Here is a 576,716-nt window from a genome sequence, read left to right on the forward strand (position 1 = left end):
GCACATCACATTGAACAGCGGAATTATCCTTCCACTAAACACACATAGGTGTTGGAGTATGTTCCCATACTACGAATTTCAGAGCAAGTCAATGCCCGGTAGAGCAAGGTGCTGTTTGGAGGGTTTACATGCAGCTTGCTCTGCTCAACAACAAGGCCTTTGTGAGTTTTTCTCTGGGGTAGTCAAATGTTCTTGCAAACACAGGTAACCCTCTAAACACCAGGATCTGTGAACAGTGCAGTAAAACATTTATTTGCTTGAGATCATTGCTGATTTAGGAATTAAGTCAGTTGGTATAATTAAGTCTTTTACCTGTGTGACTGACAGAACCTGAGACTTTGCAGGTAACTCTGCCTAGATTTAATAACATCCCACTGGGAAACATTTTGTTTCGATATTGGTATATTTATGACTTTGTCCTCAGGAGTCACCAAATGGGCAACAATTACCCTCATCCTCAGCCAGTTGAGACCTGGAAGATCTGCTCTTAGTTTTTAAACTCCAAACAATCGCACCATCCTCATAAGGGCATTAAATCCCACAGTAAACGTCAAGAATCCATGAAAATCTTTTGACGTTTGCAAGTAGTAGCACTTTCACCGCCACCAAGCAGACTGTACTTCTCACCCCTTTAGAGCAAACCTCTCTGGCCTCCAGCAATTCTCTCAGGGTATATTCATGCAGATCTTCTGTTTTCAGTCTGGGCCCTGGCTACAATCCCTGGGTATCACCTCATCTTGATTGTGCCCAAAGCTTGCTATGCTGTTCTCTCTGCAGCAACAGCTGTGGCAGTTAGCAACCAAGCTGTCCTGCTGGAACAAAATACCATTAATACAGCACAGCCGCATTTCAAATAAACCGTACCTTAAAAGCAATAAAAGACAGAGTAGAGACAGTGCCTGCTTCTCCCTAATACTGCCATTCCCAGCGTTTAGGGAAGCCAGATTCCTTGAGGCTCCTCCACACACTCTGTTTGTATCTCTGCCAACCCGTATTCTTAGAGAACTGCTGGCAAGTGCTGCTGCCATTGTCAGGATCAGACCAAGGCACTCCATACGGTTTGCATTATATTGAAAACAAAATACAAGACCTTTGAAGCCAGCTTCGTTCTTTGAAGTTCCAGTGGGCACCAAGACTTTCTTCCCCAGAAAGACACTACAGTGCTGCTTTGTTTGCCTTTTGCCTAGCCTTTATTAAGCCAAACCAGTGCATTCACACAAGAAAGCCCTTCAGCTGTGGTGTGCCCTTCTCAGGCGTTCGCTCAGCTGAGCCACTGCAGCCACATCAGGGGCAGCTCCCTTCTGACACAAGCCTTCCGAAGGCTGATGGGCCTGCTTCTGCTTTCACACTCAGATGCTGCTCTCAGAGCTTTACGTTAGGCTCTAATTCCTTTTGGCAAGATCCCAGGTGTTGCGAGAGTAGACAGGAAAATTGCTGTTCTTGATAAGGTCAGAGGAAAACCAGTTTCAAGATACAGTCGTGTACGTGGAACTGGTGACATTTACAGAAGAATAAAGCCTGGAGATCTTTGTACTCTCTCTTACATGAAAAACAGTATAAATTATGATGGCACTCAGGTTAGTGAAAGGATGCACTTTACAGAAAATGAGAAAAGAGTTTACTTGATAAAGTACTTCTCTAATGGAAAAAATCCAATATTGATGAAAATCAGGAAAGAATAATGCATAAACTTGCATACTGTGATGCCTAAGACTGGGTTTATGAAGACCACGTTTTCCTTAAATAGTGTTCATAACATATACTCATGCCAAGGAATATGCATTACTCCATAACTGCATATTGAAAAAGAAATTGTGGACATTCCTTATTGCACTAATGTGCTACTTACCATCTTCCAAGGCCAGGAAGAGAGCATACTGGACAAAGAGAGCCACCCGCTTTTAAGGTCCTTTATCGTTAGTGTGATGAAAAAATTACATTATAATTGAGACTGACCATCACTTAAAAAAGCTTTGGACATACCTTGAAAAAAAGCTTGTGCTTCAGCTTGGTTAGGCTTGGGTTGTTCCTTTTGCCCATGCTTACGTGTCTGCATAAAACATTCACAAGTTATCCGACTGTCCTGAGTGAAAACAAGATTTGCCTCTAGACTTTCATTATTTCTATCTTCATTCAGAAATATTACTAGTGAACAAATTAGGAGATGAATTCCAGCGGTTTGAACAAATAGCCAGGGAATCCCAATTTTTGGCAATGGTATGGTATCCACAGCCTTAAGCAATTAATCAGTCCCCCTTTTGAAGCAGCTGGAAAATACACTGATGTGTTTCTGTTGAAAACTATTCAATTGTAGTGGTTCTTGTCAGGAAAAAAATCAGAACATTCTACTCTCATACTTTCTAAGTGCAGGGATATTATTTTAAACAATCTATTATTTGTTAAATAGGGGTTTTTTTTAAATGATCAAAACACAAAATGTTTGAAAAATTACCTGAATTTTTTCTGGAAAGGAATTTTGTTCACTGCAGTGTTTTAAACTTTAGCTTATTTTTTTCATCCAGACCAAAAAAACCCAACCAGTAAAAGTTTTTCAGAGGGTGGCAAAATCCCTTCTCTGCAGTGCTGGATAAAAATGTGTTCTGTTCTTCAAGTGTGTGGTAAAGATTGATTCACGTCCTTTGCAAGTGCAGTGACAAAACTCTTTTAACAGCTGAATGAAGGATGACGGATTCACTGAGCTTTGCTTACGATCTACCTCTGTCAGATTTGGTATTTTGGCATCTTTTGCTCTGGTTCAAATGGAATCGGCGAATTCAGAAAAAGGTGAGCTGTGGATAGGAAGAGCTCTTTTGTAAACATTTTTCCAGATTTCGTAAAATTCAGATAAGTTTGATGTGAAAGACTATGGGGCTTTCTTAATGTAACTGAAACATTTTACCCAGTTTAAGTCTTAGGTAGAAAGTGAGTGAGCACCTGCAAGAGCCCTTGCCCTGTATAGAAGTGGGGAGCACAACATCCACAATAGCCACATCTAGAGAGGAGGGAAGAAGCAGCGGGCACACCTGTGAAGTCTGGTCCCAAGATTAACACAAGGTTACTGAGATAGAGAGCGTATATATCTCAGAGACCTCTCACCAATTAATTTGGATTGCATCTTTTGACTTTCAGATACTTGGTGATGAAACAGACTTTGGTGGGTTCCTCCCTATTCCCAGGCTGTTTAGGTCAAAAATAATGATAACGTAAGCTAGTCCAAATCTCAGCAAAGTTGGCATACGGAATTGGAAAACATTACAGAAATAATTTTCTTTGTGTTGAGAAAAGCTGATAATTGTTCTATGTGCACATCTGCATGTTTGAATGCAGTCATGGTTGTAGTTTTCTCCTTACTCTTTGACACTATGTCAAGCTTATTTTTTCTCCTAATTTTAGACTGGGCTTTGGAGGAAAAAAAGAATCTGCAAAGCAGCCCCCACAGTCCGATCATCGGTCATAGTAAGCATTTTGTAAATTCCCACGTAACCATGGTCCTTTCAAAGTCCTTAAAAATATTTAGTTGCTGCTACTGTAAGGTGTTTACTTGGTTTTTCTAAATGTAGTATATAATAATATAATGAATTTGTTCCTCGGGATCCTTGTGCCCAATACTATGGTGGCATGAATTTAGTAAACTAGCTTAAAAGAGCATTTCCCTATTGTTTTCAGGGATACAGAAAGAACAGCTGGATGTAAACTTCTAGCATGCATCTTCTAAGATAGTCTTGCTAACCAATAAATGGTTATTGGTTAGCAAGACTGTAATATGTGGTAATATTAAATGTAGTGTAAGGCTGAGTGGTTTTCCTTTTCTTGCATTATCCTTCCCGTTCTACTTACTGTAACCCATTCACAGCATTGTATATTTTGGTGATAGTTACAAGGCCAAACTCCATCATAATCATCAGTTTTTACTTGCTCATAAATTTTTCATTAAAGAATTCCCATGTGTGTGAGCTTTTTACACTTAGACTTTGTCCAGAGCTTGTTTTATTGCTAGTTTGATGAAGTATAACCTAATAGTCAAGCACACAGGAGAACACAAAACAGAAGTTACATACTTTGCAATCTGAATACACAGCTGACATGTTTATTTATACCAAAAACCTGCAAAATAAATTGAAATTGAGCTGAAGACAATTCAAATCATATATGCAGGCTCTTTAGAATGGAAACATAGGTTCAGAATAGAACACTTTTTTTCACGAAGTTTTGAGCATAACTAGGGAATTGCTCAGTTTGAAATGATTCAGCATCTGATGAACAAGACTAAGAGGTGCTTTGAATGGATGCTTCATTATTTTAATCCTAATATAGTGCTTTCATGTGTTTGAAAAATCCAATAAAAATTAGATACTCTAGTAATACCAAGTTATGTAGGTTAGTTAATGGGAAAATGGAAATATTAGGAAAAGCTACAATTCTAGCAGCCAGGTCATCAGTGTAACCTTTCAAGGTATTACACCTTTCTTAATCTGCAGATTCCTTAGCAATGGTTCATAGTTTCAACTTCTCCCTCCTCCCCTCCCTCTGCGCAAGGAGCTCAGCACTGGTCACTTCTCAGTGTAAAATCTCTCTTGAAGGTTTTGGAAACGCAACTGGAAATTGTATTGTGTGCAGTTTCTTGCCGCTTACATATATGGCATCTCTCAAGTAAAATGCTAACACAGTATTCACATATTTCACAATTAAGTGCTGCTATTTTTTGGTTATTTTATTTTGGTCCTGGCAATACGAACTATTTGCATTTCAAGTATGTGAGGTGTTATTGAGGTGTATTTTATGTACAAAGGTCTGTTCATCTACTCATTTAGCAAAAACAAGCTAGTGTTTATGTTGTAGGCCCAGAGCTAGGTCTGCTGGTGGAACTTGCACATTTGCATTGTCAAGTTATGGAGCCAGCATGCAACTGACCTTTATAAACTGCAATCATCAGCTTTTATTCTGCTCCTGTTGTGGCTTACCAGAACACAGTCCCCCTCCAGGGCAGCAAGCGTTCCCCCTTCATGCCTTACCCTGGGGTGTCTGTCACCTCCAGATGGAGGCAGGGGAAGGCCCAAGGACATTGTCAGGGGTCTATATAGATAGGGCAAAGATGCTTTCCTCATCCTATATCAACTAACAGGTTACTGTGCCACACGGCTTCCTGAGCCATCGGTATCCTCTCTCTTCCACTAAGAGGGACTTTTGGTTTAAACTCCTACTTGATACCATGTCTTGTAGGCAGATGCTTTCTGGGGAAGACCAGGGTGGGGAAATGGGAGAACAGAGTAGAAAATGGCATTTATTTAGTGTTTCCCACTCACCTCCCTGCTGGGTGTTTACGTGCTGCTTAGCAGAAAGAACGTTCCATTGTGCTCTGCAAGGTTGCAGATCGTAAGGTCAGACTGCAAAAGGCAGTTTGGCAGCACTTCTCAGCAGCCAGGCTATAAGCAGTCGTTCAGAACAGAACATGACAGCATCAGCTCAGGATCTTAGTGAGTGTACCAGTTCTGGACAACTGAGTCTCGTAACCCTCCACGGTGAAATGAAGAAGTCTGACCCCAAGACCAGGAAAAGTATTTTCTATCATGTCAATTTCACTTCTGTCCTCTTTTGCAGATGAAAAAGACCACTTTTGTGCATGAAAGAGCAGCTCAAATTCTGCAGTCAAGCCTGTGTTTCTGCTGAAGTCACTATAAGAGTGACAGCTGCAGTAATGGATTTCAATATGAAGATTATATGAACATCCCCCCCATTCCTCAAAGAACTGGCCAAGACTGTCATACATTTCACGCAGGCTTCTTTCAGGCATGAAACAGCAACTGCTTTTGGCCATTAATGGCTTGGACTGATATTGAAATGTTGTGTGTTCCTAAAGATTACAAATCCATCATCAACTGGATCCAAGCAGCTACTTCAGTGCTTCCCAGTTCAAGTACTATATGCAAAAAGGTGCCCTGTCCTTTAAGTTTTTAATAACAACAGTTTGTATTTATAGGAAGGGATCAAGGACAAAAGAAACTGCCAGGTGTGGAAGGGGGTTTATTCAGTGATCTCTTGAGGAATCTCAATCCACCTAAGTCCATGGGACCAGATGGGCTGCACCCGGGGTACTGAGAGCTGGCCGTTGTCATTGTGAGGCTGGTCACGATTATCTTTGAAGGGTCATAGAGTCTGGGGAGGTCTTCTGTGACTGGAGAAAGGCAGATGATGCACCCATCTTCAGAAAGGGCAAGAAGGACAATCTAGGACATTACATAACAATCATGGAGTAAGGAATCTTGGAAGTAATTTCTGGACACATGAAGGAGAAGGTGGCGATTTGGAATAGCCAGCATGGATTTACAAGGGTAAATCATGCCAGACCAACCTAATTGCCTCCTGTGAGGAGACGACTTCATCTGTCGATGAAGGGAAAGCAGAGAACGTTGTCTACCTTGCATTTAGCAAGGTTTTCCATGTGGTCTCACACAGGATCCTTGTATCTGATTTCAGATGGTCCAGTCTAGATAGGCAAAAAACTGACTGGATTGCTGGTCAAAAAGCACTCATGCTCTGTCCGGAGGCTGGTTACAGTGGAGTTCCTCGGGGGTCTGTCCTGTCTGATATCTTTATCAATGACCTGGAGGAAGAGACAGGATGCAGTACTATTAGGTCTGCAGAATGACGATACTAAATGGAGGGTGTGGTTGATACGCTTGAGATCAGGCTGGCCATTCAGAGGGATTTACGCTTGCCGAGGGCCTAGGCCAACAGGAACCTCATGAAATTCAGTGAGGACAAATAGAGAGTCCTTTATCTCTGACAAGACTAACCCCCTGCATACCCCAGGGCATGACTGGCTTGGTAGCAGCTCTGCTGAAAAGGACACGGGAGGCTTGGGGCAGGCTGAGCAGGAGTCAGTGGTAAACTCCGGCACCAGTGAAAGTACGTCAGACTGTATCAAGAGGAGCCCAGATGGCAGATCAAGGGAATTCATTATTTCCTTTTACTGAGCACTCATTAGACCACAGCTGGCATAGCGGGTCCAGTCTCGAGTCTCCCAGTAGGTGAAAGCTGATGATAAACTTGAACGACTCCATTGTGGGGCCAACAGAACGGCTGGCGATTGAAGCATGAGACTTGTGAGGAGAGGCTGAGGCGTTGGGGTTTGCTCAGCCTACGGAAGAGAACAGCAACTTTCCAGTTCCTAAGAGGAGGTTACCGAGAAGATAGGGCTTGGGCGCTCTGCCAAAGAATGAGACGAAGGTTATAAACGAACAGGGGAGGCTCTGACTAGACAGAAGGGAAAAAAAAAAGACACTATGGATATAATTAGATATTGGACTACATTACCCGGAGATCATGCAGTCTCCACATGGAGGATTTTAAGACCTGACTGGACAAAGCCATAAGCAACCTGGAACCTCCCAAAGTCCCTTCTACTCCGAATAATTTTATGGTAACTCTCAGGATGGATCTTCTCCATCTTCTCTGTAGAATTTCCTGCACGTAATACAGTTCATATCAATCTATGTATTTAAAGTTGGTGCATACGCTGCTATTCACCCCACAGACCAGGGAAGTTACATAAAGGGTTGCCCCCCTAGTTTTAACTAAACAAGCTCTAAGACAATTTGAGCAAGAACATCACTAGACGGGATGCGACAACATTTTTTTATTGTTTTAATACGAGTGAATAGATTAAGAGATCTGAAATGTTGTAAAGCAATATACATACTGAATAAATAATATGCACAGGAGAGTCATGTCTACATTATAACACTGGCTAGTATTCAGAATACTTAAAATAAATCCAGTGACATTGGATAAAGTCCATAAAAATGCTATCCTGTCTTCCCTTGTATGAAATTGTTCAAGTATAAAAAAATCCAATACAGTGTAAAATATTAAATTCCATTTCGGTCAAGAATAAAAATTGCAAGTATTGTAGTTTCACAGGACAATGTAAAGCAGCATTTTCTAGCAAAGGGAAAAATAGTCAGTCTACATACAGATGAGTGAGAAAACGGCACTAATGTATTTGAGAGGTCTACATGAAAAACTAGTAGAGGGAAAAAGAATGAACTAGCAATATTTTATGTAAAAACCTAAAAAAGTGTTAATTTAAGAGTACCCTCATACAGTGCACATACTGAATTTAAATAAATCCAAGTCAACATCCTTAGTTAATTAGGTTAATATTTAATATGCTACATCTAAGCCTACTAAATAATTTATGCCATGAGATGAATACATAATTTTACAGTGTCACATCTAAAGTCGCTTTCTTTAGAGTGCAGCATAGTAAAACTTTCAAAATAAATATTTCTTTTTAAATAGCATAACAATTAAGGCACAGTATAAATCACATACCATTAACCCTTCAAGAACTGCAGTCTTGGTAACAAAAGTTGCCTTGTATACTGTACGTTTGCTAATAAATATTTTAAATAGAATCCTGAAATAGATATTAAAATTGTACAAATGGTTTCAGAAAAGAAAATTCCCTTAAAACAGTTCTTAAAGGTTTTAATTCATTAAGCTTCTTCCTGCCTTTATTCACAAGTTACGAATAGATGCAATAAATAGAAAGAGAAGGCTGTTGTAGTAAAGGGCTGATCCTATTTTAGAATCAGAATAGCTGACACCAGCAGTTAAAGTTTCCCAAAAGTGAAACAGGATGGGGCGAGGGATTAGGATGTGACAAGCTCATCACATGAGCACGAGTGATGTGTTCTGTCCAGAACTGTCTGTGTTATTGATTGTCTCTACAGCTGTTGCACCCCTTACTTCCACATCACTTGCTCCATAGTTCCACTCATCCAGAGGACAGAGAAGAAAATAACTTTGGTGCCTGTCCGCCATCTTACTAGCCGGCCATCTTCCTTGGGTTGTTCGATGCCCGTTAGTGAGACAGTGAGAAGGTACTATCTCACGAAGACAACTTCTGAAAGCTAGAAAGGACAATCAGTGCTTTAAGCTTGTTTCCTCTTAAAATGGATAAAGATTACATATTGCTGACTCAGTTTTTTCCCTGGTTCAAACTTTTCAAATACCATTTGCTTACTTATAAAAGGCAGTTTTGCTTCCCTGATACTGTAAAAGGTACACCTTTGCCTTTTTTTGGTTCTTGTTTGTTTGTTTGAAAATATGAAGTCCCATTGCTACTCCTGCCACTCTTTCATGACAGTACAGTATTTTTCCCCCCCCCTCCATTTTCTTCTGGCTTGATACTTGAAACTAGACATGCCGCACTACCCCTCTCCTCTAACAACATGATTTGGATGCATACTGTATGAAGACAGTGGAATAAAAATCTTTAGTTTCGCAATAGCATCGCTTTCCTTAAAGCTCCTTAGTTAATATCGATTGTCTCTGATTAGCTACGTATACTGGAAGGCTGAAAAGAGGAAGAGAAAGAGCGAGCTTCCTTCAGAAGTCCATCTGCTATTGCATACGGTCTGTCTGCAGCTGTTGGGGCTGGTACTGGCCAAAAGCAGCGGCAGCAGCCGCAGCGGCCGTCCCCGGCGCCGCTGCGGTGATGGGCTGCTGCACGGCATAGCCATAGCCCCCCGCCGCCACATACCCGGCAGCGGCGGCCGGCGAGGCGGCGTAGGGGTACTGCTCATAGGCGGCCGCGGCGGCCGAGTACTGGGCATAGGCAGCTCCGGTGTAATCGATGTAGGGCGTAGTGGAAGCAGCAGCCGCCGCCGGCTGAACGTGGGGAATTACCACTCCCGGCTGCACGAAAGCCTGTGGATAGACATAGTGAGCAGGTATCCTGTTGAAAGATGGGAGAGGGAGTTAGAGTCGGGACGCGAGTCGGCGCCTAAGCATCATATCCGTACTCCGAACTAAAACAAACTCAATTTAGTCGTTGTTATGTGCATAGGGTTGCCACAATAACGAGACCGAATGGACCAATTACCAGTTCACTGGCCCGAAGAGAAGCATCGCTCCAAAGCGCAGCATTATAGCTGAGTTAAACAGGAGTGTTTAATGTTGCTTGAGGACATTATGTTTAATGCTATTAAAATCTTTAGACGGACCAGGATTACTGATGCCAGTTTTAAGACGAGTCTAAAGGAGTAAGCTTGATTATTCCATCTGGAAAATTGCGGTATTTGTTTTTCAAAACACCTGTAAGTCGTTTTTATTACCCTGCTTCTCACTTAACTACTTGACTCTTAGTAAAATTATTTCCTGCAATACTGTTATTATTAGTAACTGAACAGTTTGGTAGCATCGCTATAATGAGTTTGACAATAGCCAATAAGGCACCAAAATGGCTGAACCCTGACTTTATGTAAAGTCTTCTCGGGGAGGCGGGGGGAAAGAGTGTATTGTGGCAACCCTACTTAAGTTGCTATGCAGACTCAGCACACATTAATTTCTCTGCAACCTCAGTCACCCTTATTAAAAATAAGAAAAAAAAACCAACACAGGCGACAAAGGAGTTTAAATAAAGTTCACAAGTGTGGTAAACACAGCAAGAATCACACTTTCCAAACGAACGATAGTGCAGCTCACTCCGTCACAAGAGGCCATTGAGGGGAAGCTACATAGATGCTATTAAAATCCATAACAGTGACTCCTAAGTACATGTGCATCACACTTTTATAAAGTTCATAAGGACACAAGGGTCAAACCTGTTTGATTATCAGGCCACTGATGTCCTGTTTTGTGCCAGCTTGTTTATTTCTATGCAAGACATACAGCATAGAGTTTTTTGGGAGATGGGCATAGGATTAAGTCTAAATAGATCTGGTGTTTAACAAAAGCAAAAAAACAACAAATTTACAGCTTAAGAAATAACCATTCTGAACAGATCAGTGCACACTTTCCCATCTTCTCCAAGTCACAAAACTTGCTTCCTTGGCTTGCTTACTTAGCCCTTCGGTTTTGAAAATTGGTCATATCATTGTCTTAGCACGCAAGTGTACATACAAGTTCATCTCACAGTTGTATAATATGGTTTTTAAAAATAATATACTCAATATAATGATCATTTTACGTTCATAACCCTGTCTTGCATCTGGCTTTCCACAGAGAAGTCCCTCGTATAGGCAACTCCTTTCCAGTCGGTGAATCCTTACTAATCCATGAAAAACTGCTTGTGCTGATTGACTACTATTTCATACTGAACTTTACCTTTACAGACAACTCTGAAGCCTGCACCAACCTTTTAGCACACTGTAAGCACAGCTGCAAGTTGCAATGGTAAAAACTGTCCTCTTTTCTCCAAATTCAAGATTTAATGGAAAGGGTTTTGGTTTTTGTTTGTTTCATTTTTAAAATAACTTCAAGATTTACTTAAGTGGTCAACACAGAAACGTTTCAATCAGAAGGGATGCTGTCAACTAGATTCATAGCAAAACATAGTTTAAAATAAGTGATAGTCAGGTTTTACAACAGCCTAGTTTTATTTTTAAGAAAAAAAGAGCTCAGTTGATTGAATAGGAATATTAGCAGAAGAGAAATGTTCAGCTGCTGTATTTAAGACATGAACACCACAATCATAAAAACCCAACATGTCAATTAAATTCATTTCCTTCTGTGTGAAGGGAGAAAAGGGAAAAAAAAAAAAAAAGAGTGACAAATAGGGATTGGGAAGGGAAAGAAAACATAAAACAAAACCATCAGTTGGGTTTTTAACACTCACCTAATTTATGAAGTGATTAGCCAGAAGTGCATTTGAAGCATACTTAAGCTGGCTCTGGGCATTTAAATACACATCGTTACCTGAGCTCTCCACACAAAATGGATGAGCATAAACAAGCATTTGGTATTGGTCACCACTCAAATACAATCCAAATAAATATAACACCATGTTTTTTAAGTATTAAGGGAAGAGGTATAAAACTAAATTTGAAGTCACCGAAAGCCTCTTCTGCATCATTAAAAGTGCATTTAACACCACATCAAAGGAATCTTTACATACAGCATTTATGAAAGAGAGGAATTCTAACAGAAGAGACAGTAAGCAAGCTTATCGAGATGCTTGTGTTGACTTGAACTGATGTTACTGAGATTTTCTGAAGACATTAGAGCATTCGGCCATATCCTTGAACAAGACAGAAAGATACATGTGCTCCCGCTTAAACTCTTGTGACTTGTTTTATTTAAGCCAAGAAACTAACAGGTGGTGAAGTTATGAAACATTATCTGTTTGCCACATCTTACCCTACAATAAACATAAACCCTGTGCAGGCTCCTCACCACCATGCCATTTCACACATGATGACTGACAGCATAAGCTGCACTGGGGCTATTTTTGATCATCTGTCATGCTACAACTGTTCTGAGTCGAGTAAAATGGCTTTATATGGCCAAAGTAAATTTCTACCTACTGCAGAGGCCAGCAAATGCAGGTCTCAGCCATTCAGAACCCAACCGCTTTTAATGCTTTGCCAGGTCAAAAGCTGCAAAAGCAATTCCCAGTTATGCTGGACACCCTTAGCATCCTTAATTTTAAATAAAAGCTGCTGCTTTACTTCAGAGAGTAAGAGCGTGAGAATCAGACACGGTTTAAGCTTTCTTTCCTGGCAGTAGTTTTTATTTTGGAACATATATTTATTGTTTTACACTTCTGCAATAATGAAAAAGGGAAGCCACATTTAACTTTAGCAGTAACTGTAGCTTTGGGATATTCAAAATTGAATGGCATACGCTCCTGCCGTGTGCCGCAAGACCTTTATTGTTGTAACAGAAGATTTGTGTTTAACTTAGACCTCAAAAATAATCCTATAAGTAATGATAAAGTGAAAGGTAATTGTTTCAAGGAAAGAATGAACTTTGTCGGCTAATGCAGAGAGCTGTGGCATATGAAAATTCAGCAGTAGTAGCACATCATTGACTCTCAACATTAAATTATTTGAACTAAATGTTTTGCTTTGGCCCTTGCATGGCATCATCTCGTTTTGTAAGCATAATTAAAGAGTACATTTTCAACAAGGCACAGCTTTCCTTATAGCAGAAATAGGTTACATACACATCAAGACATACAAGACTCTTGAAATGCTTCCTTTTAAATTTGTGCCCCATACCATTAAGAGGACATTTAGCATTGTGCAGGCTGACTTCTGACTGTCCCAGCTTCATTCCCTCTTTCCAGATTATCCGTAGTCTAGTATTATATAGGTCTTTTGATCATACACTCAAGAGAGGGCTTTTCCGTCTCTCTTAAGAAAGGCAGAATTGCCTAACTCTTGGAAGATAGTACCATGCAGATAGCATCAGCTAAGCATTTGATAATGAGCTTAATAACTTTGGACTTAACTCTGGTCTTACTAAAAACAGCGGGGATGTTCTCATTTTGATCATGGTACAAGTTTTAGGCAGAAAATAAAGGAAAAAAATGTCTCTCCAACAGAATAAGTCACATCCTACACCAGTATATCTGTACAACCCCAGATTTTCCCACCAATATTAAATTGAAAATTACAAAACGAGAAAAGCTATCTCAGAAGGCAAAGTCATCTTCCCCCTCCATAAATTCCTATTGAATTCAGAGATAGTATTTTAATAAACAATCCTGAAAACAGAGCTGTACAGATAGCCAGTCCTGTGATCCAACAGCTTTCTACAAAACACACCAACAGTAAGATAGATGCTGAATTTAAAGAGCAGGGAGAAATGTTATTTGGTGGATGAACTGATCTCTGCAGCACTGAATAAAGAAAAATTCCCAGCAGCTTAAATGCTTCATGCATTGAAGCTAATCTAGTTTCTGGCTCCCTCCACCACAATAACGTTGGACTTAATTGAGAATACTGTACTTCTGCATCTTCTCGGTAAAAGTAATCCAATTATTTTCAGTTTCTTGTTTGATAGGTGGCAAACCATATCAAAACACTGCTGACCATACCAGAATATGGCAGCACCTTGCTAATTTGCACTCTGGTAGGAATAAAAAAAACACAAAATATTTGGAGCTTTTTGTGTATGGACTAGCAGGGTAATGGTAGTGAATCCCCACTACAACCCATTTTACACAGCATATTAGTAAAGTGTACTTTTTTCAAAAAGTGCAACTGCACAGGAGGAAGAAAGACTTCAAGGTGACCATATATTTCAGTGCAAGCCACGTAACATCCTCTTAAATGTGAACTTTTCAATGAAAATAGATTCAAATAAGCACTGAAACAACCACTCTTATTGTCAAGGAATATAGCGAATGAAGATGTTCATTCATCGTAATGAGTGCTGTTCTTCTTAATCTGAACTGCAGTCTTTAGAAAAGGTACAGGTCATAGGATATTCTGAGGAAGAGGCAGGATTAGTAATTTCCTTTGTTTGCACATAGCAAAAGAAAGGCAAAAGCCAAGGATTAAAAATGACCAATTTTCATATATACATGACCCTGCAACCAATTCCTTTTTTTTTTTTTTCCCAGATTTATGTACATTGCATTAGAAATAAAACCTTATTCAGCCTGCTGGAAGAACTTCCCTGACCTAAATGCGATTTACATGATCTATTGCTCGCTCTAGGTAACGAAAGCAAGAAAGAACCCTACATTTGCACAGTTCTTTTAACAACAGATTGCCACAGGTTCTCCTTTTCTGTTGAGCTCAGCAAATACTCAGTCTCTCCGCGGCTGATGCCCGGGCGCTCCACCGGTTCCTCTTTGCAACAAGTGCTTTAACAGCTCTGGAGACAGCGCGCTCCACCTCCCGCCTCCCTTAGCGCGGGCATCATAAACTGATGCCTGCATATACGCTGTTGTCTCCTCACACTTCAGAGAAGTCGAACAAAAGGCAGTGGAGGATAATCATAAGAAGGGGAAAGAAAAAAAAAAAAAAAAAAAAAAGACAAAAAGTTTTCCACAACCTCCCCACGGGTCTCAGAAGAATCAACATTCTCTTTTCAAAGTATGTAAAGTTTCTAGGAAAACTTTTTTCCTACAGTTCTGAGGATAGGAACTGTTTCCTAACGTTTTGATAAATCAAACTACTGAGAAGCTATCGTTGCTTAATAACAGCTAGGTACAATATTCTAAAGGTATTCTAGTCAAATAAATAAAATTCGTTTGTGACGCATTTTCCCTATTTTATTGTTAGCTTACTCATTAATCAGCAAAATGCATTTCTTTGCAATGAGTTTCTCAGTCAGTGTGCATTAGTTAAGTGACACTGTATGGAAAGTTTAAAGCAGACTTCACCTCCTAATTAAATGCCTGTAAGAAGGAAGAGTTAGATCTACTTAGGAATAGTATACTCAAGTAAAGGAGAAATGCGCTACATATTAAAGACAGATTGAAGAAAAAAAAATTCTCAAATTAGAAAGCCCAAATGGACGCACATTGTTAATAAGGAGCTCCACACCCCTCCCAAGAACAAATCCCCCCCCAAATTATGAACATGCAAGCAATACGTTGATTTACTTGAAAATCAAGAAGTCACACAATTTAGCACTCACTACAAAATATGGTTAAAAAAGTCACAGGCTACAGCTTGAAAGCAAGGAAAAAAAAAAAAAAAAGACCCTTTGCTCCCCATGGCAAAGTCACTCCTCAACAACAAAAACAAAATTAAAAAGACCCCCCCAAAAAAACTTTCACTACAGCTCTTTCAATTAAATAAAAGCACACAGTTTAGCTATCAACACCACTTCATTACTGTAATAAATAAATAAAAAAAAGCACACGGAGGTCTATTGACTATATAAAAAAAACATACATGCATCGTTAATCACCATTTTAGCTTGTTTGTGTTTGAGTCTACTGGTTACAGAGTTTAATTCCAAACAGAACTATTCCACCTCTTATCATCATATCCTTCTGATCAGTTATCTTAACTGTAAACGATCCCTGTCAGATTAGAAAGAGATAAATAACATTGAGTCAAGCTGAGAAAAGAGAAATGGGGCACAGCAATCTTGCATCAAGTCATACCTCCTTGTTTTATCATAGGGTCAAACGGGACTGGACTGCTTAGGTGGAAGGGACACGTCCCACACAACTTGACTCAGCTGCGGCATTTAGAACATGACCGACAAGGTGAGCGCGTTTACGGGTATACATTTACAACTCTGAGGACTTCAGCATTGCTGTTGAGTTTATAAGGCTGCTACTGCAATAGGCCTTCAAAGATCATACTTTTTCTTTCCTTTTTTTTAAAAAAAAAAAAAAAAAAATTTTTTTCCTCCCCTATTTGAGGTCCCATTGAACAGACTTACCCAAAAGGCCTCTGTATGAGAGCTGGATGAAGCTGCTGGACACCAAAGGCAAAACCTATCAACAGAAACACATCACATTCTCTGTATGGGTGTTCTTTTGGCCACTTACTTATGCTATATACATATGCGCACACAAACGCGGAGTAACAGCCTTCACTAGCAACTTCCAGTGACGATGTCTGAAAGACTGCAGAACCACAAATTAGAAAACAAAACATATCAATCCATATGCACACACACACGTATACATGCATACAGAATTTAGAACAGCAAAGCCTTCCTAGAGATGTTTAGAACAACTTTTTCTCTAAACAATAAGCACAAGGTTTTTGTTTGCATTTTATTTTGTGCTCTGTTACGGTCCCTAACTTTAGCCTCTGAAGGACTATTTGGTACTTTATACTCATCAGGGTATTTGTGTACTTTCTACAGCCTTAAATCCGAGCCATGTCTACTCATGAGGACTTGGCATGGGGGTCAAATCCTAACTTCATTTCTATTCTTCAAGTGCCCAAGCATAAACCCCTTCTTTCTTCGGTGGCTGCTGAATTACTCACACAAGTGTTCCTCAGGCCAAGTGCAGGGGAATTCAGAGCAGCCTCCTTTAGGGCACAAATGTGCACACACTCTGCGCTCCTGCCCCCCGTGCTGCAAAGCAGCAGTTGGGGAAGTGGCTAGGACATCAGATTGGCTCAGATGTGGTTTTAGGAAGAGCCGTTTCATTTTCAAGTCTGCGTAATAGCTCCCATCTGTTCAAGGGGTTTGCATTAAGATATTGTTTGTATTAATAAGACCGCACACATTGGAAGTGATTCATTCCTAGGCCAATCTTTCCTTGCAACGATACTGTAAATGGTCAGTGCCACCACATTCCCAGCAGCAGGAATAACCAATGAAGCGTCTGAGCTGTGGAAGTCTTCCTGGGGAATGGCAGATACTTCTTTCTGATTGCTTTTGGTTTTTAAATGAGGCACATGTACAAAACAGCCAGAAAAGTTACTACACACTGCACTGAAAAACCAAAACCAAAGCGCACCCAGACAGCGAGTGTACTTCAGGAAAGTGCCAGACAGCACTACCTTTTTTATTTTTTTTTGGAGTTTCACGCTCTTCAGAGACCTGAGGTACAGAGAGAAAAGCCGTTCGGGGCCGCTTCCTCACCTGGCTGCATTATCCGCGGCTTGGCACCCAGGTACGCCAGGTTCACGTTGGCTTTCCTGCCATCGATGATGGGGTTGGGGTCTTTACAAGCCCTTTCAGCAGCAGCTCTGTCAGCCATGGTGACCTTAACGGGGCGATGCTGCGCATCAGATCCCTTCCCGCGGGGAAGGAAAAGCCTCTCTCTCCCCCACCACGACACACACCCGGCTTATTCCTCCCACCCCCCCAACCAAGGGCGGCGCTGGGGGCCATCCAGGGCGGCGGGGGACCGGAGCGGAGCGTGTCCCCGACGGCCGCGCCGGGAGAAGGGAGCCGGGTCCGGCGCAGGGCGGAGGGCGCGGACCGAGCTCGGCCGGCGGCAGATAAACCCCCGCCGCGGCCGTATCAGGGAGCAACAGGCGCGGTGCAGGCGCTGCGAGAAATTAGGCAATTCCGCCCCCCGTCCCCCCCCCCCCCCATCTCCTTTTTCAGTAATTCCTTCCCCTCCTCCCCTCTCCACCACCACCCCCCCGCGCCTCTCTCCAAACTCCCCATCAGGGAGAGGGGAAAAAAAAATTAAAAAAAAAGGAGAAAAAGCAAAAAAAGCCAACCGCTCTCCCGTGCTCCCCTCCCACCCCCACCCAGGCACGGCTCCTTCTTTCGGCGACCCCCGCAGAAGTTTCTCCGCCATGCCCATGCGGCCCGACCACCTGCCCCCTCCCCGGTCCCGCCCGGTCCCCCGCCCCGGCACTTACAAAGCCGTATCCCCGGGACTTGCCCGTCTGCCGGTCGGTGATGACCACCGCCTCCTCGATGTCTCCGAAGACCTCGAAGTACTTGCGCAGGCTGGAGTCGGTGGTGTGGTAGGGCAAGCCCCCGACGAAGATCTTGGTGTAAGTGGTGTCCTTCTGCGTCGTGTGCATCTTCCGCCCGGCCCTGCGCGACGCGCCGCGCTCTGCACCCACGCGTGGCCGCCGGGGCGTGCGGGTCCTGGGCGGCGAGACCCGCTTCCAGACTCAGCCCTTGTTCTTTTTTTTTTTAATTTTGTTTTGGTTTCCTCTCCTCTCTGCCCCCCACCCCGCTTTCCACCCTCCCCCCCACCCCCCCCGCCACCCAGTTACAAGGCAATTCCCTTTCGCCTTTGCCAAACCCAGCTTCCTCCTCCTTTCAAGAGCGGAGCCCCGCAGCCTCCGGAGGTTTTGAGGTAGGTACCGGCAAAAGGAGGAGGGGAGGCCGGGCAGCAGCCAGCCTGGCGGCCGTAGCGCTGGAAACGAGCAGAAGCGGCAGCTGGAAGAGGAGCGCAGGGCCCGGGCGCTAACAACTGAGTGGCCTCCCCCCCCCCTAAAAGCCACCGGGTCGGGCACTCTCGGTTCCTCCTCCTCCCCCTCCTCGCAGGGGCGGGGACGGCGGCGGGGCGGACCCCGCGCTCGGCCGCGGCCCAGCCGGGGCTGACACACAGCTGTTGGCAACAGCTGGATGCCCCCCCGTGCGTCGGAAGCCTGCCCTCGGAGCTGCCAGGCAAAGGGGCCGCCTCAGGCTGGGTGCCCTCCGGGGAGGGTTCGCCCGGGCTTGTGCAAATGGAAGTGCCGGGAGGCAGGGTCTTGCGGGGTCACCGCTGCCTGGCCGGCCGGAGAGCCCACGGGCACAGCCGGCTCACTGGGAGCTGGCGGTCCTCAAATGTTTCCATCCCTCCCCAAAGGCTTGTGGTGAAACCACTGCCACCCTCGCTTACCTCTCTCCCCAATGCTATGGTGCCGCAGCACTTCCATTATTATTGGTGGTGGTGGTGGTGGTGGTGGTGGTGGTGGTGGTTGTGGTTCTTGTTTTTGGTTTGGACACAGGATGAAAGAAAAAAACTGGTAAAGCTGCTTCCCTTTTTCTTTCTCTTCTCTTGCTGCCTCTGCCCTGTGCTGGGACTGGGAAGGACGCAGAGGAACAAAAAGAAAAGAACGTCTGTGTGACACGGAGAGGCAGAGGACTGTGGGAGTTGGGGGGAAGGGAGACTCACAAGGAGACAGGATGGATGGCAGGAAGGTTAAAGATTGGGGAAAACAGATGTGCACATGTGTATAGACTTCTAAACCATTCCCTTGTGGTCCCAAAGTCTTGATAAGTACTGGTGTCCCTTTTTCCTCTTTCTCCTACTTCCCCCGTCTGTTAGACTTTTTCCTGTGAAGTCCCTTTCTCCCTTAGAAAAAAGAGCAATACATCAATTGCAGGAGGGACTTTCACAAAGCTCTTCAGCCCCTCCAGTACCAACGGTTAATCATAATGACAACACTTAGCCCTAAACTTAGGCCCTGCTTGCCCAGTATCTTATCTCGGCCCCATTTGATTTTTTCAGCAGCGGTTGTCCTAGTTCTAATGGCCTGTACGATGCTAGGTCATGCTGTCACTAAACCCTACTTGATCCTTCAGACTCTCCAGATTAAATCATTTGGTTTAATATGTTGGGACTAACTCAGGTTGAAGCCTAGCAACCCTAGCAGGATCCAGATGTAAATGTTGCTTTTCAGCTCAAGCTACGAGAAGCCCTTAACCTTGGCCTGAATCCAGTTAGGCCAGCTAACTCTACCCCAAAATTTCTCCTGGCATGGCTTTCATGCTGGTCTGGAACATTGTGTTAAACCTGACACTCCATCCACTTCTGTTCCAAGGGCTAATCGTAACCTTAAACTCTGGCCCAGTTACCTGAACTTAAATCCTAGCCCAACTAAAGGTGTCAGCGCTCAGCAGAGCACTGCAGCATACAAACCGCTTAGGAGTACGTTTAAATTCTCAGCCCCTTGTGGACCTGAAAGATGAACTTCGCCTAAAACCAAATGTAGACCATCCCATCACATTTCCTTTCTCTTGCTGTGCCCAGTACTCCTGCGCGTCTTGCGGCATCTGCAGGAGTGGTGAATTAGTCTAGTTTTGCAGTCATTACACTGGCTATGCCAGAACTAATTGCAGATGTATTTAGGATTTCGCCTCTTTCAGCCCAAGTGGAAGATCCATGACTTTGACAGACCCAAACCCAAAACCTAACCTTTTGGTCTAACAGCAACAGCAGGTCTTCCAGGATTCCGAAACAAAACCTAACTTTCCACATTTATGTCCCAACAAAGGACAAACTTCTTGCATTTAGATAGGGTTCATCAGGCAGCCCTTGCTCTAGGCTGAGTCCTTCTGTCACAAATCCAAACACAACCACAATACTATGATTAACTTGAGGTCCAGGATACATTTCTTAATAAAAAACCCCACAATTTATTTCCCTCAAATGTCCTTAATCTGCTTACTATTTTTGCAGCATTTACAGGTTCCTGTAATGAACGAGCCTTTTCTGGCTTTTCCCTTCTAAGGCACAAACCTGATTCCAACCAAACGTAGCCTTAAACTAAGAAAGTTAGCCCCCAAAGGAATAGACCTAACTTGCACTACAACACTACCCTCATGCTACAGGCCTACAGACCCTACAAGAACTGAAAATATATCTTCAGCCCAAATTGTTGCCCATTAGATTTTTCTGTGTGCCAAACCTCATGCTATTTCAATGGTGCCTACAGGATTCACGTATAATATCGTCAGTCCTTGCCCTTCTTTTCCTAACCTTAAACTGAACCATAACTGCTGTCGGTACCGCAGCCATTGCAAAACCCGTGGTCATGGAACCACAATTCTGTAATCTCATTTCTCTCACAGCCTAATCCCAGTCTTCAGCCTAACCATAGTTTTAAGTTAAAAGAGGTGACGCTGCTGTCCTGTGAGTAACCCGTGCAGTCTCACTAGTACTGTACTCCTTGTTCGATATTCCCTAGAGGATTAAGATGGCCACACAATTCTCCATCCAGTTCTCTCTCAGAGCTTAGCTCTGTTCCTAATTCAACTGTTTCTCAGTCTTAATTGTCACGTTAACTCTAGGTTTATCCAAAGAGAGGTGACCTTTTATCATATGGAAGTGAATTAAAGCCCATTTGAACACTTTAGTGTTTAGGAATATATTGTATACTTCTCTCCTAAACTGTGTGTTAGCTCCAAATTTTAGGCTAGTCTTAACCCAAAGGAGGTGATCACAAACACTCCAGGAGGGTAGTTCTTTCACACGTCACCTATTTTGGATACATTCTGGCCTGATTAGGGCTTGGGTCTTTGTGCTAGGGCTAAGGGTCAGTACAGTGAAGCCTGACGAGCAAGGTTCATCTATGGAATCTGTAGGTACCACAGAAAACTGATGAAGATGGATGAATTCCAAGTTGAGGATGAGACTAAAGTTAGCTGTTGGTTGGACGGTGATTATCTGGCTGTGTTGGATGTATGACTAAGTTTGCAGTCGGACTAATGGGTTTGAAGGTTTAAGGGCATGGACTATTGTGCTGCACGGAGGTCAGTGGGCAACTTCACCAATGTCATTATCCCAGTTGCTTGAGATAATATGTTTTGTGTTTTGGGGTGGGTCAGCAGGATGACTTACTGCTATGGATCTGGTTCTGGCTTTGGAATGCAAGCGTGGAAGAAAGAAATTTATTCCTATATCCTGCAAATTTTGCAGTAGTGATGCCACTGGTGAAAGCGTGACAGTTCAGGCAAGCAGTGAGAACTTGTGGAAAGAGGGGTGTGTAGGTAGGGCATTCCTGGGAGAGATGTGAAACTGGGGTTCCTAAACCCGTAAAGAGATTTAGAAATTGAACCTGGGTCACCCATGTTCTGGTGAGTACCGCAAACAGTAGACCACTGTAAAACCTGAGAGAAGTATCGGTTTAGCCACCCTTAGGTGGCTATTTAGGCATTTTCAGGATCTCAGTTTTGAATCAAAGTAGAATGTAGGCCCGTAGGTCCTGCTGCACTCTTTTGTAACGCTGCGAGTCTCTCCCAGGTATGTAGATATTGTTGCTGAGGGCTGTTGTAGCTGACAATTACCTTCCATGTAATTTTAATGGTTTTAAAAATGTACATCAGAAGCTATACATTAAAAAGTGTTCTAATGTTTCTTTTGGAACCTAGTAACATGACTTAATGGGAGGAAGCCCCAAAAGCTATCAGGTACAATTAATTATTTTTACTCAGAGATTTTGTGGTTTTGCTGTCAAGGTAAGATAGAATAGACAACTTCCCAGCTTACCAAATGTTACCACTCACTGGTATCAGCGTAACTGTAATGTCATGCTTTTTATTTATTTATGAGCACCATATGCCTGTCATGTCGGAAACCAGCGGATGTTATGTGTTCATTCATTAGGTTTCTGAAAACAACAAAGACCCCTGATTATATTGCACACCCGTCGTTCTTGCTAGTGCTTTATTTCAGTAAATAACAGTGGTCTTCAGAACATTCAGTACACCATCAATTAAACGCAGTTGGAATTTCTCTATATATTTACATATACATATACATATACATATACATATACATATACATATACATACGGATGCATTTTATTTGCTAATGCTGTTATTAGAATGCCTAGGGCCTGAAACTCCATGATGTTTTAGGCAGGGCTGAAAAGAAAAGCAATTATTTTTCTGTTAACCCAGTAAGACCATCAGTTTGGTCAGTGAGACTTACATTTCTGCTGAAGTTCCATAATGCCATAGCTCCGTGAAAGCATTCGGCTAATAACATTAGGCATGGCTTTGTCTGCTAATCTGTGCGCTTCCACCAACCACATCCCATTACAGAGAGGAACAGAATGTCTAACCTCTGCTCTGCTCAGTGTATTTACATGGGCAATAGTTTGACTTTGTCTGGGGAAGCATAAAGTACAGTAGTAGGTAGCCCACTCGTGTTCTTAAACAGATCACAGCGTGAGAAACTTATAAGCCTCATCGTCTTCTCACTCTTCTGGCTGATGTACAATCTTATCTATGATTAGTTTTTGAATTGTCAATTTCTGCTAAAAATTTCCTAACTGGGGAAGCTTCCACCACCTCTCTTCCGATAGTGTATCCCCATTATAACAGATTTCATCGTATGATTCTTTTTTCCCGAAACCTATTAATCTTACTGTTTTCCGAAGTCCCTTTTGCTATGGTGTCTGAACTTTAATCCGCATAATCTTTGGCTATTGTAACCTCCTTATTTCCAATTAAATCACCAAATGTAGACCACCAAGGGTAGTTTCTGTTAGGAATATTCTTCCCTGTAAAGGGCGGTAGAGGAGGTGACATAAAATTTTGGCGATTCAGCAAACAAAATTCAAAGCTTGTGAAACTGTGGATGCATGACATATTGCCTATATATAGGAAAGTAACGGGCATGTCAGGTGAAGCAGGGGTGAATGGTCAGCGTACCCAGAAGGTTGAATGCATTCATAAAGGTTACAATGAGCACATGATGTTGGTAGGGGAGCACGTGGAAAGGAGCGGTAGAAAAAAAAACAACAACAAGGGAAAGGGTTTATGAATACCAAATCATGACTGCTATACTGAATAGTGCTTCCCAGTGCTAGAACAGGTCAGAAGGCAGAATGAGGCTAGTGCCTGGCATGGACTGAAGTTGTCCTATGATGCCGTAATGGAGGGAGGGCTGAAGCCAGAGGCTGAACATGCAAAATCACAAAGCTCCCACACCCGCCATGTGACACACTGAGAGTCAGGAGAACAATGATCCTTAATGTCGACCACAAGGCAGCTGTGCAGGGGAAGGAATAAACGTGGGTTTGCAGACTAGCCGAAGCTTAGAAATTGGCCTGTGAAGCACCAGACTCTCCTACTTACCTGTCCTGGTCACAGGAAACTAAGAGACATCTAACAAATCTGCAGAATCCCATTGACATTGATTTGTGCGGTGTAATACCTGGATGACTCTATGCTAAGCACACTCCTGTGCATCTTCAAGGTGTTGTACACCCGCCTCCATCGTGATACCTGATGGGAAAACCAGTGCTCAGAGCTGCCTGTTGAGCCACATACACGTAGCCTGGACTGATACAACCACGTAACTCGTTGCTTGCTTGTATTTTGTATGCAAAACAAGAAGTCCCAGTACAAGGAATATTTTTGAGAAAGAATTCTTAGCCAGTCTAAATTGGTGGAGTGCTGCTAAAAGCAAAGAAACTAAACCAAACTACATCAGGTTGCATCTGGCCTTCAGTCAATACAAGCAGAAAAAAGAAAGAAACAGAAATACAGGGATGCTGGTGAAAGACAGAGCCATTAAACCCTAGCCAGTTATTATTACAAGGGATTAAACTGACAGTCGACAAGCTGTATGCTAGACATTAGCCTCATAGAACAGCGCACATCTGTTAGTAGAAGTAGGTTAGTAGAAAAGAAAAAAGATGTGGGTAGGTGGATAGAAATGCAGAGAACTCATTCAAACACACGTCAGCCCCTCCAGTTCTTAAGCCATGTTGGAGAAAAATGGAGGTTTCAGTGTTCTTCAGTCCTCACCCAGGGACATGTCTGCAAATCCCAGTGTGAGCAGAGAAAGAGAGGGAGAACTGCTCCACAGAAATGTCCTCTCCTTTCCCTTGAAGGCGTCTGGGGCGCAAAGGCAGGTAGAGGAAGAGTGGATGAATTAAATTTGTGCTCTGTCTTCTTCACCCAGTGTCTGTTGCTGGGGGCTGTGGAGGAGTCCTTCATGTGGTCACTCAGATGCTCAGACAAGAGCTTGAGACTTCCGTTGCTAGGGCTGGAAGAGAGCATTTAGGAAGGAAGATGGGCTTTAGCCAGAGGTCATCCCATTTACATGCTGTCCTCTCTCAGGATAGACAGTATGTTGCCAGTCTAACCCATAAAGTGCTGGTGAGTTGTGTTGTAAGAGTATGTAACTTGTTTACTAGTTCAACCATGTTTTCTGATCCAAAGATATCATATGTTGCTGTCAAGTATTTTTAGTCTGAGCTTCTTAATATCCAGTTTACTTTGCAGTCTTGGTTTCTTCAACTAAAAATAGCTCCAAGACAACAATAGCTCTTAGGTGGTTCCACTTTTTGGATTAGACAGGATTCGTTAAAAGAAGTAGCAACATGTGATGGTAGTTTGGTGCCTTATTCCAGAAGGATCTTGGAGAGATTTACTAGCCTGCAGGGAGCCTCACCACCTGCTGCTGTGGGGCAGTTATCTCTCCACTATGACACAGCATTCCTCTTCTTCAAGGACTGTCAGAGCAGATTATCTTTTCTGGTTCACAGATATTTTTTTCTGGCTGGGATTTTTTTTTTTTTTTGGTAGGTAGAATGAGTTACATTAGAGTTTGGCCTGAACACTAAAGTGAAACAAACTTCTAGCTGAGGAAGATCACGGAGGCTTCCTTCGCAACCACCCAAAAGGTCAGGATCTCTGTAGTACATTCTCTTGGTAAGGTGACACCTGCAGGTATACAGCACCTCTCCCATCTTCCTGCGATATCCGAACAGAAGTGACTCAGAAGGGAGGAGCTCTGCCTGCACTGAATCACCATTGCTTTCTATATTTACGCTACAAATTTAAAAGTCAAATTCTGTCAAAAATTCTGTTTAGCCTGTGAGATCCTAGCCCTGAGGGCTACAGCTTCAAACCAATGCAGCAAGTTGTGGGTTTTTTTTTGTTTGTTTTGCAGTACAAGTGGAAATATGAGCATGTTACTGCTCGAGCAGTGGGAGTTTCGTCAATGTAGCATCTACGCACTCATTGCTGCCACCCAGTAAGGTAATGTGAGGTTTTTAAGCATTCTTATAGCCTTTATTGTCCTCTGTTGGAAAAGGCATGACTTTTGCCTTTAAGAAGTACAAAAACCCTTCTGACTTTGTAATGAGAATAAAAATAGTACTGTTTGGCTGGTTTGTGATGTTTGTCCCTTAGTCTTAAATTTCACAGTTCATCCGAGGTGTGAGGTTATGAAGCAGGGCACAGAAAACGTGTCATGCTCTAATGCCTCCATTTTCACCTCTGGAAAGGCCCTTTGCTAAGACACTACAGCTGTGAGTATGTTAACAGTCAGTGCTGCAGAAAAGATAGCACATTGCCCTGTGGTTAGCCATGTACAAGGATCAAATCAGATTTAATTCTACCAAAGAATTCTCATGGCTTTGAAAAATGGACCCTGTCAACACGAAGCAAATAACATTTCATATTAATTGCATATGAGGCTCAGGTACAGTGCTTGGATTTTCTAAGAGACAAAATCTAGACTACGTCTTCAGTCCTAAGATAAGCATCCTGCCTGCGCAATTAGCATTTGTCAAGGTCTGTTAATTTTCACTGAGGTTTACCAATTCATCACTTTTTTAAAGTTAGAGTCTGAGCAATAATTTTTCTGAGATTTGATGATTTGACAAAGATCTGCTAAGGGGGTTAGCAAGGTCAGGTAAGCAAGAATCACTCCACTTGCTCACGGGATCTTGCACCTTGCCTTCCCACTGGGAACTGCAAGTATGTTGCAGTGCACTGTCTCCCTAGGGGATTTGGAAAAAGGTAAGAAATACTGGATCTACTGCAGGAGTGTGTCTGGGACCTTGGTGAGGTCTGTGCAGAGCTGACTTCCTGTCGGATCTGTACATATTCTGCCATTTGAGTAAGCCTGGACTAGGCAGGATTGCCTCACTTCAAAGCACAATAGGAATTTAGGGGCCTAGAATGAAATATCATGAAGTCAGAATTATGAGAAGAAACTGGATTCCTGCACATGGATAAACAGGATTTTGCTATACTGGTTTGCTAGCTGCTGTCATATACAGACTGTCGTATATTGCCTATTGAAAACAGGTGTATTAAATAGGTGTATGAAATAATGAGACAACAAAACCTTTGCATTAAAGCATAATTGTTTTAAACCTCCCTGGGAAAAACTTTGGCCATTTCAGCCTATCAGCTCTTTCCTGGGTATTTGTTTTTCTCTCTTCATCTTTGAAACTCAGTAAGGAAATAAAATACCAACATAAATAAATGAAGAAGAAGGTTTCTCAACACCAATAAGCTAGACAAAAGAAACAGAACACTAGAGAATGTTTACTTATTCATGATATCTTCATGAATGCCGTACTTTGGAGGGAATGGGAGATCTTTGGTCATGTTTGACTCTCAAGCGTGTTAATTGGCTTTTATTAAAATGGGTGTGGGGGACAGTTAGCTTGGGAAAACTAGTGAAGCTAAATGCAACCAGATTAGAAGCTCATGTGAAATACTAGCAAGTAAGAGGAATTGTTTAAAGATGATATTATATGCAGGGGGAAAATATTTTCATAATCTTATTTAAGGGGAGGAAATCTTTGCGAAAGGATGCATGGTTGTGCGGTGGTAGTACAGGTTTGTTCTCAGGGGTTTGCTCTCTTCTCTGTTCTGTAAAAGCATCCTGTGTAAGTTATAGTAGTTTTGTCTGTGCTGTCATCCTAATAGGCGTCTTCTTAAAAATGTGAGAAGGCCCCTTGAAAATAATGAAGTTCCTTATAATGAGTTCAGTAAGTGCATAAGTGTTTTCCAGATTTCAGAGTATCTCTGCGTTTCAGATCCATACCGCCTGTCTCTCTCCGTGACTGTTTTGCGTTAGCGTGTAGCACAGGGAGTTCTGGCTTAGGGTTCCTCTGCACTGCCATGACTCTGGAAGCATCAGGAAAACAGTCCTAAAAGTGAAATCCAGGTATTATGCAACAGTTTTCTCATCTTGCTAATCGAGAATTGACAGCAAAGTACGAGAAGATAGAAGCAGGGAAAACCAACCCGCTGTACTGGCAAGGGCATAAATTAAAATGTCAGATCAGTTCTCGTCACGTGAAATTTCTCAGAGCGCTATCTTTGCAATATGCTGCTTAGCTTGTCTTTCCATAGGAGTTTATGGACTCAGGGCACGTCTAGCTGTCTTGAAGTCTATGCGTAGCATAACCACACTGCACCTCAGGATCGGGTTCAAGACTACACTCACCAGAGCCTGTTTGCTGTGTATGGTCTGTCTAATGTCATTTCAAGTTATCTGATAGCAGTTCTTAAAATGCTGGCAGTTTCCATGCTGTTAGGCAAATGAGGCTTGGAAGAGTTAACATATATATGGTCAGTGACACAATACGGAGCAATGTATGTGTTTTTCATCAAGTGGTTTCTTCGTATATCTTCTTCTTATCCCCAGGACTCCTCTGCATTTATTTACATTTTCATTATGCGTTTTTAGGCAGCATGTGCATTAGCAAACACATGCCAGATAACTCTAGGTTGCAGTTGTCACCCCACTAACAAACAGCCACACTGGGGGTGGGGGTACCCTCCCAATGCAAGGACTTGAGATTTTTATGAGCTACGTACTTCTGGGGGAAAGTGAGCTTATTCTTTAACACAGGACACGTCTGGTAACATTCAATTCTACTACAAATACTTGCTTTTTTAAAACTGTGTTGATAAATAAGGTAATATAATGCCAAAAGTCCAGCTGTAAGCTCCCGGAGCAGCCTGGGCTAATGCGCTGGTGCCCCTGCTGTGGGTGCCGATGTGGGTGAGAGGTCCTTAGTTTCCTTTGCTCTCTCTGCTGTCCCCAGAAGGTGACTTGTGTCAGGAGGGGCTTGAAAGCTGAAGATTAGAGGGAGAGTATCCGTGCCAGCTGCAGCATTTTGTTACTGATTTTCTAAATACCTTATTTCAGCCACAGCTCTTTTCGCTAGCGTGAATTTCTTGCATCGATGCAAAAAAAAAAAAAACAAAACCACGCCAAATTCTGCAAATCAGAGGCTAACCACGCGTTTCCTTTGCTCTGGCATCTTTGTACGGCTTCTCCGCAGTTGTGGCTGTGTGGAGGGTGTGGCTTGAGCTTTACAAACCCAATGCCTCTCTTGCGTAACAGATTTCTCTTCTGTTCTCCGAAATATCACAATAATTATAATAAATAAATAGATCTGCATTGGAGTGTGATCTCAGTCTAAAACCACACATCTGAATAGACACAGGTAACTGTGAAGAGACACTTAAAGATCAATATTTACTATTTAATTGTTTGTGTAAGACTGGCAAGGTCAGGCACACTGGGAGTTACCAAGGCTGATTTCATGCAGAGCCCTGATTGATATCAGCATCTAAAAAAGGTGTCAGCTCTCACTGAAGCTTCTCCCATGACTGAGGCAACCATGAGACTGTGTGCTTTTTTGCCTCTCGCCCCAGCGCTAACGTGGACCCTTGCACAGCTAACAAGACAGCGAACGAACTTTTCTAACAGTCAGGGCATGGGAAGGATCTCTCTTCTCTGCCAGAGAACTGTTTTCATGAAACTTGTACAGACTTAACTGTCTCTGAGAACTGACCTCCTTCGCTGCATTTGGTTGACACTGCCAGTGGATTTGCTAGTCATTAAGGGAAGGGAAAGAAATACCTGGACACAAGACACTGTGAACACATACCTTTGAAGCTACTGTTTAAAAAAAAAAACAAACAGGGAAGTAAAAACAGATGGAAAACATAGACCTGTCCTGGAAACTCCCTCTCATTTGGCAATGGGCAAGATTGGTGTTTGAAACCATTTTTAAAATGTTGGTTTACCTGTCTAAGAAAAAAGAAAGAGAAAAAGAAAAAAGAAAGCAAGCTCAGAAAACCCTTCGGTATCTTTGAGCTCCAACAAAGTGCAAACAAGCTCATGAAACCCTTTGAGATACCTACAACCCACCAAAGACCCAATCCACAAAGCATGACATTTGCAAAACTCCAAGGAGGCTGTGGCCACGTTTGGCGAGTTAAGATGCTATGCACAGACATGACTTGGACGTTTCCACCATGTACTGCACGTAGGGCCTCATTTTTGTGATTGACATGGCCAGCAGCATATTTTGCAGATGGGGACTGGCAAAGTGTCAGCACCTTTAATTTTCTATTTTTGCTTAATGTGGACACAGGGGTCAGCCAAGTCTGTCTGTTGAAAACAACAGGTTGTTTTGTGCCCTCATTTTTCTAGCCTTTCTTTCAGCTGATGTTAGTGGTGAAGGGGTCGCTTTAATATCTGAATTCAGAGTTGGAACCCATGGAATTTCTCAGTGTAGCAGAGGTTCTCGCTGTACCAGGGACGCAGAAGTGTGGTAAGAAGAAGGGAAAAAAATGGATCCCCATTTCAAGTTCTTAATAATTTTTAAACTAGTGTAAAATACTACTGAAAAGGGACCTTTGTCTGAAATACTTAGACATTACATTTATCGTCTTACTCTGTAGAAACACATTCAATACAAACAAACAAAGAAGAAAAGCCTGACAACTTTTGCCATTGTTAGGAACATGGGGAGGCCATTGCTGATTAGGCGCAAAACTACATCCAGGAAATATTTGTTGCCATAGTGACCGTATTTAGTTGATTCCTTTTTCTGCTGTACAGATCTGATTTAATTAATTCAGATATTTATAAATAGGTTCCCGTGGGGCCAAAACTAATGGCTGCAAAGTAAAGTTGCAAAGACTTGGGATGTGCAGCTCTATACGGACAGATGGAGACCCCACTTCAGCAAAGCAGTTAACGGGAGCACGCCGTTTTAAGCGTTACATCTCAGTCAACAGAATCATGTGTGTGCTTAAATTCATACATGCGCTGAAATAGTCTGCTGCTGTTGACAGCAGATAGTGAGCATTTCTATTTTAAACTTTGTGGTTTGTTTTGATCTAACTTTCGTAAACTCCAGTGGAAATAAGCCCTTAAGTAGTTACACCATTAGTCATACTAGGAGCGGCCAGTTGCTTACTCGGCAGTTGCTGTGAGCATTAGAGAAAATATGGGCATATACACCTTTCATGGTTTCGCGTTCCTTCCACTAATCCCCAGCCTCTGTGAGCCGTCCTCTGCAGCCCTTTTCTCCTTATTTTTGTTCATACTAGCGCTAGGGAAATGGTTGAAACACGTGCGTTTCACATTTGCCTAAAAGGGAATTGTTCTGGAGGTGTGCAGGTTGAGCATACAGTATGTGTAATCTCCAATAGTTCAGGACCCTTCAGTAGGAAATTCTCTTGAAAGCTTCATCATAGTCAGGTGCCAAAAGCCTTGCAGCTACTCTCCATCTTTGCTTGGAATACGAGTTCCACATCTTTTGACTCTGTGTTGTCCCAGGTGTTAATTCTGCCTTGTAAATGCAATCACACAGTCAGTTTGGGAGAGAAAGAAGCAAGAGGAAAAGGTTAAAAGATTTACCATTCCCACTGCTTTTCAGAGGTTTTATCCCCTCCAGTAAAGCATGGCATATGCTACTGGTTCTTTCCACATTTGGCACATCAGGGGGCATTAGCATGTTGTCCAGCATCAGGATAGCAAGGGACAGCTGAAACTGGAGGAAGAGAAAGGGAAGTCCAGAAGCAACATAAAAATTACAATGACACAAATTGCCATCGGCAAAGACAAATAATCAGAAAACTGGTTAACACTTCTAGCATCATCTTTATCCATACTCCTCTCACATATTTTCAGACCATATTTTGTATCAGACATTTGACACCTTTCCTAGCCTTCTGCACTCAGACTTTTCTAAAATCTGCCTTTCGCATTGCAAATCTGGTTTTGCCTAAGAGTCAGAATCCAGGTGGCATCTCTACACAAAAAGCTGGGGTTTTTTTATGCTCCTCGCCTTCCCTGAAGTGCTGTTCTCCACCCAGAGATTACATGGTCTTTGCCATTTTCTTGACCTACAGAGACCCAGACTCCAGATCCTTCAGACTGCATACAAAATCAGTGAACTGATTTTCAGAATGCAGACTTTCACCTGCACTGTGAATCCACAGGAACCAGCCAGGACATCCTGAGATTATATCTGCAAGCGTCCCATGGCAACACCTGGTCAGGGAAGTCTGTGGTGCAGAACGTCCCTCTTGAAGCTGTGCTGCTGGACGGGAGCTCGAGGTCTCTTGCTGCAGCATTTATTTTGGAATATCCATCAGCTGAGGAGGCCTGGTAACTACTTTCCTTACTTTACCATGCATGTTTGCGGGCAGCTTGCCTTCCATTTTACCCTGCTGAAGGATTCTGGGTGGTTTGCAATAGCCCTCTTCCTTGGAGGGGCTTTTCAGAGAGGAACAGCAGTCAGCCCAGAGCTGGGGTGAAGGCTGGGCAAGAAGGGCTGCCAAAGCTGTCTGTGTCCTGGTCCTTCTCCTGTCTCATGGGAACAGCGGGAACAGTCTCTCCACAGCAGGAGCCTTTCTGGGATAAGTATTTGATAATTGTGAGCTTTTCTGTTCTGCAGTCCTCACTATTTTTTTTCTCAGTATGATTGCATTGAACTTAGTGGGAGGGTGTTCAAATAAATAAGAAGTGTCTCCGTTTTTAACCCACTGAGTTCATGTCGTAGAGCAGCGATGTCACGACAACCAGATGCTTTTGTTCTCAGTGCCTTATTTATCAGACATTTGGAACTTTTACACCCCAAACCACTGCAATTGGTGTGGAAAGGAAAAGTCCTCTTCTATGCATCTCACCACACCTCTGGGTGAGGAGGGCCATTTTGTGTCAGAAACCGAAACAGGCTGAATCAAGTGAAGGAGGCAGGGACAGGCATTCCTCTGCCTCGGCAAAGCCAGAAAAGGACATGCTGGAGAACCCCTCACAGGAGGACCCAGACAATCCCAGAAGGATTAAGCTGTGAGATGCTGTACGCAGTAACCAGAGCTGAACCTGGCAACACGCAGCTCCACGGAGCATGGCTCCAGTGCTCTGTGTGCAAGGGGCTGTTGTCCATCAGCTCCAGCATGACCCCGTGCACGCTGTTATGACAGCTGTTGGAAACTGTTATGTCAGTGTACCCTTTCGGTCTCTTCAGGAATAGAAGATGCTGTGCTCTTTTGGATTTTTTTAATGCCCTGCTTAATCTGGATCACAAGTTAGTGAGACATTGATAATTTTAACCGTGTACTGCGCAGGCCTATTTGTTTATATTGCTGGGACATGCTCTTTGTTTCTGGCAAACGCTTCCAGAGGCAGCCTATGCGGAAAATGACTGGAATAACTTCTCTTTCCTTACGCCTTTAACTTATCTCCTTCTTTTGCAGAACATTGCTACTTTATCACTGTATTCTTTTAAAAGAAACTCCTCTGTCTGAAGTTTCGTTTTGGCACCGTGTTGTTTCTTTCCCAGTAATTTTGTAAGGGACAGTGTCAGTTTGGGTTTTACCTTCATAACAAATGCATTACAATTTGTTTCTGCTCTCAAACCTACACAAATCCTCTGTAATGCCAATTTTACAATTGCATTCCCTGCTTTTCTACCCCTGCTGCTATTTGATTTTCAGAGAGAAAGGGAGAAGCTAAATATTTATATAAGGGAAACTGAATTTACATAATAAATAAACAGAAAAAGCGGAGAAACAATCCCCCCCTCTGCTCTTTAAGTTTCAGCAACACCACATGTTGGCTGTTTCAAAGAGAAGTGTGCCTCCTACCCTTGTCCCAGCTTCGGCAGACATCCCTGTAACTGCTCGTACTCCTTTTTAACTCCTTTGCATAAAAGCAAAACTCCCATTGTGTCTCAGAAAGTCAATACGATATGGACACCAGATAGGTTGTTTGGGGTTTTTTTTAAAAAGAAATGTCTCCTGCCCAACTTTGGTATGGCAAGGAAATTTGATTATCACTTGTTGACAGGCATGCAGGTCATGTCAAGTGTTTCTGACATGTCTATTTTAAGTTAAGCTAGAATTTGTATTTTGATTATGGCAGAGTAAAAATACTTGGACAATAGATAGTCTTTGCCTGTGAATGAAAATTGGAATATGCAAGTTATGGTCAGACAGATTTCTATTAGGGAGATCAGGCTTTGGTTGGGTCACTGCCCAGATGTCCTAATTTAAAAAAAAAAAAAAGAAACAAAACCCCCATACCACCCTCCCTCCTGTTACTTTAAAAGAGAAAAACATGATCACAGCAACACAAGAGAACTAATATGAAATTAATTGTGAAAGACAACTAGAGATTTTCCTCTTGCCCGTTTTAGACAAGTGATAAAGTATCCACCTCCTTCTGCTTGTCCGTCTGTTTTATTCCACAAGCCTGCATTTCTGCAGCATCACAAGATGCTTTAAGTGTTAAATACCCTACGGGTCCTGGATCCTTTGGCTCGCAGCAGTAACTAACTCAATCAGAGTCAGCCGCTGGGACCCAGAAAGAAGCTGGTGCGTGGTCAGGAGCAGGGCTCCTCGCTGGCTTGCCGGCATGCTGAAAGCAGTTGGCCCCCTTCATGCCTTCGGAAGTCGGCGGCAGCAGCATCACTGCACAGCCCCCTGCAAGCCTGCAGCAGCTGGCTGGAGCAAGCTGACGTGCTTTACGTCTGTAGGTCTAAAATGGACCTACGGACCCCCTAAAAGGGGTTGTGTCTCTGTGTGGGGTCTGTAACGTTAGGAGCAAAGTAGAGAGCCCAGTTAGAGGCCATTTATGTGTGCCAATATTTGGGGTCAAGGGCTCACTAGAAGTGGAGTTGCAATTTGCAATGGGGTCGCGACCAGAAAGCATTTGAAAATGGCTAACAAGGACACGAGGTTTGAGAATAGTCCTTGGTAGAACAGACTTTGAGTGCTGCTTTCCAAGCAGTTTGTCATGTGAAGTCTGGAAGCAAGGACCGTGTTGGTCAGTGTTCAGCTCTCTCCTTTTAGAAGCAGACTGGTTCTTGGAAGAAAAGAATTGTCAGAGGATGTGAACGTTTCTGAAGAGGGAGATGCTGAAATTTCGCTGGATTCAGTGTCTGTTTGGTCTCTATCCAGCTCTGAGCTCAAAGGCAACACTTGTGATAATACATTTTCTTCACCATAGAGACAAATGCACCTCCTGAGGGAAAAACAGTTGCTTTGACATTTCAGGCTGGGAAACCTGTCCTTGACACATGCACAGGCCCTGATACATGGTGTCTTGGCTTCGCATGCTTACAGCTGTCTGGGAGGCTGGCACTGTCCCTGTTCAAAGGCAGTGGCATGCCAGCACCGCCGTGGTGAGGTCCCCAGCGGAGTTGTTTGCACTGGGAAGGCAGCAGAGCACAGCAAATATCATCTCCGTCATAGGAGATGATGTTCTCTGCATTAGCCGTGGCGTTGTGCACTTGCTCGCACATGGTAACATATTTATGTTAGCAAAAGCCCCGATGGGACAGGGAAAAAAAACAGAAACGGAGCTTATGTTATGTTGTGGCTGCCAGCAGTCACAAACTGCACCGTGGCAGGAAGCTGAGTGTGAGAATCAACTGTGTTTTCAGACTTCTTCTAGGAGCTGCAGCCTTGATTTGCAGAGCTGCCAAAGACCTGCAGTGCTCCTGCTTTCAGCTGGATGGGGGAGTAGCCATTCTGGAAATCTGTCCAAGGGATTTACAATCAAGCCCCTGGCTAGTAACAGTACTGTACGACTAAATATCGGTGCCCAAAGGAGTAGGTAGGAAAAAGCACAGAAAAAGTGACTGGGCAAAGAGGTGACTACGCTGGAACATAAATCACTAATATGAGTGATAAGGTGAAGCACAAATAAGGGAACATTCCTATTCTACAGTATTACTACTGTGGTTCTGCATCCATAGTCACCGTTTCATAACACTGGCTGGCCAAGACTACATAAAAACTTGACCCCAACAAATGTACTCTTGGCTCAGTGAAGGTGATGAGGCTCTGATAGTTACGGAGTATTGAATACAGCCAGCTTTACTGCCTGTTTGCGCTTCTTCACCATTATAATTCTCCTTCAGCAAAATAAGTGCTTACTGACTAGCTGAGAGGTTATAGGCCCATAAAACCAGAGGACACTAAGAGATGATCTGTACATGTGACAGTGAGATGAGCAATCACATCCCAACACAAGCTATGCCATTAGTATTACTTACTTTTAAAGTGCCATTATCCCTGCATTGTTCTCGCTCATTAACAATTAGTCATTCAGGCCCTTGAGAACTTTAATACAATAATCCCTACAAGCTCATCAAGCAAATCTCACACAGTCGCAATGCTGCATACAAGATTTATAAGACGGAACTGGCTGGATGTGAATGTGGGAGTAATGGTCCATAAGCAAATGTGACATAAAAAGAAGCCAGCCAGGAAAGCAGGCTACTGAACTCAGAAAGCCTAGCTGTAGTGGGAGATGCTGCTATTTCAAAATGGCTGTCATCTTTTGGGGTGGAAGGGAGTCATTTTGTCATAGGAGAAGAAGCAACTGCATCATGTCCATGGCATTTACATTCTGGTCAATGAAAAGTCAGTCCTGGTTTTGAAATCATGTAGCTGTATGCATTTTCCATTTGAATGCTGTATTAGGAGAGCCTGTGCTCCTCCATTCCCTCCCCCTTCTTTCCCTTCTCCTTTTCAGCAAAAAGAGACCTCACCAACAAAGAGAAAATAGATGGAAAGCTCTTGCATCCAGACTCTTTCAAGCAAAGCTTGAGAGAGGCTTTGGCACATTATGTCTCTAACATTATGTTCACTGCCCTTAGAAAGCAATAACCAAATACATTCTGCTGGCAGTTAGCAAGTGCAGTGATTTCAACACAGATGAGAGAAGAGAGGACAAAGAAAGAATATGCTTAGAGCATCCCTTTCACTATGAACCTATGGGCCAGCTGGAGTGTTTACAAAGCTCTAAGGCCAGCCAGCAGGGAGTTGCAATAATCTAATTTTAATTATGTGACAAAAGCATGAAGAATCATTTCAAGGGCTAACAGAGGAAAATGGTTGCAGCCTGCCAATATTCCTTAGATGGTAAAAGAAGACAAGTTAACTCACAGAATTTAGTTGTTTCTCAAAAGACTAAATGGGATCTATCACAGCTCCCAGCCTGTTGTTGTTAGAGAACAAACTGTTTGCCAGAAAAAGGCTTTAGATGTTAAGAAAGTTCCCAAGAGGATCTAGGCAGAACAGCAATACCTACGCTCCTCTTCTTAAATAAAAGATGTACTCTACTGGTGAGAAAACAAACTCCCATAATCATATTAAACTGGCTAATATGAAATGCAGAGTGTATAAGTTGCTAGGTATACATTGACAGACTTTCAGTCCCAGTTCTCCAGCATCACAGCCTTCTGGCAGGATCACAGTAATAAAACAGCTGTTTTGCTGTCCCAAAGCAAAGCACAGTTAATAACAGGAAAGGAGAGGGAAAGAGAAGGGAAGGGAGGGAGAGGGAAAGGAAGGGAAGGGAAAAGGGAAGGGAAGGGAAGGGAAAAGGGAAGGGAAAAGGGAAGGGAAGGGAAGGGAAGGGAAGGGAAGGGAAGGGAAGGGAAGGGAAGGGGCAAAGTTCAAATCCTCCTGCTTTGCACACATCCCAGCCTTCTGGCAGAAAAGGAGTGTTGTCTCCTGACAGTAACATAACAGAGCTCACAGCAAGAAGCCAAATCATTCTGACTCCATTGAGTAGAAGACCATAGTGAAAACATGGGGAAAGGAGTTGCATTTCATGCTACCGTAAGATGAATCCATAGGTTCTTATTTTAGGATGTTCTTCTTTATGGCTGCACTGAGTCCAAACTTTTCTTATTGCTTGAGACATCCTAGTAGTGAACAAAATTTCAGTCTTTTGCAAAGGCATTATTGGAAATGCTACATTTTCAAGCAATCCCCATTCAATAATTTAACAGTCACTGGGGCTTCATGGGAACTTTCACATAATAGCACAGTTTGTTTCAGAGCCTGGTGATGCGCTGGAGGTATTCTCCTTGCCACAGCATCACTTTGCTACATAGGATGCTAAAATGTCCAGGTAGGCTGGTTTAGCTTCTGCTCTTCATTATTCTGTTAAGTGAAATAACACACTGCTAAATAAGTGCATGGCTTTCAAGTTCATGAAATGTTAACCTTGATCTCCATATATAAAATCTTTAGTTAAGGTACCTTTTCATAATTCAGAGCAATTATCCTTTGAAATAGGAGCACGCTCCCATAATATGTGTATGTTAAGCAAACACAGAGCATGGTGTGTATAGTCACTGTTTTGGCATAGTCCTGTTTACATCTGGGTGTGCAATTCTGCAGAGAGAGTGTATCATGGAAATAGGATTTGTCTCCTGAGTAGCCAGTGGAAAAGCATGCGAAAGTGGTGTAATGTTCATTGTGCAAGTCCTCAAAATTAGTGAAGTTCTCTTCGTAGCATCAGTTAGGTCTCTCTGTAGAGTGGCTTTGTAATGAAAGCCTCTACACAAGTACAAATGATTATTAATAAGGTATTATACAAATCATTATTAACAAAGTAACAAACTTAAAACTTTTCTCTGCTAACATCCTATACTCCGCTCTTCTTTCAAATGGTCTCAGTGATCATTACTCAACTGAACCTCAGAGTAATTATTCTCAACAACATTGCCAGCAGATATTGCCATCTGCAATTGGCTTTCCCCATTACGTGACAGTGATGTTCTCATTCTTGATCAACACTGTCATTCAGATTTGCATAACTTGAGGTGTTTTTCTGTGAATTTAGCCACTCTTTAGCATGGGATTTTCTTCCAACACCAAGTGCTTTTGGCTCAGGTTAGTAGTGCCTTTTTGCATTTCTCTGGAGTAGGATTTAAGGTGTGATGTTAGCATTCCTCTGCATATTTTCAAACTTTCCCTGGCCCAGGTTTTAACGCAGACATCTTGCATACACTTTGAAAATATGTCTGCTGTCACATGTTAACGTGTACTGCCATCACACCTTGAATCAGGGCCAACTTCAGGCACAGATAAAGGAGGCAATCTCCTGTTGCCAGTAGTCTGTGCTCCTCAGTGACTGCCTATGGTACCTCTGCTAGGGGAGGTGAGAATGAGCTATTTGACCACTATACGCTGCCTGAGCATCAGTTCTTGTTACCAATGACTGAAGGTGTCAGGGCAAGAAAGGGAACAAGGTGAATGAAGCAATAATTACTGTTGTGAGGGCTGGGAATGGTTCTTCCTTGCAGCCAAAGTCACGGATGCATCTCGAGAGAGATGCTAATGGGGCTATCGAGAGAGACTTAGCATGATGCTACATTGGGTCTTAAAATGTAAAATAAATTTCTTTTGCAGCCAGACAACAACCATTAGCCTGCTGATGCTTGAATTCAGCTAACTAAGAGTTTTACGTGGGTAAACGAAACTTTTTTTTTTTTTGTGAGTCCTTCTAAGCAAGCTGTAAGGTGTTCCTGCCTCTTTGGACCATTTGGTAGGCAGAATGTCAGACTGATGAATTCATTGGACAAATTGAGGTAAATCATTGGACAAACTGAGGAAGCGCGTTAGAAAAGGGAGAGTGGGGAAAAAAATTTAGAGAAGAATTTGGGGGTACCGACAGCTTTCTGATGATATAGGTGTTTGTATAAAGGTTTATGCCTACCTGCTGACATGAATAATTCTTCAAATAACTCTCAAGTAATTGTTTTATACTCTACTGTTATTTTCTTAGTAATCTGGTGAGGGACATCTGCAGTTTCTGGAAAACTGCAGCCATTTGCCATGAAATTGGCAAACTAGGGTAGATTTTGATAAATAGTCCAGAGGCAAAAAAACAAGGAAAGGTGAGGCCTCAGAACAAGTGTAATTTGTTTAATTTTTCATTTTAAAAGTGACCCTCTTACATTTTTACGATGAGGTTTAAAATGTAGGGTCTTGAAGCGAGATTGAATAACTCCATATCTAACCCACAGGATTTTTTTTTCATTTATTCAATGTAGAGCCCAAAGTGAAAAGTCCATTATTCAATCAGCTCCAAAGGGTGTGAGTTTCAGAAGCCAGAACAGGGAACTGAGATGGGAGAGCAGGGCAGAGTGGAGCGAGTGATAAGCTCAGCATTAGCTGTTGGTTGACATTACAAAGATTGTTTTTGTCAGGGGAAGAGGTGGAAATATCCTTTCTCCTTCTCTATTTTTTTGGTCTTTAAAGAAAGCTGAAGTTCACCGTGCGCATTCCCAAATGCTTAAAAGCTTTATAGATCAGCGCTCCCCTCTCCCTCCAAGTTACCTTAAGAATCATGAGGCTGTTTTCTGACAATATGCTTTTTCCCCTCCAACAAGATAACCTTTTCTCCAACTGGGAAAAGGTCTGGAACCCAAAACAGATACCTTAAGAAAGCTTCTCCCTCTTCACGCACACTTTGAGTTCTCTAAAATCAGGGATGCTTTACATTGGGAATCTTCAAACACCAAGGCAGGCCAGAGTCTTTGTGGACTGCCAGCTGTGTACCACAGAGCTGTGGGATTTCTGTAAGGCAGACAAGGTGCAACGTACCACAGTTAAATAAAAGGGTCTTCTTTTGGTTTATGTTGGCTGAAGCCCTCAGCAGTCAAATGGCTAGTGGAATACTGTGGAATTATAGATCCTTAGTGAAAATCTTCAAAAAGCGTAAATATTGGTTAAAACTTTCAGACAAAGAAGAATGTACAAACATCTAAGAATATATCTAAGAATGTGGCCACCGGTTATAGATCAGCATTACTTGTACTGAATCCAAAGTATCTTGTAATATAGCCTAACGTTTCAGTCCTACACAAGGCAGACCTGCATCTTCACGAAGTACTGACCTGCAGTCAGCTTGACAGCTCAGATTCCAACCGGGCTATCTGGTAACTTCATGGATTGAATATAAGCAAGGAAAGAGTCCAGAAGTTTGCCCGCTGCTCCATCTAGTGCTTGTGTTCAGTATCCTGTAGGAAGTATCTTTTTCTTCTGAATACTGATATTCTAGGAGAGGCATGGATATGCCAAGGAGCAGCTTAATTGCTGGAGAGCACTTGTAGTCCACTGACTTCCTAGCTCATGAGGGCTATCCATTAGAAAGTCTTCTCTTTTACTGGCCTCCCTTTTTTTGCCCGACAGCCTGCTGTAGCGACCAAGTGTTCCCAAAAAATGGCGGAACTGCCTTTGCAAAGAGGTCATCTTCCAGGAACTCTTACAGAAAAAAAGTACATAAAGCATGAGACTTCTCAATCGCTACAGCTGTTGTGATAAAAACACAGTATTTGTGTCAAGCAGATTGTCTCCAGTTTAATGAATTTTTTATCTAATATGACTGTTTATTAACTAAAATAGCTCATTTCTACCAGGTAAGTAGCAAATCATGGGATAATTAAGTATTTTAGCAGTGTACTCAAAGACATATGATATAGAGGATAGAAGACGGAACATTACACTAGTCAGAAGGGTGAGGAAAACATAGTTTCAGGCAGACTGTGCCCGGTCTAGTAATTTAAACAGTGTCAGGGAAGGTTTCTGAATATAAACTATATTGTCCTAAATTCAGTTGTCAGAACAGTTTCTGGTAGTTGTTACATTGGCCAGCTACCACTTTCCCTGGCAGCTCCCAGGCACAATCCAGAAGATACTCTGGATCAAGGACCATTTAATAGGATGGATGTTGGCATTCCATACCACATCACCCCAGGCATGTTTAATTTCCCAGAGTAGATGAAGTCACAGTGTAACACAGCGTGTTACTGAGATCTTTGATCCCACATAGTCCTGGCCTGAGGGCTTTGTCTCTGTAACTCCAACTGTAATAGCTTGTGTTTCTAGCTCTAGGCATCCAGGGATTACATCCAGGAAAGGTAATGGCTCTCAGAGCTAGGTGAGAGTACAACTTCAGAAGGAAGTTTTTAGCGTTTAGCAGGACTTTCTACAGTTTGCAATTCTGCAGCTGGATCTTACTCATTTGATTTTTAAGTAAGACTCTAGTCCAAGCAGCTCTCAGGGATGCCATGGACAATAATCATCAACTTCCATATCACTAGCTGGCTTTAGTATCCTCTGGAATATAAATAGGCTCAAAGTAATGGAAGCAATCATATCAGCATAGTAGCCAGGCACTACATATTGCCACAGCACACTAAATACTCTCATATGGAGCAGAGAAAATTTTCCTTGTGCTGTCTTTGTAAATCTTTTTCTGAATTTGTTTATGTTTCCCTTATTCATTTTCTTTCTTCCACTTTCCTCTCCTCCAAAACAAAACACTTCTTATGCTAAAACTGCCAGAGAGGAAGAATGGATCTAGCACCTGCCAGAGGTGTTCAAATATTAAAAATAAGAGATGGCCCGTTGAAGACAAAGCCCAGAAGGACGAAGAGAAAACAGAACATCAGTGAAACCGGGAAGTGCTGTTAGAGGGCAAGTCCATTTTGCTGTTTATAAATCAGTCAGGTCTTTATTTCAGAACAAATCACTCCACAGAATAAAATCCCAGGCAGAAGGGTTAATGGGGTAGCTGTGAGCGAAGGCACGCAGGGGTCACACACCCGGGTAGGACATTCGAGCTCTTCTCTGTCCTCACCCTCCCGAGATAATGTCTATCAGCTGGAAACACATCTCCAGAGCTGGCTGCTTCGTGGTAAGGAGAGGCTGTGACCAGAGATTATGTATGATATCTCAAAATCTTGGCAGGAGAGATCCATTAATATCCCTGACAAGATCTCTTTATTCCATCCCTTCCTAATCTGCCAGACAACAGGAAAAGAGAGGGAATTCAATGTGCTAAACTGAATTCATGCTGTGTGTGATTTATACTGGTTTCACTTTATAAAAGTTTCGTCTTTGTTTTATCAAATGCTTCGTGGTTGTTTGGTTTGATTTTTTTTTTTTTCCCAAAAGGAGGAGGGAAATATTTTTGTTATTCCCATTCTGGGAGGGGTTGCACAACAGAGACTTTTCTATCCTAAAGCATTCCAGTATCCAGCCCTCTCTCCTCTTTAATCCTTCCCTCTCCCTATGCCCCCAAACTTCCCCTTGTGCATTAGGACCTAGGAATCTTCTGCCAATTGGGATTTCTTCAGCAGGTGCTTATACAGTCACTGAAGTCTCTTTTCAGTACTTGCTGATCCTGTGCACAGAGATCCATGATCTTTGTGATCAAGAGAAATCATGGTTTCTCCTGATGTGCTGCCTGAAATAAGAACTTACTGGCTCCTCAAAGGAAACCAGGACTTCTGACATCACTTGAAAAGCAGCCGAGTTGTTTTGAAATGTAAAATTAACGTAGAAAAACAAAGGGAGGTTGAAGGCCCCTGATTTAGTTTTTTCATTTAAGATCCCTCTGTACCCTTAGTACCACACTCAGTAATTAAATGTAACGTTCTGTATATATATGAGGTCAGATGACATTATTTAATGGCCCTTCCTGGCATACGGCTTCCTGAATTCGTGCCAAAGCATTGCGTTGCGTAGCACAATTTCATCCCCACCATCTAGTAATTTGGCTTGGTCTGAGGTACATTGACCAAGGCAGGCAGCTGAATCAGCGCTTAAATAAAGCTCTAAGGACTGAATTTAGTTTCATCACGGCAGATAATATTAAAAGAGTGCATAGAGCAAATTAGGAAACAATGCAACTTCACAAGAGAGAGCTCCCGAGAGCTGCCTCTGCACACTGACTGGCCCAGCGCTACGGGCTGCTCATAAAGCAGAGACTTATGCAAGATACAACCATTTGGATGTCGAGGTCAAACACCTCAAAATCGGAGAGATCTCAGTTCCTGCCAGCTGCTCCTGTCTATTGAATATTAGGGACTTATTTGAGAATGCTCCTCTTGGTCAAGGTGTGTATTTTGATGTAGGTCATAGTGGTCAACTGTGTCTTGTTTTTTGTGAGAAAGCTGTTTGTCCCAGATGTTCACACACTGCCTTGAAATGGGAGGATTTTGGTGATCTAGCAAGGACCAACAAGGGCCAATATTTTAAATGGAACATTCTTCTTCAGCGTATAGAGAACTGCAGTGCAGCAAGGACAGGATCAGGAGAAGTGACTCCCCTGCATGCTGGAGAGAAGGCGAACTGGGCCAGAAAGGAGACCAGTGTCAGAGGAACAGATGAACAACATGAGGAAGGCAAGAGAAAGGTACAAAATCAGATGCTAGGGGAGAAGAAACGCAGACTGATGAAGGGAGCAGCTCTGACCATGTCACACAGGGAGCTCCAGCAGCACTCTTACCTGCCCAAGAACGAGCTCAATGGACAAACGTGGGTGTCAGCCTCACGCAAAGGGGCCTGACCCTGCACACTCACACCAGCACAAAATCCATGCTACTGCTTTTCCTTCAGACAGATACAAACCCCCATCAGAGCAAAACCTGGCCCTGATCCATTGATTATTTTGAATATTTCTTTCCTTTCCTTTGAACTCTTCATCTCACCGTCACACTGTCCTTCAATAGAGGTGTTTTGTACAGGAAAATGCTGGAAGGGAGATGGCTGGTATTGCTTCACGTGGTAGAGTTGTCTTTGTAGTAAGAGAAAAAGCAAACTGATAGTATATGCGTAATTTTTACTTCCCTTTAACTTGTCTTTCTGTATTCCTGGAACTCTTATTTTTTCCCCTTGCTTTTCTTCCTAGTGACAGCGTGAACAAATAGTTATTCACGTGTCTCTTTTAGCTAAGTATCTTAGGAAACTGTGACTGAAACGGACGGTAGCATAAATATTGTGTGTGCGATATATTCTCCCTTCCTGTTCAAAAACTCGTGGGGGAAAAAAAAAAGGGGGGGGGGGGGGCGGTCAGAAATAAATATCTAACCTCTCCGCTGGCGGTGTCGGAACAGGCGGTCAGGAGCCTGCGGACCGACCCCGGGAGATGGAGCGGCTGGGGACGGGCTCCTCCGCGTCCCTTTTATTCCCGGGGGAGGCGGCTTTTGCCTGAGCTTTGTGCTCCAGCCCGGGAGAGGCGTGGAGGGAAGGACGGGGAGCCCGGGGAGGGGAGTTTGTCGGCCCCGGGAGTTTCGGGGGAGTTCGGCGGGTCAGGGTGACACCTGCTGGGGGCGGAGAGGGACGGGGCGAGCCCGGCGCCTCCGGGAGGCTGCTTCCCTCTGCCCTCGGCTCCTCGGCCGGGTCGGGGGGTGTCTGCTGGGGATGGCCACGCCATGCCGGGAGTTATAACCGGCTCGCAAGAGACGAGGTGTCCTGCATGGACCGGGAGGAAGGTGAGGCTGGCTGGGGGTTGAAGATGCAGAAGCAGTGCGTGGGTCGAGGGAGGTGATTCTCCCCGCTCTGCTCTGCTCTCGTGAGACCCCACCTGGAGTACTGAGTCCAGCTCTGGAGCTGCCAACGTAAGAAGGACATGGACATGTTGGAGCGAGTCCAGAGGAGGGCCACGAAGATGATGATGAGAGGGCTGGAGCACCTCTCCTATGAAGACAGGCTGAGATTTGGAGTTGTTCAGCCTGGAGAAGAGAAGGCTCTGGGGAGACCTTATAGCGGCCTTCCAGTATCTGAAGGGTGCCTATAAGAAAGCTGGAGGACTTTTTACAAGGGCATGTAGTGATAGAATGAGGGGTTATGGTTCAAACTGGAAGAGAGTAGATTTAGGTTAGATATTAGGAAGAAATTTTTCACTATGAGGGTGGTGAGACACTGGAACAGGTTGCCCAGCAAAGTTGTGGAGGCCCCATCCCTGGAGGTGTTCAAGGCCAGGCTGGATGGGGCTTTGAGCAACCTGGTCTAGTGGGAGGTGTCCCTGCCCATGGCAGGGGGTTGGAACTAGATGATCTTTATGGTCCCTTCCAACCTAAACCATTCTATGAATGGGGAGATACCGAGAGCGCCGGTGAGGCCACCAACCTGCACCCATTGGCACCCCATGGGTGAGCTACCCCTTGTGCTTCCTCTGGCAGGCGGCACACAGGCCTGGCATGTTTTGTGCTGGAACTCCAGCAAAATCCTGGGGGAAATCCCTGTGACAGGGAGAGGCAAGAGCAGCAGGCATGCTGCAGAAAGCCCTACACTCAAAGGCGTTTGACTAGGTGTTACAGCATCGTACTCTGACCATTTCTTCATTGTGTGAACAGGAGGCTCCAAAATGCCTCCCTTCGCATATTACCTGAGACAAGGGCTCATTGCCTCTCACAAAGATATCTGAGGGGTTTAGAGCAGGGACTGAGAAGTCCCTGAATGCCAAGGGTATGAATCATATGGCTTGCACATAACCTGAGCACTAGTCATCCCAGCGCTTGCCATGCTCAGATGTCCGTAGCTCTGGCTCTGTTCACCCAGTTGCTCAGCCAGTTCAAGTTCAGTTTCAGAAAGTGGCTGCCCTCCGGTGAAGCTCAAGGGTGCAAATTCAAGCAAACCACTCTTATGGAAATAGGTCCATGATGGTTTTAAATGTCTGAGGAGAGCAAGCCCTGACTGGCGTGGCCTACGGAGATGCCTCCGCCTCCCTTCCTCTCTCTGCCTTAGTATGGGAGAAAAAGCATCTTTGCTCAAGTGACCCTTGCGTAGGCTTGTGTGTCTCTCTCCCTCCATTCATGGCTAGCAGAGAGAGATCAGTGCTGACAGGGAGACTGGTGCTCTCTTGCACAGTTGCTATGGTGCTGCAGGCTCCTTCTGCCTACCTGTTGCCTTTTCCAGATCTGTCAAGGGACAAGGATTAGTGCAAATGTGGCTGTGACACAAGTCAGTGGTGCCTGGTCGTGGGCACTGCTGAGCTGTGCGCGAAGGTCTTTGGTAGGAGACCTAGCAGTCAAACAGGAGAACGTTAAATACTTGAAGGCATTTTAAAAGCAGACACCTGTCACCTACTTGCTGCCCTGCTTCTTTTTTGTGCAAGCAGTTAGCCATGGCTAGGAGTCCTGCAGTTGTCAGCTGTATCTCAGTGTAATTTTATACACAGGAAGATTCACAACGTCCTGTTCCTTTGAACTCAGGCGAAACAGCAGACTGTTCCTTTGCTCAGAAATGTACCTTTGTTCTCCCTGCTTAGCTATTCTCTTACGCATCAAGAGAGAAGTCCAACATCCACTGAGGGTAACGGAAAAACATGGTTGGTTTTCAATGGGAGTTAGGTCAGTGTTCAGATAAATACACAATTCAGTAAGGCAGGCTTTAACTGCTTCTCATATTAGTAATACAAACATTAGTTTACCCAACAGAGAGATTCGATCTTTATTTTTAAATGATTTCCAAGTTCAGAAAAGATTTAAACTGTGTGCCCCACCAAGAGTTTGTATCTTCTATTGCAGAAAAAGGCTCAGAAACTTACTGTACCAAAAAGTATGAAATTGTGGGTTTCAGCAGATCTTCCTGACAGAGGCAATAATTAAAGTTGTTGTGAACAACACGCATTTTTTCTGAGATTGCCTTCCACTGCTTGTACAGTGTTCAGCCTCTTCCAACAGGCATCCTAGAAAGACTTAGAATGTTACTCCCACTGGTCTAATGGTGGCACCCAGAAAACACAAGAACCCCTTGGCAAAGCATATACCAGGCTATCTACTTTTCACACCCACCCTGCCCTGTGAGGTGGACATGGAAAAGGTGCCTGACGTAGGCTTAAACTCTAAGACGTGCTCAAGAGGAAGAATTGAGTGTTTCACTTCTGAAACAGGTCTGTCCCCTCCCCAAGTAAAGCTGACAAGCTAGACAGCATCACTTCTCGGCCCACCAGTTGAACTACACTGTGCCACAGCTTCATCTAAAGTCTCTGATTCTAGGCAGTTTTTCTAAGTAGACTGCTATTAGTCACCTTATTATGACACCTGCAAAAGCCCTCTATTTTCTTGTTGCCTTTTTCAGGGTATCTTTGCTGCATAGTTGGTTTGAGAGACAAGCAATCACGTCTGACAAACAGATGAGCCAGGCAGGAGCACATGAGTGGTCCTGTTGCAAAAAGGCACCTTTCCTGATGTTGTGCTTCTCTCTCTGTGTCACAAGGTGTCGTGGTTTTGGCCAAATTGGCCAATGGCCGGCAACAGATGCTCCCCCCCCCCCCACAGCCTCTCATGCACAGAGAAGAGGAGGAGAGATAAAGAGATTTACGAGTTTAGAAGAAACTAAACTACTTTAATAAAATATTAAGAATAAAATAAAAAGGAAAATAATTAAATAGATACAGTATATACAAAACCGTATTAAGCTCCCAGGATGACATCACCGTCAGGCACTGGGCAAGTCCCAGACTGGACCCAGCGACGGGTGGGAACCAGGTTCCAGAGTTGGAGTCAGGAACTTATCGGGCTTTGTGCTGCAGGGAGCTAAGATCCTCATCCATGAAATAGTGGAAGAAATGGCATTGGCTGTGGACAGACCATCGTTTGTCCTTCTGAAACTCTGGGAAGGCACTGGGAGACTATTAGCACTTGAGTAACTTCACTGGATGGGGAGGCAAATTACTCTAACTTGTAGCAGTCTTATGGAGATAGATATATATATATACACACACATATATATACACACACCAGTTTTTATTCCAAGCCTGGCCAGGTAGCCTTAGCTTAAAGTACCTAAGAGACAAAAGTCAGTGAACAGCCTAGGTTAACTCTGTGGTGAGAACATACCCTCAGATCTCTTACTTCTTCTATTTGCCAGATTGTGGGATGATTCTGAATCAGCTGAGTAAAGTGTCTCTGTTTCCTTAATTTTTTTTTTTTCTTTTTCCTGTTTTAATACTGTTCTTTCTGGGCAACACAGGGTGATTCTCATGTTTTCTTCTCTATTGCTAATAGAGTTTTTTCACAAAACCTGCCAATTTGGCCAGACCTGGAGCTCAGCTGAAAGAATAGGCTCTTTCTGATGAGCTGCCTTACTCAGCTCCTCAGGTGGGATCCCAGCTGCTCAGGAAACGAGATGAGCTCTTGCTCCTCCCCTTAGTGATTTCGTGCAAGTCTGGCAAGAGAAGAGGTAGTGGAAAGCTTTTTTCTTCCTTAGAATGACAAGGAGAACTACCACGAGACTGTAAAAATAGGGACTACCTTTTTGTCTGTTCTGCAGTGTCTGGCCTGTGATTTAAGAGAGGAGCCGTCCTGTGCTGCAGCTGAATTTCCTTGGCTTGGAAGGTGGAAAGGAAGAATGTGTTACCTGTAGCTGGAGGTAAGAAAGTAAAAAGCCGGGGTAGGAGCAGAGGTGAGCATGGTGCAGGACTGATGGGGAGGGAGGTGGGTAGAGCCTGTGGCCCAAATGGAAATGGGGATGGACATATTTAGAGATGGACCAGAACAGCGTGGCAGGGCTGGTAGCAGGGAGAGCAGGAATGGCATGATTGCTCTACCTGCAGCTTGTGGAAGAGCCGGCTTTAGTAAATGCGTGCACGTTGGAGGTAGGGCGTGGGGGATTCCAAAGTCAAAAGACTGACCATTCTGTAACAGAAACAGTCATCTCCTTCCATGGGGACAACCCACCTGTGCTTTGTATATCTCAGCCCATTAGTTGTTTTCTCTGTTGTAGTTTCAGTATTTGTTCTGTCCTTCCCTTGTACGCTGAATGCTTGTCACACAGATGTTCTTGGGGCCTGTTGTCACCTTACTATCTGAAGCTTTCACCTCTTTGCTAGTTGCTGTGCACAGTAAGTTAAAAGTCTTACTTTTAGGGTCCCACCATGTTCTGCTACCCCAAATCCCTGCTGGTCGCAACTTTTTCCCTGCACAGTTTTGTGCCTTTCTATGTGTATGTAATGCCTTTCCCAACCTCCTGTTCCCTACTCCCTAGGGAAAGGATATCTTTTCATGGAGCCATCCAAAAAGTGAGCTAAATTTAATAATATTTAATAATAATAAAAAAATAAATTTGATAGAATCATAATAACATGTAGATGCTGGAACTTAGTGACTGTCTGGTTACCAGTTTGCATCTTCCTGGCTCTTCTCATTTGTTTTGTTACTTTCAATTAGTGTGTAACGATTAAGATTAGATACCATTTTTTGCAGGTGAGAGACGTAGCAGCAAGACTCAGCTGTGCTCCATGATAAATCATTCACTCATGCCCCAAAAAGACAGCTGCAAGGAGCAGAGCTATTCTTCACTTTTGCAAGACAGCTTAGATCCAGATTGCTTCATTGATGCAGCTGTAAGTTATCCGACTCGATGACGGAGTCCTCACTATAATTGTTTGTGGCTTCTACTGTGGCTATTTCCTTCAGTAGTACCCTTGGCTTGCCATCGAAAGGTGAGGGCTAAGGGGCGTTTGTACCTCCTTGAGTTTCAAAACTTGGGCAGTCCTTTTCAGTCTGTTTACCTGTAATTTGGTGGAGAGTTGCTGGAAAAAATGTGATATGTTACGGCATTTTGTTCAGTTCCTCTTCCCTAACGTATAACAGAAAACCCCAATGCTTTGTAATGAGGGATGGAAGTAGATATGTGTCAAACACATACAGCAGTTCTTTCTATCTTTCCACCCAAATGTGATCTGAATGTTACTCCAGTTAGCACTGAATTTAGTCAATTTATTCTGGTGGTCGTGGAAGATGCATCTTTTGCTATAGGAGAAAAAAAACAACAAACCTGTTCCAGAAGTTTCTTCTCTTATGCATATTTTTAGAGTAATCTTCCAGGCTTTCCAGAAAAATAAACCTGGACTTCCAGCATCTATGAAATGAATATAGGACCCCCTGTGCTGATATTAATCAGGTTTTGGTAGTAGGTTGTACATAAACTGTATGCATTAGCTTGATTTATAAAAAATAGAGGGGTTTAGGTGATAAAGCAAACAGTGGAAAAGTACACAGCAGAATTAGATGACCTGTTTTTTTGCTTCAGCAGAAGTCTTCATTGTCCTTCGCTGTAAAATCACCCGCTTTCTTGTTTCCAAACTGAATTTTTTCCAGCATAGTTGGTGGCTTCTTCTGCGTCTTTTCCAGGGCGTCTCTCTGTAGAGACATTAAAAAATTTCAGCAGAGTGTATTTTGATGTTGGAGTGACACTCTGCTTCTTGCCTTCTGCTTTTTTCCTGTATGGAGGTGATGGACTGTGATACCGATGAAAGCATAGAAATAATGATGTGCTCGTAACCTCAGCGCCTGCTGATGAACAAGTGGTGTCTGCAGCGAGAATTCCCATTTTCTGCTGAGTAATGCGTCTGTGAAGCTTGCGATGCTGCTGTACACCCAGCAGATGTGGGGATTTGGTAATGAGGCCCAAAGTATTTAGGGAAGTTACTTTATTACTGCTGAAGAGACTTAAGAATGATTTTGTTAGAGCTTCATAATCATGGTACTGCTGGCCTCTGCTGCATACAAATGAGCAGTCCAATGCAGCCCAGTCCTAAAGCTCCACTGCTGACGGTAGCATTTACTCCCAGAAAGATGTGGTGATTATTTGATCAGTCAGGAGGCTGAATTCTACCATTTTCTGTATGATAGGCAGTTTTAGCAGTGTTAAACCCAAACTGAGGACCTGTGGTTGAAATAATCACTATCCTGTTACAAGTTTCCTGAGTTATCTGCTCCCCAGACTTTTGTTGCCATAAATAACGCTAGAAGTCAGGCCTCGCTGCCAGAAGTGTGAAGTGCTGCAAATAGTATAGAGTATGACTCATTTAGTGAGATGAAGGTGGAGCATGATTCAGTAGGAAGAAAACCGATATACAAAGGAGACGTTTTGAATACAGATGACACACACAAAATCCGAACAAAGCCATGTTCAGTCATCATAAAAATGAAACAAAAGACTCTTTCAAAAGGAGAAAAGAAACTCTTCTTTCTAATGACAAAGGCCATTCTAGCAAAAGCCCAAAGTGGGAAGGTATGACTGAATATGCCATTCCTTACCCATGATAAACTCTGGACTCCATAGGAAGAGATGAATGGAAAATTCTTCCCAATATGTCCAAATTAAACAGAGTATTCAGCAAGCAGGTTGCTTTCCAGATTGTTCTGTGTCTGTATAAGCTGAGAAAAGAACTTAGCTTTGAGCTAAACAGTATTGAGAGATCAAGAGTCCTCAAAGCTTCAAGAAACTCACATTAAAAGCTAAAAGCAATGGAAACGCTAAAATAATAACTTGTGTGTGTCCCTTGTAAATGATAACCCATGATAAATGGATCAAATTCCCATAGACCACTCTGAAACTACAGCTTTTGGTCCTTTTCCTTACCCTCTAGCTTACACAGATTGGAGTGCCTTTAAAGGTAGACTTGGTGAAAAAAAGGTGCCCAATAGACTTTCTTACAGCTGCTTGTGGGCTAACAAACTAAAGTGTCAGGTACTGCCTATAATTCAACTCCTGCTGCTTCTTGGGAGTAGGGGTGTTTATTAAGAGCTTAATGTAACTCTTTAGGGGTGAGAATTAAACTTTTTCACATTTGACATCAGCTAGAATATTTTTTTGAAGCACTGGAGGGAAAAAGAGCAGTTACTTCCCACCTCCCTTTCCCACCCCCCAAATGCTGAAACATAACCATACAAAGAAGCCTAGATACCTGTATCGTGGGTGGAAGCTCTGGCTCTGCTGGCATTTTTAGTAAAAGCCGTGGTTAAAATTGTAGAGACTGGCTTAGCCTGTGGCATGTATCGCTCTTCCTTGGCTTTGTTGCACTAGACCCGTAAAATGTCGCTCAAAAGTAGCGCTCCTTTAGAGCAGTAACACTTAAAACCAGGTATAATGGGGTGTTTTAACCTGTAGTGCTTGAAGTTCCGTGTTCGGGATAAAGTGAGGGATGGTCAAAAGACTGAAGGCTTCTAGCTTAGCTGTTTCACAGTGTTGGCAATGGCAAGAAATCCTGAGAAGACAGGTAATGCTGCCAAGGATTAAGGGATGCAGATACTTATACAGAGCAGAACTATGCACAGGAAAGGCGAGCTTTTGCAAGGATATCTCTACCTCCAATATTATTGTAAAAATAATCTTAGACTTGGTTGCACTAGTCTTTCGTAGTGAGCTGTGAGCCCACTTCTTCGTTGAACCTAGTGGTGGACTGAAACTCAGCGTAGAGTTTCATGCTTATTCTCAGCCAATTCCAAAATTTCAGCTGTGACTTTACCTGTGTGTTAATGCTCAAAATCCAGAGCTGCATGTTGTAATTTGGAATACGTCTGGGTAACAAACCTTTTCTACTGCATCTGTGTTCAGTGCATAAGTAATCTGCTGGATTTGAGCTCTAAGGGAATAAATCATTCTTACAGGAGGTAGCAAAGGCCAAATTTTCTATTGCTACTAAGGGAGAGCTAATAGTTAACAGCTAGTGATAGATTTATGTTTTCACTTGCAGGTTGCCCAGCAGTAGGCCCAGCTCAAATGCAAAATATCATTTGGAAAAGTTGGCTTTGTTAGTGAAAAGTACAAGGTTCATTTTTAAAAGCTGTACTGATTTTTAAGGGAGGAAAAAAAAAAAAAAGGCGCCTTCCTCCTGTTGGGAGGATAGAAATTCTTTAAGGAGAAATAGCACAGACTGAGTTTCTGTCAATAAAAGAGTAGGTGTAATTTAATACCAGACAGCTTTTTAATACAGGAGGAAAAATAGAACAGACACTCGCCTATTTTATGAAGGGGGAAAAATACAAAAACCTGCCTGCAGTGTGTTACCTAAATTTAGCCAAAGAGGGGATAATCCTCTCAGAGACTCAAAAAGATCTGTCTGAGGTAAGTAAGGAAAGCCTGTGGAGATGCTGGGCTCGGAGACCCTCCAGCCCCGTTTTCCCAAGTGCCGGCAATAGGAAATGTGTTAGGCAGCATCAGTGGCCAGACTGTACAGTGGCATTTGCTCGTTTAGTCCTTCTTATGCAAGTTTCTGTTTGATCTTCAATAACGTAAATGGCCAAGGTTAGAGACTTGTGAATGGCTTGCCTCAAATGACAAAGCTACTCAGAATCATCCTTGGTTTAAGCTTTAATTGTTCCTGTGTCCAAGCAGAGGTGGTGGGATCATGCTTTGGGTGACACACATCTGCTAATGTGTTAAACTTCTTACAAACTCCCTGAATACCTTCTTCCTCCTGACATCTGTACTTGAAAACCTATCTGGAAGAGGCATCTAATCCTTAACATAATGTTTGGACAACAAAGAATAAGCTTGAATTCAGAAGCCAAAATAAACCTCAGGTTATGATTCAGAATGAAAAAACAGATGCTAGCTTCTTAGTCAAATACCAGTTCTGTAATTTTCTAAAAAAATCCATTTTGTAGTGGTTTCTAAGTCTGAGATCAACTGTGAATTGTAGATTTCTCATAAGTGTGAATATTTAGGATTTCTGAGGCCTTAATTTAAGTGTCATTATAAGCCCTGACAGCAGTATTTCTTCTAGTTTCGTAGACTTGAGAAACAAGTTTGTGGCATGTAACTTCCAGTGAGTTTTCCGAAAAGCAAGTACTGTCGTGTCTCCTTTGTCCCTATTTTAAACAAGCCCAAAAGCTGTAAGCATCTGAAAACTGCTGCCAGCTTCTCTTCTATTAACATCTCTGTAATACGGTTCTCTGATTAACTACTTGCTTCTGAAGTCTTAGAGAAGATATGCCTGGATGCTTCGCGTGTGCAGAGATTGAATCTCGGGGTTCTCACAGCAGAGAGCTGTAGCAGGGGCCCTGTAGCAGGGGTCAGAGCTGTAGCAGGAGTCCTGTCTCATATAGTGACACTTACCTTGTTTTCATACATTTCTGCGGTCCTGGCAGTAGTACTTGGGCTCTTGATTATTCCCTGCATCCTCAGCTCCTCAAGAATGTCTGATGGTTTTTGCCTCTCTGTTTCCTGTAAGGGCCACGATTTACTGACGAACTTGCTGGTGAGCAGCGCATCTTCAAAAGATGAAAACATTAAAACTTGTAGAGCACTTGGCATTCAAACAAAACTTCGTGATAATACTTCCAGTGACAGAGTTTTTATTGAAGAGGTTACATACTGAGAACGTCTGGCGGAGAAGGCCCGCTTGAGGCTCTCTTCGCTGCTTAAACTTTGCAGTAAGCTTTTTGGTGGCTTGACAAACAGTGCAGGCACCTAGTTCAGTTTCTCACTGTAGTCAGTTGCGCCCAGAGGGGCACGTTCAGGAAAGTGTGGAAGTGTGTGCTAAAGGCCTGAGAAGCCAATTTTTGAGCATGTTCCAAAAAAAGGGTCCATACGGAAGCTCTTTACAATTCAAGTTCTCAAGGGTCCTCTGAGCTGGTCAGAGAAAGCCAGGCTGGGATGGGATAGTATAGGCCTACTAATAGGCCTTCTTGTAAAGATCACTGTGCTCTTCTGTTAAATGAACCCAAACTTTCACGTGCTTTCGTGGTCTATGATTTTTGTGGTAACAGCATTGCTACATTTGAGTCTGATCATAAGCATTCTAACACTTAACTATATATTTATAAACAGCAATGAAGAATAAAAACCAGATTATTTTGATAACCAAACAACCACTCAGAAAGGTTTCCACCTATTAGACATGAATAAACAACGAACAACTTTATTGCCAAGACCCATCAGGTTTTTCAGTCCTCAGTTGGCGGTTCTACCATCTGCCCAACCTCTATTGGCAGAAGTTAGAGCTCTTGTATGAAGAATGCTTGGACCGAATCAAAATCGCGGTTATTTGATGTCTGCCAGTCTTTATAAGCAGGGGGGAGTATGACAATGTTGGCTTATTTCTAAGTTGTAAAACAAAAATACAGAATATCTACCATCTTGTAGGAGCTGACTCCATACCTCTCCTAAAATAACAGAACCGGTCACACAAAAAGCACTGGGGTTCAGCTGTCAGTCAGCACACGTAAATGTTAGAAGCCAGTATACAGCAAAACATATCTTGGCAAAAAATAAAAGCATGATGAGTGGGCAACGTTGACAAGTGATGTGAATTTGTACTGATTTTACTAATCTATTCATTCAGGAGAAAAATGTAGTTGAAATATTGTGGTGTGGTATGGTTTTTTTGTCTTGAAACAGAAGATTGAAATGCAATTTAAAATTTTTTCTGTTTAGAAGTTTCCTGTGAAGTTATCTTTTAGGCAAGTGTGATGAAAAGGAGCTTGAAAGCAAATGAAACACTATATTTCAGAACAAGCAAATAATTTTGTTCGATATGAAATGAAATCCTTTCGTCACATCCTTCTGTGGCATTGGGAGTCAAGTCCTCTTTAATGAATAGCAAACACCAGTAATTATTCCTTTTGTGTTCAATTTGAAATATTGTATTACAACCCTTGTTTATACAAAGAGTAAACAACTACTGTAGATCTTCCAGTTAGTGTGTTTGTGAAACGTAAGCTGTTCATGGCACTTGAAATATACAAGAGTTAAACTACAAAATTAGGGGGGTTGAATGTGCCAGAGATGGTGCTGCTTTTCCATTAGCAATTCTTACTACAGTGGTATCCTGAGATTATAGAAAAGTTTGGGTTTACGTGTTCACTTGTACTCAAAAAAAAAAAAAAAAATTTGCAGCAGACCTTTGCTTATCGTCATGATGACTTCTGAAATGTTTGTAGCTTTCTCTATGTGATAACTGGCCCTGCAATTTTTGCGAACTTGCAGAATAACATAGTATTTACTTACTGTCTCTATCTGATGCTGGTCACGGGCATTGTATGGACCATTCTGTTGTAAAAAACGCCTCACAGTAGCAGCAGACTGACAGTGTTCGTGTGGGCAATGCCTCTTCCCAGTGTGCTGTAATCCCAGTTAGAGAGGGCTACTTCTGGGGACAAGGCTGAGTTTGTGCTCTTGGTCTGTTCCAGGCTTCTGCCAGGAAAAATATCTACCCTGCTGCCTGTTCTGGTAGTGAGGGTTGAGTCATGCTGCAGAACATAATCATCAGCTAGGATAAACCTTCTGCAACTATTGCATGGTTTTAAACCAGTGCTAAGAACTCAATCCTTGCTGCGTGGCAGCAGAATGTTTCTGGGTATAGAAGGTGGCTGTAGCAGTAGACTTTCAAGATTATTTGCTCCTGGGTCCCCATTTGTGGAGCTGGTAGGAACTTCAGTTAGTGTTTACCTGTGCTTTGTGCATTGCTGCTTTTCTGAGAAGATGTAAAGCTTTCCTCATGGGAGTCTGCCTCACTGGTCTCATCTTCAAGTTTGTCTCCATCCTCTGAAGTGCCCCTTGGCCAAGCTGCCCCATCCTGTGAGGGGACAGCCTCTGTTCCAGCAATGCTGTCATTTTTAGTCTACAAGAAAATGGGGAAACAAATGAGAAAAGCTCCTTGGGCTTATAAACATTTAAGGTAGTATCTAAATTGTCTCGTAGAATCGGCAGCTTCAGAGGGGAGTGGAAGACAGAGGTGTTCCTCATACGTATCTATGTTCTGTCACAGGTGGATGTTGATGGTGAGGAAAGGTCTCTTGTAGCATTTTGGAAAGGAAGCAATGACCTTAAACCTAAGTGTGTCCATAATGCCGTGGCCTGCATTGGAGTATTTTTTCAGCACTTTAAGTGCCTTCTGTATGTGGCTCATTGTTAGAAATTTAAAATTGTTTAAAATTAGCACTTGGTGTTAACTTCTGCACCGTCTAAACAATAGCTTTGAACCTCCAAAGAATGCAGGATTAGAGTCTAAATGTATTCTTGTCTCTTCTCTGTATGTTTGGGCTTGAGCCAACTCAACTCTGCAAACTTCACAAAGTGGCTGTGCACGTTTATCCTAGAATATTTGCGCATATATACGAGCCCCCTGCCTCATAATAACTTTTTGAGGCAAACCCCACCTTGCTGCAATGTTGTAATTCATCACTGGTGTGGGAGGTAGATGCCTCTAATCCTATCTTTAATGAGGCAAGTGAGACAGACTGTGAAAAGACACTTTTCAGGTCCTGCAAAATCAGGTCATGCGCGTGGCCAAATGGTGTGAGTCCGCTTCCCCTATAGCATTAAGGGTTGTATTAAGCTGAGTGAGTGATAGCACTTCTCTTAAAGAGCTCCCTGACAGATTCAGAGCTACCGTTAACACCAGCAAAACCACTTCTCTATATGTATATGTCCTTGTACACTCGCACAGACATAGAAGACATCTCCTAACATACTTTCTACAGAGTCTGTTTGGAAGAAGTCACTACCTGGCTTTTGGCTTCCTGGTTGTTCTGTAGCTCCTCAGAAGACAGCTGTGCGACAGCGACCCTGTTAGAAATATTGCAGCCCATGGTGAAACTGTGACCATCTGCTTCTTGCTGCAAATCCAGGGAGTAGGAATGCCCTAGTCTCTTCTTGGGAGCTTGGTTAGTCGTTATCACCATGGAGTCTAATTGTTGCCAGGGCCTGTTGCTACAATAAATAACACCACAGAAGGCTTTCTTCTTATGTCCTGGTGTACAGACGTCATCATCTCTGCCCAGGCGCCCTCATCTGAAGTTGAGAGGGAATGGGTTTCTTCTGTGCAGCTTGGGATGTCGGTCTGAGCACAGCAAATCCCTGCAGGTCATGCAGGGGGTTAGTGAACCTCCCGTGGGAACTCAAGCAGAGACACTTGAGTATCTCCAGCCTCTTTTCCTTTTTCTTTTTTTCTTTTTTTTTTTTTTTTTAGGTCAACAAGATAGTGTCATGTAAAATACACACACATTTTAGTCTCTGTTTGGGTTTCTTCGGTATTCTTCAGCACCGTTAGCAATTGGAAAAGATCATTGCTGAATCTGGAATTCCAAGCCGCAAGGCAAGCTTTTAAATGGGGAGTAAATGGTAGTTCAGGCGACAGGGACAGGCTATGACTAGGGAAAATGTTTTAAGCATCCTTTGAGATCATTGTGCAATTTCTTGATAACTGTTTTGAGTCTGCCCACATCCTTAGAAGTAGATGTCTGTAGGAGATTTAAAAAAAAGAAAAAAAATCAGCTACGGTTTATACTTTTAAGGGGTTGTTATAAAAGATACCAGAGCAATGTTAAGGCAGTGTTGTCAGTTGAAGATCATGTCTTGGGTCACTTGTGGTGAGATCATCAGCTGTTATAGTTAGAAGAAATAATTAATCTTTTTTCCACAGATATTCATGTGAAACAGATTCTTCATATGAAATTGAAAGAGTCAAAAAACTCAAGTAATTATTAATACCTGTGAGGAATTATTTTCTTTTTTTTTTTTTTTTAACTTCCTGAGACCTCGGTAACAAATGAATGTCAGTTTGTGACCTTGCCCTGATTCATAGTGGAAAACTTTCTGTAAAACTTGCCAAATTTCTTTTCCATATAGGAGAAATGGGGATGTTTACATGACTAATGTCTTCCAAGTAGTAAGGCTGGTGAATTTCCAGAATCAAATGAACCCCAACACTGAGACAGGGTGACTCCAGTCTAAGAGATCACTCTGGATGGATGGCTGCAGGCAGCCCCATGTGTGTTCCTCTTGTCTCCAGTCCAAATCCTCGGCTGGTCTGGTTGGAAAGCTGAATAAACTCATTTGCATGGCAGTGAGCCTAAAGTGATCTTCCCCGCCTCAGTGCGCTGCCTTTCACCGCGCAAAGCACGGCAGGAAGGTTGCTGTAGGGCTTCCAAGTTGTAGCCAGCATCTCCACCCAGCTCAGAGCGTGCGTGTGTGTGACTGCTTCTACCTTCCTGCGCTGGCCGCCCAGTTTGCGGGTTGTATGTGATAATGCTGAAATAACGCGTGCTGCTTCGTGTACGGCAGAACATGACGTACGGGCTGAGCTTCTTGTTTGCATTCCTGATTAAATGCTTGCTGTGATGGTGCGGTTTGAAAACTTGTTTATAAGTAAATAATAGGCGGAGTTTTAATCCTTGCAAAAAGGTGACTTTTGTTTGTTCCTTCAAACACAAATAAGGTGATAAAATGGAAACTGAATGTCAGTTACCAAAGTAAGAAAATTGGCTAAATGTAAAATCGTAGGCTGTAGCATCATCAAAAACTGGATAAGCTTTATGATTTATGCTTTATAATTGATTATTGGCATATAGAAGAAAGACAAGTGATAGTTTGAAGAAATAAGAGCGCACAGGATGTAACAAGTGGCATGAAATTGGCCCTCATTCATATTTATGAAAAGAACCTTCTCAGATCTCGGCAGAATTTGCACTTAGAGCCTGATCTTTTAATATCTTATGCACATGATTAAACTGACGTGGTGAACAGTATGTTTTTGAACAATTGGAGCTACAGGCTTTCAAGATGCTGACGATAGAAATCTTCCTCTCATTTTAGCAGCTTTTCATCAATCTGTAAAATTAAGAGTGAGCAAGTTTCAGTACAGTCAAGACACCAGGATGTGTGGTGTTGGTTGAAAAATAGAGGATAGTTCTTCATAAATGCAAATACAGGATATTACCCTTTAAGGAAACCCATGGAAAACGGAGCCTATGTGAAGCACAACATTGAAAGGGGAGAGAAAGAAGAGCTGTGAGAAGGCTAGTAATGGTGGGAAGGGGAAAAAAAGTACAGGTCTTTTAATGCCTTGCCCCGTGAGAATGAAAACAAGAGCCAGTCTCAGGGATGTGCACACTGGAGAAAAATCTCTACAAAATCAGAAACAGCTATTTTTATAATTGCTGGGTGTTATGTGGAGGAAATCGAAACGTACGTAGATTGGAAAATGAGCAAAGTTGTTTTCAAAACTCTTAAGAGCTTAAGCTGTTTGGCTTGCAGGATGATTAGGAAAACTGAATGGGAGGTGGGACATGTTGGTGCCTACAGCCTTATCAGCTGTCTCTGATTTACGCTCCTAAATTAGTGAGCTGCTGCAGAGAGGTGAGAAAAAGGCTATCCGTGGAATGGCATTCCTGATACACAGCAGCACTTTGCTGGTCTCAGTAAGTGAAAGATTCCCACGTAGTATCATCAGCTTGACATGTACGCAGATACAAAGCACTCTCCTAAGGCTTGGAGGCTGGCTGAAGTTATTAAGAAAACAAAGCTTGGCTGATTGGAAGGAGAGAGGCAAATTTCTGACATTTTTAGCCTGATGATATTCCTACTGACTTCAAACAACAGAAAGCGACAGGGTGGATTTTTCAGGGACTCTAAGCAGCCACATTTCCCTTTGAAAATAGGACTGAATAGTTGGGCAGCTACAGAGGAAGTGACTATTGGTGAGCACAAGTAGCTGCTTGGGAGAGAGTTTGAGACCAAAGGGACTCTGAAAGACTGCAGCCCATACCGTGCCTGAAGAGGGAAAAGGGTGCCCGTTTTTCCCTTGTGCTCTGGTGACTCTTCCCCGGGGTGCTGCCATGGTCCCAAGGAGGAAACTGTCTGCTAGAGACATGGGTGACAGAGTTGGGGGGGAAAGATCTATCCCAGGAGATGGAGGCAGCAGCTGGGGCTGACTGGGGAGGCTGGTGGGTGTGCAAGACAAGAAATGAGCTGAGTTGTGGAGTGGGCAGAGGGAATGGACAGGGAGGGAGATGAGGAGGTTGGGCCTAGCTGCATAAGGTGGCTGGAAACCACAGATGCTGAACACAGACTGAAACTGGGAAATTTTGCAACTGAAGTCAAAGCCTCTGCAGACCACGTGAGAACTGCTACACTTCAAAGACTGGTTGCTTAGCTAAATCAAAGTAGACTTTCACAGACAGCATTGTATAGTGCCTTCTCTCCCTAGGGTTTTCTTCTGTTCCCAACTTGAAATCTTACCTGCGTGGTAGTGGGTAAATTTGTCAGGACTTCCATCTCAGGCTCTTCCATGTGAAGCTCTAGGTACCTCACAGATGGGCTAAACAGCTTGCAGAGCTGGCCTTTAACGTGGCACTTGATTTTTGACATATAACTTAATATTTGTAAGACTGGGAGGGGAAGATAGCTAAAGGGGAGCCGCTGACTGTGTGGCTGTAGTCAATGGAGAAGTGACTGTTGGCTGTGCAGCGCTAAACCAGCTCCATGGCTGTTTTGTGTGTGTGTTGTATTTCAGTGCCGCATGTGATCCAAATGCTGTACGTAATCTCTCCATGGTGACTGCACAGCATTTGTTTCTATTTAAGGAGCGAAAAGAGGTTTGGGTTTTCTGCCAGAATTCCCACTCAGGTAATTACACTTCTGCCTGCAGAATTTCCCTGTAGCTTCAATTGTAGTAGTCATTCTTCACTCCCGCTCCTAAAAAGTGCAAACGCAGACCTGCTGCTGTGTTTTGGGAACGCAGCAGTGGTTGCTCTGCTGAGGCAAGTGAAGTGACCCTGCCATGCATCATTTATGCTAGATTTGCCCCTCGTAGCGTGCTGCATCCAATCATGCCGCTCTGCAGCGCTCGTCTCTCTGCGCCTGGCTTTGGCATAACAAGTTGGTCTTGCTAGTGATACTGCTAGATGATAGTGAGACAGCCAGCTGGAAGCCAATGAAAAGATGATTAAGAGCCAAGAGAAAACCATATGGAGAGAGAGGGATTTCTCTTTACAGAGTTATAAGTAAAAGTGTTTATGTCTTTCGATCCCACTAGCTGTTTTTTCCCCTTCTTTGCATCAGTTTTATGGGTGGGAAGTGGTTGCAGTTGATTAGCAAATTCTATCAAATCTCTTTAGCTAGAACAAATGTTGTAAACAGTCGATGTTTCAGGCAGCTCTGTCAGTACTAGAAATCAACATGCCAACATTGTAACGGTAATAACAAATATTGAATAGTTATTAGGCTAATTTAACTACAATATTAAATAGGATACCAACATTATATAAATAGTATTGTTTTGCAGAATAGGAGATATATTAAATGAAGGGTCTCTTGTCTCAAATTTAGATGTGGTGATTTTTTTTTCCTGAACTTATGACAGCAGAGCTAGTAAAGTGCAGTTCAGTCTGGAAAACACTTCTGCAGATGCTTAATTCTCTTTGAAGTCAAAGTAAACACAGGCCTTGTTCACTCAGAGCCCCATGCAGAGATTTAAAACAGAGGATGTCCAACATTAATAAGTTAAGACTCATCAAACATGGTGTAGATAGTAAACAGAGCCAAGACAATTGAAACAAATTATTGATTCATGGAATTTAGTCTGTCTTTTCACAGAATGTTCGCATGCAGATTGTGTTGCTGTTGAATACAGTTGTTATTCAGATTTACTAAATGAATGTTATGGTGAGTGTGTGGGTTTAAAAAAAAAATTCTGTTAACTAATTCTGTATAGTTCACATCCTCAAGACTCAAGCTGTTTCACATATGTTATTGTTTCAGTCTCCCTGACTGAATGGTATTCAAATGAATAGCACTGAATCCCTGCTTGAATCGGTATTAGGAGTGGGGGTGCTTAAAGTCTGTCTTTGGGGTTGCAAGTTTCTCAGGAACATCGGGTAGTTTAAGGAAAGCCTGACAAGTAGGAAATGAGAATTTTTGACAAAACCCAGTGTCTTCCTTCCTCTCCGGTAAAATCAAGCTAATTCCACTAGTTACTATTCCTAGAAAAGTCAGGTTCTGTGCTACCTAGTTGAGAGCAGGGTATGCTAGTATGTTTTTCTCTTGCTGCCGTGTTCAAAGCAGCTTTTGCACAGTGCTTTCTTGAACAAGGATTCAGGTTGGCTTCTCGTGGTTTTAGTTGCAATATGGTGAAATACTAAGCGTGTGTGTAGGTGGGAGGCACTGCTATCTGACTGTGAAACTGCCCTGATGGCTTTGAAGGGCAGATCTTCATGGTGTTCAGAACCTCTGTATTGTGTCCCACCTCTGTATCCAATTCTGTGCCGAACAGATTGCCTAAGAGACACGAGCTTTTTCTTTCTCTATCCAACTGGAAAAACTTCATAAAGTTGGAGGATGGTGCTTATCTGAAGTAAGTCTCTTACCTGCACCCCTCTCTGTCCTTTTTCCCCTCCCAAGGAAAAGCAAAAACTTCCTGCTCCTCTGTTAAATTGATCTCTATGAAAGCTACTCACGCCTCCATCTTAGATGCTTTTGCTCTCAGCCCAAATACACCAGTCTCTTCCATCTTTGCTCAAACTGCCTATGAGCATTGTAAGAGATCCCATTGAGACCGACAGACGCACTTTTGTCGCCACTATTTGAATTGGTGGATGTTTTGGTTTTTTGAGGAAGCTTGCGTTTCTGCCACTGAAGAGTTCTGTGCTCTGCGTGGTAACTCGCAGTGGCATTTTTTCCCCCAAAAATATTCAATGCAGATGAAGACAGCTTCTGTATCGGGTGGGTTGGGAATAGTTCTGAAGTCTTGCCTCAGTTTGGGCTGAGCTTGCTTTTTCCCTAGGCCTGTTCAGACCCATACTGTTTTACTTGGAATACTTGATGCCAGGTTTGGCATCAAATTTGAAGCCAATGACACTAATGACTAAGTTCTCAAAGATAGAGCGGAAATTGCCAGGGGTTCTCCTTCTAAGATTTTGGGCTAAGGCAAAATAAAGTGTCCTAAGAGAATGCAGGAACCTGGAAGTGCAAACCCTTATAGAGGGGCAAATCAAAGCCCTATCAAAATAGGGGAACTCATATGTGTGGTTGGAAGGGTATGCATAAATAAGGATCTCTTGGCAATGTTTCTCCAATCCTGGGAACAAGCGATGTGAGATGCTGTGCTAATGGAGAAGGAAACGTGGATGTGCAGATGGCCGCACCTTGATCATCTGCTCACTACTGGGATAAGACTATGCTTAGGGGCGACTTACTCTATAGGGGATGAAATAGACCTGTGATCCCATGCGATTCTAGTTGCTGGAGCAGGCTGGGAATATTCCAGGCATCAACCTTGCTCTGTTGTGAAGTGATGCTAGAGGTCCTTTTGTGGGACAGTACAGCTGTGCTCCTGGGAGAGTGCTGTCCCAAGAGGGCACCACATGGCTCTGAAGTGACCTCGGAGGGTGGGCAGCCCTCCAGCCTGGGTCAGCTGGCATCCTCGCTTGTTCCTGGCTGCACTTTGGGCTTTGTGGAAAGGCTCAGGAGAAATGCTGTTGTCTGAAATCTAGATGTCTGGCAGAAATACAGAGAGGCACTGCCTGACTTGACTCCAATTTTCCTATGCTAGAGGTAAGGGAGATTTGTGAAGTTAATTAGACTCCAGATTTGAACTTTCCTCATGGGTGAAACTGGCATTTTCCTTTCAGCTTATCTCCATATAGAGCTGCTACATGTTGGACTTAAGATGCTCCTGGAATGAGAAACGGAGCGTATAATATAGCTGCTTTCCAGGGACTGCCTTGTCAGAGTCTGTGATTCAGCTCTTTGCCTTATGGATTGAACTTGGAGTATTCATGTACTTTTAAGTTTCTTTTAAAACAGTATGCTGAGATGAAGTCTGTGCTGTTAATTAGAGCTCTGCTGCTGTTCACAGAATGCTGGCTGTGCTGAGCAAAGCTCTTCAAACACAGTTTTCCTGAATTTGAACAGGCAAAGCACTGGTCCCTCTAACTCCCTGAGCAGGCAGGTGAGGTGAGATGAGGAGCTCCTTGTTCCTGGTGGCGTTTCTGTGCTGCTGGGAGACCAGCCATGCAACGAGGCAGATCCAGCACTGCTTGTCTCGTGGGTCTCACAGAAACATGGGGCAGGGAGCAGCTTGCTGCATTGCCAAACGCAGCTCATCGTTACTGTGAGCAACACGTCATAAACTTACTTTTTGCAGAGTGACCAAATACCATTTTAGCAGATGTTCAATGCAAAATTGTCAGAGCTTCTAAGGAAGCTGTGCCACAGCTTTGCTCCTCTGCTCAATGGCAGCTTCCTTCAGACTACCAGCCTCTACTACCTGTAACAGGTTCATAGTTGTATATTTGTATTTTAAACTTTTGTGATCGCTTCTCCCATCCCTTGATTTAGTGTGTCCCTTCCCTTTGTCAGGGAGCATCTCTCCAGCTTCTGCCCCCTTCTGAGCGAGGGACATTCATGCTCTGCCCATCCTTGCCCAGAGGCAGTTGTGTTTCATCTGTTGTTGTGTTTTGTTGTGGGACAGGGATTGCAACTGTCCCTGTTGCATAAGCCTGCATAGTATTGAGGTTGTCCTGCTAAGAGTTTTAGACTCTGATTCTATTTTTCTGTCTAAATGGGGAATGGTCCAGATTTGTGTATGACAGCTGAGATCAAAAACTTGTTGTTTGCTTTTATTTCAACAAAATATGTTTTTTAAAAAAATATCTGAAGAGGTTCCAAAACTTCTCCTGAAACATTTTTCACTTTCTTATATTTCAAAAAAGATTACCAGAAACACAGAGCTGCTTCGGCAGTTGTGGAGATAGAATTTAAAAAACATGAGTTAAAATACAACTGCTCAAGCTGGGGGTGGGGGAGGCTGAAGCATGTTTACTAGAAGCGTACTAGCTGTGTGGCTGGGATAGCTTTTAGGTTGGGGAAATATTACAAATCTATCCACTTTACATACGGACAAGTGGTGATATATCCCAGTGCTGTGTATCATGTGTACACCCCGAGTATAGAAATGCCTTGTTCTCGGGAAGCTTCCATCTCTGGAGTGGAAGGCAGCAGCTATTTTTAGTCGTGTGCTGCAGCATTACACGGGAGAGCACCGGATGATGCTGTTTCCCCAGCTCACTTCATGGATGACTTTTCTAATTTACTAAGGAAGGATTGATGACAAACTGGTACAACCAGATAAACGTGGACACAGCTTCATGCGTTTTTGAAAGCAGTCGGCAAGGCTGTGCTGGGGAACAGGCTAAAACAGAACAACAAAAGTTATTGCATTGGAGAAGCGCTCTTTAAGCTAAGCCCTGGAAGTGTAAGCACTTGAAATATCAGCTTCAGAAATAAGCATTACAGTGCGGAGTCTGGGCTGTTTCTGTCTGGTGCCCAGAACAGTGGGCACTGAGAGATAAGAAGCTGGTTGGTCTGTGTCAGGGTGGAAGATGTCCCCTGTGTAAAGGGACAGCAGGACACTTGCGTCTTGAACTCCTGTTTGAACCCCATTCCTGAAGATTTAACTGATTCTTAGACTAGGTACTGCCCTCTACGTACATGTGAGGTGTATTCTGCATTCCTAAGAGGTAACAACAATCCCATGCTTTTCTGATACGTGTGGTCAATCGGAGATGAAATCCTAACATGAAACCTTTAAAATAAAAGTTTGCAGTGGGCTTGTGGAGCCTTTGGTAAGCCTTGCCATGTTGCTGGAGTTTCTAAGTCAACATTTTGCTTGGGCGATGATACTGGGACCATCACGTTTACTCTTCTGTTGACAGCTGCTCTGCTGATTTCCCTCTGCAAACGACTCTGGATTTTGCAAGTGTAACTGGTGAAGAGCCATGTGAGTGCGACAGAACAGTCTGTTACTGCAGTAAATGGAAAAAGCAAAGCGCAAACACAGTTGAAATTCCTCCTCTTGTATTCTGATTGCTTGCTTTTAAAACTGGTGCAGATGATGTTTGGTGGAGTTATCTTATGTGTTTTCCTAGCGTGCAGTTGCGTATATTTTTCCCCACTCCAGACTAGCTTTATTATTACATAAAAAGTTATGTGCCCGAGAGCCTGCTGTTGCTGAGGGTGATAACGTGTGGATTTCAGTGAGTTAATTACTAAAGGACATGATTTCAGCAGTTACCAGAGAATAGGTACATAACATGTAAAACTGTAGAACTGTCTAAATTTGGCAAGAGCATCCAGGATCTGCGTTTTCCTGATTAACAGAAGTGCTAGAGCTATTGTAAAAGCAAAGCATAATTGTAGGTTACTCTGTTTAGATGGCTTTCTTCAAGAAAACTGAAATATACACACAAAAACATGTTTAAAAATTAGGGTTTTCAGCACAGTTCGAAGACTTAGGAATATCCAGCCTTTATGACTTTTATAAAGCCTTGCAGGAATGTTTTAGTAGTTTGTCCGGGTGCATTTATAACAATGCATGGTGGTGATATTGGGAGGGGAAACAATATTTCGTTGTGCTTTTGGGAGCAGGGACCTTCAGTTGTAATCACAATATAAATATGAAAAACACATTGATGAAATCATTCAGTCACATTATGAGCTCTGGAACTTGCATTGCTGTAAAGGAAGACTGCAAATAGTTTTCAGTCCATTTGGGACTGTGATTTGGTTTGCATACCTGTCACCGTAGATCTTTAATGCTGTATATGGTTTAACATATGACCAGCATAATGGTACTAGTAATGTTTCTCTTTAGAGTAAATTAAGCAAATGTTCAGCCTTTAAATATCCATGATAATTTCTCCTGTTGTTTACAAGAGACTCCCATTGTGGCCATTAAAGAAGAACATATGGCTTATTGATGTAATGTCAGCTTTTCAAAGTGTTTCACACTGTGCCTATTCTAGAGCTGATGGGTATCTGACATGCACTCTGGAGCGCTGAGAAAGAAAAATATCTTTAGATGTCAAAAACAGTTCCCAGGTGAGCACCTCACAGCCAGAAGGAGTAAAAAGTGCCCTCTGGCCTTCAACCATCAATTACCTCCTGTGCCCCGTGCTCTTCTTCTAAGATATATTGACTTATATTTAGCTTCCTCTAAAAGGAATTTCAAGCTTTTAATGCGGTTTGTTGTTTTATGCAAACCTTTACAACGCACTTTGTCATTAGTTAGAGGGTATCTGTGCTGGGTGGTGAAAGAGTGAGCACTCTCTGTCCTTCCTAAAGTTTATAACAGCCTTTAAAATAATAGTGCTAGAATAAATTTCAAAGTGTGACCCTAGTAGTTTTTTCTAAGAGATCTGGCAGGTTTTGCTGTGATCTTTTACAGCGTTATGTTCTTGCATACAACCAATGTCTTGTCATAAGCTGCCTGTGAAGACTACATAGAGGAACAGTATTTTGCCGCTCCTGTTATAGGAGTAGTAACCTCTGTCTGAAAGCAAGGTGGAGAAGGAAGGGTGACAATTTGGATTTACTATGACTAAATTCAGCAGTGCCTGTTTTGAGAGTTCGAAGCTTCTTGTTGGGTCATTCCGGATGCTGATGAATTTCTTGTTTTGTTTCTGTAATAGTCACCACGTCCAAATTCTCAGCATAATTCTACTTTTGGATACCTAAAGGCAGAGTCTTGCTTCTGAAGCCTGGGAGGTTGTTGCAGTCTGGCTGGTCTGAGACTGGAGTCTATACTGGCATGCATGATGGAAAGCATCCCGGAGCTTTAATTATTGACCTGTAAAGATCATCTTTGCTTCTTGTTACCCACCCTAATTAAAAAAAAAATAAATATAAAAATGCAAGAGGTTGGGAAGGTCATGCTGTATTTTATTTACGTGGGCTTTCTGATGTGAAAGCTGTTGTTTCTTGTGATGAAGGACCCTTGTTGTGTAGCTGGTTCAAACACTTAAAACTAGATTCACCTGCCAAGGTGCAAGCATTCTGGCAAAGGCGATACAAGCTAGATGAACTGGCAGCTTCAACTCCAGCTTAACCACAGAACTGAAATCAAGTCAGCAGGTGTCAACCACCTGTTAGTCACAGGGCACAAGACATGGCCTGGTCTTGGCACAAGGGCTGCTGTTTGTGTCACAGGGGCCCCGTCGTGTATGGTGCTTGGCAGCCCAGTGGTGTGGGTGGCCTTTTGGACATAATGTTCAATAAAATTAGCCCTAAGACAGGATTCAGATGATTCACTGAAGGCAAATTTTTTTGTTTGGTTTGGTTTTTTTTTTTTTTTTTGGATTGGGAAATCAAACCAGGTTGGCCTTATGAATCTCTGTCCTGCTTTGCAAACGGTCAGGTCAACACATGGGACTTAAAAAGGCATAAAAGTACTGGACTGCTGGCAGGGACCTGGCAGTGGTCTGCACCAAGCAGAAACAGTGTTTTCCAGAAGCACTGGTTCTTTCATGACCCAATCAAACTTTCTTTGTTGTAGAGTGCCTGCAGTATGGCTTTCCTGGGGCAAGTCCTTTAAAATTGGCGGACTCAGCTGGGCGTAACAAACTTTTGTCTGCATTCCTGTTCCCTGACCCAAGCCTGCTCTGCAATGACCATATCTTGGGCTAGGAGAAGAGTTTGGCTTGTCCTGTCTTCAATACATTCATCCATGGAAGACCCTTATAGGTAGGGAACTGCTGAATCTCCAGCACAGGGTTGGGTAACTAATCACATAGGAAAACTGTGACAGAAGTAGGACTCAAACGCGCTTTTCGTAAGGCCAAAGACAAGCGTCTAGGCATAGAATCATAGAATGGTTTGGGTGGGAAGGGACCATAAAGATCGTGTAGTTCCAACCCCGCTGCCATGGGCAGGGACACCTCCCACTAGACCAGGCTGCTCAAAGCCGCATCCAGCCTGGCCTTGAACACCTCCAGGGATGGGGCATCCACAGCTTCCCTGGGCAACCTGTTCCAGTGCCTCACCACCCTCACAGTAAAGAATTTCTTCCTAACATCTAATCTAAATCTCCCCTCTTTCAGTTTAAAACCATTACCCCTCGTCCTGTCATTACACTCCCCGATAGAGATTCCCTCCCCATCCTTCCTGTAAGCCCCCTTTAGGCATGGAGGTAGCCGCCTTCTCTTTGCCAGTCCTTGCCAGTCTTGCCAAAACTTCCAGTGGCAGCTGTGAGGGGAAAATGCTCACTTCTGGAAAGCCCTGCTTACAGCCCCTCTGAACATTAGTTCAAAGTGCGTTTTCATGCTTAGCGTGTTTCACTGCTGCCTCTTCAGTGATCATGTTAATATTATCACCTCTCATCAAACATTAATCTGTACATCATTTGCCAATTGAAGCATGAGTAGGTTGCGCAGACTTATTCAGCAAGCAACAATTGCTGCCTAGGCTCTGTGGTCTAGCTGTTAACAGCTGGCTGTTTGGGTTGTGTTTTTGTTAAGTGGAGAGCCTATTTATAGGCGGCAGAACACATGCACCTCCTTGTCTGTGCTACTGCAGATCCTGGTTAATCTCTTCTTGTACAAAAGCCTAGCCTACCAGCTAGCATACTGTGTATTAAAATTAGCGTGGGAGAGTCTTGGAGCATCGTGGGTTTTTTTTTTTCCCCTTTCCATCACTATCTTGGAGCTTTGGAGCAGACTGATAGCATAGTGACAGTCTGCTTGCCTAAAAACTGGGGGCAAATGTTTCCCTCACCACTGGTCTCTTCTAGGATACAGAGGAAGTGATTTGTGGTGGTACTGTCTGACACGAAATGTCATTAACGAGCATTCTTGTGGCAAGGGATCTGATTTTAAACAAGGTATTTAATGTGTGTGCGCATTGCACCCCAGTCTTTACCCAGAGGAGGGCAGAGTTAGATTTTTTTTTTTTTTTTTTGTTTGCTGCTTGAAAATTAGATGGCAGGCAAAGTATCTGTGGATGATAGGAGGCTGGGAGCTTGAGGGCTGGGGGAGAAAAGGGTGTTGGCTAACACCCAGCAGAGGAAAACCTATCTCTATCTGCACACTTGACACCACCGGTGACAGTATGGGGAGTATGGCCTAATGCCTCTAAACACCCAAGGAGGTTTTTTTTTCTAGGGCACTCTGCTATTTAGAGGCGCCGCTTGTTTGAGTCACTCTTGACATTGTTCATGCTTAAAATGAAAATGCTTTGATTCTAGCATAGCACACAATGAAGTGCTTAATTACAAAATTGAAAACAAAGTTAAAGAGCAAAAGGAGAACAGCACAATTTCAGATTACGTTAAATAGCAGGGTTTTTTTTCTTAGTTGCTTTCGTGTCCCTACTATTTTAGGGATTATGAGGGGTTATGGAGGAGAGTAGGAAACCAGATTTTTTTTCTCCCTCCACTTGCTTCTTGCAGGGTTCACACACCTCTCAGCTGCTTTTCTCTCCTTTTGTTCAAGAAGGAATTCCCCGATCTCATACGTCTTTCTTCACTGCTCTCTTCCCAACTCACGCTGTTGTTTCACACGTAAGAAGTGATATCTCCCATTGCTCCTGGCCCTGGAAGCTTCTCTGCTTTTATAGTCCTGCTGTGTTCCTTATTCATCACTTTCTACGCTGCTGGTCACAACATTTTCAGGGACTAGTGCAGCATTTTAGGAATCCCGGGCCAAAGGAAACATTTGGTGATGATAAATCTTACTGAATGCCAAGGCGCTGGTGCCTGTAAATCTGTTTCTAGGCTGTAAGGGTTGTCCTCTGATGCACGGCCTCCAGCTGTGTCAAGCATGGTTTCTCTCCCACCTGTGCACAAGAGTTTTCTACCTGAGAAATGGAGTGTGGGTGTATCGGGAGGGTTGGAATATGTCTGGATCTTAACCTATCATGACTAGTGTCCATGCACAAACCCGACAGCTGAGCATCACTCCAGGCCACACTACGGATGTAGCCATGGGGTTGTAGCTGAAGAAATTGTAATACAGGCTGGATGTTTGCCATTTAGAGAGCTTTTACTATGTCTTCTGTCAGTTTTGCAGATTCTTTCTATTACTTGATCAGCACTTACTAAATAGGGAGTGCTGTGTTTAGTTGCATTGCCCTATATTGGCAAATCCTCAGGGACTAGGTTCTGAATGGAGAAACTGGGGAGACTGAATATATTCCTTGGTGCAGCCTTGAAGTCTCTGCCAGTGCTGGAGGCAGGTTCTGAGGGATCTTTCTTTCATCCAAGTGACAGAGTTTGTGATTTGTGGTCCTGAAATAGCAGGTTTTATCTCTTGTGCCTTCATCTCTAAATGAATGAAAGAGATTCCTGGAGTGGGAGAGAGCTGCTTTTGCTTGTGAACAAGGTACAAATTAGCCGGGTAATTAGTAAATGTGCAAGCGTAGTTTGCTTTCCCAATTCAAAATGACTTAATCCTCAAACAGTTAAGATGACCAACCAAACAAAAAAAGCTGGCAGTTGTTCACTGTGTGCTTTAGAAAATGTGACTCGTTACTTCATGGGTTGTCAGGGGAATTTCCAGGGCCTTCTTCTGATCTCCTGGCTGAGCTGTGTGGGGCGCATATGGGCATGAAGTCTCTGCTCTGGGGTGTTGTCCAGGAACTTCCTTTGGGAAGAGTGGCTGTCTTTCCCCACAAGAAGACTCTAGCTCTGTCTACATCAGCAATGCATTCAGTTCCTGAACAGAATTTGCATTTTGGTATCATTCTGCTGAACAGGTGGGAGCTGAGATGTAACAGATGTGCACTTTTTAAAGGAACTTTTCAAGGAAGACGCGTTTTCAAACTGTTGGCCAAATCTTACATAAATCAGTGTTTGGGATACCGCTGAGTAACGTGCCCTAAAAGAGGGAAGGAGAACGATGTTCTGTCTGGCTGTCCCCTTTGTGAAAAGAGTGCTGGAAGCTGCTCAGACAGAAAGCACAGGGGTGCTTCGGGAATACCCAGAGAGGGAACAACGCTCTGATAATAGGGCAAGGGAAAGCAGTGGACTTGCAGAGACCAGTGTCCAGAGAAATCCAGTTATCCAGCCTTCAAGGCACTGTCTACTATGAACAGCACCTGAAGATGGAAACAAATTGTTACAGGAGTAGAATCGCTTTTTTGTTTGAAGTGTTGTCGTTTCTGAGACTTGCCTCACACAAATATCTCGTAATTCAAGAAAAACAGTGACGGTTCACATTGTTGGACATTCACGGGTATGTTTTTATTTTAATTCCATCACAGCAGTTATTCTATGCGTCTGGGGAAAAAAAAAAACCAGCACAGGACAGCTGCTGTTCTGTATTGTGCAGAATGTGTAACAACCTGGTTTGTCTGTCCCTTCCTTGTCACACGAGTCCCTGCAATAGAGAGTTTGGAAATACCTTCCATATGCGCCTGTGGAGCAGGAGAACGAAGAAGTTCTGCGGGGCACTGGGGTGAGCGCAGGTACAGACTGGACTCCAGATAGGATAATGAGAGTGTGCACTTCAGTTCTTATAACCGTTTTTCACAGCTTGGTCCTTTAGTGAACGTGGACAGCCTAAGAGATGTGCATAAACTTTAAATTAATTGTTTCAATCAGTTATCTGTTTATACCTCTCCTAAAGCAGTATGTGCTTTGGTAAGTACTATATACATCTGTCTGCATTTCATATTCAGACATACAGCCATAAATATTGATACACAAATTCAAACATAAATGAGTAGCATCCATGACATCCCAGGGATTCACTTACAGAATCATAGTACAACATGCCCTGAGCATCACCTGTGAAGATGGCATTAATGTACCTGGCGTATATTCTGTACCGACTGGCAATCTACTGCCAGCAAAGCATGCAAACAGACAGGTTCTGCTGCTTTCTGCAGGGCACTATGGCAGCATGATACAGATAATGGGAAAGAGCTGAGCAGATACTGAACATCTCTCTGTAAAGCCTCCCTGTTCTGTTACAAGAGCACCTCGTGTAAATAAATCAAAGGGATGCAGCTAAATCAAGCCAGTCACAAAAAAAAAAAAAAGTCTGAAGACTGACTCTGGCTGCCTGCTCGGTTGTGCTAGGTTTTTTTCCAGGCTATGAAGCGTATACTTGTGTCTGGGAAAGTATTTAACTTGTGGTCCATGGACTTCTGAAGGCTTGGGATGATTCCTGAAGGATCTGCAAAACGTAAATAAGAGAAGTGAGACTCTTTATCATGGGGCTTAAATCTAGTGTGCAGGAGTCAGCACCTCTGTTAAAAAATGCTGAGGTCTATAAATTGTAAAAAGCCGACAGCTATGTGGCTGGAGTTTTCTTATTTATTGAAAACTTGAAGGAATGCTGTAGGCTTTCTGGCACTCAATGCCAAGACAGTTCTGCCTTCTCTACGTCAAACTGACATCGGTAGGACTTGACTTTGGTTAGTAAAAGGAGATCTGTTGGCAATTCATGTGTTATTTGGTTTTCCCCTCAAAGTGCTGATAAGTTCCTCCTGCCTGGGTGTTGATCAAGCTGCCATCATTCAGTTTCATGTATTGTGCCATTGTATTTTTTTTTTAAACTTCCTACATCTGAGCAGGCTGCAAGTCTATTTTTTTTTTTCCTGGATGGGTAGTCCCTTAGGCTTTTTAGGCTCCCAGTAGAAGTGCTGAACTAGTGAGGATCTCCCAGTTGCTTAAGTGCAAGTTCCCTCAGAGCTACAAGGAGGTGAGCACTCTATATTTACAGTTCTTCATAGACAAATGGTAGTGAAGATAAGTAAACCCATAGGCTCTGTTGAGAGTTTTCAGAACCAGTCTCTTGGAAGCATAAGAAATAGGATGAGGGAGTTGGGGTTATTCAGCCTGGAGAAGAGAAGACTCTGGGGAGACCTTATTGTGGCCTTTCAGTACTTAAAGGGGGCCTACAGGAATGACAGGGACAAACTTCTTAGCAGGACCTGGACCTGCAGTGACAGCACAAGGGGTAATGGTTTTAAACTAAAAGAGGGTAGATTTAGACTAAACAGAAGGAAGAAATTTTTTACAATGAGGGTGGTGAAACACTGGCATAGGTTGCCCTGAGAGGTGGTAGATACCCCATCACTGGAAGGATTCAAGGTCAGGTTGGATAGGGCTCTGAGCAACCTGATCTAGTTGACGATGTTCCTGCCCACGGCAGGAGGGTTGGACTAACTAACCCAAACTATTCTATGAAATACACAGATCCAAGATATATGATACAACATCTGGATATTTTTCCTCATCTTGGCTTTCTTGCCACTTTTGTGTGCTCTTTAGAGTTAGAGACTGTGAGTGAACTCCAAAATGAAAGGCTTATCTACTTGGTCAGATTGGTTTGTTGGTAAAGAACCTTCGGTTGGCCCTGTGCTTAGGGAGGACCCCTTTATTATGGTGGGCATGAAGGCAGCACTTGGCAGAAAGCATGCAAAGTAAATCAGAGTTGGTAAATAACAGGGTACAGGTATTCTTAAATAGGTTAAATCAAGCTGATTTTCAAGTTGTATGTAGGCAGATTCTCAAACATATGTCCTTTAGGAAGACCTTGAAAATGGGAGATGAGGTGGGTTTGTTGCACAGCGTTTGTAAGAAGTGAACTTTGCAAAATGGGGGTCGCAGCTGCAGTACTGAAAGCATGAAATTCAGAACGAAATCTCCTACCTTGCAGGTCTAAGAAGGCTCCCTGGTTCTCTTGTGATCCTCCTGGGGGGAAACAGGAGCCCCCTGTACTCCTTTAGAATGGGTTACATAGGGGTTGTGTAGGCAGCTTAGCTTGATATGGTCATGACGTGTGTCCTGGTTTGAGGTAAAACAGAACTAACTTTCTGTTTAGTAATTTTATTTCTTAGCTAGGCCTCTTCTAACTCTCTGAAATTAACAGCATGTTGTGTCTAAAATGGTTCATTCAGAGTGATAAGATAGTTGGTGCCAAGGAGTGGTATGCAGAGAGGCTCTTGCTTATACTTATTGCTATAACAACCAAGGTCAGCTAATTTCATTATTTGCTCCGTTGGAGGGTCGGAAGCGGAAAAGTGTAGAGGTGTCACACCTGTAGGGAGGAGTGGACAGGACAGGTGACCCAAAACTGACCAACAGGGGTATTCATCCCATCTGCCCCATGCTCAGTATAAAAGCTGAGGGATCAAAGGGTCAGCGCTCTTCCTTCAATGGCCAACGTCCAAGGAGGACCCTGTCTGTTCATCTGTCTTTGATCCCCATCGGTGTGTTCCTGACTCTAACTCTGGAACCCGGTTCCCACCCGTTTCCAGCCTGGGACTTCCCCAGTGCCTGCCGGTGACATCATCCTGGGAACTTAATATGGTTTCGTATATACTGTATCTATTTCATTATTTTCCTTTTTATCTTATTATTAATATTTCAATAAAGTAGTTTAGTTTCTTCTAAACTCATAAATCTCTTTATCTCTCTTCCTCCTCTCCGTGCACAAGAGGTTGGGGGGAGCATCTGTCACTGGCCATTGGCCAGTTTGACCAAAACCACGACAATGTGAAAAAAAGGACTGTTTTAAACAGAAAAATTAAACTGGAAACACGGGCTGTTTCAAAGAACCTGTCTCTTTCCTGAACTAAATAAATACTGTCAGATATTCTTGAATCTTACACCTATGGGAGTGAGGATGGTGAGGAAGGACTTGGCTTGGTTAGACAAAGATGCTGCCAGAGCAGGAAGCTGTAACTATTCCATGCTTGCAGTTCCCTCTGCCAGTTGGAATGGACTTGCGTGTGTTTCTTTCTCTCCACCTAGGGCTGGTAACAAGTAACTTTTTCCTCAGTTAAGTGACCCCCTGTGGGTTGGAATTTGGAAATCAAGACATTTTTGTATTGTTTTACTCTGCTGTCCTTGAATCTCTTCTAGGAAGTTGGTATCGCTGAACCATCTCTAGAGTAATCAGAGGACAAACATTCGGTGAGGTTTGTGCTTGTTTAAACAGCTAAATTAAATTGCAGGGAAGCTATACTCTCTTGCATAATGGGATGATGATCATGTTCAAATTTTATTGGTAGACTCATGCCTCCAGCCCCATGGGAGTCATTAGCAGAAAATAACTAGCTGCAAGATCACAGTCCGGCATGCAATGTGACCTGAGGGGGGAGGAACACCTTCAGCACCAAGATGACCAAACCTCCTCCCCTCCCTCATGCCAGGCAGGCAGTTCAAGACCTCAGGCTTCAATGAAGAAGCCGCGTAGGGATAGGTCTTGCTGAGGAGAAAACACAAGGGGAAACATTTGTGGGAATGTTTCCAGAGCAGAAGCGAGGACCTGATGGCTTTCAAATGCGTGTAAATTTTAAATGAAAATGAGAAAACGGCCCAAGCTGAGTTTCAATTATCAGAAAATATAAATTAAAAATAGAGTTGAAACTTAAGGTTGAAATGTTCATTTTGACTACCTGGTGTTAACTTTAAGATACTGAGTTTTCCTAGTGGTTTGATATTGTCAAAATCACTTTACAGCAACAGGTCCCAGCAGATTACAATAATATCTTTGTAATGTTTAGTCTGTTAAAGCTTTACGGCAGCAGGATATGGTTTGAAAACCGTTCTTTCAGGAGTCTGGGAGTGGGGAGGAGGAACTGGGCTGCTGGTTCCTAATGGGAAAGGGCAGGTAGGTAACCTCATAGCTGCAGCGGGCTGGCCGGGGAGGGGAGCTGTGGTGTGCCTTAGTGTTAGGTGCTTGGCGAGGCTTTGACTTGGAGTTGAAGCAGAAGTGCAGGACAGCAAAGTCCCTGCTGGTGCTACACCTGCAACTTCAAAAAAAAAATATTAATCCCTTCCTGGTTGTGTGAGTTGAAGCCATCCCAGGCTTGCCCCTCCCTGTGTTCCTCCGCAGCATCTTTCCCTGATAATCCCTTCTGTGCTCCTCTGCACTCGCTGCCTGTTCTGCTTCATAGAATTATAGAATGGTTCGGGTTGGAAGGCACCTTGAAGATCATGTAGTTCCAACCCCCTGCCATGGGCAGGGACACCTCCCACTAGACCAGGCTGCTCAAAGCCCCATCCAGCCTGGCCTTGAACACCTCCAGGGATGGGGCATCCACAGCTTCCCTGGGCAACCTGTTCCAGTGTCTCACCGCCCTCACAGTGAAGAATTTCTTCCTGATATCTAATCTAAATCTCCCTTCTTTCAGTTTAAAACCGTTACCCCTCATCCTACCGCTACGCTCCCTCATAAAGAGCCCCCCCCATCTCTCCTGCAGGCTTCACTTCCCTCCAGCCCCTGCCTGGCCTCCCTCGCCCCTCTTCGCTCTCTCAGGGGTTGGACTCGGGGAAGAGCCAGCTCGGAGAGGGCTTCCCCTTCCCCTCCGCCGTGCTTTTGGGCGGGGGTTAACTGAATCGTCTGCTCCTTGACCGCCGCTTCCTCCCCACGGGTGGCTCTGCGGCCTGACCGCTCGCTGCCCGCCCGCCCGTGTGCTGGGTGCTCTCTCTTGTGCTGGGATTCCGTTCCGTCTTTCGCCCCCCCGCCTCCTTTCGCTAGTTCAGCCCCGCGTTCGCTCTTTAATCCCTCAGTGGAGGCGAAGCTGTGCCTCCGGCCGAGGGGCTGCTCGCCCCCGCGGCCGCCAGGGGGCGCCCCGCTCCCGCGGCCTCCCCGCGCCGCGGGCGGGGGGGTGTTCGGGGCGCCGTGCGGGCACCTCCGCTGAGTTCGTGGGGCTTCGCTTTAGGCTTCCACCCCCAGAAATGACATATCGCGGGGCGTAATGTCCTGCGATTAATTCCAGCTAAAGGTAAATTCTCTCTCTCTTTTATCTCTTCTTTTTTTTTTTTTTAATTTTTGTAATTTTAAAAATATTTTTTTACTTTTTTTTTTTTTTTTTTAATGCACTTGACTTGGTAGCTTGGTGCAGCACCCAGGGCAGCATAGCTGATCCGCTGTTCGCCTTGTCACAGCCCATCTCCCTGCGCACCGGTGCAAGGGCTCGGTGGCCCTGAGCTCTGCCTGGCGCCGAGCTGGCCCCACTCCTCACATTCCTGGCATCAATGCCCACGGAAGAGGCAACTGGTGGCCGGCACAGCTAGGGTCATACCTAGAGGCAACAATGTGTCACTTGGACCACCGAGTATGACAAAGGGGGGGAGAAGACTGCATTCAGTAACACAACTTTTTGCGTGAAATGGGTTTGTTTCATACTGATGCTGGGGCACTGAGAGCACTACCTGCTAATGTAGCTGAAACGCTCAGGAGGCCAGCTCTCTAAATTGGAGGAATAAGGACCTGGATGATAACTGCCACGTTGACATCTATCCAAGTTATGAAGCACTGCTGAAACACAAGACCGGAGTGCCCTTCAGGAAGTCATCTTGTACGTCACCAGCTTTTAGGCAGGATCTGTACTTAAACTCTCCCAACAGATGAATTTCTAACGTAAAACCCTCCAGTGAGAAAGATACCGTGACCCCCTGAGTAGCTGAGTCTACTGTTTGTTTATACCTACAGTTAGTAAGGTTTTTCCCCCTAATATTTAACTAAATTCTCTTTACTGAAAATTACGTTCAAGGTAGTACGTGAACAAAGGGTCGTGTAAAGTCTTTCCTTGTTTAATAAAAACGGCCTTCACATCTTGGAACCCTATTATCATCTCTCATCACTTCTCTGTTTCTCTGACTAAACAATTGTTTTAACCTTTCCTTTTCATTAATGTTTTCCAAACCCTTTCAGTCGTACTGTCCCTTTCTGTATTCTCTCTAATTTATCTACGTGTTTCTTAGTTTGCTGCACCAAAGTGGATGCAAGTAGCACATGGTTCCCAGAGTGACATGTAGTGATTATATCTACTCTGAATGCCTGCAGCACGCACTTATGAAATCATTGGGAGCATTTCTACATTTATTATGGTGTAGGGTTTTTTTTCAGGCTGGCATCCTTACAGCAACATTTTATATTGGAGGAAAAAATAGCTGAGCTTTTATCCCTAGATAAAACCTCTTCCTCAATCACCTTATTTCAAGTAACTACCTAATAAAATTAAAGTGAATCTATATCCCTCATGTGCCATAAAGTGTTGCTTTGGGCTTGAACAAGGCTATCTCTGTTCAATTAGTCTCTAGCATGTTGAAAAGGAAATCATGAATATTTATTTTTTTTTCTTCTGCATGGATATAAGTTTCAACAAGACTTCTTATAGCAAAGGTTACAACAACATATGCTCTTTATGTGCCGCTTTCTTTGGAATTTGCTTCTCTCGTAAGCAATATGAGCCCCAGGTCTCAGGGGGTACGTATGTGTGCTCCAGGCTGTTCTAGTCCCCCGCTGTCCAGGCTGAGCATTCAAATGCTGCTTACAGAGCCTTCCGTCAATACGATTGATTGTGGGTCTCTCGTGAAACAGAAGCATCCATACGCTGTGAGGGGGGAGTGAGTTCCCTCGCTCAGGGTCAGCAGATGTCAAGTTGGCACGTCTCTCTTGAAGGCCTACCTTGCCTTGCATAGGGGCAGCGGTGGGGACATTAATTGGGCTGTAATTGGATTTTTAGGGTGTTCTGACGAGTCGCTCCTGCTCTTCTTGGATGGCACAACCAGTCTGTGTAAATCTGTTACGCGCCAATGGTGAGAAGGGCAGGCTGACAGCGACGAATGATAATCTGTCACTTCTCAATTCCTCCTGCTCCTGGCTGCCCTGCAGTGCTCGCTCTCTGTGGGAAGGAGGACCTCGTTTGCTAGCTGCTCCCGTCAGCTCAGGCAGAACGCCTCCATCCCTGGGGAACTCTTAAGGGTGTGCTGTATGGAAGGACGTTGGCAGTAGACTGCTGCTGAAGTCAGAAGAGGTGGGAAAACAGCAAGCAGCCAATCCTACAACTCCCAGGCTGACTTTAATGTTTCATGGGACAGTTGAAAATATGCCTTCTGGTCTGTGCCTTTAATGTAAAACTGGTGGGTTTTTTTCCCCTGTGAGAGCGTTGCAGAAAACGCAATACAAAGCAACATGCACTACTTACCCTTGTGTTGTCTCCGCGTGCACGTGAGAGATTGCACAGGAACATGTGTGTATAACATAATTGTGCTTCAGCTATGGGTCCTCAGCTGGCATTTTATGCTGCTTTGTCCACCTCTGCCAGCACTCTGCTGGTCTGCAGAGCAGGACTGCAGAACGGCAGCCGCGGGCCTGAGCTAGGTCTTATACCAGAGGGCACAGACAGTGTCTCTTATATCCCTTTACTCAGAAGACCAGTGATCCTCTTTGTACTGCTAGCTGTTCATATACACAATTAAGATACTCTTTCTCTGAAGTAGATTTGATATATTTATATACATCTTTCTGGGAATCTTGTTTATCTTGTCCTCTTGCCGCATGCTAAGCCCTGTGTTGACGTTTGTAGCGCCCCAGCCATTTGGATGATGATTTCTTTTTCCTGTTGGCATATTGTTGTGTAACCCACCAGGCACAACACTTCAGCTTTAATTTTATCTGCAGCTTAAAAATCTTCTGTGTCTGTGTTGACGTTTAGAGTAGCATCACATCTGCCTGTTACATTCTGCCTGTTACAGCGTAACCACTTTTACCTGGTGCTTTATTCTGAGTTTTAGTAATTTATTTTGGCAAATGCAGATGCTGCAATAGGGAAGTGGCTTGTTATTACCCTTGGATTTTATTCAGACACTGCAACTGGAGTTGTTTTGTGCTTAATCTCGAGGAAAAAGGCTGGAACTTGACCTGTAAAGGCACAGCTTCCGAGCAACACTGCTGTGCAGGGGAAGAGTGGGGAGGAAACGACCAAAAAAAAACCCCAACCGCCCCTAAAAGGTGCTTGGTAGTTGCCAAATAGAACTATTTCCTCATAATATCAGACTCACTTTTTACCTGATCATGTTCCTCAACCACAAGGTCTTAGGGGGGGATCAGAAGTGGGATATGAAAGATGCAAATTTGTGTGTGTGTAGGTATGTGTGTATATATATATATATATAAGCGTGTGTACATATAAATCTGTTGTCATAATACAAAGAAGAGGGTGCTTTCTTTTCCCCCCCCCATTATTCTTTGAGGTTTCTTTCATCCTCTGCAACCTCATAGAGGGATGGACACACATAACACACCTGTCCGGTGGGGATGGTACTCCTCCATCTCCGGTACTGAGCTTCGGCAACCCTGAGTGTTGGTAACAGGACGTGGGCAGCCCTGCTGCCCCCAGGTTATGGACGTGAAGCAGATCTATGTAGTAGAGCTGTAGAAGAGCAGGGAGCAGTCTCAAATATCAAACTACTGTTCTAGCCACTTACGGGCCTTAACTTGTGCGTTCACAACCTGTGAATGTTTTTGTTATGAGAAAGGGAGCATTCACCTCGGAAAAGAGCAAAAAGTGAGGCTGGAGGGTGGGTGGGATGCTTGGTGGGGGCGTTTTTTAACGCTGCTTAGTTTGGCTTTTTTTTTCGTCTCAATGTATTACTCCTCTGAAAACTCTGCCAGTATTCTGGCTCTGGTCTTGATGTGGACCTCATGGCTTTCACGTTAAATTTATTTTAAACTGCTTTGTTTTCGCATGGTCTTAATACCCAATTCAGATATTACAATAAATTCGACAGAACTCTGAACAATTTCGTAATTTCATAGCTTAAATGCAGTTAGTGTAAACTTGTAGTTTCCAGTTAAAAAAAGATTACTTCTCTGATCCTTTTCTGTTTTCCCCTTCTGAAATAAGAGCAGATTTACTAGTTGCACGTTGTATACTTAACCCTGTTAAACACTGACTTGCTATGTGACTACCTACACAGGGCAGATATAAATATCTCAAGCTGAATGCCTTTCAGCATCATGGTTATGTGGTCCTTTGGTGTTCTGCCCCTAAATGTGAGCCCTACGGGAGTCTCATCATCTGTCAAATTTGTGTCTTTAGCTTTAGGCTTAGCAGGCCTCAGTTCTGCAGCCACTGCAGTTGAATATGCTGGACTGCCTTCTGTAAGCATGAATGTTTTTAGTGATATTTCCAATCAGGGACACTTTAGAATTAAAAATAATAGTAATAATTATCCCTCCTGATGCTTTCTCTTTTTTTCCCCCGCTTTGACAGAATTTTTGTAGAGAAATGTTACCAATTTGTTACCAGTTCCTAAGTATTTTGATGGAAGTTTTAAATACAAAAAATACTTGCCTTAAAAAAAAAAAAAAAAAGGGTTTGCTATGTAATTTTTTTAATACTATCCCTATACAAAACCACAGACACCAGAGAGAGTAGCAGCAGAGATTTCCTACTTAGTTTTGAGCAACAGTGAATAAAAAAAAAATAATTATGTATTTTTCTTCTGAGGTCCTAACTTTCCAGTTTTCCTGCTAACTCTCTAAAGCGTACACTCTAAAACTCAGTTTGTTCAAATTCACAGAAATCTGCAGTCCATGTTGGACATGAGACTTTTTACAGCTATTAAGCCAAGCAATTCTAGAAAATATGGGCTTGAAATTAATATAGCGTGAATAGAGCAACAAAATATCTTTGAATTATTTCTGCGAAAATCCTCAACCTTAATTCACAGCTTCTTGGCGTACATAATTAACGGCTTATAAGACTTTCAAAATAATTGAATGAAATATGTGGCGTGGTTGGGTTGGGTTTTTTCCCCCCCCAACATGCAAAGGTGCAACTTTCCCCTCTGATCTGTCCGAAAGATTGTGTGAACAACATCACAGAATAAAGGCAGTGCCTTATGCAGCCTCATGGTTTGAGATGACAGGGAAAACCAGAAATATAACTTTTGCTTATTTCACCAAAGTAAACATTTGAAGTACAGTGCCGCTTAGTAAATGAGGCTGAAAGATGTCTATTGAAGAGAAATCGTTTGACTGTGTGTCTGTCTCTGTTCATTACCAATTTTGAGATAAAGCTGCTGGGGTTGCTGTGACGATGAATGATCGTGTGCTATAGTCCTATGTGCTCAGCTTATGATTTTTGCACACAAATATGGACAGCGCGTGAAACATATCTGTTGTTATTTGTTTTTTAAAAGGTAATGTCTAATTAGCAGACATAATTACTTTGGTGCTTCTATTGAAAGCAACAGCAAGGCTTCCAATATATTGCTTTTTATTTTTCCCCAGTGCTCATTACAATGTTTCCTGGCATTCATCAACACTTCTAAATTACTAGGAAGAATGTGATTAATCATTCACTTCCTTGTGCTTCCTACCAGACATACCCAGATCATTGCAGGCATGTTGAAGTAAGCCATTTTAAATTTTCAAAACATGCTGCAGCTAGTGGAAATTTGGGGTAAGCACCAGTTTAAACAATCTATCAACAGATTACAGTACAAAAGGTAACTCGCTGTCTGACTTACTGAGGATCTGATGACTAACAGTTGATGAGTTGCCTTTTGAGGAAGGATTTCTCTGTCACTAAATCAATAAAAATCCAGGGAAGGAGTTTATGGAATTCATTTTGAGTCCAGGCCAAATACATCTCAAAGCAACTTGAGAAACCAGAGTTCAAATGTCAGAAGCCCCAAATTCTGAGCCAAGCCTTGAGAGCTGATAGTCCCATGTTTGCATTGGGATTTACAAGGGTTTGCTGGATTAAATCAGAATTCATCTATAGAAAAGTTCTGCTTAGGCCAAAAAGGAACAGTAAACAAAATAGACAAGTCCAAACTACAAAGATTAGAGTTTTCGTCTTTATTCTGCAAATATGGAACATTTGGAAAGCCTTGCGTAAACTGAACTTCTGCCAAGTTTTCTGAAATAGTTACCATCTAATTTGTCTGCATTATATTTACTTGGTAAAAACACATGTTGCTCTGTTTTTGGAAGTGAGAGCTTACGCGTGAACTGCAACCTGTAGGGACGGAAAATGTCTTCTGAAACTGTTTGTCAGCAAAAGTTTAAGTCTGCTCCTGTCCCTATCCACCCATGCTACTTGCATCGCCACTGGAATGAAAGCACCCCCGGCAGTCAAAGAACAGCAGCCAAATGCATTTAATGTGCTGCCCGACAAGGAGGGGAGGGAACAATCTGGCCAAGAACCGAGTGTGAGTTCGTAGCCTGATTTCTTCAGAAAGAATGAAACAATCCTTTTATGTCCTCGTAGGAAAGTAACAGCTTTCTATTCTCTCTCTGCAGCCTCCTTTTCTAGAAACTGTTCTTCAAACGAGCAGAGTGCAGCACCGTGCTTCAGCCTCCAAGATTCACACCTGTAGCTATAGGAATAAGAGTATTTATGAGTTATTGCTTAGATGAACAACAATAATAAAAGCCCACTGGCTTAGAAAAAAAAGCACCTTCAAGTGTTGTCATTTAAACATAATAATCACTGTTGTTAACAGTTATCTCACAAGTCTTAATGTGGTATTAACTACCGTGTTTCAGCCTAGATTCTGGGCTATAAGAAATCCATGTTAAAATGAACATAAACTTGTCTTGGCAAAGGCTCCCAGCTGAACGTAAGCCACAAAGGCTTTCTTTTAAGTTGGATATGAGCCCTCCCTGCTCCCCCCTGCTTCCTTTCCTCTGAAGGAGAGAAAGCAAGTTCTGGAAGCTTGGTTGCTGGTTTGAAACATCAATAATGTGAAGTCTGTTCAGTGTTTCTGTGTTAAACACTATTTTGAGCCGCTACTACTTAAACGAAGGGATCTGTTTGTTGGAGACTTACTGAAGACCTGTTTTCTCAATTAAATATATGAATTGACCTTAGCACATATGGACCAACTGTAGCTTTTTTTTTTGCTTTTTTTTTTCTGACTAGTCCCTTCTTAGTACTTAATTACAGAATGTCATTAGGTCTCAGAAGGGTAAAACCTGCTGTTGTAATGGAAGTAGAACCACCAGATGAGGGAGAGTGTCTGTCCTCGCCTTGCAGCTGACTGACGTGCGAAGTATCGGAGCCTGCTTCGGGCTATGGGGCTTAGACTCAGCTTGTCGAAGGCATTTGGCCAAAGACAGTCTCACACCTGCACTGTGAAGGCCAGCCACGGAGGCTCGCCAGGGGAATAACAGGACATGTATGTTCCTTGTTTAGTCCTGTTATAGCGCAAGTACATTATTTTTCTTAACCTGCACCCTTTAGAGTTAAATCTTGTTCCTTTATATACCTGATAATAAAGGAAGCTAAGTGTTCTAAGTACTACAAGAGTTCTAGAAGTAGATCCAAGTGAATCTCCATACTGGGGAATTCTAAGGAATTGGGTCCCATGGGCTTTTAAAAAGGTAAGGAAAAAAGAAAAAGAAAAAAAAAAAGAATGTAATCGCTATGTTGGTCATGATTCCTGCCCACGGAGGAATGGCTATCATGGGAGGGCTGCCTGTCAGACAGGGTGAACTTGTCATCTGTTTATAGTAGCAAAGGTGAAATAAACCATGGCGAATTCTCTGTTTGGCTCATTGCAGCACTTCAGTCTGGGTTAATTATAGAGTTTGAGGTGAAAAAAAGCCAGGAACGAAAGCCCCTCTCAGAAAACCTAATTCAAAGGAAAGCAGAGTGCGATTCAGTACCTTTTCTTCTGTCTGACACTTCAGCTGCCGAAAGCGCCGCACCCTTATTCACACAGACAGCGCAGTCCCTGGAAGGTCCTGGCGTAAGAACCACGTGAAGCAGCCTATTGTTGCGTGCAGTTCTGCGTTGGGCACGCTTCGGGGTTATAAACATTACCGAGATGTTCCAGCGTTACTTATTTTCAGATCGCTCTGATATTGATGCATTCCCTTGCATGTTCTCTGTTTGTGACCTATTTTTGATGAGTTTCACATCTGCTTTAGCAGCTCTTTGACAACCAGAAAACAGAGCTGTTTACTGAGTTCACAGCTGCTGCTAATATTGATGCAACTAGCCAGAAACAACTGTTTTCTTGGTTAGCTCATCCTGTTGAATGAACCTCTCCACAGGGTTTGTTACAAGTTTGTTTCAACTGGAATGCTATCAAAAGTTCCCACATCTGTGAAATTCTCATGCTTCAGCCTTCCTAGAAACCCAGAAACATATGCAGCCTCACTAATTCCAGTAACTTTCTCATATTTCCCATGGTTTAGCTACATCACAGGTAGTGAAAACACGATAGCCTGTTACGAATGGGACGAGATTCCTACTGTCATTAGTTAATACTGATGCTACTGACAGCTTTGCACTTGAACAGAGTCTTTGAGGAAATGAGTATTCTAGTCCAGTTTCAGGACACCGTTACCTAACATTTCATGTGGTAGTGTTTCAGTATGGTAACTGAATTACCTTATTTTTCACGTTATTATTTTGTATACGGGTGAGGTTTGAACGGGTGGGAATGTAAATTAATCGTGCAATGATATGTGTGTCCGTGCATCACTGCAACTGGTTTGCTCCTGGTGCGTCATTTCTCGGTGAGGCTGCGTTCTTTTAAGGCTGAATTCCTACCTGCGCTGTCATCTGAGTGTTTGTGGGCAGTCTGGTCCTCTTGCGCTTTATTCCTCTATGGATTAGTTACTCCTGGAAAACTTGTTCCTACTGATCAAAGAGATTATTGGACCTTTGTGGTTTAGGTGGAAGAAGTTGCAGCTGCGTGAAGTCTGGACGCAGGTTTGTGGGTTTTTTGTTGGTTTTTTTTTTTTTTTTTTTGGTTTTGCACTTAGGCGTTGATTAATAGCACAATATTGCAGGGAGTCTGTGTGCGCTGCTGGAGGCAAACGGGTCCCAGGCTCTGTGAAGTGATTAGCCTGGAGACACGCTGCTTCAGTTGCAGCTGTATGGGCCTGTGCCTGGAGACTGCCTTTCCTGATTCAAAAAGACTGTTCAGAGGTGTTATTTATCATCTCCCAAGTGCTCACGTTTTTAATAATTGTATTTCCTAAGCCAGGTCTTGAATCTCAAAAAAACCTTGAAGCCTTTCTATGTCCTAATGGGGTAAATGTTACAGGTTAAGTGCGATCTGAATTACAGTTGTGGAAACAAAGGCGTAAAGGGTATGAAAGATTTGCTGGAGTCATTTCAGTACATCAGAGACAAAAAGATTTCTGACTCCCACCTGTGTCCTACTCTTCCAGCAATTTTCACACTTGATTCCATTTGGGAACTTTTGCTGTCATGGTATCTCACAGGTAGCTTTCATTTCTTAATGGTTTTAAAGATTGATATCTCCTCTCCTCCCCCCGCCCCGTTCATTTCCAGTTGTTAATGAAGCATATATTGAATTTTCTTTGGTCCGCTGTGACGCTTGTGATGGTAACTCTGAAGTACTTTCTGATCCCTACCTGCTTATCCTTAGAGAATGATAGAAAATGTGCTGACCAGCCTTTTTTCTCATTTTGTCAGCTACAGCCAACAGGAGATACCAAAATGTTGGTTTGGGCTCGTCTTAGATGGACTAAAATGTTTAATTGCTAATGTGCGTTTCAGTCCAGATGACCAGTGTTGTGTGGCAGCTTAAAAATGTTCATTGTGGTAGATAACTAAACTTGTAATGCCATGTTTGTTTGTACTGTGACGGCAAGGGGAGACGCTAACAAAGTGAGTCCCTGTCGTAGGAAGTGCTGTTCCAATAACCCTATAATCTTACCAGAATGCTCATAACCAATTTTTGGTACCTAAAAGTTATTCTCTGCTGATATTAAAGGAAACCTAGATGCGTAACAGCCCCCTCTGGAACTGTGTTTATTCTACCGGTCTCAAGTACTTATTCTGGGAAGTGAAGTCTTGTTCTTTTGAGATGTCTGGTGCTTTTGATTTGCAGTAAGGGGAGCCAGGATGAGTAGCTGATGCTAAGCTTCTAAATCTGAGATGGCTAAATCTGTCCAATGCAAATCCCACCTGAGTTTAAGGCAAAACGTAATGGTGGTAGAATAAATGGATTGCAAGTGGGCAGAGTGGAGTCGAAAGTGGGCAATGAAGTGCCTTATGTTATCATTACACAAGCCTCAGTGTTGCCTCGCTTTACTGAGAGGTAGGAAGAACTAGAAATTAATCCGGTCAAGACAGCTCTTTGTGGGGGCCATAGTACGACATGAACACAGCTCCCTGACCCATAGATTCCTTGCCAGCGTGTTACTGCTCCTACATCTGCAAGTCTCCTCTAATCTTTCTGCACCAAAACTCGTTTTTTTTTCTTTAGCTTTCTCCCTCTCTGTGAACTCTTTCAGGCTGTGGAGATGGTAGGTGTTCATCAAAGTAGCTCTCTGCCTCCTACCCAGACAAATCTGATAAACTCTTAGCACCCTTCCATATAGACAGGAAAATGTCTTTCATGGTTTCATAGGGCTTTGCCAGTGTTATCATTTTCCAGCTGCAGTAGGGCAGTGTATTGACTGGTGAGCTGAGGCCTGTGGCCTGTAGATGCTCATTAGGTCCCGAGGTTGTTGCTGAAGGGGTCCATGGAACAGTGCAGAAAGAACAAATGCTACAATACGGCAAACATCTTCCTCGGTGGAGAAATTTACCCAGCCGCAGAACAGCTGAGGTGAGAAGAGACCACTGGAAATAGTCCACACCCACTGCTCAGAGTGGGGGCAGCTCTGCCCAGGACCTTGTCCAGCCACGTTATGCGTGTCTGCAAGGATGGAAATTCCATGCCCTCTCTGGGCAACCTGTGTTGGTGGCTGATTGCCCTCATGGTAAAAGTTTTCTCTTAAATGGTCGGTTCCCCGTATTTCAGTTTGTGCCCATTGCAATTGGAGAGGAAGAGGCAGACCTATACGTAGATTTTAGCAAAGTTGTGAGAAAGGAAATAAAGTATTAGATTGCAATAACGCAGGGAATTTAGTAGCAAAAATGCTGAATTTCCATGTCACGGTACAAATCAGCAGATTCTACAGATGGGAAGAGGGGAATCCTTCCAGCCCCAACTGAGATAGATGAGGTAGTTCACGCCTTTCGGAATTGCAATTTAAGGCAGCCTGAAAAATGATGGAGAGTGCGCTATGTCAGCATATGCTCAATGTGTGTTCTCAACTTTATCTGTACATGTGAGCGCAAGAAAACTCTCTAATTTTTCAGATGCATGCTGGGTTTCTCCAGCACAATTCTGTGGCAATGGGAGAATTCCACAGGAAAGCTTTACAGCCACAGAACATATAAAGTCTGGAACGTGGATAAACTGGTTAGGATAAAATAGAAACCAGCAAAACCCTCTGCCAAAAGCTGAAGTGAAATGAATAGAGGTTCAAAAAAAGTTCATTCAGTACGCCTGGCTCCTTGTTTCCATCATTTAGGAATAATTACATTTTTGTCGCTAACATTGTTTTTAAATGTCAATAGAAACCAGACAAGTAGATTTGTAAATCCAGCCCTGTCATATTGAATGTATTAGGTTTTCCAATAACAGTCTCTTTTAAGTAAGGGTGAGGAAGCACTAAAAGCTCAGTAACTCTCGAGCGTGAGGAAGCTATTGAAATAGCTCGTTAGGCTTTATGACAAGCAGGCTGGAATATAATAGGCCCGGAGCTTTGTGAAGGAGCCGGCAAGCCGTGGTTGAAGGGAGGACAGTACCCAAAAATTTGAAGGCCAGATGATTTGTGCAAAGGGGATGTTGGAAGGTTCAAGGCAAAATAAACAAATGGGGCTACCCACAGGGACAGTGTTAGGCTGAGACCAAAATGCTTTCTTAGCTTGGTTTCTAAACATAAGTTAGTCTGCCTAACCAAAGAAGGCATTTTCAGTTACTGTTTCTCCCTTTCCATACACGGGCCAAGGGGCCATTTTCTGTTACCTAATTCGCATTTGTTCTGACACCAGCTTTCCTTCGCCTTTTGCCTAGTGAGTCTGTGGTCTTCCTGCTAATCCAGAACAGCGTGTGATTCTCTTCTTGCAGTCCTAGCTGGGGTGTATTAACTCTGTCCTGCCTTCCTGGCTCTGTTCTTATCCCTCTGCTTTGGTATTCTGCTTAAACATGTCGCCTCCTTTGCACCTGTAATTCACTTTCCGTTGGAAATCAGAAGATTTTTGGTTCCAATGTCTTCTGCTGGACCAGCTTGGGTACCTGGGAAAGCTAGCTTCTGGCAACACATATCCTACTAACAAAACAGACATTTTTCCGTCAAGCACCATGGCTCGAGAAACAAGACAAATACATGAATAAAATGTTGTACATAGCATTTATAGCTTTGAATGCAATTTGAAGATGTGAGCTGAGTGTTACCAGGTGCAGTGATAACTTACGTGACTTTTGCAGGTCTCCTTGAGCTATAGCTTAGAGGTGTGTCCCCAGTCTCGTTCATATTAGCAGGGGATTGAGACCTCCCCAGGAATTTTCCTTTAAAAAAGACCTTGGTCTTCAATGGAGAGGCATTGTAAAGAAAACGTAACTCTACAGGGACAGCTTGGACTTGTATTAATCACTGCACTCAGTTATTCGGGTTTAGTTGTATCTAATTCATAGACCTGACAAAATGCAACAGAGCTTAAGTTATCTACTACTTAAAAACTAGGTTCTAGAGACCCTGAGCGTAGGTATCATCATTAGAATATGTCAGCTCAAGAAAGAGTCCCTTTAAAAGTAGATCAGGAAGCTGTTGCAGCTAAGCAGTTATAGCTGGTGACGGTTAGCTAGAGAATATTACATTATACTAGCTCAATTTTTCCCAAAGGATAGGAATTTTTTACGCTTATTTCCTTTTTTACAGATATGACAGAACTGGGATATGTAAAACAGAAGAGAACAGGGAAGCAGGAACACTTTAAAAAAACAGTGGTTTGAAATCCTAGCTTTCTAATACCTTATTGAATTATATATGTGTTCTCTCTCTTTTACATAACATAGCTGGCTGCAAAAGAAACACCTTTCCTGTTAAGGTTGTAAATTACCTGTGTCCGTTACTGAACGTTCCAGATCATCCCCTATCAATGTAAGATTACTTTCCCTAATCCCTGCTGCACCTTAAATGCACCACCAGGCATTCGCTGAAGAACGGTTAGTCCCAACTGCCTCTGCAAGCACAATATCTCTGAGTCACTGCAGACATTCTTCATGTAATCCCGCGGTCCCTGAGCGGTTCAGAATAGGCCGACTCATTCCAGTCCCACCAACATATTCCTAGCTGAGTCAGGGAGGACGCGGAGCCTTTGTATAACCCTGCTATCCTGCAGAAATGTCACTGTCTATGAACAATACCAAATGGCAGTCAACAGATCTTCATGCAGGAAACTTACAATAAGATGGGAAAGAAGCTTTGTCTCCAGCCTGTATGGAAACTGGTCTGATCTGCCTGCTTTATTACACCAGATAAAGCCTAGTTTGAGGAATGAAAGGAATTCCATCATTAAAAACCAGAACAAAACTAAATGGGAACATGCTCTATCCAGAATACAGGCAACCTGACAGCTATCTGCTGTATAAACCTACATTCCTCCAAAGCCACATGCTTTGGGGTGTAAGGAACCATCCTGCACAGCAGGGCATGGTCACACCACAAAACAGGGACAAATCTCTTGACTCCATGTTTATATATACCACACTTCTTTGGATGCTATCCTTTTCCTGAGCGCATTAGGTAGAACTTTGTTGTGCTGCTTCATTATATGCTAATGGACCTGGTGAAAGTCCCAACTTTAGAAACCAGCATTGCTGAACTTGAAAAGCATCATCTTCTCCCATCTCATGGCTCAGGAACACGTATTCTGCTACTGACCTACTCAATAATTTTCCTGTAACTGCAGTTCTGTTTTGGTAAGTTAAAGAATTCTGTGAAAATCTAGAACTATCTTTATCTTTTCTTTGTCACATGACGTATTTCCTAGCCTTTCTTTGAGAATTGTGCTGGAGGGATAATGAAGTAATCTCAGAAGAGCATCTTATTTGCTGATTGTGTTGTAATTGCTGTATGCCCATCACAAAGTGTGTATTTCTCATCTTAATAATATCCTTCTGGAACAGAGGTTGGAGTCAGGGAAAAATTCCTGCGTAGCTAACCTTGGCAGCATCCAATGTGTCTAGCAGATGCCAAGTGGAATATTCTGTAATAAATCTTCTCTAGCTAAATCTTTGCTAATATTGCAAGTAAAATATATGAATATGTTATTTTAGCAAATGCATACTGTCAGAACCTAATTCTGGTTTTCTAGCCTCTAAAAATGCAGGTGATGCATATTAGTGCTGAAGTGAATGATTTGAGGAGGAAGGAACTTAAACTGAAAGTATCTTAAATTCAGGTTACTTGGTGTAGATACTTCAAACACTGCTATCTATGGGAAATGTTTTGGTTTGTTTTTTTTTTAAAAAACCGCTCAACTGCAGACACATTTCTTCCTTGTTTTTCTGTCACTTGCTTGTGGGGAGCCTGAGGTTTTGAAAAACTGAGAAAACAACTTGTAGTTCTGTAGAACTTTCACTAGCTCTGTCTGGGGTATAACTTGCACCAGCCTTAAAGACACAGATCAAAAGAGAACATTTCCAGGAGATTACATGGCTTAGAGTAATCAATGTTGCTGCACATGCTCAAATCAATTATTCAGAGGAAATCCAAAACTTTTTAACTGTTTATAGTACCTAAATACAGTACAAATAAAGTACTGATCTCCAAAACTTGGAAAAGTATTTATCTTAGCAGGATTAAGTGGGTTCACTTATTTTCTTTAAAGGAAACAAACCTAGTTTTCTGGCCCTTTTCTCATCTTTTTCAAGATTAAATTTGTTCTTTATAAAAAGAAAGAAAATGAATGGGCACAGTTGATACTAAAGATTAAAGTAACTTCATACTTTTGTTGGGCAGTAATTTGTTTAGTTTTCATACTGACAAATTTTGAGGTAGTATGATTTATCTGGGTCCAGTTTCTCTTTTTAGGGATATTCAATAGCAAAAAAAAAAAAGAAATAAAATTGGAAAGGCTGGGGTTGGATGTGGGTGTGGAAATGGGAGAGAAAATTAAGTGAACTTTAAGGTCAGTGTCATAAGGATACCAACCTAACCTGATTATTGCCTGCCCTCTGGAGAGGGGAAAATCTTACACAACTACAGTAAAGTTGAGAAAAATGAGAAGCTGAAAAGAGGAGGAAATTGTATTACTCTCTGAGGTAGATTGTTTTACAGTTAACAAATGATGGTCACTTACATGCCTTAAAAAAAAAAAAAAGCTTTGAAGTGATGTAACTGAACAAGAGAAGGCAACTATAAAAATCCTGTACCATATCCAAGAAAGTGAGGTGGAATATCACTTAATATACAACTGGTTTCTCTTTCATAGGAAACCAAAGGCTCTCCACGAAGAGGAGTGCATTATTGACAGGTTTGGAAAGGTCTGTTCTGTATCCTAACAATTACTCAGTAATCTTTTTATGTTGATGGCATTGCAAAAGCTAAATATTGCCCCACTGACTGTTTCCACGGATTGCAGCTTCACTTTCTTGAGCACCCAAGGTTACTTCTAGGCTGACGTGCAGTTCAGCAAAGAGAAATTCTTAGGGAACTGAAGAGCACGTCTCTCTCTCTGCTGTGCTATATATCCCGTGTCATTCAGCTGAGCCACAGGGCTTGTGTCACCCTGGGGGAGAAGAGCACTAGGGACAGGCACCGCTTTGATGCAAAGTCTGAGTCTGTCTTGCTGGCTCATGGGTTGGAGTCTCAGCCTGTCTCTTCCCTGCTCTTGGGCACTATCTGGAGTTTTTCCTCTTGGCGGATGGGTGTAAGGGGTGCTGAGCCAGGCTTGGAAAATGGAAGAGTAGAGGGAGTGCGCCTTCACTGGATCTTTGTCATGGTGTCCAAGTACAAAGGGACCTTGCTTTCTGATTTTTTTTTCTGGGGGAAACGAGCTTTTCTTCCTTGAGCAGCCCAGCTTTATGTAGAGCCTCTATCCTCTTACTCTATTCAGAAAGCACAAGACGTGTTTTATTGATTCAGACTGAAGTGCTCACAGTGGAAACATTTCCAGAGTTATACAGCATGGAAGAAGTACAAAATTAGAATCCTTCAGTGTAAAAGTATACATGAAATGAAGGCTATTTCTGCAACTTTTGATAACCAAGTTGCCCTTCAATTACTTCAAATCCATTCTGGGAAACTTTTTCAGTAAATGAGCACTGTTAGATCCCTCTGTCTCTTTACTGGAAGCATGGTCAGCAACATTTTTACAAGTTGCTACCTCACGGTTGAAATGTGCTTAACAACAGCACTTAAATTACTTGTCTCTTGCAAAGTAAAATAGGTGCGTTTAAATGAACAGTTGGTCATGCACTAAATACACTATTTTGTCTTTCACCTATGCTTGGACTTGAAATGCAAAACTGTACAAGCTGCTAATTTTGTCACATTTATTTGTGAAGTAGCGTGTACATTTCTGGTATTTACCTTAATTTTACGTATAATATTTAGCATACCTGTTTGCCTTAATTATTAGAGGGGCAAGGCAAGAGGTGTACTGGTCTCAGTAGCACAGTTGCTACTATTATCCTATCCATTGAGAGGATAATAATACCATTGTATTTCTTGGAAGTGTTTTTGGTGCAGGATGCTTGAAAATGATTAAGTAGAAATGTTGCTGTACAAGACACCATCATCTTTTAGCTAAGCCTGATATGAGTTATTTGCTGCACTGCTTTGAAATGCAAGAACTTAAAATACAGGCATTGGTTTACTTTGCCTTTTGTTAGACTGAGAGCTTTAGAAATGTGCAGAGCAGAGAACACACATTCTTTTTTTTTTTTTTTTTTTTCCTTTTAACAACTGGGGGTTTAGTGCGGCTGCCGTCGCAGGAGGAAATACCATTAGATAGATACAAGAAAGCCAATATTCTGCATTATTCGTGCAGACAACTAACATTTGAAACTTGCACGAACTGCTTCCACTTAAAAGCTGTCAGTCACATTGGTTATAAAAAGCCCAAAGCACTTAGGGACTGTCAATCACTTCCTAGAAGAGAGAGCTGACATCTTAACATTTACTTTGCCAGTATTTACCAAATGCAGAAAACCAAAGGGTGAAAATGCAAATGCAAACACACATTCTCGCTGATCGTATAATACAAGGGAAACATTTGGATCGGTTACTGAAGCTGCTCACCTAGGAGCCTCCAATCCTGAGCAGATTTTTCTCTTGCTCTATGAATAGAACTGTTGCAGGCTGGCTCTGCTGCGTTGCAGGGAAAAGGCTTTTGCAGACAGCTTCTGCACGGGGGGGGCTGTCATGGAGTCATCAGGTGAGGAAACAGGTTGACTCTGGCCTGTTATGGCTGGGGGAACAGCAAGAAACGTGCAGAGGACTTCAGAAGGGTACATAAAGGGCATTTACTTTGCCTTTTTTATCTTATGGTAATAGGGATGTGGGTGTTGTAATTAAACTGATGACATATTCTCACGTAAGAAGGGGATCGGCAAGGAAAGAAATAGGAGGAACCAGTTAATTCAAATACATCTTCTGCTCTTTTTCTGTATGTTTCTAGATCTAGTTATCCCTGGGTTGCTCTGAGAACTGATCCTTTAGATATTGGTCCTGGTGCTTCAGCGGGACTGCAGCTGTGGGTAGCGCTCTGCTAGAATTGGGCAGCTGGGACCCTCTGGCCAGGACCACTGTTACTGTCACTGAGCAGGAGGTCAAGGTGTAGCAGTGCGCAGGGTGCAGAGCTGGTGTGTTCACAAGTCACAGGCCCATACACATTGTTGTGCTGCTCTACTGCCGAGCCCAGTCTCACAGGATACCCTTTTGAGATGTATGGTTGTAAAGGTAAAAAGGATGTTGTCCTTGAGGCTGCCTCCAGCAGTTCACTGGACCTGAGTACAAAGTGTCATGTTCCCACAACCACATGCACCTGAAGGGATCCATATGACAGTCTGTAAGTCAGCACAGCCAACACAGCAACAAAGGAAATGTTACAGAACTCTATTTATAAAGTCACTCATGTTGGGTGCGTCTTTACCATAGTCTTCTGGAAGGTCCAGTCCAACACTTACTCCTCCTGGAGTGGTTCAGCCAACATCTGCAGCATGTCATTCACCAGTGAGTCCAGAGGTTTTGCTCACAGTGAGCATCCAAGTGTTAACAATCTCATAATCCTAACACAGCCTTTGGCCCCACGGGTCTTCTCCCTGGAGGGTTCCTCCTGCTATTTGGAGTGGAATTCAGCCCTGGATTAAACCCCCTAAATGAGGTTTCTAAATGAGACCTACTGTAACTGGAGATACTTATGTATAAATTCATAGAATCAGTCATATTTCCATTTAATTCCCATTGTAGTTAATGGAAGTCAAGCCAATGCAGTTAATGAAACCAAATGATTTAGTTTACCTTGGAGTAGACACCTCTCAGATATCATCAGAATGGTTCTATAGCCTTTATGGACTATATTAAGTAGGTTTCCCTTGGCTGTAATAGCAATTCAGACACTTATTCCATATTAAGTGCCTTAATCTTGAACCAAATCCCATCCTTGCAGCCAGCCACTTAAGTCAGTCTGACCATTTGGGGGACTTCCCCACTGGGATCATAGCCTGGTCTTAAAACACGGAGCTACCGTGTTTTATTTCATAATTTGGCTGTCTGACATGGTTTATGCATACTTTAACCTTTCTGGCATCTTTAGCTTGGACATAGGTAGTCCTACAGCTGTGGCAACCCAGAGCTCACTGGATAAGTAGACCAAGTATTTACGGATTATTCCTGATTTCTCTCTCTGATTTATATATTAACCAGTGGTATGAAGAATACCGATGTAGATTATGGCATATGGATACACTAATTACATGTCAGTCAAGAAGGTATTGCTGCTGAGTGTGTATAAGTGCGTGCACCTGTGCTGAAGGAAACTATGTGTCACAAGCAGATTACAGTAGGCTTCGGGTAGAATCATTTAGGTTGGAAAAGACCTTTAAGATCATTGAGTACAACCATAAACCTAACACTAAACCATGTCCCTAACTGCCACATCTACATGTCTTTTAAATACCTCCAGGGATGGTAACTCCACCACTTTCCTGGGCAGCCTGTTCCAATGCTTGATAACCCTTTCAGTGAAGAAATTTTTCCTAACAGCCAATCTAAACCTCCCCTCATGCAAATTGAGGCAGTTTCCTCTTTTCCTATCACCTATTACTTGGGAAAAGAGAGCGACCCCCACCTCACTACAACTTCATTTCAGGTAGTTGTAAAGAGCAATAAGGTCTTCCCCTGAACCAAATTTTCTCCAGGCTAAACAACCCCCGTTCCCTGAGCCACTCCTCATAGGACTTGTTCTCTAGACCCCTCACCAGCTTCATTGCCCTTCTTGGCTACCTGGGCACACTGCTGGCTCATATTCAGCTGGCAGTCGACCAACACCCCCAGGTCCTTTTCCGGCAGGCAGCTTTTCAGCCACTCTTCGCCAAGCCTGTAGCATTGTATGGGGTTGTTGTGAGTCAAGAGCAGGACCTGGCACTTAGCCTTGTTGAACCTCATAAAATTGGCCTCAGCCCATCGATCCAGCCTGTCCAGATCCCTCTGTAGAGCCTTCCTACCCTCAGGCAGCTCAACACTCCCACCCAACTCGGTGTGGTCTTCAAACTTACTGAGGGTGCACTTGATCCCCTTGTCTAGATCATTGATAAAGATGTTAAACAGAGACAGCCCTAATACTGAGCCTTGTGAGGTAGTACAATAAGTTCAAAGGATAGATATGTTTGGGGACTTGACTGAAGGTATAGGCTTCCTCGGTTTGTGACCTTTACTTACCAAGGAAAACGCATTTTTCCATTTTTTCTTATATGGTATCTCTTTATAAATGGACTAGGCCTGTATTCTCTAGTACTTTATTTTCATATTAGGAAGTCCTTTCTTCCCTTAGGGAGACTCTTCATTCTCCTTTTAAGGGTAAATATAGAACGCTTTTCACCATAACAATGAGTCTAGAAAGAGGAACAAAAACTAAAATGTCCCTGTATACATCTTGAATAGCTATAAATTTATTACATCAGTGCTCTGCTAATCATCCTCAGATTTTAATGTCAAAAACCAAAAGGATGTGTTTAGTATGGAGCAGAGGTTGGGGCTAAGGGAAAGCTTAATGTAAGAAAAAGTTAGGCTGAATGTATATTTGAGTAATTTCCTAATAGAAATATCCACTGGTATGTGGAATAGACTTCTGTGGTCCACAGAGGATGTAAAATAAAATGGGTAACTTTTGTTTTCATTTCCCCAAATACTAGGGAACTTATGTGCGAAGAATACAGTGCAGAAGGGAGCTGCTGTTATATCCTCATCTCCTCTACGCCCTGCGGTCCATGTCTGGTGTCCCTTTTCTGTATGACAGTTAAGATACATGGCTCATAGGGTCAGGGAAACAGGTCGTGGTCTCCTATATGCATTGATTATCCTTTTGTTCCTTCCTCTAATAATACAGAAAATCAGAAAATTCCCAAAGTTGTAACCTGGAATTCTATCAAACAAAGAGGTGATGGCAGCTGAGAGAGTTTAGGACTTGCCTGCTTCCAGTCTGCGGCATAGGTTTGGGTGAGATACAGCATTCCCTGCTGGTTCCTTGTCTGCAGATCGTGAGCTGGAGACCTGTCTGGGTGCCGTGCAAGTTATTGCTACTGGTTGAACGACCAGTGTGTGGTATGGGCAATCCCCTTGTGAAGTTTCTTCCAAGAATTAAATGCAAATTCCATTAATTTGTTCTTATCAGAGAATGTGGGGGTTAACTAGTTGTGCCTTAATTTTTAAACATTCAGTCTGAGGCAGTTTAAAGAGATGTAATACTCAAATAAAATCAAATTTGGTGTTTCAGGTATCGTGTCATCAGTGCCTTTGGAAAAGTGGATTATTCTAAATTGTTGGAACAGGTCCCGTATTTTTGATCTAATGATCATAACCATAATACAAGAGGAACTCCACCAAAATTATCCAGAGGAAGAACAGGAACTGACCTACAATATTGAGTTCATTCTGGGAAAATCATCAGCTAACAAGGGCAGCACGTACTTAAGACGGTTTCTCTCTCTGAACAGTATCCAAACTTTTAAACATGATCTTAATATGAAAATGACTTCTGAATATTGAATATGGCTTCTGAAATGGTCATTTTATTTGATGTTTTTTGAGAATTAACAGATTTTTATAATACACCTTTTAGAAGTCCTTTTATTGAAAGCAGCTGTGACTGTTGGTCAGAAGCAATGCTCATGATGTTTTAGGAAAACTTTTACAATACTTATGTGTGCAGATACTAAAAAGTGGCACATTTTTCTCCAATCTACTGTAAAAAGCTAATTTTGTCTTAAAATGACATATAGAATGGAATTCTAATATATGTGGGGATCTAAGAAAATCAAACATTAAACGTATTATAAAAAGACCTTGGAGCAAGACACAAGGTAAATGTAGGTATTCCTTTTGCAAATTTCAAATGAGTTCTCAGACTATTGCAGTAAGACAGAGTCGAGTTTTGCTAGTGTCAAGCTCTGAAATACTGTGAGTTTGGCCTTAAAGAAAAGCTGTAGTAATTCTGACTTTTATTTTGTCTTTTCTTCCCTCCTTTTTTTTAATCTCTGGACTTCATATTGTGAAGTTTTCTCCAACACAGCAAGGCACATTATATATATATATTATATATATAAAAATCATAATTACATATATATATTTAGCAAAAGTCAAGATTACTGTATAACTAACTGACTTCAGAAAAAGGGCCTTCAAGAGAAACCTCAAATACTATGAGATGTATAATAAAATCTTAGCAGGACAAAAGGAAGGGGGTATTTGCAAAGGCTCCCTAGACAGCAGTGAATAAAGAGAGAGGGCCACCAGAATAGTTAAGTTAGGCTTCAGTTCTGGATCACCATGTTCTCCATTGGAGTCGCTTCTCTACTGACTATAGAAAGAAACGTGGTCTCGCCAGGCTGAAGTTAGCTTTTGTGAATAGCTCTTCCAGTGAACATGAAGAGAGGCTTTTAATGTAAGGAGCTGCACTTCTAATCCCGCATGACTGTACGGATCTCAAAATACATGAGGGCTGTAATTCTGCTCTGAATTAGATGCAGTGGTCCAGCCTGCCAGAGAGCTAACGCTTACATGTGCATATATCCATACTGAGTAGTTGCTGCTGGATACCTGCCTGAACGTGGGAAAGGGGTGATAAACAGGTTTGTGACAGACAGTTTGATATGCTATGACGCTAATAGCTCGAAAGAGCGCTCAGTAGGTAGAGAACCGCTGTGCAGAATTAGTCAGTCACCAATATGCTCACAGCGCCGTACTAGTAGTGGGCTGCAAATTTGAGCCAGACGGTTGGTGTGCTCTCCTGTAGGCATCCAGACAAGCCTGTTCCGAGATGACATTTGCTTCACTACAGATATGTCATGGATCATTTTTCACAGCCCTGTTGAAGTGGCTTATTTATTATCATCTGCTCTGGTGTTATATCCTGGACATGGGAGAACTGTTTACTGTACCGTAGTGCCAGGAATTCCTTGTTACTGTGCAATCTGACTCCAGGAGACGGCCTAGGGTAAGGCTGGATGCTTTCCTCGAGGCTGCTGCTGCTGCTAAAGCAGGGCTCTCTGTATTGAACTGAGGAGGCAAATCCCAGGAGTTAGAGCAGAAGTTGGTGGTTTGATATTTAAGTGACCTCTAAGTGAAGAGGTACTGGATTCTTCACCGTTCCACTTGCCCCAGCTTTAGAAATCAGATGCAAAATTGCAGCCAGCAGAACAACTTGACCTTGGATGTAGGCAGCTCTGTCCTTAGTCCGCTCGAGATTTGTTGAAGTCGCATTATCAAGAGCAGTGATTCTCAGCTACGCTCCACAGATCACTAGCGGCCTGCAAAGCCATGCTGCCTTAAAAGGCTGGTGTTAGAAGGCAGTGTGGTAGCGCAGAGTGCGTTCAGAAAGTTGACAGTGATCCACGAACAAAATGCCAGGGAATTGCTGCCGTTACTGCCCTAGAGCGTCAGGAGTTTTCAGTGTTACTTTCCACAGGGAAAGGAGCTAATGAGTTTAAGGAATGGCAACAGGACTGCCTGTTGTGTTTTCTAGACTTACTGTATCATTCTTACACTTTTCTTTCCTCGCCCTGTATCAAAATGACATTCACAACCCTTGAATATTGTAAAATCACATTTCTGGGAAAGTCACTCGCCTTTCTCTGGGTCTGCTTGTCCGATTCGAGTTGTGTTGCTATGCTAGCATAATGTTTCCCCAAATCTCTATCAGTACGATCAATTAAGTTAGAGGCTGAAATCCGTCATCCAAGATGACTCTCTGTGGTTATTAGGAAGGAGTCAGATTGATCTTCATTGAAAGTGAGCTAGTGCAAATGTCAGTTACCACGGGTAAAAGCACACCGCTGTGTATGCTGCAGAAAACGAAGCTGAAGCTACTGGAGAACACTTACATTCACGGCATAGGTTTTAAAGTGAACCAGCCTAAGAATAGCTTTGTTTCTAGTTGTTGTTACTGCTGTCTGTATAAGGGTAGGTTGGAAGACTCCAAACAAAAGCATGGCCCCGTTGTGCCAGGTCTTGCGCAAACACACGCTGACCTCTGGAAGAGTCTATGATGGGAACAGACAATAAAAGCGTTGTCCCTAAATAAGGGTTCTTCACCCAGTATGCGAGATCCGATCAACACACTGAGTAGAGATATTTGTTTTTATTTCAATTCTGCAGGATCAGGTGCTGGACATTTAACAACAGCCAGCTCACACACATTTCAAACTGCTCAATATTTATAACGATAAAATACAGCTGATTGGTTAATAATGATTCATTCACCACTCCTAACTCTACATACATATCCACCTAAGCTCATGTTTAAAACATTTAGGGAGGTTACCTGATTAGCATGCTCATTATTCACAAAGGGGTGTGTATTTTAGCATTATAATTACCCAAGGTTAGTTTGGGATGCACTCTTGGCTCGAATTTGGTCCAGAAGGTTTTTGGGGTATTTTTTTGCTATCTTATGTCTAAGCAACTTCAAAAGAATACATAAGACACATTGTTTTGTTTCACATCCTAATCGAGGTTAGGTACATTCTTTGATGCCTCAACCATGTCCCAGCTCAAACTTCTTGATAAACTTTTAACTTTGTTCTTTAGACATCAAAACCAGTTGTCTTTTCTCTAGTCTGCAGCTAGGAGGTAGGACAGATGGGTTGCCTGAGATTACATGGAGGGAAACCGATCCTTGTTTTCCTTAGGTCCAGAGCTTCAGCCGTGTCCCTTTTTTGCCATGCCTGGTAGAGCCCAGTCCAGGACAGCGCGGGCTGGGACCTGGCGGGGGGGACACCTCCTGTGACTTACCTGCTGGCTTCCAGCTGGTGAAATGAAAGGCCAGCAATCCACCTGATTAAGGACAGAAGGTGGGCAGGCTGCCTGGGGGATTTTTGTTTTCATAGGAGCCCTTGGGACAGACAGGGAGAGGGTGCTGGTGTGCCCCAGCGGCTGAGCCCTGCCTCGCAGAGGTACCTGCTGGGGTGGCGACCACACGAGTTCCCCCCAGTTCAAAGTCAGGAGAGGCTGCGTGTCGGGGGGCTGGCTTCCCTGCTTTCCACGGGACACGGCAACGCTGTCCTGACCAGCAGGGTGGTTTTCAGGGCAAGTGGAGATGCAATCTGATGGGTGAGGGGAGGCCCGTAAGGCTCTCTTTAAAACACGAAGCCACGTCTTGTTCTTCCTCTGCAGTAGCAGAGGTTTTCCTGTCAGAGCAGTCAACGATGGGCTAAGAGCAAGAATTCAGCTAGCTAGCTAGAATAAATGATCTGGGGCTTGAAGCAATGAAGTGGTATAAAGTGTTAAAAAAATGGGCTGAAGACAACTATCTGAAGAAGTGTTGTCACTTACTGAGAAATTTGCTTTGCCAGCTAGTCTAAGTCCAAATATTAAAGTTGTTAAGATTTATTTTTTTAAGCAACTGTAGCATGAATGGAAAATTTATGGAAGATGTTGAGACTTTGTTCTTTTTTAAAAAATGGAGCCTTGTTATTGAGCCAGGACATGAAAAGTGGCTAGAAAGAAAACTAAAATTAATCTACTCTAATCCAATAGAATACAAAAGTAGGCCTAAAACAATGATAGGAAAAAATGAACCCAGATTTATAATTCTTTAGCAGTAGTCAGTAACAAAGGAGACTCATTCTGCTTTGCTTATTTTGTGATGTTTGTTGGATTAGCAACGTCCTGTAAAAATAATGTACCTCAGGCAACAGAGTACAGGTTTTTCCAGAATGGGTTTGAATATTCTTATTCCTTGTGTGCTACTAAAAAGGGAAAACTAAGATATGCCATACAGTGTTCTGAATTCTAACCTGCTATTTCAGATGTTTTAATTTGCAAACACAAGCAAGGAGTTCTTCAAAGATTTCATATGTGCTGCCCCGATCATTTCTCCTAAACACGCACTGTTACCCACCAGGTAGAGAACTGCGGTAGTTAGATGGTGTGTATATGTCAGTCTAGTTAGGTATTTGGAGTTATTCTCCACTGTCACTGAAGTTATCTGGTGAATCACCGGGCTCACATCTATATAACTAGGAGCAAAACCTGGCCTGTAAATGGTTGTTAATAGAGAAGGAATGTGTTTATCTCATTTTGTTAGGCATGCTTCCTAATGAAAAAAGTTGTTATGCATTGGGACAGACTGTATGAATTCTTAATCTCTCCTTCCACATGATGTGACCAATCTTTTATGAACTAATGGTCTCTTTCAACCAAATTTGTCTGTGGCCTGGGATGTATTAAGTGTCTGGGAGGTTCTCGAGAGCAGGTGGCTGGGGAGGAGAGAAGGTAGCCAGAAGGTTTCCAGGCGGCAGGATCCAGAGCTCTGTGCCTATCAGACATCCCAGTGGCTATGGCAGAAGGAAACCCCGAGATGCAGTTGCTCATGGGCTCTGCCACTCACGGAGCTATTGCTCTGTAAGGAAGGCAAAAAACACATTGGTCCAGATGAATTCTGCCTCTGCTCGTGGTTCTAAAAATTTTTACATTTTAAAAATATGTACTGCTTTCTGTTTGAGAGAGAGAGGGGATACCTAGGACTTTGCACACACCAGTGCTACAGTTTTGTAAATGTTGGAGCTGATCTTAACAGCACACTATCTGCAATGGGGAGTCCCCACTCCCTGCCTTCCCTCTGCTACTTTCCATCACCCCCACCCTGGCTGCACCAGGCTTCCTTTCCGTCAGCTCCAGCCCTCACCAACTTTCCAACCTCTTCTTTTTAGCTGAGTTCATTTTTCTGCAGGTTAGTGAGTTGAACCAGCACACAGGGATAGAAAGAGTCACCCTCCCCGCCCCACACCCCCAGTTTCATAGAGTCAGTCCCAAATCCCCAGCGTGGTGTAAGACACTTGGATGCTCACTCAGGCCCTTCTGCTGGCCTAGGAATGGGAAGCAGAAACAACCTATTTGGGATGTGGTAGGGCCTGGTTATGCAGCTGTGTCTCATGGTTAGTTTGAACAGAATCCAACAGGGCAAGAGCTCTGAGAGTGTTTTCTTCTCTACCTGCCTGTCATTTTACAACAGTTGATACAGCCTGCTATGCTGTAGGAAACAAGGTAAAGTCTGAGTTGGTGGAAAACCCTCAGCTCCTCCACTGGCTTCAGAGATGTTACAGGTACTAACAGCAGAAATGGTTAAGCTACAATAAGAGGCGCAGAAAAAGCATCTGGGGTTTCCATGTGCTTGTGCCTAATGGCTTAAAAAGCATGTCAACACCAGTTGTAAGATCTGAAATAAGTACTAGTGCTATCCACTGTGACCCTGCCATGGTTCTCGTTTGATCAAACAAAACCCAGTCATACACATTTTGCGATCTGTGTGATGTTTCTGTGCATGGCAGTTGTCTTGGCAAACCAGAGAACGCTTTGTTTAAATCTGTTCCTTGTGGATTCAATGGTTTTAACTAATTTCCTTTGTGCAGCGAATTGCAGTACCTTTCCCTTGTATTCGGGGAGCAATATACTGCTTGTGGCTAATTGTAACATCTCTCTTCCTGTGCACAGAAAGCTAAAAGATTCTGCTTTCTTGGCAGAAAACAGTAGTGAGTTAAAATCCTATTGAACTTGAGCCAGTAGGGTGATTCTATTGCAATGGGAGAAGCATTCAGAGGAAACAATTGTACCAAGCCCACAGCTAAGGCAAAGACAAAGATTATCTACTAAAAGATTCTGACTAACTGAGAGACCGCGGTCGCATTTTCAAAAATGCCTTAACCTCCTGGGTGTCCTGCAAACCTTGGACACCTACAAGTGAGGTCTTGTCATGTGGAGCTCCTTATAGCTTTGGGATGGGGTGGAGTCTAGAGCTGCCATTCAGCCCTTCAGCTCTAAACATAGGGATAACAAATCCATGGTCCAGGTGCCAGATCTGCTGTCCGTACCCTCCTGCTGTCTTTCTTGAGGGTCCCACAGGTCTGTCAGCGTCACCTGATGGGGAAATCTCTTGGTTCTGGTGACTCAGTGCTTGTGGCTTGTCACTCAGTGGCTTGTCCTGCAGCACCAGCCTTACCACCCAGTTTCCCACCCATCCTGCCACCTTTACAAGAGGCTGTCCACCCTATAGGTCACCGACAAAAAAGCTGCTGTATAAAGTGCGAGGGCATTTTGAGTGGATGTCTGGCTTCACTAAGGCAGATTTTTGAATGGGGTGCACTGACAGTACCAAGACCAGCCACCACAGCTGAAGCTCAGGTACTTTGTGTTTTATCTCTTTCTGACATTAGTTCTAAGCAAGGTTGTTCTCACAGTCCTGCCTCACAGCCTGTGTTTACTTCACAGGGCATGGAAGCGTGTCACAAATTAATATAGATGGAAATAGAGGGTCAAAAAGGTATGAGGTCTCGTGTCATATCTGTTTCCTCTGGCACTACGCTAATTGAGTCTCACTTCTCCCTGTTTCTGTTCTGTGATGGTATTCCCTGTCCTCTTACTCTGTTTTTCTAGTTGCTGCACCTTTTCTGAGCATCCATATTAATTCAATCAACAAGTAAACCATTAAGTGAGGAATCCTGCAGTTTAAATATGAAACTCTGATTCATACGGGAAGTGGTTTTTTCTTTGTTTTAATGAAAACAGTCTCAGCAGCTCAGAGACACAAAAAAACCCACACATGGAAAATGTGCGTAAGCTGTTTGTGCTTAGCTTTGAGGAAAATGTTTATGTTGTGCCATGGTTAATACAAATTAAATTATTGTTAAATCCCCAAATGATTTTTTTGTTGTTTGAAAATGGGACGGGCCCATGCCTTTCTTTATTTGTAGGAACAAGCAGAAAACAGAAAATGATCTTACTGAAATGATTTGTTGTTTTGGTTTACAACCATGAAAGGGAATGGCGTTTTCAGAGCTGCATGTGTGCCTGGCTGTGGGCAGCTCGCATGTCTATGGTTAGGATATAAGATTATTCCTAGAAAAAACTATTGAGTTATCTTCAGTCACACTTTAAATACCCATCAGAAGTTTGCTCCCAGCACTAACCAGCCATGCTTTGCTGTCATGCATTTATGAAAGTAAGTGGCTAATGTGTGCATGCAATAAACTTCATCTTCCCAAAACTGATTATCATAAGCATACTTCAGCACGTTTCCCACAGAACCGCCTGCTCTCTTTTCCTTAAAGTTTCTAAAATTTACATTAAATTTATGAATGATCAGAATATGTATGATACACAATTTAGTTTAAGTATCTTCTACCTATATTGCTTCCAAAACTAGTAGTTTTGCTTAAAAGAGTAGCACTTTCCTGATTTAAAACATTGACAGAGGCTAAAACAATGTACCATTTTTTCCCTTTTGCTTTGTGAATCCAAAATTCAATTATGCTTTCTGGGAGGCTGAGTAAAGTTACATTTCAAATTCAAGAGTTCAAGTACAATTTTTTGGGGGCACTTACAAGGTACATATACATACAACACTTAACCAAAGGTAAAAGGGAGCCACGCCACTATCTTTACTTTTTGCCAGAGACCCCTAAATATCTACAAGTCAGGCAAAGAGGTGAACTTTGTAGCGAGACCTGCAGGGTCCTTGGGACCAGTGTAGAATATTGCTTCTAAACCCATGAAAGAATATCCTTCTGTACAGGCTTCTTTGTCCTTAATTTTGTAGCAGTTTGCCAATCAAAAGCTCAAAAATCATGAGGTTTTCCTCTCTCTACTAAAGTTCTCGGATTTTTTTCATTTTGTGTGACTGTGAGAGTTATAAACTTTACTTGGTTTTTGTTCATTACTTCTGGCTCTCTGTTTTTCTCTGCAGGCACAAACAACCAAAACTTCCCTTTCTGTAAGGTCACTGAAATTTTCCCATGAGTGTGGTAACTTGTGATCTTCAGAAAATTTAGACTTGTTCAAAATTTCAGTTTCACGGGAAATAGACTCCTTAAAATTTGGATTTTATTGTCGTCAGAAAAAATATCTAAAATTCAATTAGCATTTGGGAAGTATGTCCTATAGTAATTGAGATTCTGAAAAAAAATTTCATTATGAAAAAAAGCCGTAGCTTTCTGAGCATGCAGGATTTTATGATGTAACTTGAGAAATAAGCTTAATCTTCATTGCAATGAGTTGTTTAAAATCAGCAATTAAGTTTTGAGCATAGAGACAGCAATACCGTGGAAAATATGGAAGGCTTACAATTTCAGTTCTATACTAGCTGTACATATGGAACTAGGACACTACAGATCACAAGGGGTAGTGAATCCAGTCCTTGCTTCTAAAGAGGACTTCTGATTCTCAAAAAATTATGTGCTTTTGTCTGAGAGAAGCTTTGGCATCTGCATGATGTACTGGAATGTATTGCCTTTCTTGCAAAGCTGGAACGATGTATTATGTTCAAGATTTTCTTTCGTAATTCTTTTTCCATTCTAGTTTTCTGGAAATTTTAAAATGGCCTTTACATGTTTACTTAGAGATGCATTGAAAATAGCCTTATATACCTTTTTACCCGTATATCATTTCCTTTAGCAGTTTAAAGAAACTAGTGTTCTTGTTGGGTGTGATTATTTTCTTTTTTCCTTTTATTTTTTCCTTCTTTTTTCTGGACTTAAGTAGTCTTTTCTTAAATGAGAAGGTTGTTTTGATTTCTTTTGTTTTCTTTTCTTTCTTTCCCTCTGTCTGTACCCTCCCATGGAATTCTAGTAGCAGAACCAAGATTTTTGTCTCTATAATCATCCATTGTCAACAATGACAAGAGGTGTAATTAGCTTCATAACCAGATTATATCATGAATCACAATCTCTCAAATGTTTAATTCCATTGGCTGTGAGTCCAGACAGCTACCAGTAATTGCCAAGTACATAAATGTTTGCAGGTCTGTTACTGGTTTCCATAAAGTCAAGTAAGACTAATTTGTTAAAAAGTGTTAGTCTTCTGTTTAGGTTTTAAATAGCTCTCTTCCTATAGCAAAGATGATTCAGTCACTCTAAAATCAGCACAGGTGCAAGTATCAGCCTCAGATTTCAACAGGGAAGGATTTTTATTTTTTAAACTTGGTTTGGGGTAAATTCTCACTCTGTGCAAAGTTAAAAGTGCTGCCACGTAGAAGGCAAGGGAGCATGAGAGAACCCAGCTTACTGGATTTGTCTGAACAAGGCTGAGTGAATTGGATAAAGCCTAATGAATTAAACAGGCTTTTGAAAAATCACTGGTATTTTAAATAGCAACTTTGGACTTGGTCGTTCACTCCAGACACTTAAAGTGGTGCGGTAGGCCACTGTTGGAGGCTCTAGCTGTTAAGAATAAGCATCAAATCTTGGTGCCATGGAAATGAACACAAAAGTCCCACCGATCTCAGAAAGGGGCCGTGATTTAACTCAGCATCCAGCTTTTTCCCCTTGCCAAAGCAGACACTAAAACGCAAAGCAATTGCAGGAGAGAGCAAGGGAGAGGAGAGAATTTTCCATGCAAACAGGCATTAATCAAACAAGCCATTTTATAAAGAAAGACATAATAATGAGAGCTTACTCACAGTTAAGGGAATTTTTGTGTCCCAGGGTTTTTCCAGTTTTGCCAGATGCTAAGTCAAAAACAAGGCGGGAGGAGGAAGGAGAAGGCCATAGAAAGAAATATCTTGGCTACTTCTAGGCTGTGCAGCGAATCAAGCCTCTCAAGTTCTTGAACTATTTTTTAAGTATTATACATCCAAAGGGGAATATCAGAAAGAAGCACGGCATTGTAATGAAAGTATAAGTGGACTCAGATCAATGGGAAGTTTGCTGTGATTCTAACAAGCTTTAATTTGCCAAAACCTTGCTTGAACTGCAGTAGTTTCCCTTGTATCCCCACAGTGCAGATGTCTTCAGGAGTAGGAGGGATGCTCCTCCCATTCCACTTTCCTAGAAATGGATGAAAACTTAAAGATTTCTACATGCAGCATCATCCTATCCCCCAGCAGACCTATTTCTCAATTGGAAATTTTCATTTCTCTTTGCAAAAATCTTTTACAATTCCTTGCCGCTGGGGGCAATCTAATACAGATATTGAGGTGGCCAGCGCTGCTTGTGCTTTGCAACCGCAGTCCTGTGGAGTTCGTTAGAGTTCAACCATCTGACTTAAAAGAAAGAAACGATACAGTAAATCCAGATAAAAAAACACATCTACTGTGTTTCAGTAGAAAATGAGAAGATATTTATCTCTGAGTAAGAAGGAAAGATGATAGCGACTTTAAGATTTAAATTGATCCAAGTATATGATGCTAAAGATCCTAAATGGTTTCAAATTGTGGAAGATTATCTTGTAATTTGTATATATTGCTTCTGTAGGCTGCTGAGGAAGCTAATTGCGATACATCCTGTGGTTAAGTTATCATCTTTCTCAATGACTGAAGATCATAATTTTATCTTTAGGTGAGTTTAATGCTATCTGCCTGTTACATTCATTTGTATGCTAGAGCAGTGCTGATGAGCCTCCTGTTGTTCCCTGTACAATTTGTGTCAGCCAACCAGGTTAGTGGAAGATTCACCTCTCTGAAATTACTATATAGGAAACAAGCTCAGCCCCCCAGAGAGCAGCTTTTCTTTTTCTTTCTTTTTTTTTTTTTTTTTTTTGTGTGTGTGTGTGTGGCCAGTGAATAGTGGCTGAGGCTGGATCCAGGCTCTTGGGCTGCATTCATGTAGATTCTGACCTGACTGCACATTTACAAATAACAAAGTATGCGATATCAAAGCAGGTGCTTATTAACTGCACAGCTGTAGTGGAGATGAGATATCCCCATGGCAGGGGGGGGAAGGGCTGGTTGGTTTGTTGAACGGCATTCGCCTTGCTGCAGAGCGACTCCATGACAAGAGGAAAATACACAGGACGACTGCCGAGAAAACGGGATTGCTGCTTACCTCCGTTTGCCCTCACCTCAGCAGCGGGAGCGCTGGCACGTGGAGGAGCAGTCACACACACCGGATTCATTCCAGTCTGATATTTTATTCTTTAACCAGCATACTAAGTACAGATCGGAGAGACTGTCAGGGAAAGTTTTGTTTCCTTAAGTAGAAAGGGTAAATGAAACAGTGGAAGGATTTCTTAATTGTCAAATTGGTTGTGGTTTTTTTTTTTTTTTAATGTAGTCAGTGTGAAAAAAGGAGGGCCCTGTGAGAGACGAGGTGAGTTCTGTGTATGTAGTGTACAGGTGGATGGCTGGGGACTGACGGTAGAGGACAATAGGTTCTTTTGCTACCGTGTTCTCTTTTCCTTTTAAAACTCTCTCATAGCTCTTTTCTAGCACAAATTTGGATCCCTTGCACATGATACTATTTTCTTAGCTTCCTGAAGTGAAAAGGGTGTGGGGAATGATGAAGGAAGATGCACATAAATACAAAAAAAAGGGCAGCAGCAAATGAATTCCAACTATATTACAAAGGCAGGTAGGTTTGCAAAAGAAATACACAACCCAAAACAAACCACAACCAAACCCCAGTACAAACAAAAGAATAATCTAGGTATGTATGGTTGTTTTTTCAAGTACTCATACTTCAGTGTTGTGTTTCTGACTAGCCCAAATGAGACAAGGCAATTCTGTGAAGAGTGCTCTGTAAGTGAAGTCTAAGGAAAAAATGCTAGCATAAAAATAAGAAAATATTTTAGCAGTCTTGCGTGCAGAATCAGTTTATGGGGGAAGCGAAACCAAACCCCCGCATCTGAGTACAGCCTCCAAAAATGTTGAGGAGTATTTAGTTTGGGTTTAGGCCTAACTTCAGGTTGGATGAAGCTCCAGATTGTCTCCCAAAGTTTGCCATTATTCATGTTAATTAAAGGATAGACGTCAGGGCTTGTTGTCTGTATTCAGCAATAGAAGATGAAGTGAAGGAAACTCTTCTCTATGCTCTCCTTAAATAATGCAATCTGATGTCAACGTACTCAAGCAAATATTGCACTTAGAAACTAGGGCAGGAATATTGCTGGGCATCAGGTTGTGATGATTAGGCTGGATAAGAGGCAATTTCCAGTGGAGGTGGCCAGATGTTTGGGCTGCTGGGTCATGAGGTGTGGGCTGGAGATGGATGTGGGAAGAGGGAAGACAACCAAGAGGTGTTAATTCTTGGCACAGATACTAGCTGGGCATGGCACCGCTGTTGGACAATTTGTTGACGGAGTCATGAACCATTTGGGGAGAAAAGATGTCTGATAAAAAACCTGCCCACACGTTTCTGAGCCTCTGAATAGGTTTGGGGTTTTTGTGAATGCCGATGGTGACTTGGCTGTACAACAATTCTCGCTTTTTAAACATCAGAATGTAAGATGGTGCCGCGTTCTGCTAATATGCTCTATGTTAAGTAACCTTTAATAACAACTAACCTTTACAAATGAATAAGTATGCTAACATCTGTGTGAATGACAGCTTCCCACACTGACCAGATCTCCAGGCAGAGGGAGGGAAGCATGGGAGAGAGTGTTGGTCCTCACGAATGGGATACGGTTAGTGTATATGGGTGACCCTGACAGAAGTACGTTATTTGGCTTTGGAAGCTACCTCTGAAATCCAAGTGTCAAGGTTAATCCTGTAAAATGTGAGGTATTATCTGTAAAAATAGAAGCGAGCTATTTCTCAGTTGTGTCCTAGCAGCATTCAAATCCCAGGCCGGACGAAATGGCTGGAGACCGATTTCTAACCAGTTGAAAAGGCTGGATGAGCTTGAGAGTACCATCTCTGCTTGGCCTAGTAAGCTGTACAGTGTTTTCCTACCCACGCAGCATGGTGGCTGCCCCGAGAAGTGACTGGAAGCACCTGTGTTGATTAAAGCAAAAGGCCCAAGCACTTCCCCAACGTGGGAGATCAGGCAATAAAATGGCGGGTATATCTCCAAAGCCGTTGATGACTAGTGCTTGCAAAGGCTTGAGCGAAACCTCGCCGTACGATGTAGCGGGATGGCATGAACTTGCTTCAGAATGAAAACACTTTTGATGTGGCCTTCTCGCTTGCTCACTGTGGCGAGGAGCGGGTCATGAGCTGCCCTTTCGGCTGGGCTCCGCCATTTGGGTTGCGACAGGCCTTGGGCGGCGGTTGGAAGGGAAGGAGGCAGAGCGCCCTGCCTCTGACTTTGCACCACATGTTTCAGAGCGCGGTCGTTCGCTCTCACATTTTACAAAATCAATTTCCATTCTGTCATGGTATTTCACACATTCGCGTTCTGAATAAGTTAGAGAATATTCTACAACTTACAAAAATAACTTTAGTTTTAATTTTTCTTGTTACACGAAGAAACCTATCCATACTTTATCTGTTACAGATGGAAAAACTACATATGGAGAAGTCAGATCTATTAATTAGTTTATAGGCACAAAGTCCCCTTAAAGAGTGCCACAGATCCATGTGTTATTCTTAAGAGCTGTCTGAAGTACTTGCACTGAATAATTTATTTCAATTTAGCCCTGTTTCTGCTGTTAATTATCCAAGATCAGACTTTGCTTTTTGGGATTTTTGTTCTTGTTTTTTTTTTTCTTCACCATTCTCCCCATTTACCTAAATTCACTGAAATGCCCTCTGAGTATATTTCAGCCTGCTGAGGTACTGAAACCATCAACACTCATCGACTGTGCTCTGTCTTTAAGGCGTGATAGGATGATTACTAACTTCTGTTGGTTTTAATCCTTCCGTCGTTTAAATCCTTGGAGAACGAAGAAAAGGGGAGGAAAGTAGGAGAATCGTAAAATCAGCCACATGGGAACCCCGAACAGTATTACTTTTTATTTCATCTTTGAGGACTCTTCCAGGACCCTAGCTAAGAATCTGGCTCTGTTGTGCTAGGAAAAGACGGCCAAACAGCATCTTCCCAGCGTTGTGTAGCTCTCTTGTGTTGGAGAGGGTTAGGGACAGCTGGGCAGCAGCAGGTGGTGGGACCAGGGAGCCCTGATTTCCATGCTCAGTCCTGGTGACTATTCCCTGGATTGAGCAACTTCAGACTCCACTGTGGGATACTTTCAGCGGGTGAGACAAGAAGAGCCAGGGCAATAGTTTGGGAAAGACTTGGGCAAACAGGGGTGAGGTAGAGAGCAGCAGTAGTCTGAGAGTTGTGGTTGTGGATTATTTTATGTGTGAGGTTTTAGTTGGCCTGTTTATAAAATAAAACCAGCAAAATGTATGGTCTGTTTAAACCTTTGTACAGAAATGCAGCAGGATAATGTAATCTTCACCTTCATTGAATTACTGTAAATTTTGCCTGCTAAATTAGAACTGTTCACCTTCTCTATGCAAAAATGCTTTTTCAGCATTTTTGGTGCATCTGCTATTGTGTGGTGTAGCTGCAGTAGCACTTATGGAAAAGCTATCCAGAAAAACTAAATTAAACTCTACTGAAATCTGTGGCTCTTTGTCACTGTATGTTTTATTTTTCTAACATTCCCGTGTGAAATATTGCCACCCCTGTATTAGACAATGTACGCACTGATGGGCACTCCCTATCCCAGAGTGCAGGGCCAGATCTGGTGAGGATCTGCAGGCAGCTGGGGATATTTGCTGTCATTCTCAAGGGCAAAGTGAAGTGACCGATGGGATTGTTGAGAGCACGGGTCGCAACTTTAGCTGTCAGAATGCCTTTTAAAATTTGTCCCTGATTCTAGATAGACAAGAAAAGCAAAGAGGACTGGAGAAAAATGTCCATAACTGTGTCTTTCCCAGAGGGCCTCAAAGGAGAAAGTGACTTTCCCAGAATTAGACAGAGAATCTGAAGCAGCGCTGGACTTTGAACCCAGATCTCTCAGTATGTTGTGGTGAAGACAGAGCATGGAAATGCTTTTGGACAATAAATGGCAAAAAGGGTCAAAAATTCAAAGTAATTCACAGCGGCGTGTAAGAAAATATTTGCAGACGCATCCTCTTACTCATTCTTCTCTGACAGTTAGTACTATGTGTTGCATTTGGGACTCTGTAATAGCTGAAGGATTTATTTAGCTATATATGATTTATTTATTTATTTAGGTAACTCCCTCTGGTACTATTTATGTAGTTGTGCATTTTCATATTCCAGTAAGTCAGTGAAATGCAATGCGCTGATGCACAATTAGAATGTAAGCAAACAAGCATTGTGTTGGGCCCCACTTTTGTTGATTATGTCATGCTTTAATTAAGTTTTCCGTATGTCTTCATACCTCTTGCTGGACGTGAAGGCAGGCAGCAGGCTCTTAATACTGCTGCGATTTGGCACTGGGACTTCTGGGTTACTGCCAGTCCTTGTACACAAAGGCTGTGTTGATAGAGTTGTGATAAGGACTCAGGGGGAGATAAGGGTTATGCTTTGGCCCAATGGCTTGACCTTGCTCTTGTTGAGCCAACAGCAAGAGTCCTATTGATTTCAAAGCGAGTGGGACTCGTTAATACATTTTCATTCTTGAGCGCTGCTTGCAGGCAGATGGGAGGGACTGCTTGTGGTAATGCTGAGTGCAGTTTGTTGATATACAGGTGCCTGTTCTTGCGAGAATCAGTCCTTCTTTTGGCACGGCAGCTTTATGTATCCGTGTTTTGTGTGTGAACACAATGTTTGTCAGGCACTCGTTTGGCAATCCCAGAGACAGAAGTTCTCTGTGTGCTGGGTGTCTGTCTTGGTGGTGCTAATTTACAAGCTATGTTGCGATGCTTGCCTGTGTATCAGAAGGCAAGTCCGAGACACTGGTGAGTGTTCACCAAGCCTGTTAATCCTGTCAGGCTGTAGCCACACAGTTGAGTTTGGTATTCTCATCACCTAAATTCCTAAATGTACTTCTAAGGCACATTCCCTTCTAACGCAAGCTGCCCAAACATCTGTGGCGAGACTAAGGAAAACATGGAGAAAAAGACCCGAAGATGAATATTTCAGCAGAAACGTGGGAAGGAATGCAATGTAGCTCACGCAAAACCTTCTGTAGTGTATGCCATAAATTAACACAATATAAATTTATACATATTTACACCACATAGACTAAAATATATAAATCCTCAATACTCAGCCTTCTGTAGTAGGTGTAAGCAAGCAGTCCATATGTTTAGCTGATTTCTGGGGAGCTCTAGGGAACAAAATGTATCTTTGTGGAACTTTTGATATTAAGGAGATTATAAACTAGGATAATGAGTGCAGATCTCAAAATGCGTTGTCTTTTCTGCAGGCTGAAAACAAGCAGAAATCTCCTGATTTGCTATCTGAGGCTTTAATTCAGCCAGGTGCTAAAATACACATGTAAAATTTAAGAGCATGAATAGTCCTATTGATGTTGAAGGCCTAAAGAGCAATCCACCGCTCGTTGGATTTTCCTGACTTCAGGCTGCATGAGTCTGTTTTCCTCTTGAATTTGTGTACTTTCATTGCAAATACAAGCTTCTAACATCTCATTAGGTACCAGGTGTTTCCTTTTCCATCATTTTGCACTGACTATTCTAGACCAGTAACATGTTAGCCCCCTTATGTACCGCTGTGCAGTGGAGAATTGGATCTCTAACATTTGTTCTGTCTCTGCTTTTTTAAATAAGGAGAGAAAATGTTTTGATATGTTTAAAGTCTGGGACCTGGAGTCCAAATGTCAAGATTCTCTTCCCAACTATACCATCATTTACAGGGATTAAGGGGAACTGCATGATTCAGAAGCAATGTTTTGTGATTTCTACATCTGAAATGTTGGGAAAACTTCCATTTTTACAGAGGTGCTAAGAGAAGGAAAATGAAGGAGAATGAAGGAAAATAGGGAGAAGAAAATGGAAGAATTGTTTGTAAGTTTTGTGACAAACTGTCCTGGCACATGTTCTTTGGCACGAGGACAGTGGGGTTATTTTCAGCCTCTGATTTTGGCCACCTCCTCATACAGGCACCTATGATAGCCCAGATAGTGCCTGGTGAGGGAAAGAAGCCCTTCCAAAGTGCTGTAGAGTTTTCTGGTGCTGTTGTATCAGCATATTCTCCACCTCCCACCAAGGTCCTACTTCCCCAACCAGTAAAAAATGTCTCCAGAAGTATCTCATCAGCCCTGACATCTCCAAGGCGATGATCTACAAAGACATGCTTAGTGTGCATCAGCACAGAGGACTGCAGCCGAGGCTTAGTGGGGACCAAGGTCTTCATGTATTTGTGATGACTGTGTCCTGCTCTGTGGCTCTACTCCTGGGAGAAACTCCTAGTAGAAATGTGAATAAATACCAGCAAAGCTAGAAGAGGCTGGGCTCATGCCAGCCACTGTATGGTGCTAGTTCAAATTTTTTAAAATATCAAAAGCCGTGTTCATTAAGGGAAGAGACAGAACCTGACCTGCTGGGCCATCTCGAAAGGCATGCCAGTGTTTTCTGCAGCTGCATGACTCCTTTGGCAGGGTGGCAAGCAGCAAGCTTCTCATCACCTGTGACTCTCTGCAGTCAGGGATGATGATCCAAGAGCAAGATGTCCCCCTCAGTCACTTCAGTCATAGAGGCAGACGATGGAGGGGATCCTCTTCATAGGTCAGAGCATCCTGCCCTGCCTTTCCTTCCAGGCCATGGAGAAGCCACGAAATGAGTGACCAACAAAGACTACCTTTCCAGCGTACCACAAGAATGCAGCCTTAGTGGGTGTCCTGGTGTGTCATCTCATCCTGATGGAGTGTAGGATAACTGCAGAGAAGCAAAGGCAAATGGACTTTGATGTGGATGATACTGTGAGGAGTACCTGATAGCCAGAAGTTAAGCATCGATTAAATTCTGGGCCTTAAGGGAAAGCAGTAGTTGTGGAAGATCTCAATTTCCACCATTGCAGAAGATGAGCCATGGCCAGTATGCTGGAGAGAGTCACAAGCCTTTTTGTTTGTAAGTGCTAGGAGCCAGTGTCATTTCGCATTGCAACAAATCCAATTGTCTGGGTTGCTGGTGGCCAATCATAGCATATGTGATGACAGCACTGAGTGCTTGCCCCATCACCTCCCAAAATCCTTTTTTTAATTTATTTCCTACTTGTCTGTAGATAAGAACACATTGTTGGACCAATTTATTATGGCTGCACTGTCCGCACAAGCTGAGATGACAAAACGTACTCTCCCGACTGAGAGGACTTGTAGCTTGTTGGGACGAGGCTGGTGACACAGCAGAAGGGAAAACCAAAGTCCTTTTGCACAGACCTCTCCCCTCTTCTTTGCTTATACCCATTAGCTCAGTAAAGCACAAGACATTTCAACAGGGCTGCAAGAAATAAGGCTTGTAGTTGCCTCCCTCCTTTTGTCAGTGTTGAGAAAAGGCACAAACCATTTGCTCTTTCATGAAATATATGGGCACAGGACCTTTAACTGATCATTTTAGTTTTTCTGACTCTTTCTGTGGACATCAGTGCTTTGGTTTAACTGGGAAGGAATCAACTGGAGAGGTAGGAAGACAGTTCGTTCTGATCTTTTGTTTACTTTAGTTCATCATATCTGCAAATTTATATTGGGACAGCCTTGTGCTATCTGAGCAGTCCTGGTTTGGTGGCATCCGCTTTTGACCTCCAGTGACCACTTTTGCTAGCAGTTCCACAGACTTGGAAGTTCTTGCGAGGCAGAGATTTTATCGTTGCCGGTTGAACTGACGAGCTTGCTTTAATGTCAGAGCTTGAATGAGGCATGACTGCTAACCCATTTTGGTAAGAGACTGACCAATAGAAATCAATAAAGAATGCTTATTTACAAGTCATTTTATGAAGTCGGTGATAGGAGTGGATCAGTTTGACATATTGTGTCCAACTGGATGCAATCTCCTTGAAGAAAAGTGAGCAGCACCCAATGAAAATACAAAAGAGAAGGCTAATGTGGTATATCCTTTAAGTGTATTATGGCAAACCAGTTATTTCTTATGAAAGAAAAAAAGAAAGAGTTATCTTTGATGTCACTCCAGGGATACTAATGGAGTCCCAGAGGAATTAATTTCAACCCTGCAGTCTGAAGAGTTATGCTTCCATCTGGCTATATACAGAGGTACTTAGTCTAAGTGTTCTCCTTACTGGAACAAACTCCCCTTGGAGTGCTTCCCATCTGGGCCATAGGGAGAACCCAACATGCAAGTGTGTCCCCATAAATGACACAGCATTAAGTGTCAAAGGATAAGACCCAACAGAATTCAGAAACTCTCCCCCACGTGCGCTTTCCTTCTGCTCCCCATCCCTTGCCAAAAGCCAGTCACAAATGCTTCAGCGTGACTCTGTTACCTGTGTTTTGTTACGATTTGCTGTTCAGTCTTGAGGGAAATTGGTAAGCAGCGTGAGTTTACATGGAAAAAATGTTTTTTACATTTTTCCTTTAGTTGAGTTCCTCCCCTTTGTTTTGCTCTGTACAATTATTACCGTATCGTTTAATTATATTGCCCTTTTTTATCCCTCAGTGCAGACCAAGCATGCTGAAAATGAAAGGCAGCATGTAACCTTCTGAAGTCGCTAATTGTAGTACTGCAGGTGAGCTGAATAACAGACGATTGTAAATTTTGGTCTGAAGTTCTTTGCTGTTTAAATTGGACAACAGCAGGAGAGAGAACAAAAGCTATTTCCTACCTGATGTTCTTGGAAACCCGTTCCCAGTTCTTCGTGGAGGACTGCTGCTGTACTTGAATATATTAAAATAGGGACACATGAATGACATTGATACTCTGCAGTGGAAATAGCTGAGCCTTTTGTAGTCTTTTTACCATTGCATGAGAGTTACGATAATCTGCTTCTCTCTCTAAATGGAAACCCTCCGGGGAAGTTTTGTGTACTCTAAATAGCATCCCTGTATGATCAGAAACTTGGCTTCATGTGCATGTAATGCATAATAGATAAAGATACAAGAATATAAATGCAGATTAGAGGTTATTCAGTCAAGGCAAGCACGTTTAGTGGCGGGGGGTGGGGGGCACATTATAAAAACGTCAAACAATACAGCATTGCTGCTACCCTTTCTGGCAAATCTCCATATTTTGCCAAAACGTTGTTATAATTCTGAGCAGCAAACGGGATCTGTCTCGTAAGTACCTATGTCTAAACCATTTACTCTCCTTATATGTATGCTCAGCAGATAATCACGTTCACTTTTCTCTAGCCTTGTTGCATTGAATTTCATGTAGCTATTTTGAAGTGATCTCAGTGCTGAAAATAGTCTGCCAACAGAGATGGATACAGACTTTCAGAAGAATACTTACATCTTCAAAACAATGCATGAACAATCATTGATTAAACCCATTAGCAGCACTGGGATACAAATAAGTAGCATTACTCTGTTTTCTGTAGTCACTTTGACAGAGAAAAGGCCCTCAGTTTAGCCTCAGCACAAAGAGATAACGCCTCAGCTTTGACTTCAGCAGGGCCAGTGGCTTCTTAGTTGGATAAATAAACTTTTTTTTTTTCTGGTTGTTCAAGAGATGATCAGAGAATTAACTTTGCATTGGGGTTGTCTACATGAAAAAAGCTAGTGTGCATGACGCTGAGATGACAGCATGTGGACTAATTCTTTGTGTAAGTGCTCTGACAATTACCTTTTTAGTGGTGAGATGATGACCCCAAACTGATGCTCTTGCAGAAGCATCTCTGTCTTCTTACTGCTACTACTTCTGTCTTTTTGTGAAAGGGTGTTTTCTTTTTGTTTCTGTAAACTGTATGACAGAAGAATCAACTAGGTACTTTCTGTATGGCCGTGAACATACTGTAGTGAATATGGAGGAATAAAAGTAACTTCCTCTGCTTAGGTGAAAATTATGGTAGTTATTCGAGAAACAGGGGAGGGGGAAGAGGCTTGCTTGTTACTATCCTTCAACACTTCCTGACCCAGTTGACATTTTAGAGGGAACAGGTGGTTACAAGAAGGAACCCCTTCCTATTTCTGGGTGAGAGGCTCTGTCTGTAATAGAAAAAGAAGTTCTTTTATGACCAATTGCAAGGGAACACATTTCCATTCCTGCAGCAACAGCAGACGGATGTGTTTTGTTTGACCCTGAGTACATGATACGGATTCAGGCAAGTAGTGAGCTTGACAGTATTGTCTAGGGAAATCTCACACTAAGCTCCTGTTATGAAATCCTAAGCCTGGAAAAGTGCAAGTCCCGGCAAAAAATGTAACCAAGGACCTGCCTGTATGTGCACAGTGGGCCGGCTGCAGAGAAGTATATAAGTTGCTTTGAGTTTTCTCTGTTTAGAAAACTTCTGTAGTTTGTAATCTCAAGAAGTCTGCTTTCTCTCAGTTGAAATTCTTTTTGGCTTTGTTGGGGAGCTTGCTGCAAGAGAAGACCTAGGCATGTCCACCTCAGAGCTTTGTCCAAATCAGGATCTCATCACAGACTGAATTTCAGATTTTCCTCCATTCTGTAAGAGGCTTTGAATTCCTATTTTTTTTTACCAGTGCTACCATGCTATTAGGCATTGCTGGGTGAAGGGGTACGTTCGTTATCTTTTCCAAGTTTGCATAAACAGCCTTTGGTGGAGCAAGAACAGAAACTTAAACACACATCCCTTGGCACCTGAGCCACTGGCTAAGCTGTCGGTCTGTCCTCTAGTCCCAATAAGCAGTTAAATGTTTTTAAGTAGCTAAACCAAGAGGCTTCAGGAGAGCTCCAGATTCTGCTACCTGGAGCAGAGGCAGAGAATTGAACTGGTGGGAGATTAAAGCAACCTGATAGTTAGGGCCCTTCTCTGCAAGGGGGGAAGTACCTAGGTTCCTCTGCTAGTGAATGCTTATTTGTGCAAAGTAGAGGAGAGTTTGAGGGTACCCCAGCACAGTGACAACAGCTGGGAGGATAGTGGCAAAGGGATGCTCCAAAACATGGGATCTGTTGTTCTTAGCCAGACAAATGCATTATCCAAATTGCTTGGGTAGTTTATAAATGGGGTAATTATGAGTAACTTTCGTGAATAGTTTACCCAAATAAGATACCCATTGCTAGATGAAACTAGCTGGTGAGCTCAACATACATTTGCAAATACTTGGGAATAGTGCAAGCTGCATTCATTGGTGAATTGGATACTTGCTGAATTCCCTGCCTAATTCAGGTCCCATCTCACTTTATGATAATTTTGTGCATGGTAATATTTTGCCCTTCTCCTTCAAAGCAGTTGAAAAATGAAGACAAGAATCCAGAATGGCCTTTAAGGCCCTTCATACATGCAGAGCCTATTGCCACCGCATCTGGGAGGCCAAGTTCTGCCTTCAAGCACAGTTCTTTCTGGCCTCTATAGGAGTCTAGGACTTGTATCTTGGAGAAGAATTTACCAGTGAATAACCACCTCAGTCGTGCCCCCTGAGGTTACATAGATGTAGGCACCATAAATTATGTCTTCATAGAAAACCAGGAGCAGACAGATGAATGCTAGCTGGATTCACCACCCAGAGAGGCAGGACAAGAGTAGGGTAAGTTCCAGTTAAGAGGCTCTTGGCACCAGCACAGTCTTGAATGATGAATTCAATTATGGAAGCAGGGTTTAATCATACGAGTGTAATCACCGTGTGCTTAAATCGATTTTGAAGGTAGAACTTTAGCTTCTAGGTCTTGTTGGAAATTTTCTAAAGAACCTACCACTCTGAGCTACTGCCAGTTTGTCTATTGTGTGCATATACAAAAATCTCATTTTGAATCTCGATAAGCTCTTGGCTTTAATAACGTCTCAAGACTGCAAGTTTCATAGCTTATTTATCATGCACTGAATAAAAAAAAATTCCTTTTGTTGTTGGTAAATTCACTGCCTTTCAGTTTCCTTGAGTATCAGCTTGTTTTGTATTGTCTGAGCAGATAAAGGGGAACACCCCACTTAACCTCTCAACATCATTCTCTGCTCCCTTTTCAAGTAATTTTTGTATGCCTGTAATACTGTATAACTAGTATAAATGCTACCTTTTAAAAGAAAATAATGCAATCTCTCAGTATCCATATAATGAACTATCTCTGTTACATTCCACTGCCTAATAGCGTTGTGGTTTTCTCCATTGAGGGATGCCTTATTCCATCGTTCTGACAAACTGCTGTTTTCTTGTAGCAAAATTGTTCAACATAGTGTTTTTACTGTTTTGTCAATAAGCAAAGGAAATAAAAACCTTATGGGATTTGAACATGAACATTCACACTCCGTATGTGAGCAGCGTTTGAATTGGAGTGTGGTGGGGAAGCAGAGCGTAGTATGCAACCTGTTTACTGAAGCACGTGCCAGCAAGTGAGATTTCATTCCCATTTGGTAGGATCTCACTTCGGGCCCATTTTCTCTCTCCTTTCCTTTCCACTGCTCCTTCACAGGATCTGATACTAGCAGCTTTTCTGTTTTAATTGCTGTTTTCAGACTGAAATGTTTTTTTTTTTTTTTTTTTTTTAATGTGCTCATCCTAACAGTGGACTTACAAGATGAAATTATGTGGTATCTGCTGTAGCAAAATGTTTCTAGTAGGACCTGCCGTTCCCTGGGGCATTGTCAGGCAACTGGGAGCTCAGTAGAAGGAAAAAGTGGATCTGTCTATGAGCAGATCTCTCTGAATTGGGATCTCTCTGAATTTAGGCCATGTCTACAACCAAATTTCAGCTTTTTGATGATGAATTAATGAATGGTATAAAAGCGTGACTTGAATGGAGCTACTCATTTTTTTCTAATCACACGAAGAGACAACTGAATGCAGGAAATTTGAAGCTGATTTAAGCGACGCAGCCTTATATAATACATCTTAAGGCTGTGGAAGGCATTGCCACAAGCTGTCTACAGATGCTTCTGAGGATGAAAAGACCATCCAGAACTGTTTTAGATAAGATTCAAACTGTTTCAGAGGACCGTGAGTTCAAAATGGAATAAGCCTTTCATTGATTAGCCACTGTTCCTATGCACTAATTAATCATTAACTGACCACTTCAGGTAATATTGCATACTTGTTTCTGGCCACTCATTGGAAGCATGAATAAAATTAATTTTATGCCAGTTCTCTGATATGATGCTGCAATTTCTGTGTTTGCTATCAATTGTGAGTTTAGACAGGTTCAAATTATGTTAATTAGTCTATTTTGATGTCAGTGTTCCCTATCTGTTGAGGCTGACACAGCTCCACCCACCTATTAATGAATATGTTAATTAAATCCTATTAGGCACCTAAATATGGCGCCAGAGCCAGGGAAGTAGTGACAGCTGATGGCCCTTCGGGGTACAAATGGTTTCTCACTATGATCAATATTCTCCACTGCTGAAAATGCTCCTTATTTTTTTGGACTTCCACTCGCTTAACTCTCCTTCCGGCGGTTGTTTACAGTACTGAAAGTGCAAGCGAGAGTTCAAACAGGGTAGCCTTAAAAGCTGCCTTAATGACATCTGTAGAAAAATCATCTAGCTCAGCTTTCATCTTCAGACAGAAGGTCAGAGTTCACAGATTTTGTTGTTAGGCGGCTTCCATTTCGACCCCCGCCCCATCTAGCCAGTGGGTTAAAAGGCTGCTTAAAGTACCCAGTTTCTTTCTTGATGCATCAGAAGTCCCAGATACTCGAGGGATCAAGAAAAGTACAAAACCAACGTTTCGGCACTCTCAGTTCCAGATGGATCCGTTTTCTAATGCTGCTTATTTCAACTTCACGGGTGGAACAAGCCCTGTTTGGAAGCAGTGTTTTATGCTTGGCTCGGAGAGGGACAGGCAGGGTTTGGGGTTAACGCGGTTCCATCAAGAGACTTCTGGGTGGGCTTTGGCTTAGCACACCACAGGCGCGCTCACAGCCAGTAGAAGGTGGGTAATCCTTTGGGTTGCCGCCTCTCCAGCCACATGGTCCTGTTTCTGCTGGGCAGAGCTGCATTCCCTCTGACTGGAAGAAGCATGCAAAAGCTTGTGAGGTGGTGCAGGGAAAGGAGGCCGTAGCACACATCATTTTCCCCTTTCACCAAAGTCACAAAAACCAATATAGCCAGAGCAGGATGGGCATCATTCTGACCAGAAGCTGTGTGTGGGAATCTTACATCATAGCATCTAAGTCTTCGGTGATCTCATGGAAAAGTTTCCCAACATATTCATATGAGTTGGACTCAGAATTTCTGTTTTCAGAGAAGTCTTTGGTACACTGGAGTTGAAGACCCACTGACAGAGAGATGTAAACTAAATTTTTATCCCTGTTACAATAAATCTGGTTTTTCAAGAATACTGCACACGCAATACAGAGCTCCGGTAACTTCATCTCTAGGAACCCCTATGTAAAGTCGCACACACGCCATGTGTAGCAAACCAGCCTCACCCACCTGTGGGTCTCAGAATGCTTCTCTCTGCTTTATGCTTCCTTCATGCACTCAGTTTTTAATACCTATTAAGACTCTAAATTTGTATAGCTGTGAAAAAGTCTATGGAGCTTTCTCAGGACTTATTGCTGTATGACTGGGATATTCTGGCACAAGTGAGAAACATACCTTCAAAATGGTATTTGTAGGAGATATAAAATAGTTTTCCTGGATGTTCCTCTATAGGAAAGTTGTAGGACTGGCAGCACTGCAGTTGTTTACTCATTACAAGCTACAGTACTTGACTGTGTTTAGTGTTGGTCAGTATTAGCCTGAAGCAACCACTCTGTCATGGGAGAAGAGGTGTTAATTCCTTTTCTGTGCCACAGCAGCCCAGGCTTTGAACAAAGACACTGTGTACACTGAACTGTGGAAGCTTACAGGCTTCTAATTAGATATTACACTATTGACAGTGATTTGTGGGGGAGGGGTTTGTTATCTGGTTCAGATGAAACCAACCTGTAAATGCAAAAGTTAATTGGTGACTGAGAAAAGGACCCAGATATGTGAGTTTTTAAAGTGTTTTGGTGGACCTGATGGACACAGGAGTTTTGGTCATTTTGTGTAGAGCTGACCTTATGTCTGAACTGACAGCTAAAGGCGAAGGAGCTGCAGATCCATAATTACTCCAACATGAAATAAGAAAAATGATTCATTCAGGACACTTGGAAGCCAAGGAGTGCCAGTGAAAGAAGCCAGGCTTTCTTGGCTGATGTAGGCGTATTAATCGAGGAAGATATGTTTGCTTTAGGGCATGACTAGTCAAACTTCAAGCAACACATGATTTCTCATTTGGAGGAGAGAAGGGACGGCATTAAACATTTTCACAGAGGACAATGGAAACCCTTATACCTGTTTCAGACCGCTGCGGTATTGTTTAGAGCAGGGAAACTTAAAGACCTTGTTATATCTAAATACTCTTGATGTTAATCTCTGGGACATTCCCTGCGGGAGATACCTTTAGTGCCAAGGAGGAGGCAGTGATTTCAAGATTTTGGCTAAATAGACCTATCTGGGCAAAGAGACTGGAAAAGGACAGAGGATGAGATGTTTGCAGTACTAGGAGGAGCATGGAGCCTGGGAGTCTCGTGTGGATTACAGCAGAAATAGGACTTTAATTATCCGGCAAATATGTGGGCAAAAATTGTAATACTTTGTGGTTAAAACAGCAAAGCAGATTGGAAGAAAACTGTATGTTGCTCTTTAGAGAAACTGGTGGGATGGCGTAGTTTCCTTACATACTGATCAGTTCTTGTTTAGGTTCAGATTTTGCCTTAAGATGCATTTAAAGCAAAAGGCATCAGTCAGGCTGTGGCGTTGAGTCAAGAAAGATGCAGCAGTCTGAATACCTGAGCAAGGACTTCAACGTTTCACCTTTTCTTCAGGAGAGGAAGAGAATGAGTGAATATAGATCAGGTGACCAGCAGCAGCCAAGCATTGCCAAAGCCAAATTATACGCAGTGGGGATCTACCTGATAAAGAAAGGCTGTAGCGCACTATTTGTACATAGCATAGAATCTCACAAAGGCAAATGTTAATTCACTTGGTTATTTTTTTTATTGTGACTAAGAAGTTCCAGACCAGCTGATGGCTCTGTTCACAGAGACAGTTTTACAATACCTCTGACCACATTTGAAGTTTTTTAAAAGAATGCATATAAAATCCTAGAGACATGTCCAGTCATTGCATTTTTCATGTGGGGTAAGTTGTAAAGCCAGAAAAGGGTGAAATTGTTAAGATGTTCCAAACTGAATAATAAAAATATTCTGAAAGAGAGATCTGTATTAACCGAGAACGTGAGAATTTTCATTTCCATCTATAAGGATGTGGATATTCTCCATATCCAGTTTTGTATGTCCTGTTGAATCAGCTGTGTAGGCAGTTATATCTTGGAGAAGTCTTTGTAATGCGTTTCTCTTTGCAGCCAATCTTATATCCTTAATGAAGTCTTCTAAAAGGGAAAGAAGAATTTGAGATGAATGAAAAGAGCTGCTCAGCCCTTTCTGTATAAGAAGAAGTCTATAACATACTCCCCGTGTGTGGCTCATCCTGTAAAATACGGCTGTTGTAAAAACTGTGTTTGCATCAGATAATCCAATAATCCACCTATTCTGAAAAGAGTTGCTGTGAGATTTTTAACAGAGATGTTGGTATGAGTCTTGAAGAGGAGATTCAGGCAAAAGATTGTCAGATGCTAAGGGTGCTCATGTTGAAAACAAAACCTGTATTTTGTGTCTCTCTCTTTTAGATTCGGCAAAAAGTTTGGATGCACGCAAAACTGCAGAGTCTTTGTAAATTTATCGTCTTGAGTCTTGGAGCTTCTGTTCAACAAAAAGCCAGATTTATACGCGTATAGAGGTAGGTCAGAATCATTTTTGTGACTTCTTTGGAGTGTGTCTGGGAATCTGGGTGGTGAGACTCTCCAAAGCCCTTAAAGAAGTATTTATTAGTAAGGAAAGCAACATTTCCAAATGGAATGAGTTATGCTCCATTTCTCTTTGTCTCCAGAAACCACTTCCTTTCCTGAAAGCATCAAAACAGCCAAAAGGCACTAGTGACCAAACAACATAATTACAAGTAGAAATAATTACACAAATTAGCCTTCTGAGACCAGTTGTAGACATGAGGAATACATTTGAAGTTAAGGTCTATATTCCCAAAGTTCGGATATGTTTGAGTTTCTGGTTTTGGCATAGGCTTGTCCTACTTCCAACTAACTAGTTTGCTGGTGTTTTCTTTGGATATTTTTCCTGAGTGGGCTTTTTCACTGTGACTCATGCAGGATAAAGCAACTAGTTTGGAGTCTGTGAAAGCAGGCTTCCGGAAGAGTACCAAGTCAAACTGTATAAATCCTAGACATACTAAAGGTCTGTTGTCTTTGAAGACCCATATAGCCATTCTCCAGATGGAGCAGTGCCTGCAACTCACAATCGATTCTTTTTTTTTTTCCTTTTTTTTTTTTGTGGTCCAATTAGCGAATATATTGTGTGCGTTGCAGAGGAGCGCTGGTTGGAAAAGAACTGGGAGAAATGCGGTTCAGTGGTTAAACGAGAAATTAATCCGGAAGGTGGGAAAACTGAATTTTTTTAAAAAATCCCATTGAAGCGATTTTGAGTTGTTGGGGTTTTTCTTTTTTCAGTTAGCAGGAGAAATTTATGGTGGCAGGCGGAACGACCTCATAAATGAACATTTTATTGCTGGGCAAAATGGAGTCATTCCATTAGCTTCTGATGCGCTGGCCTGACTTTGTGTTATTCTAAATGGTGAACGCCATACCAAAACTTTTTTCAGGCCTTTTCGTTGTTAGGTAGGGATCGGATATGCCTCTCAGTTGTTTCATCAAGAAAATATTACTGATGTTTTAAATTTTCACTTACAACTAAGTAGCTGCTAGGCTTCGGTCCTGCTATAAGCATCTCTTAAATTTACTAATGAGATGCTAAAACACAGAATCAAATTACATTTAGGTAATGTGGTTTTGGGGAGGAAAAATGTGTTTGCTTTTATTAATAATATATTGATGTATTGTTTGTAGCCAAGCAAAGGCTGTAGAAAACATTGGTGATTTTATTGCACTCTGCCTCCAAACCCACCAATGACGTAGCCGTTAGGCTATGAAATTTCCCCTTTATTTTGAAAATATATCATCCCCCTCTCACTGAGCATGGGATAATCAGGAGTGTCATGGTTTCTGCATTTGTTGGTATTCTCATCATTTTGGAAAGCCCCCTGCTAGTTACTTGAAGGCCTTCTAGCAGTGCATGTCCACTGGAGGAAGAGACCACACCAGTTGGAAGCGATCCTTGGAGTCTTTGTTGCATTCTCCTTAAAGCTTGTGCCATCTGGGACTGTGCAACAGGGGGAGAAAAGCACTGATTTTAAAAGTGGGGGGGAAAAAAGACAATTTCTAGGTCTCATCATTCTGGTGAAAAAGCACTGAAATGTAATGACCCTGAGGCTTTTGCAGGGGGCAAAATGTCAAGAACTTGAAAAAAGCCCCAAACCTCTCCTGATTTAAACCAGTCTCATTATTTGAGGCAGAGTGTAGCTCATGATTGTTGAGTGCTTCAGATTAGTCGTTCTGAGGTTTTCTAGGTTGTATTTTTTGGTTGTATTTATGTGATGAAATACTGTATAGTTTGTTGGGGCTTTTGGAGGTGGGAGGGTTGTGTTGTTTACATGCCGTGGATTGATTTCGAACAGTTTCCCAGAGAATATTCAATATCCGAAATTTCAGCTGGGTTGATTAGCTGTGAATGCTTGCATATGCTGCGTGGCATTGTTCCAGTGCCTGGATTCAATGAGCATAACAACTTTGGCAGTCCAGATTTTGTAAAGTACTCATGGCGTCTGGAAGGCACCAGGTTCCTTCAGCTCCTATTGGCAAAGACAGAGGGATAGGTCCTGTTCAGGGGCCTGGATGGAGGAGGATATAAGGAAACTAATGACGCTTCCCTCTTCTTTCTCAGGTAGCTGTACAAGCTCTCCTAAATACAGGTTCTTTTATGGCCTGGGGAATACCTTCAGCAGCAAAAGGGGTTGGTCCTGCCACTCGCTGCTTTTTTCCAGGGCTTACTCAGCTGTCAGAGGTGATGCTCTAAGTGAATTTAAGCAATGGGAAGGGGTGGAACTAGGGAGAAATGCTATAATAAACACAGTACACTTCTGCAGATAGAGATTATACTTCAAACCCTTTAAGCACATGTTATTCTTTGAACACAGAGGGCTGCATTTGTTTAATTTTTTTACTGTCACACTTTGGTGTGATTGGCAGCATATCTCGTGAGAAGAGTGTGAGAGAATAACAGCCAGGGAGAGGTTTGGTGGGTCAGAAGAGTAGGCAAGCAAAGCTGTCCAGCATATGGAAGTCTGCGGTGTCACAGCACGCAGCCTGGGACGGGCTCTGCTGTCTTGACTTCCCAGAAATCGAAAAATCAGTGTCATTCCTTCAGTCCAACCAAACAGACGTTTGGCCCAGACGGATGGGACCTAACCATTGTAATCAGACTATTTGTGGATGTATTTTCTTTTTTAGGGGTTACAAGCGTATGTGTTGAGACAGGGTCTAAATGGCAAGTAAATGTGCTCTAAGAGGGGGCAACCGAGAGCTTCTTATTAGAATCCACAATGTTCTCCTTATTTCAGTGCAGAGCTAGCTGCATTTTCTTTTGTTCTTTCAACAGGTTAGTAATTACTGTTGCAGTAATTAGGCTTGATGGAGAGTATATAAGACGATAAATGGTTATTCTGTGCAGTAGTGGGGGATATTTGGTGCCAAGCTTATTATTTTCAGTCAAAGCTAATTATCTCTATTATAATACATGACTCTCTTTCTTGAATTATGAGTGGGAAACTGCTGAATAGATTTTTTTTTTTCAAAGTGCCCTGAACCATGGAGAGAAATGAAAATTAAAAACAATGAAAAGCTTGTTAGACAATGAGAAGACTCATCTGTAAAGCTATTTCTGACAGATTTTTTTTTTCCTCTCTCTCATCTCCGGTTATATAAATATCAAATGCTTATCACGAAATGAATTGTTGCATTACGCATGGTAGGGGTATAAAAGTTCAGTTCAGAGATCAGAGACACCGCCTGGAATCCGGTGGATGGCCAGCAGTGAGCTGCGTAGGGTGCGATGGCGCTGGCCGCAGGGAGCGGCGATGCTGCTGACCCTGCCACGCAGCTGCGCTGTGCCCGCAGCCTGGCCCATCTCCAAAATAGTGAGGTGATCAAGGGATTTACACATGTTCCTCTCAAGCGCCTTTGAAAAATATTGGCTGCCCAGAATAGGCATCTGTTTTGCTTGTATTTAGGGCCTGCCCTGGAAATTTGGACAGGGAAGCAATGTCAGAAGGGATTATACCCTCTGGCTGGCTCACCTCGAGTGATAAGGTCAGCAGAGGGAGCGCGACTTTGATTAGTCGGGTTTGTCTACTCTGCAGATGCTACCTCATCGTTTATTAATAATGCTGTCATCCCCTCCTCCGCTTACATCATGGTTTCAATTTGTAGCGGTGACAGGGCTGATCACCTTTCGAGTCTTGGCCGGCTCACGCCGTACCCTGGGTTTGCTTTGCCCCATGCGTCTGAATCACGCTGTAACTTGACTCTCTGACTGGTGAAACGTGTAGTAGCGCAGCAGTTCACTGCCAGCCATGCCGGCCGCAGCTCAGCCCCGACCTCACCCCTGAATCTCCTTTCCGCGGGAATCGGGGTGGGAGGAGGTGGTGCACGACCACGCTTCGTCTTGACGCGCCGACAGCCTCTGCTGGCGTGGGCAGCGGGGACCCGAGAGATGGGAATCGCTCCCGGGCTCCGTCCCTGCTCGCGAAGCGGTCACTGAAATACCCTTATCGGGCCCTGTAGGGTGATTGATGGGGCAATGGGAAAGGCAGCTGTTTGCTGTTGAATGTAAATACTCCTGTGCTTAGGAAGGCGCGAGGTGGGGGGAAGCTTCTGCTGCTTCCTTCTTTCCATATATATTTTTCCTGATTTTTAAAAATTGTGATTTTTAGTTGAATTTAGCTCCCTACAGAAGAGAATCAGTAAAGCTTTCCTGCGTGTTTACAAGGCAGCTTTCCTTAGAAATTCCGTGGAGTGCATTTCCATGTGCTACACAACAGATGTTTGAAGCTGATCAGTGTCATGTGTTGCATTTTGCGGTACTTTAATACGTGCTTTTGAGAGATAAGCAGTACAAAGAGGAACCGAGTTACTAAGATGGATAAAATTTTCACAGCGCTAGTATTTGCCTGTCTTTGGTTACTGCCAGTAAAACCACATCAAACTATCACTGCGCTGCTTATCTGCAGTCTGTGCTAAAAGTCGCCTGACTCCCGTCGGAAATTCCATCCTTTACCTTCACACTAATTTTTCCAGCAGTCCTTTGCACCACACAAAAGCTCTGTTTATACCTCTCCAAATCAGATTTTCTCAGTTTTCTCTGGTACTGCTGTTCTTATACAGAGGTGGTGTAAGTGGTCTGCTATTTTGATGACATAGGTATTATTTATTTAAATTTATGGTGCAATACAAATTATCTTTCTCAATTTAAGCCTGATCTTGTGAACTCTGTACAGGGAACTTACCCTGGAGATCATTTCTAAGTCTGATATTAAGTTCATCACTGTACTGTCCCAAATCGTAGTTCAGGTTGGTGATGGTGTTTCAAGAGCTGCCTCTCAGGGGTGACTAAGCAGAGCCATAGCAAAGATACCTTACTAATTCCAATTCCTGCGGTCACTGAAAGTCCAATGTGATGAAAATGAAAGGTGTTTTCCACCAAACTGCTTATAGATCCTATTAGGCAATAGCCGTGTATTCAATAAGAGTGGCAGACAATTAAAAAAAAATAATAAAAGCAGACACTATTCAAAGGTGTTATTTCAGATTTTTTCATAATGTCATTGTCAATTAAGGTAGTCACTGGGTGAGGAAGAGTTCACATGTATTAGCAGTTGATAATGGTTATTTGCATGAAACAGGATTGTAAGATAGGGCCCTAGACTAGTTGTAGGCTAATAGAAGCTGTGTAAGGGCTACCAAGAAGGCAATAATATGTAAAGTTAAGGCAACACATTCAAATACTTTAAATTGCATCTAAATAGGGATATTAAAATATTTCTCTGAGATGCAGGAAAAGCATAAGCCTCTTGACTTTCACAAGGCAAATATACCTATAGCTCAAATAAATGACAATAGAGACAGTTTTCACATAATCAAATCAAATGTGTATCACACACTCCTTCGTTCCTTGGTCTGAGAATTCAAAATTTAGTAGCTAACAAGTAAATATCGTAAAACATAGCATTAGCTGATTAGATCTGGCAAGAAGCAAAACTCCAGACTAGAAACGTGCAGTACCAGAGAGCAGGAAAATCCATTAAACATACACAACAGTAACTCATAACGATAATCTTGTATAGATGTGTCTGTAAACTATAACTCAAAAAGCCAAACTAACCCATTTACAGCCGCAGACATCTCAACAGAATAGCTTTAGATGCTGTTAGCCTGTTTTTGTTTTATATCTCTTTTTCATAGCTGCAACTTAACTGTTTTAAAGTGTATCTCTGTGGGAATTGATGGATTTTATTATGTACATTTCTGTACTATAAGAACGAGAATGATCGATTTTGTTTATGCTGGTTGTTGTTTGTTTGGCTGCGTGACAAGGTTGCTATCAACAGAAGGGATGAAGCATGAGGTAATGACTACAACTTAAATGAGAACGCTTGTCATACCTGCTTTTTGCTTAGAGTGATCAGCAAGTATCAGGGCATAGTCAAATGCCATGTGTGTTTTCTTTCATGTTTACAAACTGGCAAGTCTAATGGAAGGTAATCTTTGACATTTCTTAACAGTCTCCTTCACCCCTGAAATCAAAGCTACTAGTATTGTGCTAAATTACTTAGGATATACTGAGAGTTTAAGAGAAATGTCCTGTGAACTAAGCACAGAGACCATTTCTTATAAAAGGATTTTAATTTTTTTAATTTATTTATAATCTGGAAGAAATTAAAGTTCAGCCTTCTACGTATTCCCCTTGGTGAAGCCATGCTGACTACTCCTGATGATTTGCTTGTCCTGAATGTGCCTGGAAATGGTCTCCAGGATTAGCTGCTCCATCACCTTCTCAGGCTCAAAGTGAGGCTGACCAGCCTGTAGTTCTTTCGGTGCTCCTTCTTGACCTTCTTGAAGACAGGAGTGACATTTGCTTTCCCCCCGTCTTTGGGCACTTCTCCCAGTCATCGTGATTGGACAAAGATAATTATTGAGCATGGTCTTGCAATGACATCTGCCAGCTCCCTCAGCACTCATATGTGCATCCTGTCGTAGCCCGTGGACCAGTTTTATATGTCCAGTTTGCTTAAGCATTCCCTGACCTGATCCTCTTCCAGCAAGGGTACATCTTTGTTGTTCCAGCCTTTCCCCCTGGTCTCTTGGACCTGGGATTCCTGAAGGCCGGTCTTGTTCTGAGACAAAGGCAGCATTCAGTACTTCAGCCTTTCCCACGTCCTGTATCACCAGGTCCCCAGTCTTGTAAAAAATAGGCCCACATTTTCCCTAGCCCTCCTTTTGTCACCTATGTACTTATAGAAACCCTTCTTGTTGCCTTTGACATCCCTCACTAGTTTCAGTTGCATTTGGGCTTTGTCTTTCCTAGCTTTGTCCCCCAGATGTTCGGAAAATGTCTCCGTATTCCTCCCAGGTTACCCATTCTTGCCTCCACCCTCTGTATGCTTCCTTTTTTGTGTTTGAGTTGGGCTAGGACCTATTTGTTCATCCATACAGGCCTTCTGGCATTTTTGGAAATCGTTGGGGTGGGCCACTCTTGAGCTTGGAGGAAATGATCCTTGAATATTATCCAGCTTTCTTGGGCCCCCCTTCCCTCTAGGACCTTATCCCATGGGACTTCTCTGAGCAGATCTTTGAAGACGCCATCTTGAAGATCCACCATCTCATGGGCTCTTCAGCCAAGTCTGACTTTGATCTTCACATCCCCAATGAGTCCCTCTTTGTTGGTGAGTATGAGGTCCAGCAGAGCATTTCTCTTCATTGGCTCTTCTATCACTTAGGGGAGGAAGTTGTCATTCATGCTCTCCCGGAACCTCCTGGATTACTTACTGTCCTGCAGTGTTGTCCCTCCAGCAGATATTGGGGTGGTTGAAGTCCCTCATGAGGACCAGGGCCTGCAAATGTGATGATACTGTATAAAGTTGCTTATACTGCTAGGGCAATCTGATGAGGGAAAGGTGCTATACTGATGACAGAGAATATTTATGTTAGTCCAGAACTGTGGAAACATGTTCTGTCTTGCATATTGCTCTGCCATCTGAAAAGGTTACTACTAATATCCCTCTCCTAGCTGGAGACTTATTACCCACACTAGAGATTACTGTCCCCTCTGACCTGTGGCTCAGCATCATGGGGGCACTCATAAACCTGCTGAAGTCTCGTAAACCCATTCAAGTCAGGATAAACTGAGTGAACACAGACTAAATATTGAAGCACCTTAAGTCAACTTCACTCATTTTGCCTGAAGCACACTCCCTCATGAGCAGGTCAGCTTGCTGTAACCTCTGGCAAGGGTTAGAGGCAGCTGGAAAGATCATTTTCTTCAACTGGCATAGCTAGATCTGAAAAGGGCCTTCTATCTTTGGCTTTTTTCCACTCTAGACATACTCTGCATATGACTAATTTGGTTTTTAAAAGAAACCCACAGAATGCTTACCCAAAGAATTCTGCTGCCGCAGCATTCCTGCTAAGAGGGAGAATGAGCTACAGTCTTGTTTTGGACTGGGAGGTGAGAAATCTGATGGTATTTGGAATTATTGGTCTAACCTGGAGAGAAGCAGCCAGTCAAGAATTGTACAAAACATGAGAGAAATGCTGCTCGGAGATGAGGTCTGCAATATCCACTGGGCATTAACTTGTAGCCCTGAACCTGCCCGAGCGTTGAACAGTGGAATCATGAGGAAGAGCCACCATTTGAGGAAGGCAGAAAATAGAAAAAGAGAGAAATACTGAATAAACTGGAGTCTGTCAAATACAAACATCAGAGGACAAATGCTTTGTGAAAAGGTCTTAAGCTTTTGTTTTTGTCTTTGACTGACAAAAGATTTTAATAAGGTGCCATCATGACTTAAAAACTTTATTGCTGGACCCACATGGACCATAAGTGCTAGTTTCTTCTTCTCGGCTAGCTGCAATTTGCTGTCAGTTGCCTAAAGTTCTTATAAAGTTTATGCAAGTTTTAATTCAAGAAAGACGTGGGCTCCTTTGGTGGGACCACATCACAAGCAGGGTTGGTAGAACTAGGCTCAGCTGAAGGAGAACTCCTCCTCGTGTCAAGGCAACACCTGGCACTGCTGTACCAATGGCTGGATGAACAGGAGCTACCTGAGGAGTCTGCAACATCTAGTGTAAAGAGCCAAACTCCTCTGGCAGTTCATGATAAATTGCCAGAGATGAGCAGAAAACCACCCAGGTATGCTTAAACCCTCTGCTCTGGGCAACTGAGCACAGGGTTCGCACTTCCAAAATGTATTGTTGGAGTGGAAAAAAACCCTTCAGCCTCCAATGTCCGTGACAAACTGGGCACATTCTGACATCCGAGTAGCCATACTTACCCACTTTGTTCTTCTGCTCCACTTTTTCTGGATCGCGAATGCCATGGGTCTCAGAAGTTCACTTGCAGGTTTACCATTATGCTCCCACCACCGTCACCCTCATGTCTCACATGGCTGAGTTTTTTTTCAAGATTTCCCAAAATTCTGTACTCTAAGTTAGATAATGGTACGCTTGTTTCATAATCAAACAACCGGGTCTTTATTCCACAGAGTAAGTCAGACATGCAGAACAGTAACAGCAGGTGAAGAGGTGCCTTAGCACACCCATTAGATGCACAAATTAGATATTTCAGAGCTGGAAGTTGCTTTTCAATAGGTTCGTGTGGTAGTACTAATGACGGATGTTACTGCAGTTATTAAAAACAGACATTCTATAATAATGGAAAATAAGCATAAAGGGGTCTCATGTGAACCCAAGGGCCAATGCTTATATAAATTAAGAAATAAAGGGAGAAGCAGTACGTATTAAGAACTACTAATAACTCAAGTAACTGAATTGTGCATTTCTGGATGTGTTGGAGATTTTCCACAGACATTTCCTATGGAAAGAATTTATGAATCAATGCATAAGAGTTGTCCAAGGAAGATTGTTCCCACATGGATACTGTTGCTGTTTTAACTCATCCAGATCTTCAAAACTATTCACTATGAACAGATTGTATTCATAAGTACAGGAAGCATTTGCATTTAGTATAGCTAAATTAGCTGAAGCAGAAATTAACACACTCCATGTAATGTTTAACCAGAAAATAGAATAGTTGTATGGTCAGAATGAGACATTTAGAGGGAAAAGATACAGTAAGCCAAATTTTTTTCTTGGTTGGGGTTACCATAGGAGTGCAGCAGCACAGTTCAGAGCAAAACATGGCCAGATTAATTTGTTTTCTACTTGCATTGGCCTTCTTGAGAGTTATTATTTCCTTTTTAAGAAGAAATAAGAGCTGAAACCTACATTTTTTAGCATCACAGAAAACGGCCACGACTATTTACCCTGTAGAGACCTATCTAGTGTACATTTGAGGGAGGAGGTAGATGCCATTTATCATATTTTATTTTAAATAATGCTACCTGAGTATCAGTATATTTCCCTTCTCCCACTCCTCTTCAAAATGTCCAAAGCGATACCATCTTCAGAACAGCTTTTGACCTGAGACTGTAAGGTTACGAGCAACCTCAACTCTTCTACAAGTAAATAGGATTAGAAGGGTTTGTGGATACCTTTGCATTCTCAGACATATTTAGCAATTCACATCACTGAAACTCAAGATTAAAAAAAAAAAAGGCCTGGAGTCCTCTTTTAATTATCTTCCCTGGCATAAAAAATTTGCAACCGGCTCATCCCTACTACAAAGGTTGTACTTTTAAAAATTTATTAGATAACTCACCTACACTTGCAGGAAGATTAAGGATGGGCAGAAATGCTACCAAAGTTTCATAATGCTTATGCGCATACTTTTCGTCCAGAAATATCCTGAGTACTAGGATGCCTGTTGCTTACCTGCTTCGTCCTGGACAGATTCAGTGAAGCACATCATATTTATGACCAAAACTTTGGAAAATTTAGAATTTTAGGAGTTAAACTATTTATTTGTTTCAGCTGGTGTTCCCATCATTACAAAGTATGCTGTTTGGAGCTCTCAAGTGATGCAGAGGGTCCTGCTGCAGGGTTCAAGAGAAAGAGCGCTGGGATGGGTTGAAGTTGCCTTGCGCTTGCTGAAGTGGGGGAATTCATCTCTGCTGAACTTTGGTTTCTCATATGCCATGGAGCTGATCCCAAGTGGCCTTTTTGCTCATCTTCTCAGTGAGCTGACTTTTTGTCTATTGTCTGAAGGGCTGCATCCTTTTATGTCAATGGGATATCCATGAACTTGGGTGGAGGCAGGAATGGTTACCAAAGCCTGAAAAACTTTTCCATCGATATCAGAGGGAATACTTGGCAGAGGCTGGGTGTGATGTCTCTAGTTTGAAGCCTTCCTGGGGTAGAAGCAAATGTGTTTCTCTGATGCTGCCTACCTCTGGTGAGTGCATCAGTCGATTTTTTCATACACTGTCCAACACTGGGCATTTTCACTCAGGACTGAATAAGCCACAGACTTTTCTTTAGATATAGACTGTGACATCTAGAATGCTCTGCAGCTACATGGATCCAAGCATATGCCAACTTCACGTTAAGGGGGTTCAAGGGGTATATCCCTCTCCTGGTTCCTCCCTGGTTCCTCCCTTCCTACATCCCCTCTTGCACTTTGATTTTCACACCCACCACATGAGCTAGAACTGCAACGTGTGCTCCCATCGTCCCCCACCTCACATTCAGTATGTCTTTTCAAAACGAGATTCTTGATGCTGGCACAGCATTATGAAGAAGCGTTTACTGCTGTTGCAGTATGTTCTCTGAGACATAGGATATCCTTCAATTCTTCAGGTTTCTTACTCCAGTATCTCTTCAAGAGGAAGAAGTGAAAGCTTGATATGGCAGTATTTAATTATTCTTATAGCACAAGGTACAAGCAAAACATCCACCGTTAATCACAGATGTTTTAAAACCGTAAACTCATTGTCCATATTCACTAACAGTTGGGGAAGAAAGTTGATCTTTCCTGAAAATACTGAAGCAGATGGGAGCAGTGTGAATGCCAGACTATCCCTACAAATTCTCCTAACATGAAACAGTTTTGGACAGTTCAGGACATCTGGAGTGAATATGGGAGAGGGAAATGAAAAATTTCTTGAATGTACTTAAAGGCTGAAATAGAATCAGAGTGGCGTAGACATGCAGAAACCCTGAATGAAATACACACATGGATATGGCAGAATGCTTAAAAGGAAGTCAGCCTGCTAGGAGCAGAACTATTTTTAGTCTTCTAATGAAGAAAGCAGCTGTATTTGAGAAAGCCAGTCACTCACTGCTTGGAAAATCAGCTGGAACTCTTTCTGGGTCCTGGTGTTCTTGGTTGTGAGAGGAAAATCTTATGTGTTAGCTCTTTTCAGCCCTGGAGAACCTTAAATGGCAGTCATCTTGGGTTTTGAAGCACAGTTGGGAGCTTCTTGGGAACAGACTCACAGACTTCTGTTGGAGCCCATGGTCACTCTGCGGTGTTCAACCACTCTTGGAATGGTTGTTTCTTTAAGAGACAGCGAGGATCTGGCAAAGTCCTCCGAGATGTGCATTGAACATAACGTTTTTGTGCTGTGCTACTTGTTATACAATGCTTATTTCCGTTTTTAATTTCCCCAGAGCTTTGCTGGGGTGCAGCAGTCTGTCCAGTTCATCTTAAGACCTCTCTTTTCTTATCTGTGTACTGCTTGTGTTAGGTATGGGAATGGAGGAGAGCCGCTTCATTTTGCAGATCCAGTGAAACTTGACAGAATAAGTCCTTTTGTAAGGGTTGGGGTTTTTTTGCTGTAAAATAGAGAGATGTCTTTTTCTGTCATATTGCTGAGTTAAACAAATGATCAAAGTGAATTATATGTATCCTGGCTGTGACAAGAATGGACAATAGCTATCACAAGGGCAAAACCATTGCATGTGCTTGCTGGGAGTAAAGGAGACAGCTTGATTTTTCCAGTGGCTTGAGAAACCATTTCTGAACTAGTTAAAGTAGATGGATCACAAAAGGCTGAATCAAGAGAAAAGGGATTTTAGCTTAAAACCAGTGTCAGGGAAGCCTAACCAAAGCCATCTGCCTGAGATGGCCTGGCATTTTTCAATGAGAGGACGAGATTAGTGAAGAGTAGGGCTTGGTTTTGAAAACTTATTTCTGCAGGTGATGATCTATCCATTTCCATCAACGAGCACCTGCCCAAACTGTCAGGAATTGGACGATCATAAAGGTGAGTGGATGGCAGGATATTCAAGCAGAAATGCAGTGGAGAGGGAGCTGGGACGTGGGCTCTGCGGGTATCCCTGCCACCGGGCAGCTTTGGCAGGCTCCTTCAGTCGCTTCCAGCTCCCAGCCTTGCATTTGGTCTGTTTAGAAATACATTCTTTTCTTGCCTGTTGCGTGTTTTAATACATGAAGTATCTTACACGGTGGGGAACCATCTTGTATGTAGGTACTTAAATGCTCAGAAATTGGAAGGAAGGGAGGAAAGAAGGGGTTGTGAGCCCCAGAAGGAGTATCCTGATCTCTCCTTTTTTAGTAAGACTGTGGCCTGGGGAAGAAGTTGGTGCTCTCAGCCTCTCCCCATTTGCCTGTCACCCGCCACATGCCTGCAAAGATCCCTCTTCGTATCTCCTGGCACAGTTTCTTGTACGATCCCTAAATCTGTTTCTGCTTGAGCAATACAGTTTTAAAAAAAATAGCCTCTTATTACAAGTATCGAAGAGAGGGAAGATCATTCTGACTGAATTGCACAAGGGACAATTGCATGAGTATTTACTCTGGCGTAAGTCAGGCAGCTTGGGGACAGTGACCAGCAGCTCGAGGGGGGCTCGGGAAGCAGGAGCCTCTTTGCCTGACTCGGCGGCAGCCGGAGCAGCAGGTCTGACCGCAGGCTTTTGCTTTCCACCACAAATACCTGAAGTTTTTAGCTGGTTTCAGTAGAGCCTGTTTTGCATAAACCATTTCTATTTTCCCATTACTCATCTGTCCCTTTGTTAATAACATAATGTAAATAATTCTGTGCTGAATTTGGCATTCATTTAAACAGGTGTAACACTAAAGCGGTTGTAATTGGTTTCAGTGTTCCCAGCCTTCTCTCTGGCTGTACTTTCTGAAGGAGTTTACTTGTTTTTGCCGTTGAAGGCTCGTTATTACCATAATTCACCCATCAGTCTGCTGCTTTTAATGTTAATTCAGTTTTATAACTTGGTAGGAGGCAAGATGAAATGTTTCAGGCTGCATCCTGAGGTTATTCTTTGAGTGGCCGGTATTTCAAATGGATGCGATGGGCATTGGAAAGAAGAGGCTTGTGATATTTATGGTCTTCAGGAATCCGTGTAAAAGTGAAAAAATGCTTATCCTGATTCTGTATAAATACCACATCCAAAGCACACCTGTCTTCTGCCATGTGGGCCAGCTAATTGGTTTTTGATCTATTTTTTACTGTTCTTAGCTGAAAGGCAATTTTTTTGCTAAGTTTCACAGAAACCTCTAGAGCTGTTTTAGGGGTTTGTAGCTGTGAAAAATAGCCGCGGTTCTGTTTTTTAAAAAGCATTCTCAGGGAATAATTACAATGATTGAGAATGCTTCTTTAAAAAAGCAGAAGCGTGTACATTTTTCATAGCTACATGACTCTAAAATGGCTTTGTGGGTTTCTTCACATATTCAGGAAACTTTTAAAAATAAAAAGGAGCAAATCTATCTCTGAGCTTGGCAACAGCTGAAGTTTATATTTCACAAGTATCTGAGAATGGGTTCCTCCCCGTTTGCAGACACAGATGCCAAAGTTTTAAACTGACAGTGCAAAGTTTATATTGCAAGCTTTGTAAAGGAGCAAAGCAGCATTTTTCTGCTCTATGCCAGTCCTACACTTACGGCTGGGATGAAGTCTTGTTGGACAGTTATTAGTATTATTGTTTATGAATTCTTTGCCTTGCGGTCGTGCAGAACAGCAAGTCGGCATTGTTGAATCGGGAACTGTAGACATGAAAATAGCAAAAAGGTTGCCCCTGCTGCTAAACTTTTGGCAGTATTTTGTATTCCATTCTTGTCTGTATTAAAACACAGAATGTAGTGAATGGGCCAAACCCTGAAATCCTTATTTGGTTATTATGAACAGAGAGAGAAACGGCTGTGATTCATTAGGAGGGGGATGAATAAGAGGCTGCAGAGAAGCTCTATGCAAGGTAGCTCGGGAGCTTCTGTTCCCTTGTCTCATAACCCAGCAACACAGGGGTCGTCTGAGCACAGCGAACGGTGGCTCTGTCAAAAGTGATGCATTAAATAGTCCTCGTGCTGGGGCAAACAGAGGAGTAATGTAAGGAGATGCCTGCTGCTTATGTGATATGTCTAAACATGTATAATGCAGGGTTAATGCGAAAGGGAGGCCATTGAGACCTCCGGGTAAATGCATGCCCCTGCAAAGGTGACTTGGGTGGAAATCATTGCATGGGATGCTCCTGAAACTATTTCGAAAGATTAATTGGGAGATTTTTTTTTAATGGGAGTACAAAATACCTGGGGTTACCTATTATCTCAAACAAAAGGGGTACAGAAAAGGGAATAAAACCTGTTGTTTCAGCATCAGAGCGTTCTCTAAGCGGCAGGTCGCTAATTCCACATCAGTATTTTGCCTGGAGCAGCAGGAGTTACAGATGTTTGCTTGCATCATCACAGTATAGTCTCTGATGATGGTGGTTTGTGTTGTTGTAATCCCACAGAAATTATACTTTGGCTTCAATACTTTGGCCTGCCTGGACACGACCGATCATTATCTGCTCTTCAAGATCAGCTGAAAGTGCCTAGCTGAATGTTCTGAACTTTGTGGTAGAAGAGGATGAATTTGGGGGCTGGCTCTCCGAAAATGTTGCATAAAAAAAGTATTCTGTTGTGTTTATTCAACCGTGTTCCCTGGCCTAAGTGAAAGAAGAGGAGAGCAGTGCAGAGCTGGGCCTGTGTGCTCGGGATATATTCAGTTACTTAACTCATTGCCCAGGCCACTGCAACCTTAGTAGGCAGCATTTCAGCAGAGGCCAGCGAGTGTTGTAAATAACACCGGGAGGAGAGGTTTTTGTTCCCTTCTCCCCACTTTTTACGTTAGATGCTGAATGAGTTGCACGGGCGGGTTTGTGAGGGGGCTTCCTCAGCTGGTCTGCCTCGTGCTCCCCTGACCTCCCTGAGCTCGCGTCCCAGAGAACCTCAAAGATAATTTTAGTAAAAGGCCGTTCTGAGTGGCATTTGGCTCATCTGTTTACAAAGTCATAAAGTCTCTTCTCATTATTTTTCAGGGATCAGAGGGGACAAAAGTTTAAATATTAGCTCAGCTATTTAAACCCTGTGGCAATGCCAGTCTGTTTGGCACATAGCATTGAATCTAGTGATAAGATATTTGGTCGACTGATGACCCTCGCAGCGTTGTAAGAAATATGCTGATAAATCCTCTGTGAGGGATAGGAGGGACGAAGCAGCTTGTACATTTCATGACAATCGCTAATCAAAAGATCTGCCAAAAACCTGGGCTTAGAGGTCTATGCTGTTGCCCTCCGTTAAACCATGATTTTCCGGAGACTTCTGGAGTATTCCTAGATAAGCAGTATTGCAGATGAATAACGAAATAAAAAAAGAGTTCTCCAGTAAAGGCTTCGTGCCTGAAAATATTTTCTGGTATCTAATTACATTTTTGTCCACTAGATGGCTTTTCTCCCCCCTACCTGCAACCTGAAAGAGCATCTGAATCAAGCAAATGTAACCTATCTAAAATAATATTACCTACAGATTAATTCAGATACTGGTAACACTTCGGTCAAAAATTTCTAATTACATACAGCATACAGGGCTTGTGTACCCTGTGATACACGTTTTCCTACGTGGAGCAAACCTCCAGTACCTTGGCACAGAGAAAAATTCAAGTTAAGATGTTTTAGCAAATTGTTTGCCAGCAAACAATGTTGCTGATGATATGAAATTATTAAAGACCACAGAGCACATTCTGTGGTTATTAAGTCTTCAGCACTGACACTGAAAAATCTTCCAGACCTTGTTTTGGTTTGGCTGGGAGTTTTTAGGAATCAGAAACAGAGGAGTTCCTCCCCATAGCCACCCAGCCTGTAGTATAATTTTAATTAATGGTGTTTAGAAGCAAATTTAGGTTCTGCAATTATTATAATTAAGTGGGACAGATGGGACAGAACTCTGCATTATGTGGCTTAAACCAAATCAAATGAAGTGCCAAAAAAAATAATTATAAAAATTACGTTATTTACATTGAGGAAAATCTCAGTTTTAGTGATTGTGTGAGTCTCACTGACCACTGAGATACTAGCAAGGCTGTGTCTTTCCTGTTGACTTAAGCAGGTGGCTAAGATAGTATCCTGAATTATTAAAATATGTGGTATTCAGGATGTGACCAAAAAAAAAAAATGCATCCCAACAAACATTTTCTTATTTTTTTATAATATTTTCTCTCATCAGAAAACCATAACATGGTAGAATTAAAAATAAACACCAGGCTGATGTTCACCATTTCACAGAAGAAAATAAAAGGGAATTGGTACAATTCTAGATCAGTAAAATGTTCTCAAGAAATGTACTTATACCAACAAGACTGATGTGGGTACACACACTAGAGGAGAATGAGAGAATCTCTATCACAAGTTGCTATTTGTGTCTTCCCAAGAAGCTCAGTCCCTTGCTCCTACCAGCACTTGGGATTTGGGGGATTTCTGCAAGGAAGTTGCTGCAGGAGCCTGCCTGGAGATGCAGTTCCTCAGTTCATTTTATAGCTAGTAAGTGTTTGTTCAGTGTGAAGCTCCCATTTCTAGCTGTTGAACTAGAGCAGGTCTTTTTTTTCCTGTCAACTTCCTGATAGCCATGGGGGAAAAAAGAAGTGTGTTCTCATTTCAGCATCCTTCAGACTCCTTGCTTCTCTGGAAGAGGAAGCAAGCAAGCTATTTCTGTTACTCATCATTTCCATCAGCCTCCTTCCTTCAGGATCTTTAGCTCTTGTGAATCATTCCAGTGCCCGTTCCTGCCCCCAATTCTAGCTTTTGCAAGCTTCAGCGTGAAATTAGGGGGGATGTTTGGTTTCTCTGCATGGCACGGGGTCCTGCTGGAGAATAGGTTGAGATCTTGGTAACCTCCGTCAGTGGGTGCTGGCTGGCAGCGCTGGGATGGAGGAGCAGCACAAGCTCTGGAGCAGTTTCTCTGCAAATTCAGGAAACCCATGTTGCACCAGTTTGCACTCAGGTTGAGATTGGAAAGGTGGGGTTTGCTGCTGTAAGGCTTTTTTTTTTTTTTTTTATTAACAAAAGCTTAGTTCCTGTGGGAATTCATGACTGAGACCAGTGTCCACACTTGCCAGGGAACTCTTGCAACTGCAAAGCGTCTGAGTGGATTTTTAAACCCCGTTTGACTAATACCAGAAGGATTAGCATGTTATTTTGTTTGATGCCAACACAGGAAAACCTCAAGTGCTTCAAACTGAAGGGTTACATTTACCTGGGTAGTGCTAAGCTAAGGTGATGAGAATCATGGTGTAAAAAGCCCAGGTACACTCATGGCCCTGGGGCATGGAGTACTTCAGGCTGAGCCAGCTATTGTGCTACCTGTCATGAATGAATGGGATGGAGGAGCCGTCTCTTTCAGCTCTTGAGTGAGCTTACATGATTTGACATTCTGAGTGTAGGAGGTGTGAAACACTAAACTAAGACTGCTAATCCAATGGTGGTCAGCTAAGCAGTTTGGTCAGAAATGTCAGGGGTAATACACAAGTACAGATCTTTGAGCCTCTTACCTACCTTCTGCTTTCAGTTACATCAGTATAAATCCATTGACTTTCCTACAGTTCCCATGTCAGACTTATTTCAGTGCTCCCAAGAGCAGAGTTGAGGGGAGAGAAGGGAGGAGAAAGAGGCAAATGGAACAAAAATGCAGCCTGCAATTTTACTGTGCACGCAGTATATTCCCTTTCATGTATTTCGATCATTTGGCCTATTAGAGGATGTTCTTTCTGGCCAGCAACAACTGTGAAGCCGCAAAAAACAACCAGTAGCACCCGAGACTTCTGCAGTACCATCAGTGGATTAGAGATGATATGGAAAACCTTTTCTCGTATGCAAGTATGTGCATGCTACTTGAAGACGCAATAGTAACAATCCCATTTTTTTTCTCCACCCTAATCCTATCTGTCTGGTGATCACAGGCAGAAGGAAGGATCTGAAGTCCTCCAAGCCCAACTAGAGTATTCCAGAAACCATAGCATCAAAAAAAATTGACTTTTTAAACAGGAGAAAAGCACAGTTTAAAAGTTGTCTGGGAGGTGATGTGTGGGGTTCCTGTTTCCGTACCTGACGCAGCGGGTACCTGGCACGCTAAGCCAGAAGCCAGAGCTTTCGCTAAGTGCAAAGGTAGTTGGGAAGAGCCAGGTCATGCTACTCTTCAAACTCCCTGCAGCAGCAGATCCAAAAGGCAATAAATAATAGCTTAGCACTCAGTCCATACCAGTGCGTATCTCAGGGAGCTCGGGATAAGGAAGCAAATGTTGACCAAAGACACCTTTAACCCATCTTTAATCTTGGCATTGGCCAAAGATCCCCTTCAACCAGCATCAGTTTATTAGAGTACTGCAGTTCTTGTTCCAAAAATCCCAAACTCTCTTACAGCAGGTGCTCTGCTGGAGGTGGGCAGGTCGTGTACAAACCAGCTGTGTTCATTCACAGTTCTTCTGTGCCGCCATGCACCTCTGTAAAGGCCATGCTGAGGTCCTTTGCACTACTTCACTGGGCCTTTGATCTCTGCCAGCACGGTGCATTCCCCTCTTCCGCTTAAAGAAAAATATTTTTTACCACCAAGGAAATCTGTCAGAGAGATATTACTGACCCAAGCACCTCCACTCTGTGAAGGAAATGTAGATTCAATTCCCTTTGTGCCTCTGAAATGCTGCTGCCAAACCTGTCCTGTGAAAGGTCAGGGAAAATATAGTAGGTTAACAAAAAATACTCAGTAACACCAGAGCAAGAAGATGTGCGCATCCCAGAAAATAAATTTGTCTCTGGACTGAACATAAAAGGATTCGCAAAATCTTTGTCTTTTCAATCGAGACACCGGTTTACAACATTGAAAGTAGCCATCCAAGTTTGATCTCGGGTTGGCCCAGGTGAGGAGTGACACTCCGGACCTGCCCAAGCACAGGAGCTCGGCCAGACCTCAGGACTGATCTTTCTCTGAGTAACCCCAGAGACCCCCCAGCCTTGACAGCAGGATGTCAGACACACAAGATTTGCTGTGGCTGCCCTGCAGTATCAGATCAGCTTCATCAACACAGCGTCACCTTGCTGTTGCCCCTCTCCTTTTAACCTGCAGAACGATTACAGATTTTCTCCTCTGGGTTTGACGGGATCCGGTTTTGCTTACACCCTAATGATCAACCATGAAAAAAATGAGTGACATATACCTGTTATGAATTAGCATATGCTATTAGTTAAGCCTTTGAATGTGTGTTTAATTTTCAGGTGGATGCGTAATTACTCTGTGACCTGTTTAGCATTTCAGACTCATTCCTCTCAAAGACTGGAGGGGAAAAAAAAAAAAAAGAGGTTACATCCAAGCTGAAATGAAAAACACAAAAGTTTGGGTTTTTTTCCTGCATCATTTTAAAAAGGTTTCTGAACAAATGTGTTTCAACGTAGTTTGCTCTCAATCCTAAAATGATAACTGCCAGCAGCTGGCTGGGAAAAAGCAAAAGTTAGCCTGAAAAGTAATAAAACTCACATGACCTGAAACTGTACAATACTGAGCCTGTTTGTAACCACAGATAGATTTCTTTGTCATTCTGGAAAAAATAGTGAAGTGTCTGGGCGTTTTCTTTGTTATAATTTTTCTTAAAGGGATTTTCATTTGGGAAGCAACAGCAGAAGGGATTTTTGTTGGTTATTTTTCTTTCAAAGCTTAGTGATAACGGGGCAAGCAATATGATTTGGGCAGGAAGGTATCGCATCCCAAGTTAGGGAATAAATTGTTCCCTTGATTATGTACCGAGGGATAACCCTTTCTGGATGTATGGATTTTTCTGTATATTTGCATAGAAAGTCATTACAGCACCCTTTTAACTGATAAAAGTAGCACATTGTTGCATGTTTCTGCATGTCTTACAGTTCCCTGGACAAGCTATTGATCAGGTAGGTCACTCCCAAGGAAGCAGAAAGTCATTCCGTGCGCTCTTTCTTGGACAAGAGATAAGCCTTGTTGCTAGTCTACAACATGCCGTCTCCCCCTCTCTCTTTGCATACAGCGTGATAACTTCAGAAATCACTTGCTCCTTTCTGTATAAGATTGCCAGCCTGACACATCACAGGGAAAGAAAGAAAAGAAGGAAAAAGCACAGCTTTTCAAATAGAGGATCATAGAATCATAGGCTTGGAAGGGACCTCTGGAGATCACCTAGTCCAACCCCCTGCCAGAGCAGGGTCACCTAGAGCAGGTTGCACAGGAACGTGTCCAGGCGGGTTTTGAATGTCTCCAGAGACGGAGACTCCACCACCTCCCTGGGCAGCCTGTTCCAGTGCTCTGCCACCCTCAAAGTAAAGAAGTTCCTCCTCATGTTTAGGTGGAACTTCCTATGCTCAAGTTTGTGCCCGTTACCCCTTGTCCTGTCACTGAGCACCACTGAAGAGAGCCTGGCCCCATCCTCCTGACACCCACCCTTTAAGTATTTACAAGTATTTATAAGTATTTATAAGGAAAGTCAGTCTTTTTCCTTGCCAGATTCAAAAAAACCAATGCTTTCCCAGCTCTGCTGTTTCTGTGCGTATTTCAGTGCTAAAAATGATGCACACCTGTTATATTAGAGTGGACTTCTTCAGAGAGCGTATTTTTATACAGATTCATATAACTGTTGACCAGAAGCAAGGTTAAATTGAGCCTGTTTAAAAATTAACACCACCACCCCCTTTTTTTTTTTTAATTGCATAATGCAGTAGCACTCTTCAGGCAATCCTTCAGCTCTCTAGCATCAAGTCATCTCTGACGATGTGCAGGCTGTGTTTAAAGGCAACGCATTCCTGACAGCTCCCGTGCCTGTGAAGTTTTGTGCTGTTGCTTTAAACTGCTGATTCTCTGATGGTCTTTATCTTGTTATAGCGTGGAAACAAGTACGCTCGCTCCTTTCTGTGTTTATTTTCCCGGACGCTATCTTTTGAAAATACACCTTTAAATGTGCCCATTTCTAATTCCGTACACCTAAAACAGCTCAAGCAAGGGATACAGGAAAATGCAGGAAACTTTAAGTGCTTTAGGAATCCTCTCTGTCAAAAACACATCTACCTTCAAGCCTGTGTTTTGCCTGTCAGAGACAGGGGCAGGTGAGGGAATTACGTTGGGAAGCGATAATCCAAAGCTCGTAGTAAATTTAAATCCCGTAATTCAGAATTAGCTGTGACTCCTGCTGTCAGGAGCCCCGAGCTAAGTAAAGGTTAGATTTCTCCTCCGACTGTATTTTTGTTCAGATTAATATTTAAGCCGTGCTGGTGGCTGCTTCCAGGAGAACAGCCGGTCCTTTTGCAGCTATAAATGGTCAGAGGCTGGGGCTGTTAGAGCTTCGCCTGCCGGCTGCTCGAGCCAAGCGAGCACCTTGCTGCAGCTGGCCCCAGACCGCGCATTTTCATCGCTCTCTCGGGCTTCTCGTCTGGCCCCAGCGCTCGCTTATTGGCTGCAGCTATCGCCCTCCTTGCAGCGGCTGCTGCCGACAGCGTCTCTCTCTCCTCGGCCGGGAGATTACCGCCTGTGACCTACTTTGAAAAACGGTGTGAACCAAGGTTCACAAATTGTCTTGGAAGGATGCCACGGGGCTGGTGTGCAAACATGCGCGGTCTTGGGAGGCTTCTGGCGGAGCGGAGCTGGCTGTCTCCCTGCCCCTTCCAGATGCAGCGCGGGCGCGTTCCGTCGCCAGCCCCGGCTTCACAATCCATCTTTGTGCTCTTGAGTGCGGCATATTGATTTGCCAGGCAGGCCCGCTAGGTTGGAGAGCCTCTGGCCAATAAGTCCTCCATGCCTTTTTGCTCTCAAAACAGCTGAAGTAGTAATAACGATGAATAAAGGGTTTCAGGCTGAGCTGTCAGCTGAAGCGCAGCAGCAGTAGTAGTAGTAGTTGTAGTAAAAGCAGTAGTAGTGGTATCAGAATACAAGTCACAAAGGAGAGTTAAGCGGTAATATTTTATTTACACAGTTCATCTGTTTACTATAATCTGGTCCTTTATAGTGTAATGTAAACTTGCAATTACCAAAGCTGCTTTCCATGCCAGATGAACGGTTTAACCTGTGTGTCATTCCAAAATACTGATAGAGGAGAAAACTCAACAGAAAGGAACAGCCTGCAGAATTGCAGCCTGAAAACTGTATGGGTTTGGGCTGGTGTTTTTTCTTTTTTTTTTTTCTTCTTTCTCTTCCTTATATAAGCTCTGCGCTGCAGAGGAAAGTTTCCACAGATTCAGAAAGATCATATGCAGTTTCAAATCTACTTGAAAGATAAGGCTTTTTTTTTCCTCTCCCCAAGGCTAATATATTACATACCTACTCAGCACAGGGCTGCCTGTTATCTGATAAGATAATTAGCATCAGACACTGGGAGAAGCATACGTACTTTTTAAAAGGAGCATTACTGAACGTTCACAGAGAGAGTTAAAGAGCGTGCTTATCAGAGCTTTTCCATGCAGAAGACTTGTGCTAGTATTTGACTTTCGGTCAAGAAGTCCTTTATTAAATTAGCAATGCAAATGTGTTTTACTTTATACATGTGGAATTTAAGTGTGTCGGACAGCCTCCCTCTAGAGCACTTTGGGGCTTTTTACAGATTTAGCGTGGGCCAAGAGTTCCAACTTGGGCTCTGAGTATTTCTTTTTGTTTGTTTTATCCTCTGTAAAGACATCTGTTCTACATGGCTCTCCACCTTGGCCGCAGTTCAATTTCCACTGACTTCCATGAACTCCATTATGAAACCGAAGTGCAAGCCTGCCTTTGCACCAGGACCAGCCCGTGACTCTTGAACACAGACCTGCAGCTTACGGATGCCCTCAGCCACCTCTCCCGAAGCACGTGGCTATGGGGAGCAGCCACCAACTTGAGGAAAGTACACCTCATCCTCCAGCTTGTCTCCCCCCGCTGATTGACAGTCACGAGCCCTTGAAGCCATGCTATAGTAGTTTAAAAATAGGGAAAGCTGAGACAAAGACCTTTATCACCTCTAAAAGCAGGGTAACACTGATGCTAACCCTGCCTGATGTGATCTTTGCCAGTTGCTAAGTGGTTAAAATGATCCGTGGTGGTCAAAGGGGGAAGAGGGCAGGACCTGAAACAAGAACTTGACATCTGACATTTGCCAGTCCTGTTCGTGAAGTGGCTGGCCCATAGGCAGGAGCTCCTGTCTGAGCACGCCTGAAGGATCCACTGCAGCACACCCTTCTGGCCTGACAGTTGTAATAATAAATACCGTAACTGGGCTGACATTTTGGCCTGGCAGGGTCTTTCGTAAGTCTCAGTTGGGAGTGATTGTTTTAATGAAAAATGTTAATAGATGAATAGTTTGCCCATGAGTTGTTGCTTCTAGCGTAGAAGGCACTGACTAGTTTTTAGTGGTTGCTGGTTTCTTCTAATAGCATATGTGGAGCTTTCTGGGGAGGAAGTGGCAGTGCTTCTTACCTAAAAGGTGGGGGCAGGACTCTGAAAAACATGCGGTGTCCTTGTCACTTGCATCATCTTGTGCGATGGGAACCAGGGGAAACTGGAGCCAAAGTGGGGGAGTGAGGAAGGGGGCAGTTCTGGTCCCCGTTAAGGAGCTGCCGGCAAAGGAGAAGAGTTCTCAGCCTACTCCCAAGGGGACCGGGGTATACATCTGCAGACCCAGCTTACTGCAGATGGAGCATCAACTGCACGGAAAATATTTCTCCTCAAGATGTTTTTCCAATTAATTGGAAAAATTAGGAGGAAAATTGGGGAGGCAAATCCTTCCCACCCCGATAAGTCCCGTTAGTCTGACTGAAAGATATGATGCATCAGCTTCTGGGGTTTTGCTCTCTAAGCAACCAACCAGTCTGTTGAACAAGCAGATCACAAAAAGGTTGCCCCACATGGGGTTGGAGCAGTACAAAGCAGGCCAACCTAATGTGTCTTTTTTTCTTTTTGTTGCCTACCGTTTTAGAAATCATTTTGGAGTAACAGAACAGAGATCAGGGAGACAGAGACGTAACTTCAGCTCCTGCTCTTCTGTCTGCCCACTGTCCCTCCCAGAAATGAGGGAAGACTTGAGCAGCAGAACTGAAAGTACCAGTGGCAGAAGTGTTGCCTGGCACAGACATGGATGCAAAGTACTGCCACGTGCTTTGCCGCTGCCGGATGCCTACTTCTCTGATGTTACAGAAGGAGCCTAATGTTGCTTTATAAACCTCAGTTGACACTGCTCACCTCGTCACATCTCTCCTGTGAGGTATCTTATTTCACAGCCTCTGCCGAAACTTCCAAAGCACTCAAGCTAAATCAGGAGAAGAAATGTAACACAGTCTTTCGAGGTTTGAACAAATGGCTACGGAAACAGGGTATTTTGGGCATAAGTAAATGGAAGTTATGATCTCCCCCTTTGATCTGAACCTTCCATCACAGCTGATGTGTGGGCTGGTAAGATTCATTTATGGATCTGTCTTTCAAAGAGCGAGATCCTACAAGCTACCACACAAACTTTAACTGTCCTCTGCTAATCAGGTTGACAAAAATTAATCTCTAACATCAGCTGTGAGGCAGGAAGTAACTTGATCCCTATCACTGAGGTTTCAGGGTAGCACAGGGTACTGAGACTGTCCTTGTAACTTTGGCCAGTGAAAAACGGTAGCGCATAATTATTTGTTGGACCACTCTTGGCATTTGATACTGTTGATCACCAAATGCTGCTAACCTGTGTGGAGAAGCTGTGCGTATCAGTGGAAGCTCCATGAAATCATTCTGTTCCTTCTCCTAAGGCGGAGCCAGAGGAGTCACAAGCAGCAGTTGTTTTCCTGTGTCCAAACTCCTCATCTCTGGAAGCTGACAAGGCTTCTTCCATACACATGTGAAACCGCTGGAGAGCTGGGGAGATCCCACGGTGAGCTGAAGTGCCTGCTTTTCTGTAGGTGTTGTCTAGGTTTTCATATTCCTTATTGCAAGCGTAACTACTGCCTCCCCCTAATCATCTTAGCTGCTACCTGAAGCTGGCATTGCACTGCAGAGCAAATGGCCAGAAGCGAACCAGGCAAGCCTAAGATCTCAACTGTATTAAATAGCTGCATCAGTGTTACTTAAAAGCACGTGTAAACAAAATTGACTGTGCTAGCTTAAGACCATCTTATTTGCAAATACCAAACCAGCTCCTAAATAGATTTAAGCTTATACCAAAACCAAAACGGATGTGATTTAACACTGAAATATGAGAACGTCCACTTTGTCTTCTACACAAGTTTAACTAAAATGGATTTTAAATTATACCTTTAGCGAAGCTAATATAAATTTTCCTAGTAGTTTTGACCTAGATGACGACTGTAGAAACAGAGGAGTACTTGGAAATTCTTCCTTCTGTAATTATTCCAGGTGCCGGGGGCCTTTGACGTTTGCTGCACCTCTGTGAACTTTTGGGCTTTACTACATGGCCACAGTCTATGCACAGAAACGGGAAAGCTCCATCTCCATTTCACAGGGACCAGACTGTTGTCTTCACTCTGTCGGTGCAGTGCAGCCGCAATGGTCCACATAAAATGGTAACTGCATTTGAAATCACGTGCTCAGAAAACTGGAACAAATTGGAGCAGTCTGTCAGTTTACCACACACACGCTGCCATAGGCCTGTTGTTCATAAACGCCTTCCCATTTTTTTCTGTCTGCTACGCACGGGAAGTTTTGCTTCATTGCATGGTGTCCTGGGTAGGTTTTCAAATTTGATCCTGGAAGGCTTCCAAGGAAATGGCCTTCACCGTTTCTGAGATTGGGCCTGCCTTTACGATCATGATAGCACGCAAGTGCATTTCGCAGAAGCAATGAAACTGTCAAGCGATAGAAGGAAGCTTCTGGACACAGGACTTTCCCAGAAGCTGGTATCTAGACTGAGGAAATGTATTTCTGCGATGAATAAGATGTCTGTAGACATCATCGCTTTCAGAAAATGTCAAACTCCCTCGTAAGTTATAGAAACACACAAGTGCATGTACAATCCCTACAGGATTAATCAAGCTCTTTCTCCTATGGGGTGCTAAAGAAGGAAAAGTGGGAGAGATTATTGTTGCTATTTTTACATGGTTGGAAGCTGCTAAGCGATTATAATAATGGGAGTCATAAATTACTTCGCCAATGCATTTGGAGATGAGACGGTGAAGTGACTCCTTGGAGAAATACAGGATAGGTATTCTGAATGGCAGACACTGCAGAGGAGAGGGCTCAGGCACTGGGAAAGGGAGACTGTATGGGTGAAAGTGGGTTTCTGTTCTGCTCCCCCACTTTAATTTGTTTGTGGTGCCAAGCAAAGCAGGCACTGCATTTGCAATCTGCAAGTTTGGTGAAAGCCTTCGCACCTGCTACCTGAAGGATGGTTCAGCAAAAGGAATTCAAAAGTTTATTCAGTGGATTCTTTTTTTCTTTTGCTGTTCCCAAAAAAGAAGCTCATTCATATGCACTTGACAGCGAGAGGTAAATTTTCAGTGCAGTGCAAGGTGATTTAACCACATGATTCCCAGGAACAGTAGCGGGAACGCTGCAGCAAAATCCTCATGCCAAAGCATGTGAAAATGTCTCTAGATGAATCCGTTGCCCTGTGGCAACAGGAATCCTGGTCAATGAATTTTGTGCCGAGTGCTGAAACAAATAAAATCCGTGCCACAAATCTCCTGTCTGCAGCAGTGCGATTCTCTCTCTTTGAGATTCTGTGCAGACTTCTTCCTGGTGCATTGCATTAATATTAAATTAACAACACACTACTCACATGGAACTTACATTCTAAAAAAAGCTCGCATTATGCTGTAAGCCTTTTATTACAAAATAATAGCAGTCGTGAGGTTAAAGTTTGTTCATACAGTTTTCTATAGAACATCTGTACATTTTTTATGGAGGATAAAAGCTACGTTCCATGTGTAGCTTAGTCATATGAATATAGATAATGAGTAGTTTATTGAATTTCCTTTTAGATTTTACCATTCCCTTATATTCATATAAAGCATGCAAAACATACCAGATTTTTGTAAGTGGTGCTTTCTTTTCAGAAACACTAATTTCTCTGTCAGTATTCTGCAGAGGATGTGACCTGATATGAAAAGGACCTATTCCTCCAGGATTTAGCCTGTAGCTAGAGGCATAAATCAGAGATTCTCTGAAGTGGATTGTAATCCACACTGGAGAGAATAAAGAGAAATCGCTAGGTCCATATGGAGCGGGACCTTGAAAAGCTTTATGAGGACCACATTCACTGGAATAGTTACCCAGCATCCAAGCCATGGAAGCCCACACAGGCTTCAAAACCAAAATATTTCAGGGCTTTTGTGGCCTTCCATGATGCGGAAGCTGGACAGAATTTTTATTGAATCTGGCCCTAAATAAGCAAAAGAATTTTGTAATCAGTGCGTGGTTTAACAGGAAGCCAGAAAAATTCTTTTAATATTGGAGCGATATGGTGGGAAAGCTTAGCCCTAGATACAGTCCTGGCTGCTGAGCTCAAAAGAAATTTGCCTGCAAGCAAAACTAGCTGGGAGTAGAGCAAACTCCTAATTAACCTGAATGGGAAAAAGATAAGTATTGGAATCTCAGGTTTTTGCTGCATATGTAAGCGCCATACCTTACTTTTCAAATGCTGACCCTTCCCCCCACAGAAGTGTTTTTGATACCTTAAATAGACTCAGTCCTTGAGTGCTCATCCCCCTCCTCTTCTTCCCATCTTGTAGAAGCACTTTCAATTATTGGTAGAGAACTCTGGATGCAGTGCCAGAGCTCCTTAATGCCATTCCAGGTGTCAAGCAGCAGGGACTATTAGAAAGCAATATGTAGCAATCCTCGGCCCTGATGGTATTTCAGCATTAAGCCTAGCTCCTGGAACAGTTGCTTGCTGTATTGCCAAAAGTCTTGGCGATTAAAGCTTTGGTAGTTTTGATGTGAAACAGGCAAATAAGTGACTAGTGCATGATGGTCTAGATTCAAAAGGGACTACATCATGTTATGTCACGAACTTGAAATCATCCCAGTGCTCTCCAGTGAGCCTCGTACCATGGCAGTCAGCAGAGTTACTAGGAGGGGTAGGTATTCTAACTGTAATTGTGTTTTCTTACCTGGAAATTTTATTTTCATGTTTTAGATGCAGAGATTTGGGCAGTGTTAAAAAAATGTCCAAAGGGGCATTAACCAACATCTGAGAGCACTGTGGAGATCCAGATAAATAGACAGGGCTCATTTGGGGTCTAGATGAGTGGATGCGAGCTCATTCCTTTAGCTTCAGAGCATACCTATAAGTGATGATGATTTCACCCAGAGCAGCGTGTAAGCATTTCAATAAACAGGGTGTGCATTGTGTAGCAAAATCAAAGCTATGCAGTAATAACTGCCCTGCAGCTAAATGGATGCTTTTTTCACAGCTGAATCCTTAGAGGGATGATGTAGTTTTTAGTCATTCATTGCCATGTGACTTATTAAAACAATTAACAGGCAAAAAAAGTGGTTATTTTGAGTGGTTTGGCAAAGGCTATGCAGAAAGAAGTTCAAGCAGAGTGAGTTTCTACCTCTGTTGGTAGCAAAGCGTGTGAAGTGGCTGGGGCTGTGGTTCTCTTCTTAGCTCCCCTTCTCACTCACCGTTTGACCTTGGAAAAGTCCCCTGGCCACTTTGGGTTTGCGATTCATTATGAACTTGAAACTCGTATCAGCTTCTCTAAAAGATTTGTGGGCTCTCTAGGCAAACCTGGGTCCAGCTCTGGGGTTGAGCCTGATGGGTTTATAATTTGAGCCCTGTGTGCACGAGGTTTGAGGTTTTGACATGTAACCAGATGAAACATAATGGTTTCATCTGAGTTTTGCTTTGAATTTTTGGGTTCAGCTGCGCTCCTCACTTAAAGGGAAGGCCTGAAGGTGGTGAAGCTAACTGAAGAAATTGTCCACCGAGGGCTTCTAGGGGAAAATCAGTCAGTTTCACTCAGTCTGATTTAAAATTAAAGCCCTAGGTGCATGTTTTACTGTGATATTTATATTCAGTGCAGTTGCCTGTACCCTGTTCCAGGAGGAGAATATAAAAAAGGCAGGTGTGTAACATTAAAAACCTGCAAGATGCTTTGGATGGAAGATCTCTGGAAACACTGTGAGCGACAACGCAGATTTTCCCTTTTTGAATTTCCTTGCCTTGCCTCCATTTCCTCCTTCCCAACCATCCAAACCGTACAGTGCAAACAAAACTTGCAGTGATTTTAACCGTGAGCTACCCCAAGACTTGACGGATGGGTCTTTTAGATTTCCTGCTGGGTGGGAAATAGGTATTTTGTTAGTCTGGTCATGGCCTCAGTCAAAATATACCTCATGTCCGTTGTCCAGGTTGCCGTGCTTAGGTCCTACGTTGCTAGACCTATGTGACTCTGTCTGGCCTTGTAGCTGTGCTCTGGACCTGCAGATCTCTTTGAGATCTGAAAAGCTGGTGGAGCCTGAAATCAGCTCTAGTTTGTCAGTGATTAAAAGTCATTTCCATGCTCTGGTCCTGTGGACACTCCAGCTTATAGCCCACGCCTTGACACACAGTTAGGATAGATGGATAAATAACTCAGGCTTCGCAGAAGAGGTTTCCATAAACAATTGTTATTTTCTTAGGCAACAGATTTCAAGGGCATGAAGGCTGGGTAAGCTCCGGGCCACGGTTTGCTCCGGCTGTATCTGCAGCGCAAGCATGGAAGCAATTGCCAACGCTGGATTTAGCTGGTCTTGCATGGGCTGTGTCCCAGGTCCGGTGGGACCTAGCTGCTGCCCCCCGGCTCCCATGCTGGAGGGACCCTCAGAGGCTGGGCTGCTGGCTCAGGATGGTGTCATTGCCCCGAATTGCACAGCAGTGGCACAGGGGAAAGGAGCACGGGGTCCTTCGGGGCCGTCCGGCTCATGGGGATGTATCCAGCTGCTCCCCAGCACGCAGGGGGAAACTTGGGAGGGCAGAGTCTGGCACAGCCTTGTGTAACTTTATTTTAAAGAACTAACTGTGACTTTTATATGGAGCATTCGTGTGCCAAAAATACAGCTCTTTTTATTTAGTGAAATATCCTTTGGAAAACTGTAAAATCATGACAGGTTTTCATATTTATTTTACATTCAGTTCAGGATTATACACGATCAGCTTTAGGGCCTTGTAGGAGCCAAGAGAATATAAAGGTTGTCAGAAAATTGGAGGCTTTATACCAGGCTGTTCTCGTTTAACTGGCAGACCATTTAAAGTTACTGAGATCTGGGGAGAAGCAGAGCTTTTCAGAAATGTCAGTCTTCTGAAGAGAGTGCTGCAGTTTCTGACTGGCACCCACTCTCCAAAGCACTGACCTCAGCACTGGCAGCAGAACGGCAGCAGCATCTTTAAGCTATATTTTGTTATTATTGTTGAGAAGTTTCCCCCTTTCTGAATAGATAAGTTTCCCCTAGAGATGTAGTAGCATCTGGGCTTTCTTTGCAGCTGAGTTTAAAGCCACCTGGTTCCCTGAAATGAAGTGACAGCTTTTAGTCTTCCACAGGAACGTGTGAATGTATTCAGGTTCATTTATAACACACAGAGAAGAAAATTGATATTGGGGGGAGTGAAAAAAAAAAAGGAGGAAAGAGAAAAAAAATCTTCGAGGGCTTCATCTGCCCAGGCTGAGAAGTAGTATAATGCATCCACACGCTTCAGTCCATGTGAGCAGAGCAGTAATGGGATACATGTGCACACACATGCACACGCACACAAGCTGGGATGCTTTTCAACCAGGCAAATTATTCCTTCGGTCGACGGTATTTTTCTTAGTTCTAATAATAAACGCTGAAATCTGGGGTTAGTGCAACATACAAAGATAGCCTTTAATATACAGAATGCGCGCTACGTCCAACGGTATCCAGTGTACAATGATGACATTGTTTCCCCTCTTCTCCCCCCCCCCCCAAAAAAAAAAGTATAAAAGAGCATCATGCTACAGACAGCACATTTTAGTCTGAAGTGGAACTAGCAGAGGATTTCAATGGAAAGTTGATTTATTTCAAGGGATTATGGGAGTCCAGGGATAAAGCTGGCACCCAGCCACAGGGAGAGCCCTTGACCTAGAAGCAGGAACAGTTTTCAAAGCAGTACATGTACATAACTGAGCAGAACACTTTAATTTAGTGCAGAGCATAACCTGAATTCCTTCTCTGAAGGAAGATGAAAGAAAGAAATTTTACTTCTTAGTAGGACGTTGGAAGCTGTATCCAAAGCTCTTTGCCTATTTTACATCTTATTCTGCAGCATTGCAGGAAGCAATTGTTTGTGACAAAAGGCCACTTTCTTCCCTGCTTAACTGGGAAAGCAAATTGAGCTGCCACTCATAAAACCGACTGGATGCAGAATTAATTTGCTTTTCCTGATAGACGAAACAAGTTAACAGGCCACTGCAGGTTACTCTCTGAATCAACATACGAAACATAATTTCATTGTCTTTCCTCCCCCCCTTCCTCTAGGCCTTGAGCGGTAATTATAAAGACTTCAAATCTCCCTAGTGACATCAGCTGGTTAAAAAAATTTGGATCACAGGAATAATGTAACCCAGAGCCTGCTTTCAGCAGCATTGTTCGCACTCCAGAGAAGGTAATTCTATACAAAATACTCTTCTGTAACTATGCTCTATTAATTTTAGTGGTAGTTTTCAGTAAGCCTCACATCGGGATTTACATCGTCTGGCCTATTCCTTAGTCAGAAGGTACAAAGCATAACAGCAATAGAACGAGTCTTTAAAATGATATTTTGGAGCATTTCATGAAGACCGTGTGTTATATCAAACATGCCATAATAATTACATTTACTAAAACTTCCTAAGCAGTAATAGGCTTCTAGCTCGGCTGGCCTTGAAATCAATCATAAACTTCACCCGCCTAATTAAGCGCTTTATTCTGCAGCTCCTAGTCCGCCAAACGTCTGCCGGCGTCTGTAGGTATCTGACCTGAATCGAGGACTCTGGGTTTGAGCCCTCTGTTTCCAGACAGCGCGTCTGACTGATACTGCAAAACCACAAAATGCCAGATGGTTTCAGCATATTACATAGCTCCCTGTATGGGCATCCACCAACAGTGTGTGCCTTCCTGGAGAATTCCACATGCTGAAACAACTTCTTGCAGTGTGGAGACAACACTGCGCCTGAAAACAAAGGTTTAACGACATTGGCGTTGCTCAGCCTCTTGTCAACTTCTGGTCTGGGAAAAATTGTCAGCTGTTCTAAAATTAGAAGATAACGTAACGCCGGCTAGAATAGGGCATAGTCTGGGCAGGCTTCTTCATTATCAGCTTCCTTGTTGAACTTTAATTCGTATTTTATGACCCTTCCGCTGGTTTGGGTTTAGCCTGCATCGTGGGCACAGACTGCCCGTCATGGCAGATGTGCACGGTGATTTTGCTGTGTGCATTAGAAAGAGACTAATGGATTCGTTTCACTTGTCAGCTATAACAAGCGGGGACCGAGGGGCCTTCCCACCACCCGACCTGCGGCTGGGTTGGATCCCGTGTAGGAGGCTTGCAGTCCGGGGGGCCAGGGCCAGGGAAAGTGGTCCTTTGGCAATCTTGACTGAGACTGCCAGGTCCCCTTGCATGCTGAGTGGTCTGCTGGTTTCCTCCTAACTCGCACACAAATACCCTGGATCTCTAGGCAAATGGGAAAGAGCCATGGAGCCAGCTCTGTGCAGCGGAGGGAGCCTCCTTCCTCGCTGTGTTCATACAGCCTTTTGTCAGGCTCCGGAGGGCAGGCCCTGACCCTGCGCTTTTCCTGAGCTAAGCCTTTCAATGCTGGGAAGTTCTTTGAGCACCCAAACTATGCCTCTGGGCATGCCCTGAACCAGCATTGGCAAAACTGAGGGGGTAAGCACCTCCTTCACTACTTAATCTGGGAAGGAGAAAGAAGGTAAATTCGTCTCTCAGGGGAGAGAGGTAGAGATTTGGTTAGTCCTGCTTCCTTAACGCATGCAGCCAAGACCTAGATAAGGCAGCTTTACCTGTGTGTGCCTTTGTTTAGCTCTGGCATTTGGGATCTAGTGCCAGCTACTGTAGGAGATGCAGGCAGCGCAAACGCGTGGAATAAAACCTGTCTGCGTTTGTCATGCAGAGGAGTTTGAGACTCCCGCCCAGGAGCCCCATGAAATGCAAGGGTATTAAATCCTGCCTGCAGCTAGCTTCCAGAGTCTCTCCTTGAGCATACCTGTTTCTTCCAAAGCCATAAGAATCGGGCCTTGCAAGCCTGATCCTGAACTGAGCAACACAGAAATATCTCCCAGTGCGTGCTGGAGAAAGCGAACTGCTAACTCATTTTACCGTTCATGCAGGTCATGGGCAATTGCATGCGTTTGGTAAGGCCAGCTTTGTGTTCACCATCCCCACCATGATGTCCAGGAATTCCTGAGGGGCTGCCATTATGGGGCAGGAACCACCGTGCTGTGTGACACGGGGTACATCCCTTTAGCTGTGCTTCCCCCAAGTCCTCCATGTCCTGTCTGAAGAAGTTTTAGATTTGAGACGTCACTCCAGATATTGCTCCAGATCTTGTAATCTAGGGTATTTGCACTAAACATATTCTTCTGGAGAACTTTGTGTCAGGATTTCATAAAGAGATAGGGAGAACAGGAAGAATGCATTGTCTTTAAAGGTTAAGAAAAAAACATCTTTGTGCATCAAACGCATTTTGCAACCAGGTTACCAGGGACGTTCTGTGCAGAAAGCTACGCTTGAACTCATTTTCAGATTATGTTGTAACTCCCCTCCTTGGCAGTAGTACTAGTAAGTTTGTAATCAAATACATGGCAGCTGCACCACTGTGCCAACAAGGTCACTTTTAATTCACGGCCCTGTCTGTGGTTTGGTGGGGAAAAGCATAATCCTGAAGTCCCTTGGGAAAGGACTGTCTTGATGTGGCCAGGTGTCTTACCAGTAGTAAGTATTTATATAGCATCTTTTCTACCAATAGGAATTAATAATAAAGAAGAATAGAAACAATTTCTGTTGCTTTTACACAGCAAGGAAACACGTAACTGATTTTACCATGTGCTGCTTATAATTACTCTCTTTCGTATCTACTAATTATGGCAAAGAACAGGAGAACTCTAATGACAGTAGTGTTAACTGAATACAATTTTAGTTACTTTAGCTTTAGTCAATAATTTGTCTTCCTCAACTTGATTTACTAATCCCTTAGTTGACAAGACTCCCCATTTGGTGTATTCATTTTGTAGTTAGAGAGGGATTGTTTATAATTTACAGTTTAAGTCTGAGTGCTATTATTTTGCACTGTCAAAGAGCATCTGCTACAGTAGATAGCTCTTCATATGTTAGCACCACAAAAAATAAAGCACACCAGCCATGACAGCAGCCAGTTTATGAGCACCCTGCAATGTTCCACTGTGTAGAGGTGAATTGCTTTGGAAAGGGCAGAAAATGGAATTGCGTAAGTGAACTCTGTGCGGTCATCTACAGTGAGATGAGCTTGTGTTACCTGTGTAGGACTCGTTCACACCTGCCATGCGATCCAGATTCAACACTCCAGTTCTCTGGGTGGGGTAAAATCCGGGCTAAAATTTGTTTGCAGGCATTCAGTTGTTACCCGATTATGACTACAGGCATCCCAGGGTTTTAACCACAAGCTTTCCAGAAGATAGCCTATGTACTGTCTGCTTCTATAGGGCAACTTATAAGTAGACTGTAATTAGAAGATCTGAATTAGATATAACCATGTGCAGGCAGACTCTATGATAGCTTTCTTGGTTGGCTTTGCCAGTACAGACAGGACCGAGACATTTCAAAGCACAGTGGAATTAATGTTGTTTACCCTGTGACAAAACCCCAAACGCCTTCAATGAGTCCTAGCGAGACACCTGTCATATTTAGGGTGGTTATGGAGCTTTACTTTTTTATGCTTGATTATAAGTCTTTATTTCTCTTTGTTTGTTTGTTTGTTTGCCTGCAGAGCACAGTAAAAGCAGTAGTTTAGGAGGGTCCTTTTCACTGTACCTTGGCGGAGAAGGCAAGCAAGGGCTCTCGACAGCGCAGCTGGCACCAGGCAGCTTTCATCTCATTTGCCCAAATGGTACTCTGCATGGTTTAACCACTACTGGCAAGATCATCACCCTTGTTCAGTCATGCTACAGCTTTGAACTCACAGACCATACCATCACTATGAGTATTGCGCCTCTTTCTACAGAAATATTAGTTATGTCTCATAGATGAAATCAAATCACACGCTGACTATGGGTGCATATAGGTTCAGCATGGGCTTCTTGTGCAGCTAAAATTGTAGCCTAGCAAGCCTTAACGGAGCTTTCTTTTTCAGAGTAAAGCTGATCATCTAAAGCCCAGAATACTGGTAGCTTGCTTCGATCTCAGCTGTCGTTGTGGATCCTCATAATTTTAAGAAATCAGGCCTTATGTTACCTGTTAGAGACCACACAGCTAGTCAGTGATGAGTGTTGTACTTTTTCCAGTACAACGTATGAGGTTTAAAAGAACATGAAAAATTTTCTTCAAATGTAATGAAGTTTAAATAACAAAGAATTGCACATTACTAGTTGCATCAAGCATTTATTATTCCATTCCACCTTGTGTTTCCTTTGATCTTTTTTTAAGTCCTTGCAAACTTTGTTAAAATCCAAATTCCACAACAACCCCCCCCCCCGCCAAGTGTCCTTTTGCCTTGGACTCCCATTTTGAGAGGCTTATTTCTTTTGTGTTACTAAAATGCCAAGATTTTAATGGAATGCTTTATTAGGTTTCCAAATGCTTCTGGCCAATAACAAGCAAAGTTCAGCTCAGTAGTTTTCATCTCAGAAACATCAAATCTGTTTTCCCCGCATGTGAGAAGAGCCATGCAGCTCTTAAGAAGATTAAAGCTATAAATTCTAACATTACAGGGACCAATGCTTTCACAGTCCAGATCAGGCCAGGTTATTCTATGCAAGTTTTTCCTCATGTGAATTTCCAAGACTATTGATAGCCCTCAGTTTGGCCTGGGCTCCCCCCTCCACCCCGGCCCTGTACTCAGGTGTGCTATTTGTAGAAAGTAAACACATTGCTTTCTCTTTTATTCGGCCTCTCTGCTTAATGTTATGAGGCAAATTGTATCATTTTCGTTATCAGTGCAGCTCAGAAAACCATCTGTTACTCAAAGACATCAGGATCAGCAGTCAGCCACCCTCAAAATAAGCAGCTGTAAATCTAGAGTGCCTATACTTTCTAAATGCAGAGAGGCTTTTACATTAATCTCCTGGACTTGCTGAGTAGCTGGTACAGTGCCCAAACACAAGTAAGTAAACTCAATTAGTAAAAATAGACATGATGTGGCAGTTCAATATATGGCATTTAAGCATGTGTGCTACAAAACAGAAGTGCTTGGTTTAAGTCCCAGAGACTCTTTTTTATAGAGAGTTAATAAGTTATTTTCCTGGTTGCCAAATACCTTGTAAAAAACTATAGTAGTATGTTATTTTCACAAAGATGTAGGACTGCTGTCATTTACACAGGTGTGAATCTGGAGAAACCCAGCTGACTTGTTAGGACTCTGAATGTTCAGCAACTCTGAAAAATTACATTTTTCAACTGACGTTTGAAAGCTAGTACGCAAACCAGCTTTAACTTTCATGTGTTTTATATATGCAGAATTACATGGAACTCTACTATTATAGGCAGATAAGAAACATTTGCAAGAAATAGATACTTTTTGGAGCTTTGTTCTGCATTAACAGGGCAAGTCTGGGTGCATTAATTCGCAGCATAAAACTTGAGGGAAAGTCTCCTTCTTTATCCCCTTTAGCAATGTAGCAGACTACACCTCTTTTTTTTATGGCAAGCTGATCAAAGTCAAATTATTCAAGCGCAAGCTCTTTAAGATCCCTGTGCTCCGCTGCGTAACAGAAGGGCTTAGGTCTGGGTGTGGTGTTCTTGACCTTCTAGTCTTTTGTCTTTTCAGCCTGTTTTACTTCCTCCGTCTGCCCGGTTTTAGCCAGGAGAGCGATCTAAAGAGACCCTGTTTGTTTTCCGTGCACATTATGATAGGCTGCCATTGTGTAACGACATACAGTATGCAGGATAAAACACCCTGCTTATTATAGCGTAGTTAAAAGGCCTGTCACTATTTCCATTTCAAATTCCTATTTTCAGGAGTTTACTACTGAGCCGTAACAAATTGCAGGCAGGAAACTTGGCAGTCACATTCCCAGCCTAAGAGCAAATTCTTTTACCAACTTTAAATAAATAAATTAATTAATATTAATGGCATGTGCTCCCAGCATGCAAAATAAAGGAGGTTTTGTTATTGTTTTGTTTTGTTTTGTTTTATCCTTGAAACAAAGGATGAAGATTAAGGAGAGTATTTACATACCAAGTGTCCCTATACAAGAGTTATACAACAGACCGGCAGCGGTGTTACCAAGTGATGGAGATGATTATCTGGTGGGCATTCTTAATTCTCCTAAAAGGAATATCAATCTAGAAAGGCCATTAATCAACACATACAAGAAAAAGCTGGGAAGAGCAGAAGAGAGTCTTATATCACAAATACTTCCAATGCCGACAAACTACAGCTCGATAACCACGGTGGGCGAGAGTGAAATTCTTTGGGGTTAGCTTGAAAGGCACAAACATCAAAACAAAACAAAATAGTAACACTGCAGAGTTGAAGAGTTTGAAGTGGAATAGCTTATGGGTGAAACATTTTCATGGTAAATGTATTTTTAGCACATTTTAACAATTCAGTTTTTAATTATACAGCCAGATATTCAGTTTGAAGTCCTGAAGTAAATAAAGAACAATTTTTGGTCTGTTGTCCAGATTGCAGAGATTTCAAGCTGGTAAATGCTCTGTCTTTCTGTTCACTGAAGATTTGAGCACTATAAGGAATCTAGGAACTGGTGATTGTAAACTACATGAATTCAACATGCTATTAAGGGAAAGTGCTACTGCAAGAGTGGCAGATTCAGAGGAGGCAACATACCGGAACTTAAGAAACCCAATGAATTTTTGGCTAGTAAGAAGCATTAAAAATGCTAACATGTAAGAAGATAGGCGAATCATCGGAAAGCACCGTAAATTGGGAATGTCAGGTTACAGTATTTCTGAAGAAGACTAAAAGGGGCTTGGTTGTTGTTGGAATTTCTTCTTTCATTTTGTGTTCAGGAAATTATAATTTTTGTAGGTTAAAATAAGAAAATGCTGTTATTTCACCTTTGGAGAAATCTACCTTTTTGCTTCACTGATGGTTTGCTATTTCTGAAAAATTAGCTGGTCTCAAAAATGCACTCTTTTCTAGGAGATCACTGATCTGAGAGATATATCAAATAATTTGACTGCATCGTTTACTGCAGACAACATAACCTGTGTGCCTATGTTGTAAATTGCCTGGGGAGGAAACTTGGCCTCATATAACTCATTTGAGAATCTAGTTTTGAGCAGGAGAGGGGTGTTCATCCTCATTTAGGGATCTGAGGGATTATTAGAATTTTAAAAAATATTTTTGGACATCACCAAAGGAATAACTTTCATGAGAAAGCTTTCATTTCAAGCTACATCATGCTGATTTTGTGATCTCATTGGAGAGACCTTACATGTGCGCAAGGTTGAGATAAATGTGTCGTAGTTCAGATAAATGTTTTTGGAGGCCAGACCATGACTCCTGTACAAGTTGAGCCTTTTAGGGACTCTTACAGAGCCTGCAAGCTCCCCTTCTGCAGTTTTCAGGATGATCGCTACAAGGGACTCGAAGAAACCGTTCAACTTGGCAGTGACTCGTGCTGAGCTAAAAGCTTCTGGGAGCATTCCTGGGAACCTCTGATACTCTGAAGAGACTCTAGTGAGAGACAACGCTGGGGCTGGGATGCTTGCCCAGATTATAAACTATGCCAGAATTTCTGTACAGCTGATAAACGCTGCGCAGGACCCTGCGAAGTACATACGTTTTGTAACAATACCTACAGGCTCTCAGAAGTATCTTTGAGCCAGCAACTAGTATATAGTACCCGCAAGCTCTGCCCCCTCCTCCCACACTGGGCACATGGTTTGACTATAAGAATTATTTGAAGAATTGCTTGCTGTTTCCCACCCTCCCTGCTCCCCCCGCTATACGTTTTTAACCAGCAGAGGGAAACAGAGGGGCTCAAGAATTAGAGGACTCGCATATGATAAATGATGAAGACTCTGCAAAGAACACATCCTACTATATAAACTTAAAAGAACAGCTGAAGCCGTAATGCAGGGAGGGAGAAAAAGTCTCTTAAATATGGCCGCAGTTTGCAAGATTATAGGGGTGTATTACAAAAAAACATATGATTTGAACTGTGCCTGGAGGTGGATCGCTTTGGAGGTGAGGGAGGTGGTAGTGCCTCTATATGCCTCTATGGTGTTTACATCTGGGCACAGTGTTACTGCTGGGGACAGACTGGCAAAAGGAGCAGCATTCAGGGAATTGCAGCAAAAGCGATTGTGGGGAGGCAGGGGTGATCTTGGCTGGGACTCTCTCTGGGCTAACCCACTTTGTATCTACTGGCAGGCAAAGGGTGTTCATCCCTGCAGTTATTGCAGAGTAGCTGGTATCCTGTAAATCCACACCCTGCCTCACCGTAACATGTTCATGAAGACATACCCTCAAGCATGTAGCTAACTTTAAATGCATGATTCAGAATCATTACGACAACGGGACAACTTGTACACCTTAAATCAGACACCAAGTTTACACACCTAGCTGAAGATGGGCCAAATAAGGGAGAAAAATGACTTAATATTTGTGTCCTAAGAAATTAGATGTACCATGGAAAGAGGAGAGACAAATTAAACGGTAGGAAAACCATCTGGTAATCCCACTTTTGTAGCATGTCATATTTTTCAGACCCATTATGCATATAAGCGTGTGAAATAATCTCTTGACGTTGGTGGGAGATGTCCAGTCTCTTCAGATTTTTAACACCGGAGTAGGTTGGTCAACAGAGATAGTTTATGAAATGGGAAGGGTTTTAGTGTTGCTAAACAAGTATGAAAAAAATGTAAATAGAATCATGGGTTTATTTTTGTTTATATTAATACTATTTTTTCTTGTCCTTGATATGTGGAATTGTTGCTTTTCTGAGTCCTTGGCTAAACCTTGGGAAAAGACGGTATTCTATATTGCTTTAAAAGTAATAATACTTGTACTTCACTGTGTCACCACTGTTCCTTGAGATATAAATGAGGCTTGATGAGGCTCTGAGCAAGCTGATCTAGTTAAAGATGTCCCTGCTTACTGCAGGGGGGTTGGACTAGATGACCTTTAAGGGTCCCTTCCAACCCAACACATTCTATGAAACTATTCTATGAAAAGGAAAATTTTTACTATCCCTGTTCTACAGGCAGAAGAACGGAGGGAGTGACAATATCACACGACTAAGACCAAGACAGAGGGACTCCAAACCAGGTTAGAATTGCGGCAGAAGCAGTGAAGTCTTTAACAGATGTTAAAGGCTGTGTAACAACCTTTCCAGCTTGGGAGAAGGATAATTTAGGGGGAGTGTGACAGATGTCTGCAAAATTCTGGGTGGCATGGAGAGTATGGGTAGGGACTGGCCATTCTCTGTCTTGGTGCAAGAGCTGGGAGCGTTGAGTGAAGCAGCCAGCATGAGGTGATTCTTCTTGCATCAGGGACTCGACCTGTGCAACGTGACATAGGAGATTGTGGATGCTTACAGTTTACATGTGCTGAGGGGGAGACGGTGGAAGTCTTGGGAGATAAATCCATCGAGGGTTACTAAAGAGGCCGAAACCACATCCTGCTCAGGAAGTCCCTTGAGCTGAAAATAGTGGGAGGCTGGGGAGTACGGGGAGGAAGTAGTATATAATGCCCATGTCTCCTTAAAGCGTCTGCTTATGACCGGCCACTATGTGGCCATTCTCATGTCCTTTTGCACAAAGAAAATGAGAATATAAACTGTGAAAAATCCACAGTGAGGAGCCATGTCAGAACAAGTATCTCTAGAGTAGGAAGAGATCGCCATGAGATGGCCCTGCCCCCAGGGCCCATCCACTCCACTTGGCTATACTTGACCCCATGGCAGAACAATCCATACAAGAGTGATTCTATCCCTGTGATGGAACCTACGCTTCACAAGGGTTTGAATTTTATGATTTTTGGAGAGGCCCTGTGGCAAAAGACACACGCTTTGGGAGAAGTCTGAAGATGGGCTTTCAGCAGGCAGGTGTTTCTGGTGGACCTGGATACCCAGCTAACTTCTTTTTGAGAAAACTGCTTTCACACTGTTGTGTTTTTCTTGTAATTGCTATGTGCCAGGGCTTCTAGGGCTTTGAACAGGTATCTTTCATTACCTTAAGTATAAATAAATGAATAATATCATATGAGGATGATATGAGAGCGCATCCAAAGTAGGAAGACAGGTATAAATGAGAGCTCTCCTGTGAAAAAAGTGGGCAGGGTGAAAGAGAGAGACATGATGTGACGTTCCAGCCAATATGGGAACAACTATTGCCTTTAGTAGAAAGGCAATAGCTTTCTACCCTCTGCTGAAGGGTAAAGAAAGAACACGAGGATCTGGAAAATCTCTGAGGGAAAGATGCTGCGTCTGTGCAGTAAGAAGTCAAAGTGATGCCAGTCTAGTTAGGAAATGGTCTGCACAACCAGAAATAACTCTCATTTAAAGCAATACCCTACCTCAGGCTTTCTGTCACTTTTCCCAGGACAGGTTTTTTTTTAAACTGTGGAGTTTCAGGGTCCTTTGAACATATCCCTGTGACCTTGCAGAAGAAACAGGAAAAATAGCCCCTCAGCTTGTAATCAGATGGAAAGTAAATGTTTACCATGCTCACCTAGGTTGTTGGTCAAAGCCTTGCAGGCTGAGGACTTCTTACCCTCCAGGCAATTCACTGTCATGCCTGCAGCCCATCTCTGCCTGAGGATTTTCCAATTGACCATGACTATGGATCAAATCTAAGGGGACACAGCAATTCCTTCATACCAAAATTATCCCACTTAAATTTTTGTTTGATGTTTATGCACCATTCAGAGTGGCCATTCCTGTGCTGCAGGTGACTGCAGTTTTGTGTCATACGATACCCTTTGAAAACAAAGAAATATAGCTCTTTTCTGTGTAAAAGATGCCTATATTTCAGGACTATTACTGTATTTCTGGTTAATATTCATTATTAGTTTTATTTTTGACAGTACAGTGAAAATACAGATAGAAAACAACTCCGGTCTTGGACAAAAAGCAACTTATGCTTATCTCTGTCTCAAAACCAAGGCATGAGCCCAGATTTACCAATATTGGCTGTATTTGGTAAATTTCAGTTCTGAATTTGCATGAAAGCTTTGGGGCCAAGGCCAATGTGTATCATATTTTGTGAAGAGGTAGAGACAGCGAGGGTAGAAAATAGCTGATATTCATATGTTGCACCTTTTCTCAACAAAGGATAAAGATTTTTCGCACATGGACAAAACCTGCAGGCTTGGCAGCAGGATTGAACACCTTAGCTCTGAAGGTCTGGTAGGTCAGTGATCCATGAGGTAGGATGGATTTGTTCAATAGACCAGAACAGCTCAGTTGGGGCCATTAAAGGACTTAGCAATAAAAAAATCCATGTTTTCAATTCCTAGCTCTGTTCAAACAGGTAAGTAGCCCATTCTAGCCCATTCCCTTCCTCCCCGAAAAAATTCCTTGCACTTGTAGAAATATGTATAGCAATGATCAGAGAGACTGTAACAGGCTTTAGGAACCACACTGCCTTATATGCAGGTAAGACGCTTTAAGAAAGGTCAAGAGTTATTTCCCAACCCTAAGTGTTTACATGACAGATGCTAATCTAATCTGTCTAGACCAATAACGCCCTTAACAGACAGAAAAAAAACTGGCAAGTGAACTCCCAGATAAGTCTCTGTACCAGGTATGATTTAAAGGGACAACACGTGTCTCTTAGCAGGGCTCATTGCATCCTCCTGCTCCTCGTTAGCAGCCAAGAGCCCTCTCGTTGGTGAATTCTCCTTAGGTCTGCACCATCTTTTTGGTTGAATGTTAATCCTCATTAACAGCGCTGCCCTGACATCCCTGGAAACGAAGCATTGTCCACAGAGTAGAGCTGCTTCTCTGTGCCCTGCTGGCGTACTTTGACCCCAACATGAAGTGATCGCTTCTAGGAATAAGGCAGCAGTTTAGTTTCCATTCATGCTTGGCCCTTCTGCTCACACCAGCCAAAGGGGTGACTGCAGTGTCAGAGGAGATACGTGGAGACCAGGACGTAGATGAAGACCTCGGACAGCTTAAGACCACAGGTCACAAAGCAGCTAAAAGTCATAGTAGTTATTACTCCAGAGGTGCCTAGACAAGTTAATCACCTCTAGAGAAGGGCTTAGCACTTTTATTTTCCACTGGTCACTGCTGGAACAGCTTATGCAGCTAACTGTGGCTGTACTCCATCCTGGTGTGGTCACTGGTAGGTTAGCTGGTCTTCCTTCCAGATCGATGACCTGTAACTGACTGACAACTTATTCAAAAGACTAAATGAGACTTGATCTTAAGACATCAGAGGATTCATCAGTTTTCTTAATCCCTTGATGAATTGCTTTCCCCGTTTAAAAAAGCAACAACAGCAACAAAACCCATCTTATTTCAGATCTGCATCTAAGGACGTATTGTTATTTTAAAGCTATTGAAGCTATTGTTATTTAAAGAGGAACTCAATTGCTTCTTTTAAAAAATCAAGACAACGATAAGGTAAACATTTTTTTTTTTACCTAAATATCCCATTACCTATAAGATAAGGCATGACAAATAATGATTTCTTCAGCAACCGTATAACCCATACTGAGCCAATATGTGGTAAAATACAGAAATTAACGGCAGCCGTTCCTTTGAATTCACTTGCAGAGGACCTCAGCATTTTAGACAGTAAGATTTTTCTCTTTGAGTCACAGCGTAGTACTACATACTTGCTTAGTTTTCATGAATGCTTTGCTCTTGTTTCACTAAATGTTAATTTCCATGAGATACTTGTGGCTTTAAAGAGGCAGCATTGGCTCTCTGTTTCTACCAATCTAATTTCCTTCCATCTGAAAACAATCGTAGAGTTCTGAAGGACATCATCATCCCTGTTCTGACAGGAGATACACTCATTTCTAAGTGAATACACAAAAAATAAAGACGTTAGTCATATTTTATTATGTTCATACAAGTGGCGCTTCAAGTTAAAGAATACATTCTAAATACATTATTGTTCAAATGGCATACATTTTTAAGTTCCCTGAGGAAAGCGTACCTTAATTAGCCAGCTGTAATCCAAATTATAGTTTCTCATTTGTTAAAGCTGTTAAAGTACCTTAAATCAGTCTGCATATGTCTGAAATAATAATGAAAATAACTGCATTAGCAAAAATTATCTGAATCCAAGAGGGCTATAAATAGATAGGAGGTGGATTGGACAGTCGGTGGATTCAGAGTTGGAATAAAAACATCTTACTTAAGCCAAAAACATGGCAACCAGTATTTTCTGTTATAAAAATATTTGAGATGAATTTAGTTTTTATGAAAGCTGTCTGAAACTGAACTGAATAGCAGAAGTTCTCTGTTTATTTACAAGTCACTGTTAATATCTGAAGCATAAAGCAAGGCACCTTATGAGCAATGACAACAAACCTTTGAATGTATTCAAAAATCCTCTTTGCCAGGGGATAAGAATGTATGTTCATGCTCTCTCAGAGTAACCTCCACCTTGATAACGCTTGTCATTTGAGCAAACTGTATGACAGGTCTGTGAAGTGGATGACTACTGTCCACTAGAGGCTGTAATGAGACCAACAATGTCATTTTATGACAAATTGAAGACTTAGACTCTAATGATCAATAATCGTGAAATTACTTTTCACACTCAATACATCGTCAATCACTGGATTTCCCTGAATGTGAATGTTTAAAAAAAAAAAAAAAGAAAATCCAACTTCTTGTGCCTCATTCTCCCATTTTTTGCAGATAGAGTAATTGTATAAAACATGCAGCATAGATGAGACAGTACAACTAGTGGCTTGAAAGACAGTTTCTTCTAGACAGCGCGCATCTTGCATGTCAAATTGATTAATATATTTTGGTCAAGACTGTATTCAGCTGGGACTCGTATCAGTTTCAGCATATCATCAGCAGAAAATAAAAATGCTTGAGTTGATGTGGGTTCTTGTGTCCCATTCAGCACCGTGGTGTCAGAGCCCCTGTCCGTATTGCACCCAACCAGCCGACGAGCATCCGTCACGTATCTCTGCTCTCTTTCTCTCCCCAGAGGCAGGAAGGTCCGCAATGGAAGAATTTTGTTTTGGAATTTTGCTGCTACTTCTGCGTACGCACCCTTGCTATATGCCCTCCTCAGAAGGGGCAAGGTGATGGGGTTTAGGGTGGCTCTTACCTGCTGTGACAGTGGACTGCAGGTATTTGGGCCCTTGAGCAGGACCTGACTGCTTCAGTGCTGAGTTGCTGCTTCTCTTTATTCCTGTTGTCTGAACTATCTTGGTGGCAGGCAAAATCGCGTCTACTTTCCTCAGCAACTTACTTCTCTTCTGGCTTAGTTCTCCCCTTCCATGTCAATGGACTGCACTGCCTTAGTAGATAGATACGGAGGGACCTCTGTCCTGGCCATTCAGTAAAGGTCATGTTCAGGTGCTGTTTCTCACCCCCTCTGCCTTCACCAGCACCTCCATATTTTGTGGTATTCTTTGTGGAGGGAACACACTGAGCCCCAGCGTAGGCCCTCAGCAGGGGAACTGCAGAGGCACAAGGACGTCTCGTGAGATGGTAGTATATATCCTGTGTGCCACGCAATGTCTCTGGAGGCATAGTCCCCTCATCTCGTCTGTTAATGCAACCAACATATATTGAGTCAAAACAGAGGTGAGGAATGGCTTATGAACCTGTCATGACTGGCAGCAGTTGTGACACTTCCAAAGCCATGGGTTAAGGCTGGCTCAGGAAAACAGTATTGCTTTGACTTAACAATGGACTTACATTTTAGGGGTCTCTTTGCAACTCTGAAGCAGAAACACAGACAAAGATGTAAAAGCCTAGAGCCTGGAGCGTGGCAAAAAAATGCGGGTCTTGTGGCAAACACCATAGCCACAGAGTGGAGGAATACACAAGCCTCTTACATGAGCCTGCTGCAGAAGGGAAAGTTGCCCAAAGCTTGCTTCAGCATGAATGTGGCTTCTCTTTCTCTGCGCGTGCCACACCTCTTGGCAAGGTGAACGTTTGAGAAGGAAAGATTCCTTTCTCCTGAGGTAACACTCTGTACAACTGGAATAAAAAAGGTGGCAGACAGGAGAATGCCGCCTACCCAGAATTGAACCCTGGTGATGGGGGTCCAGCTTCTCCGAGGCTTTCACTTGATTTTCAGTAATCGCCAGTCTCTGTCTCTCTCCCTTCGTTCCTTTTATTAAATCAATGAACCTTGCATTAGCTGGGTGAAGATAATTTTGCTGTCTGCTTTGCTGCTGTAGAGTCACTGTCTTGTAGTGCTGAGCGGCACGTTTGTCCAGACATCTTGGCCTGTTGCTGCTTCTGTCCCCAGACCACTCCTAGAACAGAAAATGACGTTGGATTTCATAGTGAACCTGAACGAAAGATGCAGAAGGTGCTGTGGTAAAAGATCCTTACGTTTCATAAAGCTGGTCTATATTACAGTATCAACTGTAAATCAAGAGCATTGCAGCTTACGGTGTTTTTATTACGTTCTTTAGCAATTACGGTGAACTAGTACAGTCATTTATAGAAGGCACTACTTTGCTGATCTACATAATGACAGGCTGAGTCCTAGGGTACTCTGCATCAAGACTCTAATGCTAGATTTAATGCTAAAATCTAATGCTAATACATAAAGGACACATAGGAGATATACCTGCACAAGAAACCTGGTACCTTGGAGCTTTTTCTAGTGGTGAGTTGGTACAAGCTGCAATCCACAGCCTGGTCTGGGTGGCCACCTTGCAGGAGTTGCACATCCGAGGGCTGTGACCCCACAGGGTCTAGCTCCAGGGAGCTGGTACATAATGGCTTTTGGTATTTATACAACATTTTTTGCAATGTCCTTGGGGTGGGGAGAGGCTTTCTCTGCGCTGTACCTCCCTTCCTGATGCCAAAGCGAATGGCTCCTTATGGACCACTGTCAGGCTGCGTGCGAGTATAGCAGCCCGCTGTCCTTTGGCTGTATTCCTCCCATTCACTGCTTCCATAATTTATTTTATTTCTCTAAGTGGCACCTGGCGTGGTAATTTGATGTTTTGTCTTTCCTTCTAAGACTCGAAGACTAGGCTGAGCCAGTCCAGAAGGAGGATATTTTCTCCGGTTTTGCATCTGTGCTTGTTATTTGCCCATCACTGCAGTTTATGGCACTGCAGAGACTTGTGTCGAGAGAAGTAAGAGTAAGGAGCTGACGCTGGAGCGCCGGGGAAGTGTGAGCTGGGGGGGGGGAGTTCGGGAGAGGCTCACCGTGGTCTGCGTACAGCTGGGAGGGATGCGAGGGGATCTTTGATGAAAGGCGTGCTGAGGAATCCAGAGGGAGTTAGTACCCAAACATGCGTGGTTCAGCCCTGCCTGTCTTGTAGTTCAGTGACGGTATGAGTCAGAGCCTCTTTGGTCTGAATGAAGTGGAAGGTACTTTCTACAAAGCAACTCGAGCATATGCCAAGGATCCGGATAAATAAAACTAATTCAGAAAAAGGGAGTGGGATGCAGGCTCTTGCTCTACATCACTTCACAGTTCTCCACGGCGAAATGCAATATGGCATCTTAAATAAAATCACCCTCTTCAGACTCTTGCAGAGGCTGCTTCAGAGCATTCCCTGGCTTCCAGCACAGTTTTATTTCCTCCCTTAGAGAGACAGACCAGCCTTGACTGAGCAACTGATTTTCATGCATCCCTTCAACCAGCATTCCCTGCCATTTCTGAAGGACGGCACGCTCCGCTAGCCGTCTCTTCCTTCCCTCTTAAACAATATAGGTTTGGGGCTGGGTTGGTTGTGTTGCTTTTTTTTTTTTTTTTTTTTTTTTTTGACCCCCTCCCCAGCTCATTTCTTTCCTCCGTGCAAAGCGCTTTGAGATCCCCGCGACGCAGCCTTGCCACAGGAGCGGAGCCGGGGAGGGGGGGGGGGGGGGGTGGGGGACGGGGACGACGGGGACTTGTGTGGAACGGCGGCCGTGCGCAAGGATCAATCCCGCCGGAGAGACCCCAGCCTGGCCTTTGAAGCGTTACGAGGAGGAGGAGGTAAGTGGCGAGGCGACCCCCCCGGTCACCCCCCCCCACACACACACACACCCCGCCCGCCCGGAGCGGCCGGCCCCGGGGCAGCGTGCGGCGGCCCCGCAAAGGGTTAAGGCCGCGGCGGCCCGGCGGTGCTTGTGCGTATGCAATAATCTGTGTGGCTCTCTTGGCCGCCTGCCAGAGTGTTGCCTTGCCTTGCCTTGCCTCCTCCTCCTCCCCCCCCCCCCCCCCCCTTCTCTACCCCCCCCCCCCCCCCCCCCCCCGCCGCTTTTGCATGAAGTAGGATCCTTGAGCTGTTGCAGAGGCAGCCAGCTGCTCCATATTTGGCTTCTATTACCCCATTTACATGCTTGGAGAGAGGCGAGGGGAGCGAGCGGCGGTACCGCAGACATCATTTCTACTACCAGGGGCTGGAGGAGACATCCCGGACTCGGTGTCACTGCAGGGGGAAGGGGAAAAAAAAAAAAAAAAAAAAAAACCAACCAAAAAAACCCAAGCAACAAAACAAACCAACAACCAGCCAAACAAAAACAAAACCAAAAAAAAAAAAAAAGCAGACCCAAGCCCCGTGATCAGCTAGGAAGACATTTGTGTGCGAGCCTCTCTCTGACCCCCCCCCTCGCCAACCCCACCTCCACTGAGACACTTTACAGTAAGTGGCTTTTTCTTCCTCCTCTGCTTTCTGCCTCCCCCCCCCCCCCCCCCCCGGCTTCTTCCCTTGTTTAGACTGCAAACCGCCGGCGATTTCCAGCTGGAAAAACACAGGGCCGGGGAAGGGCGGGGGGGGGGGAGCGTACTGCCCACCCCTCCGCGGGGCTACTGCCCGCCTCGCTGCGGTCGCCCCCGGCCCCGGGAGGGGGGAGAGGAAGGGAGCGGGGCCGGGGGCGAGGGTGGGGGGAGACGTCCGCGAAATGGCCGAGGGCGCCGGCGTAGGGAGGGGAGCGGAGCCGGGGGTGCGGGGACCCGGCGGCGGGCCGGGTCGTCCCCGCGGAGGGAGCCGTTCGTACAGCCCTGTCGTCCCCCCCCGGCTCCTTCCTCCTTCCTCACCCACCTCCCCCCCCCGGCCCGGGCGGGGTGTGCGTGGCCGCGGGGAGGGTGGACATTTTGCTGAGCCGCGGCTGCCCCCGGTGCGGCGGCCTCGGGGTGTGTGTGTGAGACTGCGCGGTGTGTGCGGGAGGGGGGACGACGGGGACTGTGCGGTGCGTGTGGCTGCGGGGAGGACCGCGGGGGGGGGGGTGCCGTGCGGTGCGTGTGTGCCGGGCGGGCGGGCCCGGGTGCCGGCAGGGCCGGTCGCCGCCGCACGGCGTATGTAGTACGGGGCTGGGCGGCTGCTGGAGGGTGAATGAAGCGAGGAGGAGGAGGAGGCGACGGCGGAGGAGGAGGCGGCGCTGGGGCTGGGATGTGCCCGGCAGCAGCCCCGCTCCGCTTCACTCAGGGCCCAGGCCGGCTGCAGACGCCACCCGGTACTGCCGGCCGGGGGAGCGGGGGCGGGAGGAACCGGGGCGGGAGGGCCCCGGGGATGGTTGCGGGGGGTTGGGGGGGGAGAGGGAAGGGAGGGAGGAACCGTGGGGGGGGGCCCCCGCCCCGTTGCCTGCCCTCCCGCGGCCGCGGGGAGCGGGGCCGGGGTTCCCCGCCGCCGCCCCGGGGCTCGGCTGGCCGGCGGCCGCTGCCGGCCCGCCCGCCGCTCACCTTCCCCCTTCCCCCTCCTTCCCTCCGCCTCGGGGTTTGCTGGTGGTCGGGCGGTGGGGGTTTGGGTTGGGGTTGGTTTGGGTTGGGGTTTTTTGGGTAGTTGTGTTTTTTTTATTTTTTTTTTTTTTATGGCCTAAGGCATCGTAATTTACCGGCGGAAAACGAAATAAATGACCCCCTCGCACGGCTGTGGGTGGTGAATCCGTCAATGCAATTCCGGAGGAGATTAGATATGAAAGTCTAAATTAAAGCACGCTGGAAAAAAAAAAACAAAAACCAAAAAAACCCAACCAAAACGTTAGCTCCTGCTGTAGTAGTAATAGCGATAATAATAAAAATGACAGAATTGGGAGCAATTTACATGTTATTGAAGAGGAGGAATTGCTGAAGAGTAATAATAGAAAAGAAAACAAGTCGGAAGCCCGTTATATAATGCACTGTGTAGATAACGAGAGCGACAGGCTATTTTTATTTTGTTTACCGTATGCTGTGTAATAGGGACTCCTCCGAGCAGCATCTCTCCCCCCCGGTGAGCCCAAACTCGCAGGCAGAATTGGGGAAAAATTTTAATCATTCCTGTTTATGCCCAGACGAAGAAATCCGGGTTTGTAAAAACCTGCCTTCTTACCGGTGTTTGCGGTGTACAGATGGGCAAGGGTGCAGGTAGATGACCTTTGCCGGGGACCTTTTCCCTGTCGTAAGGTAAAGAAATTCATATTTTGTAAGGCAGGTTACTCTTTAACCTTTAACGCTCATGGTTATGTATTTTACGCAGTAATGGTTACTTTACGTGTCAGCTGTGGTCAGGCATAGTGAGTTACTCTGCTTACACACCAAGAAGTCAAGGACTTTTAATTTCAGTTTCGAACGAAGCCTTCCCCTAAAGGAAAATCCCGGCTTCGCGTTAATCTATTTCTGTTCGGGTGATGGAGACGGCTCGGTTTTATCATACGGAGCAAGGGTTATGAATGAGGGAGAGGGAAATTGAGAATGGCCGGGGAAAATATTACGCCGTAGTTATTTTTGCGATGCTGCGAGATAATAGTAAGTTGTAATTGCATGTTATTGCAACCTAATTTGTTCGTAAAAACCCGCCTGGTACTTTACGGGCAGCATTTTTTTTTATTATTTTTTTTTGAAGGGTGGCTGTAATCTCCGTGCTTTTTACATAAGGCGGAGGTCGGTAGATTTTCCTCCGCGCTCGCCTGTCTGTCTGTCTGTCTGCCTCTCTCATCATGTAGCGACATGTCAGCGGTGCAGGCTGTCAGTGCGCTTACTCCAGCCCTGATCAGTCATGTAATTAGATCAGGCTGCCATAGCAACAGACGGTGTTCACCGTCCATTCAGGTGTGTGTGCGGCAGGCGGGCTACTGGGTGACCCACCGGGCTACTGTCAGCCCTGCCGATGCTGTGTGGGTGGTGTACGGCTGCCACCTCGGGCTTGCCCGAAGTCGAAGGATGATGCCGGTGGTGGTTTCCTAATGGCTGAACTTGCCGGGAAGGGTGTTCTTTGCCTGCTGTAGCGTCAGGCAGATGGTTCGGTACGTAGCACGCTTAGCAGGTTAGCCAAATCCTCAGTTCCACTTGCGTTTGTTATTAGCAAATTAACAAAGGTGTGGTGCTTCGTAAAAATGCTTTTGGATTATAAAAGCTTGCGTAAAAGTTTCTTGGGAGTTTTACTTTTTTTTTTTTTTTTTTTTTGTCTGGCTGGTGTAACTCTTTGGTGGCTGTAACGGTGTTTGTGACAGTTCCCATTCCAGCATTCATGTTTTAGGCCACAGGCTTGTTATTCTTCACTTGTGTACTGTACCGTACACCTTCTGGCCAGAAAATTAAAATCAGTGATACCTGATAGCACTATTGTCACTTCAGTTTGTTAAGCCTCTTCATAGTTCTCAGCAAGGTCTAGGCCCTTTTGTGTTTTAGGTGAAAGCTGACTTCATTTTCTCGTGATAAAAAACTAAGTATATACTATTTAAAAACAATTTTCTCACCAGCGAATAATTTGTTTCCAATATTGATATTTTTTTCTGCATTTTTTTCTCACCATTTTTGCTCATCAGAATAGTATAGCCGTACAGCAGGAAACTTTCTGCCGCAAAGTTTATAATACCTTGAAAGAAAATGCAGTCTAATTAGCTACGAACTGCATACTGCTTTTAAAAACATAATTGACCAAGGAGGGTATATATGTCTTCATGCTCACTGTTTGGACATCACTCTTTTAAGCCACTTTTTCACAAACCAGAGGTATAATTTTTTAAGGGCACCAAATTTAGTACTCCGTTCTCATGTCATAAATCTGGAGCGACTCCAGGGGATGGGGTTGTGAGCCACTTACATGGGCGTATATCTAGAATAACTGCATTTATTGGACTTAGTCCAGGCATATAGTAGAGTAACAGAGCTCACAAAGCGATCTGCTGCATATCGCCATTATTTTCTCTCTATCTTTTTATGGCAAAAAGCACTGTGGGCTTGAATAGGATTTTTGCCTGATGAAGGAGCTGCGTTAAGCGTCTGCAGAAGTGGTTAACACCCCAATCCCAGTCACTAATCTTGTGTGCACTTACACTAATATTGAACTTGGCCCGGAGGATTTCGTGTCTCAGTGATGAGAAATCATCAGCACCCACAGCTCCCGAGCGTTTGTAGTACCAGGCTGGAGCATAATGCAATCCAGAAATATCTCAGTAAAATAAGATATTTTAATCGCTCCGATGGTAAAGCACCGGAGCTGGAGGAGGTAATGAGAAACGCCTGCCGGTGGTTCAGCTCTTGCGGTGCCAGGCAGCTGGTGGTCTCGGGTTTGGTGTGATGAGTTTGCAGGTCTCAGCCTGCCTGCCGAGCAGAGGCGTTTCTCCTCGGAGGGGTGAAGGGACGGGGAGTTTGCGGGGCAGTTTCCTACCCCCGAAGTGCAGCTTTTCAGCGCTGCGACCAACTCGCCCTTCTTGTTGGGGGAGGATATCCCTCTGCTCGGCACGGACACCTCCGTTTTGGGCCTCCGTACCGTGGAGGTGGCTTGAAATAGAGGAGCCCGTTAGGAGGACTGGCTGGAGAGAGTGAAATAATCGCGCGCAGGACCACTCCTGTAGAGTGAGCCTTTGTGTGCCGCGTGCTGCTTATACATATTTTATTGTAAGACAAATTACCTGTGTGACTAAGAGCATTAGAAAGTAATTATTTTCAAAAAGGCCATATACACACAGTCAAAAGACTTTTTGAGTATAAACAGTGCAACTTTTCACCCTTGCCCTTCTGGCCCCTTTGAACTTATTTACAAAGGTTGAAAAAACTTGTTTGAAAAGACATTTGCAAGAGACCTGGAATTTCACTTCACAAAAATTTTTATGTAATAGATCCAGTGGCCTAGTTTCCGGTTAATTAAGAAAATAGACACTTAAATGCAATCACCTGAAAAGCAACTAAGGGTTTAAACATTACAATTTTAAAAGAATTGTTTCAGTGATGTAGCTGGTGAAACAAAAATCAAGGCCTCATTTCCCCCTTGCTGAAGTTTAAGCAGCACATCTTAGTAGATGGCAGCCAAGATTATCATTGCCATTGCTCGTACGGTGTGCCACTTCTGTTGCGGTGTACTAATTGAAGGGGAAAAGCAGTAAAGAGGTATGTCAGGCTCTAAAGGAAACGCACGTCAGAATTGCAGGGAGGGTTGGAGTCGCCGGCTGGCTGCAGAACCTACTCCAGCGTGTGAGGCGGCTCACGCCGATGCCGCCGGAGAGGAGTCGAGCGATGTGACAGCCTCAGTTAGCTGAGCTGTGTAAGGGTTGAGGGTGATGTGGCTGCTCTGGAGGACCCTGTTTTGGAAGTGCGGGGTGTACGGATCGCACAGCGCAGCTAACAGGTTTAGTTGTAGGCCTCTTCTGAGGCTGCTGTAACCAGCTCTGCTTCAACAAATACAAATATCATTAGCAGGAGGAACAAAAGTACAACAGGCTTGGCACAGGTAAACATTTTGGTGCAAAGAAATGGTGTGCTATATTCCAGTGACTTCAAGAGCCTAAGCTTCGCAAACTGAAAATCCTGACCTCATCCTTTCATTTCACTTTTATGCGAGACTCTAGGTGCGAGAAATAACTAACTAGGTATTTGGACAAAAGCACTGTATTTTGGAGTCTTGTTCAGTGGTTCACATTCTTTATGTAAAGAACTTGAAGATTTTTTTACTTGGTTTTAGCTGAACTGATACATGACTAATGTTTTAAAATCTAAGGAACTTTGCAGACTCCTGGCTTTTGCAAAAAGACAAAAACTGGATCGATGACCATAATTCCTTTTTGATCTCAGTGCATGTGTTGTGAATGTAATACTTCATTGTTTGGGTTTTTTTCCCCTCAAAGCTGTCGTCTGAGATGGTTGTACAACACATGCAAATGTGTATGTGTGCGTTGGTCCCAGTCTGCAAAGTCACTTTAGTATGTGTCCCAGTGAGGGTTTTGCTGAATGAGGATTGATTAAAGAACCTATCTAGACTTAAGTATATGTGTAAATCCTTCCATAAATAGGAACGAGTAAGTGTGCTCATAAACTGAAGCAACAAAAATGCTTCTCAGTGAGGGAGAAATGGTCCCAGTAAATCCTTTTATTGTCCCAAGAGTGATAAAAATATTTGGTGAGATTCCAAGTGAAAAAACAAAATGTATTTTGTTTAGCATGTGATGTCAGCAGAGATTCAATGCTGGCTCTTCGTAATTTTACTGAGCAAAAATACAGAAATAGGAAAAAAAATAATCACATTGGTAGAGTTTTCCTTTGTTTATATTATTTGGGAATTTTCAGTAGTACGCATCAACTCTAGCTTGCCACCATTAATGACAAAATAGTGCATAAGGTAATGTCACACTCCCAAAGCTGATAATTTTTCACCTAATAGTAGTAGTTGCAGCAGTATGTTTTCTGGATGATGCCCCTCCTCAAATAAAATACGTTCTGTTGGCAGTGAAGACAGTCATCTCAACTTGCTTATGATTCTTCACCTCATTAAGATCACATTTAGGAAAAGAGCACTCAGTTTGAATAAACGGGTTCTGCTCTCAACTGTATATGTGCTCTGTCTGCAGGATTGAATCTGTAGTTTATTTGTGCTTGAGTAAGAGCAAAAGCAGTCTCAGTCTTCAGTGGGATGTTGTAGCATTTTGTAAATTGTTTGACTCTTAACTGTGCTTTTGTTTCTTTTTATTTCGGTTTCCATCTCCTCAACTCCTGGGTGAAACAGTCACATCGCAGGCCGAGGCAGATGGGCAAGCAATACAAGCTGTGAATTTATTCTTGACCCCCATAGGACAGTGACCACCTTCATTTTTGTCTTCACCCTACAGATATGCACTGCCAATAAGGTGAGAACGTAATGCTTTTTATTTCCTCTAACAAGTGTACACTGTCTGGTCTGGACTGTAATCCGCGTGGACACCTTACTGATGTCTGTACAGTTACCTACCTGTCATATGTTTGTACTTCCTGTGCCTGGCAGTAGAGGTCCTTGAGAAACTCTCGTCAGAAAAATTCCATTAACTCTGGTGACTCAGTTGGGTGACTTACAGGACAGTGGGTTCCAGATGAGTGGTTTTATGCTCACCTCAGGTCAGAGCATATTCAGTTACTAAAAGGTGATAGTATGAATGGAAAAGTTTACAGGCTTTGATTTTTGTTGTAAAACGCCACGTGTAAAACTGTATAAATCCTTCCTGCACTTTTATGAATCTTTTTAGTGGTTCTTGTTGCTTGCGGCCTGCTTGACTCTTCAGTGTCCTGAGTTCCTCCCCTGCGCTAAACTTTGTCTGGCATAAGGATGCTTCCCAGGTTAACTAGTCGCTCCTGACATGCCTGGGTGTCTTTTACTCTGGTTAGAGGAATGGTTTCAATTCTTCTGATATTTTTTCCCCTGAAACGCTGTAGCCAGACAGGATGTAATAGTGTCCATATATCAGTCTGCTCTCCCTCTTCTCTCTCTCCCCTTCCCATATGGTAGTGAAGAATACCTTGAAAAGAACAAGTCTCAAGGCTCAGCGATCATACTGCCAATAAAAAGAACATAAATTTTTATTTTATTTCTTTAATCTGATTGTCATTAAGCCACCCTGGTTTTTTGGACCTCTTATGTGATGTTTCAGTGCTTGGGATTGGTAATACTGCTAATGCTTGGGAAAAAAAAAAAAAAAAAAAGATAAAGGGTCGTAAGAAAATTGTCTGTGTGTTTAAATAAAAGAAAATGAAATGTGGTGGGTACTTGCAGAAAATCAAAGGATTTTTTTTTTCTATTTACAGACAGAAAACTTAATTACTATAGCGTTCTATTTATGAGGGGCTAATCAGAAAGTCTCCACTGCAGAATAACTTTTTAATGTATACAGCATGTCATAGAGAAATATGCAGTGCATAATTTACATTTTATTGTGGCAGCGGGGAAGGGTGCTCTGCTTTAAAGGGAAGTTGTCTAAGCAAGAAGTTACATGCAAAGACATGCCTGCTACGGTTTACAAATGAGCTTGAATGGTGGAGGTGGACTGTAACCACTATATCTCTTTGGAGCAATAAGAATTTCTTGAGAGTGAAAAAACAGACAAACCACCCGTGCGCTGACACATTTCGTCTCTCAGTTTTGAAAGAAAATGGACTTGGTAGCAGCTATTGACTTGGGAGATCGAATAGAAGGAAGCTTTTTGTTATGACATTAACATTGCCACAAAGCATTTCATTTTTTTTTGGAATTAGCTTAGGTTGTATGAAAATGTATTTAGTTGCAGAAATTATTACTACAGGAAAGACTTCTATCTCTTAATTAGAAGAAGTAATTGTTGATAGCGTATTGGTCAAATCCTATGAATAATTAGATTGTATTATCCACAATGTATTATTGCTAAGTCACCTTGAATATTTTAGCATCTGGCATTTCCTGCGATTACATGAGAAAGAATTTATTACATGTTAAGCAAACATTTTGGGTAAAAAAAGTAAGCTAGTTAAGTCCGGTGCAGAGGCATGACAGGAATATACAGTAGTATGCTGCTTTTTCTGTACCAGTGCAGCTTGAGGTATAGTGTTGGTTTTGTGGACCTTATATCAGATTTGTTTGGGCTTCTTTTCTTGTTGTTGAACGCTTAGTCACCGAGTTCGGGGTACCCCTGTTGGCCTCACTAGTTAGTTCTCATTTTCTCTAGGGATCGGTCAAAATCAGGCCCACTGTAAAGCTAAGTAAGTGAAATAAAAGTTAGTGGGGTAGAGACTGCCTGCTTACGAACGTCCTCTCTGTCACTGGATGTAACACGGGAGAGCTCACAGTAGTAACACGTGAAAGAAACGTGACCCGGCACCATGCAGCGAGCAGCCACAGATAGGTTTCACAGCTCAAGACACAGCATCGCATGCTAAGACCCATCATCTTTTCCGGCTTTCACGTTTGTTTCGGGGTGAAGGTGGCAACAGCCCTGCTCCATTTTAGTCAGACCTGGGTTATTACCACAGAGTCTGTCAGAGGGACCGAACATCAGGTGCGTTTGAAGGCATGCAAAATCAAGTCTCGGAAGCCTTACTAATGGACATACATACACGTGCCTTCATGGCATTACTTGCATGAGGAATCACATGGCTTCAGGGAGTAATGTCACTGCTGTGTGTGAGCTCCAGGCGTGCTTACCCTTCCAGTTCAAGCAGCATTCTTGCAGAGTCTGCTAAGCATCTTGCCTGATTAAGGACACCAGGATTAGTAAAAATAAATAGATAAAAAAAATAGATACAGCTTTTTTCTTTTTTTTTTTTTTTTTTAAAATCATGACTCTAGTTAATTTTAGCCTGCTCTAAAAAAACAAGGGTTATTGTTATTTGTTCAGAGCATGCCCTGCCTCCTTCCACGTAGGCAAATGATTCAATGCCTTCTTTTAAACAGCTGTGTTGAGAGGATTTTGCACGAGACACTGGACATTTTAACAACTAAAGAGTTGTTTTTAATCTTTTCCACTGTCGAGTCACTTGATATCTATTAATCATATTATAGTATTGGGTTGAATTTGCAGACACAGCCCGTTTGTAAGAATTTTTTTTTACTGAATCTTCCGTAAGTATGTCTGTACACTACCTAACATGGCTTTTTTTTTTACGTAAGACGTAATTTCTGTTTTATGCAGACTTCTGGCTATTGCTCTCTACAAATGGACAATAATCTGTCCTTTTAAAATACTTCGTAGTGAACATAAAAAGAGCTAATCTGTCTCTATGGTCCAATGGTGGCCTTTTGATTGCCGTGTCAGTGTCCTTTTATCCTAGCCGGTTTTATTTCCTCCCTCTCATGCTGTTTAGTAAGGCCTACAATAGCTGTAGAGCTAAAAGAACGTATGGGATGGAGATCTTGAACGTATTAAGAGCACAAGTGAAATGGAGATGTGAACCTAGGTATAATTGGATAGTAATTAGTCTACATAAAACCACAATGCGATATAAACCAAGACCTGAGGTTGGATTCACCTTCCAACTTCTGTTTTCAAAAGGTTTATCTCCAAATGGAGTAAGAGACTTGCTGTCCCACGCACTGTAACTCATTAGCGTTGCTTTGAAGTATGGGCTTTCAGATGTTTGAGTAAGTGTTAGCGAGATGGAGAACTACGCACCGAGGGCTGAAGGTAGTGAGATGATTAGGTGTGATGTGCAGTTGTGTGTATCGGCCCCAGCGTCTGTGTGTGCCCTCCTCCTGCCCTCTCCCTCGGACGTGTGTGCTGGGCAGGGACGTGCCGGTGGGTTCTGACGTTCCTCGGTACCAGGGGTATGCTTGTGGTTGGAATTGAGCCCAGGCGGCAGCGTCTGGATTCGAGTGTATTAGCTGAAGGGTTTCTTGTGGTGAGATACTGCGATGGAGGCAACCCCCAAGTTTAATAATTCCTTCTTTATTTTCTGGTCAGGTACTTAGCAGTGATCATCTCGCTTTGGGACTAGGTGAAAACCCGACTTAAGGATTTATTGAGTCGCTCTTTGCTCTATAAAAAGTACAAATGTCAAAGTGTTTCTCGCTCATATCGGAGTGTGGTTGTGACTGTTACCACATTTTGTTTGTCAGGTACCCACACGTCTTCACGCCCTTGTAGTTTTGTAAATTCAACGTTTCTGTGAGGCCAGCTACTTAAAAGAAAGTTAGGCTTTAATGGAGAAGGATAATTACAAAAAGCAGGCTTAATCCTCCTTTACTGTGCTTAGAATTTTTATGCTAGTGAATGTTTTCTCATTGGTGCAGTTCCTTTTCAGTGCCATGTGTAGTATCTGAGTAGAGAGTGATTTTTCAAATTAATATGATACTAAAAGCATTTCTCCTCCTCTTTAGCCCCTGAGCACATCCCCTCCCTGGTACTCTGCCATGTTCACAGCTTTCCCCAGATAGTCTGACAGCAAGTAGATCCAGAATAGTTTGAAAATTCACAGTATGCAAGAGAAAAAAAAAATTCCTAGTGGAGCATTGTACTAAAAGAAGTTGTAAGTTTGTTCTCCGTGTACCACTAGCGGTTAAAAACCCATAGCACTAATCATATGTAATGCATTTTTATTTACAGATTAGTAGGCTCTACTCTGACATATGACTAACAGGGAAGCCCCTCCCTTTAACAGTTGTATGTCATCTGCTTCAGAGAACTAATTACTTGGCAATTCCCATTTGATAATTCCCTCTTTATTTTCTGATGAGTTACTTAACACTGATGAGCTTGTTGAGCAGAATACCGTGCTTAATCTGTGCTTCAGAAACTACAGTGCGGGCTTGGGGATATCATTGTTTTCTAAATGCTGTTTAGCCTTGCCATAGGAACATTGAAACCACACTAAGACATGTTAACAGTTCACAGTTAACGGTAAGCTTAACATGAGCGATGTGCAGCATGTGCCAAAAAATAAAAGAGGGGTTTAGATTACCGTTGCACTGCAAACAGGATGTTAAATACATAATTTCTCCAAAAATCAAAACGGAACCTAACACAATTTAGACATTAGGAAGTAGAAGCTTGTGTCAGAGGTATCTTCTGTGTATTGTTTCTCCCCTATGCTGAAATAATCCATTTTAAAGGAAATTTTATTCTTAAAAAAAAAAATTACTGTTTTCTTGTAATAACTGTTTGACAGTCCAGCTGTAACTGGTGTACTGTTGTGTGTTGTTGTGTTGTTTTAGTGTGAGATACTTAAGTGATCACTGTGTTTTCTCTGCTGTTACCTGTCTGTCTTTATTCTTTCCCAGTCCCTTTTCACATTCTTTTACTCTAGCGGCCACAGCAACCCTTGTTTCTGGCAGGGGAATACATTACAAGTCTCACTGCTAATTACAACATTGCAGTGTTCCTAGAGGGTACCTGAGTTCAGCGGCGCTTAGCTACAGTGCCAGGCGAGGGGATTTATGGGGTGAAGTGACATCAGTCTGCCCGTGGCAGTCCTGGTAAGGTCAAAGTAAGTCTCTCCTGCAGACCAGGGGTCAGATGGATCCTGTTCAGACCCAGTGTCTCTCAAATTCAACTGTGTGAAACCATGCTATTGAATCCGATTAAAATTTCATTATTGACTTCAGTGGAGGAAGGTTTGTGGATCAGCTACGGTCACTTGGACTGTCTGGTGGCTTTGGACTGCCTGAAGAACTGCATTTTAGCTGATTCAGTGCTATAAGCTCAGGATTGGGCTGTTTTTTTCTTCTACTTGAATAGGGAGTGTAGTATTTTGTGTATTAGCTCACATGACGTTGCATCATCAGGCTTGCTGATTTATTAGATGTTCACAATGATATCTCTTGGCCAGTACTGGAAGCTGTGTCACAGGCTTGTTTTATCAATGAGAAAAATGCATTTGTACATAGTTACATGTGTTTTTTGTAAAATTAATCAGAGGAACAGTAATTTTATGAAACATAGAATTCAGAACAGATTAATCTACTTTAATTGTGTTCATGAAGTACACCAGCTATAAAATCTTTTGAAAGGAATATTAATCAAGTTGATCAAAGGTGGCTTGAAGTACAGAATTCAAATACGAACACAATTACTTTCTATCTGCATGTTTGCTGTAGCTTGGGTGATTATTTTTAAAATTCACTTAATACAAAAAATAAGTTCTATTTTGCGTCTTGGATATTTTCTGCTGCAGAACGTGTCACATTTTTAAAGCCAAGATGCAAGAGGGTAAGATAGATAAAATTTTGCATTTTATAAAATGCAATAAGTAGGGAGCATAGTAAAATCAAGTAAAACCCAACAGAAAGTCATTTAACCATTTTTTTTCCTTTTATAAAAATTTTTTTTTTTCCTATTTACATTTTTTTAACGACTCAAGGTATCTCAAGTAGCGTTGTATAGGTATTGGTGAAAACACAGATCCCCCATAAGAATCAGAAAACTGACCGTGAACAGAATGGCCCACCTGTGATCTGAAAGGTTTGCTTGGATGCCTGGGAGTTGCACCTTGACAGATCCTTCTACAAACCATTATGGCTGTTGTGGAGGGACCTGCATCCCAAGCCCTAGTGTTGGGTTCATTTTAGAGAGGCAGCCAAAGAGTTGTTACACAGCTATCTTCAAATGCCTGCTCAGAGCTGAAAGGTTGCAGTGGAGGTTGTCCACCTGTGAATTGTCCAAACCACTCTCTCTTCACCTTCCTCTTTGGGGCTTAGCAACATTTCCCCAAAGACTGGGGCTCTACTCGGGCAGCATTGCCTACGATTTCAGAAGAGATTGTGCCTAAGGATGTACAGATTTGGTCCAAGGTATTTTCTTCCCTCAGCAAGGGGAGGCAATGTTGCTTGTCTTTAAGATTGAACTTTTGAGTAAAATGTTTGGCCCCAGACACACCAGTACTGGGATTTCTATCAATAAGTATGCAAGTAAAAGACTCCTGTATGAATGTTGTGAAATGATCTTTCAGCTAGTGCAAGTTTTTAATTGCATAATAATGTCTTAAGATGTGAGCAGCCGATTTAAAACAAGCCAACCCCAACTTATTAACATACGGTGGAGGTTTCTTGGCCGATAACTGCTGTTGTCTCCCTGACATCCAGATAAAATGGTACCTTCCCCCCTACTTTTTTACAAATGAGAGAACTAATACATGCCAGACTTGGTATTTCTTTCCTCTGGATTCTCTCTCCCTTTTTCCCCACCGTCTGCCCTGGCCTGTGTTAGAATGAGTCTTCTGTCAGCCATGTTTGCTGATGGAATAGCCAAAGATGAACAAGTGGATCTGGGCAAATGCTTTGCCTTTGCATTTCCTAGCCTGCAGAACTGAGAAGCTGCTTCACCTGTCTGCTTAGGTCTTGTCTGTCTCCTCTTTGAATCAAGGATGAGTTTCAGGTTTCCTATTTATCGGCCTTGCTAAATTTTCTTGGATCTCTGCTGTGATCTGGCCTGATATTTTTGTTGTTGATGACACAGTCTTGAAAATCACTTGTGATTTCCTTTGTGAACTTGACAGTTGATTAATTAAATTGTGGGGAGATAAGTGACACGGCAGTGCTGTCTCTGTAACATGTTTTGAGGTCTGTGTTCTATTTTATGGTGAAAGAAGATGATGATGCATCTTATGGATCAATAATCTATAGTTTAAAATTGCACTGTGTGTTTGGATAGCGTGCATGTATATTATATATTGACTTAAAATATATGTGATACTACAATAATGGAAGGATGGAAGAAGGAATAAAAATCTCTATGTTGTTCCATGTTTGCATAAGCTGACAGAATAACTCAGTCCCAGTGCCTGGCCTTCGGCTATGGGAATGATACAAGCCGGCATGGGTGCATCCTACCATTTGTTGGTCACTGCCAGTGTATTTTGGTTGCAGCTCAGCGGCAAATTCAGGGGCAATATGGTGCATAGCGACTGAGTGAACTGAAGTAATTCCTGAATGGAAGTGTGGCATTTGTTACCTGACACTGCTATCCAGATGTTATCTCTTACAGTACAGCCAGAAAGGGCCCTAAGGAAAATTGAGGTGGGTAGAAGGTTTATAGTAAGCATCTGAGATACGCTGAACAGCAGCAGTCAAGTACGCCCCTGTTACCTAAGGAGTCGAACTTGTTGAATGTCACGTTGGCTGTGTGGAATGGGAGAAATGCAAACTAAGACACACTTCTGCTAGGCGTGCAGCTCTGCTATGAAGCGCGTTCATCTGAGCTGTCAGCTGGCTGGCTGCGGCGTTTGCTGCTGTTTGTACAACTCAGCCAGAGTGTCTCTGTGAAACCAGCCTGGGCTGCAGCAACCAGGTTTTTCTGCTCCTTATCTCGTTTCACGTGAACTGTGCGTGTCGTGCCTTGCGCCGGGGCGCTCAGACAGCCAAAGGCAGCGGTGGAATAAGGGCTCTGGTTCCCAGCTCCGTTACTTTATTTGGATGGTGTAGATGGAGCCACCTGGGTGTGAATGTGGTGCGACGGAGCATGGGAGCTGGCCTGGGGTCTCCGTGGGGTGTCGGGGCCCTCTGGACTTGGAGCTGTGGCCGGCAGGTCAGCATTGCTGATCAGAGACTGCTTGGTTGGTGCTGCAGCAGTTGAGCATTTCCTACAAGTGAAAAGGGAATGAAAACTGTTTCTCGGTAAAAATGTGATTGGTCTTCTTCCCGTGCCTCAGGTGGACGTGTTGGTGAACTAGGCTAATCTTTATATAGTCCGAGCAGTATTGTGCTCTTCATCCTTCTGTCCCCTTTTAACCTTTTCCAGACTTTATTCTTTTATTGCTTGCCAATTAATTTTTCTCCTCACCCCCTTCTCTACTGAGATTCTCCCATGCTCAGCAGTTCTCGCTGCTGCGTATCTGACCTACTTGTACAGCTCCCTCACCAGGTTTGTTACTTGCACGATACTTTGATGGTGTGTTGGCCCTTTCTTCGGCATGATTTTTGTGTGTGTTTCTATGTTTCTAAAATCCATTTCTGCTCAGAGGGTTTCAATACCTTGGAAATTTTATGCAGAACTGCAAATTTGAATGTTGTTTCATCTACTGCTTTTCCTTCCTCATTAGTCATAGCTGGATTCTGAGCTTTGCAACCCTGATGATCTGTCTGGACAAGCCTTGCCCTCCATACAGCCATCCCCTTCTCCTCCTGGGAAAAACCCCTTTATTTCTTCTCTGCAGCTTCACTGTGGGTGCCTGCTTCCCTGGCCAAACATTGGATTTTCAGTCCTGCTTGCCCCTGCCAGTCTTCCCTGGCTTCCAGCTGCAGTGTCTCTTCAGCAGGCATCTTGCTTTTCAGGCTTGTCAGCTGGTCTCTAGCAAATCAGTTGCATATATGGGTTTGTATAATATTACATGCTACCAGTGTAAAAAGAAAAGATCAGCTGTTTTATCTGTGCCTCAGCATGAGATGGGAGCCACCCCCTTTGGGTCATTTGTTCAGGAGATAATGGGGTCACTTTTATTATCGTATTGTATGGTCTGCTAATCAAAGGATTCTTTTACTGTGTTAATAGCAGTACTTCAAATTGTTAACATTAGTTAGCTTTAAAAATGGAATGTAATTTTCATGTGTCATACTGGTGAGACAAAATTAACAGCTTGGACAGTTTTCCTTGGATTTCCAGTCGTTTTCATGCCATGATTTTGTGATTCTGTGATTCTGCTCCAGTGGCAAAGTTCTGTAGTAGGAAGTTGCAAAACTTTCGAGATAAAATGTAAGCTAAACCAAAAAAGAATGTTTGAAAAGCACTTCATTCAGAAAAAGAAAAGAAATTGAACATGGTATGCATTTTGAGTGAGGCTCTTCAGTGAGGGAAAAATTCCTGGACTGCTATGGAGAAGTACAGGAATGAAGCACCGTACCACTGAATGAGTTCACAGAGGTATGAAATGAAAAAATGAAAGGTTTTTTTTTTTCTTTGTGTATTGTTGTGTTTTTGCCAAGAACTGACTATTGGAATGATAATGTGGTTATAGTAGATTTAAAAAAAACCCCAATAAGTATTTTGGTTTATAATTTTGGAGATGGTACGTTTTCTCAAAAAACTAGCCTTTTGACTGGAAGGAGAACTGTCAAAAATAATGCCTTTATCTGAAAATTGATAACCCCGTCTTGTTATAAGTAACACCAAAAAAAAAAACCCAACTAAAGGATATTAGGGAAAAATACACATTTTCCAAATGGATTTCCTCAGTGTATTTAAACAATAGCTTGCATATAGTTAGTTTCACTTTCCCATACCTAGACAGTTTCCCAAGGTGAGAGAAACTTCTGAAAAAAAAAGCAACCACGTGCTTGCAAGATCATAAAAATGGGTGCAGGGAGCTCAGAGGTAGGAGTTACTACTTTTTAAATCTTCCATTAAAAACAAGACTAGACTCCATATTGATGGAGTCCTTTTAAAGGCAGTGCCCTTTTAATCAGCAAACAGGTCCTCTGTGCATCAAATAATTAAAAATAGAGCAAAGTTTCTGAACAAGGCGTCTGGCAGAAGCGTCTGTACTTCCATCTGTGCATGATTAGCAGAATGTTTCATGATATTTAAATAGCACAAGCTTTGCTCTCTTTTTTTATTATTTGTTGTGCTGAAGACCTGTTTGCTTGTTAAGTGGTCTTTTTTGAATAGTTACTGGCAAGGAATCAGGAAAGTGTATGAAGACATCTTGTACACACTGCAAATGCCAAATTGTCCCTTTTTTTTCCGGAGAGACACTGCCCTTACTATTTTTTTTCTGATGGGAGTTTTACCGCGTCCTTCACTTGGTCCTTAAAATTTCTTATGGGCCGGTTCATTTCGGAGGGAGTTTAAGCAGGTGTTGTGGCCACTGCTGGCGGACTACGGTTTCACTGATACACGGCTGTTATTTTCGTGGCGGTGGGGCTCGGAGGCACGTTTGGAGGGCGAGTAGGCAACCAGGACCTGTTTGCAGAGTACGTGCTGGGGTTCAGATGTGCAGCTTCTGCCGGCTGCGCAGGGGAGCCCCGCGTCTCGTCTGCTGCGTGCGTGCTGCTCGGAAGCCTTGCCCTTTCAGCAGGGCTGTAATCGGACAGGACAACAGCCTTCCAAAGTGGTTCCGATGCCTTAAACTGGGACTCCTCCTCGCTGGCAGTCATTCAGCATGGGATTGCAGGCTCTTTGTTGCAGTTGTAGCCGCTGTTTTCCCCTCCTACCAGTAAAGTTTTCGCGTTTTAAAGTTTTTGCTTTACAGAGACCTGAACAGGTAAGTACCCAGACGTCAGCGTCTTTTCATCGCATGTTAAGTGTGTTGCCGTAGCTGGCTGAGGGCAGTTTTGTTACGTGCAAGTGCCCAGTTATTCAGAGCCGGCGGGGAGCTGAGACACTCTGACAGGCTCAGAGGTCCTTTGTGGAGAGCCTGTATTCAGTCTTTGGACAATTTGTGTTCTTGGATGGGCATGGAAAATAAGAGCTTTTGTGGCGTGTGTAAGTGGGGTTTACTCTGTAGCTGGGCTTTTTTTTTGCTGGTTTTTTTTCTCTTCTTCTTCTTCTGTTGTTTGAGAAAGGCTGTGGTGTGTGATGTGTCAATACTGACCTGGGTCATCTCTTAACTTCAGTTCAGGACTTCAAAAGAAATCGTGGTTACTACTGAGAGCAAAGCTGTTCACCTGTCAACATAAGTGTATAAAACCTGTGTGTTTGTACCTCAGCCAAAACACTGAGAAGCTTTGGCCCTGGAGAAAGAGCCTGCTACGAGCCTTCATGTAGGGTTCACCTCACCTAGCTAGTGCTATGTCAACTGGAGTCTGTCATACTGTTTCTGGCCCAGCTTCTGCAGAGCAGAGTGCTCCAGGGTCTCAGAGCAAGTTCTCTTCAGCAGGGCTATATCTTACATGGGCAAGTGGTTGAAAATTCAGGGGGGAGCGGTGGTAGAACCATTTTGCAAATGCCTGTCCATCGTGTGGTTCGGCTTCCAGGTGCCTGGGGAGGCTCGAAGTAGATGGAGTAAATGAGGAGGAGTCCTGGATGGGCAAGAGAAGGAATAATCACATTTTGATGTAAAAGCTCAGGGCAACATTCCTTCAGTGAGACCTTTCAACTAGGGCATGAAGCAATTCTCACGTTTTACCGACATTGCTCCTAAAAACTGTTAATATTGGTCCCCTTAACAACTGATTTCTGCAGAAAGGAAAAGAATTACTTTTAGAGCTGATTCTTGATCAGTGCAGTTTGGTGGGCCTAATACTAGCATCCTTCCAGGAGCAGGAAGGAGAAGGAAGACTCGGGCTCATTTTAGAAAGATGCATAAAGTTGTGTTGGTGGATTGGTTAAACTAAGCCAAGTTTTGTGTTTTGCTCCTAGTACATGTTCTCAGAATATACCATAATGGGTATTTTGAAACAGCTTCGGCTTATGTTGTGAATGTGAATTAATTAACATTAGTATGAATTGCATGTTGTCGAATGGAACTTGTTTTTCTGTGTCTTCTGTCATGCTCAAGGTACTTCAAAGGCTTTAAAATAATGAGTTCAGCTACAATAGTGCGATGGCTCCATAGACAAACATAGCTGTCCTTCTGGGTGCAACAAGAGATCAAATTCAAGGGTGGTTTTGCAGATTGGAGTGGGAAGAATACCGATCGTGATGTTAGTATTACTCCTGTTATTTTTTAAAAAGCATTTCTGGCAGACTGCTTATTTTGGCAGCCTGGATTTTGCTGTTTATTACTTCATTTATAACTCTCAATGCAGTGTAAACAGAATGATGAAAAATCTCAGGGCACGTTATTCATGAGCTGTTGTTTAAACCTCATTGTTGCATTTCTAGCCCTGATTATTTCACATCATGACATACTACATGAAATAGCTGGTAGTCCTTGATTTCCTGAAACAAAACCAAAGCTTCCTTTTATGACCTGGCAAAAGCACATTGTAGCAAAGCAGGTAAACCCACTTTCAGCCTAAGATGGTAGGATCCTGTTGATTTGTGTGAAAAATGAGGGTTCCGTTAGTTGTCTGCAGGTCTCTGGAGGAGAGGGGAGGTGCCTTGTGTTGCTCAAAAACAATTCCTTTCAGCTGGCTGGAGAGAAGTATGGATAGCATCCAACATACAGATGTCCCAAAGTACAAGGATTATAATGGAAATGTTGATGACCTGTCAGTATAGAGATATTAGCAAGCAATTATATAATTCGGAGTTGTTGACTACTGTAGACGTTGTTTTAGGCCCTGTTCCCACTGGCGTTCCTCCTGTTGACTTTGGGAGTGTTGGGATCAGACCCCTTTGGCTCAAATTTGGAGTGAAGTTAATGAAGACTGAAAGAAGCATGCACATTCTGAAGTCAGGCGCCAGTTTCAGAGGGGAGAACAGTGGAAGTTACAGACCTGCACAATGATACTGAAGTACTTTATAGCATGATCAAGCCATACACTGAAAATAAAGCTTTCCTTGAGCTACTTGGGGTATTTCATCTTGGTCTGTAGCTTGTAGTGTTATCTGATAATGGAATACTCAACATCGGTTTTGTGCGTTCCTCATAAAGCTGTTCTTTGACAAAGAGAAAAATGTATCTATCTAATCAACATGCACCTTTGTGTATACAGCAATAGTCATTCATTATTTTCAGTTTGTGCTGTTATATGAAAACTTCTCCAAAACTTTGGCAGCTTGGTAGGAAGGAGTGGCAGTTCTGTGCATTCTCAGCTGTGCAGCTCTAATGTATGTTGCTTTTAAAGACACCTACATGTTATAATAAAAATACCCCTTATAGCCAACGATGTAACCACAGTATAGATAATTACAAAAGAAAGAGATTCAACTGAGTACTGAAACAGGAAAAAAAAAAGGCAAAAATGAAAGATTCTTTTTTTAAGAGCAGTAGAAATGATAAAGGAAAGAAATACTATTCCATAAATACAAGGGAAAAAACCCAAACCTCGGTTCACTATATTTTAAAGTTGCTATCAGTTAGGGAATAGATGTGGAACAAAAGTCTGAAATAATAAATACTGTAAATTCAGTTGATATTCAGGGCTCATTTGTGCTCCGGAAAAAGAATAAATGTGTAGCTGTGCTAAAAACAACAAAAGCCAATTTGGGGAAATGTATGAGTACTGCTAGAAAAGCTGAACAGTACATCTCTATGTAAAATTGCATGTGACTGGTGTAAGTGCTGTTCTGTCACAGCTAGGGCTGCTGAAATTGTAAGCAGGTAGCAAAAAATTTACTGTTTAATATTTCACGGATAATAATTGTTCTGAATGCTTTAAATAGCACAGGAAATGTAGTGTCACAAACTTGACATTTAAATATTAATATTGATACTGAAACAGTCTCACCACAAAGAATGCCAGGACTGCAGGAGGAAGGGCAGCATTTTGATCAGATAAAGACAGAAAAGTTTTAAAGCCTTTCAGATAGGTTGAAAGAATGCCTTATGAAATCTGGGGCAAAATTACCTTTCAGGATTCGACACTTCATATCCAGTTTTGGGAATATCCCTATAGAGGTAAAGTTGGAAGCAAAGAGATTACTTTCTGTCATTTCTGTCTTCCCCCTTCCTCCCCCATTTGCTATTTGTTGAAGACTGTCTCAAAAAGGTTAATAGCACAGGGCTACAGAGTGTTTTGGATTCACATGTACAAATGTATGAGTGTATCTGGGTTCAAGAAAAGACGCATGGGGATGTATAGTTTTTACTGTCCATTCTCAAACTTGCTTGAGATATATTGTAAGTTACCTTCTGTAATGTCAAGATTTGGCTATGGGTTACTTTAATAAAGAGAGACCTACCTTTTCTTTTTTTTTTTTTTTTTTTAAACAAGCAAGCTTGGTCTCCCCATGGCTGTGTGCAGATGATCTGTGTGCACAGTCCCTTACTGTAAGTTCATTATAGCTTGCCTGGTTCTTATAAAAGTGAGATCAGGAGAACACAGCACTTCACATACAAATACACAGTAAGTTGCAGCCTGCCTACGTGATGGAGCCCAAGGGCCGTTGCCTCTTTGCGTTCGCAGTGTAACAAACTTCATCCAAAGAGGATGTAAAGTAAAGATGGAGACCGGTGAAAAATCACTAATGATAACTGCACTTCGCAAACAGAAGAGGCCAGTCAAAGCCAAGCCCACCGTAGGATTTCTGTTCTGTCGCTCCGGTGTAGTGCGGCGGTGTTGTGGATGGTACCCTGCTGCTGATAAAGCTCTTGATAGCTTTTGGCAATTACGTTGTTACATACACGATTTGGTAAATCGCTTAGCTGGTGATAGTGCTGATAGATAGGTACACTGCTTTCCAGAATTCCTTATCACGGGACAGGTAGAGCACATTTTTGGCATTGTACTGCCGGTGTAGGTTGTGCCAGTTTGATTCTAGCTGTTTAGCTATGTGCAAGCTAGTTAAAGGACGGTGGTTTTTTTTTTTTGGGGGGGGGTGGGAGGGGGGCAGACAGGAAGGGAAAGTTTGTCAGCCTCCTTTCTGAAAGTGTTTTGGTGCTTGTGACTTCTTTTTCCCTTCAAAAATATATCTTGCACTTTCAGACTCTCTTATTTTCTGATGTGATTAATAGTAGCTTTTATCTTTAGAACGCAAATGCAATTTTAGCATACTTTTGCACTGTATAATACTCCTCTCTGCGCAAACTGCTTACCAGCCAATTTAAAAAGATAGATATGTATTTAAAAAAACAAACGAACAAACCCAAAATACAGTTTATCTTCTGAAATACTGATATACTGGTAGTTGTAGGTGCTGCAACATATTTATGCCAGAGTGGCACCATTCTGCTTTGCCAAGCGTAAGCAGCTCCCTTTAGCTGTGTGTCACCCACTGTGAGGAGGAGGAGAAATCGGGCAGGTCGCTAGAACCATGGCAATGCCTTTGTGTCTCAGCGGTGGTAGCCGACACAGGTACAGCCCCTCTCAGGTACCTTTTGCAGGGGCATGCTGGAGAATCCCGGGTCCTTGACAGTCGTCAGCATTGCTGTCCAAAGGGTGAAACAACAGCACTTAGATTAAGAAATGCAAATACCCGCCGCCGCTGCTGTGCATATACGAACCGGGCAGACTCCTGACCCTCGGGTGATGCCAGTGGTGTTTCAGCCTGCCTGAGTTTTTGAACTCATTAGGGAAAATCTCATTTTCAGTAAGGAGACCTGGACAAGATAGTTACACGTGGAGATCTTACTCTCCAGGGCTGTGCTGTTTGTGAGGTGATTCACAGCACGTACAGAGCGGATGGAAAATGTTGCCCTGGAAGCATTCCAGTTTGTTATTATTTTGAAGTCATTTTGCCCGGGCACAAATGCTGATGATTGTACAGAGAGCCTCTCGAGCTACAAAGAGTGGAAGGTGAATCTCTCACACCTCAGGTTAGGTTGTAGCTAGTAAATGACATTTTATTTTGTGGCCAGCTATTCACCTGACTATCCAGACCTCTGTTCTAAATAAAAACCAAGAAAATAAAATACTCAGGAGACCTTGGCCTGCTACAAGATGGGTAGCTGTTGCGGATGATTATATAGATCTATTTCACTGCCTGTTCTGAACGCTGAGATTTAGAAAAGCATCTTGATTTTGAACTACCCAGAAACACAGCCCAAACTGGGAGTAATCATACCGATACAGATTACTTTTTTTTTTTACATCCCGTACTTGCTCTCTTTCTTCAACTGTTTCCCAAAGTATCAGCTACATCTGCTGTCAGTGGTAGGATAATAGTTTACATGAATCTTTCGTCTTTTTTAATACTCTGGTATAGTTGCTCTTAGGGACACAGAAGTAAATTGTTAAGATAACATTAATCTTCTGATTTCGTGTCTGAACCTGCTCCCTTGATGTTAGTGCAAATTAATGGAATTAGGATCAGGCCTTTAAAGAATAAGATTAATAAAAAAACCCCTAAACCCCAACAGTAGTATCTTAGAGATGACCAACTTAAAAATATGAATGAAAAATTGTGACATACGCCTAATCCTCAGCTAATTTTCATGGTGAATGGAATAATCTTCCATGGAGTTGTGAGTGGCCAATGTATTATTGTACATCAGGGCCCTATTAATCCATAGATTATTGACAGAGCATATGGTACCTGCTCCGAAGCATGCTGTATACACAACATGCTTTTATCTTTCTGTTATTGTTTGAAACTACATTCTAATGTGTCACTGGGGATATACGTAGTCTTGGAAAAGCTGTTTGCACTGTGGAATTTGCTAGTAATATGGTATGTGGCCAGGATGTACACTAGATATTCAAATTACGTATGCTGCAGAATTTGTGAATTTGCATTTTAAAATACTTGTCATTTCTGGAAATACCCCAGGGTGTAACTGTCCACAACTTCCCTTTACTAAGTAATTATTAAATATTTGCTTTCAAAGCTGAATCATTAGCCAGCTGGGGAGTGGGTTTCCCAGCTAGTGGTTTTAAAACCTTACAGTCAGGACTGTGACCCAGAAAGTTTTCTTAATCTTAACATTATTGCAGTCCTGTTCATTAATACACGTGAAGTACCGAAGCCTGTTAGCCAAATGCCCTGCCTCCCCCAGTGCAGTTTATTACCCTGCCTTTTAGAAAAAGTGGTAGCTAGGGAGACACGCATGTGAAATCACAGTGTAATTTAGTTTAATCTGGATATATTTCACCTGGCATCAGTTGCCCAAGGAGAAAAAAGCCATTTGGGCCTCTAGGCAGAGCCAGATGTGAACCCTTGGGAGTAGGGCTTCAAACCCTGCAAGAGTTGATTGATGTCTGTCCTTCCCGGGGGGACATTTCGGAGACTGGGTTATGGGAGCACCTAGGCATCTTGTGTCTGAAAGTGTGAAAGGTGGGGCCTCTGAGGGATGTGGCAGGTTTTTCCCCTGCTCCGTCCTGCTGCAGGGTCAGGTTTATCCCGAGGGTGTGCGCTTGCGGGTGCCTGGTGCCGGTGGTGCAGCCGAGGCGTGGGGTAGAAAAAGGGATGAGGCATGTGGGGGCTGCCTGCACTCCTTCTGTAAAGTTTCAGGATACCCAGAAAATATTAAGGCAAGTAATTGCTAAGCTTGGAGTTTGTTTAAATACACCCCAAATGTTGCGTAATGTCTATAACCCACATTTTTCCATCCCTTAGGAACGTTGCCCCTTTGGGGTGACTGGACACAGCACGGTCTTATGGACCCAGCAGTGCCGCACCCCACGGGCTTAACTGTGGGGAACATGCACACCGTTGCCGTCTTCACGGGAGGTTGGGTACTGCAAAGCAGTGTTGGTTACGTTGGTTAATTGGTTTGCAATGTAACGGTGGTTTTTAGTTTGTTCTCTGTGGTGGCAATAGTGACCCAGTGACTGTGGTCTGTGAATCAGTTGACTGCCTCCGAGGGGCAGTGGCTCGGGAAAGCAAGCTGGCTCTCAGCCAGCGCCCAGTTGCTCTGTGGAGGGCTTCACTTTTACTGGGAAAACTTCAGGGAGTGTGCAAATGGAAAAAAGACTGGAAGCCTGCTCAGCCTTTCCGCAGGTTAAGTGGGATCACAGTTACCTTTTTGGTGTGCTGAGTTTTTTTGTAGATTATTAATTATATTTTTTTTCCTTTTTCACATTATTTCTCCTGCTTCTTTTCTGTGCATTCTCAGTCGATTGATATCTCTGCCTTTCTCTTTGAATATACCTGCAGGTTTTTTTGATAGCCAAAATTCTTTATTGATCTAATAAGATAATTTAACTTTCTGACTTTGAAAACATGGTAGGGTAGCTTAGTGAATTTATTTTAAAATTAACGTTTAACATACAACAACTTCTGTAAAGTTACCAAACATTCTGTGAGCAGTGTTGTAGTTACGGCTATTTTCAGAGAACTTGAGTGTTTGCTGAAACAATCATCCTTTGGAGTAAAATATTTTCTGTTTGTTTTCATTATGATTGGGAATAAATTGTTACTGTCAGTGTATCTGAGAGTCCATCCATTCGTCAGACCTTGTAGTAAATGATAATAGTCCCCTGGCCATTTTTGAGATACTGAAGTGTGGAAGTGAAAAATCCCTCATTTCATTATTTAGATATATGCAAATAATCGTTTTTTTCCTTTTTTGTGCTTTCTCTGACAACTTTTTAAAAAATTCCACTGCACCCCCGGTAGATGGGCCCGAAAGAAGAGAAACCAGTCCTGAAAGTTCAGCCTGGTTCATATCTGAGCGTGCTGCCTCTCTTGCTGCGTCGCCAATTCACAGCACCCCACTGACATGATAACGCAGAATGAGCTTGCGGACTCATCCGCAACTTTGCTTAATCTTGAACAGTCAGAGTGGAAAAATGCTCTTCAGCGGGAGGTTTGATGCTTAGAAAAGTCAGAGATGGAGCACAGAGTTGTGCTGCGTATGGGAGTAAATTCTCGCTCGGATGAGGATGGCGTTGCTCCTGTCCCACACCTGTCGGTGCCATGGTGCGGGGTACCACAGGAGGAGCAGCAGGTCCTGCCCACGGGGCAGGTTGCTGCCTGCCCTTCCTAGCTGTGCTCCCCTGATGCTTTGGTGGGCTTTGCCCACGCGTGGTGGCAGGGAGGTGCCCACCGGGGGGTTCGCTCAGCAATGTTCTTCGTGATAGGACTCATGGAGCCTTGCTGGAGTTAAAAGCGCACTGTGTAATTAGTATCATTTTAGCTTCCAGTCGCCTGTAATAGTACCAGGAGGCTGTTTCTGCTTTGCATAACTTACTAGAAAAGATATTTTTACTTTTCTACATGTACGCCTTATATAGAAGAACACATATCGTGGCTTTTTGTCAGGAGACAGCATGAACTGTATTTTCCAGTGTCACGACCAGCAGATGTGAAATCTGCATCAAAATGCTTTTCCCGCGCATCCTTTAGGCCAACTACGGAGAAGTACTGCTGGGTAGGCAGGCTGCTCATACCTGAGCTGGGGGCAAATGCCTATGATGTTTCCCACTGGCGTCAAGGGAGTTTTTCCACTGAGTATATTAGTAGTTGGACTGGGGAAGCGATCTGAGAAATCTTCCAGCCTGAAGGATGTGAAGTAGGAACGAATGGGAGGAACCCTAAGTGATATGAGGGAAGCAGTAGGCTAGGAGAAGGAGAGTCCAGTAAAATCAACTAATAAAACACACCCATAAAACTGCAGGACCTTAAGGTTTAAAGAGTAGCTCCACGCTTACATGCTTGGCACAACTTTAATTTTTAATTTGCCTCCTTGTTTCAGGCTTCCTCCTGTCAGAGAGGTGGTCTGTGTGCCTGCTCTCTGCAGCTGGAGAGCCCCTGATCTGGTCATGCCAGCAGTGGCTGAGGGCCTATAGCCAAGGGACATAACAGGGCCTTCGCTGTAGTGGTCATTGCTCTTGGGTGGGTGTGCTTGGCTGGTTTTCCAGATCATAGACTTCGGGCAGTAGGACATTAGAAATATTATAGGCTATTAAATATAATGTTGGAGCATTTGGCTGCACTAACTGCTGCTTTTCATAGAGTTCAGATTTGATATTTTTGGGACTGAGAGGGTTTGGATGTAAACTTTGTTAATTTGGTTTTGAAAAAGGAAGTCCTTGCATGCTTTGAAGGAAAAAAAAAATGGAGACAGAACTGCAAGTCTCTTCCTTAAATCAAAGTTTTCTGCCTGAAATGGGAACAACTCAGCAGAACAGTTTAAGTAAACATGGCCATAAGTGCTTATCTGAAACACTGGCATCCTCTGTTCTTACTGTGTTACTTTTTTGTGGTATCCTGGCGTCTCTCAGTCACTGATGTTTTTGTTCTCACAGCACCTCCTTCACAGGCATATACTTTTACGTCCATAGTTGCCAACAAGATTTGAGGCTGCATCCGAAGAGCTCGCTCCAGGAGCGTAGGTTTTCCACACCTCTGTAGAGGAGATTTTTGAATTGCTGTCTGAAAGGTCTTTCCCCCTCCAGCCCCCACTTTCTCCCTTATCTCCATTGTGGCTTCTTCATTTATTATTGGGCAGAAAACAGGCAGCTGTTCCTGAGTCATCTCAAGTTAGTGTTCAGCACAGAACGGGATAAAATCTAGGCCAGAGATGGCAAGTGACTGGTGATGTCCAGTTGTAGCCTATGTGGGGGGTCAGTACACACACAAGGAGGATTGCTGAAAATTGCATATATGTGTGCGAGAGGGCGAAGAATTAGGTACTGTCCTCTAAAGCCAGTGCCTGAGCGTGGGATCATGTTTCTTCTACTTGGTAGAAAAAATGCACCATATTGTGAGAATGGCTTAGTGATACCTCACAGTACCGCTTGGGTGGTTTGGCCTGCGTGTGTTAAAATACACTGCCACATGTAAGTAACTTTTGTGCACATAAGTGCTTCCACTGTACCGTTGCTTGAAACGTCACTATTAACAATAATTTTTATTTAAATTAGTATTTTTCTCTTACGACCAGCTTCTAAAGGACCAATTTCTTTTAATTAGTCCATGGAACAACAAGCAAAAATGTTTTATTATCCTACAGAATGTAAGATAATTTATTTGATAGGTGTAGTAAAGTAAAAAAAAATCTGTGCTATTTGATAGAGTACTTCTGTATGTTCCTGTAGCATGTTCTTTAAAGTAATGGAAGAATAAGAAATGAGAAGTGAGAGAACCTTGTTGGGGTTTTTTATGAGAATTAATGTCTCTATGCATTTGTGAGGCTTTAGTATATGTTTTTCCTCTTTTTGGCTATGTTAGGGGGAATAAAATCAATCAAAGAAAGAAAAAGAAGACTGTGCCTCTCTCTCTGCCAGTTCTGTCATGCTTCAGACAATAGTGCATTAGGACATGGGAAGTGATCTCAGCCATATTTTTAGTGGTATTTTTAAAAATGATACTTCTTGGTGAAATAGTCTCCAAAACTGCAAAGCTGGTATACATGCAGGTGTAAGTCTATTATTGCACTGCCAGTGTCAATCTAGCATGTAAAGAGCTTCACAACTGTTTGGATCTGCTCTTCTTTCATAATGGGCTGCAACTTGTTTACTAATGCTTGAAAGCATGTACACATCAAATAAATCTCTGGTATTTGGGCCATAGTGTACCAGCATTATGCAAAGGGAAGATTAACCACACTCTATATTAAGCTAGGATCCAGTCTACTCTTGATTGCTAGCTATACTAAACCAACCAAACCATCAAAGAACAAAATTAGTGGAAGGGTTCCTCAGACAATAGATTTATTTCCATGTTTATTTGCGTTATTGTTAAGAAAAGGGCAATCAGAGGAGCAAATCTCCTTGGGGCTCAGGGCATTATAAATTAATCATGAGACGCGAAGTGAGCTTTTGGGTGTGGAAAACTAGCAACAGATGCAAATGCTGTATCGCTGCATCCTATGGTGCGTATGGTGTTGCTGCAACAGCTGAGAGACAATACGTGCGCTTTGACTGCTGGTGCTGTTAATAGATAGTCTTTAGCAAGCATTATATTGGCAAATCTGACACAGAATGAATTTGCAACAGTGACTCAAAAGACTTTCCTAACGCGAAGCATCTTTATTGCATATCATTTTAGCTCTTTCCTGTTTTTACTCTGCTCTCTTTCAGCAAAAAGGTCAAGAAAAGCAGTAGCTCAGTGGCTGAATTTTTCAGAAGTGCTTTACAGCAGGGAAAGTGGGGAAACCTCTTAACGTGGTGTCTTACTCAGTAAGTTAAGCCTTTTTTCTGCAGTTAATTTATTTTACCTACTTTTTTTTTTTTTTTTTTAATCTTACGTATCAGATTAATTAAAGTTACTTTTAAGGTATCTCTAGGCAGGTGTGGAACTCCTCATCCCCCCCTCAGCTTTTCCCCTCCCCCAGAGGGTGGCCTTTGCCGTATGAAACCTGTCAGCCCACCTTGCATTGAGTCAACTGTGTATTTTCATAACATGACTGTCCATCTGCACTGAAAGTGCTTGGTTGCCGTATTCAGGTTTGCAGAATTACAATACAGAGTGTGTGCCCTTTTCTTCTTCACTTTCCCTGCACACATGTGTGCATGCACCCACACACTTGAACAATGCTCTCCCTTTGTCATTGCACTCTGAAAGCCACCATCTGCATTAATAAGAGATTTTTCAAAGCCCAAACCAGGAGTTTTTGGGCTTTCCCTAAAGCAGTAAAATATGCATATTTGATACTTCTGTCACTATCACTATAAGGAATTAAAAAAAGAGAGATCCCTTACTTTATGGTAACAGATAGAAATGGAGGCATACAGGAAGATTTTCTTGATGTAGCTAGAGCTTCAGCTAGTGCTGGTGCCTTACTGTTGGTTCAGACTGAAGGTCAGAGCCTTAAAAAGTTAAGTGCTGAATATTCAAACTTAATTTTTTATAGCATTAAATTAGGATGGCTTATACGTTTAACTAGCCTTAAGGGTGCTAAGTATTTCCAGCTGAGGCCAAAAGGACTTTTATCTGGTCAGCAATTCTTGTGATTGGGCCTGATACTACTTACTGTAATTTTGTTGCACACATGATATTGCTGTATTTTTTGCAGGTATGAATTTCTTTGCTCACATCTTTTCATGCCTCATTTGCTAACCCTTCTGTTCCGCAAAATTGGCAGGATGACAGCAGGCAACTCCCTCATCCTTTTGTGTTAGACCTAATCCTCAGGGTTCTTTCTGATGTGTCTCCAGAAATATGCATTTCAGTTTAGGCTGAATGCTGGTTTGATTTGTAATGCTAAAATGTGGACAGTGCAGATCGCTTTCTGAGTATTTTCTGTCTCTTAAAAAGAAATTGTTGTAGAGGTGTACGTGAATAGTTCTGGAGTTTTAAGCTCTCTGTCACATAAAAAATGTTTTAAAAATATAGAGGTACTTTGGCACACGCCTAAGTACTTTGCTGAATCTCTGTGTTTGGCTTCGTTTAGCATACTTGGAGCTTTACAAATAACAATTGGATGAATGGTCATTTAACAGGTTGTGGTATTTTAGTGCTCTGAATTGTGTTTTTCTGCTTTGGCATGATAGACAGATTTTTATTTTGATTTCAGATTATATGGCTTGGTTTTACTTCAGTCTTTTTTTACTTAACGTATGATTTAATTAAAATTTTTGTAACAGTGATTGATAGTTGCTTTATTTGATACCTGTTTATAGGCATTTATTCATTACTTTTTCAGTGTACTGATATTTGTCAGAAGAGAATGATATTATTTCTTTTGTCAATGAAAATGAGGCTATAAATTACTGTAATTCTGGGGTACGTTTCTAGTATGAGCAAACGGTATTCCCTTGGTGAGTTTTCCGCCGTGGAAAACTAGGTTATGCATAATATATTTTAGAAAAGACCTGTATTCTTCTGAAGAGGAATGGCATTGTGCAACTCCTGGAAACTATAAGAAGAATCTAAATGTATGTATATTTTTATTCAAAGTATGCCTCAGCATCTGCGGTGTTGTTCCTTCTGGTTCATGTAGGGGACTGGAAATGCTTGGTTCTGTTCCCAATTTTTTTTTATTTTTTTTTTTTTTATCACAGTTTTGTAGGACATGAGGTTAGTGGTTCAAGCCCGCGGGCCTCGGTGCAGTCACCTGCCAGGTTCCTTCCAAAGCTGCCCTGTGTGTGCCGCTGGTGTGGCTGCATTAAGTCCTGAGGTGGTGATACCCACAGTCACCGAATATCAAAATGAAAGTCACTGAGATGTGTGACTTCGTATTTTACTGACAAGTACAAAAGCATTTAGCAAAATTACGGCTCAAGAGTAAGCTGTTGGAGGAGGGAGGATATGATATATTCTTCCCTGCTAAAATCATAGCGTTAACATTCTTGGCAGTGTGACTGAGCTCCACAGTAACTTCTGGTTTACATTTTAAAAATGCACCAAATAGCATATACTGTTTAATTCCGGGTTGCGTTACGCAACAGAACGCGATTGCCTCAGTGAAGCACATCTGCATTGCGAGAGTAAACTCTCCTGGGAAGCAAGCGCATCTTCCGCAGAAGTCGGAGTGAGTGAGGCGTGGGCAGGGCATTGCTATTTTGGCAAGCGGAGGGAGCCAGCATTGGAAAGCTGCCTCACCTTTCACTTTCCATGGAACTTACCCTTTCCCCCTGTTTCAGGCACCAGCCACTGCCACTTGCTTCTCCTAGGGCTGGTGTGGGGCTGGTGATGCGTTCAGTGGTTGATTAAACCATTAATCTGGGTTCTGGGAGCCATGGTCTTCGCTGTCTGGCTGGCTTGTTTGTGATCCCTGAGCAGGACAGTCTATTAGGGAGCGGTAAGGAATGCAATTTAAGAAACATCTGGAAGAGCTAAGAAAATGTTTTGGTTTTATTTTAAAAAAAAACCAACCCTAACCAAACGCACACCTCTGTGATAGTATCTTCTTTAGCTGGTAAGTCGGCAGCAGTTGATGGCAGGTACAATATTCCTGAATATTCCTGTCATTTTTATACTGGGTTTCAGTTTGCTTTTTCCAAGCCTCTCTCTTGCTGGAAGCAAAGTCAGGCTCCTGCTGTCTCAGTTCAGCTGAAGTTCTTCCTGTCATTCTAAGGCTTGGTTATCAACCCTCCTATTCCTCTTATCAGCACACATTACATTTTTATGGCAGTGTTTAGCAAAGACTTTCCAACAGCGCCTATGACAATGTAATTGGACTTCTCTGGCTGATAGAAATTACTCCCTCTTTAATGGGGGGCTCTGGATGCTTTCTAACACGGCTTTCTTTGAAGCAGGCTGGGTGTCTGGTCAGCTGGTCTGTAATGTGGGTGCACAGAATTTCACCAGGCAGTATTCGAAGCAGTTATTCATGGTTTGCTGTTAAACTGCAAGACTGGAGTGAGTGAGATTCCCCAGGGGTCTGTCCTGGCTGTGGTAATACTCATTGTTTTCATTATTGAAATGACGGATGGAGCAGAGAGCGCAGTTATTAAATTTACATAGGATAAGAAGCATGGAGAGGGGGCTGCAGGCTCCTTGGAGAGCAGGATAAAAGTTCAGAGCTGCCCAGGCTAACTGGAGGAATAGTTTGAGAGAAAAAAAAAACACGACAGGATACAAACTTAGAAGTGGTGCACAGGGATAGAAATACACCAGTTTCAGGGTACGGGATGGGGAATGGCTGACTCAATAGTGGTCCTACACAAGAAGGTCTGTGAGCTGGAGTTGGGCTGTGCTGAAGGCAGTTTGGCCCGGTTTAGTTGAATAGGGTGTTAAAAATCACAGCTGGTTCCCAGACCACCAGAGAAACCCAGCCTGCAGCGTGTCCTGCTCTCCTGTCCCCTGGGAGCTGGGTTGCCAGTGCTCTGCTATGTGGGCAGCTTTTCCTTCCCTCCCCTGCCTCCTTCGGCTCTGACCCAGGAGCTGGCGACCCTGGAGCTCCATCGACTCTGCAGCTCCATCGTGAGCAGCCTGTGGGGAAGAGCCCCAGCTCAACTCCTCCCAGGCCTGATCCATCTGTGCAGGATGGTGCATCTAAGAGTGACGGGAATGATAGACCTGAGACCATGGGTGTCATACAAGGAAGAAAGCCTCCCCGTCCCCGCCCTTCGAAAAAGCACTGTTCTGGGGTGTGTAAAGAAAAGGCAGGAAATAACCCGGCCACTCCGCTCAATGTTGGAAATGGCTCAACATCTAGTTTGGGGCATAAGGTAGTCAAGAGCCAGCTGGATGGTGTCCAGGGAGAAGGCAGTGAAAATGATCAAAGATTTGGAAAACACGACCTGGGAAAGAAGATGAAAGAATTGGGATTGTTTAGTCTACAGGGGAGAAGGCCGGTAACAGACATGATAGCAGCGTTCAAGTATGTGGAAGGTTCCTCCAGGGAGGAAGGGAATAAACTGTATGGCATGACTGCTGGGGTTAGGACGAGAAGAAAAGGGCTTAACTTGAAGGTGGCAAGACTTAGGTAAACATTTATGAAAGCGTTCAAGTGATAAGGGTATTTTGGTGCTGCAGTCATTTGCCTTTGAGAAAGCTGTGGAAGCATCGTCACTGGAGTTTTTTATAAAACAGACAAACCTCCTCCGGGAATATTTTGGGTACTGCTTTGGGTAAGGAGGTGCAGTACATGCTTCTGAAAGTCATTTCCCAGGAAATAATGAAGATTCTTATTTTTTTTTTATGATCCTGTGAACTTTAGTAGTCTCTAATAACCTGACACATAACTCCAAATATAGTGGCAATTCATTATTGCAACATATCAGTGGTAATCATACAGCTGATTTATGCACAAAACCTGATGATGATGTTATCCTTCTGCTCTCTGTTCTAGTTTAAAAAAAAAATATCCATGAGTAAGCTAATTTTACTGGAACGTTTCAAAAGGCTGTTCCTGTAAATATATTACTCTATGCAGAAATAGAGGAAGTGATGTTGGTTGGCTCTGCTTATTGAAATATTGTGCAAACACAATCAGTACCCACTAATACATAGCGTGTCCGTAGTAAAGCCAGCAGTACTCCGTGAGGCACGGGAGTTTTACGCTAGAGCTTGGTGTTGTATTTTCAACCTAGATGTTTGTGCACTTGTGTATTCTTTTATGTGGAGTTGGGGAACAGGCTGAGAAGAACTAGGCTTTAATTACCTCATTGATATCTATATACATGAGTTATTCTCCGTTGTCTCGTTACATTAAGTGCATGAGGCAGCAATTGAAGAACAAACCTCAAACTTGTCCTTTGCTTCTTAAGCCAAAAAGCACTTTGGCAGCTCCTGCAGCCACCATGATTGCATCTCCCCATGCGTCTGCAGTTCAGTGTATGTATGGGGGTGGCACAGGGGAAGAGGAGAGGTTCTTCCCCGTAGTGTAGCCTCCTGCCTTGAGAAATGGCTTGTGGTGTCCCCATGGATACTTCCCTCCTCCTTTTGTTCTCACTGGAGGATCACCTCCATGACTTCACAAGTTTCTGCAGGTCCCCTGAAGCCTTCTAACACAGTTTCTGCTATAGAACAAAAAAGTATTTTTCTTTTTGAAACACAGCTTCCCTTGTCCTTGTTGCTCTGCAGGGCAGGGAAGAGGAGGTCTGTGCTGTTATAGCCCGTGGGAACAACCTGGGTGGTGGAGGTGCCACAGGACACTGTAGGAGAGACTCCCAAGTAGGTAGGACCAGGCAGTTTGGGTCCGGTGAGAGCACCCACGTTCCTTGTTTCCAGCTCAGCGCAACTCCCGGCTTGACAGCCCTGAGTGGTGTTTTGTCACTGTCATCCTGGGACTAGGAGCACTGGCGGAGGATGGTGCAGAGTCACCATGTGCCCAGCACAGATTTAGCAAGGCTTATCGTAATCCTGGCAGGATCCACGCTAACCCCGAGCGGTCAGACATCACCACGCATTCATGTCCCCAGCCCTGCAGTTCTCACCACGCAGTGCTGTGCTTATGCCAAGAAACCTGCTGCTGAGCCAGTCCTGGTGCTTCTGCATCTGGAAAAACTGCCCTGAGCGCTCAAGAGTTGCTGACCATTACGTCTTTGCGAAAGCTTTCTCTTTCTAGTCTGCTGCTACGCAGGTCTGTGTCCTGATCGAGCGTGATAACAGAATGAGGGCACGCATTCACATGTGCACGTGCGTGCATATATTTTAGCCTCTTGCCTTTTTTTAATATGAAATACTAGTATGCGTTTGTGTCTGTCCCAGTGTATCTGCCATACATCAGCAAACTAACATTCTTCGTGATCCTGAGTGTCCCATCTCATGTGAAATGAGTCAGCACTGCTTCTCCTGTGGAGGGTTCTTCAGGGGGATTTAAATCGCTGATTTCAATTGTGACTAATATCAGCAAGCAGGAAAACAAATAATCAGCTTCTAAATCTTGTTTTGCATTTACTCTCTTTATTGTCCTTAAAGATGGGAATGCTTTCAGTACTTGCAATGATTGTATATATCTTGTTTTAAACTTAGACTACATTATATTTCTACAGATGTTCCCCCAGTAATCTGGTTGAACATACATTTCTGTAGGCCTCTAATTTTTCTATTTTTCATTTTAATCGGTGAAGCATTTTCTGTTCAGTGTTTACTAGATTATATTTTTGCATGTGACTTGTATCAAGCTACATTCACATGAAAATAAACATTCAGCAAAAATGCACAAAAAGGAGATTTTGAAACATTTCTGTCACGTAACTTAAAGCTTCCTTAAAATAGGAGTTTGGAAATAGGAGGGGGGGGGGGGGGAACCCAACAAAACCGACAAGCTTTTTTTGCATTAAAATTAAGCCATTTTTAAAAGGAACACTTAATTGTAGTTATTAAATTTTTTTGGTAACAGTATCTTAGTTAAGAGTTTTGGGAATCATAGGTCATAGATCACTTCTGTTAAATTATTAGAACTGCTATTTTCTTACTTTTACAGCTTCCAGTTCCTTTCTGATTTAACTCAGCCTGCTAAATGCACTGAAATGATGAATATACCTTCTCTGGCCTGACAGAAGAGACTGCTACTGAAAGCTGATGTAGGATGTCAGTCAGCCCTGGAAGTGTAGTCAGTAACTGCTGTCAGTTCCAAGGTTTGATTTTCTTCGAGACTTCAGCAGCAAATGCATCCTTCTTTAAATGTTACTTGAAAAACCCCAAACAACCCTGAATTCAAATGGTTTCAATAGATACTGTATTTGCATGTAATATGGATCATCACAACCTAGTTTAAAATATGTCTTAATTTACGTACATAAATGCATGAGAGAGAAGTCACTTATATATTAGTCTGTATGCAGAAGGCGGTGACCTAGCTCCACTGTGCCCAGAGGGGGAGAAGAGGGCTGCATAGCAGACCGAGGAGAGGAACAGGGTTTGGGCTTTCGCCGTTGTGTTCCCAGTCACGTTCTTGGATCTTGCAAAAGTGACTCTGTCTTTCAAATTCATCCAGTTGTAAACGAGGAAGTGAGACTGAGCGCTGTTGAGAGCTTTCAGGAATAAAGTTAGTAGTTTTGTTTTCTGATGTGCTACATAACCTCTCCCAGGAAAAGGCAAGCGAAATGCTACTTCACCGTTTCATGCCACTGTCCCTTCAGGACTGCAGCGGTGGCTGTCGGTCCCATGGTGGGCAGCAAGCTCAAGGCACATATGGATCAAGTGTGATAACACTGATCGCTTGTGGAGTCTGGTGGTTTTCTTCTCGGGGAGCTTTGCAAACATGAGCTGGAAGTAAAGATACTAGACAAACTCGTTTTCTTTCTCTAGCGTGTGTATGAAAGGCCAGTTCTTGGAAACTGGGGAAGGAATTAAGGATGTGGTGCTGAGATAAATCTTCAGAGACGTGCAAGGCTGGACAATCAGGTGATTCACCCTCTTCCATCTCTCTTAGCCATGATGTCTTTTGCTGTGCACACTTGTTGGTATTGCTCTTGGTCACAGTTCATGCAGGGGGAGAAGCTATTGCTCCTGGCATGGACTGTGCTGGTTAATGCTTAGCAGCGTGAGCTCTGTGCTCTATCGCTTACACCTTTCCCTTCTGCTCTCCTAGCTTGACACCCATCCTCGGCCACCTTTGATGCAGGGTGTCACTCTCGCCTAGCTGTGTCTTGCATCTCAGGCGAGGTGGATGAGTGCATCTGATGGCTCCTTTTGAAAGCGGATGTGCAGAAGTGTGTGTGTAGGATGTGCATTGCTGTGGCCAAGAGACATGGAAACCTTTTTACAGAACTATCAGTAATGGTTTGTCATCGATTTGTCACCACTTATCGTCCGTGCTGAGGGCCCGAGAGCCCCATGGTGGGAGTTCTGTAGGTGTGCGGCACTTTCTCCAGGCTGAGAACAAGGGAGTCCTCACTGAGCCTGCGCCTGAGTTCTGATCACAATTTGTCGCTAATTGTCTTCGGGGTAGTCAGCGCTCTATGTCCACATGCAAATTGTGCAGTGCATTTTAGGAATTGCCTGCAGAATATATAGAAGCACACTTGCATCACGAGTTCAAAGGAAATCAAAGAGCACACAGAGTGTGAAAAACAGCAGTAAAAAGGGTATAAGGGTGTTCCTGCAGCCAGACCCTTCAAGGGATAGTGGAAAGGTTAGAGCGTGGAAAAGAAGTTGTGCATCGGCTTCCATGAATCCTGTGCATTATTTATTTATTTATTAAACAGATTGCCAGTGGAAGCTGTAATCAGGAGTATGTTTGTTTACAGAGCTACAAGGGGGAGGCCAGCACAGTGATGTGTGGTTGCAGACTGATTCACTGCTGCTGCAGCCAGCGCGTGGTGGGCAGCGTGGGGTGGATTTCGGGAGCACGAGGGACATTAACTGCGGGCAGCGAAGAAGGACCTTCTGCGAATGAGTGAAGAGAGCAGTTCCTCTGCAGGCAGGCCAGAAAATGGAAGTAGCAGCTAGCAAAGCCTCGAGACAAGATTAAAACCGACAGGAAATGAAAACTAACTTCACTGTTTTTCTTACAGGCTGACCGCCCTCCCCCTTTGCTAATGCTCACAATGTCCGTAGGAGAGCAGTTCCTCTACCTACTTCTTGGAAGGCGCACGCTCGGGTTAGAAAAGTGCGTGACCACAGTGCAGAGCCAAGCTCTGCTGTCAGTGGGGCTGCATGAGCCTTGGCTCCTGGTCCGGCTTTATTTTAGACACGCCGTTGCTGTCATTATCTCCGTAAAGCTGCATTTGAAGGCAAGGACGTGTGTAAAGAAGGAGAGTTCGGCTCTTTCCTGTCTCTCTCGCTCTTTCTCTGCCTGTTAATCTGTTACAACAGATCTGTTGCTGTGCAGAGTGTGTTAGGCTCAGCAACTGCTCTTCCTCGGCATACCTGCCAACTTTTGAAATCTATAAATAAGGATGTTTGGAGCGGGGGGAATAGACACACCTTCTAGCTCCATTGAAATACTTGGACACAACATGCTTATTTTGCCAGGATAGATTAGGAAAATGAAATGTACATATATATATGTTTTACTAGAATATAGGGACTGTCTCTCCCAGATAGAACAGCTGGCATGTATATGTGGCTAAAGCAGATTTGCTTAAATTTATGCTAGTCATGCTATGGGCTGCACGAAAAGAAAATGAAACAAGTCATCTTTCATCCCCCTCAAATGCAGACCTTTGCCAAGGTTTGTTTCTTAGAAATTAGGTGAACCTGATGAAGCAGGATCTTGTGCCTAAAAATAGACCATTTTACTTTCCATCTTGCCCCTCTCAGGCAGGGTATAATTTTACCTCAGTCAAGAAGTGAGATGAAAGGCCATTTGAGCTTTGCCTTATATCTCTGTCCTCTTTTGAGCTCGTGACAGAGGGCCCTCGTCTTTCCTGACCAGGTTCAAAAGTGCAGCGAGCAGGGATCCCAACAGCAAAGAACCACTACTGCAGGTCTTCTATGTGGTCAGGGCAGCAGCTGCGTTTTGCAGGTAATGTGGCCTTGCATATGACTCTATGGTTTCTGCTGCCCAAGAAAGTGGTGCTTGGTCCCTTGGGGCTAAATGTTCTGCTCTGACAGCAAAAACGGGGTGTGCAGTCCTGAAGGAAAAGGTGAAGCTTTAAACTTGAGTTTTGCAAAGCCACCTGAGCTGCAGGTACACTGGAGCACAGCTCCGCAAATAAGGAGCTGTGCAAAGAAGGGAGCTCTGCAAAAAAGCCCTTTGGCTTCTCGAGACATGTGTGAGCTGTGCGGCTGTGGCTGCCTCCCGGTTCTGCAGGTGCCTCCTGGGGAGTCAGAAAGGGGGGGTGCTGCAATGCTGCAGCCTCCTGCCCTTGGCGCCCACCAGGAAAAGCAGAGTCTGACTAGCAGGAAGAGAAAAAGCTGGCCGTCGGCCAGGTTGAATGCCGTGATCCCGGTGGCAGCTTCCTTCCCCCCTTCTCTTCCTCCCCACCCGGCTGCCCGAGCGGTTTGGAGGGTGGCGTCCCAGGGCACTCGTCGGGGTGTGTGCGTGTTGGGGGGGTTGTGGGGTGTTGGGTGTATGTGCTGTCACTTTGCTTTTCTCTGCTTTTTTGCATGTGGATCTGTCTGCACCTGCTTGCCTGCTGCTGTTCTAACCTCCCTGCGCGGCGCGCTTTGATTCACGGGACCGCAAGCGTACGAGCCGGCGCGCGGCAGCTTGGCACGGCCACTTCATTAGAGCAAAGGGGGCCTGCGTCCTGCAGGGTTGTTTTAGTAAAGACATGTCCCATCTGCTGCTTCTTATCACCCTTTTTATCTGTGCTGCTGACTCATGCAGTGTGGTCTGCTCAGCTCTCTATTGCAGTCACATCACACTTTGAGTTACCTTTACTATGACTCACGCTTGTTTTTTTTCACTCGGCAAGTGCCAAGCCAAAACAACCCAGTCTTGCCCCTTTCTCATGTTTTCTGTCCTGTCCTACCCTTTACCTCCAAGTCTTGTTCCTCCATCATAATCCTGTCCTTCCCCTCAAGTAAACCACCTGTAACTTAACTTTTAAGCTGTGTAATTTCGTCTTTCATAGCGTCTCTGCACTGTGCACCTGAGGCTAGTGAGATTGTCAGGCTTGTCCTAAAATACATCAGTTCCTCTTACTTGCCTTCACGGATATGTTTGGTGGAGAATTTTTTAAAAATTGTTTCATCTGTTAAAAGACAAAGTGTGTTTATTAATGTTTTGGTGTGAAATATTGCAGTGGGACAACATGTGCATCTTTCCTATCTTGATAAGTAGTATACGCATGCAGATCCAAAGCCTCGTGACTTCAAATTTTCCTGCATGTTGGGCTAATGAGACCACAGCTTCAGACAACTCGTGCCGAGGTTTCCCTTGCTTGCTCTTGGCCTGTACTTCCAGAATCAGCTCACAGACAAGGCGTGCGTCCATGGTCAGTCGGTAACTCAGTACACCGAGCTTGAAGTCCCCAGTTGAAGTGCTGGTATGTTGTTTCCAGGTTGAAGAGGACGATTGAGTTGTGCAACTGAAGGCTTGGTATTTCCTTGTTTAAGGTGAGGGGAATTTTGCCAGTGAGTTCTTTGTGGACAGATTTGGGTCCCTTTGGCCCTTTTCAGTGCTGAGATGCCTGAATCCTTTTCAAAGGAGAGGCTGGGGACAGTCCTCACTGAGGACAGATGTTTGGCAAAGGTTGCTGTACAGTTAAACTGATGCTGAGTTCCGTATCTTGCTCTCCTGAGCCCTTGGTCACGTCAAACTTCTGCTAAAACTGGCAGTCTGTTTGAAATCTGTTTGCCTTGAATAAACTTTGTAGAACTGGGCTTGTACATTGCTGTTGTGATAACTACTTTGATATCATAGAAACTGGCCTAGAAACGAAGGACAGAAATTCTAGGAAAAAGTTTTAGAACGGGAATGGGGTGTAATGCCAGATTTTTCTATTTAAAAAAAAAAAAAAAAAAGCTTTCCGCATAATCTTCTAACAAAACACTAGACAGGTTTAGATTGCTGTGTCAATTTTCTTTTCTAGGAAAAAAATTGGACTTTATTGGGGCACACACGAATTATGAGAATGCACGTCCTTTTTAGGTAGTGTAGAAAATCCTTTTTAATGTTAAACTTGTAACGTGTTTTTTGGACCAGCTGGCTTAAAACTTTTCCAAAGGATAAGTGCACTGTAGATTCATCTGTGCCCCTGGAGGTAGCCTTTGAAGTAGCACCACCTGATCAAGCAGACTCTCCATTCCTGTCTCAGCTCTCTAAGGTGGAGAAAAGTCTTTTCTGTACCCGATCTGCAGGGCGTCCCGTTGGTTAGAGACTTGGTAGCTCTTTCCCATGGAAGACACCAGACCATTATTCAGCATTTCCCTGGAGGTGTGTGTGCTGAAGAGTGGCTTGGATGGATTGGGCCCTTTGCTGCTAGGCCTGAAAATATCAGGGGGTATGTGGTCAGTGCAGAAGCTTCACCCTTCCAAGCTTGTGGGACTGACCAGCTGTTGGCTTTGGTCTCTGGGCTGGTATGTCATGTCCTCTCCTGTTCCCATCTCTCCTCCCTATTTAGCTTGAAAACTTCATGGTTCTGTGAATTGCTGTTGCTGGGTGTCCCTGGCAGTGTGCTGCCAAGCTTTGTTGGTCCCTGGTGTAAATAAATGGAGTTAATAATGATCATAAGCAAAATATTCCATTGTTTCTGAGAAGCATCTTGTTTTCTTGTGGGCCTAAAGTAACACGCTCCGTAACTCAACCACAAATGTATGGCCCTCCTGTCCAACATGTGGCATGTGAGTAGGAGATGGGGTTTGCTTGTTCAAGTCCTCGACCCTTGGAGGTTTTGCCTTTGCAAGAACATGACCGCATGTGGTGTGTGTGTATATACGTATATACATATGGTACTATCCCTGATGCTATGAATGGTGCTGAGGTACGTTGTGGGCATGTGACGTGGTGCAAAGGAGATGGGTGCTTATCGACGGAGGTCCATGTGCCTCGCAGGCACGTGCCAGGCCTGCACCGTTGGGGAGACAGTGGCGTGTGGAGACTTCTCCATTTTCTGGTTTCGCCCAGGGCATGAGTGCTGGGCCCTCCTGCCAGTTACTGCTGGGCGGCTCTCGCCTCGGCAAGAGCGTGGTAGTGCAGCTCCTGCCTGAGGACACTGGGCAAGATTGGTACAGGCTTAGGTTTACTCCACAGCTCGTTTTACCCATATGCAAAATAGATGTGTAATGATACCTGCCTTTGTTGTGGAATTGAGGCTTAATTAATTAATTAATTGATGTTTGCTAAATGCCTTGAGATCCAAGAATCACTGCGTATGCCCCAGAGCAGCAGCAACACTTTGAGGTTGGAGAACCATCTCCTCTCCCGTGATGAGGTTTCCCAAAAGGAGAGGCTCCGGCCCCTCCCTCCCCGGCTCCTCTCCCGTTTCTTTGGATGAAACAGTGCCACGCTGTGTGTTAATTGTATGGCTTCCTCCCTCTGACTTCTGCCTAAATAAATAAATAAATAAATAAACTGATGTGCTTAATGCAGTCAGCACATAGGGCACTTGCCAAAAGAATTTCACAAAGCAGCAGAGCTGGGTTGCCAAATGTCATGTCTTTTATATAAAGCATTCTTCAGGAAGCGAAGTTGGACGGGGGGGCGGGGGGGGGGCAGAAAAAAAAATGTTATAAAAACTCTCACTGCAGTAAAAAACATTTTCTTCCCCCACAGGGAGAATGTCTGGGCCATGTCATGGTGGGATCAAGGGAGTCTATTTTTATTTCGTATTAAAGGCCCCTCTCTCATTTCTTTTCTGCAGTCCCCCTCCCAAAGAGTAACTCTTTAGCATGCTGGCTTGGAGAATTCAGTTTAGATTAGCATTCAAAAGCAGGGTTGTGGGATGGTCATCTTATATGTGAAAATATTTGCCAGTGAATTTTGGGTGGAGAGAAGGCTGTTTAAACAGTGTCGGTGCCAGAATGTTTATTAGTTTAATATGATTAATGATTGAGGAAAGCCAACTGAGTTTTTTTTTTGTTTTTTTTTTTGTGGGAAGCGTGAGGGAGGCAATAGAACTTCAACATCAAAAAATTAGATTGTATGTTGTAAGTGCACGTGAATGTGTTTTTAATGAAAGCGCTTATATGCACAGTTTGTATGTTTAGGTGTGCGTGTTTAGGTGTGCATTGTGTCACCTCGGTGAGCGTGAGCTGCGGTGGCTTGACCCTGGCTCCCCTCTGACGGGTGGAGTTTGCTGTAGGATCTGCTGTGTTCAGAGAGGTTCAGAATCAACCTGGCTTGTGCTTCACCCCACGACTTGCCGTGGGCTTGCAGGAGCCACGGCAGAGGTGCCCTGGGGTGCAGGATGCTGCGGGGTGGGTGGGTGTCAGCAGGCAGCAGGCTGGATCGGGCATTTTGAGGGTCAGCGTTGTGACCCGCAGGCTGTAGGCTGTGTCCTGGGGTGTGGGGTCCATGGGTGTCCTGGGCTGAGCAGCGAGCGGGGTTTCGCCTGGTTTTAGGGCCCTGCTGGGGTCCCCAACGGCAACTGTCTGCTGCTGCTCAGCTCAGCCGGCTGCTTTTTGGTAAAGCCGTGGGAGGATGAGTATTGGAAATCACTCTGCGTAGACTCATGGCATTGCTTCTGTTTATCCCTGTACTCACAGTTCCTATCTCGGGGCGGTTCTTACAGCTCCAGAGGCCAGAATTTTTTCCTCTAAATTAAAGCTTTGTTTTGGCAGCGTGTTGTCTGTAAGTGTCTGCCCTCCCTACGGCGTTCTCAGCACTCTGCACTAACCAGTTGACTTTTTAAGCCTGGTGTGTGCTTACAACGTAAATGTGGTTCACTGAATTGGTATCGATAACAGAGAATTGGAGCTATACTGAAGTTTACAAAACAGCGTTGAAATTGATTTTCTGAACTTCACCCCTCTACAGCGTTTTAGCTCATGGGAGTAGTTAATCTAATAGCATAACATGAGATCATTTTAGGCAGTAACGCAGCCTCGCAATGCAGTCCTTGCATGCTATAGCTGCAAACTTGACTGCAGACAGATTTAAACTATATATAATACTGTTTCTGTCCGTATCCATCACAATTTGTTTGAACTTCTGTCAGGGTCACTGCATGGCACTGCAGAATAATTAACACAGTATGCATTAGCAGTATGTTCGTTTGTCCTATATTTTGTCAGGAAGACATCACCACCAGTGATCCGAAGGGCAGCAAGAGCTTCTGCTTTTGGATTCTTACTGCAACAACCCAATAACTCATTGGCAATGAGTATTTTTAAGTTAGTAGAGTTAAATAATTTAAAAACGTTCCTTCCTTTTTCCAGGAGGGAAATACAAACTCTCTGTGGTGAAAAGCCCACATCTCTGGGTATGGTGTCGGTGGGGAAGTCCTTGCCACACAGTTTGTTGTGACAAGTGCTGGTGTTTCTTCCAAGTCATGCCGTGTCAGAAATAGAGACTCTTTAATCATACTTTTTCTTCCTTCTTGTAATTACGTGGTTCTGAAGTCCTGCTCCTCTCCTTGGGATGCAAGCACTGAAATTTTCACTGCTGCTGGTGTGAGTCCTCACCCACGTGTCTTGCGTGTTGAGCTAATGAGCAAAGAAGGAAAACCAATTACCAGGCTAGTGCTTAGGCTTTGGTGTACATGATGTCTCTAAATTTATAGTGCAAGTGTTGTAACCTAATTCCCTGATCCAGAAGAAAAGCATTCTGAACAACAATTTGTAGTATGTATTTGTATGACCAGTGCAATGAGATTGTGAATCAATATAGCGTGTATTATGTCAGCGTAACTTTAGGTTAATTTCGGAATCAGTAAGACATGTAGTCCTCGGAATGTATGAAAGTGAATATGGTATTTGCACAAAGAAAGAAAACGTGATAAGGAAGCCTTCCATTTATACTTAAGCACAGATGGTGTGGTGATGAGCATGGGAAGAGCTTGAATTGGTCGGAGTCGCACTAACGTAAGTTCGCCATGTGCCCTCTCCCTCTCATGTCCCCTCTTGCGAGTAAGCGTCTAGAGATTTTTCCCTTCTTTCTTCTTCACTGCAGATTTATTTCTCTTCTCAGCGTTTTGCTTACATTGTCGATGATGTTTGTTCAGCTCAGACCAGGAGAGGTATTCGATTTTGCAGCTGACATTTATTTACAGGGTCACCTTTTAGTCTCTATGTTAGATTGCCATTCCTTACGAACAGTATCTCACGAGCAACATAACCTACTAGCTAAGGGATCTTGGAGAAAACCATCTCTTTGTCTGAGTCCATGGAAAAGGCAGATGGAGGTATACGTTGGGTGTGAGGTTATCACTTTTTCTGGAGCTTACATCAGTTATTTGAGACGTAAGGGACCTCCAAGGCTGCATCTGTTTGAAGGTTTTCTAGTGGTCTTCTGCCGTTACTGAAGTGTGTAGCTTAGCTTGTGTGGATGATTTTGAATGGATGGCTCTGAGCAACCTGACCTAGTGAAAGATGTCCCTGCCCATGGCAGGGAAGGAGTTGGAATGAATGGTCTTCAGACCTTCCTTCCAACCCAAACCATTTTGTGATTCTATAGATCTCTAAGAAGTTTTTACTGCTATTTTTCTCCAGTGGAAGGATTTGCTTTGCATGTTCCCAGTCCTTACTCCTTTACTATTAGGAGCAGAGGGTACTGTGTCTTTGAATGTTTTGACACTCATTGCTTTAGTTCTTGAGTCATGACTTATGTAAGTCTCTTGAGTAGGTTTCAGGTTGCTATTTAGAGGTGATGATATGTTTCTTGGGGAGGTACCATGGAGGCAAGGAGCTTTAAGCATTGATTGTCTTGCTTTCTTTGTTCTTTTCTCATGATTTTTGATGCTTTTTTGTTTGTATGAATAGTCATGAGAGGCAAAAGGAGAGAAAGTGGGTTCTTGGAATAACGTGTGTCCTTAAGTGCAGATGTAAGCACATAAACAGTTATATTCACATTTTAAATTTTGCTGGTTGTCAGAGTGATTAAAAGAGAACAGAAGAATCACTAGGTATCTCCAGGAGAGCGGCCCCTTGAATATGAGACCATTGCTGTTAAGGTGCTCAAATATGAATGTAGGAAACATAAGTCCAGGTTGTTCATGTTTGAACGCTTTATGTAACATTATAAAAAGGGGAAGTGGAAAGAGGAAGAGTTGGGAAGTAAGGAACAAATTATACGGTGACTTGTGGGGAAGCCTTAGATATTCAAAACCGGTTACTCTAGGCTTAAACATTTTCAGCTTTTAAAAATATCAACTTCCTGCACCATTTTATTTGACTTCTTGTTATAATCTTCAGGCTTCTCCTTCTTTACTTTTCTTTACAGCTCTGTAAGCTAGAACTCTTAAGGGGGAAGAGAAAGTGAGAGCAAGTGTGACTTAGATTCTCACATTATCAAGAATGTGGTGGCAGGGAGGGGAGGAAGATAAATTTGTGAATAATACCATGCAAAAAGTTCAGAACCTGGATCCACTCCAGGCTATGTGAGATCCTGTAAAGTTTCATGCCCTGTTTGTGTAAGATGGTCAGAAGGTCATTTTCTTCTTGTCTCTGAAAGAAAACTGACTCCAGACCTACTTGAAATCCTGTGGGATTTGCTAAAAACCATGGCAATTGGTAACAAAAGTCCAGGGTGAATGCGGTAGTTAACTCTAGATAGATGATTGTTTTGTCTCTCTGTCTTCATACTTCTAAACTTATTTCTATTAAAATGTTTATTGTTAGACTTGTAAAATGTCATTAGAGTCTTCATAAGGTCTCTTGAAATTGTCTGGAGGAAAAATATTAGGACCGTGTTCTTCATGAACATTTTGTAGATCATTTACAGTGTGTAAACTCTGTGTGTGTATATATATATCTCAATTAGAAAGACAAAACACTTCTCATCATGAGCATTTTGCTTTGTTCAGTAGATTTCTTGTCAAATAGGAATGTGGATTTGCGACGTACTGTGACTTTCTCCTGACATTTTATGCTTGTCGTTGTGCACCTGTAGCATACTTGTTTGACTTGTGAGTGAAATACCGCGTATGGCTGTAGGAGGAGTTATGGTCGGCGTTTTTAGGACTCTGTAATGGACAAACCTGATCTTTAAAATGTGGTTTCTTTCTCTGTACTAAGATGGGGGCATTATTCCTGTGGTACTAGAACAACTTTGAGTTTTTTGATAGTAGTAGTGATCTTTGCTTGCCCTGCTACAAACATGCTGAGTGGACTTTTTAATGGTGAGATTTACTGCTTAGGTTAGCAAGTTCTGCAAACAATATCTGACTTAATAATTTTGCTTTCTGCTTGTAATTACACGTTATTTCTTTTTGGTAATGCCTTCAGAACTTCTCAGTTCATTATCGAGTCTCAGAACATAATTTAAGGAATAATGCGTATTCTGACTGGTCATAACGAGGCTGAAATTCCATCTTGGACTTCTGGTGTCATCACAGAACTGGGATGGAATTACAGCTTTAATTTATGTACTATGGGGGATACATTATTTATTACTGTGCATTAGAAAATGATTAATCTCTGCTTGTGTTGCAAGACTATCCTACTGCTCCGAGTCCCCAGGAAGTGCTGAGACATTGTAGAACTTCTTGTGCGAATTACAGCTTCATGAAGCTGCAAAAAAGACCACTGCATTATTCAAAAACTGCTAGAGGTGATCAAAATCTATGAAGTCGCTACGGGGTTTTTCCTAACAGGTAGAATTCCTACAATGCTTTAGTTTGCTAAACTTGAGCATTTCCTTGCCTTTAGTCCCTTTCAAGTGTTCCGTTTCACCTAAAGCCGTGATTAGATGAATGGGTTGAGGAGCACTGTGTTTTTGAGGACCCTGATTCAACAAAGCCCCTCAGCTGTAGTCAAGCTCTGACTGAAGATAGTGGAAATTAGTCATGTGCTTAGTTCGTTTCCTGAATCAGTTCTTTAATTTCTACTTCTTTAGTTGTTCATAAAACCTATTTCTTAGTTTGTCCTCCACTTCCCAGAATTGTGTGTGTATGTGTATGTGTGCATGCACACCCACGCGTGCATCCATAAATACAGCAAAGCTGCAGTGGAGCAATGCGAGCTAATGGAAGACTGCTGTAAAATTAACTGATTCTTCCAGTTTTCATTCCAGTGACTTTTTTTTTTTAATGTGTTTTGATAACCTTCGATTTTTAGGAGCATTTTAATACTAGGGAAGTCAGTAATCAAGCTCTGGTATGTAATTACTAGTACTGTGTAACTAGTTGAAATGTCCACAACTATGGCTGTGATGAGTTTGAGTCACAGCATTCCTTCGCAGCCAGTTTTCAGTAGGGCTTAGCCTTTGTACGCAAACTGAGAATTTGTCCATTTTTGTTCTACAGCCTGTGGACATGTGTTTGTACAGAGACCAAGTACCAGCCACACCACCATGCAGCTGTTCCCAAGTAACATAACTAATCCATGCCTCTTCATAAAAAGAATTTGGGATTTGGGGGCAGTGGAGTTGCAATTTTGCATTTGCAACTGCTGTGCCCTGGTTTAGGGAAAAAAAGAAAAAACAAAACAAAAAACCAAAACCCCAAACCCTAAAGGTTTGTAGGAATTCTAATTTGCCCCAGCAAAATGTCTTCAAAGTACTCAGCACTATTAGATCTGAAGAAAAGAATGAGATAATTTGTAAAAGATCAAACAGATACAAATACCTTAAGAAAAGAAGTCACTGATGTAAATTAAGTGAATGCGTTATACTAGTACAAAAGTATTATAAAAAATTAAATACTCCCACTTTCTAAGGTGGCATTTTTATCTAAGGCTCTGATGACATGTATAAACCACTCAAGTTTCAGTCTTGTGGGTTATATTGTCACCAGAAGCTCTGACTAATAATACAGTAAAGTCTTACAAATGACAGTTGCATATAGTATGACTCTAAATGACTTTTTTTGGTGGTTTATTATTGTCATGTGTTTAAGAAAAAAAGAAGAGAGAAAGTCACAGTGCCTACTGACTAATTGGACGTAGTGGGGAAGTGTTATCCTGGATTTAATTTGTGTGGCCATGTTATAAATCACAGATGTGGAATCTGAAACACAGCGACAAAGCTGATAATCCTTGAGGTGTAAGAATCTTGAAGCTGGTGTAGAGAAAGACGTACAAAGCACGCCGGCAGCTCTCCCCCACGCAAAATTAAAATGATTGTCATTTTTGCAGGGAACACCATGGGAATCAGAATTAGAGGCATCCACCCCTCTTCAGCTTGAGAGCTGAAGAGATGGCTGCAGTTTCTATGCAGTTTCAGCCTGCTAGAGCTGTATAAATAGATCGCTGGCGCCATGCAGATCTGTGCGGGACCAATCGCCGTTCCCTCCTACATCACGAGGAGATGCAGAGGAGCAGTCCTCGGCGGCGACCTGTCCCGTGCCACTCATACTGAACAGTTAGGTTGGGACTTCTAAAGGCAGAAAGCCTTGCTCAGATGATGCTCTCTGCTCTGAAGGAGTCAGGCATGAGGCTTATGCAGATTTAAGCTAATGTTTTAAAGCCTCATTTGGATCTTAAATGGGACATACAGTATTTGTGCTAGCTTTCTGAATGAGTTGCAGCCTTGGGTGAATCCAGTACTATGTGAATCAAGGTAGTATATCACATCAACAGAGCTGAAACCAGCTGTTTAGCATTGGGTCAGCTGTTTAATTGTGTTATGATGGGTACATGAGACTGGAAATAAATACTGAGCAGCGTGAATTTTATACATACACCAGAATTTCTTACTTTTCTGCTTGTTAGTTTGCTACAAGTACTGATGCCAGTTTTGTGTAGGAAGGGACTTTGCTCTAAGTGCGATAGGAGAGGTAGAAATGAGGATAAATGTAAAAGTTTAAGGGTAAATTTCTCAAAGTCCTTAAGCTGCCCGTCTCTCCCAGTGGTTGTAGGGCAAATTATGTTGAGCCATCACAGTCCAAAAAAGTTGGATCTTGCTCCTGGCAGCCAAGGGTGACACCCTGGGTAGACATTTCTGGACAGATGTGAAGGACCAAATCCTCCGTGCTCCTCTGTGTGAGGAACATAAGCTCAAAAGCAAACTGGAGGAGAGAGGTGAGAAACAACGACAGTAAGTTTTCACGTAGGATTTGAGTCCAATAACTTCTTGGCATAGATGCCCACTTCTAGGAAATGTGTCTTAAGGTAGTATTGTTGTACGTGTAGGAAAGTCTGCCATCCACTTTGTTCCTCTGCAGGTGCTTTCCTCTTAGCTTGCCTGCAGAGCTGAACTGGAGAGACATGGTGCTGCTCACTCTGGCGCAGGGTTTAGAGTTGGTCCCAGCTTTGTCCTTCAGAGCATGAGTTGTTTTATCACCCGAGTTTTCTTTTAAGATTGATAAAGATTGGGTAGTTGCGTTGTGCTGTGCTGATACTCGGGGCTGGGTTATGCCTGCCTTGGTGCATTGCATGAGCTTGCGGAGTTGTGCAATTGCAAGTTTACTGTCATACAACAAATGACTGATGGCATAATTTGTATTTTCAAAATACATAAGCAGCTCAACCTAATCAGGTGGTATGGTAAATATTTCCAGGAGATAAAAACAAAGTATTAGGGCAGGTGAACGGAGTTATAAACTTCCTTTAATGAGCTGCATATTGTTTGATCATGTTTTTTCATATACATGAGCTTCTGCATGCCAGATTCTAGTACTAATTGGCAGCTACTTCACAGTCCTGGAGAAATAATATTATAAATACTGGAAACAGTCAAAATGAGTAGACGTGTTGGTTTGCCTTTCAGACTGCTGTGACTAACAGGTGATTAGTACAAATAGTAGAAGGCCCGTTTATCCTCCTTCTTGCTCCTAGAAATACAAAGAGAAGGGGGCATGTTCAGCTCCTCCAGACGGTTAACAGTGGTACCACTGACTGGCTTGGATTACAGTTGTGGCTGCACAAGTGTTTAATTTGCAGATCTGAGCAGTCCTGCTCATTTCCTGAAGCCCCTGAAGTTAACACGTAAATGGTTTGGGGCCTGAAAGAGCCGCATTGGCTTATTCTGGAGAGTTTGCAGTAAAACCTTATGATGGAGGAAGACCCCCAAATAACAAGTCTTTTACCACTTCCAGTAGGTAGCTTATGATGTCGATGGGATATGAAGTGGAGGGAATGCATGTTGTTTGTTCGCGTATGCCAGTAATCTTCAATGCTCCTAAAAGATGCAACAAATTAAAATATCTCATGTTTTTGCACGCAGATCAGCTGCCATTATTTTTCAAAGGCGCAAACTTTAAACAGCAAACGTTAATTTAACAAAGCTTTTTAAGATATGTGGAAAGCACTTCTGAAAAAATACTCAAATGAGAGCAAATGATTTTTTTTCTTGTATTTAAACATTTTTCAGTAGTACAAATGTGTCAATGCCTGGTGAAGATCACACTCATTGGAACTTGGGAGAGCAGGCAGGGACAACAGTTCGCTCTTTCACAATGAAGAATAGTTTGTTTTTAATGGTAATGAGAAGATCATGGTAATAACTGTGAAAAGGCCTAGGAAAGTAGTACATTCACGGGTGGATGAAATTTCTATAGGGTTTGGAAGTGTTTCTGAAAATGCTATGCTGCAAATTTTTGAGCTTGGTGCTACTCGCTCATATGCAATGGAAAGATGATTCCCACTACAAGGGGATTCTAGGCTGAAATTGCACGGCCTGTCATATGGATTAGCATAAGCCTAAAGGAGAATAATGGTCCTTGCTGACTTTCAAAATCTCTCAATTTTTGCTTAAAGACCTAAGTTGATTAATCTAGTTTATATTACGTTTAAAGATGTACCTATATGTTGAGGCAACTGCATTTCAGCATAAAATGAGTCCGGGGACTAGTACGAGGAGGTTGTGTTTGTAGCTTTTTAGGCATTGCTCTACTTCTTTTAAAGCAATTATGTAATGATCACTGGCTTTTTTTAGTAATATACCAGCTACTGAAAGCGGGATGTTGTCTGTTTCGCCCATTTGAAGGAAAGTTGTGCAGTTGGTTTCTTTGCAAACCTCTGTCGGTCATCCTGCAGAGATTGGCTGAAGGGTTACTTTCATTTTGTGCAGGACAGTGGTGATGGCAAAGTTACATGGCGTTGCAGTCACTAGCCATAGACACCAAAGAGAAACCCGAGGTGTAAGATCGAGGAATGTTGGAAAAGACAGTATAATACTAAAATTCACAGTAGCTGGTGCTGGAAAATGAAACTGTTGAGTGTTAGCTTTGTCATGACAAATATTTGCAGGTTGAAAGCAGTTTTGTCCTCAGTCTGAATAAGTGCTGGAGAGATTAGACCGCACTGCAGCCCACGTTACTGCATGCCTATGTATGTGAAGAGGTACAATATCCTAAATAAATTAGAGGATTGGGGTTTTTTTTCTGTTTACAAACTCTGTTCACCAAAATTAGTAAGACATATGTAGCCATACACAGCATTGTAAATGTTCCATAAACTTAGCTTTGTTCCTGACGTTGTCATTATCTGTCTTACATTATGATTCACATTAAGGAAAAATACCTTGTTTCGATCCTGCAGGGGAAAAACCCTTTCTCTTGCTCACCTCTCCCCAAAAACCCCAGACACCTACTTATCCTGTGTCATCTGAAGCAGATTTGAATGTGTTATCTGTACCTAAATCTACAGATACACTTTTCCTGTCTTGTATAGGAACAAAATGTTGTCCCATTTTCTGTAGTTGCCACTTAGTAATATCACAAACAAGTTACAGTAGTAAACGGAATGTGTTAAATAAATGGAACGATTACAATTTAATTCCCCAGAAAATATACCTAATATTATTCATAAGCAGAATGCATTTCACAGTAAGTAGAAATAAAGCTGTGTTTCAAACCAGCACAGGTAAAATAAACCTCCCTGGGCAAGACTATGTTTGGATTTGATTCTAATGAATCTGGCAGAACTGGCACTGCAGCTCTGAGTTTTAACATCAGATCCATTTGTTTACCTTTCTTGCCAGTCCAACATCATTTTTCATGGGCCGAGACTGATATTTTAGTTTGTTTTATTTCTGGAGCATGCTATCTCTGCAGTGACTTTGGAATCCGCTGGCCAGCTCCAGCTACATTTAACAGACAGGTTGAGATCACAAAGCCCTTGAACTCCTAGGAGTTCTGTGGAACAGGCAGATGGATATAGGATGAAAGAAATTAGTGACCTTTCTGAAGGAAAGGCTCGCCTGTGTTATCACAGATGTGGGAGCACATTGAGGTGTGAGCCGTTGTGGGTGCTCCCAGCGCAGGGCTAGCTTTGCTAAGAGCGTGCGTCTTACTGTGCATGGGGTCACCTACCCACGAGAGGCAAAGCCACAAGAAACCAGCCTTCACGGACTCCACTGCTTATGGGACCACTTGGTCTTCTAAGGAGAGAGAATAGCCTAACTCCCTTTACTTTTCACGCACTTTCCTAATAAATGTAGTACTTTTAGGTTTTCAGCTTTCTTCTGCTCTAAGCCACAGCACCTTCACTCTTGTTTCGCATGTTCTGCAGGAGGCAAATGGAGCCCGAGACAGACAAAGTGGTGTGACCAGGGCTATATGGGAGATGTTACATGGTGTTGGCCTGTGCAGCTGACCTATGAGGTTAGAGTCTAACCACTCACCTTATCTCTCCTCTGTGTAGAGTCACTAATGAATGCAGTTTAAAAGCACAGTTGAGTTGTTAAAGGTCCCGGACCTTCTTGGATGGCTCTCAAAAATGCAAGATGAGGGCAGCTGCGCTGTCTTAAAAGTTAAGCACATTAGAAACCATGTCTCTGGCTGGTTTAGTACATAGAAGCAATTATCTTTGAAGGAAAAGAACACAGATCCAGAATGCTTTGAAGAGAGAGGACAAACAGCATGGCAGCAGTTGTGACAGGGCCCTGCCGACTTTGCCGTTTTCATTCATGAAAACGGACAGTAGTGGTGAAGTGAGACTGTCGATTTTACATGTACTTCCTCCGCGCTTGGGCTTCCTGCTTGCAGTGAGCTTGGAGTCCTCTCCTGCGTGGAGGGCGAGTGGAAAGCACGTGAAGGAAGAGAGAAGCTTTCAAGAAGTATTTGAGTACTAGGAAAGCATTTCACTTGGCCTCAGCCAGGTCCTCAGCACAGCCGTCAATGTCACTCCTGCTCGCAAATTTGCTGCCAGATCCAGAACAGTTTTGCAGAAGTTGAACAGATGGAGCAACGATGTTTAGTTGGTTTCCTGCAGTAGGAACAAAAGAAGTTTCCATCACCAGGTATTTCAGAATCACAGAAACTTCAGAGTTGGAAGGGACCTCTAGAGATCATCTAGTCCAACTCCCCTGCTAAAGCAGGATTGCCTAGAGCACGTTACTCAGGACTGCATCCAGGCGAGTCTTGAAAATCTCCAGAGAAGGGGACTCCACAACCTCCCTGGGCAGCCTGTTCCAGTGCTCTGTCACCCTCACCGTAAAGAAGTTTTTCCGTGTATTTGAACGGAACTTCCTATGTTCTAACTTGTGCCCGTTGCCCCTCGTCCTGTCACTGGGAACCAATGAAAAGAGTCTGGCACCATCCTCCTTCAACCCACCCTTTAGATGCTTGTATTTCTTAGCAACTTTGAGTAAAACTCTGAGCGTTATGTTCTTGTTACTGCTAGGGACAAACAGCTTGTGAGGAGAAGATCCCTTTCCTCTTCCTGATAATGTTTTCAACAAATGCAGTGGAATGTGTAGACAGGTGGCTTCTAGCCAGTAGCCTGCAGACCTTCATGTGGCCTGCAGACCTCCATAGGCTCAGCAGGGTACTTCTTAGTAAGTGGCAAAAGGTAACTGTGAAAGTTAGACATCATGTTATAGGATTCTTAGCCTTTCGTGCACTGAAAATAGGTGCGATGACTTACTACTTGAATTAGTTATGAGAAATTTCAAGATTTTGGGGACCTTTTTAATGGCATTTGGAAAGAAAACATAAGATCCGCAATGAGAAAAAATTCCGGAGGATATTTAACATAAGCTCAAACAACAACATAGTCACCTTAAAAAGCACTACTGCCTAAAATTTTCTGCAGGCTGTTTTTACAACTAATGCCTGAAGTTTATTATATTTTTCATGGGGTTTAGTGGGTGAAAGGTAGTACTTTTTTCTGTCTTTTTATCCAGTTTGTTTTACTTTTCCCTTCTGTAACTATTCTTTACTATTTTGGTGCAAGACAAAGAAAAAATGTTTTGAAGAGTAGAACTCATTGTAAAACTACAGAAATTAGGTTAGTTATTGTATCTGAAACTACTTTGATCTGTTCTCTCTTCTCTTCATTGTTAACTTCTAAATGCTCTTGCTACTGTCACTATTACACTGATGCAATATTACAGTAGAATGTAATAATATCATCTTATTTGGTGGCGTAAAGATGAATGACAGCAGAATATTTGGTTTTTGTGATTATGCCTGCATTAGCAAGTACTGTGGACCAACCGGAGAGTATCTGTACAGTGAAAAACTTGGTGCTGGGCTCGTGAGGTTCACACCAGGCATATTTCAGGGTTGCTTTTACTTCTGAGCAGCCTGGTGCTGTTAACTGCATGCTCCGGAGAACATGATGCTTCTAGTTTAGTTCCTCCCAAGAGGGATACAGTTCACATGCTCCACAACTACCCCACAATGCAATCAAAAGCCCAGGCAGGACAGATAATCTGGAGAGTTGCTTCAAAAGCTACATACCTGATCTGAACAAAAGCAGTAAGGTAGCCGTGCCCTGTAGGGACTTTGTGGGATGAAGGGATGGAAAGAAAGGCGTATTTCAGTGATCGTATCTTGTAGTTGTACCAGTTAGTAAAACGCATTTCATAATTTTTCTTTCTTAATGTTCTTTCTTCCCTTTTCTTTGTAATTATTACTGAAAGGGGAAGGTTGGTGTGAGTAGGCCTCAGAGAAGGAAGGCTGTTTTGAGAAGTTAGAAAGAAGAAATCTTCTACCCAAAGAAGGATTGTATCTTCTTTAAAGAGCTTGTACAATGCCAAGTACACATTAGTACTTAACCAGTGATGACCCAATTGACTTGCTGACATGAGCGTGTGCCGCTGGAGATGGTGCTCATGCCCTTAAATTAAAGAGGGTGGTCAGATACTGCACTGAACTGAGGCTAGTGGTCATGGTAAGACACTGGCTAGCCATCCTTTATTTAAAAGGTGTGTAGGCTCTTTTTGGTGTGTGTCCTGAGGCAGAGAAGGAACATATGGTATGGTGAGATGTAATGTCATATTATTGCTAGCATGACTTGGAAAAATATATGATGTTACCTTAGAGAGTAGGTGTGAGAGCTAGTCTGGCAGATGTGACAGTCCTGCTTTCTGGATTTGACAGTTGGCCGCCCAGAGAGCCTACTACCGAACCTGGTATATGCTGAAATGCTCGTGTTATGATTTGTGCTGAAGAAAAGGAAGTAGAAATGCAGATGACAGAAGCAGTAGCACAATTTAAAAAAAAAAAAAAAAAAAAGTCTGGACAAGTAGACTTACGCAAAAGCTTCATCTTTCTCAGTGTCCTGTGTCTCCTTGATTGAAAGAGTGGATTTGGCTACAAAAGCCAACCAGCTTTTGTAGACAAACAACTCACCAAATCCAGGCAGAGGACAACATTTCTTCCCCTGCCTGGAAGATTTTAGTTGCTAGCCAAGCTGCTGGCATAGTCCTGCTGATCTCAAAAAGTAAGACCAAAATACAGTGGTGCCGAGCTGGTGGTTGTGGCTTAGTCAGATTTCTGTTCTAAAAAAAGCTTTTGGTCAGGCCTCCAAAGTTTCCTGCAACAAAGGTCACCACAGGTTTCTGTTGAAGTGTCCAGTGCTCTCTGGCATTGGAGATCTGTAAAGGTATAAGGAATTTGATTGTTCAGTATTTCTATATAGCAGCAAACAACTATATCTCAAAATCCAACCTCATAGAAGGTAAGGTGAGCTGGAGTATGTAAAGCAGAAAGTAATGGGGAAAAAAATACCAGATTCATCTGTCCCAAGAACATGAAATTTCTTCTTTTTTCTAGAGCCCTTGCATTTGAAGACCTCAGTATGTGTCTGGCTGTTGCAGACAATGCCATACTTCATTTTCTTAACATCTCTTTCTAAGCTCTACGTGCCCTTTAGCAGAGAGGCACTAACCTGGTGCTTTTCATGGGCAAAAATCTGAAGTTTTACAAAAGGGTGTTACTGTCCAGACCAGCTTGGGCCGTGAGGGGGTGGGTGGATGGTGTTCAACTCTTCCTCTATTGGCACTCGTGGTTTTCAGGAGCCGAGGAGGCTTGTGCCTCGGTGGGCGCAGGCAGTCGTGTGGCCACAGGAGGAGTCAGCTGATGCGGGGTGCAGTCAGTCTCTCCCAGGCCTTCTCGCTGTCCTCAGATGCTGGGGTAAGGAGGCGCTTAAGAAGAATCACTGAAGAAACGATTACGACTTGGAAAGACCTAACGCCCTTCTGGGTAAGCAGGAGAGCGTGGCTCTTGTGGTTACCTTTTAATGGTAAACAGACCACGACAAGGCCATGGGGGTGGTGAGTGAGGGCTGACAGCCCTTGCTCCAAAAATCATAGTATCATAGAATGGTTTGGGTTGGAAAGGACCTTAAAGGTCATCTAGTTCCAACCCCCCTGCCATGGGCAGGGACACCTCCCACTAGACCAGGCTGCTCAAAGCCCCATCCAGCCTGGCCTTGAACACTTCCAGGGATGGGGCATCCACAGCTTCCCTTGGCAACCTGTTCCAGTGCCTCACCACCCTCACAGTAAAGAATTTCTTCCTAATATCCAATCTGAATCTACCCTCTTTCAGTTCGAAGCCATAACCCCTCATCCTGTCATTACATGCCCTTGTAGGCCCCCTTTAGGTACTGGAGGCTGCTATAAGGTCTCCCTGGAGCCTTCTCTTCTCCAGGCTGAACAACCCCAGCTCCCTCAGCCTGTCCTCGTAGGAGAGGTGCTTCAGCCCTCTCATCATCCTAGTGGCCGCCTCTGGACTCACTCCACAGGCGCATGTTTCCACTTGGCTCCAAAAATCATGCGATAAAGTCACTCCTGGCTGTTAGGGGAAAAAGGGGAGATTATGGAGTTGGTGCTTACTAGCAGAAGGCAAGAAAAAGAGTAAATACCAAGTGAGAACATGTGCCTGAGCCTACCAGATCCTCGGCAGAGGGAAGGGAAGGCAGCAGGCCTGTTTCTGCAAGCCTGGGGAAACGTGTCCCTGTCCCTGTGACGGGAGGTGCGCAGAGAGCCCAGCGCCGCCATTTCTCCATTCTTCAGAGGACTGAGATCGCATTTTAGCACTCCGCTTTGCTCTGATCTGACCTTGGCTCTATCCTGTCACACGTGGTAGTACCACGGTGGTTTTGTCCAGGCCCACCCCAGAACTGCTTGCCCCGGGGATGGTGAGGGATGCCAGCAGTCCTGTACATTGCCTAGACTTGGAGGTGGGCAAGCCTGCCCCAAATCCAAAAATACAAGCAGAGTCTTTCTCTGTAGTTAGTCCTGGGGTTTCATTTCTTTTTTTGCTTGATTCTTTGTTTCCACTGGTGTGGATTTTTATCAGTTTTGAGCAGAGTCAAGTAACACAACGAAACGTACAAGTTGGCTAGAATGGAAAATGGGCTCTGTCTGTTAAGCTCCATCAGCCCTTTGGAGAGGCACCACTGTGAAATGAAGGAAGGCCGGGAGGGAAAAGAGGGGTCCCACTGGTGGCGTTTCGTCAGGCTGCTACTCTCACGATATTTGATTTTCTTAAGGTCCCAAGCTGCCAAAGCAAGGGGTATTGTCTGTCTTGGCTTTTGTTAAAAAGCAAAATATTTCTGCCTTCTGAGTGCAAACCTGTTGCATTCCTATGGCTCCGAAGCCAGAAAGCAGGGAAAAAAACATCATGATTTTTGTCCAGTCTCACAGTTTTTGAGGGAAGTACCATGTTTTGAGGAGATGTATGCTGATTGACCATCATTTAGTTCTTGGGGGTTAGCAGTACAGCACGCTGCAGGTATGACATGCTGCTGTTTTCAGGGGTTCCTGGCGGAATTCATCTGCTTTGCAGCTGGCAGGGTTAATGCCACGTGTATGGGAGGAGGAAGGGTGATTTGTACTTCAGAGTGAGCCTTCATTTAGCTCTGCTGGGTGCTAGGGAAGCTGAGCACTGTCTCATATATTGCACTGGGAAGAATGGAAAAGCTGACAAAATACTCCTATAATTTGTTTGAAGCTGCATTCATTTCTCCAGAAGGGGGAGAGTGGAGTAGTTGGATGCTGGGAAGAATGTGTCTAATTCAGGACTCTTTCTTTCCTCCCTGACTTGAGCCTGGACACTACGGAGAAAAATCAAGGCATTTAGAAATGGGCTGTCAAATCTGCTCATGTGTGCTTTTGCAAAGTCCAGCATATCTGACTGTCAAATGAGACTTTCTACATGTGGCTGAATAGTTCTGTATTAAGAGTTCACAGTTGTTTTTGATAGTATTCAGGTTACTGAGCAAATATCATAAATGCACAGGGTGCAAGCCATGGGTGGACAGTGACTGCAGGAAGAGCACATGTGTGCATGGCAGGCCTGCTGCTGCTTTCTGATCATGAAATTTGGCTCACTGTAACATGATGTAGCAAAAAAAAAAAAAAAAAGGAGGGCAGAACCAGTTTAAAGTATTTTTGTTACATTGAATTTTTAGTGTTTTATCCTGTGCTGTATAAATTGTTACCTCTTTTTTGTTTGGTTGGTTTGTTTGTTTGTTTATTTTAGAAAACCAGAAAATGTCCTCCACCACAGTTAAATCTCTTTCCATTAGACAAACGCTGATTTGCTGCTCCTGTTTCTGTAAGGATCAGATGGGCAATGGAAGCTGTACAGCAAATTAATGTATGCTACTCGAGATAGTAAAATGCAGGGCCACAATAGGCCTTTTTTCAGCAGCTGTAAAGCTGTTGTGTGACTACAGTGAATCCATTCAGTCTCCCCCACGCTTGCTGGGAGTGCCCAGGAGAAGAGAGTTGTACTAGTGAAATGACTATCCAGCAAAACGGTTTCAGAGGGATAGGCTAATGACTCACTCCTCATTTTGATTTACAGGGTCTTTTTCTGTGGACGTGGAGTTTCAGCCTCACGTGAGTTCAGAGATCTATAACTTTGTCCACATTACCAGATTATCCACTAAATCAGTATGGGTGTTGTGTTACTCACGTCACCCCCTTTGAGATGGGGGAATACTGTTATCTTTGCTGTAGAGGACGGGGAAACGAGGCACAGGAAAATTGGGGTTAAGTGACAATGTGTATTAGGAGCCAAACTCTTACACTTTAGATGCACTGTAGCAGCTCAAGTGCCATTCAGAGCTATTTCAGCCCTTCAGGAACTGTTACATAGCATTTGCCCATAGGTCATCCAAAAAGCCTGGAGGATAGCTGGGAATCTGTCCCTCAAACAACATTATTTGTCTCTTTAAACAGAGCATTAAAAATGTAACTATGTAAGTGAAAACAGGAGGATTTTATGCTGATTTTGATCTTAATATAGAATCCCCGTCCACCTTGTATTTGAGTCGGGGGAAAAAAATGAGAGGCAGAACGTAGTTGATTCAGCAGAGTGACACTCTGTAAAATAATCCCTTTAACACTTTTTTCTTAAATTAAGAACGGTTTCTAGGTGGCATGAGTCATGGACAGAGTGTCCTCATTTCACTTTGAACCTCCAGCCTTCTCTGGATTTGTGTCACAGCTTTAGAGGGCTTTGTCCTCTTCCTGCAAGTCTGTAGGCTTGGCTGTTGCAACCTTTTACTCACGTTGAGTGAGAGCAACGCTCCTTGAAGCAAGCAGCAACACCGTGTAAGCGAGAACAAGCGTGGTGCAGTGGGGGAGCAGGGTAATTTAAACGGAGTTTTTTGGATTTGTTCGTAACGTAAGCAGTTTCGGGGAGTGGTGACATAGACACAGGCTCTGTGCAGGTGTCGAGGGAAGCCTGCTTTCCCCCTTATTTGGATGTTGGTCTTCGCTCTGAGTTTTGGGTTGTTTTCTGCAGGGGGGGGTGTTTGGGAATAAACTGCAATGTAGAAAGCTGTACTACTTTGATTTCTGGTCGCTTTTGGAAAAGTTGTATTTTCTGATGTATGTACAGTCACAGAAGGCAGTGGGTAATGTCTCTGTTTCTTAATTAAAAGCAATGGAAAATATTATTCAGAGCTGTCTGTCTGTCCTAGCTGAGGAAGAAAACCAAAGCAGTCTGACTTCATCCATGCAAGGTCAAACCTTCCTCTTTGCTGTGTTGTGAGAGTTTGTCGGCTTCAATGGGGATAGTCACAGGTGTAGCCCCGGGAATGGTTTGTCTTTCAGGCTTTTTCCAGAGCAAGAATGAGTATAGTTGTTGGTCCTAAAAATTGCTTGTAGAGAAATAACTGGGATGCCTATAATCCAGAGGGGCCATGCAAATGCAAGACTGCGCTCTCAGAGGGAAAGTGAACTCTGCGCTGGCTTGGCAGTGTTTGCTTCTCGTAGCCAGGGGATTTTCCTGCTGACAGAGCCTGGTTTGGAGGCTTACGTACCCAGCCGGCTCCTGGCCTGCCTTGCTGCAGGTATGGGAGAGGGAGGAGGGTGAAACCGGGGGGCGGTGAGAGAGTGTTCTGGTAGCAGCACTCACTGAAAATTTGAAACTCTTCAGACCTTTTTTGGCGATGGTGGAGAATGTCAAAATTGATTGTATTAGAGACCTGCCAGTTTCTCTTACTCATTTGCTTCGTCGCTCCTCCTCCCTTCCTTCCTCTCTCGTCAGCCGGGCTGGGTTTTGTAGTGCTAATGCTGCATTGCTTCTTCAGCACGGCTACTACTTCCCCCACGCCGCTACTACAGAAATACTACAGTAACTCAGTGAAGATTTAGGGAGTTGGCCGCATACGTATTATTAGTGGTAATAACACTGATAGTAATAATAATAAAACTGACGATTGCTCTCCCGTGTAACAGTGTGATATTTTACATAATGATTTTTCTTCTGGTTTGTATCTCTGGGCTTTCTTCCCTTTTCACCTTCATAAATTTGTGGAGTCTGGTATATACAAGATTGTGCTTTAAATATATACTTCGTAGTGTACTATCTTGCAGATTTCAAAAATAACATGTTTTTGAGTGGTTTAAAATGGGGGTTTGGGGTGTGTGTATGTGGAGGGGTGTTGTTGTTTTGTTTTTTTTTAAACTACAGCCCACAGGAGAGCGTTCATGCTGCTTCTGCTGGGGGGAGTTATCACACTTGCTTTAGATAATGAAATACACATTGGAGGAAGGTCAGGGATTTCCCCTGAGCCACCCACCAGTTGCTTGAAATGACATTTTCATTCTGAGTGTTTCTTGTTTTGTTTTTGTTTAAGATCCTGGAGCACAGGGAAAGAGTTTTAATGCAAAACATCAGAAAAGAAAGGCTGCGACGTCTCCTGTGAGAGGGGGGAAAAAAGGAGATTTACAATTGCATCTTGAAACACTCATATGATTTGAGGTAAGTGATTGGAGGGTCTTAAGTTACAGTTAGTTTGTAATTAAATTAATCATTATTTACTTCATACTGTTCTGATATTTCTATCGAAGGCAATAAAAACAGATGGGAGAGGGAGGGAGAGAACTTTAATGGCAAACCTAGAAACAGCAGTAAAAATATGTAATGCGCTTATCTTTTTGAAAATGGGCCCCATGAGGTCCAATCCCACAAACAGGCAATCATTCTAATGTTTATAAGGGTTAAACCCTGATGAAATCAATGAGGCTATTCTCCCTGAAAGTTAGGCATGTGCCTAAATATTTCCAAGTTTGGAATCTATATCATATGGGAACTCTGCAGCAGAAAGCTATCGAAGAACGTACAACGCACAGCCAGAAAAATGCATATACAATTCTCTTACTGTTGGTGATAATGTCATGAGTAATCTGATTTTACAGCATTCTTAACTGATATTTTTGTATTAAATACATAGTTCTCATTTTTATGTTTAAACACCTCATTGAAATACCAAACTTCTTTACAGAGTCTGTAAATTCTACACCAGCTTTAATAATATGTCTGCCTTAATTGCTTCACCAGTGTGTCTTTGAACAAGTAGAGTTAAAAGTATAAAGAAAATAATGTCCCCTTTCATAACTAGAGTTGCAAATTGCACTTGGATATTTGAATAGCAGCCGAACTAAGAGTTTGCTGACTGAGGCCGAATTGTGTTGTCCTGAGTTAATAATTTTTTTAAATAAAGGCAGTCATGAGTCGCTGGGAAAAGCTTACCTTTTCCCTCTAGTCTTCTTTTTTTTTTTGTTTTCATTTCTCATTAGAAAAGAATGACCTCTGAGTCTTTTTTGTTTAGTAAAGAGAAAATGTTACAGTTTTAAAACTTTTAACTACTGAAAATGATACATAAATGGAAACTAAAAACCACCAGCCTCTTTCTTAAATAAAAATTTCAAATTATTTACTCTATTTTGCCCCACGAGTGTGCTGAAGGAGACAAAATTAGTGTAAGAAACCTGCAGAATCAAAAAGACCCACATAACGTGGAAGAAGCAAGGGATACAATCCAACAAATGTGTAGAATGTCAAAACCCTTTGGCTGGTGGTATTTGCAGACATTTGTTGCTTACCAGGTTTCAGAAGAGAGGAGAGCATAGCCGGCCCCTGGTGATTGCTCTGTATTTGCTTTGTAGGAATAGAGCTATTAAGTTTCTTTTGAAATCAACAGGCTCGCTGCAGGGAGCTAAATATTTCCTTTCTGGTCAGTGGACAAGAGCCATTGCTTGGGAAATTGTTATAGTCCCGTAGGCATTTGTACTGATTTATCCAAAAAGTTTGAAACTTTTGCAAATCACTGTAGCCAACTGCATTTTACGTGCAGATCTTTCACTAGGGACTATGAGCCCAAACAGGAATACAAGACACTTTCAGTACAAGTGTGAGGTGATTTTTGCAGTTGTGAAATGAGAATCATTAATGCAAATCTATTTAAACCGCTGCTGTATGGCCTTTAGGGGCTCCGGTTCTTACCCTCCCTTCTCTCCCCCAATCCCTGCAGCTCAGGTGGGGAAATGCCTTGCCCTCTGGAGCAAGCCCTGTTTCAAGCGTAAGGTGACAGTCCTGGCCAAACCAGTAAGAGAGGGGGAAGTGCACTGCAAAGACCTACGTGTAATCGCTCTCAGCCCACCTTTGCTTTCTCTCCATCCCACTCTCCTGGTGGCAAGCATTCCTCCTCAGCTCTGCAGAGCATAAATCAAAATACATTTATTCCTGTCTTTTTTTCCATGGACATCAGACCAGGATAATGTGCATGATTTTCTTTTCACAGCTGCCTTCTTGTTGCTCTCTGAGGAGGCACATGTTGAAGTTCAGGGGAAGGTATCTTCGTACCATCTCTGTGGCCTTTATAATCATTCCATCAGCTCTCTGTTGCAGTCACAAAATTGTTGAATCTTGTTTAGTTTTCTTTGTATTGGAGAGTGCAGGAGCTTATTGGCAGAGTATTAAAGGGAAGTTCTTTGGTGGCGAGAAACGCATTTTAAGATGTGTTAAATTGTACTGCTACTCCTGCCCTTCATTTTTTTTTTATCACGTGAAGAAATAATGCCACCTTTTACGTGCCCGGAGAAGGTCCTGTGGTGCGTGCCAGGGAGTTATGTGGGTGCTGAGCTGAGCAAGCAAAGGGACAGACTTTCTCCTGCCTTGTATTTTTCGCTGGGACTGAATACGGGGGATTGAGCCTGCCCAGATTAAACACATGCCTGTTTTGTTTTGCCTTTCTCTGCTCTTCTTTCAGCTGTCAGCGTGCCATGTTCAGATGGCAGTGATCAGTCACAAATTGTCCCTCATCCATGCTCCTCATTGCTCCTAAACCATTAGTTTTGTGGAGCTCTTCAACAAAGATGGCACCGGTTCGATTTTTTTTTTTTTCTGTTTCTTTTTTCCCTCCCCTAGCTAATGGAAAAAGAGGTTGTTTGTTTGTTTGTGTTTTCCCCTCAAGTCAGCTGCATTAGTTCCCAAAGCAACTTGTGTTAAGTGGAAATGAGGCTTTGATAATATGTGTGCTTGCTGGAGACTCGCTTAGATTTTTTTTATCCTCCCCCCTGCCCCCCCCCCCCCATATGGATCTTTTCAATGGGGCGCCTCTATTGTGAATCAGAAAGAAAGTGCACGGGCTGCCAGGCGCATAATGGAATTGTTCATTTGTTTCTGTAAGTGTGTGTGAGTCTTTGTAAAGAGGAGGTGGTGGGGACAGAGAACGGAGAGCTTTGCTGCGGGGAGCTGGGAGTGTGTGGTGGCACAGCCTCGGGCACCGTTGTGGTGCGATGTGGCTGTGCCCGCTCTGCTCAGCGCTGGTGGGCATTACCTGGGATTTGCACCGCTTAGCATGTCACGTGAACTTGGGTGAAGCTCGTGCAGCCATTGAGTATGCTGGCTCTAAACCACATAAGGCAAAATATTCGAAAGCTGTAGTATTTCCAGCACTTTCCTTAAACCATGTGCGTTGGCTTTCAAAAGAGTGATGTAAATATGAACCATGCCAATACTGTGCTTCCTCACTGAGGCTATTTATTATAAAGGCCGTATGGTATAAGTCATTTTAGTATGGAGTAGATAAGAGGTTGAACCAAAGCCTTGGATCCAAGCCCACCAGCAGCTTTGCAAAAGGCAGGATCCAGATCTGAAGTCAGTGGTTCATGCAGTTTCTAGTAGAGAGTGGTTTTAACTTACTCCATAAAATGGGAGCAGTCAGAAGTTTTAAACTGAGGCTTTTAAACAAGTTCTTGCCTTTTTCTCACCCACCATTATCCTCTGCTTTAGAAAGTTACTGTGAAAGCACACTAGCCGTTTTCTCCAAGCCACTGTGGCCCGGAGACACCAACTCAGGGAGTGGAGAGGGGTCTCTCCCCTGTTTAACAGCCATATGCTTTTTTTTCCAGAGGAGTTTTGCTTCCGAGTTAGACCTCCCTTCTGGAAGAAGGTTTTTGGAGTCGTGGTAGAGGCTTTGGAGGTAGGATCTTGAAGGTTAACAGGCACCAAGAAACAGTTGATCAGCCTGGCACAAAGCAAACCAGGCCATAGTGGCTGGATCCCCCACATCTTAAAAAGCCCTCTCTCATAATACCATAGCTGAATTACAGAGATGGAAAACTATGGCATTGTAAACAAGAAGTTCATAAAGCCTAAACTTTCACATCTAGATAAGGGACTTTGTTCTTATTCTTCCCCTTGTCCTTTGCTCTTGGATGCAATGTTTTTAGGGATTTTCAGTCTCTAGCTGTGCATTTACTAGAGAGGCATCTGGTTACGTGTTACTTTACACATCTGTTACATACGTCAGAGAGTCAAATCCAGCACCCAGAGACTTTACATGGATTTGCGGCACTCCCTGTGGGACTTCGAATCCACAAGCCAATGAATGGCTTATGAGGATAGAAAAAAGCAGTATTTTAATCTACTGCATATATTACTGCAGTTTATTGCGTGTATATTGCATTTATATACTACAGTCCCCTTTGTATTTGGCAGAGAAAAGCTGCTATGGGAAAGACAAGAAGTGCTGGTGAACTGGGAAGTACTTAGGTATGGCAGTTAGTTGCTCCCTCCTAAAAACATAATCTTTCTGTTTAGCAGTACGAAAAACAGTTTTCATGGTGATTGAAACATCTCTAAAAGATACTGCCCAAACACCTGATGTTCTGTATTTCGAACTTAAATTCAGAGTTGTCGAACTGTTGGGGAGATGCCAAATACCTGAGGCAAGCACTGATAGCTGAGGCAAAGCTCAGGCTTTGCAGTTTTGTACTGTTCACAGCCTGTATAGGAAGGATGAGTTAGAAATACGTATCTTTGATTTGAACAGCGTTTCCTTCCCCACTAACCTTGCTGTTCAGGGTTCTGCATTTCTTTTCCTCTGGTTGCTGGTTCTGCAAGTACGTAAAGTTTTGAGAAAACATGTGGCTCCTTAGCTGGTCTTTTTTCGTCATCCATGTAGAAAACAAATGTGATAGATGTTATTTCTACAAACGATGAACTAGGACTACTCATTTGTGTGCTGTGCATGCCAGTGAGCAGATGGACTTAAATTTTAACTTTTCATGTTTTTCTTTTTGCTGTGGTGGGACTGTGCTCTGTGCTGGCGATCCTTGGGTAGAGCGGTCGAGAAGAGCGTTGCTGATAAACTCGTGTGCATGCTGTGTTCTGTTTTGCTGATGCGTAGCGGAGCAACTGCTTGCCATCTAGGGCGGCGAATGATAGCCATCGTAACGGCAGCGTATGTCAGCGGATGCTTGGGAGCCTCTTGCTAGCCCATGCTTAAATCCTGTTGGCAGAGTATAAGAGGGGGGCAGGTAACTCAGGGGTTAGTGCAGAGAAGCAAGAGCGGGGAAGATTTCGTTGAATACAAGAGACTGTGAAAATGCAAATTTGGCAGAAGGCACAGTACGGCAGGAGCCCAAAGGCAGAGCGAGCAGCGTGCTTCCCCTCTGCTGGAGGGCTCTGCAGCTGGAGCCCATGTGGGAGCCCTTTGCAGCCCAGCAGCAGCGCTTTGTGCCCCGATGCGGGGGGAGCCGTGGGTGCGAGGAGTAGCCATCCCCAGGACTCACGGACCCTACGGCCCACCCGCCCTCCGCACCAAGGAGTCCTTCGGCAGCTGGCCACCCTCTCCTCCCCCGGCTCTCTGCGACGTGGTTGCTGTGGCCAGGGTGCTGCAGTTGCTTTGTTTGAAATGATAATATTTTACACTGTTACTGTGGAATACTGCAGTATTTTTTGTAATTACGGGCTGCACGCCAGTAATGTACAATAACATTTTGCTCTTCCTGTGCTGTTGCTACTGTAGGCATTCGTTCCAATTTGGGCTGCGTTTGCAGTACGTGGTTTGTTTTTTTGTTTTTTTTTTTCCTCTAGACTCTGCTCATTATCTATTGTGGATATTTTTGGATTATTCATTTCTACCCACGTCTGTCCGTACAAATCTATCTCAGAAAGCACTTCAGAGAGTGGCAGTCTCCGTTGAACAAGCAATTGTTGTGGCTTTCACAGAATTACGTTCTTGTGAAAGTATGAGGCAAGAATGAGATGAAAACGAAGATGAAAATTACTTTGTAAGTTTAAAAACGGCTATGGTTTTAAAAATATTTCAGGCAGATATGAGGCTAAGCCTTTCTTTGACTGATGGTAAGTGTATTTAGTGATAAAGTCCCAGTCTGCACCAAGCCGTGGGTGGCTGAAATCTTAGGGATGGCAGAATCTGGGAGGCACTTGCCATTGTCAGAGCCTGTAATGATTCTCCGCAGTTTTGGTTTTAACTATCAATTATTTTTTTTCTATTTTATTTCCAGAGGAAAGTAATCATAACTTGGAAGATGATCAGTAGTGTTCATGCCAACGATTGTTTATTAACGTTGTCATGGTCTGGAGAGGAAATTTTAGTGAAAGGGAAATTAAAGTCCTAGACATCAGAGTTCACAGCTAGTCAGCCTCCACGCAGTTTGTTTCTGAAAGGTAGAGGTTGAGTCCAAGAGTAGACGAAGGAGGCAATTAATTTGTTTTCTGATAAATTTGAAATAAAATACAGTGTGTTATACTAAAAGGATTGCGCTTTTCTCGCGTGTAATTTTAGTGTCCTTCTACTGTGCTGACTCACTGAACAACTTCAGTTTCAAGTCTGCATTTGGTTTAAATTACCTCAGAGGCCTGCATTTGTATGCTGCTCTGTAAAGTACTTCTCACGTGCGGTCCAGATTTTTTTTTTGTTTGTTTGGCATTTCAACTGACTTGTCTTTTTTCATTTTCCAGGTCTCTCTTTTACTAACATTTGAAACCAATCACTCTGGTTGCCTGCTTGGGCTGTGTGATAGGCAAAAGCCATGTTGCAGCAACAGATAGAACAAGGAGTGAATCACTGCTTTCCACCTTTCCATTAGATTACCTAAACCACTATGCATAAATATTGCTTTATGTACGATACAGAAGCATGATTATCTCACTGCATTGACGGAACAGTGGTGGAAGTGAATATAATTCTTCTTCTATTACATCTTTAATAAGCAACAATTAAAAATAGTATGTTGGCGTGCCAGAGTAGATGTGTTATTCTGAGAATTTTATTGAAGTCGTTTTGGCTGTTAGACTTAGTTGACATCATGTTGTTCCGAAAAGCTTAAGAATTAAACAGCAGAAAAATCTGCTTTGCTAGGTGAAAGTTAACTGGACAGTAAAATCTGTCGACTAAAAAGATTTAGGTCTGTACTGAGTGCGAAAGGCTGCTTTTTGTCTGTCTTTGAGGGTGAATTTTTTACTATATATTAAAAAAAAATAAATAAATCACAAAGCAGCAGGTTTCTACAGAGCTACAGTTAGGTCCCAGGTCTCTCGACACCTGTGGCAGCAACTCTGAGTCACAGATAGCACAAAGCAGTGAAGCCTAATACTCTCAGTATTCAAAAGCACACCTACGTAGGAGTTTAATTTCAAGTGCCTCTTTTAGCTCTGGGTTCCCCCCCCCCCTCCCCAAACTAACAAAATTTAAGAGTCATTCTTAGAATTTTGCAGAGAAAAATTTTCTCAGCATTTGTGGTTTTGTGAAGGATTGACATCACTTAGAGATCAGAAAATAGCACTGTCAATTTTAGCTTGATGGCATTCCATTCTCTGCTCCAAAAACCTGTGAATAACAATGGATGAGTCAAAGATTTCTTGGAATTTTCTCTTCCCCCCCCCCCCCCCTTGTGCAATTCCATTGCCATTTTTAGCATGGAGGGCAGTTCTCCAAAGAATGCCTGTGTGCTTGAACTGTGGTTTCTTGAACATTCAGAACAAAATCAAGTTGTGTTAGATGATAAAAGTCGTTGTATGTTTCTGTGCATTTTGGTAACATTATGTGAGCTTTATTGAAGAATCCACAGTAAAAGGCAGGAAGCGTTTGATAGGGAGCTGTTGCATCTCCGCTTCAGCAGCATGGAGATCTCCCTATCATGCTGCTTTGTTGTGTTGTGATGATTTTTTGCTTAATTATTTTCTGTGTTTTATCAGCTGTGTTCAGCAAAGTTGCCTGACAAAACAAATTATCAGTGGATTTGGGAGACTTGGACCAGCTTGAAGCACTTGTTGAACCACAGCATCCTTCTGTCTTTGCCTCAGTTTTCTGTGTCAAAAACAAGGATTATGCCTCTTGCATATTTTAGCAGGATGTTGGGAGTAGAAATACTAAGGACAGAGAATTGTGCGGGTATTACTGTTACCTAAGTGATGTGGTATGTTTAAGATAAGCAGTGTTGTCAGCTGTTCTTGGCAAAATCACCGGGGTTACGATGAGTGAAATTTTTAACTCTGAGCATTGTTGTTTTGTTTTTTTTAAATTGCAGAAGTGGCCTGTGTCATGCATATTCTGATATGTCAGAATGAATATGTGAAGTATGAAGCCATATGAAACTGCTGAAGAGCAATGTGAGGGGGAAGCAGATTAAAAGTCATCGTAAAGGGGTGATCTGTACATTTTTCTTCTGCAATAGATAGCTTGTGTTTTACTTAAAATTGGCCAAAGAAAAAGAGAAAAGGGAAAAGTGCAAGTGTCCCCTTAAGAGCTGCTGTGTCAAATTTGAAGAATGATTTGAATTCAGTCATTACAGTGTGAAATGGAGGGATTTTAGTTCTGCTTTAAATTATGCATCTCAAATTAACCTTAGCTGCAGAGTCTCTGCTGACGCCCCCGTAATGACACATTATTGGTACTAATGGCTTCTCTGTGACTTGAGATACAAACAGACATTCTAGACAGAAACATTTCGGCTTTGAACTAAATAAGACACACGGCGTACATTTCCACCTTGGGTTTCTAGTGACAAAGCCCTGCTCTCCTGGTGGCTGGTGCTCGTGAGCTCTTCTTTCCAGCTTCCATGTGCTGCTCCTTGTCCTGGCAGGCAAGGGCAGCTGAGTGAAAACCTGATTCGCAAGCTTGGAAGAGCAGGAGAGCAATAAATTTGGAGTGAGCATGGAGCCCAGCCAGAAGCCGAGCATTGTAGGGAGCCAGGACAAAGACTGGGATGTGGGCAGTGGAGGGGAGGAGGAACTTCCAGCAGATGATAATCTCAGGAGGAAAAGGACCCAAAATTGTGAGGGAAATGGAGAAGAGATGCCAGAACTTAAGGAGGAAATTGCTAAATAAGGGAGGGGTGAGATTAATAAATAATATAAGCAGTAGTGGTTTGTTAACCCTTTATGTGCCTTGCTGACGTGAAAAGGGGCTACATTTTTGGAGCTCTGTGCACTTAACTCTTCCTGGTGAAGCTCACCATCATTGTTTGAAAAACTCCACCTCTGCCTAGAATTTCACTCATGGGTTTTGCAGCTTTCGCTATGCTACTGGTGTATCCCCTGGGACGAGAGGCATAGTTACTCCCCTGCATGTAGCTACTGGGTGGGCAGCCGGAATGTGGCTGTGAATGAGTGAGAATGGCATAGTCTGGGGAGCTCGGAAGATGCACAGTGTTTTACATGTTGATGAAAAAGGAGGGGTGACTTGGCAAGGCAGACACAGAATTTAGACCCTGGCTTCTCTTCACAAAGATATTCACTAGCTCATTGTTTTATCCTCATTTTTTTCAGTGGGATATTGGCTGCCTCCCCTTTCAAGCTGCAGCTGTGGGAATTTGCTTGTTGGCTATGGCAGGAGTGATGGAGAGGTGCTCCTGCCTTTGGTAGTGTCGTGGAGTCTGTTACAGACTGCGTGACATTGCGTGACTTTCTGTGTGGGTCAGCTCTCAGCAGAGAGTGCTGGGGAGTGAGTAACCTTGCAGTATTCTAGACTGAAAGCAGGATGGTATTTGAGTACGTAGAATCAAGTACAGAAAAGTGTTCAGATGCCTCCTTTGTATTCCTCAAAGAACCACATTCCTGAACTGGGATCCAAGACTTAAAAAAAAAAAAAAAAAAGTAGATATGCTATACGTCACATTTACTAATGCATTAGAGATATTCGTATGAATAATTAAAACACCATTTAGGACTGCCGCAGTAATAGAACAGAATGTGTTTTGTCATTTTTCTTTTCTGTTCGTTTTTGTTGATTGATGAATTTATTGATTTCTTCCATTAATTTAGAGGAGGTATCCTAAACATTATTGCAAATTAGCAAGGCTCTGCTTTACATTAATAAGCTGTTGAGAGCACTAATGGAATGAAAAGAAGTTAGAATTCAATAACAAAGGTCTGAAAAATTGAGGCCTAGAACGCATATCTACTATTTCGCATCAAATAGGTTTGTAAAATATTAGAGCCTTTGTTTGTCCTAATTGTTAATTCAAAAAATATTCATTTGATATTAATTATGAATAGCCTAATAGCACATCAGAAAAAATGGAAAATAAAAGCAATGAGCTACCTGAGATTTTCCATTGTATTTGTAGTTAACCTTAAGCTGGTTGGAGTCAGTGGGAACATGTGTGAATTGGAGGGCAGAACTTCAGAGCTAAAGGGAAAAGCAGTCCTTCTGAAACCATGCATGAAAAAAATAAACTTCTGAAATGGCAGTCTGAAAAACACAGACAGGTGTGATCCAAGAGACCTGAAGTAGGAATTGTATTAAATTTCACAAGCACGTGCACACAAAATCTTTGCATATTTCTTAGCTCAGATTTCTTCTGATTTATGTTTTTGATTTTTTCCTTATTATTTGCATTTAAATTTACATTTACTTCATTAACCTGTTTTCTCATCTTTTTTCCTACCGTCAGAAATACCTGCTAGAATGTATGTTAAATATGAACACTTAAAAACTGTTAGGTCAGTGTTGTTGTGATTCTTTTTCAGGGCTGCGTTTCTTGGTTTTCCAGCTACAATGGGCAATTTGTTGTAACACGAATTAGTATCATATGTTTTGTTTGGTACTATTGTTTTAGCTGTGCTTGGAATATGCGTTTTCATGTGTATTTTTGGGCCCAGTTTTGGATGCAATAATATGATGACTGGTAATGAATGATACTTAATCTGCTGGGTTGTGTTATCTTCTGAGTGTTTGTGATGTGTCATGTCTGATGGTATGCATTGGCCTTCCCCCCTTGTGCGTCTTGCTGTGTACTCTTGAATTTATTTGTCATTTTACACGTTATTAACATCATGGGAATTATAGTCGATGACAAAAAGAACATAAAATACAGTGGGTGCTGGGGCTGCCTTTCTTTTTTGTCTTTTATTGTTTGGTTTGGATATGGTGTGAGTTGGGTGTGTTTCGTGGGTTTTTCTCTGCTTTTTTCTTCCCATTGGTGAGCAACGGGAGGGGAGCAGTGCTGTCAAGCCAGACCTCTGCTCATCCCACGAGCCTCATGCTAGTAACAATACATACTTACTTCTTACCTAGTGTTCTTTTAAGACTTAGCAAACAGGAGCCTCATGTCTTGTAGTGTCTAGCAGCTCTCCTGCACATGTGCCATCCCAAAGCCACGTTTCGTTTGGGGCAGGGGTTGGCCACATGCGTTGCTTGTGCTCTTGGCTGCCTCTCTTGGGAGGCAAGAGTTGTGCTGTCAGGGGCATGTGCTTCTGCCTACCAGCTGCCGGCGATGCCCAGGCTTTCCTGGGGAGAAAGAGTTAGTCTGGCTATAGACACGGCCACTCATTAGTCTAGGTTTTAGCCCTGATTCTAGGGAACGGTTACCGCTGTGGGCTTAATCGGAGGTGCCTTGCTCTGTTGCCATAATAGAAAGTGAGCTATAGAAACTGTCTGCTGCACAGGGGGAATGTAGAATAGCTCTCTCAGTATGGAAAGTGCTGTATGAAATTGTTCCACTTACTGTTGTTGCATGTAACACCTACAATGACTATAAATGAAGGATATTGGGGGGGGGGGGTGGAAATCGTATTATTTCAGTTAGTTTACTTTGTGCATATTTGACAGCCCTCTGTGTATAGTCAGTTACATAATTTCCTGGGATAGTCAGATTTCTCTTTATTTGTGTGGCTCTTTCTCTCGGCAATAGGGAAAGAAAATACATTAGGGATCAGAAAATGTGGCTGTAAAGCCAGGAAAAATTGTCCGCAACCTCAAGAAGAGATCTAAGCACATGGAACTGCTTTTGACTCATCTTCCAAAAGCAACTCAATTCCGGAATAATAGTGCCCTTTCAGGCTATGTTTCAAGATGGTATGATTGTGCTCAGACAGGAATTAGAAGAATCGATAGCAAGCCCAACACATCCTTTCTTTTCATGACAGGTTCGCTGATTGCCACCAGAGCAATAATAGCACACTGGTCAGCATAAACTCCAGAAGCAGTAGTCATGGATTTTTGTCTCCGTCGTAGCATGTGTTTAGGGTTACGCTGTTTGTTGTGGTGGGTTTGCACCCGTAGTCCGTGGGGAAGGAGAGATGTTTTTTCCTACCTTCCACTCTGTCTTGCTTTTACTTTTCCATCTTGAGTTGGGGCTGGGCTGTTTGGTGTCTTTCCAAGGACAGAGCAGGGCAGGGAGAGCATGCCTAGCCAAAAAGATAAGAGAATAGGTCATTTTGAGATACCAGTGTTTCATGAGGTGTGCGTGTTTTGCTGCGTATCCTGCTTAGGAACTAATAAGGAGAAAGATTTTCCCTGGGTGTGTGTCAGGCACCCTTCTGCATCCAGGCTGTGGTGGAGCTGAGCGTGGGGTTTCTTTTCTTCAAGGGAAGGCCCTGTGCTTTTGCTGTGTTTTGGAAGCCTGACATGGCAGCGAGTTGGTAACCTGTGTACATGTTGTTGGGTGGTGTTTTTCTTTTCGTCTGCCTTCCTTGGTTAACTGAAGCTCTGTGACTTTTTAACCTGCTGTCCGTAGGCCGTTGTTTTACAAGCTCATTAAGGTGGCCGGGATGGTGACGGCAGCAGTCCTGCCCTCCCTCCCCCCGTGGGTACTCATTAGATGGCTTCCTTGTGCTGACATAAGCGTTGTGTAGTCGTGCTCTGAGCCAGGCCTGGGAAAGGAGCCAATTCAAAAATAATCCTTCAAAAAAAAAAAAGAAAAAAAAAAAAAGGTATGTTTTCAGCAGGATCTGTTCCTGGATCTAGCTCACCATCTCTCACACTGTCCTGGAAAGCGTGAGGGTTTGCACTGGCACGAGGGGAGGTGGTCAGGGGTGCTGCTGCTGGTGGCAGGGACGCAGGGATGCTGCCTGCTCATGTGGCATCAGCCCGAGGAAATGGGGATCTCGTGAGTGTGCTGCCTGTCCTTCCTCAAGTCCGTTGGCCCGGCTGCATTTCTGATAATTTCCCAAACTACGAGGGTGCTTTTGGCCAAATTTGCCTGAAAGGCAGTGTTTGAAAATGTGAAGACCCCCTGAGCTCAGTGATACATGGTGGCTGGTAGACGGATCCAAGTCAACTCTCCCCAGCCATAAAAAGTTGTTAGCAGGGGCTCAGCTGCTGAACTCGTCAGGTCTCCTCTTGAGGCACCATCCTGCCATCCCAATTTGGGTTGAATTGCACCCATTTTGGGGGGGGGGTGTCAGCTGTTAAACATCTGAGAGGACTGCATAGTGCTCTCTGGGGTGACTGTTCATCTCAAGGGGCAGGAGCAGTTCACTCACTAGGCCCTGACTGCGGTGTGGGGCTGCACTTCCAGTTGTGGGGTGGGGAGGTTTTTCATTTGTTTTCTGGTTTTTGGTTTTTTTTGTTTGTTTTTTTTTTTTTTTTTTTTAATTCCCTCTAGGGATCAAAATTTATAGAAGCTGAGAAAGTTTGGAGGTGAGACTCCCTTTGTTTTTTGTTTGGGTGGACAACTATTTAACCCTGAAGTCAAACAGGTCTTTCTAGCCCCACCTCTGCGTAGCTTCCCTTGAACGCCGGGTGACATCTTTGTGCCTCGTTGGGTCCGGCTTCCATCCCCGTGGGGCTGTGCTCCTCTTTGGCTGGTGTGCCCCTGTTTCACCTGCCCAGCCCGCCCCGCTGCTTGGGCAGCCCTGCTCTGCACCGCCGCCGAGGAGCTAATATGAAGACACATATTGTGGTTTCCTGCTGTTTTGCTTTGTAACCAGTCCACTGGTAAATATAGCTTGTGTGTGGTTATAAATTCATTCTCTCATTATGGGTGGTTGTTGTGCAATAATTATGTAGAAATTACAACTGAGGGTTGTTGTGGATGGTTTGTGTTTTCTTTTTTTTGTTTATTTATTTATTTCTGTGCTTGACATGCCCTGCAGTGGGAAGGGTAGGCTTTGATATCTGCCTAAGAACAGGGCCACAAGCAGGTGTCAGGATTTGGCGTGGGCACAGGCACCGTCTCGCAGGCTGCTGACTTCTGTGTGGCTCCCTTTGCATGGCTACACGGGTGCTGCAAAGCAAATAGGGAACTGCGCTATTCAGAGACCTTTTTATTCCTGCTTTACTCCGTGGGCAGGCATGCTGTCCCTCCCTGCAGGTTTGGTACAGTACATGTGTTTATTCTGAAATGAACCTGTCCCGTCTGTTTGGAGGTGGTGGTGGTACGCTTCCTGAAGCCATTGTATCTCTGGCTGCTTCCAGTCCTGCTCTCAGGGCAAGGTTCTCTGGGTCCTGCTGCCTGGCATGGGCTTGTGCCCCCAGCAGAAGTGCTCAGGTCCTGCTCCCTGGAGGTCTTCCCTTCAGACGGAGTCCCTCCCGCAATCCCTCTCTCTGTTGGGATGTGGAATTAAAATAAGGGTGGGTTTTTTGTTGATCTCTTCCCCCCCCCACCCCCCCCTTAATTTAAAATTCCAGTCAAGCAGATCCAGAACAACACTGCTTGTCCCTGCTGTGTTCTCATTTTCCTCCCATCCCTCCTTTAATTTTACATTATCCCCTGCGCTATGTTTGCAGGCCATATGTGTCCTTTGAACTCTGAAGAAGCTGTGCCAAAAGGAAGCTTTCCTCTCCTCCCCTCCTCCCATCATGGAGCTGCTCTTAGATAATTGCAATTAGTATACAATGCGGAGCAAAACCCAGAAGTGAAGTTCATGGGTGAGCGTCTGCAAATTTCCCCAAGAGCTTCAGCAGCGCTTGCGATCGGTCTTTGCTTTTTGCTCTTTAAACCTGTGCCAGTTCCTCCAGTCTGAAACGGCCGCTCCTGCTCTGGGAGGCGTTCGTAACCCGAATTTGCCTATTGTATCCCTGGTAAGGCGTGGGGATGGCATGAAGCGGCTGGCGGGGTGCCATGGCTCCGCCAGGGCCTCTGCGTGAAGGAAGGTGGAGCTGCCCGTCATTGTGTCACGGCTCTCGGCAGAAGTAAGACAGGGAAAGAAGCGGCTTCAGGAGCCTGCTGTAGTAGGACAAGCCCTTCGGCTGTGTTCCTGAGGAGAGGCGGGCAGGTTGCCTGCCGCACGCTGATGAGAGTGGGAAAAGTAAATCTCGTCCCATTAAAAAAAAAAAAAGTGGGAGAACTATTTCTCGTCATTCACAAGCTGCGGAGAAGGGTGAGCTGCTGGGCCAGTGTGCCCCCCCAGCCCTGCCGTGAGCCGCTGGCTCAGCCGGTGGGAGTGCTGTTGTGTTGGGCTTGAGTTTTCAAAGGGGATGTCCTCTGTGCGAAGGGTGACAGATGCCTTTTGGGTCTTTTCCCCTTCAGCCTCTGAGAAGTGTCATGTGCATTAAACCAGGTTTCTGACCACATTTCTCAAAGGAATTTTAAATGGGGAGAAACAGGAGTGTTAATTAGCGCCTCATTAAGTACTTGTAGTCAAGTATGATAATTTTCTTGAAAGGATAATGTATTAGATGAATAAAAATACTCTCCATTAAAAAATGAATACAAAGTCCTTTTAAACCACAAAGATTATCGTACATTTCTGAAAAATTAATGTGATTAAAGCAAAATATATTTAATAAATTAAAAAGACCCTGTTAGGCTGTTTAACTTGTTGATCTCTAATCAATTATTCTCAAATCTAGCGCTTCAGGACTTCAGCCTTACCTGCAGGGAAAGGAAATAATCTTGCCTCCACTTCATTTTTTGGCTTGTAATTATTAGGTTTGAGTTGTGGGTGTGGTGGTTTTCTTTTTCTTTTTTTTTCTTTTTTTTTCTTTTTTTTTTTCCTGATGTCTTTCTCAGAGATTGGCCACGATGAAAGATGATACCTAGGCAGGATAGAGTTGGTGATCAGAAACGATACAGAGATATCTTTGATGGGTTTGATTAATGTGATGTAGCCATGTGCTGATTTCTAGATCTGGAGCTGAGAAGAAATATTTTCAAGGATATTTCCTCCTGTTCCTTTTGTCTGTGACATGGTATAGGTCATGTCTGCTAGGATCACATAGGCTTTCTTCAGTTACTACATATGACTTCGCGCAAGTTAAATTAATTTTTTCCACACATAGTTTGCCCCTTGTATTAGCTTTAGGTTAGGCATTTCCTTGACTCTCTACTGAGCTGCTTCACATTCAAATACTTAATGAGAATTGCTCTGTATGTTGTGGAAGACAGTAAACTAAATGGTTGGAGCTGGAGACATAACCCAGATCTGTGGGTTTGCGGTAGTCACTGATGAAGTTCATGTATATTTTTAGGGAGTACATAACCAATGATAAGAAAGTTCAGTGTAAAACAAAGCAAGTACCGGGTTTACAGTAGCCTATTTAAAAAGCCTGAGTTTTGTGGCATTAGGTATGAAGGCACTTCCCCACCAGTCTCATCACAAACTTTGCAAATGGTTTATCCCCTCTTGCTTTGCATGTTCCCATGGTAGGGATATCTATGGGCAGCTATCTGGTACTTGAATCTCCCCAAACGCTTGTTCCTCGTGACAGGTCTGCGGTACAGATTTAGAGAATCTGAAGTCGGTCAGTTCTTAAGGTTTACTAGTATACTGTTTTTTATGGTTTAGGTACCCGAGAGCCATATGACCTTTTGAAAATATTATTTAAAGTTTGTCCAACAGGCTAAAATATACTATCTGGGAGTTTGGGTACCATACCATGCTCTCTCAGGTGCCTTCTGAACTCTCAGGCTGTTTGATGATGATGACTGCCAGTTTTCTTTCATCATGAGACACATCTTTAAGTATTCTCCGTGTCTAAGCATACAGCCTTTGCATCTGATTCTCCACCCTTGTATTTTCCTTTCAGCTTTGCTGCTTTTGTCCTGTATCAGCTTTACCAAACTTAGGCAATCGGGATGATAGCTGCTGTCTTCTGGCGATAGTAGCCTTGATTTCTATTGTATCTAAAGGTGCTTTTCTCAGCTGAGCCATTACACATGCTGTGCCCCCGTCAGCCATCTCGTCCAGGCAGTGTATGTGCAAAAAAGACATTTTCCTTGTCTTCGGGACACTTGCAGAGCCTGCAATGGCCAGATAATTGCCTATTGAAGGTTTTGAGGCATCTGTCCTTTTGTTTGGGAAGATGGTGGTGGACAGGGCTTCTTGGTGGTATATGAAAATAGCTACAGTAGATAGGTCCAGAGTTCAAGGAGCCTGTCGTCTGTGTGGAGCAGTGCTGTCGGACGTTTATGTGAGCTCTGTTGTTATTATACAAAGTGCCTCCCAAGATGAATGGTCTGTGCTGCTGTAATGTTCCAATGTATGATTAATAGTCTTTTCTGGTCTTAAATGAGACCAAATCTATCTGCTGACTTACCTTGAAAATCCTCTTAGTGCAAATGATCTCATTTTCAAAACCACCTTCTAAGGTTACAACTCTAGTGTAAGCACCCAGCTGGCTGCGGTTGTGCCTGCAGCACGGCTGCTGTAATGACACCCCCAGGTGTAGCTATATAGATGTGCCTGTGCAAAATCCATTTTGCACGGCTCCCAACGTGCCAGTTACCTTCCCTTGTTGTTTGCGTGTGTTTTCCCCACCTCTCGCAGAGGACACAACCAGGCTATTTTATTTTATTCTAAGTTGTGACATTGCAGCTATAAATCTGTAAAAATTGCCAGGGCGTGACAAAGAGTAGATCTGACTGATGGCGCTGTTAACTTTTTCTTACTATTTCCCTGGAATTCTAGCTGACATCGTCCCTTCATACAAATAGGTTATTTGCAAGGAGCTCTGTTTAAGCTAGCAGATTACTGTGGCAATGTGTGAGACTAACCATACCAGAGAATAAAGAATGGTGCAGCATTTAATGATGATAAAATAATTTCAGGTCATGTCTTTTTTTTTTTTTTTTTTCTTTGTGTAGTTTTTCTTTTGTTACTGGCGCTAAAATGGCTCTTGCAGCGCAAGTGAGAAAACCAGACTGAACCTCCTGTTTTTTTGTTGGGCTCCCAGCTGGAAACCCCTCCCTCGTTTTTCCATTGATAAAAGTGTCACAAAGGGAATCTAGAGCAGAGGAACAGGCGGAAATAGAACAATGTGAAGTCTTGGACTTGAATCACAAAAAGAGTTAACTAATGTAGATACAGTACTGGACGAGCTGCTGCTCCTTTCATAACTACGTTCATTTAACTGTGGTCTTAGCATTCGTAGCTGCCCTCAGAGCAAATCAGCTATTTATTGTCTTTTTACTGCGGAGGCTCTTTAAAAGGATATTGCAGAGCGTTTTCTTCTCTCCCTTTCCACGGACTGCTTTATCTGACCTTCAAGAATTCAGAGTCGCAACAGGGACCAAAAAACCTCACATACAAGAATGCTTTTATTGTTAATTTATAAAATACGTCTTTCACTAATAAAATAAAGGTGTGACATTTATAGAGCTCTGATAAGGAACACAGCAGCAGAAAAGGCCCAGGTCTCCTGCTGTTAAAATTAAGGACAGCTGATTTCAATGAGAGAAGAAGCAGGCTTGTTAGATGTGCAGGTTAACACATACACTCAGGTGTTCCCATGATGCCTGAGAAACTTCCAGGAATATTTTTCAAGTATTGAGAAGTAACTTCACAAAGGACTTATTTCAGTTAAGTTACTGAGGGTACTTAGTGCTCCTTCAGAGTATTCGGAGGGTGAAGATTGCTTGGGTTTAATTCCCTTAGGTGGTAAATTTATACTTTTTCTGTGACTTTCTTAGCATTGCATAACTAAAAGATCGGCTTCTCTATTGCTGCTGTGTTTGACCTCTGTGTCAGGGGAGAAGGCCTGATTGATGGTTACTACAGTGTCTGTGTGGTCACCTCCCCATCGCGCAGCATATGCATCTGCATGTGATCGTGGTGAGGAAGGGGCTTGGAAGCACCTGTGGATGACAACTGGTGTGTCTCTCGTCATGCTGGGTGCTGCAGGGAACATGATGGTCTGTGACCCAGAAAGCTCGCTCCTGAGTGAGGCAGCGATCCGCTTTCTGCAGCTGCAGTGGGAACAGCGGGTGCTCAGCACCCCAGATCAGTGTGCAGCATCCTGCCTGTTGCAGATGTTTTAGATCTCTTGAGCTTTACTGTGAAGCACTGTGGTTGTCCTCTTGGCATACCTTCCCACGTGAAAGAGTAAATGCTGCTCTTCTCTTTCCCTCCTGTTCTCCTCCTCTCTTCCCCCCCCCCACTTTCCCTTTTCCTGTCTTTCTTAAACTTGCCAAAATGGCACAGAGACGCACACCAAAGTCTGTTTCCTTGTTCTGACAGTTTATTGTGATGGCGTAACAAGAACACACGCGACTATTGGAAGTATGGGATAATGATACGGCAAGAATCTGTTATGTAAAGAGCAAGTAAGTGTGATATGGTTGGCCTGTCCATATGCTATTACAAGGGTATAAAGGAAAATACGCAAAATAGTAAATGATCAAGAAGGAAGACTGGAAGTAGTGTTTGGATTTAATGGATGTTTCCGATCTCTTCATCTGACCCTATAAATCAGAGCTGTTGTATTTAGTGCTGTTTTTTCTCATTAAACTTTTATTGGGCCATCCTTCCTTTAAGCAAAAAAAGGAAATGCAAGAGGCGAAAATACTCTTAGCTGAAGAACGACGAGTCGGAATAAATCATGGTGTGCAACCTTAATAATGCTATTAAAAAACTGCTTTCCAGTGAAACAGACTGAAACCCAGGAGGAGTAACTGATTGCATTGAATGATGTAATTTGTCTAGCATTTTGACTCTGCAGTTTTTAATTCTTGTCAGTATAGGGAGATAAGAGTTGGTAAAGTCGGGTTTCTTATTGCCACTGCTCTGGCCATGCTATTTCCATTCAGAGCGATGGATGAACATGCTGTTTCTGTTCAGAGGGGTGGACTCTTCATGCCTATGCCTCATTTGTCATAATGAAAATACATGAGAGGTAAAATGTGCCCTTACCCAAGATAAGCCCTCTGTGTATGAGTAAATATGACAACACAGGCCATTTATTTTGATCGCTATTTTGTATAATATGCAGTAACCACATGCAAATACCGTATACAGCAAAGGAAAACGCTAAAAGCCAACTCTTACTAGATACTAAATGGAATACTAGTTGATGAATGATTAAAAATAAAGCTACCCTGCATTGTCCTCAAGAGACTCAGATTTGGAAGAGGCATGTTATCTCTAATAGTGGGCAGAGCATCCACTGAATCAGAGTGTTTTGGTTTCAGAAAGGGATGCCAGACATAGAGGGGAGGGGAAGCAGTATTGCTTTCAAATGCTCTTGATGCCAAAGAAGCATAATAAGGAAAGGGGTAACATTCTGAAGGTGGGTTTTTTCTGTTACATAAAAAATTAGATGTTTGTCAGAAATCGTGGCAGTTTAGTTGAGTGTTATGCTTTGGACAATTACAGCACTGACAGGATGGAAGCGGTATAAGCAGTAGCTACAATTATAGCTGCAGTTACTAAGAGAAATCCATGTTCTGTTATTTGAATGCAGCATTCACTGTCTCCCTGAAAGGCAGTACCTTAAAGAGGCAGGGGAGGAAAGTTGTCCTTTTTTAAAATTTTATTGTCCACCTGCTTTTTTTGAGTGAGCTTGTAAGCATGATTCATCCAGGAGGTCAAATCCAATCTTTACTTGCACGCAAAGCAGTTTAAAGAGTTTAAAAAAGAGAGTAAGTATGCATTAAAAAAAAAAAAGTGTATCTCTCAAAAAATAAGTATCAGTATGACAGCAAAATGGAACTGCTGAGTTTGTATTCCTTGTAGCCCACCGAAGCTTACGGGTCATGCACAAGTTATTCAAAGGGTAATTTCCCTTATATTTGTCATCAGGTTTCTTAGTATTGTGAGCCATTGTTTGCTTCCTTTCAGGGATGTGTCAACAAACAGATTTCTTTTCTTTGTTAAATGGATTGAATTTTATATTCATTAGAGAGATTGCAACACATGAACAGTTGTGCCTTTAAAGTACTAGCATTTAAGCTGTTTATAAGGAATGTGTTTATGCTTTGGATAGAGATCACTTGGTGCTGGTGTTAGTCAAATTAGGGCTGAAGTCATGGAAACCTTGACTTTTCACTCACTTCATGAATCCTGGCAATTTAGATGTATGGCAGGCACCTCACTCATTGCAGTTTCCAAATATAAACAGATGGTGTACTCAGGAACACCAGGACATAAAAAAGATATTATTAATACTGAGTTTGTCTCCTGTATCTTATAAATGAAAGGGGCAGGTGTATGGCTGGTATAAATTGGCATATTCCCATCAAGTAATGTTAAGCCAAGAGAGGCGGAACAGGAATTTGTCCTCCTGGCCATTATTTTTAAAGAAAATGCTGGAAACTGCTTGTGTAATTGTCTTTGTATGCGTGTTTCTTCTGTTCCTGTATGCTGTCTCTGTGACAAAAGGTGTTCTCTAGTCATCCTTCCCCCCCCAGGTGACCAAACACACTTTTCCAGCAGGTCTCACCTTCTTCCCTTTCCCTTTCACCTTCTCACCCTTCCCTAAACTCCTATTATTTCAATTTTTCCTATTTTCCAATTTTGAATACGAAAGTAACTTTCTCCCATCCCTATGTTTCTGGTTACAGCAGCAGGATGAGATGTCTTTACTATTCTCATTTCCTGCCCTTCTGTACCCATCCCTCTGGATTCACACATCCCGAGGAACTCAAGCTCAAGTTATGTCTTCATACACACGATGCAAAAAGCCCAGCAAAATCGTACGGCTCTGAGAATTGATAAGCGTTAGTTACATTTCTATAGTGCAGAGTAGGGGGAAAAGTTTGTGCGGGTTGTGCAAGAGTTTGCTGTGTGACTGGATCAATGCTTTGCAAATCCTGCTGTGCAGGCTCACAGCATATTTCTCTCTGGACTTACCAGTGGGTAACATCGTACCAAATTGGATGAGCCATTCCCATTCAAAATGTCAAATTTGTGTTGTTTAATTTCCAGTGAGAATGTAATGTGATAGTAAAATTGTTCTGTAAAGGGTCATACACGGTTTTACTGTCAGTTTGTGAGACTCAGACAGAAGGAAATGATCAAAAACACTCGATGCTCATTATTTATTAATTGAGTTCTGGCAGAGACTTTCTACATTCTGGCTTTTTGTTTGTTTCTTTGTTTACAAACAAAAAAAAAGAAAAGCACAGTTCACAAAAAAAAAACCACGAAAAGGGAAATTTGTTAACAAAGATTTCTGACAAGGAAGAAAAGGCATTTGGGGCCATTTGAGTGGAGGTGCCTTGGAGTACAGGGAGGGCAAATTGCAGCATCACCCTCTCTGAGTGTTGCTGCTGAAAGAGAATACTTCAGAGAACAGCAGACCATGAATCTTCGATACAGGCATGCTGCGTTACCAGAAAATATTTACCCTGGTAAGTTCTGTGGTGGAGATACTTCAAGTGCTTGTATTTCACTGCTCATATGGATTTACTTCCTTAAAAAAAAAATAAATCAAACTAACAAGAAGCTTGGAAGTATTTTTTTGCTTTTCTGTATCTCTTCTTTGTTTCTGTACATATTCAGGTAAAGAAGAGTGCACTGAAATAACTGTGTCTTTCTTTACTAATTGTCGTTTCTTGACTTAAAAAGTTAGTCTTTTGTTCTGCAGTGAACCTTATGAGGACAGACCCTTTCATAGGTGCTGTGGCCTGAGTGGAGCTGTGTCAAAGCCTGAGGTGTGAAGTTTACCCTGATGAAAGCTAAAGTCTGAAGACCTCAGCTGCTGATTTATTATTTTTTTTTCCGCCAGGGATTTAAAATTAACCAAATATAAGTGATTTTTCACAGGAATAGCTAAAAACACATCTCTGATCAGAGTAACGCTTTTGCCAAATTTTCAGGCTTGCTCCAGAGCCTGAAGCCATTTTTATATCTCTGTAAGTTAGTAACAACAGCACCAGCAGCAGAAGTACATTTAACATGGTCAAAGCTACGTATTTATTTGCCTGTTCTCTTTCTCCAAAATGACAGAGATTTTTTTTCTGAAACTTTCCCACAAAAGATCAGTCTGAGGCAGATGTTAGCATGGAAGATTTTAATTAAAAATATTTTCCGGGATTGTAAAAAGCTAAACCCAAAGCTTTTGAGGGAGAGGGGTGAATAGTCTTAAGTGTCATGGTGGCTATGAGAATTACCTTCTTTGGGCTGCTGTTGTAAAGGTGTTGTCTTCAGGTTGAAGCAGCAGCAGCACTATATACCATGTCCTAGAGATAGGCATTTCTCTGCCTTTCACTTTCCTCTGCTGCTGTTCTGTGGACTGGTAGAAGAAATGGGTCCAGGAGATCATTGTTTTCAGGTCACTTAGATCCACATTGTTTCAGCTCTTCTTTCCTTGACTGCTGCTTTGACTTCACAAATGTTTCTTTCCTCCCTTTGGATTACAGATGGAACTTTAAAAGGCAAAATATGCAGCAAGGCCGGTTGGGCTTCTTCATGCTCTGGCCCTGTCCCCATCAGTTGAGCTCCAGGGGTTCTTCAGCATTGTCCTTCCTCAAAAAACAAGAAGCCATTGGCAGCTGCTGAAGTTCCTGCTGCTTTGCTCTGATTTTACCCCATCAGTGCTTTTGACAATTGTGGAAGTAATGTTATCCAACGGTGGTTTGTTTGCAGTTCTTCTTGCCTGGCTAAATGGCTGCAGTGGCTTTTCTTGGACCATGTCAAAAACAGTGAGCCTCCTGCTTTCCAGGTTGAGTCAAGGTCCTGTCTCTGGTTGTCTCTAGGCCACCCCCTACTTCGGGGCTGTCCTGGTTTGAGGATGTACTCAGCTCTCATCACTGGGTTTCCATGGGGAGGGAACTCCAGAATGGGGATGGGGAAGGAAGGGCAGTATGTCCCAACCCGGCGTCATGATTGAGGCAGCCCAGACCTCGGAGGTGTCATGGGGTACACCCGTGTCTGCACACCGCCTTGTTGATTTGGGCAGCATAACCAGTTGGGATACAGAAAATGTTTGCTTATCTGGGTCTCATGAAGAGTAAAAGCAGGGCTTCAGTTTCAGGCTCTGGCTTACAGCATGTCTAGGAAGTCGGTCAGGGCAGGACTATCGAAAGTACTTGCAGACGTGCGAGATCCCAGCTTTGCCTGGCTGTGAGCTGGCTCCCTGGAGCACTGCTGAAAATCCCCCTCGCCGGTCCTCTGTGCTCAGTCTTCTCCAGTTGAATCTGGGAGTAATATTTGCATACCTCACTGGTTGTTCAGGCTGAATTAATATTTGTAGAGCACACTGTGTTCCCCGTATTGAAAGGACTACATGAACGCGGCTGTTTCTAGGTAGTTACATCCTATTCTTGAATGTTGTAAATGTACTTTACCAGGAAAGACAAGACTCATTGCATTTTTTAGAAAAATCCTATCAGCCCATATATGTGGGAATGCATTTTTTTTTTACATAGATCTTGTGTTTATAGTAAAGCGCAAACTCTCTTCTCTTGAAAGAGTCCTGTTTCAGCGGTTGGTTTTTGTGTTCATTTGCCATTTGTTATTCTGGTTGCCACTGCATTGCATACTTGACAGGAGTGTATGTAGTTTTTTCAGGGTCTTTCCCTACTTACAGAAGCCTTCCAGTGCATGCGTAAATCCTCTAGCAATGTTTTTTTTTTAAGCTAAAAACATAAATAGAGTAGATAATTGTCTGGTAAAGCTGATTGGTATTCCTTAAATCTTGATCTCATCCCTTGCTTATTCACACATCATCTGCACAGAAGATATTTTTGCTGTCTTCTGAACTCTGTTTCACACAGTCCAGTGAGATGTTAAAAAATAAATCTTTGCAAAACCAAATTAGAGCATTAAATCTGAAAAAATAATTAGCTCAAGCTATGAAACTTTCTTCTGCTCATAGATTGTCAAAATTCTCCTGAAGCACGTGAAATAGGGTGATTTCTCCACAGGTCCTGCTTGCAGAGCATCTTCTGGAGATGACAGCATCAGGAAAAATAGAACCAGCTGCGGCATCAGTGCCATTGCACAGTTAGCATCATGGCCTGGAGCAGCACGTTCTCCTGCAGGAAAACCTGGGATTGTAGCTCTTAATGGCTGGGATTCTGCTTGTCGTGTCATGCTGCCGTAAATCCTGGGCAGCTCCATTGAAACGGAGGGAATTACTCCAGATTTATGCCAGTTTCGATGAAAAGAGGCTTTCTGCTGAATGGATCCAGGCAGCCACTCGCCAGGTGGAAGGGAAAGAAGTGACTCAGCGTTCAGCAGTTGTTGCTGATCGCTGGCTTTTGCCAAGCACAGTCACAGATTTATTTTTTTTTTGTTTTGTTTTGTTCTTCTCCCTTCCTCCCTTCCTTTTTTTTTTTTTTTTACCTGGGTGGGTGACTGCTTTGTGCACTCTGCAGAAAAGAGGACTTAATTTCTGATGGAAGAAGGGATGAAAGGCAGTGGGGGGATGAGGGACCAGCCTGAGTCCTTGTTGTGAGCAAGGAGCTTGCGGAGGGGCAGACCACCCTTGCTAGGAGCAACTGGCCCTTCATTTCAGAGCATGCAATATTGACTGCTGCTTCTTACCCTATGGGAGATGAACGTTTGTAAGAAGGAGTTAGCTACGTAGCTGGCCTCGTATTTCTGTCTGCGCGGTAATAACCCATCTAAGGCCAGTGACAGCAGCTCCTCCCGTGGGCACACACAAGGGAGCAAAGTGTGCAGCAGAGTCAGGTGCAGCTGAGTGCTGCCTGAGCAGCCTTTTGCTTTACCCCCTCATCCACCACCATCCTGCTCCCCAGCAAGCTGGCCTTCTCTGAGCTGGCAGCGGTGGCTGTTACCTACACCCAAAAAAAGGCAGAGGAAGGGGGAGAAAAACCCCACAGCTAGGTTCTAGGGCCATGTGCCGGTTGAGTAAATATCGGGGTTTATTTTGGACTGCTCAGCAAGGGGACTCCAAGTTTAGAAATGGTGTTAAGTTATTGCAATGAAAAATGTGATTTAAAAACTCTAAATGGGGAAGACAATAGCTTACTGTAGATCTTTGAAAAACATGGGCTGATGAACTGAAGCTCCCTGAATGTTTCAGCCCATCTGTCTTGTTAGTTTCTGTGTCTTAATCACGTATTTCATGAAGTGTCTAATTTTCTTTTTTTAGCTTTCTGTCTTCCTCTTGTACAAAAGTTAAGGCAGGGAAATCATCTGAGCTGGATTTACTTTTGCATCCGAGAGAAAAGCAGTCTATAAAAAGAAGTGAGTGGTGTGGTGCTGGGAAACCAAGTTTGTCTGCTTTGGGTTTGGGGGGCAAGATTTTCCCACCCTCACTTCTGCTGCTGTGGTGGTTATCGGGACAGCTGGGGAGTGCAAGTATAGGCGCATACCCAGTAGCTGACAGTGTTTTTAATTGTCTGACTCTGGTCCATGGTTGTCTAAACAGCATGGACTTGCTCTGTGGAAGTCACCAGCAAAATTCCCTTGCTGTCCCTCACGCTGCTCCTGCTGTTCCTGGCAGCTGTCAAGATGTACTGGCAAGTCCCGGTTCCCTCTGGCACCTCAGGAAGTCCGCAGTGCCTCTTCCGAAATGGAGAACTACTTCCTATTCATATCTGTGGGGGGAAAAGCGCAAACCAACCAACAGAAATGTCCCCTCAAAAGTCAGAGCATTTTAATGACCCCTCAGGAGGGTCTCACGTCTCATGGTTCTTCTGCATGAGTCCATCACGCGGGGCTCACTCAGTTTTTAGCAACAGTGGAAATTTTTGCCACCCCCCCCGCCCCAGCATAGATAAGGCCATGTATATTTGCAGCGTGTACTATGCAGAAGGCACTGATTGACATTAATTAGGAGTGGGTGGTGTGAAAGTGTAAAAATAAAATTTCTTTCTGTCAGGTTTACTATTAGAAGTGAAGTACACCTTGTGACACTGAGTGCACGTGTGTGTGGAGTGGAGGGTGTCTATTCAGCATTTAAAACAATAGTGGGAGCGAAGCGTTACAGGTTTAAGCATCTATAAAAATCTGAGATTGCAGCCTTTTTCTTCTGAGCTGCTCAGTGAAATGTGCCTCAAAATTGTTTTCTTTTCAGTTCCGAGTTCAAAACGCCGTGGTAAAAAACATACAGTGCCACGGATTGCAACTTGGATCAGTTTAACTGCCTCTGCCTGCTTTGTGCTGTTATGGGGACTGTTTTGAGAAGTGATCAGGAGGGGACAATGTTTTCCAGTAGATTTTAGCAGAAGCAGCATTTTGAAATTAAATGGATCACCATTTAGCAAGCTAGTATTGCTCCGGTTGATGATATTTATTAATTCTTCTCTGTGTGTATACTGAGAATAAGAAGCAATAAATGAATTCCACTATGTTAATGGTTCATGAAGCATGTTGTTGAATGTGGCTGCCTTTCTGTAATGAAATAAATGGACAATCATCTGTGCCACTCTAAAAACATACTCTTTGGATCTTAACCGCGTTATGGAATCTGAACTCCAGGACTATTGCCCATGAAGTTTCTTCAGTATCAGTGTTTTATGTGGGTGACACTGCCAGAGGGTTATCCATGGAGCTTTTAATAGCTGTCTGTCTATCTGTTCTACCTGACTGTTTATATTTATTCTTTATACAGAAAAGTTCAAAACATGGGCACCTTCTCAGTCTAATTCACTGGTCACTGAACCGAGTGACACTGACTGAAGACCTCTTTCCCAGTGGTTGAGGCCTTTCCATGCCAAACTGCCAATTTGTGCTCAGTCTTCATTGATTATAGCTAAAGGACAGATCTCCTATTTCTGTAACGCCTCTGAAATTATGCCTGTTACCCTAATTTGTGCTTTTTTAAGTGAGCTCTTTTTAAGTAGACCCCTTTTTATTATTGCCCCCCGATTTGTTGGGAATGCATTGTTAGTCTCTTCATTTCCTAGCAGAATCTGTTGACAAACTGAACACTTGCTGAGGGAGAGGTGGGGAGTGCCACCTCAGCTGTCCTCTCCAAGCCTGTGAGGTGCTGGTAGTACATGCTACGGGCACCATGAGCTGTGGCTGCTTGTGCTGTGCCTGTGATCAAGATACAGAGCTGTTACTTTGGCCTTCTGGTTAAGTATAATTTTCTAGTACGTTACTTAAAGCAGACTTAATATATTGGATGTTAAGTTAAGCGATTCTCCTCTTCCTAGAAGGAAAACACCAAAGCTGACACGCTGGTTTGCACTGGAGACACTAACATTGGTAGTGTTGCGTTAGCATCGTGATATGTCAGAACTGGCTCAAACAAACCTCCAAAACTGCCCTGCTTTGCTGATGCTGATCCTTCCCCTTACAGGCTGATATTTTGGGTGATGTGTCCAGTGCTGCTGAGAAGGAGCACATGGCTTCAACTACGAGAGGTTTCTGACCATGGGAACGTGGAGCTAAGGATAGTGCTGGCAGCTATTTTCCAGCCAGCTTTGGTATCAAATATACAGAGCGCATGCGATAAAGCACTTCACGTACTGCATCACGGGGACGGGAATTTAGAGGTCCCTCCAAATGGGTACCAAAGGCACCCTTCTTGATTAACCTAACTGCATGTGGCTTGTGTAGCGGTGCGTGGGCTTGTAGACAAGGCACTCGCTACACTGTCCCTGGGTGAGCCATTGACACACCTGAGCCGTGGCAACTTGATTGATGTGGATGAGGAGACTATTGACTACAGAAGCATAAAAGGTAATTCACAGGTACGCAAATGCTGAGGTTTCCCCTGCATGGGGCAAGGTGCTGTAGTTCAGTTAAGGAAACCACAAGGAGGTTGATTTCTGGGTTTTGGTTTTGTTTTATTTGTTAGTATAGCAGTTTGCTTGTGTTTGAAAGGGTTAAGCAGAGATAAGTTCATGGTTGAAGCTGCAGCGGTGTGCATAGAGTGCATACCTGGTGTCAAAGAAGTTACCTGTGATCACATATGTGTAGATAAAAATATACTGATTTTTAAGCAGTGGTTTTTTTCCTGGCTATAGTTGCGATGTTACTACCAGTTAATCACAATTGAGTTTCATGACTGTGTTTTCTTGCCGTAAACCTCAATTCAGTGAATTGAACAAAGGTATGCGAACTATGAAGAAAAAAGAAAGAGGAAAAAAAAGAAAGCGGGGGAGGGGGCATGTTTGAAGGCATACTCGGACTGTTTCTGTGTTTAAGGCATGGTGAGGTAGTGTTCTTGGGAGAGTTATTCAGGGTTTAAAGGGTTCAGTGCATATGCAGTGTCTTCTAGAATGAGCTCTCTAGTGACTGATGAACCTTGTGGCCTTTTGGGCCTGTATCTATATATAGATATAGATATGTTCCTTCTCGGGGACTGTAACCACTGAAGTCAAACCCACCAGTATAGCACAGGGTTCTCCCACCAGTAATACCACGTGTACAAATCCCAGGTCTTGATCTTCATACACGTAAAGGCCACTTTACACTCTTGAAGCAAATAAAAAGATACTGAACCAGGTATAAATAGTCTAATTAATTTAGGCTTCTTGCCCTTTTCATACTGATTAATATATTAGGCTGTCTAAACATAAACACACAAGTAAAAAGTGTGTGGGAAAACACTGTGTAGGTATGTATCCTTCAATGATTGGGTAGCTATTGTAAGCTTGAATTAATTAGTTGGGCTGACATGTGCAATCCGTTCAGTTTTGTGGGGGCTGGACGGTTTGTGGGTAAGCAGGAGGGAAATCCTTCGAGGGATGTGTCACTGTAGGACGTTCTCATACTAAAATTGGGGGGGGGGGGAAGTACTATTAGAAAATCTGCTTGTGATCCTCCATCAATCAACATGTCTTAAAACCAGAGTCTGTGTTTCGAACGGTTCTTCAGTTGTCATCATTGCTTTTAACACAATGCATAGAGACAGGGCTTGAAATAGTTTGTAATCAGCTAGACCAAGCGATGACGTTTATGGGTAGGTGCTTTCCTGTTAGTGTTTATAGAAGAAAATAGTGTTTGCACACTTCAGATGCTTTTCGTGTCAGCACTGATTGCATTTGTTTGCAGCCTAAGGAAACAGAACATCAGATTTCACCTCAAAACTATTTTAACAAAACTTTTTAATAATCATTGATTGTATTTCAGAAACACAGTGGTATTTAAAGTGTTACTGTAACTATAGCCATAAAGTTAGAATAGAGCTGCCATTACTTTTGGAGTGTGTCTAAACCAGTGATTTTTCAAGTGGAAATGTTGGCAGAATTTCATTGTGTATGTTAAATTCAAAGTTACTTGCTTCCTTCTTGCATCCCCTCCAGTTTTAGTTATCTGTTTGGTGAAGAGCAGAATACAGCAATGCAGGATTTGCTTTCCAGGGACCGTCTAGGGAGTCTGCATGTGGCACGTCAATAAATACCGGAGCATCTCAGGCTTCCCTGTGTCTGTTCCCACAGTGCTCCCCTCTGATGGGGAGGCTGTGGTGCTTCCACCACTCACTTCCACAACTCCACTTGATGCCGAATCAAGCCCAGACGTAGGCTCGTGCCCTGGCCCAAAGGGCAGCCCAGCAGGGAGCTGAGTCTCCATCTCCCAAGTCCCACCCTGAGGCTCTCTGCGCTGCGTCATCCTTCCTCCGTTCTGCAGTTTAAAGACCTGGGATGGGTTTAATAGTGGGCAATGGTTGTAAAAGTCCTCTTCGATGCCACTGACTTGCCATGAGTGAAACTTGTTCCATCGTGGAGCTGATGACACAACTTGTCTGGGAAGCTTTCTCTGCTGGAGAGTGTTAAAGTGGCGATCATGTTTCCCCTTTGCTGGGGTGGTTTTTTGCTGTGTGCGTCAGTGATGCTTTGGTGGGTGTGTTGCTTTTTTCAGACTGGGATTCAGAGCTGTGCTTTTCATTTTTCACTTGCACTTAAATAGTAAACTAATGTTTTGTAACACCAGCGCTTTAAAATCCTGTGATCACTGAAGTTGCCAAATGATTATTTATTGCGAGTAGAGGTTTTTCGTTGTATAATCTTTGTGCTAAATCAGAAGGAATAGTGCTCGAGGAAATTTTTTTTAATAGAAAAAAATGATAATAACTTGACATTCCACGGTGCACATAAATTGTTGAAAGTCAAAAGACCATTTGCTTCAAGGCTGCGCATAATGATCTCATTTGTTATTATGTGGTCTGCACAGGCTACTCTCAAGACGTGTAGGATTTCTTCCTCCCTAATGTTTCTGCATCATTGTAATAGATCTGAATACTCCATAGATATTTGGCCATCTGGTTCTCTTAATTCCGCTGAATTTACCAGAAGAAAAAGTAACGTATTATGCCTTTCTAAATATAGGGGGTTTTCCGTGATTGAAAACTGAATCACTTATTCTGTGGAAGACTCTGATATTCTGTAGTTTTCCTTTGTTGCAATTTGAATATTCTTAGGAAAAGTAAACCCTCGATTTCTTGGTACAAATATTGTGGGTTTTTTAAAATTTCTTTTGTTGTCATTCTGGGATCCAGATGTTCTCCAACTCTACAAACCAAGTAAAGGTATTAGTGACCTCTTTTATTCTCCAGATAACAGTAATAATAAAGATTTTAAAATGCCTTAGAAGGAAAGGAAGGCACTGTAAAAAGAAAGCTAGCCTGCTGGGAGGAATAATTTAAAACAGAAATTTGAGGCACTTCCGCAATAAATCCCAAACCTAATAAAACCCTTTGTGATTGGCGTTTGAACTTGAAATTGGATTTCTAGTTTGGAGCCTTCCACTGGCACGATGTCTTGTAAGAGGGTTCGGCGTGTGTTTCAGGGTTAGTGTGAGCGATTTCAGTTGCTGAACCAGAGTTGCAGGAGGCATGCTTGAAGCGGTTCAGACTTTGCTGTGCGCCTGTGCGGCGGATTTCACCAGGTGGATATGAATGCAACAGTCTCCTCAGAGCCACTAGGATAAAAGAGTGGTATTAGTAACAACAAGAAGAGGGACCAGCACTTGATGTGATGACGGTTTCTGTTTGCCAGCCAAGTAAATGTGTCAGGAGGTCACCGAGGAGTATCTATGGCAACCGAGGGACGGAGGATGGCTCTGCTGGGCCAGTGTTCCTTGCTGGGCAGAACCCCAGGCAGTGAACTGCGATATGACCTGATTAGGACTAAGCTACTAACTGAAATTGATAGTATTTATCAGCCACAGCCTTTTAAAATCAGTGGAAAGCAGGAAAAAAAAAAAAAGAAAAAAAAAAAGAAGAGAAAAATCATGGAAAGCAGAAAAAGATAGGATCAAGGAGGTTTGTCTGATATCTTTCCAATTTAAAAAAAAAAATATAATTCAGTACACACTAAAGTGTGTTAAGTCTGATCTCTGGAGAGAGGAAAGAAATTTCTTATTTCTGCTAGGAATGTTTTTACTCTGCGTTGTCTTAATTTTTGTTTAAAAATCTTTTTTTTTTTTTAAGAAGTCAGGCTGATCAGGAATCTTACCAACCAACCCCAGACTTGCCATTGGGCCAGACATAAATATTGTAAAGTGACATTTCTTCTGTAGTTATTAAAAAGAAAAAAAAAAAAAGCACCGTCTTTCAAACCTTTGATGGAAAAGCCAGCAGCTTAAATATCGTTGAAATCCAGTCTGCGGCGTGGGTTAACTGAATTCCCAGTGTAACACTATTAAAGCAACCGTCCTAGATAATAAATGGCGATATGTTGTATGACTCACTTGAGGGGTCATTATTTTTGGTCGTCCTGAAAGCTGATTTTGTTTGCTGGGGTGTAGCGAGGAAGGTGTCAGTCTGCACCGCGTGTGCCGTCTAAGTGGCAGAAGAGCATAGCAGAAGAGCAAAGGCAAGTCACCTTGGTGACCACTCGGGATGCAGGTTGGGGAGAGGAGATGGATTGCCAACTGTTTCTTTGGCCTGTGACCCGGAGTATTAAAATCTGCTATGAAAGTACTGTATGTTCCTTTCCCTTCACCACCCTCCATTTTGTACTGCAACATGGAAGCCCAAAGAGTAGTACTGCAGCGTGGTACTTTAGGGTTCGAAGGGTTATGGCATTACAGTACCTTATTGAGGGGATTAATAATCTCCTGGACACGTCATTATTTGATTTATGTTGATGAACACACACATAAACAACGTGGTAAAAATCTGCAGTTGGCTTGAGCATCCTTCTTTCTGGGGACCTGCTCTTTATAACCCGAAGTTTTGTATCTGAAGCACTTATTGCTGAGATGGTCTTCTCTAGCGTGACCACATGCTCTGATCCGTACTTTGCTCAGAGCCAGCCTCAGACCGGCAGCCAGTTGCCTGTTCCTCTCAAACCCTCCTTTTGTTTTTTCACGTTCCTGCGTTTTGTCAGGTCCCGCATGTCACACACAGCAGAGCCCAGGGTCACCGCAAGCTCGGCAGGGCACTGGCTGCTGCAGGGCCAGCACCTTCAACTGCAGGGGTGCCAGGAGGGGTACGTCATGTTGCTCTCCAGATGCTTCCTCTGCATACGCGTGGAGCAACACGAATAGACTTCTAGGTCTTCTGTATCTCTGCCAGGCAGAACGTTACTACAGCACACTGTTGTTCGGCAGGAATAAAGGGAAATAAAAGGTGAAGATGTCTGCAGGATCACAAAACCGTTGACTCTTTGAAACCCTTACGAAAGTAAATGATTGAAGAAGTCTACAGCTGGTTCAGTAGGGGTGTGCTGCTCAAGCTGTAAATTTATATTCTGAGATAAAATCTGGCTATTTAATGAAATAGAAAGTCAAGGCTTTAAATTGCAAACAGTTCAGGCATTTTTCTTCCACAAGATGGTATGGCATTTTTTGTTTTGTTTTCTGTCTTCTCATTTAAGTATCTGAAAGTTTACTATGGTAAGTCCGAGTGACAGAGAACATGGTTTGTTCTGGCATGAGGAGAACAGCCAGGCAGTGTTTCTCCAGGTTCAGAAAGCCTGGAGGGAGGAAAGAAGTAAGTCAAACTGGCTGCTGCAAAATGTTGCTGGAAAATTGCTTCATAAAGCCTTTTCCAAGTGCCCATGAACCCGAAAAGCTTTTCTGTGCTGCTGAATTTACTGTGCTAAGGTTCTGTGTGCTGGGACTGCGCATTCTAGCAGAGGTGGAACAGAGTCCTTGTCTGTGACTGTAAAATGACCTTGTTCATACAGTCAAGTCCAGCTTGCTTTATAAACCTGTCATGACATTGTTGTATTATGATATGATACTGTCTGTAGTGGGGAAGGAGCTGAAGTTCACCTTACTGAAAAAATCTCCCATCTGGGACATGATGACTTTGAAATAATTTCTGACTGGTGGTTGTAGTGCCGTTCACATCCATGCTTTTGTTGTCTGTGAAACGTGTTACAATGGTGATTCCTAAAAAAAAACCCCAAAATTCTATTCCTCATAGTACACAGAAACTGCCCTAGAATTTTCCTTGTTATCTGGTTTTGGATCCTGTTTTGTTGGCAGTATGGTACAAGCTATAACTGGCACCCACATTATACAGTGCTGGGCTTTGTGTAAAAATACACAAAAGTGAATGTGGGCACGGCCGTAGCCTCTGCAGTTGCTCTATTTGTAGCATAGCTCCTTCGTCTTTTGTATCTGGTATTTGGACAGATTTTAACAAACCTGGCTTAGGGTCTGGTATGGCAACCAGGATCATATCAAAGCACTTAGTATATTATGAAAGGACCACGCTTAGACAGCACAAGTTATGTATAGCTGGCTATTTTGTTTGAATGACATAAGGAAAAGGTTTTTGGAAAGTATTTAAAAAATCAGCAGATTTTTATTCAGTGTCAAAATGCAGGATTTGGTGCAGAGGGTCTACCCTTAGTAATGGGATGAAGTTCTTTTGGGAAGATAGATGAAGTGTTTCAGCAGATGAGATACGATGGGGGAAACGCATGCGGTGTCACCAACCCCGTCTCCTGCTAAATCGGACAGAAGTGTTCTAAGAAATAACCTGGATTTGGTCATATCTAAGCACTTGACTTGAAATATTAGGGAAAATAAAAGTGGATTTTCTCCCTTCTAGATGGAAGGCCATTGGAAATGCTTTTAAACAGGCAAACTACAGATCCAAAAATACATATAGCTAATTTATCACAAACAAGGTGTGCTTATTTCCTTACTCCTTTGCTTCAGAGACGCTGTTAACTAGTTTGTTTTCTGAGACCATAACACACGTGGGCATTAAACAGAGAATAGTAGCAAATAGAGGACTAATAGCAGTGATGGCAGAAACACCACTTAGCTTCTTATTAAATAAAAACTGGTTTGCTTCCAATTTCTTAAGTTGCTGCAGTTATTTAATCTAGTTTGCCCATCCTCTCTTTTTAAGACATTTGTTCTGCTCAAAGATGCAAAAAAATTTTTTTTTGCCATAACACTTTGTTGGTTTAGATAATAACCCTTTTTTTGCATCATTTTTCTTCAACGCAAGAGATAAAGCAGTTTCAGATTGAGGCTTGCCCCTCGTTAATTGGAGTTTCAGGAAGCAGAAAAAGGGAGTGCTAACAGAGTGCCTTCAAATAAATCATGATTAATTGCATGTAGAAATGATCTGACTTCATTTGAATATGCTTAACAAGTCTTTACTGACTACACCAGTTTCTGCTGCTCGAGAGTAAAACTGAGAGTGCGTAGCATCAATACCTATTTGAATGTACGCCTGGTCCTGCTTTCGCTGCTCGAAAGCACAAGCAGTAGTTCTGCTGCAGCCTACTCCTGGCAGTGAGAAAGAGCTGTCAACGAGAGCAGACTGGATCCCGAAACTGGGTGTCTTGTGCGTACAATGCAGGTACAGCTCTTCTTTCCCAGCAACAGTGAGCATTGAAGTCTTTTTCTGAAAGAGGGTTCTGCTTTGTTCACCTTCATTGCCCTGCTGAGTGCCCTTTTCCCTGCTCTCTCTTTAAAAAAAGGCCTTTTCCAGTCCCCTAACCATTGTGCCAAAGACTTTCACAGCATTATTTGGCCATATTTGAGTTTTTCATTGCCATTAGAGGAGCCTGTATGATACGCCTTTCTGTGCTGTTGAACGTGTTGTAGTATTTCTCTCTGTGCCCCGTCACACTTGGGACTTTGGGGGCCTGGTCATTTCGCAAGGCAAATTCTTTCTTGCTCCTCACAGCTGCCAGTGTGCAGTTCTGCTTTCTCCAGGGTCCTTCCCTCTGAAAGTCACTCTTGCTGTATCGGCAAGTGGAAGGTGCTCATTTTGAGGGTGAGGGACAATAAAGGGAGAAAGGAGTAATTTTCGTGCTCTTAAGTTGCTGTCACTGAAGTAGCGTAACACACTTGCTGTATCAGCCGTTGATTAAGCTATTACACCACTTTACTGTTCATTGTCTTCATCAGCGTGTTCAGCATTTGGTGTTGAAGGTTAACTTGGGAGAGGAGATTCCAATTTATTGAGATGCACTAAGGTGCAACCCTCATTAAAAAGTGGCAGCCAGAGGAGCCCAGCTCCCCAGCCTCAGTAGGAGATGCATCCCTGGAAGACAGTTCCTTTGGCTTTGGTGTGATACGTACCATCTTTCTTTAACCCAGGTCTGTGGTTAAGTCAGAAAGGACAGCTGCCTTCTACAGCTTTGTCATACTTCACAACTAAGCTTGATGTAGCCAAGATCTAAGAAGCCCCAAATTCTCTGTAGTTGTGTTGTTGCTGCCAACTTGCAGTCTCCTTTGGGGGCATTATGCTTAATCGCTCTGTGCCTTTCTTACTTTTTCTCTTGTGCTGTGGGGTTTAAATCCCCTCCCCATATACACAGGAAGTCTTCTTGCAGGGGTCAGCTGAGTGACATCTTCCGTGCTCCATTCTGAGCAATGCAGCCTGAAGATCTCCTAGTTTTATGCTGATGAAGGTGCCTTCTCTCTGAAATTGTGTAATAGTGAGGTGCTGTGAGCCCGATGCTTAGCTAGACAAGAAAGGGTGTCAAGCCATCAGTCCTGAAACCCGATTCCAGTCAGCCTTTATAAATTTGATGTGTGCCTTTTTATGATATTTTTCGCATCCTGCCTTTTAAAGGAAGTAAAGGCAAAGGCTGTGCTTTAATCTGTTATCAGCTCCATAGATTACTGTTAGGGTTTTTTTGAGTTTCTGGTGTTAGTTAAAAAAAAAAAAAAGAGAAAAAGGCTGTTACTAAAAACAGGTTATCAGCAGGGAGAAGGAGTGGCAGGATGGTGACCACTGTCTGGAAGAGAAATGCAAAAGCTAAGTAACATGTGAAGGAGCTACAGGTTGAGGGTTGGGAAGATACAGGAGGTGGGAGCTAAGCGCATCAGTAAAGTGTGTGCGGGATAGCTGAAAATGTAGGATAGGAAAGGGTGAGAGAGGGGAGAGTACAAAGCGCATGTATCAAAAGAGGCTGGCAATGAATTTGAGGAGCAGGAGACTCTTTAGTTGTATATAATACTTCAGCAGTGTGGAAGGGCTGGAGTTTATTCTTGTTGATGGGCTAATAAGAAATCAAGCTTTTATATCTTACCTCTCTGGAAACAGAGTGGCTGTAGAGTGAAGAGATCTGCCACAACAGACATAAACCAGTTGTTGGAAAGGTCTTGTCTTCCGTCCTTCTTACGCAGTCAAGGGAGTTGTAAAGCAACAGAGATGTACGCAATTCCTGTCCTAACCCTTGTCCCTCCCCATCCTTTTGAGTTTTCTTAACCTTAGCTAGCTAATGCTCTAGCGGCAAAACAAATACTATCATCCTTGCTGCTAGGAAAAGTGGTGGTATTTTTAAGTGTGTTTTAAAGGAATCCAATGGTGAGGTGCTTCATGGTAAATGTTTAATTTTTAGTTTGGTTGTTTAGATTTCACATTTATTCCTTCTTAGTTGTGCTTGTGCAGATTGTCTTTCAGATAACGCAGAAAAAATAATGTCCAATTATTTTCCTCTTCCCTTCTTTTTTCTTAAATTTACAAACTGGCTTACTAGAAACATATTTTGAGAGGAAAAGTTTTTTTCTTTTGGAATTTTTGTGGTATCTGAGACCAGGGTATCTCACTAGCAATTAAGAAATAACTTTATTTTTCATAACCATATTGTACTTCTTTTTGTGCCATCCATACATCTGCTTCCAACCTTTCTCATCTAGCAACTTAGAATCATAGAATTATCAAGGTTGGAAGGGACCTTTCAGATCGAGTCCAACCATCAACCTAACTCTGACAAAACCATCACTAAACCATGTCAGCAAGCACCACATCTACCCATCTTTTAAATACCTCCAGGGCTGGTAATTCCACGACTTCCCTGGGCAGTCTGTTCCAATGTTTGATAACCCTTTTGGTGTAGAAATTCTTCCTAAAAGCCAATCTAAACCTCCTCAATTTTCATGAAATACAGCTTAACTTAATATTAGTTGCAATTTTTTGCGTTGTTATTCTAGTCTTAGTTCTTTCCAAAAGAAAGGCAAATTACAGAAACAACCCGTGTGAGATACAAACTCCTAGATGATGGTACCAATTTGCTTTTCACTGCTAGGCACAATAAATTACTTCTCATTGCAGGTGAAATTTGCTGCACTGACATGTTTCCTCCTCCACAGAACACAGTTGGGTTCTGAGACAGGGATAAAGAGCTAGCAGTCATGAAACTGAAGCAGCATTTAACTTTTTAGTTAACTTTGTCTTAATCTGCTTGATAAGCTGCATGGGAAGCTGTATGGACAGGCTGTTTTCATATTGTGTTTTAATTTCCTAGTACCTGTGAGGAATTTGCACTTTGTGATGAGCTTCCCCAGGGAGCGTAACATTATAGTCAAAAAAAAAAAAAAAGAGCCCAGAAGAATCCTACCAGCCTTGCTTTTTCAAAATTCCTCATGTGAAAAAATAGAAGAGGAGCTTTTCTGCATAGGGAATGAGGAAAGAAACCTCTTGAGCTGACTACATTTTTAACAAGGCAGATTTTATTTTTTATGGCCTGATTCAGTATTAGATTATTGCAGTCTCATTCCATCTTAATTTCATCAATCAGTGGAGTTATTTCAGCATAAACCTAGCACAGGGGATGGCAGAGTTAGTCTCTCTGTGTGACATTATTCTCTGGTCTGCAAGAGTAAAAGTACCTTCTGGAGGACGGCAGCACTGCCCTATTAAATCTGTGCAAATGTGATCTGAGGCATCAAACACTTTGCAATTCAAGTACTTTAAACAAAACTTTGAAAGTAATTTTTTGTTATTCTGAATACACCAGGGATTTATTGCAAAAAAAAAAAAAAAAAAAAAAAAAAAGGGACTAATGTCCTCACCCTGTAATGAGCCCCACAGAAGCAAACCATGCCTCGCCATTTACCTGAAGGCCATGAGTTTGCCTGCCTTTTGGTAAGAGGTATACAGGAGTGGGCCCTACCAGAAAAACATAGTTATTATTAACTATCTTGCCCTAACCTGAAATAAAAAAAACCTCTTCTCTGAGGTGAGTTCATTGCGGTCTCTTCTTTGATGCCATGCTTTTACTGGCTTCTTGTGTTTAAGATGACCACTGTGTGTCTGTGTTTATAGGGAGAAGATGGAATGATGGGCAGTAAATAACCACTGTGTGTATCTGGCAGTAGAAGACAGAGAGGGTTGCCTGTCCTTCACGTTATGGAGTTACACCCTGCAAAATCAAGTATTTTAAAATCCAGCATTTTAAATGGCCAAATCAGTTCTTACCCTTAGAGGCATTTCGGGACATGCAGCTGCAGTGTACATACTTGTAAGACTGAACATCTAATTTATGCTTTAGAAACCTCGTATAATTTCCATGCCGGTGCTAGAGTTTTGTCTACATTTCACAACCGTATCTGTTAAGGTCAGAGCTATCAAATTTGGTTAGTCCTGGCCTGATTTCCAGAGCAGGCAAGTTGCTTGCAACCCTCCACTTCACTTTAATGGGCCTCTGGGTGCACAAAGCACTACTGTGAAGGAGGCCAGCTATGTAGGTCCCGAAGTATGGATTGGTACCTAATTTAGTGTATCCAGGGGTGAAAATGTCGGCTTAGTATTCTCTCTCCCTGGGACTCCTGTTCCACGTATTGCTCTTTGTATTGGAGACAGGAGCTGTCATTCACTGTATGCCTGTGCAGAAGCCAAGTAGGTCAGTGCCTCTAGGTACTACCGTATATGATATATTCCCCCAGTTATCACCCGCTGATGAATCTTAGTGTAGGTGTTTCTCCTGAAACATTTTAGTGGGGCTCTGCTCAGGTTACAATAGTCCCGAGGGCTGCTTGAGCCCTGGATGAGCAAAGGTGGGCAGAGCAAGCTCCATCTCTTTAACAGGTTCCTGTAAGGAGGGGCGAGGGAGTTGCCTCTTCCTGAAGACTTGAGCCAGAAGAGACACAATGGCAAAAGCAGCCAGAAGACAGACTCTGGGCCTAAACTGCATACAGATCTCCTCTAAGCTGATTTGTTGTGGCTTCCCCCTTTCCCTGAGTCTCTTTTGCTTAACTTCACTCTTCACTGGCTCATTTTTATATTTTTTTGCTTGGACCTTCACTCACTCTCCTTCCATCAGCTGATCTCGTCCTCACTGAATGCAGAGCCTCGTGTTTCACTTACCAAACCAGCTGCAAGGGAGCAGAAGACCCAAGGGCTCTCCATTCGTGCATCTTCCACTGAGACACAGTAGCTTGCTGCTTGCTTGCTCCAGGTCTGTTTCAAGGCAGAGGAAACTAAAATAGCTTAAAATACTTATCACTGTTGAAGGTGAACACGTGACTGCCTCAAACTGCATCGCCACCAGAAGCTTACAGAAATAACATGTGGTCTGCTGCCATCTGCTTACACCTCTTTCCTCCACCCTCCGTTGCTCTTGGCACTTCAGGCTGCTGTAAGCTCTCAAAGCGAAGACCATCTTCTGTGTCTTTGCAAAGGGCGTGCTGCTCTGGCACCTTCTCCGCCCCGTCTTTCCTTAGCTCTCAGTTTGCACTGTAATATGAATAGTAGTAATAGATCTGACAGCTTTATAATGTAGTCGTAATGGGGATGTGGGTTGAACCAAACAGGAGTTCCATTTTGTGGTATCTGCCCAGTTGTAACTCATCCCTAACATGAATTTGTTGATAACACTCAGGTATTGATCAATGATGTAATTGTCGTCCTATAGTAGGACAGATGATGTAATTCTTACCCCGTTACTGAAGACAGTGACCTTGAGATAGATCAGGTGGTTGAGCAGCATAGATGGGTCACTGATTGTAAAATGCCCTTGTTTTAAAACTAAACTGTCATCTGTTAATTATTGGGGAGGAATAACTATAACAAAATCCCAGCGTGTCGCAAAAGATACAGCATTTATTGACTCTTACCAGCAGTCACATACTCGTGTTTTGACAGGTGACTTTCGATGCTTTTGCTGCTTTTTTGCTTTGGCCGTGATTCCGATTTATGTTGGGGTAGCATAAAAGTTGACTTCTGTGAGCCCAAGGAGAACATTTATTTCTGATAACAAGTCACACATTAAAAAAATTTTAAAAAAAGTGAAGCACAGGTGGATGTGATACGAGAAGTTCTGGTAGATGGGAGGAAATATATGGCACATTTTTGCCAATGGGAAGGCCTAGTCCCACCCCGCGTCCCACCCCCCCACTAGAGATGGCTGGAGTATACGTTTGTATAAGAGGTAGCATCACTTTGCATTTGAATAGTTGATAAAAGAAAAAAGTGATATGCATCAACCAGCTTTTGCTTTTAGATGAACAGTAGGCAGAACCTGAGAAAGGTCACGGAGGAGAAAGAAGTAAAACCACTTGCTATGATTGCTAATAACACGGTTGAGAAAAAGACATATTTTTATCTCAGTGGAAACAGGCTCTGAGAGACCCCAGTGCAAGCGTAAGAAACATTCAATAATGAGAAGCATGGATCCTGACAAGAAAAAACAGAGGTTTGAAAAGACAAATGGTTGAAGAGCTATTTTTGGTTATACTGTTGGTATTTTCTTAACTACTAATACTTTTCTGGCCTAACGTTTGCTGTTTTGTGTCAGAATTTTTTGGATTCTTTTGTTCCTCCTTAGTAAACTGGTGCATTTGCAAGATAAGTGTTAAACTGAGGAACTTGCCAAAGACTTCTCTTCAAGCAGATCCTTACTGAACGTAGTGCAAGAAGTTAATAATTTGCATGGATTTGTGACCTAATAAAGATGACTACAAAAGAGTGACCTGACTAATCAGTTGCTGCAATGAATTGATCTTAGGAAATCATAGAGACATAGTTCAATTGGATTCTGTATTTTCCACTTTTCTTTGAGGCAGAAGTTTCTCTGGCAGCTTGTGTTTGAAACTAATGAATATTATGGACAAGAATTTGTTTTTCTGAGTTCTGTGAGCACATGCTTTGTATTGTTGAAATACATTTCCCTGTTTCATGGGCTTTTCAGGTCTTCTGTTTTCCTACAGTATTTGCTTATGGATAATGTTACCTAATGTCTAGGGGACTCCTAATGCGTAAGATCTTATAGTCTGTTAAAAGCAGTTAAGATGTTAAAGTTTGTCCAGTTCTTTATGTGCAAAGGGCCTTGTGCTTGGAAATCCTTCATGCTGTGCCTTAGTGAGAATTTCAGGTTTCAGAGGGATGAAATGAGAACTTTGATGGATGTGGTCTCTTCAACAGTATTTCTTTTCTAAGTGTGCAATAAATCTAGATGTGGATAATTGAAATTGTGAGAAAACCATGAAAAGAAGGAAATTACTTTAATCCTGTAATGCCAAAGGAAACAGAAAACCTCTCACACGCTGTCTGCCCCAGGGATTCAGCATGTGTCTTCATTTTTAAGCAAACGTCTGTAGTGGGGTGCAACCACTTCAAAAACTAAGTTTCTTTGACAGGCAGAGGCTCCGGTTGCATGGGGAACCATTCTTCACTGAGCTGTGAGCCCAACTTCTGAGTGCTCTGCTCTCCTTCATGGTTTCATTCGCACAACTTTGTATGAGCTAGACAACTGCTCCTACCCCAGTTTTTGAGATGAGGTACAGAAAGGCGGAAGGACAGGCTCGTAAGAGCTCAGTGATGTTGAGGTTTGACTTCATCAGTTTCCCAAATCCTGGGCAACTGTGCTGTCCTGTGGGTCACCCTTCTGCTTGAATCCTTCCCCTGTGTTTTTTCTTTGGTGCCAGTGTCATTCAGTTGGTCTCTCTGCCCCTGTTTTTCCAGCATGGTCACAGCTCGGTTACCTCAGCTAACTCGCATCCTTGACTAAGAGCATTTATGCACTCAGATACAGTGGCACATCATTGAGCAGTTTCTACCTCTAAAGTACTGCTTCAGAGAGTGACATTTTCCCCGGAGCTGTAGAGCAGACTTCAGTCTGTTTATCATCTCCTGAAGTCCAATCGTTTAACTTGCAGCGCACCCCCTGCATTTCGCTTCCGCACTTGCTTGAATTGCTTTATTGTTTCAAAAGAAAATGGAGCAGCAGTGCTTGTCCATGAAGCTTCTGCTTAGGCAAATTCCTTTTTATTTTCTCCTTCTTTCTTTGTCAGGTACTGCCTTGCCATCCGAGTTTAGGTAGCAGTTGTCGGGAGACTCAGACTTCAGATGACCCTTTACATTAGCTATTTCTCTCTCCTCCTCTCTCTTTGCTTGCTAGGATGCCATAGAAAACCCCAAACCTGTAACAAAAGTATGGGTAACAAATCAAGTAATTCGTCCCAAATTTCTCTCTTCTCTCTACAGCTTTTCAAAGCTGTCCCCTGACCAGGGAGTTGTGTATGGCTCTTCTCACCTGTGTTCCATGTATGAGTGGTGACCCTGTTCTTGTTCAAGCCTGCTCTGAGTTAGCTGGGAGAGGGAAAGAGCCCAGACCTGTCCCATACTGCATCCAGTGTGATCTCAAACTCAAGGATGCTTTTCCCAGATGCTCACTCTTGCTCCATGAAACCTCCCTTCAGAGCCCTTCACTCTCCTGCCCTGCGTCTGTCTCAGACATACTGGGTAAGCTGTCCCTTGAGATTTCCCATTCCAAACTTACTGATGATTTAGGGTATATGTTGTGGCAAGTCCGTAACCATCTGAACCTTAAATAATTGTGTTTCATAAGATACAGGGAGGCACATTCTCATCTGATGTAAGTTGCCATAACTCCTCAACCTGGAAAAACTCATGCAGGTTTGTACCAAAGCACTATGTGGTGAATTATGGCAATGGAAATCTTCCTCACACCCCTTGGTAGTCCACATTTCTTTCATGCTGCATTTAAGAAACTGGGTCTCTCAAATCAAAACGTGTATCCTCCGCTTCCTAGCGTTCTTCTTCATAAAGCAATAAAGAGGCATGGATGCAGTCCAGGTAATTCTGGGTTATTTTCTTGCCCTGAATTTCTTCACTAGTCAGTGAATTTTTTTCCACATCTGTTCACTTCTCTGGTAGCCAAAATGGAACATTACGGGGACTTGCTGCGTAGTCTAGAGAATGATGAATTGTCAGGATGAGAGATCTGTATATCTGATTTTCCTGGAAGACCCAAAGGAAAATCAGGATGATTTTAAGGACATAGGGGGTGAGTTGTTATTGCTTACCTGCCTCAACTATTGACTTAAGTGCCTGACACTGAGGACTGTAGATGTTATTAGGCAGGCTATCCAAAACTCATGTGAATCAGAATTAACTCCATTATGCCCCATGAAATAAGAGTCAGGCCACACACATCTGTGTCTTGCGATCTGAACAGTTACTCTTTTTCAGAAAACAAGCATATCTCTGGACTTGGTTTGCTCTTTCTTGCAGCATTTCTGTTTGGAAGTGAGAGGATTTGGGTGAACCCATTGCTCAGCCTGACATTCGCACCAGGTAGCAGCTACATTCCCTTGTACTGCGTTATTCTTTCTCCAGTCAAGGTGCTTTCACCTGATGGAGGAATGGAGCTCTCCAGCTGGAGACCTCACCATGTGGTAGAACACTCTTGGTTTGTCTTAGTTTCGTTTCATCTTCAGTTTGAGGAAGGTTTCCATTTTCCTTACTGCATCTTTGGTCTTGCCTAACTCTTCAGGGTTACCAGGAAAGCCTGGTGGCCTATGCTTACATGCATTTTGGTTCTTCCCATGTATATTTCCCTGCCCGGTGGAGGAAAAAATTGAGCTTGGTCCACATAATACACCTACATAATGGGTGAATGCAGAAGACAACACAATAATGTTTGCAGAGCTTATTTGTTTGACTCAGATGGGTGAGAGCCAGGAAGTTCAACTTCATACAGTAGGCAGCAACTTAGAGCTGTGTCTAGATGGGATAAAAAAAAAACTACACAGGCTTTCATTCCTGACTTTTATCTTAAGAGGCTTTCAGAAAGTCTCAGCAGCGCTTTAAGATCCTTTGAAGACCTGTTCCCAGCTCCCTGGTTTCCAGTGGATGACCTGAGAGATCAGCCCATCTGTAGTTGCGCTCCACCCTTGCATTTGGATGTTGCCTGCCTGCTGCTCTTTAAGACTCTTCTGTTTTTTAAATCATTCCTGCCAAGGCATGCTTTGCCCCTTGTTGTGGGGAGGAGAATAATTAGTAAGCACCAAGGCCCACAAGTGATGTTTGTCCTGATTGGAAGGTCCCATCCAACAACGGGAAAGATCCCATGTAAGTGGGACCTGCTTTGCATTTTTCTTCCTTCCTCTGCTTGAACATCTTTCTTATACTCTGAGAGGTCTACCATCAGTCTTGAAAGGGTGCACTGCAAAGCACAAATTGGGAATGTTCCATGGAGGAATCTGCCTGCCTGCCTACCTCTCTTTCAATGAAATTAGAAAGTTAGACCTTTTGCCTCTATTTTACAAGTGTTACGTGAAGAGAAAGCGACTTTACAACTCCTCTCTGCCGTGCTGTAAAACTGGGTGGTAGTCGCCTTTGGGGAAAAAAAACATTTCATACCCCATTGCTCTTTTCTTCTGAGGCTCAGCAGCAGTGGTGGTCCCCTCTGCAGAGGGTTTAGGAGTGCAACTGGCACCCTAAAAAAATGAAAAACGCTCGAGTCATTTGCATAGTGGATCAGAATCCAGCGCGCCTGGCTGCCGGAGCAAAGACCGCAAACTTTCACATTTGAGTCATCTGCTGAAAAGCTAGGTATTTTTATGAAGAAAGAACTAAGTGTTTGGTTTAAAGTGATTTTGTTTGCTTTCTTGCAGCTGAATCGTCTGACTCTTAGATGGTGAAGGTTATGTATCACCAGGACTTCCTTGCTGTCTTTCTATGTCTGCTAAACTACGATGATCAGAGTTTGACCTTGCTTCCAGGCATAAGAACAATTGTTTGATTCTAGTGTGAATATCAATGTTTGTGTCTATAGAAACCAATCAACACTTCCACCTAATTTTTGTAAATAGGCTGTGACTGCGACACTTGGATTTCCTGTTTCTTGTATATCTGAATGAAAAAATCTGTGCGCACAACGACGTCTTGTCTTCCTCGTTCACCATCTATTGCCTTGTTCATAGGCATCATCTTTATTACGGTCTGTATTTCTCCTATTGAGATATGTCCAGACATCACTGGAGCCTATAATCTTCTTTCATTTTTATTCTACATCATGGATTTTTTAAGGGACTTTCTCAGTAATAACTGTAGGAAATAGCAAGTAATGTGAGAAAAGCTGGTTGAACTGCCTACAGTCGGTATTGCACAACATTGAGTGTTTTTCCAGGATAACCTTTTAAAGTGACATTTTTCCAGAGTCAGTGGCAGTTTCATGTTGATTTTTCTTCCTTTTTACATTTCAACATGAATGATTCAGGTTGTCTTGAGAACAAGATACAAACCCCTGCATTTTTGTACCTTTTTTAAAAATAGGCCAGCTCTTTCATTGAGTAGCTGTGGAGCACCTTCACATTTGGGGGTGGATATTTGAAATTTGGCGGCAGAGTTGCCTTAGTATTAGGGATCTGCCTTCTCATTTGCAGGAAAACTTGTCCATCATCAGTCAGTTTATGTAAACTCTGAAATGTCTCATTTTGTACCTACACAGCAGGAGCTCGTTAGGTAGTGCTTGCACTGAGCATACTGTATTTTAAAGCTGAAGGATTTGCTTTGATATTGCCGCATGTGTTTCCAGAGGAGTGCTGTGATCCTAGGCATAGGAAGCAAGAGGAAGGAGGGTGTCCTCCCGTGTTTTCAGCAAAGCTGTTGGTTGCTCAGGCAGGGTGGACCAGAAGGAAGGGTGGGACAGAGAACACAAGCTGTGGGAGATGTGTTCAGGAGAGGTGTTGGGGAACATGGTACTGTCTGAACAAAGAGATGCAGGGGCAGTTATGGCTGCAAGCACCAAGTGTGGGGACAGCATTTTGGAGCTGATGTGACTGTCAGGGGTGGATTGTGTGATGGGACTGGGATTAAGATGGGAACCCAGGAGGAAACTGGAGTAAAGAATCTGAGGAGGGAAGCAGCAGGACTGAAATCACAGGCGAGAAAGTCAGAGGGAAATCTCTGTTTTGTGCATTGGGATGGAGTTTTGATTCCTGAGGCTGCGTTTGGATGCTGCTTGTCCTGTCTGGTGTGAAGGCAGAAGACCATTCCACCTCTGGTTGATTGTTACAGTCTTAAGTGCTTGATACAGCCTCATAGCCCTACTGATACAGCAGACTGAATTATGCAAGTGCTGTCCCTCTGCATCAGTGCAAAAACCCTGGTGTGAAACCACACAGTTCAGCTTAAACTGCTGCTAAGTCTGTTTAAAGTGTCTAACTTCACACTGAAGTGGATGAGGAGCATTCATGCAGTTTGTTCAAACAGCTCAGTGGTGGAGAAACGATCTCCGACAAGAGGATGCAACAAGTGCCTTGCTGGCAGTAGTACCTCGTGTGAATGCATCTCTTTCCATCTGTTCGTACTCCTTAGGCTTGCTGTCCCTGTGCTGTCAGCAGGAATCTGTGAATGCAAATTGTGTGTCTTAACCCTGCAGTGTTGGTTCACGTGAGGTCCAGTCCTCTGTTGCAGCTTGCAGTTACCTCAGTGCCTCCAAGAGAAGAGGTCTGTTTGTTTGCATTTAAAAGTTTCAGTGCTGGTAATGTTTTTGACCTGTAGCTGCGTGCAGATGTCCTCTTCTGGGTCTGCCTGCGTCAGCACAAGCTTCCATGTGCTCACTGCACCTCCCCTTGCAAATGACACTCTTCGGTCTGCTCTGGGGCGGAGGGAGTGCTCCCCAGCTGCTTGGAGGCAAAACTGGGTTAGCATAAAAGAGCATGAAGAGTAGTTTGTAGCCACTCCAGTTTATTTTCACCATAACGGATTACAAAATGCTTTTACACCAGACTGCTAGCACTTCAGAAGGGAGACAGTCATCACAGGAAGAGGGGCAGCTGGTGCTGAGCACGTGTGTGGGAGGAAAACCTCATCAAGCAGCATAGCTGGGTTTGGAAGGGACCTTTGTCCGCAACCTCAGTATCTCCGAGTGTCAGTTCTGTCTGTGCAATGGGGAAAAAACCTTCTCACAGCGTTGTTGCGAACACGCGCTAATTTTAGTATCTCAGGCAGTTAGGTAATGTGGTGACAGCCAGAAAATAACCTATAAGGAAGTAGCTTGTTCTGTCTTTAAAGCATGGGGTTTAGGACCATTTTTAATAGTGAGAATGAAGCAAACTGCTGAGTGTTGCTTACTCAGTAACACCAGCTCTACTATACCATGAATGGCACCATTTCCTGTGGAAAAAAAACCTCGTGAGTGATCATAAAATTAAGAAAGGAGATGAAACGTTGCACAATTGGCCATATTTCTGGCCTTTAGTCTTTTAGTTCTTGACTTAACATTTTTGACATGTCTGTATATGTTTGTATGTGTAATGAACTGTTCGTGACCAAATCCACAGTTGCTCAGTACTTTCAGTACAAAGATGTTAGGCACTTTAAAGAGGGCTTAAAGGACACTAAAGCATCTTACACTTCTGCCAGCACGCTTCTTTAAACATGTTTCTGTGTCCAGAAGTGCTTACCTCTGGTTGTTAAAAATGACTGCAACTTTAACCGAAGGAGTTAAGAGGGGAAATGCTTTTTCTAACTTACTGTCTTCTAAATCTGATAGAAAATGATGTCTAATCATTTTTACAGGTCTCCCTGATAAATCATTTCCATGCATTTGTAAGTCCTTGCATAGCAACAGGTGAGCGAGAGATACAAAAAAACATGACTATGAAACCACAGATGTCAGCAAGGAAATTAAGCTGAGTTAACTCTCATAACTAGGCTTAAATCATTTTGAAAATGACACTATTTGAAATGATCTGTGTCTTTTACTTGCACAATGTTGAAGGAGTTGGGTGTCTTACTATATAACAGAGGAAACAGGTACTCTGATAAGTAAAAAATAAAATCATCCACTGCTAAGTAAAAAATAAAATTATCAGAACACCTGTTGGTAACTTCCTGGGGTGCTGAGTATGCATCACTCCAGCTGATTTCATTCGGAGTTATGAGGATTCAGCAACTCTGAGAAGCAAACACACAGGCACAGACATAAGTTGACATGTGAGAAAACGTTGGTCTTGGCAAATTTGTTTGCCATAGAGTAAACGACATGTGAACTCCTGGTGTAAGAGCCACCCTTCAGTAACTGCCCTTGTGTGCGCTCTTAGGACAGGGTGCCTTGCGGTAAACAAGAGGTGGCTCACCACCCTGCCTGGTAGGAGCTGCCCTTCTGCGTTTACTCAGGGCTAAGATCTGGTGTCTGGGCAGCTCCTGCGGCGCCCGTTGGCATACCGCTGGCATACACCCTTCCGTGCACCCAGCTGCCTTGTTTGTCAGCCCATCTCGCCACTCTTGCCTTGGCCTCACGAGGTCGTTTCTGTCTGTAGTACAGCTAGAATAAGCACTATGATGGGAAATGGTTTTGTCTTTTTTTTTTCTTTTTTTTTCTTTTTTTTCCTTGAGGAGATAAAGATATTGTGCTTTGTCCAGGCAGTCTGATGTTTGAACAGCATTGGGGCTTTTGTTGCCGGGGCCAGGGTGTTTAGTAGTTTGACTTTGTTCTGTCCAGCCAGGGGCATATCACAGATCTATTTTTTGATCAGACTATAATAATTCAGAAGCAGCATTCACACACTAGTTGTGTGAAATGCCTGTTGCTCACTTCTGTACTTGTGCTTCCTGCCCTTGCCTTCCCTTAGGTACAGCTTACTCTGTGCAAGTTGTAAACTCCATGGAGCTGTCTCCTAATGTGTGTTTGTACAGTGCGTAGCACAGCAGGACGCAGGTTTCGTCACGGTTTCTGGACATGCTGTAATGTGAGTAAGGATACTCCATCTTGCTGAGTAATTAGAATAGTTCGCACTAGCTGAACTTGCAGAGTTCTGTGCGTGCGGGCTGGTGAGGAAAGGGATTTTTCTTTCCAGGCTGAGAGGGGGCTTTACAAATGCTCTCCAACTCACAGTGGCAGCTGGCTGCTTGGGTGCTGGACAAAGACATAATTTGGAAATAGCTTCAAAGTTTAGAGATGAACCTTCGTGTACTAATGCTCCCAGATGAGTTAAGTGGGGGAAGTTCACACCTCTCTCAGTGCCGTTTTTTTCAGTCTGCCAGGCTGCAGACTCAGCGAGAGTGCTGCATGCAGGTTCTCATAGTGAGAGCTTTTGTCGCTCCCAGAAGTGCTAGAAACTTAATTGCTTTCAAAGGCAAGCCCGGAATCTGGAGGACCCAGTACAACCTGCTGAGAGAACATAAATCATGAGATACTATCGGGTTTCTGTGCTTGGGCTTGCGTGGAGTGAGTTTGCTTTGTGAGCGAATGCCTTTGGAATACACTGGTATGTGTTTTTTTTGTTGATTCTTAGACATAGCAGTAATTGTTGTTGGCTTTGTTAATAGGCATCTATGTTCTGCTCTGTAGTTACTGTTCATGTTTTCTAAAAAGTGTGCAGACAAAAAGAAATATTTGTTCTGCCTTGAAGTCATGAAAGCATTTCTGCATTTAAATGGATTGATAGCCTTGATCCAGGTGGTTCCCAGCCATTGTCCCTTAAAATAGGCATGGAGAAGGAGCTGACTGGTTGTCATTTGACCATTGCTGTTTAACATTGCTTAGAGACAGTGCTTAAAATGCCAGTATTTACTTGCTCCTTTTTTACACTAGTTTCCCAGCCGCTTTTGTCCCTAGCCAAGTGAACCATGATGGCAACTGAGAAGCAACTGCCTTTTGTAGATAAGGACTAGCATTTTCAAATGTCCTTATATAGCATGGTTTCCTAAGTTTAATTTTCCAGAGCAGCTCTTGTGAAAATCTGTGGAGCTGGTCCTTAAGTTGGTCTGGGAGGGTTTCTGGCATTTTTATGGACCACCCAGTTTTAAATGTAGTTTTCCCCATCACCTTAAATGCTTAGTTTATAGGCTCTCCATTGATAGGAATACTCTTTTGATATATTTTGCGTGGAGAGTAAAGCGGGAAAAGGTTTTAAGGTAAGCCAGACAAATAATCTAAGGTCTTTTGATCAGTTTGCGTTAGTATTAAACAAGTAATCTGCCCTATTAGATGTTATTTGAAAGGAAGTTCAGTGTTTAAAGAAGGTGAACATACCAGTTGACATTCAATATGTCTTCTCAAGTCACCATCAGAAAGCTCGTTGAACCTTGTTGGCAGAGATGCCTTCTGCAAAGGGTTCCTGAAAACACCTCCCCAGCTATTGGATTAGTTTCTAAAATGCTCTGGCACTGCAGTGGGTCTGGTGCCAGCGCTGGACACTTGGTCCAGCTCCAGTTGGAGCTGAAGAAGGGCTGAATTTTAAGACCTCTAGGATGCCTTTGTGTCCAGAAGAAACTGAGCACTGAAATAGTGTGTCATCCAAATTGGGGTGTATTCCTAGAAATTGATGATTATGCTATTTTAATTTGGGGATTTTATACAGCTGAAGTTACTGAGATATTAGCGCTTAGAAGTGAGAGATCTGCAGCTCTTAAGATTGCCTGGCGCACACAGAAGCGAAGATCTAAATTGCTTGGAGGTGCTGACAGTTATCACAGCTTTGTGCAGACACACCTTTGCTGGTACTGACAAAACACAAATACCAGTTTCACATCGGCATGCTCTCCTTGGTTGGTGTACAGCTTAAAACTGTGCTACACCTACCTTCACAACTTTGGCACAGAAAATGGAAATGAGAGGTCAACAGCAACAGTAGCCTCTTATCTAACAGTTGGTTTTAAATGCTTTGAGTAAAGACAGTATTTTAAAAAGAAATTCGATCTGTTATTTGAAAATTGGACATTTAATGCACTACATCAGTCTCCCCCCAGGCCACTCTGCTGAAGTTGCACTGGATGCGAGAGCAGACTTTGGTCCTTGATGAGGACAGTAGGAAATGAAGGAAAAGTATTGTTTTCTTTCTGCAACAGTGAGTTCCTCCAAACATCATAGATAACTGAAAAGTCTGTTTTCAAAACAGCTCTGACCCTATATGCAAATAAAATTTCTGTGATTTCAGCTTTTGCTAGAAATCATATCTATTATGCATCTGTGTGACAAAGCACTGGCGTATTAATACCAAGTGCTTTCTAAAGAAACTCATTTGAAATCTAGGGTAGGTCACAAGTGAAAAGGTGTTGAGACTCCCCCTAATCCGCATCATGGACCGCCAAGTATTTCAGTACAACTGTCTGTAACAACCTACCTGCCTATCAAAGTTTCACATTAAGATAAAGAGTGTATTGACAGATTTCAATGTATTTAGTCTCCTGATTGACATCGTGGTTGTTGCTGGCCACTTCTGTGAGCCCCTGTCTGCAAATACGGAGTAAGAAATGAACAGGCAAACTCTGGCTGATATCCTTGGCATTGCAGTGTGGGTATATTAACTTTACTAATTTGTTGGGAAAAAAAGTGCCACAATTTGTCACTCGCAATGGCACAGCTATCAGTGTTCCCAGCAGCTGTTAGCAGTGGATTTAATCTCAGTACTTTTGCCATCTGCCATTAAAGCACTGCAGACTACTAGAGGAGTGTGAGATTGCAGTGGCTTTGGGTAGCTTTCAGAAGAGCTGAGCAGATTCTTTGATTTGCCATGATCAAATATCCAGATTGCCACAGCATAACTCGAGTTCCCTTTTTGACTGGGTGACTGAAGTCGGTTGTGAACTCTTCTAATGAAGTGGCATGCAACCTTCTGGAATTGAAAATTACAGTGTCCCTGCTCCCCGAGTGCTGTAGTGGTGGCACAAAAGCAACGCTGACCGAAGTCTGTGCTGTGGGTGCGTCTGCTGCCTTTATCTGTTCTGCTGGACATTGCCCCTACGTCTGCTCTAAGGGCTGCAAGGCAGGCCCCACAGCAGGCACGCAGCGCAACCGAGTCCTTTGTCAGCTGGAATATTTTCTCTTTTGACTCTTCTGTTAATGTTTCTGTTGTAACATGCAAGATGCTGTGATGATTTGGGTGACTTTTTTTTCGCCTATGACCTGCATTTGTACCGTTGCAGGCTCTGAAGGGTTTTGTTAGCTCTGGATTGCTTTGTGGCTCACCTGGGATAGGTGGTTGTCTCCTGTATCTTTATCAAGCACTAAGCTCACAGGCACTGCTCAGAAAATAACTTCAATGCAAGGTAAACTCGTATGCTGCTCTTACAATTCTCAGTCTTCGGAAAAGCCAGTAGATGGGGTGTGTGCAGTTCCTGTGCAAAATCACCGCACTTCTGAACCCAAAGATCCAACTCCAATTTTTACAATTTTGTTGCAAAGAGTCTTTTTTTTTTTTTATGTTAGAGATGGCGCTCCACATGAATCACAAATTTAAGCACCCCTGAGAGGAAGCACCCAAAATTCTTGATTGATACTTATGCATGAAGTACCCTGAGCGTGATCTACTGTGCACCTTCCAACACAGTTAGGTCTTTGAAATCTGGGTATGAATTTTTATCATAAGCTTTTATCTTCTTTTTTTTTAAAATTACTCTAGTCATGAACTAGGAAAGTACTGGGTAATTGAAAATAGACTAGGTTACCACAGACTTCTACTTAACTTGAGGTTGCACTATTAGGTGTAGATGCCATGGGGACAACTATGAAATACACTTCCTCTTTTTGTGTCTCTTAGCCTAGCATGTAAGAGTAAATGCCTATTTGTATGCATAATTCTGTTGATTATAGATGTGAAAATTGAATTTGCTAGCAGTGTAAATTAAAATATTTTGCCGTTGTTAATAATGGTCATGTAAATAATAACGACAATACAGACTGTAGAAAGGTTCACTGGTCAGATCAGAAGGTGGATTTCATGCCTATATGTCAGTTATGGTAGACTTGAAATTGGAAAGAATCTAAAATAGGAGACAAGTAGGTTTGGGACAAGTGGGTTCCTGAATTGTCTTTCTCAGGGGAGGTCACAGCAGAACAGAGCATGAACCAATATGGAAATAAGCTGGCCCAAGGTCATTTATGCCATTCAAAATGAAACTGTCTAGAGATGGAGTCCTGTTAGGTAGGTTCTAGCTGCTTATAGCTGACTTGCGATAGAGAAACCTTCAAATGATTTGGTAATAATTAACCAAGGGAACTCTGCTAAAACACAGTCCATGTCTGACATGTATACATGTAAGGAGGGAGTATCTTGCCAAGAAAAAAGTTAAAATTAGAGTGCTGTATCAGAATTCAGTTATCTTCTGAGAAGAAGTGTGAAGGCTGATGGCCAAGATCTACAGCTGAAGTTTCCCGAGAGATTTTGGGAAGAAATGATGTGCATACATCAACTCCAAGCTATTAGTGCAATTACGGGCGTGTAAAAGTCTTCAAGTAGAAGAGTAGCCTCAATTAATTCAAAAGAAAAGTTTAATAGTGGAGTATGACAGAGTCCTGAAAGCACCAGTTTTGCTTGTGCCTATGATGAAAGGGGCAAATAACAACGAACCTGTTACCTAGCACTGCCTTTCAGATGAGAACCACAACAGACGCGTTTTTAATCTGGTGTGGTGAAGCGTGCCCAAAATACTCTGAGCATTTAACAGTTGCACAAATGATTCACTTTCCTAGCAGTCTGATTTTGTATTATAGCATAATCTGTTTCCCCTCTGTCTTTAATGTGCAATTCTGCTGAGCGTGCAGTTCACATTGGCTGCTTTGGGCAGACTGCAGGTCAGCTTTTGAATGTAGGAGAATTCATGAAATTTAAGTATTTTGTGTACAGTTAACAGCAGTTGTGCAAGTACAAAGACTTTGCTTTATCAGCAGACGTGGTCTAGGTTTACATTTATGTCCACATTCAATTCTTACATTTATTGCTGTGGAGCTTGGTGCAGGCTTTTACAGTCTGCTTTGGTAGCTGGCCAGTCCTCTTCTCCTTGTGTGAAGCACATGTTAGGGTGGTTCATTCTTCCATTAACTCTTTGATGCTGGGAAACAGGAATAATTCACATGATGTGGAAAGGGCTGGGAGGGGAATGAAAATAAATGCAAGATTAGCAAAAAATTTGTACTTGCCTTGCGCCAAGCCAGGAAGGGATTTGTGTACTGTGGGAACGATTAGACGTTAATGTTTGCTGGACTGCTGTGGCAGACAAGGGATATTTGAGAAGGTGATCCAGCTCTGCTGGGGGAGCGGAGGGCAGCCTTTCCACTTGGAAACTGGAATTGGGTTGGACACTTTCTGATTAGTCAAAAGGGTTGCTGGCAGTTGTTTGCGATAGCTCAGCTGTTTCCCATGTGACATGGCTGTGTTTCCTCACTTCTTGCCCAAGCTGGTGCTGGAGTTTGGAGTAGAAGGCACTTTGCCAGTGTTGTTCCTGTCCAGTTAAGGCTTTTTTTTGTTGGACTGGGGTGAGGTGGGGAGGAATCATAACCACGCATGGAGAAACGGTGATGAGAGGAGTGCAGAGGGAAGGCCGTATCTCCCTGCTTCCCAATCACAGAAATAACCAGTGCCAATGTGGGAGCTTGCCTGTAGCACCTGAGCTTGGCCCAGCCAAGCATCCATCGTGGGGTGAGCGAAGAGTGGGGTGGGACTTCCTTGCAAGGTGATTAATGCAATCTCCAAATGCTTCGAGGGGGAATCATTCGTGAGCACTGGCAGGAGCCTTTTTTCCCAGGGTTAAGTACTGTGCTGTCCTCCTTTAAACCAGAGAGATGAGAGGAGTCCGGGAGAAGGATATGAAAAATAGATTAGTTTAAATTGAAACTTGGCATCTGGAACACCGCGAACTTTGGCAGACCTCGAGATAATACTTCAAAGTTGTACAGCCCCACAAGGTGCAGTATAATTTTCTGTTTGGTCAAAGTATTACTTGGGAACTAGAGTCAGTCTTGGGGCTTCCTTGTGCTGGTTACTGTCACACTAGCTAGAAGATAGCTCCTGGCTGAGCTGACTCTGAGCCTGTGTGCGCTGAGATGCTTACATGCCTGTTCTTCATCTCCCCAAATATTTAGCAGTAAACATTTACCCTGAATTGGTTCTACCACATTGAGCAACAAAGTGTAAATGTATCCACGCCTTACTGAACCTAACCGTCTTTAGTCTCCTGAAATGATCCTCCGTATTTTAAAGTCATTGAAGCCAAAGAACATAACTATTCTTTCTTTCATGACAGCATGAAAGGAGCGTAACCGCCTAATTACTCTGAAATTCAAATGTATGCATGGGCACTTGGAAAGCGCTGGGCTCCCTTAGCTCCCTGCAGTTTGGCAGGTATATCTGTCTCCTTACTAGATTGAGTCTGGGCACTAAAGAGAAATTTAGCACATCGGCTTATCTATGAATTTGGCATTCCAGCACTGATGGGGTGATTCCCCAGGTTTAGTGATCAGAGGCAGAGAATGTCTCTCCAAGGGCAGTGAGTGCCTGTAACTCTCACCATAGTATGTGGGCCTGCTTTCTCTTTCAGCGGTGTACGAGGGAGAAGGCAAGTCAGCCTACTTCAGTCTCTGTAGCCACGTGCGTCTGGAGCTCATTCTAAAATACGATTAATACATGCCTGCACGTAGATAGGGTTTTAGGTTGTAAGATTACTAATTGGTTTCAATGTTGTTTGCTGCTTGATGTTGGGGGTTTTTTTTAATCTAAGGTAAAAATAAAATCATTATTTTTAGCTTATAACAAAGGAAAACACTTTTTTCTCTTAAATGTCTTGATATGAAGTAATTTAAACTAAATTTCTGCAGAAATAATTTCCAAGAGATTGGTTGTCAAGTATGATAAAAAAAAAAATCTGTGCTTTTGCAGGGAGCCAATGAGACTTTGCAAATTTAGATTTATTCTCAACATTAAATGTGGTTGAAGATGTCATTTTTTAAACAGCACTTTTAGAAGTAGTTAGCTTAAAAGTATAGCAATTCAAAGCACAGAGGGAATGATTTTGAAGTGTAAAGTCTTGAAACACAACGCAGAGGTTGACAGTTTCACTACAATTAGAAGCAAGGCAGGCACAACTCCCACTTCTGAAAACTTTCCTATCGCACTGCTTCCTCTCTTGGCCTAGAAAACCTCAAAAAAACCCCACCTTTGAGTGGCTTTGCTTATTGACTTAACATAGCTACACTCAATAGCATTAGGAGACAGAGCAGAAAGGGCTGCCAAATCTGTCTGTAAAGAATAATCTTTACAGAAAGCTTCACAGAGGTATTTTTTTTTCACATGCTTTCAGTCTCCTGAGAATGTTGCTTTTTTGAGGAAAGCAAGTTTTAGGTTTGGGGTTTTTTTTTAATTTTTTTTTTAACAAGGCTTGTTTTGTTAGGAAACCACTCCCTTCTGCTTCTGCATTTAGACTCGCTGCTAATTGCCTTTTGGTCGATGACATTTTCCATGAATTGCCACATTCTCCCACACTGTTACAACTTCACACTGATTATGTTATGTTCTGTGGCACTTCTGCCTGCTGCCTTTGGGAGGAGTGGCTGAGAGAGGGATGTGGTGTACCTGGGGAATTGCGATTCATTGCTTTCTGAGACAAGTTTGCTGGAACCGAGTTTTGTAGCTGCTAAGACACGTCAGAGGCTGTTCTCCCAGACTAAGATAGGTGGCTGGGGTAGGTGGGATCAGGAGGGCATCCTGTTACTGTGTCGGTTTAAGCGCTGATTTGCTGTGTGCTGATGATTTTGCTTAAGAGGTCATGAGGTGCTGGAGCAGGTCCAGAGAAGGGCAATGAGGCGGGTGAGGGGTCTGGAGAACAAGTCTTATGAGGAGCAGCTGAGGGGTCTGGGGTTGTTTAGCCTGGAGAAAAGGAGACTGAGGGGTGACCTTATCACTCTTAACAACTGCCTGAAAGGAGGTTGTTGAGAGGTGGGGGTCGGTCTCTTCTCCCAAGTAACAGGCCATAGGACAAGAAGAAGCGGCCTCAAGTTGCGCCAGGGGAGGTTTAGACTGGACATTAGGAAAAATTTTTACACTGGAAAGGTTACTAAGCATTGGAACAGGCTGCCCGGGGAAGTGGTTGAGGCACCACCCCGGAGGTATTTAAAAGACGGGTAGACGTAGTGCTTAGAGATGTGGTTTAGTGATGGTTTTTGTCAGAGTTAGGTTGATGTTTGGACTAGGTGATCTGAAAGGTCCCTTCCAACCTAGGCAATTCTATGATTCTATGACAAGGTGGTGTGTGGCATGTCAGGCTGATATTTTTCATCCTAGTCACAAGCTGTAGTGGAAGGCCAACCCCAACCTGGTGCCAGGGAGGGTGCAGGAGAGGGCAATCTTCATGGACACTTCTGGCTCACTGAGACCCTTGGGTTGCCCACCAAACCCAAGATGCAAAAGCAGTCTTTCTCCCAGAGCCTGGGGATAGCTCAGGTTTGTCCTTAGCCCAGCTCTGTCCTCTGCAGCAAAACCTCCCGGAGTAGCTGAATATAAGATCATTGCCGATTGAAGCTCGAGTGCTGCCGACAACGAGAACTGGATGTAGCAGAGTTGTTCAGCACAGCTAATCCACTTAAACTGTGGCGCTCATCTGCTGATCTGCAGAGGTGACGGCGCTCTTAGGTGGGATAGCTAAAGAGGCTTTGGCTTGAGCTAGCGCTTCAGGGCAATCAAAACCTGCAGCTAGGGCTGAGGATCTGGTTACACTAAGTTGGCCCTGACCCAACCAAACGTGGTTAAAAGTGAGAGGTTGGGTGAGATAAACCCCTCTACTTAAGTCTTGTCTTAGTTCGGGAGCTGATCAACATGTTCAAGTGCTTTTCCAGTCTAACTTCTTTGATCAAAGGTAGGGCTTACTTGGTTTCTGAACTAGGATGAGCTTTGCCAATAAAAGCCCTTTTTTTAAACTGTGATAATTGCATCCACACTGCTAGCAGGTAAGGTTTCTGCTTTAATTGTGTCACTGCACGTTAAGGTACGGATCTTTTACAGGTAGAAAAACTGTGATTTCTGACATAGTAAGCACGGTTGCGTCCCAACTGTGGCTATTGGCGGCGGTGCAGGATGAACAGCTGGTGTTGTAACTGGATCTCTGACTACATTACTCTGTTGTCCAGCCTGTGACATGAGGGTTTTCACCTCAATGAGGTGGTTAAATTCAGGTCCATCTGACAAGCCAGCAGCAGTGGTGGCTGCAGTCAAGCCCAGTGTGGCCTTTTCTGCCGTGCAACAATTGGAAGGGTTGGCTGCAGCCTGGAAGAGCAGGCAGTGGCCACTGCTCCTGCCCTGCTGATGTTTACCCTGGATAAAACCTTTATTTGTTCAGTCTTACCCTTTTTTTGCGGTTGAGGGGAAGGGCAGGGAGGGGAGTGTGAGGAGAGGTGGGTTGTACACCTACATTGCTGAGTCCTCTCCTGTCCTCCCTGTGGCACTAGAAGGCATCCTTAGAGACTAAAACTTGGTTGCCTTCTGTGAAGAGGGCTTGTAATGTTCTTGCAGACCAGTTTCTTCTCTGCAGCTAACCTCCACTTGCTGCAGGGAAGAGTGCTGCGGCTCCAGTCAATTCTAGTCCCACCACAAGCCAATGCAACCAGCGACCACTCTCACACCACCCATGTGCAACCCATACCCCCAGGTACAGAGACCTGCTCCCTCCTTTCCTTCAGCGGCAGAAAAAAGCAGAAATGAAGGCAGGACTCTCTAACTTTCAGGAAAGGCTGAAGCTGGTCAGTTGGAATAAGGAGAGTACCAGGAAACAGGAGCACTTGTGTTGCATAGCTTTGGGCAGGTCAATTATCCCTTCTCCAGTGAAATTGCCCTTTGCATAAGGTATGAATAATAATACTCAACTTACCTTGCAGGAGCGTTATGGAGTGTGCAGTTAATATTTTTTTTACAGTGTTTGTAATATGTAAAACCCTAAATGAGTGCTAAGTATTACTGTGATTTAATTTTATTGAGGGTTAAACATTGGTCACGTGCCCAGCTGAATATTCACTGGCAGTGAGCTAGGCAAGTGACCAGCAACAAGTGTGTTTGGCAGCAAGCAATGGACAAAAAAGGAAAATGGTGCTAACTTATTCGGTCCTACCTGGTTTTTTTCCCTCTGTTACCACTGTACGTTTCCCATGAAGCGGATCGAGGTGATCAAAATATCAAATTGGAACTCTATATTTTAATGGACTTAAATTTTACTGTATAAAAGGCAAATAAAGGTTAGTGGCATGAAAAATCGTCTTATACGAGGGTGAGAGAGTGGAAGTGCCTCCAGGCGTGCTCTGAAAGGTCCTTAAATGATAGCTTTTGGAAACAGATCATACCTGAGTAGGTACATGGCTGGTTTTTCACTGGGGGAGTAGCACGCCCGGGGTGCTAGTTCCTGCACGTTTCATGCTACTGCTGATGAAGGTTTTGCGTTGCCAACAAGGTGGACTTAAAAAAAACCTGGAGGGGAATCACTTTGACAGGGTTGGTACCCCGTGGCAGCAGCACCAGTAAGGGAGTGTGCAGGGGGTGGGTGTGTGTGGGGTGCGTGTTGGGATGCTCCTGAGTTTGAAACATGAGTCAGTGCCAGACTCCGACGTGTTTCTGTGTTAGAGCTGCCGGGTGTAAGAGAGAGAGAGGGAGACAGCGTGTGTGATTTCTACAGCTTGCTCTAAATTGGCGTGAAATGGGGGCTTTCCAGTGGTGGGGTTACTCCAAGTGCGATCGCACCAGCAGGTTTCACGTTGCACCTCGGCGTGCGTGTGCCTCCCATGCGTTTTGTTACTGCCTGCTCGTTCTCGTTAATTTTTATTAGGTGTGAAATGTGAAGGCTTGTCCTAATTACCACTGGTAGATGATAGCACAACTGAATGACAATCTTTCGATAATCAGGGCTAACTTCTGCCCTCGGATAATTACACACCAGGCTCATTGAAGCTGGTGTATTACTGATAGGGAGGAAGGATTTGGCCCACGCTTTCTCTATGTGCATTAATTTACCGTCTTTGCTCTGTGACAGTGTCCTGAGGAACATGTCCAAAGGTCAGCAAAGCAGAGAAGGATCTTCCCAGTGTCTTTTTTTAAGCTTTGGGCTAAAGTCTGCATCCTACCCTTGTTCTCATTGCATTTGAAAATCACGCTTGGCCCTGGATTTTCTCAAGGTTTGCTTTCTTCCCCAGGTCTAAAAGCTGCCATGGTCATGTACCCAAACATAGTGACAGCATCAACTCCACATTTAAGTTCTTGTTTAGTGGTGTTTCTGAAAATATCAATCGCTGCAAGAAAACAAATGGTAGAGATGCAGCATATGTTGCACATAACTTACTGCCTTTTTAAAAAAAATTACAGTATAAAATTCAGGGGACAAATCTCAAATCCTGTGAAATTAATGGTGCAATGCCAGTTTATCTAAAAGAACCTTACACTTGTCCCTGAATCTTACAAGTCCTTAACTACAATTTGCTTTCTCGCATGCCACTCACCTTCCAGATGATACTTTTTTGACATTATTAATTATCATTATTGTTGTTGCTGTTATTATTCCAGGAGATCTGTAGGGGAGGAACGCTGAAATCTGGATTAAAAATAGCGTTTTCATGTCCTCCCACTCACTGTACTTTGTGCACAGAATGCCTTTTATAAATGCAGACTTGCTGCTTGGCTAGATAAAAGAAGCTGTCACTTCATTTCCATAACGAAGTCGTTCCCAGGAGAATTTCATTGTTTTAGCAATAAAATTTTTCTAAAAGGCCCTTTATTTTGCCTGAGAAAGGCAAGAGAAATGAACTTCTGACTGGTTATTCCACAAAACAATTAGGAGAAAGCAAGACTGTCTTGATTTGATGTAAGGAGATCTGTATGTGCATGAATTCCCTCTCGTGTAAGATGAGAATGGATTCCGAACTGAAAATACACACCCCAACCTTACACACAGTCATACTTTTTTTTTTCTCCTTGCTCACAGAGACATCACACATCTTTATCAGCATTCTCTTGAATAAATTTGGTCATATCCTTAAATTCTGCTTATTTCAAAAGGCACTTGCATGACTTCTGATTCAGATGCTTTCCTGAATTCCAGGCAGTTGTGGATAATGATTACTGATTATTACAGTGCCTTAATTTTGTTACCAGGTATGTTCTTATTCCCGGAGAAGAGTGATCTCTGTGTGCTGTACTGAGCTTCAGCACTTCTTGAAGCGGGGAGCGTGCTTTTGCTATTGTGCACAGTGGCAGGCCTGGTCCCTCCCCGCCTGCGTGCAGGATGCTGCCACGGCCTCTCGCCACTTCTGCGGCATTTCTCACCCCTTTTCTCAGCTAGTCTGTGTCCCATGCCAGCTTGACATTCCTTTTCTCTGAATGCTGAACGTGCTAAAGCATGTCACAATTAGAGCATCAAAGAAGTGCTGATAAAGAAAGCATATACAGTAAGCAAAAAGTTTTATGGCTTGAATTTAGTTCTCTCCTATTTTTTTATTTTTTGGGGGTATTTCTCATTTGCCACACGTTTTGAGCCACGTTTGTATTTTGCGAAGTACAAATCGACCCAATTACCACTTCAGTCACTGTAGACAGCCTACTACTAGGTAGTAGCAGGTATTAGTAACCAAGAACAAAAGGGAAGAGGAGAAAAACATTTTCTTTGTAGTCAGGAAAGCCTTTATAGATTTGGCATCACACTTAAAATTACATTGTGTTGAAGAAATGCAACAATTTCGGAAATTATTATTTATAGGAAGGTTTGTGAATTCAGGATGTGATATTCTGACTCACCCAACAGCAAACATGTTTGCACTCCGGCTGGTATGACTCACGCTGGCATTTGTCTTTAGTGTGGCAATTGTTTTAGCCCTCTGCTTGGTGCACGATGAATGAAATGGCTGAGGTCCCCTGTTGCAGATTTACTACGTGCAGCTACGCTGGTAAATCACAGGCTCAGCTGTAGAGTATTTCCTGTAACACACACACACACACACACACACACACACACACACACGCACATGCACATACACACACAGATGCGTGCGCACACATTCCGCCCCCCGCCCCAAGTAATACTTTACTTTTAAAGACTAGATTCATAGAAAGGAAATGCATAATTACAGTGCTGGCTTTTGCACCACATAAAGCAGCCCACATCAAAAGGTGTTTGCCATTAATGTTTCAACAGGTAATCTCTGGATTTATTGCCAAGCCGTGTTCCTGTTACTTAGCGCTCGGTGTTGAAAGCGTTGAAATCTTTGTTGTAAGCTAGCATAGTCATCTTAATCCTGCAAAAAAAGTTAGTCAATAGCGCCTTTGTTTTCCAGCACTGTGTTTCATGTTGCATCAGCAGCGCAGAAGACGTGGCCGCGCTGGAAGCAGGGAGAAGGTTAAGGGTGGGTTTTGGGCTGGTTTCCTAAAGGAAGCGAGGCTCATGTGGTGGCATTGTTTGCGCTTGTGCCTGCATGTGTGGTGGCTCGTATTACTCAGGTCCTCCTCAACCCGACCTGCTGCACGGGTAGAGGCTATGGGGAAGCTGCTCCCTGAAAGCTTTGTGTAAGTAGGCAGCCAAAGAGCTGCGGGAACCTGTGGCTGAGCCCAGTGAGGCAAAAGCCACGGCCCCAGCTCCAATCTTACTGGCACCAGGGAATCGGTACGGTGGGTATCCTCTGGGATTGCTCCTGACGCCTTTCTGCTGGTATTTCTTAATGCTAGAACCCCCAGAGGTACCTTTGGGTGGTTTATCTTTGGCTTGTTAGAATATTGCAGATAAACAGAACCTCAGCCGTTGGTTTTGGTGCTGCTACCCCTAGGGACTCACAGCATTTGGATTCCCCCTTCACCACCATCTGTTTGCAGGAGAGCTGTGGCCATCGTCTGCGAGATGACTGTACGTTTAAAGAAGCCCTACCCTTTGAGCTTGTTCTCATCTGTAACAAGTTACAAGGGTGCTGTAGTTCTTCAAATATGCAGGAGGCTCATTGTCTCAACTCAGGGCTGAGCTGCATTTTTTGCATAATAGCTTCCACAAAAGAAAAAGAGAAATATTTATGTCATGTAACAGAAGCATCCAGAGTGGTTATTTTTATTGCTTCTATCTGTTCAACATTACTGGCTCTGAGCCTGAATTATTGTGGACCATTTGAATTCTTTTTCCAGTATCATCTTCTACTCAGAAGACCTGTAGGAATGACTGTGTTACAAACATGCAGGCAACAGAATTGTTTTTGCTTAAAACATCTGTGTGAGAATGAAAAAGCTGGCACACTAAGAGAAAAGTAGATCAGTGTTGAAATCCCCCCTCTTCCCTCCTGCTGTTCCTGCTTTGATAGCCATGAGAACATGGCAAATAGGGGGTGCTGATGTTAATGGGATGATGGATTTGTACTAAAAAAGAGGTCATTGACATCTGATAGGAGGTATTTGCAAGGTATTTTTCATCTTCCAGTTCTGTACTATTGCTTATTAGGCAAAACAACCTAGACATGCTCCTGTTAGTTTTCTTTTTGCCTGATGGCGTTGTACATTGCACCCACTGCCCACCACTTTGCTTACTCTCTTAATACCTTACGCTGCACTCTCTTGGTGGGAAAAATCTTGTAGAGCTTCGAAACTAAGCACAGTAAGTGAAGCACAGGGATAAGCACAGTTTAACCTCCGGTCTTCTTGGAAAAACTGGGTATTACTGAAGTACAAATAATGTGTGTGGTTGCGATTGCTGTTATTTTTGTAAAGGTGATGTCTCAGAGGTCCTGGTCAGAGTTGTATTTGTATTGTCACTAGGTATCGTGTGAACAGAGAGTGTAAGTTTGAGCTGGCATGCATATTTTTGTATTTACAACCACCCCTGTGGTTGATGAACCTTCATCTATTTTCTGATCGCCTGTTTGGAGGTGTCAGGGTGAGGGAATGGATAACAAGAGCAGTGGGTACCGCTCTGGGAACAAAGTTGCTTGCATGCTTTCCAGATAACAGGTTTTGAAGGACTGATGTCCAGTGAGTAGGGCTGAGAAAGCCCATTCCCAGTCTGCTTACATAGGTTAACACTAAGACCAGGGGCAGTTTATCTGAGCCTTAAGTTGGGAAAAATACCTGCTGTGGATGAAATAATGAAGAATAATGTCTTTTTTTAGATTAAATCTTGGGACGCTGATTTCTAGGCAAGTAACAGTTAATGTTAGTTGTGCGGAATCAGTGGTCATCTTCAGTAGTGGCCCCTGCACTGGAGGGTGTGAGCTGCAGCCTTACCCCTGCACCCCCACGTGCTGGTCCTGTCTGTCTGCTGTTTGCAGACAGAAGTTCCCATCCTGCAGCATTTCATTTTCCCGGTGAGTAAGCACTTGCACTGGAAGTGCCATTCACACAGGAAAGATGCACTGGGATGGGGGGGCCCATGGATGTGTCCGCAGAGCTGGGGGAGGTAACATCTATCTTCTTTGCCCTACTACAGATTGCAGGGCAGGGTGGATTACTTCTTTGTCTGAGCCCCATGATCTGCATGCTGTTTTTCTAGTTTAGGACCTGCAGGATGTGCAAAGTGCCAACAACTTGATTTGCTATTCCCTTACACCTAGATACAGTTATTCACCCTGCACAAAGTTGGTGTAACACCTCGTGAAGTTGGGCATTTCACTGTGGACCACATGCAACGCCATGGGAAGTGCTTGCTTATGTGACAAAAGCTGTGGAGAATCAAGCTTCGGATGAGGAATGGATGCTAAACAGAAATCAGAGTGATGCCTTCCTGTTTTATGCAAGCAAAACCTCTTTTGTGCTAAGGTGATATTCCTTCACCGTAGCCTTAAAGTAGTCATAATTGTGATTTAAGTCTTTTTTACACTAGCAGAACAATTAATGTAAAGATGACTCAGCCCCATCAGGAGCAGCCTTTGTACACTAGACAAAATGTCAGGAGATTTTCAGATAGGTAAAGTTTGGCTTGGCTGGTGTAGAGAAGCTTTTATTAACTTGAAATCTAAAAGATAGTTAATTCTTGGTTGGTTTGTGGGGTTTGTGTTTTTTCTTCTTAATTTCCATTAGAATCTTTCCTGTGCATTTAAAATCAGCTAAACCTGTTGAAAATCATTTAGAAGTTTTTTCCTGACATGATAGATGATATGCACATTAGGTAATTGAAATCGCACACGCTCCAGGAAGATGCAACCTCGCCTTTCCCATTTGCGGTGGGGCAGGATTGAACCTGTCTTAAAACTATTTCATGCATAGGGAGAATAAAGGAGGAAATGAATTACGGTTTTATTTGAGCTGAAGGATTAGTTGTGGGATAATAGTGAACAACGAAACAACTTGGAAACAATGCTGCTGTCTCTTAAACAGTTTTATTAGCTTATGCTGATTTGTGAATTAGGAAAACCAAATTACGTGATGCAAGAGAGCAAGGAACGGCAATTAAAAACCTGCAGGAAAGGACTAGAAAAACTGTGATCTCTCACTGCCTGCTCTTCAAGGCAAGATGGAGAGCATGACCTTTTCTTGGAATAAATACAGGGTATTGCACAGGGCTGACTTCTGGTTTTCAGTTTTGCCAATTTGCAGTTGCTTGCTTGTACTATGGTTCTTATTTGTTGATTGCCCTGGGGTCCAATTTTAGTAGCTAAATACTCCCAAGAAGTACTTCCATGTTCTTTGATTTGAGGTCTGTTCATCTCTCAATTACACTTCTAATCTGTCAACTCAATGTCCTTTTCAGCACTGAAAGGCAGGGCTATGCTGCGATATTTGAATAACCATAATGCTGTGGGACCATGAGAAACAGCTTCCTTGCGTAACGCTTCCCTTTTATAGCCGAGATGTGATCAGTAACCGTGTATATAATGATTCATTGATCATGTTGAAACTTCAGATGCAAAGCCTGGTTAAAATCTACTTATACTGCGAACTGGCCTTCCTTGTTGGTCCCAAGTTACGACTCTTTTGCGTGTTTCAAGAAGAGCGTGTCATCACAGCCAGTCAGATCTGCATAGTAAAAAGATTGTCCCAATTAGGGAACAAGCGCTCTGTTCTTCAGGCGAGGTTTGTGCTTCAGGAAGCAGTGTGTCTCCCTGTGCATCCTGAAGTTTGTTCCACACTCTCTTTAAATTTTAAGCATAAAAATGCCTGGAAACAGTTGCAGGCAGACGTGCTTTGCCCCTCGCAGAAAGAAGTGCCTACGGGTAAGGTCAAGTGAGCAAGTTGTAGCAGATTAAACTAGCTTGTGAATTTACAGCACATCATCTGCTCCATAATAACTGGCTGTGTGCGTGGTGCACCCTACAGTAAATACAAGGTCCCTCGCCCCTTTTTTTCCCTGAGGGCTAGGCTACCTCGCTTCATGTCATCTTTCTTGTGATATAAGAGTGCATGGAGAAGGAAACCTGCCACAGAGCATCACTGCACTGTATCTCGCAGATGCTGCTTGCGACTTGTTCCTGTGTCCACGCGCTGCCAGGGGGTCTGCAAGAGAAATTCCAGACCGATAGCAAGATAACTGCATAGTTAGCATGCTGGTTGGCGGACACTGTTCTGTGAGGGCTTAGCCTCAGCCAGTAAATCCAGAAGTAGTCTTAAACCAAAGCTGGATCAGCTGGGCAAATACTGGTTTGGGTTTTGGAAGGTTTTGTTGTTATTGCTGTGTATGTACAACTAAAACAGACTGTCTCAGGCCTGTAAACTTTTTTGAATAGTTATGATCGCGTGGCCTTCCCTCTGCTGTTCACCCATGAACTGCTCTTGTCCATCTGTCTGACTTGTTTCCTGCCTTCACATAAGGTGAGGTTCATCTGCATGCGTCTGCAGCCATCTAATCTGAGCTCAGTGTCTAGACTCACTTTATGGAGGGAGAGAAGCAGACCTTTCTAGAAAGTGATTCATTCTGTCCTAAAGCAGATGCTTACGATAGGTCGAATTAATCATCTTCTAGATTGCCTGGTTTCCTCCACTGAAAGTAAAGATAGCTTGCACTGTCTCAGTTGTAGGCTTTTGTCCTACACATGTTTTCGGTCTGGGGACATGGACTCCAGCGTAGTGCTGATAGTATGGGATACGTATGTACAAATCCTGAAATTACATGTGAAATGTTTGAGGAGGCTTAACGTCAAGGAGATAGGAAAGATTTGTGACACAAAGTGAAACTAAGAATTTAGGAACCACAAGTAGACCATGGGAACCTGGCTGAAGGAAAGAGTGTTCAACAGGGGCCGTGTGGAAATGTGCGCTCTATTTTAAGTATTCTGTGTGGGGCTCACATAAAAATGAAGCACAGCATTTTTCCCAGACCCCAGTAAAAAGGCTGAGGATAATTTGATACCTTGTACAGTAGGTCAAAAAAATTAAAGAGTTGGTCCACAAAGAAATTCTGTCAAAAAATAAGTATAAAAGAACCACATGATATTAAAAAATCTCAGATGTGAAAAATACTTCCTACTGAGAAATAGCAAGTGTGTGTGTGTGTTTGGTTTCAGTACTCCTTTGTTGCAATATTACAAATAACCACAGAAATAGATAGGTGTTTGCATCCCCTTAGAGGAATTCATTGAGAACAAAAATCTTCTTGTATGGATCTCTCTGCACACCGTGGGCTTTGTTTGCATTTGCTTTTCAAAAGAGCAACCTCAAGAAGTTTTTTCTTCCTCTTGTTATGGCAACAGAAGTATCCAAGAACTATTTTAATTATGTATCTGCCTCAGCAACTCTGAACTGGGTTTTAATTATTGGTGATAAGAAGTACAGAGCAAATGACTCTTCTTATCCTAGATCAGCGTTTGACATACACTTTCTACTGGAATCTCCATCCTGGGAGCTTATTAAAAATGCATTGGCTTCAAGGAGGTGTAGGAATCAATTGTTCATTTGCTAAACATGTCTATGGATTTTCCTCTTTTTAGTCCTTGCTTTGCTTTCTTACTTTGTTTTGCCTTTTTTTTTACAGCTCTATCGTACTTTATTTGAAAGAGGAAAACCAGTGAGGACCTGTGAGCAATACGGCACTTTCTGAAAAATCTTCATGCTAAAGGATAATCCAGAATTCCCCGAAGAAGAGCGTAGTGAATGTTGTGAGTTCCTAGCAGCGATAACGTGTACTTGCAATTATGTCTTTTGGGGGGTGGTATCTTCACTGCAGTGTTTGCACCCATCCCTGTGATGTACTGAACATCTTTTTGCTCTGCTGGAACCGAAGGTTGGGCTGCAAAGCCGGCCTTGAATTTCTCTCCCTCTCTGTTTTTTCTTTCTCGTAGTGCCTTCAAGGGCAGAATAGTGTTATCTAAGTAGAGATGAGGGGTTTCTTTTCCTTGGACTGCTACAATTATTTAACATATTACTGGCACTTTCTAGTTAAGCCTGCATTTGAAGGCCTTGCGGCTGTGTAGCCTAGCAAGAATGAAAAATTTTATGGGTAACAGTTTTATGGATAACAGCACTCTACAGGTCAGATTCAGGAGTTTTATACATGCTTATACAATGGTTGGAATTATTTGGCCACTTTCAAATTAGAGGAATGCCAATGTAGTTATTTGCATGTGGTATTCCAAACTCCTATTGCTTTGATCAGTTCATTATATAAGTTTGAGTATTTTCAGTACAATTGCTCTTCTCGAAGGGTTGTGTTCATGAGAACTGGAGTAGCACACAGAGGGGAACACAGTCACATAGCTAAGACCTTGACCCACCTGCGGCTTTTAAAAAAAACTGTTCCCATGAGGGATGGCTACAGAGAAGGCATAAATATTTTTATGTTCATTGTTTTTCTCCTGAAGCCCACTGCTTTTCTGGGTTGAAATGGGCAAATGTGCAGATCAAATGTAAACATCCTCACAAACAGGAAAACAAGAATTCTCTGCCTGCCAGGTTTGAAATTAATCCTTATTCTTGTCTTAAGGAACCTTGGGAATTTCAAAACCAGATACATTAGTATTTAAATCCTTATGCCCAAACCGTGCAGTGGTCCTTCAGGATATTAGTGATAAAACAGCTGCAGATTCTTCCGGTTTGAGCAAAATAGTTTTTGCACTTTCCATAAATTTAGTAAATATAAATATATTGTATGACTGCTGGGCATGCCTTCTAGCTCCCTGGAAGTTGGATGCCCTACTTTGCTCTGCTTTTTCCTTTGGGTTGAGACAGATTCTAAGCGGGGCTGCTGTCCCAAGAGCCACTTGCAAAACAGATGTTAGAGAAGACACCGAAAAATCTTCATCTCTCCCCTTTCCCGCATGCTTTGATCTACAGTGAAATAGTTAACAAAGCTGACATTTTGAGTTGTTAGTTACTAGGATCGCTAAGCTGCCAAGTTAGTAACTCATTAAGATGAGTAAGGGGCCTCTGAGACCCAGAGCATCTCACTGTCTATGTATCGAAGCAGACATGACCATATTGGCTTATTCCCACACTTTAAAAGACTTCTTTGAAACCACAAGGGCTTACTTTGCACACTGACATCCTAGAGCAGAGGAGGGCAGCCTTAAATAATAACTAAAATAATAATGATAATAATAATAATAATAATAAAACTGTCCTGGCATGCAAAGCTGTTGGGATAACAGGAGATGTCTGTTCAAGATCTTGCAGTCAGGTCCACTGATTGCAACAGCAGCACCACCTCATGCCGAGGAGAGCATTGCCCGGGTCCTCTAAGGTATGTGGTGTGCCAGATCAGCCAGATAAACTGCATGAGAAAAGGAGGTGATTGTCAGCCATTACAGGGGATGTATTACAGCATCTGTCAAAGATGCTGTTATGATTATTACATTCTGACCTGTCCTAAATGGTTTAAAATGAGCCCGCTTAAAGTGCAGCATGGTGGTCTGCTGTTGTGGTGCCAAAACCCTGAATTACACTCAGGAGGCCCGGGTTTGCACAGAAAAAGCAGCACTCTTCTCACTAGGTACAGATGCAAAGAAGTGCTCTTGAGAATGGCTCTCACGCTGGCATCCAGGGCTGGTTTCTTTCGGGGAGTCTTTAGTAGGTGATGGAGAGCTCTTTAGAAGTTCCTTGAGAGTGTATTTTGTCACTTGGCTTCTGCTTGGAGGACAGTGCTGCAAGGAGGTGGCAGTTGGCCAGGCTCCTCCTCTCCCCTCCCTTCTTTCCTTTATCCTCTTGGGGAGACAGGAATACCAGAGATGAGGAGGGGATTGTGTTTCTGCTGAAAGGGAAATGCCAGCGTACAATGATTTTACTGAAAAATACCGCTCTCTTCCCTGAGTGTTTGCAGGATATCATCACGTTGAGATGTTCCGAAAGCTATCAGACCTTTCCCATTGCAAGCGGTAGCTGTTCTCATCCCTTCCGCCGCCTCCTCCTGCCACCCAGGCAAATTTCAGAGGAAGGGGGGGTGTGAGGAGGGAGGGGGCAGTCGATTGAGACCAGTGTCTTGTATCCACCTAGAAACTGCCTGTTTACTAAACAGTACAAATTTCTCGCTTCCTTTCTCCTGCTCTCCTCATTTGGATGAAGCACATTTCTGGAATAGCAGAGCTTGTACAAATCAAGTCCATATTCCTCTTTTGCAGAGAGAGAAAGGGATGTCAGGAGGATTCATTAAGGAGGAACATGTACTTCACTTACTGAGGGGTAAAAACAAAGCGAGGCAAGGCTCCTTTGCTCTCGCAGGAGGGTACCTTGCGAATTTCAGCATACGGTTTTGTAATTTTCTGGTAGGATTTAGGTATCCTGAGGTTTTTTTTCCATCCTGAAAACATATGCCGCAGTTTTTTTGGAGTGCTAGCCGCACAAGCACAAACACATTCTGACAGAAGCAACGAATAAACTCTTCGTGTTCCTCACTTGCAAGCATTTCTGCACTTTTTTTTTTTTTTTTTTTTTTTTTTTGCACTTATGTGAAAACCTCTGGCACGCTTTGTGGGAAATGGAAAATAAATCTCTAAATCCAGTATGTGTCAATAACGGAAGTGTCTTCAGTTGATCTCATATCTATAGTTGTTATTTTGGGCAAACTGCATATGGCAGGATAGTAAACATCCCCTCTCCTCACTCTGACGGCTTTTCTGTGCCCACCTTTGGTGGAGACCTGCTGCCATGAGGGCTGACCCTGGAGAGGGTCCCAGGGACTGTGGCTGCGTAAGGCTTAGCCCCGGTCCCGTCCCATTTTTGAGCTGCTGCCTCCTCGCTCCCCTCACCCTGGCCCTATCTCATCCGTACTCCTCCTCTGGCTGCTGGCTGTTTTTCCTGGCACCTGGACCTGCGGTGGGGCTGGGAGCCACAGCTCCTGGGGCTGATGTCAATGCCACTTCCTGAGCCGCCTGGCTAGGCTGGCAGCGGTGCAGGCACACCCTCTCCCCTGAGCATCCCCTTCTCCGCCTGCCCGCGCTGCCACTGCGGCAGCCCCTCAGAGAGGAGGCATACACAAGGGATGAAAACAGAACGTTCGCGAGCCTTTTACACCGGTTGTCTGCGAGTGGCCATCTCCCATGCCTGGAGCCTCGGCGCCGGGTTTGTGGCGTGGTTGGATGTGATGCCCGTGCCCAGTGTCTGCTCAAATGGTGATGAGCTGTGCACACCTTGGAAGAGCGACGGGAAGTTTTGACACGTGCAGCCTTAATGTTTTAGGACGTCTTTGCTTTTCAATTGCCTTGGTATCAGTATGCTAAACCATTTTGTGGTTTTCTACGGAAATTACCAGGCTACCAACCAAAGAGAGAGCTGCATGTGTCCGTTCTTCCAAACAACTGCCCAGTACATGCCACTTAGTATTTATAGGGAGAGGGAAAAAGGGAAGAATCGCTGTCATTTGAGAAATGTCTCTCAGAAGCGGCGGTAATTTATTCCCAGGCATTATTCTTCATTAAGAGCTACAGACAGCTGCAGCTTCCCTTTAAATAGAAATTGCACTCTGTAGGCATGCTATACATAGGGCTTCAGGTTTCTGACATTTCTCTGCCAAAAATCAGAAGTATTTCTCACCAAATAAATGTTTATTCAGAAAGTCTTATTTCCTGGCTTTTATTTCACGTCACATGCTTCCGCCGGCCAGACAAGAACGACTCAAGGCTGACATTTGGAAGAGGAAGCTGAAGCAGTTTGGGTCTCTTGCAGGACTTCAAAAAAAAGTCTCTGACCGTAAATCGGGACCTTCGGTTTGGCAGTTTATTTTGTCTGATGAACACTGTATTAAAAAGGATGTTGCAGAAATGCAGCAGAGCTACTGTGTCTGCGTGGAAGCGAAGTGGGCGGTGGTAGGTGTTTCTGGGCGTCAGGTTGGCTCACCCTCTCTCCTGGCCTCGAAGCCACCATCCTCTGAGTGTGCGTGGGTGGCAAACCTGCCTTGGCGGCACGCAGCAACTGAGCTGTTGCAGTGGTGGGGCATCCCCTGTATGGTCAGTGTATGGGGGACACCTACGGACAGTGTGTGAGAGCTGGACTGTGTCCGCTTTCCCCTGTCACCCACCGGAGAGGTGGCCAGGGTGGCTTTGAGTCCTGCAGAAGGATGATGAGGCTGTAAGCCACCAGCACTCAGGGACCAACTCAGGGCCAAACCAATGACTTCTTGACGTCTGTGCAGCTTCTCCGGATTTACCTATTTTTTTCTTCGCTTAGCTGCAGGCTGGCGCCTCAACTCATGACGTCCTAACCTGTCTTTTCCCCACTGTCTTTTTCCAGCCTGGACTGCTGAGCTGCTTCTCCTTTGTCTCCAGGGCTTATCTGCTGGATCCAGACTTCCCATTTGGTGTGCCAACCCTACCACTCCAGTAGATGACTTTGCTGTCATAGCAGCCCCAGTTAATGCCTTTTGTAATCTGTGGCTGTGCTGTTCCTGTCAAATACAAGATGTCTTCCTCTTCCCTGTCTTCCCCCAGGTCTCCCCACACCCCTAAGTTTATGGCTTGCAGTATGCAATCCGTGTATTAAATTAATTTTTAGTTAGGTCATTCATTATTCTCTTGCTTTCTTCTCGGCCGATAGAGCTTCCAGAGAACTGAAAAGTTGTAATTTCTGCAGGGCTAAAATCCAAGTCTTTGATAGGCAGGCATGATGCCTGGGGCCACTACATGTTGCTACCGGTTGTCAGCTTTGTAAAACTTACCCTGCAGAGCAAAGAAATCTGGGCACAAAGATTGTTCTCCTCTCTTACCGCAGCAAGCTGTAGTTTCCCAGTCTGTTCTGCCTTCCCTTCATTGTCTTCCAAGCAAATGGCTGTAAGATTATGACTCCCATGTTTGGACTGAGAACAGCTTTTGCCTGAGCAAACAGATTTCTCTTTGGCAGTCACTTTAACTGCTGCCCCAGCTTTTCGCTGTCAGCTTTGTTTCATGATTTGCCGTTAGAGAAGTCCAGGCAGTACTAGTGCATTGGAGCGAGTAAATGAAGCAAGGAAGGCAGGTGAATGTGGTTGTTAATGATTACAATACCGGGGTGGTTGCAGTTATGGTCCATGAGGGAAAAGCTGCTCCTGTAGTTCAACAGTGTAGCTTATGGCTGCTCTTATTTTTAACTTGCTGGTGCCGGCTGGAGAAACTTCAGGTCCTTGCTTGCAGTGCTTCTTGGTCCAAGAGACTTCCAGTTTAAACCAAGAAGCAGCATTGGGAACCAAGCCTAACCTTCACAGACAATAGCAGGGTGTGAAAGCTGCTCTAGTATTTGCAAGTTCTGTCTGGGGTGAAGCTGAACAAAACACGGGTGTCCCATGCCTGTTAGAATATTTCTTCTGCTGCTCTTCTGTCTCTCATAGAATCACAGAATCATAGAATCGCTGAGGTTGGAAGGGACCTTTAAGATCATCAAGTCCAACCTTTAACCTACCCTGACAAAAGCCACTTCTAAACCATGTCCCTAAGTGCCCCATCTACCCTTTTTTTAAACACCTTCAGGGATGGTGAATCCACCACCTCCCTGGGCAGCCTATTCCAATGTTTAATAACCCTTTCAGTGAAAAAATGTTTCCTAATATCCAATCTAAACCTCCCCTGACATAACTTGAACCCGTTTCCTCTCGTCCTATCACTTGTCACCAGGGAGAAGAGATCAGCCCCCATCTCTCTACAACCTCCTTTCAGGTAGTTGTAAAGGGTGATAAGGTCTCCCCTCAGCCTCCTCTTCTCCAGGCTAAACAACCCCAGCTCCCTCAGTCGTTCTTCATAAGGTTTGTCCTCCAGACCCCTCACCAGCTTTGTAGCCCTTCTCTGGACACGCTCCGACACCTCAATGTCCCTCTTGTAGCGAGGGGCCCAAAACTGAACGCAGTACTCGAGGTGGAGTACTCTCCTCTGTTTCACTGCTGCTTTATTGTGCTGCTGTGTTAGTGACCATCACTGGTGAGCTGGTTTGCTGCGCCCACGATGACCCTAACAGTATCTAGTAGCCTGTCGATGCTTTTCTCAAAGCTGATAATGTTGGTGGCAGCAGCAGGAGGAAGAGAATATAAATTAAGCTCTCCAAGAGGGGAGTTGTTTTTCCATTTTCTGTTTGGAGTGTGCATTTAAAAGAAAAGGCTGCTGCTACTGGTAGGTTAGTTAAAAGGGATCACAAGCCCTTTGTAGCAGAATAGTATTCTGAACTACTTGTACATTCAGATTTATTCCAGGTTTGTTTGCAGCCTGACAGGCACGTTGACCCTGGATGGTTACGTTGGGAGGGAACGTTAGATACTCTTCAAGAAACTGGTAGCATTGATGGTATCAGTGTTCCTTCTCAGTGAGTTTTGTGTTTCTGGTTGTTAATCAGCATTGGTGTTCCCAACTGCAGACACTGATGAATGTTTCAGAGGCACCTGATGGCACAAAGGTCAAGAGGAAGAAGATAAAGAAGCAAGTTGAAGGGATTACTCTTAGCTTCTTTTTCTGTTGAGATGTCAGAAGTACAGGCAGGCTAAGGAAATCTGAGGTGCTGTAGCGTTCTATTTGTTTCTAATGGGTTCTCTTGGCAGCTCTTTAAATAATGGAGAAACCCCCTCTGCTATGGCAAGTAAAGTTTATTGCACTAGTGCAGGTTATTACCAAGTTATTGCACTAGTAATAGAAGAAATCTGTTTGGGGAGTGAGGGCCACAATAGATGAAGAGAGGAAGGTTATTCGTGGGTTTCTGTGCTAGGCAATCTTCAGTCAGAATTGGAGTGATGATTTATAAATTCCCTTTGTCTCACTTCCAGTATTTGGACTGCAGTGAATCCTGCTGAAGCATTACAAAGGCTGTAGCAGTTGAAAGAAGCTGGGCAAAATGTGGTTTGGCTTCCCTGATGGGTGGACATTTGTGACCGTAGCTGCAGAGATTCCTTGCAATGGAGAGGTGTCTGCAATGGAGGCAGTGGGCAAATTGTGCTTTAAGCCTTCAGCTGCCAGAAGTTTTTCTCTCTGGCAGATAATAACCTCTCTTCTCAACAGCTTGATTTAGCATTTCTGGTGCAAATAGTTCACAAAAAGAAACCTCAGGTAACATGAACCTCTGATGAAGTAAAAGTGAGTTTGACACTCAGGGTGGAGCACGGGGAAGAGCACTGGAGGAGCTAATCTTATGTTCACAGTTAACTTGTTTTGGGTCTATTTTACATTTTTTGAAAGGAGTGTTGTTTGCTTGTTTTCTCGTAAAACTATGCACTGCGAGCAACTTTGTTAAAGAATGAGCTTCTTATGGGGGGAAAAAAGCAAAATAATGTCTCTGTGTCATATATTGCTGTTGTTTGAGGCGGGAAGGTCCTCGTAACTTGTTTCTGAGTTAAGACATGTCCATTCCGTTAGATCCATAGTAGAGAATAGCCGTGATTCTTTTTTACTTTTACTAGATCCATTTAAATATTTGTATAACTATCTTTATTCAACCAGAGGGATAACCTGCAGCGTGATCAAGCAGATATAAGTACAGGCACTTACTTCTTACTATCATTGACCAGTTAAACCAGTTCAACTGAAGGGGTTTGGCTTAGTGAGCAGTCCTACTGCTCCAGTTGGCATTTGTAGAATGGGTGAGTGAGCTGCAGAGCTTTATCTGTCTTCATTATAGGGTGAAGTCTCTTCTTAAATTAAATGAAGCAGGCAGTCTTGATTAGCTCCAGGTTTTCTTGTTGTTATTATTATTCTAATGTAATTATCACTTTTCTTCAGTCAGCCTTCTGCTTGCTTACTTACAAATAAACCCTTTCCATCTGGAGAGTATTTTGAGATGCGGAAGGTACAGTGAAGTAGTGAAATTATTGTTAGCACCGTGTTCTTCCTCTCCTCTTCAGCTACCTAGAATGCTATGCAAGGAAGTAGAAAAAACAAAAACAAATGCATGACAAACATAATAGGATCCTCCTCTCAAAAAAGATTACGCAAAGGAAGGCTGTTATCTGCCTAAAAAGAGGGAGAAAGCATCATACATTGACCTGTAAGGCCCCTGCAGTTATTTGCTTCAAAAAAGCAGCATTAAGAAGTGAGGAATCGCCCCACTCTGCTGTCAGATGACAAGACGCGTTGCTTCAGTAGTAGGTAGTTCTTGGACATAATGAAATACCTGCTGACTGCAGGGAGTAAAAAAGGCTCAGTCGTGATGGGTACATCTGTTTGTGCATCTGAGCCCCGTGCAGAGATTCCCAAGCTGACAAGGTGCTTTGCTTAAGCTAATGAGCCCTGCTTCTCCCCTTACATCTTCCCTGATTATGCTAATTGGACTGAGCAGGGTGCTGCCTGACACTGGTGAGAGTCAAACAAGTATGTCTGTACAGCCTTGCCCCGCAGTGTCCTACAAATGTCTGAGCCCACTCAGCACAAGCCCGTGAGTCTGTGCTGTGTGGCTGTTCAGCACAGGTATTTCCTGGGGTTTTATTGTATGTGCTGTCAAGAATCACTCAGCCTTGGGTGGCTTGCTGGGACTGCAGTAAAGGTACTAAGCGTTAGGGAAGATCTTGAACAACTTACTTCCCATAGCCTCCTTGCTGTCTGAAAAACACATGCTGCTAGATGTTTTCTGTCCTGTTTGGGTTTTTTTGCATGTGAATGACTTCCTTGGCTCTGGAGGTGGTGGTCTGGAGCTGCAGGGCAGAGGAGAGTGGTGAGGGGACAGGAGTACCCAGGCAGACAATCAGAATTGGGGGACTGAGGAATAAAAGTGTGAAGAACTTGGACTTTCTGGTTTTCATCCTATCTACGTGTGCAGGACTGGCAGAAAAATGGGTTGGCAGGTTGAAATAGATTGTGAAACCTCGCTAATTAGCTGTGCATTCCCCACTCTACCTTTCCCTTCTTCTTCCTTCCCAAGTGGGATTCTTGCAGAATGAAATGAGTGCAAGGATAGGTGACTTTCATAATTTGGTGTTTTAACATTTAATTCCAGCTCTATCTATGGCTATATAGGTAAGTTTGCTATCAGGTGTTGTTTCAAAGATATTAACTGAGCTTACAGAAGACAGGTTTTAGAAGAAACAATCAAAAAACCCCCGACAAGCCCCAAATGACAACAAATAGAACTATTTCTGCTCATTATAGTAGAAATCTCTTTTTACACTCCTGACTGTTCTTCCTCTGACTGGCACCTTCCTGAGAAATGCAGTTGAGAATGAATGCATATATATACACACATACGCACATGCCTATCTATATTTACATTGATCTTAGGGAGCCTGGGAATGTAAAAGCAAGTGCAAAAACGTATGCTGGTTTTGGCAAGTTGTTTGTTTTAGTTGCGCGGTTTCCTGATTTTCTTCATTTAAAAGGTGTGTTAATGTTCTGTGTATGAAGCCTGAAGTGTGATAGTTAGATCTCTTGTCAAAAGATGGATGTCCATGTTTCATTCCATGTTGCGAAATGGTAGTCCTCAAAATATCACGTCAAGCCACTACCATGAATAAATAGCTGTGCTGTATTATTTTGGGGAGTAGCAGTTTCCAAGACAGTCAGTATGATCGCAGCCATTAAGTGAGTAGAAAGTGTTTTGAAAGAGTGGAAAGAGCTTTGTTGACTGAAATGGCTGGGTCGGAGCTCAAAAGGAGGAGTTTGCTGTTTTAACAACATAGCAGACATTTTAGACATTCTTATCGGGATGCTTCAGTAACGCAGTTGTGTGAAAGACTGATAAGGGAACATGCGATAGCAGCCCTCATAATTTAAAGTGCCCGAACTTGACACGTTCCATGGTAATGTAAAATACTAATAAATATAAATCTTGTGTTCTGGAATTCCCGTGTCTCCTTATTAGCAGATCAGTGTGTAAACACTGGCTCAGTGTGTCTAGTACTAGAAGGATGTGTTTTGTTCTTGCAAAGGGATGTGTGCTGGCTCTGCACCCCTGGAGCATGTGTAAGACATGCTAGATTCAGACTGAGCTGTACTCTGCATTTTCTAGAGGAGGTCTGTTTTGTATAAACCACACATGAAAACGCTATGTAGATAATTTTTCATTGTAATGCAGGTATTTCACCGGTTTTAAATCATGACTATTAGTTACCGGTTTCACTCGAGCTGCCAAATAAGCTCTTGCCAGGAACACTTTCACAGGACAGCTCAATCAGAATTGTAGATTTAATGTTGCTCCTTGGTCACATTGGGACTAACAGTTTCCAGTTCGCTTCCAGATCTACACTCATAGAATGTCATAGAATGTGTTGTGTTGGAAGGGACCTTTCAAGGTCATCTAGTCCAACCCCCCTGCAGTAAGCAGAGACATCTTTAACTAGACCAGGTTGCTCAGAGCCTCATCAAGCCTGGCCTTGAATGTCTCCAGGGATGGGGCCTCCACCACCTCTCTGGGCAACCTGTGCCAGTGTCTCACCACCCTCGTTGTAAAGAACTTCTTCCTAATGTCTAATCTAAACCTACCCTGCTCTAGTTTAAAACCATTGCCCCTTGTCCTATTGCTACATGCCCGTGCAAACAGCCCTTCCCCAGCTTTCCTGTAGGCCCCTTCGGGTACTGGAAGGCCGCTATAAGGTCTCCCCGGAGCCTTCGGTTCTCATTAAGGGCATAAAATGGTTTAAAAGAGCAGGAAGAGCTTTATTTACTGAAAAAACTGCATTTAGACTGAAAGTGGAGAGTGGCATATGAAAGAGCACTGGACCTCTAGTGACAGGGGATGAATCCCAGTGTTTGCACTTCATGGCCCCCACAGGCCTATAGTATCTGTTTTTTTCTGTTACAAACTTGAGTCCTGATCCTGCTTGTTGACCTGTGCGTGCTCATAAGGCTGCCTGGTGTGTCAGGGCCGGAACCTCAAAGCAGTAGAGAATGGTGTTTTTCCGTGGTCAAAGAGGGAAACCACCATGCCAACACAAAGCCTGTTGTCTGATGAGACCAGTGCTAAAGGTAACGTGTAAAGCAGCGGTGATTGCTTCTTCAGGAAAGCAAATGGAAGCAGGATAAATGGTCCTTAATTGAGTTATGGTTGGTATTTTGAGGCTTATAAATAACGCATTTAAGCTCAATGAAGGCATTTCTTTCTAAGTGTTCCTTCAAGACTTCAAAATGTAGCAAAAACCAAAGCAAGTATCTGACCATGGTGGTGTAAAGCTGGTATGGTACCAGTGTAGCTGAAACTGAAGTACGCGCTCACTTGAGTTCAGTCTCAGTGCCTGTATTGTGCTGTAAAAAAGTGCTTTGGTATAGAAAATATTTGTCATATTAAAGCATCTCCTTTTGGTTCTTTGTTTTTTTGTCTTTCCATTTTTGTTTTGGCGAAGATGGTGTGGGGGACGAGGAATTGCAGATTGATGATTGTTTGTCTGTAAACTGTCTTACTGGAACGGAGACTGTAGGAGGCTTTCTCATGGCTCTTAGTCAGACCACTGCCTTATCTAAACAGTGTTTGACCCTTGAAGATGCTACACGTGGCTCTCATCCAGCCTACCTGCCTGATCAGAGCAGACGGTATGATTGTGCTTGCAGCAGAGTGAGAGGGCCACTCGTTCGGGGAACCATTCCCATGTATCAAACCACTGCGTTCTTGAAAGTCTTCCCTTTCTGATAGCATCCTTTCACTTGATTTATTTTAATGTAGTTCAAAGGTGTACCAGCAAGGAGAATTCGATACCTTGATGAAGGAAGTACAAAATGAGGACAATGCCGTGTCCTGACATCACCACATAGTACTTTTTTTGGCATTGTATTAATATGCAATAACTTGTAGTGGTAGCTATGCAGCAGCTCAAAACAAACACTGTAAAAACTTTGATCTCCGGCAGTGTTTGTCGCTACAAATGTAATTATCTGTGTGGACCATCGGTCTTAAGACTAGTAATAACAGCAGTGTGGGAGAGCTCGTGGTATCCAGTCTGAGGCATTTCTACCCCACTGATGTCAAACAGGCTGACAGCAGGTAGGAGAGTGATGGCAGGGTCAAGTCTTGCTGGGCTCATTACTTGCCCTCTGTTTTATGGTGGAACAGGTGAGAAATTTTATCCTTGATCTTTCACCTGAAAACAGTAAGAAGGGAGGAGACAGGAGGAGGAATATGCAATTAGAAAAATAAAGTGGCAATTCACACTGCTCTTTCACATAATTTCTTGCATTAAAAAGTGAATTCAGTAACTCCTGTCTTCTTATTTTCTAATATTTTTTAGCTTCAACTTAATAGGAATATTCTTCCCTTGGTAAGAAGTAATTTTGATATGCAAAATTTGAAACCTAAGGGATAAGACAAGGGAAATTGTATTGTTTTCATGAGTAATGAATCATTTAAATGATTCCTGACTGGTTACCAATTAGCTTATCCTTCCACAAAGGAAAATGGTAAAAATTTAGTCTTGGTAAGATTTGGCCAAATAATACTAAGCATGGTTAGATTTGAAGCACAGTGGAAACATTATGGGTTTCTTAGAGTGGTTCCCCCAAGAGTTTGAGAAGAGTGGGTAGAGACAAAAGCTAATCTAAGTTAAAGTCTGATGGTGTTTGGATCAAAGCATTTAGCTCAGGTCATGATACAGATATGGTAGGTGCCCTATCGGAAAGCTGAAGTTCAGATCCCACCTTCTCCCTTCCTCAGACTACTTTGGGTTTCTGTTTTGGTTCTGGCTTGTTTCTTAATTTAAGCAAACACCTCTGTGACATATACTGGTTGCAATAAGTCTTCTCCTACGCTGCCTTTTCATGAAATGCATCTACAACGCCTAGTGCACTGAACCTGGTAGAGGCAGGTGTTGCCTTTTGGGAGGAGAATTGCATTTCTTGGTTTCTATCGTACCTTTAAAATTCTTTCCTTTCCTTGCTGTCTGCAAAGAGACTAACCAGTGCTTAGATATTCATGTATTACTCCTGCAGCCCTTTCCTCTCTTGCAGCCTGCGGTTTGGGATGACTCCACTGGTAGGGCACTGACTTGCAATCGGGAGACACAGTGGCAGAGCCAGAAGGAAAAGATACCTGATGGGTGACTTGAGGCATGTCGTGACCAGTCAGTGCTGCAGCCATAAAATGGAGATAATGATACTGATATCACTCCTTGGTAAAGCATTATGAAATGTTTTCATGAGTATTTCTGCTCCAGAGCCTGGGTGTTTTTAGTGTGGATTCCAAGGAAGTGAGGTGTGCATGGTGGTGATGATGTCTGTCTGTCTGCTTGTTTGTCCCCGTGCCCCCGCCTCCCATAACACTGAGTGTCTTGGCTAATTCACACCAAATCTGGCAGGGAGTAGAAATCGCAAAGAGAATTCAATTCCTACCATTTTTTTGTTGTTGTTGCTAAACTCCTCAGGCAGGGTAGGTGGGAGGCATGGCTTAGTGCTGACACCAAGGGGGAAGAGGCAGCCAAGCTCTGCCCTTGCCTGACTCTCTTTGGCGGTGGCCGGCAGCAAGCCCCACCACTGCATCCAGCGGGCCATGGCAGCCCTTGCCCAGGTGCCAGGCCAGTGCGGTGGGATGTGGAGCAAGGCTGGCTATTGGAAGATGCCAGAGGGAAGACAGTGCAGAGATGGGTGAATGTGGAGGGACAGCAGAGATGCGGAGCACGAATCCTGCTCTCGCCGTTCTTCAGTAGAATGGGATGTGTTACTAGAAGGGCTCCAACTCAATTTCCTGGTTGAAATCATGGTGATGGTTTTGTTTCTAGCTGCTCTGAACATGCCTTCCTCATATTCCTGGGATGTTTTCACTCCTCTTCTGTGCAGAGCTGGGTTCCTCTGCCACAAGGAGCTCTGCATCTTTCCTGGTACCTTCAACCAAACTCCTGTGCTCCTTCCCCTCCACGCTGCTCACATTTTACTTCTGCAGTAAATGCAAATGTAGAGCTGCCTTTTCTCCCTGCAACTGTGGGGCTTCTTCCTACGTATCCAAGTGGAAGAGCCTTCCCATCTCATGAAGAAATCATCTCTTTGTCCTCATTGTACACATTTAATGTCTGGCAGGACCTGTTTTCAGTGACTGCTGAATTTCTCCAGTGCACAGCTCTGTGCCTCCAGAGCGCTGGCCTTTTTCTGCACGGGGCCACTCACTTATTTGGCACAGCACTCTGGTTTTGTATTGCTCTGTACATTGAAGGCAGCTGCATGGTACTAGTAATAATCACAGGGATGCAAATTTATTATCTTGTGTTTAGTAACTCAGTGGGAGCACATGTTTATCTTGTACACTTGAGTGCTGTTTTTAAATAGTACTGTATATACAATAGATAGATTTAAAGTTGACTAACCAAGAAAACATCCTCAAGGCTGAAAGAATAAGTGTGAAAGATATGCAGGAGTTGCAGCCTGGGTTTTAGCATTACTTTGTGTCTGGTGTGCTGATGTACATGGCTGTAGCAGTTAGATGTCTCAGTCATGCACCCAGATAAATCCAAGACAGTTTAAAGCAATCAGATTTCATTTTGTGTCTTGGAAGAATGAGTTTATATTTTGCAAGAGGTAAGAGATTTGAAAATTGAGGGTTTTTTTTTTTTAAAAAGGAATAATTAAATAAGCATCATTTCACTGGGAAGAAGGACAGGTAAGCAAGTAGCCAGCTGACCACAGGCTCTGTGGCTTCTGCTGAGATAATTGTGTGAAGACCAACTCTTAAACTACCTTCAGGTCTGTTTTTTTTGAACTATGTTAGTTTAGGTGGATGTAAAGTTCAGTTGCTTTGAAATGGAGGAGCCGTGACCAGGAAGGAACATGACTGGAAAACATCAGTCATGGAAAAATACTGTAGCCTAAAGTCAGCTTTGAAGCCTCTGAGTCTTTTTATTGACTTCATAGACTCTAGGTTAGGCCTTCGGTACAGAAAGTCAAGATCAGACGTGTCTCTGAAATTATTTTTCAGGGATTATATGTGTGATGTGTACTTCTCTGCTGTTTTAATAAGAATCTCTTATATCAAACTCGTTATTATTACTATTACGGCATTAGGTTTGTAGGCCTCAGTCAAAGCCCATTTTGGCTACGTATTTCAATACATAAATGGTAATAAAAAGACTCCCCAAACCAAAGAGGTCATAATGTGCCTGTATATGTGTGCGTGGAGGAGAATGGAGATTTCAGAGGGTGTACATTGGCTCCCAAATCAACCTGCCTTTGCAGTCGTTGTGCCAATGGTAGTCTGGGCTGTTGTGCAGTGAGTGGACTAACTAGGCCAGGAAGATCACCTCTGTCTTCTGGCTGAAAGTCACAGCTTTGAATCAAAGGGAATTTGACTAGAATAGTTTCAAGTCTTTGTCTGTTAGCTCACACTTTATTATTCTTTTTGTTTTAGTTTCATGTACCTCCTGTTTGCATTGAAGTAAGAGGTGCAGGAGACCTGTTTGTGTAGATCATGCCATGTCTGTTTTCCTGACAAGATGGGACAGTTCCCTGCAATGCATTTTGAATTGTTTTGCCCTATTAAATTCCCACTGTCCATACCTCGTGGCTTCCTCCACTTCCCTTAAGGAATTGTTAATAAGTCTTATATCATATTCAGCCTAATTTTCACTTTCTAAAATTTCCCATTAGTCTTAAGCTGTCCAAGACACCATCTGACATAATTCTGTCTTACTCATTTATGATGTTGGACCTGGAAGCAGCAGTAATGGAATACTGCAAATCATCTGTCCTTTCAGTACATGCTGGGAGATGCTCCTAAGCAGCTGTCCACATGATCTGTCAAACCCGATGTCTTGACCAAAGGAGGGGGAATGTGGAGGAGGTGGGAGACAAGAACTGAAACTTTGAGATGTTTAGGTTTATTGAAGCAAGGTGACGGAGCCTTTATTGTACTGGCTGATCGAAGTGGTGTTGCTGCACTTCAGAATTTCTGAAGGCCTCATTTCATCACTCTGCCTTTAATTTCCCTGCACTACTCTCAGTTCTTTCTTATTTTCCTGTCAGTCCTATATGCTCTCTCAACACTAAGTTTTCATTTCTTCCTTTTTATTTCCACAGTAGATGGTGGAGTCTCATCCCACATGGCTCTGCCATCTGGAACAACTACCCTGACTCATTTTCCTCTTGAGTTTCAGCTTTATCCTTGGCCTTTATTTGTTAATCTTCCTTCTAATAAAACAATCCTATGTGATGCCTGGAGGCTTCCAGTTCTCTGCTCAGTCTTTCTCCTCAAGACACATAGCTTTTGCTACCCTTTGATACACAAGGTATATTGTGACCTGTGCTTATTATTAGACAAGGAAGACCTATTTTAGGGATACCTAATCACATGCTTAAGTCTAATTCCTGTTCAGGACAACACTTCAGGGCACACTTACCTTTTTAACACCCCCTTATCCCTTTGATTTCAATTGGCTTCTCTAATTTAAAGTTAGGTACACATTTAAGTACTGTGAACATGATAAAGCCTCGACTGTGAAACATGGGTTTTATATTTAAAAAAAAAAATAAAATCAAACTAAAGCATATTGCAGTCTGAAAATAATGAAAGATTCAAGCAGAGAAGTAAGATTTCAAATCTGATGCTACATCTCCTTAAGTCTCATCTTGAAAACGTCAAACATGCTGTAAAATCAAACAAAAATCCAGCAGCCTTGCTTTTCAGTCTGTTGACTCAAAACATTTTCTGCTGTACACTGAGATTTTCAGTAGTTGACACATTATGCAGTTGTTCTTGCTAAATTAAGAATGTCTCGTGCTTTCTGGGATCCCATAGTAGAACTGCTGAGTTGCAGTACTTGGATAAAAAAATTGAGGTTAGTTTATTGAGTGGTTGGACACAACTTGCAATGCTACTGCTTTTCTCCTAGTGGCTCCCTTAAAGCGTACATGAGATGAGGGGAAAATACAGCTAATAGCAAGCTGTGCCTGGGCACCACACAGTCCCAGCTTTGTGCAGAGCACGGCTTTGGCATCTGGAGTGGGAACTCAGTGCGTATTAGCAGCAGTACATTCATTGACATGAATCGCTGTCAGAGCAATGGAGGAACGCAGCTGTGTATTTTGTGAGTGCTGGATGCAGTCTCTCTCAGACTCACCGTGAGATCATGGAAGATCTGCTCAAACTTGTGTCTCAGACTGTAAGTCTTGGGTGTGAGGCACCGCAGTCGGATAACCACTCACTTTTGAAATAAATGCAAGCTCAGTTGCAGGGCGCCTACCCATTTTTCCCCATCATTGCCCTTTTCATACTGTTTCCTTCTTCCTTCCAGACAGAAGATCTGTCCAGAGAGGACACACAGTGACACACGTCCTTCCTAATTCATAAAAGTGAGGAGGGGGGAGCAATGCCTGGCTTCAGAGCAGCCCTTTAAAAGATGCTCATTTAGAGTCCACCCAGTATTGAAATCGGCTGTCCTCTGGGAGAGCATGTCACCTTCAGTGTGTCTCCCACCAAAAGCAAGAAGGGGAAATGCATTGCCATTCATCCTCAGGAGGAAAGCTGCCCTGGTGTGTCTAAGCTGCACCTTAGGAAGTCACAGTACTGCTGAGGAGAAGGGGCAGGGAAGGTACGCCCAAAGCAAAGTGGCTCAGACTGCTCTTGCAGCCCACAAAAGCAAAGCTACCAATTAATTTATTATGGAAACCTGCATGATGCCGCTGTGGCCCAACTTTGGGCAAATCGCTACAAAGAGAAGAGTTACAGCATGGGTTGGAGGCAGTTTTCGTAGGTTTCTAGGGGGTTTTTTGTTTGTTTTCATTTGGTTTAGTTTTTTTTGCTTGGTTTCTTGTCCCTACCTAACCATCTAGCTGAAGTTCATGCAGTCATGACCATCCTTTCCTTGCTCCAGATCACTGGGGAGCGATGCAGTGACTTCTCGTTTGCTTCTGGAGTGATGACACAGGCAGTGTTGTAGCATGAGAATATTTTTGAGGCCTGAGTGTGGGCGTATGATTGTCAAAGTCGAGGGGGTTTTAGTATAGAGTTTGAACCACAGTGCTTTGTTAATGATGGGTTTGCCTTTGTCCTCCTTAAAATGAGGAAAGTAACTGAAGACTGTATAATTCTTAGTTCCTTGTGAATCCTGGGGATTGCGCAGCTAAAAGTGTATTTGCTGAAGTCCTTTTAAAATGCATTGCTTTTGTGCCTCTTGCATAGTTCCCTGTCCAGACTCCCATGAATCTCTACTTTTTTACCTCTCTTAAATGCTTAGTGGACATGAAAAACCTTCCTATGTGTGGAAGTGGAGATGCTAAAGCAAGTAAAAAAGTGTTTTTACTTTTTTACAAGTAAAAAAATGTGTTCCTTTGCCCATTCATCACAGTTCTTGGAGATTCTGGGGGAAAATTCACCACCTGAGGACCAAACGAAGCCTCTTTCTTCACAACCTACCATGATTAGTCTGCAGGATTAAGCCAACCTCAAACAGTGTTTTGGGGAATTTTGGAGAAGGCTGTTGCCCTCAGTGAAATCTTTTTACTCTGCTTCCCGTTCTGCAGAAAGCACATTCCTTACACCAGCGCTGCCATGCTCTTCAGTTCAGCATATTTTTCCTTGGCATTGCACTTGCTGTTTTTGAACCACGAAATGCTTTTAGGTAAAGTTATCATAATATAAACTGAAAATTGACAGGCTGAATAGTTGTGGTTAGTATGTGCTATAGTGGTGATGACATGGGAAAATATGTTGTTTTTCTCCAGATGACTGTTTGAGGTTAGTTCTAGACCATTTTGTTCATGACGTGCCAGCTAAAATTATGAGAGCGTGATTTTGAAGTAAGCAGGTTAATTTGATTTTTTTTTTAAAGTCTGTTGTCAAAGAATGGATGTTGTTGTTATTTTAGGATTTAAAAAGACTAGAGCCAACCATTAGAAGGAGTAAAGTGTTAAAAGGACTAAATTCCCCCTTCTGAGAAGTTCATCTCACTGCATATCTAAGAAAAATGTCTTGTTCTTGGGACTAGAATGGGCAAAGCATGGGCCACAGGGGAAGAGCCAGCACAGTTCAAGTGCCTCTTCTTCGGCAGAAAATAGTAGTATGAAAGGAGGAGCAGCAGCAAGCAAAGCCAGTGCTTTCTGCAGGCAGCAGAAACACCATTTCATAAACCTGTTCTTTATGTACCTTTCCAGTGTTCAAAATCGCAGTGGTACCGCATCCTGGCAGGTATGCCATGGGTGGCATCTTGCACACTCCATCAGTTATGGGGCGACCTGCACTCACCAAAAGATGTCACAGTGCTGAGTCAAGCAGGCAGTGCTCTAAAGGACCACTGAAACATGTGCCCTTGTTCATAAGATAGAAGCAAGAAAAGGAGGCACTTAGTTGGAAGATGATGTTTGATGTCTTCATATCTAATGATAAAAACAAAAGTGACTCAAATGTCACTTTCTTCCCAAACAGAAGTCTTTTTGGTGTGGGCTGCCAGTCCGTGTTAGGAGTGATATGCAAAATACACAGAATTTGTGTGTGGCTAAATGATGGTTTCTTTTTCTTTTATCTGCCTCCGTTTTGCTTTGTGCTGTGAGGTTGCAGTTGCGTGTAAAAGGCTTGACATATTTAATGGGACCTTGAAACAGCTCCAGTGAACTGCAGCAGAAGGAGAAGCAGCGGAAAGTAGAAGGCTAGCAGATGATACATTTACCCAACTTACGTTCTGAAATAAAACCCAGCAGTTCTGGAAAAGTCCTTACTCCACCTGCTACGCCAGTGTGTGAATTTGGGGTTTAAATCTGCTCCAAGGTCTTTGTGGTGTTTGGGCACAGGGAGGCAAGTTTGCTGTGGAGGAGCAGCCTTAGAGGTGAGTTTGCCTGCCTTCACCCCTCCTGAAATGCTGTGCTGAAATTAGGTTGTTAGGACAGCCCACTCAAGTGAATATTTTTCCGATGTTTCGGTTTTTTCTCTGCTTGTCTGTGCTCATCTTGCCTCTCTTTGTGGTATGGGGAAGACTGGGGAGTGGAGCATGTTGCTGATGATGCCCCCTGCCCCTGAGCTGAGGAGCCTCTGAAGCTTCTTGAAAGTTAGATCACCCTGACTTCTGTGTGGTGCCCTTCAACCCCAGCAAACGCAAAGAGCATACAGTACGGATGCTCTTTTCTAAAACACTATCAAAGAGCCAGGGGAAGAGATAGTCTAATCCTAATAGTCTGCTAATTCTGACGGTCTTCTAATGACTCCTGGAGGAACCATTCCCTGTCTCAGCAGTTCCTTCTTCACTCTTTTGTGTAACTTATGTCAGTACAGCCAGTACTATGAAGAGTTTAATTTTAAGGCCCTAACTCAGAAAAGCTCCTGTTTTCCCTACTTCTGATGAAATATTATAAAATATTTGAATCTGTTTCAGTTAATGATAGCGTATTGATTAATATAGATCATATTGATAATATTGTCTGACCAAGTACAATTGTTTAATGAGGTTAAGCATACTTGGATATAAATAAAAAGGCCCACTTATTCAAGGACTGTGAGGGGTTATGATCATCCAAATGGTGACCTTTCAGGGTTGTTATTTGTATGTCCAGAAATGAAGGCAGGTGGAACAGCTAGCAACTTTTCTCAGGGAAATACCCTTCGAAGTTTGTGGCAAGGATAAATTGTGTTGTTACACATTGTGCAGCTAAAATAAAAGGTGAGATTCTGACAATTCCCCAGTTCAGTTACTGACACATTATCTTCTCTCTTTTCTGGGACCTTTGACTCCACATGTGATTTTTTTCATTCGCTGGATGATGGTCCCGTTTATAAGACAGAAGCAAGAAAAGGCTGCAGTAGGTAGGAGGGGATGTTTGTGTCTACGGGTTTAATGGTAAAACCAAAAGTGAGTCAACTGTCACTTTCTTCCAAAATAAGAGCCTTTTTGGTGTGGGCTGCCAGTGCATGATAGGATGTGGTGACTTAATGCACCTGCTTCACTTTATCAAGACTAACACGCTTTTAATTTCCATGGCCTCGCTCCCAGTCTTTGGGGCAAGCACTTGCGTAACAGTTTGCAGGGATGGGGCCTTTGCCTCAAAATTAAGCTGGGAGGACATTCACACACATCCAGTGGGATATCGAGCACAGTGGGATCTTGATCCTGACTGGGGCCTCTGGGCATAATGCTGTCATAAATTTTAAATAATAATAATACTGTAAAAAGTTAAATAAATGTGTCAAGTTAATTTTATGCTCCCCTCCCCTCAGGCAAATTAACATAAATTGAATTTTCTAATAATTAGTCCAAGCAATTATCACTGAATGGATATACCTGATTTCTGTGAATTGAGGTAATACATGGAGGACTGATCCTGCAAGGAGCAGAGGGGCTCCCAGACTGACTGGCAGGATCAGGTCCAGTTGTCTGCTAGTTGTACGGATACTATATGAATGTATGTGCCATTAATTGAATGAGTTATAGGTTGTATGTGTATTGCCAAACAGTTCAGATTTTGGTCACTTTCATGTACAGTCTTAGAAAATAATGCACTGAACTGTCTTCTGCACCGGGCTTATTAAACTGTCATAATAAACCATTTTACAATTCCAGGCGGCCCTTCCCAAACGTATTGTAGAGCCTATTAACCAACACCTGTCAAGTTCAATTGAAATGTCTAAGTGGCCTGATCTACAGCGTCTGCTGCCGTGCCAGAGAAAGCAGGGCTCGCACAGCGTGCCAGCCGCGTCAAGTAATGTGCTCAGAGATGAGGTGTTGGGGACTTCAGAGGGGCTTCAAGGAGTTCTTGGCTTGCCTTTGAATCTGGTGGATTTTGGTAGTTAGTAGTGAGGAAAAAGAAGGAAAAAAAGAGGTTTTGTAAGGCAAGCAGCCTTTCCGTTCCCTTGTTACCCGGCTGTGGCATGTCTCAGAACATTTCAGGTTTTTCTTTCTCTTTTTTTCTCCTTTTTTTTTTCCGAGTTAAGATATGGAAGTGTAAACAGATCTTTTCTTCTGTTGCTGACTTGAGTGAGGGCTGGCCCCTGGTACACGTGTGAAAATTGCTTGGCTAGGAAAGATCTAATGTTCGTTGTATCGTAGCTCTGGAGATAAAGTCCAAACTCCCTAGCTGCTTGTCTTGACAGAGTGTGCTACTTGTATGTGTTCGCTTCCAGAGACTGAGCTTACAAAAGAGGAGGAGGGGAAAATTAGCCCAGTAGCATCTCAGAAATGTTTGTGGAGGGTTTTTTGTTTCATGTTCGGGGATTTTTTTTTTCCCTTTTTTTTAAATCATGAACTCCGAATCAGAGGAGGCTCAGCAATCAGCGTGTTTGAATGCCAGCCAAGACACTAAACTGGCAGCCATCCATTCTGATATCAATGTGAGTGAAATGTGTACTCAGTAACTGGATTCAGGCCCTTCATAGTTTGCAAGCAAATATTTCTGCTTTTGCAGATCAGATAAAAAAAAAGAAAAAGCTGTGCAGCTCAGCATGTGAGAGAGAGAGGTCTGCACCTTTGCAAAGGGACATTAACATTTCTGTGTCTCAAAGTACTGTGCCTTATGTTGTCACGTTGAAGGCTATGTTCTATTTCCAAAAAGCATTTAATTATGTCTTTTAATGTTTTAACTACTAAATCTGCCTTGCATAAAAGCCCTAAGTACCTCACACTGGCAATAAGCTGTAGGAAAGTGAAGTAAATTGGCATTTTGTAAAAAGGTTGTATGAAACCAATGGAAAGCTATGCAAATCAGCTACGATACAGCCAAATTTACATTTTGGCTTGGGTTTAGTGATGATATGCACAGCATGACTTTGGCAGGCTTGCCTCTTGGGATGATGTACGCACTGGTGGTATGGTCCTGTAGGGTCAATTTAACAAGTGTAGCGTGATTTTCCGTGCAGTTTCTCAGAACCACTGAGCAACATGCAGCAATAAATAGTGTCAGAGGAAGTTGATTTTTAAGAGTAAATACATTTAGCAGGAGGAAAAAGTGTTATACAAATCTTCCACCCTGCCAAAAGAAGGTTAGCAGTTTTGTTTGGTGCTGCTCAACTTTCCAAAGTGACTCCCTTCTGCTGTCTTACTTTTTTCGTTTTTACTCTTTGGTTTAGAAAGCATGAGGATGAGGAGGTGACGTAGAGTTCTTGCACTCTGGGTGCTCAGATTATTAGAGCAATATACAGGGGAGGGCGACGTGTTACAAGCAGCTGACAGGGCAGTTTCACAGCCTTTTTGTTCACTGAACCAGTGGCAGCTCTTAAAACCTGTTGTTTTGCCCAGCTGAGAAGGAAGGCGGGAGCATACTTGAGGTTTCTGATGATAATAATGCTATTATAGGGAGGACAATGTGTAAACACACTCTCAGAGCCATTTGCAGTCAGTTTTATTTTGGACAGACACCTACGCTTTTTAAGTGTTGCTGGAAAGTACCTCGGAAATGACCTTACCTGCTTTTTTCCTCATGTAAGTTTTGTTTCATTTCAGGAATTCATTCAGTATATTGAATTGAAAAAAAAATCAAGTGAAAATAAATCAAATTAATGGGAATTTTCTGGCACTGTCCTTCAGATGCTGCATGTTCTCTCCAGACAGCTATTTGAACACAAATTTGTTTCCTTTTCTTCTGTCAAAATGGACCAAATAAAAAATTCTGTATATGCTTTACTTGTCACGAGGGTGAATTTGCTCCAGCATCCCTTCCCAGTTCACTGGTGCTGTGTGACAGCTCCATCCTGCGGGGCGCTGGGCCCCCAAAAACAGCGCTAGGTGTTTTCACTTCCCATGCCATGGTCCTGCATCCCTTGAAGCGAGCGAAATATGAGCCACTAACCTGCTGGAGGCTTTGGATTGGAGCCCTACAAGGGCTAAGCATCTCTCCTTAAGGCAGCAGGTAAGCAGCATCTCTCCTTAAGGCAAGGCTTAAGCAGGAGTTCAGTACGTTTAGGGCAAAGCACCTCGTACAACACTCTCCCAAATTTAAGCACAAGTGTAAGTAGTTTCTTCCTGTGACCTCAGTACACCCAGTGCTCTGTTACTTTGCCTCACAGAAACAGAAGGGAGTTTGGCTGCTTTCAAATGAAGTCTGCCAAAAAAAAAACAAACCAAAAAAAAACCCCAACAGCCCAGCAAGCATCTTCATTTTTTTTCCCCCTTGGCTTCTCTATAAATAGTCAAAACATTTTTCAGAGCAAGTTTAGTAAATGTGGTGAGTGAGCACTGTGATGCTCTGATATGTTTTGTGCTCCTGAATCTCACTGTAAGATGCTGGAGTGTAATTCAGTTTGGGTTTTTAAATGAGAGCAAGAAAGAGCGCTATGAAATCTCGTCCGAATTTTGACATTGACTTCATGAGAAGCTCTTTGAGTGCATTTGGGAGCAGTTTGGCTTCTCACTTAGCTGTATCATTGGATACATGTTGAAAGTTTTCCCTTCTTATCCTTACCACTCAGACAATCACGTCATTCTTGAAATGAATGCTCCTTTTGCTGTCCATATGCAAGAAATTATGCGAACATCTGTGTAAGTCGCAACATACAAGAAGGCAAATTCTTGGTGGCAGGCTGCAGAGCCCGTCTTTCAAACCCCTGTCTGCAGAGGGTCTGTGCACAGCGATCAGCTTTGTTCTCGCGCCGCACGCTGACTGTCGGTTTCGTGTTCCACTGCTTTTTTTTTTTTCCACTTTTTTTTTTCCTCCTTTCTTTTTTTTTTTTTCAACCACCACATGTATAGTTTCATTTTGGCAGCTGGTTTTATCAAGAAAATGGTATCAGAATTGTGTGGGATTTTGTGAGTCATTACCAGAAATACTGCAGTGGGTGGATTAGCCCCTTCAAAGTGGCTGCTCTGAGTGTTTTCGGGGTAGTAAGGTGCAGGGAAAATGGGGTCGCGCCTGCAATTTTTTGCATGCACCCTTGGGAATACCCTCGGTGAGGTCGACGTCCTTGTTCTGTCAGCAGCTCTCTGCTGTTTCCTATTGACACCAGAGGGAAGACGAGTGATGCTCCTCCGTCTACCTGCAAACAGAGTGTTTCTCGCAGCTGTCCCTGCGTGACAGGATACTGTAGCACAAAACACACGTGTTTCGGCTGCGGGGCTGTGCAACACAAGCCTGTGGCGTGAAAAGCTAGGGCAGCAGCGCCTGCAGAAGCGCCCAGAAGAGTGGGCTTAGGTGTCCGTGCTTTAGGTTTCAAGGCTTTCGAATCAGCCTCACCAGCTTTTAGCTGGCTTTATTTCAGTTGCAGGTACCAATGCTTCTTCCTAAAGGGTTGCTGCCTCTCCGCCTACAAACTGCAGCCCTGTTTCCCTCCCACACCTCGTTGGAGAGCACTTTCCCTAAAGTAAATCAAACCCAAGTGCTGTCTCCTCGCTTTTAATGGCCCAGCCCAGCTCTGTGTATCAGGGCTTTCGCCATCAGCCTGGTTTTAACCGGATCGACACATCCTCCTGGTAACAGCCCGTTAGTATAAACGTAGAAACTTGTAGAAACATTTTCTTCTCACATTGTTTGCAGGCTTCTCATCAAGGAAACCATTCGAGGATAATGTCCAAGACTTTTTTGGAGTCCTGCTGCCTCCCAGACAAAATTATTGGTCTTTGGAGGCTGGTGCCAAGACCCACCTCTCTGAGCCTGCAGTCCCCTGCTCCCTGGGACCCAGAGCACAGGGGTTTGCATTAGTGCATCCCACCCCCGCTGTATTTTCACTCTGACATGGGGTTGAGGAGTTATACACACTTTTGGTCTTGGGTCCTTCATCTAAGTATTCAGCAGAGAAGTTTCTTACAGAAGCATGTTTGTTTTGGGTAAAGGCTTTCCTGTTAAGTGTATTGTCCTGTGCACTAAAAAAAAATACTTCCCCTTCCAAGAGATAACCAAAGCAATGCAAGGAGAATGTTTTGATGAAATTGGAACAGGGATGGAGAGGAGGAGCAGCAGAGACTCATCTCCTGCCAGTGTCCAGTTAATGCTCCTAATAAAGTGTAGTGCAGCGCTCTGACACACAGCAGAAACTTGCTCCAATGAGCGATGGCTTGTTGTGCCTACTGCTCTCCCAAGCATAATTTATGAACAATAAATATGCAACAGTGATAAGATTGCAGAGTATCTGATTGTGCTGTACTGAAGTCCCCGCAAAGCTTAAGACCTGTAGCTGTAGGTCCAAACTGAAGTAAGGGAAGGAGACATCCCTGGCGGTGAAATCCCCCCTACACTCTTGGCCAGACATTCTCCAACGCACAACCCTCGCACGTGCACCGTGTCAGGCAGTTCCTTGGTGTATCAAGGAAAGACCAGCCTTCCTTGCCCCTAAACCATCCCCATAGCCCCTTTATGCTTCTGGCAGATCGTTCGCGCCGTGGGAAGGGCAGGGCGGGTGTGCAAGACAGATCCTGTTGCAGTGAGCAGAGGGAGTGTTGTAGATATGCTCTGTACCGATCTCCCATTCCCGTGTGTACCATGAGAAGCACTGAGACGCGGCGTGAGGAGGAGCGGAAGGAGCATCTACTTGAAACACTGATGGAGCTTGATGGCCTTGGCTGCTTTACCGGGTCAGGTTTTCCTGCAGCGGCAATGGCTGGGCAGCAGCTCTGGCGTTTCTTCCCTGCCTTGGTGCGAGTGGCAGCAAGATGTGGCTGCTGCTGATGGGCAGGGGGAACAACTGCCTGTTTGCAAAGATTAAAGATCCGTCCTCAATGTGTTGCTGGAGCAGGTGTGGGGATTAGCCTGCCTCGGCATGGCTACGGAGCGAGCTCGGTTGCAGCCTGCTGGGGCTCCTGTGAGCGAGGAGGTGGTGGTGGTTGCCTGCGTGCCTGCGAGTGGGCTGTGCATGAGAGTCAAGGTGCAGAATTTGCAAACAAAGATCGACAGGGCAAGTCCTTCAGTGCCACCTTGGCTGTGGAGAGCTCTCATGCCGAGGCCTGGGGCAGCACCGGCTCTGGGGATGTGGCATGGTGGGGAAGTGGTGGCACATGTGGTCACCGGGCCAGCAGGGCTAGTGGAGGGAGAAGTTTTGAAATGACAGCAAGGGTAATGGCTTGCTTGAAGCAAACCACGGCTTCTTTAGGATGCTGCAGGCAGGGCAGGGCCAGGCACCCTCCTGGTCCTGGTGAAAACCAGACAGGACTGTCCTGTCATTACATGAGCCTTATGTAGAACTTCCATAAATATATTTCTGGATTTCCCCAGGCTTGGCTTCCTTCTCTTTCCCTTTTCCCTTCCTCTTCCCTTTCCCCTGCCATCCTCTTGCCCCTTTCCTAGAGATTTGGCCTGCTTGGAGTCTGAGCCTTTCTTTTTCTAGAAAATAATAACGGTAATAATTTTTTTTTTCTTTGTTCTGAGGTTTTTGTGCCTCTGGTAGCTCAGTTGGAGCCATAGTACGGTGTCTGAAACTGTGTGGATTTAGGCGTGGCAATACAAGCCTTTTACCCCTGCTCAGATACAAACTAACTGCATGTTGTGTGTGTACTGTAGGCCTGGTTTGTGCAATTTTTTTTTAATCCAAAGCATAGGCATGATCCTGCACCCTTGCAACGCATGCAGATACACACGTGCACTTACCTGGCAAGTCCTGCTTAGAAATAGGGCAGCCCCAGACCAGTGAGTCTCTCCGTTGATTCCAGCAGGCAGTGCTCATTTCTGGAGCCAGGAGCTTCTCGGGTCAGCCCTGGGAGAGCATCCTCCTGGTCTTGCAGCATGGCATCCCTGGTCCCTGATGCAGGACAGCATTTTATGTACGTGCAAATGTGTGTTGTCATGTTGCCCTTTGAGTCAGTGCCCTGTTGTAGGGTGGAATATTGCTGCTGTGTTTGAGTATTATTCTTTACGAGGTAGTCAGTTGCATCGTGCTCGGGAGCACAAATGCACATGTGAAGGATTTGCAGGGGCAGGTGGTAGCCTGTATTTTTCTTCTGTTTGCAGTTTTTAAATAAAAAAAAAATTTTTTTCAAGTTCTACACTGTCAAGAATGTGGGTGTCTGGCTGAATGAAAGAAAAATAAAATAAACTTGCATAATAAACACACTAGTAAAGTTGCAGTTTCCCTAAACTCTTAGCATAAATACAACCACTTTTGGGGGTTGCTTTGCTTGGTCGCTTATCCAAGGAAGAGGAGCAACCTTTGGAGAAAGTTTCCCTGAATGCCTTTCCTTATTATAATTATGTTAGTTATTAGCGATGTACATACTCCAGTTACAGCATGAAATGCTACTTTCCGACAATATCAGATCTGCTTTCTTTTACATCACGTCATATGTCAAGTATGGAACAAGAATCCAAAGGCCTTGGGTATATCTGCATGTGTTTTTAATACATATATATATATTTATTTAATAATGGTATTTTTTCTTTTTCAGCATTTTAGAAGTTGACTGCCTAGAGGTAGGCACCTGGATTTATATTTAGGGACTGAAGTAAGTGGGATGGCTTTCAAAGGTCCTGCGTACCTGCAGCTCTCAGTGAATTAATTAAAAGCAGATGTTCTTTTTGGCAAGTTTGACAGAAACAAATAGGAGATGCTGGGCGCCCAGCACCTTTGAAACACTAGCAGCTTATTCAGATGCCTAAAGATGGAGTGCAGCGTTTAAAATTAGGCACCCAAGTTGGAAAAGTTTTAGCCCTGTAATCACAACAATCACTGTCCCCTCTGTCCTGAAGTGCTGTAGCAGAGATTCATCCGAGAAGCCGGAGGTTTGTACGTGGGAGTGAGCAGGGACAGAGTCTGTGTCTCACTGCGGTGGAAGCGAGCTCGGCTGCCTGCCTTATAGCACATGCAAATGAGGGTCAGATGGCTTGACAGTTGGTTCTGAAACTAAATAGAAATTATGCAAAATGGGTTTGATTTTGCACATATTTTTAGGTTTTGTCTTTTAGGAGTTTGAATCTTTAATTAAAATACCAAAGAGGGGAAAAGAAAGTACAGGCAGCAACTGTTATGTTTCACATATACACTGGATGTAAAGTAATAGCCTGCTATGCTCTTTTTAGGGATCATTTTTATCCCATTGCAACCGAGAATATAAAGCCATCTTACAACTTGCCAGAAGTGACACCTGCTTTCATGCTTCCTAATAATTACTGTAGCTTTGACAGAAAGTACTTGGCAGGATGCATACAAATTATGACTCGCTTCAGGGTACAAATAATGTCATAATGACTTTAAGAGTTTCTCTTTATGCTCAGGATATTTGCATGTACATGTTTTGTTGGTATGAAGCGAGCAAGAGTAGAAGAGTTTTGGGTGACTTCTTTAACTTCTGAATAAAACTGTGTGTTTGATAGTGCAAGCATACAAATAGACTAGAAAAGGGAAATCAATACTAAGGTTTTCAGTGGCTATTTGAGCATGAGCATGCTTTTTTTCTTTTTTTCTTTGCAACTCTGTTGTTATGAAAATGCCCTGGACATTTACAAAGGATAAAATAACTTCTAGTGCTAGATACTCACAGTTGTCTTGCTAGAGCAGAGAACTTGCCTATGGGTAAGTGGCATCAACCTGCAAGGACATTTCTCCCTCTGCCCTGCCTTGCAGTGAATGAGTGTTCAGGTTAAAGCGTATTTGGATGTGGTATGTGCTCTTTTCCCCCGTTTTTTCCTATTCTTGCTGCAATTAAGTAGCACTTGAAGTCACATGTATTTATCCGTCTGCAAAATCAAGGTCTTTATTACAGATCTGACCCCAAACTATAGCTAGGAAGTTAATCTTCCGCAGTGGTTGGTAGTTACTGAATCGCCTTTCAAGTATTCAGCTTTTAAACACGTTAAAGCATATATTATATATATAAAAGCCCATTTTGAGAGAAGGTAGCGGCTGCACAGAGATCAGCGATGCACTTGCTCAAGATCAGCCCAGAGTCTGTGGTGGAACAAAGATGTACTTCCACATCAAGTAGCAGAAGGGTTCCAAAGGAGACTTTCCATTCTCTGCATTATTTTATGGTCCAGCAGCAACCTAAAGTTCTAAATTGCCAAGGAAGGGGAGTGTTGAGTTTCCCTGTTCATATCTGCAACCTGTCTCCCTGCCCAGCTTTTATAGCATAAAGGCGGCAAAGGAGAAGGCGAAGGGCAGGTATAGGGTACTGTTAAGCACTCACTGAACAGTTTCTGAAGGCGAGTTGAACAATTTCTGAAAACCAGAACGTGAAATCTCCAGGTGAGCTTCCTTAAAGAGCTGGAAGAGGAAGGCATCGATAAATACACCACTTTTGCAAGGCAGGATGAGCAACCATGGAAAACAGTTGGGAGTCAGGCAGTTTCTTATCTGAAAAAAGTACAGTATGTTACTTTTCTACCTCTGTTAGGGGACTTAAAAAGACAAATGCCTTTTGCTTCCTGCCTGAAAGAGGCTAAGCTCTTTCTATAAAAAGAACGAATTTGGAAAACGTCTGGTGTGTTTCTGTGTGCGTGCATATTAGTCCGTGTCTTTTATCAGACAGAGCTTTAGGAGATACAAAGATCATGTGTGCGTGGGTCTTTCATTACCAGAAAGACTTTGGCAAAGTGTAGAGAATTCAGACAGCTGCAACAAAGGTGATTAATGGACTAGAGAAGAAAGTTTAAGAATTAAATACATACGGTTTGTCTGAATGAGAGAGAAAGAGGGTGAAGAAACAGGGCGATGTTAAAACAACCAGTCCTGCACCCGAGGGGTATAAATATCCAAGTTTGGAAAAGAGTTGTTTTGGGTGGTCCAAGCAGTATGACTAGGAGTAATGGGATAAAATTCAGCACAGAAAATGTAGGCTGAAATCCAGAAACACTTCCAGCTAGTAAGATCAGCTAGACTGCAGAGTAATCACTGGTGGGAAGGGGTGGGAGCCACGTCGCTCAAGCCATTTGAACTAGACTGAACTCCCCGAGTATGGCACGGGAGAGGTCCTGCGTAGGGGAGGGGTTTGAGCATCTCACCTTTGAGGTGTCCCCCCCTTTCTTCGCTGCATTATCTGTGGGTGGTGACAACATTGACAATGACTGGAAATCGCACAGAGATTTTTGAGCACACTGTATTTTAGCATATATTTGAATAGGGATTTCCTTGCGGAAACACAAAAATCCCTCTCTGTTCAGCTTTCTGCCCTGTAACTGTCTCTGCTTGTTGTACTTGTTAGAAAAAAAGAAAAAAAGCAACCTAACGAAAGAGAGCAGAAGTTGCCTTGCTGTAAAACTACCTAGTGACAAACTTTTTTATACTTCACTTGGAACAGGCTCTTCGGGCTGTTCTCGAAGGCTGAGGAAGAGCTGTTGGCAAGCTGCATACAGCCATTACAAGTGAGAATGACTGAGCAGAACAGGCCTGTTTTACTCATTCACTTTTCTGCTGTATCCAAGCAAGTCATAAGCTCTTAAATTCTACTTTTCATGTAGGGGCTTGGTCTCCACAGTTACGTCTGTTTTTTTCGGGTGGGTTAGGTTTTTTTTTTTGGACATAAAACTAATTTTCCAGTGCATGGCTAGAAAGCTGCAATGTGTATGTTGAAAACCAGGGGGGGTTGTAATAACCCTGTAGGTTTTTTTATGTTACTTATGTTCGGGGCACCATATCCACCATAGCTTCTCCTTACTGCTAGGTTCTCTTTCACAGAATGGCATGGAAAGGAAATGTTTACCTTCCCCTCCCCGCACCGCTGTGGATTGCTGATGCTATACTCTCTTTGCTGCTCCATGGATAAACTAAGGAGCTAAAGCTATCGCCTCCTTCTTTTCAATTCCTTCAGGTCAAGTCCATGCTATGACGCTGTAGAGAGAAAAGTCAGCTGCTGGGCCAGCTGTTCACCTGAAGCTGGCGGGGTTTGCATCCTCTGATGCTTTTTGAATAGGTGTGGGAGTGGGCACATAATCCCACACAGTGTTCCTGATGCAGGGCTCCGCTGTGGCGTGTGGACCAGGCTGGCAGCGTCCTGCATCTGTAGCTGCCTGGTGTTTCAGTACTGTTTTCTCTCTCTCCAAGAGCCCCCTGAGTGGGGGAGAGGATTTGTCTGGCTTCAGACAGGCTTAGATGTCACAGCTGGGTTTTGTACGGTTTTCGGAGTCTCTGAAAAGTAAGGTTAATGATTTCATGCTGCCACCTAAGTACCAGAACACGAGTAGGGTACTGGAGAGAAGTACACGTTAAGGTGTCATCGAAACATTTATTTCCTTAGCAGGAAATATTGATCCTGCAAACTATATTCTATTACAACGGCTTTATTTCTCCTATATTAAATGACTGATGCAGACTATATTTAATCAATTTGTGTGATGGATGTTGGCAAACTGATGTAGCGGTTGGTCACTATGCACATCTTAGTCTGCTACTGGCTGGTTGGCTGCTTTCAACAACCCAAAAATAGGGTTTGGCCTGAAAATCAAGGTTTTAAATGTTTATTTTGTCACTTAGTAATACACTGGGCTTTGGTTGCCTCATTTACTCATTTTTTTATCAGCATTTATCGACACTGAGTAATGGCTGCAAATAATGAACTGTGCTTCTGCTTGTTAATGTGCTTTTGTTGTTTTCATTGTTTGTAAGCCTGTTTCAAAGGGGCAGTCGGGGTCATCTCTCAGACAGCATTGTATCTTCCTAAGTGTATGCTGGTAGAAAACAAAAATGATTCAAAAATGGTTGGGAAACTTTTGAATGAAAGCCCATGTTCCAGATCTGGGAGGAAAGTAGCAATTTTTTTTGGCGATGTTTATGAGGTGTTCTTTGCCTTTTATTTGCTTTTTAAATTAATAGTACAGTCAAGAAGCAGCTGAATGGAAGCAGTGGTAAAGAAGAATAGAAACAGGAGCCGTGTTTCTATTAAGTCCTGTAGAATTCAACAGAAAATATGATCCTCCTTATATTATCTCAAGCTTTTCTGTAAGTAGTCCTGCTAGGTTCAGATTCTGAGATAGTTTTTAAATGGTCTCGTCTGTCATTACAGTTAGATCTCAAAAGAATAATATATGAAATGCATGTCTCCCCCATCCTTTGGTGAACTAATTTTAACCTAATGAATCAACTGCAGTGCTGCCTTCCTCAGCAGCCATTACAGAGGGCACAAATGGTACGACGTTTCTGTATCACACGTTTAACTTTCTCTTCGGAAGCCAGCCTGTTCATCTCTGAACGAGCAAATGTTTTAGGGTATGGCTACACTTTTGTTTCCTCAGTGAAACTACTGTCTCAAGTGGAGAAATCCATTTAACTGGTAAGATTGGTTTTGGAGGGTTTCCAGTGGGTAGCTTCCAGTTACTGCTGCCCTTCTCACTCCTTTAGTGCCACCTTCTTCTCCCTAAGGAATCAGATGAGGATTTGGCTGTTCAGTCCTGCCGACAGCAGAACTGAAAGGTCAAGAATCCTGATTTTTTTCCACTTTGAAGGCTAAATGGAAGGTTGTGCCCCCTTGGCGGGGGGCATGAGAAGCGAGGTGCTCACTCTCATCTGGGCATCTTGGCTGTGCAGGCACGATTCAGCCAGGGAACTTCTGCTGGTGTGACTGCTTGGACTCACAGCTGGGAAGGCTCCACCTGGCCCTGGCCAGCAGCACAGGAGATTATATTTCCAGGTTCCTTGCGGCTCTGCCAAAGCCATTCTGCGCAGGCACGTTGCCTGGGACTGCCTCTGTTCATTGTCTGTGGAGGTATGGGACTGTACGGTAGTGGAAAGCAACCCCTTCACCAGTATAACTCATCCCTCTTGGTCGGGGCGTTGAGTCCTGGTCCTTCAAAGGGATTTGTGTGGGCAGGTTTGGTCTTGTACCTGCCCAGCACATCAGTTTGATGAACAGGGACTTTTTGGTGACTAAGGCAAACTGAAAGAGGATGCAGTTTCTTACAGTACAGCAAAGAGGATAGAGAGCTTGCCTTTAGCTTTTGATAGAAGAAGGGAGTTGTGCTTGGCTCCTCTCCCTGAAATACCCTGATCTCCAGTGCTGTCAGTCTGACATTGTTCTCAGCTGAAAGTTGCTTAAAATAGAGAGGAATAAAGGAGCGAGGAAGATGCTTGGAGAGAAGTTGCCTGTGTTTTGCTATCAAACCGTAATGTGAAACGTGCTGTTTTGCAGATTGGGGTAAGCACACAAAGATTAAGAAGCACCAGAAAAATTGCAGTGGGTCAGCAGAATATTGTCTTAGAGATTCCCTCACAGATTTAAAAGGCAGAGGAAGTGAGCAACAGCCAACTCAGAGCTTGGCCTGACATTTGCGGACGGCATGTCAACGAGTCTGGGTTGTAACTGTAAAGGTAAATGGGACACTGACACGGATGAAGTGGCACTAAGTGTAGAGCGAATCAGCCTCACATGGCAGCAGCTCCCTTTAGGACTCATCGGCTGTGCCAAGTGTGAGACGAGCATCTTGGATGAGATATAAATGGTTCAGCAGCAACTGTATTTCAAGAGTAAAGAGCAGGCACCAAAAGGTTACAGGAGAAGCAGGCAGAAATGTAAGAAGCCGAGGGATGATCGCAAGGGCTAGAATTATTCAGCAGAGGGAAAACCCTGCGGACCAGTCTTGTGATGAATAAAAATACGTATTTCAGTGTATCATCAACAGTCCTTGCCTTTTACACACACACACACATTAACACATCTGTAATTACCAGCAGACTCACCTCAAAGAAGATGGTGTTACTCTTACTTTCCCATCAAATTTAAATATTCAGATTTGTGAGAAGAGCTGTGGAGTTGTTCTGTGTTTCCTGGCACAGCTGTATACCGAGGGCTGTTTTAGTCAGTCTCTCCATCCTTCCACCTTTCATCAGTGTGACTGGGATTTCTGTGCACACGTGGGGACAGACTTCTTTCCCTGTACGCGTGACTTTCCTAATAGAAAAGTTTGCGCATGTGTACTTATGTAAGGGTGTATGTGTGCGGGAAGAATTGTCAAACCTGAAAATTACTACTTCTTTTTTTTTCCCAGTGAGTTTCAGAACTAATTTTTAAAGCTTCAGTGCACAATGGAAAGACATTAGAAAAAGTAAATAAATTCTGGATTTCAGATGTGGGGTGGTTGGGTTTTTTGCCTTAAACCAAGGGAAATAAAGCACTGCATCTTATTTTTTCTGTAGGAGAAAAATAGTTCAGCTCCTGTACTTACTTCCAGTAAAGAAACAAATGCTTCTGAACGTGGCATGTGCAGTTCCTTTTTTCATTGTGAGGGGGGGCTTTGTTAAGCATTTAAGAAGCTGGAGGTGTGATTAATGTAGGCACCATCTCATAGCTCTCGCATCAGCAGATCTTCGCTCCCTTTTTAGTATCACCGGGAGCTTGCTTGATGTGGTATGAAGAGGAGAGTAGCGCTCTGCAAGTAATTTTTGCATGCAAGATGATCTTTGTAATTCGTCCAGGCTCTGTCCTGCGTGAGTTCAGCAGCAGCGGAAATAAGCAGAGTTTGGTGTTCGTTTTCTTTCTGGGCTTGATCCTGGGTCTGTTGACAGATGGTTTATACTGGTTTGAATGTTACTGGAGTTGTGCCCCGGTGTGTGAGTGGGAGTGTGAGGAGCATGCCTGCCGTCACATGCGCTGCTGAAGTGGGGAGAAATGTCAGTCTCTTGGTATACTGTGATAAACTGAACCAGACCAGCATCTCTCTGCCCCCTGACCTGTGACAACGCAACAAAAATGGGTAATAAAAAATCTGTCCCAATCTGTTCTTGCACAGGAGCACAGTCTGCAGCCTCCTGATAGGAAAAGAAAAAAAAAAACGACCTGGTTGAGCAGAGCCAGTGCCTGCATGACCTGTGTTGGGAAAAGCGCCTCGGGAGTGAGAGGAGGGAGTGTGTTTTGCTCCTGACTGGGATTTAAAATCTTTTATCTTTGTCTCAAATGTAACCGGAGTAATCCTCATGGTTTGGCTGCCCATCCTGCAGCCTCTGTGTGTGTGATGGGGCAGAGAAGGTGAAAATTTGCTTGCGTTTTTGCATTTAGTGGTGCATCTTGGGAGATGGCTGCTTGCTGCCAACCTCATGGAGCGGGATGAGGTTTCGTGCCTGGTGCTGTGTGCGCAGCCCTGGCTGGTGAGTGTGCTGGGCTGGGCTGGCCCCACCGCCCTACGTACCCCTCTACTGCGCGGCTTGTTGTGGTAGACCGGGGAAGGGAGGGGGGGAGCAGAGAGGTGCAAATCCACGGCTGTTTCAAAGCAAAACCCGGTCTTTGATTGCGTTTCCTGACAAGCTCTATCTTGGGTAGTTTCGTGTATCGTAGTTGCATGCCGTGGAGATAGTGTACCCTTCAGGCATGTTGGACTGAGTTGCACTCTTCCCCTTTGTGCAGTGTTGCCGGTTTGTTAGCTGCAGATTGCAGACAAAAGCTTTTACAATTAGTATTTTAATGGGAGAGAAGAGGAGTGACATTGTGACCCGCTTACAAATGTGCCTGAGATCGTCTGGATTTCAGCCCACATTGGGGAGAGTGAAGTCCTGTTTGCTGGGGATTAGTCCAGAAAACCACCTCTTGTTATCGGTTCTCACCATTTCAAGCCCAAGGGAGCATATTCTGGTGTTTCCAGGTATTCAAGAAGCATATGCCTTCCAGTTTTCCGATTAAAGAAATTCCAGATAGCACGGGGATCATTTCAGAGTCTGTTGAAGCTGAGATTTCCTCAGCGCAGTATTTACAAGCCCTCCTGCTAGCGAAGTGAAGGAAGGAGCTTCTTTCCAAGAAAAATGTAGGCTGGGTAATCTGACATCATTCAGAGTCACATCACCCTACACCCACCAGAATTCAAAGATAGAATGGAAATGGCATAATCTGTTCTCACGGTAACACTAATAGTACTGCTCCCGCAGTTCATTGTGCGTTGTCCCCACCCCGCCATCGCCACAATTAACATTTCTTGCAGTGACTTCGAAAAGTGTTGCCATAACAAGGTTGCTGATCAGCAACTACAAAAATCTTAACGAGGTACCTAATGGAGCTTTTTGTTTCCATTATTTCTGCTTAATATATTCTGAAAAAGTCAGGAGGTTTTAACCTTGCCTTCAGCTGCAATACCCTGGCATGTTTAATAGAATACCACTTCATTTGCACTGAAGCTAGCATCCGCTAAAAGGGCTTGGAGACCCCTCTAATGTAGTCAGTCAAATTGGTGCCTGAAGCCAAAGAAAACGTATATCCGAACACATGTTTTCGGTCTTGAGCTAAAAAAAAATGCACTTCATGTTGAATAGCCTCCTCCAAGTGCCGCAGTTAATAAGCCATGTTGTGTTTTTACTGGAAAAGCATGCTTCTAGCCAAGCATTCTTTGCATTTTTCCCAGGATTTAGTCATAAAATCACTTTAGACATATTGCAAGTACGAAATGTGTGCACATCAGATAAAGGGCAGCAATTTTTGTTTTGCTGTAAAGCTCCATGGAAACATTTTTATCACTGTCAAATTCATTATCCCAAGAAGTCTGGCCCCTTTCTTTACTGTTAACATCTAGCTGGGTAAGAAAACACTGGATGACAGAGACCGCACCAGCAAACTGTAGGTGATGGTGGCTTGGCCAACAAACGCACAGCACCATCTCGGTGGGTTTGGTGGCATCAGAACCTGACTGCATTTTGCATACCGTCTCAGACACAGGTATCTGGCGCTAATAGCCGGCCGGTGTGCTGATGTACATGTTCAATCCTGGCTGCCTAATTGTACATGCATAAAAAAGTGAGAAACCTGGAGACTTGCTGAACTATTTTAAGCATTATTATTTCAAGAAATGATTTACGCAAGCGAGAAAAGCCTCTAGCACAGTCGGCAGGCTCAGCCCTTCGAGGCGGTTGCATCTCACAACACACTCTCGCAGCCCCCTCTGGCTGATGCTCTCAGCATCGTTGCTCTGCTCTGGAGCCAGCTGCAAAGTCCTGCTGATGGCTGGAGGAAAACCTTTCCCGGGGGCGAGAAGGGGCAGAGGGGGAGTGAGATTCCTGGAGGGAAGCTCTGCTCAAGTCAGCAGCGGCGAGGTTTTAAAAGAACAAGTGTATACGCGGTTTTATGTATCGGAATAGAGCGATCTAGCTATCAAACATATGTTCACACATACACAGTATACAGAGTAATGTGTATATACCACCTCGCCGAGCCAATCTGTGTTCTGAAGAAGAGAGATATTTAAAGCAACTCTGCAAACTTTATAGCACCGGGAGAGACGAGCTGGGCTTGTCTCTGCAGGGACTTGCAGTAAAGCTGGTCTGATCTGCATTTCTTTGTGTATACAATTTGAGTGCGTATTCGTGGTTAGCTATATAAATGCTAAGAAACAGGCACATGGATTAGGAATACAGATGAAGGGGAAAAGTCCAAGGAACAAAGAGGGGTTACCCAGCCCAACAAAATCTAATTTGAACCCCATGAAGGTGTCGTGGAGCGATGAAGTGCAGAAGGTCATTTAAAAGCCATCCCCATGGGCCAAAAGAGCACTGAATCATCAACACCTCACTTCTTTGGGATCAGCGTCTTTCTCCTCACTTACTGTGGCAGGCAGCTACCTGCCGGGTTTGAAGAGCAGGCAGGAGCCAGGAGAAAGCCAGGACTGACTGTGCCATGCTTGGTCTTTGCACGGAGGGGCAGAGTGGAGGTAGCAGGGTGACAGCTACTTGTTTGTCAGCTCAGCCCAAAGGAGTCAGGAAGCTGTGCTGTGCCCCAGCCATGGTGTAAGGTGCTCACCACCTGCCCATGGTGAGTCATTCTTTTTGACAGATGAGTAAAACATCAGTGCTGTGCTATTCGTTCTTAATCATCTTGGGAAAAGATTAGCCGATAGGTTTGGGGCCTTTTGCAACTGGCACATTTGTTGGTGAAATTTTTGCTATGGTGTAATGTGTTGGGGTAAATTTCACAGATGTGTGAGTCCGGGTTAGGAGTTGAGTGCAGTTCTCATCTGGTGCAGAGGTCTATGATAGGAAAGTCAAGAAAATGTTTTTGAGTATGCAGCATTCCCATACACGGCATATAACAGAAGTGTTGGTCCTAAGCTATTCCTTCTGCCGTGGGAGCACCCTGTGAAAGAGCTGCCTCCGTGGGGTTCAGCTGGCCGGCAGGACTGCTCCCTTCCACCCCTGTCTTCCCAGGAAAAAGCTGGTTTCTAAGCCTAGATCCCCTGAAGCAGCCCCAACAGGGGAAGAGGTGGAGCACGGGATCATCAGAGAGGGAGCTGGTTCACTACAATCATCTCTCTGCTCCCTGGCATCCTGGCCGGGATGTGTCTGCTGGAGCCTCCTGAAGGAGGGCAGCTCTCCAGGGAGGATCTCTCTCTTTTTGCTGGCCAGACTCCACCGATGGGAGCGAAGTACCAGCAAAAGTCAGGGTAAAATCTTGAGGGCAAGCTTCACAACAATAGTGAGAGTAGTTGGGTTTTCCTTCGCAGGGTCATACGCTGGAGATACAGTTGCAGGTTTATGTGTGGTTCACCAGAGATATCACACTGCATTCATTTTGGATCAGAAGGGGCTGAGGTTTCTCCCATTATAAACAAATCTCTGAATCTCCTTACTAGTTTACTACCTGAAATATTTGAGCACTTTGCGCTTTTTTTTGACAACTTGGCTTTTTTCGACTGCATGCACTGTAGCAGCTTTCATAGAGGAGGAACTTTATTCCACTGCTGTCTTTCTAAACGCCTTTTTTTTTATTGTACCTAATCAATCTTGCCGTGTTACTAAGAGCAACATCCCTGTTGGCCAGTCATAAAGCTGGAAGTCTTACATGGCCTGGTGTGTAGCTGGGCACAAAGCTCCCTTTCATGACTTCGTCTGGCTGCATTACCAGCCATGCCGAGATCACAGTCCCGATAAAATGGTGTTGAAAGCACTGAGAGTTTCAGGCTTCATGCTCTCTGACGAAGGGATAATTTTAGAATGTTCTTCCCCTTGATAATAGTAATTGTACAGCAATGTAACTGTTGGATTTAAGAGTTAGATCAGTGTAAATGAAGGCAGAATCAGATCATTGCTTCTGAGGCAAAGAGCAAAACTCTTTATATCAGCAGTTATAAATGTATAAAAAAATCGAAATGTGCATACACACACAAAAATCTCCATCCTCTTAAGGCAAGACTGTAAATAATTAATATAATAACCTGCTTACAAATTCAATCTAGGTATATTAAGTTAGTCAAGACATTTCTGATTAGTCCTCTTTTTTATCTTGTTTTGCTTCCTCTGCCCCCATGAAAGCAGGTAGCTTCCACCTGCGTGAAGAGCAAGCAAGCATTTTTCCTTCTGGTTTGAGAGCTGCATTTTCAAAAGGATCTTATGCCTCTCCCAGGTTTACAAGCATGTTTTTCTGGGTTTGTTTTTTTTTTTTCTATTCAGATTTTTCTGTGCTTCCAAAAAAAATAAAATGCAGCACATTGTATCCACATTCCTAGGGGCAAATTTTGCTGCTCTTTGCAAATAAAGAGCTTAAAGACTTCTTGCAAGGTGATTGTACTAAACAAATGTAGTAAATAATCCTGAAATTGCAATGCGCCTCATTTACATTTGAATGGAATTACTTAGACGTGGGATGTCGGTGGTACGAGTGGCTCCAAGTATGCTGTTTCAGGTTTTGTGTTCGCTAATACAGGCGGTTTTATCACTTGCATGTATAAAAAGCATGACACTTTGAAAAGAGTACGAATCTCACTTGACTTTGCTCTTCTGCGGGTGACTGAAGTTAGGGACCTAAATAAAGCTGGTACGATACTTAAAGGTGCTGAACAACTGCATCTTCTGTTTGAGTAACAAGGAGATGCAGCTGCTTGGCCCAGCTAAAAATCAAGCATTTTTTTAGGTTCCTAAAAATGGATTTCGAAGCCTAACTTAAGAATATGGGGTTGAAAACACCGGTCCACACAAAGTCCATTTTCAGCGATGAACTGAGCAGGGACACAGATGTTCTCCGATGCTTGTGCAGAGCAACTCGTGGTTGTTACAAGAAGCCCTTCGTGGAGCAGTGTGGGACGGAAAAGGCTTTCTTCAAAACAGTGTAGCCATAGAAGTTCTGGAGGGGATTCGAGGACCTGCAGTACCCGAAATCATTTTGCTTCTGGCAAATAGAGGTCATGAGGTAGAAGCCCCAAGTTCTGGTCTTTGAGAGCGAAAAAAAAAGCACCTTACGTTACTCCAGAATGTAACGGCTGCCTCTTACAAGCACACTTTTGCATCCCGGCTTTGCTACGGTAGCATGGATCATCTTATCAGGGATGTGATCTGGAGGTAGAACATAGCTCCTTCCAGCCATCGTTCAGGTTGAAAGAACCAGGTTGAATTTGCCTTCCTGTACCATGACCTGGATGCAGGATGTAAAAAATCCTTGCCACAGTTTACCCTGTCTGCAGAGGCTTAGCAATCTTGCAATAGTTGATCTTTCTTATAATTTTTAAATTTTTTTTTGCAGTAGGTGAGGGTGCAGTCATGCAGCACTCTAAAACTACCTCATGTGGGCAATTCAATGGGTGTCTCAGAAGGCACTATATGTTATTTGCATATGAGTTGTGGAAGTAATGCATTTACCAGAGATAAAGTGAGCCAGCTGTTGTGCTGTCTGAGTGATCTAGAGGTGGGTTAGATGACCTGGCAGTGCAATGGCAAAATCTTCTGCTGTGTTGGTGGCGTCCACCTAGTTCCCTGCTGCTGCCAGAGGGCCCTGGGCTGGGACACTGTTCCATATGCATGAAGGCAAGAGCGCTGAGTCCTCCAAAATGTAAGTTTGCTAGACACCATTTACGTTAAAAGGGAGAAAGGCAGTGATTCCTGCTCACAGCTACTTGTCAGCCAGCCCTCTGAACTTGTGTTGGATTGATCTCACTTATCCAAGCTGCGAGCAGGCCCAGTAACAGCAGCATTTATATGCCATTTGCACAGCAGTGAAGTTTGAGACAACATGACACTTAAATTAGTGTTCTGCCCATTGACAGGTAAGGACAGATGCTGTAGCGTATAGTAAACCCTTCCTGCATCTGCTGCTTTGTAGGATCCTGTGTGCAGTCTTGTGATATGGCTAAGTGACCTGTAAATTCATACCGGATAAATTTGGTTAACAGCAGTGGCTTAGCCCACCATTCCTTTGGGCGTGTGTCATGTTAAGACAGTATTGCCAGAGGGAGGTCAGCAGGCTTGGATCCAGCAGGTGTGGAAGTGGACTGTGGGGATGAGTGTATGCCACTGATTGATTTCAGGGAAAAGGTCCTCTGGGGATTATACAGTCATCACGCGCTTAAGGGGTCACTGCTGTGGCCTGTGCATTTTTGAATAATGGAAGAGATGTGGTCTTGGTCATGCAGCGAGTTCTTGAGCATCTACTGCCGGTGCGTCGACATGGGTAAGTTATTCTGGCTGGGCTGACGTTGACTTACGAGCTTGTATTATGGCTGGAGCCTTCTTGCCTCAGTGTTACCAGAGAGCGTGCATACCTCCCTTCCTTTCACCCTTATTATGTCCTTTTGTAAAATTTGTACCCGCTCACGCAGCTGGGTTTAGATAGGGTGAAATGTCCTCAGATCATAGTTGGATTACAAGGAAGAAATAAACACAAAGTTGCATGCATGGCTTCGTTTTATTTTGGGAGAAGTGTTTGAAAGATCTGAGAGTAAAATTTAGCACAGAATGTTTACATTAAAAATATATATATATTCTTCGCTTGACTTGCCTTTGAGCATTTTCTTATAAGTACTAAAAGAACTCTTTTAATGAAGCATAAAAATTGATTGTTTCTTGCCAGGAGGGATCGTCTTCAATCTTGAGAAACTAAAGACTTCATGAGAACCACAAGAAGAATATCTTCTTGAATCATTTACATTTTTCCCCTTTTGCAGGCTTATGTAACCATGCAGAAAATCTAATAATAAGTGCGCTATTAGTATCCAGTGTGGCACCTTCTGCAGGCTGAGGTGTCATATTATTACAAATAATGGTGCAGAAATGTTGTAGATGTGGAGAGCTTCTGTACGTGGTTTATTTGAGTAACCTTTATCAAAAAAGATCTTGGGCTAATTGAATCCGTCTTTGCTTCTGTTTTACTATTCTATTTTATTGTTTGAGGGAGGAAGAGCCTGGCTGCTTGCTTTTGTTTCTGTGAAGTCTGGCATTCTATTAATGGTGTTGGAAGGAATAGGCTAGTAGCAGTACTCAGAACCAGGTGTCTTGCGGTCTTTTATTTTTACTTACACGCCCACCCCTTCTTTGTTCACCCACCCACAGGCTCTTGAGGATTAAACCTGACCTACAGGCATCCTTTTCGGTTCTGGTCTCAAGTCCCTTGAGCAGGGATTGTCAGCCTTGTGTCAAACACTCACGCAGGCAAGGCTTCCAGGCTGATCTGCTCGTACAGCCTTACCACTGGTGTGTTCAAACTCGGCTCGCCTCCACAGTCCTCACTGATGGGACTGCAGGCTTAGCCTGAAGGTGGGCAGCCTACTGAGCAGCAGCAAGCGACCTGCAGGGTGTTTTCTTCCCTAACTATTGCAAGGAACTCCGTCTTTTCTGTTGCAAGCAACTCCTCTTATTTTTTTTCTGGCTGTTCCTGTCACTCTGGTACCCCACCAGCAGCGATACCCACACCCAGAGCATCACCCCTCTTGCAGGTGCCCACAATGTCCTCACTCTCTAGGCAGTTTCCTTCCTCCTGGCGTCTCTTCACCTGGTTTGGTGCAAGCTGTGCGCTCAGTTGTTTCTCCAGGTGAATATTTACAGCATAAGTCCTCTCCTCTGTGGTTGTTACCATGTGCTTTGAAGACACCATAAAAAAACTAATAATGAAAAGTGTGATGCTGCTTTTGTGTTAATTACCCCTCTAAGCTGACCCCTGAAAGAAGAGAGAGCATGAAAATGCTGTTGTTGGTATCTCCCTGCTCCTGGAGTGCCAGGGTGCTTTTCTTACCAAAAACGGTTTAGGAATTGTCCTGGTCTCCAAAAGAAACTCCTGAAACCTCTGGGTATGTCAAATGTCAGCTGCCCCTTTGCTCGCGAGGGGATGCAGCACGGTGCCAGCCACCCTTTCCTGGCTGCAGCTCCCCTGTGCAGAGTCCTGGCCGTTCCCCGTGGATGAGTCTCGCCACCAAATGAGGCAGTATGTTGGGTGGGGGTCATGCCGGGGTCACCCCACAGCCTGTCTCACTCAATGCCAAGCCTTTGCTCTTGAAAAGGTGAAAGTTCCAGGTTTAAAAACATGTTTAAATGTGAATGTGGCTTAAGGCACAAGGGATGTAACCGCAACCTCACCAACCTCATTCTCCGGCAGTTTGGAGTAACTGGACTTGGAGACTTTGCAAGGTGGTGATTGAGAGGGATGATTTGGGATACAAGGTAACCTAACCGTTGCCATTGATAACCGTTCCTTGTTTTTATAAGCAATGTCACTGCAAAAAAGGGTTACCCCCCCACCCCAAAATACACAAGAAAGAGGCTGGCTGTTTGCTGTAAGCTCACATGAAATGGGGCATTTTTCAAAAGCATTCAGTACCCTGCATCATACAGCAATTCCAGTTTGGTGCATCGGACGTGTTCGTTATTGTAACAGCTGATAGCATTCAGTTAAATGTAGAAGATTGTGCTTAGTGTAACTCTCCAGGGTTGTTTTACTGTTGTTTCCTCCTGTGTGTTTTTCCTAGACAATTTAGCGCTTTGTGGCAGGGACCTAATCCTGCAAGTTACTGAGCACCATGAAATCCCATTAAAGCCAGTGCATTCAGCTCCTTTACGGATTGTAACTTCATTTGATGCAGGTTGTGGTGGTGCTTTGGCAATAGAAATAAAGCTATTTTTAAAGGTCGTTGTGTTGTAAGCTTTTTTAAAGCTGTACTCACACAATGGATCTCTCTTAAATCTGTACTTCTTCCTGCTAATCCCGGAGAATTATTTCTTTCCCCTTTGGTGTTCTTTGCTTTGATTTTTTTCTTTTTCCTTAATAATGTATTTTCTTTTATGGCTTCTCCTAGTTCCTTAGCTTTGCACCCCTTCTCCTACTTGGGTGGGTCTTTTTAAGTCTTTGTTAGCTGGGGATCGTTTCCCAGCAGTGGTAGCTATGGGATTCCTGAGGTCTCTGCCGCTTGAAACACTCATTCAGAACTATATTGGATAATTTCCTGGCCCATTTCCCTTCCATTTTACTTTTAAACATCTGATAAGTTTGTTTACAGAAGCTAGGGTGGTTGATGCCAACTTAAAGAGGGGCTTTATTCACATGCCAGTAGCACAGGGGGAGGGCTGAGCTGAGTGACTGTGATGCCCTCCTGCTTGCAGTAACAGAGAGGGAAGCCATTACAAACTTCAGGTCTAGAGCCCAGTCCAGTATTCCCTTCCTGGAAGAGCTTGGATTTTGCTGTTTAGGAGATGTTTAGTGTAAGGTATGTGTACTATCGTCATATGTATCTTTTCAATCCAGGCCACTTTTTTGAGAAGAAAACTGATTGTGAAACCCAGGCAGTAGAAATTGCTTTGCTGAACTGGCAAAAGCCATTCTCCAGTGCCCAGCCCTTGTAAAAACATCCTTCGCAGGGAAACCTCTAGGCTATATGGGGACAGCAGTGCAGCTCCTTCCTACAGTTGCAAGGTACAGACCTTTATATTGCGGATGCATGGCCGCATGGCCGTGCATCTGTTTGTGCCCTGGAGAGCTTGGTGGTGGAGGTGCACGGTAGCACTTCTGCAGGGGAAGAGCCGGCCCCTCGCATGCTGGAGGGGGAAGATTGCGCTTTGTTGTATTTCTTCTTGTGCTTGGGTTTTTGTCCCTTTTGCTCCCTGCTTAGGCTTTATTGGTAAGAGGAGTGTGAGGTCAAGACTGCGCTGTTTATTTTGCTTCTCAGCTAACTGAAAAATAGAGCCTTGCCTCGCTGCAGCCTGCCGGGGACCAAACTTAATGGTCAGTGTTTTAACTTAAACGATGCCAGACGTTAGGCGAATGGTGTAAAGGGCAGTCGGTCAGCCCTTCCTTCCAGCATTTTGCTGTACATCCAAGGCTATCAAACCCTTGCTCGCAGACGGCATGTGGTCAGCCAGTGGCCGGAGGGGAGCTGCTATGCCAGGAGACCTGGGACTTAGCTGCGCACCCATGCCCACTGCAGAAACCTCCCATCTTGGGAGAGGAGCCGCTCTGTGGTGGTACCCTGCTCTGTTCCCTGAAGGTCCTTCTCCTCCCTGAGGTGTGGGGACTGTGTTGTGTGTTTTCTGAGGATGTGAAAGCTTGTCTGTGTGGCTCTGGGAAAGGCTGATGGCATTGGTTTAGATTCAAGGCTGCTTTTCAGAAAACACAAGCATAAGGGCTGTGGTCATACATCCAGAAATAGAGGCATCTGAAAGAAGAGGCCAGCAGAAAGCTTTTGTCTTTTTAACCCGGTTGTGTTTCTGCATTGTGAAGATGATGAGAGACTTGCCGTGAGATGGTGTGATGAGAGACACTGCGCCGGGAGCTCACGATAACCACTAGGAAGCTGTGGGGAGGAGCAGCAGGCTCCTTCCCTTCACGGGTTTCACAATCCGGAGCTTTTCTGGTACTGGGTGATCATCACATTCCCTCTCCCGTGACAGGGGAGGAGGCTGCTCCCCTTTCAGCCTCTCCCACTCTTAAGCTGTTTATTCACATTAAGTGGTGAGGAGGCTGGTTCAGCCGTACTTCTCTGGTGTCCTTAGTTAACACAAGAATCTGGCAGTTGTATCTCTGATTATTCTCTCACCATCCCTACCTTTTAAAAATATTTCTCTTTAATTGCTGCTTTGTCAGCTGTGTAATATTGTGCCGTGATCCAAAAGTGCTTGTTAAATAAGGGATTTGAGGCTGCAGGGGATTGAGCTGATCATTATGAGTCTGAGAATGGGACCTGTGAAGCATGTTATCTGAGGCCTCTGTGGATAGTTATATTAAATGAATGCTTTTGTGATAAACAGTTTTTTTCAAACTAATCAATTGTGTGAGAGCAGGGAGTAAGCCTAAGCAAGCTGGATGATGAGGAGTGGAGAGCCACAGCTGCTACCTGTTTCCATTGCAGTGCCATTAATGAGCAGTTAAAGACTGTATCTCAGCCCAGTGTTTCTAGATCCTTTGCTTTTTTTTCACTGCCCTTGCTTAAAGGTGGCCCAGAAAGGAGGCCAATAGGCAGAAGGCATCAGGAAAATGGAGCAGGGAAGCAACGCTGTGCAGTTGTCCCAGGATGTCGTGGGGCTGCCATCAGCCTTCCCAAGTTGCTTGCTCAGTGGAGGGGTCCGTGAAAGAAAGGAACTGCAGTAAAGGGGTGGAGAGTGACAAGGCTGCAGTACGAACCACGTCTCCTGCCAAAAAGCTGTGTAACAGCTGTCATGCCTGCAAAAGACGGTTTGCTTTGAGCATCTTCTCTTTCTTTTGGGTAAGGAATGGGTCAATTGATAGGCATCGATACAATGCTCTAGCATATTGCTGGGGCCCATCAGGTCTGTGCCTTCCCTGCGTATTACACTCTGGTCTTCTTGTGGGAAGCAGGTACAGCCTCTGGTTGTGAATCAACATGCTGCTGGATGCCACGCAGGGTCGAATGGTAACTCTGGGTGCTGCAGACCACACTGCTTCTGTGGGAGACCCCGCTGAGAAGGCAAGAGGAGAGGCAGGGCGGGCTGCCTGCGGGTAGAGAAGCAGGGAGCCTTGCCCCAGCAACATCAAGCTCCTGCCTTGTTTGCTCTAATAGTTATTTTTCCAAAGGCCTATAAAAGTCGAGTTCTCTTTTATTTTTGCTTGATTGTTATCTGTGCTTTAGAAAAGAAAAAAATGGTTTTGTGCCACCTCGGGTGAGGAGCAGCTTGAGCTGCGCCCTCCCAGGCTCGCCTTGGCCCGTAGAGCCACGGGAGGGACAGTGTTAGGCAATTGCAGCTCTGCGCAGCAGGGTGGGTGGATCCACAGACTTGCCTTTTACTGGGCTTTGGAAGGGTAAGTTTTGGATAGGAAGCAGGTGAGAAGGAGGCAAATCTGGAAGAGGTCTGGTGCGGCAGAAGATAGCAGAGGTTTTCCCCCATCTCCTGCATAGGCATCAGATGCAGCCTGCCTTACAGTACTGACTGGCCAGCAGGAGCAGTGTGAGCCCAAGAGAAAAAGACCTAGCTAGGGGATGCAAAAGGTGAGACGGGATATACGGGACTGCCCTGAGAGTACGAAGGTGGTCTCATCATCCAAGGGGCAGTTGGCTGCACAGAGACCTAATTTCATTGACTCCTTGCATTAGGGCCAATGGCGTTTGTGTTGTGTCCCCAGCGGGAGGTTTTAGTCGCGGCTGATTCTTGCCTTGTTTGCCTGAAGCGCTATGAAATATCCCTTCGCAAAGGGAGGGGGAGGAATGGGCAGGGGTGTGGGAACGCCCTTTTCACCAGCCACTTTGCAGAAAAAAATGTTACCCCTGTGTGAGGTCTGGACTCCCTGGTGGCTGCAAAGGATGTCATGGGTGGTAACACTTCCTACATGTATTCTCTGTTACTAATGGCCATGGTTTCACCATGCACAGGCATGACCCCTTTGGGGCAATAAAAAGCTAGTCTTCCTTCCCTTAAGCTGTCAGCAGTGGGTTTTTTTCTTTTTGGTTTGCTTTATCATTGTTTTCTCCATGAATGTAGAGGATGCAGGCTTTCTCCACTCTAGTCCCTGTACACTTGGTGTGTGGGGTGTGTGTGTATTTCTTCTGGCTCTCTCTCTCTTGCATCGGTAATTTAGAGAAGGTACACTTTTGTAGCACAGCTGTGTGAATTCAGGGGGAAAAAAATAGTGCTACCTGTCTCATGTTTTCTGTTTTCATTCTGCACTGCTCAACCAAGGCTTTCGTGTGGCAGGAGTGGTAGAGTCTGATCAATGAAAACATGGGTTGATAAGATCACAGGGAAGTTTGAATTGACGCTTTTCTCACCTTCTAGAGATCTTCCAGCCATGAAGGAGAGGTTTCAGGGGCACTGTTTCCTCTATCTGTACACAAAACTGGGAGGTCCTGAGATAAATGAGCCTAGAGCGCTTTACTTTCATCATCTCTCCCCTTTTCTCATCCAATGTGGCTTGGGAATGGCAGCTGTGGTCAGGCTAAGAGCTGGAAGGGAGTGTGTGTGGGGGGGGTTGCCTTCTGCAAGTAGCCTGTTTTCTGTCTATGAGTTCATGACCTGTGCTCCTTTTTGCTTGCTACAAAAGTAGGCCTTATTTTTCTGCTGTGCATGGCTCCAGAGCTATCCAGAGGAAAAATACAGTTGTTGGGACATGTCACCCCATTGCTGTTAGCCCTGTGGGGTGTGTTTTTGCTACGGTGAATACAGAGCTGGTGCTGAGTAGAGGGACTGTTTAACTGTACTTCTCTCTTCAGTTCCCAGGAAATCAATTTGACTTGCCATTTTGAATTCTTAAATCTGAAACAATAAACAGCTCCTGTCTTGTACTTAATAGTGCGGGGAGCAAGCAGCTTGTCCACGCGACAGTGCGGGAGGCTGCAGATGGAAGGATTTCTTCAGCCAGGCAGTCTGGAGGCAGCGAGATCTGGAGATCTTCCCTGATCTGTGAACCCTCTCGGCCACCGGAGCATTGAGACTTTCAGCTGTACAGCATCCTGAGTCTGCCCTCGCACACCTCCCCGTGACTGCCTGACCCCCGGGGCTGCACTTCTCCCTTAGCCCAAGCGCCTGTGGTGCTGTGCCTATGCAGTCCCCAGAAACGACGCTGTTATAGCTGCAAGAGGTGACAACTGCAGACCTGGGAACTCCGTAATTTATGCTCCCCACGCAAACAAGCATGCATATGCCATTCGCACTCCTGGTGTATTAATAGTGACAGAGCAACATGTGTTTTCCACAAGAGCAAGGCACCTGTTGAGGTTGTTCAAGGTCAGCAAGCGCTGCTGCAGTGATGCTTTACTGCTTTCTGCAGCCTCCAGCATGTGTTGAGGAGGGAGGGAAGGGTTTCTATTAGGCCAAGAGGGGCTGCGGATGGGGAGCCGTCCGGACATTTCAAGTCCACTTGCTGGATTCATACGCTCAGCCCAAGAAGGTGGGCAAGTCGAGGAGCTGAGATTGTTACTTGTTGTGGTCTAAATCTGGCATTTGTGATAAGGTAAATGGAAGTCTCCTAGCAACTGAGGTCAGCGTTTGTCCTATGGTGTGTACGGCGCTCCCCTGCAAGGTGCACTCATAAATACATTTTGTTCCGCAGTTCCGTATATCTGCAAGTCTGAAGCCACTGTTGCAATCGCTCTCACCCATTTTATAGGCCAGAAATGCGTTTTAATTAAAGCTCCTCTGCGATTGTTTAAAAATTATCAGATCCTCAGTCACCAGGCAAGTAGCTCAAGGGCATGAAGGCTGCCCTTGTGTGCATCATGTGAAACGACATGAGCCAAACTTTGCCCGGCATTAAGAGGCACTGAAAACAACCCGTACTACGTCTAAGCAGTGACTTTGTGGCACTCCTTAGTGTGCTTAGAAGCACTCCTTCAGTGGCATTTGGGCATTATAGTATCCCTTGGGTCCGAGATGCTCTTAGGCAGAGATTTCATGTATATGATCTTTCATGGATTCCCTTTTGCAGAGCAGAGTCTAGAGCCACTATGCTTTATCGCCTAGAGAAACTGCTATGGGTTTAATCTGGGCACTTTAGAGAAACAGTAGCTGTAAACTGGAAAGCCATTTCCGTCTGAAACATGGTAACTGGGGAGGAACCTCATCCATGCCTCCTGGATGAGGTCTGCCCCCTAAAGGTACCAGGCTCCCTAAAGAGACCAGAGCAGTTGTAAGTGGGTAGTAGGAAAGGGAGAGCAGGATACACAACCAGCTCCTTCCCACTGGACAGCAATGTTTGGAGCTCTCTCTGTTTAGGATACTGGGTCAGGTAAGATGTGAAGAAACTGGGAGAAGGATGTTTGATGTGCTCCACCTGCTAATGCATACAGAGTTTTGGAGAATTTTACACGGAATTTAATGGTAATCCTATTGGCATTGCCGTTGGCAGCACCCTGGTCCTTGTAGGTGTGCACAGATCCAGAGGGAAAGGCATGGCCAGAGGAGGGCAGGCAACAGGCTGGTGGGGAAATGGTCTCCAGGATCTACAAACTGTCTGAGAGGCCCACGCTTTCACTGGTGATTAGGGGCTTCTGCTGAAGGGCTGAAAGCTTTTTGTACCTCTCCAGGTACCTGAATAGGCTGTCTTATAAACTATCTCTTATTCTTTAGCCTTTCTGGTTTGGTTTTCCTTATTTTTATTTTACTGTGACGGGTAAGATTTGACCTACAGAAATTCAATTGTTTCAAGGTAATTTTCCGGGTCCTGCAGAAGATTTTGATGATAGTGTTTAGCAGTTTATAAATGCAGGCCATCTTTTAGTTCTCCACAGACCAAATTACACAAATTAAAACTTTACTGCTAAACAAAAGGGATACTAACTAGATAAAACCAAGAGGAAACATTAAAAAACCAGATTAAGAGAATTACATTCTTTGTCGTTTCTATTCTTAACTCATAGTAGAATGGGCACAAAATACCTCCTTTATATCCCCAAATGTTCAGCCTAGAGTTACTTAGAGAGATAGCTGGGCACAATATACACGCTGTATTCCTCATTGTAGTTTCCATTGTGGCAATCCCTGCCGGTGTTTTCTATTCCTGAGTTTTATCAGTCTGAGCAAGTCTGTTCCTGAGGCTCTGCTGAAAGGCAGAAGGGTGAAAGAACGTTATGTCTACAGAAATGTCAGAAGAAATGCTTTCCAACGTGCTGTGGATCATTAATTTGGCTTCAAAGAAGTGTTTTATACTTTGGGATTTTACAGAGCAGCTACATTTTTTTTACTATTGGACGATTTTTTACTATTGGACCGGGCATGTTCCCCACGAGGTAACCTTGTAAAGCATTTTCGCAGCTAACGGGATTGCAGACAAATAGTTTCTTGCCTTTGTCCTCCTGTTTTACCTCTGCTCTCCCAAAGAATCCCTCTTAATTCCTCGGTTGCACTTCGGGGTGACATAAGGACAGCGTACCCAAAGTGGAAGATGAGAAAAAACGCAGTGTTAAAACAAACTGAAGCCAGGATGATTTGCGAGGACTGGGGAGATAACCCATGGGATTGGGGTCATTTCACAAACATCAGGGGACAAGGTTCAGGAGTAAAATCTGTCGTTAGCGAATCTGAAAGATGTCATCGCCCTCAAAGTACTGAGTTGATCAAAAACTGCTGGAGTTTTTTACTGAGTGAGTTTTCAGTGACATCATCAATATTATTATGAGAAAACAGAATATCAGCAATTATTTTGCTATTTAAGGTGTTGAAAATACCTCACTTCTCTTTGAAGTCAATTGAATGATGACATTAAATGATGTGCAAAGGAGCACTTTTTAAAATAAATTGCGATCTTTGATGATGGATGAAATTTAACTCTTTCTGTTACGTTGCATAAAGGTGTGGTTTGGTTTTTTGTGGTTTGGTGGTTGTTTTTTTTTCTTCGGACAGCTCATGCCAACACACTGAAAAGCTTGCAGGAACATTAAATAGAGTAGTGATGAGGGTATTGACTGATTATTCAGTGCTGGTAACGAAACTGGCAGCAGCTATCAGCTGTCCGCATCCCACCTCCCTCCTCTCCCCTCAGCCCGTTTTTGCTGGTGTTTTGAAGAGGATGTGTGCCTTTTCCTCAAACCGCACTTTTCAGCGTGACCTTTTAATGCAACCTGCTGCCAGTGCCAGTTTGCAGCACTAAAGAGCTCAACACGTTTGTTTCCATCTGTGAAGTGGAATTAATAAGAAGAGTTCTCACTCTGCTAGGATGCAATGAAATTATGCCTTTAAAATTTGGAATAGATTCCTTGTGATTTAAATATACGTATACATATCATTGCCTCCTGAGCAAATGGAGAGTTGGAAACAAGACCTGAGAGTCCAGAGTCTAACCACTGAGCCATCCCTTACAAAGAGAAAGTATTGTAAGTGCAGGGATTGAATTTAAAAAAAAAAACACATGCATGACCAGATAAATAGAAATAGCAAATAAAGCCAGAACTATCCTCTAGACCTGTCAAGGTTCTGTAAACATTTTTTTTTCATTTCTGTCCTTTCTCTGGAAATCCAGTCTGCACTACCGCATCGTATGAAGTAGTGCTAAGGAAAAGACATATTTGTTGCGTATGTTTGTTCACTTAAAAAAAACAACCAAAGTGTACTCTTTCCAGCAAGTTTACAACGTGCATCAGTCCCAACTTCACTTGCTTCCCAGGAAACGACTCTGTCACTTTGCTGTTGTACTAATGCACTGCACACGTAGCTTGCTCAAGCTTGAATAAAGTTGCTTAGCTGCATGAAGATCAGCTACATAGTTCATTGCATTGAACCTACTCACTGTGCAAAGCAGTGGATTCACAGTCTCCATCCGCTTAAATGTTATTTTTGCCTCCACCCTCCCTCAGATAGCCCTGCCTAGCACGGTGGCAACCAGGTCTGGAGTCTCAGTGGCCCAGTTCAGCAGAGAACGTAAGCCTACCCTTCCAGCTAAGTCACTAAATGTTCTCAGTGGTGGGGCTTTAAGCAGGGCTAGCTCCCCATGGTTTCACGTTAATAGGCACTCAAGTGGTTTGGTAGGTCCGGACCTAGAGAAGCACCAGCTTTGATCTCTATTCAAATGAGGTAAAGTCACTTGGGCAGCTGTTTTGTGCACAGAGATACCCAGTGGCTGGATCTGTATTAGAAACATTGTGTTTGGGTGTGGGCAAACGTTTCTACTAAGGGGAAAAAAAATCATTACTAGATAAGGAAAAGATCTCAAAATTAAAATTGGGAATCATTCTGTTTATACTCTAAGGGCTGCTATTTACTTTTATAGATTTGTTTATACAAGTTTTGAGGACAGCTGCATTTTTATCATATGAATCTACCCGACTCCCGGCAAACTCCCCTAGAAAAATTCCTAAGAGTTTTCCTTAGGGCTGTTAAAAAAAGAAATAATAATAATAATAAAAAAGGACAGGGTGGAGCGGTTTAAGAGGTGGTATGGCTGTGCAAAACTGTGCTTGCTTTTCCACCAAAGCTTAAGTAGTTGTGAATTGTGCATATACATGAAACAAGCATAACTAGTGCTAAGAAACAGGGATATAACCACGTTTCAAACAGTTTCAAAACTGCACAGAAATTACAGTCCCCTGCCTGTGCTATTAACACCCAGACTTTCATGCTTGTACAGTTGTTTCCCACACAGAAATCTTAGATACTCTCTGTAAGATGCCATATTCCATGCAGTCTTCTGTTGGACACTGGGTTTCAATCTGTTATTTTATTCCTAGGACAAACATAAATGGCATCCTGATCATAAGATAGAGAGATGTGTTTTTTGTGTGAAACACTATGGTACAGTCTTCTGGAGAACCATGTTAGTGGCCAGGCAGCCAGCAATGTCTTGATGCTGTGCCTGAAAAAGCTTTTTTGGAGGGAAGCCTCCCAGGGTAGGCCAGATAGCATGTGGCAAAACTCTGAACCTGAGAATTTTCAGAGGTTTTACCTTTTGTTCCTCTGGAGTTAGGATTTCATCTGTTCATTTCTGAATCCCATGAAGCTGCGCAGCCCTGGGGAGGATAGGACCTCGCTTACTGGAGGTGACTGCATCTTCTGGTCTTCCAGTGTATGTTCTTGTCTATGAGGAGGGAAAGCTGGAAAGAGAGTCTGAACTGGGGTCTCCATCCCACTGCTCACAATTGTTACGCATTCAGTGAGGCAAGGCAAGTGATACTCCAAAAATGCCAGGCATAAAAAGAAGGTTGTAAGCAGGAGTGGGTTCCCTTCTCTTACCAACAGTTGTACGTATGTTATGCACCGCACCTCCGTTGCGTTTGCAACCACATCTTCAATAGTTTGTATGCTGGAGCAGCCGCCACTCATGTCAGCAATGCAGTTCGGTGTTCAAGAGCAGAAACTGCAGAGGTTAGATGACGTGTACTTTTCTGTTGCTTTACACTGTTTAAGGCTGCCTACTTGCATTATTATTATTATTGCTTTCATAGATTTTGCTTTTCTGTGAGGTATCGGGTGTTGCCTACTGCCAGCAGGCTAGGAGGCCAAATGTGCTGCTATCATTGTGGGAGTGCTTACGAATTGACCGAGAATGCATTTGCTTTGTTTTGCTGGCGGCGTTGTGCAGAATGAGGGCCAGATCATCTCTACACCAAACGCTTATGGTCTAAATGGATAGAATAAGAAAAGGAAGCCAAAACTGATACAGCATAAAGTTGCAGGGAAAAACTAGGCGCTAGGTTTGTAAAATTATAGCCCAAGTTCTCCTTCGGTCTTCAAAGCAAGCTCTTTATAGAATCACTAAAAAAGCTGTTTGTCTCAGTAGTTCTCCATTTAAAATCAGAAAATGGGAATAGATACATGGCAGGTATTGAGGATTTCTTCTTCATTGCATTCATTCATATGCCTTCGTTCATTCGTTTCTTATTGCACCTCTTCATGTTTTAAAAGGGCTGAGAGAATTGGGGTTGTTCAGCCTGGAGAAGAGAAGACTCTGGGGAGACCTTAGAGACCCTTCCAGTCCCTAAAGGGGCTCCAGGAGAGATGGGGAGCGATCTTTATCAGGGAGTGGAGCGATAGGATGAGGCGGAACAGTTTTAAACTGAAAGAGGGGAGATTTAGATTAGATTTTAGGAAGAAATTCTCTGCTGTGAGGGTGGTGAGACACTGGCCCAGGTTGCCCAGAGAAGCTGTGGCTGCCACAGCCATGGATGTGTTCAAGGCCAGGCTGGATGGGGCTTTGAGCAACCTGGTGTAGTGGGAGGTGTCCCTGCCCATGGCAGGGGGGTTGGAACTAGATGATCTTCAAGGTCCCTTCCAACCTGAACCATTCTGTGATTTTATGATTCTGTGAATTCTAAGGATAGTTCATACTACTAGCTTATAATTGTAACAAATATTTTATCATGTCTCTGCCATTGCTGAAAAGGTGAATTCATCATTTCTGCAAAGTGGTTTTGGAAAACCAGTGATACTCAATGGTATGCTGTCAAGGATGTGTTCAAACAGTAACCTGCCATGAGATCACAATGATCAGAGAAGAAATATCCTCAGGAATCCAAATGCACCGTCTAAATAAAATGTAGGTAGAATTAGCAGGAAAAGATAGAACTGGCTTAATCTGATTGTACTGTTTCTGAGCTGATGCTCTCCTAATTCATGAAAGTTAGAGGGAAGCGTAAGCGTGAGTGCAGTATGCACAGCCGGCTGTGGTGAGAGGACTTCATAAAGCCTGGAGGCCCAGGGCAAGGCCAGTGTGAGTTCATTTTTTCTAGACCAGATTTTGATCTTGGCTGCCCTGGAAGAAGACACACCCCAGGGAGAGGACAGTGAGACTTCTGCAGCTCCCACACAGTCAGGCTTAGTGAAGGCCTGGGGAGCTTTTAACACAAGAAAATAAACGACCTTTTAATATAAGAGGCTGTTTTGAAACAGTCGTACAGTGGATGTGTTCAGCCCGTTAAAATGGCCAGGTTGGTGGGAGGATGGCTTCTTTTCCGGCATTAATTAGATGAGGAAGTTTGTGGTGGGACATGTGTTACGTCTATAGAAGGTAACTATAATTTTTAACAGTAATGGTTTACCCTTCCAGTTCCCCAACTATAATTTTTAACGGTAATGGTTTACGCTTCCAGTTCCCAGTGGCACGCATCCAGGGTCTGATGTCTGGGAAGTGCAGCTGTAGCCAAGGACTCCTCTTCAGCGTGTCAGAAAGGCAGGCTCTTTGCTTTGCTCTGTTTCTCCAAACTAGATGGGGGGCTGTAGCACGCGTTTGTCCCTCTGAGGAGTTAAAGGAGTGATCAGTGTGTAGAAAGCAATGATGAAAGTTAGGAGGGGACTTGATGAAGATGGTGGCGGAAGTGTGCTGATGATCAGCATCCCTTGGAGACAGAAGATTGTTCCCATGTAGGGTAAGGAGCTAGGCTAACATCCTGATGCTGGGTTTAGGTCACTCAGGCTTCAGGCCCTGGGAGGGAAGGCCAACTCCAGCCAGAGATTGTCATACTTGGCTGCAGTTAAATCTTTGTGATGTTAAAAGCAGTCCTGGAAAGCATTGGGGTAACATCTGGTCAACAGGGGACAATGAAAATTGAAAAGACTGTGGTTGGACTGGCCTGGACCTCCTCTAGCTTCCTGACGCAGGAGCGTGGTTTGAATGTCCGCACTGTGAGGTCCCTACGTACTTATCAGCATCCACCACTCGTACGTGAAAGGAGGAAGCGAGAAGTGATTCAGTTTGCATCCGGGCCCCGCAAGCGGCGCGTGCAACTGTGTGGTCTCTCCTCCTCCTGGTTCCTGCATCGCCCCCACTCTGCCTGCCACGCTTGTGTCCTGGGTTTTATAAGCGCTTCTGGGGAGACGCCTGCTCTTCATTTTGTTCTGCAAAATGTTTAGTCCAACATGGGAAATGGAGCGCGTTTAAGGAAAATCAAACTGCCACCCCCTCCCCAGCAGTCTTTCCCTGCCTGCCGGGCAGGAGGGGGAGGCACTGATGGGGTGCGGGACTGAGCCGTGGGTACCGGCAGACCGTGACAAAACCGGGCTCACCTCTGGAGGCCAGTGGGCAGCACGGGACCGGGGAGGGGGGGACGCCGGGGAAGGGAGAGCTCCAGTTTGATGGCATGTGGATGGTGGGGCTGTGAGCAGGGACCGTCGGCTCCATCTCGCCAGCTGGCTCGCTCAGCAGTTTTCGCAGGAAGTGTGAAGAGAACACATTTTATGGGAGATATTTATCATTACCCTGTACTGCTTAAATATAGCCTGTGTAGCAGGTTAGGGCTTGTTAGGCTTTTATCTTCTCAAGTTGGAGGATGATGTATTAATCCGTGAGTGTTGCAGTCTCAAGTGAATTACAGAAAGTCATCCCCAGTGAGTAAAGATAAATGACATTTGGAAATTAACCCATTACATAGTCTCTTCCAATAAAGCGCTTACTAAAATATTAAATTGTAAATGAAGATGCTTCAGGTCTCATTTGAAAGTCAGAAAGACACTTATTTGTAATTCCAGAACTGGTGTTCTTTTTTTTTTTTCCTCTCAGAGATTTCATTTCTCCTGAAAAGGTTTGGGACTGACAAAGTCTCTATTAATCCACCAAGCAGGCACAGCAGCTACAATGCAAGCTCTGCCTTGTTCGTGTGCTGCAGCTTTTGCCGAGAACAGAGCAGTCCCGAGGGATGTGGTGTTAGCTCAGACTTTGCAGCGTCCAACCTCAAAAGCACACCAGTTGTATAGCACTTTATCGACCTGCACCTGCATTAATTCAACCAGGTTTAACCGTTCATTTAGCTGGATTTAAGGTGACCTACTGGGCAACACGGACCACTGTAAACTTTTCTGCCAGTGTAGGTCTTCCAGCTTCAGCCTGACCCAGAATGCACCTTGAGGCTGAGCCTTGCTTAGATATTTTAAGGAGAGCAGTAATAATGCTGAGATGTGCGTTCAGCCATCAGTGTTACTAAAGGCTTGGCAGTCCTTGTCGTCTCTAGGTTTGTCACTCAACCCAAAAGTAATGGGGTTCCACAGGGGTAAAAACACCCCTGTTATTCCAAGGCAAGTCATTCTAGTTTTAAACCAGTATAAGGTAAATGCAAGTTTCATACGGTCATCTTTGGTGAGGTTTGCTTTGGAGTAAATATGCCTGTATAAATATCCTTGTTCCAGGCTAAGATCTGCACACATGATAACAGAAAGCAAGAGACAGTGTGTTTTCAAGAATTCCCTCCTCCAGCACGCCCCCGTTGCTGAATGTGGAACTGGACGGAGCCTGACGACATCAGCTCACTTCAGAGAGGCTGCCCAGCAGAAATGACTTTCACTTCCAACCTGAGCTGGCTCCAAACCAAGGACCCAGAGGGCAGAGCCTCTCTTCCCATTATCTATCCTGTAAGGCATCAGAGCCAATTTCCCATTTTCTTTTAGTGCTAGCAGCTTGATGATAACAGAGAATTATTAAAGCCATATAATATTAAATATGATGGTAATTAGATAATCTCTTGTAAGTGCCAAACTGTGATTTTTAAAGACAGTTGTTCATCACTGGCTTTTTCTTTTCTGATGGTGAAGGACAGACTTTGTCTTCTCTGTTTTGCAAGCGCTGCTGCTGCACGAGTATAACCTGTGCTCATGGAGGGAGTTTGTTTCTGCTCATTTAACTGCTTTCAGCCCATCCCAGTTCTGATTTTACTGCAAGGCTCTCAGCTGCCCTCATGTGAAGGGTATTTGGAAGAGCGTATATGGCTCAAAGCTTGGTGTCACACAACATCACTTGGGGTGATGGAGCTTCTAGGAAGAGAGAGACTGTTCTACAGGGAGGGCACAGGATTTGGAGTCTGGCTTAGGTTGTACTTTTGAATAAGCATGGAAACAACTGATATGATAACATACGTGAGTAATTTTGGACTTGAGGTTCTTGGATGTTTTAGAGGTGTTATGGAGGCAAAATTAGGCTGCGTTTACTGAAATATTTGACATGTCATCTTACAAAGGAAATATCTAAGAGTCTGGTTCGCTCTTATAGCTGCTTTCATAGGCACTTGGCTTGTGTGCTGCTGCTGGGATTTGACTTTATTAATAAATTCCTGGTATAAGGAAGGCCTGATGTTGTTCCCATTGCAGTAAACAAATTCTAGAAGTAAAGGAGCAAGACTTACGTAGTAACTCTCAAAAAGTGTTTCATTAGTTGTATTATCTGACCAGAATCATCCTGGTTGTGTTAGCTCTTCTGCATCCAATGTCTCCCAAGCCACATTCTGCGTGTAGGAAATGAAGAAAAAGGAGAGGTTGTCTTGCATCGGCTTTTGTCTTTAAGTATTATACTTAAATTATCGTTAAATCCAAAGCAAATGGCAATTCACATGTGTATTTAATATTGTTTAATGCCTGTTTTGAGATCAGCAGTTTGAGTTTTGGCAGAAATTTTGTACTCACCTGCCTATGAAGCGTGGATTCTCTGCAATGAACATGAACAGAATAACCCCCCTTTGCAAGAGTACAAACCCTCTCAGGAAGGCTCTTTCACCACTGGTTTAAGTGGTTAAAATGGGAGTGATGCAAAAACAATCAACCTTAAGAACACATTGAAGATATGAATTAATGCCCATATGAGCCTGCCAGCCTTCTCAATGTGTTTTCCATTGGCTTAAAGTTGGGGGTGGGGGTGGGAACAGACAGGACAGAGCAAAACTGTTTTATGGAGAGTGACACAATAAACACTTTACAGCAATCATATACATTTTAAATGAAAGTGAGAAGGGATGTAATCCACAGTACTTTTTTTTGGCTTTTAGTAATTTTTTCCTAGAGTCAGAAATGAGTGAGCGCGCAGTCTCAATTCTGACTCAGTCTCATGCTGTTAGTGATAGTGGCATTTTAACTGACACTGAAGCAAGGACAGAAACGAACATTAAAGAGCAAGCAAGAATGACAGAAATGCTAAGATGAGGAGAATAAAGAAGAAAAATGCTAAAACAGTAGTTCAGAAAAGAACAGAGGGTGGGGGAAAATAATTTTAGACCAGAACTGTAGAAACAGTACTTGACCACAGACTGAAAATTGGGAAAGCTGCTACTTCTTGTCAGACCAGCTTGATTTTGAGTCTAAGCTGCTGAGTGACAATTTTCCTCTAGTCTGATCCTGTGTCTTTTAATTAACCAGGGTTGTCATCCACATCTTTGAGATTTTGATGTGAGCGGGAGCTTGTCTCTGTTGATTTGCTCAACACTCTGCGTGCAGAAAGCAGCAGCTGCTGCTGGTGATCCCAGGGCTGATTTGTCTGCATCTTCCACTGGAAATGTCTCTGTAAATGAAGTAGGCTGTGCGAGGCGGCACCTAGTCTAATTGGAGCATTAGGTCTGTGCAGTAGGTGGTACACAGGTGGTTTTTTTCTTGGTTTTCTGTCAGCTGGTAGTTTATCTGTGACACGTATGGGGTTTTGATGGATGTAGGTAGTGCAACTGCATGGAAGAGCCACTATGTGCTGGTGCAGCATGGCTGTGCTGCGGCTTACGGTGTTTTCAGAGTGCTTTGCTCCCCTTGGGCTCTCACGCATCGTATACTTTGAGCGGCAGCTACCATAGACCTATACTTAGACCTACCATATATATATATATATACACACACACACACATATGTATGTATACATAGACCTACCATAGTTTCTAGTTATGTTCCCCCTACCTTCGTAGCTCCTCACAGGAGTAGTTTCAGCACAGTTGTGCTGAGTGGCGTCTCAAAGCATAGCTGTCAAAATCACCTGCTAAAATCTGTAATTTTTGAGACTCTTCGAACATTTTCAATGGATAGGTGTAACAAGCATATTTCCATTCTTGCCAGCAGCCCCCTAGTGAACTGAAATTGTACAAGGTTTCACTGGTAAAGCTGTAGCAATGCAGCCCATGTGAGAGCAGCAGTTTGGACCACCAGAAGACCTCCTCATTAGCCCACTTCTCCAAACAGCAAAAGGCAAGGTGCCCTCACACTGACAGCCAAGAAATTCTGCAGTGCCCCTCTGTTAGCCATGCTGGCAACCTGCGGCAGCAGCTCAGGCAACGTGTATAGGAGACGCGTCTTCTCTCTCCCTGCGTCCCCACTGAACGGGACGGACCAGCAGCTATGGCTTCTGCTGAGATGCTGCAGCTCCTTCAACCCCAATTCACCAGACAGGCCAGCAATTCCCTTCCCTCTCTTTCTTCTTTTCCCTCTCATTAAACCACAGCGGTAGCTGTCATCTCAACCCGGCTGTACATCAGCTAAGATACTGTGCTCTTTCGGCAGCGATCTGAGCCGAAAGGAAAGATTTTGCAGGCAGAATTGGACCCTTGGGGGGTGAGTTGAATGATGCCGTCACAGAAGAAGAAAGACTCTTTTTCCAGCGCAGCTCGTGGTTTTTGCCAGGCAAGAGCAAGGGTGTGAATTTTCATATACATGGGTAATCGACTTGGCAATGTTTCAAAATGCTTGGGTAGGTCTTGCCCCAGCTAGGAAAGATTTAAATCTAATTAGAAATCAGAGCTAGGAGGAAATGATACTTCTGCCCATGAGAGTTTCCAAGATCTCAAAGAAATGTCTCATGCTCTAATGGCAGGAAAACTTGAAAAGCTGAGGTACAGTGAAAATCAGATAATAGGTACAAAATGTTTTATAAAACTGTACAACAAAGCTTATAGCTCTGTATTCTAGCTAGAGGAGAGTTTCATTTCAAATGAAATTTCTCTTGCCGTTACAGCATTTTTTAATTACAACTGCATTAAATGCTTAAAACAAACCTTCATTTTGGGCCCAGCAAATGGATTATTATTTTTTTTAATATTATTAGGAAAAATTTACAAAGAAATTCCGGCAGTTTTCCCCAACTGTAAATATATTCAAACATTTTTGCCTCTAACAGATTCAGGTTTGAAAACAAGCATTTCCTAATGTAAATTTTCCTTGAAAAAATCCTGCCTCTTTATTAAAAAACACTAGTTCTTATTTAATTTTAGCCCAAGGGCAGCAGTGACTGTGTAGCTTATTTCGGTTTTAGTCTCACTAGCCTTATAGCAGAGTATTATCAGGTTTTTCCTCCTCAGGAGTAGAATAAGTTGTGACTGATGATGATGTTGTTTTAGTCACCCTGGCTGCATGATCTCATGGTTATTCCATATTTTTCTAACATGTCCATTATGCCAAAGAGATGATGTATTACCCATTGCAGTAGTTACTTCACATTTCTAAGAAAACATAACATTCATTCATAAACACAAGGAGAACAAAAGAGAGAAGAAACAGCATTATATTCCATACCTACCATAAGGTAAGTCAAAAACCACATATGAAAAAGAAACCAGGTTAACAGATGTAAAATCAGTATGCATTCAGAAGAAAAAATCGGAGTAGGCGGAGAGTGGTAAACAGATCAGATGCTGGAGAATCATTCAGTCCAGGACTAAATGAGTGTAAATAAAACCAGGAAAAAAGTCCCTTTTCCTTTTTGCCATAGGAATGGCGATGGCAGGTAATGCCTCTGCAGCCGCAGGGGAAGCTGTGGAGCGGTGGGATGCATCATGCAGCCACCACGCAGCCATCGCTTTTGAAGTTCACATATTAGGCACAGGGTGCCTCCGTGAGCAGACTTGACCGATGTTCAGTGTTCCCTGTCTGTCCTGGTTGGAGCGGACATCTTGGTGAGATGAGGCGGTGTTTGCAAGGGACTCCCCCAGGAGCTTCTTCTAAGAAAGTCTCCCCATTGGGTTCTGCTTTGCAATTGGAGGATCTGAGCCTATTTTAACTATTTTCTTCTCTGGGAGAACAGCACTTAAGTGCTGCTTTGAAGAGGAACACACAAAGATTTTGAGTACTGAGATCCCCGGCTGAATCTCTTTCCCTTCCCATAACTAAATTAGAGTGCTTCTGAAAGGTCATTAGCTGATGCAGAAACTGAAATCCTGTCATTAGGGAGGTATCGTTGGTTAGAGAACAAGCGTTCAAGCTAGGTCTTGCCTTAGCCCCAGACTGGAGGGAACACCTCAAAGCCCTGTAGGTAGTACCCGCTGAAATGCATTGGCCAACTGCAGTTGGATGCGTCTGTCGCTTCAAAAGGGCTAAGGCAGTTCTGCTGGGCGCTGTGCTAAAGGCTGCCCTAGCTGGTAGGAGAGCTTTGTCGGTAGGGGATGCACAGTCATGAGACGGATTCACTGCCCTGAGTCCAAGGAGTGCAAATAAAATCTGGAACTGCACCGTCATGTGTTTGTGTACGAAGGGACCTGTACAGCAGGTTGTACCTGTGGTGTATAATGTGATATAATGAATTTAAAAGGTCAACATCACAGTCCACTAGTGTTAAAAATAAAACTCTGGAAAGGTGAATTTCTGTGGTAAGAAAGTTATGAAGTCCCCCTGTGTAGCTGAATCGCAAGATAATAGATTTTAAACAAAACCCTGGCTTCTGATTGTCTCTGTCCCACTTTCTAGTTCCGACCAGTGGATACAGCTAAAGCCACCAGCTTTGATGAAGAAGGGAATCAACATTTCTGTTTCAGGCTGTTTGTATAAACAGGCAGCTGCTTAAATATGCTGAAGTGTGAGAATGTGAGCAGAGAAACTGCAAAAGCGAGTGGAAATCTCTAAGAAATACCGCTGAATACATTGGACCGCAGTTCAGCATTTTCTTATGGGCATCATTTGTATATATACTGTCAACACTGGGTGGGTGAATGGAGGTACAATAAATGATATGTACGATTTGAATTTTTCAGTGTGTGCTTGAGACGTGATTCTGTTTCTCCGGCAAATAAGATGATTTTTTTCTGCTGTTTCAGGGATTAGGTAAATCCCATGAGTGATGACAACAGACAGAACTGGGGCTTGCAGAGATACAGAAGGGAAAATACACTTGACACTTGTGAGAAGTGAACTCTGAGCTGGCGGTGCGGTTAGACACGCAAGCCTCATTTCACAGTGCTGAAATACTGCCTTCTCATTCTCCTCCCTTGAATCATGAAACCCCACGTTCTTCTAATGATTCTTTCAGAGGGAGAAGTGAAATGATTCACATAAAGAACCAGAATTGCTCAAACCACATCCCTTTTATTTATTTAGACCAAACTAGAACCTTTGTCCAAGTTCGGATCGTTTGGATAAAATAAGCATAGTGTTCCTGGGCTGTTTTTCTTCTCCTGCTCTGTTATGTTCCTGTCCTTCTGATAGCCTACTTAAAAACTCACGTAGCTACTTCTTGTGTCAGAAATGACATCTTGCAGGGTTCTCCTGGGCATGGAGGAGAGGCTCAGAAGATGGAATCTCATGGTGGTTTGTTGCCTTGATGCAAGGAAGGGGGGATGCTGCTGCAAGGAAGGTTTGAGCAGCTGTTTAAGCAGGAGAGGGGGGGAGTTAAGACTTGTGGCATGGGCAGAGGAGGAAGGATTCGCATTGTATCTTGAACGAAGTAGTGGCATCAGGGATGCAAGAAAAGGGAGGTGAAGTGAAAAGAAGAGGGAGGAACGTCCAAGCTTCACACCTCATTTAGGGAAAGATTAGAGATGTGGATGAAGGTAATGAAAGAGACACAGTGCTTAAGTGCTTGGGTAATTTAAAGGCCCTTAGCTCGAGATTGAATTTCTGGTGAGGGAGGCTGACTTGAGTGTAGAATACTTTGAGGCTGCTTGGCTGATGCCCTACACGCTTTGGAGTGCAAAAGGCCAAGGACTAAGAAACATGTCGCCTTCAGACACCTTTTCATCTCTCTCTCTTTTTTTAATTCGGTTCGTGCAGCAAAAGCATCTTGAGTAGTTTTTGTTTGCTAGTCAGCAAATCCTACGTGCTGTCATGTAGCAGTCAAAGAAGCGATGTTCAGCCATACTGCACTGTTCACTCACTGATGAGCTGCAAAACCTAACGTTCACTCGTAGCCCTTACACATCTCTACAGCTGGTTCCCTAGAAGCTGTGTGTTTGCTTGTCTGCTAGGTGCTTAGGTGCTCTTCAATACGTCCACCTACAGAGAAATTAAAGAAGGAATCCAGGAGTTAACCATGGGCTTCCGCAGTATGGTTAGAGGAAGAGTCAGGGTCAGAGAAATGAGTGTTGGTTTGGGGTTTTTTATGTGCTTTTGCTAAGTGCATCTGAACTGCAGACCTGTAGCTGAATGTTGGCCTTATTAATAGCCCTTTTTGAAAGCCTTTGCCTGATTGCCATTTGTCTCGAGGTTTGTGTCAGTGGCCACAGAAGATGTGTTGGTTTGGGTATTTTTTGTCTGAAGAGAAATAGCAACTTGGAGACTAGCTAGAGAAGAGGCAGTTGAAGTTCTTACAGGGAAGATTTGAGCTTTGCATGATAACAGAAGGTGGAAGGTTGTGAGGTCTGATTTGCATCATTGAAGGAAGGTGGTCAGTGTGGATGCTCTTGAGGCATGTCGGGCAGGTCTGTGGCTGAGAATTTGCACCGGGGTGTATCATTTTCGTCATATAACCATAAGCACTATTTTGAAGTACTCGCAGTGCTTTGTATTTCTGTGTTACTTTTTGGGACTTGCTGGGAGTAACCTGCCACCCGGTAGTTTCTCACACAGGGCAGAATGAGATAAGGGGGAGAGATGCTGAGTGCTTTCACGCTGTTGCTCAGTTTCCGCTGTGGGAAATGTGACACCTCTCCCCATCCTTAATGCCCAGCCTGGCTCACGGCATGAAGCTCTTCACAGTAAAGTCAGAGCTGACTCTCAAGACCCGCTTTTTGGAATAGTCATAAAGCAGCTTTCTTGTAGCTTGCTGGGAAAAAAAAAAAAAAAAAGCAGTGAAAGTCATTCTGATGACAGCTAGAGGGAAGAAATAACGTTCTTTGCAAACTTACATGTAAAGACTAAGAAAAACAAGTGCAAGAGCTGTGCAAGGGAGGGGATTCTTTATTTGATGCTTGAATGGTACAGGCCTGTGGAATTGTTATGTTTACAGATACGGGGGTCAAACAGAGATTTCCATTCCCAGTTGCTCTTAACATCGGTTGTGTGATGCTTCCCCTCTTTTCTTTTTTATTTTTTTTCTTTCTGTTCTGCTTGGTTCCATTCTGTCTGGATTAAGCTGTGCGACGTATGTGGTATGTGCGAAAGAAGGGAAGGGTAGCAACCTTGCAGCAAAACGAATGGAGTTGATCCTACCACAATTCCTTTTTTCCCCCTAAATAATCAAATTAATTAATTAGTCCATTGCTCTGGGGAAGTGAGTATTCCACTCCGCTGCTCGCTGGCTGCACTGACTTACAGGGCTGCTGTGGACTCCACGGTCTGCAGAGCTGGTGTCTGCCCCCACCGCAGCTCATGAGCCCTCCGTGCTTTTGGGGAGGCTGTGGCAAAGGTGCGTGTGCGCCCAAGCCACGTGCAAAACTAACGCTGCACTCAAAGCATGGGGGATCTTAGATTACCCTTTTCCTTCCAGCCCCGGTGGCTGATGTGAGCATGCTCCTTGTCTGCATGGCACTGGCTATTTGCCAGGCTTAGTGTAAATTTTTTTTTTTTTTTTGAATGAGTGAGTGAATGAATGAATGAATACCTGATTAAGTTAATGAAGCTGAGCCAATGGTGGGAGGGAGCAACTTGGCTGCTGCCTGCTCTAAGAGATCTGGCAGCACATTAGACTTGCATAACGCTTTACAGCTCCATGCTGCGCTCCATATGAGCCACAGGAGAGGGCTGCAATAATTACTCGGCTTTTCGATTGAAACCAGCTGCAGGTAGCTAGTCATCCTTTTGTCCATTTCACTGGTGTCTGGGAGTCACTTGTCTCTGCGCCGCGGATTTCCAGTGGCAGATGGGTAAGATGCTTTCACAGAAGTGATCGCAGCGGTGAGAAAGCATGTTCGTGGCTCAGTGGCTTTAACGAAAGATCCATTCAGATTTCCAAGCTGTGATTCACTGGACCCACATGTCCAACGGTGGAATGTTTTTAGTTCTTGAGTTCAAATCTCCTATATAAATAACCTTTATGGGAGCAGTGTGATTTTTATTTTCTCATTCCTTCTTCAGTTGGCTGGGAGAAGGGGAGCAAAAGGTTTTCTTGTATCTGTTTTTTGTAAGAAAAGTCATTTTTAAACCCTTCCAGTTCTTTCTGATTGCTGTTTAAAGCGAGTTCTTTCTGGCAGTCCTGGATGGTACATACCTTTGTTTCTCACATACTTAAATTAAGAGTACTGGCACTGCCTGTTAGCACACCGCCTTCGTTTGTCAACGTTCCCTGCTTGAGAGCAATGCTGATGATTTGCATTCTTAGTTGGAATGGGTGGGTTTTTTAATTGCAACTGGAGCCTGTGACTGCAGAGCCTGCTATATTGTTATAAACCTGCATTATTTAATTTTCTTTTAATTGTTTTCTGCATTGCCTTGTCAGATAGAACAGTCAGGGCAATCTCACCCTCGCTGCGCTGGCCTCGGTCAAGTGACGCTGATGATGGATTTGGCTCTCCGAGCCCATTTTGTCTGCCCGTGGAGCAGGAGAGAGGCTCCCTACAAAGCTGAGTCAGGAAGAATATCTAGTCATTTGGTTTTGTGGGCTGCAGGGCCAGGACAGGCGTTTTATGGGGAGTGGAGGTGAAGAGGAGTTGATTTGGCTTTTTTTATTTGCCCACGCGCATCCATATGTGCGCTGGCCCCTATGATGTTGCCTGTGTTGAGATTGCCAGTTGGAGGGTCTGTGCAGGACGGGTGGACCGTGCTGCAGGGGACACCCAAATGTGGCTGACCCTGAGTGAAGAAGGAAAAAAAATGAATGAACTAGAGAAAGAAAGACCAGAGAGGTGGCTGGCGGAAGGGGGATGTTGAACTCAGTCTCAGCCCTCTGCAGCGCTGGGGGAGCCTGCTGCGTGCCTCGAGGCTGGGGTGAGCTGCTGGCGTTTGGGTTTTGTCAGTGGTGATGGTCAGTGATCCTGATTCAGCGAGGCACCGAGTGTGTGCTGGGGCTGTGAGCGAGGGCTCCTGCAAAATTGCTTCAAGTTAGAGCTTTGCCGAATGAAGCCTGAGAGAAGACAAGGTGTTGGAATCCATTTCAAGGGGAATTTAATGTCAATTCACGTTCCGCACTCTACAGATGGAGTAATTATAGTCTAATTTAGTAGCACGTGGAATCTACCAGAGAAGCAGTCTGCAGGGAGGAACTTCCAAGGAAAGGCATCGAGCGCGCAGCTGACCTTTCCAAATCTGCCCCTAAAGCCATGCTCTCGCACTGTCCCCTTATCAGCCGGGCTTAAAGGTACATTCCTTCTCATGAGCGCCTGTGCTTATCTGTAAAATGGCTGCTCCAAGTTGGCTGCTGCTTGCCGGTGTTACTGGCTGGATCTTCAAAGGGGTGAAACGCCCCCGGTTTCTGTAGTTTTTTCGTGGGGGTCTTATTCATCTCTCCTGGCAGCGAAGCCGGGCGTCTTTCTAACTTGTTTTGCTGAAGAAGTAGAGAACGTTAGCGAGCATTTTCAGACACATGGAAGGAGACCTGTGTGACATATCTGCGGTGCAAATGTGTTCATACAGGCATGACAGTTTCTGTCACAAGTTAAAATGAGCGGCGAGTGGGTGTCGCTACGTTTATAGTCACTCGTGAAATTTTCAATGGAAAATTGTGTAGGCAGCTCCCATTGTAGCTGGGCACATTTTAGATAAATGAAAAACATCAACAAAGTAATTTTGGCATTATACTTGTTTATAAATGAACTCTATTCACTCATTTAAGCTGCAGAAACGCCTCTAGGGGGTTGGGTGCAAGAGTAAAGGATGTTGCTGTGCACTGTCAGACAAGCTGGCCCTGTGAACCCGCCGTCCCGCGCTGGCAGCAGTCGGTGCTGTGCAGGAGATGAAAGATTAGATGCTGCACCCAGTCACTCGCGGAGCGGCATAGGTGGGATCCACCTCCCCGTCTTGCCATCAGTGTGATTGAAGGAGCACTTTAAAATGTGTGTGTTTGCTCCATGGCTTGCCTGCTGCCACCGAAGATGCTGGGTGTGTGTGAAGGGGGACACTGCCTTCCCAAGCATCATCGGTTGGTGGTCCTCGTGCTCCGGGCACAGCTGCCTCCGAGGCTTCGGGAGCAGGGCTTCGGAGGGGTTTGGGAGACCTCGGTCAGGTTGTAAAGGCTTCAGCGCAGCGTGGTGGTAAAACGTCCTGCTGCTGGAACGTGCTCCAGCGTCACATCTGGATCAGCTCTGCCTGCAGGACCTCACAGTCAGCCTGAGCTGAAACCCCAGGCTCGAGCAGACCCAGATCTTTCCTTCGTGGCTGCAGATAGAGCTGATTCTCATAGGGGTTCAGCTGAGGTGCACTTTCTGCTGTGCAGCTGAGAGAGAAAGCCATGCATCAAGTTGTGCACGCTCACATGGCTTTGTCCCATGTAAGGGCTCAGGCCCTTACTAAGCACTTAAATCCTTCTCCCCCTTCCTCTGTAGAAGGAGAGGGCTCTGGAGTCCAGCGCTTCACCCTCAAGGAAACGTTACTGTCATCACCGTTGTCAGTTCTTGCATTTTTATCACTAGTCTCTAGATAATCTGATGCTGTTTCACAATACTCCAGATGTGGTGTCAAACAATGAGATGGGAAATTCCGCTTCTCGCTGAATTAGTAAGTTTCTGGTCTTGTGGGTTGCAGGGAAAAGCTAGAGACCTAGAGCCTGAAAGGTCTCGCAGCAGAAGGGCAAGTTAAAAGAAAAAATAATAAAAAAGCAAATAACCTCCACCGTTACCATTTTAAGAAACCTTGTGTTTGTAAACCAGTATCATGTGTTTCAGGGGCAAGAAGTGGGGCCTGACTTGTGATATTTGAGTGCCCAGGTTTGGCGGTGCGAGGCAGGGGAGCGAGGGTGCTGCCCGCAGGGTGGGCTGGGAGGGCGGCAGGACGGCCGAGGCACCCCAGCCCTGCAACAGCAGCCCTGCCGTGGGGTCGGCTTGCGGCTCTCAGAGCAAGTGCTTCCTTGCTTCCAGCCTGCCTGGCATCTTGTGCCATGCTGTCCGGTACCACCTCTCTGCAACTTTTTTTTTGTAAAAAAACGTGGAACAAATGAGTAGGCAGCTCTGAATCTACTCAGATCACCCAGATCACCATCACAGTACTACAAGGCTTACGTGTAGCTGCATCGCTGTAGGTGTGCACAGAAAGGTATGCTGTGCATCCAGAGCATGGCATGACTTTCACAGATGCTCAAAATATGGGCATCTTTCCTGTTGCAGAACCCAGTGATGGCACCCAGATGAAGTGATGGCAGAAACCTGCAAACTTCTGAAAATCAATTCGTAGGTTAGCTTAACTAAAACCAAAGCTAAAACTAGCACCGTATTCTTGTGCAGCTCACCAGCACCTACCACACAAAATAATTATGTGTACCTAACCACGGTGTAACTGTAGTAAAACAGGACTACAGGAGGCACGTGCCCTGCTTAGAACATGCAGATATCCCCTTATCCTCAAAATTCAGGAGCTAAGTAGCAGAAATGAATAGTTAACCACAGGAGCAGCTTTCTAATAGTCAATTTGTATCGCCTGCATTCTTGAATGTCATTGAGTGAATGGTTGTCCTGGAACTCAATCATCTTTCCATCGTTTTGGGAATGTAGCTTACACTATTTTTTCCTCCTACATCTTCCTCTCTCAACTCTGGTACCTACATATTTGCATCATAAAATTTTGTGGGAATGTCGAGCCATTGGGCATCTCACATACAGGGATGTGCTTGGTGAGGTTCGCTTGTATGACTTGCCCTTCATATTGCATAGAGGCCGCCTGATCCCCCTGAGAAGGACCTGGGGGTCCTGGTAGACAGCAAATTATCCATGAGCCAGCAGTGTGCCCTTGTCGCCAAGAAGGCCAATGGCATCCTGGGCTGCATAGGGAAGACTGTGGCCAGTAGGTCGAGGGAGGTCATTCTCCCCCTCTACTCTGCACTGGTGAGGCCACAACTGGAGTACTGTGTCCAGTTCTGGGCTCCCCAGTTCAAGAGGGACAGGCAACTACTGGAGCGAGTCCAGCGAAGGGCAACCAAGATGATTATGGGACTGGAGCATCTCCCTTATGAGGAAAGGCTGAAAGAGCTGGGACTCTTTAGCCTGGAGAAGAGAAGGTTGAGGGGGGACCTGATTAATGTTTACAAGTATCTAAAGGGTGGGTTTAAGGAGGACGGAGCCAGGCTCTTTTCAATGGTTCCCAGCGACAGGACAAGGGGCAATGGGCACAAGCTAGAACATAGGAAGTTCCGTTCAAATACACGGAAAAACTTCTTTACGGTGAGGGTGACAGAGCACTGGAACAGGCTGCCCAGGGAGGTTGTGGAGTCCCCTTCTCTGGAGATTTTCAAGACCCGCCTGGATGCAGTCCTGAGTAACATGCTCTAGGCAATCCTGCTCTAGCAGGGGAGTTGGACTAGATGATCTCTAGAGGTCCCTTCCAACTCTGAAGATTCCGTGATTCCGTGATTCCGTGATCCGACTGGGGAGAGGAGGGGTGTGCAGAATAGGTGCTCGCACTGCAGAAACCTGTAGCAGTTTGCTGTGGCAGACTCCCAGAAGCATAATAAGAGCTAACACTGCAGTGGACAGTCTGTCTCGCGGATGTGGTGTTGATCAGGAATCCTTTAGTTTTGGGAGGAGAATTTCAAATTTTATTAGAGGTTTTCATGTTTCTTATTAATGGATCTCTGCAGTGGGCCCTCCTGGGAAATCTGCCAGAGTACTGTGAAATTGGTTGGATTGGACAATAAACTCCTATAGCTATTGTTGGCGTGCGCCGAGCTGCACATGGCAAGGCTAATTAAATCTGTAGCAGTTACAACTATGAATATGTAGCTGGCAGCAGGCAGGGTGTAGAGCGGGGGGGAAAGCTGGCATATAGATCTGAGAGCCAGAATGCAGCTGCGGAGCCCTCTGCAATGTGTCTGTCTTTTAATCTCTCTGAATCTGATCCTGCAAGATGCCAGCCTCCTCAGAGGGGAGGGGAGGGGAGGGGTGGGATGAAGTGCCCTCCCTTCCCACTGATTTCCAGTGCTGCTGAAATTAGTCGCTCATCCTATCGTGATGGGATGGGCGGGCGATTTGAGGCGGGAGCACCGGACTGCACGGCAGCTTCTGCCCAGTAACACCCCAGACATAAAGAGCTGTTTGTTGGGCTCGATGGAAAGGTTTATTTTTTCGGTGTACTCTCTGAATATTGTGTTGGTGTCTACTTGCCAGGCAGGGCAACAGTGTCTTGACGGAGGGAAGACTCAGTTTTTTTATTGCGTGGATAAATGTGAGCATTTACTGGTCATGTGTGGATATAAAAGTTTAAAAGTCCTAACAATCTGTGTGTTACTAGGGTTTGGGATCAAAGGAGCCTTTTGACAATACGTGACTGACTTGAATTGAATATCCCTGAAGTTGGAAGCTGATGGCTGCCCCCCTTGGATTATTACTCCACACAATAAGGGAAACGAGTGTGTGGTCCCAGCCCTTCCTCCTGGTGGCAAACATCGGTGCGAGTTTGTTAGCATCTGCAGAAAGGTCAGGGACCAGAGAGGATGAGTGACCAGATTTTTGAAGGTGTTTTAGACACCTAGAAATGACGTTGGCTGTATGGGACTGCAGAAAGTGCCTGCTTTCTGAAGGCAGTGAAAGGCCCAGCACTTGCATAGCCAGGTACTGCGGTGGCTTGTGAGTCTGGCCCCAACTTCTCCACACCACGAGACTGAGTCCTGGGTGGTGGGAGGCAGCATACGATTACGGTGTGGACGGAGGCTTGCCTTGCTGGTTTTACCTTTGCTGCGGTGAACTCTGGATAAATAAAAGAAGTCAGCCCCTCTAGCTATAACCCAGTATCCTCTCATGAGTTTTAAATTTGTTAGACGAAATAAATAGAAAAGTACTGTTTTGGGAGACATAGTGAGGTTTAAAGTGCCTTGCAGAGAGACGCTGGCGTTTTGCATGAAAAATGCACATCCTGAGCTCCAGTGAGCAACCCCTTTGGGACCAGAGCAAGCCCAGATGGTGACTCCTCCAAGTGATTATTTTTCTGCCTTAAGCCTTTCCAGGAATTTGAGTGTGGGCAGGCTGCCAGCGGACACTGGCTGTCCAGACATTTTAGCAATGTTCCATGTGTACTCGCTGCCAGAGATACCAAAGTCCAGCTGCTGTCCCTGATCTCTTTGTCCCCTTTACCTTCCCAGCCATAATTACACAGGCGTGCATGCATGCACGCACGCACTCGTGTTACACACACACGTACAAAGTGGGAGCAAAAAATCACCTGGTGTTTGCTGCTCGTTTGCGGCGTATCTCCCAAATCGTGATTGGCAGCTCTGAAGTTAAAGAGAAAGGAAGTCTCGAGAGTCAGAAAAATGACTTGAATCCAAAACAAAAAAAAAAAGGGTACAAATACAAACCGTGCAGCACACTGCAGAAGGCAGGCGTTCATCTTTCTAGGACAGCCAGCAGAGAACAGTTTAACCAGGTCTTGTACCTCTTGCCTTTGAGATGCTGTTTGGATTGTCTCCCTTTCATTGCTTCCCGAGCAAAATCAGTCCTGTCTTATCTTTGCTGTTGCTGGAACTTGAATTATGCTGAAAACTTACCATTTTACTTTCAAGTCTTGAAGTAGAAGTAGGCTGTTTTATGCTGCACATTTACATTTCTGCAAATCCAGGCCCATGTCTGTTAAGAGTTCAAAGTCTCACCGTGAAGTACTTGAGCTTGGAAAAGTGGGGCAGTCTTCACTGCTCTACGGCTGTCTCATCCCTTGTCTATGCTAAGCTTGTTCACTCCTCCTGTGCTCACCAGGAGATTTTGGGCAGCCCTTTTGTTACCAGGGATGATGAAGTCAGCCATATGAAAGATTTACACACAAAAAAAACCCCAAACCCCAAACCCTGAAAGATTTACTATTTGGTATCTTTGAAGGACGTTAGCTTTAACTTTGGAGGTTACCCGAAACTCAGTGATTCAATGCTATTTAGCACAACAAAACCTTTGCCTCAGCTTCTGCAGAGTGAAACTTCGCCAGGTTTCATACAGATTCATAGTAGTACTTTTGATGTGGAGAAACTGAACCCAGACACCTTGGGCTTTTGGAACAACTAGTTTGGGGGGAGCATGGTTTGTCCGCCACAGCAAAAGAGACTGGTCCTATTCGGTCCCATGTACAAGCTCCCTGCTCTGTTGCAGACAGGGGGGCCAGCCCTTTGCTCCCAGCTTTTCCCCATGGGAGTGTATCTGAATTCTGGGTTTGCAGCTCATGTCTGTCTCCACGAGAGATCGAAGGAGGGTCCCAGCCCAGTGTGAGCTCCCCGTGGCAAAGGGAGCGGGACGAGCACCCTGCGCTGGGAGCGTCCCCCCCCGGCGTCCCCGGGCAGCCGCCTCGGCCAGGAGCTGCGGATTTACCTGCCAAAGCCGACTGCCCAGGGCAGAAGGCTACAGTGAGCTAAAGTTAACCAAGGATGACTGCGCAAATGTGAGCTCGGCGATTTTATTTTTAGTCGAACTTAAAAATAAAAATCTGTAAGTCATGTGTAATATAATAATTTTAGCTGTTGCCAAGACACGCTGAGCAACTGTTAGGAGGAGAGGGAAGACCCGCGCTGATACAGCGGGGACCCTGTCTCCTGGCTGCCCTCGTCCGGCCGCAGCGCCGAGGTGGCGGTGCCGGCGGGGCAGGTCGGGGTGTCAGTGCCGAGCCACTACTCGGTGGGTGCCACTGCCCCCGAGCCACCGTGCTTGAGGCATCTCTGGCTCTTTTGAAGCTGCTCTGAGTGCTTTCATCCTTCCTCTCACCTCAAAGCCAGGGAATCTTCCCTGAAACAGTGCTTTACCCACCCCCCGTCCCCCAGTTCTGTGGCTATTGGTGTTTCATTACTGTTTATCAATAATTAAACAGCAGAATAATTAACTTAAGACTGATTGTATTAAACCATTAGAAGGTTTGGACTTTTCCTGCAGGCTTATGGCAGCTTGGAGGATCATAAACGTAAAGAGTGCTCTTAAAGATAGGTTTAATCTTAGTCTAGTATGTCTTCAAAGTAGTGCATACACATATAAACATCAGGCTTATTGTTCATTAGACGCGAGGCAGCAGGGAAAGAAATCCCCCAAAGGAATATTACTTGCCATAAGTATCATTACTGCTGCTCAGCATTCACTTTAAAGTGGGCTATATCCTATTTCCATCTTCTTTCAGATCCGCTCTTAATTCTTTCTCTCTCCATTTTTCTTTCATACAATGCATGTTTTTCTTGTTAGGATGCCGGTTGTGTGAGGTGCATGGTTTCTCGGCACCCATTCTTGCATATCTTTCAAAACAGCCAGAAACGCGGATGACGGGCAGTGGCTGGACAGAGGCTGGGGAAGAGTTTCACTCTCCACAAAGTTTGTTATGGGACAAGGCAAGGCAGGGGGAGACTGTCAGCTCCTTTTGCTTTTTTCCAAAGCATGGTGTGATTTAGTTACGGTATTGTCCTTAGCAGATAATGAAAGAGTTAGGAAGACTTAGTTGACTTTGTTACCTTTGGGTGGCTGAAGTCACCGAAGTAAATGATGCAGAGCAAAGAAAGCAACTGGTTTTCTGCAGTAGCAAAATTAGCCCAATATATATAAAATCGTGAGTTTTTACAGTGGTGGAGGCTCCTGGTTTGGATCAGGAAACCCAAATGTTCTTTTCTAAGCAGTCTTAGTGAGGCATCCCCAGGGCTGAGTTTGCTCAGGCTTTGTACGTGTGGCTGTGGCCACGGGTGCAGTACCCACAGCCCCTGTGGTCTGGCAGTCGCTAAGAAACAAGGCGATTGAATCCCGATGGAGATGGAGATGGTGCTGGTGCCTGGCTCCAGCCAACCTGGTGGGGGGGGATCTCCCAGCGCAGAGCTCTGCCTGGGCACCTGGGCGTGAGGTGTCGGTAGCAGAGGCAGTTCAAAGCACTGGGGGTGGTGGGGGGGAAAACCCACACATGAAAAACCTGGCTCGGGGCCATCTCTGGCTCTGGGCTGCTGCTGTAAACAGATCGCACGGCTGAGGTTCGTTGCCAGACTGGTAGATGAAGGGCACGTGTGCCCATAAGGAGCTGTGGTGTGGGGGGGCAGCTGCTGCCTCTGCAGCCCTGCCCAGGGGGATGTGAAGTCACCCTGCGGGTGACTCTGGAGTTCAAGGGTTGAGGAGTGACCCACTACCTTCCCTCTGCACCACTAATAGCTACTTGTTGCTAATGCAAATATTTTGTGCATGCATGTTCCTCGGGCTCCCTGCGTCGCTCTCATGCTTTTTAGGACACGGCAGGGTGAAGGCAACATCATCATTGCAGGGGAAGGAGAGGCTGGAAGAGCAAACCAGGCACCTTAGAGACATGCAGGGTTTTCCCAGAAGGAGGAGAAAGTGAGCCTTGGGAAATAAGTGACCACTGCTAAGTGTGGCGAGTTATGGCCAGGGAGTTTCTGATCTGCCTAAAGTTTTAATAATTTTCATGATTAGCAGACATTAATTAGCAACTGTGACCAGGATTTTCACTGTTGTTTTACAGCGCAGCAATGCCTGACAGGTTTTGTTTTGTCCAGAGGTTTTTCTTTTACTTGCTTGCTGTTTCGGGGTGTCTGCTCGTTTGTTCTCATTTCCTGGTGCTGATGGTGTGACTCTCCCCTCCTTTGCCCACCCTCTCGTTGCAGAATCCAGAGGAGCCATCGGAGAATCGTGCTCACGGGGAGATGATTCCTCATGAAGTCACTGGATCCCTTGCAGAAATCAAATGTGACTTTCCGTTTATCAGACTGAAATCAGAGCCAGCCAGACAGTGAAGCAAGCACAGTGGAGGGGGGACGGCGAAAGATGAAATCCAACCAAGAGCGGAGCAATGAATGCCTGCCACCTAAGAAGCGAGAAATCCCTGCCACCAGCCTGCCTTCGGAGGTGAAGCCAGTCCTGCCAAACGAAAACCACCGTGCGGATAACCTAGCATGGCTCCCCAGCACACCCGGTGGCCAAGGTGGCCTGGGGACCCGGCACCGGCCTGGGGGGACATCATCGGTGGAGGCAGGCTTGCAGCAGGGTTTGCACAAGTCACTATCTGCAGGGCTGGACTATTCCCCACCGAGTGCACCCAGGTCCGTTCCAGCCTCCACCACTCTTCCCACGGTGTACTCGCCTGCCCTCTCCCAGTCAGGGACCCCTGTTTCCCCCGTGCAGTACACACACCTGCAGCACACCTTCCAGTTCGTCGGGCCCCAGTACAGCGGATCGTACACCGGCTTCATCCCCTCGCAGCTGATTTCCCCAACGGCCAATTCTGCGACCGGCGCTGTGGCAGCAGCCACGGCCGTTGCGACCACTCCATCCCAGCGCTCCCAGCTGGAGGCTTATTCCACTTTGCTGGCCAGCATGAGCGGCTTAAGCCAGCAGGGGCACAAAGTTGAGCCGCACCTGGTCAGGACACCTGGACTGATCGCCGCCGGGTCTCCTCCACCCACCCAGCAGAACCAGTACGTCCACATTTCCAGCTCTTCCCAGAGCACTGTCAGAAATCTCTCTCCTCCAACCATCCCGGTCCCCCTGCACCCCCATCAGACGGTGATCCCACACACCCTCACCCTCGGCCCTTCCTCCCAAGTGGTGGTGCAGTACACTGACTCGGGGGGCCACTTTGTCACCAGGGATCCCCCCAAGAAGCCCGAAAGCAGCCGGCTGCAGGCGATGCAGGCCAAGGAGGTATTGAATGGTGAGATAGAGAAGAGCCGGAGGTACGGCATTTCGCCTTCTGCCGACATGGGTCTAGTCAAAGCAGGCAATAAACCAGCTCCCCATCATTACGAGACCAGGCACGTGGTGGTCCACTCGAGCCCCGCTGAGTACGGCGTGCGGGATTCCTCAGGTGTCCGAGCCTCCGTCATGGTAGTCCCCAACAGCAGCACGCCCACGGCAGACATGGAGGTGCAGCAGGCCACCAACCGCGAGACCTCTCCCTCAGCCCTCAACGACAAGGGAAGCTTGCACTTGGGAAAGCCAACCCACCGGTCCTACGCCTTGTCCCCACAGCAGGCTCTGGGCCACGAGGGGGTGAAGGCGGTGGCCACGCTGTCCCCTCACACTGTCATTCAGACCACCCACAGCGCCTCTGAGCAACTCCCCGTCGGGCTGCCGGCAACAGCCTTCTATGCCGGGACCCAGCCACCGGTGATCGGCTACCTGAGCGGTCAGCAGCAAGCCATCGGGTACCCCGGCAGCCTGCCGCAGCACCTGGTGATCCCTGGCACCCAGTCCCTGCTGATACCGGTCGGCGGTGCGGACGTCGAGCCGTCAGGAGTAGCACCTGCGATCGTCACGTCGTCTCCCCAGTTTGCAGCAGTGCCTCACACGTTCGTCACCACCGCCGTCCCCAAAAACGAGAACTTCAGCGCGGAGCCCCTCACCACCCAGCCCGCCTACCAGGCCACCATGGTGCAGGCGCAGATCCACCTGCCCGTGGTGCAGTCCATCGCTTCCCCCGCCGCCGCGCCTCCCACGCTGCCCCCCTACTTCATGAAGGGGTCGATCATTCAGCTGGCCAATGGGGAGCTGAAGAAAGTAGAGGACTTGAAAACAGAAGACTTCATACAGAGCGCGGAAATTAGCAACGACCTGAAAATAGACTCCAGCACTGTGGAGAGGATTGAAGACAGCCATAGCCCAGGCATCGCCGTGATACAGTTTGCAGTTGGGGAGCATCGAGCACAGGTAATGGCAATGCATGGTGGGGTGCGGGGGGTGGACTGGGGTGCACACTGTGGCCCCCCAGGTGCAGCTTTCCTCAGCACGTCTCAGTTGCTTTGGGTCCGTGTGAGGTTGGTTCTTCATCATTCACATCCATCCGTGAGACCAACTCTGGTCCAAAACTCATACCCCTCACTGTGCCGGGGGAGCCATCAGGGTCACGCTGATGATAAATGTAGTGTCTTGGATTTAAAATGTATCTTTCTTATAGCTGGAGAACCCACAGGAATAATTACACGATCTTTGTATTTTTTGCTTAAAATACAAAACAACGTAAGCAGTATGAGAGGATATATTTTGCATTTTGATAGGTGATTTTTACCTTCCACATCAGAAAGGTTAGGTTAGATGCAGCTCACATCCTACCCTTGAGAGATAGGCAGGGCACAAGGCAGTGAATTTCCACAGCTTGAAAACACGGAGCTGCCTGGGAATGGCTCCATCACACATGTAAGTTACTGAAATGCACTACAGAGTTTTATGGATGCTTTGGTTGCGGGTGGTTTAAACACTGCACGGCTCACATAAACTCTGTGTTCCAGGGAAATTTGGAAAGAAAAACCATCTAGGTGGCTGGGCAGGCTGTGCTTCTCACCTTTGTTTCTCGTTGGTTCGCAATGTAGGAAGAAACCCTGTAACTTTCCAAAGGTATTTTTAGGTTGAGAAGGAGTATGTGCTGATCGTAAAGCATTATCCTGACGCTGTCCCTTTTCTGAGCGGTTTCGATTCTGCTGTGTTGAGGCTGGAGCAGTTCAGATATACTGTGTAGCATTTTTGGTTCCTAGAGGTACTAATTTTAAATATTCTTGTTGCAAATCCTTTTTTGTGTGGTTTGAGTGCTGCGAACTGCAGCATCTGCAACCCTGACGCTGCACCCTCGGTGCTGGAGAACCAGAACGAGAGAGAGGGAGAGAGGAGCTGGACACGGACACATGTAGTGAAGTGCCTCAGGCTGACAGTTTGGAGAAGAAAAGCAAGCAGTGACAGTACCGAGGAGCAGATTACACGAAAAATTTCTTACAGTGGCAGCAGTCTGTGGCCCGTCCTTCCCCAATGGCACATACGTGGTAAATTGCTCTATATGACATGTCCCCTTTGTCATGTCAAACGTGCAGATTCCCTGTGTGGTTTTGGTCATGTATGTGTGTGCGTCTGCACAGCTGATAGAAGTTGGGACTCTGGTGCTTTCGGTATGAAGACATGATTTTTTTCCCCACCGCTCCACTGTATTTTGGTGCATCTCAGGCTTTGCAACAAGAGGAACCGTCCTTGGATCAGGACCAGTTACTATAATTTGCCCCGGTGCCTATAATAATGAGATTTCAGAAGTCGCAATCTCCCATCTGCAATTTTCATCTTGCTCTCGTTTCTCTCCCTGCAGCCAGGCCACCGGTCTCTGCACCAGCAGAAGAGGTACAAATTAGCAGGTAGCATTTGTGTCATGTCTCGTTCGCAGATCTGTCAACGCGGGCGATGTGTTGTGGCGCTGGGCGCCGGGACGAGCGCCTTTGCAGGGGGTGGAGTGCCATCCTCTGGCAGAAAGCGAGCCGAGCCTGAAGCTGTACAAATCCAGGGCCAGGCACACGGGTCTCACCCAGCGAAGTGTCACCTTACGGAGAAGCCTATCAGGAGCGGGCTGACATCATCGCAGCCGAAATAACTCCCCAGCTGTGTTTCCCACCGGGGATGCTTCCAGAATGGAGGGCGAGTCACGTAGAGATATGATTAGAAACGGGGGTTTAATTTAGGTTTCCTGCAGATTCCAGCACTTGGGTCTCTTCCCAGATCAGCTGTGTCCCTGCACAGCAGGGATGGCTCTGCCGGTTTTCTCTTGCCTGGATTCAAAGAGAGAGAGAGAGAGAGGTCGTTTCTACGTGCTCGAAGTCTCCGGTGACCTCACCCTCAGCTCGTCGTGGCTGTATGAAAGCGTTTAGCCTTATTAGCAGGCATGCGGCAGTCATGACTCGTTAGAAAATTGCCTGCGTGAAGAGGGCTTAGTCTTCTCGTTGAAAGAACAGCATTTAGTCGTGCTTTTTTGAGCAGTGGCACTGTGGTGCTGCAGCACTTAAATATATCTTGACACCAGACCACAGTGAGGGATCTATCTGTGTGTGTAGTGTAGCTTCGCAAAGTATTTTATTACAATTACGTTTCAGTTGCTTACTTCTGGAAGGAGGGAGCTTTTCAAATGGTATTATCAAGGGAGGGTAAGTTGTAAAGAGTAAGTGCCATACAAAAATAGCGTTGTTATCATTAGCTTTGGCTCACTTACATACTCCTCCCAGGGATCTCTGGGAAGTCATTATAATATTGATGAATTTGTATTTTCCGACTCTGTGCAAACGTTAGCTAGTTTTCTCACCAATTGAGGGACAGAGGTAGGAGATTATTTTTAGCTGAGCATATACAACTGTAATGTAAATAGGGAGGCACCATGCAGCTGCTGTTGTATCGTGTCACCGCAAGCCCGCAGCAGCCCCTCCCTAGCACAGCACTTACTCAGAAAGAGGTCATCCTCCCTCTCCCGTCTTCCAGTCACCTGGCAAATCCAATCCTCTTCTAGGTATGGAAACCTAGAGGAAAATTAACCCACTTAAAGCTACGTGCCTTTGCAGTGAAATAACTGGCCTTAGCCCTAGAGGGATGCTAGATTTCCATTTCGCAGCATTAGGAAGTCAAGTAAGTGACAACTGGACCAGAACCCAGGTCCAGCTGTTACTCCTCTGCATTCAGGTTACCTAAAAGACCTACGGATCTGCGTCTCTTTGCAATTCCACCTATTACTCTTATAATAACGCTTTCATCGTTATTACCTGTCCTTTCCTTTGCTGCCAGGAACAAGTGGAATCCAGTAATTCACCTCCATTGATGTTAAGGTCAAGACACACAGGAGATGCAAAATAAGTTCTGTGAAATGCTTGCTTTCATCCCTGCATTTCAGTTCCTAATAATTCTTAAAGTATAGCTTAAAAAGAAAAGATGAACATAAAGTTCTTCATTTTCGTGTTTTTAAAAAACAGAATCATAGACACTAGAGATGGAAAAGGTCAATGGATCTAGTTAGTAGCCCAAACTAGTTTAGTTTAGTGTGTATTTTTTTAGACCATTGTCTAGTTCAGTTTTCCCCTTTTATCTCTGCACGCACACAAACCAGTTACTTTTTTTTTTAATGCGCTCTCCTTTTCATTATTTTTGGCACCATAGCAGACACAGAAAGAGAGATGTTGACTCAGTTCACTGCTGTAGATGGAGATCTCTCCCAGCCTTCCCCTCACGTGATCTCTGTGTCCCCTGGTCACGGGGGCAGTAAGTCCTTTTTCCTCCGAGCAATGGGGGCAGCTGTGGTCTGTCTTTGGATGCGTGTTGCTGAACTCTGGGGGTGCTGCAGATAAGGGCTCATGTGATAAACTCGGCAGCCAGCGGTCTGGTGGACAGAGGTGGCTTTTCTTGAGAAATGGTGGGATGACGTAGCTGTGCAGAGCAGTAACCCCTCACCTTCAAGCCATGGGTGAGTGATAATGGTGTACTGAAGCTGGGCTAGATGCAGCCCTGGGGGGATGCCCACCCAGACCACATGATGTACCAGGTAGTCATTGTGGCACAGGGTGCTGCCCTATAAATCTGAACACCTGAAGGCAGATGTTGCTCGGGGTGGTGGGAACATCAGGAGTCCCAAAGTCTCCGAGTAGGGGAGGTCGTGTGGCAGCGCGGCACTGTAGAGACTTCTCTCTGCGAGAGGGAGAGCTTCTATTCCATGAATCCGCCCAGCTGTTTTTTGGACCTGAGGAGTCTCTCAGCACCCGCAGCAAGGCCTTCAGCAGAGAGCTCCACCGCTTAATTGCACATTGTTTCCAGAACCCCTTCCTTCTCTTTGTTTCCAACCTGCCACTCCTAGTTTCATCACATTTTAATAATATCAGGGAGAAAAATGCTTAATTGGAAAATGTACGTTTGCATTTATTAAAATACAGTTCACAAAAGCCACTTTTATTTGGCACCGTTTGTTTTAGTGCTTGTTATGTTGGTTGCAGCAGCGAGCCCCAAGACTACAGTTGCTGTGCTTCTGAACGATGGGAAGGGTATTTCCTGGGCATCAGATCTTCCAGCACCTGTCATCCGTGTTTCAGCTCCAGCCAGGGTTTCCTGAGCAGTCTGAATTGCCTGTCTTACCTGCCGAGTTTGGCTGAGAAATAAAATTATAAAGGTTTACAGAAAATTGCAGATACTCAGAGGCTGCACTGAAGAGTTTTGGGTGTTCTCACTAGTCAGTCTTAAATTGAGAAATATAAATGTAAATTGCAGTGGAGCCTTGGTGTGCGTGAAGAGGACCAACATTTTGGTTTCTTGCTTTATCGTCTTAGTAGTTGGAAAACAAGTTCTAAATTTCTTTTTCTCCTACAATAATTATGGCAAGATATTGGGGGAGGGAGCTTTTAAAATTAATTTCTTGTGTTTTATTGAAGTGGTCGGAAGAAAGTTACGTGGGGGTGTTTTTACTGACCGTTCACACTTAAAAGGTCTTTGACTACTGTTGCTTGTGGAGAATGGTTACCTTAAATCCCAAGTTAGCTGAATGCAGAAGTGGCCAGCTAAAATAGGGCTTGATAATCCCTGAGGAAAATAGTGGTACATGCACACTGTGACTGGATTGTGGAAATTCCGGCATTTCACCATCTTTATTATTCAGTGTTATTCATGATCACCACCACCAGTTCTGGGATTTGTTTCAGTGACTGACAGTTCAGGCAAGTTTTTTGGATGCCAGGTTAAAAAAAAAAAAAAAGTATAACGTGATGGAAGCGTGTTCACATCAAGAGGAACTCCTGTGTCGGTGAGGATGATGCACACAAGCATGTAGCGTTCCCACAGATCCAAATAGCTTTTGACAAGGATGGAAAGTATAAAAAGAAAGAAAAAAAATACAGCATGCAGGAAGGAGGAAGGAAGAGGAGAGACATATCACTATAAAGGAGAAAGCTGTGTCTGCCAGATGATCCATGCCTGGAGACAAGCCTATAGCTCTGTGTAGACAGCAGTTTCCATTTAAGTCCATGGGAGATACTGGATATTCACCACTTCTCCCGGTCAGACCCCTTACTGAGATGCGCATGTATGGAATAGGATCTCAAACTCTGGGCAAATTTTTCTGCAGATCTTGGTGCTGGAGTGTTTCTATCCAACGACATGGAGGGATGGGACTTTCGTTGTTACCTTGCCCCACCGACTCCGTAGGTCAGAGCATAAACCAGGCCTAGAGTGAGGTCCCTTTCCACTCTTGCCATGTGTGTAGTTGACTGTTGGCAGACAGTTCTGGTCAGAAGAGTTTTAATATGACAGAAATTGCTGTAGTGGGGGGTATCTTTTGCCTCTAAACTAGTCCTTTTGAAATTCCTTGTACGGTAACTGACTGTGTTGTGCAGGTGGAGTGGCAGGTTAATATATGCAGTGTTATTTGTTGGCCTAGTTGCAGAAGTACATAGCATATATTTATAGACTTTATAAGTTTTTTTTTCACTGCAGTTGACTGCTGGTGGATGTCGTGGGCTTAATCAGTCAGAGGTACAGTCAACATCTGATGTGAATCTTCAGTTTCCTGGTTCTGGAGCTTCTCTGAACTGTGAGGCGTCCCTGATCAAGTCTTCCTGCCCAAAAGGGATGTGGAGCTGGTGGGGTGTGAGGGGAGCTTCCTTGGGCCCCGCTTGCAGGGAGGGTGGCCTCTGAAGGTGAGGAGTGCTAGCAGGGAAACAGCAGGGCTGCTGGGTGCTGTACTGTTGTTGTGTCCAACCTCTTCTGTGAGGCAGGCCATGCAACTTCATCCTACGGTTCACGTTCAATATTATGGACAAACATGTTTGAGTGCAATGTGCGTCTCAAACTGCTTCTATTCCTTAATGTTGAAATGTATTTTTAACAATGCAAAGCCATGCTTGGTATGACAGCGTTACTCACTCCCAAAGGTGAGAGGTGATTTCTCAAGCCTACTGTGATGTTCCTTTCAAGTGAGTCCCTGTTCCCAGGGAGGGAAGGCTCTCCAGGCAGCTGGTATGCTCCGTGCCTGCTGAATGGCTCAGTAATGAGTTGAGCACATGTATTCAGGTCTTCTCCTGCCCTTGAGCCCCTACCGAACAGGGGTTACACCATCAGAGCAGGATCCTGCCCCCCATGCCTGAGAAGAGCTCCAGAGGACGTGGGGACCTTGGGAGCAGAGCAGTGGATGTCTGACTTGAGTGTAAGCCATCCTCTTGGAGTTGCACTTCTCATTGGTGTTACACGCACAGCAAGTTAAAAACACCTGCCAAATTTTTAAAGAGCGTTACTCAGAATTTCCTGGGTTGTGAATCGCATGAGCCCGCATCAAGCGTTTGAGCCTGCAGATGCAGCACCGCCCAGTGAGCACTGGACTGCTGACATGCGCAGAGATAAGCGGGTGTTGAGGTGCTTCATCGTGTTGGGACCTCCAGGCCCAGGATTTGCAAGGTCAAGGAGCAGTGGGCACCTGCTGCTGCTCTGTTCTCCTGGCTGTGGCAGCTCTCTGAAAGATGGTTAGATAGGATTCATAACCAGATGTGTTTTTAAAGCAGGGAGAAGTCGGGGGAAAAGGGGACACAGTGCAGAAAAGGAGACACAGTGCAGGAACTGCAGGAGGAGGAGGACAGATGATCCTCTCCCTGTGGTGGGAGTACAGGAGGCAAACTGAACTGCAGAGTGGGAGAGCAGGTGTGAGAAGGGAAGAAACTGTACTGGTAACGGGATTGCTGGGGGAAGGCAGGTTCGCGCTCGCTGCTTTTACGGCTACAAATCCGTACGTACTCAGGGCCTTCCCCTGGGAAATCAGCGTGCCTTCAGCCATTTCACGCTGGTAAGTATACGCTTGTTTGCGCAGAGGTGAGGATGACATTCCTGTAGTCATTTAGGAAATTGTGTGTCAGAACTGAGAGCTTCCCTTGAGCCGTTCTCTGGTCGGAAAGTGTCTTTAGATGTGGATGACAGGCTCTAGGTACCACAAGGGGATGGTGGGGATCGGAGTTTGCCAGTTTGCCAAATGCCTCTTACGCTTCTCTGAGCGGCTGGGTAAAGGTAAAGCTTGATTCCCGCTGAGGTCTTGTGCTGAGAAATGCTGAGCTCAGAGAAACCACTCACACCCATGTGACAAGGACAGGCGTGAAGTTTGGTGGCTGATGTAGTGATTTTGCAGAAAGTGAACATCACGTTTGGAATTTCAGCTTCATCCCTCTCCCCCGCGGCAAGCGCTGCCTGCCGTGCACGTGCGTGAGGGCACACGGGTGATCTCACGCTCTCCCCTCTCTCTCCCTCTGTCTCTCTCTCTGTTGTCCCCTCTCTTTCTGCAGGTCAGCGTGGAAGTCTTGGTAGAATACCCTTTTTTTGTATTTGGACAAGGCTGGTCATCCTGCTGCCCCGAGAGAACCAGCCAGCTCTTTGATTTGCCATGCTCCAAACTCTCGGTGGGGGACGTCTGCATATCGCTCACGCTCAAGAACCTGAAGAACGGCTCTATTAAAAAGGGCCAGCCCATGGACTCAGCTAGTATCTTGCTGAAGCATTCAAAGAATGACAGTCTAGCTGGAAGTAGACACAGGTATGCGGAGCAGGAAAACGGGATTAATCAGGGAAGCGCACAGATGTTAGCTGAGAACGGTGAACTGAAGTTTCCGGACAAAATAGGATTGCCTGCAGCACCTTTGCTCACCAAAACAGAACCCAGCAAGCCCCCAGCAACGAGGAAGAGGAGGTGGTCAGCCCCCGAAACACGAAAACTAGAGAAATCAGAAGAGGAGCCACCTTTGACTCTTCCCAAGCCTTCTTTTATTCCTCAGGAGGTTAAGATTTGCATTGAAGGTCGATCCAACGTAGGAAAGTAAAAGTTGTTTGGGGAAAGGAAATTAGGCTATCCCTTGTCATTTTTATCCAGATTACTGTACTGTAGACTAAATAACCCAGTATTTACATGTTATCATCTTATTTTAGGTTTATGTTATAACCTTGTTGTTATAGTTGCAGCTGGTATTATGCAGGAGACTGGTGCATATGTTTTTCCACAAGTGTTTGTCAGTGACTAGGTTTATCGAGAGCTACGGAAGGGGCAGTACCTGCTTCACACACCCTTAGTGGAAATGAATGTGTTGTCATGGCTCCTGTTTTCTAACACCTCGTGTAGGACAGGGTCCAGCTGTGATTTTTTTTTTTTTTGTTTTCTTTTCGTCGTCGTGTTTTTTTGGTTTTGTTTTGTTGTTTTGGTTCCTCTTCTAGTTTTTTTGGGGGGGAGGTGAGGAGAAGGGAACTGTAGCAGAGGTGTGTGTCACACGTGGGGTGCGTGTGTGTGCGCGTGCGTGTGTGTGCGCGTGTGTGTGTGTGCACGCCGGTCCCGAGGAGGGACTGCGGCTCAGCGGCGGGTTGGTGAAGAGGTTTCCTCACCCCAGGTAGATGCTGAGGACACAACCCATGGGTGATATTGAGAAGGATCGGACAGTCTCTGACGTTTTCAACAACAAGCCAACTCTTACTCAAGGCTCTACAGTATATATATATATATATATATATATGTATGTGTATATATATATATATATTTGTGTGTGTGTATATGTATATATATATTTTTTCCCCCCATGGGGTCTGACTGCACTGATTTTTATTCCTAAAGCAACTGCCACACCAACATTTCCTTTTCTGCTTGCTAGTGCAGTTCCATTGCCCGGAGCCAGCAGGTGGGGAGGCTGTACGGACTCTTGCACTGGTCGCCCTGCAAGGTTTTTCCTCCCTTCGTGGCGGTGGGGTGGGTGGGTGCGTGCGTGTGGCGTGGGTGTGCGTGGGTGTGCGTTGAGTGTGGAGGCCTCCAGCTCCGCGGATGCGCCTGGCTCGGGCTCACTCCTGTTTCTGTGCAGTGTTAGACAAATCGACCGGGTTACGCCATTGACATTTGCTTCCACAAGGTAAACGCATACTGCCCCTTTGAGATCACAGGCATCCATTGTTTGCAGTTATAGGTTGCAAATCTTTGTCTTTAACTCTAGTACTGTTTTTAGTTCATGATTATGGACAACTGGTGCCACTTTTCTCAAATTTCGGTGTGACACGGGAATCCGCTGTTGAAGATGAACCTAGAATGTCTTTAAGCACTTAAAATGCTGTTCACACTTTATTGCTGAGCATCCTGGTCTAACACTCAGTACGTACTGTATCTCACTTTAATCTGCTCGGAAAGCAACAACAACAAACAAACAAACAAACAAACAAATCTCTTCAACACTGTAACTACATGCAACTATGTAAAGTTTTCTCACAGGCAAGATGATGAAAGTTTTAATGTGGTTTCAAAGGGATGAATGTGAATTATTGAACTAGTATGTGACAGTCATTGTCCACAAAGGACTACTTAATAGGAGGCACTTTTTAAACTTTAATGCTTGAGAAAGAGTTAAAGGCATATGCGAGCTGACAGATAATAAAAAAAAAAATAAGAGAAAGGAAAAAGGAAAGAGGAAAAAAAAAAATCATTGTCCAGTGTTTTTGAAAAAGATGGACTTTAAAGAATCTTGCAATTTGCACATCTTGAGTTTATCATTTGTGTGGTATTCCTGCAGTTTTTACCTAATAATGTTGTGGGTTGGGGGGGTCTGAAAGAGCATAAACAAATGTAGCAATTACTCACTAACCTGCCTACGCTCTAGGCCATTTCATAGGGTTACGTTCCTTTCGGAGTTCATTTTTGGTCTTTCTACCATATCTGCCACACAGAACCAGGTCCTACCGGGACAGCTCTGAGAATTTTTCTTCAGACTTGCTGAGAGAGTTTTCCACAAGAAACATTTCTGTACGTAAGCAAGGTGTTTTGTTTGTTTTGAAAACAAACCTATTGTTATTTTATTATTATTATTATTTGTTATTTTAATTGCATCGGGGTTTTTTTTCCATTGGAAAGGCGAGATTTCCAGAGTTTGGTACAAACCAAGTAGGATGGGGGGGGAAAGGGGAGGGAGAGGGGGATTCACGCCGTTTCGGTCTTTTTCTTTCCCCAGGTAGGGCCGGATCGTTTGAGGTGCTGTGCACCCAGCCTCCCGCGCCAGCCTCGGGGAGGTGGCAGTACCAAGGACGTGGGGGCTGAGCGCTAAAGCCTGTCGCTGCCGCCAGAGAGGTCCCGGCCGATTTCGGTGGGATGGCGCTCGGCCCCTACGTGAGCAAGCGTCCCGTGTCGCTGGTTTGGGTTTGGCGCGTTCGCATCCTTCAGGTAGTTTCGAAGAAGCTGTACTTGCGCGGGAGAAAAGGAAATAAAAATAAGTCCGCCGTTAGAAAGCGCGGTTAACCTAAAGCGAACGAATCTCTTTACAGTCTCGTTGTCCCTCTCCCATAAAATACAGTGCTTTTATTTAAGAGAAGAAATGTTAACCCCGAACCCCAGCGTTGACTCTGTTATTTGTTACTTGAAATTTAGCTCACACCAGAACTAATTGTTTTTATACCGTATTCTGGGGTGCACCAAAAAGTTGAAATACGTTTAAAATAGCTTGAAACTTCTCTTGAATTTCCTTGAATTTTTATTAACCTCTCGGCGGGCTACCAAATAGCTGAGTGGGTTTCTTCTCACAGTCACACTGCTTAGTTAGTGCTTATTTGTTAATATTTCTGCTCAGAGAAGTTGCTTAATCTTCCATATACTCTGCTCAGGGCACTTGCAATTTATTGTTTTCGTTTTGTTTCCTGTTTTGTTTTTAAGCTTTGATGGTAAAGGAATAGAAAGAATTACAGATTTTAGTTCGCAGTCGTACCACTATTTCCGTACTTCACGCATACTCGGGAAAAAAAAAAAAAAAATCTCAAGTAAAACCATACGCGTACGCATTCGTGGTTAATAAGGAAGCAGGGGCTATTAAACTGACTGGATCTATTCAACTAACACTAAAAAAAAAAAAATAAAAAATAATAATAATAAAAAAATACGTTTGGAGCAATAGGAATGTATTAGTTCTGTGCTTGTATTTCAGACTGAGGAATTCTGAAATAACTGGTTCTTTCCAAACAATTGTCCCTTTCCATGCTTTGGCTTTTGTAGGATGTGCAATACTTTACGTGCCAACTTAGACTCACCCGTGCGGTGTTCGCTAGATCTCATACCCACTTCCGATTTCCCCTGCTTTTCTTCTTTTTTTGAATAGTTTCTTTCTTTCTACCCTTTTTTTTTTATTATTTCCACCACCACCACCCCCCGTTAATAACTCCCTCCCTATCCTCCCCCCGCCCCAAAACAACAAAAAAAAAAAAAACAAAAACAAAAAAAACCCGAACAGAAACAAACCATAGTAAAGTTCAAGCATCCCTTGCCCCAGGAAACACCAACTCTTTTTGTATTTGATGTTAAAATAAGATCCAGGAAGAGAAAAAAAAAAGAAAAAAAAAAAAGATTAAAAAAATAAAGGTTTATTAATGTCTGCGTGCCGTCCAGGCGGAGGGCGGCACTCGGCCGTACGGCCGAGTGCCGCCCTCCGCCTGGACGGCACGCAGACGAGACCTGGCTCCTACCGGGGAGAGAAAAGCCCCCCTGGGGACCAAGTCCTTCGGAAAGGAGGGGGTTTTTCCTCTCCCCCCCCGGCACCAAGCATCCCGTGGCGGTGAGTCCCCCACGCCCGGCATGTGCCATCAATCCCCGGGGCGCACGCGAAAAAATGCCACTGGCGGGCGCAGAGATGCCGATGGAGGAGGTTCAGCCGCTGCTTCTGCGCGGCGTCCGCTTTGCAATAGTAACTGACGGTAGTTTTCTTTTTCTTTTTTTTTTCTTTTCTTTCTTTTTTTCTTTTTTTTTTTTTTTTCCCCTTCCTTTCTTTTTGTAGCAGGCCTGTTTGGTTTACAACGAAACGCATACAATCACCGAGAAATTAGTCAGGGCAAAGAAAAACAAAACAAGAACCTCTTTATAGGGATTTCTAAAAAAGAAAAAATAATCTATCTATCTATCTGTCTATCTTATCTATCTATCTATCTAATCTATCTATATATCTATATATATAAAATGACTGTTCCTTATAGTGTTTAACTTAGGCATTGTTTCAGTTTGTCTGGGCCACATCACGGGGAATTTGAGTTTGATGTCACTTACCTCGAGTCCTCTGGTCGAGACCCAAATCGGAGTCGCTGTTGACCCATTTTTACCATTTCGTGCGTTGCCCTTGGGCTCGCTTTCCCTCAAAGACGCAGAACCTCGGGGGGAGGGGGGGAGGACACACACACACACACACACACACACACGCGCGTCCCTTTTTTTATTCCTTTAATTCCTTCGTCCCGCTGTCGCTTCGTTCGACCTGTCGTTCCCGTCATTTTCTCAGCGTGGGGAAGTGACATCACTACTCTCGTTTTCCCTTAAATCAAGGAACATTTAGAAACCTTTCACACCTTTTACTCAGGGATGGGGCTGGCATATGTGTGGTACACTGATGTGACCAGAAGCAGCACTTTTACTGCTCCGGAGTAGGGATGTACAATGTTACAGACGAGTTTGGATTTCCTGCATCTCATGGTTTAAACTTTGTAGATCTCACTTAGATTGCAATACAAAAGCAGCAGGCTCAGCGCGAACTGTAGCTGGTTATCGTGAAGATTCACCCTCTGCAGAGACTTCTTTTACTTTAAAGTGTGTTGCCAATAGGAAAAAGGAAACGGTGAAATTATGATAATACCAAAAAAAAAAAAAAAAAAAAGCCTGTATCAAGGAGAGCGAATCCGCAGTATTTTTAAACACTAAGAGTGTTATTTCAACGAGGGGGGCTCTTGGCGCAGCGCTCTGCGTGTCCGGGGACCCAGTTGTGCAGAGGCGTATGCACGTGCTCAGGGCAGGCGCGGGCTGGCCGGCGAGGGCTGCCCGGGAGCTGGCTGCCACGCACGTGGATAAATCTTTGTGGAACTGAAGCTCGGTTCAGTCAGGGCCAGGTCCCGACCTTAATCAGGCGGCTGCAAAAACGTCGGGGTTCGCCCAGGTTCGCCAGTGCAGGAGTGCCGGGCAGGCGGGGAGGGGGGATCTGACCCGTTGAAACACTTCTGCTGTCCCAGGAACGCCATTTCTTCCCTCCCCATCATCACAGGTAACAGCAGGGTCCGCTCTGGGCTCTGGCCGGTGCTGATGTGAAAAGCGAAGGGGAATGACCGCGGCACCAGAGCGCAGGCAGGAATTGCCTTTCCTCTGGTTGATCCAACCCTCCCACCCCCCCCAACTCCTGAAGTACCTAGCAAAGTGAGAATTCGTTGATGCGGCTGCGCGTACGTGCACACACAGCACCCCAGACAGACGTGTCTGTCTGCACACAAATAAATACGTGTGACTTATTTTTTTTTTTTAACGCGTATGCCTACGTGCCCACTTGATTCCCTGTCCTGAGGGCAGCCTTGCTTTGTGTCCATAGGGAAATTCCAAACGCGTTGCACACCTCTACTCCAGAGTTCAATTTCTTTTACATAGACGACCTCGCTTCAGATGTGTTACCTTTACTGATAGGATCTTTTCTTGTAGCACTATACCTTGTGGGAATATTTTTTGATGTAAACCTAATTTGAGAAGCTTATTAAAAATAGAAACTTTTTTTGAAGCACTCACATTGAGGAGTACAGGTAATGTTTTAAAAAAAAATTGCACAAAAGAAAAATGAATGTTGGAATGATTCATTCAGTGTTTGAAAAAGAGATGGCTCTGTTTGAACAGTGAGTTTCATACCTTGTTTGTAAAAAAAAAAAAAAAGTTTTTAAATACAAAAGCAGAGAAAGGTTGAAAGTTACATGTTTTTTGTATATAGAAAATGTCATGTCTAGATGATCTGATTTGTATTGGCTTTGGCCAGGAAGAATTATTACTTAAAAAGGCTCTTAAAGAACAACTGTGCTTAATTTTCTGTTCGTATTACGTGGGTCCCATTTCTGGGGAATGGAGTCATGCTTCACACAACTGTTTATTCCTGTGCTGAAAACATACCTTGGAGCAGCAATTCTCCAGTGCAGCTACCGGGCACTTCAAAGGGTGGCTACTCTGCAAAACCAGAGTCTCGCTCTCCAGCTCTGTTTTGGCTTTAAGTCTCTCCTGCCTGCGCCGAGGGGGCTCTTGGCAGCCGGTTTTGAGGGAGGCCTCGGCCGTGCCCTCGGCAGGCGTCGGTGTCGGGGACGGTGTTGGTGCCGGGCAGGGCGGCAGCAGCCCCGGGCTGCTCATTCCCTGCCTGAAGCCTTTTGGTCCCCCCTTTTTTTCCCCCCCTACTCTTTCTGGGATGCTGTTCCATGTTTTTTCAGCACTTCCTGTTCCAGATGAAACCCAAAGAGTATAACCCTGAGCAAGAAGTGCTTTTAACAAGGGATCCTAGCCCAGGGCTAGCAGCAGAGCGATAACCTGAGGCCACCCGGCCTTCCAGCCCCCTCTCCCCCACCTCTGCTGCCCGAGCTGCCGGGAAGCAGCCCCTCACACCGACTATGTTTCCAGTGATGGTCTTGACCGATGGCGAGACCGGTGTTTTTCAGAAGCCAAAAGGAGAGGATCCCGAGGCAATTTCTGAGGAGAGGGTCCTTTTCCTGTCCAAAGATAGAGCTGGGTGGCTGGGAGCCGGCGGCAGAGGGAGCGGGGGAGGTTTCCAGGCTGCTCCCGTCCCCCTCCCCGGCGGTGACCCACACTTCGGCTCCCGCAGGCACTCGGGGCAGAAATACTCGCCCTGCCCAAGCGTCCCCTGGGCACTCAGAAAACCGGCCCCGGTTGCGTTACAATGAAGTGCATTCAGCCAACAGGTAGTATTTATACAATAACAGTCTCTAAGGTGTCTGTAGTTTTTTTCTTGTCGTTAGCTGAAAGGACTCAAGTCTTCCACTGAGGATTTTATGGAGGCTTCATCCAAGGTTGTTTCTTTTTTTTTGTTGTTCATTTCTGTTTTGAGCGGTCAAAGCTCCTGTGCCCTTTCCCTCGACCACGCAGTAGGTGTGCATTGGAAGTGGTGTTTGCAGCGAGGGTTAGTCACTCGTTGAAGCTGTCGTGGCTGTACTATGGGATTGCTGACCAGCAGGAACTTCAGGGCCCAGCTCCTTGGCCGGCGTGGAGCCGGTGTGGGACCGCCGGCTCCCTGGGCAGCGCCGCTCTGCCCCTTCACGCCGGCCGGCGAGGGGCTTCCCCCCGGCCTTTGCTTTAAAAATGCAGGACCCACCTACTCTCGCTTCAATGGCGCTGAGCAGGACTCCTGTCCCGGGCAGTCGGGGCTGGATCTGTGTAGCTGAGGGCAACGCAACAACGGGCCCCGGGGCGGCTGCGGGTGACTCGGTCGGTGTCTTCTGCGGGGCGGTGGGGCTGGCCTCTTAGCGAAGTGACTAATCTCTTAAGGCATAGATACGACTCTTCAGGACAAGTCAGCTGATGTTGAAACTCACTAATGTATGTATTTTCTCCTTTTTTTTTTTTTTTTTTTTTTTGTTGTTGGAATAATATATTAACTTGTTGAGCACTGTTCTTTTCGCAGTGTTACGAAAGGGGGGTGGGGTGGGGGAAGAGTGGGGGGGGGGGGCGGATTTCCCAACCTTTTTCAGTTCGGGTGAGCTACTGAAAATCATTTTGTACTAGCTATGTCACCGCTCCCGGCAGCCAGCGGCGCTGCTTGGCGCAGGGCCGTGCCGGGACAAGGTTTAGCCATTCTACAGCAGTAGTTTTTAAGGCCTTTTTTTTTTTTTTCCCCCTTTTTTTTTTTTTCGTAAATCGTCTGGTATTACTAATGAGGGTTGTTGCAAATCACACTTCCAGTGTAGTTCCTAGTGTAGGCCCAGTAAAAGGGATATCGCAGCTTTGTGTTGGGGAGAAATTGAGCTGACATGGCCAGTACAAAGGAGAAATAGGGAGGGAATAACGTTTTGCACCTTATTGAAAAGAGGAGAAGATTTTAAGTGCATACAGACATAGTTAAGAGCTTTTATTGTGACAGGAGAACTTTTTTCCATATGCGTGCATACTCTCTGTAATTCCAGTGTAAAATATTGTACTTGCACTAGCTTTTTTAAAACAAATATTAAAAAAAAAAATGGAAGAATTCATATTCTATTTTCTAATGGTGGTGTGTCTATTTGTAGGATACACTCGCGTCTGTTTATTGAATTTTATGGTCCCTTTCTTTGATGGTGCTTGCAGGTTTTCTAGGTAGAAATTATTTCATTATTATAATAAAACAATGTTTGATTCAAAATTTGAACAAAATTGTTTTAAAGAAATTGTCTGTATACCAGTACAAGTTTATTGTTTCAGTATACTCGTACTAATAAAATAACAGTGCCAATTGCAAACGCGTGTTTTGTCTTTATGAGTTACAACTGAATGCGAGAGCGTTTCCTAGGGAAGCAATTTGCCCAATTTAATTCCCCCCCTCCCAGCAATGCATTTTAGAGCGGTTGCTTTTATTCGCGACGAGGCAGAAGCACACACGTACCCATCCGCGGCCATAAAACCCTCTCCGTATCATCGGAGTGAAGCTCTTTATTGCATAAAAACTTTCCGTTTACAACTTTTGAACACTTTAAATGGCGGTGCCGCGCACACGCGCGGGGGCTACAGAGGAGGGGAGGCAGCGCTCGCCGTGGCCGTCTCAGCTGGGCCGAGTGGGGCAGGAGAACATCTCGCGCTCATCGGCCCGTTTTGGCTGGTGATGCAGAAGCGCTTCACAGTTATCGCAGGCAACACTGAGGAGTTTTGGATGCTGAGTTACTTACGTACGTACAAAAACTTCAGCCAGTAAAGACTGTGTCAGGTAAATGCTGGGGAGGGCTCACGTAAACAGCTGAATGACCACAAGTGAAGGAAGCGCGTGCTGCGTGGGGGTGGTCTGTGCTGTGTTTGGGGTCGCAGAGCTGTGCCAGCATCTAACCCAGCCGTGCTTCGGCCCCTCTGCCCCCCCCCCGGGCAGCTCCCACCCCCTGGGGAAGGGCCCAGCCCTCTCCTGCCTTGGCTTTTTTTTTCCTTTCTCTCTTCTACACAAGCAAGGCCAAACCTGGCACTGGTTGCCAAAGCCCTCCTGGCTCCAACAAACAACTCTTTTGGTATAAAACCGATACTAACGACTGAAAAGCAACATCCCCCAGGTGGAGGGGTGGGAGGCAGCGATGGACAGACACTGTACGTACACGGGCAGAAAGCTGTAGCAGCAAGCGTGTTCAAGACAGGGGAGCTCAACAGGTATAAACTAGGGAGTGGTTGGGTCAGAAAAGGCTTCAAACTCAAATGTGTCCGTGAGTGGGAAACAACAGCCCCCTGTCCCAGCACGGTGGGATTGGCTAATTGCTGCTGTGTTTCTTGCTTATCATCCTTTCTCCCCCTGCTATTGACAAGCCGTAAGGAACACACAGACACACTTTGTATGGGAAAAGCTTCTCCAAATATAAGCAGCGGCTCCTCCTGCCCCCGCTGACAACTCCTCATTATTTACAGGGTGGCCCCATCCTACATTCAACACCCCTCCCCATGCCCTAAGGCGAGAAGAAAGCGGCGGGAAGAGCCCAGCCAGAGCCCCTGCCCTTGGCTGATGGGGATGAGCAGAGGCCCCTGGATGCGTGCGCTTCTTTCCTCCTGTGAAAGGAGACCTGCGTGGCTGGTTTTGCATCTGGCATGATGCTGGCTCAAGGCCCTCTCCTCTAACAGGCTGGGCTCAGGCCTACGAGGAGGTCTACACGTGCACCCCCCCAACAGCCACCACGCAATCCCCCGGGCACGAGCAAGGCTGCTGCGGTGGCACGGCCTTCCCCCCCAAGGAGCGCGCAGGGGAGCCAGGCTGCGTGGGGAGGAGGGCCCGCCTGCCCTGCCAACACGCTGCAGCAAGGCAATTGCAGAATACTGCTGGGAGAGGAAGGGGGTGTTTCAGGTGTCCTTGTGTTTCAAGAAGCTGGAGATGGACACGCTCAGCAGCGATTGCTTTAATGATGCTGCCCTTCTCAGCATCCCTGCTTGTAGGTCTTTGGTATGTTAAACTCAATCACTGTGGAGCCAGTGGGCCAAAGCTCAACATTGCTCTTGGACGCTCAGCTGAACAGCTGCCTGGCTGGGGGAAGCAGGTATGACCATGGCCTACACTGATCACACTCACAGTGTTCCTCTAGATGGGATGGGGTGGGGGTGGTAGGGTTAAATACGAGCAGGTTATGCACAATCACCCAACACTAAGCACTTAACGAATGACACTTCCCACAGAAAGACACCACGTAACAGAGAACCCGGTTAAATGTGCAGGTGAGGTAGATCCACAAATGGCACGTGGCATTTATCCATACTGTGGCCTCTGCTCGGACCATCCTGCCAGACACAGCACGCCCTCTGCTCCCTCTCTGCCCCCCATTCCTCACGAGAGTGTCAGCGGGCTTGAGCAGGGCACAGCACCTGGGGATACGGGCAACTACTAGAGCACAGGACTGGCTGTTGAAAGAGGGCTCCAGCTCATCTTTTTTTCCGTTTTTCCAGCTCATCTGAGAGCTGGACATGCACAGTGTCAGTGGTGAGTGCTGAGATACTTGATTGTAATGATGGTAAGAGCTGCTATTTAGAAAACCAACTACCCTAACTCAAAGCTTTATCAATAACTATTCTTAGCGTCAATGTCATTCACAGCCTGGAGAATTCTGGGAACAAACTTAAGATTAGCCTGTCATCCCCATCCTTTCCTATTAGTCACCAGTCCGTCAGAGGTATGTGCGAAAGGGGACGGGAAGCGCAGCCCCAGGCCGGGCTGGCTGTGTGAGTGTGCAGCCTGCCCGGGGGGGAAGCCCCACGCTTGCCACACCAGTGGAGAGGCAGCCCCCCCGCCTTGTCCCCAGCGCCTGCCTTTTGGAAAAGAAACTGTTCTGAAGACGTGTCATGAAGCTGCTCTGTTCGGTGTGCGTATGATCTTTTTAAAAAAATGTTTACAAATATATATATATTTTTTATATATGTGTATGTATTTCTTAAATTCCATTTAGAAATGTAGCTAAAAGAAGTAGAAAAGCGCTAGCGAGAGTAGGCGTGAGACCAGCAGACTGCTGCACTTCCCACGTATGAAGGCACGAGTGTGGAGAGACACCTGTGGTCAGGCCTGCGACGTGAGGGTCTAACCCTGCTCTGCATGGAGGTGTTCGTTTGCCTTTGCACCCCTGCTCCTGGCATCCCGTAAATAAAGGAGCGGTGACCTCCTACAGTCATACTGATGCAGAGTAATAACAGTGCCCACGCTCTGGGCTTAGGGCAGGTAAGGGCAATAGGTGGCCTGTGGTAGGATCTGTGGTGAAGACGCCTGGCATCTTCTTAACCTGATGCTTTCAGGCTGGAGGGAAGAGAGATCAGATCCTTTATTCACAGGGCCTGCTTCTCTTCTGCGTTCGGGTTCCTTTATGGTATGTGGACAGGGCAAATAGTCCTTAAAGCCAGCACAAGCGTAACTTGCGCTCACATTAAGGCCCTTACTCAACTCCAAAGCAGAGGAAGGGGTCACACTCGAATTAAGAATTATGTCCCACATGTTAAATGGAAGACATTTAAAATATCAGGCTATTTAGAAGATATTCTGTGTTTTTTGAAATGTGCACAACACACTTCAAAATCAGCAGGGATCAGCCTGTGGCCTAGATGTGCTCCTCAGTGTGGTCAATTGTACCACTCCTTGTGCATGCCTTTTTGAGCAGTCCAGCATGAGAGTTTAATTCCAGAGTTTCTCTTTGCTATTCCTCTTCCTACAGATCACTCTTTTGCTTTTCAAAGGAAGCCTGCCTCTTTCTACAGATAGATACCTACAAGAGGGGAAAGTAAGACTCTGAAGTACTGAAGTACCATCAGCTGTATTACAATCTCAGCAGCACTTTAAAGTAAGTGGCCAAGCATTATTAATTCATTGGTGCTCACTTTTACATCATTTATCATAACGAGCTACTGTGGTATTCATGTGGATGCAATGTGTATTTCCAAAGAAATTTCATTGTGATTTATCAATTAATTAATGGGCCATTACATTTTATTAAAGTGTTACCCAGAGTCTTAACCATTCATTATTGCCTTTAGAGCAAATGCTTTAACTCCATCTCAGCCTACCAGTGTCTTGCAATCAGGCTGTTCTGCCAAAAGCTCTCTTTTGCTTTTCGTGGTGTCAAGGACTGCAGAGGAGTGCTACCAGATGATAACCAAAAGTGAATTCGATCCCTCTGGCCTCACTCACCTGGCCACAGACAATGCACGTCGCAGCATTTTTTTTTGTCTTTTCTAAATAGATACGGACAGGCAAGGGAACAGGGAGGGCTGCAGAAAAACCTCCCCTTGGTGGGTTACTGTTGCTGAGTTTCAATGTCTTAGAAATCTGTTCACAGAGAGCAGGTAAAAGCAGGAACGCAAGTAATTCAGTAACTGCACACACAAAAAAGCAGGCAAGCTCCGAGACATTGTCTCCCGAGATGGAGGCAAGGGGGACAGTACAGGTTTGCTACATTCAATGCCAGCTTCTCTGAAGCCTGTGAACTGAAAGAGATCCGGCATTTTTATCATCACCGTAAGAAGTCACCAGTAGCCAGGCCTCGTGCACCATCCACCTCTGGCATTCTGCAGGCTGGCAGCCATGCCGTAAACGTCTATTCTTTGGTCAGAACAAAGATGAGGAGACTTTGATTTTTGATTTTGCCACACAATTCCTTCCGTCTTTTTCTCTCCCAGCCTGCAATTTCTGGAGGGTGCATCGCCAGAAGTGGTGGTAGCTGACAGGTTAGTCTTAAGGAATGTGTGTGTATGTGCGCAGGCGCAAGAGCCAACTCTGTACAAGCCAATTCTTTGTTAATTGAGGTTTCAGCAGCTATTTATCAGAGGGGGGAAAATGGATGAAGAAATGTCGATTAAAAAATAAAATAGGCACAACAATAAAAGATGAGGCTATTGCATTTTGAACCAATGGCACTGTGTTAATAGCACAACCTTCCCCTTCCAAATGCCAGCCATAGCCCCTCCATTGGCTATGACACTGCCACTCCGAGAGAGGAGAGTTTGCCACCAACACAATGTGGAGGAGAAAGCAAAACAAAACAGCAGCCCTTCCTGCTCCTCTCCCCCACCCCTCTCTCTCCAGTCCCCCAGTCCTGGGCTAAGAGAAGACCTGGCTGTGCTGCTGGGTGACCCGGATAAACGTTGTTCTCCTGCTCAGTTCCTTGAGTTTGGCAGCTCCCACGTAGGTGCAGGTGGAGCGCAGCCCCCCGAGGATGTCCAGGATGGTGAGTTCCACGTCCCCTCTGTACGGTACCTCCACAGTTCTGCCCTCTGAAGCCCTGGAGAAGAGAGCGGTTATTGCATCTACATCTAGATGCAAAACATCATAGTGTGTTTCCTGGAGCAACGTAGAGCTTAATACTCTGCATGCTGCAGTTTACAAATACTCCCCCAGCTTTATTGCTTGCTTGCCTGTTGCTGCTTGGTGCTCTCAAGCACTGAAACGCCTCAACTCTGGTCACCACCAATACTGTGAACTAGAAGCAGACAAATTTTGTAGACGTCCCAGTATGCCATGAGTGTATTTACAGATGGGCCCCTTCCTCACCTCCACCATCTGCCTACAAGCAAATGAAGCTTCCAGGTTTATGGAAAGGTACATTTGACCTTGAGAGCTGCAAGCTTTAAAGTGTAAGGAACAGCCAGGCTCAAGCAACTTAAAGAAACGCTGGAGCTGGTTCTCAGCAGGCAGCGCTCAGCATGGCTCTACAGAGGCTTCACAGCCCCTGGGCTCTGTCCCATGTCACTGACCAGACGCAGATGGAAATGCTCTGGCTGTCTCCTACCAGATTGATTCTCCAGAGCCCACAGAGACGGAGCGAGAAACCTGTCACGGAAGCCTGCTGCAGAGCTGTCCTCTCAAGCTAAAACGTGAGCTAGCACAGTTCAGAGCCAGGCAAAAAGGCCAGAAAAAAAATTGCAGCGCTGTGTATACTGTGAAGGACGGGTGCATGCCAGCACAGTTTGCGCTGTCCCCAAAAGCACATCTGAATAGCTACATGATGGAAGAATCCAGGCAAATAACTTTCACCCCTTCCCCTTCAGCTTTCTCCAGCCTCCTGCTCAGCAATTCCTCCTGCACTGGAGTTCCCCAGTCACCAACTGATCTCACTCCGCTTTAAAGCTTTGGACACCACACTAGCTCCTTTGGAGAGGCAGGCCTTGGGAAGGAGGTCTAAGAAATGCGTAAGGGAGAGGGGATTGCTCTCTTTCTCCCCTACCAAATGGAGGCAGAAATCACGGCTGGGATCTGTCATTGTTGTAACTGCGGCTTTATTTACTTCTCCCTTAAACAAGTTGTCTAAGGGATAGTGCAAGAAAGAAAGGGCATGCCTGTTTGGAGGTGAACACTTAACATCACAGCCCCAAAGCTCTGACAGCGAGACAGTTGCTACTGCTCCTCTAGTATCAGCCGATAAGCTGGTGGGATGTCCTGTTGATCAAGGAGTGACCCAGAGATGCCACACTTGGGGAAGCATGCTGGAAGAGAGGTGTGACATTAGCTCCACAAAAACGCCGAGAGTCCAGTTTTATGTTCGTCCTTGAAAAAAAGTGTCAAAAAGGGCTGATAATTCTCCACACTCCCACTCTACATGCTGGGAATAACGGATGTTCCAGAAGGAAAAGGAGGAGTATAGGATGGAACTGGGACAGAAATCTAGAGCTGTGAGTTAAGCAACTGCAAGCACAGCAAAAAGCTCAGAGCTCAGGTAATGTTATGGCTGTGGAGCAAGCTCCAAGACAGCGAGGCTGTTTGGTGAGTCATCTTACTCCCCAAATGGGGGGACGCTGCTGCATGTGAACACTGTTCACCACCCCCCACCCCCATTTTGGATGTAAATGAAGCCCTACAGGTACTGAACTCGTGACCTTACTGGTACCTTCAACAGTGGTGTTAATTTTAGCTTGTACAATCTTAATTATATGCTTTTATGCTAAAGCACAGTGAACTGCCATTATGTTCTTGTTTGTTTGTTTGAAGGGACAAGTCCTAAAATTTGTAGCAAGTATTCAGATTATGGCAATGTTAACCCAGACAGAGGTCCACAGGGCCAAAGGGTAGAGTTTGTAATGGGTATACGTTCAAACTGTTGGGACTTTCTTGGTTATGTGTTTTGCAGAAACAGAGTGTGGAGTTTGTAATAAGCACGTGCTCAGATTGTTGTCATATTAACCTCCATAGTCTTGTCCGCAGGGATGAGAGAGGGAAGTCTGTGATGAGTAAGTATGTAATCAGGCTGTGTTAATGTTAACCCCAATACCCTGGTCCCCCGGGGGAAGGGGTAGAGTTAGTAACAAGGGGTGTCACAAAAGCCGGCACACTTGGCAGAGTGCTGCATACACAAGTCAGCAGGACAGCTGTGACATCTCTCCCACAGCTATGACCCGAAACTGACCCTTTCTCAGCAAAGAAAGGTGAAGACGAAGCAATTGGGACTCCCAACAGCTGGGAAAGGTGTGCTCAGATGCTCTCAGCAGAGAATTTATTTCTCTCGCTAGCCACTGAATGATGAATAGAAAGAGGGAACTGTTTGCTTTAGACTTTTCACACGGGGTCCAATCTGCAGTCCACCCTGTAACTCCTGGCCAGCTCAAGCCTGCTGCTGGCATGGAGGGATGCGCACGGTGGGCGGGGATCCTGGCAGGCTGGATGGGGTGAAGCACAGGTGATGGTGCTCTCTCAGCCCAGCAAAACATGGGTCAGGACAAAGGGGTCAAGCTGCCCCAGCATGGGGCAACCTTATGAGTGGGGCATTTAAGAAATGGCAGGTCACAGTAAGACAGTAAGTAGCAGCCAGCTGCAGGTGCCATTCTGTCTCTGTGGCTCAAATTCCACCCTACAGTTAGTATAAAGTGCTAAAACCCAGCTTAATATCAGCTGTGAATTGCTGAGTGACCACAGCAGAACCGCGGCATTCACACAAAACCTGTGAAATCTCAAAAGGGTTAACAAAAGCAAATTGGCTCTAACTGAACAATACTGCAGGCTCTGTTCCTGCTTGCCTTATTTCTTGTCTCCCATAAAAGAAACCTAATAATTGCCTTTCAGAAATTCCCAGGCCTGATCCATGTTCCTCGTGGAAGGAGGCAAAAATGTAAAAATAAACCAACATATAAATGACATAAAAGTAATGAAACCGGGTACACAGATTTCATACAAAATTAAATGGGATCAACTTGACATATTCATTACAAAAACAATTACTCTCACGACTTTTATTCCCTGCTACAGCCATCTCGCCTTACCTGTCAATTTTAATTTAACTGCTGGAGGTTCAGGTTCTCCAGCCAAAATATGTAATTTTGAGAAGATGAAGCTAAGTGACAAGTAGTCTGATTCTGCAAGGAGCTGCGACACTGAGCTCCCCACTGCTTAAATAAAACATTGTGAGTGCTCAGGCTCTTTTAAAGACAAAAGAGCTTATTGGGGTCACTGATAGAGATGTAAAGCTGGGCCTTTTAAATGCATATAAAGAAGCCCCACTGACTTGACCTGTTTGGGGTATCCAGCATTTCAAATGCTGAGTTAGAACCCTTTTGGTTCAAGTTTGCCATAAGCTAAACTACTAAGTGACTAAACTTCCTGTAACTTTTCCTACAAGAGTAATTCAAAGCAAAGCCTTGCCCTGTTTCCAATCGTCCTTTCAGTGCAGAGCACATTTACAGTGCTGGATAACTAACAGTTACTATTTTTAAACCACAGTGACACTCATCATGCTGGGACAGGCCAAGCAAGACCAAGACCAAAGCTGGTATGGACAGCCAGCTCAGAGTCGAGGCTGCAACGTGAACAAGATGAGAATCAGCTCCTTCACAGTTAACAGTCAAGGCTTACAGATTTAATGCTTGGAGCTGTTGTAGCTAGCAGTAGACTGGGGAGTCCTTCTGTGTTACCTATTAGTGGCACAAAAAAGCAGTATCTCAACAGGTACTACAAATTTTGGATTGCGGTTCTGCTCCCTTGTTGTTGAGAAGGTTTCAGAACTCGATCCCCAGGGGACTCTAAAATCAGGATGCAAATCAAAACGCAGCAATGGATCAAGCAGAATTTGTGTAGCATTGCCCATAAGGGATTGAAAGGGTCTATATCTAGACTGAGCCAAATACAGCGCCTTTCTGTACACCCTTTCTTCCTACAAAACATTAAACTTGCACTTTATCTCATTTTTAAGGGGGACCACTGTCAATTAATTCTCCTGCTGGTGATAAATCTGATTGCCACATCACACGCACACCTAACTAGGTGGAGCAGAATTTAACAGCTGCCTTAGTCCTTTGGCCCACTGGTACAGCAAGCTTTCTCAAACTTTTCCTGCAGCTTTCACCAGCTCTGTGGTGGCCAGGCCTTAAATGACTACAGCTGCACTGAGATCCACACAGCACGCTTGGGCTGCTCTGTGACCTCTCAGGGAGCTGCCATTCATTAACTACATGCCTGACCAGCATCAGGTCTTTCCCACACTCCAGCTGACACAAGCACAGGGTAGCAAAGGACAGTGAGATATCGTAGTTCAGATAAAAGGCTGCCAGCACCTCTGTGTAACTGGCAGCTGCCACTTTTAAATTATGAGCTATTACTAGTGCTGTCCACTCAGACCATTTGTTCAGAGGCTTTGATGACGAGCAGATTCACTGGGGGACAAAAAAAGCCCCAGAACTCTACACAGCTTCTGGGAAGTGGCATATGAACCCAGAGTGGATCAAAGCTCAGAAGCATGCAGCACATCTTTCTGGTGCAGCATTTCAGTTTGTCTCAGATGCAGAAGGACTCTTGTGCAGACCTTTCTTCTGCAAATAAACATTTGTGCTTGAAAGCAAAACCAAACTGAACCTGCAGCGCCAAGAGTCTTGCAGGTCAACCAGCTGGAAAGCCAGTCGCATGGGCTGCTCCCCTGAGCAATCCACTGGCTGTCCTCAGTGTAGCCAGCTATCCTGCAGATAATAGTGATTTTAACAGGTACAGATGCAGCCCCATATGAGATCTGAAAAAAAATCCCTTGCACATTGCTCACTAGCTTCTGATCTGGGCCCCAGAAAGAAGTACATAGGCTCAGGTAAAGTAGGAAGGGTACACTCCACTTAAAAAAAGACATGTATGTCCTCCTCAGGCAGAAGGTAAAAGTACCCCTGTCCCCTTCTCATCCTATTAGATGCAGAAAAATCCTGGCTTGAAAATATGCCAGGATTTACATATTCTCCTCAAATTACAGCATTCACTGCGTATTTTTATTTGCTAAATTTTTTTTTCCTGCAAAAACAAATGCCCTTGGAACTTGCCAAAACTGATCACAAGCTTTTTTGCCCTTGAAAAACTCTTTACTCTCATCTCTCATCCCTATGTCCAACTACTTTTCTTCTCTTCAGAAGTCTTCCTCAGAAAGTAGTACTGACTAGTAGGCGCAGACCATCTCATAAGTGCAGAGTCCACAAGCTGTCTGTTTCCCCATTTTCACGTTTCTTCTTTTAATGGGCGTGGGTTTTCTGCCAGACCAGGAAAGCTAATGGCTTCATTCATCTCCAGGTCTCTCCTGCACAACGTCTACCAATAGCCTTCCTTAGTTTCCATTATTATTGCAGTCTAGGAGCTCATAATAACCAGCTTGGGACACTTAAGCCAAAGGAGACAGGTATAAATGCTCTTAAGTAGGCTGTGTCTTACCACTTTGTAAAGTGCTAGGTGACCTAGTGCACATTTCTATGGTGTATTATAACTCTTCAGAAGTGTCAGACAAAAACCACAACAAGAGCCAATGTCGAGATAGAAGACAGAAGGTGGGATCAAAGCTGCTTTCTATCTAGTGTGATGTCTGACATTGCCATGGTCCTATCAGCATGTCTCTGTGTCAAAGTGTGAATTCCATTTTATTTTGTGGATCCCATTCTGCTTTACATTCTGCACTGTCAAATTCACAGCACTGCAGCTCTTTTCTGTGGTAGCAGCTGGACACATTGGTGAAAACCCACATGCTGGAGTAGTTATAGCAGATAGGACCAACAAAACCCATCAGACCTGAATGTCTGGAACAGTAGGTAAAGTCACTGACTCTGAGACCCTTACAAAGAGCAGTTTACCAAATGGGTCCAGAACCTGAACCTACCCCAGCAGAGGAAGAGAATCAAAAGAGACCGCTCAATAAACCAGTGTGAACTGTGAGACAGGGAACATTCTCTAACAAAGTGTGCAAGAACCATGTTGTCAAATGGCAGTGACTATACCTGCCACTCATAAGAGAAAAGACACAGAGATTCTCTGGAGTCATCCGCTTTTTTCAAAAAGTCAAAATTCTTATCACTATCTGGAGTAAAATAGCAATGGACAAGAGATTCCTTTGCAAAGGCTTTCTTCCTTCCCCTCCCCCCGCCCCGCTAAGGATTTTAGCTCAAAACCCAAGGTCCCATGTGTTTCATGATTTCAGGCTACTCTGATGCTCTGTTACCCAAAAAAAGGGTGGGAAATCTGTACCACAGGATTCTGCTCCTGAAGAAGACTGCCCAACAAACGCAGGAGGGAGTCCTCCTCAGCCTGTGACTGAGAGTGCTTTGGAGTCCCGGGGCCCTCATTAGTGTTACAGCTGTGACTCAACTCCATACTGGGGAAAACCCAGTTGAGCTTCACCGGTTCACCAGGCATGCACTTCTTGCAAATAGAAGCAACAGAAACAGCATGTGGGCCAGCCGGGAACCCATACACCACCAACAGGACACCCAACCTAGACAAGCAGAGGGCCAGAAACTGCAGCCTGGTGTGCCATGTTCCAGCATTTAATTCATACATATCCTGAGAGACCCGTAAGTCAGAACAGTACGTAATGACTTCCCAGACCATGCAGCTAGTGCTGCAGTGACAACACTGCACTGGCTGCAATCAAGTGAACATGGTTGCTCTCAGCTAGCCACCCCCAGCTCTTTCTCCCTATCTCCCCCTTGATGTCACGCCTCCCTCAGATCTGCTGCTGTAAGTGTTGGTAACAGCTTCCTAAACAGGAGTAGAGGCATGGGCCTGTTTCCAACAGATGCCTTTTGCACAATTCTGCTCCAGAAGTTACTGGATGGCTGGCTCACTGCAATTGCTCCTGTGTGGAATTCATACCTGTATTCAGCAACCCCTCCTGCATGCTTCTTCATGGCTGTATCAGAGCTCATTCCATAGAAGAGCTTCACCTTCTTGCCATTCTTTTCCATAATCTCTCCAGCACACTGGTCATGGCCTGCAAACATTCCTCCAAGCATGACAAAATCAGCACCGGCTCCTGTGATCACAAAGTGACATGTAAGGAAAGCAGGGAAGGTAGGAGAGGGTAAAAGACAAAGCAAGAACACAGTGGCCTCCAAAAACAACAGCCAACCCTAAATAAATTGGTACAGAGAGTCCCCTCCTGTAATAGATACAGCAAACTTGAAAGAAAGGCTTTACTGAAGAACTCACACACGATGAATTATATTTCTCTGATATTTTAAACTGAAAGAATGCTTTTCTGTTATGATGACAAAGACATAGATTATTCTACTCCACCCAACGCTCTTTATTTTCAAATTCAGTTTTAACCCTTTACTTTGTAACAGTATCTAAGCACTGTTCCTTATTAACTACTTTTTTGACTGCAGTACTCGGAAGGCCTGATCACAGGGCTGGGACCTGTTGAGCTCAATGCTGTACAGAGGAGAGGACAGACCTACTTCAAGACCTTTCTAGGCTACAAGCTGTGAGTGGGAAAGGAAGGCATATTCATGAATATAATGTACTCCTCCCAACACTGACATAAAACAAGCAATGGATTTTTCAAGCCCATCAGCTGTATGTGTTCAGTGTAGGTCTGGATGAGCCCTTGTTGAAGACATCTGGATGGGTCTGCATTTGGTTCCTGTTGTTTAAAAATTCTAGGGCAAGGACTGCCACCCCTGGGTTCTGTGGTACACAGCATGCACCACAAAGGAGGTCTGAATATTTTCCAGATACTGAACAGCACTGAATACTCAATCATGCCAGTTCAGTCTGTCCATCTTCCCTGGCTTTGCAAATCATGAAATCAATTCCACTAGGAGTAAGATAAGGAAGAAGGTTTTTGGAATCACTCTTGATTTTCTACTGTGATTTACAATATTTCCAGCTGGGCTGGAACTATTCCACCAGCAGCTCCTCCTGTGATATTTTGGCATATCTAGTCTTGCTTGGAAAAGTTTGGCTTTTACTCTTTTATGAGCCTGTGGTGACCCATCCCTGAAACAAAGCATTTTCCTGTTCAGACTCTCTGCTTCTTCAATGTGTATGTATCAGAACAGGCCTCCCCTCTGCGCAGTTTCTTCCCAGAACTGGCAAAAGAACAGGGCTCTAAACCTCACTTCATAGAAAGCCTATGAGCCTGAACTAAGCCCACCCCATCATGAACATGTCCGAACTCTGGGGAGATCCCAGGCTAGGTGAGTCTGGCATTAGGATTTGCTCTGATCTCTGTAACTATCCAAACAATAGCACCAGACCTTGAAATCTGAACAGTAAGTAAAATCATTATCAAATCTGCTCAGCTTCCGCCACCTGTTTAAAAGACAAGCCTGAATTGGGGAACATTTTGATTTTAGAATACGTGACAACCGTGGAGCGTGCTCTGATTTATAAAAGCCAGTTCCTGCCCTCCACCCCTTTGCCGAAGAGCAGAGCTAGCAGTAATGTCTGGGAGCCGAGCACCCAGCTGCTCTGCTGACCTCACCTCCCTTTGCCTGGTTGTTGTTTGAAAGGAACACTATGTCCGTGGTAAAGGGATATTAAAAATTAGGCTTGTGCAAAACTGCTGAGCACATCACAAGCAATATTTATAGCCAGGCACCCATTCAGGTGTCCCATCATGACACCTACCTCGCAGATTTTTCCTGAGCTCTTTTGTTTCAGATGGCTGAGTTCTAAAGCCTTAGTTTGACTCGCGTCTGATACTACTATTAACCTGCCAAAAACTAAGGGAACGTTCATCCTTTAAGACATTCTCAATTACTGGTGGGGAGCTCCTGTTGTTACCTGGCTCAATCTTGCTCCACCTTTGCAAAAAATAGTATTCTGGTAAATCTAGTTGATGTCTTCTTCATGAGTGGAAGAAAACAACATGAGGAAGGAGAGACGGATTTGAGGTCAAGGTTTCAAAGAGGGCCTTTAAACAAGTCAAAGGACTGCCACAGGACATTCTGGACTCTTTGCCTTGACAATACTATCCCCTGATACCCAGTTCTAGTCCTGTCTCTGGTTACCGGTCTTACAGCCTCCAAATCATTAATGCAAAACAGTCACATCTGAAATCTACACTTCAGAATCACAGGACTTTGGTTCCTGTGCACTTATTCATTATTTTTCTTTTTGACTGCGCATTTTGGGAGGAAAGCAAGTATGTTTGAATTATAGGATTGAAACTCATCCAGCTTAGTAACTTTTGCAAACTACAACATAATTCATCAAGCTCTTCCAGGAGAGAGGAGCCGTGTTACAGCAGACGCAGCACGTCTACACACTGGAATGACACATGCTTACTGCCCTGCAGCTCCAGGAATGACAAGCCCCTATTAAATCTACTTTTCCAGTGCTCTCCCGAACTTTCCACCCTGTTTCAGTGTTGCAAAGATGTCTGAAAGTTCCAAGTCTGTTCCACTACTTTTCTGCCAGTTAACATCCAACTGGAAGGCTGTAGTTTTTAGTATGGTCTTTCTTTACTTATGCATGGGGTTTGTATGACCATTGGTGATGTTTGCAACATCCAGCTGCAGTCTTTCATTTTCAAATACGGATAGAGAGTGTGCATTACTTTACGTTGTGGGGGACTGGGAACACCTGGCAACAACCCCCTAGATAATACAGGCTGAGATGGGGTATGCTGCATACAAGCATCCCAGTAGCTTGCCCAGAGTTTGCTAGACTTGTCCTGTTTCTATACAATGCCATTTCAATGCCCTGGTGCTGGGGAGGACTTCCCCCTTGAGGCCTACACTGTATCTGGGCTGATTTTGCTCATACACATTTCACAGTGCCTTTTCTTTCAAGCCGTTACAGAACATGTGTGCTGACACCAGCCCAATCTTGCAGCACTCGCACAGTTCTGCTGGGTCTGGATGGAGTCCCTCAGATGTCTTTTGTACGCCTGATAATACGAGTTACTGATAACCAGATTGGCTCTGCGTGAATTCAGTTGGAGTCAGCCTGGATTTGTAGCCTGGGCAGCCCTCCAGACAGATGCAGCGCAAGTTTGCCTGGACCACAGCTGGTCCTGGAATCAACATTCACCTGTGCTCCAGCTGAGCCAGCGAGCCTTTGCAACAGCAGATATACACACAGCTATTGAAAACAGGAAAAAAAGCCAGTGTGATCTGTCAGGTATAGTTCGGAACCAGTATATGTCCCCAGTTGACTCTTCCACATGAGTTTTCCTTCCTTTTCCTTCCCCGCTTCTGTATCTCTTCTCACCACTGCTGTAAGAAACAGCAGTATTGTGTTAAAGATGCTGGCGTAGGATTAAAAAGGCACATTCTGTTCCTGGCTGTGTCACAAAAATATATGTGACCTCAGGCAATTGAACTTTGTATTTCTGTGCTTTGACTTCTCATCTTTAAAAAAGGAGACCGTAGTGCCTCCCTGGGGTATTCTGAGAAATGTGTTCATGGTATCAGCCTTTCCAAGGGTGCAGTTATGTGAACCATCTGAGAGCCCAACACGAAGTTATTTCGTGCTTTCTCTCATTCCTGCATTAGAACACCTCTTTTCTTCCTGATCAACCTACATCTTTTCCATTATCATCTCCAATACCCAGATGGCAGAGACATCTTCAGTTTACCAAATCCATACCAGGTTCCCATCCAGCGGTTCCAGAATTCCAGCAGTCTCTCCCAAAGTATCTGTCACTCCCGGCATTTTTGTACGCCACCTTCAGCACTTCTCTGTTCCCTGCCTTTATAATAGGCTTATACCTTGTTTCCCCTCTGTCAGAATACCCAATCTGCCTCTGACTCCTGACACTGATGGTGTCACCTTCCAGTTGTAAAGCTTCTCAGCATCTTCTTCATGGTTCTTCACAGTTCTTCACTTTCACTCAATCCACTTTACTTCTGTTCTCATGAACTTGCCTCCTCCAGTCACATTTTTAGCCATCTGTAAATGCTAGTCTTCACACCTAGGACTCCCTCACACTTCTCATGATTCAAATGGCTGCTTTGTCACTGCTTTATAATGAACACCTTAGCATCCCTTTCATGAAGACTTTACAATGATCCACCATAAAGAGACAGTATAATCACTTTAATCAAAAGTCCTCTTTGGGTCTCTTGTCCATGCTTTGTCCAGGCCTCCATCCCCAGGTGAAACTGTACATCTGTGTGTTTTAGCACCGGGTCTCTGCTATCCAATATATTTATGTAACTCCTCCCCCCCAAGAGGCTCTCAGCATGCAGAGAAGTCTGTAGTAGACAATTCAGGATCAGTATCAAGGCTTTGGCTTGTAAATGCTGGGCACGGAGGCTATTTTCCACATGGCTCACATAGCCAATCACCTCAATAGTATTCAATAAACACTGATAGTAATAACGTCATCTAGAAGCTTATTTTGCCACCCACCTTTGACAATCACACATGTGACTCCAGCTAGTCAGATGTCCACAGTGTGTCTGCCTCAATTATACATAGCCAGATATGCTAAGTTTATTGCCTCAAGGTAATCTCTATCAGTTCCAGCCCTGTACCTGTGACACACAGGTCAGACTGATCTGTCTGGCCTACTGTCAGAGTAGAACTACTGCCTGTATAATCTCAGCTTTCTGATGCTCCTCGGTCCCAAGGACAACCCATGGTAGCCTTCAAACACATATGACTCTGAATCTTGGCACCTCCTGACAATCAGCAAGGCCAGAATCTGCCCTTTCACAGGATTCAAGCAAGTTTCTGTTCAGTTAGCCCAAAAAGATTACAAGGACCCTTCAGATTTGCTATAAACATCACAAAGGAAAACATTTTAAACACTTTGAACTTGCTTCCTGTTGTTCTAACTTCTGGAAATGCTCTTGTTGAAGAGAGACCTTTTCCACGGGCCAGGTCTCTGCACAGGCAGCTGGGAATGCAGTGAGGTCGCAATCCCTGTTCACGAGCTCCCAACACAACGCCAGCAAGAACCGGGTGAGTGGAGGAGCCAGGGAAAGTCAGGCAGAACAAAGGCCTCACTGCAGGCAGCATGATGTCAGAGTGGGCTGGGCTGTGTGGTCGGGTGTTTGTTTTAATACAATCTTGTTGTCAAAGAGGGTGGATGCTGCTGTTCAGCTATGTCAAAATCATCCAACTGAAAGTATCTATTCCCTACGTCACATCACCCACTGGGTAACACAATGGTGCTGTGAAATCCTATGACTGACCAGATTCCTTGCTGGTAGCAATCACACCACAGCTGTGCTTAAAATTCTCTAATTAAGTCTTCCTTGTCATCTGACCTGTTTGAAAACAGAAGCTGTCTGCAAACTTAGAAGACAGATTTTGGTTTCAACCTTTCCAGGAGGCCCAGAGTTTTTCTTGGCTGGTCTGTAATCTGAGTTTAGGCCTGCCCCTGCTTTCCATTCTTGCAAAGCTTCCTGCCAGGCAGATGTGCTGTATAATGTCCTATCTCTTGTATCGTACCACCGTGAAATCCCAACAATAGACTGTGCTGTCCCACTGTATTCCGGGTGTTATCTCACTGTGACATCTCCAAAGGGTCTGGCATTTTGGGGGGTAGGGGACTGTCTTTAAATGTCCTGGTAGCCCAGGATCCGTTTAGTGCCTAGTTCACATACACTGCTGCAACGAGGTTATGGCTAAGTGACAATCCTGACCTTGACCCTCCCACACCAATGTAACTTCCATGCCCAATAGAAAATACGGATTAAATTCTCTGTTCTGTCAGCAAGAGCTGGTGCAATTCACTGAAGCTATTGGCATGAGAGCAAAATCTGTTAATTATTAACTCAGATGTTTTAGACATCTGCTCAGCTCTAGGGGATACAGTATAAATAAAATCTCATCTCTTCAAGTTGACAGCTGATCCCAAGAACATCTCCAGGGATCTGGCCTGCCTTTTTGTTTTGTTCTTCTGTCCAAGACACATTCCAGCAGCTCTTCATCCATTCAAGGCCAAAGTCAGACAGATCTGGCAACGTTACAGGCATCTTTGAACCCCACTCAGAAGAAACCCCTATCAGTTTTCTTTGTATTACTGTCCTAGTGCCTGTATCTCATGCACACCTGGCAGATAGTTTCTAAATAGGACTTCGACCACTGTATGTTTTACGCTGCAGAATTTGGACTGTCTGGTCCAAAGAGCAAATTCATGTCTGGTTTATTAATTTCGCTGGAGTCACCCACAGGGAAGAATGTAACCTATTGCTGATTACACATTCAGGGTCAAATTGACTCCTGCATCACTGCTGACGGTGCTGGAGATACGCAGGGTATAACGGGTGGCACTACGCACTGTCCTTACCAAAAGCTTTGGCGACATCTCCTGGGCAGCTACATCCTCCATCCTGCATAAAGAAAAGATGACAGTGAGTGGTAATGAGCAGTGATGCTCCACGACCTCCAGCAGAATGGCCCTTCCTCAGGAACAGCATGTCAAGACGTGACTGTGCGCCATTGCTATACATCATCTTGACTGAGGTTTTAGGGAATCCATATTATCCTTTCTATTGCTTTTCTTCTGTAGACTCATTCACTCTACCATATAGTCTACCGATAATATCACTGGTAACAGCAGCAATGCAAATTCCTGACTGTAATTTCCTGAATCCCAGAAACTGGAAAACAAAAACTTCTCTGATGATCTGAATCATTCCCTGCCATTTTAATGAAAGGCCATGTGATGCAGAGGTACCACAAACCCCTACCTTAAACGACCAAAGACACTTAAAATAACTTTCTCATCAGTTTACAATACATTAAAAGGTCACAGTGGGAGGGGTGAGGAAATACACCATCATCTATGTTGGATTTTGATCTGATAATCTCTAAGCAAATTGGGTAATCTAATCTTTGGTAAGTGAAAATGAATCTCTCATCATACTCCTTACTGTTTGCTATGGGTTTGGTTAAGAAACAGCACTTTGTGATCTTTAGCTTTTTAGACCAATGCGTTTCAGTGCAGAGTAAAGAAGTGGCTGATCAGTGGGTTTCAGTTGGGTGGAGGGAAGTTATGCATGTGTGACAGGGCTGTAAAAAAGGGATGGCAAATAGCAGAACTCATTGTGTTCTATAGGTTTGTAAAGGTCTGAGCATCAGATGAAAGATCCTTCTACTCTACACAGTCATTGTACCAAGAGGGCTCCCAATTCCTTTTGATGATCAGGGTCTGTTGCAGACTGCCAACAGCTTTCCTGCTTTTGAAGCTACTCCCCAGACTGTATGGTTACTACATTTGTTTCACCTCCCTCTTGGCAGAAATGCATGCCCATGTATGACCTGCGGCTGAGCACAGCCAGACACCCCCACCATCAGCCATTTTAGAGCTGGCTTTTGTGGGCAGCTGGCAGTGGGGCTGAGTGTTAGAACCTCTCTCTGCACAGAAAAGGATTCAGACACAAACTGAGCAGGTGGATCCAAAAGTGAGTGGCTTTTCAAAGGGGATCCCACTGCAAAGAGTGCGTGGTAGCAGTATAAAGATTTTCATTCCAGTTGCTGATAACCTCTAGCACATTATGCGTTTTTTTGAGCTAGACACCCTTGCTGTCAGCTCCAGAAAGGAGTGCTGAGCTGACAGATGAATCTCTCTCTCCTGCTTGTACAATTCTTTCCCTCTGACAAGTCTGTCAGAGCTTGGAGGAGGGTGTGAGCATGTATGCATGTGTCAGGGGAGGAAGAGCGGAGGTAGAAAGAGGGGGGTCTAATAATCTTCGAAGAGCAGTGTCAGGAACTTGCCTGATTCTTACCCTGAGACAGGCTAGCTATGAATGCTTTCTGGTAGAGACGGGTTTCAGTGTGTTCTTGTTGGGTGGCTCGGTGTCTGATTTTTATAATTAACCCGGTACTGGCAGCGATGGAGGCTTTATGCTTTCAGAAGTACCATGAGGATGAAGACCTCACTGTGTAATCATTAATCATCAGCTTCAAGAAATATCACTTTGAATGTCACCAAATTACAAAATGCTGAGCAGATTCGTAGACTTTCCCAAAAGCTCTTAAGTTACCATTTAAGATAAAAGGAACTGATGATGATGATTCACAGCACTGCTTTATCTGTAGATGTCTCCACTTACTTCAGATAAGCAGGTAAATTTAATGATGCACAGAAAGGGGAACAAAAAGGGTACATACTAAGCAGTAATACTTAGATGCTATATAATAAAGCCATATGCATTAAACCACTTCATTCCATGTGAAAAATCAAGCACTGTGTTTAGAAAATAAGACTGTGCTTCTGCTGCATTCAGTCTGGGAAGCTTCACCTTGCAGTTCAGCTCATCCCAACAGGGGCTTGGGTCTGGACTCAAAATGACTTGTAGAACTGCTGGGCTACAGTCATGGAGCTTGTTGCAGGCTCAGCCTCTACCTCAGAGGCCTAGGGAAATGTATCTGTATACATCCTTCTGTGACTTCAGGAGAACTGGTATTACTCGGAAGTAAGCCTACTGGAAAGGGTAGCCATGGGGCCTGTAAAGGACATGATTCTGAAACAACTAGGTGCTAAGTGGAAGAAGAGAGGAAAACATCTTTCCAGTCAACACAATATTTTTAACATTGCTAAAATAATGTTATTTTCCTCAGTCTTGTTCTTAGAACATATAAACCATTTAACAACAACAAAACTTAGCCTGAGGAAAAGAAATACAGTATGGAAAACCAGTATGAACTGGTTAAATATTTAATATTATATGCAAATTATAATAAGTTTATAACTATGCTTTATATGTTTCAAGCAACCTTTACAATAAAATGTATAAACAGCCCTTCCTATAGTATTCGCAAACAGATAGGTATTTATTATGCAGAGGATTATCTAAAGTATATGGCATATACAGCAGTAGAAACAATATATATGGTGCTTTATTCTGAACTACATATGCAGGGCATATTTTTGTGTGGAAAGTGTTCTGTGTGGAGGAAGAGATGATATGGTAGTAGCTGGGTGAAGAACCTCTTAGTCATCCTTTCCACTGAACACAGGTGGCCCATCCCCCAGGCAGCGTGAAGGGGAAATAGGGATCTCTATCAAACGATAGCCAAATGAGAGAGGACACATGCAAGGCTGCTTTCCATTCCCCACATTGCTGGCTTACTAGAATACGTGACTGCCTCTCTATCTAGCAGAGTAGTTCTCTGACCGACAAGAAACAGAAACTTTATCTCAAGTAGTGCGTTTCTGAAGGATCTCTCCTGCTAAATGGCCTCTCCACTGTAACTCACTGCTGCACCTTCTCAAGGATTAGTGGGAATGAAAAATGAGACCATTGGCTCTGAGACAAATAGCATGGGGCAGAAACAGTGCCTGTATCTTAGACAGGGTTTCCTCTCTTCTTTCAGTGAGTCATGAAAGATTCATTTCTGAGGTGAGCTTTGAGTCTTCAAGATAATTTAGCATGAGCAAAGTAACTGGTGCAATTTCACCTCCCCCTTCTCTGTGTAAGTGACTCTAGAAAGACACCAGGTGTTCACTTGGACTATCATGTTTGCCTAAAAATTGTCACCTTCTTTGTCAACATATCAGCTCCAAAAATCATACGTGATTGCTTCAGTAATAAAAATGTGTTTAAAATCCCAGTCTGTGCTAACATTCTAGCAGAACTACTGCAGAATGGGCTTCAAGCATGCTGTGTTCCTTGCAGTGCCTGTACTGTGCTCAGCACCATCTCTGTCTCGTTCCATGAGTGACACTTCTTTCCCTTCATACCTAAGCTGAGCCAATGTAACAAGAAAGAGGAGCAATTCGATGAAGGTACCGGACAAGACAGAAGCGGATGCAAGAAAGCACTCCAAGGGACTGACACATATCACACCATCAGCTATAATCTACATGAAGACAGCTGGTAGGCTTTGAATCTTTTCACATCCTTCCCGCCACTTCCGTATCAATATAACAAAAAAAAAACCTGCTGGACATATTTTCTCCTGATGAATTGATGTATATAGCTGTGGTAATTGATTGTAGATGTCTCCTTTGGCTCAGGTAGGGCGTGCCCCTTCCTGCATCTACATGATAGTAATGAGACATTTTGAGGGATGCCATGTGTACTTGTTGCCACTAGACCCAATTATATACTTTGGCTTGCTCCCATACAGTGTTTTTCCCTCAGGAGGATACCTCTCTTTTGTGATACTCTTGCCAGAGCTCTGTCAATGACCATGAAGTTCAGCCTTTTCTTTCCCCAATAAACACACCAATACCTGTCTGAATGCTGCAGAATTCAGGCATAACATCCTCACCCTTGCTTTAGTCTCCTTAGCTTCGGTGAGAGAGTGGAGTTGCAGTGGTGTTAGAGACCCCAGTTCCAGCCAAAGGCCCAGATGTTGCAGTAGACAGGTATGAAATGTCCCTACTATACTCCCCTTGTAATTGCTAGGGGGTTGATAGGTGTGGGCTCACTGGAGACAACATGACCTAAGCAGGTCAGGAACTGATCCATCCACAAAGCAGCAAAGGAGAGGAGGAATAATACAGAACCATCTCATTTTTAACAGTCTAAATACACACTCTCTGTTCTCTTGTAAAATCAGGGTAATAACTTCTGAGAGTTGCTAGCAGAAAATGATTATTGCAAAATTAGATTATTGCAAAACTAGTATCTCTGAGCACCACTGCTAGGATGACACCTATAGTTATCCAGCCTTCATAGTAATGAGTCAGTCTTTCATGCTCTATTGCACACATGTTCCGCTGTCTGCTATCAGCACAAACATTTGTAATGCTGCCCAAGTCATAAAATCACAGACTGCTTTTCTTTTTTTCTGCAAAATTCATATAGGGGAGCCCTGAAGAGGTGGGAATGCATATGCATTAACAATAAAGAGCAAGATGTTCTTCTGCTCCATTATACCCACAGCTCCAAAAAGTAGTCAAGACCTTTGCTCATCCACAATCTGTTTGTTCTCCTCTCCCCTCCTTCCTCACGAACACAACACACCCTCTTCCTCACGTGGATACTAGTCACAACTAGGTCGAACAAATCAGGGCCTTCATTTGGCAGTAGATCTAAAATTCAGTGTGTGGTCTCTTCTAGGGACGCAGGGGGAGACTGTTGGCTCTGAGCACACCTGTGAGCACAGCACGTGGCTTAGCCCCTATGCCTTCCTGATTACCAACTGCCTCACAGACAGCCTGCAGAGACCGTGCAAGCCTGACACAGTCAGGGGCACGCTGACTGGCTGGGTGTGCCTAAGCACACAGGACCTTTGGGTGCTGTAGGCTGCAGTCTAGCTCAGTTTGAGGGCATGCTTACAGATTTACTTTTTCTATGTGACATGAATCTGGTCTTGCTGGTAGAGTGGAAGCTGCCATTAGCAGGCAATACAGATACATGCTCTTTTTTTTCCACAGGCTCTTTATTCTCCCAGAGCTTTGTGAGAACATAAGTGGCTCACGTGCCAGCTGTGCTCAACAGAGCCACCTCTGAAACACTCCTGCTCCTGCACAGAGAGCTCCAGGAAGATGCTATCTGAATCAATCCAGCTACTAGGGCACAGATGAGCTCATATCACTTTACCTTGTACTCCCCTCTACTGACTGACTGTCCCTCAGTCCCACTCCCTGGGGAAAGCCATGTTTACATTTCACTAATTTTTCCGAAATCTTTCATGGGAATTACTGTTTGCTTCCATGTGAAAACACTATCAAGCTTCCTGTTCTGTTCACATAACAGCTTACGCCATTCAGGGAGCAAGAAGCAGCCTTCCAAAGGCACAAATAGGACTGAGGTGCCCAAGTCTTTTTAAACATTAGAGGGAGTTGGTTTCTTTACATTTGAATCTCCACCAACTACCGTAGAAGCTAGTATAGGGGTCAGACTGGAGATGACAGAAGGATAGCCTTTAACATGCAGGGTACTGGACTGTTTGATTCTCCTATGCCACAACAATTTGCACAGTGGGAATCTGAGAGAAGATGATATTTACTTACAGAGATGATATGTCCTTTCAAGCCATGTGCTGAGTCTGCACACTCAATAACAGCACTTAGTTGTGGATATCCCACCCCTGTCTTAATCCGAGTGGTACACACAGAACCTAGACAAGAGAATGAGAGGAAAAAACACAGCCCATTAGATTGCAGAAAAGATACATCTTGTTTTCTTTTTCTTGTGTAAAAAACACGTTTATATCTGTATAATTTTTTCCCCTCAAAAAGTCCCTATTGGAAATGTTGGCCTCTCATGGATAAAAGGAACACATAGGAACTTGAGTTTTGAAATTCTATCGCACCACTTCATGGGAGCTGTAATTGAGGTGACTAATACTCCCCCTTTCTTCTCCAGGGCCACAATTCCCAGTTTAGGTCTCATCAGTAATGCTTCCTGGCAAGGGAATTACTGCATCACGAGAAAGCAAATCTGACTGAGATGCCTGAAGTGAAGGGGGTCAAAAGGACAAGAGTTACAGCCCACGAGACTAAGCAGCAGCATTTAATACCTGAATTCTTCTTCCAATAAATATTTCTACCTCTTTTCTACATATGTTTTTTAAAACTATTCTCAGGAAAAATCTGTGCTTTTATTTTCTTTTTTTTGTGGAGATTTCCACGAGGGAGAGAAACACATCTTTTGCCTAATACTTAAAGCAGAAATATTTAGTTGATCGCAATAGTTGGAAATATAAGAAAACCAGCACACAGCATTTGAAAGGTGAGATAAGTACAGAAAGCTGTATAGCGTAATACTACAGGAAATACATTAATTGTATCTGATTATTAAACTATATTATTTATACACACACGGTGCATGTATATATGTATGTACAAAAATAAAGGTATATACATATATATACACTTCAATTATAGTTTAACATGGTAACACAGCGATAGATATTTTGCAATATGTTCTCTCTTCTTCTTCTCAAATTAAGAGTCAAAATGAGGACTGCTTTTTGCCAGTCTAGGTCTTATAATTTAGGATACGGACCATAAAGGTCTGCATGATAACGAGAATTTTAAAAGATTCTAAACCAAATGCAGTAAAGTCTGGATCCCTTCACCCAGCTGATAATGAGGTATACTTGAACTACCGGTAAAGTAAAAGTTTCCAAAGATCTTTCAAAGAACTGACAAGGCGAAAACACTGAGAAGTATTTCTGCAAAGTAGGAAGAAAATTACTTATAAAATAATATCCACAGAGTATATACTTATATATGTAATGCTTTATAATAAATCACTGCCATTTTCCACAGGATGGACCATTATCTGGAAAAGAGCCTCAAGATCTGATGTTTTGTGAGGAACATTTGTTAGTTGCCATTTTTGGGTGGTCAACTTATACAGATCTGTTCAGGAAGATCTCCAGGGAGGGCTACACAGCATTTATTCCTAACTGTTTCCACTTTGAGGCTACAAACAATAATATTTCTTCTTTTATATCTGAACTTGCCCGTGACAAGTGCATCATGACATCTCTGTTGTTTATTCTTCACATATTTTGCAGTATTTATTGTTTGCTGTCTTCCTGGGCACAACTGCAATCTTTATTACATCATTTGCTCTTCTCAAATTATCCATTCATGAACCATAACTCTTTGGCAATGTAAACAATCTGCCTGCACTGGCTGAGCACAGCTATATTGCGAGTGGCACTTATGTCAACCAGTTTAAAATCTAGTCCACTCATGGCAATCCCAGCTGCAGCCTATGAAGAAAACCGAGAAGAGGAAGGAGCACATGAACAAACACACAAGGGAGGAAAAGACAACAGGGAAGAAAACATGGCAATATATGCCAGACAACAATACTAGGGAAGAGAAGGTAAGAAGTTTAAGGTCCTCCCATTTATCCATGTGAATGTTACAGTGATAGGTAATGTAGGTGCATTAATATAAGTATTTTGGCTCCCAGGCAATAGTGACAGGTAGAGGCGATATTATCCATACTTCCCACTTAATTAATGCCATTTAATCTTTGAAGACATTTACAAGATGGGCTACCTCAGCTTATCAGAACACAAATCATAAAGCTATTTAAAAACCTGTCTTTCCCTGATAGAAGTGGATACCTAAACACAGTATCCTTTGAGCTGGGACGGTCCAGCCTCTTTTCAACAGGCTAGAAAGAACGTTCTTAAACACATTATCACTGATAATGTCAGCAATTCGGGCAACTCAGTGCTTCCAATAACAGGCATCTTCACTGACAGAAAATGGAATATGTAACACTTTGCAGTACAAAACACTAGCACCCTGCCCATGTATTTCTTAAACATACTATGTGCAAGGGCACTGTTAATAAGTGTGCGTACGCATCCTAATGGGCAAGCAAACAGCATTATACACTGGTTCCATCTGAACAACTCCCGCACCACTGTTACCATAAGTCACCATTATTTGACTGGATTTGACTTACCTGGTCCAATACCCACTTTAATAATATCTGCTCCAGAAAGAATAAGTTCTTCTACCATCTCTCCTGTCACCACATTGCCTGCCTAGACAGAAGGAACAATACCACATATATGGGAGATTTCAAGACTACTGCAGTAAAGACTAATGACAATAACGTACAGTTTTATCCAGAGCTTTTACAAGTTGAACTATATAGAGTCAGTAAGAATATAGTTCACCTTATTGTTCATTGTGCATGCCTCAGAGATTAAACAAATCATACAGGTACATTCTCAAGTCAAATGAATTTCATGATGTCCAGTAAACCCTGATCCTTAAGATCCCATCAGGGTATCTGCTTTGTCTTCCATCCCCCTAATCCTCACCCAGAGGCTCTCAACCACATCATCCCTACCCGTAAGGGCTATACAGCCAAACCTCTCCCTTACATACAGTGCAACTACTCCACCCCTCCTGCCCTGCCTGGCCCTCCTGAACAGCCTATAGCCCTCCATCCCATTTGCCTACCTCACTTCCTGGGAAGATGTTCAGATCTTATCTAAAAGCCCGGAAAATCTCTTTTTCATTTAGGATTTAGTATTTTGAATACTGAAAGAATAAGGAAGGTACTATTCTTGACATTTTGTATGTTGGTGACAAAATTGCTATGTAAATTCAGACTACGTAAATAAGGGCCCTTCTACCATATACAGTCATTTGGTTGTGGTGATGCCCAGAGGTGAAAGAAAGAGGTTTGGTTCCCTCTGCATGAACTTCACGGAGATGTACAGAGCATGCTGTTTATGTTGAGGTCTTCTTCCTGGAAAGAAGTCCTGAATTGTTTTGTGTTCTTTACCATAGTTTTCCTTGCACTTCAAGAGCTCTTTTCCTCCTTTGGCCTTCATCCTCGATACCTTTTTCAACAGTAATGGCAGCCCTCTCACTCTTTGTCTTGCTGCTTCTAGTCATCTTCTTCTTTAACCCCTCCATGCCCCTAATCAGCTGATTAGTCCTTGTTTGCCTTCACCTCAGATGGAATTTCTCTTTCTTGAACCTGAGGAATGAGAATTGACTATAGTGGTACGGGTGAGTTCTCACCGGGGCACTGCATAATGCTCGCCTTTCCTACGGAAATATCCTGCCTGACGCACAGGAATGCATTTGCCTGCATCACATTCATGGCTCATAGTCACCCTGTGATCTACTCATGCCTCCAAAAACATGTGCCTACACCAATGATTCCAAACTGGAGCAGAAACTCATAGCGCTCCACCTGATGTTGTGTTACCTATTTCTACTCTGCAGTTCTTCACACATGGTTTATTGATGCAGGGGCTATCTCTTCTGTCAGAGCTTCAGCTGGCAGGGAGTATGGGAGCATAGAAATATACCATGAGATACAGCTTTTTCTGGCTCATGGATGCCATGAAATCCAGAATATGACGTGGACAAGCAAATACTAGGTATTTTTTATATATATAATATATAAGGATATTTCTTGAACAATGGTCTTCCGCAATCTAAATTCAAAAGACCTGACCACAAACTTCACCGTTTCATACATTTGATGGCATCAAAGCCTGCAGGGTAGAGCCTGAGAGATGTGTTAATCAGGGTTTCACCCATGAGTACCCTGCTGGAGTCCAGCTCCATGCAGTGGATCCAGCCCTCCACTGGCTGGGTGAGCAATGGACAGGCCGTGTGCACGGGCTCTTAGCATGAAGCTGGTGACGTCAGTCTAGTCACCTTAGAAATGGATGTCTGCCTCCTAGGAAAGAAAATAACCACAGCTGGCATTAACTGAGCTTCCACTTTGTAAGTTTAATTGGAGAAAGTGCCAAATCGCACCAGAGACTGAAAAAGCTCCCAGAGACGAAATACTGGTGGGCCAGTGCAATGCAGTTCGTGGCACTGCTATCTGTGGGGATAAGCTTTACTCTCCATCAGTGTGAATACAGATTGCTGAGTTTTTAAATGAATTCTGCAGGCATTTAGTGAAGAGGAGGGTTGTTGCTGATAATGCTGATGTGGGTAAGGAGCTGGTTGGCTAGGTGGCCATATGACACTAAAAGGCAAACCCTCTTTAAAAGTCCCTATGCGCCTGTAAGACAGCTGCAAAGAAGGACTGAAGATTTTGCTTTCTATATGCCTACCTCAAAACACCCAAGAATGTTGATGTGACGAAATTACTGATAACATTATTCAGATACAAAGGAACTTCTCTTTTTTTTTTTTTTAATTAATAGAGGAAACTATGAAAGACAATCTTCTAGCACACACATGGTAATTAATTTGCAAAACTGGTGCAATGAGTGCAGAAAGCTGCCAGTGTATGTCTATTCAGTTAAAGAATCTCAACATTTTTGTGCAATCTCAGTGTGATGAGACAGGCCCTTGCATGCCCTTGCATGTGGATCCGGTGCATCAGCAGGTAGAGTGAGACCAGAGACGAATTCCCTTGCTAGGAGCGCCCCCTGTCCAGAGCCCTTTCAGCAAAAAGAAAGTCTTTAAGGAGAAAGGATTTCAAACATGGGATTTATGAACTAAAACCCATGCTCGGAGTTACGCTTGAAAACAAACTGGTAGCCAGTGCATTTTCAGACCGTGCTTTCCTCTCTGCAAAGGGCTGCGCAAGGCAAATGAATGCTGACACAGTACATCCTGAAACAATTTGGTATAGCTGTACTAACTGCATTCCTGTACTGTGGGGGAACACAGCATGGGAATGCAATCCTGTAAATTGGACCCCACAATTTATAAAGGATGTTAAGGTACTTGAACGCATCCAGAGGAGGGTAACAAAGCTGGGGAAGGTGCTGGAAGGCATGTCCTCTCAGGAATGTCTGAGGACACCCATGGCAAAACCCCCCAAATCTCTGACAGTAGCGAGGCTCAAAGATCAAGCCCTCAGTCTGAAGAAGGAAGTACTCCTGAACTAAATAGTTGCAAATCTTTTTAATGTGAGCAATACCTGTTCATTTCCCCGTGGACTTTTTTTTTTCTCCTTGTACTCATTTTTAGAAATGCCTGAGCTGTTTCAGAAAAACATGCTAAGAAACATTTTAGCATGTTTCAGAAAAACATGCTAAAACAAAAGAGCCAGAGAACAACAGTACTCCATCAGAGCAAAGATCCATCTAACCCAATACTCAGTCTCCGAAGTTGCCAACCATAAATATCTGAAGGAGAGTGTATGAGCAGTACAGGTCTACTTCTCCCAGGCTCCTGGGGTTGCTCATAGCCTCAATGTCTGGGTCAGGTCTCCCCTGGGACTCCCACCCCCACTGCCTCCTGCCAAAGGACCAAGGGATGTGGTGTCTCAGCTCAGCCTGGGGTCTTTAGTCTCTGCCTGAGTGATGTTGTAGGTGTGTCCATTTCTGATCCTCTCTCCCAGATGGGCCTGGGACCTACAGCGCAGAGCTACTCTCCTGGATCGACCCCTCATACCTAGGCCATAGCTTGTCATGCAGAACCATATATATAACATAGCATAACTATTCTATTCCATTCCATTTCCTGCCTTCACCATGAGTCAAATAATTATGAGAAGGATATTAAATTAAACAGGACTTTCCCTTTGTGAAGCCACATTAACTGTCTGGTGATTGCATTGCTCTTTAAATGTCTTTCAACAGCACCCAGTATGATCTCCTCCGTAATTTTTCCAGGAATTAAGGCTAGACCAAGTGGTCTGTAGTTTCCGGGGTCTTCCCTCATGCCCCTCTTGTAAATTGGAATAACGTTGGCTAGCTTCCAGTCAGCGGGGACCTCCTCAGACTTCCAAGATCTTTGGTAGGTGATTGATAGGGATCCTGCTGTAACATCCCCTAGCTCGTTCAGTACTCTGGGATGAATCCCATCAGACCCACCATCCCAAACATCATCAGATGTTTGAAAACCAAGTGTGGTTCGGATTTCAGCTCTGTGGCTTGTCTCATGTGTACGGCATATTTCTAACTAGAAAAACTGCACAAAATAAACCTGCATGAAATACAAGTCCAGTTGCCCACATCACCCATTTTGCACTTGTACTGAAATGGGCTATTCATTTGTGGAGATCCAAATTTAGGATCTATAGATGTTCAGAAAACCTCTTATGTCATATTCCAGGACTTAGCAAGTGTTTGTAGCAGTACTGATACGGGCAGAGCAAGAGGCAAAACCTAAAATCCTTACTTAATATTTTCTTAGTTTTTATTGAAACAAAACTCCTGCTTAAGTCAATAGGAGCTACCCAGGGAATGCTGGACAAGGCCTATTCTCCGCTTACTGATTTTTGGCTCCTATTTCACAATTTATTTACTTTTAATAATTTTACTTCACCCTTTCATTAGCCTGAAACAGCTGACAAGCCACCACCTGAGGCACTTATAAAAACAATGACACTGTTAGGCAGCAATTTGTGGTCTATGACACAGGACTACTTAACTTTGCTCAAAACTGCATGATATTGATTAAAATAAAATAAAACAAAACAAAGCAGTCGGGAAATAAAGAATATATAATAGGTACAGTGTTTCCGGCTAAGTACTGCCTCCTTTCTGATCAGTGGCAATTTGTTATATTAAGCGTCACACACTCCAAGGTGGGATGATGGAGAGCATGCTGCTTACATTAAGGAAGTGGTTTACATCTGGAAGGCAGATGACTACCTGTGCAGCATGACATGCAGCACGTTACAACTTGGTGAAATACTGTAGTACATGCAATGGATTCACAAACAGAAACAAATGGGTATTAAAATCTGTGGGTCCATGAGATTTGGGATCAAATATGTATTTTACTTAAACAGTAGTGTCTTCTTATTAGCAGAGCACAGCGGGTTGTCAAACTGTCTCTTCAGAAATACTAACCAGACGTTTAATGTTAAGTTACTGCTAGAGAACGTTGGAACTGCATATGTTGATTCAAAATGCTCATCCTAGCAGGGAAAAGCACTTATGTCCGCAGCATACATTTTTTCCTGGAATGCATGTACACACATGAGTGGTTTCTGTCTTTCTGAATCTGCAGATCCTTAACAGATTTTCAAGGAGAATGTGGAGCTCTACACAGCAGACTTCAACCTGCCGATGACAGGCTTGCTTCTTTTAGGTACCTTTTGCAGACCTCAGAGAGCACAAAAAAACACTATAAGAGAGACACAGCTCTCTGTATGTGAAGAGACCCTAGTATCACAGCTGAAGAACAGGGAAAGCTGTTTTCTCACATCCATATGAACTCTGCTTCCATTGAAACCAATGCTTGCTTTAACATTGATGCCAGTATGACAGCTGAAAAGAGGTAAAAGACCTTTTGAAAGCCCCACCTGTAAGGTAAAGCGAGAATACTTCAACTAAAAAAAAATCTGAAAAGGTGAATATAGGAAGACTGAGACTACAGAGATGAAACATCCTTAAAATTAACTAAGAATATAAAGCAAGTAAAATAACTGGAACTTGTACAAAGAAGCCACTACAGACAATACACTTTGTGGTGTATTTGGGCAAGTAGTCAGAGAACATAGTAATTGGTGGAAGTACTGTATTAGTGAAAATCATGCTCATGTTAATGATCAGCCCATGTATCAATGCATTTCTAATCTGCTGCAGAACTGGCTTTCTTGAAAGATATATACCCCAGTAATTACCTTACTACTAATCTAACTTTGCAACCCTTGTCAGTGAAATAACAACATCAGAAACAACTGAAAGTCAGGTAAACTACCATGCTTTCAGTGCAGTCAGTTACTAGGGGTACAACAAATTGCCCTGGCTATGGGCCTGGCCTTACATACTCAGGACGACATTCAGCTGTACCATCACTCGGTGTGAAGTTTCAAGTGAGCATCATCCTGGCTTATTCCAGCACTACCCAGGATGACCGAACTGTGGGTCAGTCTTAAGGGAAGTCCTGGCCTCAGAAAAGTCAAAGGGAGTTTCACTACTGACTTTAACGGGATCAAGATTTCACCTAACAGGATTATAAAGGCTACAGCTTCTCTGACAGAGATAGAAAATTAGTGAACACAGTAGGGCAGTGCCTCTGAATTTCAGTCAGGCATTTGACAGTGTGCCTCATAAAAGCCTGCTATAAATATCGACTCACACTGACTAAGACAGGAACACTGCTGCACTGATTGAAAGCTGCTGGCAAATGGCAATGGATCAAGCTGGGGAGAAGCGTCTGTGACAACAGTTCTCAAACTTTCTTCTTGTATCCTAGAGGAAAGCACAGTCTGTGCCTCCACGCTATCAGGAACACTGCCAAAGGACAATTCCCACCCACCAAAGCAAGGGGTGCTTTACCATAAGATGGAGAGATGATGCCCTTTGTGGGGCCAAGACATACTAGGTGGGTGTTTGCACTCAGTATTGTAACTGACCCAAGACAGCCTCAGCAGCATCACTGTCTCCTACCCTGGGATCCCAGCTGGCCCCTGCTCTGAGACCCCAGCCCTGATCAACACGCCATGACTGGACTGACTTTGCTGCTTGTTCCAGAGATAAGTTGGGAGCAGTCTGCACAGCTTTCTCTGAATTCTGCGTCCCCTAAGGCCCTGAGAAGTTCTGTTACTGACTCCAAGGGGAGCAACAGTTTCTGGCCCCTGCTGTTTCCCTCTGCTCCCACTTTGCAATTCCACTTGCCTCCCTCTCTGGCCCACATCTTGTGGGTGCTACTACATTTGCAAGTGTGCTTCTGCCCCAGCCTTTTCCATCCTGCCACACTCCCTGCTCCCTTCCCTAGGGCTTATTCTGTATAATGAACAGAGAACACTACACCAAAAGAAAATATCAGGATAAAAATTTGGCAAAGCTTGCTGGCAAAGATATCTTTGCTTGCTAAACAGACTTCCAGTGAAATGGAAGAACGCTAACATCTATAATTACACTAATAAATAAGGTCTATGCTTACTTTAATATAAAGGCTCTGACCCTCCATCATGAATGTGAACTGAAGTTTTGCTTTAGACTTCAGCGAGTAGGCACAACCCAAGTACACGATGCTGTGCTACAGCAAAACAGCCCCACTGGACCTTTACTCTTGATTCTGGGGGGCACTGCTGCATTTGTGAGACACTGAGGAGACCTGAATACTCTTTCCTCCTCCATCCTCAATCTAATGAGTGAGTGAGGCAAGTCCTGTTGTACCTTTGTGTCCCTGTTTGTCTTCCCTATCCTTTGTGTTCCATTGGGAAATCAATCTTCTTTGTAAATTAATGTGAAAGGCAGGAGTGAAAAGAGCTTGTGTCAGAGACAGGTAGAAGAAAATAAGGTAATGTGATTATAAAAGCAAGTATTTAAAAAGGCCAAAAAAATTGCATTTGTTAGGTTGTTACACAAGAGAGATCCTCCATCTGCACTGGAGTATCGGTCACAGAGAGTACTACATTAATCACAGTCGCTTTGCACATCACCTTTCAGCCTCAGAGCTGAACCCATTACACGGCCCCTGGGAACACACATTCCCTGAGACCTGGGGTTGGGTTACTGTTACGTACTGCACTGCAGCTGACTGTGGAATGAATGATCATGCTGAGGAAAGCAAACAAGACAGCCTGCAAGGTCCTGGAGAACACTTTCAGCTATGAGAAAGCTCCTTTATTTTTATACCTTCTATTTAACTGCTAACCCTTTTGTTTGAAAGCCACAACAGCAGCGAGAATACTGCTGGCAGAGCACAGAGACATCAAAGCAGACAGAACAGGTAGCAGCAGGACATGTCTTCCAGAGTATCATAAAAAGAAGCCTAGATGAGCTCCTGCATTTCAGCCAGGAATAGCTTCAAAAGGCCATTTTGGCACAGAGTGTAAAGTAAACTCATTTGGAGGTGGGGTAGAGGTGTGCGTCCCTAGCTGGAATCAGAGACTTTCAGGGACTGCACAGACTCTAGAGGCTTTGGAAAATGGAAGGTTTTTCAACACCTCAACATTGTTAGCATGCTTTTAGGAATGGAAATTATCCTTGTGCAGGAGATTAAAACCATGAGGCATGCTAAACCATGTCCAGAGAAAGGAGCTACAATCAGAGAAAGCAAGCGAACAGGTCAGGGCTCTATATGTGCTCAAGCAGGTGGTGCTCTCAGGACAATGAGACTTGAAGCAACAATAAACTTCATAACAGAAGCAGAGAAAGTAAGCAGGTAACTTAATTGTGGATGAGACTGTGGGAGGTGGATGAGACTGGCTTAAGGACCTTGGACTAAAATCTGGGCTTGATACCTGACTTTGCCATTGACCTTCTGTGCCTTCTGGGCAATTCATCTTGGTTGAGTTCCCTCCTCAGTCAGCAAAGCCAGCAGTCTGGGGAGGTGGAGGAGGGGGTGACACACAATTTTCTTTCCACTCCTGATAGGGAAGATTATTTTTTTTAACTATGTGTTTTAAGCTCTCTCCCACAACTCTTCAAGCCGAAGACACTGGAGTAATCATATCACTAGGGACAATATTTCAGATCCAAAGCAAGGAAACAGATCCTTCTCTCATAGCAGTGAACATAGAGCAAGAAGCTCAAAAAGCCCACATCTATCATTTCATACTTCAAACAGCTCTCCCCAAAGCCATGAGAAATATGTCCATACCAAAAAGGTTCCCACATCTTCTGGTAGCTGTTGAAGGATACCTATTCATTAGCCTATGGTAACCCAGAACCCCACAGGCATTCCAGCCCACTTCCATTTTCCAATGCCACCATCCCTCAGAGGCAAGAACACTGCCTTCCTCCGACATGGGAGGAAGGAACGTAGTCTCCCCTGAACTGCTTGAACATGCAGTTCTCTATTGAACCATGTCAGAGTGTGCATTTATGACTGTTTTTAACATTTATTTTACACGTGCGAAGCTTTGTGTCTGGCATGAAAGAGTGAGAAACTGTTGCCTAAACACATGATTTTTTGGTGCGCTGGCTTGAAGAAAGGCTGGTAGCCTCATTAAGAATCTGCTGCTTGTTTAAGAATTTCTGCTATTCTCATGGAAACAGATTCAGACCCATTTCTTCAAGAGCCCTAGGAAACAAACAGAAGCACCAGGACTCTGCTGCAAGGAGTCCCATGCCAATGCAAACAGGGCTGGAAGAAGCATGGTATTAGCGCTCTGAGGAGGGACAGTAGCATCACAGAAGGGGCATGAAAAGCCCTGGCATTGACTGTTTTGCTCCCTGATGACCCCATTCACAATTGCACAACACCCCTATGATTCTTATCACAGGCAAGGATTAGTCTACATTCAGCTGTCTTCATAGTGATCTAATAGAGAGAAACAGCCGGTGGCCTCAATTGACCAGAAACGTTGGCGCATTCCCACAGCAAACCTCAGCTTGGAATCACCAAAATAAACCTACACACTTTATGATTAGAGGTCACATCTGGTGTGGGAAGGAGGATGTGAGTAGGGAAAAAACTGGATCCACCCAGCCTGCCATGCCAACATCAAACTACTGTATCAGAACACACATTGAACATTCCCACAGAAATTATCAGTAATGGAAGACTGACAATGCCAACATGTTATTAAACAGTCGTCACTGGCTCAAAGTCAACATCTTGCTGAATTGAAAGGGTAGATGAATAGAGCTTCCGTCTACATTCTCAGAAGAGTATCTCTCCACACGTATTTGTCTGGAAGACTAGAGGTGTGAGTCAGACTTTTCTTTTCTTTCTTTTCTCTCTTTCCTTTTATTAAGTGAGGACTCCAAAATTGATGGAGCTACCACAGAGCTTCTGATGCCTACCAACCAAACTCGGCCCTGCTCCTGGACAGAAATCCCACACACCCCCTCCATCCTTTCTACACACTTACCATAATGGTGTGATGTGGGAACAGGGCACGGACAGACTTCACAAACTCTACGAAGTGCTCTGAATAGCCGTTTGCCACATCCAGGCAGATGTATCTGATAGGTGGAATGGCCTCTAGAATACTTCTTAACTTGTCCAAATCAGCTTTTCCACTGCCTGAGCTTGCTGCTACATGCTAGAAAGACAGGGAGAACAAAAGGGAGTAGTAGTTTGTAAAAACTGGGACAAACACACACTTCTTATGTCTTTTTCTGCATAGTCTTGGGAGGACTTGTTCTGCAAACTAGTGAAAGTCATACCATACAATATGAAATAAATACCTTCCTGGGAATATCAATTTATTACTTCTGTTTTGTTCAAAGGCTCTAAAGAAAGCAAAACTAGCATTTTATCAGTTTTTCATTCACAAGTAGATTCTCATAGGCAAATATAATCACCTGAGATGGATGAAGGCTCAGCCATACCCATATTAACACAAATGCAGAAGCAGCCCTAACTTGGTGTATTTCCAGGAAGGCAGAGTGGCAAAATTTGGGGTACTGTCAGAGAGTGAGATCTGGATCTTTAAGTTCACCAAACACTCCCTTGAACTACAGAATCACAGAATAGTTGAGTTTGGAATGGAACTCTGGAGACTATGTAGTCCAACCCCCTTGCTCAAGCAAGGTCAGCTACCCTTGAAAACAAGCAGATTGCTTCCTCCTTTGTCTTCCTATGAGCTCTTTCCAATAGAAAAATAGTTTCCACAGCTGTTGGCCCACAAAACCTCTGTAGAGATCCAAGGTCACAGAGCAAGTCAGTATTTAATCACTAGGAGATCCTACTCCGGTGATTATGAACCACAAATGAGCTAAGTGCCAAAGTGTTCAGACGCAGGATATTCCTGGGACCACTTTCTATGCTATAGTGGCATATAAGCAACCCTAATGAACCTGAGTGATAGGCTGGCTTTCAGAAAATCCTGTAATCAATAGTCTTTATAATATAATTCTAAAATGTGACACAAGTAAAGAAACAATACAGCTGTGTGGTATTCTTTTCCGTACAGAAAAAGTTTCAAAACTGCACTGAACTCCAAGGAGGAGGGGAGACAGCCAGGCATGGTCTTATACTGCCTCTCCAGGTGTAGGGGCCTGCCAGAAGAACACAGAAGAAATCTGGACATGAAGAAGTCAAAACTTAAGTCAAGGTTTAAATTTAGTAAATGGTGTTTCCTCTGTTACGGCTTAGGCTGGGACCCTGTGAACAAGTGGAGCAGCACAGCTTGTAGTAGCACAGTTTGAGCTCTAATGCAGGCAGGTAAATGGAGGACACATATGCTCTGACAACTTTCAATGCTCATCCCTGGGCCCCTCCAGCCCACAGGCTCCAGGTCCACTTGCATACCTGATAGCAAGGACACGGTATAGTACAAGGGCACGCAGGGCCAGCTTGTGGTTGGGTTACTCAAGGCTATTCACACTTGTGATCTTGGGCTTCTCCCTCACCAGCACTACCACAGCTCCCAACAGCAACAGAAGCACAGCACTTAGACCTATTCCCAAGTATTTCCTTCTTCTTTGTTCAGGATACTTCTCTGTTTCCCTTCCAGGCATATATAAACTTTGCTTTTTTGCATCTTAATATAAGCACGTTCATAATGGACTCACACAGCTATTCTTTTTAAAGCAGGACAAGCCACTTCCCTTGATGCATTTAAGAACAGCAAATATCTTCATTCCCCAAAACCTCACTTGACAACAGTATTCCCAAGAGATCCCAGTGTATGTGAGTTCAGAAGAAAGCAATAAACCATAATAATTTACAGTGCAAAAATGTACCTCAAGGCATTCTGGGTGATTGGCAGCAAACAGTTTCCATTCTTCCAGAGAATAATGCTTGTGAATTGCAGTGAACATTGCATGCTAGCAAAAATAAGAAAACTGATATTAATGTCCAAGTTAGTCATCTTTCCCTCAGCTGTAGAATAGCAAGATATCAGAAATTACCATTTGAAGTATAGGCTCATCCTGCTTGAAACAAACAGTAACAGTGAAAAACAGACAAGGCAACTCCAGGCGGCTCTTCAAAGGTAACTACGCACACTTAGCTGATCTTTCAGGATCAGGTTTCTGATGTGTTTGATGAAGTTACAGTCAATATATATATTTTTAATGTGCTTATGCACTGCAAGAAATTAAGGTGAGGCTTGGGGTCAGAGGCTAATTAACTAGTGACTCCTGACTGCTGCAGCTTTATCCAGTAGCCTACACTTTCAAAACTGCTGTTGGCTAATAATTTTTTTCTGGAAGGGAGCACAATATACACCTCAAAACCTAAGTTCTAGGAGCTCTAGAAGCTCCACCTGAAGCTGAGCTACATCCAAGGTGGAAGCTTCCCAGTAAGTATCTCCACTGATACTATCTTATATCTGGAGCTCTGTCTCTGGTAACTGTATTGCTGGAAAAGCACAGCTGCTTTGCAGTGAAATCACACCTTCTTGTTCTTTTAACTCACGCCTCCCCATTCTCCAACAAAGATAGCTAAAAATTAACAAGGGCTGCTCACTGTCACCCAATGGCCTCCCAATTATTGCACAAATGAGAATTAAGACTTACTTTTGCCATAACCACGGCCATTTCAAATGTCCCCACAGTATCCATGTTTGCCACTATAATGGGAATTCCCGTGTATGTCTGCTTGGAGTTGCGGAAGGTGAAGGTGCGCGTGAGGTCGACCTGCAATGAAAAGGCACACATTCTTTTAAGTGATTGCCACCTAACAAGAGTTTTGCCACTGACTTCAGTAACAGCAGGTTTGGACACTGCTTCTTAATTTTCCTCACATTTCCTCCTTTCATTCCACTATTACCTCAATTTATTTACTTTGTTACAACTTCTGCCTTCCAAATAAGAAAGAAAATATAAAAGTAATGTTTTCTGTGCTAAAGAGTGTTTTTGCTGAAGAAAAAGAGAATCAAAATTAAAAAAACCAAAACAAAACACAACACACAACCAAACAACAACAAGTCAGAAGGGGTTGGAAAGGAAAGAACGGAAAATTAGGACTGTGGATTATTTTGTACAGAAGTAACCTCAGCTGTTCGTTTTGCTGCATGAGAAACACAAGTTGAAGTCCTAACTCCACAGAAGTCAGAACTGGAACTCCCTCTGTCACAGAGTGCTTTGTCCCAATCTTTAATATAAATATAATTTAAACAATATAATTACTCAAAATCAAGCTCTTACTTTTGGCTATGGTTACCAGCACTCTTGCCTACAATATGAGCAACCATACCCTGGGTTATTAAATCATGAGACTGTTAGTTTCTAAGCTAATTTCTTACAGTTGTGTTAGCCTTCACCTTGAAAGTTATTTCTTCTTCAGCATCCTGAAATGATCATGGTAACATCAGGCATTTTGTTCCTTACATTTATTTGCAAAAGGTAATACCAAATCTAGATCAGTTCCCACTGGTCTACTTAGCATCTTGCAAAAGGGAAAAAAAAAAAAAAATCTAAGAAATGCACAACTGTAAGATATTAGGTTAGTCTCTTTAGTAACAATGAAAATGAAGGCTCTCTTACAGCTTTCATTACTCCTCACTTCAGCCTTAACCCAGGAACATTCGAAGACCTGAACTGAACCGAAATCCATCACCAGAAAGGAAGCAGTATTTATTTTCTATTTATTATTTATTTAAAATATATTTTGAGCATTGTCATATTGCAGGCTACATTCTGATTGATTAATATGGTGGGGGTTTTATTACCGATTTGTTAAGGGAAAGAACTTCATGCTTTTAATGATATATTGTGAAACAGGTTCTCATTTTGCATAAGCTCATAAGGGAAGGGTCACTTCAGTGAACAAGCTAAGATACAACTTAATGGAGACTCATCCTTCTTGTCATTTACTATCAGAGGCCCAATTCTCCACCCATCATTAATGACATTAACACTCTCACAGGAATTTCAGCTGCAGCTAACATGAGAAAATTATATGAAGAAGGTAGGTATGAAATAAGTATGAAAATGTAATGCATTTTATTCACTTTTAATGCAATTTATTAACTAGAAACAAGGAAAAAAGGACAGAATATTACACAACTAGTTCTACACAACCAATAGTCCAGAACCACTGCGTTAGAGTTTTACAGAGGAAAAATGTCTCTTTCAAATGAACTTAAGAAAGAAGAGAAGAACAGTATATTTAAGAAAAGACTGAGGCAAGAGGCAAGGCTATGCTCTTTTCAAAAAGTGAAAGCAATCATGTAAAATTAAGCCAGTGCAAGGAATCAAACCAAGTACCACCACAGCAGACCTACATGGAGAGCTGCAAGCACTCAAAACCACCTAAGAAGCTGACTTAATCCTAGTTACTGCATAAAAAGCTATCCTTGCGCAAAATGAGGCATTCACACCAGAAAAACAGACGCTTGATGATACAAGCTTCAAAGCAGCAGCTTGCTGGGTAACAGGCACTGTAGTATGCTGCCTCTGTTCCTCTGCCAGAACTATTTATTTATATTCTTGTTTTGAAGCAGACTGGGGCTGTCCATTTCAGATCTGGCTCTCACAGACACTGTTTATTCCTGTTGCTACAGCCTCAGTGATGGTGTCCAATTTCTTAACCTTCATCAGTTTCCACTGACCCTCCTCATGACATGCACTTTTTCTCATGTGAGATGTTTTTAACAGTTCATCATAGCCACCCGTTACAACCCTGCCATATCAGCTCATGTCCCTCCTATCATTTTCCCTTCCCAGCAGCCCTTCTTTCTACAGCCTGCACACAGCTAAATATACAAAACATGGCACTTGAAGGAGCCATGTGTCACTCGGTGGAGCACAGCTCCACCTGTTTGCCAGGCCAGCACAGTGAATTTTAAAGGGGGACCACAGGTCTCTCTTTAAAAAAGGGGCTGGAAATTTAGGCTGGAAAGGGCCTACAGGCCTTATGAGGAGTAATTGCACATGATGAGTTACTCAGCCGGGACAACCTTCTTTGTGAATTAAAAACGACTAGCCTGCAATTACCTTTCTACAGGAAGGGCCTCTCCAATCTTACACCTTCATAACAGCAAAAAAGTTTTGCCTAGTTGTTGCCCTCAAAATCCCTGGCCATAGGCCACAATAAACACGGCCACCCCATTTCCTTTCCAGTCTTGAATTTCTACCTCACTTGATTTGCCTCCGTCTCTCTCTCTTACGACTCCACTTCCCCTGGAGAAAAGCTTAATCCTCTTTCCATCCCCCAACACAACGTAATTCCTTCATTAGTCAAACTAAATCCTTTGTTAACCTTGGGGTTATGTGAGGTAAACAAGAAGGCACCTTCAATCCTGAGGCAGCCATCTTTTTTTGTAGAGGCAATCCTCACAGGATTTCCTGGGGGTCTTTCTTGATCCTTGCAGAGAAATAACTACAGCGGTGTCTTGGCTAACAGTGGCCCTGGGCCAGCAGGGACTTGGAGCCCCAGGCAGCCCAGGCCACGGGGGTATGGCTGGGCTCTGCCCACCCAGGTCCCGCAGCAGCAGGAGCCAAATCCTGGGGCTTAATAATATAAGCGAGAGTGAAACGCACCCCACCGCCCCACGTTTCCACCTGATGGGATACCAGCCCGGCACTCCCTGTGCCGCGGGAAGCACTCCCCAGCATCTCCGCTGGTTGTTGTTTTGCTTTTTTTTTTTTAATTATTACTACTATTTTTTTAAAAAGAGCATGTCGGTCACTCGGTAGCAGCACTGCCCACAACCCCCACCTCCCCGGGCTGAGGGTGAAGATGCCTGCCTGCCCGGCCCGCCCCCACGGCCTTCTGCCGGACCGGGGCGCGAAACCGGACACCCGGCGAAGGGGCTTGGGCAGAGCCCTTCGTTCACCGCCACCCCTACGGCAGGCGGCCCCCCACCGAAACCGGAGGTCGTCCCCCCCCGCTCAGCGCCGCAGAAATCTGCAGAGACACCTGTCAGAAGCAAATAATCCTCCTCCCTCCCCATCCTTTTCATTTTTGCTGAGGAGCGGGGGAGGACTGCGCGGCACCGGCTTGTAGCGGTGCTCGTAGCGGGGCCGGGGCTCGCCTCGCCAAAGGGCGGGGGGGGGGGGAACGGACGAACGACGGAAACGCCGCCGGCTCCGTAACCCCGGCCCCCTCCTCCCAGCAGCAGCGGCACCCCCCCTCCATCCCCCCTTCCCCCGCCGCGCAAAGGGCGTTTCGATCGGGGAGGGCATTGCTACGTTATACGGGGGAATAAAAATAAAGCGGGGAAGGAAGGAGGGTTAAGGAAGTTAGGCGCTGAGAACGGAGGAAAAAAAGCATGCCGGGTTTGAATGCCCCCACCTCTGATCTGCTTTTGAGGCTGCTTCTTTTAGGTCTGAGCAGGACATCTTTAAAGTCCAGTTTGAGGTCTGCGTCTACCCGGGGCATCTTGCTGGGCTGGCGGGGTGCGGGGGCCCGGGCTCTCCTCGCGGCAGTGGCGGCCCCGCTGCGCTGGCTCCGCTCCGCTGCACCGCACCGCCTGCCGAGCCGCGCCGGCCAAAGCCCGCCGGCCGCCCACCGAGCGTATTTATAGGGCGCGGAGAGCGCGGCGCCGCGGCCCTAGCCCCATCGCTTTATTAGGAGAGGGTTGTTTTTAGCTGAGCAGCCGGCCGCCCCCTGCCCCTTCTCCCGCCGGCGCCAGCCCTGCTTCTCCGCCGGGCTGGGCGCTCTGTGTGTGGCGTTGCGGCGGGGGGGGGGGGGGGAGACGGGGACGCGGCGCCCGCCCGTACGGGGCGAGGCGCGGGCACCGCCGGCGGCACCGCCGCCTTAAGGGCAAAGAAAGGGCAGGGGAAATGGCGCTTCCATGTGAGCGAGCCGGCGGCCGCCGGGTGTAGGAACCCTCCGCGCAGCAGGGCGCTGCCCGCCTGCTGCTGCTGGGCGGCCGCTGAGGGGCTGAGCTGACATTTTGCCCACCCCCTCCACTTCCTGCGACCTGAGTGGCGGTTGCGGACCAACGGTTGCGGACCAACCGTCGCCCAGTGCGGGGGCAGCCCTGAGGCGGCCACACCGACGGGGGCTGTGGCGGGCCTGCCCGGCGTTTTTTGGGCGGCTGCGGCACGGCCTAAAACCGTAAAAAGCGTAGAACCATAGAATATTTGGGTTGTAAGGGACCATAAAGATCATGTAGTTCCAACCCCCCTGCCACGGGCAGGGACACCTCCCACTAGACCAGGCTGCTCAAAGCCCCATCCAGCCTGGCCTTGAACACCTCCAGGGATGGGGCATCCACAGCTTCCCTGGGCAACCTGTGCCAGTGACTCACCACCCTCACAGTGAAAAATTTCTTCCTGATATCTAATCTAAATTAAAATAAAAAAAAAAAAAACCAACGTTGTGGTTCCAGGCTTTGGTATCTCTGGGCTCCGGTGGAAATCCGACTTTCTGGAGCACTCTGCTCTGAGGCCAAAGCTGGCCCCCTCCATACCCGTCTTCCTCTGGTAAAACCAAGCGTTGCCCAGCTCCTGGGACCCTCTGGGCTAGTTCCCCGTCTGACTGCAGAGCAAAGGGCTGGCGCGTGTTTTCGGCATTAGAAACATTGAGAAATGTGCAGATGGTTGGTCATAGGTGAGCAGTCACAGCACCAGCCACCTGGAGCTGCCACTGCACAATGATTTCCTATCTTAGTACATGTAGAGAAGCAACAGGGGGCTTTTTTTTTTGCCCTGATTTGTGGCTTTATATGATCAGTTTTCAATGGCTAGCCACTGTTTAACACACAGTCACAAAACCCCATAGAAATGAAATTACACATGCTGGGTCCATCTACATCTGTTGGCACAGGGATCAATACAGGGTTACCAGATGTAATATGAGATGACTTTCATGGGAGCTTTGAGCCTTAAAGTCTATTTAATTATGAAGTCAGTAGGTTGTAAGTTTGGAAGATGCAGGAGCAAAGCCTTGTCAGTGACTGGAACCCAAAGCACTGGAGGGATCATAGTTGGCTTCCTTTCTCCAGGCACATTGCAGGATGAGGTAGTGCTCTCTTCTTTATCTGAAAGTTGCACACATCTGGTCAACACCCTGCCTCCAGCAGAGCTCTTTTACGCCTCTTTGCCCAAGCATCCCAGATAATTCAATATGCCCAAGTGTGAGGTCCAGGCTTTACACATCAGGCAGGGCATTTGGGTGCTCGCAGTTTTGAATGTCCAGGTTTAGAAGCGCCTTGAATTGCGTTTCCAGGAAGCCTTAAGGCTTCAGAACTCCAGATGATGTTCTAGGAGAGCCTTGCCACTGTGGGTATTTCCCCACAGAAATATTCAGGTGAAACAGGACCCTTTATAATTATTCTCATCTGCATAACAGAGGCCATTCACTTGGTGGTTGCACCAATGGATTCAACAATATAACAGAACTACTAAAATTTATCCTTCCAACAGATAGCCACATCTCCTACCATTTACTGTTCAGTAATAAATTAACATTTTGTTCAGGAGCAGAGAGTACTGATGAGAATGGGTCCTGTGAAAGTGGCATGCCTGGAGCAGAGGACTGAGAATGGAGAAAAAACAAATGCCTTCTGTCTGTGCCTGGCACCATGTCTTCTCTTTGCCCTCACGGCAGGCATGTGATGCTGAGAAGAAAGAAATAAGCCACTGCGCTGCACTGTGAATGCAAAAGGTCAGCACTGTCATGGGGAGTAGGAGATGGAGGCTAGCAGTGATACTTGTAAGCCCCAGAAAATCCATGCCTGATGCTGTTTCTTATTTCCAGTACTTTTAGTTTCCACTCACAGAACTCACCATGCTATCATTCTGTAGATTACAGTAATAATAATACTAATATCCAGTATTTTCCCCATGTACATGCACACACAGACTAGTCAGGTCTCTCAGAGCAGCTCTGGTTATCTTGAAAATTTACAAAAGCCCCCAGTTTCTTACTTCAAGATACATTTTCTGTAATTAAAATTATGATTTCTTGCTGAAATACCTCTGTGTTTTCCAGTGGCCTTTCTGAAGTATAGACACAGAAAGGATACGATCAGTAATCACATAAATATCATGTGATAGGCAGAAATGGAGATAGCCTTGTTATGTATCTATCTTTGCTATTCCTCTTTACAGCTGCTGTGATCCCATATTATCCGTTTGTTCTGTGGAAGAAAAAGCCATTCAGCCAGGCTGTACACAGTTTTGGTATTTATCCTGTAAGTGCAAATGAGCTGTCACTGATTTCAGAAATTATTATATGTAAATTATTACAGCTACTTTCCTTCAGAGCTGTTCTTTCTCTATTTCATTGTTTTATATTTATACTTAAAAGCAGATGGAACAATGCACTCAGAAGAGAATTTTTCAGCCACTGTAGCTGAAGGCCAATGCCAGTGTAGCTTTGTAGGTCTTCTCACAGTTTCCTCAGCTTACTGGTTTTGAGAAGAGGGGGAAGTGGTCATAAGAATGCAAATAGTTATTACCATGTCTCAAGAAGAAGTATCTATCTGACTTCAGCCTATGATTATCTAAGAGTTATTGTTGGCCTTGTGATTTTCCTGTTAATCCTGTTAATGTAATTGTAAATGCTGTTGTATAATAGAAATGAGTTCACAAATGGGATCTGGTGACAAAGGACATGGAAGAGGCAGAGGTACTCATTGGCGTCTTCACCTTGGTCTTCCCTGGTAAGATTTGCCTCAGAAATCCCAGGCTTCTGAGACCCATGGGAAAGTCAGGAGCAGTGAAGACTTACCCTTGGAATAGTGGGATCAGGTTGGGGTGGTGGGAGGCGGTGAAAGCTTCCTGAGGACCAGAAAAAGCAAATGTCAGTCCTGTCTTTGAGAAGAGCAAAAGGAGGAGGGAGGATGTGGGGAACTACAGGCCAGACAGCCTCACTTTGATACCTGGGAAAGTAATGGAGCAAATAATCCTGGAAACCATTTCCAAACACATGAAGGACAAGAAGGTGACTGGAAGTAGTTGGCATAAATTTACAAAGACAAAATCGTGCTTAGCTAACCTGTTTGCCTTCTACAATGAGATGACCAGTTTGGTGGATGAAGGGAGACCAAGGGATGTTGTTTATTTTGACTTTGGCAAGGCTTTTGACAGTCTCCCATAACATCTTCATATACAAAGTGATGAAGTGCGGACTAGCTAAAAGGACAATGAAGTGGATTGAAAACTGACTGAACTTCTGGGCTTGAAGGGTTGTGATCAGTGACATGAAGTCCAGCTGGAGGTCAGCCATTTGTGGCATACTAGGTTAATTGCATATGGCATTAAAAGCACCCCTTTTTATCCATGCACAGTTTTCTTTTATTATAAATAACACCTTCCTCACTAACTTGGTACTAAAAAAGGCATTCATTGATAATCTTAAAGTATGAGCACTTTTGAGTATCAGCAACACCTCTAGGGTGAATGCTTAATGAGGTTGTCATCAACAGAAACTCTGGTCACAGCAGATGCACAGCTGACACAACTAAAGGCACACACTGACTTCTTTGCTGTGGTTCCTAGGAAAATACTATAGCCTCATATAGGTCCATACAGACAGCCTGTAACATAATTAGCACGCATGTTTAAGGAGTGTGGTGAGCAGTAGTGAAAGCATTGCTCAGCTGGCAAGTGCTCCCACAAACTGTGTGTCACAACTTCCCAGCAAAATCCCATATCTGGAAAGAACAAAATGCTGCAGGACATGTGTGATGAAGATCTTTCGCTGCTAAAGAGAAGCAGTACGTTTGAGGAAAGAGCCTGGTTTTTCTTATGAGAAATGTAAATAACTTTTATTATTCTGTTTGAATTCGGGCCTTGTCTACACTGAATAGCATTTCCCAGCGGATGGAGCAAGAGACCAAACTCGGCAAACCCTGCAAATGCAAGCAGAAGATTTCTTTTGGTTGTGGAGATAAGAGACTTTCTCTGAACTATCACTAGTATTACAGCATCTACACTAGGGCTTTTGCTGGCCTTGATAGCCACCAGAAATGGGAGGAGTGGGGCTGACACCCCTGACTTACACAGCTGTGCCAAGCAGACTTCAGCTACGTGCATGAAGATCATTTGTTATGAAGTGAAGAGACTTGTATGCCGTTAAGTATTTTCATTAAGTTCAAAGGTCCTAGGGTAGACCACTAACTCATAAGCTGAGTCCCAGCCCCACACTGAATTCAGTAGGACAACTCTGATTCAAGGTACAATTTACTTACTCCTAAGTGACCATATCTGTTCCCATTTGATTTCAGTAGGTTTCAAATGCTAATTATAAGTAATCATAGCAATTAATAACTAATGAGACTCTGACCTTCCTTGGCTTATGAAATATGTTTAGAATCTGTCTGGGCTGATAAATAAAATGGACCAAGCCCAATCTCTGTCCCTGCAAGGCAAGGGAGAGAGCATTGCTCATGCGTAGCATCCGTTTAGATGCCATATGTGAGCTTCAAGGGGTTTCACTCATACTGCGTATTGGAAACAGTCTCGTGCTGTTCCCTGAACTGTACTCAGGCTACCTGGCGGAGTGCTAGCTGGCTGGATTGTCCAAAGGAGTGTGATACTAATTAAAGAGTATGGACCGTTGCATGGTAGAGCTTATGGACACGCATCGGTCCAGTTTGCTTTACAATAGGTCTTTACTGTTAGGGAAAAAGTCTGTAGATTTTATTAAAATGGAACAAAATCTGTTGTATACATCGTGAACTAGTATTTCTGTAAATTACATCCAAACCCAACATACTGTAAAAGAAAGTGAGATTCTTTCCATGGAAATTGTAAGCCATCTCACAGGATGGAACAGGGATTCTGTTGCTGCTACAGAGCTTTGTATACGAAGCCAGCCTCTCCTCAGTGGTGCCCACTGGCAGGATGAGAGGCAATGGGTGCAAACTGAAACACATGAAATTCCATCTGAACATAAGAAAACAATTTTTTTCCTGTGTGTCGTGGTTTAACCCCAGCCAGCAACTAAGCACCACACAGCCATTCGCCCCTCAGCGGAATGGGGGAAGAGAATCAGAAGGGTAAAAGTGAGAAAAGTCATGGGTTGAGATAAAACCAGTTTAATAAGTGAAATAAAGTAGTAATTGTATTAATAATAATAATAATTTGTAACGAAAAGGCAAATAACAAAGAGAGAGAGAAAAAAAAAAACCAAGAAAGACAAGTGATGCAAATGAAAACAAATGCTTACCACTAACCGACTGATGCCCAGCCAGTCCCCGAGCAGAGGCCCCCCGACCAACCTTACCCCTAGTTTATATGCTGAGCATGAGGTTGTGGATTCTCTGTCTTTGGAGACATTCAAAACCTGACTGGACGCAGTTCTGGGCAACCTGCCTTGGTTGACCCTGCTTGAGCAGGGGTTGGACTACATGATCACAAGAAGCCCCTTCCAGCCTCAGCCATTCTGTGATTCAGTGGTTCTGTACATTACTTTGTCATTACAGAGTATCTTCCCTTGCAAGATCTCAAGGGACTTTAAAAATTCCAGGAATTAAATACTTTGTTTGATGGTCATAAGCATTGGTAAAGCTTGTTTATGTAAGAGAAATGTGTGAAAAGACAAATTCAGGATGAAGTAAAATCCTATCCAAGTTACATATCAGAACTCTTATTATTATCTCACACTGGCTTTATAGCAGTAAAACTCTACTAACTTAATGCCACTACAGGGAGAAATAGGCTGTGGAGTAAACTCTTGAGAGAGAAGTGGCAAAGTGCCGTAGCCTGCATTGATTTCGCATTTATAGCAAGTTGACTTCAGACAGCAAATACAGTGGACTCACTGCCATTAGCATTATTAGGGTTTGTTACCACCAAAACATGGTGAAATTTGGCCTTGAGTTGTAAGCCCTCATGGCCGAAGTCATACAAAGGACCATTTTTAGGGTTGGTACTGAAACCATAAAGGAGTTCTGGACTGTCATCTCAGGGTATGTTCAGCCTGGCAGAGCTCCATGTCATGGTCTATGTTCAAGCTCCTCCTCTGCTCTCATGAGGTTTTGTCTGTGTGTTGTATACACATTGCCTGCAGGCCCACAAAGTCACTTCTTCATCATGCTCTTCCTAGCCGCGTCCAATGTGGTTATCCACAACACCACAAAGCTCGGTAGGGACGGGGCTCTCTGACAATGGACCCTATCTATTCTTTTTCTTTACATATCTGAAAAGTTCCTTGGTGTGGCATTCATGGCTCCTTGGATTTCTTTTGGGAGGGGTGGGCATTTCTAGGGCCTCTCCTGTGTTTTCCTCCTTCCAAATCTTCCTTTGGCCCTGGAGCCTCCTGTATGCCCATATTTTTGCATCTGTTGTCCTCTAAAATCATGAGATAGTCTGCCTGCTTGGCCTCCCCAGCTCAGATTGAGAGCATGGAGATATTTTTTCTTGACTGGACATAAGCTGATTTACCAGGATTTTCCAAAAGATACTGGACCAAACAGCAATGAAAGTGAGGTGGCAAAACTGCCTCAGTAAATAAGGCATTATATTTCCAAATAAATAAATAAATAAAAGCAATATTGCACAATTGCAGAAGGCTTTGGACTGAGAAGAATTCACTGAGAATGAACTTCTGGTGTTACCTGCGTACCAGCTCATGACTTTTTGTCAGCAAATCACCTACTGTCGTGACAGTGCATGAGAATTTCATCATGTTACAAGGCAGATTCTACTGGGTCTGGCCATACCCCCTTTCTCCCCCCAGTGTTTGCATTCAAACTTGGATGCAAGCTTGCACTTGAACTTCATCCAGCATTTCTAGCCTAGAAATTCCCAAGAATCCATTGTCAGTTCAACCTGCTCATGTAAAGACAGGATAATACAGGATTCATAAAGCAGTTTTGCACAAGTGTTTTTCTTGCCAGTCGTTGATTTTACACTATGCAATAGAGAAGTCACAGCACTGCTGGGGCAGCACAAACACTAATATTGCTGTTTGCCTTCTTAATTTTTTAATTTTTATTTTTAATGTACCAGTATCAACATGCTGCTTCCTTCATGTGAAACCTTCTTGTGGAATTAGTGAGTATATCTCACTAATTAGTAGGTATATCCCTGAGTTTGTGTTACTCAGGATGAAGGTGGTTAATACAGAAAAGAAAAAAAAAGTTCTCTTGCACGTAGCACCATTGATTTGGTGCATCCCTCAGGCATAAGGCAGACTAAGGTCCTGAAAGTCCATTTCCTGCTTATGGAGAAGGGTCAGGACATGCCTCTTCTAACCCTGATAATTATTTTTTTTTTATTTGGTGCCCAAAGCCTGTTCGAAGAAGCACACTGCCATGGCTATATGAAAGAAATTAAAAGCACATAATTAATTAAAAAACACCATTACATAACCAAATGACATTTTCTTTATTTTCTGGTCTTTCCTTGACGTTTTTGTGTTGGGTGAAAAAAACTTGCTACAAATTTTAAACTGGAAAAATGCTTCTAAACTATGAACATCTGGTTATGACTAGCTTTTGAAGCCAATTTAATCTTTATTTAAAGAAAAACCTAATAACTTTGCTACCCTACTGCACCATCTACAGGCAAAAAAACCCCATGTTGTTGATATTACAAAATCTTAGAACTGAATTAAGCACTTCCTTTAATCATTGCAATTAATAAATAAAAGTGTGATTTTTCCAGTTTTAATCTCAGTAATTATGAGGCTTTTGTGCCTTTCGTGTTTAAAATTGCATTTCCCACAACTTTAAATACACTGTATGCACTGGCCAGGGAGTTTTGCTTCTGTAGGACTTGTGTTAATTTGCATCTTATCATGGGGAAATAGAAAACAAAATTGGCTTGGACGTTTTTTGTATTTTAAGAGTTTAATGGGATGTAGATAAAAGCTGCTGCATTTGTCAGCTGTCATATACTTTTTCATAAAGATACCTACATGGGGATTCTGATTAACATCAACTCAGTTGTCACCACCATGCCTTTTTTACCCATAATTCTTCACTGCCTAAAGTTAAAGATATTCTTAAAATGACCTAGAAAATGCTGCCTCTCTCCCACAGCAAATAAATCCTCTCTAAATATTCTCATATAACATTATTATAAAACGGGAAGGGAAAATTCAATGCCTGAGTTTATAAAATACTCACTAGTTTTGAAAGTCTGTTTAAAAAGTGGAGATTATTAGCATGTACGGCCACAGTAGCTGCCCATCTGTAGCTATTCACTTATATCTAACATGCATTTTGGGTGTCCATGATGTGTCAGCAATCAAATAGGACAAATATGACGTGAAAATGTTGGATCAAATCTCATTAATTGCCCTCCTCCTTTTTAGCAAGAAAGCAGATCCTCTTTAGCTGTTTTCTCCTTCCTGTGAACATATGTGTTTAAAAAAATACATCCAGGGGTAAACCAAAATGAAATACAGTCCTTAGAAGTGGTAGATAGATAAATGCATTCTGTCAAGAAAACTCAAAGGAATTTAAGTGATTTTGTTCTGGTAGGAGAACAAGGGGCTAAATTCAAGATCACTTCTTAACTTCGATTTTGGCCTCGCACATAGTGCCTTTGCTGGGAAACTGTGTGGAGCAAGAATGTTATCTGTCGCAGTGTGGATGCAGTACCCAGAGTCAGTAAGGCATAGATCCTGATTACAGTTCTTTTGCATTGGTATAATGAAGACTTCCAAAAATACCGTGGTTTTTTTGTCTGTTATTCCACATCCTTGCCTAGCAAGTGATAATTTTGCATTTTGATTTGTACCTACCTGTCTCTCCCTTTTTCCTTGAGCTGCTGGGCAGCAGTGCTGGTTTCTGATCTTAAAAGAGTTGGCATGTTTCACCTCTGTTGTCCATATTTCAGCAAAGGCAGAAGTCACTTCCATACATGGTTTGCAGAGTGCTTTGGGTTCCTTCAGGATGAAAGGTGTGATATAAATATAAGATACCATTCATTCCCTTTTTTCTGCAGCACACACCGTGCTAATAGGTTTTGCTTTCATCTTGAGCTCCACTGACTAAATTGTCAAACATCTCAGTAATACCGTGAACATTTGCTTCAGGCACAGTCATAATCACTGCTCTGTCCTTACGAAAAGATGGCTATTCTCCAGGCACACAATTGACTTTCCTACTACCAAATGCCTCTTTATTCTTGTCATCCTCAATAGCTTCTCTTACAATTTCCCTTGAGTTTCCTTGCTTCGGTGTAATCCTCTGGATCTCATTCAGGTTCCATTTCCCATTTGCCATGTCAGTTCACCTGCAGTACATTGTAAAGTCTGCGCTGATCCTGTATCCTGAGCAAAAAAGACCAGCATAAGGGTATTTCTTTGGACTTCTGAGTCCTGTGGCTTTCTTTCTCCCTTCCACTCTGTTTAGATGGCAAAGGCTCTTCCTCTTTAGGCAGAGTGCTGTGAGGAAAGCAATAATCAGCTTCTCCAGGCTACCTAAGCAGTACCTCATTCTCTTCTCAGAAAGAAAGAAGCAAAACACAATTGCTTTTCTGAGCCCTTCTGCCCGACTCTGTGGGAATGGGAATAATTAGCCTCATTAAACTACGGAGCCAGCAGCCCCTTGCCTTCCTTTCGATCCCCATACTTGACCCCACTGTATTAGAGCTGCAGCCAGTCCCACAGTAAATACAGCTGAGCAGGCGAGCTGCTCCCAGCCCTGGCCACGTCGCCGCTCCCTGCTCTTTCTCATGTGCTGCTGTGGCACCCACCCAAGGCCGCACAATTGGCCCTTAGAGAGCTCAGATGGTAAATGCAGAACATGGAGAGCCGTTTCCTCATACTCACTCTCTGTCATTCCTCATTATTTTAGCTCAATTATTTTTGCTCCCATGTTTCTGGACCCTCTTGCATTCAACAGCAGGCTACTCCTTTTCGCCCTGACACACTGCTGTCAAGTGGTAATATATTGCTCACCCGAACAAAAGCTTGTCAAGAAAATCAATGAGCTACAGTGTGCCTGTGGGGCCAGGCAAACAAGTCCTGTGGAATTTGTTAAATGAGTTGTATGGCACTACACTGTCATGTGGGGAAAAAGATAGGAATAAATAAATGGCTATAAACATTTGGTTTCCTGATATTTGAAATGGATCCACTCTGTCTGGTGCCCAATTTGGCAAAAAGACATCTTTCTTTACTCCTGATTACTTTCCTAAGCCTGCATTGGGGCTGTGGTGTAGCAGACTGGTATATTCCATAGCATAAAATCTAGCTTCCTTCACATAAGTGTAAACTGGGACTATGTCTATAGGAGCCAGTGTCTCCTATACTATGGTAGTGTCATTATGTAAAACTCATGTGTGTATGATCAGAAGGAGTCCTTGTTTTTCATTTCCCACAACTCAGAACAGAGCTCAGAAATGTAGAATCATTGTCATTTTTAAAAACCATTTGATATTTAAACAGAACAGGAATGTGGCATGTGAAGGGCATGGCCATTTATCTGAGCTGAGCATTGGGAGACTTTAATAATGAATTATGCTGATAAAGAACAGCTGTATTCTTACATCACAAACCATGGGGACAAATAATTAATTTGCCTTCATTAATTTCCCAATTCTTTCCTGGCAGAAAGTCCAGAAATGCGTAGACTACAGATCTAATTGCCATGACATGAGTGCGTGCATTAAGAGATTGTATCAATTATTGGGCCATCAGACATTATTATGAAAGCTGATTTCTGTTTCTGCAATGTTAAGACTTCCCTTCCCTCCCCCTGCCCTGTCACTTTTTTTAGTTGGCTACTAACAGAAGTCTGGAGAAAGAATGTGATAAAACATTGATGATAACTTTCGTAGGATCATAGCATCCCAGAATGGTTTGGGTTGGAAGGGACCTTAAAGATCATCTCGTTCCAACTCCCTGCCATGGGCAGGGACACCTCCCACTAGACCAGGCTGCTCAAAGCCCCATCCAGCCTGGCCATGAACACTTCCAGGGATGATGCCTCCACAGCTTCTCTGGGTGCCCTGTTCCAGTGTCTTACTGCCCTCAGAGTAAACAATTTCTTCCTAATATTTACTCTAAATCTACCCTCTTTCAGTTTAAAACCATTACCCCCTGTCCTATCACTACACTCCCTTAACTTTCTTATTTAATAGAGAGGAGTCTGAGTGTTTCTCAATCTCAGTTGAGCAGGGCTGCACACAGCTGTGAAGTGGAATGGGGGAACAGGGTACAATGTTAATTCCCTCTGGAACGACAGGATCACCTCCTCCAAGCTTAGGAGCTCCAAGCTCAGGAACGATGCATCCCAACAAAGTGTGTCCTGGTTTGAGGCAGAACAGAACCAATAAAATCATGATTTTGGGAAAGTAACAATCATTTCCAAAATCCCCAAGTTCTGGTGGTGTAAACTTGGCATAAGTGTAAAAGGGCTACTGAATTGTCACAAGGTATTGTTGACTGGCTAGGGAAACTAGTCGTAAAGGTACATCATGTAGATGCCCAAGTACCCTGGAGTTGGGCTACTGAAGAACATCAAAACAATCAACAAGTGGATCAGGCTGCTAAAATTTTCCAAATAGATTTGAACTGGGAACATAAGGGTGAACTATTTTTAGCTCGGTGGGCCCATGACACTTCAGGTCATCAAGGGAAGGATGCAACATATAGATGGGCTCATGACCAGGGGGTGGATTTAACTATGGATGCTATTGCACAGGTTATCCACAATTGTGAAACACGTGCTGAAATCAAGCAAGCTAAACAGTTAAAACCTTTGTGGCGTGGGGGGACAATGGTTGAAATATAAGTATGGGGAGGCCTGAAAAATTGACTATATCATGTTCCCTCAAACCCGCCAGGGTAAGCGCTATGTATTTACAATGGTGGAAGGAAGCACTGGATGGTTGGAAACCTATGCCATGCCACACACCACCGCCAGAATAATATCCTGGGCCTTGAAAAGCAAATCTTGTGGCAACATGGCACTCCAGAAAGAATTGAGTTGGATAATGGGACTCATTTTAAAAACAATCTTATAAGTAATTGGGACAAAGAACACGTCATTGAGTGAGTATATCATATCCCTATCGTGCACCAGGAAAATTGAATGATATAATAGACTGTTAAAATCTACCCTGAAAGCAGTGGGTGATGGAACCTTTAAAAATTCGGACAAGCATTTAGTGCAAGCTACCTGGTTAGTTAACACCAGGGGATCCATCAATCGAGCTGGTCCTGCTCAATCAGACTTTCTACATATTGTAGAAGGGCATAAAGTCCCTGCGGTGCATGAAAGGAATATGTTGGGGAAAACTGTTTGGGTTTTTCCTACTTCAGGCAAAGGCAAACCCATTTGTGGGACTGTGTTCACTCAAGGACCTGAACATACTTCATGGGTGATGCTGAAGAATGGAGAAGTCCAATGTGTACCTCAAGGAAATTTAACCCTTGGTGAGAATAGTAAAATTTTGAGCTATATGATGTTAATTGCTACATAATACTAACAGCGTTCAGTAACTGTTTTTCAGCATAACATAGTGGTGATGAAACTGGAGCCAGCTTCATCAAGTGGCATCCAGTAACTTCTTTGAGGGGGATGCACTACTTGTGAGCACGAACCACAATGAATTTCATGCCATCTTTCCTGCCCCAAGAGACTACTATGATAGATGTAAACCTGCAAACATGGACTAAATGATCTTAAGGAACTTTTGTGCATAAAGATAAAGGATAAATTAGTAATCAGTATATATATGCGTGCCTATATTTGAAGACAACAAGCAATAGCGACCTGAGCATGATGTAAATGGTATGGAATAACGGGTGGAATGCCCTGGTTTGAGGTAGAACAGAACTAATTTTCTTTTCAGTTATTTTACTTTTCAGTTAAGTCTCTTCTAACTGAATTGTAGTCTCTGAAATTAACGGCATATTTTTCAGACAGTGTTTGCTTCTAGCAGATAATGTCTGATATTTATAGTCAACACCAACAAATGGTATGCAGAGAGCCTCTTGCTTATACTTACTGCTATACAAACCAAGGACAGCTAACTTTGTTGTTTGCCCCATTGGAGAGTCATAAGCAGAAAAGTGTAGAGGGGTCATACCTGTGGGGAGGAGCGGACAGGACAAGTGACCCAAAACTGACCAACAGGATATTCCATCCCATCTGCATCATGCTCAGTATAAAAGCTGAGGAATCAAAGGGGTCGGTTCTCTTTCTTCAATGGCCAGCATCCAAGGAGGACTATGTCCTTTCATCTGCCTTTGATCCCAGTCCGTGTGTTCCTGAATCCAGTTCCTGAATCCAGTTGCCATCTGTCACTGAGTCCAGTCTGGGACTTTCCCAGTGCCTGCTAGTGACGTGATCATCATCCCGGCAGCTCAATATTGGATTTCTATGTATTGTATATATTTGATTATTTTCTTACTGTTATTATTATCTCTTCTTTTTATTATTAATATTTCATTAAAGTAGTTCTGTTTTTCTTTTCAACCCATAAGTCTCTCTCCCTTATTCTCTCTCTCTTCTCTTCTGAGAAGGGAGAGGGGTTAAAGAGAGCATCTGTCATTTGTTTAGTGGCCAGCCCAGCCTAAACCACCACAGGATGTCAGGCAAAAAAGCCAGGAGGCCTGCATGGATGTGCAAGGGGTTCCTGGACAAACTCAAACAGAAGAAGGAAGCCTATAGAGGGTGGAAGCAAGGACAGGTAGCCTGGGAGTAATACAAAGAAATTGTCCGAGCAGCCAGGGATCAAGTTTGGAAAGCTAAAGTCCAGATAGAGTTAAATCTGCCCAGGGACATCAAGGGCAACAAGAAAAGCTTCTACAGGTACATCAGCATCAAAGGAAGACTACAGAGAACGTGGGGCCCTCTCTGAAAGGAAATGGGAGACCTAGTTAGCTGGGATATGGAGAAGGCTGAGGTACTCAATGACTTTGTCGGCGACATGGACAGTGGGATTGAGTGCACCCTCAGCAAGTTTGCTGATGATGCCAAGCTCCGTGGAGTGGTTGACGTGCTGGAGGGACCTGGACAGGCTTGAGAGGTGGAGATATTCAAAGGACAGAATGGGACTTCAGTTCTTGGGAAATACAGGCTAAACTTCATCTGGTATAGCTCTTCTGAAGAATGTAGACCTTATATTTATAATTGATTAAGTGCCTTTGAATGAGTCAAATTTTATTTCAGTGGCAGGCAAATCAGAAATCTTGGCATTGTTTTTTGTTGTGAAGCAATCTAGACAAGTATATATGGCTGCTACTTAAAAATTCCTACTGCGTCGTTGAAACCCTTCCAGGCATCACTTAATCAGGTGAAGGAGATCTTAGCTCACTCCTTGTTCTCATTCAGGTTTGCCAATTATATCTCATCTAGAATTTTGTCTCCTCTTACTTGCAAGCGTCTCTTCAATTCCTGCTAATTTCTGCAGCTAGACTGAGTGATCAGAACCAACATTTCTGTCATGCACATGTGCTCTCTTTCTGTGTACCATGCTGGCCACACCGGTAAGCACTGTCAGCCCTCCGGCCTGGCTGGATATAGGTCTGGTGTTTTGTTTAGCATGGGCCAGGAGGGCTGAGGAGGTAGGAGTGCATGGCTGCACGGTACTCCTTCGTTACATGGCGCAGGCTACACATCAGTACCAGGACTGCCAGCTGTGTAGTTCCCCTACAAAATCTGTGTGCATGGAATGGTTTGGGGAAGCTATTTATGTATAGTTCATAAAATCGATTTTTTACTGGAGGCTCTTTATGCATAACCACTGTTTGAATTGGACTCCATTTTGGATATCTGCTACTGGTTTTCTCCCACGTTGGACTGTAATCTCAGGTGCTGGAGATGCCAGGCTGCCCTGATAGGGAAGCTACCAGGCAACAAGCTGGTGCCTACCCCAGAACAAATTTATCAGAGAGTGCTTGTTGAACATGAAAATCATCTGATAGAAGTCCTTGTACTGAATAGAGCAGGTGCTATTCTATTTTGGTCACCCAGTTTTACAGCCTCAGGCTTCAGAGGGTTATTACAGCTGACCCCACCAACTCTGATGAGAAAGACGGGTGGAGTCTTGCCACATTTGTGACACACTACACTAGTGTGTGTTCCTGAAGAGGTGACCTTCAAGAGAAATGGAAACTTGAGGGAGACATCGCTGCTTCAAGTGCCTAAGCAGATGGATAGGGGCATCAAAGAGAAGGCTCAGATATTCAAAAGCCAGAACATGGTCCTAGGCAACCTGCTGTAGGTAACACTGAGTAGGAGGGTTGGACCAGATGACCTCCAGAGATGCCTTCCAACCTCAATGGATGTAAGCATGCAATTGTGATATAAGCATGCAAATGGACTACATACCTTGACATGCAGGACCTGGAAAAGATCTTTAAACTTTGTCAAGACCTGTGGACCTAAGAGCATATAGGATTGCACATCTGATACTTTCACAGCAATTTAGTAAGCACCCAGCAGGGAAAGCTCCCCAAGAGCTGACACAAGAGTATCTTCCATAATGTAGAGGGATCAAACAGGCAACGATTGGCAGCAGCCATAGCCACTTCTACGACAGTGCAGCTGGTAACGAGTCTGTGATGCCATAGCTGTGGCTTCAGGGGTTTTGGCAGGTGGGTGTTGCTGCTGGTGACGTTGAGCTTGTAGGCTTTGTTGGTAAATGACAGGCCTAAATGCAGTGTGGCCACACCAGTCCTGTGCCTCACTTGTCCACCACACCTTTGTGGCAGTCTGTGTTTCATGGGCTCAGGTTCCACGTTTGCCTGCTGGATTGATCCTACTGGCTTAAGTAGCCCCGAGCTTTTTTCCTTCTCCCCTTCTTCTTCCTTCATACAGCCCCACACCCCTTTCATTGCAGAAGTCCCTCTGCCTTTGCCTCTGCACAATAACTGCATTAGAAGTGCTGCTCAACTTGAAAGATAATCCAGCAAAAGGAGTTGTATTTATCCCTTGACCTGCTTTCATGTGTGGTGACATGAACAGCTGGGCCAGAGCTTCAGTGAGAAAGACACAGGCACTGGAGCGAGCGGAGGCCTAAGTGCCTTGGAGAAACGCACATGACAGCATCTCTGGAAACTACAGATGTGCTGGAGGGATTGCAGAGGAGTTCAGAAGTGGTTGCAAACATTAGATGAGTTAAGTGGTATTAGACAGGTTGGGAGGTAGGGCGTCAGTGAGCGAGAAGGGATTAGTGACTGCCAGAGGACTGTACACTGTGGTTCCCTCAGGGAAACTGCAAATTGCTCTTAGTCATTAGCAGAAGCTCAGTCTCCTCTGAGGTGAGGGAAATTTAGCATCACTTACGCAGCCAGGAGCAACCGAGCCACTGCCATTCTGGGTGATGCACAAGCCAGAAAGGGGGAAGAGCCACTTTCAAACCATTTGAGAAATGCCTTCTGTGCGTCGGAGGCTCCACACTCCTTTATTCAGTGCCTGGTACCGGGTCACAAAGGGAATGAGCACTTGCAGCAAAGCTCCCTGTGGTTCTGTCTCTCCAGACCACTGCTCATGGGCACAGGGCTCATGTGGCTCAGCGGGGTTGGAGCCAAGTGTCCACCTCCCACCACAGGCTGGGCAGACAGGCTGAGAGCCGGTCCCTGCGTTCGGCCTTGCCTGGGGGCCAGCGCTTGAATGTATGGAGGGATTCCCACTGGAAAATGGTGACGCCACATCTTCCAGATTATGTGTTGGTGTTTCTTGAGCTTTATTTATTATTTTTTTTTTCGGTCAAGATAACCTGTTAGCAACATAGTAGGAAGCGATTTAACCCTCACGTCTCTGAAGCTCTTCATTACTCCCCTGTAGGTGCCGTGACGTGATTTATTGCGTGCGACAGAGTAACCTGCAGAGGGCAGCTTTACTCTTGCATCATGGGCCTCCGCTGCTCGCTTTGTGTCAGCAGCCCTGCTCAGAAATGAGCAGGGCTCATTTCTTTCTTTCCTGCAAGAGAAAATAACAATTTACACCATGTAATTTCTCCCTGTTTCTTTTTTCTGCAGCGTGCTTGTGACAGAGGAAGTCACCCAAGCTACTATAATCTGTTTGGCTAAATAACATACAGTTCGTTTGCATGGCATGTGATTACAAGGTTCTAGAGGACACTAATTAGGAAGAAAATCTGGGGAGAGAATAGGGATTAGAAAGTATCCGTCAGTCAGATGCCTGTCAGCCAGCAGAATAATAATAATTAATCATAATTAACAATACGTTCTGTGTCAGTAGTGCATCTTATCTGAGGACTCTACAAGCATTTTGTATTTAATCTGCACAGCTCCCTCTGAGGGGAATTGACATGATAAAATATTTAGAACTAAATTTGCAAATGGCATTTCTGAAATGAGACCCCTAAGGCAGTTGTATACAAGCACCAAAATAAAAAGTGCCTGATTTTCAGATGTGCTGAGCATCTGCAAGCCCCAGAGTTTGTGTGCTAGTGTTAACTTGGATGTCTTTTAGTACAGATAACATGACTACTACCTGTTTCTTGGTGAAGGACAACAACATTTCAAGTGTTACGCAGGCTGTGCTGGGAAATGCAAGTCTGACCCTATGGTCATGACTGGATTTACCTCTCATCTATACTATTTGCATGCAGTCTGCAAGGGAAGAGCCTGATCGCACATTTGGGACCAAGTTTTTATGCGTGAGCCATGCACAGGCTGGGGATGTGCAAGGCCAAGCATGCCACAGGTCACTTCACCTGCAAATACTCCAGTTCCAGCTCTTCTTAACCATGGTGTGAATGCTTTGAATACAGTTGGGACGCTGCCAGCAATGATGGAAAATGTGCTGTTTGCAGGACTCAGTGTACTTACTCCTGCTAAAACAGCTCTCAAAACATTGTACAGACATAGTCCAAAGTACTAAGGAGTGTTTTGGTGAACAAAATACCAAGTTGTGTTACAAGTCAAACTTCTGAGTCATAACCAAAACAACAGCCATGAGAAGAAACTTCCAGCAGTTTTTGTAGAATATCTTTTGTTTTACATCTACACATTTTTTCCAGTATTTTTTCCCTCAGATAGGATCTCAGGATGTGTAATGCTATTTTTAGTAGCATGAGAAAAAAAATTTAAAAATCCAGGTTTTGAGCTCGCTTGTATAATACCTTGCTGCCACGTTTCCCACACACATATGATTTCTGTTATTTTCATACTCAACAACCCTGAAATCATAAGTGTTACACCATTAAAGCTCAGCCCCCCATCTCCAGGCTCACTGGAGAGATACATGCCCTTTCAGGTGAAAAGTGTTTGTTTTGTTCAACTAATGGTATGGTCAGTCACTTAATTGGATGCTACTCCACCTCCTGCAGATCTGGCTTTTTTTTTTTTGCTAACAGAAGTTAACTGAATAAAGGCAAATAAACCTGTGCCACAAATGACTCTCGACAACCCCAGGGTATATAGCCCTTCCTGGCCTGTGTTCAGCCTTTTTTGTCCTTTTTCTTCTATCGCCATTGTAACAAAGAACCGGTATACTCTGTAGGGAGGGAAGCCTAAATTCTGCCACGTGATCTCCTAGGTCTGTAGCACAGTGGTAGAAATCCTCCAAGTTCTGTAACAAATGCAGATTAGTTAGAAAATCCCTCTTTAGAATTGATTTGAGTATGGAAAGAAAAAATACATCCAGTGTTGCAGCTTTAGTGCTACTTATTTGAGATCAAAAATTCTTCCCTCTCTTTTTTTTTGCTGGTTCTCAAATTTTCTATTTCTGCTATGCTGCAGTGCTTTTGAACCAGAATAACACAACCCCCTAGAAACTGATGGATATAGGACAAAAGGTTAGAAATTCTGGCAGCGGACCAAGTGGCAGATTAGAGATCCGTAATGTCCCTTTTGAGCCTCAGAGTTATCACCACTTTGTAAACAAATGGGCAAGCTTCACAGTCCTCCTAGCAATTGTTTCAAGTTGCCTGGGAATACAGGCAGAGCATTCTACACTGGTGACAATCTGATACTAAAGTCAGTAATAATCACTACCATGGGGCCCAACATATTTCCTCTGTCTTTAAAGATAAACTTCTCCTACTCTGTTCAACACAACACATAAAAATCTTGTTTGTAGATTTGGCGTCGTGGCTGCAGAGGTTTCTGGGGAGCCCACTGTGACTTTTGTCCAATGCTCTGCTGGAGAGATGTAGTCTGAGCTCCTGCAGAAATTTTTCTTTGAATTTTCTGCAGAAGGGTCTTTTTATTTCCACAGATGTTACTGTCTTTTCCACCCTGTAGGCAGTCTCAACTGTGCTGTGACTAAATCCACTTAAACTACAGTTACCCCTGTGCTTTCAGAGGGCCTTATCACTTGGGGCGGGAAGTGAAAGTTCATCCCTTAGGAAAGAGCTTGCCATGATTTTGCAAGGCACAGCAGTAACCTGGTAACCGACATATCCATTCCTGTTACATTTTCTAGGTCAGCATGAATCATTCTTAAGGGAGCAAATTAAACGAGGCAACTTGAGAGAACTGTGACTACCCTGCGTTCCCCCGTCCCCAGCTAGTACTGCCCAAGGTGAGGTTTGTGCTTTCAAGGCACACGGTGTAGTCAGTGCGATGAGGTCCCCATCCCCTCCTCATCCTCTCGGGGTGCTGCACACCCCTGCTTTGCTATTGACAGCAGGGCTAACAATGATTCTGGTTCCAAAGATCCTCTCCCTGGGATCCCACTGAACAAATGCAGAATAAAATGAGAATAAAGCAATTTCAGTCTGAGACAGGAGGCAGGAGGTGTACATAAAAGGGCACAAGGAACCAGTGGGAAGATGCTGCTTAAAATGAGAGGCAGATTACAAAGCAGGGTGCTAGGCAGAGAGACAGTTCTGGTATACACCCCAGTCTAGCCCTATTTCAGATGTGAGAAGGAATCCATAAGCTTGGAAATACCGAGGGTTCCCCCACTACACACATTCAAGGATAGTGACATACATGTGAGAACAATGCTCTTCCCTTTCCATATGCTGTGAACAGCAGCATCAGCACTTGACATATGACTCCTTTTTATCCAGTTGAATAATACTTTCCTGCAAGACAACAGTGTACAGCATGTAAGTTTGACCACACTGCAACATTTCTTTGGTGTTGTCTCTGAAGATACTCTGGGCCAGAGTCTTGGCTGTTTTAAAACCTGAAGCTTCCATGCCATAAAGCTAAAAAATGTACTGGCAGGGGTAACAGACTGCAGTGATTTGGGCTGAGGACCAAGGGGGTATGACATAGTGATTAACATTCAGTCTTGGTGCTGCAGTTTGTGGGCAAAGAGCATTTCTCAGCAGGAATAAATAATGAAAAACGCAGAACACATCTTCGTCAATTACATGGAGTATTTCTTAGCCCACAGTTATCACCAATTAGGCAAACTCTTTTCTCTTGTGATGAACTTCTTTTTTGACCTTTTATAAGATACTCCACTTCCTCGTGCCTCAGTTTCCACACAGGGGATAAAAATATTTCTTTACCTTGCAGAGGTGCCGTGCCGATTAATTAATGCCCAGCTGCATATTTTAGGCTCTTGAGATGAAAAATGCAATGTATGTATTTACTTTTAAAACTGTATTTGACTATCTTGCTGAAAAAGACATCATTTGGACCACTGCCAGCATGGGGAGGGAAGAGTTCTGTGTGGACAGAGGAAATCCGAGCTAAGCATATCTTGTGCAGCCCCCAAACCCTGCTCTTCCAGGACTTGCTCAATGCTCATTGCAAGAACAGAATATTTGCAAAATACCTGCTGCCTCTATCCAGGTTTAATTTGGGCTAAATATTATTCAGGGAACAAATTGTGACAGCTGCTGTTCAAACACAGTGGGCCTTCTGTTGACGTCAGTAGTTGTATGAGAGACAAATTTGGCTTGCTATGCCATTTTAATGAGTGCTTGAGTGTATGTATCTCCTGTGTGTAACGCTGAGACAGTGTTAAAGCAGGTCAGGATTTGGTTTCAATTGCTCAGCCTCTGGAGCTCTCTTATTTCCTGCTGAAGAAATCAGCTCTTCAGCAAAATGTATGTCACCGTAGCAGAATCAGGGGTGCCATCTGCAGTTAGAAAGCTGGACTCCACAAAATGATGCCTTTGCGTTCGATGACTGCACTGCACCTCCTCATGGAGCCTCTTGAATGTGGGCCTCCATTTTGGAACAGAGGTCCCGGGTTGTTCTGTCAGAGCTTGCTGTTTCTCAGGTTGCTGCACAGGGTAAGGTGAGTACAGTTTTTCTTTAATCTATCTGTGACACAACCCCTTAAAACTGTGTGACTGACAGGGAGAAACAACTCCACCGTGCAGAGGACAGCGGGCTCTAAGGTGCATTTTCAGGTACAAAGAAAGCGTGGTTTGAATGAGTAGCTGAGGAACAGCTGAGAAGCCATGGAAATCAGGATTTTCTTAGATCTGAGAGCTTTAATCTTTCAATGGAGAAAAACCATGCCCTGTTGTAACAAAGCTGAACAGTTTTTTGGACTGTGTATAAACCCTTGGTTTTGGCAAGTAACGGCTGACTGGGAAGCTGGAAGCCGTGTGCTGTGCATGCAGTCTGTAAGCCTTTTGTCATTCTGAATGTTGGTTCAAGTAATCTTTCTTTGACAGCTCATTTGCATCTAAGCTATCCCCAAAGAGTCTGAGAGTTTGGAAATAATAGAGATGACATTTGGGTAAGTGTTTAAAAATGCACAGCAGCAGCATGCTCGGAGGCTTGCATTAACAAGCAGAAACGAATCCTGAAAGTGAGCTATAAAAAAAGAAGTAGGGAATCTGTCTGAATGAAGTAAGCTTCGGTGGGCATCTGATGACTAAGTAGGAAATGCTTTGTGCCAAAACCTGGGAAGGTAAGCGTTACTCGCGAGATGACAGTGCCAGAAAATAAACCAACACCAATGAGGCTTATGGCTAGAATGCAGTATTGAGCACAGCGTACTCCCAACATCTGTGAAGTGCTCCATTGAGAAAATTGCTTGCAAATCAGGCTGAATGGCAATGGAAAAACAGGGCAACAGAACGATTTCAATGAGCCAAAAAAATTATGTGATTTTAAATGTTCCTGTCCTCTAGCGCAGGCACGGTGCCAGCAAATCTGTTCAAGCAAGCTTAGAGGATTAGGGAGATGCGATTTTGCTAGTTCCCAAGCAGTCGATGTCATGTGGAACTCTGGAGATGTTGCTCAGTACCAGTAGGGTGTATCCTGACAGGAAAAGAGCTGGTGGCTGGTGAGTTTGGACGAAAACTGCATATTCCAGGATGGGTACATTAAAACTCTCTAGGTGTAGGTAGCTCTGTGAAACGGAAACAACACAGAATTGTAGGTAGCAGGAAGGTTAAAGCTCATGAATTGCATTTACCACTGGTGTTTCCATAATGTGCAAGTATTCTCATTTTCACTCTTATTGCTATTGTAATAGCTCGTAAGGGCAGCAGTTCAGCTGAGGGCCTGATTTTACAAACATGGAATAAGAGACAGTATTTGCCTGAAAGCTTTTTAGTCCAAATGGGGTGAAACGAATAAAGAATTGAAGAAGAAGAAAAAAAGCAAGATGAGGGGGGAGGAATTGCCCTGAAGTAAAAGGACAAATTAAGGCAAAGCCAGAACTTCCAAGTTCAGCAGCATGCCGGTAACACCCATGCAGAGCTGCTCAGTGGATATAAACCACAACTCTATCAGGAGCTGCATTTTATCCTCATTTTGCAGAGCATAACTGCCTTTGTAAGGGAAGGCAATGTGACATGTCAAGCCCTCTGAAGAAAGAGGACAGAAACACTCAGGGATTTAGCTCTAAAACAGGTGTTTTGGGCTCTGGAATGTTACAAAAGTATATTAATTTGCTGTGGAAGAATGGAGATCAAATTCAGTCTGTCTACAGATTCAGAACCTAGCTATAAGCACCAGAGCCTGATCCTGCTCAGGGAGGCAGGCACATGGATACAGGATTTACATGGTGTTCACTACAGCCTTGAATCATGGCTCACTCCTGCCCAAACTCCTGCCTGCCACTGTCTATTCTTAACAAAACACAGCAGGAACTGCCAAGCATGGGAAATAAGTTTTAAAGGTCATTGATTTCAGCCATTTATCCTTCCCCATTTTCCACATGCTGGATTATGTGGTTTTACCTGGAGCTTTTCTGGGAGCTTTCTTGCTCTTCTGTGGCATAAAAAGTCAGCCTGCAGTCTGAGCTCCATTGCTGGCCAGTGTCATGCTCAAGAGCACACAGAAACCATAAACACTCTCATAAATTACCTGCAAAGGAAGATCAAAGGCAATGAGCTGGTGTTGACTGTTCTCATTCGTTTCAGTACGCAGCCGTAGTGCGGCAGAGCTCCTGCTGGGTGCCAGTGGGGGCTGCCCTATTTCCTTCAAACCTCTCGCCCCAAATAGTGCCTACTCAGCTGTATTGCTGGCTTCTTTTCAATCCAGGGGAAACACTTGAATTATAAGGAGGTAATAGTGTCCTAGTAATAGAGGAGCAAGAGTCTTTTATATCTGTGTTTCTGCCTGGAAAGCCAACTGGCTCACTCAAGTCTAGATGCAGGCCATAAGCCAGCAGGTCGGCAGCTCGGGCAACAGGGAGTTTGGGTTTAGCAGGACTAAGACCCCAAGCTGACACAACAGCACAGACAAAATCCCTCTGCAAAATCAATTGCTCTTTTTGCAGAAGCCAATTAGCCATTAGGGGGCATTTTTACAGAGAATCTCTAAGAAATAACTCAGAAGGGAACAGGATTTTGTCTGTGATGAGAAAGATGGAGATTTTGAAAAATCACCTGCTTCCTCTTATTCTGGAACAAAATCTCAAGAGTCATTTTGCGCAGCACCCGCCCTCTTCCTCTGTTTCTCAGCCAGGCACTTTCCCCTCTTTCCGAGTGGGCTGCATGGGGAAACAGCGAGGTGAGGGACCAGCTGCTTGGATACATGAACAAGGAGCAGGCTGGGAAAACACTTTAGTTTTCATAACTGATGTTTCAAAAAACCCAAACCTGTTATGTTCAAGAATTTCTGAATTGACGTGGGGAATAAAGTAAATAAGATCCCAACTCAGAAATAGAACTGGAATAGCCCGCAACATTTTGGGATGAGATACAAATAAAAATATGGTGAAGACCATTTAAGAAGGAATCATCTGATATTGACAGATTTTGTATAGAGGTTGTAAAAACTCTGAAAGCCAAATGATTTGTCAAGTGGAAATTTTGTGTTCATCTACTAAAGATAAAATTATTTTCTACTTCTTTTTTTTTCTGTCTTATCCAGCTTTTCACCAAAGATTTGGGAAATTTGGGGGAAAAAACACACATGGAAATCTTTAGGGTTGGAATTTTTTTAAGATTTCTGCTGAACCCAACTAATTTCAGAGTATGGCCAGCTGTAGTGAGAACACACTAAAAAGTAAAAAGCAGAGGACAACAGAACTCCTCCTCCCCATAGAAACCACTTCTCAGAAATATGGATGAAGGTAGCTGGAGAGTTCTGGGGCACTCCTGGGTATTGTCTTGGAGTAGCAAGCTGGAGAAATATTTATTTGCAAACCTCAGTCAGAGAATAAGGAGCTGGAGAAATGACTCATGGGATCCTAGACCTGCTGAATAAAACCTGTTTGAAATGACAACCCACTGAAGAGTACAGTATTTATTGAATCAGTTTAGAGCCTCAGTGTAAAACTTCTGTGATCACCAAAATACCTTAAAAGCTTTTCCATTTCCTCAGTGCATCAACTCCTACAGGTTCTGGACATTCCCAAACAGAAGAAAGCAGGTGACTTGCTGTTTTTCTAGACGAATGTGAGAAGCAGGGTTTATCTTTTTTTTAAGAAAGCAGGAGTGGATGTGCCTCCTTGGTCCACATTCTTAGATACTAAAAAAGTCCCTGTGCTGTTTGGGAACAGGCAGCTGCGACGTGCCTTGACAGGGGTTTTGCAAAGGACGGCAATATCCTGTTCACTTGCTTCTTTCTAACTCTAACCCTAACTCCCAGGGCTTCTTATAAACAGCGTGCAGCCTGTAAAACACAATACCATTCACAAAGTCCATTAATATTCATAAACTACAAGAGGCTCTGGAGAGATTCTTGAATGCTTTATCACTAAGGTATTTTCCATGCTTTTTCTAGATTTTATTCCTTCAGACTTCTCCACAGTATTTCCAAACAACCCATGCCACTGATGTCATCTGGGGGAAATAAAGACATCTCCAAAGAGCGCATTCCTTAATCTGAGTCCTTTTTTGTTATTTGCTCTTGTTTCAGATAGATAAGGTTGAACAATGTGATCTCATACATGGTTAGTATGCATGGGTAGTAACATGAAATGCCTTATCTGTGGCTGCATCTACAGTTGCATTTTGATGTGGTACAGTAATGTAGCGTTGAAATGAACCCCCTGGTCATTCCCACTTCTGGTAGACAGAATTGCTTACCACATGGGAACTAGGCTCCCTTTGAAAAAAAATTGCACCAAAAGCTCTACTCCAGATACATGTCAAACATGCCCCAGCTCCCAGTGAGGATATAAGGCTCTGGACCTGTGACCCACCCGTGAGAGAACTTTGAAACACATACCTGGGGATGATCAGATGGTATCTTGCATGAAACCAGATGAATTCAAGCTCTAGATGCTCCTTGTGCAAAAGGCAGAAGGGAATAAAGCAGCCTAGACTGTCAAATCAAGTCAGACAAATGAAGTCAATAGCAATGGTACAGATCACTGTCTTCCCTGGAGATATTTGCTGTCTGTCAGTCTTGCTGACTGACTGATTCATTCTTTCTCTATGACATTTGAAAATGAAAAATAAAATAGGAATTTAATATAAATAAATTGGCAGTTATCAGGGAGGCCAGCAAAATCTGGGCTAGGAGCCCTAGAAATTACACTACTGAAGAGCGAGGCCTGGTCAGCCATGCCCTTTGCCTTTCACAAACCACTGATGCCAACCTTGCTCAGGCTGAACTCCAGGTGATGAAGAGTTCGGTGTGGCTTGAACTCTGATACCTGGCAGAAGCAACGGTGCGTAACTGTGGCCCTGCCTTCTCATATGCTTCAATAAATCCTAAAATTGCCATTTCTTCACATGAATGTTTTTCAGTCTAGACTATTTGGTAAGGATAAGTCCAATTTTGGGGAGTGGGCTGAATGCAAGCAGCTCCTATTTGCTGTTACTTTGCCTGTGTTAAGCATTGGATTTCTCTTGCAAAAGCAGTGATATTTATTGTCCTGCCTCTTGCACGTGCTCCTTTTTCCAAATATTTTATGAGGTCAGAGGACTCCTTGTGAGCCGAGCGCTGTGCTGGGTATGTTTCAGATCCTCAGTGTTTCCGTATCTCTGCAGTAGGAGACCGGGGGAAATTTATTTTCTATGTAAAATGTATGCTTTATGATTGCTTTGTGCTTCATGCATCAGAGCTCCTCCATACTCTGTCTTCTTGTCATTATTCTGAACACAGATGACACAGAGAAGGCACATCCTGCCCACTGGTGACACATCAGGCCAAGTAGTCCAGGCGAGATAGTTTCTGCAGCTGACAGCTGGAGATATGATAGCACCATGTTGACTTGCTTTTGATTCACCACCTAAAGAAACCGATTGTAGCTAGTCTGTATGGGACAAGCATGAGTTTTGAGCCAGACCTCTGGACCTGTAGCAAAAGTCTGGGTGACTCTGCACCAGCAGGCCCTGCCATGGGTACAGAGTCATTCCAGATTGCACAAACCCTTAAAATACCAAATGTCTGCAAATTAGTGTTATCTTTCTTCCTCCAATTCTTGTTCATTTCTCAAGGAAATCTCTTACAAGGGCTGCCAGTGATACCCATCACTTTTTAATACAGTCAAAGCATCCAGGTATCTTTCAGGGTAATCTCATTTTCAGCCTCTTCTCTTTGTTCTCACAAGAATGTAAATATGACTTCAAACCTTCAGGTCTTGCTCCATTCTCATGAGATGACAATCACCCACGAGGGGTGGGGTTGCTGGGGCTGTGGTGGGTTGTCTGTTGAAGGCTGGTTCTGTAGGTAAGATGGCAGATAAAAAAGTGCCTGGCTTCAGTACAAAAATCACTGAAAAAAAGACTCCAAGAAAAGAGTAAAAACATAGCTATATTTTTTTTTAGCTGCTCTAGCTACAGTGTTAAACATAGTGAAATAGCATGATTAATTATTATAGTCTTATTTGCCTTTCTGCTGTATTGAAGAATTAAGCTCCTTGAAAAATTTAAGAACAAATTCACAGTCCATTGGAAACAATTACAAGGGCAGAAGAATCTGAGATGCAGCATCAAGTACCTTTGTTTTTTTCTTCCTTTTTTCCCCCTCTCCTTTTAGCTTTTCTTTACATGGCTTTGCTGACAGCATTATGTCACGTTTTTCCTCGATAACATTTGTGAATTTTGTAAGATGTTTTTATCCATTCTTAAAGGCTGATGATAAGAAGAACTACTGAAGGCATCCTATTGTTCTGCAGTTCGTATCGACCTCATGATTTAATCATTTGACATGGATACATTCTTTGTACATTGATACACTATTTTTTCTATATATAAATCAAATGGGAATCAAAATAACAAAACAAGAAATCATACACTGTGAGCAGATTGTCAGACAAGGCAAGCCACCAGGCTGCCACTAACAAAGATTATTGATATATTTATGAAAAGAATCCTCCGTTTCCATCACAATGTACGCTTGATTTGAATGTCATTAAGAAATTCATTGCTTAGTGCTGGGAAAAACTCCCCATTAATTATAAATAAACAATCAGTTCTTGATTTTTTGCAATGTTTAGCATAAAATTAGAGCACAGATAAACCAGCACACACAAAAGCCTCTGGCTTTTGGCTGAGTTTACATGAGACCGAGGTGCTATTGATGGGCAGAGATCTGTAAGTGTTGCATTCATACCTGTTTCAGGTAGTCTGCTTAGATGGTGGAGCTTATTTCCTAAGAGAAGAAAATGGTGTTATTACTAATTGCTTTCTGATTGAAAAACAAAACTCAGTTCTTGGGTTAGGCTTTTCCTAGGAACATCTTTACATACACATGGTTGTTCACGTGGGCTCTCTCTGTGGCATACAGGCAGGAGCACAACAAACAATCAGGAAAACATCATGTCATGTTTTTCTCTTGCAGACTTTGAGGAATGAAAAAGAGGGTATTACAGCATTGGCACATCCAGGTAAATTTATTACATAGGAAACTAAAAGCCTTGATTTTGATACTTAAGTACCTCTGAACTCCATGATCAGCCACCTAATGAGCATGACCTGTGTTCACTATAAGGCCAACAGAGCTTCTCCTTCAGCTTATGTGGAAAGGACTTCCATCTTCGTATCAGGAGCCCATGGGTTGCCTCCAGATATCCATGGCTGGCGGTGCAGTTGTATCTGCAGAGAGATATTGTGGCCATGTGGTATTTCTGAGTACATTTCATAGTGGAGAGGTAACATAAAGAGGCATCATGACAGGTTTCCGTATGGTACTGCCTCTGCACCGAGCAAGAGACTCCGTATGCAAGTTGGCTATGCATGACTGCTGGCTTCTTCCAAAAATACAGCTGGTCGTTAAAGCAGCTCTGTTCTTCTTTGTTGATGTTATTAAACTGAGAGATAAATCAAGTGTTTGTGGGTACGTAGGAAGGGAGGTAAGTAAAAGATAAAACAGCAAGTGGCAAATCCATACAACACACAGCGTGAAAGCACTGGCAGAAGTAGGTTGTGTGTCCCTGCAGTGGTTTTATTTGTCTTTCAGTCCACCATCGTCTATGGGAAAATTGGCCTCATAACATGTGAAACACTGGAGGAATACAGCGGGCTGCTGTTTGTGTTCTTTAAGGGGCTTTAACTTGCTGAGACTGCCCTTAATTGGTGGGATTGAAATGATAAAGAAGGACTTTAATAGGGATGTTGGTGCTTTTGCTTGTGTCCACAGAAGTGAGAAAAATACCTCAGGCCAATCTTGCTTCCCCACAGATAATGTTTGCTCAGTTACCTAACAGATCTTGCAGTTGGCAACACCTATATTTAATTACAACTTCAGCATCGTGGTAATGAAAAACTGTTTTTCCTCTGCCCTCAGATTCTTAGATGTCAGGCTCATCTGCTGCTCTTTTCCAACTCCCTGATGGAGCTGCGGTGAATAACAAGCCGGTGGTTCCGGATGCACTGCACAGAAATACTCCTGGAAGCTACCCAGAAAATACCCTCCAGGAAAATTCCAGAGACACTCTTGATGATTCACTCAGCGCTAGTGAACCACCTAACTGGATGTGAGCACTCACCCTGTCGGCAAGGGCTTAATCTAATAAGCAAAACAGGAGGCTGACTCCCAGCCCTTTTTATTTTTTTCTTGTTCTTTCAAAGCCATCTGCTTCGCCGACCTATTTCAGAACATGCAAATTCACAAGTGAGGTGAAATTTCCCATCGACCAGTAGCCTGTGAAATATAATTACTGTGCTAATTTTGAATTCCAAGCGGTCAGCACAGGCTAGGAGTGCTCGCTCAGCAAACACATTAACACAATTACAACGAATATTAAAAACAGTCACAACGGCGATTTGTCAATGGCTCTGGGAAATGACAGGTAGCCTTTTTGGGGTCAGAAAACAGACAACAAAATGCCTGATAAATGCCTTTGCTTCCCCAGAATGTTGCACAGATGCATTCCTAAATAGAGACAGTTGAAGGCAAAGGGAAATGATAGGGAGAGCACGTTGCATCCCGGCTGCTTACCCAGCAATGCTCAGAAAATGAGAGGCTGTTATGAAACCTGTGCTCTCTTGCGAGGTCTTTGCTACCTTGTATGACCTCTGTCAAGTTATGTGCTCGTTCAGCACTGCAGCCTGTCTGTAGCGGGGGCTAATGACACTAAGCCTGCTGGATAAATCCATGTGGGATTTACGGCTGTGCAGTGCACAGCGTTTCAACGTATACAGTATGCCAATTTGACAGTATCAGTGACAGGGGTGAGGCTGTGAAGCTGTTTCAAAAAAAATCTTAGAAAAATCCTGCTTACGAGATAACTTTCCCTTTTCTTCACTGCGGAATAGAAGACCGAGATTTAATAATATATTAATGGAAATAATTTTATTGCTTCCAGTAAAGACAGTATGTGGCTGATTTTTTTTTTTATTCTTTCAGGAACACCTTTGGGATTCATCTAATATTAAAGAATTTGTTTTGATGGTGACAGCAGGTGGTACATGAGCCAAACTCCGAAGCAAATCGTACTAGCACAGCCTCGACAAAGTAACCGGGAACATCAGTTTTGCCCATCAGCATCTCTAGCAGCGGTGGTGGGTTCCAGGTGGTGATGCATGGCAGAGGGAGCTCAGCTCTAAAAAGCAAAGTCCTAGCTCTCTTCTAGGGAAGGAACGCTCTTTAACCTGGTGTTCTGCTTACCTTGGAAGAGGAGCTACAGGTGCTGCTGGTGTGCTTGTGGCAAGAGCTGAGGGAATCAAAGTAACAGCCATTTTGAACGTGGTCTCCGTTTCTTGGGAGGGCATATGTACAAATTGTGCATGGAGTGGCAGGGGGAATATGTCTCCCTGCAGCCAAGACCAATTTCAAGCTATTGTAGCATAGACAGAAGAATCAGAGAGCTCAGCAGAAAATACACAGAAGAAATCCCTAACGCAATGATATGACAAAATGTACTGATGGGGAGGGGAGTGGGGGAGTCCATTCTGACATACATTCTTAAATCCAAGAGCCCAGTCATTAGAGCATTGGTTCAGATGTTATCTGACTTTTGTCAGATGGGACTGAAAATCCAGTTACAAAAGGCAATTCCTCCCTCCCCTTGGTGCTGCGTGTCTGCAGAGTGGGATCTGGGGGCAGAAGAAGCTGCTAGATGGAAGCGGCGGGCAGCGCAGCGCTGGCCTGCTGCAGGTACTCCCGGGAGAGCACAGAAGCTGCCCTGCAGGTTCCTGACAGCAATCTGAGGTGTAAATGTGTCTCAACAGCCAGCCGGGAAAAGCATCCTACGTCACATGGCATCGTGTGGGAACTCCATGTAAAAACAGAATGCCAATCCAGCTCTCCAGTGCTGAGAATTGCTGCTTTAAGCATAAAGCCGTATTTCTCCTCCCTCCCCAACACTAACATGTTCTCCAAGTCAGAGCCATTTGAATGTGGCAGGGTAGAATGAAAAATAGCCACAACTGAATAAAAAATATATATCTATATGCACAGATATATAGACATATGTGAATACATGTGTCTGTATGATCTGGATGGTACACACCCAAGGCATTTGCATAGGCAAGGGTTTTTAGGATGGCAAAACAACATATTTTTGCTTAGCGTGATTATTAGAAAATTTTAGTTGAGGTTTAAAAAAATCTCCATCACTCTGAAACAGACAGGCAACACCGTAAAATAAATTTTGAGTGATGCAAATTGGCACAGTTATTTGAACAGAGTTAGAGAGAGGCATAATAATTGTTCCCACCTGCCTGTATTGAAATGTCTCTGCTATACAAAATCTCCCACGAGCTGCAGCTCTCCTTTCTTTCAAGTAGCTGTCCGAGCTTGTTTACTATTTATGGTAAAACAGTGCTGAACAGTTTGCTGTCATGTTGGGTCACAGGACAAACATAATGACAAACAAATGAAAGAGCACAGGCAAACAAAACCAAGGGGTCAGCATATAGAGATGTCTGACATTATATCTGACTGGAAATGATTCCAAAAGTCAACATATGCAAGTAGTTAAATGTGGCTTATATTTTCTCTTTGGTCCAGGGCCCTGACTTTCTTAACGGCAAACACTCGTAAACACACCATCTGTTGTTGAAGAGTGAGCAGTTTAATGAGGAGGATCAGATTTTTTCCATCTCACTTATTCCTTAGTGCCCGTTCCATTTTCTGGGCAGTTGTCGTCTGCAAGTAATACAAAATTTCCTTTGGTTTCCTTGAGCTGTTGTTCAGACTCTTAACTCATTAGATTGGTGATTTGGGATGCAATCAAGGGTGTCAAATATGTTTTATCATTTTTAAATCATTTGCTTTTAAAAGGAAAGAGACCCGAGGAAATCACTCGAATGTTATTGTCAGAGCAGCTGTACAGTGTTTGAAAACGCGAGGTGTAGCACCAGCAGTCATATATACAGGCATCTGTGTGCGCACACACAGCCTCTGTAGTCACCTCACTCCGACTTTCACCAATCTGTCGATAAAACTACCAAGGGAGGCGACACTGATGTCCCTGGGTCCTTCTTCATCTGGACCATTTTTTCTGACCTTTGGGACCATGGTACGGTACATCTCCCACAGCACATTCCCCGCACTGAGCTGGTGCACTCATCTCCTGTGGGCCTTTTCCAAACGCCCCGCTTTGATTTCACCTCCCCCGGTAAAAAGGCTCCAGGTCCTTTCCCTGCAGTTTCCCAGTGCTCCTTTCCCACTGCAGACCTGCCAGGGGATAAAACAGGCCTTTCTGCTCCAGCAGATGATAATCCTTACTCAAGCTTTACCCAACCGACAGCCACATTAGCAACCAGCAAGGAGCCTGGGAGCAACCTGCAGCTTAATGTTCATAAAAGTAAGCCATTTGTTTCTCTAAGCCCATTGCACGGACAAAGAAGCCTGACTGTCCAGGAGGAGCAGCGGAGGCTGCTGCATTCCATCTCTGCCAGCTACTCCCTGTGGCAGTTTGGGGTTACACTGCTTTTGTGCCAAGGAAAATGCCAGCAGGGGCCATGTCCAGACAACGACATGACTGGATCAGTCCTTATGGTTGAGATGAAGGTCCTGTTATGCTGCTGTCACCATGAAATAGGGCCTCAGGTATGGCCATTTTACACAGTCCGGCTGGTTTAACAGCAGTTTGGAGAAACTGGGAATCCAGGTGGTTGTCGCAGCATTGATGGCAATGTATGGTTTGGTGGGAAAAGGAAAATGAAGCTCAGAGAATAACTGGTACCTCATCCTAATTAATGTCCATGTAAAGACTTGCACAGTAAAGTGAGACTTATGACTCACCTCTCTTAGCCTTAAGCAGCTCTGGAGGAAATGTTCATTTTATAGGGAAAGAAACACAAGGCAAGAAGCAAAGGTAACCCACCCACTTCGAGCACTTCTGTTTGAACAGAAAGACCTTTCTTTATGGGAGGGCACAGCGTTGCCCAGAGGATGGAAACCCTGAGGCAGTAATTACGTGATTCCTCAACCTACAAACAGAGGGAAAGAATGAATGTCAGGGGTAAAGAACATGTTTCGGCACTTAAAAAAACTAAGAGACATGCCCAAACCATGCAGCTGAGATACAGATGGCAGTCTCAACTTTGAACTCCAAAACTGGAGGTTTAGCTGGTTTCACTTCAGTGCCCCTTACAGATAAAAACAAGGACCAAAGTACAGAGAGCTCAAATGCTGGCTTTGGACTTGGGCTTATTTTTGTGGCAAACTGTGATAACCTAAGAAGAAGATCACTAAGGGAAATGTATCACAAAAAAACTGTCAGGCAGACGGCTAGGGACTAAAAATTCCAGCCTAGACTGGAGCCTGCTGCAGGCTAAGTCACTTACAGCACAGAGAGACAAAAGTTTAGGGGGATTAAACAATTAGCAACTCTCATTTATAGAATCATAGAATCATAGAATTGTCTAGGAAGGAACCTTTCAGATCATTGAGTTCAACCAACAAAAAACGATCACTAAACCATGTCCCTAAGCACCGTGTCTACCTGTCCTTTAAATACCTCCAGGGATGATGATTCCACCACTTCCCTGGGCAGCCTGTTCTAATGCTTAATAACCCAAGGTAGAAATTTTTCATAATATCCAATCTAAACCTCCCCTGGCACAACTTGAGGCCATTCCCTCTTGTCCTGCTTGTTGCTCGGGTGAAGAGACCAACCTCCACCTGGCTACAACCTCCTTTCAGGCAGCTGTAGAGAGTGATAAGGTCTTCCCTCAGCCTCCTCTTCTCCAGGCTAAACAGCCCCAGCCCCAGCTCCCTCAGTCGCTCCTTGTAAGACTTGTTCTCCAGACCCCTCACTGCTATTGGAGATCCCTCACTGCTATTGTTGAAGTTTGTGCCTGTTACCTCTTGTCCTGCCCAGTGACAGCACAAGGGGTAACGGGCACAGACGTGAACATAGGAGGTTCCGTCTAAACATGAGGAGGAACTTCTTTACTTTGAGGGTGGCAGAGCACTGGAACAGGCTGCCCAGGGAGGTGGTGGAGTCTCCGTCTCTGGAGACATTCCAAACCCGCCTGGACGCGTTCCTGTGCAACCTGCTCTAGGTGACCCTGCTCTGGCAGGGGGTTGGACTAGGTGATCTCCAGAGGTCCCTTCCAACCCTACCATTCTGTGATTCTGTGAGACCATGCAGGAAACATTGTTGCAAACTCTTTCTTCTCTGGGATGGGTTAGCTACAGACATGTTTCCTCTTAAAGTCTTTGTAGATTCAAGAACATCACTAGCAAAATCCCAGAATTACTGACAGTAGTTTAGGTCCCTATTTGGCTTTTTTCTCAAAAAGATATAGCAGCATCACCATTTTTGGACTACACATCTTGATGAGCTGCAAAACTTTCCAAAAATGCCTTTTCCTATGACCAAAACTTTCCATGTTTGCTCTGAAGCTAAAACTATATGTGCCTGTATGAATGTCTAAGTGAGTTTTGAGGGTATGTAAAACCCAAACCCATGATTCTTATGACAATTTTCATAAGCTGGCTAGAGCTACAAAGAAAAATAGCCTTTCACTAAGATACAAAGCTTTTTTCCCTTTGAATACATTCATTTTACTAGAATAAAACACCCTACCAAAGTAAATTTTCACAGGCAAATTAACCTTATTTAGGAGAAATGTATTTTGATAGGGCTGCATTGGAGGCAGAAAAGGGAGCTTGCGGCCATGCGGGGGAGTGGGAAAAAGAAGTCCTAAGAGACTTGCGCATGGATGATACTTCTTGGCAGCTATCCAGTAAGGTGGTGGTGAAGCTGCAGGGTGTTTCACACAACAGTGGTGTATGCCTTTCACGAATAGGTTGGGCAAGAACAGGCTCCAGGAAAAATGTGCCCCAGTGCAATCATAAAGGACTTGGGTCTTTAGCAGGAATCCAGGGAGACAACGCTCGCCTGAGGATTAGCTGTGAGGGTTGTATCTGCACCACCAAAGCAAGGTTGTTTCTCTGTGTCTGTGACTGGTATTAGATAAAGAAGGTTTTGGCAGCCTGAGGTTGTTAATTTAACCTTTGTATAGCCAAGAGTGGGAAAAGAAACATACCACACAGTGACATTTATTATTAAAAACCCGCAGCAAAGTATATAAGTTTTGAGGACTTGCCCTTTATCTTCCTGTCACTTGTTCCTTACCCTTGTTGGTTCCTCTTTCCACAGTCACGTGTTCCCCTCTAGCTCGAGGACATGATTTTCAGGACGAGCTACAGCTATGCTGCTGATTTTACATTTATTAGACCGTGCTCTGTTTCTGGTGTTATTCTGCCTCTCTCCATCGCTACAGAGCTCCCTGCTGCATAGAGAAACTATTATTTGCAGTAATGACCGTGGCTTGCAGGACATGGCAGTTGATTTTCATAGTATCATATAATGGTTAGAGTTGGAAGGGACCTTAAAGACGACCTAGTTCCAACCCCCTGCCATGGACAGGGACACCTCCCACTAGACCAGGCTGCTCAAAGCCCCATCCAGCCTGGCCTTGAACACTTCCAGGGATGGGGCATCCACAGCTTCCCTGGGCAACCTGTTCCAGTGTCTCACCACCCTCACAGTAAAGAATTTCTTCCTAATATCTGCACTAAATCTACCCTCTTTCAGTTTAAAACTGTAACCCCTCATCCTATCACTACACTCCCTGATAAAGAGTCCCTCTCCACCTTTTCTCTAGGCCCCCTTTAGGTACTGAAAGACGACTTCTAGTAGGAACAGGAATTGAGCGGGAAATGCCAGTACTTGGTCACTTGGGAACCTGCCCAAGATTATGGTCTTTTGGGCAAGAGTGTCCATTGTGGCAATACATTTGTGTCTCTCTTTTTCCTTCCAAAAGTTTTCCCACACCTACCATTCCTACCAGTCTCAAATGATTCTTCCAAGAAGGGGCTGGCAATTATTCTTAAAAACAGAAACTGAGCATCTTTTCTGTCTCTCTCCCTGTCTCCTCCTTTAAAAAGATAAGGGAAGAAAGACACAGTCCACGTCTTCCTCCTGTTGTAGCAGAGGGATTGTTCACCCAGGGAATAGAAGAACTGCGGCCATTTGCTTCTTCAGCCCCAGGGGAGGTTCAAATGCAGGTCTCCCCAAGGGCAGGAGAGCCCTAGTGACAAGGTGGCAAAGCACCACTTTCAGTGTACTAAATATAAAGACCCTGCAACTGCTCTTCAAGAGCAACACGTGTGTTGTCAGCGCTTTGCCCAGACAGGGTGTTCTCAGGACACTTTGGTATTGCTCCACTTCATGGATCTCGGAGAGGCGGAGGAGGAAGTCAGCTGCTCAAACCACAGCAGAGCTGAAGGCGTTTTAAAAAATTCCAGTTCAGGCAACGACATAGGCAAACAGTTTTAAGGTCAAACACGGTGTGTCGGTATATCTTCAGGCCTAGTTTGCTGCTGGGCACGTGCTTTCTGCATTGGCCTTTTAGAACTTCAGCTTCTGAAGCAAGTCGGGTCAGCTTTTGAGTGCAAGTCCGATTTTTGGCTGTGTCTCTGTGCCTGGGTTACTTCAATCATCGATACTGTTTGAATGAGAGTCCTCTATTGACTATTTATAGTTCTAAACAAGGAAAACAAATACTGTCTCTTCAGATGAGCTGCCAACGTTCTCTGTAATTCCCGCAGTTGTAGTGCTATGATTGGAATTTGGTGCCAGATGCATGGATCCCTCAGACAAACAGCTTTCTGGCAGGGGAGAGGCAGATCTGGCTCCGGCAAGCCTGTTTGTGTAAAAAGTTGCCATGCTACTGTCTATCATTACCTGCATTGATTTGCTTTGAAGGAGGAGAGAAGCTAGACACCAACTGCTGGATAAAAATAGAGATGACAAACATCTCCACACCTACGCACAGCTGGTTGATCCCATCATAAGCACTAAGTGACCCTGAAAGGGTAGCTGTAGACAGGCATTTTTGTTTAGGCACCCCAATGGTAAGAGGAAAGATTAATTTATACTGATTTTTTTTCTTGCTGCTGCAGATGGAGTTGGTGCCCTTTGCGCTCCCGACAAGGCACAGAAAGAGGAGGGCGTGTGTATGTGTGTGTGATGGTGTTGGCCAAAGGAAGTCAGATTCTTTCCCAGAGCAGAGTTTATGTGGACAGCTGCTAAAAGAAGAAAGGTTGACTTCAGTGCCTGGATCCCAGAAAATCACTGGTGAGAGAACAGAATAGTCCTTCAGGACTAAGGAAGGGTCAGCAAAAAATGGACAGGCTAAACTAGGTCACTCAGGAGCGGGTCAAAGCGAAGGCAGAGAAAAGCATCAGCTTTCAGGGGCAGCTTGACTCCCCTCCCACTGTCTCACTCTTCCCCCAGCCACCAAGCAACGGAAAAGGATTCTGCATTTCAGTTGGCAAGAAATCAGCAAGTGACCTGTTGTTAAGCTCTGGGAAAACCGGTGTGGTTTGTTTGCTTGACCTTTTTCTTTAAGGAACTCAGTGTACGCATGAGTGCTGCGACAGTTAGCCACTGGCCAGCCCCAACAAGTCCCCGACCCCGGCAGGAACAAGAGGTCACACTGAACTCGACTCACCATCTCTGAGCACAGGGGAGCACCAGCCCCACTCGCTCTTCTGGATCCCTCGTATCCTGCTCTCACACAGAGGAATCACGATTCCCACGGAGATTTCAGAGTTGTCACAGTTCGTATTTTCCCACTGCTGCACCAATCAGCGATTCCTTTGGCTGGGGCTCCGAGAGCCCTTCCTCAGCGTCATTCCTGATGCCTCTTCCTAGCTCACACCACCCTTTGCAGGAAACTAGAAGACCCATAAACCGCGATAGCTTTTACCACCCAGGCAGTGTTGAACCAAGGGGCTCCAGCCGGTGGCTGGGTGACGTTACGAGCTCCTTGCAGCCCAGGTTTGGCTGTGGCCTGCCAGGAGCATGCTCCAGTGGGACTTTCCCCAGGGAGTTACCAGCCCAGCAGTGGCTCGCCTGCTCAGGCATGCCCCATCTCCTGCCCAGCCCCGTCCTGCCTCTCCTGGACCACTTTCCACCCAGCCACTCTTGCCAAAGGCCAGCAGCACTCCCTGCCAGGCCGCCTGACCCGGGGTCAGACACAGTCCTGAACACTGCACCACGAGCCCCCCGGGAACTCCCTTCTATCCGCCTCTCTTCTGGCAGTCTGCCCCAGTTTCAGAGTTGGTTTTTTTTTTCCCCCCCCTCCACAATTTTACTGCGATTTCTGACTTTTAAACCCGTTTGTCAGTTGCTATGTTCTGTTTTGGCAGGCTCCTGCTGGCTGAATCCATGGGCACAAAGGTGAATGAAGCACTTACCTGGCGCCACAGCATCCCCCTGCTGAAAACAGGGCAGGGACGGGAATTCAAGACGGGTATTTGACCAGGTATTACTGAAGCTAAGAGCTGTCAATTTACATTTTAACACTCCACAGAAAGTTTGTTGTTTAAAACCATGTATGGGAAATCTGAGCTGTAATTCCTCCCCCCCCCCCCGCCCCCTGTCTTTGATCAACATGCCAGCGGGCTGCTGTGAAGCAAAACAGTGTAGGCTGGCGGAGGAGAATTTTCCCCCAAGGGCATTCCTTCAGGAATGCAACAGTGCTGATTTAGCAAGGAAATAAATCTTGAAATACACGAATGCTGCTGTGTACACGCTTTTATGGCACTTAGGGAAGGAATCAAAATAATTTAAAAATACAGAAGCCTTCATTCTACAGTTCTTTAGTACCTTGAAATGAGCAACTACATGCTGGAGGAAAGACCTGTTACAGTTGTCACTTGGCGCATCTCAACATCCCGCTTTTGTCGTCCCTCGCAGGTTGAGCTCTCTGTAACAGAGATCTTGATGCGACAAAGGGAGGATGAAAGCCAGGCAGATACCAGCGGATGGCTGGGGGTTCCCACTTAGTATCACAGGTGTAGTTATTGCTAAATCCCTGCCTTGTTTATTAACAATATTTAAATGTAACAGCTTTTTAGTAAGAGTATCACTCCTACCGTTCTACTGGCAACCCTCTCCACACAGCTGCTTTTGAAGGCTGTTCTACCACAGAATCATAGAATCTTCATGGTTGGAAAGAACCTTTGAGATCATCGAGTCCAACCATACACACACCAAAAAACCCCCTACAATCTCTGCCCTTCAGAGCATGCCCTGAAGTGCCACATCTAGACGTTTCTTAAATACCTCTAGGGATGGTGACTCAACCACCTCCCTGGGCAGGCTGTTCCAGTGCCTGACCACTCTTTCAGTAAAGTCATTCTTCCTAATATCTAATCTAAACCTCCCCTGCCGCAGCTTCAGACCATTCCCTCTGGTCCTGTCATTATTCACCTGGGAGAAGAGGCCAACACCCACCTCTCTACAACCTCCTTTCAGGTAGCTGTCGAGGACAATGAGGTCTCCCCTCAGCCTCTTCTTCTCCAAGCTAAACATGCCCAGCTCCCTCAGCCTCTCCTCACATGACCTGGTCTCCAGACCCCTCACCAGCTCGGTAGCTCTCCTCTGGACACGCTCCAGCACTTCAACATCCCTCTTGTACAGAGGGGCCCAGAACTGAACCCAGTACTCGAGGTGAGGCCTCACCAGTGCCATCAGGAGGTCCAAGGAACTACAGAGCTCCTGCTCTTGAATGTACCCAGCAAGTCATACTGTCTCTCAAAGTGAGTTTTTCCCATTCAGGTACTTGTAGCCGAAACTTGAGACTATTTGCCTTTTAAAATGGCATTGCACACACCCGCTGGGATTACAGCTGCTGCATTGCAACTTTCAAGATCACTTAGAAGTGAATTTTCTCAGTTTTCTTGCCGAGTTGCACTAGCTTTGGGTAGCAAATATCAGTATAGGAGCGGGCTTCCTTCCGAGTGCCTGGTACACACAGATAGACTAAAATAAGGTGTGAGAGGCACCAAATGAAGCTTTGTGATCAATCCTCCCACTCCTGAGGAAGAGCGTACAGGACACAAACTCCAGTTGTTCCCACAAACCATTCTGTTGGGTTTTTTTTGAGGTTTTGTTTTTTCCCCACTGCCACCCATTACAACATTTAAAGAGTCTCAGGAGAAAGAACAGCACTTTGGCAAACAAGAGCCGACTGTCTGCAGTACAGCCATGGGGAATGTGGAGTCGAGGGTTTCCCATTGTTTCTTTTAGACTCTTGGCAGCTCACGTGGATTGGACGCAGTACTTCTGCTAAGGATTAATGCACTGGAACCGCAAACATTGAGCAATGAGTACCACGGCAGTTTTGGGTGGTTAAGCCAAACTTCTCTAGCATAGCGAAGTCCCTTCCAGACAATGCTGCTGAAGAAAGCTGTCCGTGTACACGTCAAAGCTATTCTCATGCTGTTTTCCATCCCATTAGATATTATTTATAAACCGAGTGAGGCTTTTAGTGATTTGCAACATTCAGAAGATACCTGGTGCTCCGCTCTCAGAGCGGGTAACAGCATTCCATTAGACCCACAGCAGTTGTGGAGTGTGCTGATATACTGATCTCGCCCCCTCCAACTGGGAAAAGCCATTAGCCTCTGCCAGCGCTCCAGGCTCTCCTTTGCCAACACGAAACTAGACTCCCAGCAGCCTCGGATACAACCGGTACTTGCCAGACTCTTGTCTGAACTTGTACCTCGGTGCTTCTGCCCAACCCTCTGCAGAGCTTTTCAGGACTAGGCAGAAGGTGTTTACAGAAGTCACAGGCTTTGCCTGAATACACCATATAACCCGTCAAACCCCACCTTGATTAGAGTTCTAACTACTGGAATTATTTTTATTAGGGATGTCTAATTACACAGCCAATTTAATTACAAGGACCTGGAGTTAATGCTTGCCTATTTTAACAGCTTGATCATGTTGAATGCTTTCAGTCACGTGCCTGTATTACATCTATTTATATTAATTTACAGCCCATTTCAGCCAGCTGCCATAGGATGATGGATTAGATGTTACTAATGTAATTCTGTTAGCACAGAACAAGCTAATCTTGGGAAAGGAGGAGGGTTTGCTTTAGCACTGTTGTGCACTGGAACACTAGCGTACCTGTTCCTTCCTGTAAATGGCATATAGGGACAACATAACTTCCCTTCAGAACTTTCATCTTTGAAAGTGAATTCAGTAGCACCCACTTGTTGAGAGATGAAATTTTCATCATTTAAACGGGTAAGTTATCTTGTGCACAGCACACTTGATGTTAACAGCTCTTGTATTCAGAATTCATTGCCTAGTTGCCAGCCACCTTCCCCCTCCCCTGATCAGCAGGGTTTCAGAGTTTGCCTAGAACAATTTTAGATCCAGAGCCTCAAGCTTCAGTCCCTGATGAACTGCCTTGACAATAGGACATGCTACTCTGCAACAATCTGTTTTACATGGCAATAAATTCATTTTAAAAGGTCACAGTTAAGTGACTTCAGTTCACACTCACCAGAATAGAGCTCCATGGATTCTGGAGAGCTTTGATCTGATCCCAGCACTGTCTTACAACCTTCAGCTTACTGGTGGGGGGGGAAGACCATGCTGGAAACACTCAAGCCCCATCTCTTCAAGAACGTGAAAGTAGAGTTGTAAGTTAGTAAATGTGAATAGCTTCAGTCAAAAAAGACACCAACACACCTGTAATTACTATCTTTCATAGACAGGACTGCTGAAACTCCAACTCTGCCCTCTCAAGCTCCATTTTTTTTTCATTTCTCTCCTCTCACTGGAATATACCCCATGTATTTGGGGCAATTTACTGTAGGAAAGTTCTTCACAAATTTAATTCTGAAGGCTGTTTTACAGTTGGAATACATCAGCTGTTTTAAAGTACACTTTTCTCCCCTCAACAGTAGCATGCACCTGAAGAAACTTCATTCCCTCTTATAACATGACACAACATTCAAGACTGTAAAACTGAAAATGCCTCATACTGCATTTCAGTTCAGTAATGCCTCAGATGAATTTCAGAACAAAGTAAGTCTTACCAATAACACAAAGTAGATTTTTAAAGTCCTTTATTAATCTGAATATAAAAAGACAGAAGTTGCCTATGATATAGGACAAAGCTCTTGCCTTCATGAGGAAACAAAATTTTCTTTACAAAGTGAAAAAATAAATACCCTCTTAGAATAAGGTTTATATGCTAATGTGTCATAAAAAAGTAGAGTTTTAATATTTTGACAAAATGTCTGTGCAAAGAAACAGATGCATAAACACACATTACTGCTACATTAAGGCAATATGAAAAGTATAGTCAGAAAATTTCAGTAAAGTGACAGTGTACTTTTCTAGCTTTAAGCCAGTATTGCACCCAAACATGGTCCCCAGTTCCCTCTGTACCCTGGAGAATACACTAGGAAACCAGAGCCCCAAATGCCCAAGTAGGGGGGTGGAGATTAAAAACATTTTAGCAGGAAATGACCTACCCACTAAAGATGTTAACTGAAGAAAGCATTTAAAATTATACACAACCCTTATTTTAGAAATTAACAGTACATGTTTAGTAGTTTAAAATCAGCCTCCAAAAATAAAGCCAACTTAAAGGGCAGCTGACTGCAGCTCCCAAGACCACCAGCCAAGCTGGATGTGGGAAACCTGGGAGTACCTTGCCCGCTGAGAGCTGTGAATGAAGCCCCATAATGGTGCTTCCACAGGACATCGCCAACCAGAAGACTTTCCTGACCCACCCTCAACAGTTAAGAGATTAACAAACTTGTCCTACCCTTCCAAAGCTATTCTCTCAGAATTGTTTCCCATTTACAAGAATTCTGAATTAAACACAGCTGCTTGATGAAGCCTTGTAACTTTAGTTTAATAACCAATTTTTTTTTTAAAAGAGTTCCCTCCCCTTTAGCGCAGTTTACTAAAAGCAGAAACTATGAGCCATACTAAACTGATATTTGTAAAAAGCTAGTCTTACTATTAAAATAAATGAAGTGACTGTACTAAAAAGGATGTAGAGAATGTAAAACAAGAGCCTGCAATGCTCTCGCTGGGTCTATCAATATGTGTACACCACATGTCTCCAGGGTAACTTAGCTTTTTGGCAACGCCACCATGCTACAAACTTACACATCATTCTCCTTTGAAGTAACATGAATTGATTACACTTCTGCTCTCAAAAGATGTCCCAAACCATTTTGGACATGCTGAACAAAGAATATTTATGTTCAAAAATGCAGTATTTTTGCTTTTGATCACTGATAGGTGCCAGAGTGATTGCCTTCTTCACAATCAATGGTTGCATCTCATATTAGTGCAGTTTAAAAAGTACATGATGGGTTTAAAGTGTATGCGTAGATCATATCACAGTCAGATTGAGAAGACTGGTGTGGGTTGGCAAATACACATGCTGGACATGCTCTACACGGGATCTGCAAACAGGACACGACTGGAAAGAAAAAAACATTAGGAAATTATTTTACTTTGTATTTTGAGAGCCTCTACACTTACTGGAGACTTCCCTCCATGTACACAGTAACAGAGCACTTTTCCATAGTATCTATATTTAAAACAGGGTATCGTGAGAAACATGCAGACAATTCTGACCCTCACCGCAAGTTAAGTTAGCACAGCTAAAACCTATCTATCAAACTCATTATCTAAACGGAATGTTCTTTGGAATTAGTTTACCACAAACACAAATTTAAAAATAAGTTTCACTAGAATATCAACATAAACATATTAATCCACAACTGTTAAGTACACAGAAAACCAAAACTTCCACATATTTGGTAACTCATATCTTAATGGCATTGCAATTACCTGTAATTGGGCAGCACAGGTCTTGCAGCATACTGTGTGGCCACAGGGACAAAAGGTTGAATTTATTTCTTCTTCACAACACACCATACAAAGCATGGACTCCTTTAGCTTCCGCAGCTTCTCTTGCAGAGCTTTTGTTTGTTGGCAGCTAAGACCCTCACAATTGTCACAGTTCATGCTACTTTCCGAAGACTTAAGGGGGGAACTTGGTGGGGTTTGGTCACTTCTTGAAACAAGATCCACAATGCCAGCATTATACAGAGCTCGCCTTGCATGATCATAAACTTCTTTTGATGTTCTTTTGATGTCAAAGACATATTTTTTACCAAGATTAATGTTTTCATTCAGGAATAGAGATGCTAGGTGGCCCTTTAAATCTCGACTATACTGCATCATGACAGCACTGGTGACAGTGTCACACCTATAAAACAACAGGACAAATGCAAATTTGGTTAGTTAATACTAATAAACTTAACCCTACAATAACTTGTTCCCAAAGATGAAGTAACAGCACTGAAATTAAAGCAAAAAAAAGCAGTCTGAGGTAACATTTAAGCACTTCGAGTGTTGTCTGCATGACAACTCTACTTTGAAAAGTGCAAAATGGGAAAGCAACAGTTATTTTACATCTTCAAAAATCTGAGGTGTCTGGTAAAATGGAGTTAACCTATGGAAAGGACTTAAGGCATTATACCAATATAGACAGACAATGCTTGGCAACACCTCTTTACATGGTAATATCCAAACACTGCATCAGAGAATTCCAATCAATAATCTTCAGCATAACACCTCTTTCTTTAGACAGGCTCTCAAAAATTTTTAGCGTAGAGAAATTAAGACATTTATATCTGCCCCTGAGTATTTCAGTTCCCCTAACCATACTTGTCACCAGCCTCCCTTGGGCCTAAGGTCCAAGATCTAAAGCTTGTGGCCAAATGCTATTGCCTAGCTAAAATTCTGCTTAAATTAAAATCAGAAACTACGAAGGACAGCAGAAGTTACAAGCATAGACAAAGATCAAAAAGTTAAGACTGACTATGAGGTTATATAATGCTTTAATTGCCTGTAAATAAGTATGAAGAGTGCAAAACAGCAGTGCAAGGGCATATAATGACAGAGCAGAACAAGACATGCTTAACATCAGGCTCACAAAATAAGCAGTGGTTAGCTGCTGATGAGCTGCAGTGGTTAGAAAGGCAGCTAGTTGATGTTAGTTGCCTGTAACTGTATTAAGATGACCCAATTTGAGAAGCTGGACAGGTCTTTGCCTGGTTTATGCACTTGCCTCTGCTTTAAGTCCAATTCTTCTCTTACAAAGTAATTCAAACTGATATGTGATAGTTAATTTAGAGAAATCACCACTGTCTTTGACAGTTAGTTCTACTGATCAGTGTTGGACCTCATAGTAGCAATGAAAGGGATTTAAAAAAAAATCAGCCATCAACAAGGGAGTACAAGCACCCCAACCTCAAAGAATAAAATGGTAAAGGCAATGGATATCTCCTGACATGAAACAAAATCAGAAGGTGGCATGCAGATAGCTTCTAGCAACTGGAGGAGCCACATAAAGGAGAAACAAAGAGTATGTGTGTCTATGAGCTACACTACAGATTCTGAAAGACAGGATCTTTCTTATCCTTTGCTTTCTCATCCTTCCTTTTACACAGAGACAAAAAATGTATGTACTGTTTATGAAGTATCAAAGAACACAGTTCATTTATATTCTGAAGTACCATTCAGAGTGGTAGACTGAGAAATTTTGCTTACTTGCCTTGTACTCCCACCCCACAAAATGGAAAGCAGTAAAAACCTGTTCAGCTTCTGGACTTAAGAAGAAAGTAGAGGCTGGAAAGACAACAAAATTTTGCAGAGAATTTCTGAAGTGCAGTCAGACTGCTGGTTGCTTAAGCCCTTAAATACTGTGGAGAGGAGCAGCAGCAGTTGACTCTAGTGGCAATACTGACCTGTAAAATGCATGTGTCTCTGTAATTGCTCTGTAGAGTCCACTTGCTGCTCTTGTACTGATCATCTTAAACAAGAGAACTACACTATTACCAGACTCCTTGGTAACAGTCAGATATACATTCTTCCCAGACTGAGTTGCCATCTGAACAACAGGATAAGCAATCCTATAAACGAATATAAGAAAAGAAAGGTTATTTAGCTTTTAAGGATAAGGGCATTTTCCACAAACTACTATGGTGCACTATTATCAAGTGCTACAATGATCTCCAACCGTTGTCTATAATGCTAGATTGAAGATGCCATCTCAAAAATACATATAAAAAGTACATACAAGAGTTATAAGGCCAGATGTCGTCTTGATTATAAAGAGGTAGTGCCCTCAGATCCTACATTCCAATAGCTCCTTTTAGTAATTCATAGAGCAATTTTGTATATTTATGTAAAACCTAGAAGCATTCTCAGTACTTCTGAAAAATGGAAGATGAAAATGGTTCCACAAAACACATACCTGTTGATAGGACTGAGGTCATCTTTACAAATGGATATACCTTCAGGTCCAACACCAATGAGGAGTTTTTGCCCTTCACTATCTCTCACTGAGTGCCACTCTACCCCATAGTTCTCCAATGTGGTAACAATCTGTAGAACCTGGTATTCAGCAGAAGCTTGACTTAGACCTTCTAGCTCCTTATGCTTTGCAATAATGCTGTTGAGAAAAAGATTAAGGATAAGTGAAATAACTCAAGTATGTGCTGTTACTGTCAGCAGCTTGTTTTAACATGGGTTTTTAGATGACCTAGTTAAACAGATTATTAAATGCTCCTGACCTGCTTTATCTAGCTATAGATTTCCAGTAATCATGAACTGGAAAAAAACTGAGAATTGGTGAAACATCCTGATAATGTTCAGGAGACAATACTGTACATTTGCTTTGAAATTAAAAAGTTACATTTAATCAAGGCTTTCCAACTAACAACGCCCTGCAACGTATTTACCTGAAAAACCACTAAGTTCACAACTTAAACATCTACAGAAAGCATGACATACTGAAGGTTTCTTGATATTCAGGAACTGACCTATGAAGGTGTTTCTGGAATCCTGTTTACTTCTCAGTGTAAGGGTACTAAGCCAGATAAATCATTGTTACTTTTTTTCCCCACAAGTCTAGGTTTAAGACATACTTGCAATTTGATTACCCTGCTTCAAGTACTTAAGACACCTATATTTCCCCAAGTACTAGAGTTTAACAGCTTTTGCTTTTCGCAAAAATATACTCATAATTAAGCTTAAAAATTAACTGAAATCAGAACATTGGTTAAACGTTCAGGTTGTACTTTGATCTCCAAAACTATCTAAATTATTATTTTGTTAACAATACAAGACACTATAGCATCAGCTATTAAGGGCACTGCAAAATCTTATGGTTTTGGTCTCCAAAAAGGAGGTTATATATCATTGTGCTCTTTTTACCTCTCCAAAATGGTAGTGGTGAGCTCTTTTGCACACAACTCTTCATAATTGTACTTAGCAGTGTTCTGGTTATAATCTCCAAACTTCATCTGTGCCAGCAATGCACTAAGTTCAATGGCATGCTCTGAAGAACACTGAAGATTACCAGCAAGAAGATCTTCTTTTATATGCAAGAAGAACATATGCCTGCAATGGAATCAGAAATGTTTGCTTACACAAGATGTTTGTAATCAAGGTACATATCAAATAACATCTCAGATATGTTTGGTAACCATTACTTTCATGATGAAGAATTTGCAATAAATGTACCAAGTAAAGAAAGTCTGGCACAATGGAAAGAAAAGGGCCTCTGTCTTATTATTCACTTACTCTTAAAGATGAGGCTACAACTGAAAATAGTATCTAAAAGCACTATTAAAAGAAACAAGCACTTTAATATCATGTTCTTAAGAACTGCTTTAACTCCTAAGGCCACTTCGTAATTTCAATTTAGTGGGTAAAATACTAATCAAATATATATGGATTAGTTTCCTATGCTTATATTTCTTCGGTTGCCATTCACAAATTATTCTCCATTTCAGAAAAACAAATTGTGAAAACCAGCCCAAAACAGCATATATACATCTATCATGCAACAGAAGAAGCCACGCTTTCCCTACACAGCTGAAATGCCTCTGCCACCACAGTCAAAGGGAAGATGGTACTTTTGCCAGTGACACGATTAATAGAATAACTTGAAACATCTGAAAAGCTGTTGTGGAATAAAATACAGAAACATCTACTGCATAAGCATATTTGTCAGACCAACTTTTGCACTTGGGATCGAGGCAGGTTTGACACCTAGCTGGGAAATTCACAAAGCTGCTCTTATCTAATAGGTCAGTTAATCAAATAAAAATTTCCACCAACATTAACAGCAGCCTACTAATTTCCCCTATAGTCTGCCTTTAACTTCTATAAATTCATTCTTATCTCCCCTCAGGGAAGACAATGTAGATTTCTTACCATTTATTTCTAGAACCCAATATATTTATGGAAACCAGATGCAGAAGTATTATGTACCACTGAAAAAAAAAAATATCTTTCAATAAATGAAGCCTAACACCCACAGGGATATGTCTTCGCTTCCACAGTAACAGGACATTTACGTTTTACTTTTCTAAAATTAAGTATAATCTACTTTTTCTTAAAAAGCTATATTGAAGATGCTAGTGAGTGATTGGCTTTCCTTCCAACAGGAATTTTGGACAGTATCTTATGTATATCCTGTTGTAGCACTCTACAATTCCACGTACAACAGGGCAAACAGGACTCCTTCTTCAGCACTATGAGCAATTGCTTAACTTGCAAAATCTGTATACATTCTTAGCTCTATTATGGTAAGTAAATGCTGCACCTAAGAAAACAGTGGTCCAAAAGATGTCCCGCATGCAGAACTTCTGCAATTAGGAAAAAATAGGTATTAAATTAGCCCATAAACTAACTTACAGTGCACTTACTGCAGAAAGTCACAGCTCCAACACCTCCCCCTTTGCAAGCAGTTTGAGGCATGCTAGTTTCACTGCAGTTGTGACAACTGCTTAATTGCATCACTCTGATGTCTAGACACCAATCTACACTTCAGCAGTTCTAGCAGGGGCCGGAAGGTGAGGTGTCTGGTGGAAGCTAATATCCTCACTCTCTGCAGGACACAAGTTTAGGTGGCAAGAGGACTCAAACTTCAGACAGTACAGTTGTCTCCACTGTTAGCAGGTTATGCCTTGTTTAGGCTTTTTTTTTTTTTGGACCAAGTCCCAAACCTCTGCTCCAATCCCCTTCTACCTTGCTAATTCATAACTCCTTAGGCTTAGGCCACAGAAAGGTGTATCTGTGGCATTTAAAATGCACTGGTTGTACATAATCCTTTTGGGGGTCAGGCCACAAATCCAGACAAAGCATTTGATGAATTACTAAAACTATGGCCAAAAAATTGAAATAGTAGTCATTTTCCTAATTCCAATCAATATTTCATAAAATAAATGGCTTCTCATGCACTTTTGATCCTCTGTTAATACTTGAACAGGTTTTCCAGTCATTAGAACTATGTACTAATTACACATACAGTATTTCAAAGAAATATCTGACAATTTTATCCTTATTAGCTGACACGTGTTTACAACTACCACATCTAAATGCTTGTACCTTCAATTTATTTTATGCATACAACAGCATTGACTGCACAGAGAAAAGTCAGTCTTCTCCCCTTGCTGGGGAGACCTTATTGACCTTAAGAGGGGAGCCGAAAAACAAAAGATTGCTCCTACAAATACAGATGCATTACAGAAACAACTGTACTAAAAAGCCAGTAATGGCATAGGTAAAGAAATGAGTCTGAAGTACAATGTGAAGTGACATCACATCAGCTAATGTGCAGTAACCTCCTGACACTGGCTCATATCACATAAGGGAAAAGATCTCACAGACTCAGCTACTTTGCATTTTTTTGATAAAGAGGACAAAGGTATGGCACATATATGGGACAGTTACTGCGAAGTAACTAAAGCTATGCAAGTTCATGTCCTGGCTTACACTATGGTAAGCTATTTTGTTGAGTCAGAGAAAACAGACAAACAGGAGGGACTTGGGTCTTTTCAGTCTGGAAGAAAGACAACTGAGGGGGAGTCTTATCAATGCTTATAAATACTTAAAGGCTGGGTGTCAGAAGGATGGGACCAGGCTCTTTTCAGGGGTGCCCAGTGACAAGGGGTAAACAGGCACAAACTTGAACATAAGATGTTTCATCTCAACATGAAGAGGAACTTCTTTACTTTGAGGGTGGCAGAGCACTGCAACAGGCTGTGCAAAGAAGTAGTGGAGTCTCCATCTCTGGAGACATTCAAAACTCACCTAGATGCTTCCCTGTCCAGTCTGCTCTAGATGAACCTGCTTTGGTGGGGGGTGGAGGGGTGCTGAACTAGATGATCTCCAGAGGTCCCTTCCAACCCCTATCATTCTGTGACATCTTACAAAGTCATTGGTCTGCACCTAAAAATGCCATTGATGGCCTAAGCCCACAGGGCCTGCCAGTGAAATTAGTTTTTGAATGACAGTGAATGACTTCATAGTGGGTACAACAGCTGCTCTGAACCGAAGTTCAAGTAGTAAATTCACTTTTTTTTAAATTTGAGTATTTAAGTGTGTTTGACGAAGGAAAAGCATGTAGAAATTGAAAGACAGTGAGGGCTGCAACCACTTTATGCATCTGAAGAAGTGATTCTGATTAGTGCAGATTTGCATTAGTCCATCCAGCCTAACACGGCACTTCTCCAAAGTTATATATTAATATACCTACTGCAAAATCATCCTCCTTCAAGGTTCAAAACATGATACCAGCCAGAATCTGATTATAAAAGCAGATTTTTTTTTTTTTTACACAAAAATAAAAAAAATATCTTTTGATCCTGAAACAGAAAGGCGAAAGAACATGCTTTTATTGCTGAATACAGACAAGCAAAACTAAAGCACTGGGAACCTTGAGGCAGTTTCTTATCTAATTCTGCTAAGTCTAAAGGACTACAGATCGTCTATAGAAAACCTGGTCATATTACAGATTCTATTAGTTATCAGAAAGTACTTCTGGCAGTTTTTGTAAATTAGATTGTGACCTAATCACTTAATAGTACTCAATCCACTGTCCCTTCTCTCTCTAGGGAACTCTGGATACAAAAAAACCCCAACTGTTAAAGCTTTTTCCACCTCTAAAGATACTCAGGTTGTACAACAAAACAGTACTGAGTTTTTCAAGGACTTATTTCAGTGTTAGTATTTTATACTTAATGGAATTTTTCCTAGCAAGTTTTAAAACATTAAGTTGTTTTAAAAATGAAAACTGAATGTTTATAACTGAAGTCCTCTAAAGGTTGCATTTCCAACATTACTGGTAGAATGTCTTTATCTGACTACCATAAGAAACTAATCATTTTTGTTTCTGCATCCTTCACCACTTCAGTTATACATTATACATTAATATTACCTGTTCTAATTTGACAAGTAACTCAAGTCAGACAAACGGTAGCACATTCTGCAGCTTTCACTACTCTAGCCAAATTTTCATTTCATCTTTAAATCTTCGTAGAAAACAATCCTTCACAACTCAGAACCTTACCAACCAATGTGGTTCCTAGTCATCTTAACACCTGCTGAACATGTTGAGACATTGAACAACTAATGGCAGCTTTAAGAACAAATAGAAGTTTTCATTGCACTTGTAGCCTGAGGTCTACAGCATTAATACAAGAGACAGTCTATATAACCTAAACCAGCATGAATCCCACCCCAACCCCGCCCCCATGCTAACTAGATATTCCTGTATATTCAATCATAGAACATTTCCTTTCAGTTTGGTAGTTCAAAACAGTACATAGTAATACTCATTAGAGGACAAAGCATCATGTTTGCCAAGGCTATACTTCATTAGTCATTGCCCAGGCAGAGTTTCTTCCTTTCCAAAGGAAGAAAAAAAAAAAAGAGTTTTAGAATTAGAACATGATCACATGCTTTCCTCAAGCACTAGTTACACTGGTGACTTCACATTCATTTGGTATCCTTACTTTTGGCGCAGTGCTCTTCACACAATTTAAGTTCTATGTGCATATTAAAGCACTCAGTAAAATCAAACGTACAGTGTGATTAATGTTTTTCAGTTGCACATAAATAATTTGATACAAACGCTGTAGAAAGGGGAGGTTGCAAGGAGATTTCAGCAGATGGCCCATTTTTCAAAAAACTACAGCTACCAAAGTCACAAACCTAGATATCACATCAATTGCTTTTTGCCTCCCTGTGAAGCAATTTATGCAGGCTGATTATACTGAACGCCACTACCAGAAACGGATGTCAATACTTCACTACAATGAAATTTCTACAGGAGGCAAATCACCTAGTTAGTGTTCATACAACTGAGCTGGCAATAACAACCCCACAAAATAAAGTGTTATGCAAAGTGTAGAGTAGATGTAATACAAGATTAATTTCTCTTTCTTAACTCACAGAAGACAATTACATGTATTACATTTTCTGCACCAAAAACTTTGTTTCTACTACTTTTTTTATTAATCAAGGAAAGGATAACAGGGCAAATAGAAATCTAAAGACTATATTAAAAATTTTAAGCTCTAAACTTAGCTGTCAGTGGAAGAAGTGACAAACCACAATCTTTTACCAATAAGAGTATCTGTATACAACTAATGTTTTCTAAACTAGAAATGTAGCCAGAAGAACCCATTCTCTTGCCAAACTACTGGCAAGAATCTTAGCATGTATCCCAAGGAACTGTCTGTTCTCTTTGGGTTATGACACTCCTTACCACAGGGTAAGGCTCTTTCCAACTGTGAAGTAAATTTACAACTCTATGTAGTCTAAAGGAATCAAAATTAAAAAGTATACTTCCCCCCTAAAAATATATTGATAGACATCTCTATAATGGAATTCTGTTTTTAAAAGCACATATAAGGCCACTCCATATGAAAAAGCAACACCATGCAGTTACAATTATGTTCCTCAGTATCTTTGTTCTTATTTGCTCTCAGCAGAGTGGGTGGAAGGTTACTAACTGCGATTCAACTCCAATTTAGACAAGCAGATCCATTAAACTCACCCTGGTGTCTGTTACAGCAGACTGTTTTATTGCATCGTAGCAAATACCATTAATTACACTGCTGCACTGGCTAGCCAATGCTACAGAAGAATAGACTGTTTTTCTGATTTTCTACCTACTACATGTATCTAACTGCTCAAAATTTTTTACAAGCCTGTTTTTAATTTGTACTAGTTCATCAATACAACTGGATAACACTGCAAAAGCAATGTACTTTGAAAATATAATTCAAATACTGGTAAATATTGCACAAAACTTTCAACAGCCTCCAAAACAATAATTACCTACCTCAAGGCTGGCAAAACACACCTCTTTTGAATGCTTCATGAGATCTTGGGGCTTGTTAGAATCTGACATGTTATTTTAAGTTGTCATGGCTTACATATAAATATTTGATTTTCAGTCATATTGTATAAGATAAATAACTTTGCCCATTTTGAAGTACATCTAGGTAAATCTTACACTGCTCAAAAAATGATTCACTTCAAAATTATTTCTACTTTTGAGCAATCACTGCAATGTTGACTTTATCACGCCAGACTTAAAACCATTGTCCTCTTGGACGAGCGTTCGGCAGAATTTGCTTCTTGTGCCGCTCGGCAAACACTCTCATTGTTAAGGTGGATTCAAGTTTCAAGACTTCTCTGCTACACGTTTCACAAAGAAAGCTTTTTTAGCCGGAGCAGGAGAACTTTCTGCCCCGAGACAGAGGCTCAGGCCAATCAGGAGTTGTGCTCTCCGGGCCGCTGGGCCGTGCCCCGGCGCCGCAGCCGCCGATTCGCTCTGAGTCGAGGTTACTCCCAGTCAACGACCTGGAGTTACTCGGCGGTGCTTCCCCAGCGCCAGGGCCGCACCCGCCGCCGCCAGCAGCCCGGCTCCTCCCGCCCGGGAGGGGGGATCCCTGCCAGCCCCTCTGCTCCCCGAGTCAAAAAGTCCCCGGAAAAGTCCGATTAGTGAACTAGAATAATTTCTGCGAGTCTCAGCTCCTCGCTGGAATTCAATGCTTCATGAAATTCGACACAAAACACACTCGTAAATCATTCTCACAACCCCCCCTACTTTTTACTTTTTCTACTAACTTATCAAGAAATACGGAAAACAGTGAAAACGAACATGACATACACCGGAGTTTACGACCTAGATCTTGGACCATCACGTGTATCTTTAAGCAAAAAGATAGCAGTCCTTTTCAAGCAAATGTGATCTTCCATTCAGAAAAATATATAGTTATCCAAACTCCTCTAAACAAGCACACTGTTCTCATTTCAGACTTGTTTTTAAGACTCCAGTTGACAGCAGCAGATTAAATCTGAATAGCGTTCTTGCACTGAAGCACTTTCATTCCACTGAAAACAATTCTAAACTGCAAAATCCTGTGGTGAAATTCAGTACGGGACAGTCAAATAAAAAATTAGAAATTGAGATCTAAAGAACAATAGAAATAAACGACTTTTAACCCTGTAAAAGGAAACACAGTGTAGTAAGAAGGGTTTTTTCCATGCAATTCTCCCATTCACAAAAGCGCTTCGTGAAGGTGGTTGGTTGCCCTAGCGGTTAAAGGTACAATTACAGCCTGCTCTGCCTTTGCACTCAGCAGTGAGAAGGCTCCCTTGCATGAGAAGATTAAAATGCATGAGGTTGCGATCTTCCACTGGATTGCACGCTGATTAAAGGTAACAGAAGCAGAGGTTGATGTTCAGTTGCCAGATCAGCTTTTCACACAGCGTGTAGAAACCTGAACATTAAATTGCTACAAACATACACCTGAGTTTTTAATTTAAGTGCAAGACAAGGAAATCTGATGCAGTACAACTGGGGTTGACAAAGCTTCCAAAGTATGTAGAAAAAAAACCTGGTAACAACTCAGTCACAACATTTGCTATTATCATCACGATGAAGGATATCAACAAAATTTAGAATTACTTGCAGCTTCCTAGATTTCAAAAGCAGTCTTAACATGCATCTAATTTATACGTAACAACAGCATTCAAGGCAGCAAGTAAGAGACTAGGAGACTTCCTCAGCATTCTTCACACCAGGGACCAGAAGGCAACAGCTCTGCCAGAAAGTTGTGGACATAACTGCTACAGGAAACCAAGTATACCTGTCACTATTTCTTTGTCAACAAGCACACTGACTTCACAAGTAAAGATAAGAAAAAAAAGGTGTCAGCTGTAACTGTACAGCTAATCCTTGCAATTCTATTCTAGGCAATACCTATTGATTTAAAGTTAGGTGACAGGTTTAACAAGTTTTTTGTCTTCTCCTCGATACCACACATGCTTACATGCAAACTAAATATGAATCCAGTTATGTGCATATATAAATCCTCGAGCAAACCCAAGTAGAAAAAAAGAAAATCACTAAAACTCAGTGCCAACACTACAGAAATATACATTAACCACAGGCACTATGGAATTCTAGGTCTGCTACACATAGACTTCTGGGCATACACAACTAAAAGGCGGCTATTGCAAACTATTTTACAACTTGTATTTGTTTTTAGCAAAAACACTAAAAATACTCAGGATGAACAGCTTAGCTGAATCACAGATTAACAGAACAATAAGGGTTGAAAAGGACCTCTGTAGACCATCTAGTCCAACCCCCCTGCCAGAGCAGAGTTACCTAGAGCAGGTTGCACAGGAACACGTCCAGGCGAGTTTTTGAAAGTCTCCACAACCTCTCTGGGCAGCCTGTTCCAGTGCTCTGCCACCCTCAAAGTAAAGAAGTTCCTCCTCATATTTAGATGGAGCTTCCTATGTTCAAGTTTGTGCCCGTTACCCCTTGTCCTGTCACTGGGCACCACTGAAAAGAGCCCGTCCCCATCCTCCTGACACCCACCCTTTAAGTATTTGTAAGTGTTGATAACATTCCCCCTCAGTCTTCTTTCTTCCAAACTGAAAAAAGACTGAAGTCCCTCAGCCTTTCTTCATGAGAGATATTCTACTCCCCTAATCATCTTCATAGCTCTTTGCTGCAACCTCTCCAGCTGTTCCCTGTCCTTCTTGAACTGGGGAGCCCAGAACTGGACACAGTACTCCCAGCCTCAGTAGCATTCATGTTTGCAAGGCAGAGTGACATTAAATACTAGTTCCAATGCCTGTTGCTCGCCGAAATTAGAAATAGTTATTTCCAGAGCAGAATTTTAATATATCTCTTCTGATGACTCAGCCTCAATTGATTTTACAATTAACTGTTTGTTAAAAATAATAGTTTTCGAACAGTCTTAATTCATATATAAGACAGCTTGCCCCACCTACAATCTTTTAAAGTCATCTTTATAGTGGAAAAGTACTTGCTACTTCAATGCACATATACATGCTCTGTTACATCCTAGCTACACAACCTGTCTTTTAGGCCCCTGGGGCATGTTTCACTAGTTCAAGCTCTCTATTAACTTGCACAACCTGCCAAGTCTTGCATCGACAGTGTGGGAGGCATGAACACAGGTGTCTGCAAAAACCTTGTGAAGTTGAACAAACATTCATCAAGGATAGCAGAAAAATGCCAATCATATCAACTTTAGGTTTCCTCAGATTTACCCCAATTTGGTCTGTGTGTGGAGACACATCCAGCATGCTCAGGATAATCTCTTCTGCCTCATCAAGTAGCAAACTGTGTTACTCCTTTTGTTCTACATAAAAATCCTTCGTTATTTGGTTTTATACATATTCTCATTGATAATATTTAAATAAGACAACAAGTTTATTTAAAGAAAATACCCCAAAAGAACACAAAAATATGCCATGGATAGCGGAATTTATTTTTTCCAAAGTAAGGTGCATCAAAACTGGAGTTTGGTTAGAACATTTGGCCTAACTAAAGCTATTATACAGGACAACTATGGTCTAACTCCACAGCATTCTGAAAATTTCAACCAGATTGATGAGCTGAAACTACTGCTAGCTGAAAGCCTCTCCTCTGCACATTAGTTAAAAAACCCAGACAATATATGCATGCTCCTAGCTCAAGACCGTTTTTTCCTATGAAACAAACACCAAACCATGCTGTCAGCCTCTGACCAAAATCTTTAGACAAATATTCTATGCAGAACAACCATGTTGTATCCATGGTCTTAATTCTGAAAGTACCAAGTTAAGGTGAGTAGTGAAACATATTTTCGCATCATCATGTAGACACTTGTTTTCAATTTGCCCCATTTGTATTTACTGTACTGTCTAAAGCTAACAGGAAAAAATAGTTGAAAGGTCAGCATTAAATATATGTGCTCAGCTTTCTTTAAATATAACTCAGTTGCAACTCGTGGTAATCGAACTCAAGGAGCAAAAGCAAATGTTCACTACTAATCTTAGAAGACTAATTCTTAGGATTGGATAACAGTATAACAATTTAGTTAAGAGGACTGGCCACAGAAGAAGCAAAACAGCTGTTTCTTTTGTAGCCTCAAAGGGCCTGTAGCAATTTGAAAGTTACTGTAACATAACACCAGACAAAAAGGAATTCAGCAAGTTTTTTTGCACTGTGGGAGGAATTGTTTCCTGTCTTTCAGTACCAGTGGTTTAGAATGACCTAGAGTAACACCAATGAACAGGGGTTACTATCGGACATGCAAATACCATATAAATAATTTGCTACTGGTAACTTAGTTTCTTCCACTTCCAGCACTAAGTGCTCATGGAATTACCTACACTCAATACTTACTGTTAGCTACACAGTACTTACAATACTACTAGTTTTATACCCCCCCGGCCCCAAAAGGAGTAACACATTTAAATAACACGAGGTTTTCAAAACTACACAGAAAAGTCAAGCTAAGGTTACCACAAGATGGAAGAAATAAGGTCAGCATGTAATCACTTTTGTGAGTTCAGAAATTGAAAACAAAATAAATTAGCTCTACTTACAACCATCTTTACCTTACCTTGTCTGTTCTTGTAAGATAAGATGTGGCTCTACAAAAAACTTGACTCTTAATTTCAATCGATAAGGGGCTAAACCATCCATCTGCTGGGAGATCCTGTTCCTCAAATTCAGCCACAGATTCTCCCCTTTGCTGCCAGTGAACTGCAGTCCAAAATAATCAACTTCTATAATTCCCAACCTCCTGCAAACCTGAAAGAAAAAGGTTCTTTAAAATGAGCCTACAAGATAACAATCGAGCCCACAACATAACAATGAAAAATATCACCTGACTCAAGTAGTTTCAGACTGCTTGCTTAAAACGCAAAAAATAAATCCTGCTATAAGCACCTTTATACAAAAAATTCACTTAATTACTTGGATTTTAAGTTGTGTACAAAAGACCACGTAGACAAAGGCTATGAATAAGCCGGGTATTTCTCGAATAGCTGAAAAACACACGGACTTCTACGGTCAAATTCCTCCCCCTCCTCGCACTTAAGAGGGTCAGTGGATTTCCAAAAGAGGAGAGTTATCTGTTATTCAACATCACAGCCAACAGCACTTTCTAAGCAAAAACGAGAAAAAAAAGTACAACCCACAAGTTGTATTTAGAAGCCACCAACAGACTGGGCTGCAACGTTTGGGTCTCTCCAGCATCCTCACGGCAGCCGCCACAACCGCAACGACACCGAGGCAGTGGCGACAGAACGGCGAAAGCACCTGGACGGACAGCTTCAACCAGCACGGCCCCAGAAGGCCAGGGGGATCATCTCGGCATCGCCCGGGCGGTTTGAAGCCCGGCCAGCCGCGTCCCATCCGTGGCCCCCAACCTAGGGACAAGCTGCAGCGGCGAGGCCGAGGCCTTCCCCCGGCTCCCCCGCCTGCCCTCAAACCACGCGCAGTAAAAGAGAAAAGGGACGGAGAGCCCGGAGGCGGGGGACGCAGCAACCTCTGCATCCAACAAGAGAGGGGGGGGGAACCAACCCATAAAACCCCAGAAGGAACGCGGGGAGACTGCGGCGTCTCCCCGCCCCCCCGCCATCCTTCCCCGCCGCCGCGGACGCCCCCGCGCAGGTTTGCGCCGCCACCGCCGCCCTCAAGGGCCGGAGCGCGCGCCGCGGGGGCGCCGCGAGCCGCCCAGGCCTTGCTGCTCGCGCAACCCCCCCTCCCCCCTGCCCCCCCCAAAAGCCCCTCGCCAAGGCAGGGGGTGACCCGCGCCCGCCGGCTCTCGTGCGCGCCTGTCAGGCACCAACGGTCTTGCGCTGCCCAGCGGTCCCCGTTCCCCACCACAGCGAGCTCTGGCGCCCCTGGAAGGCGGCGGGGGCCGAAGGGCGGCGGCAGCAGGGCGGCCCCTCACCTGGTTGAGGCAGTCCTCGCCGTTGGCTTTCGCCTCTACCTCCACCTCCATCACCACCGCGTCCGGCCTGGTCACATAGCACAGCATGGCTGGGGCCAGCCAGCGCCGCCGCCGCCGCCACGGACACCCGCAGCGGCTGCTTCTGCTGCTGCCGCCGCCGCCACGGAATGGCAGCTATCGCTACAGGCTGAGGTACGCTTGTCCCCGGCCGCCCACGCCCGGACACCGGCAAAGACCAACCAACGCTCCCCTACTGATCGGGCTCCGCCGGCTCCGCTCCCTCTATATATACCCTCCGCCTCTCCCTCCCCCCCCCTCCGAGCGGCACCTGCGGACCAATCGCCGGGCGCCGCTCCTCGCTGCGGGCAGCCGCCGCCACCAATCAGCGCCTCCGTCCCCGGCAGGGCGTTTGTTGTGGTCGCTCTTTGGCGCCCCCTGCCGGCGCGCGGGGCCGCCGGCGGGACAGCCCCCTCCTCCCCGCCCGGCCCCGCCCGGCGCGGACAGGCGCCGCCGCAGGCGATGCTCGCCGCGGCTTGGTCGCCCGAAAGGGAGCTCTCGCCCTTCGGCACCCGGTGTCTCCGCATTGCCTTCATCCGCCGCCGCCTGCAACAGCCTAGAACTTCTTACCCGGAAATTATGTCCGGTTAAATCGCAGCAAAGTGAGTTCTTCTAAGTGGAAGAGTATACGAAAGTGGAGACCGAACACACTTGGGAGGGACTCTTTACAAAATTAATTTGGCCATGACCAAATATTTTCATGGCTCATCTCTAGGCTTTGCAAACATTCCTTTGAGGGGAAAATAACACCTGGATTAATGCTCTCTTTCCCATATTCCCTCTCTCCAACTTTGTGTTATGCAGTCTGGAAAGCACTGAAAACATGGAAATTTTGAGAAGGACCGGTCAAGTGATATTGCAGCTGCCACCGACTGTTGTGCAAATGGATGACGGAGCTTTTGCACTCATTGAACTCTGTAGGTGCGAAGCCTGTAGGGGATTCCTGGCCAGCGGAGGAACACCTGCATCGGGCGAGCCCTTAGAAGTATTTGTTTGACAAACATACACAAGGTACATAGAGTAAAGTAGTTTATGGCTGCTTTAACAATGTAAATTGAAACGGCAGAGAGGACTAAGTACAAAAAGCACGCTGTGTAGGTTCCCCAAAATAAATGCAGATCAAAGAAGTACTGAGCAGTGCAGTGGTGAGGAACAAGTAGGCTGTCAGAGGAAGAACTAAGAGAAGAAATGGAGATCTGAAAATGCAGTGAAGGGTATTAGGAAGAAGAACGAGCCACAGTGTGAAGGCAAGGTCACCACAGGGCTGAATATTAGCTTGTTCCCTTGTGTATGGGTCACTTGATTCTGTCTGATAATTTCTGCTGTGCTTGCCAATTTGTCTTAAAGAAACTCTCAGAACAGATGCTCATTCTGCTGGGAACTCTGCAAACACAGTACATGGCTGATATCCTCATAAGTGTAGACAGAGCTGTATCCATTTTGTTCATGTGAACTCTGTAACTAGAAGGCTGCCCAATTCTGAACATGGCAGAACAGTAGGAGGCAAGTAAGGGTCAGAACATTAGATGTCAAACCTGTATGGTGCTGCATTTCACCTGTACACTTACTAGCTTAGATTTTTCATGCCCCAGTCTACAGTGTTTAAGCCAAAGAGCTTAGAGTCTTAAAAGAGCAGACTCATAGAGTGAAGCATAGAAAAACAGAAATAACATGAAAGAAAGATGAACAAAATTGAAAAACTATGTTAACTCTATGATTTTATGTGGAAAAAAAACTCTTTGGGAGGGACTTAATTATGAGGGGATTAGCCACTAACAAAACCAACACAAAATATTTTAGTATGGAAGAAAGCCTGTATTCTCCACTTGTTCTATAGTTTCTGTCGGAGTGGATGCAGGAAATAAGATTTTAGTTTTATTTTAGTTTTACCTCTATATATTGCAGTCTTGAGGTGTTTTGTGTGATTTCTGTGTTTCTGTCATAATCAAAGGCGTCCTAGAGCTGTTATGAAGCAGCACAAAAACTGCCATGATGACTCATGCCATTACTATTCTGATATCCTCTCCCTGACAGTAGCACAGATCAGATGTTACAGAGGAAAGTGCAAGAAATCTTTATGTAATTGTGAGATAAAGTGCTTATATATTTTCTCGACCACTAAACAGTTAAAGTTGGCTTATACCTAATAGATTAGCCTTTACTTATTTATCCATGCTACTTGTATACTAGGAATCAGTTCATCTTGTGCTAGGCATTGTCCAGACAAATAGAAACAGATGATTCTTGTCCCAGAGATCTTACCTTTTCTATATATATTAATATCCATTCTGTGTTTTCCTTTTATCTGACTTAATGTAAATGCAGGTGTTCTTATTATGTCTGCAAAAGTGTTACCCTGCTTTGAAATCTGCTAAACTGTAAGCCACAAAAATAGCTTCTGGCAGTAAATTGCATAGATTGGTTAAGCCCTGTGTAAAACAAGCATTGCTTTTCAAGGGTGTCATCTGGACACCCCTGTCATAGAAATACATTCCATTTCACAGTCCGTGATATTTTATTCATGCTCTACAGGAGAGAGTAAAGGACCGAGTCCTGCAGTAGCACACAGGAGACAGCTCTCTTGTGACAAGTGCCCATTGCAACCTTTTGGGCTCTGTCTGAGAGAAAAAAAAGAAACTTCTTACAGTCTCCTGCCTGGTCTCTTTGATGAATCAACAACACTCAGTAAGGTACACTGTCAAACTGCTTATAGCATGGATGTTCACCCTTTGTGTGTTGTAAAAGAACATTGTCTATCAACATGTTATCTCACTACTATATGTCATGAAATGCTCTGTACTATACAACAGAAGTATCTCTATGATGTGTCAATCTTTTGCTATTGTATCATTTTGTGTGTAAGTAATTCACCTTATATACATTAATATATTTAAAGTTCCTTGCCTAACTCTTCTTGATTGTTTTCCCTTGATGTAATTCCTCTGCAAGGTTCATTTTTTGTCAATCTTACTTCCCATAGCAAATATTAGTTGTAGTGCCTCCTTGTCTGACATTTGAATGGAAAGCCAATTGCTTGGAGAAGGGAAATAATAAGTTCCAGACCTTTGAATTTAGACCCAAGCATGGCAATATTGAACCTTGTTTCCAATAAAGGCTTGTGCCTCTCCTTGTACAGATTTTTGTTCACAAGATTCCCCAGGTAGTTGCCATGATACTTCACCTTGTGAGGAATCCAGTAGTGTAGTTATGGTCTCTCTACCCAGATGTTTATGCAAGATCTTCTCTAAGGCCCTCTCTTGTATTGCTTGTTGGTATTGACTCTGATCAAATTCAGGATACTTTACTGTACAGAATACTATGCTGCAGGGTAAAAGGTTAGAAATGCTCAGCTCCTGCATGTGCTCAGGATGAGGCTTCACCCAGTTTTTAGAAGTAACTATCATTTATCTTTACTGTCCGTTGGTGGCAGACAAATTAAAGGCATGCATGGGAGTACTGTGTTATTCCAGCTCTTGGAGGAAAGGTGCCCTCTACAAACTGCGAGGGAGACAATAACCCAGACAAATTATGAGCTTCTGTAGCCCTGCGTAAAATAGCAGCCTGCCTTTCTCTAGGAACGCTAAACTCCAACAGACTTCTCACAGTGCTGATTGTGTGTGGTGCCTTTTGTTCTAGCATGAGTGAATGGCTGCATGAACAAAGTATTTTTAATTGTAATCCCAGTTTATATAATAATCAGAACCAGTATGAAGATGTTAGACCCTTGCTTTCTGTTTCCCTGTTCTTGTCCTTGTGTATGCTCTTCTCCTGTTCTGATTTATTGCTTCCTCATCTGGTTTTAATTAAGAGATATTAAGTAGGTTTAAATAAATATGTATTGTTAGGCTATTGGCAGATCATTGGCTTCTCCCCACTCCCATCACAGGAAAGTCATAAAAGACCCATCTCCATAAGCCCAGAGGAGCACATGGGGCACAATGGCAGCCCAAATTAAAGACTCAGAGGAAAGGAGATGCTGTCTGAGCCCCTCCCAGGGCTGTCCCAGCAGAGCCTCAGCCCCACTGCCCAGGTGTGAAACCCATCACCACGAGCCATGAGGAGCAGCTCTCCAGGTTACCTTTTGGACTAAGAGGGTTGCTAGCTGGGAGTGTGGGACACATTAGGGGAGGCAGGGGAAGAACTTTTGGAGATTAAGCGGGACTTATCATGGAATGTTTAGGGGAGGAATCAAAGGCGGGACAAAGGAGGGATTTAGGAGATTTGGGTAGGAACAAGTGCGGGAAATAGAGGTATAATGGAATAAAAGGGTTCATCTATGCATAAAGAGTTGGCTGGCCAGGATGCTTGTCTGGCGATGCCCTGCTCCTGACCAGCACAGTCTGTCCTGTCTCGTTATTAAACTCCACCTTCAACTGTTTTCCAGTAAGGGTTTCTACTCCCTGTGTGTATGGGCGTCTGTGGTGCAGCAACTGGAGTGAGTTCATGTGTGACCAATAGCAAAGCTCGTGCCAGTGAGTAGGTGGAGTGGTCTGGGGGCCAGGATGGGTTTGGAGGTCTCTAAGGACCACCTCTGGGTGTGTGAGCGACTTCTGGTCTGTAGGGGTAAGAGCACAGGGGGATGACTATTGGGACCAGGGGAGTCCTGGACAGCTCTGGCTGCTTCTGTGTGTGTGTGTGTGTGTGTGTGTTTGTGTCTGTGATGGTCTGTACCACCAGCTGGAGTGGGGTGCCACCTCAAGGGCTTGTATGTCCAGATGCAGCAACTGGGGAGACTGGGATCCAGGGGCAGCTACTGGGCAGACTGTGTTTGAGACTGGATGCTGGAGAGATGCACCTTGTAGGTATGTACGTATATTCCTGCTATGTATGTATATTCCTGCTAGGAAGGACAGGCAGGGGAGGAGGTGTTGCCCTCTACATCAGTGACCAGATAGAATCCATGGAGCTCCACATGGGGAACGACGATGAGCTGGTTGAGAGTGTATGGGTTAAGATTAAAGGGAAGACAGGGGAAGGCGATGTTAGAGTAGGGGTCTGCTACAGGCCACCTGACCAGCAGAGCCAAGCAGATGAGGCCCTCCATAAGCAGATAGAAGTGGCTTCCCATTCACAGGCCCTGGTCCTTGTGGGGGATTTCAATCACCCTGATGTCTGCTGGAGGGACAACACAGCAAGGCACCAGCAATCCAGGATGTTCCTGGAGTGCATTGATGACAGCTTCCTCCTCCAAACGGTAGAGGAACCAACAAGAAAAGGTGCTATGCTGGACCTTGTTCTCACCAACAGACAAGGGCTGGTGACCAACGTGAGGCTCAGGGATAACCTTGGCTGCAGTGACCATGAAGTGATAGAATTTAAGATCCTCAGGGCAACTAGGAGGATATATTCCAAGCTTATGACCCTGGACTTTAGGCATGCAGACTTTGATCACTTCAGGGATCTGCTGGCCAAAGTGCCGTGGGACAAAGCTCTAAAGGGAAGGGGGGCCCAGGACAGCTGGTCAGTATTCAAGGATCACCTTCTCTGTGTCCAGGAGCAAACTATACTGACAAAGAAGAAGGCAGGAAAGAATGCTAGGAGACCTGCCTGGATGAACAGGGAACTCCTGGACACACTGTCACACAAAAAGAAACTTTATAAGGTGTGGAAGAAACAACAGCTAGAATGGGGGGCATGTAAGGAAGCTGTCTGAACAGCAAGAAACCTGGTGAGAAAAGCTAAAGCTCAGTTAGAATTAAATCTAGCCAAGGAGATCAAGGGTAACAGCAAAAATTTCTATAGGTACATTAATGGTAAGAAGAAGACTAGGGAGGGTGTGGGCCCCCTCAGAAAGGAAAGAGGGGAGCTGGTGACAAGTGATATGGAGAAGGCCAAGGTTTTCAACGACTTCTTTTCCTCAGTCTTCACTGGCAAGGGCTCTAGCCACGCTCCTGGAGTCACAGAAGACAATGGCAGGGGTTGGAAAGAACTGCCCATTGTAAGTGAAGATCAGGTTCGTGACCATCTGATGAACCTGAAAGTGAACAAGTCTGTGGGACCCGATGGATACACCCACAGGTACTGAAGGAACTGGCCGATGAGGTTGCTAAACCACTCTCTATTATATTCCAAAAGTCATAGCAGTGTGGTAAAGTCCCCACTGACTGGAAAAGGGGAAACATAATCCCCATTTTCAAAAAGGAAAAGAAGGAGGAACCTGGGAACTATAGGCCAGTCAGTCTCACCTCCATGCCTGGTAAGATTATGGAGCAGATCCTCCTGGAGGCACTGCTGAGGCAGAAGAATAATGAAGAGGTGATTGGGTACAATCAACATGGCTTCACCAAGGGCAAATCATGCCTGACAAACCTGATGGCCTTCTATGAGAAGGCAACTACATCAATAGACAAGGGGAGAGCAACTGACGTCATTTTCCTGGACCTGAGCAAAGCCTTTGACACTGTCCCGCATAATATCCAGGTCTCCAAGCTGATAAAATACGGGTTTGATGGACTGACAATTCAGTGGATAAAGAACTGGCTTGATGGCTGCACCCAAAGAGTGGCTGTCAATGGGTCCATGTCCAAGTGGAGGCCACTGACAAGTGGAGTCCCTCAAGGATCAGTACTGGGACCAGTCTTGTTTAACATCTTTGTCAGCGACATGGACAGTGGCATTGAGTGCACTCTCAGCAAGTTTGCCGACAACACCAAGCTGTGTGGGGCGGCTGACACGCTGGAGGGAAGGGATGCCATCCAGAGGGACCTCGACAGGCTGGAGTGGTGGACCCATGCCAACCTCATGAAGTTCAACAAGACCAAGTGCAAGGTCCTCCATCTGGGTCGGGGCAATCGCAAGCACCGATATAGGCTGGGCAGTGACTGGCTTGAGAGCAGCTGTGAAGAAAAGGACTTGGGGGTCCTGGTGGACGAGAGGCTCAACATGAGCCGTCAGTGTGCACTAGCCGCCCAGAAAGCCAATCGTATCCTGGGCTGCATCAGGAGAAGCGTGGCTAGCAGGTCGAGGGAGGTGATTCTCCCCCTCTACTCCACTCTCGTTGATACCCCACCTGGAGTACTGTGTCCAATTCTGGAGCCCCTACTACAAGAAAGATATGGATGTGCTGGAACGTGTCCAGAGAAGGGCCACGAGGATGATCAGAGGGCTGGAGCACCTCTGCTATAAGGACAGACTGAGAGAGTTGGGGTTGTTCAGTCTGGAGAAAAGAAGGCTCCAAGGAGACCTTATAGTGGCCTACCACTACCAATGGTAGGAGTAGAGGGATTGGATTAAAACTAGAGATGGGATGATTCAGATTGGATGTTAGGAAAAAGTTCTTCACCATGAGGGTGGTGAGACACTGGAACTGGTTGCCCAGAGAGGTGGTGGAAGCCCCACCCCTGGAAGTGTTGAAGGCCAGGCTGGATGGGGCTCTGAGCAACCTGATCTGGTGGGAGATGTCCCTGCCTATGGCAGGGCGGTTGGAACTAGATGATCTTTAAGGTCCCTTCCAACCCTAACAATTCTATGATTCTATGATTCTATAATGGACCTCCATCCTGCTCATCTGGAGTGGGGAGCAGGGTGAGGCTGTTGGTATTGGTGTGAGCGCTCTGTGTGTCTGTCTGTGATCTGTATGGCCAGCAGTGTATTTACATATATTTGTGGCGTATACGGGTTCTCTGTGCGTGGGTGTCTACTGGGAATACATGTTCAGCTTTGCTACCGGTTGGACCTGGGGGCATGGAGTGGTAGCAGCCTTGTCTCTCTCAGGCTGACAGATCAGGTTTATTTTCCACTAACACAAATCCTTAGAGAAAACCACTGGAAAGCACATACAGCACCATTGTTACTTTAGCTCTGCTTTCCTTTTTTCTTTTTATTTTCCGACTGTCTCTTTGTATTCTGTATCAAACTGAGTAACCAAGGACCAGGTCAGCACAAATACATTTTAGGATGATTTGAAATGAAACTGAGTGGGATCACATGATTGTAGTCAGTCTCTTCTGCTCACTCCTCCCAGGGTAAAATTGCTTTGTGCATGAACAGACCTGTAGTGTCTAGCTTCTTTCTTGTCACTGTCAAGGCTGCTGGTTGTGTTGCAAATGCACATCACTCACGTGGATGATGATCTTCTGACTGAGAAGCATGGAAGGAAGCATAAAATTGAAGAGCTATTCTGACAGTGATGATTGCTTAGGGGAAACACCATCATCCATCCATAAACACACAAATACTTTCTTTTCTACCTGAAAGATTCTTTTAGCGTTCTCATATATATCATGCCTTTATCTTAACTTTTTGAAAAATATTCCTCTGCTCCGCACTGTCCTGCAGTGCTTAATCAGCTTCTATGGAAAAAGTGTGTGTCAGTGATTGACATGCTTCCCACAGTGCTGGTTCATCTTTTCCAATATAAGGAACACAGAATACTATGCTAAGGTTGTCTATGACGTTAACAGGCCATAAGCTGTCTGTTTTACAAAGCATTATCTGGTGGTCAACCCCAAGACTCTTGATGAAATAAGAAAAAAAAACAAAACAAAAAGGGTTAGGGATGTCATTTCAATCTTGGGGTATCTGTCCTGGGACATTTTAAGAACATAAAAACAATCCCACCAGATCAGACTAAGGATTCATATGGTCCTGAATCCTGTTTCTTGGGGATTTACTGCAGTGGTAAACTGTAGGCTTAACATACAAGAGGTACTTTTGATGCCTATATGCTGCAAAGTGCCCGAGGCCGATACCTCATGGTATATCAAAGAGTATAAGAAGAAATTCTTATTCTTACTCCCCAGAATCCCATCCCAGCTTCCACTGATTTTCAACTCAGGTACTTCTGGTCTATTTTTGTGTTCAATAATTTTGTCAAGTAGAATTTCACTTCCTACTCCAAAACCTTCCGAGTTTGAGACCAGACTCATTGTAGAAACCCTAATCTAGTTGTTGGGACATGTATCAGCTGCTTGTGAAATCTATTAATTCCATTTCATAACCAATTTATTTATTATAATTGATAGCAGAAGAAATTCCTCAGTCTCTGCACTTTTTCAGAAGGCTCCTAACATCAAATCACCTTTGAATTTGAACTTATTTTCCAGGTCATCGATTCCATTTCTGAGCATTTTTCTTCCTTTAGTGCTTGTAGAATGGAATCATGATTGATTATTTTTATGTTGTTAAAACGTGCTTTTGTGGTCTAAAATCAAAGCTTTCACGAATTAAATTCTCACTAATCTTTGTTCCTACTGTCACTATAAGCTCATATATTAAAGCTGTTTGGCCTTCCTCACACCACTTTCAAAACTCCCAGGACATTGAGAAAAATGGGTCAGAATATAAACAGATTGATATATGAAGAAAGACTTGGTATAATAGCTATTTTTGTATGTGTCAAAAAACCAATAATCACAATTTTTTAAAATTTACATATATATAGGAAGGTTTTACATTATCATAATAATAAAAGGCAGTTCCACAAAATACAAAGGGTTATAATAAAAAAATCGTATCAAAGGTATTTTTTTATTCTGCATTATCAGAGCTGTCAAACAGGGATTTTATAAATCTTGTAGTATAACCCTTGTGTTTTTAACTCTATCAATCAATCAATAGAACCCTTTTAATCTGCTTTTATTACAAATAACACCTAACAGACTTGAAAAACCCAAAATAACACCCCACCTCAATTCCGAAAAATTATGTTGAGTTTGAGTAATAAATTTTTGTAACAACTGTAACAGAAGAACTTCAGAGGGTTCATTTTACCTCAATTCACAGACCCTGTACATCCTGAGCTCAGATTTATCCTCACTTTTAAAGTATCTGTCTGGGTAATCAAAAACATGTACGGTAAGGCACATAGACAAGCAAGGTGAATACTAATGGCAAACACATTCTTAATTGTAACATTTTGTAAAATTTGGAGTTCATGACTTTGCAAATACAGTACGTATTCAACAAACTGTATTGCCATAATTTTAAAAAGACTCAGTTTCCCTGACTCTTTTTCTTCTTTCCCTTGTTACGTTTTGTCTCATCAAACAGCTTCAGTGTGACGTTCTGGTGCACTACAGAAACATTAGCTCCACCACACTGGCCTAACTGAAGCTAACAAAATTATTAATAGCAGTAGTATTTTATTAAAAAAAAAAAAAGAAATCATGTTTTCCTTTTATGATTGGAAAATACAGGCTTCTGCGAGCACTCAATGATGTCACAGAGAGACTCAGATGATGTCACACTGGTTATTTGATTGCAGAAACTGAAATTATGTGAGGTGAATTTCTCCAGAATTTTGGTTAGAAAAAAGGATCTAATTTCTAACTTTATTATCCCGTAATAGCAGTCTGTTCTTCTGATTTTAGAGCTACTTCTCAGATTTCATGGATCCATGTGCAGGTCAAAAAATTTCATATCAAGTTTGTAAAAATATCCTATCTTATGAATCATTCACAGAAAGTTAGAAAGGGAAGTGGCCGTTTTCCGTCAAGGAGTATGACAGTAGGTATTCCCCTGGCTTCTTCTAAATATTAATTCTAAGGAAAAGAGAGCATTACAGTTATTATTATCATTTCAGTTTATATTTTTTATTTCACTTAGAATTTATAGAAACATCATAATTTTCTTTAACCTAATGATAATTGTTTAATGATTAGTATCTTTAAAATACTTTATTGTATTATTTTATTCTACACCCTAATATCGCAGTTACAATTAGTATAAATTTAATTCACATCATTCTTATCAGCAATTGAATACATAATTTGCTTATAACCTAAAAAGGAGAAATAAGAAGTACCTGGGTTTTTATATCTCTGTGTCTTCTGATATACACTGAGCAATACTGTTTGCTGCTAAATACCGTGTCTCCCAAGTACTATTATTAAAACAGCCTGTTCGAGAAGATAGCAGTTGATAGCTATCAGTCGTATCTACTCCAAAAGATGTAGTCTCTAGGAATTAATGTCCCAGTATTTAGCAAATGAATGTCTGAAACAAAGGCACATGAACACAAAAATTATCATCTGATTGCAGAATAGTATAAGCACAGTTTTCAGGAAGGCGTGGCAATGGACTATAATCTTTCAATTGAAAGTATTTGCAGTCAAGACGATTACATTTTGTTTTAAATGTCAGTCAACAAGATTGCCAACAAAACAGAAGCAAAGCTGGTTGCCCTTAGAACCAACATAACTCACCACTGTTAGTAATTTTTTTGCTTACAATATCTTCAAAGTGGTCTATTTTCAGTAACTTCAGTGTTCTTATTTCTTATTTCATAATTAGAAAAAAGCTTAGGGTCTATAGCTTTCATGACCACAGTAAAGAGCTCATAAACTAATTGGAAGGATTAATATTTTCATCATTTTCAAATGTCACTCATTATTTTTAACAAAAGCAAGACTCTAATCGGACATCATAATAAAAGTTCCTCTTCTTTAGGGCTTGAAGCGTGCATCGAATTTGCGAGCAGAAGAGGAACAGATATCAAGTTGTGGTAACTCCAGTTAAGTAGAAATATAATGAGCAAATTAAGATAGGTCAGAAACTTCCAACTCTGCCATAAAAGGGAAATGAACCTTTTATAGATGTGGTTGTTCCTCCCTGTGAATAAGCTTATCCTTTCCTAAGAAAAGTCAAAGTAAGCAACTGCAGATAGAGTAGGTTTGGAGAAGTTGATGCAGCGTGTGTGGGTTCTCCCTATATGCCATGTTTTAGGGAGAATTTAGGTCAAAATCAGTGATTTTGTCACTTGAGAGATCCAGTATGTATCACTTCTATAAAAAAGGGAAGATCTAAGTGACACAGAATTCTGCCACCCTGGCGGCACAGAGTGTTTTTCTGTGCCGAGGTACGGAATAGGTAATGGCTTCTTTCCCCGCCTGAGGGGAAATTAGCTCACAGATTAGCAGTTTGGCCTGTGTACTTACATCAAAGACAGCACACTTAGGCAGGGGAAAAAAAGCCAAAAAAAAAAGAAAAAAAAAACCACGCCAAAACCTCCAGCTATTTTGTCATTTAGTTAAAGGAAAAAAATAGTTCCTGTTAGAAAAATATAGTTCCTGCTAAAAATATACACACATATGTATATATACACATGTACTTTGATTAATACCTTCTGAGTGTGAAATGTTAGTTATCTTACATTGTCAGTGTTTCCCCAAACGGGTGATATCAATTGTTTCATGAAGCCAACGAAAAAATTGCCGGTTTCAAGAAATGGATATAGTGTGACAATTGATTTTCTGAAACGTTTGTCTCACAGTTACGTGACACATTCTTAGCAGGATCGGGAGCTTGTTAGACAGGAGGCAAAGCTCACGATACTGAGTGTGTTGTGAATTAATTTGTTTGCAGGCATGGGATCCCCAAACTGACACTTGCTTAGTGTATTCTTGAATGCAAAAGAAAAACAGCAATCATTTCCTGAAAGCTGCGGTCTGGTAGGTACACTGCTTGTTACAAATATTTTTAATAAACTAATGAAAAAAAAGATATTTTATTCATAGATACCCCCCAAACTTATCTGTAGTTGCCTTTACAGCAGATAATTAAAATGCTAACAGAGCTGGTAGAAATAACTTGGTATGTTATTTGATTAAACCAGTACAGTAAATAATCCAAAGAGAAGTCACAAGTGTTATACATCTTTAAGGATACATAGTTGATATACATGAAAGGCTCTAACAGCCACATTTGCAGCTTATGGGCACTGCAGTGGCTCTATAGTACAGGGATGAATCTACTGTGGAGCATGAAAAGAACATTATTGAAGAGAAACAAAAACCAGCAAGGATTTGGGGAGGTGCATTTGCAGGAGGAGAAAGAGGTTGTTTGTCTGGTGCCATTTGGGCAACTAGTTTGAGCAGTCAGTAGTGAGCTCAGGATCTATGAAACCAAAGCAGTGCAGAGGAGACAAAACAGACAAACAAAATAATATATACGAGTTTAGGAGTAGAAAAAAAGTAATGAAGAAGTTACATCCTTGATAATGAAGGAAGAGAATTAGAACTTGATTTTCTTCCCTTTGAAAGGCTGGAGGAAGAAGGGGGATAAAACTGAAAATACGCAGAAAACTTTATGAAAAAGATATCTGGAGACTCTTCTGTAAGAGCTGTGTACATTAACCACAAAATACATAAATGAATGCAATACTTTACACAGAACGTAATCTCTTGATTCAGGGTCAGCAAAAACATAAAAAAGACTTTTCATTTATTTATTTTTTTCTGCATTTGCCTGCTTTTGAATTTGATTTCATGATTGACAAGTGTTTGAGAATGCCTATCTGTAGATAGCAAAATATCTTAATAGCCTCTAATGCCACAAGTGAAAGCATGTAAGATCGGTTAAAGACTAAGACAAAATCCAAGAAAAGTGGGCCAGAACTTTACAAACCAAAAAATATTCACATTTCTCAAAAGGCAAAACAGATATCCAGAAATGGATATTCCTGTATGAAAGTATCTCGAAATTATGGTTGATTTACAGTTGACCATTGCTGGGAAGAGAACAAGCAAATTTTAGAGTTCTCTATAAAATATATGCTACAAAAGTAGCAATCAGATAAATTCTCAGAGGCTACTTTGTATTTTCCATAGCTTAGCAAGAAAAACAATGATTTTCATAGACTGTTTTTGCACCTGCAGTTTTTGTGGGAAAAATGTATTGCTCTGAAAGAATTCCAATATGTTTTGTTGTAGTCTGTGTGAGTCATGTGCAAGTCATTCAAGTCAGAGCCAAGGTGAAAAAGAAAGGTGTCTGGTTTATGATTCCACTCACTCTTCTAGCTCTATATCTATTCTTGCAACCAGAAAAAAAAAGTGCTTGAGAACTTACAATTCTTTGCAATTTCCAAAACCGCACTTCAACATCCATTAGACAGCATTTCTTTGAAGACTCTTGGCTAAAATATTATGTTTGCACCTGGCAGCTCTCACAAAAGTTTAAAGAAAAGAAAGAAGTGTAGCTACAAAATACTACAGGCAAAGTCTAACTTTCAGCACAGAAAATGCCATTTCCCTGTCTCTGCAGAAGTGATTCAGAAATTCCATTTACAAAGAGGACCATACACTCTTTATATTAATTACTATTTTAGGCTGAGGAAAAAAAAAACAAAACAAAACCAGAAAAGAAGAAGAGTGACGTGCCCATGAAAGAGCACAGGACTGTATCTCTTGCTTGAGGAAACCTATTTTTCATGTGCCATCGACATGGGCTCTTTCACTTGACTTGCTTTATATTTCACATAGAGCTCTAACAACTACTTAAATGTCAACTTTCATTTAAGGCCAGTATAAAACCATCTGTCTCTTCCCATAGATTTTTAAATCCCTAAATGACCTCCAGATAGTTTTTAGAAGTTTTTTCTTTTCTCTGTAGTGTATGTTGGAATTACCAACCCGGTGCCTTTAAATATCTCCCTCCTCTTATTACTGAGGTCTTCCAATTAACTGGTGACTGGAAATATGGTGTCCTGTGCATTAGTCTTAATTACTACTGTGGGAACTCATTCTCAGCAGGAACTCTGTGAGTCAAAACCTACATTTTGTAAGAACCCAGTTCTCTTTTTAAGCTGTTAGAATGTAGGTGACATAGTCCTTGATCTTGTTCTGCTATCCCTTTATCAGATGTTCAGAAAGATTGCGTTTGTTGGTTTGGTGTTTTTTTTTTTTTTTAAAACATCAAGCCACTCCCAGTTTTGTATTCAATTTGCAAATCATATTTTGGTAGGTGGAAAAAATTATCTGTTTGTGAAGCTGCTTTTGGCTATGGCAGGAAGTCGTTAATGTGCAGTTTCAGTGAGTGCTGGCATCCCATAAGTAACAACTACTTCCATGAGCATCAAAATTAATGAAGCCTATGGATTTGTCTCGTGGTTGGATTCCCAGCTGCTTAATAACCTGCTGCCTCTCACTGAGGCTTTTCTTTTGACTGGAGCATTCATAATGTCCCTCTCATGTGGTTTCTCTGCTGTTTAATAAAGGCTGGGTTCATGATGCAATCTTTCCTCAGTGAAGAGACTAGTACTGTCTCTCTATGCAAGTATGCAGTTTCACAAAACTTATATAATAACTGGGTGTCTTTGAGACAACTGTCTTTCTGTCAGGCTTAGCTGAGACTGGTCAACAGTTCCAGAAGTTACTGGATTAGGACTCAGCAGAGAGCGTGATACATGTACCATATTTACTTAGGAAACCAGGCTCAGTGTTCCACTTTTTTTCTTCTTTTTTTTTTTTCAAACACTCAGAAACTGAGGCCACAGTCTTCATGCCTATTTGTTTGTGTAGGTCTATCAGTTTTTGCTAGTGAGGAATAAGTTAGCAGCCTCTGGGTTTGACTATACAATTGTAAGAAGAGTGTGTTGGTAAACTTCTTGAAATATCCATGGCCGTTCCCCCTAGGACAGACTCTGCAACTACCCTTCAGTGTCATAACTTCCCTTAAATTTTCTGTTCCAGGCATCTTGCAGTACTGGCTGCCTGGCAGAACACTGCCCTCAGATTGCCTGTGCAGTCAAATTAGGTTAGGCATGAGTTTTTCTACAGCAATTGCTTTTCTGATGTCTACTCGCACCCCTTCACTGTTGGAAAGAATTATCGATGAAGAACAATACCTCAGGGAATATCTATATGTGTGGCATTTGCTAATTCTACCACGTTAATTCTATTATCATGTATTGACATTTGTGTTTGTTCAGCTTCGGCCCAGTAATCATGTCACTACCCCAATTTTTATGAGAGTCTTTTCAGACGGTCTCTCTCAGGTCAAAGCCAACCTCTATGCAAACTTTCCTACTCTACATCAAAACCAATCTGCAGCACTTTGTGGCGAAACACCTCCTGCCAAACTAAACAAACGTGGCAGTGTGTGGTGAACATCTTATAAAAGAGATATTGAAGTGTACACTAAGATGCACTCTGTTTTGCTACCAGAATCCAACAGAACCCTACAGATACAAAAAGGAGAGAAAAATATTTGGCATCACTTAATCTGGAATTGCTTCCTGTGTAAACAGTAGAAAGTATTCCCTTTTATATATTTACTTACTTCTGTTACGTGAAGCATTACTTCAGTGAAGTGTTTCATCTCTTCTTTAAATGTGAAAAGTTACTCCTTCTATTTGTCCCTTCACTCCCTGAGGAAAACGCATTTCAAACATTACTTTAGCGTATGCTTTACCATGGCCTTTTGCTGGGGTCACAAACTCAGGTCCAGCATGACCCTTTCAGCTCTGCTCTGCGAAGAGTTTCCTTTTGCCTTGAAAGATATCCTTATACTCTTCCTCAGTTTTTCTGTGCTCCTGAACTTCAAGCAGTGCTCCTGAACTCCTGAGATCAGCCTCTTGATGAGAGAAAAAACTTGCTATAATTTTGAAGTCAGTAATGGGTACTTCAAATATAATACTATTGCAGATTTCATGGCTCATGGAGACAGAGGTAGGGGCTTAAAGTAGTTTTTTTAACTGCTGATAGTCTTTCCTTCAGTTCTCCATTACTTTTCAGGGCACTACATGGTCTCGTGGATCTTTGTCCAAAAAGGACAGAGAAGTATCCCATTTACTTTCAGGGCTCCATCTTCTACTGTAAGTATTGGGTTTTGCTATGATAGCAATTCTTTTCTGAACTAAAGGTGCTGTTGTCCTTCTGTTTCATTGTATGTACCCCAGCATGCTCTGCTAGGACTTGCAAATTCTTGCAAAGTGATACGGTTCACTGAAGTTCCTCTATCTTATATTTTGACTAACAAGCCGAGCTTAGCTTGAGTTATTTATCACAGCATGTGCTGGCTTTTTGCAGCCTTATTTTGACCTCCACATGTCTTTCTGCCTCAAGCTTCTTCTACCAGAACTGCATCATCTGAGCATTGTCTATTCTCTACAACTGTTTTTCTGGACAGCATAATTTCTTGTTAGCAAATTCTGGTTATTTTGTCGTGAACTAGCCTGTTGCATTTGGACTGGCCTCTCATGCACACTCTCTCTCAGATTTACATCCCATGTCCCCATTATAATTTGGTCTCTTATTAGGTCCTGAATTGCTTCCCTAAATTACCAGTTTGTCTCTTCTCCTTTTGATTGCAGACTCCATTTTTCTAAAGTCTTTCTGTACTCTTCGGTAGATATTTGCATACCTTACTTTAGATGACTAAGTTAGAAAGCTCGTGTTCTACAGCTTCCTATAGAGTCAGTGAAGAGAGAGAAGAATTCCTTATGAGGACAACTGCAGCATTTAAATTGGCCTCTGAATTACTCTTTAAGCAGCCTCCCACTCCCAGCCCTTCCCTTCCTCTCTCTTTCCATTAATAATCTACAAAGACTATCCCTCTAATTTAGCTACCTGATTTATAAGAATAAGTTTAGGCAGTCTGAGTACTCCTAAATGCTCAATAATGTATTTTTCATGTGTTTTATTTCTAGACACTACATTGTTACATTTCTATAAAGTTTTATAGTTAGCCTTTTCTGCTTGAGCTAACTGGAAGCTATTAAAATGATGGAATACTGTTACCCAAAATAAAGCTACCTTCTGACCAATCATCCTGGTTTTGCTGGCATCCACTAATTTAACCTTCCACATCTTTCCTCCGTACTTTACCTCCCCTGCAGAGCTTTTAAGTGCTCCATGCCTTTACTGAGGTTATATTTTCTTCATTTGTATCACTACTCCTGGTATCTCATCCCATAGTTAAAAAACCATTCAGAGCCAAGTATCTGACAGAACCCTGCTTCATTCAGCATCCGACTCTGACTGATCAGCACTGTCTGCCATAAGCCTCTGAATAATCTCAGTGTCCACTTGCAGCTGGCTCATGTCCCAGCTTCTTAAAAAACACAGTTATTCAGAAGCAGTGCTTCTCCAAAACATTGGTATTGTAAATCCAAATATATTCTTCATAGCAAATCTAAAGAAAGGTCCAGGACAGAAAAGTCACAGCCTTTGAAGCCTGTTCCAACACTGGCATGCCAGTTTTGGATGGCATTAGTCTATGTTCAGCCATAACTAATAACCATAATCAAAGAGAAACAATATCATAGGGTGAACTCTGCAAAGCAGATTCTTAAAGCACTTTAGCCAGATGGCTGTGCTAATCCATGAAGACTAATTTACAAAACAAGACAAAAATGTTCCAATGTTAAGAAACAAATTGTAAATAGGGGTACTAAAACAGCATGTAGTTTCTATTGGAAGTTACGTACAATTCCATTAAATTATTTTCTGTACTCTAAAAGATGTAGAAATCCTGCCTGTTTAGGCCAGCATTACGTGTGCAGTTACAGCTTTGGAAGATTTGCATCATTCATACTCATTGCAAGCATTTAACTATTAAACAGGGAGTGAGGGATTTTGAGGGTGGAGTCTTGTTTTTACATCTTGGAGACAGCTTATTGAAGAAAATAATATTTTATTTTAAACATTTTTTAGTTAGCATCTGAGTGAATCTGTTATGATTTCTGAAATTTGAATAATTTGCTAGGAATCTGGCATGCGGTAAAATCTACAGATTTAAAAGTACCTGATACTAATGTTCTTTGTTATTTAAAGTACTAAAATATTTAGACATCTTAAGCATGCATCAGAGTCCTAATGCTTTAGGCACTTCAACAGATGGGAGAAACTTTTCATATTTGTACAATAGGTATGATTGAGTACTCTATAACAAGAACTGCTTTCATCATGTATTGAAATGGGTTGACATCAGTCTAAGAATGGGAGGTGTTTTAAACGGGTATCGCTAATCTGTCAAATCATCCATTTAAAATAGAAACTTGTTCCTCGAGTCATGGATACCTACAAAAACATACACCATAGTATCAGAGTCCCACATTTGGGGCTGTGATAAAATTTTGGTTAAAGCTCATGTCGTGGTTTAACCCCAGGCAGCAACTAGGACCACGCAGCTGCTCACTCACTCCCCTCCTCCTTCCCCCCAGTAAGGTAGGGAGAAGAGGGAGAAAAGGAGAGGAAAGAAAAAAACCTCATGGGTTGAGATAAAGACAGTTCTATAGAACAGTAACAGAACAGGAAAATAACAATAACAATAATAATATTAATAATAAAAATAGTAGTAATAGTAGAGGTAACAGCATATGCAAAATAAAGAGATACAATACAACTTGCTCTCACTACCTGATGACTGGTTGCCCAGCACATCCTGAGCAGTGGTCGTGGATCCCTGAACCCTGGCCAACCCCCATTTATATACTGAGCATGATGTCTGTGGTATGGAATATCCCTTTGGCTGTCTTGTCCTGTCTATGCTCCCTCTCGGATTCTATGGGAAGTTTAAAAAGTCCTTGACTAATATAAATGTTACTCAGCAACAACTAAAACAATATGTGCTATCAACATTCTTCAACTTTCTTCTCATGCTAAATCAAAAACACAGCAGCTACTAGGAAGAAAATTAACTCTATCCCAGCTGAAACCAGGACAGCTTATCACTGTTTCTCCTCATGGAGAGTACAGAGTTCTTTACTGGTGATATGATTTTGGAACAGATTCCAAGTTCTTCAACTACGTTAATGTAACATGCATTGGTTACTGTTTGTTACCCAACCGATTCATCAGTATTTTATGCTATCATGGCCCTAGATAATATTAATATGGGCCAGGTCTGGAGGTGGATACACCCCAATGTGAAAGGACAGAGTGCTGATAATGAGAAAGAAGACCTGAAGGATAAACAAATATTTTATCTTCAGTGGTATTTTTATGCCAAAGTGGCTTTCATCCCTTCGTCAGAATTGAGTAAAGCATAGTTAAGTAAAACTTTTTTATGTAAATTAAAAGAATACAACAACCTAGGAAATTATGTTGGAGGAAAACACATCATACGGAATCTGGCAGCCCAAGAGAGGCAAGGCTGTTGCAATTCCATGCCCCCATGTCCAACCAGTAGCAAGGACAGACTGTGTTGATCAGGTGCAGGGCATCACCAGGCAAGTGTCCTGGCCAGTCTCTACTTTCCATAGGGCATCCTTTGGAAGCTCTAAGGCTGTTAGCTGGAGGATTTTGTACACCAATCACAGCAACTGTAATTACCTATGATCCCTACACAGGCCTTACAGAGGATCATCCTTACATCCTCTTTCCTTAGAATAGCCATGAAAAGTTGCACTGGAGTCCCTAATGCATTATTGTTCATGCAAAAAACCACTATGGAATGAACAAAGTGATACAAAGCCCTCCCCCCTCTAAAAATTAAGAAAAGCTCAATTGGGGCAAGAAAAAATTCTACTTGAGGAGAGAAAGGGCTGGACCACGTCTGTCTTTGGATTATGCAGTAAACCAAAAGGAACACAGAGTGAGCAGTAGATAAGTGACCTGGATCATCCCAACGGATGATAGTATGGTATCTTGCCAAGATTTTAGACTTAAAACAGTTACTCATCTTGTCTGAAACATGACAGGAGGATTGAAAGCTGCTTTTGAGTTTCAAATAGGTTTTACGCTGCTTGAAAGGACTGTTCACAAACAAGGATGTCAACTGCCTCCAGGGATTTCTCTTGCTTATATTATGTACATAAAAATAAGAAAATTAAATAAGACTTCTTATAAGACATTCATCTGAATAAATTTATAATTTTCTTGAATTAAAAGTGTTTATGAGGTCCTGAATACAATACTTCATCTTCACAAACTGTAAGACAGACAGAGAGTTTGACAAGCAATTAGGAATCTCAAGACAGAAAGCACTATCAAAGGCCAAGGTATTCTTATTATTAATCATTGTGTAGATCCCCACTACTGTAAATCAACATCAGGACATTGAAGTCAATGGAGTAATTGAAGCAACATTGATTTTTCACAAGCTGCAAAGCTGACCCAAAGCATTTCAGTTTTTTTCAGGTTTCTTTAAAGAAATAGAGTTGTATTTTTTCTCTTCTCCCCTTTTTTTAAGTCAAAGAAAGTAAATAACAAAGCTAGTATGAATTAAGTTTTAGAATTGAGCACATGAGAGGATTAAGATTGTATATTGAGTTATTTTTTCAGCCTTTCATGTATATAATGTTTCTATTCCTGTTTCTGAATCAGATTGTAATTTCAGTTATGCCAATTCAGTTATGGAGCATTGCTAATGAAATACAGTGCTATTACTGAGATAACATCTGACTGATAGTATTTTACAAGCACTCCAGTGATAAATTTACATTATAGCAATTTTTCATATGGGAAAAGTTTGCCAGAACACATTACAAAATATTTGTATAGTCTCTTGCACTTATTTGTTATCAGGGTGAAAAATAAATGCAATGGAGTAATGAGCACAAGGGGAGTTCCTACACGCACTCAGTAAAATACTATGCTTGTTGAAAGTAAACTTCTGTGTGTCAATTGTTACGTGATTGTTCATCATTAAATATGCTGCAGGATATGTCAGATAATCCTGGGGTAAAAAATGTTTACCCCAGTGTTTTGGATTACCTGAATTTAAGGTACTTCTTTTGAGCTGCCACATTTCCAAAGGCTAAAAAGATGGAGTGGGGGAGAGAGAACATCCCTGTGGCAGCACTAGAAGGGGTGGCTGGGGAACAACGCCTCTGATGTCTGTGCTTCCATACCTATATCTGCTTTACAAGGTGGAAAGGATATAGACTGCCATTAAATAACCCTAGTAACTTTTGATCTACAGTATGCTGTGCTCCCCACTCCTCCCGTCACATCCCCATCCCCTAGAGTACTCCTTCCCCCAAGTCTCAAGTCCTCACCCTTTCTCCACAAGTCTGCACACTCCAATCTGTTACTGCAAGCCTTTCCTGCCTTTTCTCACAAACACATGCTACAATCCCTCGCTCCCCACACCGTCCTACCAACCCACCTCCTTTCTGCTAAGATCAAGCTCCTCCAACGTTGGAGTTTTCCATTTATTGCACACCTTATGTCTCCTCCCGGGTCCAGCTTCCCCAGGAGGCTCCAGTACATTTCATGCCAGTGTAGGCTCCAGCTCTTCCCAGTCAGCTGCTTTTTCGGCTGTTTTTCTCTTTGCTATCCATGCTCCCATGGCTACCAGCATGCATCGAGTCCCCTCCTGATTTCAGGGCCTTGACTACAAAGTCTTGCTTGTGGCAGATGAAGAAATACAGGTACAAGTTGCATTTACTGAAACTCCAATTGGAGATGGGACTCTTAAGAAAAAAAAGAAAGAAAGATATATTCAGAAGAAAAGCCCACAAATGTATAATGGCCCTACTAATTTATCAAAATTAACGTTGTATTAATACACTATTTGTTTGAACTTGGTGTTGAAGAAATGCAGATTCTGTTACGCAACGCATCATATCGCAGAGAATACAGTGTACCATGAATTTATTATATCTGACATGGAATGACCTCAAGCAATAGGTCAAAATGAAAGCACCTTTTTGAGTCTTACTCACAGTCAGACCCAATTACCCCATGGAAAATATCCAGTTTTGAAAGAATGGGTCAGATTTTGAAGCCTGTAAAGCATTCACTTACGGATCTGTGTGGGGTACTTTGCCAGATCTATATTTACCCAAGCCTTGTCAAACTGCCTTCAAACAGATGATGTAAATAACTTGTGTCTTGAGTCATACCACTTTATTGGTAACGTAAATGCACTGAGGAGGAGACAAAGAACACAGGGCAGAATAAGAAAGGTCAGTGTTATTCTCTCTACAGTGACAATAAACCATGCTGAACCGGGGCCACCGAAACAGAGGTGGTGATGGTGGAGGAACTGCAAGGAAGGATACCACAGTACTATCTTGCCGTAGCATGTGATTCATAAAGCAGCAATGCACGAAGAGGAGGAAAGGTGATTCAGCTGGGAGAATACCACTGCTTTGTACTGCAGCACCTCCCCTTTCAGGGGTCTGAAAGGATACACCTACGCTCCGACCTCAGTGCTGCCCTTAGTACTGCCCTTCCATTTTCTGCAAGCAGTAGAAAAGCAGCAAGTCTGAAAAAAAGAATCTCAGGTCAGATCAGCTGCATGGAAATACAGCCAAAAAGTATTATACACCAACTCTTGGTATCTTTTTGACAGAGGAATTGTATTTTTACCCCAGTTTCATTGAAAAAGAACCGAGGCACAGATAGACTACCTGCCTTTCCCGAACTCAAAATACAGATCAGTGGCTAAGCTTTCACTAAAAACCAGATACTTGCTCAACTGTGTACCCTCACTACTCAGAAATGACCTGCAAAAATCTCTACGGCCTCAGAATTCCCCTGACTTAGCCAAAGAGCAGCAGCAGCATTTGCTGTTGCAGCAGCAGCCGGTTTAGATCTCTCCATTCAGCTCTCCTGTCACGCGATTCTCATGACTAGCTGCCTAACTAGGAGCTTTGTATGTCTTAAAATCACATTTCAAAATGAATAGCTGCAATTTCTAAAATTGTATTTCTGTATTGGACTGTAACACTATATAACTCAAACATAATGTCTGCTGACACTTACGCATTTCATATACACAAGGGTATCAAACCTAGCAAGAAGAGAAAGGAGAGCTACGGGAGTAATTGGTAGCATCAACTTTCAAGTAGATTGGTTAAATTTATGAAATCATGAGAGAATTTCATTTTGGGGTCAGCAAGCTGGGAAGCCTAACAAGTGCAGATTCTATTATTTCCATGCCTGGCTCTCAGAAAGACTGAAAGGAGGAGAGGGAGAGATACACGAGACATCGTCAGAGCCGCACCGCGGATAGAAGAGGATACCAGAAAGCTTACTCTGCAGTGCCGAGCACTCGCATGCCATCTGTCTCTCCTCCTCAGAAGCTCTGCAGCCCTGGACAAAGAGATGGGAGGGCTCTGGATAACCCATCTGGCCCCGGCAATTCACGGCCGCTCCTGATCTAGAAATGGAGGGTTTAACTCACCTCTCATTTGCATGCGCGTCTGAAGCACGGGAAGGCAGATTTTGCTGAGAATGATTTTCACAGAAACGATCAAATCCAGTGCTAGGAGGGGAGCACGACTTTGCTAGGTGTGCGGGATATTGAGGGGCAATAACTGTGATATTACGCTGCAAGCTGCATGTGACACGCTTAGTCTACGTAAAGGGTGTCATTGTCTGCCTTCAAAGATCAATCGCCTCTTGGTGAAGGATGTCCCTGGTTTATACTGAATTAAGGACACTATAAAAGTAAATTAGGCAGGACTGGAAGCCGAGGAATGTTTTTTCCAATTAAGAATGCAAGAAGCAATTAGTTAGGCAAATTGCAGTTGGAATTTGGCCAGTAAAATCAAATTCTTTTTTCATGAGAAGCAGCATAGGGTGCTTAAGAGCAGAAATCTAATCTGAAAAAAGGAGAGGAGATGGAATAACTGCTCTTTTTTTCTTGTCTTAGTAATGTTCTTTCATTTTCCTGATTTTTGCTTATAAATTACTTAATTATATTTTCTATTCATAAACAGTCTACTGTACAGTTGCCTGGAAGTATAATCCTACAATTGTTATTGCAAATTAACAGAAATATGATTTGGAGGGCTATACATTCAGACTGTGCAATATCAGAAGAAATCCTTTGATCAGGAAATTAAACCTATCTTAGTGAAGTCAGTACAGGTCTCATAATAAACACATGTATTCTAATACAAATATGGAAATACCAAATAAGAATTTGGGGACTTGTTAAGTTTTTGTGTGTGAACGAGACACTTTTTGTTTCTTTCATTATTACAAAAACCAGAGAAAATAAAGGTGTCATTTTTGACACAGATGTAAATTTGTATTATGTTGGACATTTTTTATTTGTTTGCAAAACGAATTTTTGTTGCATAAAGGGCAGGCGAATTTCTAAACAAAATGAGGAGCAAAGCATAGTCACAACAAGCAATGCTCCCGGAACCTGATAGGGCCACGGTTTGTTAGGAAAAACCCCCATGATAACAAAGTACTGTACAGGAGGATAAAGGTTCGTTGTTAATATGAAAGGTATGAAAACTGAACAAAGAAAACTGACAGGATAAGGTGATTTTAACTTTTAACTGTACATATAAATATATATGTGTGTGTATGTTATTGAGAAAGAAAGGAAAATATTCCTTCAGATTGGTTTATAAAGGGAAGAGCTAGAAGAAGCAATTTTCATTTTTCTTTTGTAATCTCGATAGTGTAAAATTATTCTGTCTTCGCAACCTCAAGGCAAAGAAGACAGCCTGCTTCTCTAGCTATAAAAAACAATCTGTCAGATTTTTTTTAAAGGAAGTCACAACTGATTTCTCATAAAATAAAAAGCAGGAGGATTAGAGCTTTGTGGTGACAATGAAATCCGCTCACAACTTTCACAGTGAAACCCAGAGCTCCAGCGAGGCCCTGCTTCAGGCATTGATCCTGCAATAAAAGCAGTTTAGATTCTGCAGGTTCAGGGCTTGAACTGCCAAACATTTAGAACTCCTTATTCATTGGGATTTAATTTTTTGCAAAAGCACTTATATTTGAATAGAACTGAAGGTTAGCAAAATTAAAACAACCTGCTACATACCATCGCCACACCTACCTACGGCATCTACACAATCCTTGTCCTCCCCTTAGAGAAGCGGTTGCAAAGGAGGTGGAAAAATATTTTTCCAAAAATACAGTTCTAAACAAACTGTGTCATGTAATCTGTTAAGGACCTGGGGGGTCCTGGTAGACAGCAAATTATCCATGAGCCAGCACTGTGCCCTTGTCGCCAAGAAGGCCAATGGCATCCTGGGCTGCATAGGGAAGACTGTGGCCAGTAGGTCGAGGGAGGTCATTCTCCGCCTCTACTCTGCACTGGTGAGGCCACAACTGGAGTACTGTGTCCAGTTTTGGGCTCCCCAGTTCAAGAGGGACAGGCAACTACTGGAGCGAGTCCAGCGTAGGGCAACCAAGATGATTATGGGACTGGAGCACCTCCCTTATGAGGAAAGGCTGAAAGAGCTGGGAGTCTTTAGCCTGGAGAAGAGAAGGTTGAGGGGGGACCTGATTAATGTTTACAAGTATCTAAAGGGTGGGTTTAAGGAGGACGGAGCCAGGCTCTTTTCAATGGTTCCCAGCGACAGGACAAGGGGCAATGGGCACAAGCTAGAACATAGGAAGTTCCGTTCAAATACACGGAAAAACTTCTTTACGGTGAGGGTGACAGAGCACTGGAACAGGCTGCCCAGGGAGGTTGTGGAGTCCCCTTCTCTGGAGATTTTCAAGACCCGCCTGGATGCAGCCCTGAGGGATGTGCTTTAGGCAATCCTGCTCTAGCAGGGGAGTTGGACTAGATGATCTCTAGAGGTCCCTTCCAACTCTGAAGATTCCGTGATTCCGTGATTTACCATTCTGCCACATTACATGCTACTACGTCCAACTGGCATTCTTTTTGTATACTACCTATTTGCTGTAACAGTTAATTTCTAGCTCTGGGGTGATGCTCAGTCGTTTCCCTTTTGTGGATTTGAATATGATCATAGTCTCCTCAAAGTTTTCGAGAGCCCCAATGTTAAGTTTTTGGATTACCCTCTAAGAAAATACATGTTCTTTTCTGTGTCTAAAGCCCAATCTGGTGCCTATGAAAAGAGTCTGGTGAACTTTTAAACACTAAGCTCAGGCACCTGGGGTAGAGTCAAAGGAAGTGAGGCTAGGATCCAGCTTTTCTGCTCAAAACCTTTTTGCAAAGGCTGGATCATAGTCTTGTTCAGAGCTGAACAAACTTGATTTGTGCAAGTTGGGTGCAGGGAAATCTTCCCGTACTGCTCACGCTTGGTCATTTGCCAAAACAAAACAGAATCTGTCTCCAAATTAGTGAGTACTTAAGATGGGGAATTTTATGTCTCTATTTGTTTCTTTAGGAGTTAGCATGCTGTGGAAGGTGTGCAAACAATCAGTCCTGAACCTCGTGAATACAGAGGGTTCTCTGTGCCAAGTTATTTGGAGCCCAGGATATTGTTTAATTTACCAGTTTACAGCGATTACTGCTGTGTTAGGTGCTGACTAGCACAGAGAGCTAGCACAGCTCTAGTGCAGGTAAAAAAGATTCATAGCTTTCCCTGAGAGTTGCAGAGAGATTTTAAAGGAACAAAAGGAAGAGCAGCCTACAACTTCTTGAAGGGCAGTCACAAAGATGATGGAGACAAAATCTTCTTGGTAGTTACAGGCAATGTAGTAAGAGGCAATTGCCACATAGGTTTGGGTTGGGCATTAAGGAAAATATAGAGACATGGTAGAACCTCTGTCCTTGGAGGTTTTAAGGACTTGGCCAGTTAAGGCCATGGCTGGCAATAGTTCAGCTTCAAGGGGACTTCCAGCGATGCCTTCAACTGGCGTTTCTATCACACAGTGAAGTCAGACACCCATTTTCTGTAGGCTTACTTGCATCATCTTGTGCTTTTGGAAATCCCTACTTTAGCAGGAGTTTAAACTTCACGCTGTGCGTGTGAGTGTGGAAACAGAAGAAGTAACAACTGGTAGGAAAGAAGGATACTCTTTGTGCTTACCTTGACTGGTATTTTCCAAGTCCAAGGAAAAACATCAAGTAGGTATTTTGTTATTGACTGAAAAGATGTGACATTCACATAACCCCCAAAGAGGCAACAATCAGCAATTTTAACTGAATTGGATTTGGATTTTGTACAAGCCTCAAAATTCAGGACAGGTGAAATCTAAGGGACAGAACCTGATTACATAGAACAGGCTGGCATTTCACTCTTAAAATAAATACTGTTATTTTCCAGGTAGACGCATCGCGCAGCTATTACTCATTGCGTTCAGGTAGTAACAATACTGCATCTACCTTCCCTGTGCAAGTGAGAGCAGAGTTTGGTCCTGGAGCAATAAATTTGTTTTATTGTATGTAAATGGCATTCGCCTTTTGCTTATTTTAATGGAAGTTTCAAAATCAGCTTTGCTGGTACCTATATTATATTTAGACATACATACACTTCCATCAAAGAGAAGTTTCCACCCCCTCATCAAGAAGTGTGTGATAATTCTCAAAGCTCAAGCATGCAACCCGTCTTCAGCTTGAAGCCATGTCTTTGAAAATGAGCATCCATTTTCAGTTACTTGAGGAAGCTTTGGTTTGGGGAAAGGAGGAAGACTGGAGGCTGACTCACTTTTGCTTGCTCTCAAGTGGAAGAAGTCTCCCCCAATGTTACTGTAACAGAAACACAGGGAAGGACCGAGCGAGTAGAAATCTGCACAGTTGCCTGGAGGCCAGAGCTGAGTTTACAGCAGGCTGCTCACCTCTGATCACGACAGGCTCTGCAGCAATGCCAAAAAGCAAGCATTCATACCCGACTACACCTATTTACAAAGAATAACACGTCAAGAGCAATTTTCTTTAGAAAATTCCTCATTAATCATGGTGGTTTAAACGCTTCCCGCCCAACTTAAGCAGACAAAAAAGGAAGAGAATATGTTGCAGCAGAACTAGGAATTCACCTACCACATTACTTAATGTTGACTGGAACTTAAAAAGGTACTCAGCCATTTCATGAAATGGTGATTCGGGTAGCATTACTTCTGTTTTCTTGCCTAGAAAAGGAGATGTTATTTGCAAAAAAGTAAAAGATTGAGAAAGCAGCTTGGTAAGACGTCCTGTCACGTACTTCAGATCAGATTCCTCATTTATAATTTATAATTTCATGAGGCCATTCAGTTTGTAATTTCCTTTCTTCCCTTTTCTATCATGAAAATGTGAGAACAAAGACAGAAATAATGAGTCAGAGAGAGCCTTTTGCCTCTAGAAATATCTTCACCCTGAAACTAGAAATCATATTATGTATTTATCCAGTAAAGTAGAAGTTGTTAATTAGGAAGCTAAATCATAGAAGTATTTTGTAACTTCATTTTTTATACATACACATTTCTATATGTACTATATATTTTAGAAACTATGTGTCCACCTGAAGCACACAGCCATGGTACCCACCAGAGCTGCGTTCTGGGACATCAGCGAGTTGTGCTGGCTCTGCAGCCTTGTGGAGGCTTCACAGAAGTTCTGCCTATTCTTTTTCACTCAAAGGGAGACATGACTACTGTCTTTTTGCAGATGAACCAGAAGGAGCTCAAGCTTTCTTAAACATGTCTGCCACGTTCATCCGTATAACTTGAAGCATACCAGCAGACAGACTAGGCTGCGTTTGCATGGCATCTTTAATATAGTCTATGTGCAGACTAGTGCGTGATCTCACCCTTCCCTAGCACCCCAGGAGATGTTGCTGCTCTCAGCTTTGCACTGGTGCTTGCGCTCATGCATGAGGGAGAGCAAAATGTGCTCTGGCTGGAAACTATTGCTTTTTGCTGGGTTTTCATGCAGAGCAGCCCCCCAACCTCACTTGCACGAGAGTGCATGAAAGCGAGTGGCAACATAAGGAGGCATGGGGAAAGCATGGTACAGAGCAGAAGGGTGGGTAGCAACCATCTTTTTCAGCAGCAGCTATTACTTAAGTTAGCTCAAAACATTCACGCAACCACAACCACACTTACTCTTCTGTGGTACCTTCTCTGTGGGGATGGGAGTACCAGCGAAGCAGTGTCCCTCCTGGCTGGGCACTCTCCCAGGGGCAGATCGCAAAGGTGAACAAATTCCTTCACCTTCCTTCAGGGTCTTAAGTGTGGTGTATGAAGCTCTTACCTCAACATCTCAACTTTAAGTGTTTCTATTGTCTATTATATGTACGGTACGGCCAACTAGAGACAACACTTTCAGATACAGCTGCTAGCAAGTAGGTTAGACATCTAGTAGAAGAAAACATCCTTGGTTTCTTTAACGAGAAACTTCTCAGATTTCCAGTTGGACTTTGGTTCCCCGATAGCACACCGGCAATGGTAAAGGCCACACATGTGGTATAGATACTGGATTGTGCTATGAAGGAGCTGGGAACCCAAAAAGGTTTCATCTGGCTGGAACACTTTGGGTCAGCAATACCTTGCAACAGCCAAAGGGGCAAAGGAGGGATGAAAGGCTAATGCTACACCTCTGTAACTGTTACTGCAGATCCTGAAATAGCGTTTGGTTGTAAAATTCCACTATTCCTGTCCCTGATGGAAAGTGGGCAAGTCTACATCAAGCAGCCAAGGGCTTTATAGGGACGGAAATCTAAGGCTGAATTAGGAAAATTGTTTTAATGTATCGATGACAACTTGCGGTTTGTGTTCCACAGAATTGTAGAATATGCATTTTGATAGAATATACATGACTGAATTCAGAAAACGGAATAATATTCTACCTTATCGCGTGTGGGACAAACTCTGCCCATAGATTTGTGTGGCATTTGCATGTACGGTTTAGAAGAGAATTTGTAGACATACATATCTAAATAGAAAGATAAATGGATTTTGAAAAATCAGAACTCCAGTTTGTCCTGATACAATTCGCAAGAAAAGACTGAAGAGTCCTGATAGTGGTTCTATTCTTGTAAGTCTTTAACTTTTTAGAGTGGTTAAGCAACACGCTTCTTTTTTGCTCTTTGTAAAGGTCATGTAGCACTATGGGGGAAAAGAGAGTGGATTTGAAATTCCCCTTAAAAGTAGTGAACTTTATCATTTAATCATCATTATTCCTACTGGAAGACTGTTGAAGAACTTCCTTGCTTATAGCATTAGAATTGTTCTTTGAATTTTCAGCCTGAATCAATACACTTTCTAAAACAAAACCAAACACAAACAAACAAATAAAACCCAAAAAAAGCCCAAACCCAAAGTTGGTTATTCAGCTGAATTCTCCTTTGTTGCAAATTAAACTAATTTAATTTTGCCATTTCCCTTAGCAGAAATGACAATTATACAGCAACAAAAAACAGCAACAGTTTTATCGATCCCTTTTTTATAACCTTTATGGCCCTTTTTGTGTTAGAAGACGTACATGAATTCAATTTTCTTGCTTCTAGACCAAAGACAGCCAGTTGTTTCAACCTCTATTCACAGGTCCTATTTTCTGAACACCTTCTTTCTGCTGTTCTCTCTTACAGCCCCCTCAGAGTGCGGTGACCGAAGCCGGCACACACCTCGGCTGGCACACACCTCACACAGAAGCCTCTACAGGAGGAGCTGGAGCACAGGAATTATCTCCCACGTTTTTTATACGACATTTTTGTCAATATGCCCCAGAATACCATTTCCCATTTTTGGCATCACATTGCTGGCTCATATTTCACCCGTAATCCTCCATAACAACACCTTACAGGTGTGTTGATGATTAGTTACATCTGCTAAGGGAAAAAGAGACAGATAGGGCTGCATACGGTGGAAAAACATTGATCAACAATTATGCAATTAAACTGTAGTGTGGATACAGCAGGCCCTCAAAGCTCTTTTATGCCTGTAGATCATTACCTAGAAGTGAACATACAGGTCTCCTGGAGAACATCAGAGAAAGAAGGCAAACTGCACAGTAGATTTATGACAAGAACAAATGTATGCATTTGTGCTGCGCCCCGTGAAACCGATGGATTGCGGCAGAACAGCAGGGCTGTAGGAGTCATTTGCTAGTGAAAAATGTACAGAGCTGGTTTAAACCTTTCAAAGTACAAAAGGGAACAAGAATTCAAGCTCATGCATGACAGTTACCATATGCCAGGGTTTTCTTGTATATTCTTCCTAAAAAATACAGGGTGCGGGGGGGAAGAACATCTCATTTAGGCATAGATTGCCCTTATTTGCATTTGTGGAAGTGTGTGGTGAAGAACTTCTCCCTGTCCTTTGAGCTCAGGTCACTCACAGAGCAACCCTGGTACTTCAGAATCCATTTGTTTCCGCTGCCTGTCCTAAAGCTCACCCAGGAAGGCTGCTAAGCTCAAATGATCAGTAGAGTTGCCCTTTTATCTTCACCACCCTGCAGAACAGGGCAAGGGGAATACACTGTAGACAGTCCAGTTCACACGCTACCAAGTGCACTTCATAAAAAACTTGGAAGCCCACCCCAACCTGACATCAGAGCTCCTTCTTATCAGGAGGTGGCACAGCAAAAAAGATTGTGCTAATTGTGACAATCCAGCCTTGGTGAGCAATTCTTTTGGAGGTGACAGGGTCAGGTTTCCTTTTCCCAAGGAGAGCTGCGGTACCCCTGTCTATAGCCAAAACAATGTTTTGTATTTGAGTAGCTTGATGCATATCGTCATCCCACCTGACAATTTTTGCCCATTGTAAGGTGTATCTGCGTATTATCTGTTCTTAATTTACTTGTACAAATGGTGTTCGATGGGAAATGGCTGTTACTTCTGTGCAAAACCTACATTTACACAATTGGTCAATGTGGTCTCAAAACATTTAGAAGGAATAGAAATATCCAGGATAGCGAAATAAGGGCTACTAGAATGACGGCCCTTGTGCATTACTAGTATGCGTTTGAGGAATGAAGAGTAAGTTATTTGGTAGGGTAATGTAAAATGGAAATGTAAAACCGTAATGAAAATTTTGTGTCTCAACTATAGTCACTCTGTTAGTGCATCTGTCCAAAAGTATTCCCCACACAAATGGCAAAACAAGTGGAATTGTCCCTGGTTATGCATAACTATTATGTTGCATAGTTCATACATCTGATACACTGGAACATATACTAGGTTTTCAGATTCTTCAGTGACACTGATAACTATGTGTATGTGTATATACATACACACGTACATACATACAGATTTACATACACAAGTATGTACACATATATATAAATATATATATTTATATTTATATAAATATATATATTTATATTTATATTTATATTTATTTTTATTTTTATAAATATATATATATTTTTATATATATATAAATAATATATATACAAAAACACAGCCACAACATCGCACTTGAAATTTTTTTGTACTTGTAAAGTGTGGGTTAAAAACAGCAGTTTAAAATGCCATATCAGCTATATACATTTTCACTTAAAAATTCCTATGAAGTTTCTTTACTCAAAACTGCTTTCATTATCATTTTTCTGCGAACTTCACTTTCTTCTGATTCTTGAAGTTAGCATTCAGGTTGAAATACAAAGCATTACGAATGAAACACAAAGCATGGATCTCACCGAGAGCTTGCATGAACTCTGGGCCAGTGAAATCACGTTCCTTGAATATTTATGTCCTCGGGGGCTGCATGTGCCTCGATATTGAATAGCATCCACAAGTACTTGATTTGCTACTCTCTTTACAGCCCCTGACAGGTGGAAGACACTTGGTCATTGAAACTTCCAACTTCCTGCTCCTTGTCAGAGGACCACTGATTAACACCTTAAAGGAAAGTTACCCTCAAAACTTCACTTTTCATGATACCGACTCACAACCCATTCCTCAAGGCTTGGCAAGAAACATATTCCAGGCTAGAGACTCTTAGATAAATTTAAGATTTGGGTACAGTGACAAAAATTCCTATTCTCATCATGATTTCTGCTGCTAAGAACAAGTGCTGGTGAAGCTGAGAAGAATTTGGCTTGTTGATTGTGTGTATGAAATGAATATAAAGATAGTAGTTCCAAATATAGCAGCTTATGAAACTGAGCATCACCAGACTGTCACTGTGTCTAAAAAAAGCAGTAAATGAAATATTTGCTGATATCCATTAGACTATCATGATGGCAGTCTAATGGTGCAGTTTAATGATTTTAATGGTGTAGTTTAATGGTAACAGACCGCCATGGTGGCAGTCTAAGGTGACCTTGAGGCTGCGTCCATAAATGCACGGCCTCAATGCCCACCGCGTCCAGGTATAAGAGTGAGTGTGGGTATGGTGGATTATCAATACGCCTTGTTCCTGTCCAAGTAACCTGGGGTCTTTCTTAAACCAGATGATCTTTAAAGGGGAAAATGCACGTTGACTGTAGCTGAATGTAAATAGCCATTAAAATTTTGGAAACAAAGTTACAGAGGAGAAATAAAAAAATAATAAAATCCTTTTGTAAAATACAGAGTTACTAAAATACATTCCTGTATGCTGTTACGGATCTCTGAGACTTAAGAAACTGAAAGAACAATCCAAAATCTTCGACCTTGAATGCTATCTTTAAGTATAAACTTTCCTCAGCTCACCTGGGTGGTCTTACTCTGTATCTCCAACAAATGCTGCTGGGAATATTTGTGCACTCTCCATCCATTTGTTCAGCACTGGACAGTCTGCTTTCCCAGGTTTTGCTGTACTCCTTAATGACCACATTTCTTCTTGACTAACTGTTTGCTCATCCTACAAGTGCCAGATTATATGAAGCTTTTTTTCCTTTGTGCCTCCAATCAATAGATGCCGAGCTCAGACTAAATCTGCTGAACTACTCTTTGGATTGCCTTGTTAAGCATTATTTAAGTGAGGCTGGATAAAATGATCTTGGGTAGGACTCACTTTCAACGTGTATCATACCCCACAATGAAACTCCTTTTGTAGAGGGCAAATATGCAGATGATACTGAATCAATTGCAGCAACTATTAAGTCAGACGACTTTCTTTGACTGCTCGTAGATCCTGTTTTATACCTTCCATCAAATCCAGTGCTCTCCAGTACCCTTTCCATAAAACAAGAGGTACAAAGCCAGCATTACTCTTATAGCTTATGACTGGCCATGATATTTTTGGCTGACAGGCTTGTTGCAGATATAGTAAATACAGACTCATACAGCCTCTGATCCAGCCCTCGGACAAGGACCTAAACTCACACTATCATGGTCAAGTACTCCATCCACAACTTAAATCCCTGCACCTGGGATCATGACAGTTCTCTACCTTACTATTATGGATAAGAACTGCTCTCTGCAAATCTGGAGATCACAAGCAAAACACTCAATCAACTGGAAAGACATTAGTTATTTGTAGGCAAAATGACTTGCTTACTACGCTCATAAGACAATCGTTCAGAAAGCAGTCTTATCTCTTTCTGACTACAGCCTGGCTATCTTATCCCGGAGTCCAAAACAGGCGACACAAGTGTCTTCTTGTATTGTCTGCTGCCCTGGCACATGTCTTTCACTAGACTTCAACGTTCAGGGGCATCTTCTGCCTTATCTGGAAGAGTGTCAATATGAAAAACTGGCAAAGCAGACGTGATTTAGGCCAATGACCTTTGAAAGAATTATACTTTGAACTTTGCCATTTGTCACACCGCCAGCTCAGACAAGCAGTAATGCAGTGAGTGGCTGATGCACCAAGTGCTCATTATTTGCACCATGAAGGCAGCATCAGTTTGTGCGGATACAAACCGGCATGTGAGTATGAAAGGAAATTATTTATGTTAAAGCTGCTGTGGTTCTTCTAGATGTTATCAATGTGGAGTTCATGGCTCACCCTCCACGCTCGCTTTCTTGCTCTCCATCACCTTCAGATCTGAATTATGAAGGAACAGAGGGATCCTACTGCTTTCCCCTTTGTGTGAAAGCATGAGAAGATATAGAGCACACAGACAGCACTTATCAGCTTACAGGCTCCTCTGTCACACACAGGAGATGCACGGACATCTACAGCAGGTTCATCCTGGACCCTGATGCCTACTAGATCAATGCTTGGTTTTTCCAGGGGAAGAGTAAAATTCCACAGCTGAGTACGGGAGTCACTCTGCAAGAGCAAAATAAATTGGAAAAGGAAGAAAATACTGACAAAAGCGTAAAGGATGGTGAGACAGGGTTTTTGCAGTTTGATGGATGATTTGTTTTATTTGGCCCTGCATACTGCTGATACTCTCCCTGTTTAAAATTAATACTGAAAGTTCTTCGTCAGTAACTCTTTTCAACACTATCAACATTAGTAATTAAGTTTATAAAATCCTAATCTTCCAGTCAATCTTCCTCACTCCCCATTATTTCTGTTCCTTGGAGGGCAAAGAGCAAGCCTATGTATCTATCTCACACAACTTTCTTACTCTGTGGAGCTTGTGAACTTTACCTCAGTTTTTTTTTTCCTCTGAGCTGACATGAGTGTGAGTCATATGATTCCTGTTTCTGTTTTCTTTTTCCAGCTGTTCCAGGTATGGTGAGAATGACTCACAGGAAGGACCATAAAGATGGCCAAACTTGTGGCGTGCTAACCTTTCCACTTTCTTTTTCAATTTGCTGTTTTTAAAAGGAATTCATTCGTTCTCCTGCCTCATTGGCACATAGGGAAACCGATGGTCCAGTTTCTCTGCATGTGTAGATCGCCAAACTATGCCAAATCTTACCAAAGTCGTTAGACATTCCTATAGTCCTGGCCATCATCTGTACTATGGACGCATGCAGAGAACACAATCAGTGAATTCTGAGGCTGTCATGGAAGAAATTGGAACTCAACTGATGTGTAAATATTCAAGGCTAGTCCTACAGTAAATGAAGCAGTTAGGAAGTACCGAATGTGCTGGACTCAAGCTTTCAGCTGGCATTAATTTCTTCTTTATGTCGGGTGCTATTGTCAGTTACTGATGCATTTTGACAGCAAACAATAAATATCTTTTTCTTCGTTAACGAGCTTGCCAGCATGACATAAGGGCTCATTTTTTAAAACTAAGATTTCTCTATTTGTCTCTAAAATGTGTTTTTTCAGTTCTGTAGGACAGAACCATAATTCTATAATCCTTTTATATTTTGTCATCTTAGGAGTTGCTGGCATATCTTATATTTATGGACATCCCATAGTGAATAAACTACACGTAACATTAAAAAAAAAAAATCATTGTCCTGGCCAGCATCAGAGACGCAGTGAAAAAGAGACAAACTAGAGGAAAAGCAAGCACCTGAGTATGGAAATACTTCTGGTATGGTCTGGATGATGAGATGGGAGAAAATGTCTTTTTTTCTATGATAAGGTAAGGGCTGACTTTCTTTAGCGGTACAGGTAAAGCACTCCAACACAGAAATAATGGGCTGTATTTTTCAGGAAGACGATTGTGTGCTAGGGATGTCAGTTTATTAGAATTACATTCCCCCGTGCTTCACTTTCACTCTCTACCAAATGTCAGGCTCTGGTCTTTGCTGGATAACAAGTGACTTGCTAGACCAAGGTTCCCTCTTCCTGCTCCCTCTTTTCTACCCAGACCTAGGATTTATGAAAGGTCCCAAGCTGCCTTTCAAAATTTGCTCTGCTTTGCAGCTATATACAGATCCCTTGCTGGAAGTCTTTAACCATAGGGGCCACAAGAAACAAGCCACAACATTTTTCACAATTTGAAAAATATTCTTGTTATATTTGTTCATAAACATGTTTTATATGAGGACAATGTTCTTCAGTTAAGAACTGTTGTTTAAGTTGCAAAATAAATACTTTGGCATTGAATTAAGGCTGTCCAACCTCCTGCTTCTCCCCTCTTCCAATTCATACCATGCTTGTGGGAACTTTTTGTGTTCAAAATGGCACAATTCTAGGCCATGGTGACAAATTATTTTTCTTATAGGAACACGCCTCATTTGGTACCTGGCCAAATGGAGCTGTATGAGTGAGCAGCTATTCAATAGACTGCTTTCTTCTTGCTTAGCATAAAGCCCCAAGGTCTATTAACATCACCAGCCAAACCCTAGTAAAGGACCGTTATAAATTTTCTCAGGGGTTATCGCTGGCAGTCATCTCTGTAGTATCTTGGTGAATCATCAGCACGTTCTGGCCTAATTTAAGATTTTTTAGGCCTGGTGTGACGACTGGACACTACACAGTCCCATTGATTTCAAATGCAGCACTTTCACACATCAATCTCCTTAAACAAGGTGCTCATAAAATTAAGCAAATTTGCAACTATCTATGAAAAAAATTGTCTTAAAAGACTCACCTCACATCACAGGAATCTGTTGTGTAAGTCAGATCGTGTTACTTGGTACCGCATTTATCTTTTACAGATAATTGAAAAATAATAAACTTGAGGGTAGTCAAATTCTCGCTCCATTCATCTATTCACCTGCCTGCCTCTCCTCCCTGACAATGTGGGAACCTGCTGGGCAGTTTCAGCCCGATTTCACGGAAGGTCAGTGATGGCAACAATAAATTAATGCTCTTAAGACTGTGCGCACTTGGGTAGAGGTGAGGACCCAGAATGGGTCAGAGACAACATGGGCAGCCATTTGCTTAGGCAAACAGAGGAGTTACAGAACAAGTGGGGAAAGGGGTTTAGGGGATGGAAAGCTGGAAACCACGGGAAACCAGTTTTTATTAGTTCTGTAGTTCATGAAAAGATTTATTTTTCTATGGATTCACACACCTCTCAAGTTTTTTAGGAAGGGCCCCTCTTTTTTATTCATCTCTTTCACTATACCACCCTAATTAACTCCTAGAGAAAGCTTAGGGGGAAAAAAAAGAGTAACTGACTATATCTTTAAAGACTACACCAGACATGTATACATCAGCATGAAAGGTGTGGATAGCAAATTAAACCTGCACAAGGCTGCCTTAATTCTGGCATTTCCTACCTTATACGTGTTTGATGCTTGAACCTTAGAATCCTTGCTTTTAATAAGGTGTTTTGCAAACCTAATATTTACACATACACAGATGGGAGCCGCAGGACTAAGAGTGCATGCAAAGCGTTTCTGACTGCAATATCGTTCCTGCAATCAAGAGTTTGAAATACAGAGTTCTTGACATTGTCTTATTAGTAAATTGCTAAATGTGGCATATTTTAAATTCTCAGTTCTACTATAGTACTTGAAAGCAGGAAACAATTACTGAATTTGCTGTTAGAAATGCTTAGTGATAGCAGGACGTGCGAAATACGACAGCTTTTTCATGTTGATGCAGCTGGGTCCTGAGTTTAAAAACTGATTTATTTTATGGATTTCAAATAACACGTTTAATGCCTTGCATCTTGAAAGAACTGAACAGACAGATTTTCATTGATTTCAACAGACTGACTTACAGATAGCAAAAGGGTAACAAAGTTCTATTTGCACATTTTTTTTCTAGTATTCCTCTTTCTTACGGGAAAAATATTAGACATCAGGAACTCAATGATAATGGACCGACGAAAAAAAATCCCACAAGATATCTGTAGTTAATGGGTGTTGTAATATATGAGCCCAGTGAGAAAGACATATCTGTAAGCAGGATGGAAGCCTCTAAGCTACACATACAAAATACACTGGTACGAAGGCAAGCGTTACACAAACATCTGTGCTTGTCTTTCACTCCATATATGTTTAGTTACACCTACTCAGGTACAGAGATTAATGAGAGAAAAAAGCCATTCTGAGGAAATAAGATTTCTAAGGTCCCAGATCAACATTCAAGTCAAACAGAGACAGTCTCAGGCTCTCGCAGACTGTGATGCTCTGGGCTCCCGGGGTCCAGGTCACTGTGACGAGTTTGACATATGCTAATGTAGGTCTGGAAGCCTAAGGTAGAAATTTGCATCTGTGCATGACTAGGGCAGGAATTTAAAAAAGTACCAAGAGGATGATATAGAGAAAAGAAGAAATAAAAACGGTGGTGCAGGAAGCATACAAGTGGATCAGATTAAGCTTTTGCAAAGCAAAACACCTAGGATATATTGGAGATGCCTTACTGACTACGTGGGTTAACTTGTTACGAATCGTGTCCTAACTTGTGGCTGAAGTTTTTGAGTCAATCTGATGACAGAGGGAATGAAAACACCATCATTCAGTGGCAACAAAATCAGGTGTGCCTGAGAGGCTTCCTCTCTCCCATGGTGCCTGCGGTCTGGGACTTAGCTAGGAAAGATTGGTTTGAACTGCATAGTAAGCGCCACACAGGAACTCCTGCCCTAAATCTCCCAGCAACTCTGGCCTTGCTCCCCGCAGTCAGGAACCCCATGCAGAAGTGCTTTCCCTCTCTTGAGAAATAAGGTTTTGCTGCTCTGTTTTTCCACAAGGAGAATATGGGAAGGAATAAGACAGGAATTGCAGACAATGTTTCCTGATTTGCTTAAAGAGAGGAAAATGCAGAGGGAATAACTGACAAAGGAAAGGAGAAGTGAATGGAAGTGACATATCAAGGCATTCACTTAAGCATTTGATGGTTTTAACCCTCTGAGAAATTCCAGATGGGGATTTGAAAGCGAGAGAGTCTGCCGCCCGCGGCCAGGTCAGTACTTCATCATTTCTAACGAGGTGGCATCACTCAACCGGACAGAAATAGACTGCTCCTCCACAGAATCTAACAGCCAAGCAAAATCTGCAGGAGTTCCTTACAGTTCATAAATACAGTCAGGCTACAAACACATGATTTAAAGGCCTTTAAAATCACTGATTATTCGGGCATCTCCTGTGATAAACTGTCACACGATTTAATTATCTTCCACAGTATCAATTTAGCGCGATCCCTTGAGACATGCCATTGAACTCTGCCTTCACACTGAGCAAATGCTTCAATTACATCCTCTTCAGCCCTTTGGACACAGAGGAGAGGCATGTTTGTCAGTCGCACGCCTCACTGAAGTACCAGACACCAGTAGTCATCTTTGCAAACTTGACCTTGCCGCTGTATTTTTTTTTTTTGTCTGTGCCAGCCATGAGCCCCGTGCCCCATTGAAGAGCAGAAACCAAGGTGGGGGAGAGCGGAGGAAGGCCCCAGGCACGCTGGCTCCGCTTCCCAGCAGGATGGTTGCTCTGCCTGCTCTTTGCCTTCTTCCCTGCTGTACCTCCCTCTTCCTGCCTGGAACGCTGTTTCCAAAGAAAGAACGCTTCCACCTCATTGCCTTGTATAACCCGCTGGTAGTTATGGAGAGAGGCTAGGAAAGCATTCAGAGATACTTCCACTTTAAGCAAGGTTTCTTCCCAACATGTTTCACAGGGACCCAGCTCCTCTTGCTTGATCCTGCAGTAAAGTCAGATAGCCGGTACACAACAGCCTCCGTAAATTTTGTGATGACAGAAGCTCACAAAATCTTGCGCGAGACCATAAGAACAGCATATGGTTTCATTGCAGAATAAAGCAAAGCTGAACAAAAAAACCCCAAACCCTCCACACTACTCCCTGGTTCACAACAGATCGAGGGAAAACCATAAGGTGAACATACTCAACAGCAGAACATCTGGGATTATGAATCCAGAATAGCAAAAGAGAAACTGCAACCTTTTTCTGTTGCAGAGATGTTTATGAAGAAACCCTACATCTGAGCAGGCCAAACTTCGCAACAGCTTGGCTACAGACCTAGTGTTGTGGCTCGGAGTTATCTCTGCTTATCTCAAGGTACGTTGTTTTGAAAGAAGCGTTCTGTTTTTTCTGAGGTCCTCGCCGTGCCCAAGGTTGTCCTTTAACCTTGCAGTGCAGGTTAATTCTGCCCAGCGGAAGGGTAGAGCAGCAGCGGCAGACGAGGTTTGGGCTGGGCAGCCAGGCCCTCCACATGCGCTTCCTTCAGCTGTAAGATGCACAGACTCCTGCTGGGTTTTTAGGAAAACCTGTTCCCCCTGATAAGGGGAGCAAAGCCAACGGTGACACGCTGGAGAAGTCATTAAAAGCAACAAGGCCAGCAGGAGCTTGACAAAAAGGTTTTCACCTTTCCAAAATCCGAATGCCAGGTCCCTGGAAATGACTGAACAACACCCAAGGTAGCGATGCTGAGCAAAGCTTCCAAACAGCTCTGCGACTTGAGAAAGCAGATGGATACAGGGAGATGGGCGTGTTCGGTCTGCAAAGTCAGCACTGTCCTGTTCTCTTGCTTGGTTGAATTCCTGCAGAGGAAATTCTTCTCCCGGTACCGTTTAAGACTGCCAGTGGTTTTGTGGATAATCCAATAAATTATTGTTATTAATATTACTGGTATTATTCTATTTAAAGACCCTCTCATCCAAGCTCTGCCTCGTATCTTACATGGTTTTCAGAAAATTAAGTTTGTTACATTCCATCAATACGAATCACAGCGTGCTCAAATGCATAAGGAGTACGGCAAGGAGAAAAATCATTTATGTGAGGGAAGCAGTCAATTACTTCATTGACGTGTGCTGTTTTATAGGCTTTTCACTGCCAATCAGTGTCACAGCTTTTCATCTCTTTTTTTCCGAACAAGCGCACATTATTTTACACAGTTCAGCTGATTTTAGCCTTGCGGCACTCCATAAATAAAGCTGTCCCTTGTCAAAGAGTTAACTTCTTTCCCTTTGCACATCACCTCTAAACATTGCCGGAGAAACGGGAAGCTACCATCAGTGGTTATTGGCCCAGACAGGCACCAGAAGGCAATTTGACCATCTCCATTTCATGTCAATGCAAAACGCAGCTGTAGAGTAAGGAGCGTATTTGTAGCCTGGGAGCCATCTCAAAGCAGAGCAAGGTTCACAGTATCCTCCTCCGGAGCCTTTGGGCAGGAGGCAAACTCTGATTACTTGGTGCAAAGTTGAGTTATTTTGAAATGTCAGGACTGAAGAGGGATTTGTTGGTGTGGGGTTTTGTGGGCTGTTGTTTGTTTGGGTTTTTTTTAGCAGCTAAGTGAGGAGCAATTTGATGGGGAAGCAGCAGCAGTCTCATCACGCTGGCACTGATTTTATCTGGACTGCCCTTTGAACATTTGGTTGCAATTTTTCCTAGCTAGTGGTTTCAGCAAAGGTTCCTGTTCAGCTAACAAAGATGCCATAGCCATATGAGCTGTTGAAGACCCTTTGCACTTACAGACAGGGCTCTCGAATCTCTGAAACAGCCCCTGTTGCGCCAGAGACCTCTGTTTATGGCAAAGGCTGTGCTGAAAACAACAGGAGATTGTTGTATTCCTCCAGACAGAAAAAGAAAAATAAAAGCAGCATTCAACCACGACCTCCTCAAGAGGGTTTTGCTTGAGTGAAATGGTGCTGGAGACTCGTAAAAGCTTTGCAATGTCCTACCCAGCTGGGAAATGCACTTGCTGCGCAAGAGACAACTTAGTTCATTCATGCTGTACAGCAACTTTCACATTTTTCCAGCTCAGTGACTCTGACATGCAGACGTGGATAAAGACAGAGTGGGGAAGAAAGACATTTCAGCTTTTTCCTCCAGGCTTTTAGCTCTAAGACAATATTATCCAGTGATTAGGTTACTGCTATCCAGACCCAGCTGTTATTTTTGGGTCTGCCCTTTTCCAGGTTTCTGACACCAGAGAGTCGCTAAAATTCAACGTGCCTCAGTTCCCTCATCTATAAAATGGGTTTGAAAAATGCTTTTAAATATGAGGGCAAAACATTTTTTAAAAGCTGTGATGTTTTCCTAACAATAACTCTGCAGAAAGGCAAACTATTTCTATCTTACAAGCTACCATTATCTTGTAAGTGGACCTGTCATCTCTTCAAATACATGGCCGAATTTTGTTATGACTGGGTAAAGAGTTTTTATTCTGTCCACCAGGAAACTTAGTATCAAAAGTTGTATTTAGCTGCTTGGATCCAACTAAACCATCAAAAAGCACTCTTATCATACACGTCTGCATTTAGAGTTCCCCAACCATTCAATAGATTTATTTTTTTTCCAAAACAACTCCACATAGAACCATGCCTTTAAGGTTCACATCTTTCGCTGAAATCAATTAACAATATAGGATGAGGCCCTAGTAAACAGCTTTAGAGGCACTTTGTAGATTGATTTGCTCAGCCAAACTGTTATTTAATTTATTATGAAGAAATGTCCTGTCCCATCTCAATTCATACAGCTCCACAGGGATGTCACAAGAAAATACTCTCTTACTGGAAGAAAAATAGAAAAGATAATTCATTTTATTACTTTCTAGTTACATACCAGTTTTTGTCTCAAATTTTCCCCAAACTGTACAGAGGGAATCAACTGAAACACAGGCTTACCTCTGTGGTGGTGGATTACTAGTATCCCTGGAAACAGAATAAGGAACTTTGACAGTACCTGAAGGAACTGTCCCTATAATCCAAATACAACCTGGAGGGATGAAGTCAGCAGATATATATCTGCTTAAGTCATAGAATCACAGAATGGTTTGGGTTGGAAGGGACCTTAAAGATCATCTAGTTCCATCTAGTCCATCAGCTGATTAAAACACGAAATTTTCATTTTCTCATGGTATTTTATGATTTATGATGACTGATTTGGGTGAAAAATAAAATTGTACTAAGCACGGAGAAAATTCATCAAAGTTTTTGTAGGATATAGGAATGCAGAAATGACAGTGCTACTGCTAAAAGAAAAATATCACTACTTAAATGTGCTTTGCAAAGGCAGATGAACAGACAAATGCCCCTTCACTACGTAAGGTATCAACACCTTTTTCCTCAAGAGTTTTTCCTTAAATTGTTGATGCTAAACAGTTCAAAGTATTATGAGAATTGTCTTTATTTACCGTTATGATGAGCGAAACTTTGTTGTTCTGCACAGAGTGGGTTAAAACTAGTCAAACTGGAGATTGCTGCATACATTTCAGCCAATTTTATTCCAAAAGGAGAGGAAAGGGATGAAAAGGGCAAGCATCATCAGAGAAACCAAATGTTTCCATAGTTTGCAGCCTATTTGAGACATGCCTGCTGAGCTTTTGGACTACAGCACCAAGTTAAATGACACTCAGTATGCCTATTTGACCAGTGAGGTGAGGAAGAATGTAGAAGGATTTTATGATGAAGTGTAGCAGATACGTAAGGAAAGAAGAGAATCCTAGGATGTAATAATATTGTAGGAATTGTTATAGAATAATTTAAAAGTGTAATTGGCAGAGGCATTATCTGACCTGGTCAGCAAGGGGAAGTTATGTATTCAATTATAAGCTAAAATCAATACACGCGCAGAGAAGTCATAAGGTGTGTCTTTAAGAAATACAAAGGTAACAACACACTGGTCAAAAAAGATAAAGACTTTGAACACTGAGATTTAGGTGCTCTTGCTCAGATGCATCATTTACCTATGAACTGAATCACAACGTTGCTTATTACTGTTGCTTCATAATATTGCTTAATTCTGCCAAATTTACGCAGAAATTAATAAGCTTTATCGATGAATATTTGCATTCAAAAAATCCAATAGATAACCTTTTCTAATCCAGCCTCCCTCTTTATGCCCGTGGTCTCTTTGCTGGTTTATCAGAAGCAAAAAAAAAAAAAAAAAAAAAAGAGAGAGAGCCTGCCAAGGCTTATCTTGCAGAGCAGAACCCTCGTGAGGCTACAGGTATCAGCCTTGTAGGAAAACGCTTGTGCTGGCCTTATCTGGGGGAGGTCACCTCCCAGAGGGACTGGGTGGCAGCGGCTCCAGTGCTTATTGAATGCATTAGCTTGCAGTTCCTAGGACTGCGCCACATCTCTTGCTCCACAAAGCAAAGGAGTAAGCCCCGTTTACAAGAAGCTAGCAAACACCACAGGCTGATACGTTCAAGGCTTCCTGGCCCTTGTGCTGGGGAGCACAGGGGTCAGCAAAGCAGGGTTTGGCTGCCTGCGTCAGAGAGTCGCCTTTATGTTTTCAGGAATGGTTCGAGTCTCCCTCACAAAAAAACTTTAATTTCAGGTCCTTATAAAAAAAAAGCCACCCCTCCCACAATAACAGGAAAGATATTCCAAAAAAAGGATACTGAAGGTATTTTAGTGGCATAGCAAGATGTCTGCGGCGTAGCTCAGTTCTGCCTTACCCTGTGGCACCGAGAACGTGTCTGGTTTTATCTGTTGTTTTTCCACAGCTTGTCTCTTGGCTTCCTCAGCCATTGCAGCCCTATATTTACACAGCTGCCTCTGAAGCTGTAAGTCAGCAGCAGTGATTGTTGCATAAACAAACGGAACATGTGGATCTTGCCAAATATCATTTACCCCAGTTTTCATCCTCCTTCTTAAGCAGTTCATGTTTTGGCGCTAACAGACTTCCTGAAAATTAAAAAGAAAATGCTTTCCGCTGTGTTTCATGTATAATGCATATCTGTTTTGGCAGAAAAAAAGTTTTGAATAGCTTTAGGATGGGAGACAATACAAATAAGAGAAATTTCAGAGTAAGGCAGCAAAAGTCACTGTCGCATGAAGCCTAGCGCTGAGGATGCTGTGTGTGTCACCTACCACCTGAGCCACGGAGCCCCCTCCGCTCCCAGCCCTGCTTTGGCTGGAGAAACACATCCTGCCAGGTCAGGCTAATTAACGCAGTCTAACAGGCTGGGGCCAGACTCGGCAGTTGCGCTTGCTTCTCTCCCTCCTTCAATCATAACCTGAACACGGTGGGATATCCGAATGGGGAAACAGCTTTTCACACCTTAACGATGCATTTTAAAACATGGTGTTTTTCAGCACCATTTTGATGATCAATTGACTTTCAGCACGAGGGACATGACTGACTAACCTCCAACATCTGTTTCCTTAATTTTTTTTTCTTAGTTACACCAGTTGTGATAAAGGTATTTATGCTGCTGTTTGCCTCTGGGGATGGAAAATAGCCCCTGCATGCTGAATAGATGCTTGTGCAACTGGGAACACCACACTGAGTATGGGAGACAGATCGGGATGAAGAGATATCTGTATTCTGAAATTAAGTTATCAAAGGTCTCCAAAGCTACAGATGTTGCTATAAATAGATCAACATCCTGCGTTACTAGAAACTTCAGAGGAGTCTGTTTCACAGTACTTCGTTCCTCTACTGCTCTAAGTGAAAATACAGATCAGGGTAGACAGGGTTGCACCAAGTTCAAGAACAGAAGAGGTGTGTTATTGAGCACAAGAAATAGCCAGATACCCATTTAGCAGCATCAAACCATAGACTCGCAGAGTAATTTGGGCTGGGAGGGACCAGCTGAGGTCAGGTTGCCCAGGGCCAGGTCCTCCAACGCATCCCACAGAGGGGCTTACCTCTCTAGCACCCACACCAACATGGGAGCAGCCTCAGGGTGAAATAGTTTTCTTTATATCTGCAATTTCCCTTGTCGCAACTTCTGCCTGCTGCCTCTCTTGTCACTGTGCACCTTCAAGAGAAGTCTGGCTCAGTCTTCCCTATGCCCTCATGCTAGGCACAGGTATACAACAGGAAGATCTCCCCATTGCCTTATCTTCCTTAGGCTAAGCAAGCCCCGTTTTCTGGGTAAACCCATTCAGCAGTTTCTAGCATTGAAGGCATTCATTCTTTCACTGCTCTGCTCCCCTCCCCAGAACACAAAAGATGTTGAGACAGACTATTTGCAGAGGTTGAGCAAGAAGAAATAGCATGCCAGGAGAAATGAGGGTTGTAAGGAATCAAAAGCACCTCAGACTCACCCCTCCTTTTAGCACACACTTGTGGGCTTTGCCAGTTACAGCTGTGCCAACCAAGGGTAAAGACAAATGTGAGCCCATTCAAACAAAACTTCTGCAGCAGGAAGCAGCCTGCCTGCAATCCCACTACCTTTTATTACAGCCTCGTGGAGCCACACAATCTGTGAATTTTACATCAGGATCCGTGCGTGGGTGGAAGAAACTGAAGCAGCAAGTAGCAGTACCTGTTGTGGGAAGAGACGTCAGCTCTCCAGCACTTTGTCCCGTGTAATGAGGTATTGAAACACCACTGTCACACCATGACTGCAAAGTACCGCAGCGCTGGCAAGGATGTAAACATTTAGGTCTTGCTCAAATCCAGCAGGTTGCATCTGTTGGGGTCTACTGAGAGGCCCAGGTGCAGGGGAGGCCATATCGCTCTCTACAACTACCTGGAGGAGGCTGGTCTCTTCTCACGAGTGAAAAGCAATAGGATGAAAGGAAACAGCCTCAAGTTGCACTAGGGGAGGTTTAGATTGGATATTGGGAAAAATTTCTGCACCAAAAGGGTTGTCAAGCACTGGAACAGGCTGCCCAGGGAACTGGTGGAGTCACCATCCCAGGAGGTATTTAAAAGATGCATAGATGTGGTGCTTAGGGACATGGGTTAGTGGTGCACTTGGCAGCATTAGGTTAATGGTTGGACTAGATGGTCTTAAAGGTCTTTTCCAACCTAAACGATTCTATGATTCTATCCCATAGACCCTGCGCACCCATTTGACACCCTGGCATGCCATGCCTCTGCAGCAGGAGGGCTTGATGGCTGGCTGACACCTTGTTCCAGGGAAGCACTCTGATGCTGTTTCAGAGGCATGGGTTGGGATGCTGCCAGCTTCAGCACTGCCACATGCCTCTCCTCTGTGCTACGGACCCCGGAACATGAAGATCCCTCCCATGCAGGGCAGCACTGCGTTAGGCAGGGATGCCTCAAATCTCAGGCCTTCACATTTTGGGGCTCCAGGTGCAGCAGTGGAAAGTGCTGGGTAAGGGGGAGTCCTGGAACTGGGGTCTTTGGCAGCACCAGCATCTCCTGCAGGTTGGCATGGGTCTGAAGCAGGCGACTGGTGATGTTCACAGTTTAGCAAACCTATCTGCAAAGTGATTTTTCACTTTGTTTTCTACCATCTTCCCCTTGGGCCCTAAAATAGTTTTTTCCTTTTTGCTTCCATCACAGGCTGAGCAACAGTCTGGATGCAGGCAGCATCCCAGGCCTGGCTGACGGACTGATGCAGGAGCTGTGAGCAGCACCCAGGCTTCACAATACACTCCTTTAGGCATGGTCACCCCACAGGCACTGCACAGAGGCTATGGGTGTGGGGCAAAAGAGGCTTAAAAAAACCCTTCACAACAGATTATGATCCAGGAGAGAGCCAGCTTGCTCCTCAGACCCCACTCTGAGTTTGCAGAGCTGCTGTCCAGGAAAGCGTCATACTGGAAAGCACCCCTACAGCACAGGCTTCCAGATGAGCATAGACTGGGCTATCATATGTATCAAATAGGGCAGCCACATTTCATTTTTCTTGCTAGCAATCATTCTGAGAAGAAAAAAACAAAGCAATATAACAGTAGGGAATCTCACTAATTAAGGTCTCCCAGATTGCCCTGAGGGATTAAGCAGGAAGAGCTGTCACTGAGCCTGCGAGACATCAAGACAGACTTTCCGATGCCGGGGCCAAGTAGGTTCAACGAGGATTGGTAGAAGCCCACTCTCTGGAAAATATCCGTACAAGAAAATTCATTAGCATTGGAGATCAATGGGCGCACTATTCTTTGAAGAACCAGAGGTTCATGTGAGCCTTAGTGAATTTTATTTCACCCGATTAAAAAAAAAAAAAAATACTACTGGATTTTCTTTTGAGATGCTTTCAGTGAATTACACTGCCAGTATCTGCAGCCAGAATAATACCTTGTGTCTCTTTGTAGTTGGATCCTTTTCAGCTGAGGCCAAATGAGACTTCAGCCTTTGAATGCACCTAGAACAGTAAGAAGCAGTTGTAGCCAATAGTGGTAGCTTCTTAGGGGTGCCGGAGGGATTTGGGAAGACATTCCTTCACTTTTAATTTAGTGCAGGCGATGATAGCTGAATTGGCATTATTTTAAAGAGTACCATCCTTAGGAACTAATTTTTCTGTAATCAGTTTCAAGTTTCAAATTAGAATATTCCTATATTCAATTTATGCAGGTAATTTTCCGTAATTATTATTAGCAGTGATACAAAGTAAGTCTAGCACATGCATTTTCAATTTTCATAAAGAGAAACTGCAAACTTGAATTTTCTAATGCAGTTCAAGGCTTCTGGTATTTCCTGAACTTCCTTTGACTTCTTACTGTTAACTCGAGCCAGAAAGTCCAGTACAATATATCCTGTGCTGCTGAAGAGTAATTATTTCGCTCACACTAACCCATAAGGGGGTCAGACTTCATTAATTCTAATCTATTTTACACAGATGTTAAAGCAAATTAATTTTCAAGTTTAAATAAAACACAGGTTTTAAATATAGATTAGCAATATCTAAGAAACAATCAAAGAGGGTAGTACTGCTGTTATTGAACTTACACCCATGGGACTTCGACAGATGAAGAATCAGACTCTTTCATTTCTTCTTTAGTTAAATGGCCCAAATTCAGTGCTGTCTTACATGACTGATATGTAAAAAGCAGACATTTGTCATCCCTAAGTATGTTGCTTACAAAATTTACAACTGTATAAAAACAGTTATTATTTAAGATTTTATTTCAGTGACGCTGTAAGTCCCTACGATTGCTACACTTCCAACACAGTTAAAACTGAAAGAGTTCTTAAAATACTTGCTCTCCCCCGTTTTTGGAATGCAATTGAGTTTTTGGTAGGAATAAACAAGTTGACCAGAAACTAGAGACAACTGTTTTCATGGTAAGGAAACCTACTTATTCAGGTGGCACTTAGGAATATTTATACTGGAGAGAAAAAGATGGGCTTTTAAAAACATTTGTTCCTGTAAACTGGAAGAACCATGGATGGATGGATGTTTCTCCATGACTCACCTCATTTGCCAGATCAACGTGTGTTACTAGTGTATTACAGTGACACAGCTGAAAAGAAAGGGACGTCTCTAACCGAGCTGGAATAGCGCAGGATTTGTCCTGAAAAATCAACTGGAAAAACCATAAACAGTGCCCAGCCAGAGCATACAAGGAGTAGGAATACGCTGCTTTGACAGGATTTCTTTTATGGTTATGGCACTATGTTTTCTTACCTGAAGCCATTGGTATCCTTGAACAAGATAGTGAAATTGCTCTGGCAGATATCCTTATCAATAAATAGTATTAATTTAATATTATTAAATGGAAGTTTCACAGTGCTATTAAAAGTGTTTTAAGGATGGATAAGCAAGAAGCTCAGCCCTGCAACTCACTGGACACTGGGATTCCAAACAAAAAAAATGTCTAAAAGTGACCTCTACAAGGCCATGTAGTGCTCAAAGTTGTGTGCCAGGTAAGGAAGTGTTTTATTAGGTACAGTCCAGAGTGCTTATCTTATCTGTAATCTTGAAACTTAAAGCCAACAGTGGAAGTGACATAAATTGTTAACAAAAAGTCACAAGAACCGAGGCACATTGCCCAGCAAATTGAAGACACAAAAGAAAAATTGCGTGTGTGATAAGCATGCCAAAACCAACTGCCTGATATGTATCACTTCCCATATATTTTGATTTTCCTTTAGTGTTCCATATTTTGTGATCTTTTAGTCTGCAAAACACGCTGCAATTAAAGGAACTATGGCCTACATACTATCTAAAGGACACCCTAGTGATTCCTTTCATTTATTGTACTCGTAGGGGAATCTCTGCATCATGTTTTCTGAACATAGTTACGCCATCAGATTTCAAGTTATATTTCAGAGATGGAAAGAGGTTGTTGTAAGCACACAGGTTAGCCACGCTGGCTGAGACTGACCACTGATGACAGGACGTGTCCTAATGTCAATACTTCCTAAGGAAATGCAGGTGTGTGTAAAGAGAGAATTCAGACACACAGCCTTTTTCATACTCATGATTGACACTGAGCATTAAAAATATATCGCAATGGTAGCCACATAATCCAAATATTTATCCTGTGGGGATAAGGTAGGTTTATCTAAACTCCTGATTACCAATAAAAACTTCAAACTACCCATCTAAGTAAATGTTTCTTGTAAACAGTGGTCTTAAGTCCTTTTTAGCAGGAACGCAGTCATTTGAACTGTCTGCTGCTTTGAACACGGAAAGAAAACTGGAGGCATTTAAAGCAACAATAAATTCATATCCAGCATTTGTAAGATCTTGCCGATTCACTGTTTGCATCCTTATTGCCTCTAAAGCAAACAAACAGGAGAAACTTCAGCTCAGGGATAAAAAGCAAGTACCTAACACTTTTCCCCTGCTGTACAAAGCAAAAACTACCATTATTGCATGTCCCAAATGTTTCTCATTTGAAATGAGGATCTTTTGTAGTTCCAGGAACACTTTTTTTGCAATGCAGATTTTGAAGGATATGATAAGTTATTCCAATGACAATCGGCAGCAGAGTTTGGAAAAAGTCCATCCAGAGCAATTGAGTGAACCTGAAGTTTCAAAGATTTATAGTTTTGCTCCATTCTAGCCCATGACATAAGAGAACAAGAGAAAAGCTAGCGAGAGGTTCAGTAACATACACAATACTCATATACCTCTTCAAATTTGAGGGCAGTAAACCTATTTTATAGTCACAAGCCCTTAGGTGGGGCAGGAGCCTTCCTCTTGGTGCTAGAAGTCACCAGCTTCTGTCCTTCACCATCTCCAGAGGTTGTGCTTACCTTAAATACTAGGGGGAGTAGAGTGCCTGCCTCTATTGTAGATGGGATTTGGGGCTCTTCAAGCCGCTATATTTCAGAAAAGATCCTGTCTACCTCCCTTTCCTCTTCTCTGATGCTATTCTCCTGTAACTCCTCCACTTGGCAGCACAGCTCTTCCAAGGCAGGACACCTCCTGCAGGACAGAAGGCCATCTCTCCTGGCCCCAGAGAGAAGCCCCAGGTACTCCCTGCAGCCTTGAACACTTGCAGGTCTGCACCCACCATCTGAAACTGACTCTGTGTTGAAGCCTCTACCTTGGCATGGGCAGCTACCAGGGAAGAAATTCTTTACTGTGAGGGTGGTGAAATACTGGCACAGGTTGCCCAGAGAAGCTGTGGATGCCCCATCCCTGGAAGTGTTCAAGGCCAGGCTGGATGGGGCTTTGAGCAGCCTGGTCTAGTGGGAGGTGTCCCTGCTCAGGGCAGGGGGTTGGAGCTAGGTGATCTTTAAGGTCCCTTCCAATCCAAACCATTCTATGAAACGACTCCATGGCATGTTACCACCATGTATGAGACAGTTACAGCAGAACAAATTCACCTGAGTCCCCTCTTTTTTTTTTTCTTTCTTCCCTGTACCCTTCTGTACAAACTTCTCTATCTGTTGACTGTGCTGTAGGACTCATATATATATATAGGACTCACCTGAGCTCTGGCTAAAAGTGTGCTTGACCCTCCCTAACTAGGGGCAGCTGTAGCAAAGGCTTTGGGCACCGGGGTTAGGGGCAGCTCATCACGCTCATTAGAAGCTGCTAGAGCAGCTCCCCTACCTCATCCTTACCTGGTAGCAGTGGGTACCGTGGAGTTTCCCAAGCATTCCCTGATGATGCTGGACCTTGTCATCAGAGGGTCAAGAAACTCCCAAAGCTGAACCCAGAGACTGCTGAGCAAAATGCTGCGCCTGTTTGCTGTGTTCTCATAATATCCAGTTCATAATGCCCTGAATTAAGCCTCTTTTAAAACCATATAGCGGACAGTGGGTCAGTAAAATGATGTGACTTAATAAAACACAAAAAATTGTTGGGAGTAATTTTTCACAGTGGGTCCAGCTCAGTGTGTAGCTGCCTCTCACTCCAGCCAGGTCTAGATGTTGCAGAAGATCATGAAACACTTGCACTTCTACCACTTTAAAATACCACTTCAGATGCTGAAGCTGGGAGGTTAAACCTTGATTCACTATCATGGCTTATGGTACCAGTGCATGTTTGCGTAAACTATGCCCCTGTCCAGTTTTTAATCCTACTAAATGCTTGATCTCCAGTGTTATGGCAATGAATTCAAGAGTCTTTTTCTACAGAAAAAGACGATATTTCCTAGGACTCATTTTGTTTACACTTGATGTTATCATGAAAGGATCTCTGCTACTGGAAATGCAAAATCTGGGTGTTGTATTGACCCTTCTACTTCATTTAATACGGGCCTTAAAATGAAAATGACACTCAATCCCACAGGGCTTGAATGCAGCCCTGTGTTTGTGGATCAATATTATGAGTCTCATTAAAAGGCAACCCAGAGCCTTAGCTAGCTCAATAATGTAGCTCCCTTATGCCATTATTCTGACTCAACAAGTACGAAAGGTGCTACTTATTTTACCAATATTAGGCACAAGCAAATATGTCCTATAGTGCGATAGTCAAACCAGCTGTAAAAATTAACAGGCATTTCTGCTCCAGTTCACTATTCTGTTCCACTCCAGCTGGAATGAAACTCATAAAACTTAAAACGCAGTTGAAGGAAGGCTTTCGCACCTTCGTTGCTTGATGCTGTTTCCTGAATCGTTACGCTGCTATTTCAGCCGATCTGACGACCACTGGGGCACAACACGGAATTATTATTCAAACAGGAAATTTCAGGTCCAGCACTTGGTTTCCTGTTGACATTATCCACATGTTGTGTGTGTGTGTGTGTGTTGCGTTTTGCATATTTTCCGGTAGAATATCGGTAATGAAAATCAATCAGTGGCTGACAGTGAATGCTAAGACCCCCATGATGCTAAGAAGACAGTAGCTTTCGAACAAACAGGTTTCTGGGGGTGGGGGGCCAAGGAGACTCAAAGGTGAAAAATTTGAGACCTTTGGCAGACTGCAGCAATGTTTCTGGCACTGCATAAAGCTACTTCGCATTTGCCAATTCATATTTTAGGATTCTCTCCTTATTTGCCTACAACTAGCAATTACACTACGTGGCACTTTGTCTAACGCCTTCACATCAAGACAGTGTTTAATGATTGACGCAGCACTGGGAAAGAAGCATCAGAAGGCATTAGAAGATTACATATCACACCAATTTAATACATTACAGAGCAAATCGATTGTGATGGATGGAACTTCAAATAATAATCTGATTACAGAGGGACAAAACCAAGAACCATCCAGGGAATTCTACAATGTGGAAACCCGGCAGATTACATCTGAAATTAATCTTAACTAGATAATCGGTTTTGTATTCTGGATTTGCATGCACAAAGACGACCGACAAAAATGTTTATCACCCCAAGGGCTACCATAGGAGCCAGGGATAGAAACCCTCTCTTCCTTGATGAACATCAATGTTGCTATTCATTTCCAAAGGGCTTGCACATACCAAGACCAAATTTGGCTTTATAGCTTTTTCATTCACAAGGGCACATTTCCGTTATACTTCGTGGAGTTTTGGCCATTTCAGAGGGTTATTATGAGCTCTTTGCAGGGGGACAGTCTAAGTCCTCTATCCTGCAGACACTTAAGCATGTCCTTGTGTTTAAGGCTATGAATAGTCATACTGACTCCACCGGGATTACTTGGATACTGAAAGTCAAGCACATATCAAAGTGTCTGCAGGATTGCTGCCTAGGGAACGAGACACAAAAGACTCTACAAAAAATATTCCTTAGTGAGACTCTATTAAAAAGAACATAAATGTTATTAAACTTTGGTTAGTTTGTTACTGATTGAGAAGTACACTGACTCTAGCAGTGTGTATTTTCCACTGTAATTTTTATTATTTGGATACATGCTATTATGTATGCATACAGTGATGTTATCTACACTAATATCTTTCAGATATTTTACTTTGAATGTCATAAGCACATAAAATCAGTTAATTCCTTCCATGTTATGAATGCAGAATACTGATTGCGGAGCTATTAGTAATATGCATTCGGAGGACACACTGTACTGACTCTGAAGGATCCACAACTGAATGCTGAATAATTCACAAAATTTGACAAAATGCAAATAAGGTGACTGATATGATAGGGGAATGCTGAATTCCCGGAGGAATACAAAGGAGGTATTAGTATTTTGTTCCTCTTGTAGAAAAATTACTTGTGAGACTACGATTTAATTCATTTCAATTTTTATTAAAAACCCTTTCATTACTCTGACCCACTGCATATGACAGCTGCATTGCAAAATTAACACTAATTTGCAAGTGCAGCTGGGCTCCCTTGACAGTGAGACTAAGCACAAAACATTATTAAGAGAGGAATTAAGGGTGGAGTTACATATATACTTAATTGTGTAGTACATATGTTTCAGAATAATTTATTATACATGCAGCTCAGTGACATCAGTGCAAATTTTGCACCTATGAAAGCTGCAGTTCCCTGCTTCTGACTTCCTATGACCTCGATCTCTGCAGACCGGTTCGGGCCAGGTGTACCTTGCATTACTACTTAATCTTAGGCAGCTGAGCCCTCCCTGTTTACTCCTTCTGGGTTACAAACATTGCCATGCAGAGACGTGGAGTTTGACTTTAGGGAACCGAAAGACTGGTTTTTCCCTTGCTGGACGCAGCCGCGGCTTCGGGAGGGAAAGTTTTTTGCAGTGCCGAACACCAGCGCATCCTGCCCATTTTGCAATAGCTAGTGTAGCGCAGCGAGCCAGGCCCAGACTCAGCTGGATACCTGCTTGTAAGCATGTGTTTGTCCAAAGGAATTGCTCAAAGTTTAAGGTTTTCTTTGATGGACTAGGGCCTTAAAAAGACTGTCAGAGCTCTTTGAGGTTTTCTTCTGCTGTATGTTAATAAAATAGCAGTAACTTAGCCAGCAATTTAGAAATGTCTAGCATATACGTCTATAAAACTTCTAAGTTCTAAAATATTTAAGTTCCAATGTATATCCAATTTCGCTTTGGAAAGTTCTAGTATAGCAACTTTCAACCTGAAAGCTTTAAAAAGTAGTTGTTCTTTATAAATTATGTAAAATCCACGTGCAAAAAGACACTGATGGAAGTTAGCACAAACAGTGAAGTCAGGATTCAGACCCCAGCTGTTGAATGTTTCTTGATGGTCAGACGCTTACTTAGAGATGGTTTTATGTGGCCATTTCCAGAGCTCAGATCCTGCTCGGGGTTTGATACTGTGCCATGCCTAAGTTATAATCACCCAGGTTTCTAACCTTCTCTGTCCTTCCCTCCTCTGGCCTATGGCTGTCAGTCTTAGTTTGAGCTGCTCTACATTTCTAATGTTTCTTCTCGGGCAGTGCTGACAGCCTCTGGCAGCGACCTCCCTCATCCTGCGATTTCTGCGTTTCACTATAAACTTTTTCTATCAATCGGCAAAATCTATTCTTTGCCCCTTTAGCTCTTGTGCCACACATGCACCAAGCTGGTGATCCAAGTCATTCTTTGTGAGCCTGTCCTGTCCTTTTCAGAAGTGGCCAAAACATGCTGACAAAATGCAGTGCGAGGAGGACTTCCACCTCACCTCTTCAGTGACACATGGACCATCGCAGGCTGCCACATTGTCAAGGTAAGTCCCTCTTATGTCACCTCTGTCCTCCGGGGTCAAATAAAATAACACCTTTTGCACTTAAAAAGCTGAAGTTTATTGTAGGATGTTTAAACCTCCACAGCATCTTACAGGTTGTTATACAATGTGGTCTGCTTGCACCCACTCACTTTGTGGCAATGTTTGTCTGTGAGCGAGCCTTCTCCCAATACCTGGCAGCACGACACCATCTTCAATTCTTTCAGTTCGGAACTGATCTCTGGGCACCCACCAAAGCACCGTGTCCTGACATGCACACAGAAAACACAACCCTTTTCAAGAAATAAGAAGAATAATACAGACAGGCAACTCTGCAGCAGTATCATCGGCGTGCTCACAAGCCACTTGATGTTCGATGTATGCTAGATTAAAACCTGCCTTGGTCATCACATCCTTCCATGGGTATTAATTTTAAATAAAACCAGAATTAATTGGAAATTTTGGCTCTTGATAAAATCAAGTATTCCTTTGCTTTAAAGTCTGTCTCACAGAGACAGAGGTAGTCTCTCTATTATTTGTCTAATAAAATATATTATTTGTCTAATAAAAGGGAATGTTAAGATTTATCTATCAGCAGTTTGCTAAACGTCTCATTCATTTTGGTTTGCATAGTAAAGCTTTGGGATGAGGGTGCTGATATTTTTTAATACCTGACAGTCCCTGGGGAAGCTGGAAAAGGTTAAAAATTTATTGCAGGCACTCTGAATACACTAATGTCTTGCAGACAGAGCTGGCATTGATCCTTTCCCCTCTCCCGATAAATCTTCAGCAGATGAGAGTGGCTATTTACTTTCCATTGTGCAAGCAGAGCTCCTTGAAGAGAAATAAAATCTTTCTAACTTGGAACATACTGCTGGGAGCAGACTTGGATTTCTGTTACACAACGACTGATTATTTCCATCCTAGCAATATCTGGGGCAAAGAAATTGTGCCTTCAAGAGCATCAGCTCTAGGTAAGCAGAAAAAGAACTGACAACGTGGAGATGTCAGCAGAAGCATGCAAAGCATTTATTTATCTGGGCACAAGCAGAGCTGGAGTAACAGCGAAAAAGCATGTTTGGGTTTTTTTTAATTAGGAGAAAAAGGTGCAGAGTGTTCAACTAGGAAGCAGTTTAATTTATATGAATATAAGAAACAACTCGGTATAAAGAGAGGAATTTTATTGTGATGGTGAAGGTAAGTGAGGAACGGTGTCGTATCTTCCAAAGTATTTCTGGTGCTTCTTTTAGCAGACAGTAATGAAAAAAATTGGGTTGACTCCATTTCAGGATTCAACAAATGTTTCTTATGAGCACATGGCTCACCTCAGCTCTAGCTTGTGAAACACTAGATTAAAATGGTCCATATTGTTATCAATATAGCTTTACCATGATGCTGCCAAATCTCTTGCGCTGTAGTATCTGCCATTGAAAAAGATGGGACAGTTCCATTTAGTTCCAAATTTGGCCCTCAGAGATGTGTACTTTCAGCTCTTGCAAAAATAAATGGAGAGAGTACGTGAAATCCGGCTTCAGAGCATACCCCTTTATGAACTCTGCTTCTGAAGCATTTCTGTATTGCTTTGATTTGCAGAAGTATGTGCTACAGTGGCACATACTGAAGATTCTGCCTGCTCTTGGGAGCCCCTTGAGCTGGGTACCATTCAGGCTTCTAACTGGAGACAGTCTCTGTGGAGTCCTACTCTGATTTGTTGCCCTCTCTAGGCAGCAGGCAGGGAGCCAGAAAGTTGAAAGATGCCCTGTGATATTCTCCGCCTCCATATAAACAAACTTCATTAAGACGTAAACAGGGTTGAGCCAAGTTGTATATGAATTTACATAACTATAGACTTCTAAGCAAATTCCTTTTGAAAGGATTTGGATGGCTAGACTCCAACAGCATCCTTTTACGAGAAGATGACGTAGAAATGCAAAGTAAGACTAGTGTAGCACAACCTACTAAGATGGCAGGTAATTTAATAGGAGCTGAAGATGTGCATCAGCTGGAGTCACTTGCTGTGTGCCCTGGTGCCAAGTGTGGTGGTGTCTTCATACAACTGTTCGTTCTTCTGCGCTGCTAATAAACCCCAGTGACTTGCTGTTAGTATACAGTTACCAGGATTTTGCACAGGAAAGGTCTGACTTGTTATCAAATACAGAGCTGATCTTGTCATTAGTCTTTTATGCCTAAAACGCAAATGTGCAAAAAACACGTGTGTCTATTTCAAGGGGAACCTATTCACTATCAGCTACACAGCTGATGCATCAAGCAGTAAAGGTCTACTTTTGCCCTGTGTACCACAGTGCAGAAAGCAGCTGAAGAATGCGGATGGTGTTTGCATGAATCCTGTAATCCAGAAACCTCAGAAAGAAAATCTGAATGGGAGCGGCAGGCTGACTGGGCTGCCCTAGGACTGTCTGGTTGTGGCTGTGGCCTGGAGTTACCTTCCTGACTAATCACCCCTTCGCTCACATAGGAGTTGTTTGTGAAATGTCTCTGCACGTAAAGCAGAGCTCTCTCACCTACATTTCTTCCCCAAAGAACAATACTCCTTGCACTAAAGGTTGCGTAAGTGAACATTTGAACTCATAAAAAAGTGCTCTCAAATCATATGGGAAATTCAGGATTTTTTTTCTTTCTGGTACTTCATTTTCCTACGAAATGGCTCTCTTTCTTTATGGGTGGGTGTCTTGTTACCTTCAAACGTTCTTCTCTGCCTCTCACTGATGGCCACATCCCAAAACTTTCACCATTTGTATTAACAGATGTGATGGTGAGGCTGGGAACTGACTTGCAGACTGCATTTAACTTCAATTACTTTTTAAACCAAGAGCAGCTAAAGCGCTAGAAAACTCTGGATATGAGGCAGCTCTGCTCTGTTTAAAAGAGGATTATTGTGGTTTAGTTTAAACCGCTTCCTTAATCAAATTGACATAAACTTGCTTGATATCTATTTAAGTTTCAATATTATTTTTTCTCTCGTTTAATTAAATGCATTTTGAATTATGCTTTAAGGCAAACCTGCACAACTCTGTATGTACACAAGCTCTCAGATGGTGTTACCAAGATCCCATTTGGAAATGGTACAGCTCATTAGCTTTGCTGGCTCCCAGACAGTTCAGAGCAGTTTGGATTTCCTGCCAATTCAATGGTATTATTTAGTTTGTATTGAAAAGCTCGTGTTTCCTTTTGACCCGCGATGATCAGCAAGCGCGAGCACTGAAGGGCCTGGTCTTTCATCAGCGCCTGCAAGAGCAGAAGAGCTCTGAGACTTTGGATGAGTACAGTGCATTGCCTTTTGCTTCCTTTTACTGCTGTTTTATGGAACAGAAGGAAGAGACAATGTGAGCTTTTGTACAAAAGTGAGGTGACCTTTCCAAGTTACATGTGGGATCTGCTGCTGTTTCTATAGAGACCAAATGCATTAACCTGAGTCAAGTGGGAATGCCTGAGGCTCATTGAAAGGGATATCGTTTCTCAGAGAAAGCTGGAAGATTTAAGTAAAAAGGTTGATTCATGTGTTGTACTTTTTAAACAAAGGGAAGCTGCATTTAAACTTCCTCAATTGGATGTCTGAGCAAAGACATACTTTTTGTGTCTGGTTTCAGCTTCCAATTTCCAACTTGCATCAGCCTTACCAAAAAACTGTCCTACTTTATGGTCCAAAATGCTTCTTTTGCTGAATAAGACTCTACAAGACTTGGTTTTGGACAAGTGAAAGACGCTTCTTGTTTGGTCAAAGAATCTGTGAAAATACTCTATGATGTTATTCAGTTTGTCCATCCTGCATCCATGAACTCATAAACCAAGACCAAATCTCCACTCAAGGCAGGTCCTAAGACCCAACTCATTCCCTTCAGACCTAAACCCATTTTGTTTCAACACTCAGAACTAGTGCAAAGAATAAAATACTTTTGACTATGTGTAAGAAAGATAAAAAAATTAAAAAAATTCTAAAGGGATAGGTTGCATTCCTTTTCTGGAAGCTGACAAGAGAATAATGATAAATTTCTATATTAACTAACAAAATCAACTATTTTCACTGATTTAAGGTGATGGCCTATTTAATTTGCAGGTGGGCAGACGTGAATCATATCACAAGTACTGCTTGCTGTCATCTGTCTAGATATACACTCTCTGATCACAGAAGGAAATTCAGTTTTTGCCTGTGTCACCAGGGAGTTCAGGTTTTTGGTGGGGGAACGGAGGGTAAATCTAGGATTCTCTCCAAATACAGATTTCTACTTAGTCCAACAGGTACATTTGGTAAAACAAAACTTGCTTTGTGGAAAATCATCGCCCAGACCCTTCCAGTTGTTTCCCCTGTGCGTATTTGGGAGTCTGAAAACAGGATTTTTCTTTAGTGATTTTTCTCTTTTCATCTCTTAGGTATGCACTCATAGGCCTACCCCTGTCTTTGGGAAGGGGGGTATGTCTGCTCAGCTGTAGAATTTAAAAAAATAAAATAACAGTGAATACCAGCTCACTAAAAAAAAAAAAAAAGAAAAAAGAGAGAAAGAAAAACATAGTTACAAAATGGCACAGTTTAAAGACTGATTTAAAGGCTAATTTGACAACTGTTGCATAGGAGAGAACCATGTAACTTACAAATAGGTAAAATTCTAATTATCAACCATGAAAAAGAAATACTGCGATTAGTTTGAACTGTGTTGAACCTTTGACTACTTTAAGGAAAGTATTATTCAAAAAGGCAGCCAATGCATAAACAGCTCTTCATCTTTTACCTAGCTCGGCTGGATGTTAGATCAAAGAAGTTGGATCAAAGTTTGTTTTTACAAAGTCTCCTTTAGATGCAAGAGTGCCAAAGTACTTTATAAAATGGCCCTTTGAGAAATATAATATCTAGCAGGTAATAAGTTAGAAATGCAGAATTTAGCAGAATAAAGAGAGATGCTGGGTATCAGCAATGAACTAATTGGTTTTGTCATCTCACAGACAAAATTAAATATTTCTAAACGGCTTTCATTTTCCACTCTGCTCACCAATAACATAACACATACAAAATGCTGCTGTAAGGGCCTGAGCACTCTATTGATCTTAATAGTTTTGGTATCACCGCTCACTGCTGCGTGTTAGCATTCCGGGAACGCTTAATGGTGAATTTTAGTATGCCCTCTGAGCTACCATCTAATTGTACAACCCAAAGGTGAAGGTTGTGTCTCAAACACAACTTACTTAAAGTATCTTGTTCTTTGTGTTTGCTGTCTTGCTGCGGCTGGAAAACAGAGATTGTTTGCTGCCTGAACCTGGTGCTCTGGTTGTAATAGGTCATGGAGCGAGAGCACGTGGAGAGGAGGAGAGCACTGACAAGGAGCAGAAAAGATTTCTAAATTGGAGCTGTTCTTATCCGACGCTCCATGGGTACTTGTTCTTTGTTTGATAAGGGTTAAACTTTTTATTAAAGACATGGATCATGTGGGTGCTTTGTGTGCCTGCACAATACGATACCTCCAGATAAATAAAAGAGCATTAGTTTGGAACACAATCCTGGTTTCTCCAGTGCAATAGCACATGCATATGAATAGACTGGAAATATTGACATAGAGTAACAGAAAAGGTTAAGTCAATGTTTGCTCAATGCTGCAATCCAAAAGTCATTTTTAGTGCAGCAAATTCTGAGATTCCCAAGCAGGAAGTAAACAAAAAGGTCAAAGCAATTAACAGATAAGTTAGGTGAGCTCAGTGCATGCACAAACAGGCACAGCAAAGCATGCCGCTTGTTCCTGTCTGCTGGTCAGCCTGAACACATTGGTAACATCTTACTGCCTACAGTTTTGCAGCTGTTTGTTTTCCTCCCTTGCAGGGGGCATTAAGTTCATCCTTACTTAGGGATGCGTGACAGCCAGCAAGGGCATTGAGACCCTGCTGGGCATAGAGGGATGTACATTTGTGAGGGTTGTGTTTTACCGAAATAGGGAGCCACTCCTGTTCATATTGGCAATGAATATATTGACTTCTATCGGAGCAGGACTGGGAGCTGAAGGAGTCATCAATCTTGTTACAGAGTATTGAGCAGAAGTGTAATAGATGCTCAATCCAGTCTGTATATTTTTCATTTGCAATAGCAGTGTATCACTGAATAACATACATTTATAGGAATTAATCTGACAGCCAGAATCTGTAACTAAGGACAAGTAGTGCAGTTCAGGAAGGTGGGATCAAGCAGGCAGGAGAGTAGCAGGTTTGTGAGTTTTCCTGGCTAGCAGCAAGCAGAGCCAGTTACCTGGCCAAACCACAATCTGTTTTACTGCTGCAAATTACACCATCTGCACCACCTCATGCTGGGCAGCAGCGAAGCAGTTAAAGTGACTTTTGTGGGAGAGATATGAGCTCCTTGCAAGCCTAGGTAAGTAAGTCAATATTACAAAGCAAACTCCGTAAAGAACATCAGGTTGTCTAGCAGAGAACCTTCATTAAAGCAGCAAGCGAAGCAATATGCTTATTTCCCAGGGGTCAACCACTTACACCTTAAACTTTCAAAAATGAAATTTATTCCCTGTATTCCAAAAGACATTCTACATAGCAGTGCCCTTTTGGGATTATAAAATCAAAATCTCTGACATTTTCCTGAAATTTCTGTGATGAGAAGGAGGGCATAGGGATCACGTTGTTAGAGCTAGCAACAAACCGAAGAACAACCAGAGTGCTCTGCAATGCGAGAGCTCTCTTTTTGAACATCTGAGCCACCCTTGGTTGAGATGGGGATTCTTCTTGCAGGAAGAAATCATCACTTCAGCAAAGTCTGGAAGTATGGATGGCTTCCAGGGTAAAACAGAACTAAAGCCTCAGACTGGAGCTCCTCAAAACTCTACATTCAGCTGCAGGTATTTTTCAGATGAGGCTTATTTCTATCTGAAGTCTCTCAAATGTTAATGTGAATTTGCAGCCACAAATGTGGGCGCTTCAAGCAGCATGTGGCAACTGGAGGAAGTCTTGAGTGAATGAATACAGGCCAAAAAAATGGCTAACTTGGGCCTCTTTATCCATGAGATGAGAAGATGGAAAGGGAATATCGTAACTTTAAAGTGCATAAAAGACTGCTACAAAAGAACTAGCTGCTTCTCTTTATTTTCTTGTCAGGTGGGACAAGAAATAATGTGCTTAAGCTGTAGGAAGATTCAGGTCAGGCATTAGCAAAATATACTTTCTAGGAGCAACATACTGAAGCACTGGGGTAGCTTCACTTGGAAGCTCTTGGCGTCTTCTTTGCTGGAGGTATTGAAGTCCTAGACCAGCTTGGTGACCTAAATATAGCTGACATTATCTTGTGAAGAGGCCAAACCAGCCTGCGTCCCGAAGTCCCTTTGTGTTGAAGGGACTGCTTCTTCTTTTGCTCAGGATCAGGAAAACTCTACCATGGGCCAGGCTGGTTCCAAGACTTCAAAGGAACTTCAGAAGAAATGCAGGAGGGACCATGTTTACCCTGGCAGAGCAGTCTGCCCAATCGCGTGCTTTACTTGTGCCACAGAGATGGCACTCAAAACCTTGCAGTGTGTTTTTTTTCTCCTCATGCATGATTTCTGAGACAGTAAACAATATTGGAAGAGGTTTTTACCCAGTTTGTCAACTACTTTCTTAGCCACAAAACATGACACCATGAGGCACCACTTGTCTGAGGGTAGAAATTTTTAAAATCTAAAATAAATTTCCAAGTTGAGGCTGATGGAAGTCAAAGGGGAATTGCAGACCGAACCAAACATAAAATCGATATTAATGTCTCCCTATATAAATTACTCTCATAGAAAGCAACTTTTCTCATGCCACATATTTGAGATGCTCAGGTAAATCTTAGAAATATGCCTCAGAACACTAAAAGTAATGCAAAACATGTACAAAGTTGTACTGTTTTCCCTGGCATCGGCTGCAGCTGAGATTTTAGGAACAGCTTGTATTACCCCATTCATCAATCTCTTGTCCTGTTCTGTTCCCACATTATTCTAAATTGAAGTATAAAAAACATTCCTGTTTTACTTAATCACTTATATGTAACAGACGTCAGATCACAGGGAGGGCAAGTGAAGCGTAAGAACTAAAGCAATGCCTATAAGGTATGTGCAAGTCTATGAAATAGCTCACTGGGAGGTAAACCAAAATATTGGATAGGAAAAGCTTTTCTTTTTGTAGTTCTTCAAGAAATATTTAGACTTAAGAAACTAAATGTGTTAGACATTTCATAAAGAGCTCTCTCTGTGCTCAGACAACTGAACTGACAGGCTAAGATGAAAAGGAGAATTAATCAGAATTAGTAGGTATAGGGGAACTGTTGGAAACGGATCAAATTCTTGCCGGAGAAAGGAAGGGGCTGTTTCATTACCTAAAAAAAAGGAAGAGCAAATATTTTTTGATCTTGAAATCAACTGATCCAAAGCAATTTGCACGTGACCAACTGAGCAGTATTTATTCAACAACCTGTAATGTAACACAGAAACACCTAAGCTGACTTGAGTCAAGCTGGGTAAAAGAAAGCAGTGTAAATTAGTTGGAACAGACTTCCCTTGTGACATGTTTAGGCTGCTTTCTGTGCTTAAGATATACTGTTTTAAGCTAACTCAAACCTTTTCACACTGCACTAGCACAGACTTCGCGGTTCTGCTCTTTTGCTCCAAAAAGTTGTACTATGGTCGAACAGAAAATAACTGAATTTTAAGTTGAAGTCTTTTTTTTTTCTTTTTCCATTCCCTGAAAGGGTTTTGTTTTAAAGGCCTTATATTTGACTTTTAATTTTATGTTTTCTATAGATTTGTGGGTTTTTCTCACCATTTTACATGTCTAAGTAAAAAATTCCTTTGAAACAAAAAAAAAAGGATGTTTTGAAAGAAACAAATGAGCTTTTAGGGCTTGCTAAAACAATTTGAGTTTGGTGGTAATTTGTGAATACTTTTGATCCATCTAATTTTTTGGTAATTAACATCTTAGCTAAAAATTATTTGCTCTGTGCCTATCAGCATTTTCAGTGTATTTAACTAAAAAACCCCCTTCGTTATCTATGTGCATCTGCTTCCCTGCATCATAGCGCGGTCTTAATATTGAAATGGAATTTGACCATCGTGTGGTCCTGCTAACAGACTTCTGACCAACAAGCATGGGAAAACTACACATCCCTGCCTTGCTCTTTTCGCACTGCAGTGTGCTCAGGGAATGTCATGAGTGAGTGCACACCGTAACACATGCAGCCACTTAAAAAGGTTTCCATCCTAAGCAGACATACCACAAAATGTAATATCCCCCTGCACTAGGGGGACGTCTGTTGTGTCCTACACTAAGAAATATCCAGTTCATCCATTCTCTTTCGGGGGTGGGGGGGAAGGGGCTGGGGGGGAGAAAAACCTTTCAAGACCTTCAAAGGTCTTATGACAGCTAGATAGAAGAGCAAATTTGGATAATAGGGCCCATGTGACACAAGCTGACAGTACATGTTCTAACTAAAGAAGAAGAAAAAGCTATGGGATTCAGGAAAGGTGAACATTGGTGCCTTAGAACAGCGTCTTCGAACCAGCAACCACTGAAAAGGCTATAACCAAACACCTGAAATATCCTTTCTGCCGTAAAATGACATATATATTACTAAATTCTATTCCAAACAGCGCTTTCCAATGTGAAGATTTAGAAGGCAGAATAGCTTGTTTAATTAATTAGAAAATAGGTATTACACCTAGGAGTCATTATATTTTCTTCCCCCTGCTCAACACTATTTTGCCTTCTCCATGGTTAAAGGACATTTAATTTAATCAAGGTAGCTCTTAATATCTCAAAATACATATTTGATCTGAGTGCCATTTAATGTGCTCCAAAGAGCAGAGATACCCCTCTGAAGCTGTCTATCAGCCAAAAATGTCTGTTGCCACATGTACATAGAGGAAAACAGTTTCAGAATTGTAGGCAAGGATTTTCAGAGGTAATTAAAGGGAAAAAGCTGAATAGCAAGCACCTATGGTCATATCACAATTACCCTGGGGACATTTGTAGTGCCTTGAAAAACAGTAGAGAGGAACAGAAGAAAAACCAACGCAGCTCAAGGAGAATAAAACAACTTAAAACCAACTCAAACAGCTTTTAGGAACTGCAAGGATAAAAGAAGTGCACCAAGTTTGGTTAACAGAATACCCAGGTATTCCTTGCAGGTAATTCGTGCTTATGAATAAACTGCCCCTTCCTTCTCATATTAGCTTGGTTTCAAACGACTGTAAGAAAGAGGCCAAGGGAATATGGCTGAAACAAATCAAGGAGCAATACTTGTCACTGAGCGAGGCAGACAGTGCCACATGAGGGCACAGGCTGCATTAAAATATTTGCCAGTTTTTTAGACAGGCAATTATCACCTCAGTCTTTTGTAGGCCTCTGATGTATAATGTCATATTCTCACACAAACACATTCTCTCTCACTTCTGCATTTGCCATTTTAACTGCATTTCTCTAATTGAGCTCTTTTGATGGGGATTAGCAAGCTACCTTAACATGGCAGCTATGGCAGTTCACCTGGAAGAGATGAGGGTCAGCGGGGTCAGAGAAGCAGACAGACAAGTTAATCATCCTCTGAATATGAAAATGACGGAGGAGGAAAGCAGTCTATTCTGTCCAATTAAAGACCTTTCGCGAGAGTAGCCGATTGAGCTCCATACAGCTTGTTCACTGTAGAAACAGTGAACACTGTAGAAACAGTAGAACCTCTTTTTCCCACCTCCAGGCTCACTTATTTGCACCACAACTTCCATGGCAACGGAGCAGGTCATCAACAGCACCACCAAAGTCACCACAAGTGTTTCATGAGTATGGCTTAAACTGAGAGGGAAGAGACAGGACTGCCAAATCAGAGCTCATGCTTCACTGCCTGTTGGTCCAGGTGTAACAGGTTGCAGCTTAACACAGACCCAGTGGATTTTTTCTTAATAATATAGCGTTATCTTAGCCATTGCAATACAGACTAGACACCTTTAACCAGCTAATGAGAGAAGGAAACGCAGACAGTTATGCTCTTGTAAACACAGCTGATTCCAACTCTGGTGTGTCGCTTGATCTCCAAACAGCCTTCCAAAGGAAGAGAAAACACCTCTAGCAAAAATACACTTCATCTGGAAGACTGAAAGGCTTCCCATGAAAGGTACAATTGTATGTGTTCGATCCTAGCACTTATGTTATTGTTCCGAAAACCACAAAAGACAGAAATGTTTAGACATTAGATTGTCAGTCTCTGAGGTAGGGCTGTAGTTCGCATGTATGTCTATAGTGCCTAGCGTAATGAATACCTCCGCAAGTTAATAAGTAGTAACTACTGAGATACTTTTAATGTCTACTGAGATGCCTCACAATATGTGAACCAACACCGAGTAAGATACTTTTTAATATCTAAAACATCACTATCAGGAGAAATTATTTTTTGCCCACCAATAACTCCAAGAGTGGATACATAAATAGAAAATCTAGTTATATGTAACTGCTGCCTGATGTTTAAGGATTAAAAATCAGATAAAATCTCACACTGCTTTCTACCCCTGTAGTCTGCATACACCTACTATACTTGTGAGCACAGAAAATCAAACCCATTCTCCTAAGACAGGCCAATTCCCTACCTGCACGGTACTCATCTGTCTGTGTTCATGTTGAAAAACGACACATATTTTCCTGCAGGCACTGAAATATCCAAGCAACTCTGAAGTTAGTGGGTGTTAGGAACCTAAATGACTTTAGGGATCTGAGTCTTCATGTCAGGTGAATTCTTTCTACTTCCTTTAATACTGAGGTCCTTTATGCGGCAGGCTGACTACCAGTTGCAAATACTCTGTGATGACCGCTGAGAATACGGGACCTTTGAAAGGTGGCCTAAAATGAAGCTGCGCTGTGCAATACTGATATACCAAGTACATTACTCATCACTGCTTCCGGGCTGTTTAATTATGTGGCTGAAGGAGGCTATTGCGTTGAGTCCTCCATACAGCTCTGCCAGTATCCTTTAAGGATGAAGCTCAACTGTACATGATAGGGTGGATAATACATCTTTTGTTGCTATGTGGGTAAGCACAATAATCGAAACTATTTAGAGGATAATTGGTGTGCTCTATTTTAAAAGGAAATAATCTGGTTTCCAAGGGGACTAACTATGAGGCCTAAAGCCTGTACTTTATCTCAGTGTAGGAATGGGATCATTATGGAGGAAAACAGAGCACCCATCCAATTCAATTACCCCAATTGTATTACGAATGTAAAAGAGGAAATTGTATGTATCCCAAAAAGGAAAGTTTCCCACTCTTCCCCTTCCACCCCACTTGGAACCTACCCTGGAAGCACTTGGTCCCCTGCAGACTACAATGGGGCTTTTGTGCTCGGAAAACTTGCAAGGTTTGTTCCTTGCAGATTACCCAGATACCTCTTAAACCCTTCTTCATCCTACATGATCAACACGCTGGAGCTTGTCAGGCTGTATTCATCCACCTGGTAAACTACTGCATCTACCACTCCTTGCTGGTATTTTTGCAATCAACAAAAATGTAATTGAAAAAACCACTGCCTGGAAGGGGCAAAACATTTGCCAAGTATGAGGGAACTATTAAAAAATTTGGTCTCTTTTTGGGAAAATGTTACTTGGAACTTCCAACTAAAAATTTTTAGGGGTGGGGAGAGGAAACATGTTACCCACTCCAGATGCTTTTATTCGATATTGGATATTGCTGTGTTGCTCTCTTCTTCTGACTGGACCATCATCCCCAGATGACTAGGAGGTTATGCGATCTGAACAGTAGCTCAGTGTATAGATACTGAAAATATTGCAATGGGAAATGGACTGCTGAGGTTCTGCCCATGAGGGAGCTGGTGCCAGGCTAGGATATTCTGACTGACCAACAGAGCTACCTGCTGCTCTGCTGGGCTGGTGTTTAATTAACCATTGTAATCATCAGCTGTGTTACACCAGTTTCTAGCATCTTATGGGCCAGGTCGTCTTCTAGTAGAATTCATTGTAAAGCTGCATCTGTCTCCTTAGCAATATTTTTACCTCCTCTCCTCCTTGTTAACAGGTTTCATTTCCTCTTCTTCAGTAATCTGGAGTCTTCAGTAACTTGGGTCCTGTTTTAGTTCTGTGTGCTGACTGCATATGCCTGTGACCAGCATCAAATTAACCAGATGCCATTAAAAATGAATGCGTCTGAGCCTATTTTGCTATTCTGTTTCAAATACAGCCATATATCTGGGCACAGTATGCTGGATTATTGAACTTTGATCAGTATGGTCTGGAAATACTTTGGTAGTCCCGTTGCGGCACCCAGGAAGCATACTCAGAGGGCAGCACCAGTGCATTTAAGGATGACTTATTGCATGGACAGAATAGCGTGTCTGACAGCCATCATATTTGTACTGACCTAATTGAGTAAACCAACTTACTTTTTACAGAGGGTTGTGAAGGTCTGACCATAAGAAGAGAAAAAAATATATTCCAGGCTGTTGAGTATATTATTTGGTTCCAAATTATTCAGAGCTTCTAAGTAGTGGCCTAGCAGCACAGCTTTGACATTTGGCTTTTTTTCTTCTTAAAACTTTGAGTTTGGCACAGCCTTAATAATCTGAGCCTGCCCACTGGAAAGGAATGTATGTACCAATTAATCAGAATAAATTCTTAAATCAGTATGGTAGCTGGAGAAGCGCTCTGCAAATCCTGTACTGTTACTGTAGATGGGACTGATACCCTGACGATCTACTGCCAGTGGTTCTGGTGGGTGATCAAAACAAGCATTTGTCAAGAGGGCCACATCTAATTTTGCATACGCTTCCACTGCAGCTCTGGTGCCATACCACCGGGGCTGGACAGCTGTTGCTGCCTGAGCCAGCCAAGGGAACCCTACCTTGCATGTCCTACAGTCACAGCAGCGACTTCAGTTTTCAGTATGAAAAGAGCTGGAAAAAGCAAGAATCCTCCGACCCTCCTGTTTTGCAACCCTTTGCAGGTACAGAATATTGTGGAATATATTTTCAAAAAGACGCCTTTTTTACTTTTTGTAGCTTGCAGTCTGAAAAACATGTATTGGGAGCTGATGAGCAAGCACTGCTGGAGCATCCACCCCACAAGCTGTTTCCTCTTCATGCCCTGCCAGTTGGGCCCAGCGCTGTAGGAACATTTAGATCCCAATCCATTACAGATTTTAGCAGGAATTAGGCATTGTGCAGCTGGGCCTCACTATACATTTGTTTGTTGCAGAGTTCTTTCATAACACAGTTTCGTTTTAGGAGCATGGGATTCCAGGAGACCCTGCAAGCTTTCAGAACCAGTTCTTCAAAATGCAGCTAAAACAGCCATTCAACTAACCACCATGCACCATTCGGTGGAAACCGCCCCCATTTCTCTGTGCCTTCTATAGAGACTTACGATGTGTGACTGAAAGAGAGCAAGCCCATCACAATACCTGTCTAATACAATGCTTGTTTTTAGTCAGTGCTGTCAGTGTCTCACTTCCAGGGGAAATAAACTCACATATGAATTAGGTTCCCTGGAAAAGAGTTTGCTATTAGAAAGGTTTCTAATGCAGTTGCAACAAACTTCAATGGATAGCAGAATTGTTTTATTACAGGTGAAGCATCGTTTAAGAAAAAACAAGTGTTCTTAAACCATATAGTTCTTGACAGCACCACTTAGAATAGGAAATATCACAATGCAGCCCAACAACAACTCAGTAAAAGTTGCCTTTTAAATGGCAACTAGTAAATGCCAGGGGCAAGGTTACAAAGCAGCTCGTTAGCAGCTCAAGTGTACTCTAGCCACTGCCTTCCGTCTTTCTCTCTCACAACAGGAGGCAATTTTAGATTGCAGAGCACAGATGTGTCTGTCAGATACATCCTTCTTCCTGCATCTTAAATAAGTCTCTCAGAGATTGCGACCCATTAATCTCATAAAAAACTGGTACTCGAATAGGATTAGAAAAAATATAACAACAAAAATCACCTAAGAATTGTCACTAGCTGTAAGAACCAAATGGACACCTCCTGCAGTGAAAAAACCACCATCTGCTATTGCTATTATTACTCAGACTCCCAGAACAAAGGTCGTAGGAATCCATTTATCTATGTATTTCTAACTTGCCCATCTTTTGGGACCAAATGCCAATGCCAGGTGCCTTCCCTTAAATATTTTATTTAGCCATTCCACAATGTGTGTTTGGGTGCACTGTCGTGGTGGTGACTAATGTAGTAATTTTGCACTTTTGTGATTATTTTTGATTGGTGAGTGAAGCGAGCACAGCTTCTTCTCTCTCAGCTCCCCATGCTCAGGCTGGTATCCTGCAGCCAGGTCCTTCCCATCTGCCAAGGCAAAAGCAGGGAAGTATTTTATCCAGGAGTGAGTGAACTGAACCTCACTGCTTCACAGGCAGGGATTTTACTCCCATCTTGCCAGGTCACTTA

General features: G+C 43.4%; 5 protein-coding genes and 1 long non-coding RNA gene across 29 annotated transcripts; 2 read left to right on the top strand and 4 right to left on the bottom strand.

Annotated features, from left to right (window-relative positions):
• Window positions 1-7,621: 7,621 nt before the first annotated feature.
• On the bottom strand, window positions 7,622-18,365 carry RBM24 (RNA binding motif protein 24). Of its 2 annotated transcripts, XM_054191369.1 has the most exons (5): window positions 18,036-18,365; window positions 17,302-17,425; window positions 16,141-16,195; window positions 9,548-9,742; window positions 7,622-8,915 (listed from the first exon to the last, which is right to left on the bottom strand). In XM_054191369.1, exons 1-5 carry the CDS (start codon window positions 18,201-18,203, stop codon window positions 8,894-8,896), a joined length of 564 nt encoding a protein of 187 aa, XP_054047344.1. In that variant the 5' UTR covers window positions 18,204-18,365; the 3' UTR covers window positions 7,622-8,893. The 2 variants fall into 2 exon arrangements, with proteins under 2 accessions (XP_054047344.1, XP_054047343.1); XM_054191368.1 differs by having other exon boundaries at window positions 7,622-9,742.
• A 7,152-nt stretch (window positions 18,366-25,517) lies between these two features.
• On the top strand, window positions 25,518-397,929 carry ATXN1 (ataxin 1). 22 transcript variants are annotated; one of them, XM_054193108.1, is made up of 15 exons: window positions 25,518-25,535; window positions 25,805-25,893; window positions 48,781-48,879; window positions 49,713-49,852; window positions 127,452-127,561; window positions 150,853-152,410; window positions 152,937-153,058; window positions 153,541-153,707; window positions 183,321-183,441; window positions 205,470-205,568; window positions 238,483-238,607; window positions 257,565-257,650; window positions 307,264-307,387; window positions 384,415-386,455; window positions 393,841-396,453. In XM_054193108.1, exons 14-15 carry the CDS (start codon window positions 384,575-384,577, stop codon window positions 394,369-394,371), a joined length of 2,412 nt encoding a protein of 803 aa, XP_054049083.1. In that variant the 5' UTR covers window positions 25,518-25,535; window positions 25,805-25,893; window positions 48,781-48,879; window positions 49,713-49,852; window positions 127,452-127,561; window positions 150,853-152,410; window positions 152,937-153,058; window positions 153,541-153,707; window positions 183,321-183,441; window positions 205,470-205,568; window positions 238,483-238,607; window positions 257,565-257,650; window positions 307,264-307,387; window positions 384,415-384,574; the 3' UTR covers window positions 394,372-396,453. The 22 variants fall into 22 exon arrangements, 21 of the variants coding, with proteins under 21 accessions (XP_054049083.1, XP_054049073.1, XP_054049079.1 ...); XR_008465091.1 differs by lacking the exons at window positions 205,470-205,568; window positions 257,565-257,650 and adding an exon at window positions 396,526-397,929 and having other exon boundaries at window positions 393,841-396,320; XM_054193098.1 differs by lacking the exon at window positions 257,565-257,650.
• Window positions 49,823-57,830, bottom strand: STMND1 (stathmin domain containing 1). Its single transcript, XM_054193119.1, is given in 7 exon segments — window positions 49,823-49,859; window positions 49,861-50,114; window positions 50,525-50,554; window positions 50,556-50,651; window positions 54,355-54,509; window positions 56,689-56,860; window positions 57,747-57,830. Coding segments are annotated over 7 exon segments (828 nt in total).
• Window positions 397,930-402,385: 4,456 nt separating the features above from the next.
• On the bottom strand, window positions 402,386-445,435 carry GMPR (guanosine monophosphate reductase). The gene is made up of 9 exons (XM_054191605.1): window positions 445,067-445,435; window positions 441,346-441,465; window positions 440,569-440,652; window positions 438,750-438,923; window positions 428,997-429,078; window positions 426,572-426,678; window positions 420,950-420,992; window positions 414,571-414,730; window positions 402,386-407,758 (listed from the first exon to the last, which is right to left on the bottom strand). The coding sequence occupies exons 1-9, from the start codon at window positions 445,151-445,153 to the stop codon at window positions 407,578-407,580; spliced, it is 1,038 nt and encodes a 345-aa protein (XP_054047580.1). The 5' UTR covers window positions 445,154-445,435; the 3' UTR covers window positions 402,386-407,577.
• Window positions 445,436-466,400: 20,965 nt separating this feature from the next.
• On the top strand, window positions 466,401-479,952 carry LOC128905304 (uncharacterized). The gene is made up of 3 exons (XR_008464830.1): window positions 466,401-466,760; window positions 466,803-473,759; window positions 474,659-479,952. It is a non-coding gene; the product is annotated as an uncharacterized LOC128905304 (long non-coding RNA).
• Window positions 479,953-487,694: 7,742 nt separating this feature from the next.
• On the bottom strand, window positions 487,695-505,007 carry MYLIP (myosin regulatory light chain interacting protein). 2 transcript variants are annotated; one of them, XM_054191226.1, is made up of 7 exons: window positions 504,755-505,007; window positions 503,417-503,607; window positions 492,897-493,082; window positions 491,935-492,132; window positions 491,426-491,590; window positions 489,462-489,882; window positions 487,695-489,087 (listed from the first exon to the last, which is right to left on the bottom strand). In XM_054191226.1, exons 1-7 carry the CDS (start codon window positions 504,839-504,841, stop codon window positions 488,998-489,000), a joined length of 1,338 nt encoding a protein of 445 aa, XP_054047201.1. In that variant the 5' UTR covers window positions 504,842-505,007; the 3' UTR covers window positions 487,695-488,997. The 2 variants fall into 2 exon arrangements, with proteins under 2 accessions (XP_054047201.1, XP_054047202.1); XM_054191227.1 differs by lacking the exon at window positions 504,755-505,007 and adding an exon at window positions 503,997-504,372.
• Between the last annotated feature and the right edge of the window lie 71,709 nt (window positions 505,008-576,716).

The sequence above is a fragment of the Rissa tridactyla genome, chromosome 2 (assembly GCF_028500815.1).
Source record: "Rissa tridactyla isolate bRisTri1 chromosome 2, bRisTri1.patW.cur.20221130, whole genome shotgun sequence".
Classification (NCBI taxonomy): Eukaryota; Metazoa; Chordata; class Aves; order Charadriiformes; family Laridae; genus Rissa; species Rissa tridactyla.

Excerpts from the sequence above, each read along its gene's own strand:
- RBM24 (XM_054191368.1), bottom strand. The coding sequence starts at position 18,203 with ATGCACACGACGCAGAAGGACACCACTTACACCAAGATCTTCGTCGGG. Across the intron at positions 17,426-18,035 it reads AGTCCCGGGGATACGGCTTT|GTCACCATGGCTGACAGAGC; the intron begins GTAAGTGCCGGG and ends CGCCCCGTTAAG. Across the intron at positions 9,743-16,140 it reads CTCATACAGAGGCCTTTTGG|GATACCTGCTCACTATGTCT; the intron begins GTAAGTCTGTTC and ends ATCTTTCAACAG.
- ATXN1 (XM_054193108.1), top strand. The coding sequence starts at position 384,575 with ATGAAATCCAACCAAGAGCGGAGCAATGAATGCCTGCCACCTAAGAAG. Across the intron at positions 386,456-393,840 it reads TTGGGGAGCATCGAGCACAG|GTCAGCGTGGAAGTCTTGGT; the intron begins GTAATGGCAATG and ends CTCTTTCTGCAG.
- GMPR (XM_054191605.1), bottom strand. The coding sequence starts at position 445,153 with ATGCCCCGGGTAGACGCAGACCTCAAACTGGACTTTAAAGATGTCCTG. Across the intron at positions 441,466-445,066 it reads GCCTCAAAAGCAGATCAGAG|GTCGACCTCACGCGCACCTT; the intron begins GTGGGGGCATTC and ends TTTTCATTGCAG. Across the intron at positions 440,653-441,345 it reads TGGCCGTGGTTATGGCAAAA|CATGCAATGTTCACTGCAAT; the intron begins GTAAGTCTTAAT and ends TATTTTTGCTAG.
- MYLIP (XM_054191226.1), bottom strand. The coding sequence starts at position 504,841 with ATGCTGTGCTATGTGACCAGGCCGGACGCGGTGGTGATGGAGGTGGAG. Across the intron at positions 491,591-491,934 it reads GACCTCAGTCCTATCAACAG|GATTGCTTATCCTGTTGTTC; the intron begins GTATGTGTTTTG and ends ATTCGTTTATAG. Across the intron at positions 489,088-489,461 it reads CCTGTGCTGCCCAATTACAG|TCGTGTCCTGTTTGCAGATC; the intron begins GTAATTGCAATG and ends TTTTCTTTCCAG.